A 404,258-nucleotide genomic window follows, 5' to 3' on the forward strand; every position below is an offset into this window, starting at 1 on the left:
CGTGGGCTGTGTGCTGGGAAGCCACCCAGGAGTGCTTCCCCTTTTAAAAAGTCTTTGTTTGCTTGCTTGTTTATGAAAACCAGACAGGCAGAGAGATTTTCTATCTGCTGATTCCCCAAATGCCCGCAGCAGCCCAGGCTGGGCCAGGCCTAAGCTGGGAGCCGGGAACTCCATCCAGGACTCCCATGTGGGTGGCAGGGACCCGTGTCCTTGAGCTGTCCCCTGCTGGCGTCTGCCTTGGCAGGAATCCGGAGTGGGGCTGGGACTTGAACCCAGGCACCTGGGTATGGACTATGAGCATCCCGAGGGTGTCGTAAGGGCTGCACCAAACGCCTACCCCCTGCTCTGCCTCTTCAGTGCCATCTGCTGTCCCTGTGCCTAGGCTGGACCTAGTGCTGAGTCACTCACTTGCTCAGCTGTCACTCCCTGGGCCTGAGGCCTGTGTTACCACCACCGCCTCCCACAGTTAGACCCCAGGCACAGTGTCAAGAGTCTTTATTGGTTTGCAGCTTTGGGAAAAGTTGGCTTTCCGTATTTCTTTAAAATGTCATTTAAAATTATTTTCTTTAACCCCTTCATATATTCTGTATTTATTATTTGACATTCATCAGTAAGAATGTGTTTCTTGGCAGGCGCCGCAGCTCAATAGGCTAATCCTCCACCTAGCGGCGCCGGCACCCCGGGTTCTAGTCCCGGTCGGGGCGCCGGATTCTGTCCCGGTGCCCCTCTTCCAGGCCAGCTCCCTGCCGTGGCCTGGGAAGGCAGTGGAGGATGGCCCAAGTGCTTGGGCCCTGCACCCCATGGGAGACCAGGAGAAGCACCTGGCTCCTGCCATCGGATCAGCGTGGTGCGCCGGCTGCAGCACACCAGCCGCGGTGGCCATTGGAGGGTGAACCAATGGCAAAAGGAAGACCTTTCTCTCTGTCTCTCTCTCTCACTATCCACTCTGCCTGTCAAAAAAAAAAAAAAAGTGTTTCTTTTCCCCCTACTTTTTCATTTATTTATGGCAATATGGGCTTGTTAATTCAAATTTTATTCAGTGCTTCAGATCCATTTTTTGAAGTTTTTAATCATAAATGCTCCTTACTATATCTACATTATGCAGTTTTGAATGTATTTGGGACTCTCTGGTGGTGCTGTTATAGTTTTCATAGGCGATATTTAGGGAACTGGATGAGAATGTCTCAAAAACATCATGAAAGAATGGAATTAAGATAGTTTACTTTGGCACCAAATGAAATCCAAGCATAGCTTTTTCAGAACACTGTCATTTTCCATAAACTTTTCAGAGACTTCTCCTGTACATGGATTTGCACCCAAACCTCGATTTGCATTGCATTTTCACGAAGTGTTTTGATGTGCACTTGGACCCACGAAGGATAACCGCGGTGGCTCCCTCGTTTTGGTGGCCGTCAAAGGCAGGCAGAGCGCGGGCCTCGCCTACCAGCCCGAGTGGGCTGCACACCCAACACAGGGCCAGCGTGCGAGACAGGGCCCTGCCCGTGTGGGCGGGGCTCCGCGGGGGCGGGGCGGGGCCGCGCAGGGCGGGGGCGGGGCCTCCAGGCATGCCGCCCCGCCCCGTGGCTGACCGCGGGCTGGGCTCCGAACTGAAACCGCGGGGCCCAGCTGGGAATGCGAACCTCCCGAGGGCCGGCCAAGGTGTCGGGAGGCGCCGCGAAGGGTGAGTACCAAACGCCGGGCTGCTCCCGCATCCCCCCACGGCTGCCGCCCGCGCGCCCGGTCCCGGTCGGTCCCGGGCCTGGCGGCCTGCGGCGGCTCCTGCCCCCAAAGCTACGTTCCTTTGCGGACGGGGTCCCAGTGGTGTCGGTGACACCTGGTGGCCTCGGTCGGGGGTCCGTGTCCGGAGAGGGCGCGCGTGGAAGGAGCGGGAGAGGCAGCGGCCGGGCGCGTGGGGCCGGGCACTTGGGCCCCTGGGCTTGCTCGGCGCCTGCCCCCACCGCGGGATGACCTCGGCGCCGGGTGGTGAGCTCACCCGCCCGGCCTTTCCGGGTGTGGCGGGCCCGTGTTGTGACATGTTTCCGAGCCAGCCGTTTCCTGGAGCACGACCTGAGCGCACCTCCGAGGGTGACTGTGGTTCTAGCCAGCGCGGTGTGCGCGCAGACACGGCTTCTGCAGGTGCTGCGACCCCATTTTACAGCTCGGGGAGTCGAGGCGGGGCGCGTCCGCAGCTCCTCTGCCTGCACTGTGGGAATGCCTGCTGCCTGAGTTGCCTTCCAGAGGGAAAATCTCCCCCTGCACGGCGCAGCAGCCTCGCCAGGAGTGGCGTCTACTCTGGGAGACAGGCAGAGGCTATTTCCTAATAGAATACCAGAGAGCCTCGTCCTGGTGTTTTGCTTGTGGGCGTGAATTTGATTTTTTATGCATGACTTTTTCAGTCTCTAAAGAGTATTGGATTTCTGGGAAGGGGATCATTTAGGGAGTGCTTCCTGGGCTCCGCGAGGCAGTCAGAGTGAGTAGTGAAATGGAGGAGGGAGCTGGTACTGTGGCATAACAAGTAAATCAACCACCTGCAGTGCCGGCACCCCGTTTGGACACCAGTTCGAGTCCTGGCTGCTCCACTTCCAGTCCAGCTCTCTGCTGTGGTCTGGGAAAGCAGTAGAGGATGGCCCAAGTGCTTGGGCCCCTGCTCCCGTGTGGAAGACCCCGAGGAAACTCCTGGCTCCTGGCTTCAGATTGGTGCAGCTCTGGCTGTTGCCAGTGGTTGGAATACCTCTCTGCCTTTCAAATAAATAATAAGTCTTTAAAAAGAAGAAGGAGAAGGATAAATGGAGCAGAATCCTGCCCAAGTAGGAGAGGCCGTGTCTGTATGAGGGTACTGCATGGAGTGCACGGAAAAGTGCAATGCAGAGATTATGCTTGTGCAGAAACAATGTTGACATCCCTGCATAGTTTTTCCACAGCACACATTCTGCAGGAAGTCTGGGAGGACCCCCTGGTGCACTTGCTGGAGAGGAGGGGGTCTGCGGGTGCAGCCAGGACTCGGGGTGCCTGTGACAAACCAGGTGCTTTGCAGAACTTGTGTGTGTGTGCGTGTGTGTGTGTGTGCATGTGTGTGTGGGGGTGGGGGTGGCGGGACAGCACATTCAGGAACAAGTAAGGCTGTGGTTGGTTCACTGGGCTGACAGACAAGAGGCCCACCTGTTGAGGGCTGATGGTGCAGAATGAGTGATGAGTTTCAGCACCTTCACTGTTCCCTGGGAGAGTCGCCCAAGTATAATGTCCCTCCCAGAGTGAAAGATTAAACACCATCACGTAAAGGAACAGTTTGAAAGAATGAAGCTGAAAACGAAGCCGCGGAGTTATTTTGAATGAATGTCATAAAGTCAGCCAGGTACTGGTGTTCCTATTCATAGTTTATAATAGGAGTTATCTGTAAGTTATCACTACTTCTTAGGTGGCACTATTTACTCTTCCTCAAATCAGAATGATCCGATTAGTCAGTCCTATTTAAATAAAAATTCCGCAGTCCTTGTTCTCTGTGTGCATACACGAGATGCTGCGACAGCTTTGTGGGAAAATGGAATGAAAAGATGAGTTTGGGAGTGGCTGCTTGTGTAGCAGTTAAGATGATGCTTGGAATGCCCGTGTCCCCTGGCTGGAGTGCCAGGTCTACTCCCGATTCCAGCTTCCTGCTAATGCACACCCTGCAAGGCAGCAGGTGATGGCTTAAGCAGTTGGATCCACCCTTGTGGGAGACCTGGACTGAGTTCCCTGGCTTCAGCCTGGCCCAGCCCTGCTATGGCAGGCACTGCGAGCACTCTCTCTCTCTCTTTCTCTTCATAGCCACCTGTCAAATAAATTAACAAATATCAAAATGATGTTTATGTAGATCAAAAACTTCTTGAAATCCCTGCATTTTTTTCCCATAATACACATTGTCTGTGAACTGTTTGAAGACCTTCTCAACCTTTGTAATTTCTCCCTGTTATACCCTACAATTCCTTCGTATGGAGCTCGGGTGAATCTGGAATGTGTTTTAGCCTCACTTTCTGGCCTCCTAAGAGGAATGTAACTATTCTGTTATGTTTTCTTCTGAAACACTGAATGGGTCTGCATGTTAGAAAAGTGCTATGGGTCTTCACAAACAATTGCATTTTAGTTTTTCCCTGTAAAGTAGCCCTGAGTCAGACATGTCAGCTACCTGGTATTTCTCCACAGGCACACTCTTGGCAGTTCTGAATTGGGCAGGGCTGTCTGTTCCCATGGGATTCCAAGGCACGGCCAAAAGCACTCTCACGTGTTGGAAGTGACCTCTGGTTGGGTGCTACCTCCTCTGGTTAAGAGCAGTTGAGCTACACTGTTTTTATAGGAAGCCATAAAAATGATCACCATTATTTCCAGCTTTTAAGGGCACTTCACTTATTTGCATGCTGGAGATTTGGGTGGAAACTGTGGTCATGCCACTAGCAAGGTGCTGCTGTTGAGTCTGTCCCCTACAGTGCTCCATTGTCAACAATAAACACCAATAATACATTGTTAAAAAGTGACTGCAGTGGTTTCCAATAAATGAAGGGATCAGCATTATCTGTATTAGCCCAGAGAATTAATAGTTCCAGCTATGTTCGCTGAAGAATATCTTGTTCTAGGCATACACGGAACATGTTCTGTGCCGTGATGATGCACCTGTTGTTGTGCCCATTCTACAGACACACACAGCCACCATACTGTCTTTTTTTTTTAAAGTTTGCCTACTTATTTGAAATTCTGAGTTACAGAGAGAGAGAGAGAGGTGTCTTCCAACTGCTGGTTCATTCCCCAAATGACTGCAATGTCTAGGGCTGAGCCAGGTGGAAGCCAGGAGCCAGGAGCTTCATTCAGGTCTCCCATGTGGGTCCAGGGGCCCAAGTACTTAGACCGTCTTCCACTGCTTTTCCCAGGCCATTAGCAGGGAGCTGGATAGGAAGTAGAGCAGCCAGACTCAAATCATATGGATGCTGGTGCCGAAGGAGGCAGCTTAACTTGCTATACCACAACCCCTGAGCCTATTGTTTTCTTAAAAGAAAAGATTAGTTGATTAATTTGAAAGGAAGAGTGACAGAGAAGGAGAGAGTGCTGGTTCACTCCCCAAATGCCTGCAACAGCCAGGATTGTGCCAGGCTGAAGCTAGGAGCCAGGAACTCCATGCTGGCCCCCGACACGGGTCACAGAGCCCCAACTTCTTGGGCCACTTTCTGCTGCTTTCCCAGGCACATTAGCAGGGAGCTGGCTCAGACGCTGAGCAGCTGATGCATGAACTGGCACTCTAACATGGGCTGTTGCAGTCACAAGCCATGGCTTAGCCTGCTGTACCACAACACCAGCCCCTGTGCCATATTGTTTGTCAGGACATACCTAACAGCTGTCAGCAAATGCTTTCTACCGAAGTGCATGAAAAGTCATCACATGCTAATGTCTGCCTTAGCTAGTTACTACTGATCTCAGAATGCAAGCTTTTGACTGTAGCCTGAGCCCCTTGAAGACAGGATCCTCATCTTTGTGCCCCCATAGCATCTACCATGTTGCTTCTGGATTACTAATTGCAAAAAATGTATTGCATTAGAAGAAAAGATTAGTTTTAATATCAATACAGCCCTAAGATGCCATTGTGTGAATACAGAGATTCATCCTGGATAGAAATGTTAAAATGGTATTCATTTTTATTCTCTAGTATTTACAAATAAAGTTTTTTAAAACTTAATATCTGTGGCCGGCGCCGCGGCTCACTAGGCTAATCCTTCACCTTGCGGCGCCGGCACACCAGGTTCTAGTCCTGGTCGGGGCGCCGGATTCTGTCCCGGTTGCCCCTCTTCCAGGCCAGCTCTCTGCTGTGGCCCAGGAGTGCAGTGGAGGATGGCCCAAGTCCTTGGCCCTGCACCCCATGGGAGACCAGGATAAGTACCTGGCTCCTGCCTTCCGATCAGCGCGGTGCGCTGGCCACAGCGTGCCAGCCACGGCAGCCATTGGAGGGTGAACCAACGGCAAAGGAAGACTTTTCTCTCTGTCTCTCTCTCTCACTGTCTACTCTGCCTGTCAAAAAAAAAAAAAAAAAAAACAAACAAACAAAAAAAAAAACTGAATATCTGTCCTTAAGCTAAAGACTGAATAATCAGCAAATATAAGAAAGCAGCCCTTTTTTTTCCCTTCTATTGGCTTGGGTGGGGAAAAAATTTTTTTTTAAAGATTTATTTATTTATTTGAGTTACACAGAGAGAGGAGAGGCAGAGAGAAAGAGGTCTTCCTTCTGCTTGTTCACTCCCCAGTTGGCCACAACGGCCGGAGCTGTGCCAATCTGAAGCCAGGAGCCAGGAGTTTCTTCCAGGTCTCCCCCGTGGGAGCAGGGGCCCAAGCACTTGGGCCATCTTCCACTGCTTTCCCAGGCCATAGCAGAGAGCTGGATCAGAAGTAGATCAGCAGGGACTAGAACCAGAGCTCATATGGGATGCTGGCACTGCAGGCGGTGACCCCACCCACTACACCACAGCACTGGCCATGGTTGGGTGGGGGGTTACTTCTACACTGGGCCACACGTGGTGCTAGGCATACAGAAGCATGGTCCCCGTGATAGCCAGGAAGAGACTGCGTGAAAAGTGTCATCAGGACCACAGAAGCCGAGTAGAAGGTGGGGGTAGGAAGTGAATGTAGGGATATGAATCCTTAAAGTGGAACATGGTGACCGCCAGTTTGGGTTGGAGATGTCATTCAAGTGGGCCCTGCCCCGGGAGGCGAGACTGCTAAGTGGGGACCTACCCAGCTCCCCTGCACCAGTTGGCCTCACTCAGTCTCTTCTCTGTCTTCCCCAGCTGCCAGCTGAGGCATTGCTGTCCCCTGTGCACCCTGTGACCTGTGTTGCTTTGTGAGACAGAGAATTGGGTTAAGTCAGGGGACGCCCCCTCCCCTGATGAGAGGCTCTTGTCTGACAGCCTTCCCCTGTCGGTGGGCCACTGAGCTTCAGGTAGCCCAGAGGTTTCCTCGTCGTCCTGGGGCCTCTGTGGTTCCACTGGAGACCCCACAGCAGACTGGGTGTGTGTTGTCAGTCCTCCAGACAAGCTGCAGGGGTGTGGGGGTTACACATTCCTGTGGTTCACCTTTTTTTTTTTTAAGTTTTTATTTTTATTTAGTTGAGAGGCAGAGTTACAGAGAGAGAGAGAGGCAGAGAGAAAGGTCTCCATCCGCTGGTTCACATCCCAAAATGCTGCAACGGCTGGAGCTAAGCCAATCCAAAGCCAGGAGCCAAGAGCTTCTTTCAGGTTTTGCACATGGCTGCAGGAGCCCAAGGACTTGGGCCATCTTCCACCATGTTCCCAGACCATAAGCAGAGGGCTGGATCGGAAGAGGAGCAGCCGGGACCCGAACCAGCACCCATATGGGATGCTGGCGCCACAGGCAGAGGCTTAGCCTACTGCACCACAGCTGCAGCCCCGGGAGGTTCACCTTCACGTTGCCTCCTTCACCACCCAGCCCTGAGGTGCAGCTCCTCAATGTGAGAGTAACATGCCCCTGGAGTTCCGTTCTTATCTCTCATCTCGGTCTGGTTTCTGATTTCATATTTGGTACCTGCCAGCTGGGTGGATGCCTGCTCTTAGCTATGTGGGGAGAATCCCATGCCCCAGTTACTCACCTTTCATTCTAGTGGCTCCTCTCGCTGGAGCGCATGGCGCACGTGGCTTATAGAGTTGCTTAGTCTGGTTGTTGGTGATGGTTTTATTTTCCCCTTTACAACACTTTTTTTTTTTTTAATTTTAGCTGGCTTTGGGGAGGATTTTCTGCGTGTGAGAAAGAGGATTCAAGTGTGCTTTTATTGAGTTTATAAAGTTAAGTCCCACAGATTTTTTTTGTTTTGTGTTGCCAGCCGCCCTGTGAGATGCCTCAGTTCTGGGGGACCCAGGTCAGCCACGTGGATGGTGTGATGAGCAGGATGTGGGTGGAGGTGGCACTGGCTACAGATTGCTGATGGAAAACTGTGGACCAGTGATGCTGTTGTGTTCAGAGCAGGGCCTCCTGATTTCTAGAGAGCCATGGTCTAACAGTCAGGACCTCCCTCTGGGTCCTCACGCAGAAACTGCCGATCAGCCGGGTCATTCCAGGACTGACCCACAGCCCTGGGGCTATCCCTGTCCTTGTCCTGGGGATGTGCTGCAACTTCGGGGACTTCTCCCAAACAGGGGGGCGTCAGCATCAGATATACCTGGCTAAGAACAGAGCTTTCTCAAGCTGCCTGGGAGTCACTGAATAAGCTCCCTGGACAAATCCTTACACTTGTCACACTTCGCTAATGGCTGCTCTAAGAAGTGAGTTTGCTCCGAAGAGTGCACCTGCAAGCAGTTTCCTGGTCTTAGCTCTGCATGACTTCACAAGAATTCTAGCCGTCCACAGACTCAGAGTTCTTTTTTTTTTTTTTTTTTTTTTTTAAGATTTATTTATTTGAGAGAAAGAGGGTGCTCCCAGTGGGCTGGCTCACTCCCCAAATGGCCACAACAGCCAGCCCTGGGCCAAGCTGAAACAGGGTTCAGAAACTCTACCCTGATCTCTGACGTGGGTGGCAGGGGCCTGTGTACTTGTTCCATCTTGTGCTGCTTCCCCAGGCGCATTAACAGGAAGCTGGATAAAAAGTGGAGCAGTCGGGACCCAAACCGGGCACTCCATTAGCATGCGAGCATTGCAAGCAGCGGCAGCCCCTGGGGCTCGGACTTCTGACCTGACAGATGTTTGTGGCCCCTGTCAGGAGCTAAGCAAAGGACCTGGACCATGGCCATTCCACTCAGAGTTGCATGGGTATTAAGGTCCTCTTACTGTGCAAGCAATACTCTCTGACCTTTGTAAGGGCTTGAGGTCCCGGAACAAGTGGCTTAAGTATCAAAGACATAAACCAGACCTCAGCACTTACGGAGTTTCCCAGAATAGCATTGTTGGGGAGAGGGGGAGAGAACAGGGTTTGTACCAAGACATCAGGAGCTCAACTGCCCAGACACACTGTGTCTTTATTAGCTCTGCTAATAAAGGCGGCGTGGAAAGAGAATAGAACTATATGTACATTTTTCAGTTACATATTTTTTTTTACTGTGTCCTCCTTGTCATGCAAAATAACAAACTATATCCAACAGGGCAAATAAAATTCTTTTCTATAATTATAATTTCATTACTATGGCTAGTGATTGTTAAAGTCCCACATTATAAATATTCTCATGTTAACAGTATGCTTAGCATCTTTTTAAAATTTTATTTCAGAGGCAGAGAGATAGGCACAGAAAGAGAGAGAGAGAAAGAGAGAGAAAGGGCCCATCGGCTGGTTTATTCACCAGGTGCCTGCAACAGCCAGGGCTGGGCCAGAGCTGAAGCCAGGATCCTGGAACTTGATGCAGTCATCCATTGTGAGCAGCAGAGACCTAAGTACTTCAGCTACCTACGCTCGTGTGCGTTAGCAGGAAGCTGGAGTTAGGAGCGGAGCCAGGGATCGGAGCCCAGCACTCTGAGCATGGGACACAGAGTTGCAGCTGTTGGGCCAAGGGCCCACCCAGCACTGTGTAAGCAGTGCCTCTGGTGCTCTCAGACACGGATCTTTCTTTATTCTCAGAGATGTGTCAGGTTCAGGTCAGGGGGCGGGGTCTGCAGCAGAGAGCTGAAGCTGGTGGCCGGAAGCTTTGCCTTCCGAGAGTCTTTGCTTCTCTTTCATATTTCCTGTCTCTCGATGTTTTTGTGCTGTGCTCTGACTCCTGCCCTTAGATCTGTCTTCCAAAACCCTACATCTCTATTCAGCTACCTGTAGTTTATGCTTTCACCTACCTGGGCTTACATTCTTTTCTTTTGTCTCTGAATTTAAAGACATATTTAAAGTTTCTTTCATATTTTTCTTTAGTTCTTGATGTGTGATTTCTCCTGTGTTTGTAACTGCTGGTTGTCCCTTACACTGTTTTACTTCCTGGTGGAGTTTGAATTCCGTGCGTGTCCCTCTTCTCCAAGTACCTCTCACCAGGTACTTTTGAATACGTCTCTGCTTGGGATCATTGAGATGTCCTCAGAATGAAGATCCTGGTGTGGGGCCTCTGCGCTTGTGGACAGAGTAAATCTGGGCTTCGAATGCCTGAAGACTCAGGCTTGAGATTCCTCTCTCTGGCGAGAGTCAGGCTTCACACTTTTGGCTCCAGCCAGAAAGAAGGCGCACAGCAGGTGGGCAGTGCTCCAGGCTCCTCTTGGTGGGTGATCAAGTCTTGGGAACTGCTGGCTTCATGCCAGTCACCCAGCACAGGGCTGCTGGATCACTGCCTCCTCGGGGAATCCACTTCCCAGGTCCCAGCTATTCTGTTTCTGATGTCCACTTGAGCCATCGTCCGCAGCCCTGCTCACTGGAGGGATCCAGTGAATACTGTAATAGGTGGTGTACCTAGGATTTCACTTATTCCTCAGAAGACTTGCAGATTTTGCAACCAATGTTATGATAATTTGGCACTTAAGGAGACTGAGGCCAATAGAGCTGAAGTAACTTCCCCTGGATCACACAGAGAGGAGATTCTGATTCTAAGGTTCCCAGTACAATGAGCTTACAAAATTCTCCTTGAGTGGTTTCCAACACTCTTAAACTCAAATAACACTAGAAATCAGTAACGCACTCTCTGCCACGATGCCCGTTCTCCTAACACTGCTGACGTCTGACGGATGAGCTTTGTAGCCTGTTGCAAGAGTATTGTACACTGTTTGGAATTAGCACATACTAGTTTATTATGCAGTTTCTCCCTTAGGTGGCAGAGAAGGAATAAATTAGCCATCTCAGTATGCTGAAGTTTTCAAATGGCAGAATTAAACACATAGTTGAAAACTCCCGGATCGTGTAAGAGGTGCGGAAGTTTTGCCTAGATTGAAAGATGAGCAGCCGTATTCATATTTTTCATCCATTTCAAATGATTTGTGCTTGAAGACCAGTTCTTCCTCTGCCTTTTTATCTGAAAGTGGGGTGGAATGCCCCGTGGCATGAAATTGACACAGGGCAGGTAGGGGGTTTGCCGAAGTCACACAGCCGGTAGTGGAGCTGTCACGCTGCATTCCCCCAACCATTACCCCACACTGCCTCCATAGTATTCGCCAAGATCAAACCTGCTGTCAGCCTGCATTTGACAGTTCTGTTTTCTTAGGTGGTCTTCACAATGACGTTTTATTCCTCTGCCTGTCTTCATTTTGATTCTTTGAAAGTCAGCTTGGATATTAGCATCTTGGTGTCATTCTTATTAAGAGCAGGCTTCCGGGAGAGCTGGGCTCAGGAATGGTGGTGTGGCAGGCCCATTTGTTGGTCCCAAGTGATGGTCCCCTGTCGCTCCCCCTCTTCGCGGGGGAACGACACAGGACCCTGCGCTGTTCTTTCATCTGCTCGGCCCTCCCCGGGTTTGCTGCTGGTTCTTCCCGGGTTGGCTACTATCCCTTCCACCTCCGTGGAAGGGCGGTTCCCCCTGCCACTTTCCCCACTTCCGCGGGGGAGCGGCACACCGCCGGCCGGCTCTCTCGGGGACTGCTCAGGTGTTCCCTTTAGATGTTCCTGGTGCATGTTGTCTCTCTCCTCCTTTATAGTCCTCTTCCACCAATCCCAACTCTGCTACCCACACGCCGAGTACGCTGCTCTCCTCCAATCAAGAGCAGGATCAGCTCCTGCAGGTCATCACTCAAGTTGGCGAGAGGCAGCTGCGTAGAAGTTGTTACTCCCTTCTCAGTGCCATATTGTGGGAGAGCAGATGCATAGAATAAGTCTTAATTCCAGTAACAGTCTAGTCCGAGTTGCTCCCCACAGTCCCCATCCCAGGATCTGCTCGGAAGTTCCTCCTCGCTGTCTGTCAGAGATGTTTGGAGTCTGTTACTACTGCAGAGATCAAGGCTGGCAGTTGGTTTTATAGCACAAGCTCCTCCCCGTGTTGGGTGTACACCTCCCTCCCCCACCCCCCACCCCCACCCCCACCCCCCACAAGAGCACGAGGCGATGGGGGGGAGTCACGTTGACAAGTTCTGAGATGGCTGTCAGCTGAGCTCAGAGTTTCTCATTCTTACATAGTAATCATAACTCCAGTAACCATAGTCACTTTACATGAGTTTGTACAAATCTGTGCTCCTGATTCCTCTGTTACTTGATGAATCATGGACCTAAACCAGTCTTGTGGTTGAGTGAAAAAAAGAAATTACTTATTTTTTATATAAGGTATATTTATTTATTTGAAAGAGTTACAGAGAGAGGGAGAGAGAGAGAGGGAGAGAAGAGAGAGAGAGGGTAGAGGATAGAGAGAGAGAGGGAGAATCTTCCATCTGCTGGTTCACTCCCTAGGTGGCTGCAATGGCCAGCTCTGGGCCAGGCCACATGGGTGGCAGGAACCCAAGCGCTTGGGCCATCTTCCACTGCTCTTCCCAGGCACATCAGCAGGGAGCTGGATCAGAGGTGGAGCAGCCAGGACTTGAACCAGTGCCTACATGGGGTGCCAGCAACTCAGACAGCGGCTTTACCTGTTGTGCCACAACGCCGGCCCCAGTGTGAGTTCTTCCCTTTGGAAAAGATAGACAAGGTTAGTGTGGCACTTCGCCAAGCTGTGGTGACCACCACTGAGCTGTTCTGCCATTCTGAGGCCAAGGAAAGAAGTGAGTAAGTCTGTTGGCTTTCATAGAGTAATAAAAATCTGCTGCGTGCGGTGACGGGGACCGGAGCTCGGGGCCCCATAGCTCGCCCACGGCCCTCTCCGTCCTGCTCTGCACGGCGCCTGTCAGCTGGAGTTGACTCCCAGGCCCACCTCAACCCCCTCCTGTCAAACTTTCTCCAGGGGAGGTCCCAGAAAGAGAAAGCAGTCTGTTTTCTGGGTCTGACGTCTGGACTTGGCTGTACCTGGGGCAGCCGTGGGTCAGGCATACTTGGAATTATTTCTTTTGTGCATCAAGAAAAATACCAGCATCCCTGGAGGCATGAATGAAACCCCAGAAAACTTTAAAAAGCTGCTTTTCTGTTCTTTGATGACTAATGTATGCTGTTTGCTTGCTCTTCTCCTTGGCTATAAAGTAATAATTATTATTCCAGTAAAAAGGGGGGGGGGGGAGCCCTGGAAAACCGGACTCGGCAGCGCAGTGAAAATGCAGCTGTTTCCTTGTAGAACTGGAAGCTCGGCTTTGTGCCTTCTGTGGAGTTTCTTCTAAGCACAAGGGGTAGCCCTGTGTCAGAGGTCACAATCAGAAACTCACAGGGTGTGGCTGGATACTTTACAGTCTTTCAGGCTTGGACTGCGGTTGCCGATCAGCTGTGGCTCTTGTTCTAGTTGCCAGGCAACATTTGGGTGTTTATTTTGAGGTCTGCTCACATGTTGCATCAGAGACCAAAGTTTCATGTGGGCTCCACTTTCCAAAGCGAGTAGTAGCACTTAAGTACTCTATTTTTATCCGAAATCTGAAATCTATGGATTGCTGTGAATGTATTTCATCAGTACACGGCGTTCTCAGCCAAGCGCTAACTAATCAGCTTCGCGTTTCCCCACAGGTGGTGTGCGTCTGCCTCCGTCTGTAGGGTTCTGCTCCGCTCACCTGTTGTGCTGTGGAGTTTCCCCAGTACTTTCTGGCCTCTAAATCTGATTGAAGTTTTTTTTCCTCCCCTAAAATGCCTGCCCCTTTCCAGCATCCATTTGCTTTTTTATTTTTGTGTAAAGTCCGAATTCTTTGATTTTTGAAATGAGGATAGTCAATTTGTTACAGCACAGAGTTCATGATCACTACTGTCATGTCTGCATTCAAACCCGAACCCCACCTTTTCTTAGTACAGTCTTAGGTAAGTTACTTCTCTGAGTTTCGGATTTCTTGTTTGTCAAACGTATGATAATATTTACCTCCCAAGATTTTGTATACACTGAAATCAGACATGTGAGCACCTGTTACAGTGCCTTTAAATCCCCACCTCCCAGGTGATTGCTCCACAATAAATAGTAAACAGCCCCGGGGCCAGTGCTGTAGCCTAGTGGGCTAAGCCTCCACCTGCAGCACCGGCATCCCACATGGGCTCTGGTTCTAGTCTCGGCTGCTCCTCTTCTGATCCAGCTCTCTGCTATGGCCTGGGAAAGCAGTAGAAGATGGCCCAAGTCCTTGGGCCCCTGCATCCACGTGGGAGACCTGGTAAAAGCTCCTGGCTCCTGGCTTCAGATTGACCCAGCTCTGGCCATTGCAGCCATTTGGGGAGTGAGCTAGTGGATGGAAGACCTTTCTCTCTGTCTCTCCCTTTCTCTGTCTGTAACTCTAGCTCTCAAACAAATAAATAGCCGCTACCTCATCTGTGAGTCTCTCCAAACCATCTTCCAAACCTGTATCTCAGAAAAGCTGCCTCCCTCTTGTGATCACCCCTAACATCATATTGTACTCAAGATCTTGTCCTCGGCTGTGACCGCAGTGTAAGTTGGTGGGTGCCCTGCCCAGGACTGCTGACGCAGTGCCATCCGTGTTCTCCCTGAAAGAGATGGCTCACCCTCGTTCCCGGATGATGACTCATCTCTCACCAGAGTCACCTTTTCTGTTACGAATCAGCTCTGAACTCTGTTGGATGTCTGTGCCATTGTTGTGTTTAATAATTAAAAGCATTGCTACTGACAACAAGACAGACGGTGCACACACTTAGACACCAGCGTATTTGTTTCCTGAAGTGGATAATCCAGCATTCGAGAACAAGACTCATGAGCCTGCCTTCCCTGGGCCATCAGTGGTGTTTGTAAAGAGGTCAGTGCTTTCCTTAGAGCACCGCTTGGGGACTGCCTATTGGTGCAGGAGTCCTACAGGAAGCAACCCAGGGGGTCTGGTTGGATATGTGTAGTTTTTTAAGTTGTACAGTTCTCAGCGGATGATGATAATGATGTCAATGACTAGATGCTTAAGTTATGTTAAAATTTACTGATTGATTTTTATATTTATTGCCTGAAGGCAGAGAAGAAGGGACAGAGAGAGAGGAGTAGGCAGAGAGAGAGAGAGAGAGAGAGAGAGATCTTCCATCCACTGGTTCACTCCGCAAATGGCCACAACAATCAGGTCTGGGCCAGGCTGAAGCCAGGAGCCAGGAATCCCATCCAGGTCTCCCACATAGGTGGCAGGGACCCGGGAACTTGAGCTGCCATGGCTGCCTTCCCAGGCACGTTAGCAGGGAGCTGGATTGGAAGCAGAGCAGCCGGCTGTCACGCTGGTACACTGGCTGCACCACAATCCAGCCCCCATGTAGTAAGACTCTTAGGATGTTGCTTTTGAACCATCAGATATTAATCTTGTGCTTATTGAAGCGTAAATTTGCACGTTATTTAACAAATCCATGGTGAGGAGCCTGCTGTGTGTCAGGCTCCAAGTGCGGCTTTGCAGACCCTGGGGTGAGACTGGCTCCCACCCTTCTGGAATACATATTCTGCTCTGACTTACAAATCTTACAAGGAAAGGACTTTTTTTTTGGTTACATTTATCATTTCTTTAATTATTTGAGATGTGCTAGTAAATAAGAACCTGGTCATGGTACAGAAACGAATTCTTTGCTTTTCACTTGTACATCTAGTTAATTTTAAAAGTTAAAAATCAGTTATCAATTTGTCATATCTTCATAATTAGGAAATTCTGGATAACTGTCTCGTGTTTTGTGCAAATCTGACTTGGCTCTCACCATACCCCTGTGGGGCGCGTGGTCGTCTCACGGTGTGGCGTTTAGTCAGCCTCCTGTGGAGCCAGGGCCACTCAGACACCAGCAAGGCTGACTCTTAGCCTTCTCGTTTACCACTGATAGTCTTGATTCCAGCCCAGGTATTAAAACGGCATTTGATTCACTGCTTGAATGAATTGACAGAAAATAGAAACAGGTCTGAATCAACAGTGACATCTGAGTCCCCGTCTGCTGCCAGAAACTGAGTACTGTGGGAGGCACCGCGGACAATAAAAGTGGGCCCTTCCTGGTGATGAGGGGATCGCTTCTCTGGTGAGATGCAGACTTAGGAGAGATCTCAGTGGCCGTAAGCACGGGACGTGTGGGGAGGTGAATGCATGAGAGGGGAAAGTAGCCCAAGCATGCTCTAAAGCAGATCCAGGTGATGGGTTTGAGCTCGGCCTTCAAGGGTAGGGAGACGTGGGACTTGAGCTGGTTGGGGGCTTCCTAGGCAGTGGGAATGGCACTTTGGGAGGCCAGGAGACAGAAGGAAGCATGGGTGTGCTGGTGGTGAAGACACTCGCCTTTGCCCAGTGCTTCTCCCTCGCCAAGCGCTGTGAGCAGTTGGTTCCATATACTAACTTGGTTATCCTTAAATAGTTCTCAAAAATTGTAATAAGAAATATTTATAGATGAGGCAGCTGAGGCCCAGAGAGGTGGAGTAACTTGCTCAAGATTGTGCATGGGGTTAAATGTCAGCTGGGAACAGACATTGGGCACAGTGGTTAAACCACAGCCTGAGTTCAAGTCTTGGTTCTACTCTCCATTCCCGCTTCCTGCCATGCACGCCCTGGAAGCCAGCAGGTCATGGCTGAAGAAGCTGGGTCCCCACCACACGTAGGAGACACCTGGATTCAGTTCCTGGCTCCTGACTTTGGCCTGGCACAGCCCTGGCTGTTGTGGTATTTACGGAGTGAACCAGCAGATGGAAGAAGTTTCTCTTTTCTCTCTCTGCCTTTGAAATAAATTAGGGAAAAAAAAAAAAAAAAAAACCACTTGCAATGTCATCTGGATTGCCTTGGACAATCTTGCAGCTAGACCCCCAGCCCTCACTCTTCACCTGGGTGTTTTGCTGCCTGGCGAGAGGCTTGGGAGCTGGCGTGGACTCTGTCCTGGCGGGAGTGGGGGCTTCTGCAGGCCGTCGTGAGAGACTGCTGAGCCAGTAAGTGAGGCCAGATGCTGGAGAGTCTACCCGTCCCGCAGAAGGCCTGGGGCTGTGTCCAGGATTCTTCGGCGGTGTGGAAATGTGGCGCGCACTTATTTCAGGCAGGTAGTCAGGCAGCCAAAGACAGCAAGGTTGCAAGATAAATGGGGGTGGCAGGTGGGTGGGAACAAGGCCCAGAAACTATTAGGAGGGCACTGATGTCATCCAGGTGTGGGTGATGGGTGGTGACGAGGCAGGGGGGAAGGGGTGGTGGCAGAAATGAAGAGGGTGGTGCTGCGAGGAATCGCTCCCTTAGTAGAATGGGAGAGCACGCAGCATGTGGAGGGAGCAATGATGGAAGAGAAAAAGAGGCAGAAGGCTTTGTGAGCTTAGAACACAGAGAAGTGGGGAGCGAGACGAAGAAGCTCCCAGAAGGAGAGACGTCAGAGTGTGGGGAGAGGCCGTGCGGCTCTCTGGAGCCCACAGGAGAGCAGGGGTCACGCTTCACAGTGTGTTGATGGATGAGCACCTGTGCTCTAGGTAACCCTCCCCAAGCCAAGGCAGAGCCAGGTGCTTGCAGGCACTGGGCGTCATGGCTGGGAGGATAAGGGGCCGCCGCCAGCCGCCGGGTGGAGAGAGGAAGCAAGGGCTGGCATGAGTGAGCGAGACTCTCGATGATCAGGCGCCCCAGGCACTCTGCGCTCACTGGGCCAAGCCCTGGACTGGGGGAGAGAGCAGGGAAAGGCTGAGTGGCCGCAGGGGACGGCATGAGGACGCCCCTGCTCCAGGGGGAAGTGAATTCAAACATGCTGGGAGCTGTGCAAGAAGGGAGGGGATGACTGATGGGCAGCAGAAGAGTGGAACAAACTTGGCAGGAGCCCACCCTTCCCTTCCTCCCCTGGCCCGTTACCAGGACCAGCAAGGAGTTGGGGTTGGGCCCAAGTCTTGCTTCTACTCTCTCTCAGCCTCCGCAGACACCTACAGGATCAAGGAGAAGCCCAGGGTGGAGACCCCAGCAGGTAGGAGTGGGGGCAGCTCCTACGAGGGCCCCTCCTCGTGGAGGCGGCTGTTCATGTTGGGGTTACGTGAGTACCTCCTGGGCGTGGTGCCGTGGGGGTGCTGAGACTGACGGCAGGTGTGGTGCCAGGGCTGGGAGCCAATGAGACTCGGCTTGAAGGAGCTGGATATTGCCTGACGCATACGAAGGGAGAGAGATGGCTGGCAGGTGCCCTGAGACAGGAAAGGGCCCGAGGCCGGGGCGTTGGGAGGCAGGCAGGGATTGTAGACAGAGGGTGTCTGTGTGTCCCGGGAGCAGTGAGCAGTGGGAGCCAGGGCTGGCGTGGAGCGGCACAAGGGAGGCGGATCTGGGCAGAAAGGGTGGGAGAGCTCAAAGGCTGGAGTCTGGGATTCCTTGCGAGATACAGGTGACCAAAGACCGCGTTTCCATTTCCCAGGGCTCTGGAAAGCATGTTTGTACCATTCTTGACCCACATCTCCAATGGCTCATGGCAGTGAACCTCCACATGTCTCAACTGCAGCAAATAAAAATACATTTTTTTTTTGACAGGCAGAGTGGACAGTGAGACAGACAGAGAAAGGTCTTCCTTTGCCGTTGGTTCACCCTCCAATGGCCGCCGCGGCCAGCGCACCACACTGATCCGAAGGCAGGAGCCAGGTATTTCTCCTGGTCTCCCATGGGGTGCAGGGCCCAAATACTTGGGCCATCCTCCACTGCACTCCCTGGCCACAGCAGAGAGCTGGCCTGGAAGAGGGGCAACCGGGACAGAATCCGGCGCCCCGACCAGGACTAGAACCTGGTGTGCCGGCACCGCAAGGCGGAGGATTAGCCTGGTGAGCCACGGCGCCGGCCAAAAATACATGTTTTTAAATTTTTGTTGGAGAGGCAGAGAGAGACACAGACAACAATCCCACCTCTGCAGGGTCACTCCCCGAATGCTTGTAGCAACCAAAATTGGGCTGGGCTACAGCTGGGAGCCAGGAACTCCACCTGGGTCTCCCACAAGAGTGGCAGGGACCCAGGTACATGGGCCAGCACCTGTTGCCCCCATCAGCAGGCAGCTGGAATTGGCAGCAGAGCCAAAACTCAAAGCCAGGTGCTCCCATGGGAGTGGGGGGGGGGAGTGCGTCCCCAGCAGTGGCTTGACCCCTGTGGCCAATTCCCGCCCCAAATTTTAAGAGATTTTGTTGACCAAGGCGGGAAAGTAAGCTATGATATTGGTGACGTCAAGGATTGAATAATCATTGCTGTCTAACCTGCAGCTGCTCCCTTATCCAGATTGGTATATTGAGATGGGCCAGGCCGGCGCCATGGCTCAATAGGCTAATCCTCCGCCTGCGGCGCCGGCACACCGGGTTCTAGTCCCGGTCGGGGGCGCCGGTTCTGTCCCGCTTGCCCCTCTTCCAGGCCAGCTCTCTGCTGTGGCCCGGGAGGGCAGTGGAGGATGGCCCAAGTGCTTGGGCCCTGCACCCACATGGGAGACCAGGAGAAGTACCTGGCTCCTGGCTTCGGATCAGCACAATATGCTGGCTCCAGCGTGGCGGCCATTGGAGAGTGAACCAACGGAAAGGAAGACCTTTCTCTCTGTCTCTCTCTCTCACTGTCCACTCTGCCTGTCAAAAGAAAAAAAAAGATGGGCCCGATGCTGAGGTCCCTCTTCCCGCTCTGCACTTGCTGTCACTGGGTGCAGCACTCCCCCAGAGCTGTGATTGGGCCTCATTCGCTTTGTGTGCTCAGCCCCTGGCTCATTGCTTTTTCTCCATCAGCTGAGGACATGGGTGGGTGGGCGGAGAATGGCTTACCAAGGCACCTTGGCTCTGTTGCGTGTCGCTCTGACTTCAGCCTTGATTCAGGTTTGTCGCTGGTGACTCATGCTGCAGAGTAAGAAATCCGCATGGGCCCCTGGAGAGGGAACACGCTGTTGCTGTGCCCTTTGGCCCGTTGTTGGTGCCGGTCTCGGAGGGGCGTTCTGGCGGCGGCGTGAGCAGCAGTGTTGCACTCTGGAACTGGCAGCCCCATGGTGAGCCGTAGCCCTGCAGAGAGGGGCTGTGGTTTAGAAATCGGCCCTGGGGACCAGCTTGGAGGGTCCGCAGGCAAGCAGTGCTCCTCTTGGCCTCCTGCCTGGGGGACTCTCTTTATCCCTTAAAAATGCTTAGTGCCTCGTGTTCCGGGCTTGGGTCCAGGAGCCCACTGTAGGCATTGGCAGGCCTTTGAAAGCGTTCTCCTGTGTAGGATCAGTGAGGCAGGTTGGGGAACTCAAGGCTTTAAGGTTGTGTGGACGTTTGGCTATATCCGGATGTTTTCCTAAAGGTTTCCAGCTAAAGCGAGTTCACGCAGAGTGTTGGCTTTCTATGGGGTTCTGTGCGGTTGTAGGGGGAGGGTGAGTCACTGAAGGAATGCGGTATTGCGAAGGGGAACCTGTCGAGTTTGAGTGGAAATCTGTACAGCCTATTCTAGCTGTGCAGAGTTGTGTGTAAGTCACACACCTTTGGGTGGTGGTGTTGTGTTGAGGGTGGGGGAGGGCAGGGAGGAGCAGGGAGGGGCTCCTGGTTGACTCAGCCTCGGAAGTGACTCAAGGTCGGCAGGAGAGACGCAGAGCAGTCCCCAGTGCGGGCTTCTCCAGGCGGCTTGGCAGGGCAGCAGCACTTTCCTGGCAGTCCTCGCCAGATGGAATCCCCGGGCTCCAGAACCCAGCGGACTGCAACATTCAGGAGGTTTAAATGCGCCGGGGCTGGAATTTGTGAAGAGAGGAAAGGTGCATGGCATATTAATGCGCGGGATACGAGTGAAGTGCAGGGATGGCCCTCGGGCCCTGCAGGGCCGCCACGGGCACAGGTGATGAGACCGCGGGGCCGGATCCCAGCACCCCTGTGCAGCCTGGGAAGGTGCTCCTGGAATAGTTCAGTTCCCGTTCCTCCCCTCTTGCCCTCCCCGGAGCCTAGGGGGGGACACAACGTGGCAGAACCCCCACTGCAACCGTCTCCCCCTTCTCGTTCTCACACGACCCCGAAAGACCATCCCTGACTACCCTAGTCTGTTTCCTCGAGTGGGGTCCTTGTTCCTTGCGTTTTGTATACTTTATTAAACATAATGCACCAGTAATTATTTTAGACTGTTCGAGTAATAATGTACCAGTGCATTTGCACACTTTGTTAAGAGTGACACACTGGTGGTTTTAATGAGCATTTACACTAACGAGGTGTTTTACACACATGACCTCAACCCTACAAGAGAGATGTTATTGGCCCATTGTATGTGCCTGGAACACTGAGGCTCAAAATCAGAGCTGGTAATCGGCAGAGCTGAGATCTGAACAGAATCCTGTTATGTTTCAAAGTTCATGTTCTTTCTAAAAGTTACTTATGTTTACTGAGTCATTTTTATGTACTAAGCAATCATTCTTAGGAACTTATCAGGTTACTGTTATCTAATGAGGAAAAATGAATGGGAAACTGAAGACCATTAAATTTAAATAACTTGTTAAAATTACATAGCACAATTGAAATTAATTTGGGAGCTGGTGCTGGGACTTGCTTGGTTAATCCTCTGCCTGCGGCGCCAACATCCCATATAGGTGCCGGGTTCTAGTCCCGGTTGCTCAGCTTCCAGTCCAGTTCTCTGCTGTGGCCCGGGAGTGCAGTGGAGGATGGCCCAAGAGCTTGGGCCCTGCACCCGCATGGGAGACCAGGAGGAAGCACCTGGCTCCTGGCTTCGGATCGGCACAGCGCTGGCCATGGCAGCCATTTGGGGAGTGAACCAACAGAAAGGAAGACTTCTTTTTTTTTTACAGGCAGAGTGGACAGTGAGAGAGACAGAGAAAGGTCTTCCTTTGCCGTTGGTTCACCCTCTGATGGCTGCCACAGCTGGCGCCGCGGGCAGAGGATTAGCCTATTGAGCCGCGGCACCGGCTGAAAGGAAGACTTTTATTTCTGTGTTTCTCTCTCTTACTGCCTGTGACTCTGCCTTGTCAAAAAAAAAAAAAAAGGAAAAAAAAGAAATTGAAATTCATCTGATCTGGTTTTGTACCCACTAGGCAGCATCACCTACTGGATTTTTTTAAAAGCTGATTTGACGGGCAGAGATGGCCTGTGTGTTGGTTCACTCTCCAGATGCCCACAACAGATCAGACTGAAGCCAGGAGCGGGGAACTCAGTCTGGGTCTTCCACATGGGTGGCAGGGCCCCAGCTGCTTTGAGCCATCACCTGCTGCCTCCTAGGACGTGCATTAGCAGGAGGCTGGAACAGGGAGCTGAGCAGGTGCCCATGCAGGCACCCCAGCATGGGATGTGGGTGACCCGAGTGGTGTCTTCACTACGACCAGTGCCCCCGTGTGCTGAATGCTTGTAAGCATGGTGCTGTAAATTGGGGAAAGCAGGGCCAGTGTGGCGGAGGGGACCTGGGGGACTGTGTGGCTTGTGGAGTCAGACTTCTGCTTCCTTCCTCTCCAGGTGTCAGCTTCCTCTGCTGCAGCCAGCAAGTCGCTCAGCATGAACCCCGCAGAAGCCAAGGTAAGGGAGCCTTCCGGGGTCCACTTGGGCGAATGCGACTTTACGCTGATCATACTGTGAAGCAAATCAAACGTAGACTGGGGGCCGGCGCCGCGGCTCACTAGGCTAATCCTCCGCCTAGCGGCGCCGGCACACCGGGTTCTAGTCCCGGTTGGGGCGCCGGATTCTGTCCCGGTGCCCCTCTTCCAGGCCAGCCCTCTGCTGTGGCCAGGGAGTGCAGTGGAGGATGGCCCAGGTGCTTGGGCCCTGCACCCCATGGGAGACCAGGAAAAGCACCTGGCTCCTGGCTCCTGCCATCGGATCAGCGTGGTGCGCCGGCCGCAGCGCGCCGGCCGCGGCGGCCATTGGAGGGTGAACCAACGGCAAAGGAAGACCTTTCTCTCTGTCTCTCTCTCTCACTGTCCACTCTGCCTGTCAAAAAAAAAAAAAAAAAAAAAAAAAAAAAAACGTAGACTGGGGTAGGCACATGAGTTTGTGGCCCAGGAAGCTTCGGTTATGGGAATAAACATTTCCTTCCTGGCCTGCAGGGGTCTTTGGAAACTCGGCTTTCCAGGGTTCACCTGAGACATCACCCGTACACTTGTACATCGGTCAAGGGCGAGCAGTCACCCAGAGGTTTTGTTGGCCCTAGACTTGAGTGTTTTCAATTGAAGATAATCTCTGCAAGTATGCTTTTCCTGAATCAAAATGAAAGCAAAGTCTTGCTAAAATGGTTGTATTATTCTAGACGTTTAAAACCCATTGTAAAAATGAGAAAGGTGTTGTAGGAATTGAACCTGGGGAAAGAATGAAATAGAAGCTGGTTATTTTGGATGCCTCCGGAAGTCTCTCTCTGAAATCTAAGTCAAGTGGGGGTACCATCTGATTGACAGCCCTTCATCCAGCTCTCTTTGGGACTTACTAATTATTTTATGGCATTTCAGAAAGAAAATAAAAGACTGTGGTTGCCACGTAGGGTGAGCCCAGCTCTGAACCCTCCCCCTAGTTACCATGTTATCCAGGCTTGATGCTCGGAGGGGTTTCAGGGTGGGACATTTTAAAGAAGGAGCATTTTCAAAATGCTCTCAAACCGTGCTTGTGAGTTAGCATTCCTCAGTGCCTTTAAGAGCTAGCCCAGCTCTGTTATTGTTAAATTGTTCTTGTTTCTATTGTTCTCTGGCTGCCGTATTTCTATAATGTCCCGGTGGTTTCCACCCCAGGGGATAGGGCACCATAAGTTAGTACTGTGCGTGGATTCTTGGCCCCATCTTGAACAGTTTTCCTTGAGTATTGCATGATTTGGAAGGATGCTATCTGTTTATCTAAACTCTTGAAATCCTTTAGCATTCATTTTAATTTTTTCAAAACTGTTATTGAGAGGCAGAGAGGGAGACTAATGGAAATCTTCCATCCTCTGGTTTACTTCCCAAATGCCCACAGCAGCCGGGGCTGGGCAGAGCTGAAGCCCAGAGCCTAGAGCTCCATCCTTGTCTCCCATGTGGGAGGCTAGGACTCAAGTACCTGAGCCTCCCAGGCACCTGCTGCCTCCCAGGGTGCATCAGCGGGAAGCTGGATCAGAAGCAGAGCCAGGACTGAAAGCCAGGCACTCCAGCGTAGGCTGGAGGCGTCCCAGGAGGCATCTTAACGCCGTTCAAGCACTTGCCCCGCATTTCAATTTTTATATTTTTCTTGAATCAAAAATTACATTATTGTGTATTTTTCATTTATATTGACTGTTTTCTAAAATATACATAATCCAAAATTTATTAGTTGTCACCACTTGTTTATATCACGCCTAATCTTTAAAACTCTTAATCCTTTAAAATCTTAACGGACCATAGAAGTATCTCCAAAAAGCAATTCTCGTTGAACTTAGAGCCCATGAAAACTAAAAGATACAGAAAGGAGAGCCATAAATAGAGGATTTCTTTTTATTCTCTTGGTTTCCTTTTAAGCCGCTGCCTAATTCGAATACCCTGTGGCTTAGCTTGAAGACCAGCGTGCCCTGTTTCTATAGCAAGTGTCAGCAGCCCCATCAGCCATCAGTTAGCATTACTCATGGGAATTTCTGGCAGTCCTCTGGGTCAGGGGAAGGGAGAATCGTAGGAGAGAAAGAGACCAAAATAAGATGCACGTAGTGCACGGTCACCAGGCTGACTCGGGACCATGTTTGGCCTGGAGTGTCTCTCCTTGGTGGAATCCAGTCCCACTGTTCTGATTAAACTCCTTCTCTTCTGCGTGCCAGTGTTTGGCTCCGCACAGTTACACTAACCAGCTGCCTCTTGGAGATGCTCGTGAGCTTCATGAGCTCATGCCTCCAATTAATTGAGCTTTGAAGACGGACGCTAATTCAAGATAATACCCATCCCATATCCTGACATGTTCTATACCTTCCAAATAAAAGGCTAGCTCTCAAGGGGCATGGTATGTCTCAATCAATGTTTTTTTAGGATTCACTTATCTTTGACAGGCAGATGTACAGAGAAAGAGGGAGAGACAGATAGTTCATCTACTGGTTCACTCCCCAAGTGACTGCAACAGCCAGGCCTGGACCAGGTCAAAACTGGAAGCCAAGAACTCCAAGTTGGTGTCTAGCACTTGAGCTTATTTGCCTTTCCAGGTGTGTTAGCAGGGAGCTGGATTGGAAGTGGAGCTGATGCTCTGATACGGGATGCTAGTATTGCAAGCAGTGGCTTAACCAGTCAGTGTTCCGTATCTCTTGGCCCAGAACATTAGTCAATTGGTGGTCACCCTGCTGGTGTGAGATGGAAGATCAGATCACTCCTAGTCAGGCTGACTTCCATGGGGGACCGAGGATCATAGTACGGTAGCCAGTCTGACTCGGAGCCTGGTTCTATGCTGACTTTAACGTTGGGTGGCCTACTTTGCTTCAGATTCTTTATCATGTAGTTTGGAGGAAGGTGCTAATAGCAGCTATCTCACAAGACTGTAAGGCGCATGTATTGGACAGTGGCTGTCCCACAGCAGATGCCCAGTAGAGTGGGCTGTTGACCAATAATGGAGAGAGAACAGAGCAGAAATTGAGAACACAAAACCCCAGGACCATCACAGGTATCTTTGGGAAGTCGCTTAAATTCTTTAACCTCAATTTCTCACCAGGAAAATGATAATAATAGCTTTTTTTTTAAAAAGATTGATTTGAAAGGCAAAGTCACAGAGAGGGAAGTAGAGATAGAGCTTTTCCACCCACTGGTTACTCCCCGAATGGCTGCAATGGCAAGGGCTGTGCCAGGCCAAAATCAGGAGCCAGGAACTTCTTCCAGGTCTCCCACGTGGGTGTAGGGGCCCAAGCACTTGGGCCATCTGCTGCTGCTTTCCCAGGAGCATTTGCAAGGAGCTGGATCAGAAGTGGAGCAGCCAGGAATTGAACCGGTGCCCATATGGGATGCCAGTACTGCAGGCCACGGCTTAACCTGCTGTGCCACAGTGCCAGCCCCAGTAACAGCTTTCTTACAAAGTTACAAGGGCTGAATTGACATAAGCTTAAAATGGTTTCTGGCAGCAAACAGGTGATAGGCATTAGTTATTGTTATCACTATTATGTTCAGTGCCACCACTACTGGGAATAAATTTAGTGATTACCTGATTAAATGCATATTGCATTATTGCATTATAGGCTGCTGAGTCTGTGAGCATCCATCAGTAATTGTGCTGTAGAGTCCCTCCCCCCCCCCCCAAATTCTTGTTTGCCATATTTCAAATTGGGAGCTATTAATAGACTCCAACCACGACAATACCAGTTGGCTTACTTATTATTTAATTATATTTGCATAAACTCAAAAGCAGATAGTTGCAAGAACAGAAACTCCTTAGCAAGGATGCGGTGAGAAAGGATCCAAAACTTTAAAAAAAATTCTCCTAAAAACATTTCTTTGGGAAGGAAACCAAGTTCATGAACAAACTAGTAAGCACAAAACAAGATAAATTAAGAGGATATTTGACTTTAACAACAGGAGTCACTGTGCACTTACTCCTCATGTAGGATCTCTGTCCTTAATGCGCCCTACATTGAGGCTTAATGCTATAATGAGTACTCAAGCAGTATATTTCACTTTGTGTTTCTATGGGGGTGCAAACTGTTGAAATCTTTACTTAATGTATACTAAACTGATCTTCTGTTAAAAAAAAAAAAAGAAGAAGAAATTAGCAATTCCCAACTTGACTCTCGCTGGGATTAAACATGACAATAGGTCTGATCTGATTTCATCATCATTTAAAAAATCATCTATTTTTCACTTTATGTTTCTGTGTGGGAGCAAACTGTTGATCTTTACTTAATGTATGCTAAACTGATCTATATATAAAGAGAATTGAAAATGAATCTTGATGTGAATGGCAGGGGAAAGGGAGTGGGAAAGGGGAGGGTAGCAGGTGGGAGGGACATTGTGGGGGGGAAGCCATTGTAATCCATAAGCCGTACTTTGGAAATTTATATTCATTAAATAAAAGTTAAAAAAAAAAAGAGGATATTTGACTTTAGCCTGTTTAGGTAATAGAATTAAAAAAAAGTAGAATTTGTGCCAATAGTGCCAAGTAGATAAAAGGGAAAGAAATGACAGAAAACCTTAGACTGAGTTTTTCAAAGATATGAAATTCTTCAAACCTTATTTCAGTTTCTTACCCACAGGGAGGGCGCATGTATATACTTAAAGAATTGTCCCTTTTTTTTTTTTTTTCTCACAGATAACTTTGGGTTGGGTAACCAGAACTATGTAAAATGTTACATGAATCATCCTAAAATCCAGCCACTTCTTTGGAAGGATTCCTAGAACTTTAGATTAAGCCTATACAGCATGTACCCTAAAAACCCACACACTGGATGTTTACAAAGTTCTTTGAAGATTGTGTTGACAGACTTTCAGGAGACTTTTGACAACATCTGTGACTATTTTTCACCATAACCAAACACTGGGAACAGAGGCGGGAAAATACGACTCAGGTAGCCACTGCACAGAGAAGGAAGGGAAGGGGAAGGAGTCAGATGTTAATGTCATTGATAGCTGCCTTCACTGAACAATATAAACCCAAACTAATATTTGTGTGGGACTCAAGATTTTAAGTGCCTGCAACTTGTAGGCACTTACACAGGAGGTTTTCAAAAGCCTCATGGAGAATGTGTAATAGGAATAAGCTATGCAAGTTGTTTTGTTTGTGTTTTTTGTTTTTTTTAACTACACCAAAATATCCATATATTTTAATTCCATCTGTTGTGAACTTTGTGAAGCAGCCTCAGATGCAGATGTATTGTAGCCACCATGGATGAGTCAAGTAGATCTTTGCATGTTTATTCCTTTAGCCCTTCTTATACATGTTACTTGTTTGACTGTCAGACAACAAAATTACACTCAGGGCTGTGCTCTTAACATTAGGCCGTTCCAATCAGCAAAGAGATGGAAGGACCACATCCTCATAGCAAGAAAAGACACAGAAGACAGGTGAAGTGTGTCTCGCATTGGGCCCTCTCTGCTTACTAATGGTCACCTCGCTGACCCCTCCCACCCTATCACAAGCTTTCTATAGGCCCAGCCACCTGTCAGTCACATGCTAGCACTAAAACATGATTCACTGCTTTCTGTGTTCTGTCATCATCCCATTATTTCAGACAAAACCTGTGGTGAGTATTTGATTAAAAAGATCCTGGTAATGGCTTTGAAGGAGGAAGGCTTTTATTTCATGTGCTTGTTAACTGCAATATCAGCTAATAAATTTTACATAATTTAATAGACAACACCAGAGGTAAGATGTCAGTTACAGCCTGAAGGGTAAGGGGTATTAAGTATGCTTATCAAAAGGGGGACAGTTCCATGCAAAGTCAAACATAACTCACGAACTTTATAATCAGACATCGCTTCCTTTTTGAAGAAAACCTGCAATCTTTTTTTTTGTCCTCTTCATTTAGGATGCTAAAACAGAACCTGAGAAGTCACAATCAACTAAGGTAATGATTCAAGTCTGCTAGTGGGTGATTCAGAATCCAATAATGATGAATAACCGGGCTGCTACATAGGTGCTGCTGAGCGAGGGGGTTATCAGCAGATCTAGTTTCTTGGACTACCTTTCTGAATATGACTGTATAGAGTAGTATAAATAAAATACTTAGCAGATTAAACCGATATATGATCTTTTAAAATATGTGAGGTTTTATACATGAAAACAGTAGGTCTGAGAAGGCATTTTGTCCAAATCCAGATGTGTTATAGGGGAGCAATTGTTGAAACAAAACAGAGGAACGGGGCAGGAGAGGAGGGCATTGAATGTGGTGACAGTTCCTGGGAGGCAGCAGGAGCCGTGTGGGGAAGGTCTCGCCAAGGAGGCTGTGAGTGCATCCCGCCGGTCCCACCTGGGTTGCTGGACCCGTGTCCGCTGGCTTGGGGCTGAAGTCCAGTTAAATGCAGGAGGGGCAAGAGGTGAGGTTTGTCTGATTTTGCGCGAGGCCCCCTGGTGGCCAGTGCGGATAGTAGTTGCTCAGTGCAGTCTAAAGTGAAGACTCCGGCAGTTAGGGTGCAAGCTGGCGTGTAGTCCCCCCGCCCGTGCCCTGGCCGTCCATCACGTGTCGGGAGAACGGGGCTCCTGGTGGTATGATCTCCTGTACTTGGAGCAACCTGTACCTCGCGACACTGAAGAGAAGGCAGCGTTCTTTGTCTCCTGGGAAAGAAGACTTCCGTTAATTTCTAGGATGGGGTTCCCGGTCACAGTCAGCTGTCACGCTGATCGTTTGACGTCTCTGTAGACAGGCGTGCGGTGAGCAGTTCATCTGCACGCATCCTGAAAAACAGTACTGTAGAGAGACGCACGTCTCTGCAAACATCATTCTGGATAAAACGTTGATCTTACATTTTCTCCTGATAATCGCCATTAGTGGAGGTGGTTAGTAGGTTATTGTGGGCCGCGCGGCTCATGCCTGCCCCTCTGGATCTGAAAGAACTGGCCTGAAGGGACTTGTCCTGAGAGAGGCAGAGGGACCTCGTCGGGACTTTGTTCTTGAGCCTGGCTGGAGCTATGGAAAGCCTGGACTCCTGTGTGTCAGTCACTGAGTTTCTGATCATTTAAACTTGACAGCCACCTGTGGATCATGAAAAGAAGGCCCAGGAAGGAAAGCCAAAGGAACACACCAAGGTGAGCGAGGGTGGCCGGGACTCAGGGTGGTGGGGGACAGCTCCAGGCGTGGTACAGGTAAGAGCTCTCACATTTCTGACCAATCCCTGCAGGATGGCTGGGTGGTCCGTGTTTGGTTTTGTTTTGGCTAAAACGTTGCCAGTGTGAGGCAATCCTGGTGTTTATATGTTACTCCGTGGTTTGTGTAGATTTCGGGGATGGAGGATTTGCACTATTTAAAATGTCCCTAAAGTGAATTTTTTTTCACATTGGCATCACACTCGTTTAGATTTGCAGAACTCAAAACCATAAGCAGTACTACTGTTGTAGTTTTTCCTCTATATGGAAAAAGTGTGTTCTGTTTAAAGCAGCCGTGTTAACAGCATTTCTCTCTCTCTCTTTGTGTGTGTGTGTGTGTGTACATATGTGTGTGCTTTCAGCCAAAAAGCACACATAAGCATGCATCGGATGGAGAAGGCAAGCATGGTCGTAATGAAAAGACAGCTTCCAGATCGAAGGAGCCAGTGACACCGGCGAAAGCAACAGAACCAGAGGTAAAGAAGGCAGGGCGACAGACAGGGAGACACACGTCAACCAGCCAATTCCATACGGTTCCCTGCCCACGTCGTATGGTACTGAATCGTGGGCTGTGCTGCAGTGACTGGGTGCTGTCAGATGGTGGGTTTTGCAAACAGCTTGTGGAAATCGGGCTTGGCAAGGGCATCAGATGGGTCTTGGAGCACACTGTCCCCCTCCTGCCAGTGCCCCGCGGTGACCAGCCCCCACCCACAAGGCAGGAGGCTCTAGCATCTCACAGATGGGAATCCTGGGAGGGAGGCTGCCCCCCCAGACCCCTCTGCACTTGGGCCAGGGGAAGGGTGCCCTGCTTCATCTGGGTCTCCAAGTGGAAGTCTACAAGGTTTTAGAGGCTTGCAGAGGGAGAGAAGAGCTTACGGGCTCCCAGTCGGGGATTGATTGCACAGTTCCACAGTTAACTGTCTAGAAGAGCTTTCTCCCTGAGCAGCCATGGGAGGGAGCGGGTAGGCCTGTAGGCCTGCTTCACCAGGGTCTGCATGCCAAGCCCACACACCTGTGCATCCACGTGTGTCTATTGCTTGTTTGGCTTACAGTGGTATTAACGTTATTTTTTTAAAGGTGTCTTTATTTGAAAGGCAGAGTGGCAGAGAGGGGAACAGAGAAAGATTTTCCATCCACTGTTTCTTTGCCCAAGTGGCCACAATGGCCAGAGCTGGACCAGACTAATGTCAGGAGCTTCTTCCAGGTCTCCTACGTGGGTCGCAGGGGCCCAGGCACTTTGGCCATCTTCTGCTCCTTTCTCAGGAGCATTAGCAGGGAGCTGGATCGGAAGCAGAGCAGCTGGGACTGGAACTTGTACTCTGTTACAGCATACTGGTATCATAAACGGTGGTTGAACCCACTGCTTCACAACACTGGCCCTAAGAATTATTTTTAATTGCCAGGAATTAAAATCAGAATATTTTTTCACATAGGATCCTAACTTCTAGCTTCTCTTGACGTGGACTATCTAGCAACAGTGGGCTCACATGGCTGCATTTGGCTGGAGCCACCACACCTGGTGTTTGTGCTAGTTTTACCACAGTGCCTTCTCGGCCTGAAACACCTGTTCACGTTCCCTGCACGGTCCCTGTCCAGCATCACGTGGTCCCCAGCATTGTAAGAAATGCAGCGGAAGCCAGTAAACCTCTCTCTCCCATTGTGTCCCCCGGGCAGACTGGCAGGTGTTGGTGACATTTGAAACTCGCCAGCTGGGTAACAGTCACTCAGACTTAGCCTTGTCCATACTCCGTCCCCACTCCTAGACTAAACCACAGGACACAAAGCCCGCTGGTGGGAAGAGCGTCGCTGCTGGGACGACGGCAGCACCTGGCAAAGCAGGCGACCCGGTGAGTAGTGAGGCAGTGGAGATGTTCACACGGCGCGTGGACCCGGATACCTTATCTGCTGTTGCTGGGCAGCGCTTAGAGCCGAAGCTTTATCAGCACCATGCATTTAAAGGGCATGGAGTGGATAAGACGTCCGCATGATTTTCAGATTCCAATGGGCAGTAAACACTTACTGAGCGCTGGCCAGGGGCCAGGATGAGGCCTTCCGTCCACACCGAGAGTCGGGGCGCGAGCTGGCTCAGATCCGGCCTCTCGTGCGTCTGGGGGTACTAAATAAAGCAAGTGAGACTCCCATGAGCGCGCGAGTCGGCATTCCTCTCGCCTTCAGCCTTGACCCCAGCCATGTCGATTCTAGAGAATCGCCTTGCGTAGTGACGTCAGCACGGTTTCCCAGGAGGCCCCGCAAGCCCTTCCAGAGCATGCGCCGTGCGCGTTGGGCCCATCGGTCCCCGTGTGGGAGGAGCGGCTTCGCCCCCGGGGCTGGGCACGTGAGGTGCACGCCTTGGCCTGGTGAGAAGACGGAAATGGAAGTGAGGGGAAGCATGAATACTGACGCATAGTCCCGCCTAGTGTAGCAGGGATGAGGGGACGCATAGTCCCGCCTAATGTAGCGGGGACGTGTCCCCCCCGCCACAAGCCCGATGCTGAGGGAAGTCCTGGGAGAAGGGGCAGTCGGCACGTGTTCCTGGAGCATCAGGGTCCCCTGCACACCTCATTGTGTCTGCACTAATGCAGATCGCCTTAAAGACGAGCATTTTTACAAAACATGCCAAATGAAAATGCCCAGCATAAAGATGCTGCTACAGATCTCTTGTTTCCTGGCACCCTCTCTTCATGTGATGAATGGGTGGAAAAATGGATGCTTTTAGACAGAGGATTGGCTATGCTAGAATAGATTTTAAAATGCGAAAAATGAAATTTAAGGTATAAATCAGCCGGTATTTTTTTATGTCTGGTTTCACGTTTTGTTTTCATTTTATTTGGAAGCAGAGGGGCGGAGAGAGAATGGAGGAGGGGACCAGGCAGAGATCTTCAATCCGCTTGTTCACTCCCCAAATGTCTGCAACAGCCAAGGCTAGGCCAGGCCAAAGCCGGGAGCCTGGAACTCCCATTTGGGTGGCAAAGACCCAAATGCTCGAGCCATCATCTGCTGCCTCCCCGCGTGCACATTAGCAATCGGCTGGGCCAGAGCCAAGGAGTCAGAACTCAACCTGGGCCCCCAGGACAGGGTGCAGGCATTCCAAGGGGCAGCGTAACTACTGCACCATATACCTGCCCCCTTCAGGAAGTTTTTAAATTTTCATTTTATTTGAAAAGCATAGAGGTAGGTAGACAAAGAACTTGGATCACTCCCCAGATAGCCACAGCAACCAAGGCTGGACCAGGACAAAGCCGTGAGTCCCAGAACTCAATTCAGGTGTGCCACATGGGTGGCAGGTACCCAAGTACCTGCGCCAACGTCTGCCTCCCAAGGTGTGCGTTAGCAGGAAGCTGGATCAGAAGCAGGGACTTGAATCGGGCACTGCTGTATGGGATGCAGGATTCCCAGGTGACGTCCTAACTGCTGGCCCCAAACGACTGCCCCACGTGAGCCGGGGTTGTCGGCGGAAGCTGAAGGGTAAAACCCAGAGAGGGCTTGTGTAGAATTCTGTTGTGCGCTCACTTGGCCAGAGCTCGTGGCAAATCATTTCACTTTTCTTGCCTGGGATTCTTCTGCCGTTCCGTAGGATTGATCAGCTCTGCCTCATTTCCGTGCCCAGTGTGCTTGAAGCCCGACAGCTAACTCTGCAGGATGTGCTGGCTTAAAGCCAGTCCACCTTGGCACGGGGAGAAGACAGTAGCGGTGGCACTGTCACTCAAGGCAGACTAGCAAGGCCCCCACGGGGACCTGTTGGGTGAGACGGGAGGGTTTCCATCTGATCCAGGGGCTCCACCAAGGCCTTGAGAAAGCAGCTCCAGGATGGAAGGAGCCCTGTAGGATGCAGGCTTGCAAACACGATGGAGGTGTTGAAAGGTTTAGGATGTGTTCTGGGCCCAAGGTGTGTTCTAGCACTGGGGGTGGTGCGTGGTGGGGCCACAGGAGCAGAAAGATGGGGGAAGGCGCTGAGGAGTTAGTGCAGGTAGAGCTTCAGCTGCCGAGATGCTAGAGAGCGAATGGAGTGATGCCCCTGGAACCGCTGCAGTGGGAGCCGGGTGGACCTGGGGCGGCCGAGGCCAGGGTTGGGTGGGTGAGTTGTCAGTCAGTCCATTAGCCTGCATTAGAGCTGTGATGGGCAAGAGGCGCTAAAGGGGTACAGTCTTGAGGTTTGGGGAAGCAATTGGCCAACTTGGGCAAATGCCAAGTAAAATCTAATCTGGGGCCAGAGTCAGGTGGAACTGGCTTGGTCAACCTCTGCTAAGACAAGGGAGGCACCCTGGGTATGAAATTTAAGGAGGAGCTCAAAGTCAGGTTTGTGCATGTGCCAGGTGAGTATGTGAGAGTCGGCGCCTCCTTAAATTGTGAGCCCACACCTTCAGTCCCGCCTGTGAGTCCCTGCTCACATTTGACAGGCGGACAGAAGAGGAATTTGGGAGAAAGTTCAGTATATCTGATCCTGGACAGGCTGAATTGAAGTGTTAGACGTGTCCAGAGATTTTTCAGATTTATTTATTTGAAAGGCAGAATTAGGAAGAGAGAATGAGATCATCCATCTGCTGGCTCACTCCCCAAATGGCCTCAAAGGCCTGGGCTGGGCCAGGAGCTTCTTCCGGGTCTCCCATGTGGGTCACAGGTGCCCAAGTACTTGGGTCATCCTCCACTGCTTTCCCAGGCACATTAGCAGGGAGCTGAATCAGAAAAGTGGTGCTCCCGGGAGTTGAACCCATATGGGATGCTGGCACTGCGGGCCACGGCTTTAGCCGCCAGGTCGCAATGCCAGCCCCACCCCCCCAAGAAAGGTGTTTGGTAAGGCAATTAAAATATTGCCATGGGAACCAAATGGGAAGGCCCTGGAGAGGAAGGGAAAAAGGCTGAGCAAGCAAAGGGAGGGGCGAGGTGGGGAGAGCAGCTGAGCAGGCACATGTGTGAGCTGGCGGGCGGTGCTTTGCATCATGCAGCCTCAGGCTGGAGGGTGAAGGGTGGGGTGTGCCCTGCATTATCGGCATCGCAGTCCCAGCAGTCACTTCTTCAGCACTTAACTAAGGAGCAGGTCCTTAGGTATTGCTTACTAGCAAGTGCCGGACCCTGGTTTCCATGCACATCATTTACCGATTCATTTAGGTAGTCCTCCCAGTGCCTCAGGGAGGTGGGGTTCTCTTCCTTGCAGTGAAACCAAGGTGTAGCAGCAGCGCCTGCCAGGGGCTCGGGCAGCCACGTGTGTCCTGGTGGGTGTACAGACCTGGAGGCTTGAGGTGCGGGGGCAGACAGTCAGACGGTAACAGCCAGAAGTGGCAGCGACAGGGAGGATTCGTGGATGCTGCCAAGACTGGCCGTGTGCCCTGGAAAAGAACATGAAAACACGCCAGTCGTGCATTACGGTTTGGGCTGGGTCCCTTACTGTGTGATCTGGGAGAAGTTACTTAGTCTCTCTGAGCCCTGCTTCCCGCCTCCCTTTTCCAGCAATTCTGGGAAAGGATGCAAAGCCTACAGCATGGAGTTGGGCAGAGCAGGTGTTCAGTGGACGACCAGGACCAGTGCTCTGATCCTGTAACTTTGTTGTCAGTTACACCATCGTACTGAGTATTTAAGATATGCAAAGTTTTCCTTTCTTTCTAATCTCCCGCCAGAAGAAAGAAAAGAAGTCATTACCTGCTGCTGCTCTAGCTGAACCGAAGCCTGACGAACCGTCTGGAAAGGTAGGCAGAGAGCAGAGAACCTCGGGTGTCCCTATCCTCCGCGTGCTCTGTATTCATTGCATTCTGACATCTGGCAGGCAGGCCGCACCAGGGGGCCCTTAAAGACCATTTTCACAAACTGTTGTTCCAGGCTACTGTGACCAGGCTGAAGTGTGGTTTCCACACAGACATTTTGTGTTATAACCACAACTCTGGCTTTATCCCGTGCTGTTTACCGTCATCAGGGACATGGTCCCCCGTTCTAAGTCCTGAAACCTCAGCCCCCTTGTCTCCTGCCGGTACAGCTTCTCTAGCCACTGCTAGTGCTAAGGAACCCCAAAATCCTCTTACTCTGAAATTCCCGCAAGTCTCGGATTTCGCATTCCACCTGGCACACCCACAGCTGGGTGAGTCCGAAGATTATTGCAGGATCGAGAACTCAGACGCTGTAAACGACCCTTTGTCATCGAGTCACAACACGGCATGTAGACTCCTGTTCACAAAGAACCAGTCCTAGGCTTTCTCTCTCTCATCACTAGGGTTTCGGCCCATTGTGACGGAAGCAACTGCCAGTTCTAAGTCTCCACACCTCTTTCAGGTCCTTTCTGTTTCGTGAACATCTTCACGGAGCAAGTGAGCAAAAGATCATAAACAATACAAAGCAATACATTTTTAAAGATATTTCCTTATTGGCCGGCGCCATGGCTCAATAGGCTAATCCTCCACCTAGCGGCGCTGACACACCAGGTTCTAGTCCCGGTCGGGGCGCTGGATTCTTTCCCCGGTTGCCCCTCTTCCAGGCCAGCTCTCTGCTCTGGCCCAGGAAGGCAGTGGAGGATGACCCAAGTGCTTGGGCCCTGCACCCCATGGGAGACCAGGAGAAGCACCTGGCTCCTGCCTTCAGATCAGCTTGGTGCACCAGCCGCAGTGTGCCGGCCGTGGCGGCCATTGGAGGGTGAACCAACGGCAAAAGGAAGACCTTTCTCTCTGTCTCTCTCTCACTGTCCACTCTGCCTGTCAAATTTTTTTTCTGTATTGACAGAATGATGGGGGGGGGGTTTCCATCTGCTGGTTCACCCCCACCCCCAAGTGGCTGCAACAGCTGGGGTTGGTACAAGCCGGAAACCAGGAACCCTGCACACCATGCAGGTCTCCCACGTGGGTGCAGGGGCCTAAGCATTTGAGCCATCCTCTGTGTTTGAACTGTCCAAAGAAAGATTTTTATGATTTATTTATTTTAAAGGCAGAGTTAGGGAGAGAGGCGCATTAGTAGCAAGCTGGATCTGAAGTAGAACAGCCAGGGCTCACATCGGTGCTCCAATATGGGATGCCGGTGTCGCAGGCAGGGCCTTAACCACCCCTGTGCCACAGTGCTGGCCCCAGCAATCCTTTTGTGGTTTATTTATTATTTGGGAGTCCGAGTTACAGAACGAGAGGGAGAGACAGATCTTCCATCCATTGGTTCACTCTACAGCATCCGGGGCTGAATGAGGCCTACCAGGAGCTTCATCAGGGTCTCCCACATGAGCACTAGGGGCCCAAGCACTTGGGCCAACTTCTGCTTTTCCCAGGCCATTTGAGCTGGACCAGAAGTGGAACAACTGGGACACGAGCCAGCACCCATATGGGGTGCCAACATTGCAAGCAGCAACTTAACCCACTATACCACAATGCCAGTCCCAGCAGCCCATTTTTTAAGGCATTATGTTTGGAAGAGGTGCTGCATTGAGCTTTATTGGGATTCTTGGTATAAAACTCTGGACAACTGTTGATGAGCAGCAAATGAGAAAGATTCTTCCTATTGATTATAGCAACATGGCCATACTTCCTTGAGCTCACTTTCTTTTCTCTTTTTACTGCTAGTTCACTAGACTGGCAGCTGTCTATTGAGCTTATGCATTTGTTGATGTAGTTGTTGCCTGCAGACTTGTTTTGTCTTTCCAACCCAGAATGTGTACTCTGAGGCTTGAATACCAAGGGTCTGTGAGAGACCGTCTCTTACCTGTTGTGTGAGTGATTTTGGAGTCTGGTATTTTGCTACATGGAAAGGGTTTTTTTTGTAGTTAAACGTGAGGTGTGCATGACATAGCACTGAGCTCCCTGCTGTGTGTCTCTTCCAGTCAGGCATGGATGCTGCTTTGGATGACTTAATAGACACTTTGGGAGAGCCCAGCGAAACCCAAGAAGATTCCACAGCTTACACCGGACCAGAAATTTCAGTATGTGGTCTTGGTATCTATAAGAATTCGTACTCGGTGGTCAGGAGAACGAAGACCGTGATGGCTGCAAAGGCTTAGTTTTCTGAGCGCAAGATTTCGGTGCAGTGGACTTGACAATGTGTTGACTCCCAGATGTTTGCCGTTTTATGACTGGAGTTAATTTTGATTTCTCTGATTACAACCCTCAGTTCCTCCCTGTTCCTAATTCTTAAAAAGGTGGGAAATAGTATCTTCCCCAGTATTAAGAAGACACATCATGGACTCGATCAAAACTTTTGCAACAGATAAACAAAGGATTTGTTTCTAGAATTTTTTTTAAAAAAGAGGAAGATAACAGAAAATTAGAACTTGATTGGTAAACAAGTAAAATAATAATCTTCCTGTTTATGAGGCAAGTGATATGAAAACAGAAACCACTTTGCACTCACCAGGCTGATAAGACTGAAAGTCTGACAGTTGCGGATTGCTGGTGTGCTGGTGGGTGATGAAGACATGCATCCCCTTAACAAGGATGTCTGCCGTGGGCGGGGGAGGGAGCGCTGGGAGGGAGCCTTGCCCAGGGGGGCGGCATCACGAGAACAAATGAGACACTGGAACCGATTTGGTCCAGAGGATAGGATATCCCAGTGCTCTATCGTGCATAAAATTGATTATTCATGGAGCAACATGGCTATGTTAGAAAAACCTAGTTATGAATAAAAGGTAATAGTGATAGTGATAGTAATGGGTAATTGGTACAGTATGATAACTGTTGATGTAGCATTTGAAGGTATACAGAGTAGTGCCATCTGTCTATGGGATACCTACAGATGTAATGAATGTTTGTGCTCAACTGTACATGGAAGGATACGATATGGTTAAAGTTCAGGGCAATGGCTGATGGGGTAGAAGGAGGAGGAATGAAGAGAGGGAAGAGATGTACAATTTGGGACATGCTCAAGCTGACTTGCCCCAAATGGTAGAGTTAGAAACATACCAGGGGACTCCAATTTAATCCCATCAAGGTGGCATGTACCAATGCCATCTCACCAGTCCAAGTGATCAATTTCTGTTCACAATTGATCATAATGAAAGGACTAAGAGTCAAAGGGAGCACATAAACAAGTCTAGTACCTGCTAATACTAACCGATAGAATAAATAAAGGGGAGAGTGATCCAACATGGGAAGCGAGATACTCAGCAGACTCATAGAATGGCGGATGTCCTAAACAGCACTCTGGCCTCAGAATCAGCCCTAAAGCCATTCCAATCTGGCTGAAAAGCCCATGAGAGTATTTCAGGCATGGAAAGCCAAGACACTCTGGCAAAAAAAAAAAAAAATTTTTTTTTTTTTTTATCAATTCCCAACTTGACTCTCACTGGGATTAAACATGACAATAGGTCTGATCTGATTTCATCATCATTTAAAAAATCATCTATTATTTTTCACTTTATGTTTCTGTGTGGTTGAAAACTGTTAATCTTTACTTAATGTATGCTAAACTGATCTTCTGTATATAAAGAGAATCGAAAATGAATCCTCATGTGAATGGGATGGGAGAGGGAGTGGGAAAGGGGAGGGTTGCGGGTGGGAGGGACGTTATGGGGGGGAAGCCATTGTAATCCATAAGCCGTACTTGGGAAATTTATATTCATTAAATAAAAGTTAAAAAAAAAAAGGAGGAGGAATGGATTAGAGCTAAGCAGGAGACGTCAGCGCTGTGACTTTTCCCCCCCTGAGGTACTGAGTAGGAAATAACTGGATCTGATCGTATTGGTGCTGGGGAGATACAGAAGTTTGTGTTGTTAACTGTCCCTTTGGATGTACTAGGAACATTAGAATGAAAATACTTAATATATCTTTAATAAAGGAATCAACTTTAGTGTTTAGACTACTTCTGGCCCTCTGTCAGGTTACGTAATATTTAACTCATAATCCATATGTGGATTAAATGGTGGATATTTGTGTAAACTTAGAATTTCAGAATTTTCTATTGAATTCATAATGACTTTTATTTCTGTTTCATCTCAGTAGTTTCATAAATTAATGAAGGGATAGTGCTTTGGCTTTAGACTGCTCAGATAATAGGCTCAGTTAATTGATCCTTTACCACCCCTACATGTATGATTTTTTTTTTTTTTCCTTCCAGGATCCAATGAGTTCCACCTACATAGAAGAACTGGGTAAAAGAGAAGTTACAATTCCTCCAAAATACAGGGAACTTCTGGAGGTAAGTCTTATTTGACTATTTCCTTTTTGGAATATAATCTCATTCCAGTGTCTTCACAGGTTTGAACATTTAGAAAATACGTGTGCTATATACATAATAAAATAGAACGTGAAGCTCGGTCCTGGGGTGAGGTGCAGAGGTCTGAGGGAGGGAAGAGTCCTGTCTCTCCCTGGTGGAGGCTCAGGGCCAGAGTCCCGGTGTCTGGAGGGTTAGCGCCGCCTCTGGGATGCAAGGGAGGGATCCTGCAGGTCTCGCTCTTGGCTGTGTCTCCTCACATCCTCTTCCGCTCTACACACTCCCAGGTCTAGATTTCTCCTTTTCACAAGGGCTGTACCTCTGTGGGCTAGGGCCTGCCCTGAAGACCCTACCTTTGCTTGGTAACCCCTACAAAGGCCCTCTACGCAGTAGGGTTTCCTTCTGAGATAGGAGTCAGGATGTTAGCATGGGGATTTGGGGTGGGCTGGGGTTGGGGGACACAGTTCGACCCATCATGCGCTGGGCAGTGCCTTCTGCCAATCACAGGGATCAAGTCTGCCTTCTAAATGTCTCAAATTATTTGTTTCAGAAAAAAACAGGGGTTGCGGGGCCACCTCCAGACTCCGTGGTGAGTTGACGTGAATGTCTTTCCTGTCTCTGGTTGGAGGAGCAGGGCTGTCACTTCCGGGGGTGGGGGTGGGGGTGGGGGGGGCGGGGTTGGTGACGGAGGGAGGCCGCTTGCCTTTGCTGGGCTCCCAGCGTGCTTTCCCGCTGGTAAGTCCCGGGTGCTTGTGTCTTTAGACACCCTTGGGCCCCGACGATGCCATCGACGCCCTGTCGTCTGACTTCACCTGCAGCTCTCCCGTGGCCAGTGGGAAGGAAGCCGGGAAGGAGGCAGCGGTGAGGAGAACATGTTAGAAACCGTCTTGTGTGGGGCCGGCGCTGTGGCATAGTGGGCTGGGCCTCTGCCTACAGCGCCTCGTCCTATACGGGTTCCAGTTCATGTCCCGGCTGCTCGCCTCCCGATCCAGCTCTCTGCTGTGGCCTGGGAGGGCAGTGGAGGATGACCCAAGTACTTGGGCCCTGCACCCAGCCTGGGGACCCAGGGGAAGCTTCTAGTTTCAGGTCCGCTCAGTTCCGGCCGTTGTGGCTGTTTGCTGGGGTGAACCTTTCTGTCTCTCCCTCTCTCTGACTCTGTCTCTCAAATAAAAAAAGGTCTTAAACACAAGAAGAGAAAACAATGCTGCACTTCAAAGTGGTGACAGCTTATTCGTCCTGCTCCCATCCTCCTTCCCTGTAAAGCTGATCTTTGCTGTTTTTTATTCTCCAGAAATCTGCAGGAGAAGTTTTGGAAGCTGAGTCGGCCAAAGTCATGAGAGCTGCAGCCCCACCCCAGGAGAAGAAGAGAAAGGTGGAGGAGGTATAAATAATCCTTCCCTTGCAAACAGCCTGACGGTGCCGCTTTGGCCCAAGCCCAGTGGTGCTTTTCCCAGGAGCACCGTGGGCGCGTTCGGTCTACTGTGGACGTGGTATCGATCGCCTTCCCGCAAGCCTGCGTGTTTCTGTAAAGCACGTGTCAATGATGTAAGCCTAGGGTTCTCTGTTCCACCCCCCGGGGTGCTCTCGCCCTCACAGCACGCAGAACAGCAAAGACCAGACAAGTGGCACCTTTGGAACGTAAAGCCCAGTCTCCTAGGAGAGGGGGAGCCCCACAAATGACTGGAGGGTGTCGTCCCAACTGCCTCTGCCCTCTCAGCCACAGTCAACTGTGACCAAATTCTCAGAAATCCTCGGAGGAGGAAGTGAGCCCCACCTGCAGGCGGTCCAGATCAGCGCTGCTCCCGCCTCCCTCTCCGGGAGGGGACAGTGTTATCTGGTTCTGTCTGGCCTGCTGGGGGAGCAGGGCGGAGCTGTGGTGAGCGTCACGCCCCTCAGAGCGCCAGCTCCTGCACCCGTCAGCCCCTGCGTCCTGGGAGGAGAGGGGGCCGCGTGGGGCTTCCCCGCTGCCTGGGCTGGGCTGCCTGGCCAGGGGACAGGGTTTCTTAAGGATGGATTTTTAGAGAAAGGAAACTTGAGGTAGTGAAAGTTTACGACTTGCAGCTCTTACTCTGAGAGTGCTTTGCAGTCATTCGGTTGTGGGTATAGTTACACTTCTGGCTTGCTAAGTACGGGGTGACGTGTACCCAGGGAGCACTGTCACTCAGTAGAGACCTGTCCTGTCTTCAGTTTTCACTCTCCGGTAAGTTCTTTCTCCTTTCTTCTTCGAAGAAACTCGCCCTCCCAAAGTTCTTGCCCCACCCACGGCTCGCCTCCTGTTTTTCAAGTGTGTATTTCACAGAGAAGTCGGCGCATCATTCGGGCCCAGGAGATATTCTCTGTTTTTCATGCACGGCATTTGTGTGTGTGTTTTTAACAGGATGCAATGAGCGACCAAGCACTTGAGGCTCTGTCGGCTTCGCTGGGCACCCGGATGGCAGAACCTGAGCTGGATCTGAGCTCCATCAAGGAAGTGGCCGAGGTACTGATCCTGGAGTCGTGTTCCGAGCATGTGGGTCTGCCGGTCTCAGGACTGCGCGCCTTCTGCATGTGTGCACGGCTTCTGCACAGCTGTTCTCTCAGAGCTGTCAGATGAACTCCCCTTCCCTCCGCCGTACTTTCTAAGTCTGAGCTTAGCTGTTTGTTGCTGGGTGGTGAGCAACCAACAGGCATATCTGAGTGCTCATCTTGTAACGTGTCTAGAGCTCCGGTGTTTAAAATGAACACCCAACTACTTTGTCGGAGCTTAAATGACACCTGACTCAAGCAGATAACGGGAGGCAGAGGCCTGGTAGAAGTGTGGTCTCTGCATTTTCCCATGGTTTCTGGGAGCTCAGTAAGAAGGAGGCCATGCAAAAGGAGGGAGGATCCTTCATCTGGAAGCGGGAGGAAAGAGGTGGAAATAGAATGGCTCTTAACTGGAGCTCCTGCACATTTCTAGAAGATGCTAATGAGTGTCTGTCTCTGAGATCCTTTGAAAGGCAGAACAGCAGTGGGGGAGGGGAGAGGGAGAGAGAGCTCTTCCATCCGCTCGTTCACTCTCCAGGTGGCCACAACAGCCAGGGTCTGGGCCAGGCCAGAGCCTGGAACTCAGTCCTTATCTTTCACATAGGTATAGGGGCTGCGCCCTTGGGCCATCCTCCGCTGCTTTCCTGGCACAGTTAGCAGGGAGCTGGATCATAAGCGGAGCAGCCAAGACTTGAACCAGAGCTCCCATGTATGATGCTGGCACCGCAAGCGACCTCTTGACCTGCTGGCCTACAACACCAGCCACTACCCTCGGAGATCTTAAGCCCTCTGAGCCAAAGCAAGCTTGTGTCCGGTGTAGCGGAGTTTTTATATGAAGTCAGTTTCTGTAGAATTTTCAGCTTGGTCCTCCAGCGGCAGAAAGAGGTGCTTGTGTCTGACGAGGGAGTGTCAGAGGCAGGTGGCAGCTAGAAACATGACCTGGAATCCTCAGGAGCCCCCCAGCCCCATCAGCTAGGAGGGGGGAGGTGGCCAGTGTTGCTGTCACAGTGCTCCCACCTCTGCTGTCACTTCCTGTTCCGCTTCGTTGCCATGGAGGAAGGGGGACCACCCTCACCCGGTGCAGCTCTCCCTAGTCTGGAACTGCCCTGGTCCAGGATGGGCCAGTTTGTGTCGTCGACGTTCCTGGAGGGCTCCCCGGCCAGGGTGTGGAGCGAGAAGCTCTGTGACGGAGAGCACACGGGAGCAGGGGAAGCCGTCTCTGTCCACCAGGACCAAGTAATGTGCCCAGGCGATGGCGGCTCTGACCGCCAGGCAATGTGTGTGGGTTCTTGGGTGGCTCGGTGGGGGCAAGGGGGTCAGGAGGCCAGTGCTGTGTGGTTGTGAGGGACCCGCACTTGGCACCATGCCCTCTACAGAGAATTGGGGAGATCAAGTAAGACAGTAAACATGGGAAGTGTAGATGTGATTGAAACTCCAGGACCGAGAGAGCCTTAGAGTGATGAACTCGGATAAGTACATGTAAAAAGGTGACATAAAAATGACTGACAGCGGAGCAGGCACTTGACCTGGTGGTTAAGATGCCACTGAGGCCACCTGCGTCTCATATCGAGGTGCCTGGGCAGGTGCCCTGGCTCCACTCCTGACTCATCTGCTAGTGTGCAGACCTTGGGAGGCAGCAGCGATAGCTCAGGAGTTGGGTCCCTGCCACCATGTGGGAGACCTACATTAAGGTCCAGGCTCCTGGCTTTGGTCTGACCCAACCTGGCTAGAGTGGGCTTTTGGAACGTAAACCAGGGGTGGGGGATTCTCTCGCCCGCCCGCCCTCTCTCCCTCCCTCAGTTGCTCTGCCTTTCAAATAATGATCTCTCGCCACTTTGAGATGTGGTCCCCTGATGCACAGCCTTTTCGGTTCAGCAGGTGTATTTGTTCTCTGTGCCTGCTGCAAACAAACCAGGTCACGCAGGCGTTTTGGGGACACGAAGCTTAGATGGGAAAAGCAAGGAGCTTGCTGTGCTTGACACTGTCCACAAGCCCGAGTGTTGTGGGGAGGACAGCCTCATCCGCAGAGGCCCTGGACACGCGTGAGACTGTGAAGGCTGGGGACCCCGCAGAGCCCCTAGCCATGGAGATCCCCTGCACAGCAGGTTTTCCTCTGGGTGCCATGTCGGCCATCCCTGGGGACTGTTACCTTGCCTCTGTGTGCAGTGTCGGCCGGCACTGGGACTGTTAAAGAAGCAGGAAGAAAGTTCTTGCTTCAGTTGGAAAACAGAACTGGTTCCAAAGCCTAGGGTGTGCCTGACTCGTTAAGTGGGCTCAACAGATACTTTTACATTGATCAGTGAACTAGTGAACCCCATGGATTGTGATCCCGTCCCTGCCTTGATTGAGGCACGAATGAGTACGTGTTGGAGCCCCACGCCTCTCCGCAGTCCTTTAAATTGCAGGTGTTACGTCCTGCAAGCAGACCCACTGTGATCTACGCTCTGGCTTCTAATGAAGTTCATTGTAAATGGTTTGGTAGTCCAGGGAAATCCTGGTGCTACTGGAGGTTTTCCTGTTAAAAGAGGTACACCCAGTTATGTACGCGTGGACCCACAGCCAAGACTTACAGTGAACGCTTCTCCCTCCTTGTCATCTGGGTTTTGTCGTGTTCTCTCTCCCCTTCTCAGAGTAAGATGGAGGCTCCTAAAATAATGACAGCTAACCCCTCGCTGTGCTGCCTTTTCCATAGCTGTTCTCCCTGGTCTTGTGTTTGTGGTGGACAAAGCTCTTCCAGACACTGCCGTGGAGTTGGCCTTGTCTGCGACACCAGGATGTACACAAAGAAAGTGGCGTCTCATTGTATGTGTGTTGTCCATCTGCTCTCTCTGTCTCTCTCCACTTTGACCAGGCGAAAGCTAAAGAAGAAAAAGTAGAGAAGTGCGGTGAAGATGATGAAACCGTCCCAGCCGAGTACAGACTGAAACCAGCCACGGTCAGTTGAAAGCCCGGTGCACAGCAGCCACACACTCGCCTTGACCCTGGGTACCGGTGCCCTTGACCCTGAGGCGTGTCTGCCCCAGCTCAGATCCTAGCCCCGAAAACCCCGGGCTCTCCTCTGCCCCTGACACCTGGAGGGTGGTTTGCCCCTGCCTGGCTCCCTGCTTAGTGGCCGTGCAGCCCTCACAGACCCCACAGAGTCACGGGTCTCGAGTGTTGAAGGACACTTGCTGTGGATGCGTCAGCTGAAAGCTGAAGGCAGGATTTGGGGATGGTTGTTTCTGTCGGGTAGATGAAGGCATCGCTGTGCTCGGCTGTCTGCCAGGCTCCTTGGTTAAGGCTGTTGTGTTGTGTTGTGCTAAGGATTGAGAATCTGAGATCATGCATACAAACACAGGGTGGCTACTTTGGTGTTTGTATTTATGCTTGTACATGAAAAGCTTTTCACTCTCAGAAGTGCTCTAAACTGTGGAACCTCAGATCCAGAAAGCTGAAGAGTATTACAGCCGTGCGGTCTGCAACCTCACCGGGGTGGAGAATTGAGACTTCCTTAAAATCTTTGATTAACCAAGATGTGCCTTTCTTGCCAGTGAACTCATTTTTTTTTCTTTATTCTGTTGCTGTATCAAATGGATGGAAAAACTGGTTTTTTTGTTGTTGTTGTTAATTTTTAAAAAGTAAACCTGCATCGTATTTGGTAACATTTGGTCTCTTGGTATTTACAGCTCAACTTCTTACTCTGATTTTTAAAAAGTAAATCTGAAGCAGAAATTCACTCCAACATAAGAAAAGAAATAGGCGTCCCTCTCATATCTTGGAATTCCTCCCCAAACAGCTGAACAGATATGAAAGCAAAATTTCTTGTTGCATTTCCAGTGAATTTTCCATTTCATCCACAGGATAAAGATGGAAAACCACTGTTGCCAGAGCCTGAAGAGAAACCAAAGGTTGGAAAATGAGTTTTTTTCTGATCCTTAAAAGCCAGTTGGGAGGTCAAGTATAGATTAAGATGGTGCTGGCCAACCTCATTCTGAGGAGAGGGGCGCCCCTGGTGGCCACACTGTGCTGATCAGCAGGCTCCTTTTCCTATATTAGTCAGTTTCCTTGTGAGGTATATGGACCATTAAGTTTCTAGGTAACAGTCATTGAACATGAGGCGTGAATATCCAGAGGACCCTGTAGGTTAGCTCAAGGTGCCGCTTAGGGCTGGAGCCCCATCGCAGCATCAGGTGCTCTGAAGAGCCCATGTTGCCTGTATTTAACTTGGTGGCACCAGCAGTGACTGTCACAGTGGTGCTAACCCGCAGCACTCACCAGCCACTGAGCGTCCAGTTCCACGCCAGATGGTTTTGCACGTCATCCCTGAGTCCAGGGTGAGTGAAGAAGACGTTGTTCCCATCTTGTAGTGAGGGGCTGAGACACGGGACGGGTCACGTGGATGGCCCAGAGGCTCGCTCCAAGGCCATCCGTGCTGGGCCAGCTGCTGCATCAAGCGCCCTGCGGCCAGGGTGACAGGGGTCATACGAGACCTCCACTGCCACAGACTAGCAATGCCACCAGCCCTGAGAGGACCAGGGAGGGTAGGCCTCTCCTGCCCAGACCCCATGTGTCTGCGGGAAGGGAGCAGGTGATCTGCGCTTCCTGCGACTTGTTTTGGAAGGGAAGACCTCAGGAAGCAGAAAGATGGCAATCTCAAAAACTATCCGGATCTTCACGGAGAGAACAGTATTTCATTTAAACAAAGACTCCTCTGACTGAAGTAGCGGGAAAACCTTTGACTACACCGTTGCCGCCTTGTGGTGCAGAGGTTGTTTGATATTACTTACCTGTTGCACGACAGTTTTATCTTACATTAGTAAGTGCAAAGTGTGCCCTATATAGATTAGCTTTTGGTTTTAGAAGAAATCTTAAAATATGGTCTAAAATATGTGTTACATAGGAAATAAAATTTGTTCTTACACTTTTTACTTTTAAAAAATTCTCTTCATAATTGGCAGTGTTTCTATTTTACAGCCTCGGAGTGAGTCAGAACTTATTGACGAACTTTCCAAGGATTTTAGCCAGGCTAAGAGTAACGAAAAGCAGCCTAAGCCAACTGGAAAAACAGAAGTAAGTTTCTCAAAGTGTAAATCTCCAGTTTTGAGAATTTTTTTATTACTATTATGTCATCTTAAACAACATGAAGCTGTTAGTTCCAGGGACCGCACTTTGAGAACCTCTGGTATTGTGTTGCTACTTAGCGTCTGTCCGTAGCTTTGCATCATTTATATAACGTGCTCTTAGATTTATGTAAATCCATATTATTCCATTGTTATCATATAATACAATCTGTAATAATTATAAATAAAATGTCTATACAAAATTATATACAGAAAACATCTAAAATTATAAGATACATAAAACACAAGTTATATAAAATAATAGATTTTATGTGTTAACAATAGAATGATAAAATACAAAATTAAAATACAGTGAAATAGGTATATAACTTAAAAGTACAGTTTTGCTGTAATACAAAACAGAACAGTGAAATACAGAAAAATAGCAGCAGCTTAGGTTTGTTGCGCTTCCTGTGTTCGCACGTACTGTTCCCAGCCCCGCCCCTCCGCTCCCTCACCGCCGCATGGCCGCCCCGCGGGACACCTCCCTTGTGGTCACTTTGCAGCCGTGCAGATGCAGATGGAAGCTCGGAGGCTAAGTAGCTCGGCCAAGGTGAGGGGTAACACTAGACTGACACAGTGGTGGCCACGAAGCCGTGGCACGCCCCGCCCTGCCTCCCCCCACGGCAGCGGCCCTTGCCCACCCTGAGGACCGTGCTCACAGCTCCTGACAGCAGCAGCAGCTTGTGGGTGCGTCTCATACAGCGTGTATTGTGAACCCCCGTTCCTGCAGTTCCTCAGAGCACCTGCTTCTCTCCCCAGGAGTCCAAGGCTGCCGTCCCCGCTCCAGTGGCCGAAGCTGTGCCTCGGACGTCCATGTGCAGTATACAGTCGGTGCCACCCAAGCCTGCCTCGCTGGTGAGTGCCTGAATCCCTGTGATGGAAACCCAGGCTGACGGTTTAATGAAATTGTTGCAAGCTCTGGTTTCCTCTCATCTTCTCAGGTTCTTTCTAGTTCCTTGGCCATTGTGGCTCATCAGGCTTTTGGCCTCCCTGCATCTTTTCCGCTTGCCTGGGTCTTGTAGCTGGCGTGATGTTGCTTCCCCTCGACCCCTGACCTTTCCGGTGGGATGATTGGCACCAGGAGCACCGCCTCCTCCCTCCACTCTTCCAGCAGGGGGGCCCAGATTGACTCAATTCTTCTCCCGCGGCGTCTTCTGTCTTGCACGCGTTGTTTCTGAAGTGTGGCGTTTCACTGGTTGAACCTTTGTTTCCTGCCATGGTTTCATTGGTTTTTGCACCCGTCTGCTGATGCAGAGAATAGCATGTGTCCTCCAGCTGTAGCGAGTCTGCTCAGTGATCCTCCAGCGCCCATGTCTACCACCCCCTTGTTCGGCATGCTTGGCAGCATCTTCTCGCTAGACGGCCCCGAGGGCACTGTGGAGCCTGCCCCTGTCATCTCATCAGCTTCCTGTTCCACATCAGGGAAGGGAGGCTTTGGGTTGACCTTGAATGACCCACTTCACGTTTCAGAGCCTCCCCTGGGGACCCTGCACTTGGCTGTCTGCCATCCTAGCGTAGACGGGGCCACATCTCAAGTGCACGGTACTGTCTGATCACTTGCACGTGGGCAAGGGCAGAGGCATCTGGAGTGATGAAGCCCTCCCCAGGAGGAACTGGCCAAGGCTTGTGGGCAGTGGGCAGGATGGCTCTGAGAAGCGTGCGTGGCGCCATCTAGAGGACGGCCAGTGAGCCACGCACCTGATGTCCCCAGGAGGTGTGCATGCACTTGTGGAGAAAAGGGAGTCTCGAGGCAGGTGTCACACACGTGTGTCTCAGATGCTGAGAAGTGGCTGCCTCCTGCCAGGGAAGGCCTGGGTGACAGCAGCAAATCACCTGAGTCCAGGTTCTCCCTGCTGGCCACGATAGGACCCGCCCCCTTTGCTAGAGGTTTCCACACCCCAAGCCGCAGTGGCATCAAAGAAGAGACTCGGAGGGAATCTAGGTGGGGTCCCACGCCAGTGACACCAGTGAGAAGCAGGGACAGGGGCAGGGAGGGGAGTCGGAGGCAATAGGCAGCATTCCAGGGCAGAGCTCCGGTGACCAGCGCCACGCCGTCTACCCTGTGTGCCAACAGAGACTGCCAGGCCTGAGAGCACTCAGCTGGTTCCTTTCCAGCTCCACCCTGACCCAGGGGGTTGCATGCCGGGTGTCCAGTGGGGTAGACAAGGACTGCCTGTTTGCCCCTTCAACCACCTCCTTTCCTGCCCCCCCACACACACACACTTGCTGAGGCTGTTGGCACTCCAGGGACTGTGACCCCGTGGGGAGCTAGAAGGTGTGTCTGTGGGTGTGGCGAAGGTCCGAGGGCTCAGGAACAGCGTAGGGATTTCAGGGTGAAGGCGCAGAGACCACAGGAAGGAAGTGGCCCTGGCTGGGTCTTGTGTGCCTGCAGAGTTGGAGAAGATCCAGAGACGCAAGCTCCAGTTCTGAATCTGGCCACAGAGAATATGGCAGCCATGGGCATTGTCGTCCTCAGTCCCACTCCTGGATCCCTTCATTCTCGGCACTGCTGTGTCTCCTAGCTTCTCCTCCACTCCGTCGTTTCTCAAACAAGCTCAGCGGAGGGCACGGGCTTGGGAAGCAGTAGTTTCCAAAGACTCTGCAGCGGGGAGTGGGGGACAGTGCAGGTGTCACACACCAGGTCACCACTCAGGCGGCCAGCACACCTCTGCCGTCCCTAACAACTTGGGTAGCGCAGTTGCTCCTGGGAATAAAATCATTGCAATGTCCAGCCACCAGATGGCAATGAATCATTCCATTCAGGCTCCCTTTTCTGGGTTTTCTTTTACATCAGAGAATAGCTGAAAAAGTTTGTCTTACTTGAAATGATGGCTAAACTATACATCTATAGATAAAGATATAGATATGTGACAAAGACAGTTTTACTTTAAAAGTCTAATAAACACTCAGTGTGTGGTCAGAGACTTCTATGATAAGAATACAGTGAGACCCAGCAGGGTTTGTCCCACTTGCTTGGTCAGGGCTGGCAATAAGAAAGTCCCCGATACTGTGACCCAGCACCCACACAATGAAAACCACACCTTCAAGAACAGGGCTTATCCCTGTTAGGCCTGCTGCATCCTGTTTTCTCATGAAAAAAAAAAAAAATACTGGCTATGAACCATTAAATTGACTTGTATGAGTTAAGCTTGTGATATACACATTACTAAGTTTTGAAAAGCCAGATATAGTCTTTTTTAAAAAGATTTCTTTATTTGTAAGGCCAAGTGATAGAAAGTGATGTCTTCCATCTACTGGTTCACTCCCCAAATGGCCACAGCAGCCAAGGCTGGACCAGGCTGAAGCCGAGAGTCCAAAACTCAATGCAGGTTTCCCATGTAGCTGGTAGGCACCAAGTGCTTGGCCAGTCATCTGCTGCCTCCCAGCCTGCGAGTTAACAGGAACCTAGATCAGAAGCAGAGCAGCCAGTACTGGAACGACACTCCCATATGGGATGCAGGTGTCACAAGCAGTGGCTTTACCCACGGAACCACAGCACTGGCCCCAGACATGGTCAGTCTGTTAGCATAAACGTGGCTTCTCCTTTACTTTCCCTTTATGTCACTCATGCTCCGTGTTTGAAACCCCAGCATGGCCTGAGCTCCCGAGATGGTGAGATGAGAGCAAGTTGCACTCTGAACCACAGGACGCTGGGGCAGGTGGCTCACAGGCAGACAGCCCTGAGCCAGTGGGGAATCCATGCTGACCGGTGGGAGCCCGGTCAGAAAGCATTCTCTGGGCCACCTCCAGGGTGGCTGGCTGGACCCATGGAAATCGGGGCACAGTGCCCCGTCCTGTGGGCTTTCTGAGGGTCTTCCCTGGGCCATCTCCTTCCCTGGCAGCCCTCGTGCCAACGCCTTCTGTAATTCTAAACAAAAACCCTGAGTGAGATTGTACATCTCGCCACGTCTGTCTGACATTTAAAACTTGCTCTGACTTTCAACATGTTAAGTTTCTGTGGGGCTTTGTTTTTGCTTTCAAAATTTGAGAGGCAGTTACAGAGCGAAAAGGAGACAGAGCTCTTCCATCTGCTGGTTCACTCCCCGACTGGCTGACGCCAGGAGCCAGAAACTCCAGTTAGGTCTCCCACATGGTGGCAGGGCCCAAGGACTTGGTCCATCTTTAGCTACTTTCTCAGACACATTAGCAGGGAGCAGGATTGGATGTGGAGCAGCCGGGACTCAAACCCTTTAGGGCTCAGGTGTGGGATGCCAGAGTCACAGGCAGTGGCTTAATCCTCTGTGCCACAATGCTAGTCCTCCACATTTTAAGTTTTCTAACCATGGATCCTAGTCCAGTTGACTGCTCCAGTTATTAAAAGACAGCATGCACTTCTCATCTAGACCTGAAATCGGGGTGTGCGTGTGTGGACTGTGTCGTGGGGTGTGATGAAGGCATGACTGACCGCCTCCTCGGTATACCCGCTTCTCTATCCCATCAGAAGAGCACGGTGCCGGATGATGCCGTGGAAGCCTTGGCTGGCAGCCTTGGGAGGAAGGAGGCTGATCCAGAAGAAGGGAAACCTGTGGCAGATAAAATCAAGGTAATGGCAGTTCAGATTCTTATAGGAAAAAAGCTATCAGGGAGCATCCCCTCCCGCATAGGTTAGTCGTCTGTACCCCACCAACTTGATCTGCTGCCCTGTTTACTAAGCTACCCCTGCATAAGCCCCAGGGTCTGAGACCACGGAGGGTGGACAGCTCACATGTGGCAGCCTTCTCCGAGTCTCGGCTCTGTCTGCCTGCACTCCCGCTGCTGAGTGGCGGCTGTGCACTGCTCCTTGCACGCCGTTAGCCCAGCAGGTGCCTGGTGGCAGCTGAGCCTGCCGTCCTCAGATAGCTTTAAAGATTACAGGTCACTGCGGGAACCCCAGACCTACACCCCTGTGTGTGTTCTAAAGGTAACTCTGCCTACCCCCAGTGCCCAATGTTGTCACCCAGGCACCCTTTGAGGGGGAGAACGGTATCTTAACAAGGGGAATGATGTGACTTTTTTTTTTTTTTTTTGTTCAGGAGAAATCCAAGGAAGAAGAGCGGGAAAAACTTGGTGAAAAGGAAGAAACCATTCCCCCTGATTATAGACTGGAAGAGGCTAAGGTAAACAGGTGGAGTGTTTTCCCTATCTGACTTTAAGTCATACTGAATTTATCTATATAGCATAGGGATGTAGGAACGGACATGGAACATAAAGATCTCATTTCTTAACATTTCAAACCATGCAGACTCATGGCACAGAACATCAGCTAGGAAGCTATGATATTCCAACGTGGGCTTCACGTTCTTTGCTAAGGGAGGGAAGTCTAATGTCTGCCTTCCTCTCTAACAAGGTTTATCCCAGTACCTGAAATACAGAAAGCCCACAATAAAAAAGTTATTTTCTGTGAAGGACAATTTGCAACTCTGAGATGCAAGTTGAAAAAATGCGAGCTTGGTTAACAGTGAGAGGCAGGTGGGCTGATTTCCTTATTTGGAAAGTACAGGTGGTGCGTCTTGCCACTTAAGTGCGGTCACTGAAACAGGGCAGGTGCACCGACAGCCACATGGATGCTGGCAGCTTCACAGCCGCTGCTTATAAACGATCCCTGTCTCGGCTCCGTCGGCAGTGCTGGGACGCGCTCATCCACAGGCACTGGCTGTGGACTAGCAGGGACTGTCCCGAGCCCTCAGTCTAGATGCCTTCGTTCTGATGCCTTTCTGCATTTAGAGTTTTTTTTTTTCCTTAAGATCTACTTTTTTTTTTTTTTTTAAGATTTACTTATTTACTTGAAAGGCAGAGTTATAGAGAACTTTTCCATCTACTGGTTCACTCTCCAAATGGCCACAATGGCTGGAGCTAGGCCGATCTGAAGCCAGGAGTTTTTCCAGGTCTCCCATGTGGGTGCAGGGGCCCAAGCACTTGGGCCATCTTCCACTGCACTCCCGGGCCACAGCAGAGAGCTGGACTGGAAGAGGAGCAACCGGGACAGAATCTGGTGCCCCGACCGGGACTAGAGCCCGGTGTGCCGGCGCCGCAGGCAGAGGATTAGCCTATTGAGCCGCAGCACCGGCTTAAATGTCAGTTTTACCTGCTATACCACAGCATCAGCCCGAAGATCTATTTATTTTAAAAGCAGAGTTAGAGATGTCTTCCATCCTCTGGTTCACTCCCTAAATGTGTGCAACAGTCAACGCTGGGCTAGGTGGAAGCCAGGAGCTTCATCTGGGTCTCCCACATGGGTCAGGAGTCCAAGTACTTGGGCCATCTTCCATTGCTTTCCCAGGCACTTTAGCAGAGAGCTGGCTTTGAAGTGGAGCAGCCCAGACTCAAACCAGCACCCATGTGGGATGTCGGCGTGGTTTAACCCGCCGTGGTGATGACATGATAGGAAATCCATTTCCCTTGGAGTGTGGAGCTGGGGTATCCCCGGGGTCCCGTTCCTTGTTTGGAACATTTGCTGCCTTTGTATCTGGGGTGTGGTGGGGACCACCCCCTTGACATTGCAGAGTGGTCAGAGTGCGGGTGAACCGCAGGGCGGGTGGCGAGGGATACCCACAAGTTGATGTCAGCCCCAGGAAGCAGGTGACCTCTCCAAACCCACTGCCCTTCATGTTGTAAGTGCACGAAACACAGCTGGCAGACCCTGGACCAGTTTCCTGCGTGTGTGTGTGTGTGTGTGTGTGTGTGTATAGATAAATGGGACTAAGTGTTACGTTCTAGATCTCGTTTTACTAAAGAGCCCCACATGCCTTGCCGGTCTTGCGGCCCATAGAGTGGTTGAAGGCTTGGCGTGTTCTGAGCCCCCAGCCTCAGTGTCCCAGCCACAGCGCCCACTGCCTGTGGGCAGGGGCCTGATGCTCTTCTCTGTGGTCTTCCCCATGCCCAAGTCGGGGAATGGCACGCGGTCCATGTGTGGCATGTGAAGTTATCCCATGTTTTCTGCAAAGCTCGTCCCTGGGTAGTTCCAGGTTGTCCTGCAGTATCCTGCAAGCCCATGGCAGCACCGTGGCCCTTCCCTGTGCTGGGTGCCAGGCTTCTGAGGTCACACCATGCCCGATCCCACGCATGGTCCCCATGCCCCAGGACTGTCTGCCACATGTGAGGTACCTAGAGTGTGTTCTCTGGCGAAATGACCCACGTAGTTTGAAATGCACAGCAGAGAGGGGGCAGTCAGCCCACCGGTTAGGATGCCCACGTTCCATGTTGAAGTACCTGGGTTCAATTCCCAGCTCCCGCTCCTGATTCCAGCTTTGTGCTCAAGCTCACCCTGGGAGGCAGCCGTGAAGGCTCATGTACCTGGGTTCCTTTCTCAGCTTTGGCCCAGCCTAACCCCGGCTGCTGCAGGCACTGGGGGAGTAAACCAGCAGGTGGGGTAACTCGCTCGCTCGCTTGCTCTCTGCCTCTCAAGTAAGTGGTTTTGTTTTGTTTAACGTCCAATGGTAGGTATAGCCTCTTGATCCTACAGTGTGTACAAGATCTCCTACTTGGAATAAAATGTGTTTCAATGCCCTGTTTCTTCCCTGGATAGGATAAAGATGGAAAACCACTCCCGCCATCAGAGCCCACTGCACAACTTCAAGTAAGCAAACGCGTTCCTTCGATGTCCGCTACTGTGGCCGCCGTCACTAACTTGGGAGGGGATCCCTGTGCATGCACTGAGCTGGCTGGCTTGTGAAGGGGACAGCGCTGGGGTGGACGCTGACCCCTTTCCTGGGTCTTGCAGGCCTTGAGCGAGGACCTCCTCCTGGACGCCTTGTCTGAGGACTTCTCGGGTCCGTCGAGCGCCTCATCTCTCGTAAGTGTGACGTTCTTGGCTTCTCTTCAGGGTGGGCGGGACCCATGGAAACTTGTACATTGGGAGCTGAAGGAACTGTCGCGAAATGAATGGCCCTCAGCACGCGGTAGCCCTAAAAACGTGTCGCACGCACCGCGTCACGTGGGCCCACTGACTGAGCCCTCGAGCGTGTAGTACTCGGAGTGCCCCTGTGAGAAGAGAATCCTGGTCTGAGTTTATCCAAGATGACCTTGCAGACGGCATTCCCCATTCAGTCTAGTTTATCGCTCGACAGATTCCTGCCTGCGAACACTTAGCTCCACGTGGTGTGGACAGGCCCCTCAGGAGAAATTCTGTTAATCCACATTCACGCAGTTGGGGCAGCGCTGGGTCTTGAGAGGCAAGTTTCTCTCCCATGGGATGTTCTTGGCTTTTTTGTTTTTTAGGATTTATTTGAGAAGCAGAGTTACAGAGAGGAAGAGAGAAAGGTCTCTCATCTGCTGGTTCATTCCACAAATGGCCTCAATGGTCGATCTGAAGCCAGGAGCCCGGAGCTTCCTCTGTGTCTCCCACACAGGGGAGGTGCAGGGGCCCAAGCACTTGGGCCATCTTCCACTGCTTTCCTAGGCCACAGCAGAGAGCTGGATCAGAATTAAAGCAGCCAGGATTCGAGCCAGTGCCCACATGGGATACCAGCATCACAGGTGGAGGCTTAGCCTACTATACCATGGCACCGGCCCCTGCTCTCGGCTTTTTGTGCAGAAATGCATGTGGCACATCTGCTAGCATCCCCAGCTTATGTAACCACCTCTCGTGGGGGCTGGATTTTCTGTTCACAGTGAAGCCACTTTTGAAACCACTGGATGTGAGAGTTCTGTGGGAAGTCAGTTAGAAAACAGGTCAACAGGTCCCTGTAGGACAGTGGTATAGGACTTGAACTTGCACCAGCTGAGAAAGGACTGACGGCCACAAGAAACAGTGCTTCCCTGGAGGAGTCGGACGTTGCCCGTGCTGTATCAGGACACCCTCCAAGGAGGGCTCGCTGCCCACACTGCTGTGCAAATGCCGGGCTGCCGCCTCCCAGTCCCAGGCCGTTGTCTCCTCCTCCTCCTCTATGCAGGCAGGCAGGCAGGCATCAAGGCCATGGGGAGGCCCAGCCCGGATCTGGGAACCCGAAGATACAGGGAAGAAGGCCGTGTGTGGTATCCCAGGGCTAAGGACTCGGATCTCTGCAGAGATGCAGAAATTGTTGTGACCAGGTTGTGGGAACGTCCTCCTCCTGTCTTAATTCTTAGCACGTAGCTGGGCTTTTCTTTTAGAGATTTAAAGACTTGGAGACTGTGGCACTGAATGTAGATGTCTGTGCTCCCCTCCAGAAAGGAATAAGGGATTTAAGATTTAAAAAAAAAAAAAAAAACTTTCTAAGGGTAGTTTTTTAACAACCTAGCCAAGGAAAAGCGATCACTAGTGTCCGCGCTACAGTTATTAAAGTAGAAGTGACAGAGGGGATAACCGTTGAATGGCTGCGATGGGCAGTTACGTGGGGGGAGGCCCAGGAAGTGCCCCACAGGGGCTCATAATCAGTGTTCCAGTGTGTGAGTGGTTCCTCTACACAGCATGTTCTTTACTCACAATAAAATGGGACAGATTCTATTTGTAAAGAAATCATAAACTACTCCCCGGGGGTGGGCCTTGTGGTACAGCGGGCTACATCCCCTGTGGGAGTGGCCAGGATCAAGTCCCGCCTCTGCCTTTGCTTCCAGCAAAGCTCCCTGCTAATGCCCCAGGGAGGCGTCGGGACGGCTCAAGTGCTGAGTCCCTGCCGCCATGCAGGAGACCTGAATGGAGTCCTGGCTCCTGCCCTCAGCCTGGCCCAGTCCAGGTTGTTGCAGGCATCTGGGGCATGAGCCAGTGGACGGAAGATCTCTATCTTTCACTCTGCCTTTCAAACTAATAAAAATGAACATCTTTTACTGTATTCCCCTAGTAATACTGGAAGCAAACAGGAAATTCACACACAGTCTTTTTGTGAGAGAGAGAGCTCTCATCTGCTAGTCCATGCCCCAGAGGCCCGCAGCAGCCATGGGCTGAGCAGATTACCAGAAATGAAAATATGTGATAGAACTCTAATCCTGCCAGGCCAGGCCATGGGAAAGCGGACGTTCTCATTCATTGTTTTTAGCATAATGATTTCCTGGAGAGAGCAGCTTGGCAGAATACAGCCAGCACATAAAAAGATGCACTTCTGGCACTTAGCCAGAGCAGTTGACTAGCATCAGGCGTTGTGGTGCAGCAGGTTAATCCACTTGGCAACCACATCTCAGACTGGAATGCCTGGGTCAAGTCCCGGCTGCTCCTCTTCTCATCCAGCTTCCTGCGAATGCTCATCCTGAGAGACAGCACTGATGGCTCAAGTACTTGAGTTCCTGCCACCCATGGGGGAGACCCAGATAGAGTTCTGGGCTCCTGGCTTTGGCCTGGCCCAAAGCCTATTGCAGGCATTTGGGGAGTACACCAGTGGATGGAAGAGATCTTTGTCTCTCTCAAATAAACTTCAAAACTTGTGGGAAACCTAGAACCATTCATTACAAATTGAAAAACTTCAACTTAAATGCACAACAAGAAATGTGTACACAAACTGCAGAGCCACAGAAGTCTAAATGATTCAATTATCCAGTGTTCGGAATAAAAATCTGAACGCGCCCTGGAAACAGGAAGTCCCATGGAACAAGGCCATGGAGAAGGAAGCAGATCACCACCACGGAGGTTGTGTTACTGTGGGAGGATTTGGGTCGGGAGCAGGAGCGCTCGGGCTGTATTCGCGGGGTGGTGTGGTGGGCATGACTTTATATACAGCAGTGACTGATCCAAGTGTCTTCTCGTTCATACAAGAAATTCGACGATGCCATGCTCTCTGCTGCCGTCTCGGAAGTGGTCTCCCAAAGCCCTGCCTCCGTCACCCACGCCGCGGCCCCACCCCCTGACACTCGGGTAAGCAGCATCCTTTCTGTGGGGAATAAACCGCGAGGAGGAAGAGGTACCTGCTCACCACAAACGAAAGCGGAGATGGCTGTGAGGAGGTCGCGCCTCCTGTTTGGGAAGGGCTTGGTTAGGCGGCTGCACGGGGAGAGGGCACTGGAAGGTGTGTGAAAGTACTCGACACACGGCTGAGGGCCTTAATGTCATTGTTGCTTTATCCAAGTTCAAAGCCTAGTCGTTTGCATTGTGTTTTGAATTGCCACATTGGAAAACCACTGTAGCCTTCCTGGTAATTAATTTTCTATCTATTCCTGGTGACACCTGCTATTGTGCCCCCCACCCCCTGCAGCCCTGCAGCAGGCAGAGGGCTTCCCCCACCCAGGTCCCCCTGTTGTGTGGCAAGCTTTTGAAGCGTAGGAGGCAAGTTGGCTCCGCTTCCTTGCCTGTTGATGTAGCTACAAAGCCGGCTAAAGGGCTGCAGTGGGGGTCTGCTGGGTCGTCATCCTGTCGGGTCAGCCCCAGGTCGCCTGAGAACATCCAGGGGGCACAGACGACACAGCCCAGACCCGGCTGGGGAGCTGCTCTGTGAGCAACCGTGATGCTGGGCACTTGAAACCAGCAAAGTGGGGTGTGTGTGTGTACATGCACGCGCGTGCACGTGTATACACAGACACAACGAGAGAAGTCCCTGTTCAGCAGACAGGAAGAATCTCGTAATAACGTCGGCTACCGTTGCCATTTCAGTTCTCTTCCCTGTTTGTTACTGACTTGAACAGCAGAGGGGCCGGCACTGTGGTGCAGCAGGTTGGGCCAGACTCTGGCACCCCTATCGGAGCACCAGATTGAGTCCGGCTGCTGCACTTCATCCAACCCCCTGTTCGTGCACCTGGGAACGCAGCTGGTGATGGCCCGGCTACCTGAGCCCCTGCCACCCATGTGGGAGCCTGGGATCGAGTGCCTGGCTTCTGTCTTTAGCCTGGCCCAGCACTGGCTTTTGTGGCCATTTAGGGAGTGATGCAACAGATGAAGGATCAATTCTCTCTCTCTCTCTTCCCCTCTTCCCTCCCACACACACTCTTCCCCCTCCTTCTCTTTGTCTCTCCTCTCTGTCACTCTGCCTTTCAAATAAATCCTAAATTATTCTATAGAGATCTTCTACCTACTTATTCACTCCTTAAGTGCCCACAACACCTAGGACTGGGCCAGCTGGAGCCAGGAACCCAATCCAAGACTGTCATATGGGTGACAAAGCACCCCAGGACCTGAACCATCACCTGCTGCCTCCTAGGGTGCACACGAGCAGGAAGCTGGAATGGAGAGCAGAGCCAAGACTGGGCCCAGTCACTCTGATAGGGGAGTCGGGCATCTTAACCCAACACCAGCTGCACCTCCACCCCAGCCCTTCCATTCACTTTTTAAAAGTGTGTCTTTGGCAGCTGACTTAGCATCCCTGAATCTACTCCCTCCCCCCGACCCCACCCCCCACGGAGAAACCTGCCCCGTTTGCTTGGTGTAGAGGATGGTTATGGGCATCAGATAAAACTGGATGATCATGCTGAAATCAGCCAGAAAGTTCTATGCTGTTGAGACAGAGCCCAGCACGGTGTCTCCTGCAGTGCAGACAGGAGACACGCTTCTGAACTGAGCGCACCTGGAGGTGGAAGACAGCATTTTAAACACAGCACATTGGAGTACCGTGAACTTACTGCGTGCCAGCATCCAGGGGCTGTTTTGCACTTTCCTGATCATGGATGCTTCTCAACAACTTGGGAGCAGAGCTGTTATTCATAGGTCACGTCCCGTGGGACAGGCTCAGAGGGGTTCAGCAACTTGCCCTAGTCCTATGGTAACTCAGTGTTAGAGGAAATAGGCTGTCTGGGCCCCTGGGTGCAGCTGTTGGCATGGCCGTAACCCCCACCCCCTCTCCAGAACACCTGCTCCTATCCCTCTCTGCTCCTGGCTTCCTGAGGGTGGGGAGAGGCTCCCAGCAGTTCCGGAAGCCTCTGAGCTCTTTAGAAACCTGTTGTCCTCTGTGTGACAGAAGCCCTCTCCCTCCTGGACACTGGGTTGTCCCCTGGGCTCCCTGGCATCCCCATGGCCTGTCCTTTAGGATCTGGCCTGGGAGTGTGCCTGCAGACCCACCAAGCAGCACCCAGCCTGCGTTGTAGAATCCTAAATCTGGATTTTTGGACAGCACAATTGGGTCCTCACTCCAAGTTATCTCATCCTGTTTCATTGCTAAGTGAAAGCAACGTGGTTGGTTCCTCTGCTGTTGGACCATCCAGGTGATCCAGGGTACCTGCTGAGGTGTGGTCCCCGATGACCCATGGGCGGCTGGGATTCTCACCAAGGAGATAGGCTGGGCGGGTGGAGGCACTGAGTTCCCAGACCAGTCAGGTTCACAGTTGCCACAGCTCCTTGTGTTTGTCTCGGCGCTTCTCTGCCCCTGTCCTCCAAGGAAGTGGGGCCCCTCCTGGGCTGATCTGCCCCTGACACAGTTGACTGCCCATGACTGAGGGAGAATTATTTGCCTTTTAGCCCAGCAACAAGGAACTCGACGATGCCTTGGATAAACTTTCTGACAGTCTTGGCCAAAGGCAGCCTGATCCCGATGAGAACAAGCCCATGGAGGACAAAGTGAAGGTAAGAAGCAGCCCTGGCCCTGAGGTTTGTACAGCAGAGAGGGAGCGGCCGTGACCGTGTGCAGAGTCGGTGCACCGTTGGCTAGCCTGCCTCATTGCCCTGCTCCATGGGGTTTTCCTTGTTTGGCTGGGGAGTTGTTGATGGCCCAGACTGTGTTATGGGCAAATATCCTGTTGGTGAGACCAGACTGTGTTGTGAGGGAAAAGCACAGCCTTGCTTGCTGACTTTATTCTCTTCGCACATTAACTTTTCCTGCTCTTACCTGGAGTGAGGACATCCTATGCATGATACACACACACACGCCTGCCCACCTATGTGGGTTGTCACGGTCTCTACTTGGAGTGACACAGGCCACCTGCCTGGCAGAAGGCTTGCAGTGGCTTTTCCTGCACGAGCCTGTGGGCCCGAGTCGGTACTCCCAGGGGAGGACGCAGGGGCAGGCAGGCAGCAGCGCGCAGAGGTGTGTGCAGGACAGGAAGAGCTCACCTCACATATTTGACACAACACGAGTGAGCACGCATTTAGCCCTTGCAGTATAGAAAACGTTTATATCCGCCCAGCTCACGGCGTGGAACCAGCCAGGTCAGCATTTCAGAGAATCCTTAGACCTGGATTCTGTGACTGTCATAGGAACATTGACATGAACTTAACCCGTAGTTGAAAAATGATGCAGAAAAATACATGGACTCCGAGGTCACGAGCCCTGTGCCGGAGCCAAGCCTCCCTGAGCTGGTGTGGCCTCCTCACTGCAGCCCAAGCAGCGAGCCCCGTCCGCCCATCCTGCTGCTGTCCTATTCAAGAGCAACTTGAAAATCATCAGCCCCATTAGGTGGCAGACATTTGTTCCACGTGGTTGGGTCGCCGACTAGGACAGCATGTCCCGTGTTGGAGTCCATGGTTCGGGGCCAGGCCCGGCTCCTGCCTCCAGCTCCCTGCTAATGTGCACCCCAGGGGAGGCAGAGCTGATGGCTCAGGTGGTTGGGTCCCTGCCACCCACATGGGAGACTTGGGTTGAGTTTGCTCTCCTGGCTTCGGCCCTGGCCCTTGGGTAGGAGTGTCTATCTTCTCATTTTTAACAATCACACTTGTAAACACTGTCTCCCTTCATGCCAAGGTACAGCATTTGAAAAGTCAAATTGTTTCAGGACAAAAAATTTTAAAAATTTTATTCAAAAGGCAGAGTTAGATTTTCCATCTGCCTGTTCACTCCCCCAGTGACTGCAACTGCTGGAGTTGGGCCAGACTGAACCGGGGACTTCATCCAGGTCTCCCATGTGGGTATGGGGGCCCAAGCACCTGGGCCATCTTCTTCTGCTTTCCCAGATGCATCAGCAGGGAGCTGGATCAGAAGTGGAGTAGCCGGAACTCAAACCAGCACCCATATGGGATGCTGGTGCTGCAGGTGGAGGATTTACCTGCTACACCACAGTACCGGCCCCACCGTATTTTCTAGCATTGAGTTTGATTGCCTAACATTTTCTGGGGAAAAGTATTTAGTTAGTTGGTTCCATTTAAAATACAGAATGGAAATGCACTTCTGTGCATAGGGGTCTACATCGTTCTCGCCAGCTCAAGTCTGTTGTCATCCATTTCATCTTAAGAACAAGCAGACTAAATACTGAATGCTGCATTTCAGAGGCAGGGAGGAACGGAACATTAAATGTCTCTGCTCCACGTTTCCAGGAAAGAGCCAAAAAGGAACACAGACACAAGCTGGGGGAGAGAGATGACACCATTCCCCCCGAGTACAGGCACCTGCTGGACCAGGGCGAGCAGGTAAACGGGGCACTGCGCAGAGGGTTGGATTCTCAGCGCCAGGCTTGGAAAATGCAAACTTGTCCTGATGTGAGCTGGAGGTGCGTGCTTGGACACTCTGCCTGCCTGGGGGTGCCAGCGCTGACCAGCAGACCCTCAAGGCCACCGCTCCTGTGTACTTGCACAAATGCCGTCTGCTGCTCGCATGCTGTTCAGCCTCTCACTGACACTTAAGGGTAATTCCCAGACATGTCCAGGGACCTTCTAAAAGTTCATGGAAAGGAGAGTTAAAGGAAAGGTTATTTTGATGCAAAAGTGCATAGTTTCTCACTCAAAGGAGTGTCTCTCCAAGCCGTGTTGGCGTAATGAATGGGACAAGTTGCTATGGCCACTCCTGGCCCTGGGTCCCCCTTTCTTCTGCACCCCCACCAGCACTGTCACAAAGACAGGTCAAGCCATACCTCTGGTTGCAAGCCCAGTGTTTGTGCCAGGCCTTGGGTCTCCAAGCAGAAGCCAGCTTTTCTTGGGTCTCCCATGCTGACCCTCTCGGGTTCAGTTAGATGACTGGTAGCCCTCCTGAGACCTGTTCAGCAAATCCGTGGAGCCCAAGATACCTCCCCAGGCTGCGTCTGTGCAGATTCAGTTGGTGGGGGAGATCTGCTGGTTTAACTGGTTCTGCACCCTGCTAGCACCTGCGTGCCCTGAGCACCGTCAGCAGTTCCCCCTCCTCAGTTGTGCATCTCGCGAAGTGCATCATGCAATGCCCTGCCCTTGAAGGTGGGAGAATCCCTGATAAGCCCATTGCTTGTAACCCTGTCTGAAAGTCACCTCCAGAGCCTTAGAGAGTCGGATGCTGTTCCAAGCACAACGTGAACACACACAGTGCTTGTCATGACCTTGTAAGAATTCTGAATCACAGTACACGAAAGCAGAAAGTCTCAAGGTTTTCCCAGGTGCTCTTGAACGATTGCTGATGGTAGTGACTAAGCAAAATTAGTTGACTAGCAGTAGGGGCTGAGGCTTATCAGTTACTGCAAATCTGTGCTCCATCTTAGCCAAAGCAACAGGTCCCATAACCACCAGCTGCACATAAATAAACCTTAAAAATGATCTGTTTAACCAAGAATCTGCTTTGTGTTTTAAGGACAAACCAGAGAAGCCACCTACAAAGAAATCAAAGGAAATAAAGGTAAACACCAGGGTAGCATGTTTCCATGAATTATCTCAGTGTAGCTGTCGTCTACACTCTAAAGCTAAAATGATGGACTGCCAACTCTGTACTTGGTACTGTGCCAGGGCACTTACAGCCACCTGGTCCACACAAGCCCTGTGTGGTCGGCAGTGCCACTTTCCAGGCGAGAGGACACGGAACTTCTGTCGAGGGAAGAGGAGAGGCTTTGGGTGCGGCGTTTAGCTCGCTGCTCGGGATGCCGGTATCCCACAGAGTGCCTGGGTTCTAGTCCTGGTTACACGCCCAATGCCAGCTTCCTGGTAATGCTCACTCTGGGTCACCGTCCCCTGTGTGGGAGACTCAGACTGAGTTCCCAGCCCCTGGCTTTGCCCTGGCCCAGCAGGGGCATTTGGGGAATGAACCAGCAATAGAAAATAAAACTGTCAGGGTAATCTTTAAAAAATATAGTAAAACAAACCTTATTTGAAAGAGTGACAAACACAGATCTTCTATCCCACTGGTTCACTCTCCAAATAACACAGCTAGGGATGGGGCCAGGCTGAAGCTGAAGTCGGGAAACCCATATCAGTCTCCAACATGGGTAGTGAGGTCCAAGTCCTTGGGCCATCTTCTGCCTTCCCAGAACGTTAGCAGGGAGCTGGCTCAGAAGTGGAAAAGCTTTTGGACCTGGCACTGGCACTTTGGTGAACTACTGTGCTATGATGCCACCCCCTTACTATCTTTTTACATTACTGGGAAGACAGGTGTTTTTCTTAATGTGTGTGACTGCTGACAGGGGACTGCCCCAGAGGGCCCTTCCCTCATGGTGGTTCTCTGTCCCAGAAACCTGCAGGTGACCAGGACCCCATCGATGCCCTCTCGGGAGACCTGGACAGCTGCCCTCCAGCTGCGGAGACCTCCCAGGCCACAGAGAAGGTACAGTGCTTTTTCATGTCAACTCTTTGGAATACCCGTGTGTGTGCACATGTCTGCATGTACAATCTTAGCTGATAGAGATGTAGCCTGCATTGCATGATGCCACAACTTGGAAATAAAAGGCAGTAGCTTGACTGTCCTACAAACACTATAATTTAGTGTATTTCCTCTGTCCCTTTACCTACTTGTTTTGTAGAATTATACTTACAGGCTACTTGTAATACATGGTTCACTGTTAAATGCTGTACATGTGGCTTTATAATGCTCCCAGCCATCGTTCTCTATTGCCACATTGTACAGTTACTTGAAACACAGCCAGAAAGAGAACTCACTCTTCCACTGTCTGCAACAGCCACAGCTGAGCCAGACTGCAGCCCGGAGCCCAAAACTCCATGTGGGTCTCCCATGGATGGGGCAGGGACTCCAGTACTTGAGTGTGCATCAGCAGGAAGCTGGAAAGAAAGCGGAGCAGTTCCTTCCACATAGACGTGAGCGCATGCGACGTCAGGGCAGGATCTTTAGCCATTTGTCCACTGACAGACACGTGGATCTTCTCCACGCCTCGGCTGTTGTGAATACCGCTGCAGAGAACATGGGAGACGTGATGTCCTCTCCTTGGGTGTGCACCCAGGAGGCATTGCTGCCCCCTACCACATGGTGATTATTAATTTTGTTAGGAGCCTCCATCCTGTCTTCTGTAGGGCTGTACAAGGGTTGTCTTTTTGCCGCACCCTGGCCAACAGGTGTTTTATCTTGCTGTTCCGGTCATGGAGTAGCCCTGGGAGAGGGCAGAGCTTCATTGCAGGGCCCAGTTGCACCCCACCCCCACCTTAACCCCTTCTCACACAGCGTGACCCCCCCCCCCCCCCCCCGGTCTCCAGGAGGTAAATGGGAAGGGAAAGCTCCAAGCCATTAGAGTCCTCCAGAGGAATGTGATTGCAGCCACTAGAGTCGCTGCTACTGAAGAGTGATCAGTGCACGGCCTCTGTTGCAGGATAAAAGCAAGACCACGACGGCCTCCAGTTCCAAAGCTGCCAAGCATGGAGACAAAGCAAAGGATTCAGCCCAGGTGAGCCCAGGGCAGGAGCTCTGCACCAGGCGGGTTCCAGTTACACAGCCCAGATCTGTCATGTTTAGTATTGCAATCTATTTAGAATAAAGATGTTTAAGGAACGGGTGAGTACATACTGCATACTGTTACTGGAAAATGCACCTGCTAAAAGACCATACATGGACTTCAGAAATTTAACTGGTGCTTTCAAAATGCAGGTGAATGTCCTCAGTTTAATTGCCTGTTTCTTCTGCCCTTGTTCAAATAGCACCCCAGTATGGAATGAGCATTTCCGGGGTCAGTGTACTCACTAGATACCACCTGGGAGGGAGGACAGCCTGGTTTGTCGGTAGAACTAAAGTGGGTGAATGGAAGTACAGGGTCTACCTTAGTGCTCCAGAACCTGTCTCTTCCTGTTACACTGACGCAAGCTGTGGTCAGGAGTAGAAGCTGGATTACAAACCTTCCAGCTCCTTCCCAGTTTCCAGAATGCGCGATTCTAACAGTTATTATATTACCATGACTCCCTGACTGCAGTGAAAGATTAAGTGTGTAGTTCTAAAAACATCCAATAGCCTCAATTTTTAACAAGATAGTGAAATGTTCCTGTGGTACATTCTGAACTGTTTGAGACAGGATTGATAAAGTGGCATACGTAAGGAACTATTAACTCCCTCAGGGTCTCCCATCTGAGTGGCAGGCCCCCACACACTGGAGCCCTCACTTGCCACCTCCCAGGGTACACATTAACAGGAAGCTGGGAGGGGGACCAAGACCCAAACCCAGGCTGTTCTTTATGGAACTGCACATCCCCCCACTGCCCCTGCACTGGCTTCTTCTGCAGCTGTTTAGCAAAAGCTGGAAAGCACTACCACCGAGTGGACTAGCTGGCCAGCTGTGGCCCCAGGTACAAGAATGGGGTTCACCATGGAGTGATAGGTGTTCTTGGATGGCTTTGTTAAACTACCCCGGCCTTAACAAGTTCCAGGTGAGAACTTCAGGTCATTTAGCTTATAAACTCGGGGGGGAAGAACTCCGTGTTCTGCCAAGCGGCGAGAGAAGGGAGTGTCTGGCCTGCGGAGGCTGCCTGTCGTCCCTTTCATTCTAGTGCCCCAGATTGTGACATGTGTGCCAGAGGGAGCTCACTGGTGCTTCTGCTTTCCCTTTCAGACCACAGAGGAAACTTCCAAGCCAAAAGCCAATGAAAAAAATGCAAGTTAGAAGTTTACACAGTTTGGTAAGTTGGATGCTAGTCGTAGATGAGCACTGCCCTGTGTTCCATTTTGTGCACCCTGCATGCCACAGTGGAGTCCACAGCATAACCCTTCATTCTGTGAAATAGCCCACAGGGGCCGGTTGTACTCCTGGAATGTTTACAATTTTATAGTTAAATTATTTGCTATTATAAAGAGCTCTTAAGGAGGTTAGGCCTGAAAGAGGCAGAGAGGTCTTCCATCTGCTGGTTTACTCCCCCACCAGCTGGAGCTGCCTGAATCCAAAGGCAGGAGTCTCCTCCAGGTCTCCCATGTGGGTGCAGGGGCCCAAGGACTTGGGCCATCCTGTACTGCTTTCCCAGGCCACAGCAGAGAGCTGGCAGTTCTTGAACCAGCACCCAAGGCGTTAACCCGCTGCACCACAGCACCAGCCCCTCAGGCCTAACTCTTAAAGAAAATGATCATGTAAGGCTCCTTCAGCCTCTGAAATCCAAATGTTCATGATTACAAGTAACTAATCATCTAAAGTTACAATTACTTAGTAATTGTAGCATCTTAGAACTTCCTGTGCCAGGGGGTTCTTAAGATGTCACCTAGCATGCAGACAGGGTACACTGGGGAGAAGCACCCTATGGGATGTGGGGCAGAGCCCAGGATGGACCACGTTCATCTGCCACTAGGAAGATTCTAATTTACGGTAACTAAGGAAATATAGCAGAGGAAGGATACCTGAGACCCGTCCTAAAAACCCAGCCTGTATGTTACTCCTTTCCAAGTCGGGCATGGCAAATAGCTTGTTTCTGCCCAGGGCCACTTGGAAATTGGTATCGATACAAAAATGAGCCTGCTGCAGGTTTACTGAAAAGGCAGTTGCCTGGGCAGGGCCAGGTGTCCCCCAGCGCTGCTCTTGAGTCGTAAAATCAAAATGCAGGCTGCCTTGGGTTCAGCTCTTGCCCTGATGTAGAGGGAGGATAAGCAGATTAAGTTACTGAGGATTTTTCTCAATTGTATTTACTTACTAGAAATTCTTTGTTACACAGTGCTTTTGTCACATGGCCTGTGTCCTGTGCCTCCAACAGTTATCTGGATTGTTCACTGGATTTCTCCATTTGGGTTTTTCAAGGTACCTCAGATGCTCGGCTGGTGGATGGTGACTTTCAGAATAAAAGGCTTTTGCAACAAAAGTTTCTGTGGGTGGCTTCTGGACAGCGGCATTGGTTGGGGCTCTTGCCATCCTACACCTTCGTTTCCGGAAGGAAAATGAACTTGGTTCACCTGTGTTACTGTACAAGTACTGCTATTCTTTGAATGTTTTTCAATTGCCTTTAGCTGTGAGAGAAAGGAAGCTTTATATTTTTAAGAAATGTATTTGATAAGCAATGCCAAAAACACTTTGCAAACTTTTGCACATTCTACACACAGTGCCTATAAATCTCAGTAGTAATTTCAGTTTGCACTTTTAGCATCTGCCAAACAATGCTTTAAACAGTCTTCAGTGTTCCAATGTCTTATTACCTCCTCTCCTCGGGGTTTAAGTATTAGATGTTTCTTTGGGTATTACTGTTCATGAGTCAAAATGACTGTACATTGGGTACCTCTGTTGGGCTAATAAATAACCTGGACAAAACCCAGCAGTACCAACTCCTTATGCATTTGAACTCTGGTTTGTCAAGGGGGTGGGGACTTTAGCACCTTGGAGCAAGGGGAAGAACAAAATGCAGGCGCGATAGTAAGTCACGGTACAGTGCATTCTGCGCATAAGACAAGTCTCAGCGTCTTGCCCCTGTAGGGGCCCTGTTGCTACACTCATGAACCTGCTTTCTGAGCTCTGCCCAGGAGCAGCTGTGGTTGGCTTGGAGCCATGACCACAGTAGTCTGTGCACTCATGAAGCGGGATGCTAGACGGTGCAAAGTTGACCAGTCATCTACTTTAAAAACCGTACATACCTGAAACTCAGCGTCTGCTTCCAGCACCCTGAGTGGTGTTCCGTGAGCATTGCACCGATGTTACTGATGGGATTTTAATAAATCATCCGCTTCTGGGTGAATCCAGGCACGGAGGGCAGATGTGAGCTGGAATTTGTCTGCAGAGAACTAGGCCAGCCTCAGCTTAAAGCTTTAATGAGGACTGAACTGACTTCACTACCGGAAAGTTAATAGCAACCTGTACTTCCTTGGAGGACAAGGTCAATGAAACGCCACACAGAACGGGCCCCAAATTTTATACTCCCTAAAGTTCATGCACAGAGCTACCTACGCAATTGCAAACTCCACCTGCGAAGTGCTGTGTCCCAGACACATTCTATGTTCTAGGCACCAACAGAACATGAGAACACTTTCCTAAAGGATTATACTATGTATTTAAGTCTCCCATTTGGACAGTACAGGTGTCTTCATTAAAAATCAATAAACTTGACATTGACAAACGGGTATGGAAGTAGTATTACCAGTTTCTGTAAATATAGAGGTTTTTAAATGCTATGCCAAAATCCAGCACTTTAGCAATGCCTGTGAGTAACACTGATGTCAGGCTCCCTGTTAACAGCAAGTTGTTGCCAGATCAAAAGCAGTCCCATTTTACCCGGACAAAAACTGCAGATTTCTCCTTAGGGACAAAAACATCTTTATTTCCAAGGAGATTTCAGCACATTGTTGCAGAACTTTCTCTAGAAAATGGGCTTTTCCAAAAGATTCCAAGAAAGGTTTCTCGGGTGACCAAGATGAAAAATATTTCCGTGTTTCATTAATCAAGATTATATAAAATTATTGCTGTAATAGTAACATAAGATCTTGACTTTTTTAAAAAAATTACCCAAGGTGGAAATTGCCGGTCATTTCTGCATTTGTCAAGCCATTAGCCATAAAGTATAATAGAAATGTAAACATACTTCCAGAAAAAAAAAAAAATCACATTGTCATCTTAGCACACATTGTTACTCATATTGCTTTACCTTAATTTGCCCTAGACTTAAAAAAAAAGGGGGGAGGGGAGACTCTAGTGCCAAAAGATTGTCTTCCTTTAGGCCTAGCACAGTTTAAGTGTCACTTAGTGGCCGACAACGACTTATCCAGGAATTAAGTGAGGAGCAGAGAGAAAACACCTCTGTAAAGGCCACAGCTCTCGGGTAAAACCTCCGATGGAAGCTTTTCAGACAGGACACGTGCCCTGGCACCCAGGGTCCCTGAGCTGACTTAGCATTAGAGTTTATAGAAGGTGCAGGCAGGGTGTATAGAACCCAGAACACCGGCACACCAGTAGGAGGCAGGCTCCCCTCACAGCCCCTAGTCCCAGGAGGTGGCAAGGAAAGGCCACCTCTCAGAAGCCCAGGCGCCTGGTACGTGAGGCCACCTGCAAGGGGACCAGGGCTTCACCAGCACTACTCCCCCACCCACCCACCTTCTCCAATCCCAGCGCCCAACTCCTGGGACTGCCCCCTGACCAAAAGCCAGAGGGTCCTGCAAGCAAGCCCCGGCATGGAGCCGGTGTAGGGGGTGTGACAGGTGGGCCCCAGCATGGCAGGTTCAGCCCCAGTCATGATCCATGAGTGGGTGTGTTCAGTCTTCACAATACTTAGTCCTAGGAATTTCAGGGAATGGATTGTGAGTGAGAGGCGTGCGGTAGAAGGCTTTGTATGCTGCAGGGTTTAAGCCTGAAAAAATGCCACAGTCGGGAACTTACCCCTCAGGTCTGCATTGCAGGCAACACCTGTAAATGAAACATGGGGCAGAAAAGTATCGATGAGCAACCTGACAGCCAATGCTTTTGTAGGGATGACCGAACCGATGAGCCAATGGAGGGCAAGGAACTGTTCAAGCCAGGGCTACCCTGGCCCTAGCATTCTGACGACCGGATCACAGGGTCCCTGCAAGGCAGCCTCTACTGGAGTTCAGGCTTCTCACTTTGCAGCCACACTCGGATCTTATCAAAGTTCTTATCCATCCAGCGTATGTTTTCCTCGATGGTTTCGAGCGTTTGTTGGACACAACGGAGCTGTGAACCACTGTCTTTCAAAGAGCTGAAGAATCCTTTTACCTGGGGAGGAAAGGATGGATTTAAAAAACATTCCGTTAAGCCTGACTTCAGGCTAGGTCAAAGGAAGTGGACGCCACAATTCCAGCGCTTGTCCAAAGGGGCTGCAGAAGGCAGCCGAGGCGGCTGGTGGTGATGACCGACCTGCACGCCAGTGGGAGCCAGGGAGCGGACCACACCTCCTGCAGTTGCCAGACGTTCACTGGCTGCACCGTTGCCACCACCGTGAAATCGAGGTTTTCGAGCATATATCCTGCAAACCCGGCTTTTTCAAGCGTAGCATCTCACGAGCAGGAAGCACAGTGTGTCTTTTTCGCCAAGCAAAATGGTTAACCTCCTGAGTGCGGCCTTTCTCATCGGACCTGGTCTTGGGTTCTTATTACTGAAACTCTGCAGGGAATGGCAGCTTTAGTCAAGACGGGGTGACCCCCAAGACCTCGCCAGTTTCTTATCCTAATCCAGAGTTCACGTATTCCTCCCTCAAGGTAAGTTCTGCAGACAGTGCCCCATGGTTTGAGAGGGATTGGAGACTCCTCGCCGTGCCTTCCAACACCGGTCCTGGCCCCAGCCCTGGGCACCTCTGCGCTCAGCACACAGCAGGGGAAGGTGGCCCTGCCATGCCGCTGAACAGGCCACTGCTGGTTTTACCTTAAAGGGTTCTTAACCTGTGCCCCTAGGTTCTCACAGCACTAACCCATCCAGTGCTGAGTGCTGCTGTGAGGAAGCGTAGGCCAACATCTTAGTTACTCTGCATGGATTCCAGATAGCAGGTTCCTTAACAGCCCATGTCACAACCCCACACGTGGGAGTAATAGATCAGCTTCCCACATACATCTCTGTGTCATCTAACAACGTTCCGATGAGCTGGACATGAGGCCCCCGCTGTGGGGACCGGCAGAACACCTGTCTACTGTCCTGCCTTGGCCTGTAGCCCAGATGACCGAGTTCCCCGACCTCAGGAGTCCACACGAAGTCCAGTCTGCTACGTCACAGCAGGTGCATCCTTTAGCAGTCAGACCGCAGTGGCAGTCAGTCCAGTTTAATTCATCCTGAAGGAACCCATGGTGAGGGCACCGCTGAGCACAGACCTGCCAGAGCTGGGGCATAGCCGGCTGCCGCGGTCTCCCCATCCCCGACCCAGACTGCCTTCTGCCTTGGAAATGCGGCACCTCCACCTAGACGCCAATCCTGGCTCTGAGTAAATGTGAATGCTCACTGTCAAAAGCAGGGCAACACAGGGAGGGAAGCAGAAACAGGCTGGTCCCACTCACTGGTTTGACCTTAAATGACTAACTCGAGACTCCGGCTCCTCATTTGTAAATCGGAGCTAATATCCACATCGCAGAGCCGCGTGCAGATGTGGTTGGGTAACGGGTTCAAGTGCAGAACCCCAACCCCAGCCTGCGTCAGGGACTCAGTCCATCCCCTGTCCACCAGGATCCGCTCTGGCACTAACTCACCCCTCTGCCCCAAGTGCTGTGCCATCCAGGGGCAGGCCTGCCCACGCCAGCTTTCAGCTCCCCAGGGGACGAGCACACGACCGCCCAGAACACGAGCCAGACAAGGATGGGCACTGGGGAGAGGGAGGGGGACACTGGTGCTGAGGCCTCTGCAGTGAGCAGAGAGCCCTCGTGGTGAAGAGCTGGGGACAGAGCAAGCCAGGCAGGCAGAAGACAGTGCAGCAGGGGTGCAGCGAGGAGCAGCCCGGCAGTGTCTGCAGGGGTCAGCTGTAAGGGGCAGCAGGAGCCACAACCATCATGGACACATGGGTAGGAGGGGGTGGACATTATTCCAGAAGCAGTTGGCGGGGTTTCAAGAAGGGGTCAGTCACCAGCTGAGTCTTGAATGTGGAAAACGCCTTCCTATCAACAAAGAGCCAGGAGGGAGGCGAGAGGAGAAAAAGGGTTGGCCTGGGCTAAGTGCAGGGTGGAGGGGTGCCGAGACATGGTGCACATGAAGCAGGCAGAGGTGGGGAAGGCAGGCCTCCAGGCACCTTGCATTTCACAGGCGCCCTAGCACCTGTTAAAACAGCACCTCCGGCTCTTACAGTTCCTGCCTCAGCGCCTTTGCACCTGACATTGACACACACCGTTCTAGATCAGGGTGGGCCACCTGGGTATTTCTAATGTCATTCACAGGTCATACAAAACTATCAAATTACCCTGCTACAGAGGGCAGCGTTCTGGCTTTACCTGCTGTGCCACCACCGAAAATGCCAGCATGCCATGTGGACGCCAGTTCATGTCCCAGCTGCTCCATTTAAGATCCAGTTCCCTGCTAACAACCCTGGAAAAGCAATGGAGGATGGCCCAGAAGTGGATGGGCCGTTGCCACCCACCCAGGAGACCCAGATGAAGCTCCTGGCTTCAGCCTGGGTCAGCCTTGGTCGTTGCGGCCACTTGGGAAGCAAGCCAGCGGATGGAACATCTTTCCCTCTGACTTTAAATAAATAAATTTTATTTATTTTTATTTATTTTTTTGACAGGCAGAGTGGACAGTGAGAGAGAGAGACAGAGAGAAAGGTCTTCCTTTGCCATTGGTTCACCCTCCAATGGCTGCCGCAGCCAGCGCACCGCGCTGATCCGATGGCAGGATCCAGGTGCTTCTCCTGGTCTCCCATGGGGTGCAGGGCCCAAGCACTTGGGCCATCCTCCACTGCACTCCCTGGCCACAGCAGAGAGCTGGCCTGGAAGAGGGGCAACCGGGACAGAATCCGGCGCCCCGACCGCGACTAGAACCCGGTGTGCCGGCTCCCTCTGACTTTTAAATACATTTTTACAAAACTAGCCTGTTAGGGATTTGTTGAAATCAAGTGCCGCTGTGACTGCGGGACACAGAGTCCGATGCTCCCTGCTCCTGTCCTGGATTCTGGCATTTTCCTCGGCACCTTCTCAGACGGTTCCCAAGCCTCCCACAGAACACAGCAGTCCACCCCCACCCCCTCCTTGCCTCACTCATCTTTAGGGCACGCAACTCAACACAGGTGGATGTGTCCACAGCTGCCCAATGCCCCCAGTAGCAGCCACAGGCTCTTGTCTATTTGGTCCTCATTGTAGCCCCAGAGGCTGAAACCACAACTAGAATATAAATGATGTATTAAGTCTTGAGTCAACGAGTAGAATACAGAATTTTGTTGCTACTGAGCTGCTCAATGGACAGCTCTGGTCACCGCACACAGTACCTCTGCTCTACACCTCACTGGGGTGCAGGCTGGAGCTACCCTCTGCAAGCTCATTTCGCAGGCCTGGAGGAGAATGCTGAAAACGGGGGGACGACTACACAACCGTGATAACTCAACCTTTCTCTAAATACAGCATTTTTAAGACCACGTAAAATCTGCTCCGGGAGTCTGCCGTCGACACCTTTTTACAGAGGAGACCCAGCTCCTCCGTTCACCACTGCAGGGAGCCCGCTTTCCCACAATCCCTGTGTTTCCTGTGCCCTCGAATGGACAACGAGAACCACTCACACTCACTCCTCATTTCTCCAAGCTCTGAGGTCCATTGCGGGCACCAAGCCAATAGCTATGCCCAGCCCGAGTCCCTCGTATAATCCCCTCGAGCACCAAGCAGCTCTTTGCTATTGAAGTATGTTTTATATCTTTTGTAGGTTGTGCAAAATTCTGAAAGTAGATGGTGCTGAAGTGTCAGAGAAACCATGAATTTAGATTGTACAGAACCTGGGTTCCAGACCTGCCTCTCACAAAGCTAGATGACACTCGAGTATTCATATCCCCGCATCCTATTTTTAAAAGGACTCAATTGCAATTTTTTTTGAGTCCTAAACTCTCAATGGCAAAGTCATGACCTCATAACACGTTTTCACTGTTAACACGTTTTCACTATTTGCAACTGGTTTTTGCTGCTATGAACACTGTAGCATCCAAACACAAGCCTCTTAATGACAATCCACCTGTACCCCAAACACTTTATCAAGTCTTGTCTAACTGATGTTTATTAGCTGTCACTTAAGTTTACAAAAAAGTTCTGTTTTTACCTCTGCAAGCCGTGCTCTTGTGGAGAATTGATTTGTTGTTCCCGTTACCATGTGGGCTATGGAAGCTGAACCAAGTTCAAACCTAGAAATGGAAATTGTCAACACGTTGTTATGAAATCTATCTAGTACATACTGTGTCTCACATATCACAGCATTCAACTAAAAACTGGTGAAGCAGGAGAAAGCAATCTCTCCAGGAGCTGGTGCTGTGGCGTAGCGGGTAAAGCCACCACCTGCAATGCCAGCATCCATACGGCTTCGATTCCAGCTGCTCCACTTCCAATCCAGCTCTCTGTTTATGGACTGGGAAAGCAGCGGAGGAGAGTGTCAGTCCTTGGGCCCCTGTACCCTCGTGGGAGACCCGGAAGAAGCTCCAGGCTTCTGGCTTCAGATCAGCCCAGCTCCAGCTGTTGCAGCCATTTGGGGAAGTGAACCAGTGGATGGAAGATCTAACTCTGCCTTTCAAATATATAAGCTTAAAAAAAAAAAAAAACTCACTGTCTTCCAGTGGGTTAACACCTAGTTATCAAACAATACAAACAGCTAAGAGATTAAGTATCTAAAGAAATGGCAGAGGTCAGGAGTGCTACAGAAGAGGCAGACAAAGGCAGATGCAAGCGGGAGTGCCCATGGAAGACTTAACTTCAAAATGAGCCAGTGGGGGCAGAAGGAGTCATTGCCCCCTGTGTTGTATTTTCTAAGAATATGTCAAGTACCTCTACTTTAATTTCCTATCAAAGCCCTTTAGACTGCTATTTTACAGGCAAAGCTAACACACAAAGTTAAAAAGCACGTGCAGTCTGTGCACGATTTTTGGCGCCACTTACTTTTGCACAAGTTTGTTCCAGTTTTCCCTCAAGAACTGCCAGGCCAACGGATACCCCACTGGGTTTTTGCCAATCAGTGTGAGGATATATGGGAACTCCTGAGTCTTTATTACATCTCCCTTGAAACTGTCATCTAGCAGCCTGGAATGATTAAGAAATGCAATGTTAGCAATGACCAAACCATTAAGAGTGACCAAAATGGTGTAACACACACACACACACACACACAAAACTATGTGCCAATAATAAAGGCCAAAGAAAACCGGGTAACGAGCCTTGATAACCCCTCATCGCTGCACAGTAACAGCTAACAGCGTTTAATTCCTGTGTCTCTACCTTCTCTAATTTGCTCAAGAGAACAGGTGAAAAGGCTGTCTCTAGTGTTTAAAGAATGCTATCTGTGAGATAAACACGTACCCCTCTAGATTTTTTTCCAACACCTGGCCCTCTCTAATTGCCCACCATTCTCGCTCGACGTGTGCCCACTTGTGTAAATGTTCCCAGCACCATGGGCAGTTTCTGGCCAGGAGCACAGGAAGGGATGCCAGACTGATCTATCTAGTCTCCTGCAGCCAGTTGACCACAAACCAATGACTCACCATTGAAGCTTCTCCTGATCTTGGCTTGTACAGAGGGCAAATTCAATTTGGCTTTTCTCAGTACTGGACAGAGACGACCGATATTTGTTATACAGAAAATTCCAGCCTTCCGTGTCCTGGGCCCCCACGGCAAACACTGCCAAGGTCACGTCGTTGGGCAGGCTGTGGGCAGGAGCACACGGTGAGGCCGAGGTATGGCACGTGTGTTGAGATGCACGCCGGTGGCCGGTTACAAACTGGGGAACCGGCCTCGTGATCAGAGGCATGCCTGAGGACAGGAGCACTGCTTCTTCATTTACAAAGAAGCCAGGGGGAAGTTTCAACCCAGGTTTCAAGCAGCCCGTGAAATGCCAGTCAATGCCCGGCCGCTCCAACGGAAAGTTCAGACCCGAGTCGGAACGTGTCCTGAACACACACGTTAGGAAGCCAGAGCCTTAGGAGCCAGAGCGCACATCCAGATGGGAGTTCAGCTCCCAGTGGAAGAGGGCGGCCGTACAGGGAGAACCGAGGTAGATCCTCAATGTGGCCAGAGCCCGTCTAGGGGAGGAGTGCTGGCCGTCCCTAAGACCCGCGGATGGGCACTGGCAGCCCACAGAGGCCTGTGGGTCACACAGTCTCCCTTTCTCTCTGGCGTGGCCGTCTCGGCGTAGTCAGACTGTCTACCAGTTATACGAGCTGGCCATCGTCCTACTGCGGTTCTAATGCCCCGGGTTTCCGACTCTCGTGCACTTAGCTCGCTCCCACCATTTCACAAGATAGAAAAGCGAGGGAGACAGGCAAGTCTCCAAAAGCAGTTTCTTTCCTACAAAGGGTTGGGGGCGGGGAGGACTTATTTACTCTTGCACCCAGGGTGTAGCACCGACGCTGGGAAACAAAGGGTGACTGGCCGCGCCTGAGGGGCTGACCTCAGAGTCCCGTTGGAGTCCTTCCACCTGCGGAAGTGGCCCTCGGCCTTGCGCACGCACGGCTCGTACTTGCGCACGCAGGCCAGCAGCAGGAGCTGGCTCCGCAGCATGCGCTCCGACACCGAGCCGTCGTCCGTCCACGTCTGTGCGTCGATGAGGCCCTGCAGCAGCCGGATGAGGAAGGCCTGCAGGGGCAGACAGGGCGCCGTGAGCGCCAGGCGTTAGCGTCGCCAGGGACCAAGGCACGTTCCTGTGACCCACTGCACCCTCAGGTGGCCGAACTACTTGCTCAAGACAAATTCGACTCTTAAAACTTCAAGAACGGTCCATCTCGGTTCATGTTACAGAAACAAAGCCAAATGATTTTAGTATCTGCACAACAATCTTTTCAAAAGATACCCTTCTGCTCGTTACAGTTTATATGATTTTAATAGCAAATGAGAAGGTTCCATGCGCTGCTGAGAAGAATGTGAAGTCTGTAGATGTAGGGTTGAAAGTTCTGTAGATATCTGTTAGATCCATTTGGGCAATAGTGTCAATTAAATCTGCTGTTTCCTTGTTGATCTTCTGTCCGGATGATCTGTCTATTTCTGAGAGTGGAGTATTGAAGTCCCCCAGTACTATTGTATTGGAATCTAAATCTCCCTTTAAGTCCCTTAACATATCTTTTAAATAGACCGGTGCCCTGTAATTAGGTGCATATACATTTATAATAGTTACATCTTCCTGTTGAATTGAACCCTTAATCATTATATAGTGTCCCTCTTTGTCTCTCTTAACAGTTTTTGTATTAAAGTTTATTTTGTCTGATATTAATATGGCTACACCTGCTTTTTTTTGGTTTCTGTTGGCATGGAATATCTTTTTCCAACCTTTCACTTTCAGTCTGCATGCCTCTTTGTTAGAGAGATGTGTTTCTTGTAGGCAACAAATAGTTGGGTTGTGTTCTGTGAGCCAGTCAGCCAAACGGTGTCTTTTAACTGAAGAATTCAGACCATTAATGTTCAATGTGACTATTGATACGTAGTGACTTTGCCCTGCCATTTTCCCGGAAATATTTTCTAGTATATGCTTTGAGCTTCCCATGCTCTTTTACTGATAGGTGTTCTTCCTTTCCCTTCTTTCATATTGATGGCCGTGTTTCTGTGTTTCTGAGTGTAGCACATCTTTAAGTATCTTTTGCAGGGCCGGACGAGTGGCCACAAAGTCTTTCAATTTCTGTTTGCTATGAAAGGTCTTTATTTCACCTTCATTCACAAATGAGAGCTTGGCAGGATATAATATTCTGGGCTGGCAATTTTTCTCTCTTAGCACCTGTGCTATGTCTCGCCATTCCCTCCTAGCTTGTAGGGTTTCTGATGAGAAGTCAGCTGTGAGTCTGATTGGAGATCCTCTGAGAGTGATCTGACGTTTCTCTTGCACATTTTAGGATCTTTTCTTTATGTTTCACTGTGGTAAGTTTAATTACCACGTGTCGTGGTGAGGATCTCTTTTGGTCATGTTTATTGGGGGTTCTATGAGCTTCCTGTACTAGGATATCTCTGTCCTTCTCCAAACCTGGAAAGTTCTCTGCTAGTATCTCACTAAAAAGGCCTTCCAATCCTTAATATGACTGGTTTAATCTGTAATTATCACACAGTTATTCTTAAGTGTTGAAAATTAACTGAAATGTGATCCCTGTTAAACATAAGAGTGGGAATGAGAGAGGGAAGAGATGTATAATTTGGGGCATGCTCAGGCTGACTTGCCCCAATTGGTAGAGTTGGAAACATACCAGGGGATTCCAATTCAATCCCATCAAGGTGGCATGTGCCAATGCCATCTCACTATTCCAAGTGATCAATTTCAGTTCACAATTGATCATAATGAAAGGACTAAGAGTCAAAGGGAGCGCATAAACAAGTCTAGTATCTGCTAACACTAACCGATAGAATAAATAAAGGGGAGAGTGATCCAACATGGGAAGTGAGATACTCAGCAGACTCATAGAATGGCGGATGTCCTAAATAGCACTCTGGCCTCAGAATCAGCCCTAAAGGCACTTGGATCTGGCTGAAAAGCCCATGAGAGTATTTCAGGCATGGAAAGCCAAGACACTCTGGCAAAAAGATCTCTGTGGTGAGATCCCAGTGGAAAGAACAGGTCTTCAAAGAGGGAAGTGCCTTTCTCTGAAGGGAGGAGAGAACCTCCACTTTGACTATGACCTTGTCTAAACAAGATAAGAGTCGGAGAACTCAAGGGGCTTCCATAGCCTTGGAAACTCATGACTGGAGCATAGGGAGATTACTGATGCCATAAACAGGAGTGTCAATTTGTAAAGTCAACAACAGGAGTCACTGTGCACTTACTCCTCATGTAGGATCTCTGTCCTTAATGTGCTGTACACTGAGGCTTAATGCTGTAACGAGTACTCAAACAGTATATTTCACTTTGTGTTTCTATGGGGGTGCAAACGATTGAAATCTTTACTTAATGTACACTAAACTGATCTTCTGTAAAAAAAAAAAAAAAAAAAAAAAAAGAAATTATCAATTCCCAACTTGACTCTCACTGGGATTAAACATGACAATAGGTCTGATCTGATTTCATCATCATTTAAAAAAAATCATCTATTATTTTTCACTTTATGTTTCGGTGTGGGAGCAAACTGTTGAAATACTTACTTAAGGTATGCTAGGCTGATCTTCTGTATATTAAGATAATCGAAAATGAATCTTGATGTGAATGGAAGGGGAGAGGGAGTGGGAAAGGGGAGGGTTGTGGGTGGGAGGGACGGTATGGGGGGGGAAGCCATTGTAACCCATGAGTCGTACTTTGGAAATTTATATTCATTAAATAAAAGATAAAAAAAATAGCAAATGATGCAAAACTTTGGCAAAATGCTATAAAGACAATTGTGTGCCTGTTCAAGTATCATTCATAACAGAAAAGTGAAATGAAATAGAAGATTGGTGAACAGAAGGGAAAGTCCACGAAAATTAAGTTCATGATCTAACATTGCCAGTCCTATTTTTAGGGCTATATAAAAACCAGTCTTGACCAGTCCATCCCAATACTGAATTTTTATGTGCTTTTCTTTAATGTATGAAGGTATTTCAAAAGGCTTGCGAAATATAGGATTTTTAATTTTTCTATGACCTTTCTCAAAAACTCTCATACATGAGAACACAAACTTTAACTCTCAAGAGTTAAATTGCCAACCACAATTATGGAACTACTCCTTGTATTTCAGGCTTTTACCTTGAATTGAGTTTCCACTTCATCCATCTCTCGTTTCTCCATTAACTTGTACATCGGTATCAACTCATTCAGACCTTGGAACACGGGCATAATTTCAGTTTCGTGTTTCAAGTACAGTGATAAATCCAAGGCTTTTTCGATCGACAGTTTTCCAATGCTGACCAAGAGACACCATGGTTACTGGTTACAGGGAAATCAATTTTTTGCTGCAAGATATAAATGTTTTATCTATCTTCCAAACAAGACAGTGAATCAGATACAAACACTCTTGGAAATAATGGCCTTTACATTGGTGTCTTTCCTGCCACACACAACCCAACTCCTGGCACGTTTACACTGTGCAAGAATTTTCTCAACCACCCAGGTGGGGCTACGCTGTGGTAGAGACACCATGGAGGCCCGCCAGAGAACACACGATCATAGAACACACTGCCTTCCCATCCACAAGTGAGGGCCCAGAGCCAGCCCTTCACCGCCATCGCTAAAAGGTGCCGACCCATAGGCATCCCCTCATTGCAGGGGGATAGTAGGGTGCATACTTCATCTTCATAAACACAACGGCCTCCAGAGCCCAGCAGAAATACGCCATGAAGGCAACTTTAGGCAGAAAGGCACAGCTGGAGAAGCCACTGTCTGCCCTACTGCTGTCCCCGTGGAAGGGACACTGTGGCAGTGCCAGCCAGAACCGACAACCTGACGTGGGAGAAGGAGGGAGTAGGATCTGAGCATTAGCGCCCCAGGCCCCACCATGATGGTTCCCTTCAAACCCAAGTCCTGCGCATGTATTATAAGTCTGGGTGTTAAGCTGGGAGAGCATTTTCTCAAAATATATATATATATAAATTTTTTTTTGCCCTTGATAACACATATAGTGCTTACACATCTATACATACACATCTATACATTTGTGTATATATATATTATATATTAGTGCTTACTCTATCCTCAACCACTGCACATTCATTCGATGGGGAAAATCTCCTAAGCTGTACTCCCCAAAGGTGCTGTCAAGTTTGGCTACCTGATGTTGGGGGGTGGAGGGAGGAATTCCCCCCTTGAATCCCAAAGGTGTAGTGCCAGGAGCTGGGGCCTGGGTTGCTTCACCTACGGAGGTTAAGACCAGCGTGGGAGAAATCCTGTCCCTGACAGCAGCTCCAGGAAGACCTGCAGGAGTGGGGAGAGGACTTCCCAAGGTGTCGTCTCTCAGTTTTCTACACATTCACCTCGCTCCGATTGGAGTTGTGAATGACAAGGATTAAGGTACAGGCCTTCAAGTTACTCACCAGTCACTGATGACGTTACCCCCCTAAGAACAGCCTTAGATTGTGAGAACAAGAACACCCCTTTCAACTTACTAGCCATCAACCACTGTCATCTCTAAGAATGCAAGAACGTGCAGAAATAAACCAGGACCCTGCACAGCCCGTATCACCTGACAAGCTGAAACGCGCTGTTAATGAGACTCGCCCGGTCATTACTGCCGATTGCCGTGTGCGTCCCTTTCAGAAGGCCAGTCAAAGAATCCCATCCGTCATCCTCGTAATGCACGATGTAATAGCCGTTCATCCCCACGTTAAACTTGATCCATTCCACCGCTTCTGGGAGCAGCAGCACGTCTAGACCAAGATAGACAGATCACAGCTCCAATTACACCTGGACCAGTGGAAGCTCTTCTGATCGGAGAATGGACAAGCAAACCAGAGAAGAGCTTCATACTGAACCCTCCAAAATCACTTCTTTTAGAAACCAGAAAAACAACAACCCAAAAGACAAGAGCTACCCCTAGCTTTAAACAGTTTTGTAAGACTTAAGAATACAACCACATTTCTGGCCATACACAGCTTCCCTGCATTGTGTTAGGAAAATAACAGTATTCACTACTAATTCTCCATTTCAGTATTATATAACTCAGTTTTAATCTGCCAAAGTAATGGCCATTCTTTATTGTAACCAGATAGTATTTTTGACCCAATTCCGTTTTAACCAAGGTAAATAGCAGACAAGGGCCAATGCTGTGGTACAGCAGGTTAACGCCCTGGCCTGAAGTGCCAGCATCCCACGTGGGCGCCAGTTTGAGACCCGGCTGCTAGACTTCCCATACAGCTCTCTGCTGTGGCCTGGAAAAGAAGTAAAAGATGGTCCAGGCCGGCGCCGCGGCTCACTAGGCTAATCCTCCGCCTAGCGGCGCCGGCACACCGGGTTCTAGTCCCGGTCGGGGCGCCGGATTCTGTCCCGGTTGCCCCTCTTCCAGGCCAGCCCTCTGCTGTGGCCAGGGAGTGCAGTGGAGGATGGCCCAGGTGCTTGGGCCCTGCACCCCATGGGAGACCAGGAAAAGCACCTGGCTCCTGGCTCCTGCCATCGGATCAGCGCGGTGCGCCGGCCGCAGCGCGCCGGCCGCGGCGGCCATTGGAGAGGGTGAACCAACGGCAAAGGAAGACCTTTCTCTCTGTCTCTCTCTCTCACTGTCCACTCTGCCTGTCAGAAAAAAAAAAAAAAGAAAAAAGAAAAGATGGTCCAACTCCTTGGGCCCCTGCACCCACGTGGGAGACCCGGAGGAAGCTCATGGCTCCTGGCTTCAGATTGGCACAGCTCCAGCCGCTGCGGCCAATTGGGGAGCAAACCATCAGATGGAAGACCTCTCTCTCTCTGCCTCTCCTTTCTAACTCTGGCTTTCCAATAAATAAATCTTTAAAAAAAAGTAACAGACAAAACTCGGTATTTAAATCCTATGCATTTCCATACTTCCTCCTTCAATTAAGCATTATTTCCATGATAAGTTTACCTGTTTTTGTCTTCAGCAAAAATCTTTGGACCACATCCGATTTGCTGGTAATGAACGTCAACGGAACATGCCACAAATACCTAAAGACAAGAGATCATGGGTGGCCCATCTGTTGACCAATTCGACAAAGTAGCAGCTAAGTCACCTGTCCCATGCTAGGCACTAGCTACTGTAGGACAGGAAGGTGCCCAAGCCACTCTAGTCAAGATCTCACAGCCACCTGTGCCTGTTCAGCTTTGCAAGGAGGGCCAGCTCAGGCACTATGCATCCTTCTTGGATTCTGAGTAGAGAGAGGAACTTGGACTTAAAGGAGCTTTGAAAGTCTTTCCAGTGATTGGCCAACTACAGCTCAGAGGCCCAATTTAAGAACAGTGAGCACTGGTGATAGCAAAAAGTGACAGTATACATCTCCTGCATCATATGCAGATAAGACAACACTGCCTTCATTGGCCAATTCCTGCCAGTCTTGCTTAACCTGAACATAAACAGAACCCAAACTGAGGGCCATTCTATGAAATATGTGGCCTTGTGTTCAGAAGATTGTCAAGACGGAAGAGTTGTTTCAGAAAAAAAAGACCAACACATGACAAATACATGATCCTGTAAGGAACTCTTACCAAAAGTATTTTCTATTTTACAATAAAGACACTTTTAAGACAATTAGTCAAAATGGAATAGGGCTTATAGATAATAGCATTATATCAAGTTCATTTCCTAGTTGAGAACTACACTGCAGTTATTATAAATGAGTTTTCCTGTTTTTTTAGCAAAACAGCACAACTGGAGTGTTTAAAGAGCATACATCTTTTTTAAAGAAATATTTTACTTGAAATTCAGAGTTACACAGAAAGAGAAGGAGAGGCGGGGGGGAGGGAGGGAAAGGTCTTTCATCCACTGGTTCACTCCCCAGTTGGCTGCAATGCCAGAGCTGTACTGATCCAAAGCCAGGAACTTCAAGGTCTCCCACGTGGGTACAGGGGCCCAAGGGCTTGGGCCATCTTCTGCTGCTTTCCCAGGCCATAGCAGAGAGCTGTATGGGAAGTGGAGCAACTGGGACTAGAACTGGTGCCCATATGGGATGCCACCACTGCAAGCAGTGGCTTTACCCACTAAGCCCCAACATCATCTCTCCAGCTTACTTTCAGACAATTTGGGTAAAAATGTTCCACATCCAGGGGTTTTATTAGAAAGTTTGTGGAAAATTAAAGTTTATTTTGGCACAAGAGACCTTCTAAATCAGTAATTATTTCATAGCATGCATTTTCCATGAACTTTCTAAACTGCCTGTATGTATATATTTATATATTTATAAATATTAAATTTATGTATTTATACTATATATATATATAAACACATATGGACACAAAGCACATGGTAAAAAGTTAATGTATCTGGGGGCCGGCGCTGTGGTGTACCGGGTAAAGCTGCTACCTGCAGTGCCGGCATCCAATATGGGCCCCAGTTCGAGTCCCAGCTGCTCCACTTCCAATCCAGCTCTCTGCTATGGCCTGGGAAAGCAGTAGAAGATGGCCCAAGTCCTTGGGCCCCTGAACCCACATGGGAGACCTGGAAGAAGCTCCTGGCTCCTGGCTTCAGATTGGTGCAGCTTGAGCCATTGCAGCCATCTGGGGAGTGAACTAGTAGATGGAAGACCTCTCCCTCTTCTGCCTTTCAAATAAAAAGAAATCTTAGAAAGTTAACTCATCTGTGTAAACAATATATGGAAACTCCTGGCACTTTTCTTGTGACTTCTCCAACAGTCTTATTTCAAGATAAAAATTACATCCATCCAGGGTCAATCAGGTTGCAGCATCTCATTTCTAACTATACCCCTCTGTGCTGGTGAGCAGCTTCTAGGACCTAACCCTGGCTTCCCAGGAAGAGATTCCTAGAAGTCACCCAAATTCTTTCGTCCTTAGCTCCATCCCAGATGCCAAGCACTATTATAACTTAGTGGTAATTGCTTAGATCGGGACAGTTTCAAGGCAGAATCTGTAAATCACATCCCAAACTACAAAACACGAGCCTGTTAGAATGCTTATGTGTCTTCAGTGCGGCCAACATTAACCAACACCTAAAGCCCCCTTAATCTTTGGGAAGACGGGGTGTGCATGGGCTTCCTAAGAAACACAGGCTCAACTAAAGCGCTGGAGCAACAGAAGCGAGATGTCACCCCGCGGGCAGGCACCCAAGCTCGGCCCGAGCATTACCCGGTTTCCGGGGCGCCGTCAGCTCCCTTCATGTAGTGCTCTTGCTCCAGGTGCACGTTCCTCCCTCTCACCGTGACGGTCACCAGGGGAAAGCCCTTCTGCAGCGTCCAGGTGTTCATCATGGCTTTCACGTCCAGGACTTCCTGACGCCAGTGCTGGTCGATACACACAAAAGGTAGATGCATCACTCACTCACACCCAACTCCCGGAAGACAGAAGGCCAGCTTGCACTGAGGGCCATGGCTGGTGACAGCCCTCTTTGTGGAGCTCCCTGGTCCCAGCCCTGCTGTGGCTTCCTTCCCCCACCATCCCCAGTCACTGCACCTCCACTTGAGCACCTACTGTTTACTTTAAGCTTTATGTAAGGAGAACAAATTTCAGATATTTCATATATAATTCTCACTACATCCTAGCTCATTTTTCTTTTAGTTTTTATGACATACTTTCAATTTAATCACAAGCTTAAACCTCCACTAAAGAACAAGTAGAAAAACCACTGTTGCTTATGAGTACAGACAAGGGCTATAAAAGTAATGTCTCAAAATGTCAATTTCACCCATACGTTTTTTGTACTCTATTAGTTACCACAAATCAGAAAATGCGACTTGTCTTTTGGGGACTGGTTTGTCACTAAGCATAATGGTCTCTGTTGCATCCATCCTGTTGCAAAAGACAGGATTTCATTCTGTTTCATAACCAAGTAGTATTCCATTGTGTATATACATATGACTTTAGTCATTTAGTTCACGACATCTGGGTTGATTCTGTATCTTCTGTGAGTTGAGCTGCTCTAAACATGGGGGTAGATAGCTTTTTCGTATGCCAGTTTTTCCTTTCTCACCCTCCACTACACACATGTGTCTTGAGGATAGCTAGCATCTCTGGTGCTGCTGGGCAATCTTCATGCTGGCAAAGCACCAGGCACAAAGCAGGCATATGAATGAGTGAATGAGAGGATGACAGAAAGTGCTCAGGTTTTTTGACACCTACTTAACTATGCTGGCTCTCAGAAGCAAGGCAGGGCCGGCGCTGTGGCTCAGTAGGCTAATACTCCGCCTTGCAGCGCCGGCACACCGGGTTCTAGTACCTGTCGTGGCGCCGGATTCTGTCCCAGTTGCCCCTCTTCCAGGCCAGCTCTCTGCTGTGGCCCGGGAGTGCAGTGGAGGATGGCCCAAGTGCTTGGGCCCTGCACCCCATGAGAGACCAGGAGAAGCACCTGGCTCCTGCCTCTGGATCAGCGTGGTGCGGCGGCCGCAGCACGCCAGCCGCGGCGGCCATTGGAGGGTGAACCAACAGCAAAAGGAAGACCTTTCTCTCTCTGTCCACTCTGCCTGTCAAAAATAAAGAAGCAAGGCAGGAAAAATGTTCAGTCAATAGCCTGTGCTTCCCAAGTGATAGAATTGCCATGGGCCATTATGTAACAAGTCATCATGAACTCAAAATGGGATGTCATTTTTTTTTTGACAATATAAAAACTTAAGAGTTAGGAACAAAGTTTCCAAGATGGTGGAGTAGGGAGGGAGCTTACTGCTCTAGCCCAGAAGATAGTTTAAAAAAAAAAGTGGAGAGAGTGTAGTCTCAGGAAGAGTTAAGGAGAAAATGGCAGAGGAAACTCTTCTGAAATTAGAGGGACACGGTGGATCTAGGTGGAGGGCATGGACACCCACAACTCAGGACTCCAACAGCCGAGAGCCTACACGCCAGCACTGGAAAGTGAGGCGACACCAGACCCCAGCAGCCCAAGCCACTGGTGAAAAAGCTGCATGAAAAGCCTAGAGGGAATGTGGCTTGGAGCCCCGTGGGAGAAAGTGTACCAGCCAAACTAAAGGAGGGAAGAAGAAAAAGACGGGACGGACACGTTTCTCTCTCATCACTTTACAACAGCGTCCTGGAATAAGCTCATAGAGCGGGCACCACTTTGGACATATGTAACAGCTGCACCAGCTCACGTCTGTGCCCAGCAACCAGCAGAGTGGAGACCCCCGATTCTGGTGGGGAGAACAGGGGTCTAGGAGCTTGGGACTGTGTGAGGCTTCTGTACTGGGACTGAAAAGAAAACTGAAGGTGTGTGGGAGGACTCACAGCACGGCTGGAACCTGGAGCAGTCTCAGTGGGAGACTCCACATGCTCAGACTTTCCTGGTTACCTGGTGAGAGACATCACTGGGGAAACTGAACTTACACCGAGGACTGCACCGATTCTTTTTGTGGTCCTTGGGACAGAGCAGACGAATGTTATACCCACTGGGGCTAGCGCTCAGGCACTGGTCTCCATTGAGAAGAGGAGCTCAGCTGAGCAGAATACATTTCCCTTCCAATTAAAAGAAAAAGATTTACCACGCTAAACCTGGGTTTGTCACCTTAGGCACACCCTTAACCATGGAGAACTGGACAGAGCTCTCTGGCCTCACCCACTACAAGCCTCCAGATAGTCACTGAGCGGTCATTCCACCTAAAACGGTCATTCCACTTATCTACAGAGTCATAGTACAAAAGAAAAGCTGCCACAGCAAAAAAAAAAAAAAAAATCTCCACAAATGCTCAACACATCAATTCAAGAAACAATAAGACAACATGACACCCCCAAAAGAACACGAAAACTTCAGTAACAGATTAAGATGATGAGATAGAAGAAATGCAAGAAATGGAATTCAGAGAACTGATCATAAGATTACATAGAATAATCAGAAGCAAATACATAAACTACAGAATCAGCACAGGACATGAAAGAATTTCTCCCATGAAGTTGAGATCTTAAAGAGAAATCAAAATGAAGAATTCAATAGAATAAAAAATGCAGTGGAGAGCCTTAACAGAATTGATGAAGAAAGAATACTGGACTTAGAATACAAAGCACAGGAAAGTGTAGAGTCAAACCAGGAACAAGAAATTAGAAATTCCTGTGGGAATCTACAGGATACTATAAAAAGACCCAATATATGGGTTCCAGGAGTTCCTGAAGCCATGGAAAGAGAAAGGATTAGAAGGCCTTCTTAGTGAAACAGGAAGTTTTCCTGGTTTGGAGAAAGGGACATCCAAGTACAGGAAGCACACAGAACTCAAAGACCAGAAAAGATCCTCTCCACAACACACTGTAATCAAACTCACCACAGCAAAACAAAGATTCTAAAATGTGCATGAGAGAAATGCAAGAGTACTTCCAGAGGATCTCCAATTAGACTCACAGCAGACTTATCAGAAACCCTACAGGTTAGGAGAGAATGGCAAGATCTAGTCCAAGTCTGAAGAGAAAAAAACTTTATACCCTGCAAACCTCTCATTTATGAGTGAAGGTGAAATAAAGACCTTCCATAGCAAACAGAAATTGAAATAATTTGTCACCACCCATCCAGCCCTACAAAGGATGTGTTGCACACAGAAACACAGAAACATGATCATCACTATCAAAGAAGGTAAAGGAAGAAGGTAAAGGAAGAAAATTAAGTTCAAAGGAAATTCAATGTAAAAAATAGGAATATTTATGGAAAAAGGCCAGGGCAAAGTCGTTTCTTATCAATAGTCACATTGATTGTAAAAGGCCTCAACTCCCCAGTTAAAAGACACAAACTGGGGGCCAGAACTGTGGCACAGCGGGTTAAAGCCCTGCCCTGAAGCACTGGCATCCCATATGAGCACCGGTTCTAGTGCCAGCTGCTCCTCTTCTAAACCAGCTTTCTGCTATGGCCTGGGAAAGCAGAAGATGGCCCAAGTCCTTGGGCCCCTGCACCCACATGGGAGATCCAGAAGAAACTCCTGGCTTTGGATCAGCCCTGCTCTGGCTGTTGTGGCCATCTGGGGAGTTAACCAGCAGATGGAAGACCTCTGTGTCTACCTCTCTAACTCTTTCAAATAAATAAAAATTTAAAAGTAATACAGACTGGCTAAATGGATTAAAAAACAAAACCTATCTATTTGCTGCCTACAAACACATCTCAAAGACACACAGACTGAAAATGAAAGCATGGATTATCTTTTTTCCATCCTAACAGAAACAAACAAGAGCGAGCTGGTGCAGCCATCTTAATATCAGACAAAATAGAACTTTCACACAAAAACTGTTAAGAGACAAAGAAGGGCACTATATAATGAGTAAGGGATCAATTCAGCAGGAAGATGTGACTAATATAAACGTATATGCACCTAGTTACAGGCAACCTGGCTATTTTAAAAAAATATATTAATGGATTTAAAGGCAGACTTAGACTCCAATACAATAGTATTGGGAGACTTCAATACTCCCCTTTCAGTGATAGATCAGACAGAAAATCAACAAGGAAATAGCAGATTTAATGGACACTATAGACCAAATGGACCTAACATATCTATAGAACTTTTCATCCTAAACTTAAATATACATTCCTCTCAGCAGTGCATGAAACTTTCTCTAGGATTGACCACATACTAGGCCATAAAGCAAGTCTCAGCAAATTCAAAAAAATTGAAATCATACCATGTATCTTCTTGGACAATGGACTGAAGCTGGAAATCAGCAACTCAGGAATCCCTAGAGCTTGTGCAAACACATGGAAACTGAACAACATGCTCCTGAATGAACAGTGTGTCATAGAAGAGAAGTCAAAAATTTTCTGGAAACAAATGAAGATGACAACATACCAAAACTTATGGGAAACAGCAAAAGCAGTGTTAAGAGGAAAGTTTATAGCAATAGGTGCCTACGTCAAGAAATTGGAAAAGCACCAAATAAATGAACTATCAGTGCGTCTCAAGGATCTTGAATAACAAACCCAAAACTAGGAGTAAATATTTAAAGTTAGAGAAGTCAAAATTGAATCCAAAAAGTATCAAAAGTTCAGAAAAAAAAAAAAAAAACCACGCTGATTTTTTGAAAAAATAAAATTGACACACCATTGGCCCAACTAACAACAACAACAACAAAAAAGGCAGAAAGACGACCCAAATCAATAAAATTAGAGGGGGCAGAGCCAAGATGGTGGTACAGCAACAAGACGTTCTGAGTTGGGGGTGGGGGGAAATAGATGGTTAATAAGGAAAGGGGATACGGGCTGGTGACAGAGCTCTGAGAGTTTTGAGCAGAGAAGCCCAGGAGTCCAGCAGAGGCTGAGCAGGACCAAACAGAGGGAGCAAAGAATCAGACATGGCAGAGGTGCAGTGGAGAAGCCAAACAGGCGACCGACACCACACCCTCCCTGGGCAGACCAGGTGAGAGGCGAGGTCATGAATCCACAGAGCTGTGATTAGCAGTGGGCAGGCAAGCTGGGCGAACTGTGTTTGAAATTCCAAGAGGGAAGAGTAGGAGAATAGAGAACTCAGGAACACCCCTTCCCATCCACATCTCCCCCTTACCCCAACAGGACCCAAAGCCAGCTGGGAGAAGCCATATTGTCTGTTCACTTCTCCAAATGTGAACAGGGTGCTACCGCATTTGCCTCCTGTACACACACCCATCAATTGCGAGGGCCACTTCACCTCCCACCCAACCTGGGAACAAGAATCGTAACAATTCAGAGCAATTTTCTCCCACTTCCACACAAGCTGTACAACAGGGAGAAGTTCTAAACATTGAAATCCCTAGCTCGTTTCACACACCACAGCCCAGCCCAAGTAGGTGGGGCTTAGCGCACCAGAGCTCTCCTATCTGGCCTCATCACCATACAGAACTCAGCCGGATTTCCGGAGGCGGGGCTACATGTCTCCACTGACAATGCACAGACACATAGCAGCTCCTAGAAGAGGGGAATCATGCCACAGCACCAAGACACATAATGAAGATAAATGGCACCAGAAATGCCAAAAAAAAAAAAAGTGGAAAAATTTAACTGAGAGTAAGGAAGGCCATATTAACCCCAGAATGGAACACTATCAACTCTTCAATAATAGAAGCTGAAGAAGAGATTGAGGATATGCCAGAAATGGAATTCAGAAAATTAATCAGGATACTTAGAAGCAAACAAATTCACAATCTAAGTGAAAAGTGTTCAAGAAATTTATATTAAAGAGAAGTCAGAATGAAATACTAGATATGAAGAATTCAATAGAGCAAATACAGTGGAGAGTCTCAATAGAATAAATGAAAAAGAACGAATATCGGAACTAGAAGACAAATTTCTAGAAGTAACAGACCAAACAACAGGAAATCAGCAAATTGAAAAACATGGTTGGCCAGCGCCGTGGCTCACTAGGCTAATCCTCCACCTAGCAGCGCCGGCACACCGGGTTCTAGTCCCGGTCGGGGTGCCGGATTCTGTCCTGGTTGCCCCTCTTCCAGGCCAGCTCTCTGCTGTGGCCAGGGAGTGCAGTGGAGGATGGCCCAAGTGCTTGGGCCCTGCACCTGCATGGGAGACCAGAAGAAGCACCTGGCTCCTGCCTTCGGATAGGCACGGTGCGCCAGCCGCAGCATGCCGGCCACGGTGGCCATTGGAGGGTGAACCAACAGCAAAAGGAAGACCTTTCTGTCTGTCTCTCACTATCCACTCTGCCTGTCAAAAAAAAAAAAAAAGAAAAAAAAAGAAAGAAAAACATGGTTGAGATCTGCAAGATTCTATCAGGCGATCCAACATACAGATCCTAGGAATTCCAGAAGGCATAAAAACCAAGAAAGGATTAGAAGGCCTTCTTAATGAAATCATAGCTGAGACATTCAAGTTCTAGAAGTACACAGAATTCCCAATAGACATGACCAGAAAAGATGCTCACCAATACATAGTGGCAAAGCTCTCCTCAGTAACCCATAAAGAAAAGATCCTAAAACATGTATGAGACAAACAATAAATCACATTCAGAGCAAACCCAATTAAACTCACCCCAGACTTCTCATCACAAACCCTACAGGCAAGGAGAAAATGGCGAGACATTTTTCTCCTAACAAAAAAACTGTCAACCCAGATTACTATGTCCTGCAAAATTCTCAGTTATGAATGGAGAAAGTAATTATCTTCTACAGCAAACAAATTCAAAGAATTTGGAAGCACTCGTCCAGCCCTAGGAAACATGCTCAAAGACGTGCTACACACAGAAACAGAAACATCACTGGAAAAGTAGATAACTACCCAGCAAAAGAACAAATGAAATCAAACAGAACTATTTACAGAAACATGGCAGGGCAAAGCCAGTACTTAATAACAGTAACACTGAATGTAAACGGTTTCAGCTCCCCAGTTAAGACAGACTGGCTGAATGTATTAAAAGAAAACCCATCTATTTGCTGCCTACAAGAAACACATCTTGCCAACAAAGATGCTTGCAGACAAAGTGAAAGGATGAAAAGATAACCCATGCTAACAGAAACCAAAAAGAGCTGGTGTGGCCATCCTAATATCAGACAAAATAGACTAACACAAAAAACATCAAGAGAGACAAAGAAAGATACTATATAAAAAAATCAAAGAATCAATTCAATAGGAAGATGTGACCATTATAAATGTATATGCACCCAACTACAGGGCACCTGGCTATTTAAAAGAAATGTTAAGATTTAAAGGTAGATATAGATCCAAATACAGTAGTAATGGGAGATATGAATACCCTACTCTGAGCCATGGACAGATCAACAAAAACAGAAAATCAGTAAGGAAACAGAGTTAATTGACACCATAGACCAAATAGACCTAGCAGATATCTACAGAACCTTCTACCCTACAGCCAAAGAGTGCACATATTTTTCTCTAGTATACAGAACTTTCTCTAAAATTGACTACATGCTAGGCCATAGAGCAAGTCTCAAAGTAAAAAATTGAAGTCATACCATGCATCTTCTCAGACCACAATGCAATGAAGCTGGAAATCAACAACCCAAGAATACCTACATCATATGTCAACACATGGAGAATGAACATGTCACTGAATGAACAGTGGATCACAGAAGAAATCAAGAGAAATAAAATTTCTGCAAACAAGTAAAGTGGTGATCTAACATACCAAAATTTGTGGGATACAGCAAAAGCAGTGTTAAGAAAGTTTGTGATTGGTGTCTACATCAAGAAATTGGAAAGGCAAATAAATGGACTATGTATGCACTTCAAGGATCTAGAAAAAACTAAACCCAAACCAGTAGAAGGAAAAAATTAAAATAAGAAAACAAATTGAAATCAATATAAAAAAATCAGCAAAATGAAGAACTTTTTGAAAAAATAGCAAAATTCACAGCATTGGCCCAACTAACCACAAAAAGTAGAGATAAGACCCAAATCAAGAAAATTAGAGATGAAGAGGAAATGTAACAGGCACCACAGAAATAGAAGAATCATCAGAAATGACTACAAAGAGCTGTAGGCCAACAAACTGGGAAGCCTAGAAGAAATATATAAATTCCTGGACACATACAACCTACCTAAATTGAGCCATGAAGACATAGGAAACCTGAACAGACCCATACCAAGACAGAAGTGGAGTCAGTAACAAAGGCCCTCCCAACAAAGAAAAGCCAAGATCCGGATGGCTTCACTGCTGAATTTTACCATTTAAAGAACTAACTCCAATTCTTCTCAACCTATTCAAAACAATTGAAAGGGAGGGACTCCTCCCAAATTCCTTCATTGAAGCCAGCATCACCTTAATTCCTAAATCCAGAAAAGATGCAGAGAAGAAAACTACAGACCAATTTCCCTGATGAACATAGACGTAAAAATCCTCAATAAAATTCTGGCCAATCGAATTCAACAACATATCAGAAAGCTCATTCACCCGAACCAAGTGGGATTTATCCCTGATATGCAGGGATGTTTCAACATATGCAAAATCAGTGTAATACAACATATTAACAAATTGAACAAAAACCATATGATTATTTCAATAGATGCAGAGAAATCATTTGATAAAATACAACACCCTTTCATGACGGAAACTAAGTAAATTCAGTCTAGAAGGAACATTTCTCAGTACAATCAAAGCAATTTATGACAAACCCATGGCCAGCATAATATTGAATGAGGAAAAACTGGAAACATTCCACTGAGATCTAGAACCAGACAAGGACACCCACTCTATTTCTATTCAATGTAGTCCTGGAAGATTTAGCCAGAGCCACTGTCAGGCAAGAGAAAGAAACCAAAGGGGTTCAGATCAGAAAGAATGAAGTCAAACTACCCTTATTTATGGATGATATGATTATACATACAAGAACCAAGACTCCACTAGGAAACTACTGGAACTCAAGAGTTGGGTAAAACAGCAGCATATAAAAACACACAAAAAACAGCCTTTGTATACACAGACAATGCCATGGCTGAGAAAACTTTTAAGATCAACTCCATTCACAATAGCTACCAAAAAAATTAAATACCTTGGAATAAATTTAACCGAGGTCAAAGATCTCTATGACAAGAATTAAAGAACTCTAAAGAATGAAATAGAAGATATTTAAAAAATACTTCCATGTTCATGGATCAGAAGAATCAGTATCAAAATGTCCATTCTTCTGAAAATAATTTACAGGTTCAATGCAATACTAATCAGAATACCAATGACATTCTTCTCAGATCTAGAAAAAAAATGCTGAAATTTATCTGGAAACACGAAAGACTTTGGATAGCTAAAGCAATCTTATACAACAAAAAGTCAGAGGCATCACAATCCCAGATCTCAGGGCATACTATAAAGAAGTTATAATCATAACAGCCTGGTACTGGTACAAAAACAGATGGCTAGACCAATGGAACAGAATAGAAATTCCAGAAGTCAATCCAAACATCTACAACCAACTTATATTCGACCATGGAGCTAAAAATCAATCCCTGGAACTAGGACAGTCTCTTCAACAAATGGTGCTGGGAAAACTGGATTTCTACATGCAGAAGTATGAAGCAGGACCCCTACCTTACACCTTACACACAAATCCATTCAAAATGGATTAAAGACCTAAATCTATGACTCAATACCATCAAATTACTAGAGAGCATTGGGGAAACCCTGCAAGACATTGGCATCGGCAGAGAGTTCCTGGAAAAGGCCCCAGAGGCACAGGCAATAAAAACCAAGATTAACAAGTAGGATTACATCAAATTGAGAAGCTTCTGTACAGCAAGACAGTCAGGAAAGTAAAGCAACCAACAGAATGGGCGGAATTATTTTGCAAACCGTGCAACCGATAAAGGATTAATAACCGGAATATATAAGATGATCAGAAAACTCAGCAATAGCAAAGCAAACAATCCAGTCAAGAAGTGGGCAAAGGACTTGGACATTTCTCGAGAAAGGAAATCCAAATGGCCTACAGACCCATGAAAAATGCGCAGGATCACTAGCCATCAGGGAGATGCAAATCAAAACCACAACGAGGTTCCACCTCACCCCAGTTAGAATGGCTTTAAGTCAACAAATGCTGGTGAGGATGTAGGGGGAAAGATACCCTAATCCACTGTTGGTGGGAATGCAAACTGGTAAAGCCACTATGGAAGACAGTTTGGAGATAGCTCAAATCTGAATGTAGTCCTGCCACACGACCCAGCCATCCCATTCCTCGGAATTAACCCACAGGAAATGAAATTGGCAAATAAAAGAGCTATCTGCGCCTCCATGCTCATTTCAGCTCAATTCACGATAGCTAAGACATGGACTCAACCTAAATGCCTGTCAACAGAAGACTGGATAAAGAAACTATGGGATATGTACTCGATGGAATACTACATAGTCGTTTTTAAAAAAAAATGAAATCCGGTCATCTATAACAGAATAGTGGAATCTGGAAAACATCACGCTGAGTGAAATAAGCCAGTTCCAAAGGGACAAATATCATATGATCTCCCTGATCTATGACAGCTAACAGAGCACCTAAAGGAAACCTGTAGAAGTGAAACTGACAGTATTAGAAGTAACTACTCAAACAGCCCTTGTCTGGACTGCAGAGGAAGTTTTTCTTTTACTGTTTTCTTTTTCTACTTAATACTGTTGAACTCTTAACACAGAACTATTCATAGGTGTTTAAATCCAATTGAAAATAGAGCCCAGTAAAAATAAGAGTGGGAGCCACGCCGCGGCTCACTAGGCTAATCCTCCGCCTTGCGGTGCCAGCACACCGGGTTCTAGTCCCGGTCAGGGCGCCGGATTCTGTCCCGGTTGCCCCTCTTCCAGGCCAGCTCTCTGCTATGGCGAGGGAGTGCAGTGGAGGATGGCCCAAGTGCCTGGGCCCTGCACCCCATGGGAGACCAGGAGAAGCACCTGGCTCCTGCCATCGGATCAGCGCGGTGTGCCGGCCGCAGCACACTGGCCACGGCGGCCATTGGAGGGTGAACCAACGGCAAAGGAAGACCTTTCTGTCTCTCTCTCACTGTCCACTCTGCCTGTCAAAATAAATAAATAAGAGTGGGGATAAGAGAGGGAGGAGATATATGGACTTACCCCTAAGGGTAAAGCTAAAAACTTGCCATGGAACTCCAAATCCCATTAAGCTGAGTGGTACTAATGCCATCTTATATGTTAAAGTAATCATATTTAGTGTGTAACTGATCATAGAGATAGGATTAAGTGTCAGATCATATAAGACCAAGTGTCTGCTAATAACAAGATAGAATTAAAAAGGAGAATGATCCAACATGCGAAGCGGGATACACAGCAGGCTCGTAGAATGGCAAATGACCTAAACCCGACTCTGGCCTCAGAATCGACCCTTAAAGTATTCAGATCTTGCTGTAAAGTCCATGAGAGCATTTCAGACATGGAAAGCCAAGACTATGGCAAAAAAAAAAAAAAAAAAAAAAAATCTACATAAGGATCTCTGAGATCCTGGTGGAAAAAAGGGGCCAAAGAAGGATGTACCTTTCTCTGAAGGGAGGAGAGAACTTCCACTTTGCTTATGGCCCTGTCTAAATATTGATGGAGTTTGTGGACTCAAAAGGCATCCATAGCCTTTGCAGCTCATGACGAGAGCCCTGGGTGATCACTGGCGCCATAAATAAGAGTGTCAATTGGTAAATAGGAGTCACTGTGCACTAACTCCCCATGTAGGACCTCTGTCCTTAATGAGCTGTGCTATGAGAATTAAACTTGTCTTCAAACATTACTTTATATTTTCTGTGTTTGTGTGGGTACAAACTGTTGAAATCTTTACTTAGTATAGAGTTGGTCTTCTGTATATAAAGATAATTAAAAGTGAATCTTAAGAATGGGATGGGAGAGGGACTAGAAGGGATGGGAGGGTGGGTATGGGGGCGGGGGGGGGGGGGAGGAGAACCACCAGAATTCTTAAAGCTGTACCTATGAAATTTCTAATTATTAAATAAAAGCTTTCAAAAAAGAGCTAACAAGAATATAAAACATACTACAGGACAAATCTAGAAGTTGAATAATGTAATATCCAAGAATTAAAAGGCCAAGAAAGCAGCTGAAGCTGTGGTGTAGCAGGTAAAGCTGCTGCCTGTAGTGCTGACAACCCATATGGGCACCAGTTTGAGACCCAGCTGTGCCACTTCCTATCTAGCTCTCTGCTAATGACTTGGGAAAGGTAGAAGATGGCTCTAGTGCTTGGACCCCTGCTACACACATGGGAGACCTGGTAGAAGCTCCTGGCTTTGGCCCAGCCTAACTCTGGTCATTGTAGCCAACTGGGGAGTGAACGAGCAGTTTAAGATCTGGTTCTCTCTGCCTCTCTGCAACTTTGCCCTTCAAATAATTAAGTAATTCTTAAAAAAAAAAGGGGGGGTGGGGGTCGGGGGGAAAAGAGGTCAGCGCTGTGGCATAGCTGGTAAAGCCACTGCCTGCAGAGCCAGCATCCCATATGGGCGCCGGTTTGAATCCCGGCTGCTCCTCTTCCCAGCCAGCTCTCTGCTATGGCCTGGAAAAGCAGTGGAAGATGGCCCAAGTGCTTGGGCCCTTGCACCCATGTGGGAGACCTGGAAGATGCTCCTGGCTCTGAATCAGACATCTCTGGCCATTGCAACCAACTGGGGAGTTGCGGCTGATTGGGGAGTGAACCAGCAGATGAAGACCCTCCCCTCCCCCCACCCCACCTCTCCTTCTGTGACTTTCAAGTAAATAAATCTTTAATAAAATAAAAAGGGAGGGAAAAGCCAAGAAAGTTTAAACATGGATAAAACAGCAGAATCTACAGGTTCACCCTCAGCTATGTATGAAAATATTGCACAATCCAAATCAGACATCCAGGCTGTTTGGCGATACTTCAGAACTGAGCAGTTAATAACGTGAATGTGATCTAAATTCAAATCCCTGCTCTGCAATCTACCAAGCACATACTTCGGGTTTCCTATTTTCATGTGTAGAAATAGGGACCATCACAATACACAGCTCATAGGTTTGTGTTAAGGGTAAAGGAGCAAACACACACCTGCCCCACGCATGGGACACTATCAAGAACACTCACTGCCATTATTTTGTCCCAAGTGCAGAGCCCTTGGGACTGGTGCAGACCTCACCCACCACAGAAACACAGCATGGTGCACGGCTTCCCACAGTGAGGCTGCAGGGCGGGGGTTGGCGAGAAGCACTCCCAAGGAAGCCTATACCTCCCTCATGGGGAGATACTTTGTGAGAAAACTGGGTAAGGCTCTCAGCCGAGCATGGGGCATGGTTGAGGTGCAGCCTTAGCTGGAAGGAGGGCGCCATGACCAAGGACTCAGTCTGGCACGGAGCCATCCTTTATATAGAGGGAAAGCAAAGTGCCGAGGGGCACACCTGCAGCTGGGGAAACTCACCGAGGACGAAGACGAATGCTGGCCTCTAGAGCAAAAGCCCTCTGTCTCTTGCATGCCGCCCGCAGGGCAGATCTGAAACCCAGAACCCACGCGTCACTCTTGCTTCCATAGGAAACACTCAGTTCTTCTCAGGGTCAGCGATTCAACGCAGGACAAAGAGGACAGCAAGACGGGACATGCAGCGATCTACTCACCCTGGCCATGCTGTTCCACAGGTCCTCGTTCTTGGTGTTCCTATAGCTGTACTCACGGAGATACTGCACGATACCACTCTTAAAGGCATCGGCACCCAGGTAATCTCTCAGCATGTTCAGAATGCAGGCACCCTGAAAAGACAATAGACGCCGTCATCGTTAGCCGAGTCGCCATCCGGTCTGCCGTCACGTTTCACGTGGCAATGATTCCTGGGACACACGGCTTCGGGGTACTTTTCACGTCTGACAGTTTGTGCAACAGAGTGAAGGAGGCAAAGCTGGTCCCGTCTCAGGCAGGGGATTCTCTTGGGCAACTGTGTCTTCTTAGCCCAAGGAAGCCCTCAGCTCCCCTCAGGGGCCGTCCTCCCCGTCCCCTGCCCCGAGAATCGGCATCACCTACCAGCTCCCTGCATTCACACTGGGTGGACAACAGTGGATGAAACACGGGGCCCTGACCACCCTGTGGCCACTCTGAGGCCAGAGTGGGGACGGGTGGGCGCAACAAGGGCCGGAGCACTAGAGGTGGAAGCAGAGGCAGGCGCCTGGTCAGGAACTCAGGTGTGCACAGCGAGCCCAGGTAGCCTGAGCACAGAGGGCCACGGGGGCCCCAGGACCCATGATGAAGAGCAGGCACACTCCCAGCAGCTCTGCAGACAGCTCCTAGGCAGAAGGTGCTTTTCCCACCATGCCCGTCTCCACAGGCCCCGAGTCACAAACTCAAACGCCTCCAGTGACGTATGACACAGGTGACTAAGTGATGGGAGCAGTCCCAAGGTCAGAATGCTCTTTGGCATTCCACTCCCTTGCATACTTCTGTGTTGGAGAGGCAGGGAGACAGATCTCCCACCTACTGGCTCACTCCCTGAAGGATTTCTATGCCCAGGCTGGACTAGGCCAGAGCCAGGAGCCAGAAACCAGTCCAGGTCTCTCACACTAGTGGCAGGGACTCGGTCACTTGAGCTGTCACCTGGAGCTTCCCAGAGCATGCATTAGCAGGAGCTGGGACTCGAAACAGAGCCAGGACTCAAACCCAGACACTCCAGTATAAGATATGGGCTTCCCAAGGGTAACTTAACCGCTGTACCAAATGCACACCACCTCCACTTCTGATGGACACATGCATGCAAGAAGTACTTTACTGTTTGCTACAAGTCAGACAACAGCCGGGGACGATGGGAAGTCAAGCCCATTCTGTCCTGTCCCAAGGCTGACAACCCAACACTTGGGAAGGGCAGAGGAGCAGCAAAGCGCAAGCTTAAATTCAGAAGGGGGCCACAGCTTTGCTCCAGCTTACACTGCCAAGGACCAGGTGGCCCAACCCTCCTTTTCCCTATCTCCCAAAAGCGGCTAGAAATCCGAGTTCCTATAAAAAGCCTCCCAATAATTAAGTGGTGGCAACAGTTTCCAACTCAAACCACTTCTGAAGGCACTAAGAGGTAAGCTACACAAACAAGGGAAGGAACGCTCATGTTTGTCAGGTTGATGCTTCATCAGTGCTCCTTCATGGAAAGATGGAGAAACACAGTTTCCACAAGACACAGACCTGCATCCCCTAAGAGGGTAGCAGCCGACCATGATATAACCTTTAGGATAACAAGCCCACGGCGAGCTAGGCCTACACAGGTTAGCTGCCGCCAGCATGGACAGCAGAGAGGCGGTGGGGTGGATCCGGATTGCCCCCTGCCAAGGAAAAGCCACCGCATAGCCTGGTCCTTAACCTCCCCCTCCCCCGACCCCCGGGATTCACGCCTCCAGTTTCCAAAGCCTTATAATCCACCGTTACCTTCTCATAGGAAACCTCATCAAACATCTCCAAGATCTGAGCAGGATTCTCCACAGGGGTGGACACGGGGTGCGAGGAGTTTAAGGCGTCGACCTCCATTGCATTGAAACACTTGCCCAAGAAGTAATCTTCCTATCGGACAGGAAAAGCAAACGTCACCTCTGCCCTTCCTTCAGATAAGGGATACAGGAGGAAGGAAGGAAGGGCAATAGGTTTGTGCTCCCAACCACGGGGCCAACACCTAGTCCTATTTCTAGTATTTATGAAATAAAGCCATTACCATTTTCCAAAGAGCATCTAAGAAAATGCTAGGGAGACGTCTTAGACTTTGTTCATCTTAACGACTTATCACCTTAAATTTCAGGTTCACTTGAAAACAAAACCAGTATGCCTACAACCAAATAGCAGAACAGGAAACTAGGTGTGGTGACCAACATTACCCATCACCATCTGTTCTGTTTTTAAGCAAAGGTATTTAGATTTAAGAGAAAAAACAATGGAGCACAAATTCCAGCATTAATCTGCTTTACTGGGCACATTAGTTCAATAGAATATGCATCTAATCACTTTATCACTAAGCATTATGTAGAAACATTTGAAGATATTTCTGATCTGTAGTGTAATAATAATACGTGCTTAACAGTTGTAACTATAAATTTTATGTACAGATGAAAATGGTAAGTCAATGTGCACAAATTAAAGGAATCGTTGTATTAGAATAAAAGTTTGTTTTTTCTGTACGTGATTTTCAAGTTAAACATGTAATTTTTAAAATAAGTATTTCCGTTCCAAAGCATTAAATTTGTGACCCATGAGTGCAGGACAATAGCCAATCAAATGTGCAGTTACTTTAAGCATAATTTGTTAAGCTGGCAATCTGCACCTAATTCTTCTGCAATGAGCAGCCTAGCGGTTGGAGAAATAGACATTCAAGCATTTTATTCCTGTTTTGCATGTTAAGACAATTTAATAATTCATAATAATCAGCTTTAAAGTCTTATCCAGAAGTAACTAGCTCACTAGCGTATTAAAACATGATTCCTAGCTAGGCTTCCAGGGAAGTTATCAATGAAGTATTTCCTTGAACTTTACAAATCAAAGAGTAGTAAATATTTTCCACCAACACTGAGCAGAACAGTTCAACCTAGAATTTAAGAAAATAACCACTTACAACTTTCAGCTCCGGATGGGTCACACTGACAGACACAAATTCCATAAACTTGGCAAATCCTTCATTCAGCCAAAGATCATTCCACCATTCCATAGTGACCAGGTTCCCAAACCACTAGAAGGAAAATGTGATGGCGTATTCACACGTTTCTATGGAGACCGGATTATCTATGATCTCTAACAGCAGCCATAACCAAAAAAACATTCAGAAGGAATATTTTAGATGTTCTAATGTCAGTTTAGGAATGTTGACATACACATGGAATTAGAATTTTTAACCAAAGTTAAAAAAAAAAAGAATCCTTTGACATATTATAAAATATGAAATGCTCTAAAGCAGCAATTTTTCCCATGAGAATAGAAAGTAAAAATTAGAAGTTTACAAACAGCCTTATACTCCCCCGGAAGCAGCACACAGGTGGTTTAACTATCACCTTTTTACCGTGTACTTGAGCTTGCGTACCTGGTGGGCGAGCTCGTGAGACACGGTCATGGTGATGCCGAGCTTGCTGGATGCCGAAGACTTTTCCACATCGAACAGCAGAGCAGATTCTCTGTAGGTCGTCAGCCCCCAGTTTTCCATGGCACCAGACTGGAAGTCAGGAATAGCAGCAAGGTCTTGGGGGAAAAACACAGTGTGTCACTCGTCTCCAAACCACACAGCCACCAACACTGCTTCAGAATGGGCGGGAGTCGGGACCAAAACAAAAGCAAAGCCGCCCTGCACTGAAATACACAGCTCTGGCCTTGAAGAGCCTTGCACAGTGGACGGAAGGGGGCTCAGTGACTCCAGTTCACTCGCTGCTGCTGTGACCAAGTCAGGTGAGTGCCCAAAGCCACAGGCTCCCTAACTCCCTGACGTGCTGTCTGGGAACAGAACAATCCCGATTTCCCCAATGATCCACTCTACTTTGGATGCCCAAGACCCACGTATACCTACAAAACTCCAACACGCGATGGCCTTAAGAACTCCCACGTGAAAGAAAATGCAGGTCTTCTTGCACCGTGTAACTTATTAAAAGTAAAACTTCATTGAGCACCCAGTGTCCCTGCCATGCCTGTGCCAATAATGAAAACCATGCAGGCTCTGTGCTCTGCTGCCTGTGCACCAAAGCAGAAGCCAGAACAGCCCCCATGCCACGTGCCTCCAGACCTGCTCTCAGCACAAGTGTTTAAAAACCTCATAGAAAACGCTTATGGGGGCCGGTGCTGTGGCGCAGCGAGTTAAAGCCCTGGCCTGAAGCGCCGCCAGCATCCCATATGGACTCTGGTTCAAGTCCTGGCTGCTCTACTTCTGATCCAGCTCTCTGCTGTGGCCTGGGAAAGCAGTAGAAGATGGCCCAAGTCCTTGGGCCCCTGCACCCTCATGGGAGACTGGAAGAAGCTCCTGGCTTTGGATTGGCACAGCTCCGGCCATTGCAGCCATCTGGGCAGTGAACCACAGGATGGAAGACCTCTCGCTACCTCTCTTTCAAATAAAAATAAATCTTAAAAAAATATGAAGATTGTGCTTGGATTAAGGTTTTTTTGCACTACATTTTTTTTTGACAGGCAGAGTTAGACAATGAGAGAGACAGAGAGAAAGGTCTTCCTTTGCCATTGGTTCACCCCCCAAATGGCTGCTACGGCCTGCGCGCTGTGCCGATCCAAAGCCAGGAGCCAGGTGCTTCTCCTGGTCTCCCATGGGGTGCAGGGCCCAAGCACTTGGGCCATCCTCCACTGCACTCCCGGGCCACAGCAGAGAGCTGGCCTGGAAGAGGGGCAACCGGGACCAGAACCCGGTGCCCATATGGGATGCCGGTGCCACAGGTGGAGGATTAGCCAAGTGAACCATGGCGCCGGCCCCTGCACTACATTTTTAAATTCCATTTTCCACAAACTTTGTTACGTATTCTGTGCTACCATAAGGTCATTGTGTAGATCAGGGTTGAGGAGAAGTTCAGAGGACCCCCCCCTCCGCCCCCAACATTTGACACTGGAGGTGGACTTCAGGGGCTCCCAAGATAACCATGGATGTGCAGATTACAAGGACGTCATCTGACTGGGGTCATCCAATGCCACCTTGTTTCCGTGCCTCGTATCTACCTTGTTTGGGTAAGGGATACGGTATGCTGAAGTAGTCCTCATAGAACTCCAGCAGAGTCACTGCGGCATCCAGCGCGTAAGCTGCCTGATTGATCTTCTCTGGCACAGCATAGACAGAAACCTAAGGAAGTCATAGAAAAGGTACCCCAACGTCAGCGTGGTTTCTCTCCAGGACTGGAGACAAGACTGGCTCCACAGTGGTGGTACGGTCACCAGTGGTAATAACTATTGGGAATTCCATTGCTTATATGATGTGGACTGCTGCCAATAAACCCAGCCTCTGAAAAGGACTGTTGCCACCTAACACACAAACGTCTCGGGGAAGCTGCAAGTCAAAGGCATGCTCCGTTCAAACCTGGCTACGTGCAGAGGCGTCCTACAGGAGCCCCAAATCCGAGAGGGCTCCCGTGTCACGTTCACCGATTCCAAAGGAAACCACCTGGGGGCTGGGCAGGGGAGGGACCGATAGCAGCAAGTCGGCCCGCAGTAACCCAGGGAGCACAGTGCAAGTGGGACGGGGTAGATGAGCCCAACAGGTCCACAGTCGAGACAGCCAGGCACGTCCCAGTGTTGTGCAAGCCGCAGCTCCATGACCAGCTGCTACTCAAGATGTTGGGAAGGGGAGGGGAGTGCCTGCCCCGGAGGCCACCCCAGGGCCTAGAATGTTCCTTCTCATGGGGCAAGGGCAGCACAATAGGCCTCCCCTGTACTCCATTCCCACGGTGTCCTTCCACCCACACAACTCTCATCCCCTCGCTACCCACTAATCCACAACCTCCCTGGCCTCGCAGGCTCCCTTTTGAAATCTCTGTGGAAGCTCACACCCAGCGCGATGCCTACAGGGGGCGCAGCTGGCGCTCCTGGAGCTCCCGCATAAGATTGCACCCAGAAAGATCTGAAATAAACCTGTTCTTTCAGGTCTCGGGGCTGCAGTGGGGGGAAGGGGGGTCTTTCTTCCTTGCCTTCCTCATTAACTCCCAGCTGCTTTCTGCCTGAACTTACGTCTTCAGCCAGAGGCTTCCCAGTTTAAGGGGGCAACCTAGGGGTGGGTCCATGAGATGGGATCTGGTTACCCACAGCTGAGAACACTTCTTGCCACCTAGAGAGTGGATGGGTTGGGACTGGGCATCCCAGGGGCTCTAACAGGTCCCTAAGCATCCAGCACCCACTGCCCCTTTGTGGAGTCTCTCAGCCCTGACATCCCAGATCGTAAACAGGATCTACCCGGGATGCCTGAGCACCTCTAGGCCCTCCACAGAGGGCCATCTGCGCCAAGTCACAAGATCCCAGCCCTCAGCTTAAGGCCTCAGCAAGGTGGCAGCCTGGCTGGCAGGTGCAGCCAATAGCTGTCAGATAGGACGGGACCATCCCTGAAAATTTCCATTCTGAGGGAGGGTGGGAAAGCCCGAGAGAGGCAGACGCTAGCCCTAGAAACAAGGGGAGCCTGGGGCAGAGACCCAGACCCTCAAGTGCAAGGGAGGCGAGAATCCGGGGAAACTCACCAAGGATGTCCAGGTGGGCTCCCAGCTCCAGGATCCTGGCTGACTCCACAATCAGGTTGGGTGCCGCCCCTGATGCACAGGGAGCTTCACCTGCAGCCCTCGCCCACGGAGGCAGCCCCAAAGGGCCTCTAGGGCTGGGCCTCAGCCCTGGTCTCATGGCCCAAGTCGAGAGGGACAAGGTTCTTTTACCAGGGGAGGTGCAGGGGCCACTGCGCCCCAGCCGGGTCCACTTCGGCTGCCCCTTACCTGCAGCCCTCAGCCCACCTTGGGTGCTGGGCTGGGGTCGGCGCTTTTGCCTTTCTAGGAGCTCCTTGGGGTCTTCTGTCCCCAAGCACATGCACACTGTCTTGTTTCCGTCAGGTCCACTTGCCTACCTTGGACTTCCAGACACCGTTACTCACCTGGCGACCTTGTCGGTCTTGGTCTCTCTTGCCTTTGGTGGCCCTGGTTTTCATCTGGGGGGGTCCCCTTCCCCCCCACACACCCAAGCCGCTGCTTGGGCCGCCCTGGCGTCCCACGTGGCCACCACTCACTCTGGCTACAGGAACCACGGCTAGTCCACAAAAGCCTTGCACCCGGTGCCCAGCTCCCTGGCACACGTCTGCCAACCTCTGTCACTTGGCCTGGCTCTGAGTCCCCTGTCTCCATGGCTGTCGGAATCCTAACAGAACCTGCTTGGAACCCCCAGTCGAGTCCTGCGAGCCTCGGGGTTTCTCGCTGCCCTGCTGGCACCTTTGTGGCATCCCAGCCTGGAACCCTCCAGCCAGGGCACACTGCTGGCTGTCCCCAGTGACAACCCCACCTTTGCTGCATGCTAGGATCCCCAAGTTCGGAAGGGCGCCTGCATAACACTCACTAATTCCACCCTGGAAACTTCCCCCAGAAGCCCGGGTTGGGCGGGCACTAGCCTGATGACGGCTGGTCACCTACCACTGGGCTCACGGCGTTAAATAGCGGGGGTGGGAGGGGGTTGGGAAGGTGGAGGTGGGGTGGAAGCGCACACCCAGCTCCTGGTCAGAACGGCCCACGCTGTACAAGCCGCAGCTGCACGGGGCCCACACCGTGGCTCCCCAGCTGACCCCACTTAAGATGCCCTCCCTGGGCGCCCATGAGGAGGCCCAGCCTGGAGGCCGCCCCCAGGGATGCGCGCTCTTTTTGTGCACCTTAGGGGAGAATGGGGAAAGCCTGAGAGAACCTGTGGTTAGAAGCCAACCCTCGTGGACTTAAGATCACTGCGCCATTCAAACCTGCAGCCAATCATTTCCCGCAGCTGGTCCCGGGCCAACAGGTATTCCCAATCACCTTGCAGAAGCAAACAAGGTCTCTCTGCCAGAAGGCACCTGTCGCTCAGAGGCGTGATTCGCGATACCCACAAAGCAGCCCTCACGGAGAGCAAGACCCAGAATCAGACACTCAAGAGACTTCAGAAACAGCCATTGCCAGGCACACGACAGGAAAATACGATGTGGCTCAAGAAATAGAAAATGTTAGCACGGGTCTGACGTTATAACAAGAATTCTCTCTAACAGACTGAGAAACGTGGGCAGGTGTTTTCACTGAGGGTTTCCCCTGGGATTGGCAGTGTTCCCTCCCTCCGAATCTCAAGCTTCACCTGCAACTCCCCAGGTACTGATAACACCTCCACGTGAGGAACAGAAAGAGAAGCCTCCCCAGTCAGCCTCGCGAAAACCAGCACAAATAGATGAAGGGTCTTCCAACACTGTCCCTTCCTCCCCTCGAAGAAGACCTGTCTGCATTCTGGGCTGTGGCGGACAGTTGCACAGGTTGTCCACTATGCAAGTGGACTATACCACGAGGAGCAAGTGCCCCTTGATGCAAGGTCTTTCACCCCAGTATTCCCTGGCCCAAGTGCTCTCCCTAAGCCGCCTACTGCCCCAGACCAGTTGCTCTACCTACTACCTCCCACGGCCAGGGATGACCTGCTCACAGAGTCGGTGACCTTTACTTTACCACAGACAGCTCCACCCAGAAGCAGTCTGAGAAGCAGGGCCTACCCTAAGGAAGTGCAAACTACGTCCCAGAGGGAGCAAGGCCAAGGTCAGAGATCCAGGCAATGCTGGAGTTCAGATCATGACTCATGCCAAGCCAACCTCTGCCCCCGTTTTTGTTATGGGATGCTTACCATGAAACTGACCATCTTGGACAATAGGGCAAGCAACAAGTCTGGGCTCGCCCAAGACTTGGGGGGTGGGAGAGGGTTCCCTAGGCTGCAGGACTCCGAGTTTGGAAACAAGGACAAGCTGGTGGCCCTACGTGGCAGTCACAGGCTCACCTTCACTCCGCTCTTGGTCACCTTGCTGACAGATTCGAAGTCTGAAACAATGAAGGCCACCAGGTAGGTGCTCATCTTCACGGTGACATCGAACTGGTCTTCCACGAGTCCCTCAGCAACCGTCACGGATTTTACCTGCAGCCAGGAAAACTCCAGTGAGCATGGGAGCCAGTCCTCCAACACGCTGGGCACACGCTGAGGAGCAACCAGTGACCAGACACAGCAGTGAAAGAACACAGCAGGACATTCCTGTGCCCAGTGTGGGCGTTCTCTCCTACCTGGTTATACTTCAGACATTAAAGTCAGACTACTCACTCGAGTTCTTTTTGTTGAGATAGAACTCACGTATCAGAGAATGCACCATTTTAATGTACATAATTCAGTGGCTCTTAATATATTTACTAAGTCATGCAACCATCAACATGCAACTTACTGTTTTTAAATTATGAAAGCAGGGGACTTTTTCCCAGCTGCTCCACTTCTGATCCAGCTCTCTGCTATGGCCTGGGAAAGCAGTAGAATATGGCCCCAAGTCCTTGGGCCCCTGCACCCATGTGGGAGACCCAGAAGAAGCTCCTGGCTCCTGGCTTCAGATCACTGCAGCTCCAACCATTGGAGAGTGAACCAGCGGATGGAAGACCTCTCTCTCTCTCCCTGCCTCTCCTTCTCTCTCTGTATAACTCTAACTTTCAAATAAATAAATAAACCTTTTTTAAAAATTATGAAAGCAGAATGCCTTTTTTTAAACAAAATTTATTTATTTGAAAGGCAGTTACAGAGAGAGAGCTGAATCTTCCACCTGCTGGGTCACTCCCCAAAAGGCCACACAGCAGCCAGGTAGGTCTGGGCCAAGCTGAAGGCAGGAACCTGGATCCCTCTCTGGGTCTCTCACATGGTAGGCAGGGGCCCAAGCATGTGGGCCATCATCTGCTGCCTTCCCAGGCACATTAGCAGGGAGCTGAAGCAGAGCAGCCTGGACTTGAACCAATGCTCCAGTATGGGATGCCGGCGTCACAAGGGATGACTTACCCAGCTGTGCCACAATGCTAGCCCCTCTCAGTTCCTGTTAAATAGCCCAGATGATCACAGCCTGACTCACATTTGGAACATCTGCCACTGAAGGGAACTCACACCTGGGCCTGATCCTGCAGGGCCTCTTCCAACCTCGGAAGTGCCTCGTTGTGTCCGTATCTCCTTAGTTTTTATATAACACCCTTCCTCTGAAGGCTGCCAGCCACCAGCCATGGTATCACTGGTCACCGTTTGGTCATTGGAACCGACTCTGCTAGACAACATAGGTCTACTCCCTAAAGGATCTCAGACTAGCTTTTCCTTTTAAACTCCCTCCACCCACCCTCACCACAACTTCCATTCCCGATGTTGCGCTCATTGATTGGGAAACCAAAGGTGAGTGCGATGGTCTCCCCTTCACCACCTGAACATGAAGAATCCCGATGACACACAGGCAGACTCCGCAAAGGTCCCCTGGTCCCTCCCCTCGGCTGCGCACCTGCAGCCTGAGGTCAGCCGACCACCGTTGGATTTCTGCCAGTCGGAAGCTTTCAGGTAAGTGTCAGGACTGCATTGGGGATTTTCCCAGGCTCGACAAGCAGATCGTGGATACCCATGGGTTTAGATCCCAGCATCTTCACTGAGCACCCAGCACCCTTTCTTCCCTCTGTGGGCCCAAGCATGTCTCTGCTCATCCTCCTTGGTTCTTCGGTCTCCCTAGCCTCTGCATCCCATCCCTGTTCCTTTCTTCTCCCAGAGCTGTGACTCTCTCATTAGAAAACACTCCTGTTCCGAGAGCAATATCATGATATTGGAAGAAGGCTCTGTAATTTGAAAAGCATATTCTGCATCTCATGTTTCTATTAGGGGACAGGCATCTGGTGCAGCAGTTAAGATGGTGCTGGGATGCCCACATCCCGTATCAGTGTGTCTGGGTTCAAGCCCCAGCTCAGCTCCTGACTCCAGCTTCCTGCTAATGTGCACCCTGGGAGGCAGCAGGGAATGGCTCCAGTGCTTGGGTCCTTGCCACCCACATGGGAGACCCAGATGGGAGTTCCTGTCTCCTGGCTTCAGCCTGGCCCAGTCCTGGCTGTTGCAGACATCTGGGGGGCAAACCAGCAGATAGAAGCTGTCTCTCTGCCTTTCAAATAAATAAAAATTAATTTAAAAACTTCCCATCGGGAAAATAGTGTTAGCTGTTTCTCACCTTTTCATGTATGTGGTGGGTGGGGAGCAGATACCCTCGGCTGCCAGCGATGAGAAGGGTGCTTTCTAGGGAGCACAGCCCTCTGGGAGGGGCTGACTCACACGGGAGGACAGATCTCTGTGCTATTCTGAGGCCAGTGCAGAGTTCTAGGGTTGAGAAGCACTACACTAGAGGTTGGTCTGTGGCTCTAGGGGTCCCCATCACGCTAAGATGCTACCTCCCTGGTCAGCACAGAGATGAAGCTGAGCGTCCTCCAGCCCCCTGGACAAAGCCTCGGCCACCCTGCTTCCCATCCACAGTGAACAAAGGATGCACTCCCAGGAGCTGGTGCACCCTGGCCTCACGACTGCCCAGCTGCTGGGTGTCCAGGCTACCCGAATCACAGGACAATGGGCCTCACTGGGTAGCTTTATGTGTTTGGCACTGTCATCTTCTCACCGCTTTCAAAAATCAGAGGCAACACTGTCCACATCTGCTTTGGAACTGGAAGATAATGGGTTTCCTTAAGGGAGCCGAACCGTCGTGATGCACCTTCAGTGCCCTGATATTCCGAAGACTACTCTTCTCTTTTTCTGCCTGGTCATTTGCACATCTCATCGTAAACTGTGTCGTTAACAGGAGTCTACAGTGGAAGGAGATGACAGAAAGCATACACTAGAAACAGGGCTTCTTCAACAAAGCGTTAAGAGAAGTGCTTTGTGCACGGCCTGACCTGGGTGCCTTCCACAGCGCCCCTCTGATCAGCACCAACAACCTGGAAGGTCACTCTCACTGAAAATCTAAATCTCAGGGGCAATTTTTTTCTTTGGCTCCAAATACATTGTGGCTGAAAACCAAGACACGGGCTGGAAATGACACACACATGCACACAGAAGCAAATCAGCAGCCTTCTTTCTATCCGCCAAGCAACAAACAAAACGGGTTACCCGGGTGACACCTGTCCCTGTGCTGACACGGGTCACAGCAAAGGGCTGGACAGGTACCCACCAGTGGCATATTGGAGATGGCGAGGTGTCGCGGCTCCCTTCTGATCTTGATGGAGAAATTGGCTTTGAAGGCAGGTTCGTCGAAACAGGGAAAGGCCATTCTAGCGGCAGTGGGTTCGAACTGGGTTGATGCCAGTACCCTAAACCATGGCAAGAGAAATGAAAATTGAGTGTGGCATGCCAGGGATTCTAAGATGGGTGCTTGTTTGCAAGTTAACACAACACCGATGGATTTCACTACTTAAAAAATATTCCACACGACAGAAGCTGTTATAAACTAAGTTCAAGGAATGTTGGAAATTGGAAACATGGATGGAAAAGTATCTGAGGAGGGTTAATCACCTTGACAGACATCCATCATTAAACATTAGTGAGAAAATTCCCCAAAACCAGGTGAAATTTTAGGTGAAGGTCACAAATTTGTAAAAAGAAGAAAAACCTATAATTCATTAATAAACATGTCAAAATGTGTTCAACTTGTTTAAACACAGTAATGTAAATGAAAAGGAGGGTTTTTTGGATTTTTTTTGTTCTAAGGAGTTCACCAACACCTAGAATTGGTTAGAAAAAATATAGGAAGAAATATCAAAAGTTTGCAAACTCTTTGATTTACCAAGTTTACTTCTAAGAATTTATTCTAAAAAAATTATTTGGGGCCAGCATTGTGGCATAATGGGCATCCTATATAAGTGGCCAGTTCAAGATCTGGCTGCTCCATTTCCAATCCAGCTCCCTGCTAATACACCTGGGAAAGCAGTGGAAGATGGCCCAAGTGCTTATGGCTGGTGCTGCAGCTCACTAGGCTAACCCTCCACTCGTGGCACAGGTACTCTGGGTTCTAGTCCGGTTGGGGCGCAGGTTCTGTCCCAGTTGCTCCTCTTCCAGGCCAGCTCTCTGCTGTGGCCTGGGAGTGCAGTGGAGGATGGCCCAAGTCCTTGGGCCCTGCACCCGCATGGGAGACCAGGAAGAAGCACCTGGCTCCTGGCTTCAGGTTGGTGCAGCACACTGGCCGTAGCAGCCATTTGAGGGGTGAACCAACGGAAGGAAGACCTTTCTCCCTTTCTCTCTGTCTCTCTCTCTCTCTCACTGTCTAACTCTGCCTGCCAAAAAAAAAAAAGATGGCCCAAGTGCTCTGGCCCCTGTATCTACATGAGAGACCTGGATGAAGCTCCTGGCCCTTGGTTTTGGCCTGGCCCAGGCCCAGCCATTGAAGCCATTTGGGGAGTAAAACAGCAGATGCAGGATCTCTCTCTGTCTCTCCCTCTTTCTCTGTAACTCTTTCAAAATAAATAAATAAATCCCCCCCCCAAAAAGGAATGACTTATAAGGATGCTCATCAAAGTGTAATGATACTGAGAAGTTGGAAACAATTTAAAATTTCCATTCAAAGAAGATTAAATAATCAATGCACAAACATATATTTGAATAAAGCCAAATTTTTAAAATTCCCTTGGAAATAGAAAACATAACCTTATTCCAGTTACAAAAACTAATGTTTATGCCTATATGCCTAACCATGGAGAACTCCACTCTACTGCAATAGAAGTAGTGGTTATTTCTGGGGGGTGTGTGTGGGAGGGTCTGTTTCAGATAAATTTTACCCTTGAAAAAATTATTTTTGTCAGCATCTGAATTTTTCACCTTAATAAAATAATGTGGAATTGGGAAAAAATAAGAGTTAGCATAATCTACTAACAGAAAATTTGATTTTAAAATTTAGGATAAAATCTCCCCAGATAAGTCCTCTCCTTTAAAATATTTCTTCTACTGGGCTCTATGGGTTGAACTGCATCTGCCCCTGGCCAGGAGGTAGGTTGAAGGCCCAGCCCCCAGTGTCTGTGACTGTGACCTGATTTGGAAATAAGATATTTGCAGATGTAATCAGGCGAAAATGAAGCCATCAGGCCGGCCCTCATCCAATATGACCGGTGTCCTCATAAAACCATGGATGTTGGGACAGAAGGAGACACAGGGAGAATGGCCATGTGACAACAGAGGCCAGACAAGGAGTGCCAAGGATCATGGCCACTGCTGTTGCCAGGAGGTGGCAAGGAGTCTACCCAGAGTCTCAGAGACAGTGGGACCTGGCGACGCCTCCAGGCTTCGAGAGAATCCACACCTGCTGAGTAGCCCTGTCTACGGCAGGCAAACACCTAATGCAAGGGCCACGGAAATTAAAGATGCCAATTACTGTACTGTGCCTCCGAACTCAAACAGCTGTCTACAGTCTATATAGCTGGAGGGAGAAAAGTGGTCAAAATAGAATGAAAAAAGGGAAGAAAAGGATCGGCGGCTGTATTTAACACTATGAAAAAAAATGAAAAAGCAAAAACGAAGAAAGCTTGTTGACAAAGGGAATTTTTAAAAAAACAGCCTATTGATGTAAGAAATTTAAACTTTTTTTTTAATTTGACAGAGTTACAGAGAGAGAGAGAGAGAGAGAGAAAGGTCTTCCTTCCGTTGGTTCACCTCACAAATGGCCGCCACGGCCAGAGCTGTGCCAATCTGAAGCCAGGAGCCAGGTGCTTCCTCCCGGTCTTCCATGCGGGTGCAGGGCCCAAGCACCTGGGCCATCCTCCATTGCCCTCCTGGGCCACAGCAGAGAGCTGGCCTGGAAGAGGAGCAACCGGGACTAGAACCCAGCGCCCATATGGGATGCCGGCGCCACAGGCAGAGGATTAACCAAGTGAGCCATGGCGCCGGGCCCCAAGAAATTTAAACTTAATATGGGCAGCACTGGAAGCTTAAAACAAAGTATGAAGAAAGAACTCACCTGACTTCCCCCTCCTTGGTGCGGTAGGTGCTTTTGTAGAAGCCGTGGAAGGTGTCAGAGAGGTTGCCAGCGTAGTCGATGACGACCGTGTAGGGGAGCCCCACCAGCAGGGGCTCGGGGGCCAGAAGGGCAATTTGCTCGTGGCGGGGATATTCCAGGACCCTCAGCGGTTCTTGCAGCAGCCCCTGTCCAGCTCTTCTCCTGAGCGTGGCCTTAGAGATCTGCAGGCGGTGACTGTGCAGGATGATGGTGCTGGTGGGCCGGCTGGCTGTGACCTCGACTTCCGTGGTTCCCCAGAAGGTCAGCGTGGTGAGATTTGCGTGGATCGTGAGGTCGTAATGAACCGGAATGACGTGCTCAGGAAGCCGCATTTTATCCCACGGGAATGGGGTCCCGTTCGTCGCCTTGGGAGACGTCGCTTCACTGTCCTGACACTGTGAGGGAGTTGACAGGGCTAAGAGAGCCAAGAGTGAACGAAGCAGAAATGGCATGCTTGCACGCGGCCTTCCCAGGGGCGGCGACTCCATCTTCGAGCTCCACCTACCTGGTGGCACAAAAGCACACAGCACAAACCAAAAAAGTCATTAAGGTGTAATCAAGAATAACGTAGTTTCAGAATTCCCCCACCCAGCACTGACATAGAAACAAACTTCCAAAACTACGAGATATCAAGGAAGACTGGGTCGGTGAGCACCAGTCACTGACACCAACCAGAATGCTCTTCAAGGCTGAACTATGTCAGTCAGGGTTCCTGGCTGAATGCAAAATGGAACAAGCAACTGGCTGATGCAGACAGAAATGGAATCATCAGAGGCTGAGCCTGAGCAGCTCCCTAATGGAGCTGTAGGACATTTCGGAACCCAGAGCCAGAAAACAGGCAAAGGCGGATGGCCAGCACCACGTCAGAGAAACACCGGATGCCGCCGCCATTCCCCACCCACGCTGGACCTGGGAGGAGGCTGCCCTGCTGCCCTGCAGAGCAGACGCCAACACCACTGCAACTTCTACCAGGAAGTTCTCCCCTGCCCCTGTGGCTCTGCAGTCCCCGTGGATGCTTCAGAGTCCCAGCCCTGAAGTCCTGGTGTCGGAGCCGAGAGGAGGTGTCCCAGCTCCCCAGCAGGGACATGGAGAAAACAGGCACGTGGACCCAGCTTCTGCACTGGGAGGTGGGCCTGGCTTCCCACCACGCTCAAACAGGAGGCCAAGGAGACTGAGCAGCAAGGTGAGAAGACAGACAACTTTCCACAGCAGCCACATTCAGGGACATTGCTGTCTTCACAAAACTTGTGACAAACATGTCAGTCACCAGGAGTCTCTTACAATCAACCAACCAATATGAAGGGACTGAAAAATGTTAGTAGAACACTTCCATGCATTTCTCGGCATTTCAATAAAAATACTTTTCAAAAGTCAATGGGGGGAAAAAAGTCAATGGAGGGGCTAAAACTGTGACACAGCAGGTTAAAGTCCCAGCCTGCAGCTCCGGCATACCATATGGGCACCGGTTTGAGCTCCAGCTGCTCCACTTCCGATCCAGCTCCCTGCTATAGCCTAGGAAAGCAGTGGAGGATGGCCCAAGTCCTTGGGCCCCTGAACCCATGTGGGAGACCTGGAGGAAGCTCCTGGCTCCTGGCTTCGGATCAGCTCAGCTCTGGCCATTGCAGTTATCTGGGGAGTGAACCAGAGGATAGAAGACCTCTCTCTCTCTCTCTCTCTCTCTCTGTCTCTACCTCTCTCTGTAACTCTTTCAAATAAATGAATATTTTTAAAAAGTCAATGGAAAATTGAAATAAAACATATTTTGTTGCAAAACAATCTGAAAGTCCGTGCATAGTTTTTTCACAATACACATTTTCCAAGAACTTTTTAAAGACCCAATGTATGTGCTGAATGCCTGCAGTACTGTAACTGTGTGCTAAGTACTCTGTGGGATATAATAATATCCAAGACACAGACCCTATGCTGAAGGACTACACAAAATCTGGAGGGACAGAAAATATCCTTGCACGAGGACAGACATCTGGGGATGCCCACATCTCATCCTAAAGTCCTGGCTCCACTCAATATCCCACCTTCCTGAAAGGGCACCCTGGGAGGCAGCGATGGCTAAGGTAGTTGAGTCCCTGCCACACACATAAGAGGCCTCAACAGAGTTCCCAGGTCCCCAGCATTTGAGCAATGATCCAGTAGAGAGGAGGAGAAGCAGTTTCTCTCTCTCTCTTCTCTCTGTGCCTGTCTCTCAAATAAAACAAAAACTTTTAAAAAGAGAAACATTAATGCATGGACAATAAAATATAGTATAGAAATGTGGAGCATGTTGGGCAGGCATTGTGGCACAGCAGGTTAAGCAGCTGCCTGCGACACCGGCATCCCATGTGAACACCAGTTCAAGTCCCACCTCCAATCCAGCTTCCTGCTAATGCGCCTCGGAAAGCAGTGGAAGATGACCCAAGTGTCTGGATCCCTGCCACCCATGTGGGAGACCCTGATGGAGTTCCTGGCTCCTAACTTCAGCCTGGCCTAGCCCCGACTATCACAGTCATTTGGGGACTGAACCAGTGGATGGAAGATCTCTGTCTCTCCTTCTCTCTTTAACTCTCTTTCAAATAAATAAATCCTTTTCTTAAAAAAGTGTGGAGTATTTTAAGAAAGATAATGAATAAATGTGTTGGGAAGAGTAGAATGATATATTCAAAGAGACAAGACAGGTCAGACTTGGAAAACATTGCAGGTAGGCCAAACCAGGGCAGGAACTGAAGCACAAAGCATAAAGGGTGACAGAAGGGAACCCCAGGGGACTTGATGGAGAACAGTGTTCATAAGGCAAGGAGAGGAATAATTCCAAGATTATGCTCAAAGCATGCGGGGATTCACACTGCAACCATATCCATATTTTATACTTCATTTTAAAGGCCAGGAGACATAAAAGTTATGTGAATTTTAAGAATGTTGGCAGGGGCTGATGCTGTGGTATAGTAGGTTAAGCCTCCGCCTGCAGCACTGGCATCCCATATGGGCGCTGGTTTGTGTCCCAGCTGCTTATCTTCCAACCTAGCTCTCTGCAATGGCTTGGGAAAGCAGTGGAAGATGGCCCAAGTGCTTGGGCCTCTGCACCCACGTGGGAGACCTGGAAAAAGCTCCTGGCTCCTGGCTTCAGAACGGCTCAGCTCGGGCCATTGCAGCTATCAGGGAGTGAACCAGCAGATGGAGGACCTTTTCGTCTCTCCCTCTCTCTGTCTGTGACTCAGCCTCTCAAATAAATAAATAAAATCTTAAAAAAAAAAAAAGCTTTGGCAATCATGTCCTAAGAATCAAATGTAGTTTGCCTCTCTCCTATATAAACATTCTTCTTTTCTTTTAAAGATGTATTTATTTATTTAAGAGGCAGAGTCACAGACAAAGAGAGGGAGAGACAGAGTGAGAGAGAGAGAGAGGGAGAGAGAGAGAGAAAGAGTCTTTCACTCACTGGTTCACTCCCTAAATGGCCATAATGGCCAGAACTGGGCCTATTCAAAGCCAGGAGCCAAGAGCTTCTTCCAGGTCTCCCAAGTGGCTGCAGTGGCCCAAGCACCCAGGCCACCTTCCACTGCTTTCCCAGGCACGCTAGCAGGGAGCTGGATCGGTAGGAGAGCAGCTGGAATCAAACCAGCACCCATATGGATGCCAGTGCCGCAGGCAAAGGCTCAGCCTACTACCCCACAGCACCAGCCCCAAAAAGTGCTTCTTTAATGGGTGTTTTCCAGGAGGGACCCCTACCATGTGAGCTCTGACAGCTGGTACTAACTCAAAGTCCTCTGGCTTCTGGACACTTGGATCAGATGAGCAAAGAAGTAACTGCATTGTGGACCCCTCAAAAAGATAATGGGACAGGAGATTCTTCCTCTCCAGATGCCAGTGGTTCTCAACTGGCTGCAGACCAACATCCCCCAGGAAACTTCTACAATTCCTGGGGCCTGGCTCCCTACTGACAACAATCATGCTAGAGTCTATGGTGATGGGGTCAAGGATTCAATTTTGTTTTTGTTGTTTAACTTCTCAGAGATTCTACTGACGAACCAGGACTGAACCTACAAAATAAACCTTGTCAAATCCGGGCCTTATCCCTTCTGTGCCATGTGGTAGGATGCTAATGTGGCCCCCTCCATCCACTGGTTCACTCCCTTCCCAGACACACTACTAAAGGTACCTACTTCCGGGGTGGGCACTGGGGCACATCTTGTTAGGCACAGCTTGGGAAGCCTGTATCTGGTATCAAACTGCCTGGGATCAAGTCTTACCTCCACTTCCTGCTAACGCACACCCTGGAAGGCATCAGGTGATGACTCAGGTACTTAGATCCCTGCCACCCAGGTTGGAGACTGAATGGGATTCCTAGATCCTGGCTTTGGCCTGATCCAGGCCTGGCTGCTGTGGGCATTTGGGGAGTAAACCAGCAGACCCAAGACGCATCTCTTTCCTCTCTCTCTCTCTCTCCCCTGCTCTGCTTTTCAAATAAATAAAAACTAACTTTTAGGTTAAAAACAAAAATAAAGATACCTATTTCTGCTTCCCCCATGGAGTGGATCTGGGAGATACACAGAAAGAATGAGACTTCAAAAGGCACCACACAGATGAGCCAGAAACGTGTGAACAGGAAGAACAGGTTTGTTTTGTTTTAATTTTTGTTTGTTCTCTTATCTGAGAACCTACTAAAGGATGCTTGTAGCCATGGGGGAGTGGAACAATCTGGAGAAAACTGAAGTTTAAATACCATTATAGTAGCAAATACCAGGGCCAGGGCAGAGTGATGGATTTGCCAGGAAGTCCATGAGAAGACCAGAGAGTAAAGACACTTAGTGTCCTCTTCCATCAGGAACTCCTGACAGTGTCGGCTTAGCAGGTGCACCTCTCGCCCCAAGTGGTACAGAGCTCTGAAGGGGGCAGGTTTGAAGCCCCCAAGTATTCTCCAACAGCCCAAGAGGAAATGTGTAAAAATTCCAATTGGTGCTGGGCCAACAGAAAGGCCCACAGGCTGCTGACCAGGGTCAGTGGTGAGAGCTTGAATGTAAGGCTTTGCTGGGTGGCGCCCATGAAAGGGCTGAAGAGAACAATACTGTGTCCCGGGCCGGGAAACCACAAGGGTCAGTTAAGGTAGACAGCGCAAGTGCTAGAATGTATTCACCCACAGTTCATGGATAAATAATGAGTGCTAGAATGTATTCACCCACAGGCGATGGATAAATAATGCAAACTTGGCTAAGTGCTGGATCTTCCCTAAAAGGCTATGTTCCTGACTTAAAAGCCAGAAGACGTTTATAATCAGCACCAACCACTCCAATCTGCTACATTTTGTGTTCTGTTGAATTCTAGGCAAGACATCTTAGGACCGGGAACACTCTGGAGAATTTAATTGTTCACATGTCGGTTTCTCCTTTCTAAATTATCAGCTCCCCCAAGGCAGGGGTTGTGTCTCACTGGTCTGGAACATCCTGGACACCCACTTGGTATGTGAGACTGGAAGACTGGGCAATTTCCCTAAGAGTTATTCACAGGCGTCACCCCTTAGCCTTCTCAGCCAGGCAACCTGGGCTTTCCACAGCCTACAGCGTGGAAATCAAGGCTGCTGCCTTATCTCAAAACACAAGCCCCCATGTGCACACCCCAGGATTCACTGTGGGGCTTGGCTGTTCCGAGAATGTGCACAGTCCTTTTCTTTGCACACATCTCTGCTCAAGGACTCCCCCCACCTCAAGCTTCTCCTATCATTCAAGGTGCAACTCAAATGAGGAATCCCAGGGAAAGCTTCCGGGCACTGCTTCCTCTGAAACTCACTGAACACGTCTCATTCTTCCCCTGAAGACAACAGTATGCTTGCCTCTGTATTTCCCAAAGCCCCTGGAATGACACCTTCACGTGGGGGGGGGGGGGGCTGATGAAAAAAACCCGTGAGTGTAATTAAGGATTTCACAGATGCAGGTCTCCTGCTAATCCCCAACAGCCTGTGAGCTTTTCTCCTGAAGAATAAACTCTTCTTGTCTGGCTTCGCCTTTAATAGTATCTGCTCCAACCTGAAACAGTGTTTCTCAGTCTTGGCTGGCCTCCTGGAGTCAGGTCTTATTAGCAGCTCTCAAAGTGATGCCAAGGCTCTCAAAAGCTGCAGTCCCTCCCGAGAACAGTGCCATTCTTTTTGAAGTTAAACACCACTTACACTTAAAAAGACCAAAGCCGAGGAGGATTAAAGAACCAGCAAGACTGAGCTCCTACACAGTGCTTGGCGCCTTACAAGTTACTCATTCCAACAGCCTGGCATCCCCGCTCTGAGTGGGGAAACAGAAGCAAACATTCCCATAGCTCAGCCAAGTTCACATGAGTGGAAATGCAATCCAAGTCTGTAATCACCAGCTCCCTGCTCTTCCCCATTTCCCAGGTTTTGTACTGAGACCTCTCTGTGTCCTGATTTCCCACGTGATATGCTATTCATTCTGCCTTTGCCCGTTATGCCCATTCTCTCACTTAAGAAAGCTGAGCCGCAATGTCCTAAATAGCACTCTGGCCTCAGAATCAGCCCTAAAGGCACTCGGATCTGGCTGAAAAGCCCATGACAGTATTTCAGGCATGGAAAGCCAAGACACTCTGGCAAAAAGATCTCTGTGAGTGAGATCCCAGTGGAAAGAACAGGTCTTCAAAGAGGGAGGTGCCTTTCTCTGAAGGGAGGAGAGAACCTCCACTTTGACTATGACCGTGTCTAAACAAGATAAGAGTCGGAGAACTCAAGGGGCTTCCATAGCCTTGGAAACTCATAACTGGTGCATAGGGAGATTACTGATGCCATAAACAGGAGTGTCAATTGGTAAAGTCAACAACAGGAGTCACTGTGCACTTACTCCTCATGTAGGATCTCTGTCCTTAACGTGCTGTACACTGAGGCTTAATGCTATAACGAGTACTCAAACAGTATATTTCACTTTGTGTTTCTATGAGGGTGCAAACGACTGAAATCTTTACTTAATGTACACTAAACTGATCTTCTGTAAAAAAAAAAAAAAAAAAAAAGAAAGAAAGAAATTATCAATTCCCAACTTGACTCTCACTGGGATTAAACATGACAATAGGTCTGATCTGATTTCATCATCATTTAAAAAAAATCATCTATTATTTTTCACTTTATGTTTTTGTGTGGGAGCAAACTGTTGAAATACTTACTTAAGGTATACTAAGCTGATCTTCTGTATATTAAGATAATCGAAAATGAATCTTGATGTGAATGGAAGGGGAGAGGGAGTGGGAAAGGGGAGGGTTGTGGGTGGGAGGGACGGTATGGGGGGGGAAGCCATTGTAACACATGAGTCGTACTTTGGAAATTTATATTCATTAAATAAAAGATTAAAAAAAAAAGATTTATTTAAATAAAAGCAACACTATAAAAATCAAAAAAAAATATTCTATAGTTTGAGTAATGATAACACAGGTATATTTATGCTTTAATAATTCATCCATCTGTATATATTTTTAATATTTATGAACTGTTTATGTATTTTGCTTCAATAAAATGTTTAGCCAAAAGGAAGAAAAAAAAAAAAAAAAGAAAGCTGAGCCGCAGCTTCCAGGATTGCCTACAAATGTAGAGAAATAAAAATATAAACAAACATTTACTAAAAAAAGTATTTTGGTGCAAAAAAAATTTTCAAACCCATGCACCATTTTTTCATATTAATTTTTAGTGGGTGTTTAGAAGGCCCTCGTATACAAATATTTGAAGAATTTTTTGCACCCAAGTAACCACCTTTTAATTCCATTTACCACGCAATTTTGAAAACAGCCTCATAAATAACTGTAGATATATACTAACACACTCACATATACTAAGTTTGCAGCCAGGAAAACGCCCAGCTTTGAGCTCCTGCTCTGCCACCCGACACTGTGACCCTGGGCAAGTTGATCCAGCTGCCTCTTTATTTCCAGTCGTATTTTCTTCACGTGTGAAATAACAACATCTCTCTCACAGGATTGTTTGAAAGACTGAACGGGTTCTACATGTATTTATTCAGAATCAATTGCTAAGTGCCAGCAACACCAGGTCTCTGACCTCACAGCAGGAGCTGGGGGTTTTTAATGAGATCGGACAAAGGCACAGCCTCATTAACCACCACACACACGAACTAAAAGAGTGTAAAGGCAGATGGATCTCCACTGGCGAAGGGGCTAAAATATTTCAGCTGAGACTCACAGGACAAACACAAGTTAGCGAAGACAAGGCAGTGTGCCAAGAGGGACCTGTACGCGCCTTTGCAGGCTCAGAGACAGTAGAGGGCGCTGTTTGGGACCAGGCAGCCTTGCAGGCTTGGTTAGGACTTCGGACGGTTCCTAAGGGTGGTAAGGAGCCACTGCAAGGATTTTTTGCTAGGAGGTATCAGGGTTCAGTTCACATTTTTTTTTTTTTGACAGGCAGAGTGGACAGTGAGAGAGAGAGAGAAAGGTCTTCCTTTGCCGTTGGTTCACCCCACAATGGCCGCCACAGCTGGCACACCGCACTGATCGGAAGGCAGGAGCCAGGTGCTTCCTCCTGGTCTCCCATGGGGTGCAGGGCCCAAGCACTTGGGCCACCCTCCACTGCCTTCCGGGGCCACAGCAGAGAGCTGGCCTGGAAGAGGGGTAACCGGGACAGAATCTGGCGCCCCGACCGGGACTAGAACCCGCCCGGTGTGCCGGCACCGCTAGGTGGAGGATTAGCCTAGTGAGCCACGGCGCCGGCCTCAGTTCACATTTTAAGAAAAACCAGCTTGGCTGCTGTGTGTACAGTGGAAGGCTGGAAAGCACTGAGAATGAAGGGAGGAGGCCAGTTAGGAACCTGGGCAGGGCTTCAGCCTGTGGCTTGTGCAGAGGTGGAAGAGGCCCCGCTGGATGGACCCATCATTTGTATCAGGGCAAACCCAAGTCAGGGGTGAGAGAGGTCAGCATCAGGCCTGGGGGCCAGGTGTCTAGAATGAGCATCTTCTCTGAGTTGGGGGGGACTTCGGGAGGAACAGATTGAATTGTATTGCCGGGATGGAAGGGGAATCTTGTTCATCGTTTGGTTTAATTTGTGATGTCTGAGACGTCCAAGGGGATCAAGCAGACAGGCAGTTAAAGGCACAGGTCTAGAGCGTGGAGCTAAAGGCTTTCAACAATGTCCCTGAACCTGACTGTACTGCCTCAAACAGTTTTTCAAAGTATCTCCCTTTGGCATCGGACCAGCCACAAGCAGAGCGAGCGTCTTTCACTTTCAGTGATCCCGATGGAAGGGCAGCAGGCTGTTGGCTAAGTTCACCTCTCCGCCAGGAAGAGTCTAAGGTGCCTTTGCAACGACTCTGTGTAGGCTGCTTTCGATTCTGCCTCACCAAGGAGGCCGCTGGCAACCGGGCCTTAACTGGAATACGCAGTGCATGGCCAAATCCTCGGGGAAGGGACTCTAACCAATCCTGTAAAGTCTGCCTAGTGCTCCCCCCACCCCACCCCACCGCCAGACTGTTGACCACAGCCTAAGTTCAGAGTAAATTCGGGCATTCTCTAGAAAACAGCCGTTTCTGAACTGGCCCGCACCATAAACGTCCATTGGCCGAGAGCACTGGGGAAGCACCTGCTTCCCCTTCCTCTCACGGATTAACTCCGAGGCCCACCTGGCTTGGGAGGCACCCGCAGGGACATTTAATTTGCTTAAGATAATTAAATAATAAAACCCGGGTAGCTCCCGAGCGAAGCGGGAGCGAGAAATACGGGTGAGCACGGGTTAAAGCGGCTGGGCAGCGACCCGGGGTACACCTGCGGCCCGCCCCTCCCCAGGGCTCAGCCAGGGGCCACCCTCCTTTCTCAGCCGCCCTCGCGCGGGGTCCCCAGCCCCCGGCCCACGCGGGGCCGGCTGCACCCGGCCGGGGCGCGCACGGAGCCAGCGCGGAGCAGCAGCCGGCCGGCGCCCGCCGCCTCCTCCCGCCGGGCTGGTGCCCGCGGCGCCCGCGGCCCTCCCGGGAGCCCTCAGGGAAGGGGCCCGCCCCGCAGCCTCCTGCCCGCACCCGGGCCCCGCGCCCCTGCTCACCCTCGCGCCGCCGCCGCCGCCGCCGCCCGCCTGGAGCCTCCGCGACCGAAAGTGAAAGCGGGGCCGGCGGCGGGCGGGCGGGCGTGGAGGAGCGCGCGGCCCGAGCCCCAGCTGCAGGCCCCGAATAGCCCCGGCCGAAAGGGGCGCTGGCGAAGGGGAACCCCGGGAGCGGGGCCTAGCGCGAGGCCGCCGTCCCCAAGGCGGGGGTCGGGAAGTGGGGGCTGCAGGCCCGGGATGGCAAGGCAAGGATCGGGCGGGCAGCAGCGCCCCTCTCAAGGCTGGCCCTTCCCTCGCAGTGTCTCTGGGAGCTGGGTTTGGCTTTGCGTGGCTGGCCGCGGGATGCAGGACCACGCGGCCGCTTCGGAGGGGGTCCGAGGCCTGGCTGGAGCTCGCGGGTCCGCCAGGCCGGCACGAGCACGACGCCCATTGGACGCAGGGGGTGTCCGTCATCCTCTCTCTGCGAATGGATGCAGAGCTCTGAGGGCCCGCCCCAGAAACTCGCGGCTGTTGCCGGAAGCCGAGCCGCGGGTGCGCGCCGCGAGGCTGGGAGGGCTGTGCAGGGGCGAAGGGCCGGGACATCCCCACCGCTCACCGCCAGGGGGCGCCGTGAGCCCCGCTAGGCTCGGAGGCTTGTCTTAACCGTGCCCCCAGCGTTTTCAGACGCCTTCGGCTGTGCGCGGCCGTGGCCCCTGGGGGCAGCCCGGGCTGTCTCCTGCCTCCGTCGGAGGGCTGGGTGAGGACGCCTGGGAACGGTGTCGCCCAGCCATCGCAGGCCTCCTTTCGCATACAACATTGAGTTCTGCGTCTTCTCTGCGGTCTCGGGCCGTTTTCTAACACAAACATGGGCGCCGTGTCCCAGACTCATCAGGGGCGGCATCCAGGGGAGGTTTTCTGTTTGTCTGTTTTTTATTAACACGCAGCAAGCTTGGGGCTTGTCCCGGGAGCCGGTGGTTTCGGCGGGTTCGGAGGAGGGAGGCGGGCGGGGGCCGTGGCTTCCCGTCCATCAAACCCATTTCACGTCGTCGCTTTCCTTCTGCGAGGTCTGTCCTGGTTTCCCGTTCGGTTTCCAGTCAGCTTTCTTTTACAATAGCTCTGAGAGGCGGGAGGGCAGGGCGGACGAGCCAGAGCAGCCCTGGGGGCTGACAGAGAAGAAGGCGGGAAGACCATCTTACCACTGTCCTTTTTGATAGAAAATCTTACCCAGAATCAAGACGTAGAAAACTCACCAAAGCAGAGCTGTTCCGATTAACAGGGCAGCTGCTTCCATTCAGGTTCTGCCCACTGCCCCCTCCCCCAACACACACACACACACACACACACACACACACGTCGAGGGCCCTGAGATATCTCCCTAGCTCCCAGGGCCCCAGAACTCAATTCTTTTAATGCTAATTTTAAAAAGAATATCTTCATATTCTCGATAAAGAGGATGACACTTTTCCCCCTAGGTGCCCGATTGCAAGCTGTCCTGCTAAACAAAATCTGTGTCATTTTATTTATAATCAGAAACAGAAAAGCACAGATATCAAATTAAGAGCCGGAGACACTTGTTTTGAGCTCTTGACAGCTAACAAAGTCCTGTGAAGTGTTGCAGTTTGCAAGCATTCTCATATTGGTGTAGGCAGGCAGATAGCGTAAAATCCATTAGGTTTGTGATCTGGAAGACCACGCCCTCACCACGCCTCTGTGTGATCTCAAGCCCCTACCTGATCTCACCTGGAAGCTCACCTGCCAATCAGGCTATGTAACCACGCCCCTTTGGGAGTGGATAAAAGGCCTGGAACATGGTGCCCCCCCCCCCTATTGCCCTTGCTACCTGCACCTTAGATGCATGAGGCCTTTGGGCTGCCCACTCTCTGGCTACCTGCCTGCACGCTTGCTCCATGTGGCTTGCTTCTGGCCTGCTTTCTGCTTGGGATGGACTCAACTTAGCTTCTAGACTTCTCTCTCCCCTAAATAAAGCCCAGTGTCACTCTCCCGTGCATTTCTCTCACTGAATAAGCATCTTTAAAACTTAGCACGTTATCGGGTCTATTTGAGCCAGTATTCAGAATACATGGCAAGAGCCCACAAGCTTATTACTATTGGAAATTACTAATAAGCAGGTTGGTATCAATATGCTTTCTCTCACTGGGTCTTCACAGTGCACTTGTGCAGGTGGCTTAAAGCTCCATTTTTCTAGAATGAGGAACCTGAGGACTTGAGATGCTAAGTGACCCACCAAGGGCCACCACGTAGAAAGAGCCTGCTTGGAGTGAAGCCAATTCAAGGGAAAGCAGAGCTGATGGAGAGCCTCAGATCCCACTGTCTGAGGAAGCTCTACCCTTGGCCAAAGATGTCTTCATTTGGTTCAGCTTCATAAGGAGTCCCAAATCATCATGTAATGGAAGGGAGCCATGGAGCCCAACTTCTGGGCTAAGTTCAGTAAGTTCTTGTTGAGAACTGTTGTCACACTTCTGCTATAGGGCACCCCTAAAGTGGATGAACTGCTGCAGAACCGCTAAAACTGGCACTTGCCTGATGCATACCAAGCCAGTTACTGCCACCAGCATGGAGAAGGAGGTATTCGTTGTATACAGTAAGGAGCCAGGAAAACCGTTGCTTAATTCCAGGACACCCAGAGGGGTTAGGAGTAAAGGTTCTTATAGGTTGAAGCTGAGCTGACAGGTGCATCTTCAGTCCTGGTCGTTGGCTAAACAGTCCTTTGAATGGTCAGCGGTATCATGTCTTTTAGAGAATTTTGATGATGGTAAAGTGGGTTCCCATTCAGTCTGGGGGCTGCATTTAGGGGTGGTTACCTTTTGCTCAGGGCCTGGGGTTCCTGGAAAAGAAACCCCTCAAGAAAAGACTGAACATCAAAATGCTATCTATAGGAGAAATAATCTCATGGGCCGGGTGGTTAGGGCCCTTGTGGGGACACTGGACCACTCCTTCAATTCACTGAGCTAATCTTAGTAAGAAGTTGACTTGCAATCACAAAAACTGGACAAGGAAACTTTAAGCTAAAGGAGAGCGGGTAGAAGACCAGGACCTAATGGTATCCAGCGTCCGCATCCAAGGCATTGTCCAGGGGTTTGGTTTACATTCTAGCTGGGAGGAGGACTGATTATGTATTTTCCATTTTCCCTACCTCCTCAAGAATTTACCCCATAAACTCCTGCAAGCTAGGGAGACCTGGGCATGTCTGCAGTTCCCACAGCCTGACACAGCCCAGGGACTCCACCCCTGTAATGAGACCACTCATCTCTCAGCTCCCAACCTGATAAGTCACCATAAGTTTGTTTGTTTGTTTGTTTGTTTTGACAGATGAGTTAGAGAGAGAGAGAGAAAGGTCTTCCATTTTCTGTTGGTTCACCCCCCAAATGGCTGCTACGGCCGGCGTGCTGCGCCGATCTGAAGCCAGGAGCCAGATGCTTCCTCCTGGTCTCCCACGTGGGTGCAGGCGCCCAAGTACCTGAGCCATCCTCCACTGCCCTCCCGGGCCACACCAGAGAGCTGGACTGGAAGAGGAGCAACCGGGACTAGAACCCAGTGCCCATATGGGATGCCGGTGCTGCAGGCAGAGGATTAACCAAGTGAGCCATGGGGCCAGCCCCCATAACATAAGTTTTTAAAAGTTGCATTTCTTTCATTTGCTAATGAGACTGAACATATAGAGAAGACACATGTTGATGAGATGTTTTTGATTTCCTCCTTTGGGAATTACATTTTTATGTTGCTTGCCCATTTATCTACTGGAAAATCATTATTTGGTGGTAAAAAATTATCTATGACACACAGGAGAAAGCAGTGAGCTTTAGTGAAAATGCAAAATATCCATCAGTGAGGCTCTACTGTTTGCAAGAAAACCCACAAATGTGTCTACATGAATCGTGTCAATTTCTTACAATCTACATCTATGCCTGCCAAGTTAAGTCATTTGAAATGTTAGAGTTTCCTAGATATGGTTGGCCTGAACATGTGATACCAGGAAACCTACTATCCAAGATGCGTTTTGTTTATGGCTCCCTCTGCCACAGAAATTGTACAAAGAGAGGATGAGCTATCCAGCAGGGTGAGCATGTTCTTTGCATAACACCTGAAAGAATAATAAAAATATTGGAATGAAAATATAGATAGGATTGTTCACTTTTTTTCTGAACAACTGTGATATCACACTCTTAAATGGTTTTCATGTGTTTGCAATATTGAGTATCTATTGAAGCCATTGAACATGGAAGACATAATTTTTTTATAGCTTAGTTTCTAGAAGGTTAGTGGCTTTTATTATATTGACATTAGATGACCTATGACATAAAGGAGAAAAGAAGAGGAACTAATAACCTTTGAGGGGAGGTTCCAGAAGGTTTATACATACAACAGGGGCCTGACGAGAGAAAATGTAATTTATGTTCATCCATATGTGGTTAGCACAAAGCACCATTAACTTGACAGGGTTTGGCTTAAGTGAGGTCTCTGGTTCCGGGCTTGCAATCTATTAGAAAATTAGATTGTGATTATGGAAGATGTTGTTCAAGTGGCCTCAAACATAGGGCTACCCAAACCCATTATTTCTTGCCCAGTTCTCCCTAATTGACACTTCTGTTTCTCTCATTTTAAACCTTCAGATTTGAACTAAGAGGCATGAAGGGGAAGGAAGAGGTGGTCTCTCACCCTTGTGTGTGCATAACTCACATAACTCGCACACATAACTCGCCTGGCTGCCCTAGGAGGCAGGGAAGCTGACCTTCTTTGATGCCAAGAGGCTGTCTGGACTGTGGCAGGAATTCTTGTTTTACTTACAAAGATTGTATGAGAGGTGAACAAAGCAGATGTCTAGAGCCCTCTTGAGACAATGAAGCATTAATTATAAAACTGGAGCAAAGCGAAACAGTTTAACATAGAAATGAAAAGGAGTCAGGTAACCTATCAAATCCCAAACAGTACCCTAACAGGAGCAGGTGTCTGGCCTAGCAGAGCCTGCTTCCTATGTTGGAGAGCCTGAGTTCGAGACCTGGCTCTGGCTCCTGATTCTAGCTGCTGCTGATGCACACCTTGGGAGGCAGCAGTGATGGCTGCAGTAGTTGGGTTCCTGCCACCCACATGGGAGACCGGCATTAAGTTCTTGTCTTCTGGCTTTGGCTTGGTCCAGCCTGGCCACTGTTACAGGCATCTGGGGAATGAACCAGCAGACAAGAGCTTTCTATCTTTCTCTCTCACTCAAATAATTTAAATAGTAATAATTCATCAGTAGATGTGTAGGTAGGGAAGGGAGATAGCTGAATTAGGTGACCTCCAAATCTTGATCATGCACCTGGTCTCATTAGCTCCAAGGGTTACTCTGTAAGTTTTGTTCTTCCAAGCAGAGACTTTCGTTGAAGTAGCTGACTGCGCTACCAGACACCCTTAGTAGCCCATGCAATGTCCATTCACTTCTAACAGATCGTGCTAACAGACCCTGATTCTGTTTGGGTGTATCTCAGAAAAATACCTAGATAAAGATACACAGGCCCCATTGCAAGTGCAGCATTATTCTGTTCCACTCACTGAAGAAAGTAGAAGCTGCTTGGTAGAAGCTTTGCTTTTTAAACAAGCAGCTGGAATCCATGGTTGCCCTTTAGTCTCCACCCTTCTTTGGCTCACATAGATCACCTGGAGGTGCAGCCGGCATCTTATAGCCATGAAGATGGCATCCACTAAGGATTCCTGAACAGGAAGATAGAAGTTTGGGTCCCAGTATTGCCACCCAAGCCCCCACCTACAGACATCTTGGTTCATGAGGAAAATAAATACCTTACTATTTAGGCTGGCACCGCGGCTCACGAGGCTAATCCTCTGCCTGCGGTGCCGGCACTCCGGGTTTTAGTCCCCGTTGGGGCGCCGGATTCTGTCCCAGTTGCTCCTCTTCCAGTCCAGCTCTCTGGTGTGGCCCAGGAGTGCAGTGGAGGATGGCCCAAGTTCTTGGGCCCTGCACCCTCATGGAGACCAGGAGGAAGCACCTGGCTCCTGGCTTCAGATCGGTGCAGTGTGCCGACCGAGGCGGCCATTTACGGGGGTGAACCAACAGAAAGAAGACTTTTCTCTCTGTCTCTCTCTTTCTAACTCTGCCTATCAAAAAAAAAAAAATACCTTACTATTTAAGAAACTATAGTTGGGCTTCTGGTACAATTAGCTAATCCTGACAGATACTGAAATGTGGAACAAAGCAGAAAGATCAGATAGCAAGAAGTGAAGTGGAAGATGTTCCTCATGGTTTCTGCCTCTAGGCCATCATTCTAACTCCACCCTTTACCTGTCAATCCAGTATGACCTCTTTCCCGTGATGCACCTGTGTATCTGGGAACAGGAAGGAGGAGACAACATAATGGCCAAATGGAAGTTAAACTCCAGTGGAGGGACCAGGAAGCCCAGAAAGCTGTATGTTCACTGAACACCGCCCAGACTCCACACCACTCGCATATTCAGTTAGCCTGCCACCCCCTACTCCATCAGTGATGGTTACACATGGGAATGCCTTTCTTCTTTTTGGCTTCCGGACCTGGCTTATGGGCCCTTCTCTGGCCTCTGCCCATGCTCTGTCCTCGCAGGCAACTCTCTCTGGCCCATTCATGACAGCTATCTCTTGTGTGAACATATGTTCACTCTCTCTTTTAAATAAATACTTTTCTCACTGTGCACTGTTTGTATGCCTCTGCTTTGAATTCTAATCTCTGTGGGGGCAAGAACTTGGAATAAAAATTGAGATATTTATGCCCATAACAATACCCTTATAGACCAAGCCATAAAAAGCTGAATCATTTGGATCTTGTGCTATAACTTTTTTTCAAGTGACTGCAATCGCCATGGTGTTTTCCAGGAGGATTTCTTCATCATTTTCTACCACTTTGTGTGAGGAAATGACCCATTCCCTTCCCTCGGAGGAAATGGTGTCTCTTATTCTGAATTGTATTTGTTATCTATTGTTGTGTATCAATAATACCACAAATTTGGTTACCAGTGGCTGGGAGTGGGGTGGGATTGGGTTAGATGGGAGGAGTGGGCTCCAAAGATCTATTGCACTGCACGTTGACTACAGTTAATGATGATGCATTGTGTGCTTGCAAATTGCTGGGATTCTAGCTTTTAAGTGCTCTCCCTGCATAAAAGACAGAAGTATGTATTGTAATGCATGTGTTAATCATTTGATGTACCCATTCTACATTATATACATATTTCAGAAGATCATGTTGTATACTGCAAATATAAAATCTAATTGTTACTGGTCAACTAAAATACATTTTAAAATAAGAATCTTTTCTATTACAATCATAAACTCAGAAGCTTAAAACAAAACACTATCTCACAGTTGCTGTGAGTTGGGAATCTGGACATGGCTGAGTGGGATTCTCTGCTTCAGGGTCTCGTAAAGCCAACGTCAAGGAGAGGACTGGGGCTGCCATCTCATCTAGGCCTGCCTTGCGGGAAGAACCTCCTTTCCAGCTCATGTAGTTGTCTCAGTGTGTAGTTCCTTGTTGGTTAGGATTGAGGACCTCAGTTTTTGCAGGATGTTGGCGGGAGGCCACCCTGAGATGTGGCCAGGTCCTTGTTGTAGAGGTGAGTCACAGGTGCCCCACCTGCTCCCAGAGAGGAGATTGTGCAAGAGCATCGCACAGGTGGCAAGGGTCATGAGGACGTATGGATTCTGCTTGCATGCTAATGTCCCCGTACGTTGAAAGAATTTCTGTCCTCATGACCACAGGACTTGGACAGTCTCTGTCCTTAATGGGGAATAGATGTACATCAGAAAACCACTGTGGACAAATCACTTGGGAGAAACTAGGGAGGGGGTAGACTCTGGAGACTAGAGAGATTTGGTTCCTCATTGAACTAAAAGGAGAGACTATCTCTCAATTAAGGAAATTTTAATAAGTTAATCCTAGCCAAAAGTTTTCACTTGTGGAAAATGAGTCAGCGTCTGATTTCAAACTTAGTAGAAAGATGGCCTCTGATGTGACTTGATGAAGAACTCAAGGCCCAGTGACTGGATTTGAAGTACTTGTTCAAGTAGAAGATCAAAGGAAAGGGAAAAAAGTAGACTTATTGCAGAATAGAGACGATCACATAAGCTCAAAGTCGAGGAGACTGTCAAGAGAGAGCGAAAGGAAGAGGGGACTTTGGGCTGGAGGCAGAGCAAGACCTGAGACGGCCAGGTGGCACAGGGAAGCACTGCACACCTGCGTGGCTATCTGGCCCCATGCCAGCGAGCCTGGCCTCCCAGACACTCCAAGCACTAAGGGCTCTGGGGCAGGCCCAACCCATAGGAACCTCAGGACAGAAGTCTGAGGATCTCTGGTTCGTTGTCCACTACCCAACTGCTAACCCAGTCGGACTAAGAGGAGGGAGAGACCCCGACTGAGTAGCTGGGCCAGCCAAAGTGAGAATCCTGGGCTTTTGTGTTTCCGTAGCATTGGATTAGACCTGCTTTTTCCATTAGTTTTTCTCGTTTAGCCATCTGATGGTTTCCATTACTAAAGGATGAAACTAGCAGAAATCCTAATATAGTAAAGAAAAAAAAGTATCTTATTTAATTTCTCTTAAATGCACCCCAACTATTGGAGTGTTTGTGTTTTCTTCCCCTTCCTGTGGTAACTTATTCATAGACGAGGTAAATAAATCAAAGCAAAGGAATACATTAAAATAACTTAAGAAACCTGTTTTTAAAAAAGATTCGTGTAACCCACTCTGAGAAGCTCTGATGCCAAAGATACTGAGTTATAGGTCGATCAATCAATAGTTAGACAAAGAGATAGAAAAGAAACTTCAGGGTAAGGATAAGATTTTTTTTAACAAACAAATTATTTTATCACCGCTGCACTGAAGGCAAAGGAGATTTCCCACACTTCAACCATAAGAACAAGTGAACCTCCAACAGGCAGCCACCAAACAGGGCAGCACTGTAGCATAGTGGGTTAAGCCACCTCATGCAACACCAGCTCCCCCATCTGAGCACCAGTTTAAGTCCTGGCTGCTCTGCCGCCCCCCCCCCTTTCTTTTTCTTTTTTTTTTCTTTTTTGACAGGCAGAGTGGACAGTGAGAGAGACAGAGACAGAGAGAAAGGTCTTCCTTTGCCGTTGGTTCACCCTCCAATGGTTGCCGCGGCCGGCATGCTGCCGCTGGCGCACCGCGCTGATCCGATGGCAGGAGCCAGGTACTGCACTCCCGGGCCACAGCAGAGAGCTGGCCTGGAAGAGGGGCAACCGGGACAGAATCTGGCGCCCTGACCAGGACTAGAACCCAGTGTGCTGGCGCCGCAAGGCAGAGGATTAGCCTAGTGAGCCGCGGCGCCGGCCTGCTCTGCTTTCTATCCAGTTCCCTGCTTGATGACCCGAGTACTTAGGTCCCTGCCACCCCTGTGGAAGACCAGGCTGGAGTTCCTGGCTCATGACTTCAGCCTGGCCCAGCCCTGGCTCTTGTGGCCATCTGGGGAGTAAGATGGAAGATCTTACATCTGGGAGCAGATGGAAGATCTCGTTCTCTCTGTGTGTATGTGTCTCTCCATCTCTCTCTCTCTGATGCTCTACTTTTTTAGTCAATAAATTAATAAAATATTTTTTAAAAAAACTGGGCAGCATCTTCACCAGTTCTAGATCCTGCAAGAACTAATGGCAATGATGTAGATAGAGAAGAAAGGAGAAGGACACAGAACTGGGAGTCAGCTGTGGATGATAACTACCTGGATTAGTCCCTTAATTTCTTTCTGAGCCAGTTAAAAGCTTGAGAACTGCAAGTTTGGGGATTAATATATGGGTACTAGGTGTGGGGAAAGCGCAGAGTATTCACTCTGTGGCTTTTAATCTGTAAATCTGCAGCTGACAAAAGAGAGTAAGGGATCAATAACTATCAGCTGTTTAGAAAGGGCAAACTCTTAAGGAGAAAGACGGCCCACAGAGAGGAGGGCTGTGGCAGCGGGGACAGTTCTGAAAGGGACAGTGAATGCTAAGCTAATAAGGGGCTGAGGGACAGACAACCAGCATGAATCAGGTCTCCCCACTGGCAGAGCCAGGGACCAGGGAAGGCCTGGGCAGCTGGTCAGTTCCAAGATGTGGAGCAGGATAAAGGACGCAGAAGGCATCTCGGGTCGGGGGGAGGGGTTAGTGGAAACCAGCCCAGACACACTGAGCAGCAACAGGTGCTCTCTGGGGATCTAACTAACCACATATTGCTTGGGGACTGGTGCCACCTCCTAATTCACCTGCTCGTTGATGGCAACAAATAATTCCTACCTCACTTTCACTTTTATATTCATGCAATTACAGAGAAGAGAAAAAAAAAAACAGTAAAAAGGCCAGTAATGCTTTAAAAACTCATTTCTATGTTGTATCAGTCAGGGTTCAATAGCAAAAAACATAATCCACCCAAGCTATTTAACCAGAAGAGGATTTATTACGGGCTATTACTTGACTTACATAATCATTGGGAAGGCTTACAAAGCACACTAAATTGAGCTTCCAGGAGCAAATCCCCAAGCCACAAAGCACAAGCTGGCCACCAGCAAAGCTGCTTCTGCCCTGACCCAGAAGCCATCTGCTAAACTGGGCTGCAGTTGCTGGCTCCAGGCTGCATCATGCTACGTTACACACTGCAATCTGTCCCAGCAAAGCAAGTGCCTCACATGCTGCCCCTCTCTCTCCACTGAATGCCTTTCTAAACCCAAGTCTCCCACCAGCCTTCCTGCCTGGCAGAGCCTGAAGCACGTAGTCTGGAAACACCATGTTTGCTTTCCAGGCTCTACAGGGGGTGGGGATGAGAGATTCTGAACAGGCATCGGAAGAGACACTCAGGGAGCCAATCACAATAGTGTATCAAGCTGAAAACAACTATGTGGCCTGGACCCATTCCGTGTTTCTGCGTGGATAGTGGGGGCCCAAGTACTTGAGCCATCATTTGCTGCTTCCCAGGGTCTGAACAGGTTGAGAAAGAGTATGACTAGAATTAATTACTTCTTTTTTTTACAATTTACTTATTTATTTGAAAACTAGAATGACAGAGAGAGAGAGAGAAAGAGAAAGAGATTTTCCATCACTGGTCCACTCTCTGTCTGCGATGGTCAGGGCTGTCCCAGGCTGAAGCCAGGAGCCTGGAAATCCATCTGGGTCTCCCACATGGGTAGCAGGGACCTGAGCACTTGGGTCATCCTCCACTGCCTTCCCAGGCATTTAAGCAGGGAGCTGGCTTAGAAATAGAACAGCTGGCACTAGAACCAGCGCTCCAATATGGGATACTGGCATTGCATGCAATGCTGGCATGGCACCGGTGATTATCTAGCCATAGGCACTGCCTGTGTATCAGGGGGTCTATCCAGGTCATGGGTTTCCTCTGGCTACCATGGAAACACCATACTTCAGACTCCATACCCATTAGGGACTCACACATCTTAGGACCCAGAATCCATCATTTCTAGGACTTTCCTTTTGGATCATGGTGCTTCCCAGGGACACTGCTGCTCTGACCCCTTCTGTCTCTGGGGCTCACAGGCCTTCACCTCACCCAGAGCTGACTGGGAAGAAGAAAAAACTCCTCTTGCTACTTTCCTTCTCCTCTGCCACTCTGCCACCAAAGGATTAACTTTTTACCATATTCAGGAGACAATATTGTTTTCTAGCAACTTCTGCATTTAGATTATATGTTTGACCCTAAAAGAAAGAATATAAGACCTCCCAAATCTGCTTGACATAGGGAAATGAATAATGTAGAGAGAAAAACAAATTAATTTTTCCTGCACCTTCTTCCTCAGGAAGTCTGCATACCCTAGGGAAGCCGCCACCCCTACTTCCCTGTCTAACAAGAGCTGCAGGAGAGGATCCAAGTCTCTATTCTGAAATGGCTGGCCCTGGACAGGAGCTGTCACATACAAAGCACACCTGGCTGTGAGGGCCTCCCTGTCCTGGACGCTCCAAGGCTTAGCCAGCCAGTGTAGGTACCAGGAAAGTTTCTAATTTCTCTTCTTAGAGACATCCCCCTGAAGCGATTCCATCTCGGCACTGGCTCCATCCCACCCAGCGTTTCTTGAATCCAGTAAGCCTCTGCTGAAACCTGCGTGCACCAGATGAGCTGCAAACCTGGACCTGTCTTCCAGCCTCCGTGATTCTCCATGAATGCCTGACCAGTCCTCAGGGCCTTTCTCTCACTACTGCCCTACCCCCACCACACTCTCTCTCTCTCTCTCCCTCTCTCTCTCTCTCTCTTCCTGAGCTCACTCTCCAACTCAGGCAAGCCTCAGCTTTGCCACTGCTAGGTGTGGGTTCCACTTTTTCATGACAAAATTACTATGAATTATGTGAGAACTATATGATATACCTTTGATCCAGCACTCAGATAAAGATGTAAAATATTGTGAATATAATCCAATCACTGACGATTCCCTTCTGAATGCAGTATAGTATACGTGAAATGTCCATCTTTCTCACAATCCATAGGCACTCACTTATTGGCTGTCTTAGGTTTCCCACAATTCCTTGGCACTTTGCTTATTGGCTGTCTTGGATGTCCCATAATTCCTTAGCACTTTTCTTATTGGCTGTCTTGAATTTGTTTTACCCTACTAGGGGTGGGGAACCTTTTTATCTGCCAAGGGCCACTTGGATATTTATAACATCATTTGTGGGTCATTCAAATTGAGCAACTTACAAATAGCCTGCAATAGAGTTATTGGATTTCAAGGCAACCTTAGGTTGCCTTGGCAGGACCAGGCCAAATGATTTCATGCGCCCTATACAGCCTACAGTCTTCCTGTGGCTCTAGTATCCTGCTTAAGTTAGTTCCTCACCACGTGTTCCAACAGGCGATCCATTGACCTATTTTGCAGATTTGGAGAAGTCCTTTCCTTGGCAGTCAGCATTTTGGGAACCAATGGGAGGGTGCTGCCACCCTGGGATGCCGAACACAGCTCAGGAGCAGTCAGCTGCTGCAGTGTCTCTGCTTCCAGGCTGCAGTTACTAAAGTTGGCACTGCTGGGCTGGCTCCCTTTGCTTGAGGGATGAGCAACCGTCTCCTTCCCCTTTCCTACCTTGACCAGCTGTAGGAGGTGAAGGGGGAGATTCAGAGAAGGGTTGAGTGCAGTCCCGTGGAGCATGGAGCAGGATGTGGCACCAAGTTTTGTTCCTGCCCAAGCCTGTTATTAGTTCTAAATGGGTCAGCATGCTGTATACCAATGCCTCTCGTGGCTGTGGAATGGCAGGCAGTCTTGCTGGCCTTCGTAATTGTGTTTAAGAATTAATATGAGAGGCTGGCATTGGGGAGTAGAGGGTTAAGTCACCATCTGCAATGTTGGCATCGCATATGAGCTCTGCTTCGAGTCTCAGCTGCTCCACTTCTGATCCAGCTCTCTGCTAATATGCTTGGGAAGGCAGCAGAGGACGGCCTTAGTGCCTGGGCCCCTGCACCCATGTGGGAGACCTAGAAGAAGCTCCTGGATCCTGGCTTCGGATTGGCCCAGCTCCAGCCATTGCAACCATTTGGGGAGTGAAACAGAGGATAGAAGAACTTTCTCTCTGTCTCTCCCTCTCTCTGTCTGTAACTCTGTATTGCAAATAAATAAATAAAATCTTTAATAAAAAATTTTCTACTTATTTGGTCATTGGCCAGTCTTCTCAGCTTATTTGTAAGTTCTATGAGGCCAGAACTTGTATCCCTCTTTTTCTAAGCCCTGCTTTCTCTGCACCACACAAATTCTTCTTAAAGAAAAAAAAGATGTATTTATTTGAAAGGGGGCAAGTGAGAGAGCTCATCCATTTGCTGGTTCACTCCCCTGAACAGCTGCAATGGCCAGGGCTGAGCCAGGCTGAAGCCAGGAGCCAGGATCTTCATTCAGGTCTCCCACATGAGTGCAGGGGTCCAGGCACTTGGGCCATCTTCTGCTGCTTTCCCAGGCACATTAGCAGGGAGCTGGATTGGGAATGGAGCAGGCAGGATTGGAATTTTTGCTCCAATATGGGATGCCTGCATACAGCTGCTTAACCTGCTATGTCACAACGATGGCCCCAGCACCCCAGAAATTCCGATAGGTTGTATTTTCATTTTAATTTAGTTCTTAATATTTTTTTACTTTTCCAATGTCTTTGACCTGTGTGTTATCTAGAAGTGTGTTTTTTTAGTTGTCCAATATTTTGAGATTTATAGCTATCTTCTGTTACTGCTTTCTAGTTTAATTCCATTGGTCTGAGAGCATCCTTTGTAGAATATCTATTCTTTTAAATTTATCCAAGTGTATTTTATTGTCCATAATATTGTCTTTTTTAAGAAAATACTTTATGTGTACCAGAGGAATGTGTATGTCCTACTTTTGTTAGATGAATATTCTGTAAGTATCAATTAGACCCATTCGACTGATAGTCATATCCTTTCACCATTGAGTTTTCAGGATTTAACAAAGAACTTGGGCCTTTAGAATGTGCTTCATAAATGTTTGTTGAACAAAATGAGGGAGGGTAAGCAAGAGAAAGGGAGAATGGGTGCAGAGATCTTACACAATACTCTGCTGATCAAAAGTTTTAAATACTTTACTATGAGCTACACAGTATACATTAGCTGTCATTCCTCCAACTTGGTAGTAATATTTCACAATTTATTGATTCTCTTTCTTCTATGTACCATACACTATTATTTTATGTACCACTGTACAAAAAAAATAAACACCAAAAATAGATTCATGAGATGCCATCAATGTCAAAGATATTTAAATATGAAAACAAATTTGAGCCACGGAGTTAATGAAATATTGTTGTCAGCTAAAGTTTGTCTGACTTGCTGGATGGACCCATAGCTGTCCCTTGTGTATCTCTGGAACCAAGGCAGCCTGTGGCAAGCACACTCAACAGCTTTTTGTTATTTGTTTTGTTGCTCATTCAGCCCCACCAGCCTGACTTTCTTCAGTTCCCATCCTTTAAGTCACTTTTGCTCTAACGCTGTTGGTGCTCTGAGTGGCCAGTGATTTTCATTTCCCTTGAAATGTATTTGCTCCGTGAAAATCTGATTCCTCGTCACTTTTCTCATGACCTTGCTGGAGGCTGTCAGCTGTGGGACAGCTAAATATGTGCTCCTGAGGCCACTGTGAGAAATGGACGCCACCACCTTCCCACGGTCCCCACGCTCTCCACACAAGCGCCTTGACCCCAGTGAGTCTACCATTGTGGTTGTGCGTGCCGAGGCAAAGCAGAGAGGAAGAGAATTTAGGCAAGAAAGGGCTTTTGAAAGCTCCAACTAATTCTAATTTCTGGCTTTCTAATTTTTGGCTGTTCAATTCATAGAACTGATTTTTCCTTAACTTTATTTTTTATACTTATTTAGGAAAAGCAAAAATAAAACCTGTTCATTTGAAATAGAACCTCTTTGAAAGAGGAATTGCAAAGGATGTCATGGTAGATGAATTTAGTCAGCTGAGTTCAGACAGGATGGTAGTTTAAAAACAAGAGTTTTTTAAAAATTTATTTAAGAGGATTGCAGACTGACATACAGAAAGAGGACCCATCTACTGGTTCACTCCCCAAAAGCTTGAAACATTTGGTGGGGGGGTACTGAAGCAAAGAACCAGGAACTTGGCCAGCGCCGCAGCTCACTAGGCTAATCCTCCGCCTTGCGGCACCAGCACACCGGGTTCTAGTCCCGGTCGGGGCGCCGGATTCTGTCCCGGTTGCCCCTCTTCCAGGCCAGCTCTCTGCTGTGGCCAGGGAGTGCAGTGGAAGATGGCCCAAGTGCTTGGGCCCTGCACCCCATGGGAGACCAGGAGAAGTACCTGGCTCCTGCCATCAGATCAGCGCGGTGCGCCAGCCGCAGCATGCTGGCCGCGGTGGCCATTGGAGGGTGAACCAATGGCAAAGGAAGACCTTTCTCTCTGTCTCTCTCTCCCTGTCCACTCTGCCTGTCAAAAAAAAAAAAAAAAAAAAAAAAAAAAAAAAAAAAGGAACCAGGAGCTCAATCCAGGTCTCCCACACGGATGGGAGGAGTTCAATTACTTGAGCCGTCACCTGCTGCCTCCCAGGGTGCCACATTAGCAGGAAGCTGGAGAATTGAAGATGAATACTCCAGTGTGGGATAGGGGCATCTCAACTGGCATTTTAAGCACTAGTTTAAATGCCTACTTCACAATAATGGGGTTTTAAACATGTGAACTGACTGTGCATTCTCCACTGAGCCTGCACAGCATTCCCTAACCAGTGATTGCAGAAGATACAAATATTCCTAATTACCCACTGGAGCCTTGAAAGCATCTGAACTTTGAGCCCTGCCATGAATGGTGTGGTTATTCTGCAGGACACACTCCAGCTTACCTTCTCCTTCATCCTGTTACTCTCATTTTTGAAATTAATGGGGCGGGGGGCGGGGAGGAGAGCTGGTGCTGCGGCATGGCAGGTAAAACCGCCACATACAGTGCCGGCATCCCATATGGGCACCAGTTCAGGTCCCGGCTGCCCCACTTCCAATTCAGCTTTCTGCTGTGGCCTGGGAAAGCAATAGAAGTCCTTGGGCCCCTACACCTGTGTAGGAGACCCAGAAGCAGCTCCTGGCTCCTGGCTTCATATCAGCCCAGCTCTGGCCATTGCGGCCATTTGGGGAGTGAACCAGCAGATGGAAGACTTCTCTCTCTTCTTTGCCTCTCCCCCTCTGTAAAACTGAATTTCAAGTAAATAAATTTTCAAAAAAAAAATTAATGGGCTGTTAGAGATGGGTCAGTTACTCTGACTGTAAAGGATACTATACAATGAAATTGAAATAAACTAACTATGGATCTGCTTATTAGATATACTTATTGGACCAGGGAATAGCTATTAGAATAGCCCCAGCCTCTACTGTACAAGTTTCAGATATCATAGTGTTTATAAGACAGTATTACAAAGGGAAGGAGGGATAAGCAGAATTTTTTTTGATTGCCACCTGTTAACACTGGAAATCACATCAAGAATTTGGGGGCCTGGACCTCTCCTTTGGATCTGAGCTCTCACTCATTTCCTTGCAGATACATTTTTTGTCCATTTTGGCTTGAATTTTAATGAAGCAAAGGGAAGGTGGAGTTGGGTGGAATTCTGGAGACTGGAGTGGCTGTGGTGAGGCTTGAAGTTCATGGCCATGAGGGTGGGTGTATGGGAGTGGGTATTCTTCCTCTCCTTTCTAGAAAGCTAACTGGAGGGAGGAGACAAGTGACAAGCAAGGTAAAAGCAGCATGGAAATGCTTCCCTCTGTTCAAGAAATGAAAGTATAGAAATGTTTTCTGGAAGGTGCTGCTTTGGATCTTACAATAGTAGTTTCCACCTCACTTTTTCCCTCCATTTCACATTTGTCCTACGCCTGCAAGTTCCCAGATGCATATCTGAAGAACACTGAGACCCATGTGCTGGCGGAAACTCCATGGGGGTAATAGGCAATATGTGGATTCTGAAACACTGAGTGTTGGTTTTTCTACTGGACTAGTTTAAAGTCAGATTTAATGGGTTCCATTATTTTCCAAATAAGACTCTTCAAGCCCCAGACTAAGTGATTCAAAGCTACTGTGATAAACTAAGCCTGCTGGAAATGAACCACACTCATCTTGTAAATGATTTTAAATTGTAGCCCACTATTCTCCTAACACTGACACAAAAGTAAAAAACTTACTATATGTATGAAGAACAAAGCTACTGAAAACATAGACATCATATCTGCTGCTTCTTGTGCCTTCTTATTTTCTGTCTATTACAGGGACAGCCCTTTAATTCATAAGCCTTTTAATGGTCATTACATTTTTTTTTTTTTTTTGGACAGGCAGAATGGACAGTGAGAGAGACAGAGAGAAAGGTCTTCCTTTGCCATTGGTTTACCCTCCAATGGCCGCCGCACTGTGGCGGCACACCGTGCTGATCTGAAGCCAGGAGCCAGGTGCTTCTCCTGGTCTCCCATGGGGTGCAGGGCCCAAGCACTTGGGCCATCCTCCACTGCACTCCCGGGCCACAGCAGAGAGCTGGCCTGGAAGAGGGGCAACCGGGACAGAATCCGGCGCCCCAACCGGGACTAGAACCCGGGGTGCCGGCACCGCTAGGTGGAGGATTAGCCTATTGAGCCGCGGCGCCGGCCTGGTCATTACATTTTAATTATGATTCAAAAATAAAGATTGATACATTTTGAAAAGTTTTCATTCCAACTACCAAATGTAAACTGGTTTAAATATATAAAAGGTTCTAGATTCAGTGTAACTATATGTTATTAATAATTATTTATTTTCATTTTACTTGAAAAGCAGAGAGAGAAGCATCTTCGATCTATTGTCTCACTCCCGAAATGGCTACAATAGCCAGCACTGGGTCAGGCTGAAGCCAGGAACCCGGAACTCCATCCAGAGTATCCCATGTGGGTGGCTGGGATCTAAGTACTAGAGCCATCACCTTTACCTTCCCAGAATGCACATTGGCAGAAAGCTGGCATGGAGGCAGAGCCAGGACTTGAGCCCAGGTACTATATGTGGGATGTGGGCATCTCAAGGGCATTTTGACTGCTGCATCAAATGCTCTCTCCAATACAGTGCACCATTGCCTCCCCCGAGCCTTATCTGTGGTTGTGCTTTCTATAGTTTTAGTTACCTGTCTGAACATACCGCCAGGAAAATTCCAGAAATAAACAATGCAGAAGTTTTAACTTGCTCACTATTCCAAGTCACCTGATGAGATCGCGCACTGTCCTGCTGTTCCACACAGGATGTGAATCAGCACGTCCACAACGTACATCCTTCCTGCCCGTGAGTCTTTAGTAAACGTCTAGGTTATCAGATTATCTGTGTCCACATCACAGGGCTGTGCTCAAGGAACCCAAAGTAGGTGGCACCAACGAGAAGCCACAAAGTGCTTCCTTTAAGTGAAAAGGTGAAAATACAGCAAGCTACTTTGAGATGGAGGGAAGGAAAGACCACGGTAATGCTATTCCTGTTGTTGGAAATCGTTGCTGTGCCTAATTTACAAATTAAACCTAGTCCTCAGTATTTAGGCACAGGAAACAATGTATGAATATAGGAATGAGTATTAGCCACATTTTTAAGTACCCATTGGGGATCTTGGAATGTATCCCCTATGGATAAAGGAGAAAAACTGTAACAACATTTATAGGACACTTAGAAGCTACCATTCTCTCCAATACTAAATTCTGGATCATAAACATTATGTGTTCAGAGGAAAAATGAAACAAGTGAGAATCCACGACACTGGAGGGGTGGAATTTCCTGTACCCCTGAAAAAAATATGTGTTTTGTAAGAGCAGGTCCACCATTGATGCCATTTTGCCACACGCCCTGTCTTCCTGGAAGACACCTGTCTTCCTGGAAGGATACCCAACTCTACAGGATCATTGGTTAAAGAGCAAGGGAGACCTCCAGAGCCAACCTTCTGTGTGGGAGGGGAGCCATACTGAGCACACCCCCCGTGGATGAAAGGACTCCTTCCTGCTTTGGAACTTGCTAGATTTCAACCATCTTAGACACCTGTTGGGGGTCATTTTGGGGAAAGCCAATGAGCTTCAGAAAAAAAAAAATCAAAATTTTAAGACACTGCAATCAAAATTAATTTCATAATATTCTCAACAGTATTCTTCTCCATGACATCTTAGTTCTTTCTTTCAGAACTAAAAATGCGGCCGGCGCCGCGGCTCACTAGGCTAATCCTCTGCCTGTGGCGCTGGCACACTTGGTTCTAGTCCCGGTCGGGGCACCGGATTCTGTCCCAGTTGCCCCTCTTCCGGGCCAGCTCTCTGCTGTGGCCCAGGAGTACAGTAGAGGATGGCCCAGGTCCTTGGGCCCTGCACCATATGGGAGACCAGGAGAAGCACCTGGCTCCTGGCTTCAGATCAGCGTGGTGCGCCGGCTGCAGTGCTCTGGCCACGGCGGCCATTAGGAGGGTGAACCAATAGCAAAGGAAGACCTTTCTCTCTGTCTCTCTCTCTCACTGTCCACTCTGCCTGTCAATAAATAAATAAATAAATAAATAAATTTAAAATAAAAGAACTAAAAATGCAGCATACTCTATAAGGCTCCATCACAAATAACTCACATATGTGTACAGATAGGACTGACCTAATAGATTCCTTGGGTTTTCTATATGACTAATAAAAGTTAATGGATTTCCAAAATGTAACTTGAAGTTACTGACAAGATTGATTGCATCCCACCATGAGTACTACTGAATGCTGACTTGTTTTGAATTTTACTGGATCCAAGAATGCCCTTATAAAGGGCATTGAAAGTATCGCACATACTCTCCTAGCAACAAATGACCTTGTCATTTCTGCAGCCTACATTAAGATCTCCTGATTGAATTCTCCCCATCCACTGTGGTCTTTTGATCTCCTCTAACCCAACGACACTAACCATTTTAGATTCCGTGAATGCAGACATCATCATGCATAAAGAAATTCCCTATGCTGACATAACCTTCAGCTCAGTATTGAATTAGGGAGAATACAGGAAGCTGACTAACACAATTACTCTATGTGGCTTAGTTTCCTTTAGGGCAAACTACCTTCCAAATTAATGATAATTCATTTTTAAATTTTTAATGATTTTTGTAAGCATTCTTAGACTACATAACAGACCACAAACACAAAGAGAACAAAGGGATATGCACAGGTAAATAAACATCTCTTATAAGTGGACATGCTATTCTCTCTCAGCAGGTATAAACAGTAAACCATTGTGGACAACAAAATGTTAGTAGCTTAGATGGAAAGTGTGGGACTTCTCTTCCGGTAATGGTGAACTAGGTAAACATAGGCTTACCCAGAGCTAGTGACCGTGGTAAACCCTATCTCACCATATGAGGCCCACTAGGACTGCATCCCAGCAGTAAAGATAATTCTAGAAGGAAAGTGCAGATGGCCCACAAGCTTGAGGTCCTCAAGGAGTTCCAGAAACTGGACATTGGTTCCAGGCGGCTCTGTCCTCACCTTTTCTAGGGGTGTCTGGTGCTGTGGTTTAGACACCTCTTGGGATACCCGCACCCCACATTAGGAGTATCTTGAAAACATCTCACAAACACACACACACACACACATCATTTCTCTAACCAACACTAAGACCTCCTTACTGATTTCTCCCCAATTCATCGTGGTCTTTTGATCCATTCTAATCCAATTACACTACCCCTTTAACTTCAAGTCCTGACTCTGCTCCCAATTCTCACTTTGTGTTCATGTGCACCCTGGGAGGCAGCAGGAATTTCTCAAGTAATTGAATCTCTGTCCCCTGTGTGGGAGACCCAGGTTGAGTTCCCAGATCCTGGCTTTGGCCTGCCCCAGCCCTGGCTGTTGTGAATGGTTGAGGAGTGAACCAGTGGATGAAAGATTGCTCTCTTTTCCTCTTTTGCCACTCTCTCTACCTTTCAAATAAATTTGAAAATTTTAAAATCATCTCTGGAGGAAAATAACACCATCTTGGCATCAAATTGTTTCTAGAAAAGATAAAGATATAGAGATAAGTAAATATAAATATAAATACAAGTAAAGCAAACTATGAAGTGAAGAGGGACCACAATGCTGTCAGTGTAGAAATGGGTGATTTGTATGCAAACTTTAAAATAGCAGGCTACCCAATTACTCCAGACAGTAGAAAAAGCAGTATGAGGCAGGATATAACAGGTGGGACTAAACTGACCAAATTGCTAATAAGATAATTCACCATGGCTTCACTTTCTGACTTCTCACCAAGTATGAGGTAAAGAAGGGCTGCTCCTTCCCACTGCAGAGAAAAAGTGGGAAAACTTACTATACACTATGTTCTCCTACTAGTTCATATAAGGTAAGAAACTTCAAATATTACACTTCCAACTCACATTATTTAAGGACAATTATAGATTAAACAAATCTTTTAACTATAATAGCTTTCCATGCAAAAAAAAAAATAGTCTGAATAGTCTTAGAAGAGATAAAACATATAGCAATTTTAAACTCCATGTACACTGAATATTTACACTTTCATATAATAATTTCCACTTATCTATTAAAAGTTTTTCTTCAGGCCTGCGCCACGGTTCACTAGGCTAATCCTCTGCCTACGGCACCGGCACCCCGGGTTCTAGTCCCTGTTGGGGTGCCGATTCTGTCCTGGTTGCTCCTCTTCCAGTCCAGCTCTCTGCTGTGGCCCGGGAGGGCAGTGGAGGATGGCCCAAGTGCTTGGGCCCTGCACCCGCGTGGGAGACCAGGAGGAAGCACCTGACTCCTGGCTTTGGATCGGTGCAGTGTGCCGACCGTGGTGGCCATTTGTGGGGTGAACCAACGGAAGGAAGACCTTTCTCTCTGTCTCTCTCTCTCTGTCTAACTCTGCCTGTCAAAAACAACAACAACAACAACAAAAAAGAATTTCTCTTCAGTCTTTCAAAACTCCACATAAAAGGATGAGAGAAAGATCACCCGTATTACAAATGAAGAAACCGAGGTAGAGAAAATACTAAATGACTTATAAGACAGTTACCCCCATGACCAAATTGGGAACAAAGTCAAACCTGCTCTACAAAGATTGCTATAGACATATTAATCAATATCAGTGAAATCATTAAATACTGAATGTGGCCCTATTTTCTACATAAATTAAGGTGGAATGAGAAGCATCTGATAAACACTTAAAATAAAACTTCAGATTCCTTATTACTGTGATTCCTTAAAATCCACTTTGCAACTTTTAATAGGTGCCCTAATTTACATAGTTACATACAATTTACACACACCATTTACTATATGACATTAAAGTCACCAATTAAGAAAATGAAGTGAAGTGAGAAGCACCATGACCAAAAAACAAAGCCAATCTGCTGAGGAAGATAATATTTGGAAAGACAGGAGACTGGATCTTTATAATGTACAGGTTAGCCACTACACTGATTCTAGAACCAACAGACTTCCTGTTGTGACAGGTAATTAAATGTCTGTCATTTTAAACAAAAAAAGAAGGAAGGGAAAAAATAAAGAAACAGGTTTTAAAGTTTTACATGGAATTCATTCAGACAATCCTTTTCTCTTAGAGCAAAGATGGTTAAAAACTTGGGTTTTCTAAAAAGACTTGCATGAATATGGAGCTATGAAGCCATACAAAGCGGAAGTATCTGGAACCATATGGCCACCTGTAGTCTTCAGCAAGACCACAAGGTACCCAAAAATTCTCTGACCTTTTCAAGCAGACTTCCATGTTTGTCTTTAAAGTCTTCATTAACATCCACTGTTGGGGCCGGCGTAGAGAGTAAAGGCACCGCATCCCATATGGGTGCCAGTTCAAGTCTAGGCTGCTCCACTTCTATCCAGCTCTCTGCTATGGCCTAGGAAAGCAGTAAAAGATGGTCCAAGTCCTTGGGCCCCCATGGGAAATCCAGAGAACGCTCCTGGCGGATCAGCTCAGCTCTGGCCATTGTGGCCATTCAGGGAGTGAACCAGTGGATGGAAGACCTCTCTCTCTCTCTGCCTCTGCCTCTCTGTAACTGTGCCTTTCAAATAAATTATATATATATAAAATCCAGTGTTAAGATAGGCACCTCCTGTAGATAATCAAAGCTGGTGTTCTATGCAAGAGCTAGCTTTCCTATTTATAGTGAAGCTTTTCTAAACAAAAGAGGAATGCTTAGCTCTTCATTTCTTTCCTGTAAATATATTCTATTCAAGCATTTTTCTGGAGTAGCTCGAAGATAAATGATTGCATCCAGTTCAAGTCTCTGGCCAAACTGGTTATTCATCCAATCTTGCCAGTCCTCATAAATTGTCCACTCCTTTCATTCATGCAGATTCACATAAGTTAGATGCAAAAATATACCTCAAATTCATCTTGAATGCTTTGAACATTGCACCATCTGGCTGCAGGTTCAGGAGCCACTTCCCAGTCTTCACAGACTTGTTTAAGGATATTCACAAATGTTCCCTGCAGCGATGTTCCCTTCGATGGAGCTTTTCTTGATGCAGGTCCCCTAGGAGCTAGTGGAGGGAGAAGGACAACTCTTGGGTGGAGCAGCCATCATTGTGTGGTGGCAACCCCAGGCGCGTCGAGCATGGAGGCAGTCACAGGTGCGCGCTAGGATTTTGCCACGGCTGAACTAACCCTGACCTGCCCCCACCATGATCTCCACCAGGATCTTTTTAAAAAATGATTAAATCTTCTAAATGAGCAATGTGTGGAATTAAAAGATCTGAGGAAATTATAAATCCTTTCCAGTTATATCATTTTTGACTCTTATACATTAAAGATATTTAATCATCTTTACGAAAACAGGCAGTACATGTATGCCAATGAAAACTTACTGTGAGTAACAAATAGTATTGCAAGTTCAAAGACAAAATGATGCTACGTACAGTTTAGAAGTTGGGTTTGTTGATATAAATCTCTACACTGTATGAATTGCATACATGATCACTTTGGGCCAGTGTGATGGACTGAATGCTTATACCCCCAGCTCCAAGTCCGTAAGATGAACTCCTAGTCTCCAATGTGATCGTATTAGGAAGTGGGGCCTGTGGGAGTGACTTGGTCATGAGGGTGGAGCCCTCATAAATGGGATCAGTGCCTTTGTAAAAAGCATCCCAAGAACTCTCTCACCCTCTTTCCCACCCGTGAGGATACAAGAAGGAAGGAGGGCCCTCGTGTTGGCTCCCTGCACTTGGACTTCCAGCATCCAGCACAGTGAGAAATAAATTTCTGTTCTTTATAAGCCTCCTGCCTCTGGTGCTTTGTTGGAGCAGCCCAAACTAAGACAGCCAGTATACCATTGGACCCAGGAATACTTAGACAGACTGAAAATATTGGATGCATTATCCAGTCTGCCAAGAGGACATGATAGCACTGCTTCTGTCCACCTGCACATCTCATGTTCCATTTTGCTTCTCTTGTAAGTGGGGTCCTGAGTTTCTCAGTACAAGATTTTCATTAGCGTGGGCTTTGGTCACATAATATCCTGCAACTGGTTATTTTGGAAGGATATATTTGTTAACTGAGCTTAAAAAAGAATTTTGTGTGTATGTGGCTTTTTTTGTTGGCGGTGATGATATGGTCAGATAAGAAGAGAGACCTTGAAGGATACATGTATTCTCCATTACAAAGCCAATTCGAAATGTTGGTTCTTTAAAGACCTACTGTGTGTGTTCTTTTAGGGAAGACATCAAAATAAATAGATTTTGGGCACACAGCTTCTGACCTCACCTTACGTAAGAAAGAGCGTAAGAATTCATTGACAGGATTTTCTTCCCTCCAGATTCAATTTTCCATGAGTCTGTTTTTTCTGTCCATAAATCTCTGTTGTATTTGTAAAAGTAGGACACTTGCAACATTAATTTGTCACAATAGTACATTGCTAATTGTAGTAAAATGCATACCATTTGGAGTAAAGTTAAAAATCAGGTAGCTCCAACTAACTGAATGCATAACCTTGAAATTTAAAATTTAGATACAGGGGCTGGCATTGTGGCACAGTCCGATATCAGAGTGCTCCTTCTCCACTTCTGATCCAGCTCCTTGCTAATGCACTTGGGAAAGGAGCAGAGAATGGCACAGATGCATGGTCCTGCACCATACAGGAGACCCAGATGGAGTTCCTGGCTCCTGGCTTTGAGCCAGCTTGGCCCTGGCCACTGTGGCCATTTGGGGAATGAATCAGCAGATGGAAGATCTCCATATCTCTCTCTATCTCTCCCTCTTTGTGTGTTGCTCTATCTTTCAAATAAGTAAATATAAATGTGTATTTAAAAAATAAATCTTAGATACTGTGCCACCAAGTGAGTAAGAAGCTGCCTTAATTTGTTAGCATTAGTGAAAGTTTAGTCCCTCAGTAACTCCTCTACTTCCATGATCAAAATCGGTTTTCCTTAAAGAGAAGTATTTTTGATGGTGTGACTCTGTCACAGGAATCTTCTTCTCCAATAAATCAATTTTCTTTTTGCCCAGATCTATTCGGGTGCACTTTGTCAGCATTCTTAGCTCCAGACCATGGTCGAACGCAGGCAACTGGGTTCTATTCCAGCTCTGCCACTTTCTGCGAGAGTTCATCAAGCTTTCGAGCCTCACTTATCTAAGCTTTTTTTTCTTAAATTATGTATTTGAAAGGAAGAGTGACACAGAAAGATATATTCTATCACTGATTCACTCCCCTAATGACTGCAGCAGGCAGAAGCCAGGAGTCAGTAACTCCACCCAGGTCTCTCAAGTGGGTGGCAGGAGCCCAGGTACTTGGACCATCATCTGCTACCTTTCAGGGTGCATTAGCAGGAAACTTGGTAAGAAACGGGACAACTGGGACTCGAGCTGGTGCTCCAGTATGGGATGCCAGTATCTCAAGTGGAGGCTTAACTGCTGCTCCACAATGCTGGTCTCTCACATCACTAATTTTTAACATGAACATAATAACCCAACCATAACCAATGTCGTTATATCATAGCAATCACATAATTAATACCGGTTCCTTCTATGATTTCAATGAAGTTATTAGACCACATCCAATTTGAGATTTTGACTTAGTTGCTAAATATAGTAAGTGGAGTCTCGGGTTCGATGTATGTAAATTGTACACAGATGACCTTTGGCCAGGTTCACAGTGAGATGAACAACTGGAAGAAGAATATGGAAAGATTTGGGATGTGATCAAGATAAAAACAATCCAAATCAGTGCAGAGGCAATCTTCCTATTTTCTTCCTTAAAGAATGTAGAGAATACAACAGAGAATGTGATTATTGGAAATGTTTGACGTTGTGGGACAATTTTTCTAACACAGTGATTACTAAATCATTATTCCATTGTGTTTAGGCGATGCTATATAAATCACCTAATGAGCACTGAGCCCTCTTATTTTTTGTTATGAGATACAAATGTTGACAACACAAAGAAATACTGGATAACACTTACACAGTAGTGGGTAATTTTTCAAACCTACTGAATCAAATTTGCTCAGAGACCATAAAATTACATTTAAAAAATGCAAAATTATGATACTAGCTATTCAAAAGACATGCCTAGGGTGTTGACTGTCCCTGAAGGCTCAAGAATTATTTCAATTGTCAATGGGTTATGACCAAAGCTACTTCTTGAATGAGTATTTATTGCCACATGGTGGGGTCCTCGGGGACTTGTCAAGGAGAAGAAAAAAATGTATGATTTGCATAATTTCACATGAGCTTCACTACAAGCAAAAGGATAGTCTATTTTTTTTTTTTTTTTTTTTGGAGGGACTGGTTCTTTATTTCAAAAAGACACTTATTGTCAATAATCAGTATCAAAACAGTTACACTATTGGTTTTTCTTTCTCCCAACAGGCCCCAAAGAGACCACACCAAAGGAGAGTACATTTTAAGCCAATAAGCTGCAGGATGTACACCTAACAGACCTCACAGAAACCTCACCTAAAGTGGGGACAGGGTGGGGGAAGGAACTTGGAAAGACTAGCACACTGCCAGCCCAGACTGTGGAATGCTCTCACAGCCAGAAGGGCTGGCCAGGGTCCCCAAGGCCAGAGAAGCAAAGTTTCAAAATAATATAAAATTTTAAAAGTTTTGTACAGAAGCTATTCAAGATTTCTCCAGCACTGACTGATACAAAGCACAATGAGATGGCACTTTTAGAAACAGCAGCTTCAGACCCAGCAAAGGGTGGTGAGATGAGTTTTATATGGCTAAATCAGTGGCAAAAACATAATTTTCTTTCTCTCAAGGAGGCAGGAAAAGCAGTGAAGTGATCACCTCAACCTAAGAGGCACATGATCCATTCTGCAAGCTGTTGGGAAGGGGCAGAGGTGGGGCAAAAAATTGGTCTCAGAGGTCTTACCATTTTAATTTGGTCACTTCTGATGAATGAAAAGAAAACAAAACAAAACAAAAACAGTGCCAAAGATACCTTAAAGCTGTAAACCTGAACAGCGCGAGGGGTTTTTGTTTTTGGCCAACTCCTCCCAGAATCACCTTTCTGGTTTGGCTGATGCTTTGTACAGAGCAGTGAGGTTCCCCACAGAGGAGTCTTTCCTGGGCTCTGTCTGGCGCCCAGTAAGGCAGGCCCAACACCTCTTTCCTTGCTCTGCGGACAGGGTACTATGCATTAAGCTGAAAAGTTACCTTCAAAAAGTAAGAAAAGTATTAGATTGCTCCTTCCGAGTGTGGAATTACTTGGAATGTTTTACAAAATGGTCACTACAACAACAAAAAAGGTAATTACAAAATGTGTACATCACAACATGCTTTGAAAGACACTTTGCATTGTGCTCACATTCCCTTAAATGTTGTTCCCAAAAGTGCTCAGCCTCTGGTCCCACTGGAATCTCTGGGAAGAGGCAGAGACAGTTTGGTGAAAGGACACGGGGGCGGGGTCTAAGGACAGAGGAGGTGGGTGGCAAAAGGAGAAAGCAGCCTTCCAGTTAAAAGATCAGCCCTCAGTTTAGAGGTCAGCTCCGGGCAGGCTGGCCTCAGGTGGAGTCGGGGTCAGAGGGAGGAGCAGCGGCAGGGCGGGACTGGGGTGCTCTACATCTCGTTCAGGTCAAGCAGAGTCTGGTCCAGCATCCTTTGTGTACAGAGGTGCTCCTCTTTGGTGCATTTCAGTTTATCTTCCAAATCATCAATTGTCTTTTCCAGCTTGGCTACCGATCTCTCAGCAAATTCAGCACGGGTCTCCGCCTCCTTGAGTTTATCGGTGAGAATCTTTATTTCTTCCTCATATTTGTCCTCTTTTTGAGAGTACTTTTCCTCAGCAGCACTCAGACACTTCAGGTTCTGGTCCATCAGTCTGATCTGCTCATCCATCTCTCGGCAACGGGACTCTGCCAGCTCAGCTCGTTCCTCTGTGCGTTCCAAGTCTCCTTCAATAATCACCAATTTACGAGCCACCTCTTCATACTTCCTGTCTGCCTCTTCTGCAATGTGCTTAGCTTCTTTGAGTTGGATTTCCTGGAGTTCCATCTTTTCTTCATCTTTTAAGGCCCGGTTTTCAATAACCTTCATACCTCTCTCACTCTCATCAGCAGCTTTTTCTGCTTCTTCCAACTTTTGCAGGGCAGTGGCCAAGCGCTCCTGAGCACGATCCAGCTCCTCTTCCACCAACTGGATCCTGCGGTTCAAGGAAGCCACCTCAGCCTCAGCGTCAGCAGCCTTCTTCTCTGCCAGCTCCAGTTTCTCCTGGGCATCCTTCAGGGCTTCAGAATACTTGTCCAGCTCATCCTCTGTCCCTTTCAGCTTCTTCTGCATGGCCGCCAGCTCATCTTCCAGCTGTTTACTTCTTTCTTCTGCCTGCTTCTGCTCCGCTTCAGCTTGCTCAGCACGGTCCAGAGCATTCTCCTTGTCCAGCTTGAGCATCTGCATCTTTTTCTTTATGGCCTCCATCGTGGTTGGTGGTGGGCTTACCTGTGAACACTGGAGAACTGGCAATGAGAGCAGGAGAGGAGGGGCTGCGGCTTGAGCACCAGGATAGTCTATTTTGTTTTTATTGTTCGAAGATAGATATGTGGTAGAAAATTCTAACCAAAAACTTGATGTTTGAGAACAGTATTGAATTCTATCTGGTTTTTGTTCACATTTTTCAAGACGCTTGTAGCAACCCATGTTGGCGATTCAATGTTCAGTATTCACTGTGTTGTAAGTGCCTGTCAGAAATGCAGCCAGTGTTCCAGGTCTACAACAGCACCTGGATGACTTTTTTTCAGCAGCGTGTTACTTGAATCTCCATGTGTGTCCGTTCCCTGGCTGGAACGTTGGCTATTCGGGATTTGGTAACTCAGCAGCAGTGTGCAATTTTTGCTTAGTTCCAGAGCTTCATTCTCCTGGCTTTTGGTTAGTAAAATAAAAAATAGATCTTTTAAAAAATATTTTCCCCATGAATTTGCAGAAAATTACTGAGATGTTTTCATTCCCTTCTCCCATTGTAATGGTGTTTATCAAACAAAACCGATAATTTAGCACTATAGTCAGAACTTTGAAAATCTGGTTTTCAGTGGAGAGTGGAAAATTAGATGAATCAGTGCTCAAAACACATATACTGTTTAATAGAGCTTTCTACAGATACACTTTTTACAGGCTATTTTCAGTAAAAATTAGCATCCTTGTCTCTTTTTTTTTTTTTTAAACAGGCAGAGTGGACAGTGAGAGAGACAGAGAGAAAGGTCTTCCTTTGCTGTTGGTTCACCCTCCAATGGCCACCACGGCTAGCGCACCGCGCTGATCCGAAGGCAGGAGCCAGGTGCTTCTCCTGGTCTCCCATGGGGTGCAGGGCCCAAGCACTTGAGCCATCCTCCACTGCACTCCCAGGCCACAGAAGAGAGCTGGCCTGGAAGAGGGGAAACCGGGACAGAATCCGGTGCCCCGACCGGGACTAGAACCTGGTGTGCCGACACCACGGGCAGAGGATTAGCCTAGTGAGCTGCAGCGCTGGCCCATCCTTGGATCTTGTAAACAGATAGCCTAAAGCGATGATTCACACAACTGTACCCATTCACAAGATGGATAATTATTATATATTAACATATAATACTAAGTGTGACTCTTTCCTTTATACTCAGTGATAATCTGCCTGAACCAGTCCCCTCCAAGGTGAGTTGATACATGTCCCACCCACTAGTGATTTTGATGACTGATTAAAATGTGCTGTTTAATTTCTGCTCAGAAGGCAATGTGATTATAATAGAAGCAATGTCATTTCCCCTTCCGTTCTTTATATTTGTTCCCCTAAGATAGAGTTGGAACGAATATTTCAAAGGTGCAAAATACTATTAGACAATACTCTTTGAAATGGACCTCGTAGTATTTGGCCACCAAATACTGTACTGCTTGGCAGAAAAGAAGTATAGAGGAAGGTAGCACATTAGCCTTAATGACTGCTTGTTTTGCCCAGTATAAGCAAGTACAGTGTACAAAGAAGTATATCCTGAATACATTTTTCCATTCCTTTAACACAAATAAATTCTTTGGTTTTACTTTGAGGTGGAAAAAAAAAAGAAAATTGTGATGGCAGAAGGGTATTTTTTTTAAAAAAAGATTTACTCATTTATTTGAAAGTCAGAGCTACAGAGAGTGAGAGACAGAAAAAAGAGATCTTCCATCTGCTGGTCCACTCTCCAAATGGCCAAAAAGGCCAGGGATAGGCCAGGCCAAAGGTGGGAGCCAGAAGCTTCATCCAAGTCTCCCATATGGGTTCAGGGGCTCAAGCACTTGGACCATCCTCTCTGCTGCCCGCCCAGGTGCATTAGCAGGGAGCTAGATTGGAAGTAGAGCAGCTGGGACTCGAACCGGCACCCACACAGGATGCTGGCACTGCAGATGGTGGTTTAACCTGCTAAGCCACAGCATCAGCTCCTGTATAAGGACTTTTAATCATAAAATATATTATAATAAAAACCTAGGAGGAAGTGAAGTGGGGAAGAAGCAGGAATTTCAAACTATTAAAAATGAATGTAGGGGGAGGGCTGGCATCTGTGGAACCAGCATCCATATGGGTACCAGTTCGAGTCCTGACTGCTCCTCTTCTTATCAAGCTCTCTGTTATAGACTGGGAAATCAGCAGAAGATGGCCCAAGTACTTGGACCCCTGCATTCACATGGGGAGACCTGAAAAAAGCTCCTGGTTCCTGGCTTTGGATCAGCTCCGCTCTGGCTGTTGTGGCCATCTGGGAAGCAGACAAGCAAATAGAAGACCTCTCTCTCTGTCTCTCCCTCTCAATTCTACCGTTCAAATAAATTTTTAAAAATCTTAAAAAAAATAATGTTGGGCAGGCATTTGGCACAGTGGTTTAAGATACCACTTGGGCCGGCGCCGCGGCTCAATAGGCTAATCCTCCGCCTGCGGTGCCGGCACACCGGGTTCTAGTCCCCGTAGGGGCAACGGATTCTGTCCCGGTTGCCCCTCTTCCAGGCCAGCTCTCTGCTGTGGCCCGGGAGGGCAGTGGAGGATGGCCCAGGTCCTTGGGCCCTGCACCCCATGGGAGACCAGGAGGAAGCACCTGGCTCCTGGCTTTGGATCGGCTCAGTGCGCCAGCCGTGGCAGCCATTTCCGGGGTGAACCAATGGAAAAGGAAGACCTTTCTCTCTGTCTCTCTCTCTCACTGTCTAACTCTCCTATCAAAAAAAAAAAATGCAAAATGTTTCAAACGTCAGTATTTACAACATGCCAGAAATCATTTCATTTACAACTATTAAAGATACAAAAATTTTAGTTATTGATATTTAAAAGTGCAATTAAAATGTTTAAGTATTGGAATGATATATAGTTTTTAAAAATTACTTTATAGCACACAGCAGGAATCAGACTCCACTGGCAGGTCAGTAGTTAGGTAATATCCACAAACTCCTGGGGCTATTAAAAACTTGTCAAAACTTTCCAGGTGCCAGCTCAGCCAGAACTTTGGACAGAGTCACTGTGAAGGTAAACCAGACACCTGAGGCAGCCCAGGAAGCTGCAAGGAGATCCTGGTGCCAGCTTCCAAGGATCACATTTGAGAAGCACACTCTGGATGAGGCTTCCTTTCCCCCAGCTTTGGAAACATGGGTGGCCCAGAGGTCTATGCTTAATTAATGCATGGATCATAGGAATTGTCACACCATTTAAATTCATAAATTTGTTGAATAAGTTTGCCCAGTTTTATACTCTCTTCTTCCACGTATTTCCTCCCGAAGTCCTTACATGTCCACAGCATGAAGCCAGGTAAGAAGCATGTAAATGTAAATGGCCACACACAGGAAGCAATAGAACTAAGTTCGAGCCTGAGATTGCAACATAGGAGAACTGAGTGAATCACTCACCACAAAGCACATAGGAACACACACACACATGCACACACACACAAGAATTTGCAGTGCAATTCTGGTGCTAACTCCCTAGAATTAGTTCAGCCTTCATGGGTTAAGGGTATAGTCTTTCCCAACACGCTGTCCTCCAAACACTGTTCCCAAGTTTGGGGAGTCCCTGGGCTACACACACCTCTGACCAAATGACTACAAATTCAGAGGTTCCCATAACCCTTCATGTTTGCTAATCTGCTGGAATGGCTCACAGAACTCGGAAAGCAATAGGCTCACAACAATAATTTTATTAGAAAGGATACAGTACAGGAACAGCAGAAAGAAGAGACCTTTAGGGCAAAGTCAAGAAGGGCCCAAACTTGAAACGTCCCCCTTACAACACATCATTGTACAATGTGTGTCAGCAGCCAGAAAGCCCACCCAAACTTCAGGCATCAAGAGTTCTCACTGGCATCTTGTTATGACTGACTGGGTCACTGGCCCCATGATGGACATGGGTATCTTTCAGGCTCATATCATATGGTGCAAAACCTCAAATTTCTAATCACCAAGTTGCTCTTTCTGGTGTGACCAACCCTATCCTGAGTCGTTTTATTAGCATAAAATCAAGGTGGCTAATGAAGACTCTTGTAACTCAGGAAATTTCAAGACTTTAGAGGTTACTTCATGGGAACCAGAGGCAAAGATGATATTCTTTATTCTACAACACTATTTTTTTAAATGTTGTTTCTTATATTTTATTAACTCTTCATAGATAATTATTTGTTCTGGCTTGCGGAAGCAGGAAGCTAGTCAACATTTGGCATAATAAGGTCTGTCACAGTGGCTAGCCATAAACCTCCCAGCACCACTTTGACCTGAAAGGTACACATGATGAAGGTGACAGATTTTGCCATTCTTGTCTGCCTGTAATGCTTCAGGCCAGCTTAACCTTCTTTCTCTTATGCTTATTCTTCTTGGGACTGGCGTAAGACTACTTCCTTTTCTTAACACCACCACAAAGTCTCAACAGAAGATGGAGAGTGGACTCCTTTTGAATGCGTACTCAGATGAATTTCCTCAGTCTTGCAGTGGCTTGCCAATGAAGATCAGTCTTTGCTGATGAAGAGGAATTCCTTCCTTATCCTGGAATTTTCTATTGTATCCACGGTTTCCACCTCTAGTATAATCTTTCCCATAAAGATTTTTACTAAAATCCGCATCTCGGTGGCGGTCCCACTGCGGCTGATGGTGGATCAGCATGTTACAAGACTACTCTTTTTTTTTTTTTTTTTTTTGACAGGCAGAGTGGACAGTGAGAGAGAGAGACAGAGAGAAAGGTTTTCCTTTGCCGTTGGTTCACCCTCCAATGGCCGCCGCGGCCAGCATGCTGCAGCCGGCGCACGGCGCTGATCCAATGGCAGGAGCCAGGTACTTATCCTGGTCTCCCATGGGGTTCAGGGCCCAAGCACTTGGGCCATCCTCCACTGCACTCCCTGGCCACAGCAGAGAGCTGGCCTGGAAGAGGGGCAACCGGGACAGAATCCGGCGCCCCAACCGGGACTAGAACCCGGTGTGCCGGCGCCACTAAGCGGAGGATTAGCCTAGTGAGCCGCGGCGCCGGCACAAGACTACTCTTAAAACTCCTTCTGGTTTCCCATTATCTTCAAGATCTACATCAATGCGGTCAGCATGGCCCTGCACCTTCACCTTTCAGCCTGCTGTACCAGTCTTATTCCACTGTAATTCCTTGTCCAATAACAAATAACCAGACAAAACACATTAGCCTCCTTTCTGTCAACTGCCCCTTTCCAAGAGTATTTTATCTTCCCCAAAACAGTCTCTACTCTTGACTTTTCTTAATCTCACATATATTCTGAGTTTAGCTCCAGATCTCACCCTACTTCCCATAACAGGTGTCAGGTTTCAGGTCTTCCTGTTGAGCAACGCCATTTATATTTATATGAATGCTGAATTGCATTGTCTGTTGCTGGTCTCCTTTTCTAGAATGAAAATCTAGTAAGATCAGGAATCACATTACCAGAGCCTACTATGATGCTGGGCTCAGAATACATTCTCAGTCAATAATTGTTGGGAGGACAATGTTGTGATACAGAGATTACAACGCTGCTTATAACACCAGCATTGCATATCAGAATGATGAGTCTAGCCCCAGGTACACTTCTTCCAACGCAGCTTCCAGCTGATACACCTGGGAAGGCAGTGGAAGATGGCCTAGGACCCGGACTAGCCCCAGTCATTGTGGCCATTTGGGGAGTAAATCAATGGATGGAAGATTGATCTCTCTCTGTCTCTCATTCTGTCTTTCAAATAAATAAATAAATAAATCTTTAGAGTTGTAATTATGAAGTATATGAGGTTTATAACTATAAAGCTGTATAGCTCTGCATACATTCCTATGGACTTAATTCTAAGGGTACAGTTCAAAAACTTGCCATGAGACCCCCAAATCCCATTAAGCTGGATGGTAAAAATACCATCTTAAATGTTAAAGTGATCATATGGGGGCAGAGACGGAAGAGAGCTTATTGCTCTAGTCTAGGAGAAGATGGTTTAAAAAAAATGGAGAGAGCATAGTCTCAGGGAAGAGTTAGGCAGAAAATTGCAGAGGAAACTCCATGCAAATTAGAGGGACACTGTGCACCTACATGGAAGGTGGGGACATGTACAAATCAGGACCCCAGCAGCCGAGAGCCTCCACACCAGCTTTGGTGTGAGACTGGACTGCAACAGCCCAAGCCACTGGCTATAAAGCTGCAGTAAAAGACTGGAGGGAATTCAGCTTGGAGCCCTGTGGGGATAGTGTACCTGCCAAACTAGAGAAGAAAAGGAGGGGGGGACACATTTCTCTCTCCCTGAACACCCTGCAATGGCATCCTGTAATAGGCCAGTAGAGAGAGGGCACCATTTTGGACATATGCCAGCTTGTGTCCATGCTCAGCAACCAGCTGAGTGGAGACTCTTGAGTCTGGTGGGGAGAACTGAGAGGGGACTGGATGCTCATGGGTGTGGGAGGATTGTGTGCCAGGACTGTGAAAACGGGCTGTGTGGGAGGACTCAGTGTATGACTAGGACTTTGGGCAGTCACTGTGAGAGGCTCCACACTCTCAGGGCTCCCTGGTTGCCTGGTGAGGGACATTGTTGGGGAATCTACTTACACTGAGGACTGCACAGATCCTTTGTGTGGTCCTTGTGGAAGTGCGGATGAATTTTATACCCACTGGGGCTAGTGCCCAGGCACTGGTGTCTTTGAGGAGAGGAAGTAAGCTGAATCTATGCCAACAGAGTAGAACAAACTTCCTCTCTGATAAAAAAGGAGATTTACCGTGTCCAACCTGGGTGTCACCTTGACACTCCCTTCAACCTGCAGCACTAAATAGCCAGAGCCATTAGGCAAGAAAAAGAAATCAAAGGGATACAAATTGGGGAGGAAGAAGTTAAACTATCCCTATTTGTAGGTAACATGATTCTATATATAGGAGATCCAAAAGACTCCACTAAGAGACTATTGGAACTCAAAGAAGAGTTTGATAAAGTAGCAGGACATAAATCAATACACAAAAATCAACAACTTTTGTTTACACAGACAATGCCCTGGCTAAGAATTTCTAAGATCAATCCCATTCACAATAGCTACAAAAAATCAAATATCTTGGAATAAATTTAACCAAGGATGTCAAAGATCTCTATGATGAGATTATAAAACATTAAAGAAAGAAATAGAAGAATATACAAAAAATGGAAAAAATCTTCCATGTTCATGGATTGGAAGAATCAATATCATCAAAATGTCCATGTTTCTGAAAGCAGTTTACAGATTGAACATGATACCAATCAAAATACCAAGGATATTCTTCTCAGATATAGAAAAAATGATTCTGAAATTCATATGGAAACACAGGAGACCCCAAATAGCTAAAGCAATTTTATACAACAAAAACAAATCTGGAGGCATCACAATACCAGATTTCAAGACATACTACAGGGCAGTTATAATCAAAACAGCCTGGTACTGGTACAAACACAGATGAATAGATCAATGGAACAGAATAGAAACACCAGAAATCAATCCAAGCACCTACAATCAACTTATATTTGACAAAGGAGCTAAAATCAATCCATGGAGCTAGGAGAGTCTCAACAAATGGTGCTAGGAAAACTGGATTTCCCCATGCAAAAGTATGAAGTAAGACCCCTACCATATACTTTACACAAAAATCCAATAAAAATAGACTAAAGACCTAAATCTACAATCTGATACCATCAAATTATTAGAGAACATTGAGGGAAACCCTAGCATAGGCAAAGAATTAGCATAGGCAAAGAATTCTTGGAAAGACCCTAGAGAAACAAGCAATCAAAGCCAAAATTGACAAACGGCATTACATCAAATTGAGAAGTTCTGTACTGCAAAAGAAACAGCAAAGTAAAGAGGCAACTAATAGAATGGGAGAAATTATTTACAAACTATTCAACTGATAAAGAATCAATGACCAGAATATGTAAATAGATCAAGAAACTCAAAAACAACCCAATGAAGAAATGGGCAAAGGACTTAAACAGACATTTTTCAAAAGGGGAAATCCAAATGGCCAACAGACACATGAAAAAAATGCTCAGGATCACTAGCCATCAGTGAAATGCAAATCAAAACCACAATGAGGTTTCACCTCACCCCAGTTAGATGGCTTTCATACAGAAATCAGCAAACAACAAACGGTGGCGAGGATGTGGGGAAAAAGCTACCTTAATCCACTGTTGGTGGGAATGTAAACTGGGACACCATTGTGGAAGACAGTTTGGAGATACCTCAGAAATCTAAATATAGACCTACCATATGACCCAGCCATCCCACTCCTGGGAATTTATTCAAGGGAAATGAAATCAGCATATGAAAGAGCTGTCTGCAACCCCATGTTTATTGCAACTCAATTCACAATAGCTAAGACGTGGAACCAACCTAAATGCCCATCAACTAAAGACTAGATAAAGAAATTATGGAGTATGCATACTACGGAATACTACATAGCAATAAAAAAATGAAATACAGTCATTTGCAACAAAATGGGTGAATCTGGAAAACATCATCATTAATGAAATTAGCCAGTCCCAAAGGGATAAATACCATATGTTCTCCCTGACCTGTGATAACTAATAGAGCAATCTGTAGAAATGAAATTGACACTTTGAGAATCAATGAATTGAGTCCTTGTCTTGACTGTTTAGGAACAGTTTTTTATTTTTTTATAGTATTTGTTGAACTCTTTACCTAATAGTTAAACATATGTGTATAAAGTAAAATGAAAATAGGTCTCAGTAAAAAATAAAAATGGGAATAAGAGAGGGAGGAGGAAGAAGGGTGGGAGGGGGGGCTCAGTGGAAAGAATCACTAGGTTCCTAAAGTTGTAACTATGAAGTGTATGAAATTTATAACTGTAAACTTGTATAGTTCTGTATACATTCCTGTGGACTTACTTCTACGGGTACAGTTTAAAAACTTGCCATGAGTAGCCGGTGCCGCGGCTCACTAGGCTAATCCTCTGCCTTGTGGCACCGGCACACCAGGTTCTAGTCCCAGTCGGGGCACTGGATTCTGTCCCGGTTGCCCTTCTTCCAGGCCAGCTCTCTGCTGTGGTCAGGGAGTGCAGTGGAGGATGGCCCAAGTGCTTGGGCCCTGCACCCGCATGGGAGACCAGGAGAAGCACCTGGCTCCTGCCTTCAGATCAGCGTGGTGCGCCGGCTGCAGCACACCGGCAGTGGCAGCCATTGGAGGGTGAACCAACGGCAAAGGAAGACCTTTCTCTCTGTCATCTCTCTCTCTCACTGTCCACTCTGCCTGTAAAAAATAAAAAAAAAAAAAAAAAAAAACTTGCCATGAGTAAAACCACTATGGAAGACAGTTTGGAGATACCTCAGAAAGCTGAATGTAGTCCTACTGTAAGACCCAGCCATCCTACTCCTCAGAATCTACCCAAAGGAAATGAAATTAGCAAATAAAAGAGTTATCTGTACCCTCATGTTTATTGCAGCTCAATTCACAATAGCCAATACATGGAATCAACGTAAATGCCCATCAATAGATGCTGGATAAAGAAATTATGTGATATGTACACTATGGAATACTACACAGCAGTAAAAAAAAAATGAAACCTGGTCATTTGCAACAAAATGGATGAATCTGGAAAACATCATACTTAGTGAAATAAGCCAGTCCCAAAAAGACAAATACCATATGTTCTTCCTGATCTGTGATGACTAACAGAGCACCTAAAAGGAAACCTGTAGGAGTGAAATTGACATTATGAGAAGCAATGACTTTAACAGCCTTTGTCTTGACTGTTGAAGAACAGTTTATTATTTTATTTTATTTTATTATTTTTTTCTACTTAATACCATTGGTTGAACTCTTTACTTAACATAGAATAATTATAGGTGTATAAAGCCAGTTGAAAATAGATACCAGTGGGGCCGGCGCTGTGGTATAGGGGGTAAAGCTGCCGCCTGCAGTGCTGGCCTCCCATATGGGCACCAGTTCGAGTCCTGGCTGCTCCACTTCCAGTCCAGGTCTCTGCTATGGCTTGGGAAAGCAATAGAAGATGGCCCAAGTCCTTGGGCCCCTGGACCTGCATGGGAGACCCAGAGGAAGCTCCTGGTTCCTGGCTTTGCATCCACGCAGCTCCGGCCATTGCAGCAAATTGGGGAGTGAACCAAGGGATGGAAGACCTCTCTCTCTCCCTCTTTCTATCTCTCTCTGCCTCTTCTTCTCTCTCTGTGTAACACTTTCAAATAAATTTAAAAAAAAAAGAAAATAGATGCCAGTAAAAAATAGGAGTGAGAATATGAGAGGGAGGAGCTGTGCTGTTCTGCACACATTCCCAGGACTTATCCCTAAGGGTAAAGCTAAAAACTTGCCAAGGGACTCCAAATCCCATTAAGCTGGGTGTTAATAATGCCATCTTATGTGTTAAAGTGATCATATTAAATGTGTAGTTGATCATATAGATAGTATCAAAGGGATCACATCAATAAGACCAAGTGTCTGATATTAACAATAGATAGAATTAAAAAGGAGAGAATGTTCCAACACAGGAAGCAGACTACACAGGAGACTCATAAAATGACAAATGCCCCAAATAGCACTCTGACCTCAGAATCAGCCCTTAAGGCATTCATGTCTGGTCGAAAGTCCATGAAAGTATTTCAGGCATGAAAGCCAAGACATTGTGGCAAAAAAAAAATGTCCTACATGAAGGATCTCTGTGGATGATACCCCAGTGCAAAAAAGTGGCCATCAAAGAAGGATATACTTGTCTCTGAAGGAAGAAGAGAAGTTCCACTTTGCTTATGGCCCTGTCTAAACACTGACAGAGTCTATGCTCATTAAAAGGCTTCCATAGCTTTGGCAGCTTATGTCAAGAGCCTTGGGTGATCACTAACGTCATAAATAACAGTGTTAATTGTTAAATCAACAACAGGAGTCACTGTGCACTTACTCCCCATGTAGGACCTCTATCCTTAAGGAGTTGTACTATGAAAATTAACTGTAAAACTTGTTCTCACATAGTATTTTATACTTTGTGGGGAGGGATGCAAATTATTGAAATCTTTACTTAGTATAGAGTTGGTCTTCTGTACATAAAGTTAATTAAAAATTAATCTTAATTGTGCCAGCCTGCAGCACAATGAACCGGGTTTCCTGAAACAGAGAGTGGGAATGCAGGGACAAGGACGCAAAGAATGGAGCCAAGACAAATCTTGATCAAGGCTCGTTTATTCAACAAGTCTAGTAGTGTTTAAACATGACCAGTTGTACACAAGAAGACACACAGAGGATTTACATATCTATATATATACATATACATACATATACATATATATATATTTATATATCTAGAAAAATTTGGGGGTTACAAAGAGTTCCCAATAAAGTTCTTCTGCTTAACAGATCACAAAATGTTATCAATCATAGATTACAAGGGTATAATAAAACACCTAGGTAATAAATGCTGGTTTCAGGTGTGGCTGATTATCTACATCATCTCTTGTGAGAAGTCTAGCAGTGAGATAGGGTTCTTCCTGCCTCTTCCTGGAATCTCCTTAGCCTAATTGTCTGTGCCAGGATGTCTCCATCCATATGTTTAAGTGTAAACAAAAGGGACAACTGCCTGTGGCTGCCCACACTTAATGAACAATGAAATGGGAGAGGGAGGAGGAAGTGGGATGGGAGTGGAGGTGGGAGGGTGGATATGGAGGAAAGAACCACTATATTCCTAAAGTTGTACCTATGTAATTTGTATTCATTAAGGAAAAACTTTCTAAACAAACAAACAAACAAAAACTTGCCATGAGACCCAAATACCCTTAAGCTGGGTGGTAAAAATACCATCTTTAGTGTTAAAGGTATCATATGGATAGGATTAAGTGTCTGGCAATAATAATAGATAGAATTAAAAAGGAGTGAATGCTCCAACATGGGAAAGCATCCACACAGCTGACTCATAGAATGATAAATGCCTGAAATAGCACTCTGACCTCAGAATCAGCCCTTAAGGCATTCTGGTCTGGCTGAAAAGCCCATGAGAGAATTTCAGACATGGAAATCCAAGACACGGTGGCAAAAAAATGTCCTACACGAAGGATCTCTGCGGATGAGACCCCAGTGTAAAAAAGTGGCTATCAAAGAAGGATGTACTTCTTTCTGAAGGGAGGAGAGAACTTCCACTTTGCTAATGGCCTTGTATAAATACTGACAGATTTTGTGGATTCAAAAGGCTTCACAGCCTAGGCAGCTCATTTCAAGAGCCTCAGGTTATCACTGACATCATTCATAAGAGTGTAAATTGTTAAATTAACAACAGCAGTCGCTGTGCACTAACTTCTCAACCAGGACCTCTGTACTCAGTGAGCTGTATTATGAGAGTTAACTGTAAAACTTGTTCTCAAAGACTTATTTTATTTTAGTGGATTAAGTGGAAGATATGAACAGCCTTTTTCTTGACTGTTGAGGAACAGTTTTCTGTGTGTGCAAATTTTTGAAATCTTTACTTATTATAGAGCTGGTCTTCTGTGTATAAAGCTAACTGAAAATAAATCTTAGTGGCGAATAGGACTGGAAATGGGAGAGGGAGGAGGAGGAGCGGTGACAGAGTGGTGGGAGGGCGGGTATGGTGGGAAGAATCACTATATTCCTAAAGTTGTACATATAAAATGCATGAAGTCTGTATTCCTTAAAAAAAGTTTCTTTGGAAAAAAATAATAAAATCCTTTAAAAAAGGAACTAATACAAACACATATGCATATAAAAAATAAATCTTAAATAAAGCCTATAGCCAATAGCTCTAACTTAGCAGTAAGTGACAAATGTGTAAAGATTTCACTTCTTGCATGCCCTTAAATTTGTCAGCTCATAATCTTAGTTGTTCTTAATCCTGTTTACATATTAGAACAACCAGGGTAATTTTAGAATGTACCGACACTCTATGAAAGCAGAATTTCCAATGGGACCCATTGGAGATTGGTCTCTTTTTAAAGGCCCCTTTGAGATCACTATGTGCAATCAGTTGAGACTCACTGGGGTTGCTGAAGCACATGTAAGCACAGCTATAGCTGGATACAGAAACTCATTTCTACCAAGTGCATATGTCATAGCTCCCAATTTCCAAATTGCTTGACCCTGGGTAAGATTCAAATACATTATTTGAAAGAGGTAGTGACTGTGAAGAAAGCTCTTGGGTGGGTGCCCAGTGCACAAAAATCTCCTTCCCTGAGGACATCATTGACAAACCAGGTTAGCTTTGTGTTCCGTAACCTCGACCTGCTGGCCATACATAACACAGCAGCGGACGCTAAACCCAAGTCAATCCAATAACCTCTGTTTAGAATTTGGTATTTTTTATAAAGCAGTGCTTTTTGTGTCATTGGCCAATTTCCTTGGTGTGAATTCTTATACTACGGCCAATTTCAAGCTTCTAATGTTATATCATTCAGCTTGCACAACTCTGAAACATTAAGCAGTTGGTTCTCCTTGGTCTCTGTGAGCCAGCTCCAGCATGCTACCCATGGAGCTGAGCCATTTTCCTATCAGCCCTTCAGGTAAAATTCCGCTGTACTTCCTGCTGTGTTCCCCACACTTGTCCAAGTGGTACAGCTCTTGCTTAATTCCTCAACATATCCTCCACCACCACCAACCATTTTCCTTCCAATAAACTTTTTCTCTTTTTTTCTTGCTTAGCTTAGTCACAATTAGTTTTTGATGCATGCAGTAAAAGTGTTTTAGATAATAAAGCAAGTCCCCCTATTAATCTCTGAGAGAAGTAGGAAAACATTTTAGAAGGCGGGACTGACAGAGGCGCTCCAATGGGGGATTGCTGAGTGACCAGATGGCAGCTTGCAGGCCTTGTGGATTAAGAGGGAGACAAGGAGGGAGAAGAGCTATAACTGGAGCAGAGGATCAGAGAATGCAAAACACAAGTATTGCTTTCAGAATTCTGTGCAGCCTGGCTCCTGGCTGCTCTCTCCCTTTGGAGAGAATCGTCAAGCTTTCTAAAAGGCCTATTGATCCAAAGTCTGTAGAAGCTGTGTTTGTTTATTTTCAGGCTCTCATCTGCAGTTAAAAAGCTGATCTACTACAGCTTTGAAGAGTAGGAAAGAGAAGCAGAGGAGTTGGGGATAACAAACTGGATAAGAAAAATCTTATCTGACCCCTTCTCCTAGCTAAGCAGGGGTACCAAGGCATGGTGCTTGCCAAAGTTGACAACACTGTCTATTTAATATGATAAATTATGTTTATTATTGGGGAGAAAATTACTTTTAATACCGATCATATATAATAGAGAATTAAACTGGGAATAGAAAACTTGATAAAAAATGTCACTGTGAAAGTCAACTAATTATAATCCTTTATTTGAACTCACTATTTGAGCTTAATTAAGTGGCAACTTGTTAATTATATGCACATCAGTAAGCAGATTAGCTATAAACTGAGTTGTTTTATTTGACTAATTTATCATTTTAAATTAAATTTTATATTTATTCATGTATTCTCATGTACTTGAAAACTAGAGCAACAGACAGAGAGGGAGGGACAGACAGAGAGAGAAAGCTTTTCCAGCTGCTGATTCACTACCCAAATGCCTGCAGCACCCCAAGAGCGGCAGAGCCCCAAACACTCAGGCCATTATCTGCTGCCTCCCAGGGTGAATTAGCAGGAAACTGGAGAAAAGCAGAGGAGATGGGACTGGAGGCTGCACTCAGATATGGGAAGATGGCGTTGCAAGCGGAGGCTTAACCAGCTGTACCACAAAGCCGGGCCCTGCCCAGAAGATTTTAAATCACATTTGTTGAGAGCTGTCTGCCCTCCCGTGTTCACTGCAGCACTATTCAAAACAGCCAAGTATTAAATCAACCCAAGTTTGGCTGAGGTGTTAAGATGCTGGTTGAGACACCCAGGTCTCATATCAGACTGACTGGGTCTGATGCTCAGCTCTGGCACCTGACTCCAGATGCCTGCTAATGCAGATGTTGGTTGGTAGATGACGGCCCATGTAGTTCCATAAAGGACCCTGAATTGAATTCCTGGCTCCCTGCTTCAGCTTAGCCCAGTTAGACCATTGCAGGCATTTAGGGAGTAAATCAGAGACTGACAGATCTTCCTGTGTGTCTGTCTTTCTTTTTCAAATAAATTATTTTTTTATTTTTTAAAAAATATTTTATTTATTTGTTTGTTTTTTTAATGGCAGAGAGAGAGGATCTTCCCCCTGTTGGTTCATTCCCCAAATGGCCGCTATAGCCAGAGCTGAGCTGGTCCAAAGCCAGGAGCCAGGAGCTTCTTCTGGGTCTCCCACATGGGTGCAGGGGCCCAAGCACTTGGGCCATCTTCCACTGCTTTCCCAGGCCATAGCAGAGAGCTGGATATGAAGGGGAGCAGCTGGGACATGAACTGGCACCCATATGAGATGCTGGTGCTGCAAGCAAAAGCTTAACCTACTATGCCACAGTGCCAGCCCCTTGAGACAGAGTTTTAAAAAGACATGTGGGAGGCTAGCACTGTGGCATAGTGGGCTAAGCCACTGCCTGCAGCGCAGGCATCCCATGTGGGTGCCAATTCCAGTCCCAGCTGCTCCATTTCTGATCCAGCTCCCTGCTAATGCGCCTGGGAAAGCAGCAGAGGACAGCGCAAGTGTTTGGGCACCCAAATAGGAGACCCAGAAGAAGTTCCTGGCTCCTGGCTTTGGCCTGGCCCAGTCCTGGCCCTTGTGGCCATTTGGGGAGTGAACCTGCAGACAGAAAATCTCTCTCTCTCTCTCTGTAAATCTGCCTTTCAAACAAATAAATAATTAGAAGATATGTGGGACAAAAAAAAGCCAAAGTTTTGTAAAATAGGTATTTAAGAGAAGGACAGAAATACTAAATTACTGCTCGTGAGAAACTTCCCCTGATGAAATCATCCTGTTGTAATACAGACTCAAATCTGGAGCGCGCTGCCCTGTGAACTCTCTAAGTTTAACTTTGTACTTAATTTCTATTGTGACATTTTTGGAATAGATGTTCCCTCCATTTATTTAGCAAAACCTTTACTTGCTTAAACAATACTGAGAAAATTAACGAGATTGATTTCCAATAAATGTTACTTATTTTTAAAATAACTCATTTAATGTTTTAATTTTCTACTGAATACATACTTCAGCTTTGTATAGGTTGTTCAGCAATCCGAAATCATTAGCAAGACTCATACACATGTAGATTAATTTTCATGAGGCTCCCAATGGTACAGTGACTCCTTGATCTCTGTGGTATTTTGGTTCCAGGATGCCCAAAAATGACCAAAATCTGTGGATGCTCAAATCCCTAATATAAAATAGCATAGTACTGCATAGAACCTGCATACATCCTCCCATATGTATTTTTTAATTATTTATTTATTTGAAAGTCAGAGTTACACAGAGAGAGAAGGAGAGGCAGAATGAGAGAGAGAGAGAGATAAGGAGAGAGAGAGGGCTTCCATCTGCTGGTTCACTCCCCAATTGGCTGCAATGGTCACAACTGTGCCGATCCGAAACCAGGAGCCAGGAGCTTCTTCCAGGTCTCCCATGTGGGTGCAGAGGCCCAAGGACTTGGGCCATCTTCTACTGCTTTTCCAGGCCATAGCAGGGAGCTGGATTGGAAGTGGAGCAGCTGGGACTCAACTGGCACCCATATGGAATCCCGGCACTGCAGGCGGCAGCTTTACCTGCTACTCCACAGTGCTGGCCTCATCCTCCCATATATTTTAAATCACCTATGATTACTTTAATACTTAAAACAATATAAATGCTGTATGAATAGTAATTAAGTTGTATTGTTTAGGGAATGACATGAAAAAATGTGTGCTTTTTAAAAAGATTTTATTTATTTATTTGACAGGTAGAGTTACAGATAGTGAGAGGGAGAGACAGAGAGAATGATCTTCCTTCCACTGGTTCACTCCCTAAATGGCCACAAAGGCCAGAGCTGTGCCAATCCAAAGCCATGAGCCAGGTGCTTCTTCCTGGTCTCCCATGCAGGTGCAGGGGCCCAAGCACTTGGGCTGTCTTCTACTGCTTTCCCTGGCCATAGTAGACACCTGGACTGGAAGAGGAGCAGCGGGGACTCAAGCTGGCCCCCATATGGGATGCTGGCACTGCAGGCGGAGGATTAACCTACTGTGCCATGGCGCCAGCCCCTGAAAAAATGTGTATTAATGTTCAGTATAGATGCAATTGTTTTCCAAGTATTTTCCATACACACGTGGTTGAATCTATGGTTGCAGAACCCACAGATATAGAGTCTGGACTGCAATTGCTTCAGTACTGCTCTTTACATCTGCAAGTTGCTTTGTTATGCATTTTAACTATTATTTTAATACATACCCCATATTGAAATATGTCCTGATAATTACTGTCAGTAATCATACAAGGAAGGGAGTGTTTGGTGCAGGGATTAAGATGTTGACTGGGACACATGTGTTCAGATCTGGTGGCCTGGGTTTGAGTCCCAGCTCCACTTCTGATTCCAGCTTCCTGCTAATTCACACCCTGGGAGGCAGCAGGTCCCTGCCACCTACTTGGGAGACATGGATTGGGTTTGTGGCTCTTGGCTTCAGCATGATTGAGTTCTAGTGATTGCGGGTATTTGGAGAGTGAACCAGTGGTTGTAAGATTTCACTCTCCCTCTCATACCCCCTTCCACATCTCTCTGCTTTTCAGATAAAAAGCAAATCATATAGTGATGAGCTCCCAGAGTATGCTCCATAGAACACCAGAACAGCCAAATCTTCCACCAGTTTGCGCCAATAACATTGGGAAATGCCAATGGTGTTTCCGTGTCTTGGAGATTAGGCTGTGGTACTAAAGTCTCTTGCAAAAATCAACCTCATCTAGGCTGCTTCTATCCCACCCTAGAAGGGCCCCAAACCCCTGTGTTGTTCCCCAAGTCTCCATCGCACTCTAAAATCCCAAAGCATGCATTTTGTAAAATGCTGGTCTAGAGTCACAGACCTACTCATAGAGGTGGAGGGAGCCAGAGAACACTTTGGTGTGCTCTGTCTCTCTCTTCTTTCCATCCCATCAAAATTACCTCCTAGGCCGGCGCCGTAGCTTACTAGGCTGATCCTCCGCCTGCAGCGCCGGTACCCTGTGCCAGTTGGGGCGCCGGATTCTGTCCTGGTTGCCCCTCTTCCAGTCCAGCTCTCTGCCGTGGCCCCCGGGGAAGGCAGTGGAGGATGGCCCAGGTCCTTGGGCCCTGCACCCGCATGGAAGACCAGGAGAAGAACATGGCTTCTGGCTTCAGATTGGCACAGCACATTGGCCGTAGCGGCCACTTGGGGGGTGAACTAATGGAAGGAAGACCTTTCTCTCTGTCTCCCTCTCTTGCTGTCTAACTCTGCCTGTAAAATAAAAAAAAAAAAAATTTACCTCCTAGAATATATAAATAGCATCCATGAAAAATTATGTCTGATAAGGAGGGGGTTCGGGTAATTAAAAGCCCAGGATAATTAAATTATGGTCTATAATTAATTAGTACTTTATAATAATTAAATAACCTTTTCTCCTAATTGAAGCCATGACTTCGAGAGTTGATTATCTGGAAGTAATTTTCTAAGCATTCGTTCTGTCCCTGTTGAAACATGTTTGGGAGGCAGGTGTACGTGGTTGGCTCCATCAGTTAATCAATGCCTGTGTCGCCTGTCACTGGTGAAGAATGACCGGGGACCCTGTAATCTCAAGTTTAGCTAGATGGCAACATCAGCCCACAAGGAAATAAAAATCAAGAACCCTCTGCATATGTAGCAGACAGAGAAGGGTTTGGCCGGTTCACTGCTGGACCAGGTAGACTGGATGGCAAGCATTCTTTCCAAGCTGCTTTTCTTTAGTTTCTTTCTTATTCCCAGCTGAGCTTTATGAATTTGCGTTCAAATAACCTACAGGCATGGCGCGGCACACCAACCCCCAGACTCTGATTTTGCAGGACGGTGAGTGCTGACTCTGTGTTCTGGAAATCTGCCTCTTGACCACTGCAACAGAACAATTTGCTGCAAAAGGCCACTCCAGTGTGGAGGCGCACATGCACAGGCCAGGCCGCTCCAATGTGGGCACAGGTGCAGGCCAGGGGAGCCAAATATTTCAGTCATGGGCTACATGCTGGGGCCCGCAGTGGTGATGGCTCTGGCTGAAAAGGGCGATTCAGGAAAGTCAAGGCGCAGAGGCACAGGGACAAGAGCCAGGGACGTGCAAAGGAAGAGGCAGCCAGGACGCTCGAGGGCAAGGACAGTACAGACTGGACAGTGGGTGGGGAAAGCAGGCAGCAAGTCCTCCAGCAACCTTGGGGGAAGGGGAGCGACAATAAACAGGTCCTGCTTGTCATTATGGGGAGGGCGCTAAGGCCTCCCTGGCCCTCAAACAGGTGGCCAGGAAGTCATCCACTCATTCTCATTCATTTGTCCAACAGAGGCTCACTGAAGTCTCTGTGGGGAAAGGTGAGGCAGGATCCATTTCCAACTTCCTCATTCCTTTTATCTTTTTTAAAAGATTTGTTTATTTATTTGAAAGGCAGAGTTACAGAGAGGCAGAGGGAGAAAGAGAGAGAGAGAGATCTTCCATCAGCTGGTTCACTCCTCAAGTGGCCACAACGGCTGGAGCTGGGCTGATCTGAAGCCAGGAGCCTCCTCCAGGTCTCCCATGTGGGTGCAGGAGCCCAAGGACGTGGGCCATCTTCCACTGTTTTCCCAGGCCACAGCAGAGAGCTGGATCAGAAGCAGAGCAGATAGGGCTCAAACTGGTGTCCATATGGGATGCTGGCACTGCAGGAGGTGGCTTTACCCACTATGCCACAGCACCGGCCCCCCACCCACCCGTCTTCTTCTATTATGGTGACCAAGGCCATTGGAGTTCCTTATCTGATGCCACAAGGACAGGGGCTCTGGAATGCTCTGGCCTGAGACCAGGCTACTTCAAAAAGTTTGTGGAAAAACGAAGTTAAAAGAAATGAGTAAGTTGTTTGGCTGCAAAAAAAAAAAAAAAAAAAAAAAAAAAGATATCCACATCTAGTTTTTTTTTTTACAATATGAATTTTACATGAACTTTTTTTTTAAAGATTTATTTATTTATCTGAAAGTCAGAGTTACACAGAGAGAGAAGTAGAAGCACAGAGAGAGAGAGAGAGTGGTCTTCCATCCGCTGGTTCACTCCCCAGTTGACCGCAATGGCCAGAGCTGTGCCAATCCAAAGCCAGGAGCCAGGAGCTTCTTCTGGGTCTCCCACACAGGTGCAGGGGCCCAAGGACTTGGGCCATCTTCCACTGTTTTCCCAGGCTATAGCAGAGATCTGGATCGGAAGTGGAGCAGCTGGGTCTTGAACCGGTGCCCATATGGGATGCCGGTGCTGCAGGCAGCAGCTTTACCCGCTACACCACAGTGCCCGCCCTCCATGAACTTTCTGAAGTCTCCTCAGATACCCAGGAGCATGGAATCCGGCAGAGATAACATCAATGAATAATATGGCTTTTGTGAGAAGGGGTGCCAACAAGAATGAATGCTGATTTGAGACCAGGGCCCTGCTTCAACTGCCCCTATCGGTGTGTAACACAAAGCCTGCTCAACACCACCTATAGAAAAATAAACCCTGAAGGAGAAACATAGAATCCTAGAATCAGCTGAGGAATGCTTGCTTTAAATTTTTTTTTATGATACTGAATTTTTAAAGCCAGGTCTCCATCACTGGATGGATTTGGGATTCAAGATAGAAGTCAGTTATAGAAAAAAGTTAATATGATTTTTCCATATCTAGGTTTGTGGCCTCAAAAGTTATGTTTTACAACCAGCACTGTGGTGTAGTAGGCTAAGCCTCCACCTGCAGCACTGCCATCCCTTGTTTGAGTCCCAGCTGCTCCTCTTCAGATCCAGCTCTCTGCTATGGCCTGGGAAAGCAGTGGAAGATGGCCCAAGTCCTTGGGCCCCTGCACCCATGTGGGAGACCTGGAAGAAGCTCCTGGCTCCTGGCTTCAGATCTGCCCAGCTCTGGCTGTTGCAGCCATTTAGTGAGTGAACCAGCAGATGGAAGACCTCTCTCTCTGTTTCTCCCTCTCTGTCTATAACTCTACTCTCAAATAAATATATAATATATAAAAGAAAAGTTATGTTCTTAGGTTTGGATTAGAAGAAATATTGGAAAGAAAAAAAATCCATTCTCAAAATGTTCTAGTTAAAACTTAAGGACAGGATGTAATGCCACTATTTAACAATAACACAAATAGTGTCATATTTCCATAAATGTAAAGTTTTCCTGCTTTTGAAAGAACAGTGTATATTTTAGATGCAAAGTCTCATATTCAAGTCTGACAGTTAAACTTTTCAGAAAATTATCTTACAAGCTCATAGTTTTTAATTTGGTTTCTCAATGTTCAGATGGTAATGTTAACAGAAATGGTGACTCAATTACTTTCAAATGAAGTACCCTGATGAACAGATTCATTTTCTCCTGACAGGGGATTATTATTGCCTTAAATTTAATCTCAGTTCTGCGCATGCTGCAGGAATTCTCACAACTAAACTATTTTAAATTGTCTTAACTTACGATTCATCCACCATGAAAAATGAAGGTATTGACCCCACAGTAAAGTGGACTGACATAGTGCAGATTGTAGATGACTGTAAAGTTGGTTTTGTAAAGATATTTTCTTAAAACATTTCTCTTAGGTGGTTGGAAAGCGTGCTCCTTGATGCATTTCAGGGGTTGGGTTGTGAGACTGAGCTGAGCAGACAGGGTGTGTCCAGATCAGTTCTTTCAACAGATACAGAGTAGGGTAGGTAAGGGGTCAAGGCCAGAGGCTCTGCCAAAACAAAGTGCAAGTCAGCCTTCAACCCTGGAAGTCTTCCGAGGAAGGAAGGGCCAAGCAGTTCTCTAAGTACAGGACCTTAGTGGCCTCTGGCCCCAGGGGAGAGGCTGTTTGCTCTCTGCTCTAGTCCAAAACAACCCATGGGCCAAACAGACTTCAGGATCTAGACTGTGGCGAAATAGATCAGAAGTTTGTAAGTAAACACGCACATCGGAGGCCAAGACAGAGAAACTGAACTGGCCTTAGCCTCACACCCATGAAGCATATACACCCTACAGGAGCAGGCATTCAGTGCACAAGCTGAGGCACCACTTGGGACACCTGCATCACAGTGCCTGGGTTCGAGTCCTGACTCCACTTCCAGCTCCAGCTTCCTGCTAATGCACACTCTGGCTCAAGTGGTTGGTACCTTAACAACCATGTGGGAAACTTGATAGAGTTCCTGGCTCTTGGCTTTGGCCTGGCTCAGCCCCAGCTGTTGCAGGCAAAAGGGGAGTCAAACAGAGGGTGGGGAGATCTTTCTCTCTTTCTGTCTCACTCTCCACTTTGCAAATAAATATTTTTTAAATTTATTTAATTTCTTTGAAAAGCATGTGACTGAGAGAGGGAGAGACAGAAAGAGAAAGCAATCTTCCATCTACTGGTTCACTCCCCAAACAGCTGGAAGCCAGGAGCCAGGACTCTGTCCAGGTCTCCTATGTGGGTGACAGAGGTCCAAGCACTGGGGCCATCTTCCACTGCCTTCCCAGGCACATTAGCAGGAAGCTGGATCAGAAGTGGAATAGCCAAGACTTGAACTGTCACTCATGGTATGTGGCATGGCAAGCAGCTTAAACCACTGTGTCATAATGCCTTCCACCTGCCGCCAAATCATTTTTTATTAAAAGAATATGTACAGTACATGGTTTGGAAAAGCACTCCCAAAGTCAGCATCAGTGCCTTGTCTATGTATCTCTAATCAGAAGTGAGTGCACACACATGTCAGAAACTGGGAGGTGTGAAGGTGCTTCCTAGGTAACAGCCACAGCTACAAGCAGCATGGTTCAGTGAACACATCTTCCCCCAACAAGCCTCTGGGTAATATGGGTTGTATTCATTCACAGTATGCACAAGGTACAAGCCGAGCAGAGCACAACTCCTTCCCCACACTGGCCAGTAGAGGGTGTGAACTTGAACCGTGACCTGTGGCTTTAGAAAGACCATCCTCCCCATGTACTACTTTAAATCTTGGTTGGTGAGCTGAGCACCTAAGGTACGAGGATATGGTTCTACAATTCTGAAATCAACCTACTTGAATGCACCTGGATACACCTAAGCGTTCTAAGAAATAAAGCAAGACAGTGCAGGCTCTTAATAATGGTAGCAATTGCAATTGTATAGGAGAGTGCAATGTACATTCGCGGGGTGGATAAAAGCTGGGTTTGAAAGACATCACCTCAGTGGAAGCAATCTGGGATCATAGCAGTTTATAACTCAGTTCTGAGTCTGATACTTAGGCTCAACCCTTGCACTCCGATCACTGAAGGCCAATGTTGTCAATGAGCCCTGAGAACCCTTGGTTTTTATTTGAACCTCTGCTGTTCAGGTGTCAAATACAGGCATCTCACAATAACACCACTGATGTGTTCCTGGAGAACCACACATTTTGCAAAAATTGCACACTAAAAATAACAAGGCCTACAGAGATAATATTATTCAGGGCAGAATGTTCAAAACTCAATGCTTCTTTGAAATCAGCACTGTTACACCACTAATTAGGATCCTGGTGAGAAATAATTGTACTCGCGTGTTTAAACTTCATGGACGTTTGCTATAGAATTTCAGTCATTCCAACTAGTTATTCCTTTTGCCATGGAGTCCAGCTTCCTTCCTCCAGCAATGAACGTCCTTGGAGACAGTTTTATGGAAATCAGCTCAATCAAAATTTAAAACACAATGCCCGGGTACTCTCATTTATCATTAATTTTTCTTTTGATGTGAAGGAAATACCTCCAGGCTTGTTTATCACCAGTTGGAACCCCCAGAGAGCTTAACATAACAAAAACTCCAGCAGTTCTTGAAGCCACTAAACAAGTCACATTTCTGCAGGATACAGAGCGTTTATCTGGAAGTTTTAATCTGCTGTAAGTAGGTTGTTCTGTTTGTGAGGCAGTGTGGCTGCATGAATCTACACAACTTCTACTGCTCCACTGACCTCTTGTCCCATTTACCCACCACACAGGAATTGATGAGTGCTAAAGAGACACACACTGTGGAAGAACAGACTGGATGTTTGCATTTTCATTATGATGACCCAAATCATAACTATGACACTCACCATCAAGCCCCATTGCCTGTAGAAAAACTACTTCCAATCAGTAATAAGAAATGTTCTAAATGATTAAGATGTGGGAAAGTTGAACAGATATCCGAAGCAATTGAGTTGTAAGAATGTAAACAATTCTGTCAAAACTATACTGTCACAGGACACCTATGTTGTGGGGAGCAACTCGGACTAGACTAAGTTACTGGAATTAAGACTTATTCTATGCATCTGCTCTCTCACAATATGGAGCTGGGAGAGGAGGAAACAGCTTCTACACAGCTGCCTCCAGTTCAACCAATAAACAGCAGGACCTGCTCCTGAATGGAGGAGAGCAGCATACTCGGCGTGTGGGTAGCAGAGTTGGGATTGGCGGAAGAGGACTATAAAGGAGGAGAGAGACAACATGCACCAGGAACATCTATCTGAAGGAACACCTGTGCAGCCCCCGAGAGAGCCGGCCGGCGGTGTGCCGCTCCACCGCGGAAGTGGGGAAAGTGGCTAGGGGGAACCGCCCTTCCATGGAGGTGGAAGGGACGGTAGCCAACCCGGGAAGAACCAGCAGCAAACCCGGGGAGGGCCGAGCAGACAAAAGAACAACGCAGGGTCCTGTGTCGTTCCTCCACGAAGACGGGGAGCGACACTGTGTCTCTCCTGCTTGAGACAACTGTGCACAAGCAAGGCCTTGGAGGAAGAAAAGCAACCCTCAGCCCAGTAACCCTCCTTGTGGGGCTTCGCTACTGATTGCAAAGCAACCCGCGATTTTAGGGTAATCTGTGACTTACAGAAACCAAGCAATTTGCTCTCCACACCAGAATGGGTGATGACATTTTTCCAAGGTTGCCTCACTACCAGACGCAGCTGCAGTGGAGTTTGGCCACCCTTGGATCATTTCCAGGTCTCTCCTAATTACTTTACAGCTCGAGTAAGGCAAGATCTGCTTTCACAGTCCAGGGAACCTCAGTCCCAGCACAGCTCCTGTGAGGCCTTGTAGGTAAAGTGGGTAGAAGCATACAGGAGGAGGGGCAGGCATTTGGCAGAGTGGTTAAGCCTCCACCTGGGACATCTGTATTCTCTATTGCAGTGTCTGGGTTCGAGTCTAGCTCTGCTTCAAATTCCAGCTCCCTGATAATACACACATTGGGAGACAAGGGGCAATGGCTCAAGTAGCTGAGTTCTTGCCATCACATGGGAGACCCCGAGAGAGTGACTGAGTTCTTGGCTCCCAGCTTCAACCTGGCCTGGCCCCAGGCATTGCAAGCACTTGGGGAGTGATTCAGCACATGGGAGATATGCCTCTCACTCAGTCTCTTTCAAATAAATACAATTAATAATTTTATTTATTTTAAAGATTTATTTATTTATTTGAAAGTCAGTGTTACACAGAGAGAGGAGAGACAGAGAGAGAGGTCTTCCATCCCATGGTTCACTCCCCAGTTGGCTGCAAAGGCCAGAGCTGTGCTGATCCGAAGTCAGGAGCCAGAAGCCCACTCGGGGTCTCCCACGCAGGTGCAGGGGCCTCAAGGACTTGGGCCATCTTCCACTGCTTTCCCAGGCCATAGCAGAGACCTGGATGGGAAGTGGAGCAGCCGAGACTCAAACCAGCGCCCACATGGGATACCGGCACAACAGGCAGTGGCTTAACCTGCTACGCCACAGCGCCGGTCCCCAATTAATAATTTTAAACATTAAAAAAGATACAGGGGAGGTAACTTTTGATTCTTTTAAAAGTTGTGCAAATACATACATGTACACAGTATGTATTTTCCTTCTCGAATATAAACATATCACCTGTGACTTATTTTTCTTAAGATTTATTTATTTACTTGAAATTCAAAGTTTCAGAGAGAGGAGGAGAAAAAGAGAGAGATCTTTTGTTCTCTGGTTCACTCCCCAGATGTCTGCAATGGCCGGCCAGAACTGGGCCGGTCCAGAAGCCAGGAGCCTCCTCCAGGCCTCCCACGTGGGTGTAGGGGCCCAAGCACTTGGGCCATCCTCTGCTGCTTTCCCAGGCACATTAGCAGGGAGTTGGATCAGAAGTGGAGCAGCCAAGACTTGAACTAGGTGGTGACTTAACCTAGGTTGTGACTTGTCTGTCTCCCTTTATGCCCACCTCCTCTCACTTTCCTTGAACCCCAGAGCTGGACTGAAAAACAGGACAGCCAAGTAGTTCCCCAGGTCACCAACCATTGATGAGTGTCAAAACCAGGGCTAATCCTGAGCAGGTGTGCACCAGGGGAGCTGTCCCAAGTTTCTCACATGTTGAAACACTTCTGTGCTATTTCCCTGAGCCCCACAGTGTCTACTCCATCATCCTGGTCTCCCTAGCTCCTCCTCTGAGACTTCCTTACTCCACTGTGGACTTCATCTACCAGAAGCAAGCTGTGACCTAACTGGGTGTCCTGCTCTTGCCCTGCACTAAGGTGGCAGCCATGCAACTGGCCTGTGGTACATGCACAGTATGGATGATCAAGTATTTTCCATACTACCCTTAGCTCAGACCTCGTTGCAAATGTCATGTTATGGGGGACATTTCATTTGCTGCAACCTTCGTCCAGGAAACCACTGCATGGACTTGGGAGTGACAATGTCGAGATGTTTGCATCGGGAGTTGAGGTAGGACACGGAGAAGCAAGTTCAGGAGACTATCTGAGAAGAGTGGGTCTGTTCCCCAGCAGTGTGGGGGACCACTGTGTACGGCTGCAGCTGTCCCTGGGATGACAGAGGAGGGTCTCCTCTTCCTGCTAATGATCACGTTTTGAAATATGCTCAAAGAATGTCAGTTTGAAGAGAGAAATTATGAGCCATTCTGTGCATTTTTTTTTTACTTATTTGAAAGGCAGTTAGAGAGAGAGAGAGAGATTTTCTATTTGCTGATTCACTCCCCAAATGGCTCCAATGGCTAGGGCTGGGCCAGACTGAAGCCAGGAGCCAGGAGCTCCTTCCAGATCTCTCAGATGGGTGGTAGGAACCCAAGCACTTGAGCCATCTTCTGCTGCTTTCCCAGGCACATTAGCAGGATGCTGGATTGGAAATGGAGCAGCCGGGACGTGAACTGGTGTCCACACGGGATACGGGTGACACAGGCAGTGGCTTTACCCGCTATGCTACAACACTAGCCCCTGATTTTATGTTTCTCTCTACTAAAAGTGACTGCCTTAAGGAAAGAACTTCATCTTGCGATGAGTTTATTCTCAGCATTAGCACAAGGTCTTACTCATAGGAAACTGTCAGGTTTTTTTGTGAAAGGAAGTGTGATATAAATTACAGAAACAGGCAAATCTTCCAACACAACCCTGTGAAGCCAGGGCATCATGCTCGCTCCCTCTGCACAGAAGAGGATCCAGAGCACGGAGAAATGAGTCACTTCCTCAAGGTTATGCCACCAAGAAGTCCAAGTGTGAGGCTCCCCTCCAGGCAGCCCTTTCCAGTTGCTCAGAGGTCTATGCCTCCTGATTCTGAGTTAGGAGCGAAACCCCAGCAATCACAAAGTACTGTTGACCATTGCTTCAGAGTGACCTTAAATTTGAAAGTCACATATTGGGGGAGAAAACATGTTGTAGGGGCTGGCACTGCAGCGCAGTGGGTTAAGACACAGCTGCATCCCACACCAGAGTTCCAGTTTGCATCCAGGCTGGCTGCCCCACTTTCAATCCAGCTTCCTGGCAGCTTTGTGGGAGACGAGGGTGGAATTCTAGACTCCTGGATTTGGCCTTGCCCAACACCAGCCTTGCAGTCACTTGGGGAGTGAATCAGTAGAAAGATCTCCCTCTCTCTGTCACTCTGCCTTTCAAATAGATAGAGATAGATATAGATATATAGATGGATAATAGATAGATAAATATTTTTAAAAACATATTTTATATTTCAGTGACTTTAGTCTCTGATTCTACATATGTCCAGGTCTAGAGAGAAGAGCCTGGGAGGCAGGGTAGTGGGTAAGGGAGAAAATAAATGGAATTGGAAGGGAAACACCAACACTCACATCCAAAGAAAAAAGCCAAGGTCAAGTTCCCAAGGTGGGTTCACAGCAGGCCATTCAGCAAGGGTGGAAGGAGGTGGGAAGGTGAGTGAGCCAGAGCAGGAAACAGCAGGTTGGAGGGACAAAGAAGCTCAACTGTCCTCCACCAAAGTGGTTCTGCAGATGAGGAACTGGGGGAGATAATTCTGCATCTGATTAGGTTTTTTTGCAGCGAACACTGAGCCATGCTAACAACTGTAAACCTCTGTACCTAAATCACCTTGAACTGATGACCTGACGGCCAAGGACAGCCACTCGACCTGGGGATTTAAGCCACAGAACACTGAGTGTTTCTTGGAGTTGCCTCTGAATGTTAAGCCTGAGAGACAGTGCTTTCCTCCAGTTGTGGAGTCCTGGAGTGCATCAAGCCCTGCCTTGCCAGCATCGCCCTGTTGCAGTGCTGCCTGGACGGAGTAAAGACACAGTGACCACGGCTAATATTCCAGACCCAGAAGAGAAGAGCAGCGAGGGAATAAAAGTGAGAAAGCAAAGGATACCTGACGAGGGCTGGCAAGGTGTTTTCATCATCTCTAACCTCCCCTGTGTCCCGGGTTCACACCCACAAATCCAGCATCAACAAGCCTGGCCTGGAACATTGTGCCTTCAACATGTGTTGGTTGCTGTGCCTCCAAGTGCAAAAGGTGAAACTCGCCGGTTCTTGCTCTCTCATGCTCCCTCCTCCTTCCACCCTTGCTCAGTGACCTGCTGAGAACACATCCTGGGGACTTGACCTTGGCTTTATGCTTGGGATGTGACTGTTGGTAATTTTCTCTCTGGTTCTTTTTATTTTCTTCCTTACCCCACTACCCTGGTCCCCTGGGTTCTATCCTATAAGCCTGGACATGCAATGTGCAGACTCAGGACTAGATCAGCCCCAGTGCTACACACACACACACACACACACACACACACACCACGGAGCAGACCTGTTTATTCCTCTCTGTCCACCAAGTGACTTGCACTGATCCCATCTCTTAGGCAGTTGATGATGTTTGCTGGGTTGAGTTGCAAGCCCAGCAGGAATGTTCTTGTGCCTGGTAGGCTGCTCCTGGGGCTTTCCACTGGGCCAAAAAGTCATTCAGAGAAACAGGGCACTGGGACAGCAGGGGTCCCTCTCCCAGCTCTACATGGCCAATGTCTCTCTCCCGCTACTGCGTGCTGAGCCTAGGGAACAGTTCTTCCAGCCAGGGTGCTGCTTCAGGCTCCTGAGCTGTTGGTCCTGGGACACCAGACTGGCTGAAGCAAAGAGGTATGTTTTCCTCTGTGGATTCCCTGCTTGTATCTTTCCAGGGACACTTAGTGTCCTGCCTGCTGCACAGTAATGTGGAGAAAGCCCTGGACAGATGGGACACCTACGCCTTGCTATTTCTCCCAGGCCTGTTAAGATTCCAGCAAGCAGGACCAGCATTGTGGCACAGCAGGTTAAGCTGATGCCTGTGATAGTAACATCCCATATGAGAGCTGGTTCAAGTCCTGGCTGCTCTCCCTCCGATCCAGCTCTCTACGAATGTGCCTGGGAAAACAGCAGAAGCTGGCCTAAGAGTTTGCACCCCTGCACCCAGGTAGGAGACCAAGGTGGAATTCCTGGCTCCTGGCTTCAGCCTCGCCCAGTACTGGCCATCACAGCCATTTGGGGAGTGAACCAGCAGATGGAAAAGAAAATGCGCTCTCGCTCTCTCTCTCTCTCTCTCTCTGTCTGCATTTCAAATAAAGAAATAAATCTTTTTTAAAAAGACTCCAGAAAGTCATTTAAACTCATTGAGCTTCCATTTTCTCATCTGTAAAGAGATAAGGCCTCCCATAATTCATGTGCTAAATTGTCCTAAGGGCCCATGACATAATCCAGGTGAAAGTGTTTTGTCAACTGTTCAGCTAACCAAGTAGTGTTTGTGGTGTTCTTAGCTTTGCCTGGCCGTTATGACTCTGTTGACCTGAGCCTCGTGAAATCAGTAAGGGCAAGTGGGCTGTGTGAATGCTTGGCAGGATTTTCACATGTGAAATTTGAAACAGGGTCCAACTGATATAGAAGATATTATCTCTCCTGAGTATTTGCTGGACTGTAGTTTGACAGCTGTGTGTATGTTTTTTTAAATCATTTATTTGAAAGGCAGAGAGTCAGAAGAGGGGGTGGGAGAGAGAGATCTTCAGTCTGCTAGTTCACTTCCCAAATGCCCACAAAAGCTGGGTTAAGCCAGAAACCCAGAACTCAGTATGGTCTCTCATGTGGGTATCAGGGACACAAGTACTTGAGCTATATTACCTGCTACCTCTGAGGGTGCACATTAGCAGAAATCTGGATAGGAAGTGGAGGTGGGAGCGAAATCCAGGCACTCCAAAATGGGAGCTGGGTGTCCCAAGTGGTGACTTAACTGCTACGTCAAATACCCTTCCCTGGCAGTTGTGATTTGGACACAGAATGTGTTCCATTACACGATTAATACCCTACTGAGACAAAGTGCATCCCTGTAAATGAATTATCTACCCATCTGGCAGGGTTTCACACATCCAAATCGTAATTTAGGCCTGTGTTATTGGTGCTGGGGGTTTGGGTCTTAAATCTGGACTTACAGAGCAGTAATAGCCTTATATTCATTTGACAGATTTATTGAGCAATTACTGTGTGCTAAGCACATTGTATTGGTTACTGAGATTTGGCACTGAACAAAACAGACACAGCCCCTTCCCTTATGACGCAATAGCCTAATAATAATCTAGTCTAAGGAGGTCGAGGAAGGTTTCCCTGAGTGAGAGGCAGTTTATGGAAGACTTGCAGAAGGTTTAGCTAGAATTTGGGGAGGGGAAAGAGGAGGTGGAAGAGTTTATGGACATTTGGTGGTTGGTTATCACCTTACATGATTGTCTAACAAGTTTATCTCACAGCCCCAAGCACACCAGACTCAAATTCCCAGTCTGCTCTGCTAATCCAATGAGCAAATGTGCAGCTTTGACTCACAAGTGGGCCACACGGGTAAACAGCCTTTGTAGAAAGCTTATTTTTTAAAAGAAATTGTGTAAGCATAAGCCTCTAACTCTGGAGGAAGGCAGTCATTGCACACGTGTGGTAAAACGATGTCTGCCATATAGCAAATACTCCATACATCGCAGCCCTGGTTATCTTCTACATTCAAGCATAAGAGACACAGTCTGATTTGGATGGAGTAGAGACCAAGGTTTACAGACACAAGTGGTCTTCAGAAAGTTCACGGAAATGCAGATCATGAAACAGCTGTGCATTAATCTCAAAAAACAAATTTTGGACCAAAATAAACTTATCGTTGAAGGCTGTTTTCCATGACCCTGTTGGAGTACTCTTGTATTGCATAAAGATATAAAGGTAACAGAGGAACTAAAATAAAAGCATTAAGAATCTGGCATCAGATGGGGAAATGGAGGAGAGTAGAAATGAACTACCCCTTCTTCCTTCAAAGCAGAGTCAGTGGGGCCTATTTTTTTTATATTTTATTTTACAGGTAGAGTTATAGACAGTGAGAGAGAGAGAGAGAGACAAAGATAAAGGTCTTCCCTCCGTTGGTTCACTCCCCAAATGGCCGCCACGGCCGGCGCTGCGCCGATCCGAAGCCAGGAGCCAGGTGCCTCTTCCTGGTCTCCCATGCAGGTGCAGGGGCCCAAGGACTTGGGCCATCCTCCACTGCCTTCCCGGGCCACAGCAGAGAGCTGGACTGGAAGAGGAGCAACTGGGACCAGAACCTGGTGCCCATATGTGATGCCGGTGCCACAGGCGAAGGATTAACCAAGTGAGCCATGGCGCCGGCCCCCAGTGGGACCTATTTTAATGTGCAATAACTCAAAATATTTAGAATTATAGCAATAACTATCAGAAAACAAGACAAAAACCCAGAAAGGCATACAAATGATTGCTTTTAAGAAGTGTGACTCAAAGTAGGGAGGGCAGGGAGAGATTCTGCCGCTGTCACTGGTAACTTTCCTATTTGATTTGCCCACCAGTACATGTAGTACTGTGATTGGTTGGTGGCGGGTACATCCACACATGCAGTCAGCTGTACGTAAGCTCAGGATGCTTTGGGCAAGAGCTCTCGGCCTCCCTGGCAGCACCTGGCGCAGCACTTTGCCAATAATGATACACATGGCGAAGTTTGCTTAGTGAATCATGTCACCATTCTCATTTGTATTTAAGTAAGGGTTATTTGGCACAGTTACCTTCCAGAGCAGTAAGACTGCCTCATTATTAACACAGTAGTTGAGCTGAATGCTATTTAATTTATGCCACAGACACATGTGTCTCTGTGTTTTTCCTGAGATTGCAAACAGGAACTTCCTCATCCCCTAAAAGGAACGTCCCATGTTCTAAGCATGCCAAAGAGACTGACTGGTGCATTGGAAATGACATATTGCTCAATATGGAGAAGATGGCAGTGGTTACTTTGCTACCTTCTTGTGTGCACCAGGTTGATACAAACTACACAGAAACATTCCATCAGAGGACACCAAGAAGTCCTATTTTAGCTAAGGTAAAAAGTTTTCAAGTTATTTTTTCATAAGAAAATTGTAAAGCAAAATGGTAAGAGTCCACTGATTACCCAAGAGACATCTAATCCCTTGGAGGGGTATAAAAACATGCTCTCCTATCATCTGCACCACAGCTGATGGTTAAAGGCAGACCTCTGGAACATGCAAGTTCAACAGTAATGTCCTTAGAATATTGGAAACACTTGATAGGTTCAACAAGGGAACAATACCATTTTTCCTTCTCAATGACTCATATTTGTATAAATTAAAACCAGAATTATTTCATCAGAGGTCCAATTTATAGAAATATGTATGTCTGGGGCCGGTGCTGTGGCATAATGGGTAAAACTGCCACCTGCAGCACTGGCATCCCATATGGATGCTGGTTCAAATCCCAGCTGCTCCACTTCTGATAGAGCTCCCTGCTAGTGTGCCTGAGAGTGTCCTTGGGCCTCTGCATCCACAGGGGAGACCCAGATGAAGCTCTTGGATCTGGCCTGGCCCAGTCGTGGCCATTGTGGCTATTTGGGGAGTGAAACAGATGATGGAAGATTCCTTTCTGTCTCTGTCTCTCTCTGTCTCTCTCTTTCTGCTGATACCTCTCCTTCTCTGTAACTCTTTCAAAAAATAAATAAATCTTTCAAAAAATGTAACAAAAGAAAGATGTATGTTAAATGGTGTCTTATTGATAGCTATCTGCAAATGTAAGCTATTAATTTGAAAATCATTTGGGAACTGAGCAGAGAGCTGCAAACACTAAGGATTAAAACATATTACATATTTTAGGCCGGCGCCGCGGCTCACTAGGCTAATCCTCCGCCTAGCGGCACCGGCACACCAGGTTCTAGTCCTGGTCGGGGCGCCAGATTCTGTCCCGGTTGCCCCTCTTCCAGGCCAGCCCTCTGCTGTGGCCAGGGAGTACAGTGGAGGATGGCCCAGGTGCTTGGGCCCTGCACCCCATGGGAGACCAGGAAAAGCACCTGGCTCCTGGCTCCTGCCATCAGATCAGCGCGGTGCGCCGGCCGCAGCGCGCCGGCCGTGGCGGCCATTGGAGGGTGAACCAACAGCAAAGGAAGACCTTTCTCTCTGTCTCTCTCTCTCACTGTCCACTCTGCCTGTCAAAAAAATATATATATATATGTATATATATTACATATTTTAGTTCTTCGCCTTCTGTGTGTTATTTATTTATTTATTTATTTATTTGAAAGAATGAGTTATAGAGAGAGGCAGAGACAGTGAGAGAGGTCTTCCATCCACTGTTTCACTCCCCAGATGGCCACAATGGCTGGAACTGAACCAATCTGAAGCCAGGGGCCAGGAGCTTCTTCTGGGTCTCCCACGTGAGTGCAGGGGCCCAACGACTTTGGCCAACTTCCACTGCTTTTCCAAGTGCATTAGTAGGGAGCTGGATTGGAAGTGGAGCAGCCAGGACTTGAACCAGTGCCCAAATGGGATGTCAATGCTGTAGGCCCTGGCTTTCACCCACTGCACCAGCTCCCTGTGTGCCTTCTGTTTGGAACTATTTTTATGGTCTTTTAGCCAAAAATTTACTAGCACAACTGAAACGGTGGGATACGGTCTCTGACAAAATCCTGGGTTCTTTATCCTCAAACTGAATTGTGTGGCTTCTCCTGTCTTCCTACGTCGTCTTCTAAACAAGTGAAAAGTGGAGGGGCCGGCGCCGTGGCTCACTTGGTTAATCCTCTGTCTGCGGCACCAGAATCCCATATGGGCGCTGAGTTCTATCCCGGTTGCTCCTCTTCCAGTCCAGCTCTCTGCTGTGGCCTGGGAAGGCAGTGGAGGATGGCCCAGGTCCTTGGGCCCTGCACCCACATGGGAGACCAGGAGGAAGCGCCTGGCTCCTGGCTTTGGATCGGCGCAGCACCAGCTGTAGTGGCCATTTGGGGAGTGAACCAACGGACGGAAGACCTTTCTCTCTGTCTCTCTCTCTCTCACTGTCTATAACTCTGTCAAATTAAAAAAAAAAAAGTGAAAAGTGGAAAAGGTGTCTGAATACTCCTACAGACACAAGGAAATCACTCAAAATCTTCACCTTGTAGCAAATTATCTATTTTTAAAATGTGATTAAAGTACCCAACCTTGATGGATTTGGAGGGAGGTCCACCTCCTCCATTTCTGAAGACCCCACTGATACAACGAAATCTGATGGCAAAAGTCGGAGTTCCAGGAAATACTTGCATGGGTATTTATCCAACAGCTCCTCTGGTGGGAAAAAAGGCTCCTTCTTTGTAGAATTTGCTGATTTCTCTGGTGTTAAAACTCCCTGGCCGGCGCCGCGGTTCACTAGGCTAATCCTCCGCCTAGCGGCGCCGGCACACCGGGTTCTAGTCCCGGTCGGGGCGCCGGATTCTGTCCCGGTTGCCCCTCTTCCAGGCCAGCTCTCTGCTGTGGCCAGGGAGTGCAGTGGAGGATGGCCCAAGTGCTTGGGCCCTGCACCCCATGGGAGACCAGGAGAAGCACCTGGCTCCTGCCATCGGATCAGTGCGGTGCGCCGGCCCTGGCAGCCATTGGAGGGTGGACCAACGGCACAGGAAGACCTTTCTCTCTCTCTCTCTCTCTCACTGTCCACTCTACCTGTCAAATAATAATAATAAAAAAAATAAAAAAAAAAAAAACTCCCTGTGACCAACTTCAGGCTCCCAACTGGAAGTCACTGACCCAAGCATTAGGAAGAGATGCGTACAATCTGCACTCCCCTGGCATGGAAGCCGTCCCCACTCTGTGACCCCGCAGTGGAAAGCAATGTTACTTCTTTTTTATTTTTAACACTTTTATTTAATGAATACAAATTTCATAGGTATAGTTTAAGGAATATAGCGGTTCTTCCCCCCACCCTCCCATCCCACTCCTGTTCCACCTTCTACTCCCTCTCCCATCCCATTCTTCATTAAGATTCATTTTTAATTAACTTTATATACTGAAGAGCAACGCTATACTAAGTAAATATTTCAACAGTCTGCACCCACACATACACACATGTATAAAGTACTGTTTGAAGACAAGTTTTACCGTTAATTTTCATAGTACAACTCATTAAGGACAGAGGTCCTACATGGGGAGTTAGTGCATAGTGACTCCTGTTGTTGATTTACCAATTAACACTCTTATTTATGACACATCAGTGATCACCTGAGGCTCTTGCCATGAGCTGCCAATGCTATGGAAGCCTTTTAATGACCACAGACTCTGTCAGTGTTTAGACAGTGCCATAAGCTAAGTGGAAATTCTCTCCTCCCTTCAGAGAAAAGTATATCCTTCTTTGATGGTTCCTTCTTTCCACTGGGGTCTCACTCACAGGGATCCTTCATGTAGGATATTTATTTATTTATTTATTTATTTTTATTTTTTGACAGGCAGAGTGGACAGTGAGAGAGAGAGACAGAGAGAAAGGTCTTCCTTTGCCGTTGGTTCACCCTCCAATGGCCGCCACAGCCGGCGCGCTGTGGCTGGCGCACCACGCTGATCCGATGGCAGGAGCCAGGAGCCAGGTGCTTTTCCTGGTCTCCCATGGGGTGCAGGGCCCAAGCACTTGGGCCATCCTCCACTGCACTCCCTGGCCACAGCAGAGAGCTGGCCTGGAAGAGGGGCAACCAGGACAGAATCCGGCGCCCCGACCGGGACTAGAACCCGGTGTGCCGGCGCCGCTAGGCGGAGGATTAGCCTTGTGAGCCACGGCGCCGGCCCATGTAGGATATTTTTTGCCACAGTGTCTTGGCTTTCCATGCCTGAAATGCTCTCATGGGCTTTTCAGCCACATCCAAGGGCTGATTCTGAGGTCAGAGTGTTACTTAAAGCAATTGTCATTCTATGAGTCTGCTGTAAATGAGTGTTCAAGTGAACATATAGATAGGATTAAGTGTTAGCATCAAGTGCCTGGTAATAATAATAGACATAATTAAAAAGGAAGGAATGTCCAATGTGGGAAGCAATGTTACTTCTGAGGCTGGTGATTGAAGGTGGAGACAAAAGTCAATGCAGATTCAAGGGCAGGAAGTAGAGACCTCGATACTGAGAGTGTGTGGGATGGCTTCTACATCAGAGCAGCCGTCTGGAAAACACGGTGTACTTTACCCTTCAGTAAAGCACCACTTCCTCAGCTTAGCCTTAGGCTCCGTTTGTGGGGGGATTTTGACCAAGGCCACACACGTGTCTCTTTCTCTCTTTTTAAAAGATGTATTTGGGGCCAGCACTATGGTATAGTAGGTCAAACATCTGTTTGTGGTTCCGGCAGCCCATATGGGCACCAGTTCTAGTCCTGGCTGCTTCACTTCCCATCCAGCTCTCTGCTTATGGCCCGAGAAAGTGGTAGAAGATGGCCCAAGTGCTTGGGCCCCTGACCCAAAAGAAGCTCCTGGCTCCTGGCTTCAGATCTGCCCAGCTCAGGCTGTTGTGACCATTTGGAGAGGGAACCAGTGGGTGGAAGACCTTTCTCTCTGTCTCTTTCTTCTTGCCTGTAATTTTATCTCTCAAATAAATTAATGAAATCTTCTCCCCTATAAATGTATTCATTTATTTGAAAAGCAGTGTGTGTGTGTGTGTGTGTGAGAGAGAGAGAGAGAGAGAGAGGGAGGGAGGGAGGGAGAGAGAGAAAGAAAAGAAAGAAAGAAAAGAAAAGAAAGAAAGAAAGAGAAAAGATATATTTTGACCTCTAGTTCACTCCCCAAATGGCCGTATCAACCAGGTCTTGGCCAGGCCAAAGCCAGGACCTCCATCCGAGTCTCCCACATTAACATCAGGGGCTCAAGCACTTGAAACATCTTCTGCTGCTTTCCCAGGTGCACTAGCAGGGAGCTGGATCAGAAGTGGAGCAGCCAGGACTTAAACAGGGCTCTGATACGAGATGCTGCTGTCACAGTCAGTGCCACAACACCACCCCACCTCGTTTAATTCTCTCAACAACCACGTGAGGTCTGTACTAGGATTTTTTTACTTTATTTCAAACTTGGAGGGAAGCACTTCTTTCCCAAGCCCATATAGCCATTAAGGAATGGAGCTGCGACATACAGAGAGGCAGTTCTATTTAAAATCCTTACCTGGCATGGACATTTGGCCTAGCAGTTAAGATACAGCTTGAGATGCTTGCATCCTGCATCCTAACACCTGGATTTGAAGCCCAGCTCTGCTCCTGGTCCCAGCTTCCTGCTAATATGTACCCTGGGAGGCAGCAGGTGATGGCTCGGGTGTTGGGTCTCTGCCACCCACCTGGACCAAGTTGCCAGCTCCCAGTTTCCCTCTCCCACCTCCCCTGTCATTGTGGACATTTGGGGAGAGTATCAGCATGTGGGGGATAGTGTTTCCGGGTGCTCGAACAGAAAGACAAGACACTGAGACTTTTAGCAGGAAGCAGCTATATTCATGCCATCATGAGGCCCAGTCGGATTCACATCCTAAAGACTGAGCCCAGAGCAAAGTGGGAATTGCCTCCTCATGTACTATCTTGGTTTCCTTGTCTCCCTTATATGGTTACATGCACTGTGATTGGGTACTTTAAGGCTATAGGGTCACTGTAAGTTTGCTATAAAGTTGCACATGCATGCATAGTTACTGGTTAGGGTACAATGCCCTTTTGTTGTCCTGGGAGGGCCCTTAACTTTCCCTTTTGAAAGTCCTTGCCGCAATAGGAGCTCTGTCTCTGTGTCTCTGCCTCTCTAATAATAATAATAAACCCTAAGTCCCTAACCTAGACTAGCATTCTCACATTTTAGTGTATATCCAAATCAGTTGGAGGGCCTGTTAAAATACAGATTCCTAGGCCCCACTGCAGAGTTTCTGATTAATTCAGTGTGGAATGAGCTGAGAATTTGCATCTCAGGTGCCGGGGATGCTGGGAGGTGGGGAGCCCCACACTTTGAGAACCACTGCCCTAGGCTACAGAACAGCATAGTTATTCAATCAAGTCGGTTTAGTGATGGAACCAGGTGAGTTCAGATCCCCAGACCTCAACTTCATATATCAGATACCCCAGTTGACCTGTGTTTCTGATTGTCACAGGTCTGGGTTGTGAATTTGAGAAATGCAATGCACAACCCAGACCTATGATAATGTATCTAAAAGGTATATTTTTGCATTTTGGATCGTGTGATTTGCCATAGGATATATAAGGATACTTCAGAAAGTATGGAGAAATTAAATTAAAAGATAAGCTTATTTTGCTACAAAAGAAATATTGAAAGCCATGCTGTTTTTTCATAATAGGCATTTTCCACGAGTTTTTTTGAAGACTTCTCATGTGCATGGATTTTATACTTTTTGCATTAAAATAAACTTTCCTTTGAAGTCTATTTTCCACAACCTGTTTGAAGAGGGTCAGCTCTACAAATGATTTTCTGCAGTTACAGTTATTACCACTAGATGACGCTCCTGCTGCTCTTGCTTTCTTTCTCAAGAGAATTCATTGCTGGGCCACCAGATGACATTGATGGGAATTAAAATTTGTAAATAGGGCTACTAAAAGTTGCTTTGTTCTGAGGATGGGGCGACCAGTCTTATGTTGTAAATTCCAGTAAAACTAAGAAAGATGAGTGTTAATGTGCACACAAGTGGCCTGGGGCTGTAATCTGTGACTTGTCTATCTGATCACTGCTCACCATCACCCTACATACTGTACTACCCGTGTTGGCTTCAGGAAGGTATGAAGACAGGTACATATGAGAGGACACCAGAGGAGAAAGAACCGCTGCTTCCTCATAGGTAAAAGGTGCTCATTGAACTTGAACCTACTCTCAAAAGCACAGTCATGAGCCTACCCCATTTATTTAGTTCACGGATTAATTGGAGGACAGCATGTGGGTCTGGAATTTCTATAGGGTGGAAGGTCCTGCCCCACACGTCAGAACTGAAGGAGAGGGGGAGGGTTGGTTGGGGAAGGTGGAGTGTCAGCGCAGTGAACACAATCCAGCCGTCTGCCCACCAACGCGTGGAGCTGCTGTAAGTGAGCAGGCGTCTCACCACAGTGGCTGGGGGCCCAAGTGAGAGACCCTTGAGACTTTTTACAGAGGCTTAGGGAATCCCCTAGGTGGCACAGGGACAAGGGGAGGCCACTTTGTCCCATAGTACCAGCATGCCGTGCAATGGGACCAAGCCTCCAACTAAACACCAACAAAACATAGAAGCACCTTCAAAGCATCAAAGACTCACCAGACAGTGAAAGACATCTGAGCTGAGGTTCTAGAGAGGACAGAAGCCCAGAGGTGGCGCCAGGGATGACGGGATGTCCCTGGGGTGTGTGCAGAAAAGCAAGCTGAGCGGCTGAAGAAGCTCCTGACATCTTCCAGGGCCCAGAGGGTACAAGCCCAGCACCTGCTGGGAGTGAGAAGAGTGGCCATTGGCATCAGGAGTGGCCAGGCCTCGGGGCCCTCCAGTGGACCATAAACAACTTTGTGTCATGTCAGCATCGTGAGACTCATGGGCCAAGTCCAACACAAGCCAACTCCATGATCCCATCTGGACCTGGGCAAACAGGAGCACCAGCCAAACCACCAAAGTGGCCACACACCCCATGTCCTGCGAGTGATCACGGCTTCTTTAGCAGTTGCAATCTTAGCCTTGGTCTCATCTCCCCTCCTATTAAGCTTCCCAACCACAGAATCATCCCACTTCCCAGGAACCTCTAAAATGAAACAAAATTCAGCGTCATTAACCATCCCCCAGTCACCTCCCACGTCCTTAGGTCCCCACAGTGCATGTTCTGCAATGCTGCAGTGAGAAACAAGGCTGACCTGTCCAGCTCATCAGCCACCTTTTTACCTAGGTGGCAGGTGGATACTCCTTTCTTTGTGCATGCTGAGCTGTGTGCTGGGTGCAGTAAGGTTACTTGGAAGCAGTTTGATCTTTGGGGACCTTACATTTGCGATTTGTCAGGCAGGACTGGAGCAGAACTCTGTCTACAGCTACTCTCCACTACTAAAGCCCGACCGACCTCCAAGGTGCCCTACCCATTGGCCGGTTCATCCTGTTCCAGTCGGGCTGGACGGCAGACTCCATTTCTGTCTCTCCATGAGTGCCGTGCTTTGCTGTAGATATCCTTCTCAGGGATTCAGTCTCTGGTTCTGGTATTTTCTGCACATGTGTGTGTGATCCCTGATCTGCTGCACACTCATGGAGACCCCTCAGCAGGTTTCCAAAGCCTGCCTCTCTCCATCTCACTCACCCTCCCCCCTCTCCCTCTCCTCCCATTCCCCTTTGGTATGCTTCTTATGGATTCTAATTGCCTTGCTCTTCCGCACTCTCAATTCCATCTCCTGCACTCAGAGGATCTACTGGGCTCTGCTTCAGTTCCCCCTCCTGGCAAAGCAGCCTGATTTCAAGGCAGGAAGCTGGGGAAATGGCAGAGTGTGCCTTAGCTACTTCTGCCTCTTCAGAAATCTCTGTATCTTGGTTGTCTGAAATTCATTGTTTTGCAAACTGTACTGTGTCCATTTTTTTTTTCTGGTTGTCCAAAGTAAGAAGATAAATCAGAGTCACTATTTAATTCTTATAGTTTTTTTTTTTTTTTTAGCTAATCTTTAAGTAGTGGAAGTCAAAACAATATTGATTTGGTTTAATCAGTTAATTTTTATCAGCTGCTTGGAAGCATAAACGTTTGCTTTCATAACAAAGCATTTAACAAGTTCTGAATCAGTCTGGTTTATTTTGCCAACATTTTCCTTGTTTAAAAAGCACCATCGGAGGCTGGTGATGTGGTACTACAGGTTAAGCCCCTGCTTACGATGCTGGCTGGCACCCTATTCAAGTGCTGATTTGGATCCTGGCTGCTCCTCTTCCAATCCAGCTTCCTGACAATAATAAGCCTGGGAAGGCACCAGAAACTGGACTAAGTATTTGGGCCCCTGCCACCCCTGTGGGAGGCCAGCATGGAGCTCCTGGCTCCTGGCTTTGATCTGGCCCAGCACTGGCCATGGTGGTCATTTAGGGAGTGAATGGAAGATCACTCTCTCTCTCTCTCGCTCTCTCTCTCTTTCTCTCTGCCACTCTGCCTTTCAAATAAATAAGCAGGTAAAAAAGTAAATAAATATTTTTTAATCTTTTTTAAAATGTACCATCAGTCATCTTGATAATTCATAAATGGGAAATTATAGAGATACCAGAAATTTTCATTTGGCTGCTAAATAAAAATTTTAAACATACTATAGTAAAATTGTCTGATATCAAGGTTAATATTCTGTTCTACTTTAATGATGTAAGATTCTTTTTTTTAAAGATTTATTTATTTATTTGAAAGTCAGAGTTACACAGAGAGAGAAGGAGAGGCAGGGAGAGAGAGAGGTCTTCCATCCGCTGGTTCACTCCCCAGTTGGCCGCAACAGCCAGAGCTGCACTGATCTGAAGCCAGGAGCTTCTTCCAGGTCTCCCACGTGGGTGCAGGGGCCCAAGATCTTGGGCCGCCTTCTACTGCTTTCCCAGGCCATAGCAGAGAGCTGGATCTGAAGTGGAGGAGCTGAGACTTGAACAGGTGCCCATATGAATGCCAGCACTGCAGGCGGTGGCGTTATCCCTATACCACAGCACCAGCCCCAATGATGTAAGATTTGTTTAAAGATTTATTTAATGAGCTGATGCTGTGGCATAGTAGGCAAGCCTCCACCTATGGTGCTGGCATCCCATATAGGCACGGGTTCACGTCCCAGCTGCTCCTCCCTTCTGAGCCAGCTCTCTTCTACGGCCTGGGAAAGCAGTAGAAGATGGTCCAAGTCCTTGGGCCCCTGCACCTGCATGGGAGACCTGGAAGAAGCTCCTGGCTTCAGATCAGTCCAACTTCAGCTGTTGCAGCCATTTGGGGAGTGAACCAACAGATGGAAGTTCTCTTTTTCTCTCTCCCTCTTTGTTACTCTGCCTCTCAAATAAATAAAAATCTTTTTAAAAAGATTTATTTATGTATTTATTTATTTGAAAGGCAGAGTGACAGAGATCTTCCACCTGCTGGTTCACTCCCCAGATGATCAAAACAGCCGGGGCACCAACAGGCTGAAGCCAGGAGCCAGAACTCCATCTATTGGGTCTCCCAGGTGGGTGGCAGGGACTTGAACCGTTGTTGACGGCTTCCCAGGTGCAACAGAGCTGAATCAGAAGCAGAGCAGCCGGGACTGGAAGCAGCACTGTGATGTGCAGGTATCCAAGCGGTGGCTTAACCTGCTGAACAACTCCTGCCTCCAGTACAAGATGTTTACTGCTGCATTCTTCTGTTTTCATTTCTAGGAAATGCTCAAGATGTCAGCTTTTGAAAAATCCTCTCCCTGTCATTTGCTGATTTAAAATCCTGGGCTTGGGCTGCTTTAACACTCTGCTGAAATTGCATGAGTTTGAAAGCAGCTACAGAGAGTATTTACCAGGTGGCAGCTCACCCTGCTGCTCATCCTTTGCGTAAGGCCCTGGATCTTTGCATTAACAGAAACTGTCAACTCCTGTTTAAATTTAAAAAAAAATATTTAAACCATATGAATATGCATGGCTTTCACATTTTTTCTGCACCAAAATAAACTTGATCTTTTAATTTCAGTTTCCATGAACGCTTTGAAGTACTATGGACTCTGCGTCGATTTTATCTGAGAAAGAACAGTGGCATATTCCATAATCCTGTGAAGCACGTTTAACCGCTTGTTAGGAGATCTTCAGAAAAGAAATAGAAGGCAGAGCGAAGGAAGCCGTTTCTGAAACAGAGCTGGCTGGGCGTGGAGAGTGACAGCACCCACGGAGCACTGACAGAGACCAGGCTGTGCCTACGTGCAGGGGAGGAAATCCAACAGCCATTAGCAAGGAGGGGCGGAGCCCCAGCAGCGTCTCGCTGGCCAGGAGGCCATTCATCATCTCTGCGATCGATCGGAAACCTCCCCATCTGCAGCACAGGCTGCCTGAGGGAGTCACGTTGAAGGCGCCCGAGGGCCTCCGGTGATGGGTCCGCCATGCCGGGCTCCAGCGGCTCCTCGCTCGGCCGGCAGCGCACTGGGAGCAAGGAGCTTCCGGCAGCTTGAGGAGCACTGAAGGTAACAGTGAAAGGCAAAGAAAGTTTGGAAATCGTGGAGGAGCCGGGGTAAATGTTGCACAGCGCCCACAGGAATTCAGAGAGATGTGGCCACCTGGGGTCATTTATCACACAGCGATTGCCTTTGGTGCAGCTGTCAGGCTGCAGTTTAGGATGACCACATCCTCTGTCTGTGTAGCTGGGCGCCTGTCCTGGCTACTCCACTGCCAATCCGGCTGCCTGCCCCTGTGCATCCTGGGAGGTAGCCGTGATGGCTCCAGCACTTGAGTCCCCGCCACTCATGTTGGGAGACCTGGATGGCGTTTCCGGTTCCTGGCTTTGGCCTGGCTGTTGCAGGCATTTGAGTAGTAAACCCAAGGATGGGGCCGACGCCGCGGCTCACTAGGCTAATCCTCCGCCTTGCGGCGCCGGCACACCGGGTTCTAGTCCCAGTCAGGGCGCCGGATTCTGTCCCGGTTGCCCCTCTTCCAGGCCAGCTCTCTGCTGTGGCCCAGGAGGGCAGTGTTGGATGGCCCAAGTACTTGGGCCCTACACCCCATGGGAGACCAGGAGAAGCACCTGGCTCCTGCCTTCGGATCAGCGCGGTGCGCCGGCCACAGCGCACTGGCCGCAGCGGCCATTGCAGGGTGAACCAACGGCAAAGGAAGACCTTTCTCTCTGTCTCTCTCACTGTCCACTCTGCCTGTCAAAAAATAAAAATAAATAAATAAATAAACCAAAGGATGGAAAACTTCTCTCTTTCTCTCTGTCTTGGTCTCTATCTTTCTCTCTCTGCCTGCCTTTCAAACAAAATGACTAAAATACAAACATAAAATAATTGCCTAAAGAGCAGCACTTTTTTACAACATAACAGACTCAGGAGACTGGGCTGGAGAAACCAGGCAGAGGGTTGGAAGGCCATGGAGGAGTGATGAGGACCCAGACCACTTTTATAGTTGTAGGGATCCTATTTTTTCCCCCACTTTTAAACCTTTTTATTACTTTATTTTCATCTTATCTGAAAGAGAGAGAGAGAAATCTCCCATCCTCTGGTTCACTTGTCAAATGCCTGGCTGGGCCAGGCAGAAGCCAGGAGCTCAGAACTGAATCTGGTTCTACTAAGTAGGCAGCAGGGACTCAAGTGCACAAGCCATCATCTTCTGCCTAGCATTCCTCCACTGGCAGGAAGCAGGACTAGAAACAAAGAAGCTGGGACTTAATCCAGGTGTCGATATGGGATGATGGTGTCCCAACTGGTGACAACTGCTGCACCAATTGCCTCCTGATATTGCATTTAATTGGCAAATCATAATCTATATATTTGTAGAGTACAATGTGGCTTTGATAAAGGTATACAATGTTGGTTGATAAAATCCACTTAACCCCCATATTGTGTGCCTCAGAAAGACAAATAGCACATAGTCTCACATACATGTAGAATCCTAAAAAGTTGAACTCCTAGAGGCACAGTAGAATGGTGGTTACCAGGTGTCTGGGGTAGGGTAGATAAGGAGATTTTGCTCAGAGAGACAGCTGGAATACGTTTTGAGAACTGTTACACAGTAAGGTGACTGTACCGTGACCTGAATGCAGTGTTTGGAGGATGTGGAATCAGAGTCCAGGATAAATGAGTACTGTCCCTGAGCCTTGGGTTAGTCATATGCCAAACAGAAATGCAAACACCCCAGCTCCCAGCTTGATCTCCACACACGAGTATGGGCAGCCCTATGCGAGTTGGCCAAAGAGTTGCCCATAAATGAGAGAGACAATGAGAATGGCACCTGTAGGCCACAGAAGAGAGGTCTGTCCAGGATCAGCCTATGGCGGACACCAAGAAAGTGAGAACAGTGCCTCTGAGAGGGTCCATGGCAGAGAAACCACGGTCCATCTGACAGCAGTTGGCAAGAGCTCTCTCCCAGCATCCAGCTCTTTTATAAGGAAGGAGTGGTACCTTGATCAGATGTACAAATGGGGTGAGGTCTTAGCATGCACCCTAGAGAAGTAACCGGTGCATTCTGGGAAGGTGGGCGGGCATATCGAACCAACAGTTAAAGATATAGGGTTATATTGCAGGGGTACAAGAGTTTGAGCTTGCCTAAACTTTACCTAACTGCCTAGTTACACTATGTCAATCCCCATTTTCACTCTGACTTTGATTCTTTTTTTCCCCATTAGTCAATATGGGTAGCAGAAGGACAACTTTGCCCATCTCTTGTGAAGAACAGCATTTGGGTCAGTTGATTTTCTCTATTTTATAAACCTGTGCTCTAATCTTTGTTTCTTTCTTCTGTTTGATTTAGCTTTACTGTGTTCCTGTTTTTCTAATTTCTTGAGTTGTAAACTTAGCCTGCTGATTTCATGGTTTGCTTCTTTTTTCACATAAGCATCTATAGCCACAAATTTCCTCTTAGTGTTGCTTTCCTCCATTTGCTAACTTTTGCTATGTTGTGTTGCTTTTTCCTGTCACCTCTAAGTATTTTATTTTTTTACAATCCTGATTTATTTATCTGAAAGGCAGGGACACAGATCAAGACTGGCTGAAAGAGAATGAGTTGCCATCTGCTGGTTCATTCTCCAAATGGTCACACAACCATTGCTGGGTCAGGACTCGGCTGGGGCCACAGTCAGGAGCCAGAGACCCAGTAGAGGTCTCTCACCTGTATGGCAGGATCTCAACAACTTGAGCCATCACCTGTTGCACCCCAGAGTCCACACTGGTGATAAGCTGGAATTGGGAGCTGGAACAGGGAATCAACCCAGGAACTCTGATACGGAATGTGGGCGGCTCACCTGGCATCTTAGCTGCTCTGTCAGTTACCTGCCCTAAATAAGTATTTTCTAACTATGCCTGTGATTTCTCCTTTGACCTCGTTTCTTTAAGAGTATATCGTGCACTATGGTGCAGCAGGTTAAAGCCCAGCCTGCAGCACCAGCATCCCATATGGGAGTCGGTTTGTGTCCCGGCTGCTCCACTTCTGATCCAGCTCCCTGCTAATGTGCCTGGGAAAGCAGCAGAGGCCAAGTCCTTGGGCCAAGGCCATGAGCCCTTGCATCCATGTGGGAGACCCAGAAGAAACTCCTGGCTCCTGGCTTCAGATTGGCTCAGCTCTGGCTGTTGTGGCCATGGAGGGTGGGGAACCAGCTGATAGAAGAGCTCTCTCTCTGTCTCTACATTTCTCTCTGTGTCTTTCAAATAAAAAATATAAATCTTAGAAAGAGAGAGAGAATATCATGAAGTTTCCACCAGTTTGTGAAGTTTTCAGTTTTCCTTCTGTGGTTGTTTCCCACTTCCTCCCATTGTGGTCACAGAAGATACTTTGAACGATGTGCATTTCCAGAGAATGGACTTTTGGTCTAACATGTGGTCTCTACAGGAGAGAGGAATCTGCATTCTGTGGTTGGGGGTAAGATGTCCTGCACGTGGGTAGTGGATTGAGCTGGTGTCTTGTGTGGTTTGAGTACTCCGTTCTAGTTCCTTCCTTCTCTTCTGTCTGATAGTTCTGTCCATTATGGAGAGTGGGGATATGGAAGTCTCCAAGTACTCAAGTAGAACTGTTCAATTCTCCCTTCAGTTGTGTCGTATTTTGCTTCATAGATTTTGATGGTATGTTATTAGGTAAAATTTAGAAATATTTTACCTTCTTGGCATATTTAACTTTGTATTAATTGCATAATGTCTTTTTTTGTATCTTATAAACTCTTGATTTAAGCCTATTTTTTTCTAACATTAGTATGGCTACCCCTCATTTCTTTTGCTTTTTACTTGCATTGAGTATCTTTACACCTCCTTTCCTATTCGCCTTTTTTGTGTCATTGATCTGAAGTGAGTCTCTTATGGACAACAAGTTGGATTATATTTTTCCCTCCACTGTGCTGCTCCTTAGTTTTTTTCTTAGTTCATAATCACTGAGGCATTTGATCAAAATCATTCATTTTTAGATTTAACAATTTTTAACATTTTGCCATATTCACTTCATATCTAAATATGATATACATACACATACATGCAATTTTTCTTGAAAGTAGGCAAATTAATATCGTATAAGGTAGGATTCATGACAAGGATCTTAAAGTAAGGAAAGTAGGGTGTGCTATTATGTAGATGGCCAGAAAGGTCATTGTTGTACAGAGAGAGGAAGTTGACATAGCAGAGCACCCACATGGCAGACCCCTAGCCTGCTGGGGAACATCTGTGTGAACTTGGGAAAGTCCCTCACCCTAAGTTTCTTCATCTGGACCCTAAGGACTTGCACACACTGACCCTGAATATCAATCAGTGGGCAAACACCAAGGCCTTTCTCTCCACACTCATCTTCAAGCCGGACAGACCTTCTCCTTAAGGGAGAGATCAGAGGAGGAGAAGGCTGGACTGTGTGCAGACACGCGCTACACCTCATAACAAAGTTAAGTGTGCCAAGGAAAAGGATAAAGAGAGCAGAGCCAAGGCCACAGGGTTCCTCCATGTTCAGGGTAGGGAGGAGGGAGAACCCTTCACAGCCTGGCAAAGGGAGATCAAAGAGTTGAAGGTGAGATATGGTCCAGGTCCCGGGGTGTGCAGGAGGCGGGAAGCTACAGATTCGGACAAGCCAAGGTTACTCACCTCTGATAAAGACCACAGAAGCTGACCTGGAGGTCATTAGCAACCTTGGAGTTACCCTTGGGGTGGGGAAGGAAGGGGCGGTCAGACGGAGGTCAGATTTTCTGGCACTCAGGACACAGCAATGTGAGGAATTGAAGGTCATCTTAAAAGAACTTGGCACCACAACCCAAGAACAGGGTCCTGATGCTTTACACTGGGTGGTGGGGACAGAGCTGGTAAAAGGACAGGAGCTGCAGGGGCCCAGAGGCCTGCATCATGGTTACCTTCCACACCCACCGAAGCCACTTCTTTGTGTGTCCTAGAGGAAGTTGCCTGTGCTCCTGGGGATAAAGCTTTTGTCCTAAGCCTGTTCATACCTATGTGGTAATGAATCAGCTAATGCCCTCATAGGGAAGGGACAAACCAAGTTCTGAATGTTAACAGAAAGTGAAAGTGAAAACAAATCCCCCTGCACTCAGATCCCCAAAGGCATGAATTAAGGTAACACAGCAACATTTTTCTTGGGTTTGTCTTCCAATCAGAATGTGCCATGGAGAAAAAAGATCTAACCTGAAGGCTGCAAAACTTCTGTAAGGAGAGGGTTTTGATATCCGAGACAAGGCTCTGGGGACAGGCAGTAGAGGTGGCACTGTCTTGTTAAGCTATGTACAGTTGAGGGTCAAAGAACCATCTTTTAGTCTTACTTCTGCTTCAAACTTCCGTGTGAATTTGGGAAAGTCCCTCACCCTGAATTTCTTCTTCTGGACCGTAAGGACTTGTACACGCTGACCCTGAAAATCCTTACCCGTTCTGGAGACGAAGACTTGGTGGGCAAACACACAGCTATGGAGAACTATGAGATTTAGCCTGAATATGAATTTGTCCTCCAGAGAACACATTGAGTGCTCCATTCTTTTGCAAGGGTTGTTCACACAGAAAACTAGTATTTAGTGTTTATACAGTATTTTATTCTTTTGCAGTTATGCTGCACAAAATACACATTTGTCCCCCTTCTCAATGACATCTAGTTATCAGTTTGATGAAGACCCTGCTATTGCCCAGTAGTCACCAGTGGAGAACCATTTCCTTAGCAGGAGCTAAGACCCTACCATGGCCATGGCCATCCACTATGACTTTTTTTTTTTTTTTTGCTATCTCCCAAGTCTTACCTCTTTAACTTTGTTGCATCAGAGAAGATTGAGGTCCTGACCCAAGATGCCACTCCATTTATTATTTTGCACAGCAGAGAGCTTTAAATCATGAATGCTACCCTTCAGCTGGGGGAAGATTTGAGATACTGGAAGCCAGGGGTAATAATTGAACGTCTGAGTTATCTTGCTCATCAACAAAGTGCGTTGTTACTTCCAGAGAAACTTACTGCTGACCTGTGATACCATGTAGCTATTGATCTCCAGGTCAAGTTAGCTGATGGCTTCAAAGGGGGTCATTAAATCACATGCAAACTCCTTGGTGATGAAAAAAAAAGTGAGACCTTGCTTGGGTTGTTTGCAGTCTCTCCTGATACTTTCCTTGTGGGCTACACCTCTTTGCTAGGAGCATGCTTCAGCAATCATTCATGAGAAATCCAATTAACTGCAGGTAGTTTGGAAAAAGAAGGAGTTGTACCCTTCCTCACAGAAACCAAAGTAGAGATGGGAAGACAGAACACAGAGGCATGAACAGCTGGAGGAAGAACAGCTAAGAGGAGGCCAGGAGGTAACTGTGATAAAACAGACATGCTCATGGGTGCTAGAAGAAAGCATGGTTGATGCAGAGACAGATGATAGACGGATGGCTACTCAAAGGTGAGTCTTGAGCTGGGACCATAAGGCAATGAGATTTGGGTTGGGAGAAAGTGAGAGTGAGCATTTCCAGGAATGGCATGACTCAGAACTGGGAAGCAGGACAAGGAATATGTCTGTCCGAAGAACTGAGGAATATGATGTATTTGGCCAGCTCATATTCATTGAGCACATGCTGTGTGCCAGGCACTGCCCTAGGCACAGAGTGAACAGGAAAATGAGGAAGAAAAATGGCAAAAAAGGAAACATTCCATCTGAGCCTGACTCCAAAGTTCTCCCACTCAGAGACTTCAACGAGGCCCCACCAAGTTGCTGGGAGCCTGATGAACCTCCTTTGACGTGGGCACCTTGTCTTCCTGACAAAGTCAAGATTCCACTGGTATTGGAGGAGGGGAATGGAGATGGGGTGGGCGACTTGCAGCATTTGCTACACCTGCTCTTCCCTCCACACCTTGGGGCCCCAAGTGCCCACCCCTAGCCCTCAGTAGTCCCCTTGGACTCTGCCCTTCTCCGGGCTCTTGTCCTCCCTGCCCCTCCTTGTTCACTTCTCCTACTTACAGCCTCAGTTCTCAGGGCCCAGCTCAGCATTGGGCAGGAAGCTCACTGACACCTCCCCACTAAGGTGCCATGTGACCAGTGATGGCTTTTTTCATTTTTTCAAGTGACGAAGGCTATATCCAAAGGACACATATTTTAGGGATACCGTTTTGGGGGTGATGGGAGGCTTAAGAGGGAGATATTTGGAGTAAGAGCTAGAGAACTTTCCAGTATAGCTTCTATTATTAATTGTAGGCTATTTCTGACTCTTCTTATGACTGATTCATCAGCTCTGTTCATCCTGTCTCCAAGCAGGTCTGACATATAATGCTATGTACAGCACAATGCCAATTAAATCCTGCAACTCTTTCTATACAGACACACACACACACACACACACACACACCTGCATTTAAAATATACAGCTAACTCACTTGACAATAGTTCTTTTGGCTAGCAGGAGGTCATTACTTTGCATATGAAGCTAAAATTCATCATGTAATAGCAATGAAAAGGTCCAATGTTCTGCTCTTCCAGTGTAGACTTAATACAACCAAAATTTCCCATTTGTGAAAATTGTTCCAGGCACTTGGAATTCCTTTATATTTTCTGTTCCTGCTACCAAATCAAACAAATAAACACGCAAGGTTCCAGGTGACCCAGTCACATTTCTAGCTTCAGTTTCTGAATCTGCAGCAAAAAATTAAGAAAGCTGGGGTCAAATTATTCTGACAGCTCCCTTTTATTCTCTCCTGGCCCACTCCCCCTTTTCCTGACACTTGAGATTTCCTGTTCTCCACTCCGGCTCCCAGATTTGCTTCTAAATTGAAACCCAAATCCCAAAGATTAAATTTGTGATTATGCAATGTCAGGAGGTGACTAGGTATAGAGGTTTGTTGGAGTCTCTGTCTACCTGTCCTGTCTGAAGATTGGAGCTGCTTTGCTGGCTCACAGGGAGGGCTCTCTGGGAGCTTGGGTCCCTCGTGGAGACCCTTAGCCAGCAGTTCAGGAATAGGAAAGCCCAGATGTTGCTCCCTGTCTTCGTGGAGGAACGACACAGGACCCTGCGCTGTTCTTTTGTCTGCTCGGCCCTCCCCGGGTTTGCTGCTGGTTCTTCCCGGGTTGGCTACCGACCCTTCCACCTCCGTGGAAGGGTGGTTCCCCCTAGCCACTTTCCCCACTTCCTGGTAAAGTCACTGAATTCTCTGAGCCTCAACATCCCTGTCTGACATAAGCGCCAAGGAAATAATGTAACTGGAGTGCCCAGCACAAGGCATCACTCATCACTGGCAGTCACTGAAGCTTTTACTCTCCTTTTAGTCAAAGGCAGAGCCAGGATTGACAAAGATTCTGCTTTGAGATGTCAAATAAAGCATCTCCAGTTTTGGTAAGCTGTTTGCTGAAGGTACAAATTTATTTCTCTTCCTGGTTTCACTTTCCATTTGGTGGGACCAGGTCTTTTCACAGAATAATCCCATTGATGGATAGGGAGCCAACCCAGGCACAGCTGGTTTTGCCTTGCTTTGATGAATCGTTGCTCAAAGCCAATTTTTCAATCAGGATAAGAGAGCAGACACATGGGACTATCCAACATGCCAAAGGTACTGCCACTTGCAGCTTTGAGGAATCATTTCCAACTGCAGCCTCAGGCTTTATGAGATTTTTTTCCTTTTATTATTTCCTTTGCTCACAGGATGTAAGCATCCACTTGTTTTTATTCATCTACATCTGATATCATTATCCCAATCCTTCCAGACTTTAGCGTCACTCTGTATGGGAGCATTGTTACATACAAAACCTTTCTCCCCCCAAGTAAAGTGCTTTATACAGTTTTTGTGTTCATATGGAAATGTTCTTTTAAATCCACGTTACTGAGGCTGGCATTGTGGCAGGTTAAGCTGCCACCTGCAGTGCTGGCATCCCATAGGAGCACTGGTCTGAGTCCTGGCTGCTCCACTTCTGATCCGGCTCTCTGCTAATGTACCTGGGAAAGCAGCAGAAAATAACCCAGGTGTTTGGGCCCCTGCCACCCACATGGGAGACCAGGATGGAATTCCAGACTCCTGGCTTTGGCCTGGCTCAACCCTGGCTGTTGTGGCCATTAAGCAGGTGAACCAGCAAATGGAAGATCCGTCTCTCTTTATTTCTCTCTCTCTCTCTCTCTCTGTTACTCTGCCTTTCAAATAAATAAATATTTTAAAAAGATAAAAATAAAATAAATCCATGTGTCTTGTCCAGGGATGAAATTCGGAATCACCCAGAACAGCACTTATCAAATGTAACGTTTAGATGAATTGTGTAAAGATCTTGTTAAAATTCTGGCAATGATTCCATAGGTCTTGGGGTGAAGCACAGAATTCTGCCTTTCTGACAGGCTCTTGGAAGCTGCTGGCCACTGCTGCTGCTGTTCCAGGAACCCCGTGTGTGCAGTAACAAAGGACCCAGGAGACGCCGTCAGACTCTACCCCCAGGAGATTCTGTGATGGAACTTAGAAACCACCTACCCTCTTCTAAGTCCCACAGTAAGTTCCTAACTATGCACAATGTCTACACACGTTTTTAATTGAAAGAGACCTTTGGGCCTGCATCTTGGGCTCCCAGCACAGAAAGATACTGTGGACCTGAGCCCCATTGGATGCTTCCTTGCTAATGATCTGCTTGCCGCTTGGGCTGCTGCACAACATGTGAGCTATTTCCCCATCACCACTTGGAAAGTAGGACAAAAATAGAGGCTCTCTCGGCAGAGCCGCGAAGGGGGAGGGCCACAGAAGGTGGTGGAGCCAGCAGCAGCAGCAGCAGGCAAGAGGCCCTGTGCCCGTTTTCCTCTCTGCCCTGCACAGGGATGGCCTCTGCGGAGGCAGGAGGGCAGTGAGCGTGATCCAGACACCGCAGTGCCCCAGATTTCCGTTAAATGCTGGGAAACACATTTGCTCTGTAACTGTGGCACACAGACCCAGGACAAAAGCGGGCACCCTCCCAGTGGCACCGTTTTCCCATGATCGAACAGCCAGCAACTTAATTCACCCCCTTGTTTCTGAGCGGTGATGATCTGCCGCCTGCACGCCTGTCTTCTGCTCCACAGCTTGTGCGTTTAAGAGAGGACAATTTATCATGTCAGCCCTTTTCCTGGAAGTTTTTTATTAATATAATTTTTCATATGGCTAATCACAGGAGATGAAGCAAAAATACGGTTAGTCAGGTCTTTTAATTAAAATTGTGATTCAAATGTAAATTGTCATGGTCATTATTAGGATTTAACATTTCTAGCTTTGGAAGCCTCCAGTAACTCTCATGTTTAAGAAAACTAAGAGAGGGGCCGGTGCTGTGGTTTAATATGGTAAGCATCCACATGCAGCACCAGAACCCCTTATGGGTGCCAGTTCATGTCCTAGCTTCTCCTCTTCTGATCCAGATCTCTGCTATGGCCTGGGAAAGCAGTGGAGGATGGCCCAAGTGCCTGGGTCCCTGCACCTGCTTGGGAGACCTGGAAGAAGTTCCTGGCTTTGGTTGGGCCCAGCTCAGACTGCTGCAGCCATTTGGGGAGTGAACCAGTAGATGGAAGAGCTTTCTCTCTGTCTCTCTGACTCTTTCTCTATAACTCTGCCTCTCAAGTAAATTGGATGGATGGAAGGAAGGAAAGAAGGAAAGAAGGAAGGACGGAAGGACGGAAGGACGGAAGGACGGAAGGACGGAAAAGGAAGGAAGGAAGGAAGGAAGGAAGGAAGGAAGGAAGGAAGGAAGGAAGAAAACTAAGAGAACACTTTGAAAACACTGTATACAATCCTTGCATCTCTGTATTGCCTCAGTGGCCTGGAGCAGCTCTCAGCAAGAACCATTTTAACTTTCTACTCACATGGCTAGAACTAAAGTATGCTACAGTCACACTCTCTGGATAACTGTGGCAACATTAAAGAAGGGTTATGGACTGGTGGGAAGAAGCAACACGTAACCTGTTCCCAATTTGTTAAGAATACAGGACTTGCTGCAATGACAGCATCTCATATAGGTGTTGGTTCGAGTCCCGGCTGCTCCATTTCTGATCCAGCTCCCTGCTAATGCACCCAGGAAAGCAGCAGAAGATGGACAAACTTCTTGGGCTCATGTACCCATGTGGGTGACCCAGATGAAGCTTCTGGCTCCTGGCTTTGGAATGGCCCAGCCCTGGCCATTGTGGCCATTTGGAGAGTAAACCAGCAGATGGAAGATCTCTCTTTCTCTGTGTCTCTCCCTCTTTGTCTCTCTATGTAACTCTGCTTTTCAAATAAATAAATCTTTTTTTTTAAAAAAAGAATATAGGACTCGGGGCTGATATTGTGGAGTAGCAGGTCAAGCCGCCACCCATGAGGCTGGCATCCCATATGAATGCCAGTTCCAGTCCTGGCTGCTCCATTTTTGATCCAGTTCCCTGCTAATGTGCCTGGGAAAGCAGTTGATGGTCCAAGTACATGGGTACCTCCTTCCCACGTGGGAGACCGGGATGGAGTTCGTGGGTCCAGGTTTCAGCATGGCACAGCCCTGGCCGATGGGGTCATTTGGGGAGTGAACCAGCAAATGTAAGATCTGTCTTTTCCTCTCTCTCTGTAACTCTGCCTTTCAAATAAATAAATAAAGTCTTGGAAAATAAAAAAAGATTTATAGGACTCAAGGAGACCACCTAAGCACTAGTGGAGGCAGCACATCTTTTGGACGCTTCTTTGTCCCTTTCATCCCTTAAGGGAACACACACCTGCTCACGACACTTCTTCCGCAAGTCAAGTCCCACTGTCCCTGAGAAAATAGTTAAATCCTGGTCCAACAACAAGTGATTTATACTTGGAGCTGACCTCACCATCCTGGAAGAACCTAGACTAATAGCCCATGCACTTCTATTTAAGACCATGCTGATCTACATGGATCACTCCAGGTTTCTGAACAAAACTCAGCCTGCCTGGACTGTGCTTTCCTCTAGCAGGGATGGGACCATTTCTTCTGCCAAGGACCACTTGTATATTTGTAACATCATTCATGGGCTTTATAAAATTATCAACTTCAGTGGAGGATGGCCCAAGTGCTTGGGCCTTGCACCCCCATGGGAGACCAGGAGGAAGCACCTGGCTCCTGGCTTCGGATTGGCGCTGCGCGCTGGCCGTAGCAGCCATTTGGGGGGTGAACCAACGGAAGAAGGACCTTTCACTCTGTCTCTCTGTCTCACTGTCTAACTCTGCCTGTCAAAAAAAAAATAAAAAAATAAAATTATCAACTTGAAAATTAGCCTGCTATATGACTATATACCATATGCCTATGGTAGTCTTGGCAGAACTAGACCAAATTATTTCGCTGGCTTTCTATGGCCCATGGGCTAGATGCTCTCCATGCTTGTGTCTAGGGCCACCAGCTTCCCAGCAGCCCAGCTCTCTTGTTCCCACAGTTGCACAGCCTCCCTGCCTTCTGTCTCCCTCCACACACATGATTAAGTGTGTTGCTGCAGAGAATGGGCCAAAGACCACAATCTTACCCTACCCTGCTGACCCTCACTGTAAAATGCTCCCCCTCTCTTGGGAGCATGTATTTGCAGAACTCTGGATGAATCTGATTTCTAAGAAAAGAGATTTGAGGTCAGGCAAACTTAATTTACTGGCTAGAGTCAAACATCACAGCCTTAATTATATATCCACTTTTCTTAGAGTATCTGGTCAGTGTCTTCCGCTTTATTGGACCTTAGACATGGAGTTTTAAATAGAATTCTGTAGAATTACATTCTGTGAAATTTCTTAGGACGTTTGTCACTGAAGTAGACCAGGTGGTTTACGGTCTCACTGCAAATTAGCTTCTCTCACCAAAGAAAACTGTAATCGTAACCAATGGATAGACTATGCTCAAGAGCCATGGTCAGAGCCATCCCTCATCAGAGCCACCCAACTTGTTGAAAGAGAGCAGGGGAAGAGCTGGTCTAAGAATTCTGGTGGACTGGAAGAAAGTGGTATTTGCATCACACTGGTTCTGTATCTGTTCAGAAGAAGGGGCGTAATACTGCTGTAAGAACATCCCTGGGACAAGCTACTCAGAGCACATGAAGGTAGGATTCACCGTTACCAAGTGCATGTGACGGACGTAGCTGAGCAGACTGCAGGCTGGAAACTTGGGCTTCCTCACTAGATGGGCAGAAGCTTAAATTACTAATGACCTTCTTGACTGGACTGCTTTTCACTGCTGAATCAATGAAGCGAGAGATAAAATAAGACGATGACTCAAGCTGTCGTGCAGCAGGTGAAAGAATGCGCAGCGTCGCTGGAGTCACGCGGTCTCGTCCACGTCGTGGCCTGCCGTGCACCAGCCATGTGATCTCAAGCACGCTGCGAGCCTTGCCTTCTCACCTGTGAGGTGACACCTACCTCACTTCCACACAGCAAGAGGACCAGAAGGGAGCAGGAAGCTGCTAGCACGGCTTTGCTCCCTGTTTCACCCTGCCATGCAGGTTTATGATGGCACAATCCGCAACACAATCCACAACAAAGGGACAGGGGTATTTTAGCTTAGAAGCCTAGAACTTGAATTTATTCCTAGAATTTGAATTTATTCCAGGGCTGCATTATTTTGCTTATTACATTGTCTTTGTACAAGATTTTAGTAATCTCTTGACAAGGCAACATCCAAACTCAATATTGCTGCCCTAGGAGGCCCTGTTGTGCCATAGAGACTGGCTGGAACCTGGCTGGCAGCTCTGGCTTCCCGGCTTCTGTTTCGGGATGGGGTGGTGGGCAGCATCTCATCTTTGACTTCTACATTGTGCATGTTGTCAGGAAGGGGCTCCTTAGGGCCAGTCTTCCCACTCGGGTCCCAGGCACCACAACCTTCACTTTGCTGCCCTGTCTGAGCAGCAAATGACACACGGCGGTGCTAACACTGTAGGTAACTGGGTCCCCACCATGGATTTTCAGGCCACCCATAAGCTCCATGGATTTAGCCCTCTGTCCTCAGAGTTTCCCAGACACCGCAATCTCACAGCCCTTGGCTCCTCTCTCTGTGATGACCCATGGCAGTCCCCCGGTCAGCAAGCCCCCCTAGGAGTTTAAGACACAGAGATTCTGCCTGGGCAATGGTGCACAGGCCTCTTATGGATGTTTTTCCAGCATAAAGCTCAACAAACAGCCGTCCATTCCGGGATTCACCACCCCTTTCTCACCAAGGATGTTCTGGGTCCTGGTGGCTAAGATAACGATTTCTCTCCTGGTGGGTGTAACTCGGCCTCAACTCCAGAGCAGCTATCTTCAGCCAGTTCCAGAGTGAGAAACTCATTCTGTTCAGTATTGAAGATGCCAACTGCGACTAACTCCTTAGAGATTTGCAGCCCCCATCTTGACATGGTGCACAGCCTAAAGCAAAGGTGGTTACTGCATTTTAAGAAAGGAGATATTTCTAAAGCGTTTTTATGCTTTCCGAGAGCGAGATTTACAACTTGCATTGTGTCCCTGAGAAGGTCCAGGCATAAAGAAATAGAGCTAAGGGAGCCACAGGATATATGAGAAGCCACTGATTGGGGAGGACATGGAGAGACCATGAGAGAGCCAGGCTTCCCCCTAATGCTCACCGCAAGTCACACGTGTGGTTACGAAATATTCCACTGTTCAAGCCCTGATTCATTTCCCTTCCTGTAGATGAAGACATGAACTTCAGGAAGGCCTCTTGGAAGATCACTTGAAAGCTACTGTAAAAACAAGTAGGTGACTTGCAGCCTACGTGGTTTGTGACTTCCATGCTGCAAGTGGTACAACTTCATCAGGGGTTGAGGTGAGACTCGGTTCCAGTTTCCTAGCTTGTACAAAATAGTGCCCTGAGAGCAATGAGTTTTTCTTCATTTGGTTAAGCTTTTCCCTTAGTATCAAAGTATTATACTTATTTTACAACTCCAGGTTTAAAAAATCAGATTAAATTAAAAACTGTCTATAATTCTCTCACCAGGACAAAACTACTAACGACATCAACACGTCTTTATGTGGCAGAGTATGTGGGTGTATATATTAGCATATATACTGTATGTATGTGTTTATAATGTCTTAGCAAAATAATGTGTTATGGATATTTTAATCCAATTTCACCACAGTATGCCATAAAAGTTGAATGTCATTGCACATTTTTCCATAATATATTAATAATTGTATGGAGGCCCCATGAGAATTTTTAAATCAGCATCTAGTTTTGGGACATTAATGTTGTTTCCCATTGTTTTCTCTAACTTTTTTTTCCTAAATGAAAGTCTTCCTAATTTTTAGAGCCCTGATTGTTTACAAAAATGTATAGTAATGCCTAATGATTATCTTATTGAATTTTTGCAAACATCAATAAAGACATTAAAGAAATGTGGGGCTGGCGTTATGGCATAGCAGGTAAAACTGCCACCTGCAGTACTGGCAGCCCATATAGGCAGCGGTTCAAGTCCCAGCTGCTCCACTTCCAATCCAGCTCTCTGCTATGGCCTGGGAAAACAGTGGAAGATGGACCAAATGCTTGGGCCCCTGCACCCATGTGGGAGATCCAGAAGAAGCTCCTGGCTCCTTGCTTTGGATCGGCACAAATCTGGCCATTGTGGCCTATTGGGAGTGAACTAGCAGATGGAAGACCTCTCTCTCTCTCTCTCTCTCTGCCTCTCCTTCTCTCTCTGTGTAACTCTTTCTTTCCTTCTTTCTTTCCTTCTTTCTTTTTCTTTCTTTTCTTTTTTCTTTTTTTCTTTTTTCTTTTTTTCTTTTTTTTTTGACAGGCAGAGTGGACAGTGTGAGAGAGAGACAGAGAGAAAGGTCTTCCTTTTTGCCGTTGGTTCACCCTCCAATGGCCGCCACGGCCAGCGTGCTACAGCACTGCGCACCACGCTGATCCAATGGCTGGAGCCAGGTACTTATCCTGGTCTCCCATGGGGTGCAGGGTCCAAGTACTTGGGCCATCCTCCACTGCACTCCCTGGCCACAGCGGAGAGCTGGCCTGGAAGAGGGGCAACCGGGACAGAATCCGGCGCCCCTACCGGGACTAGAACCCGCTGTGCCGGCGCCACAAGGCGGAGGATTAGCCTAGTGAGCCGCGGCGCCGGCTTGACTTTCAAATAAGTAAATAAATCTTGAAAAAAAAAAAAAAAAACAGAAATAAAAAAAGAACTCATTACCCTCTAGGAAACAAATTATGTTTGTAAAACTATCTTCAAAAAACTATTAAATAATGCTTATGAAAAATGGGTCCAAACTGGGTGTTACAACTCATATCCATGTTATAGTTAGGGATATATAGAGAGGAATTGTGAGTTGTGTCTACATGCGTGTCGTGGCGTTTCTGCACATGGATACACATGTGCTTAGACATGGCCGTGGAGGTCCAGAGTATACTTCCTGTTAGAGGCACAGGTTCCTGTCAGCTTCTCTGGAGTCACATCCCAGCTCCAGAGCTTTCTACCTGAGTGATGTGGAACAAGTGAGTTCATCTCTGTGAGATTCTGTTACTTCAGTGAAGATAATAGCATACACTTCATAGAGTGAATGTGCAGACTCTATGCACGTAAGCATTTAGCACAGTGCCTGCTCAGTCATCATTAAGCAGCGGTCATTGTATCTGCTCCCTGTAAAAGCTCTGAGGAGGTAGTAGTGAATAAAGCTGCTGCCACTGATGCTGGCATCCCATATGGGTGCTGGTTCATGTCCCAGCTGCTCCATTTCTGACCTGGTTCCCTGCTAATGCACCTGTGAGAGATGGCCCAAGTGCTTGGGCCCCTACACCACATGGGTGACCTGGATGAAGCTCCTGGCTCCTGGCTTCAGTCTGGCACAGCCCTGGTTTTGCAGCCATTTGGGGAGTGAATCAGTAGATGGAAGATCTCTCTCTCTCTCTCTCTGGCTCTGACTCTCATTCCAATTTTAGTATATGTGCTGCCAAAGTGAGCACATGACCCTAAATTTCAAATAAATAAATGTTTTTTAAAGTTCTGAGGGATTTCTAGTAATTCAGAGCACAAAAGTAGGTCATTAGATGAACATATACCCCTGTACTTGGCAGCCAAAAAATTGGACTCTAATTGTGTTTTTCTACACAATACTTAGTTTCTTTAGGGAAGTCACTGAACATATTTGGATACTTTTTAGTTTAAAGAAATCTAGTTGAGGGGGTGGATCCAATAAATTTTTACGGGTTTTTCCACATAGGTCTAGGAATGTACATTTTATTTAAATTATGTTTAATCAGTAATGAGTTCAACTGAGTTCACACAATGGATGAATACAGCTTGAAATGTACAGAGATGGATTGTAACAGAAACTGTAGGGTTGCTTATGATTTTCAAGACCGGCTCTCGCTTAACTACTTCACAGACTCTCTTACCCCTACCACTACCAGGCTTACTTAACAGTATCTCAATATTTTCTTGAAAAATAAAGCCTGGCTTTCGTTATATCCCAGTGTCCGTCTGGTCTTCCCCAGAACAGTGGCATCAAATGCATCCTGATTTGCAGACACCACTGTCTGTAGCTGCTTGACGCTCATGAGAAGTATTTTGATTTCAACTCTCCACTCCCTCAACTCCAACCTGTTAAAATTCTGTATCAGTGCCTTTGTTTTTTGTTCATGGAGCTTGCTCTGACTTCCTGCCTCTTTATACCTGATTTTAAATGAGCCCTGGAGAGCTCTGGATAGCCCAAAGAAGAATAACTTGCTCTTCAGGGATGCTCCTTGTGTGCAAAACGCATTTATCAGAAGCACAAGGACGACATATCATTTCTCCATCCCTTCACCAGGTTTGATGTCAAAATATCTGCACTGATGGATGAATTTTCTGGAGCAATCTCTTTGCCACCTTTGTACAAGACCAGTAGTCTTTTAGAAAAGTTGTCAAAGGCCTTTTTAGTTACAGAACTGAAAACTTTCCCTCCATCTGTTATCTATATTGGCTATTGAGGTTGGAAGACAAAGCTGTGGCACAGATTCACAAAAAAAGAAAGATTTGGAAGAAACAGATCATTTAATTTGGATGTGGTAGTAGGTCTGTGCATGAGATAATACCCATAGTCTATCTTGATTTCAAGTTTCTATATTAAAAAATACTAAAGGCTATTTTTATAATATAGAGTACATAGAAAACGTGACTTACATTTTATAATTTTGTATGATTAGTTCTTAGAGTTTCTTACAGTGGTAAAACAAATTCTTTTCTTTTTTGAAAAAGATTTATTTAATTATTCGAAAGGCAGAATAACAGAGAAAGAGTGAGAGACAGACAGACAGACAGACACACACACACACACACACAGCTCTTCCAGCTGCTGGTTTACTCTCTAAATGCCCACAACAGTCATGACTAGGATAGGCTGAAGTCAGGAACCTGGAACTCCATCTGGGTTTCCCACATGTGTGACAGAGGCCCAAGCACTTGGGCCATCACCAACTGCCTTCCCAGGTGCATCAGCAAGGAGAGATAGCAGCATCACAAGCTGTGACTAAACCCACTGAGGCACAAGGCCAGCCCCAATATTTTTTATCTTTTCAGATGTTAGGACAAGCTCCTTATCATGTCTCTCCTCCCCTCTCCCCACAACACCCATGTAGTTTTCCTCAGAGCAGTTAGAAAGAACCATCAAATGCATCCATCAAAAGCCATCTGTGCAGTTCCTGAACCTCACCATATTATTATAGTGCAGATTTATGTGCCTTCTAGGTCAGTTTACCCAGAATCCACTGCTGTCCTGTGGCTCAGAAGTCAAGGAAAGATCACTGAGAACCACCAATCTTTTGTTGACAATGCAACTGTGAAGAGCATACGGAGCTTATTTTACAAGTAATAGAAAAGAAGCATGTAGCTTGAGAAAGAACAGAGCAGATATCAGCACCTCTAATGGCTGTGGGAGATCAGTCAACTAACACAAAAGCATGAGTGCAGTCTAGAAATAGTCATTCCCACATTTGAAGTGTTAATGCATACTAGTCTTTATCAGTGCTAATTTCACTTTTGGTTGTGTTTTAACTACTTGTTTTTATCCACTAGAATCCACCAGTATTAGCTACAATGTGATTTCTTTTAAAAAAAAAAAAATCTCCCTTGTGGCCAAACAGTAGTTCTTCCAAAATGGCTTAGCAGTATTCCAAGGTTAAATATTAATCAGTCATGTTCTAATCTACATGAAATCATATGTTCACACACATATAAGATATAAATTAATGTACACTATCCCAGAGTTTCCTAAAGATTAGATGTCCCTTTTTTTCCTCCAAGACTTTCTTAAGTGGTAGAGGAAATGTCAATGTTGAAAAGGAAATTGAGGTCAGAAAGAATCAATGCCCAGAGTGTTTTTCCCTCCAATACCTTGGAGAAGGACACTTGCTCATAATAGAGGCCAGATGTGCTTGAAATATCAATTGAAATACTGATGATGGAGACTGCCCCTAAAAACTGGTCTCTTCAAATTAAAATCCTGTCTGCTTTTCTTGTTCATGATATGTTTTGATGGAGCTTAAACAGATTAGAAATTAGTTGATAGCTTTGATTCTTAGGCTTTTCAATAGTACAAATTCAAAATATACAGATTTTTTTAATGTATCACTTCTTAGCAGCAATGTATCAAAATATGTTCAGGGTTCAGCAGTTTCGGGGAGAAAATGGTTAGATGTCAATGGGTTACTTTAGCTACAAAACAATATCAATAGTTTATTCAACTTGATAATGGGTACTGATTCTTTCCAGTGTAACTGAGAGACACCTTGTCGATGTTGAGGCATTTTTGATGATTTTAGAAAGTCTGCTTATATACACCACAAGGACATATTTTTTTGAGCAGGGAGCAAAGCCTACTTCCGGAGTGGAAACCACAATGCTGAAATGTGGTTGCTCTTATTTCTCAGACCTAGTTGCTACCCCTGACCCTGGGCTTGAGCCCAGGGAGACTGGGGGCCTCATAACATGGAGAGAGACCTCATACTCTTTGACTCCAAGACCTATTCTTTTTCCAGTAATTGTGGGTCGCCAGAGTCCCAGCCCATGAGCTAACACAGCAGGTACTTGGCACTCATGGCATTCTCAGGTGTCTGTACAAAACAGCATTAGGCAGAGTTACCTCCTGTCTTCCAGAAATGACATACAATCATTTCAGGTTATGGAGGGATTATCAAACCCAAAATAATTAATAGCAGAGGTCTCAGTCGCTAGACTACAGGTCTCACGCTGGAATTGTATCACAAGTGGCACTAAACGAATCCTCAAAAATTGTTCGGAGCAGTGCCTTCGAATGTCCTTTGGGAAAGAATGATCAGGACTATGCAGGCACACACAGTACAGAACTGGGAACCTCACAAATAAATATTTCTATTAAAGTATTTCTCCTAGGGCCATGCGTTGTAGTAGAGCCGGCAAAGCTGCCACCTCTGACGCTAGCATCCCATGTGGGTGTGGGCTCTTGTCCCGGCTGCTCTGTTTCTGATCCAGCTCCCTGCTAATGAGACTGGGAAAAGCAGCAGAAGATGGCCCAAGTGCTTGGGTTCCTACCACGCACGTGGGAAAACTTCATGAAACTTCTGGCTTCAGGCTGACCCAGCCCTGGTTGTTGTGGCTGTCTGGAGATTGAACCAGTGGATGGAAGAGCACTCTCACTCTTGCTCACTCTCTCTCTCTTGCTCTCTCTATCTCCCCCTCTCTGTCTCTATATAACTCTTTCAAATAAATAAATACATTTTTAAAAGAATAAATAAAACACCTCATACATACATCCCCAGGATATTTGCATTCTGATCTGAGGCAAAAATCAATGTCCCTTCACTTGGAACCTGTGATTATATGAACACAAGGAAATACTTCAAGTCAAGTACTGACCTGGACACACTCCCTACCTCTGAAATTCAGTGTCCCCACTTGTAAAACAAAGTTAGTAACAGTTCCTGTTTCATCAGACTATTGCAAGGATTAAAGACAAGGGAAGTATGCACTATGTGAGTACTTGGTAAGTACTCACTCTCTCACTTTTAAATAAGTCCTGCTCTCACTTGTGCCTCAGTCCCTGCCTCTGTTTTGAAATCTCATCCCTGTGGGGGCTAGAACTTGGAATAAAAATTGAGATGCATGTGCCCGTAACAACTTGCCCTGAAAGATAACATGGATTAGCTCACCTGTTCCTTTAAGTAACTGGATAGGATGAGCCCCACAGTTTCCTTGCAGCAAAGCTGACCCAGGAGGAAGAATGCGCAGCCCATTTGGGGGCATGGAGCTTACCGCCTTATTTTTGTTGTTGTAATTCAGCTTTCCTGCAGCGCCACTCCTCGCTAAAAATATCCCAGCTCAGAATTCTTTGAGTGGTTGCTCCATCAGGCTCTGAAAAATGCCAAAACAAGGGTGTCGTTAGGTTTGGAAATAGAGTACTTGGCTTTCTGGAGGCCTTCGCTTTAGCTTGCTTCTGGGAAGTTACAGAATCACCATGGGAGAGGAAAAGGAAGGAAAACCATGGAGGGGAAAGATAAATGTTTTTCAGAGTTGTAGAATCTTCTAAGTTATGGTTTCTAAAGGAAGATTTGGTACCAACCCACGAGCAGTTGATGTGGTCATAATATATATATAACAAATGTGTTAATTTTTCTATCTAGGTTCTTGTCTCTTGCACAGAGAGAAATACTAAGCTGAGACTGGTATCAGGTGCAAATAGGAACAGATTTTATTGGACAGTGAGGAAATAGACATACATTCATGTGCAAGTCTCAGTAGAGCCGCCCCTACTGAGAAACCCCCAATGTGAGTCGGCCAAAGAACTGCCATAAATGAGGGAAACAAGAGAAAAACAATGATTCCTTGGAAACCAGTGTGCTGTGGAAAGAGCACAAAGAAAAGTGGTATGTCTGAGTGTGTTCCGTGGTGCAAAGAGCAAAAATCGGAGCAGTACCTCCAAGCAAGCAAGATCCATGACAGAAAGAGAGCAAATGAGAGGAGTACGCCTGAGCAGAGTCCATGGCAGAAAGAGCGCTCTCTCCTGACTTCAACCTCTTTTTATAAGGAAGGGGGTGGTACCTCAATCGGATATGCAAATAAAGTGTGGAGTCGTCTTTGTAAGAGCCCTGGTCCCTGACAGGTGCATTCTGGGAAAGTGGGCCTATCAAACCGACAGTTAAAGAGACAGCATTCCATTGCAGGCACACAAGAGTTCCAGTTCACCCAACCATATCATAGTGAACAGAAAATCCACACTAGAGACATGGAAGCCAGGGGCTTAGGTCTCCATGTGATATATCTCTATTGACATAAACTTCCATTGGGATATCTACAGCTTCCCTGAAGATAAACAGGTCCTTCCTTAGCCATGCCTCTTGCATTCTCAAAATTATTATAATAGAGGCTTTTCTTCGATTTCTGAAAGGGAATGGGAGGTAAGCTGTCAGTCCTAACCTCTTCTCCTTGACTCTTCCTGCCCTTGTCTACACTGCAAACTCCAATAGGGACTGGAGTGCTTCAAAGAATTTGTGGAAAGTGGAATTAAAAGATAAATTTATTTTGGTGCAGAAAAAATTTTGAAAGGTATTCATGGTTTTTTAATAACAGACATTTTCCATGAACTTTTTGAAGACCACGTGAAACTGCGCCTCCTATACAGTGTCCTAAATACAGATGCCAAATGCCACCAGGCCCCAGTCTCCTAGTGTCCCTTTCTTAGCTTAAAGTGTTTTTGCCTGGCCTTTATGATTGCCAATCAACCATTTACTAAAATTAACTCACTGAATTAAGGGAGTGATGCAGCCAGATTCATGAGGTCATTTGTTCTCTAATAGATAACAGCTTGATGGGCAGTCTCACGGTTTCTTTTCAAGGTATTCCAGGTCTGGGCAGAAAGTAACTACTACCTGTGGACAAACTGAAGTTCACTTGACCATCATAACAATTCCTAAAGAACATGGTGTTGCCAACCAGTCAAAGGCAGGCCACAAGCACCACTGACCAACCAAGAATTTGGACATGTGCCATACATACACCTCTCATCCCAAGTTCAACCACAAGAACCTTGATCCCTAGCCCCTGGAGGAGCCTGCGAATTAAGCAATAGCTGTCCTGATCCTAGCTCTACATGTTACAGGAAATGCCTCCTTTCTTCTCCCACCTCGATGTCAATGATTGCACATTGGGCAGGCTGACTCTATTTTGGGAGTTGCATAGGAACTCCTCCAACCAGTTTTGGGGGTTGTTCTATCACCTTCATATTTTCCTGGTTTTTTTTTTTTTTTTTTTTTTTTTTTTTTTTTTTTTGACAGGCAGAGTGGACAGTGAAAGAGAGAGAGAGAGAGAGAGAAAGGTCTTCCTTTGCCATTGGTTCACCCTCCAATGGCTGCCGCGGCCGGCGCACTGTGGCCGGCGCACCGCGCTGATCCGATGGCAGGAGCCAGGTACTTCTCCTGGTCTCCCATGGGGTGCAGGGCCCAAGCACTTGGGCCATCCTCCACTGCACTCCCTGGCCACAGCAGAGAGCTGGCCTGGAAGAGGGGCAACTGGGACAGAATCCAGTGCCCTGACCGGGACTAGAACCTGGTGTGCCGGTGCCGCAAGGCGGAGGATTAGCCTAGTGAGCAGCAGCGCCGGCTTTTTTTTTTTTTTTTAAGATTTATTTATTTATTTGAAAATCTGAGTTACACAGAGGAGAGGCAGAGAGAGAGAGAGAGGTGTTCCATCCGCTGGTTCACTCCCCAACTGGCCACAACAGACAGAGCTGTGCCAATCTGAAGCCAGGATCCAGGAGCCAGGAACTTCTTCCAGGTCTCCCATGTAGGTGCAGGGGTCCAAGGACTTGGGTAATCTTCTACTGCTTTCACAGGCCATAGCAGGGAGCTGGATTGGAAGCGGAGTAGCCGGGACTCGATCCAGCGCCCATATGGCATGCCGGCACTGCAGGGCAGGTGGCAGCTTTACCTGCTATGCCACAGCGCTGGCCCCCATCTTCATATTTTGCTTCGGGGAACTTGTTGAGAGCAGCCCAGGGTGGAGCCAGCCCCAAGCCAGTTGTCTAGACTGACTTCCCCTAAGATCTGGTCAGCATCCTCCACTGCCCTCCTCCCCAGCCTTGTTTCTGACATTCAAAGAGACGAAAGTTCCTGATCTCTCTCTGGATCCTTTCCTCACTCTCTCTCTTTAAATTTTCATTTGTTTATTCATTTTTATTTGAAAAACAGCAAGTCCTCCCATTCACTGGGTCACTCCCCAAATGCCAGGCCAAAACCAGGAGCCTAGAATGCAGTCCAAGTCTCCCATGTGAGTAGCAAGGACTCAACTACTTGAACCGTCACCTGTCACCTCCCAGGGTGTGCATTAGCAGGAAGCTGTAATTAGAAGCAGAGCTGGGATTCCAGCCCAAGCACTCTGATATGGGGTGTGGGAGTCCCACACGATATCCTAACCTCTGTGCCAAACACCAGCCCCTCATCTCTCTCTTTTTTTTTTTATTTATTTATTTGAAAGCCAGAGTTACACACACACACAGAGAGAGAGAGAGAGAGAGAGAGGTCTTCCATCCACTGGTCCACTCCCCAGCTGGATGCAACAGCCGGAGCCGAAGCCAGGAGTCTGGAGCTTCCTCCAGGTCTCCCACATGGGTGCAGGGGCCCAAGGACTTGGGCCATCCTCCACTGCTTTCCCAGACCATAGCAGAGAGCTGGATCAGAAGTGGAGCAGCCAGGACACGAACCAGTGCCCATATGGGATGCCGGCACCACAGGCAGCAGCTTTACCAGCTACGCCACAGCGCCAGCCCCCTTCCCGCCCCACCCCCCTCTCTCTTGAGTTACCAGAGTCACTTGTCATTTCAGTCTGCCTTCCTGGGGGAAAACATGGAGGTGAAAGAAATGATGACCACATGGACCCTCCAGAGAGGGATCCCCTCGTGGGGGTTCAGCAAGAGGGCCATTGACACAGACTATACAGGGAGCGCTTCCTCACAGGGTTTCCAGAGAACACCCTCAGTGGAGGGTCTTCCAGGATGGAAAGCTGCTTTTCTTCTCTTGGTCTGGTTTATCTTGCCTCAGTTCACTTCTTATTCTGCGTGGTTTCTTCCAGTTCCTCTGGCCGCTCGGCCATATAGGAGTCAGGCACCTGCATTCGTCTTGATGACATTAAGAGTTTCAAGTGGCAGAGACTGCATTGTTCCATTGTCCCTTCTTTTTTTTTTTTTTTTTTTTATTTTTGACAGGCAGAGTGGACAGTGAGAGAGAGAGACAGAGAGAGAAAGGTCTTCCTTTGCCGTTGGTTCACCCTCCAATGGCCGCCGCTGCAGCCGGCGCACCGCGCTGATCCGATGGCAGGAGCCAGGAGCCAGGTGCTTTTCCTGGTTTCCCATGGGGTGCAGGGCCCAAGCACCTGGGCCATCCTCCACTGCACTCCCTGGCCATAGCAGAGAGCTGGCCTGGAAGAGGGGCAAACGGGACAGAATCTGGCGCCCCGACCGGGACTAGAACCCGGTGTGCCGGCGCCGCAAGGTGGAGGATTAGCCTATTGAGCCACGGCGCCGGCCCCATTGTCCCTTCTTAGCATTCACACAGCCTTCAGATCCTCAGTACAGATGCAGGGGTCATTGGTTAAACTTCTGTAAATTACTGATTTCTGCATCTTGACAAGTTGTGTGCCTTGTGTATCCGGATCTAGGAAGTGTTAGGGCAGCCAGACTTCTTATAATCACAGAGAAGACATTCCCTATGTGATAAATTAGATGCTAAGACCTCCTGTTGCCTTTCATTTTTCAGGAATAGACTATAAATGTAATGTCTTAAAATATATTATATTCTTGGTAATAGTAAAAGCAAATCCAATTATCCACACTGTCATCTTGTTCACCAGCCTATCCTGAGAAAATGTGTTAAAGACTTTATTGAAACCGAGAAACACAACATTTTCCACATTTCTCTGACCCTTTAGCCCTATTAACAAGATGAATGAGCTTAATTTAAGATGAAATAATCCAAGTGAACCTGTGCAGGCTCTTAGGATTATTATTTCTTTTTCTAAAGACCTAGCCATCAAATAATTAATTCTAGAATTTTTCTGAGAATCAGAAGCAAATTCTAGGTCTGTTTTTGAGAGGCAGAGAGACAGAAAGAGGAGGAAAGTAAGAGATAGAGACAGAGAAAGCTCCCATTCTCACTCATTCGTTTGCCAAATACCTGCAATAACTGGGCTGGGCTGAAGCCAAGAGCCTATAACTTAATCTGGGTCTCCCATGTGGGTGGCGGGAACTCAATTATTTGAGCCATTACCTGCTGCCCCCCAGAGTCTACAGTGGCTGCAGCTGGCGTTACGCACTGGCGCTGGGACTCAAACGCAGGCACTCTGATGTAGGAACATAAGCACTTTAATTGGAATTTTTTTTTTTTGACAGGCAGAGTTAAACAGTGAGAGAGAGAGAGAGAGAGAGAGAGAGAGAAAGGTCTTCCTTTTCTGTTGGTTCACCCCCCAAATGGCCGCGACGGCCAGCGCACTGCACCAAGCCGAAGCCAGGAGCCAGGTGGTTTCCTCCTGGTCTCCCATGCAGGTGCAGGGCCCAAGCACGTGGGCCATCCTCCACTGCACTCCCAGGCCACAGCAGAGAGCTGGACTGGAGGAGGAGCAACCGGGACAGAACTGGCACTCCAACTGGGACTAGAGCCCAAGGTGCCGGCACTGCAGGCGGAGGATTAGCCTAGTGAGCCTTGGTGCTGGCCTAATTGGCATTTTAAGTGCTAATACAAACACCAACCCCTGTTTCTAATACATAGAATATAAGGTCTTCTTTTGCTGGTTGCAGCTTTCCAATCTGGTTCCCCACACCGTTCTAATTATATTCTTCTGAAGTCTGAACCTCAGACAGTTTAGACAATTTGGAACTTGGTAACAGTTTGGATAATGTACTATTTGAATTATTATTGGGAAAGAAAAACTCACAATCTCATAAATTATCAAAATGTCAGGAGAGAATTCTAAATTATGGATGACCCAAAATAACAAATCTCTACTACAATACTCTGTATTCTTCCTCTGTCTGCAGCAATATTTAGACAATCTCATAAAATGATCATTCTCTGATTCATTGCTATCCAAATTCATGAAGTGCTCCCCCGTCCCCCTCTCTCGCACCTCTCTCCTTCCTAAATGTGTTTATCTGGAATGAAAAAAAAAAAAACATTTTTTCTAAATCAGAGATCAACCCCTTCAATCTCAACCCATTGATATAAATACGGATAATATCTACCTCCAGTCTTATCTTTTTGTGCAAAGATTTCAAATTTTCTTGTTAAGTGTCTTCTCTGAGTAGTTGATTATGTCTTCTGGCCTTTTACTAAGAGCCAGTGTATGTTTTTCTCTGATTTTTTATATTTTTTCCTGAGAATTAATATTTTCCCCCAATTCCTTCTGCTTTTCTGCTCTCTGGACTCCTGTCTCCTGGAGACTCTAGGTTGTGGCACTGGTGACCTCTAACTTGCCATCATTTAGCAGCTGGGGAAATAGTTCTGTTCGACAAAATGAGTCATAAAAAATCACATCAGAAGTAAGTTCTTTACCTCTTAAGCCGTTTGCTACAGCTTTGGTTTAGCTATTTGAATCAGCACCAGGCTGTTAGTTACAGGTTTTGGAAACATGAAAGGAAGATTGGGTTTTGTTTCTTTTGCAAACAGCAGGATTTGCTATGGGCTGAGGTTTGGAGAGCACATGGCACAGGCATTCCTAGCAGAGTTCAGCAAGGTAAACATGATCCTTCATGATCGTCATGCGAAATATTTTTCATACTTAAGAATCTGTTAGTCTTAGCTTATACATTTCATAACGGTATTGGTGGGAAGGATGGGTGCCAAAATGCCCTTTGTAAGGCAACTAAATGAATTTGACAACGTGGACATTGCAGTGGCCGTTTTTACTGTATCTTTTCTTTCTTAGGTGCCTGTGACATAGTCCATTGAACTGCTGTACAAGTTTCTCTAATGCTGTTCACGGACACATTCTAAAATCAAAGACAGATAATGAATAATTAGCCAAACAGGTGCTTCAATGCTGAGATTAAACATGTCTTGAGCTACGTAAAGATATTACAACTAAATCTAATAATAAAATATTTAAGTTTGGATGAAGTTCTCATTTATTCCTGTATTATTATTATTAAGTGAAACATTCCGTTAGAGAGTCTGAATTTTTCATTTGGTGAGAAGTTCTCGTGTGCTTTTAACATTTAGAGGTAGGCTTGTATTCATATTAAGAAATGATGGAATCCTATCATGAATCCTTTAATGCCCACTAATCCATTTTCATGGATTATACATGAGGCAAAAATGTTTAGCGGAAAATAGCATACATTTTAGAATTGGTGGATCCCAGATTCATTAGAAGTATAATCTTCGGCCAGTGCCATGGCTCAATAGGCTAATCCTCCGCCTAGCGGCGCCAGCACACCGGGTTCTAGTCCCGGTCAGGGCGCCGGATTCTGTCCCGGTTGCCCCTCTTCCAGGCCAGCTCTCTGCTGTGGTCAGGGAGTGCAGTGGAGGATGGCTCAAGTCCTTGGGCCCTGCACCCGCATGGGAGACCAGGATAAGTACCTGGCTCCTTGCTTCGGATCAGCGCGATGTGCCAGCTGCAGCACACCGGCCACGGCCGCTATTGGAGGGTGAACCAACGGCAAAAAAAGGAAGACCTTTCTCTCTGTCTCTCTCTCTCTCTCACTGTCCACTCTGCCTGTAAAAAAAAAAAAAAGTATAATCTTAAGAAAATTTCTTAAATCCTCCTCAGGTTCATTTATTCTTCTTATTTTGAATGAGCATTAGGCCTCACAGAGCTGCTGAGAGAATGTTATCATGTAACTTTACCACTTAGGATAATGTTGCCATATTAAAATACATAATAAAATTTTAATTTCTTCTTATAGACTGACAAACTGTGAGACATTTTCCATCATAAAGTCATGTTCAACCTGGAGACCTTTTTTCACCAAATAGGGAGTGGACCAAAGGATCACCTGTTTCCACATGCACACAGTAACTAAACCTTGAGACAAGAGCATCCATAAATTAAGCCAAATTCCACCTGTGCACATCATCTGGTTCACTGGGTCCTCACAAGCCTCTTAGACCTACATGGATTATTGTGGGGGGAAAAATCCAGCAGCCATATTTTTCCAAATTAATTAATTTATTAATTTAATATGATTATCTTTCCCAAAAGAAAATGAAAATGACTATCATCATGACTCTTCTAAAGCTATGTCTTCCCAATGATTTATCAGTAAGAATATTAAAACCAACAGTTCTGGAGATGTTACTAATTTGTGCATTGATAATCAGATACCAATGCCAATTTCCTCCTCTTAGGAACTATGGATTTACCTGAAATGACCAGTTGTATGAAACTTCATATGGGGGCCAGCGCTGTGGCATAGTGGGTAAAGCTGCTGCCTGCAGTGCTGGCATTCCATATAGGCGCTGGTTTGAGTCCTGGCTGCTCCACTTCCGATCCAGCTCTCTGCTATGGCCTGGGGAAGCAGCAGAGGATGTCCCAAATACTTGGGCCCCTGCACTCACCTGGGAGATCTAGAAGAAGCTCCTGTCTCCCGGCTTCAGATTGGCTCAGCTCCAGCAGTTGTGGCCTTCTGGGGAGTGAACCAGCAGATGGAAGACCTTTCTCTCTGTCTCTCTCTCTCTCACTGTCTGTAACTCTGCTTTTCAAATAAGTAAATAAATAAATCTTTAAAAAAAAAAAAAAGAAAAAGAAATTCAGTGTGGATTCCAATGGCTACTACATTGTTCACTATGAGAAGCAAGGATGGGACCGACTTATTACCCAGCTGAATGAGACATGAGGACAGAATGGATCTGGTTCGTGGGGCATTTCAGGGATTAAGTAATGCACCATTTCCTCTCACATCACAGGAAATAGCTGGTTCACAACCAGACATGTCAGATTTCAGAATCAAATGTTCAGTGCTGATTAGTCACATGATATGGATCTCAGGTCAAACATTGGCCACTAGGCCAAAGCCAACCCACTAATAAGGTATTGTGACCCATGTAGTGTTTATAAAGGTAATCCAACATTGTTGAATGTGAGGGATTTTTATAAAAATCCTTATTTTTTTATTTTACTTAAGTTATACAAGTTTCATGTAGTTCGTATATACAGATTTAGGAACATAGTAGCATCCCCCCCCCGCCCCCCGCCACGCTCCAAGCCTTTCTCCTCTTCTCTTCCCTCTCACATTCCCACTCTTAATTTTTGCAAAGATCTATTTTTCAGTTTACTTAATGATCGTATAGTCAACTCTATGCTAAGTAAAAGAGTTCAATAAACAGTATGAAGAGACAAAAAAGCAAAAAACAGAAACACTTTTCCTCAACTGAAGAGACAAGGGCTGTAAACAATCATTAAATCTCAAAATGTCCATTTCACTCCAATACATTGCACTTCAGGTACTCTATTAGTTACCTCGGGTCAGGGAGAACATATGATATCTTTCTTTTTGGGGCTGGCTTATTTCATTAAGTATAATGGTTTCCAGTTGCGTCCATCTTGTTGCAAAAGACAGTATTTCATTTTGTTTTACAGCTGAGTATTACTCCATGGTGTATACATACCCTAATTTCTTTATCCAGTCTTCAGTCGATAGACATCTGGGTTGATTCCATATCTTAACTATTGTGCATTGTGCTGCAGTGAACATGGGGGGTATAGATATGTCTTTCATTTGCTGATTTCTTTTGGTTTGGGTAAATTCCCAGTGGTGGGATGGCTGGATCATATAATAGGTCTATATTCAGATTTCTGAGGTATCTCCATTACTGTCTTTCACAGTAGCTGTACCAGTTTACATTCTCACCAACAGTGGACCAGGGTACCTTTTTCCCCACATCCTCGTCAGCATTTGTCAAAAATCCTTATTTCTGAACTCTCTTAAAACATGACACTAGGCAACTGTCGGGCCTTCATTGCCACAGGACAACCATAGAGGTTGCAGTGGGCTGATGCCCCTTAAGATCAGGTCTGTGGTCTGCCATGCACCAAAACCCCAAATGGCACATGGTGGCCTGTTTCACTCACTTTGAGTAAATCCTCTAGACATTTGTGGTTTTGACCCCACATTAAAATTTGTTAGTAGCACTTACACCAAATAGATGTGTAATCTCTTAAATATAAATACAGTTTTTAACCTTTGCTTTTTAGTGAGCAGTTAGCCCAGTACTTGATCTACTCATTACTTTCCTTAAGTGTAGGAATTGGTATGAGATTAGTAGGGAAGTGAAGTAAGAATTGACTGCTCATACTTTAGACTTCTTAGATTTTCCTGGACAATCACAGTATTTTCTTTCCTTTTCAGTGTATCATCAACAGAATAGTACGTAGAATGAATCAAGTCACAAGATCACCCATGGAAGAAACTGTTGAGATTCAGGTGGAGTATGGTGTGTTCTGAGAATTACTGCAAGGTACTTCCTTGATTCACTGTGACACATTGTTTCCTCTCAGATACTTATTTAGGTCAACCTGACAGAAAGTAAACAGCAGGACTGTGGGGAGCAATCCGGACTGGACTGAGTTACTGGAATTAAGACTTATTCTATGCATCTGCTCTCCCACAATATGGCGCTGGGAGAGAAGTAAACAGCTTCCGCACAGCTGCCTCCAGTTCAACTAATAAACTGTAGGACTTGCTCCTGATTGGAGGAGAGCAGCGTACTCGGCGTGTGGGCAGCCGAGTTGGGATTGGCGGAGGAGGACTATAAAGGAGGAGAGAGACGGCATGCACTGGGGAACATCTAAGGGGAACATCTAGCTGAAGGAACACCTGTGCAGCCCCCGAGAAAAGCCGGCCGGCGGTGTGCCGCTCCCCTGCGGAAGTGGGGAATGTGGCCAGGGGGAACTGCCCTTCCACGGAGGTGGAAGGGATAGTAGCCAACCCGGGAAGAACCACCAGCAAACCCGGGGAGGGCCGAGCAGACGAAAGAACAGCGCAGGGTCCTGTGTCGTTCCTCCACAAAGACGGGGAGCGACATAATGGTGCCGTGACTCGGATATGAAGCCTAGGCAGGGTTCAGTGTCGTTCCTCCACGAAGAGGGGGAGCGACATAATGGTGCCGTGACTCGGATATGAAGCCTAGGCAGGGCTTAGTGTCGTTCCTCCACGAAGAGGGGGAGCGACATAATGGTGCCGTGACTCGGATAGGAAACCTAGGACGGATAGGAAACTTAGGAGGGAAGAAGCAGGAAAATACCGGAGAGAGAGACTAGCAAAGAGCCTAGGTGCCGGAAGAAGCTATTGAAAGCCTAGGCAGAGACTCGGATATGGACTGTGGGAAAGAAGTTAGGATTTAAAGTGAAAGCAAGAAGAAACTTAGACTCAGATACGGACTGCAGGTTGAAAGTGAAAGTGAAACCTGTAAGAAACTTAGACTTGGATACGGACTGTGGGGAGAAGCCAGGAGAAATGAGAGGAATATTGTTGGAAGAAAACTTAAGGAAACATACTGGGTAGAGAGGAATGTTAGGGGGGATGAGGCCGCGAGTGCAGGCCGAGGCGGAGATATAAGCCACCTTGGAATTCTTCAGGTCACCCCGGGGAGCAAGAGGCGAAGATCTGGAACCAGAGGCAGAGACGTGGGCCGCCAGGTTGAAATTCGCCAGGTTAGTCCGGGGAACTTAGACTGAATGCCGGTGGTGGCGGAAACATTCGCAGAAGCCGCTGCGTGCAGAGAGAGCACGGGGCGTGAATAGATGGGGAACGCGGGGCTGGCGCGAGGCCGTGGTGCGGGCGCGAAGTGCATGGAGACCGCGGAGCGTGCGCGCAGAGCCGGGAACCTGCCGGCGGGGCGAGGCGCTGGGAAGCCGCGCAGAGCCGTGAAGCTGCCGCGGGGCGAGGTGCCGAGAAGCAGCCTCGGGGCGAGCGCCGCCGGGAAGCCGCAGGGATAAGAGAAACAGAAGTTTAGAAGTAAAAGGAGAGAAATAGGAATGCTGGAAGATAGAAGTAAAATGGGAGAAATAGGAATGCCCGGAGATAGAGAAATAGAGAAATAGAGAGGCCTCCCTACAACACTGCAATGTGAGAGCTTGGATTCGGTCTGCCTGATTAGGGAAGTGGTGAGCACCTGCGGGCGGCTAGCAGCTTATGCGCCGCAGGTCACCGAAGACAGGCACATTATCAACACCAATAAGTCACCCCACAACATGGCAATGAGAGAGCTTGGATTCGGTCTGCCTGATTAAGGCGGTAAGCACCAGCAAGCAGCTCGACCAGAGTATGAGCTGCAGGTCACCGAAGACAGGCACGAATTAACATCAGTAAGGCCTCCCCACAAAAAGGCAATGAGAAGGCTTGGATTCGGTTTGCCTGATAGGGCTTGTAAGCCCCTGCAGGCTCGACCAGAGCATGCGCTGCAGGGCACCGAATACAGGCACGCATCAGCGCCTAAAAACCTCCTCACAACATGGCGAAGAGAGGACCCGGATTCGGTTTGCCTGATAGGACTTGTAAGAGCCTGTGGCAACTCTAGCAAGTAGAGCAGAGTGTGTGCCGCGGGACACCGAAGACAGGCGCGTATCAACGCCAAAAAATAAAAAGAAAGGGGGATCTGTGGGGAGCAATCCGGACTGGACTGAGTTACTGGAATTAAGACTTATTCTATGCATCTGCTCTCCCACAATATGGCGCTGGGAGAGAAGTAAACAGCTTCCGCACAGCTGCCTCCAGTTCAACTAATAAACTGTAGGACTTGCTCCTGATTGGAGGAGAGCAGCGTACTCGGCGTGTGGGCAGCCGAGTTGGGATTGGCGGAGGAGGACTATAAAGGAGGAGAGAGACGGCATGCACTGGGGAACATCTAAGGGGAACATCTAGCTGAAGGAACACCTGTGCAGCCCCCGAGAAAAGCCGGCCGGCGGTGTGCCGCTCCCCTGCGGAAGTGGGGAATGTGGCCAGGGGGAACTGCCCTTCCACAGAGGTGGAAGGGATAGTAGCCAACCCGGGAAGAACCAGCAGCAAACCCGGGGAGGGCCGAGCAGACGAAAGAACAGCGCAGGGTCCTGTGTCGTTCCTCCACAAAGAGGGGGAGCGACACAGGACATTTGGGAAAGCCTCTTTGTACAACAGAATCCTCTGGTTAGAGAAGGGAGAGGATGGAGGCTTAATCCTTGTCTACTGGGTTTCAGGGGGCATCATGGTGGCATAGCGCATTGGAGGCTAAGGTTAGGAAAAACTCTGGTCTGCATATGAACACATCTGTGACAGGCTTCGAAAGTACTGAAGGTATTTAAAGGTTTTTCTGCTCCAAAGAGGAAGCTCTGAGCAGATTGCAAAGAAGGTGGATTAAAAAATTAAGACTAGGGGCCGGCACTGTGGCGCAGCAGGTTAACACCCTGGCCTGCAGTGCCGGCATCTCATTTGGGTGCTGGTTCTAGACTCAGCTGCTCCACTTCCGATCCAGCTCTCTGCTATGGCCTGGGAAGGCAGTGGAGGATGGCCCAAGTCCTTGGGACCCTACACCCACGTGAGAGACCTGGAGGAAGCTCCTGGCTCCTGGCTTTGGATCGGTGCAGCTCCAGCCCTTAGGGACAATTGGGGAGTGAACCATTGGAGGGAAGATCTCTCTCTCTCTCTCTCTCTCTCTCTCTGCCTCTCCTCTCTCTGTATAACTCTTTCAAATAAATAAATAAATCTTAAAAAAAAATTAAGACTAGAAAAATGAGAAATATTGACACCGTAGTAAATGACATCCAATCTTTCAAGTAGTTGGACTGCCTTTTATTTAGTTTTTTGTTTGTTTGTTTGTTTGTTTGTTTTTGGTTTCCACCTTTAAACTGTAGGACGAACCCTACAGTTATTGATGAATCCGTGGAAAACAATAACACTTTTTTCATTAGGTAGACAAATAAATGAAGCAAAGAGTACAAGTTTTGACTAAAACAGAAGAGTCGAGTCCAGAGTTCTTTGTTTATTAATTGTTTGAGCCTAGGAAAGTCATTTAACTTTCTTAAGCCTAAATTTTCTAATCTTTAAAAATCTCTGGTTGTAACAGTGTCTAACACACAGGGTTGTTCTTAGGATTCCATAAAAGAATGAAGATAAAACACTAAGTATAGTACCTGCTTAGTAAGTATTGACTGTTAACATTATTAATATCTAATACAGATTGTGTTGAAAAGAGGAAGAGGCTACCACATAGAAAATTATGTTTCAAATAGTGTGAATTCTCAAAAATGCAGACTGTAAGCTTGTGCGTTATTATGTTTGCAACTACACAGGGGGAAAATGATTAAAAATACATGGGAAGGGCTGGCACTGTGGTGTAGTGGGTAAAGCCGCCACCTGCAGTGCCAGCACCCCATATGGACGCTAATTCAAGTTCCAGCTGCTCTCTTCCCAATCCAGCTCTCTGCTGTGGCCTGGGAAATGGAAGATGGCCCAACTCCTTGGGCCCCTGCACCCGTGTAGGAGACCTGGAAGAAGCTCCTGGCTCCTGGCTTCAGATCAGTACAGCTCCAACCATTGTGGCCATCTGGAGAGTGAACCAGTAGATGGAAGACCGCTCTCTTTCTCTGTGCCTCTGCCTCTATGTAGCTCTGCCTTTCAAATAAATTAGAAAATAAAATAAAATAAAATAAAATAAAATAAAAACATGGGAAATAAAAGCCCAAAAATATTTCCAAATATTATTGGTGAATGTATAAAATAGTGAAATTTTGAGTATAATTTTGAGTATAATCATTTCTATAATTTCAAGTTGTTTTGTAATTTGTTTATATTATTGGTATAATAAAATTAACCCCATAAGGCAGCAATTAAAGAGGCTTATAACAGGTTTTAAATATTTTACTTGCTATTATCCCTCCATAACATATAACCTCTTCCCTCCCTGCTTTCTGAACCATCGTTTTAAGTGTTGAAGGCAGTAATCAGTGACCACATGTAGTTTGGAGAAAGAATTTAACACAGGGATGAATCTTTGTTTTTATTAGGTTTTTATACTTTTAAAATGTCATTTAAAGACCTAGACCTTGTCTGATTTGAGTAAAATTAAAATAACAACTTTGATTTCCTTGCAGAAGAGTCGTCTTTGTTTCTTTTAGTCCCACACTTTGAAAAGAAACCTCCAACTTTCCCATCAGGAATATGGTTTTATTTCACAAAAGTTCAACTTGCTGAAACTGTACAAATGAGTAGGTGTAGATATTTTTTCCTGTTAGGTTGAGGTATATGCTTATATGTGCATCTTTTCTTTTCTTTTCTTTTCTTTTCTTTCTTTCTTTCTATCTCTTTCTTTCTTTCTTTTTTTATTAATTTGAGAGGCAGAGGAAGACTGGTTCACTGCTCAAATGGGCTTATGGGTTGGGACGGAACTGGGCTGAAGCCAGGAGCCAGGAACCTGATCTAGGTCTCCCATGTGGTTGGCAGGAACCCAAGTAATTGGGTCCATCATTGCTGTGTCCCAGGGTCTGTATTAGCAGGAAGCCAGAGTCAGGAGTCGGACCAGGGATTCAAACCCACGTACTCCAATGTGAGACCCTGGCATCATAACTGGCATCAACTTCTAGGCCAAGTGCCCACTCCATGGGTTTTTCTGTAAGCTAAACAAACACTCAGATGACATCCTGGACATTGTTTGAAGCATAGCATGGGTGACCTGGACTGGGATTTTTGTTAAACAATTTGGCAAAGATGAATAAATATCAAGCTAAAAATAAAGAGAAGTAGGTGAATGCAAAAGTAAAGATTTCTAACGATTGAATCGATTTCAACAAGAAATTGATTAGACTGGGCTAAAAGCAAAAACAACCTTAACATGGAGTAGTTTTTAATGTATCAAACCTTCTTTTCAAAATTGTGACCCTAGAATACCATCTTCTCTTGTTGCTGAAGCTAAGATCATCAACTGCTCCTTGTATCATGATGCTTCCATTTTGGGGGAGAAGCAGTGACTGTCATGATATTTTTCTTCAGAAATACAGCAGGCCACAGAGTCATAGGACATATGGCACAGCCCTCTGTCTTCAGAAAAATTTCTGGAAAAATTTCCATGTTTGTTTTAAAGTCACTCTGATGGGAAGAGTCAGGGCACAGGATCTTTCTCCTTTTGCCTCTTTCTAGTTTAGGTTCCCTCTTTTTAGATAAGAACTTAAAATTTCAGAATCTCAAAGTGGCAGGTCATCACATAAGTGAGAAATTCAACAGGGAATGTGTTTCTTCCAGAATCTGTTTGTATACCACACAGTTATGATAATCTGGGTGTTGGATGCTCCCAAGAGTGGCTTCCAGAGCCTGTGTGGACCTCCCAGAAATGCTTGCACCAATCTCTTCACACAGGGAAGACGTAAGGATTTGTTTCCTCTACAGAAGATGCAGTGGCATTATGGTGCTCGGGGTAATCATTCTGGTGTTTGTTCTCCTTAAAGGAAAATGCAGACTCTAAATAAGATGAGAATTCTTGTTTTTTTTTCCTGCTCACAATGGTCACTGCTTCTCTAGTAGGGTTAAGAACAAACACCACAAAAAAGAAAAGGCACAGTACCTGTCCTCAAAGGTCCCAATTGCAGTAATAAATCAACATTTCTTTACATCATTTGGTACTAAGTGCTAATATTAACTAGCTTTGATTTCACTTATTAACCTCTTACTGTGTGCTAAGTATTATTCTAAGTGCCTTTTAAGATGTATCAACTAATTTCATCTTCGCAACTAGCCTATGAAGATGATACTGTTGCTACTCCCTCCCTGTAGCATAAGGGAGGCAACTGAATTCCGGAGATGTTGAGTAATTTGTCCAAGATTACATAACTGGTCAGTGATAGAGCTAAGATTTAAACAAAATTGGTTGGAGCCGGTGTTGTGACACAGAGGGTTAAACTGTCACTCGTGAGGCTGGCATCCTATATGAGTGCCAGGTTCAAGTCCCTGCTGCTCCGTTTCCTATCAAACTCCCTGATAATGCACCTGACAAAGCAGTAGATGATGACCCAAGTACTTGGACCACTGCCATACATGTGGGAGACCTGGATGGATTTCCAGGCTCCTGGCTTTGGCCTGGCCCAGCCCTGACCATTGCAGCCAATTGGGGAGTGGACCAACAGATGGAAGATTTCTGTGTGTGTGTGTTTCTGTTATTGCTACTTCATACTTGTTTGCATATTAAGAATAGGAGGGTTTAAGCCGGCGCCGCGGCTCAATAGGCTAATCCTCCACCTAGCGGCGCCGGCACACCGGGTTCTAGTCCCGGTCGGGGCGCCAGATTCTGTCCCGGTTGCCCCTCTTCCAGGCCAGCTCTCTGCTGTGGCCCGGGGAAGGCAGTGGAGGATGGCCCAAGTGCTTGGGCCCTGCACTCCATGGGAGACCAGGAGAAGCACCTGGCTCCTGCCTTCGGATCAGCGTGGTGCGCCGGCCGCACTGCGCCGGCCGCGGCGGCCATTGGAGGGTGAACCAATGGCAAAAGGAAGACCTTTCTCTCTGTCTCTCTCTCTCACCATCCACTCTGCCTGTAAAAAACAAAACAAACAAACAAAAAAGAATAGGAGGGTATTTCACAAAGCTCATGGATAACAGAATTAAAAAATATTTATTTTGGTGCAAAGGTTTTTGAAATCCATACATACAAGGAGTCTTTAAAAGTTCATGGCAAATGGTTATTATGAAAAACTTGTGCACACTTTTCAAATTTTTGCAACAGAACAAACTTTCTTTTAATTCCACTTCCCATGAACTTTCTAAAATAGTTTCATATTAAAAGCCATGACATAGGGGTAGGCATTTGGTGTAGTGATTAAGATGCCCCCTTGGGACACCAGGATCCCTTCTCAGAGTGCCTGGGTTCCAGTCCCAGCTCTGCTCCCCATTTCAGCTTCCTGCTAATGTCCACCCTGGGAGGCTTGTGGCTTTGGCCTGGCCTATTCAGGCAGTTGCTAGCATTTGGGGAATGAATCAGTGGATCTCTCTCTCTCTGTCTCTCTCTGCCTCTGTCTCTCTCTCTGCCTTTGAAATAAATAATATCAATCAATGAAAATTAATGACAAAAAGAGCCATAAGTACTGAACAAATCATCAGCTTCTGTTTCAGGCCTCAGTGCAGGAAGGGATGAAGCCCTTGATGTGACTTGGTGCCCACAATGTGAAACAGCAGCCCTGCCCTTCTCAAAGGTCTGGGGCAATTAGAATTACTGTGCCACATGATAGAGGACTACATCAAGGTGTGTGTTGCTTTCAGACAATTAAGTAAGTAAATACACAATGTCTGGAGGATCAGTGAGGCTCATTCTGTTCGGTGAGTCTCCTGTGGGTTCAGGTCATGAAACAGCTGAGAGGACCCACTGAGAGTCTGAGAGCCAAGCCAACACCATGGCACCCCGCGGGCAGCGCCCCTGGATCTTCCTCATCACCAGTGCTAACGGCAGGTACCAGGGTTGTGAGTGAAGCATCTCCACTCATGGGGATTTTTGTATAAAGTAATAATCCTCTCTCAGATGAGCAATTACATAGTGCTTTTAATGCAAAAAATGCTGTTCCTTAAGTGTGGTGGGTGGGAGAAGAGGAAAAGAGAAGAGAAACAGGGAGGTAAGTTGTAATGCGATTTGGGAATGATTCCTGCAGAAGTTGAGTGAAATACAGTGGGTAAGAGCTGTGCTGGGAGCTACATTTAGCCTCTCCATAAAGCTTCTCATGTTGCCTGCCGTATCACCTTCTCCAGTATTTTAAGCGAGTGATTGACGTGCAAAGTTGGAGTGATGAGAGGGCTCCGTCTGGGACAGGATGCTTCGATCGGCTCTCTCGAAGCTGGCCTGTGACCCAAACCATGCTCCTTGCATCCGGGAGGCAGCTGAACTCCTCTCAGTGGATGGATTCCAGTGGAAAATTAAAGTGGATCTAGACTTCTGTCCTATTCTTTGTTCTTTTCACTTTGATGTTCACGTCTTTGATCAAGGAAGACATTAGATCTAAAACCTTTTGGTGCACAGAGCAGAAAAAAAAATGCTGAGAATTACATACCCTGTTTTATGCTCTCTCAGAGTAAATGCTTAGCTGATTTTGTGGGAAGCCAGGTTTAGGCCCCTGCATGGCAGAACCAGTAAATATTGCCATGATAACAGAAAGGTAGGCAGGGAGTCTAAGAGGGCAACGAGCATTCTCCAAAAGTGATGCCTTTTAAAGATAAAATAAATGCTGGGACAGGCATTGTAGTGCTCCAGCTACTTGGGACAACTGCATCCCCTATCAGAGTGCCAGTTCAAGTCCCAGGTGTGCCACTTCTAATCCAGCTTCCTGCTAATGCTCCTGGGAGGCAGCAGATGATGGCTCAAGTACGTGGGCCCCTTGCCACCCACATGGGAGACCTGGTTTGAGTTCCAGCCTCCTTGCTTTTGCATGGACCAGCCCTGGCTGTTGCAGGTCCTTAGGAAGCAAACCGACAAATGGAAGATTGATCAATCGATCAATTGATCGATCTATCCACCCTCTTTGTTGCCCTTGGAGTAGATGAAAAATAAAAACAAACATTTGAAAAATAAAGATGAAACCTTTTCAGAAGAAGTAATGTAAAATATCCAAGCAATTAAAACACCAGTGATCACTGATGAAACTCATAAAAAATGGTTGTTGTTGTTGTTTTTTTTTTTTTTATGTGTTTGCTTCCTCATCAACCAATACCAAAGGTCGAGCTTTGAACCTGAGTTCAGTTTTGGTGGGAAGCAAGTGATTCTAACCTCCTAAAGGATGTGTGTGGTAGTGAAATTGATGCCTGTGGTGACTACAATCAGAAAGATGCCCGCAAGCCAGTGGATTATGCTGCACTTCAGTTCAGCTGCTGCAACCCACAGGTACTAACAGACTCCACCACCATCTTCTCAACATAGGCCTTGATTTCTGCCCAACACGTGATTTTATATTGTTATTTTTTTAATCCAACTCTAGAGTTGGATGTTGGGTAAATTAAATTTTTGTATTAATTAAGGAAAATTTTTTTAAAAAGAAAAAAATCATAATTTGGCCATCACCTAATGTAACAGTGTCAGTTTTTCCTGTGACGACCTTGGTGAAATCTTTCTTTGAATTCTTTTTCTTTTTGTTTTTTTTTTTTTTTTTTCAAAAAGTCACACCAGTTTGTCTGCCTCTTGGATGTTTCTGCTCATTGGGATTGGACCATGAAATAACTTTCAGAAAAAACATCTTCTGACTCTGTTCTCTTGCTGTCTGTTGCTGTTTGAATGCGTTATAAGAGTGAGGCTGAGACAAGCAGTAACATCCTGCTGCCCTAACCACAATAGAAAGTCATTGTTTCCTCTTTATGCTAGTTACAAGAAGGATGGCCTTAGCCTGCACTAACACTCCACAGTGAATGTGAGGGTCCAAACTGTTGAGGACACATGGAAGAATATTCTGGGCTAAGCTTAGTTATGCTTGTACTCAAGATGATATAATATTGAGTTTTTTCCCCCCTAAACTCCAAGACTGCCAAGTCTGAGTCCTAATGAATTTCCTCACACAGGTGAATTGGTAACTTCATTCATTTCTGAGTTCAAAATATACTTGTACATCCCCTCTTTGTGCCAGCCAGCACTGCCAAAGGAGCAAAGGACAGGGCAGGGAACAAAACATCTATGTGGTCGACCGTCAAGGAATTCACCATCCATTTGTTACCATTTTTCATCATTTCAGCAAAACATGGTGAGATGAAAACAATACAGGCTATCTTTAATCTCTATTTTATGATTCAAATAGCACTTGGGATATTTAAGTACATATTGCCTATTGGAAATAAGATAAGCTTAAGAATCACAGGTTTTGATCCCATCTCCAAAAGGGCTACTTATGTCCCCTCATGCAAGTTATGGAAACTTCCCAAGATCTCTTTCCAGTTAAAAAAAAATCTGGAAAATAACAGTCTCCCTGTGTAGCTTTTACAGTAAAAGAGCTGTACAGAGACTAGTATAATCCCTACCATACAGCCGCTTCATGACAAATGCCAAGTTTCCCGTCCCCTTCCCTCTGTTCTGTGTTGTGGTTTTTCTGAGCCATCAAAATTAATATCACTTATTGTTAATCTGTGACTATCTCTTATTAAAAATCATATACCAATTTGGAATAAAAAGTGGCTAAATGGGGCCAGCGCTGTGGCCTAGTGGGTGAAGCTGCACCTGCAGTGCCAGCATCCCATATGGGTGCTGGTTTGAGTCCCGGCTACTCCACTTCTGATCCAGCTCTCTGCTATGGCCTGGGAAAGCAGTCAAAGATGGCTCAAGTCCTTGGACCCCTGCACCCACGTGGGAGACCTGGAGGAGACTCCTGGCTCCCAGCTTTGGATCAGCACAGCTCTAGCCATTGCGGTCATCTGGGGAGTAAACCCTCTCTCTACCTCTGCCTCTCTATAACTGTGCCTTTCAAATTAATAAATACATCTTTTTTTAAAAAAAGTGGCTAAAAGCCTACAAGTCAATAAAAATTAAAATCATAATGCCTTCTTTAGGAGGACAGAAAATAATAACATTATTGTATCTTAACCTTTTTAAAATGATTTGTTTATTTTAAAGGCAGAGTTAGAGAGAGAGAAGGAGAGACAAGTCTTCCATCTGCTGGCTCACTCCCTCTCTGTTGCTATGCCTTTTAAACAAAATAAATACATCTTTTATAAAATATGTCCTGATAGAGATACATAATTAAAGAAATGTAGAGAGTACTGCTTTAAACATAAATTTAAACATAAACATCACTGAATAATCTAACCATAATCCCCAAAAAAGCTTTATTTACACTTTCATTTTATGGTTAAATTTGATCAGTTTCATAGCTTTGAGATCACACTGAGTGAATATGAGTTATTCTTCTAGTAATTAATAGTATTTGTTACAAGCAACAGCTTATCATATTGTTACTAATGTTTTATATTTAAAACATATAGAATATATGACACAATGAACATAAGGCCAGCATTTCTATTAGTTAAGTCTGTGGGGTTCTTTGTTATTTGCAAGTTGTTTCTAAAAAGATTTTATTTATTTGAAAGGCAGAGCTAGAGAGAGAGAGAGACAGAGACAGAGAGACAGAGAGAGAGAGAGATTCCATTCACTGATTCACTCCTGAAATGGCTGCAATAGCCAGAGCTGGTCCAGACTGAAGCCTGGAGCCTGGCGCTTCAGCCGGGTCTCTCACGTGGGTGGCAGGGACCTAAGTACTTGGGCCATTTTCCACTGCTTCCCTAGGTACATTAGCAGGGAGCTGGATCCAAAGAGGAGCAGTTGGGGTGGGGGCTGGCTCCTATAGGGAGCTAGCATTGTGGTGGTGGGTGGCTTCATCCACTGGGCCACAACATAGGCCCCTATCTTCCGATTTGACCTGGGCTCACTTGCTGAGAGAATGATCATCTCTGTGGCTCACTTTTCTTCCAAAGACGAGTTGTGAGAGATTTGTGACTTTCTATTGCTAATAATGTCAAAATAATTGTTCAAATTGTAGAATTGAAAGAAAACTTGTGCCGACATCTCATATGGGCACAGGTTCTAGTCCCAGCTTCTCCACTTCAGATCCAGATCCCTGCTATGGCCTGGGAAACCAGGAGAAGATGGCTCAAGTCCTTGGGCCCCTGCACCCACGTGTGGGAGACTTGGGAGAAGGTCCTGGCTCCTGGCTTCGGATCAGCGCAGCAGCCGTTGTGGCCATCTGGGGAGTGAATCAGCGGATGGAAGACCTCTCTCTCTCTCTGCCTCTCTATAACTCTACCTTTCAAATATATAAGTAAATCTAAAAAAAAAAAAAAAAAAAAACATGGATTCATAGAATTTAAATGAAACTACACTTGATAGACACAGCCTTTTGGCATATGTCACCATAGTGTATCATGATGCAAGAGGTATTGTATTAAGATTTGAGAGTCTACATAAAAAGTTTTTTTTAATATACTGCAATTATTGGTAATTCTAGTTGCCTCTTTTGGAAAACATCTAGTCTTTCATATGTTTTCACATTCTAGTGTTTTACATCTTCCTTTCAAAATAAATATTAGATTTATTTACCCTTGACGCAAATTCAGACTTCGAGAACATGAATCCCTGCTCCCCATTTACTCTACATCCTGGGCAAGTCACTTAACTTCCTTACCCAATGACTTCAGTTACAAGATGATGGTTTATACTTCTTGCCTTACCTTATGTATTATTGAAAGACAGAGTGAAATAATAACTATGCAAATAAAAGATGAAGAAAACCTTCTAGAGGTTGGCTAAGAAATGCTCACACCTGTGGGTGTATAATTTGCAAGCTGGTTTGAAATCCTTTGGCATAGAAAGTGTTTTCTGAAGCATGTCAGTAATATTTTTCTTGCGTATTTTCAGGTGAAACTATTCTTTGAGTCTCTTAAGACCCAAGAATCACATCTTTATCTTTCAAGTTGCTCTGGAAACCATAATCACAAATGCTAAGTGACTGGGAAGACTGAGGATGTGGCTATTGTTAGGGTTTTAGTGGTCCACAGAAGGAGGTCCCTAGGCCCTGGTGAAGGGTGTACGGGGTCAGAGTACCAACAAGTTCGGGTCAGAGCATGGATGTTTTGTCTAGCCAGGAAAAGCCTCAAGTAAGCAGGCCCTGCCACTCCTGCTCTCCTGCTGACCAGTACATGGTTCTGGGTGGAGGCTGGTTTGGTAGCCTATTTAAAAGTAACCTTGGGGGCCAGCATTGTAGTGTAGTGGGTAAAGTCGCCACCTTCGGTGCTGACATTCCATATAGGCACCAGTTTGAGTCTTGGCTGCTCCACTTCCGATCCAGCTCTCTGCTATGTCCTGGGAAAGCAGTAGAAGATGGCTCAAGTCCTTGAGCCCCTGCACCCTCATGAGAGACCTGGATCATGCTCCTGGCTCCTGGCTTTGGATCAGCACAGCCGCCATTGCAGCCATCTGGGGAGTGAACCAGGGGATGGAAAACCTCTCTTTCTCTCTGCCTCTCCTTCTTTGTGTAACTCTTTCAAATAAATAAATAAATCTCAAAAAAAAAAGTAACCTTGCTGAATGATGGATCAGCGTGGAGGTACAGACACAGACACTTAAGTATAGCTGCAACCGTTTTAGCTCAATGCAGCTTTCCCCATAGCTTCACATTATGTATGTCATGATTTTATGGTTCCGTAATCTCTCTTAGCATCCTGGAGTGTCCATCCAATTATACCTCCATGGAAAAATAGCCAGTCCGTAAAACAAAATAGAACAAAAATTATGGTTTGGGCCAGCTATGTTGCACAGTGGGTTAAGTTGCCACCTGCAATGGTAACAACCAATATGAGCACTGATTTGAGTCCTGGCTGCCCCATTTCCGATCTAGCTCCCCATTAATACACCTTGGGAAGCAGAAGAAGATGGCCCAAGTGCTTGAGCCCGTGCTATGGGATGCAGTTCTGGGCTCCTGGCTTTGGCCAGGATGGAGTTCTGAGCTGCTGGCTTTGGCCTGGCCCATGTGGGATAGAGTTCTGGGATCCTGGCCTTGGCCTGGCCCAGGCTTGACTGTTGTGGCCATTTGAAGAGTGAATCAGCAAATGGAAGATCTCTCTCTGTCCCTGTGTCTCTGTAACTCTGTTTTTCAAATAAGTAAGCAAATCTGAAAAGCAAGCAAACAACAGCTATGGCTTTCATTTGTAGTCTTCCCACGTTCAACTCAGCCCAGACTAAATAGTTTATTTAAGTCTTACCATTGACAGAAAAATCTGATAAATGATAAGGATCAAGAAACCACAGACTTTGTCCCCACATCTCAGGTTAGAAACTGGAGGTCAGGGTTTATTGGGCAAAGGGAGGACCCTTTGGCTTGAGTTCACATCTGTGAAGGGCCTCAAGGGTAAACTGTTGAAATCATCTCCAATGAAATGGAATCTGCAGTCGCACAGGTGCTGGAGAAAAAAAAAAAATGTCCACTAAGGTTTGAGCTTTTTCCAGGTCTCCGACGTGAGTGCAAGGGCTCAAGCATCTGGACCATCTTCCACTGCTTTCCCAGGTGAATTAGCAGGAGGCTGGATTGGAAATAGATCAGCTAGGACTCAAACTGGCACCCATATGGGATGCTGGCACCGCAGGTGGTGGCGCCACAGTGCCAGTCCCTCAAAACTTTTTGCATCACAGTAAACTTAATTTCATTTTCCACCAGCAGCCTGCAGTGCCCTGGTATTGAGGTGTGTTAATTCATTTTGTCCTCACACTAATCCCATGAAGGGAATACCCACTCTCAATTATGAGGACAGAGTGAAGCCCAGGATGGTTAAGAAACTTCCTGAGCCGGCGCCGCCGTAGCTCAATAGGCTAATCCTCTGCCTGCAGCGCCGGCACACCGGGTTCTAGTCCCGGTCGGGGCGCTGGATTCTGTGCCGGTTGCTCCTCTTCCAGTCCAGCTCTCTGCTGTGGCCTGGGAGTGCAGTGGAGGATGGCCCAAGTGCTTGGGCCCTGTACCTGCATGGGACACCAGGAGAAGCACCTGGCTCCTGGCTTCAGATCAGCGTAGTTCACTGGCCACAGCGGCCATTGGGGGGTGAACCAATGGAAAAGGAAGACCTTTCTCTCTGTCTCTCTCTCACTGTCCACTCTGCCTGTAAAAAAAAAAAAAAAAGAAACTTCCTGCAATCACAGTTGAAGGTAGTGGCGGGTGCAGAATCTGAGCCCGGGGTGTCCACCTCAGTCCCATGCTGTCCCATACAGTGGATTCCTGCAGTCCCAGGCTGTCTAGTGACTGCCTATGCTACCATCACCAGCAATGCTTGATAAAAATGCACATTTTAGGCAATATCTCAGAATTTAGGGGATGAGGCTGTGGCATCTGCTTTGTTAAACAGGTACCCAGAGACGGTGTAATGTCACCATCACCACAGTTTGACTCTCACTTACAGAGTGATTTCCTTCTAAGCATTTTTTTTAAATAAAATTATTTTTATTGGGGCTGGCACTCTGGCAAAGTAGCTAAGCCTCCGCCTGTGGCACCGGTATCCCATATGGGTGCCTGTTCTAGTCCTGGCTGCTCCTCTTCTGATCCAGCTCTCTGCTATGGACTGGGAAGGCAGTAGAAGATAGTCCAAGTCCTTGGGCCCCTGCACCCATATGGGAGACCTGGAAAAAGCTCCTGGCTCCTGGCTTCAAAGCAGCCCAGCTCCAGCCATTGTGGCCATTTGGGGAGCAAACCAGCAGATGGAAGACCTTTCTCTCTGTCCCTCCCTCTCTCTGTAGCTCTGCCTCTCAAATAAATAAATTAAAAAAATATTTAAAAAATAAAAAAGAGTGGGACCCATTATGGGAAATCAGATTTAAAAAAAAAAGATTTTCTTTATTTGAAAGGCAGAGTTACAAAGAGAGGGCGAGGCGGGGGAGAGGGGGATTTTCTATCTGCTGGTTCACTCCCCAAATGGCTGCAACTGGCCAAAACCAGGACCTAAGAGTCTCTGCTGGGTGCAGGGGCCCAAGCACTTGGGTCATCCTCTGCTGCCTTTCCAGATGCATTATCAGGGAGTCGGATTGAAAGTGGAGCAGCCAGGATTCAAACTGGTGCCCATATGGGATGCCGGCATTGCAGCTGGGTGGCTTTACCCACTATGCCACAGAGCTGGCCCCTCTAAGCATTTGTAGTAGGCTTAAGATATCCTTTTGGAAAAGACAGAAAAGGTGTACCTGTGCCTGCAGGATTTTCTGCAGTGTTTATTTCTAAACAGGATAGGGTATAATTGAACAAATCTGTACCCTTTTCAATGGTGGCAGCCAGCTAGGGGGAAATAAAATGGCTAAAACAACAGTGAAAGAATATATTCATAGGATATCCTTTGTATGACTGCTTAATTTTAATCAAGCATGATCATTACAGTCATTTTAAAATCATAATCTAGGGTGGGCATTTGGTGTATAGATTAGGACACTGCTTGGGACTCCCACATTCTGTTCAGAGTGCCTGGTTTGAGTCCTGGCTACTCCACTTCCAATCCCGCTGTCTGCTAACACACACCTTGGGAACAGCAAGAGATGGCTCAAGTACTTGGGTCCCTGTCATCTACATGGAAGACCCAGAGTGAATTCTGGGCTTCTGGCTTTGCACTGGCCCAGCCTTGACTGCTGTGTGCTTTGCAATGGCCCAGCAGATGGAAGATTTCTGTTTCTCTGACTCTCTCCTTTCAAATAAAGTAAAAAAAAATTAAATCATATTCTTAAGTCTTTCTTTTATGAGAGATCTTCAAAATGGTCATGGAAAACATGGATTATGAAAACATGGATTGCATTGATTTTTGCACCAAAACAAATTTATATTTTAGTTTCATATTTCCATGAGCTTTTTGATAACTTCATGTGCTCATATATATTTTATTGAGTTATAACTCACATGCCACACAATTCACCCATTTAAAGTTTAGCTCCATGATTTTTTTATTGTAGTCGTGGAGTTGAGCACCTATTAATACAATCAATTTGGCCGGTGCCGTGGCTCAATAGGCTAATCCTCCGCCTTGCGGCGCCGGCACACGGAGTTCTAGTCCCGGTCGGGGCACTGGATTCTGTCCCAGTTACCTCTCTACCAGGCCAGCTCTCAGCTATGGCCCGGGAGTGCAGTGGAGGATGGCCCAAGTACTTGGGCCCTGCACCCCATGGGAGACCAGGAGAAGCACCTGGCTCCTGCCTTCGGATCAGCGCGATGGGCTGGCTGCAGCGCGCAGGCCGCAGCGGCCATTGGAGGGTGAACCAACAGCAAAAGGAAGACCTTTCTCTCTGTCTCTCTCTCTCACTGTCCACTCTGCCTGTCAAAAAAAAAAAAAAATACAATCAATTTCATCAGTCTAACAAGACACCCTGCACTTATCAGCAGTCAGTTCCCATGCTTTCTTCCCTTCTCTCTCTCCCTGTCACTTTGCCTTTCAAACAAATAAATACAGAAATAAATCTTTAAAATAATAGTTTTACTTTATCTGGCTGGGCCTTTTGGCTAATGCCGAGGCTCTGTGAGGACTCTGTTAGATAATTATTCCACTCTCCTTTGCATTCTTAGTTTGGTAACTTCAAACATCACTACACGATGCAGAGGGCATGTGCTGCAGCTGGGCTCCCAGGGTAAGGGGACACTAGCTCCTTTGTCCCTAGCGTGGCTGGCAACCTTGCCACGGTTGTTCCTGTTTAGGCAGCAAGCAGCTTCCTGCATTTACTCAAGAGTGCTGATCAGATCACATTTTCAAATATGTCCATTGAATTAATGCATTGTGCATTTTGGAATAATCAGAAAACCCATCTCATAGGGGTAACACAAAACTCCATCAATTATTCCATTAATTAAATTGGGATATCTAGTAAGTAACACATAGAATAGGTTCCTAGGAGCCCCAAGTTAGCTGTGTTTCCCTTTACTGCAGATCCCTACATGAACTGTTGTCATTGATCCTACTTTCCTTGTGGGTAAGAGAAGGCAACTGGGGGCTCCAGACACTGGTTTGAACACCAGCGGCCTGGGTTCCAGTCCACGTGGTCCCCTGGCCTGTGTGTCATCATCCACCCTCTCCAGATGGGAGGCCCCTCCTGGGTTAAATGGGAGGCGTGATTAACCAGCTCTTCCAGGGCAGACCAAGGGCTTTATTTATTCATTGGCTATCATGCTTGTTGGTTCTGTAAAAACAACTGCTGTTTGTTATTCAGGGTGCTCATATTTTCCCTTTGATGCTATTTAGTTTCTACTATAATTAGCCCTCCAAATTGTTGGTTTTCAAACGGTAAGTGGCAGGCAGCAAGGGTTCTGAAAATAGTAGATGGGTGTAGTAGGTAATGTCACTCCTCCCATAATGAATAGAAACTTCATAATAACTTAAAGTGTTACTGCCTTAAAGAGGAAGTTCTCCGTGGGAGGAGGGAGGGGTTAAAGACAGAAACATCACAGATAGTGAGTCTGAAACTATGTTTCTTCCAGAAGGGCTTCAAGAAGTGAAACAACACAAAATGGAACAAAACTCACTATTAATCTTTCGAGGATAGGGTGGGATTCCGAAACACACTGATTTTGTTTACGGTTTTTACCTCCAGTAGAAAGCTACAGGTCTTTATTGTGCTTGTGTGGAGGAAGGAACGAGAGGGGTGGGAGGCAGGAGGTTAGCAATATTTACCTCTTTGATCTCAAAGGCGGGCCCCATCCACGTCTACGAAGCCTTTTTGCTACAACCTCTGCAGCCTTGCGGATTCAAAACAGAACGCAAGATGACGTGTTTCACACTTGAAAGCATGGCAGGCTGGCTTGCAGATGAGGTGAGGTGAGGTGATTGAACACGGGGAGGCTTCAACCTCCGTGGCAAGAAGGGTTTTCACTGCGAAAGCGACTCCAGAGGCACGCAAAGCCTCTTCACGGAAGGAGCACACAGCGTGGGGTCCTGCCAGTACTACGTGGACTGAACACTGGTGCTCCAGCCCCTGGGGCTCCCTCCGCAGCGCCCGGGCGGGAGGCGGTGTTTGTTCGGCCAGGGAGAGAGCAGCTTGCAGGAGTCAACAGACACGGACCCTCCGGGCTCCGTGCACAAACGCACCCTTCCACGCGAGACACTCCAGGGAAGCGTTTTCCACGTGGCAAGTGGACTGGAACTCGCAATAGCATTGCACGCATTCGTTTCAGCATTCGACGCTGATTGCTCATCTGGACCTCACGAAGCCACCCTAAAACAGTGACACAGCCCTGCTGCTCTTGATCAGCTAGCCTTGTGGAGAGGGAGGTGGACGATAACCTGACACCACCACCTGAAGCCTTGTTTGAGTAAGCAGGGCTGTGGCGGACATCGCGCAGGGTGGACGCGCTCGTGGCGTGGTTAGAGAAAGGTTCTCTGCAGAGGTCAAATTGAAGCGAGACCCAAGCGCCACGAAGAATCGGGACAGTTCTTGCGCGAGGAGCGTGCACCGGGAACGGCGAGCCTGTGTTCCTCGCGTCCCAGAGCCGGGCAGGGGGTTTAGCTTTTATTCCACGTGCAATCGGTACGCACTGGAACTTCTCAAGCCGGGGGTAGGAAGTGCACCATAATGAACGTTCTACAATGCAGTATCGTACTTGAAGGGGGCTTTGGCACCGAATTTCTACGTCCCGTGGTGGTCAGCCACACAGGGCCACCTCGCCCCGTTTGCGCAGGCCGACTACACCCTGGCCCCACGGCGGGCAGCTTCCGAGCGGCCGAGCGTGCAGCAGTTGACAGGCGCAGGGTCGTGCAGCCCGGGCCAAGACGCTGCAGGGGCTGAGGCTGAATGAGGGGCGGAAGCCGTCGCGGGGTGGCTCCGTCGCGCACCCCAGCCCTAGGACCGAACCCGCTGGCCCCGGCGCTCTTCCCCGCGCGCTCACGGGGCCAGCAGCCGTTCCGCCTCGGAGACTCGCGGGCGCTTCCTAATTTGGCGCTGCAAACAATAGTGGCTCCGGGCTACAGGCCACGGCGCGAGTGCTGGCGAGCGGGGCCGACGCAGGGAGCCGCTCGGGCCTAGCGCCGCGGGGCGCAGCACCCCGGGAACCGCTGGCGTCGACGGAGGGCTCGGCTCTAACGGGCCTGCTGCCCACGTCCTGCGGGGGGCCCCGCGGCCCGGTCCGACGGCCCGGCGCCGGGTTTTCCGCTGCGCCGACATCCCCGGGGCCGCGCCCTAAGGGACCGCGCCAGGGGATGCTCTGGGGCCCGGGGCCGCCCGGTCGCTGCGCGCGCTGGGAAGACCTAGGGTGCCCGCTCCGTCCCGCAGCCCGTGAACTCTGCGGTCCGGAGAGAGACCTTCGCCCGCAGGCTGCTGCTCTGCCCTCAGACATCGACCCGTGAGGCACCTGCCCGGCGCGGTCTCCCCGCCATCCCATCATCACCCCGGCTTTACGTGCGGCGGGGAGCCCGATTTCACCGCCGCGGTTACTCTGGGTGTGTTTACTGCCTGCCTCTGGACTGTCCGCCCCTCAGGGGACCGACTGTGTTTTCCTGGCGCAGCACTGCGGTCCCCGCACCCAGGATCGCGCCGGACTGAGCCACCGAGCGCAGCCCCGCGCGTAGCGGAGCCGGCGACGTTACCTCAGGCCGCTGCGGAAGGGGCGGAGCGTCGCGCTGCCCCGCCCCCCGTCTGGGCGCGGAGCCCGCCCCCGGCGGAGCCGTCCTGGCAGCCTCTCGGGCTCCTGCTGCAGCCGTTGCGAAAACCCGGAACGGCGGATCCACGGCGCGGCGGAGCGGCGCCGCCCCTCGCGGCACCTCCCCGACAGCCCTCGGAGGCCGCGCTGGGCATGCTCAGTCGGCAGGGCCCCTTCAGCCCTCGGAGTAGGAAGCTTGGGCGCTCGGGCTGTGAGGAGCCGCGGCGGGGGCAAAATGGAGCCCTTCGCCAATGGTGAGCGGGCGCCCCCGGGATGCCGCGTCTGGGCTCTCTGGGGAGGGCAGCGGCCGTGGTGAGACGCAGGGTCGGGCTGCTGTCGCCGCCGCCGCCGCCGCCAGTTCGGGCGAGGACTGAGGGGTGGCGAGAGGGCCGGGAAGGCGGCTGCAGGAGGCTCTGGGGGTGGGCAGTGGCCCGCGCGCGGCCGGCGCTGGCCTGAAGGTCAGCGGGGCGGCCGGGACCCGCGCTCCGCGGCGTCGCCCCCCGGGGGACCGAGCCGCGAAGTTCGCACCGCTGCGCGCGGGGCGGGGGCGGTGAGGTACGACGCGGGAAAGTTGGCGGCCGGGCATTGCCCCCACTCCCCCGGGGAAGGCGGTGTGTGCCCCGACTCGCGTGCGGGATAAGGGGCACGCCGTGTTCGCGGCGGGACCCAACTTGTGTAGCCCGCTGGGAGCTGTCCCTGCCCCTTCGCCGGGGTGTCGGCGTGACTTTTCCTAATAGGGCGCGATGGGGGCGAGGGGCTTGGCAGGGTTCCTGAGGGGGGAGGAAGGGAAACTTGCGGACCGGCGCCCAGTCCGCGCGGTGGCCCGGGGCCGGCTGGCGCGCTGCGCGGGGCGCGCTCGAGGCTCCTCCCGGCGCTCCGGGTCCCCTGCAGCTCCTTCGAGGGAGAGCAGGGGTCCGCCACGGCGATATCACAGTGTGACAGGAGGCAGGACCCTGCATCCCGCTGCGGCTTGCTCCTGGCTGGGGGCGCCCGGTCCCGCCCCGGTGACAGCGAAGGCTTTTGTTTTGGGGCAGGTAGTGCCGGAGTCACCACCTCGGGGTGAGGTGTTTTTTACGGTTCTGCGGCGCTGGATGCCTCGGTTCCCTTGCAGGAACGCAAGTAGGAAGCGTGCCAGTGAGGGGATCCGCTGTCCAGTCTGCACGAGGCTTCCTGCGGGTGGAGGACCTCGTTAGCGGGAGCCAGGCTGGCCTTGAGTGGGTGGGTCTGTGGCAACCGAGACAGCCGCGGTCCACTGGGTCCCAGGCCCTGGCCAGACTTTGCAGTGTGCTGTGCCTCACTCTTGCTATAACTGCTGGTTATGGTCTCCCTGTCCCTAATTCCTAAGGCTTTCTTCTGCTGGGTGTACTGTTTCATTAGGCTTAACGATGACAGCTTTAATTCTGCATTTTCTTCCTTTTCAGGTTCTATTTGTCATTCCTAAGGCTCCCTGAGCAGTCTGATAAAAAGTTACTCAGAGAATTAAGGAAGACTTGAGCCCAGAGAACAGAGAGGGGCCATCTAGTATATGTTAGTACACGTTATTAACTCCTTGCAAATGAATATGGCAAGACTTACTTTTTTGATACAGGATTCTTAAGTGTGAAATTTCACCTAAATTTTAAAAAAGAAGTCTCCAACAGGCTGAGCCACCCGTTTGGTCAAGATCAGCATTAGCTGATTTGCCGAACTCACCAGCAGAATCACAGTACCTTGTCAAGTCTTAGGATTGGAGGCTTTTCTCCTTTTGTACAATATGCTTTTCTAGAAGTGAATATTTGCAGATTTGTGTTGGAAAGGCAATGGGAAAAAAATCCCAGAGAAGAGAACATAAAAAGAAGCTCTGCTTCAGCTTTCATATAGGAAATTAGACTTATCCCTATCTGTCTTCCAGATTGTCAAGGTCCGTGCTAAAGGCAGTTTGGCAATGCATCATTTTAGTTAATGTCTAAATCACTGCTTGGAGCTCAGCAAGCTTCCTTTAACAGGGAAAATAGAAATTATGACATTTGAAGTTGACAAGAAATCAGATGCTGGCAACTTTAGTGGTGCTTTTCATGTTCAAGATGGACAGGATATTTCAAAATTTTTGAGGGATTGCTGTGCAATTTTCTAGTTCCTTCAAACATGACATGAAATAGTGGAAAGCATGTTTATCATTTTTTATTTAATCCTTTTGAGTACTGGAAATGTGCACATATAGTTCTCCCACAGGTCTGGGTATTCTGGTATAGAATATTCCATTATCCACAGAATTAACATTGCAAGATTTGTCAAGTGTGGTATTGGCTTTTATTATACATGCATCCTTTTTAAATAAAAGCTCTCCCACTTAAGGCTGTCTCATATATCCCTGTTCATATGTGGAGAGGTGTGGCAGCTTAACAAAATAGTTTTCAGTAATTCAGGACCACACTTAGAATCTGGTTGATGGCTTCACCCTGTGACCCATACGGTTATAAAGGAAGTGAACTTAGTTTCTGTCTTGTCATTCTGGCCTTCAGTAGTCATATATTTCAGTCAGGCTCTCTGTAGTTTCCTTGTTTTCTGTCAAAAGTTACTGCCCATTTGGTTGGCTGGCTGGCAATCATGGACCCATCCTGTGTTCAGCTGTCCAGGGAACAGGCTGCTGCGGCCCACTTAACATGCCTGCTACCGGATAGGGCTTACAAGGATGGACCTCAGTGCCAGGAATTCCCATTTGGCTCAGGAGGTATTTTTGGCTTTGCTTTTGGGAGGGACTGCTGACTGTTAATGCTCAAGATTGGACACATCTAGGCTGACTTTGTATCTTTTCTGGCTTTTTCTGGGGTAGAGAGATGTGCTGGACCAGTGCTTAAAATTGGTTTGACAATGATTAGTGTGTCCTCTTAGGCAGGTGGAATTGCAGTTATCAGGAAGTAGTAGTTTGTTTTATGTAAAAAAATTGATGCCAGTTATTTTGAATTGTTTTTTTGTAGAAGTACTAATTTAAAGCAAACAATTATTTGACATCTGTCTAGCTTTGTCCTCATTTGCATGTAGGGTTGGGGTATTTCAGAATAAGTTAATTTTGCACTTATAAATGCAAATGCCAGGTTTCACCCTCAGAATCTGATTGAGGAGGTCTGAGCAGGGGCCTGGAAGTCTGTGACCTCATTTTGAGGATAATGGGACATGTTCACTGGAAGAGAACTTTGGGGAAGTTTATTTAATAATAAGCAAATTAGGATTTGGAAACATGTTGATGGAGAAGGTCTTCTTTTTCTGCTGTTCAGTATATATTTTGTCTATACTTTTTAGTTTCTGATAAAATCTGAAATAAATCTAAAGGTTGGAAGAGCATTGGTATCTTGAGGTCTCAGAACTGAAAACGTAATTTGTGAACAGTTTGTTGTTTTTTCTTGTGGTAGACATGGCCCCTGTGAATCACTTTGTTGTTGCAGTCTGGTATACAAACAAACATGGGAGACTTTCTTATATTACAAAATGATTTTGTTTTTATTCTCAGATGGTATCCAGTTGACAGTATTTTCCAGATTCCAGATTCCAGATTCAAGTCTTTGGCAACAAGTTAGATATTTGTGGGTTGTAAGGAAAATAAAATTGTGACTTCATCTTTTTATCTTATAACATTTTTTCTATAGGTGTATGTATGTTTCTAAAACAGCTTTTTTTCAGGGCATCATCTGTTAAAAATGTGAGCTTGCCACATTTTTCTTTCTGCTCTAAATGACCTCATTGAGAGAAAACTCTTAAAAATGAAAGCTCATAGTTTCTCTGATGGAATATAACTTAAATTCTGTTTTTTATCTTTCTAAAGTTCTATATTTCAGTTGGGGAAAATAAGACTACATAAGAAGTGGGTGTTATCTTTGTTAACAGTCTAAGAGTGAGGCGAGGCTGTAGCTAGAAATCAGCCAAGTTTTTAACTGGAAAGAAGTGGTAGAACAGTTCTTTGTGACTGATTATGAATTTCTAAAAAAGAGTGTCTTGAGACAAGATGAAAACGAGCATATTTTAAAAACCAATGCAACCAGTGGTTATTGTTTCTCTTTGGCGATCCTTGAGAAGGGGTATGGAAGATACATAATCAGAGAGAGTGGCTGTAAGGAAGTTATCATATGGAAAATAATCAAAGGGGTGATTTCCTGCTCTGCGTTGTAGTCAGACATCATCTTTGAATGTTCATTTGCAAACTTTCCAGTGGATTTTCCGCTAGGCATAATAAGGAAAAAACAAACTTGTCATCTGAAAGTAAGACAAATGAATTGAAAGAATCTAGTTTTATTTCTATGCTAATATAAAAATGTAGAATAACAAAGCAAACAAAACTTCTGTCCAAGAAGATATTCTAATTATGAAAGAAGTATGCAGAATTGTCTTTAGAACCGGTTCTTATATCATCTGTCACCAACAGACTGACATTTCTGCTAGTTTTGTATAATGCATCTAGCAGGAGACAGCAGCATTTTGATCCTCTTTATGAAAGCATTAGGAAGTTCAAGATATGGAAAAATTTAGCCAAGGTCACTTCCAGAAGTTGGAATGGAGCTTGGTTGGACCTGTGGTTCTTGGCAGGTGAGGTGAGGCAGCTGGAGCTGTCATGTTCTCCATTGGTGTCTTTGGAACTGGAGGAATTTGGAGTTGAGCTAACGCTTTTAGGCCTTCCCTCATTATTGAAGCAATCAGAAAACACAGTTTTGTTTTTCTTTTCTTTTTAAAATCTGAATCCCTAGATATGCACCTATTCTGAATGTTCAAGGAAACCAGGATTGGGATGGGCAGGGAGTTTCAGAGCCCCATGGTCATCTTGGCTTTTGAGTCCTCTGGCCTTTCTAGAGAAGTCTGTCTGCTCATCGCTCTGGGCAGAGGGAATTTCAGGGTTCCCTTCTAACCTGGTCTATCATTGCAGTCCATTTGTGATTGTCCTAGTGCCTGTAGGACTTCAAATCCCACAGAGATCGTAAGGGAAGATTGGAACTTAATAGGAGCATTAGTGATGAAGGTGAGAGAAATGTGGGGATTTGGGGGTAAAGGAGGGGGCTGAGAGACGGAGATTTCCAAAGCAGACGTGTCTTACACGTCTTTGGCCTACAGATGAACCTAGACTTGGGAGCAGGACGCTTGTGTGAGTGGAAAGATCAAGTCAGAGTTGCAAGTGGGGAGGCTGCTGGGTCTGGTTGGACTAATGCACTTGCATTAAGATGTTAAGTTGAACATTAAGAGTTAAGGTGCACATTTGGATGCCCTGGTAGGAGAGAGAAAGCGTTTGCCAGGAATTCATCATACTCTATGTCTCATTCGTTATCAGAATATTCACAGTCACCTGTAAGTTAGGCCTGTTTATTTTCCTAAATGTTTTTGATTTTAAGGAAAAAAAAATAACACAGAGGACTTCAGAACCATCCACCTTCTGGAACCACCTTGGTAGCTGTCATTTACTATTCTTTGTTGCCTGATTTGCTTTTCTCTTCTTTTGGTTTTATACTGAAACATTGAAACAATTTTTAAAACCATTCCAACCCTAGCCTCTGAACTAGGAGGTAACCAAGGTGTTTGCCATGCAAAGAGAACTTTCCAAAGGAGTTTCAAAAAGCAGTGGAGAATCAAGTTCAATTGCAGGAGCCCTTTGAAATCTTTTTCTAGTGTGTATGTTTAATGAGGGCCTTGTGGGCAGTCCATGTATTTCAAGACTGTAATCTTTGAATCAAAACTGGAATCAACTGTTTGGACTTTTCCAGATTGGTAGATTGTGTCTTCTCCAGTGTCCTTGGTCCTCAGAGAGTGGGGCTGGTGATCTGGTATGAAGGGAGTTAAAGAAGGCTTCCTGATGTTCCTGCGGGAAGCTTCTTCAGTTGGGAGGACAGGAGAGTGGCTGGGACCGGCTCCTCTCCTGCTGCAGCCAGTGGTGACCAGGACCCTGTGGTGGTGTTTCTCAGCTGCCACAAGTATCAGTGGGTGTCAGAGAGGACATTTCCGGTGGGGAAGGAAGCTTTGGACTAGGTATTTCTCACAGCTGAAACTTATTTACAAGACTTAAAGCAATTGTTCTAATATTCATCACCAAAATTGCATTTTATCATCTGAGATCCTTTTCAGAGGAAGGAGGCATAGATATTTGTGGGAGTGATTGAGGAACACTAGATGTTTAAAAGATCTCTCTTGGAGTCCATATTGGTGGCGTGGTTTGAAGATAGAAATAATGTAATGAAGGCCTGCAAGGGAGGCTGCTGTGGTCCTTGAGGCTTAGTTTGATGAACCACTGTGTCCTGAAGTGTCAAAGTCTTGGGAGGGAGTCTGGGCTGTGCTCTCTTGCACTTAGCAGCAGCTTCTCTTTTCTTTAAACCGGATGCTAAGTGCCTCAGGCCTGCTGACGTTGTCCTTTCAGTATTTAGATTGCAGGCTTAGATTAAGAAGACATCTCTTGGTTGTGTTTAGAGTTACTGGATGGTAGGACTGAAGGAATAAGATAGGTATTGCACAGTGTAACTTCCATCTGCAGCAGTACAGGTACTGAGAGTCTTAGTAACTTCCCAGTTGGAAGGAGCACGCAGGAAAATTGTATGTACAGAAGGAGGGTCTAGGCTGATTTGGGGAATATATTAGCATAATGTTTTGCATTATTCTGAAATAAGCACATGTTCACTAAGTTATGGCTATTTTTGTTCAAGTCCAGTTGTTCCTTGCAGTTGAATATACAAGGGGGGTTCAAAAAAGTTAATGGAAAGTGGAATTTGAAGATAATGGGGTAGGGCCATTTGACACAGTGATTAAGCAGCTGGCTAACACACCCAGGTGCCACCGTTCAACACCCAGCTCCAGCTCCTGATCCGTGACTCTAGCTTCTTGCTAATTCAGTCCCTGGGAGGGGCACCAGGTCAAGAGCCAGCCCTGCCACCCATGTGGGAGCCGTGAATTGAGTTCCCCGCTCCCAGTGCCAGCTCAGACCAACCCAACCCTGGCCATTGTGTACTTTCGGGGAGTGAACCAGCAAGGAATGGGAGCTGCCTGCATCTCAAATAAATAAAAATTTGAAAAAATGATAATGCAAACTTTCCATGAACTTTGTGAAGTACTCTAATGTAGTATATAGTTCTATTTTAATTAATTGAGAGTTTGGGAAATACCATTGAGATAAAGACTTGAAGAATTCATGCATAGAAGCTTTTTTCTTAGTATATGATTGAATGACAGTGATGATTGGTAGGGGAAAAATGTCACAGTTCCAGCCTTTTGAATAATCACTAATTTTTAAATAGGTTAATAATCAAACTGCCCATCAGTCAGTTGTGAATTGAGACAAGATTATTGTTATAGATACATATTTTTCAAGATTTATCTATTTATTTGGAAGGCAGAGTGAGAGAGAAAGAGACAGATATAAACAGCTCTTCTATGCACTGTTTTACTCCCCAAATGGTCACTACAGCTGGAGCTAGGCCAGACTGAAGCCAGCAACTTCATCTGGCTCTCCCACTTGGGTGGCAGGAACTCAAGTCCTTGAGCCTTTATTTGCTGCTTCCCATGCTGATTAGCGGGAAGCAGGATCATAAGTGGAGTAGCTGGATTTTGAACCAGTAGTCATATGGGATGCAAGCATCCCAAGCTGAGGCTTAACCTGCTATGCCTCAGTACCCACCCCTGCTATAGGTATTCTGTCCTGTACTTTTTGTTTTATCAGCCTGATGAGTCAGACAAGTATTTCATAGAATTATATCAGCAAAATAATTCTTATGCTCAAATCCATCTGAGGTCAGGTCTTGCAAATTTGTTCTTCTGCTCAAGTGTTTTCTAACTCAAGCTTTCTGTATACATTGAAAAGTTCTTATAAATTTCCTTTGAAGATCTCATTAAGTGACATGCATTCTCTGTTACATACTCACAGATATTTATTATGCCTTATGCTGGTTTTCATTTCAATAAGGAATTCTGATGAGTTAAGATGTTCTATGGAAACTATGTCCAGTTGATGGAATTAACCTTTACATTTTACAAAACTATTTGCAGCTATACAGTTTTACCTGAGAGATTAATGAGCATAAATATTTAGTCATCATTGACAACTTCAGTTAATTTTTTAGGTAAGTATTTTTAAGTGGTGTCCTGAGGTTTGTTAAGGACTGTGGGTCCTATATCATAAGGACAGAATTAAAAAATATTTTATTAGGTAAAGATTTTTGAATTGAATGATGAATAGGTTTTTATTATAAATATAGGCAAGGTAAACCGTTTAGCCTAAGAAAAGCAAAAGAAAATTGAAAATTAGGGGTAGATGTTTGGCATGGTGGTTAAGACACCCCTTGGAATAGCTGCTTGCTATTTCGAAGTGGATGAATTTGAGTCCTGGCTCTGCTTCCAGTTCTGGCTTCCTGCTGATGCACATCCTTGGGGACAGCAAGTGATGGCTCAAGTACTTCAGTCCCTATATCCCTCGTGGAGACCTAGATTGCGTTCTAGCTCCTGGCTTGGGGCCTGGGCCAGCGCTGGCTATTGCAGGCATTTTCGGGCATGAACCAGTGGATGGAAGATTGGTCTCTGCCTCTGTCTCTCTGCCTTTCAAATAAATAAAAATAAATAAATACAAATTTAAAGAAAACTAAGAATTGGAACTAAAATAATTCAGTGTGCCCCTCACAAGGATATTAACTATCTTTTAAGTGAATACCATGGCTTATTTAATAGGAATTGTAATAATTATATTAGAACCTTATATATTATTATAAATTTTTAATATTCTGTTTTAATTAGATATTCTAATAACAACCAGGGAAGTTAAACTCATAAATATGTATGCAGATTATATTATACCAAAATTTTTTACAGAGTTTTTTGTTTTTTTTTTTTTTTTTAGTTTAGTTTTCATTTGGAAGGTAGAGCTATGGAAAGGGAGAGAGAGATCTTTCATCTGCTGGTTCACTCCCCAAATCCCCACAACAGCCAGGGCTGGGCTAGGCCAAAGCCAGGAGCTTGGAATTCAGTTTGGGTTTCCTAATTAGGTGGCAGGGGCCAGAGTACTTGAGCCATCACCTGCTGTCTCCCGGGCTGTGTGAAGCTGGATCAGAAGTAGAGGCAGGACTCCAACCCAGGCCCTCAGATAGGAGATGCAGACATCACAAGCTGTGGTTCAACCTGCTGTGCCATAACAGTCAGCTCCCCAAATTTTTTTAAAAGCTGAATGCTTTGGACTTAATTCTGTTTTACTAAAACTAGAGCATACTGAGTTCAAATTGACATAAGTTTTTTATGTTCTCATTTTTTTTCCTTTTGAGTTCCTTTCTTTGTACATTATGTTGATAATTTCTTCATCTCTTGTTTTCATTACCTGGATAACTAGCCAAAATTACTTTTCCATGTCTTGTTCCTTCATTCTTTAGGGGGTGGGGCAAGTGTCAGGAACGGGGATGAAGGAAGAAGGGTGGAGGGAAAACCTTAGCACAGATTCTTCTGCCTCCTGTTGTAAGCTGCTTCAGTTAACAAAGATTTTATAATTTGTTTCATTTTTGACTTATGACTGTTTATCTTTTTTAAACTAGGTTTTAAAAAGATGTTCTCCTAAATGAATACTCTGAATGCATTAAAATACATGTTTGCTGTGTGCTTACCCTCCCAAGCTTTGTTCCTAAGTGTGGAGCACAGATGACTGCAGTGTGGGCTCTGCCCTGCAGGAGCTGGCATGTGGCAGAGCTGATTTTTATGAGATATCTTTGACACGGAAACCCAAATCAGCATCCTCTGATGGGAAACTGTCAGACTTTGAGGATTACAGGTCCCAACCCATACCTCTTCCCGCAGAAGTATCTGGGCTTGTGCTTTTCTGTGTTCAATTTGGAGCTCTGACCCTGAATCTGTCTTCTTTGTAAGATGTTGCATAGTGTAGCACGTCGGTGAAGAGCAGCTCAGACTCCTGTCCTCAAGCCTGCCTCTTGGAGATTCTTGTTTAAGGACGTTTACAGGAGTATTTTCATATCTTTACCTATGTAAGAAGCTAAAATATACAAAGAAACTCAAAACTTTTTCTGAGACTAGCCATGGTCTTATTTGATGGTTTGGACCACATTGTAGCCAGAGTGAGATTTTGAAAATTTGGGGGAAAAATGGAATTGATTGTATCTTAATTGTTTACTAAAGGCTTGAGACCAGCATAGGAGGACTCTGCGTTTTATATTTATTAACAAGGATTACGAATTTGCAACCCTTGCAGGGAAGTATTGCTGAAGAGTAGAGGAATTCTTCATTCCCACATCCAATTTAATTTTGGCCTCTGTGTGATTTTCTTGTTCCTTCAAGCAAATTAAATATGCACCACCTCATTATTCATACAAGTTGAGCTTGTTTCAGTCTTAGATCAGACATGAAATATAGTTTATTTGTTAGGTGGAGTTGAAATAGGCATTAAGACCAAGTGGGGTGGTGTGAATGAGGAGATAGGATAAGAGCACTTCATTAACTGCTAACAAGGCCTGTGTTTTGCACCCACCAGGAATGCAGGCAGGCCTGCCGGGAAGATAATGTGTGTTTAAGTTCATGTCTGTTTGTGTTGTGTTTCCTCACAGGAAGCCTAGCACAAAGCTCATTTTACTAGTGAATTTGACTCTGACACCCTTATTTTTTTATTGGTTTTGCTGGATGACTAACTTGGCGGCAGCTGTAGCTCTGAGAATCTATTATGAATTTTGGCAGTTTTCCTCTCTACCTCTAGCCTGCCCCTGAGTCTCTGGATCTATTTCTGTTTTCTTATTTTTTTTTTTTCTCTTACAAGAATAATACCTTGAATTTCTGAAACACATAGGCTAGTGATTTTGGCCCAGTAGCAAGGCGGGGGGGGTAAGGAAAAATCCTTTTTTTTTTCTTTTAATTTATTTATTTGAAGGGCAGAGTTAGAGAGAGAGAGAGAGAGAGAGAATCTTTCATCTACTGATTCACACTCCAGATGGCTGGCCCACCAGGGTTGGGCCAGGCCACAGCCAGGAGCCTAGAACTCCATCCTGGTCTCCTATATGGGTGGCAGGATCCCAGCCCTTGGGCCATCTGCTGCTGCTTTCCCAGGCACTTTATCAGGGAGTTAAATCAGAAGTGGAGCAGCTGAGACATGAACCAATGCACACGTGGGATACCTGTGTTGCAGGTGGTGGCTTAACCTACTGTGCCATGTCAGCCCCAGGAAAAATCCTGTAGCATATGCCGGTTTCATGGGTGGATTGCACAAAACCCTTTTGAGGCCATGGTTGTTTCTGGAGAACCTGGAAAGAGATTGTATTTTCCCACAGGAAGAAGTTATTGAAATGTGCATTTCTGCCCAAGGATGCTCACAGAAGCGTGATGTATTATGACAGCAAAGGTTCTGCTCTCTAAATGGTTAAAACTGGAAATGAGGCATGGACATTGTGGCACAGCAGGTTGAGGTGTCACTTGGAGTCCCATCTCAGAGTGCCTGGGCTCCAGGCCAACTTGCTTCTGATTCAGCTCCTTGCTAATGCACCTGGGAGACATCAGACCCACGTGCTTGGGTCCCTGTCGCCCACTTGGGAGACTCAGATGGAATTCCTGGCTTCTGCTTCATCCTGACCCAGCCCTGGCTGTTGTAGCATTTGGGGAGTGAGCCCCTGGATGGAAGATGTATCTTTCTCTCTCTGACACACATACTCTGTTGCTCTCCTTTCAATCATATGAAAATAAATATTTTTTAAAAGCTGTTATTTTGAGTTTTATATAAAGACATATATGTTCTTTCATTCAAGAGCCATTAATTATATCCAATGGATAAAAACACAGTTCTCTTGTATTTGTTACTACAATTGACATCTAATACAATGTTCTACACATATAAGATGCTCAGTGTTATCCGAGACTAATATTATTTCAACTCCAAAGCAAGTAACAGTTTTGTTTATATATTTTTCATTTAAACATTGATCTATTTTTCTTTCTCCCATTTTTCTTCTTTCTTTTTTTCTCTCTGAAAGTTGAATTGCAATGCCCTTTACGTTTTTCTGTTAACTTCACTAGCAAGTAGAGTAATTTTAAATCACTTTTGGGAATATTTCTACAGTGTTGATTCAGCTTCCCTTTCCACTGAAGTGCATGCATTGAGTGCTTGCTGTATTTTCAACCCTGAGCTTTGTGCAGAGAAGACAGAGCTAAGGAATACATGGTTGGAGAGGAAGGAAGATGTAGTGGAGGCAAGGGGTGCTGTACTCTGAAGCTTTTCAAAAATTAAAATTAGGGGCTGGCACTGTGGTGTAGTTGGTGGCCGCTGCCTGTGACACCAGCATCCCATATAGGTGCTGGTTCGAGTCCTGGCTGCTCCACTTCCAATCTAGCTGCCTGCTAATGTGCCTGGGAAAGCAGTGGAAGATGGCCCAAGTGTTTTGGCCCCTGCACCCACGTGGGAGACTTGGAAGAGCTCTTGGCTCCTGGCTTTGGCCTGGCCCACCCCTGGAAGTTCTAGCCATTTGGGTAGTGAACCAGTGGATGGAAGATTGCTCTCTTTCTCTCTCTCTCACTCTTTCTCCCTAACTCTTCCTTTCAGATAAATCTTTAAAAAAATCAAAATTAAATAGCCATCCAACATTCTTCTCCTTCCTTCCTTTCATCTACTGTTCTTACTTCGTAGCAAGAGAGCTACTGTGCATCTGAGTGGTGCAGTTCAGTTTGGTGCTCTGGCTGACCCCTGTGGGGACACTTGGCCCTTCATTGTAGAGCCACTAAACAGTTCCCAAGCCAGTTATGTTCAGCTTATAATATGGAATTTCCTGTCATTGCACAGAGCTAGTGAGAAGGCATGCACTGGCCATGCACAAGCTTTCAAGTGGCCATGAGGAAGAACAAGGGAGGTGAACCATGTCCTGGCTTTCAGCTGGGCAAAGCCTGGGCATAACAGAAGAACTAGCATGATGAGCTGGTTGCCGTGGGAGCATGACTTTCAGACCTGACACTAACCAGGAAGGAAAAAAAAATGTGGGTGTTTCTGTCCTGATGTTAAAGGATAGAAACTAAATGATTTTGTGAGAAGAACAAAACTGAAACATAGCATAATTTGCGGTGTGTGGTGCTGTGAAGACGTCCATTCACGACTTCCTTCCCCCTGAGACAATTGCTCCATGGCTCTATTCCTGCCTCATCTCTTAGTGTATGTATGGATGATTGTGTGGGAACAGAGAATAGGCAGTGCAGCAGTCTGCTCTGCCTGCTGCGACCAAATGACACCCACCAGGCGGCTTAGCAGACATTTGTTTTCTCACAGTTCTGGAGGCCAGCAGTCAAAGATCAAGGTGCCAGCACAGTTGGTGTCTGGTGAGGGCTCTCTTCCTCCTTGCAGGTGGCTGCTTTCTGTGAACCCCCAGTCTTTCCTCTGTGCAGATGTGGCAAGACCAAGGCCTGGTGTTTCTTCTAAGGACACCAGTGCTGTTGGGTTATGACCTCATTTGCCCTAATTACCTCCTTAAAGGCCCTGTGTCCAAAGATGGTCTCACTGGGGGTTAGGGCTTCGACATACGAATTCGGAAACGACTTAACTCAGTCCATATTAGAAGCCTTCCCCATGGACAGTTTGTTTCTGGAAACCTTAGGGTAAAGAAGATTGTTTTTCCACAAGAAAAAGTTTTTGGAGTTTACCTCTGTCTATTTTCTAAATTCGAAAGAAGTTAGTGAAAGGCATTATTTTACATTGTTGCAAATCTCTTTTATACTAGCTTAATAGAAGATAACTAGATTTTCAGATTTGCTTCTGCATTTACTGTTTTAACATCACATGTCATGTAGCCCACGGAAAACTCTGCACTCATGAGGGAATGGGAATGAAAATGGCAGGTAACCTCTATGAGAGGACATTAGGGATTCCCAAGGATCCCCAGCCTGCATGTTGAGAACTGTTGCTCTAAACCAGAGTTGGTCTGACCCTGCCAAGGCAACCACAGGCAGGACTAGAAATTCAGGAAATCTGTAGCAGGCTAGTTTTTAAGTTGATCATTTTGTATGGCTCATGAGTGTTACAAATATCCAAGTGGCCCTTGCTAGAAAAAAGATTCCCTATCCTTGAAACATTAACAGGAACTGGAGAGCAGTTCTTTAGAAGCCCAGAGCAGGAGGAAAGTGGAGCTGTTGGAATTGGGCAGCAGGTTTCTCAAGATAGATCTGGGTCACAGGGTGGGGAAAAGCTCTGGCCAGGCTTCTCTGAAGAGCCGCATTATCAGATGCCTTGGTTATCTGAGGGGTCTGCAGGCCTCTGGTTAGCCCTGGACGGTTCTGAAGGAGGGAAGACACAGGTTTTCTTGTATGAATATGGAATTTACCTTTAACGTGGGTTTTTATCCCCATTTCTGTTTATACTCAGAGTTTTCAGCAAGCTGCCCCTTTCCCAGCACTCGCAGTTCCTCAGCTGACACTCAATAGAGATACTTCCACGGCAGCTCCTTCATTTTCCTCTAGGTGTTCCCCACGTACCACGTGTAACATGAGGAGCTTCGCCCTCATACTGCTGATTAGCATTTTGTTCCTTTGAAATGCTGCTGTGGTATGAACACAGGGAGGCTAGTCTCCTCACTGAATGGTTGGAGATCTTTTATCTTGTCCTTTTCTTAGAGCAAATCTAATAGAGGAGTTTGACTAACTCCTAAGACTTGCTTAAATAGCCAGCATAACCCTTTCACCCCCTAGCTGCCACCACTTATCTGTCTCACACACAGACATAGAAGGCCCTTTGAGGTTCAGTTAATCTTATAAATAAAAAGGAGGTGGAGAAGGGAGTTCATTCCCTGCCTGTCATCTTCTGCATGGAGCATGATATGTGGCCACATATGTGGCCATATGTAGAAGTGTGTGGTTCTTTCATGTCCAGAATACCCATGTGCCTGTTGTTGTTCTGAAAGTTTTCTCTTGCCTAATTATATTTTGGTATTTTGTTTTTCTTCTAAAATATGAGTTTCCAAGAAGCAAGCCAGATCTTATGTATTAGTTTGTATAATCTAATAAGTGTTTTATACTCCAGATGTGTTGACAGAGGATAATATTAAAAAAAATGCTTGTATGGTGTGGTGTGAAAATTATTTCTGTAGATCCTGAACCTGTAGCAATTTTTATTTAAGATTTTAAACATTTATTTTCATTTTATTTGAAAGGCAGAGACAGAAAGACTGAGAGAATGAGACAGAGAGAGATTTTCCATCTGCTGGTTCACTCCCCAGATGCCCATAACAGCCATTGCTGGGCCAGGCCAAAGCCAGGAACTCAATCATTGGTGCTTCCTAGCATGTGAATTAGTAAGAAGATGGAATTGGATGTGGAACCGATACTCAAACGCAGGCACTGTGAACTGGAATGTAGACGTCCCAAGTGACATCTTAACCACAGCATCAAATATCAGCTCCCTCCATGAGGTTTTTGAAGACCCTGCATATACACATTTTCAAAATTTTACCTTTTAATTCTTTTTTCCATGAACTTTTTGAAGTACCCTCATGTAAGTTTAATTGACTAAACAGGAGTTCTGTCCAAGTAGGTGATACACTGACCCATCTTGACCTTTTCATTCAAATTAGGTTGACATACTTAATACAGAGAATTAGCCCTTCACTCTGCTGGTGTTTATAGTAAATTGTCAGAAATACTTTTACTCAGAAGACCTTGTGTAGTTCTTAGGAAAGTAGTTATGGAACAAAGATCTAAAGTCTGGCATGTGAATGTGCAGTAATTATTAAAATTAATAGTTCTCTTAAATTGGCCTTTGTGTAATTAAAATCAGAGTACTGAACTGTTTTGGAAAAACCACCAGCTAAAGGCTAAAGTGCAATGAGTTTGAACAAAGAGAACAAATCCAAAATGGCACGGAATGGGGCCTATTGGGGAGACTTACCGACAGGAGTGTGATCTCAGAGGACCCGGAGATGATGGGTCTCTGCTCCATAAGTCAGTAGCTAGGGGTTTATGTTAAGCTAGATAAAGATGACCTGCAGCTAGCCTAAGAGTACCTGGACATTCTCAAGAAACATGAACATTCCAGGCCTTAGATCAGGAACATTTCGGGATCTGGCCTGGCCAGGCAAGCCTGAGAGTTTGTTTTCATCCTATCACAGGTGTGGGATGACGGTCAGGTTTCCCCAAAGGGACAGAGGATGATTACATTCAAAATGGCTGTAGTCATGCCAGGCTGTAGTCATGCCAGGCTGAATCTCTCCATGGACTGTTGCATGTTCCTGATTCTTGGTGTTGTATGGTTTTTAAAAGTCAAAACAAAAAACTCTTTACAACCCATGCCTCCCTCCATCCCCATTCCTTGGCAACTCCTGATCCTATTTCTGTCATACATAAAGATTGCATTTTCTAGAGTTTTTATATAGAGTTATATAGATTCTAATAGAAATCTGCAGTTCTTTTTTGGCCTGGCTTTTTGCTTTCTTTTCTTTTTTTTAATATTTATGTATTCATTTGAAAGGCAGAGTTACAGAGAAGCAGGGGCAGAGAGAGGGAGGTCTTCCATCCGTTGGTTCACTCCCCAGATGGCTGCAGTGGCCAGAGCTGCCCGGATCCTGAGCCAGGAGCTTCCTCCAGGTCTCCCACATTGGTGCAGGGGCCCAAGGACTTGGGCCATTTTCTACTGCTTTCCCAGGCCATAGCAGAGAGCTGGATCAAAGTGGGGTAGCTGGGACTCGAACCAGCGCCCATATGGGATGCCGGCACTGCAGGTGGCTGCTTTACCTTCTAGGCCACAGCACCTTTCACTCAGCCTGAGTCCCTTTTTAAAAATTGCTGAATAGTATTCCACCAGTGAGACTCACTGATTTACTCAGCACTTGAGGGACATTTGTTTCTGGTTTTGGGTTATGAGTTAAGCAGCTGTGAACACTCTAGTTCAGGTCTTTGTATGGACATCTGTTTTTAGTTCTCTTTGAGTAATAGGAATTGATTGGTTGGGTCATCTGTTAGCTGTGTTTTACCCTGTTAAGAATTGCTGGGGAAGCTTTTAGCACAGGGTTAAGCTGCCACATGGGACACCTGTATACTATATTGGGAAGACTTGTTCTGGAGTCCCAGCTCCTCCATTTCTGATCCAACCTCCTGCCAGTGCACATCCTGAGAGGCAGCAGATGAGGCCTCAAGCACTTGAGTCTCCATGTTGAGTTCCTGGCTCCTGACTTACTATTGACAGCCTTGGCTTTTGCAGGCATTTGGGAGTGAACCAGCAGATTAAGATCTCTCTGGCTGTTAGTCTCTCCTGCCCTCTGTCTGCTTTTCAAATAAAATAAAAATAAGTAAAGTTAAAAGTATTTTTTACAGATTGCCAAGCTATCTTCCAAATTGTGCCATTTCCCATTTCCATCTGTAGTATTTGAGAAGTGCTTATTAATTTGGTATGGTTGATCTTTTTAATTCCAATTCAGTGGGTGTGTGGTGGTTTCTCAGTGTGGTTTAATTCGTAGTTCCCTGATATGACTACAAATGCTAATCATGTTTTCATGAGGTTTTTTTTTTGGCCTTTAGTTCCTCTTCTGTGAAATGCCAGTTTATATCTCTTGCCTATTCCTTTAAGTTGTATTATTTGTTGTCTTAAAGGCGTGAATTCTGTATTCTGGACACGTGTATTCTTGTGTATTCTGGACACATGTTTACATAAGTATTTGAATATATTCACATACACAAATGACCATTTGCAAACACGCTCATATAAGAGCTATGTTACACAAATAATAGTTTTTTCTATAAAAACACAAGGTGTTGCTTCCTAATTTTCTAGTTCCCTGGTTTCCTATTCAGAAATCCGTGGAATTTTGCATTGTTAGTAACTTATAAGTGATATGTCAGGGGTTTTTCCTAGTTGGTTTTGGGTTTTTCATTTTGGTTTGTAGCATTTTGATGATTTATAACTTGGTTTTATTTTGTTTGGGTTTAATCATTTTTAGGTTCACCAAACTCTTTGAATCTGTAAATGTATGTCTTTCACCATATTTATGAAGTTTTGGGCCATGGTTTCTTGAGATGATTTGTCTGCCCCAACATTTTTCTGTCCTTTTGAGACTCCCAAAAGCATATATTTAGTCCTTGTGATATTGTCCTACAAGTCCCTGAGGCATTGTTCATTTTCCCTGTCACCACTGTGTTCTTCAAATTGTTAATGTTTGAGTTCTTGACTTTTTTTTGTCATCACCATTCTGCTCTTGAGACCATTCATTGATTTTTTTTTTCAGTTTAAAATGTTTACCTTTTTTATATGCTGAGAATTTCTACTTTCACATTTATTTGGTTATGTTCTTTACTTCATGGAGCAGGATTATAACAATAGCTCTATAGTATTTGACAGTTCCATCAGCTGTCAATTGTCTTCTCCACAAAGTTGTTTGCATTTTCTTGGTCCAATGACATGTCAAGTAATTTTGGGTTGTATCCTGGACATTATGCATATTGTGATATGCAGACTCTTGATCCTATTTTAGTCCTCTTAAGAATGTTAGATTTTTAATTTTAGCAATCAGTCAACCTGAGCTCTGGATCAGACTTTGAATTCTGATCCTGGGATAGTTCCTATCTCAATTCTGTTTTTCTGGTCTTTGTAAGGTAGGAAGAATAATGGCCCCCAAAGGTGCTCATGTCCTTAGTCCCTGGAGCCTGGAAATATTTTAGGGTACTTGGTAAGGGAGAGTTGGGTTGCTGATCAGCTGTCTTTAAAATAGACATTATCCTGGTGAGTCCAATATAGTCCTTAGAAGAGCTGGACATTCAATACACATTTTAACTCAACCACTGTTCATGCTTTGAAGGAGGAAGTAGGACACAAGCTAAAGAGTGCAAGCAGTGTTTAGGGTTCTTCTCCCCAGCCTCTAGAAGAAGCAGAGTACTGGTGGTGCCTTGATTTTGGTCTACTGAGACCCATTTTGGACTTCCAAACTCCAGAACCATAATAAATCTGTGTTGTTTTAAGCCACCAAGTTTGTAGTAATCTGTTACAGCAGTAGAAATTGATGAGTGTGTTTGCTCTACTGGTTTTAGTTTCTCCTGCACATAGGTAGTTCAGTTGTTATTTTTTAACTCTTGTGATTCATAGACAAATCTAGGGGTCCTCTTCCCTGATTTGCTGATGTGGCAGCACTCCCCCACACCATGTAGCCTTTCAGAAACTACTTGGCCTGGTTTTTTTCTGGATAGAAATGTCGGCCTCAATATAGTTTTACATGGGCATTGCCACCACCCAGCTGCAGCTGAAGCCTGCTCTTGGGGCAAAATGGAGAAAGAAAAGAGAACAAAATTAAAATGCTCACCCCACTGTGGGTAATCCACTGTGAAGTGAAGTGAAAACATGAACACCTGTGAAGTAATCGGAATGCAGAACGCCTGGACTGTGAGTTTCCCCAGCCTTTCAGCAGTTGTCTTCCACCTCCCTCAACAGCAGTGTCAGTGGCTTGCCTTTATGGAGTTCTTCTACAGGTTTCTTCTGGTCTTCAGAATAGCTTTATCTGTTTCCTGAATTAATGGAATTAACTGGCAATGCCTCAGTTGACTCTGAATTAGCTCCTAATTACACAGGAAAACCGCAGGGAGCTGGCCATCTCTGAATGTTGGGTGTGCTGTGGGTACCACTGCCACATATCACAGACTTCTGTAGTTGAGAAGCCTGTCGAGGGTCTTACTGGACTAAAATCCAGGGTTGCTGTAGGCTCTGGGTAGCATTTATTCCCTTCACTTTACTTTTCCAGCTTCTCGGGGCTACCTGCATTCTTAGGCTGCTGGCCCCTTCATTCATCTTCAGAACTAGCAAAGACAAGTCCTTTTCACAGTGTTTCACTCTGATCTCCTTTTCTACCTCCCTCTTTTACTTTTAAGGGCTCTTGTGATTTTATTGGCCCTGCTTGGATGATTGCTCCATCTCAAGGTCTTTAAGCATATCCTAAGGAGGAAGGTATATGGAGCCATGGAGTGAGTCAGTCTTACAGAGGGAGTGGGAAGTAATGGTTATTGTGGTGAGCTGGGCAAGTGGACAGGTGGCTACTGTAAGTCCATGTAATGTTGTTGCACCAAAGACTGTATTCAAGAATGTTTTATACAGGCTTGCTTTTATTTTTCTGAAATTGTCACCAACTTTCAGTTAATGTAACTACCTTCATATTTTGTTGTGGTGTTCTATGGATGAAATTGAAGAAAAGATGGGAGTAGGATTATTTTGACCAAATGTGAGTGAACCTAAATAGGCCTGTAATTACATTTATCTAATTTAACAATTTGCTGAAATTTTCTTTAACTTTGGATAAAGTTTATAGCCATTAATATTAGAGTTTTTTCAAACAATGTTTGAAGATTTATGTGATATTTTAGTGGATTTATTATTTTAGCAGTCCATCACCTTAATCACTCAGCCACCTGATCTGGATTTATTATTTTAAAATGGTTTTAGTTTTTGATTTTTAAAATCTGATTTAGTTAAAGCTATAGTTCTGCAGTTGATGCTCCATTTCTGACCAAAGTTGAGTACTGGAGGATTTTCTAAACTTAGGAAGTTCTAAAATTTTTGCTCATGAGAATTTCTTGTGTATTTCTTGTCCTATGCATGGCTTTATGTCAAGGATAGAAATAACTTGTAATGTATATTTTTAAACCAACTTCTAAAATTTATCTCAGATTTCATAATTGTCTTTATCAACTATTTTTAAGTAGGAAAAATGTTTACTGTTTGATAATGTGAGTCATAATCAAAATTGACCTTTAGTTGAACTTGCAAATCCCCTGAAAAAATAGCTGGAGTAAACAGCTGCAGTGAATTTGGGTTCAATGAATAAATCTAAACTAAAACTTTAGAAACCACCAACCAATCTGCAGTATGATTTGCTGTAAAGTTGTTCATTGAAATGCAGTTTATTTATCTAGAAGGCAGAGAGACACAGAGAGATCTTACTTCTGTTGGTTCACTTTCCAAATGCCAGCAGTAACTGGGGTAGGCTGAGCTGGTCCCTTACATGGTTGACAGGGACTCAAGTATTTGAGCTGTCACCTGTTTCTTCTCAGGGTGCGCATTAGCAAGTGATGGCTACAGGTGATGGGGGCTTCCCTGATGGGCATCTTAACCATTGTAACAAATGTCTGACCCTGAGATGCAGTTTAGGCAAATTGGCCACATTTTGGGGTATGGGTGCAGGGTACCGTCACCTCCTAAGTGTCCTTTTCAGCCAGGAAAGTCTGTGTCCCAACAAGTAACAGTTCAATCGTTGATCCTTCCCAGTGTTCAGACTAGCGTTTGTAAGAGACAGGAAAATAGTAAAAGGTATTTAAAATATTTGCATTAAAAATCTTAAAATTGTGAGTGAAAATTTCATCACTTGGGCAGAAAGCTCACACTGGAGTCTCTCATCTTTTTTTTTTTTTTTAAGATTTTATTTATTTATTTACTTGAAAGTCAGACTTACATAGGGAGAAAAAAAGAGGGAGGTCTTCCATCCACTGGTTCACTCCCCAACTGGCCGCAACGGCCAGAGCTGCACCAATCAGGAGCTAGGAGCCTCCTCTGGGTTTTCCCACGTGGGTGCAGGGGCCAAGCAAGGGCTTGGACCGTCTTGTACTGCTCTCCCAGGCCACAGCAGAGAGCTGGACAGGAAGTGGAGCAGCTAGGTCTCGAACCAGCGCCCACATGGGATGCCGGCACCACAGGCAGCTTAACCTGCCAAGCCACAGCGCTGGCCCCTAGTGTCTCTCATCTTAAGTACATATTTCACTGTATTCCCCGACTACTATAGAGGAGAAAAGAAACAGCAGATAAGGTAGTTCTCAAAAAATCAACTTAGTGCATCATGAGAAATTTCTCTGACAATATAGTTTCTTCCACTGTCACATGTTTTGTCTGTCCAATCCTGAACCATCAGCTTGTCGCTGTCTGCAGTGTTTTTTGTTCTGGTTTAATCTTTAATTTTCTTTTTAAATGAAAAAGAATATTCATAATAGAATAATAAGTTGTAGCATCATGTAGACTTGCTTCAGTTAATAAATGCATGGACAGTTTCAGGATATCTAATTATCTGAAAGACACTCTCTTAAAAAAATTGTCTGCAGTGTAACAACAAATGACTTCTGTGAAGTTGCTTAACCGTTTCCTGTTAAGTCTGAGAAAGTGGTTGTTTTCAAAATCACCAGGCTGAATTTGTGTAGAACTAAACTTAGCTGAACAGTTCTGTGTGCTAAATTCACCTCTCATTTCACTTCCCTCTTCCTGTACAGACCTTAACATTTTTAAATTAAAAAAAAAAAAAAAAACAAAAAAAAAACTCCTTTGTTCCTGGTGTTTGTTTTTTTTTTTTTTTTTTTTTTTTAATTTAACAAGCTGAACATCTTCAGACAAAAGTTCATTGCTTTATCTGTTAGGTGTAAAAGAATTAGAGATTCTCCAAAAAAGCTTCCAGTTTTCTAAAATGGCAACAACAGAATAATGTTTTAGCACAAGTGGGCATTGTTGTATTTGGACCATTTCACAGTCTTGGTGAGAAAGGAGTACAGTGCAGGCTAACTGCCCATGCTAGCGTAGACTTACGAGGAATCCAGCTGAGTGCCTGCTGAATGCCTGGCCCAGATCCTCTGGGGTGACGCACTGTGGAGGTTGTTGTGCCTGTTTCCTCCAGTTAGACCCACTTGTATCGCACTGCTTTTCCTCTGTCCTTGCCCTACCGCAATCCGCAGGAGGACTTCTTTAATTCCAAAATATGTGGGGTTTCTTCTCACAAGCAAGCAAGCAGGGGATGCTACCTGGGCTTCCTCTGATTTTGATTCTGACTCTATCTGGAGACAGTATCAGACCTCACGGGTGGGAGGGCTCAGTTCCTGAGACTGCCTCGCTCTTTAGATGCTGATCGGAAGCCCCAGGCTTGTCTTCCTGTGCTTTGACCAACTGTTTAGAAATCAGGGTTCCTACCCACCCCCCTCAGTTTTGGTCCATTTGTGCTAGCAGCTCACAAAACTCAGGGAAGCAATTGGCTGGTTCTTTAAAAACTGTGTCACAGAGGATGTAGGTGAGCATGCATGGTGAAGTAGTGGGGAGGGGGCATCAGAGCTCCTAGGAGCCCCACTCTCCTGGAGCCTTCGTGTGCTCTGATCTCAGGAAGCTCACCAAACGCTGTCCTTGTGGGTTTTATGGAGGCTTCATTATGTATGAGATGTCTTGAGAAAGTTCATGGAGCTCTTTCCCCGATCTTGGAGCCTGTGGAGATACAGTGGGAACACAGCTTCTAAAAGGCAGACATGCCTGGCAGGCTGCATGAAAGGCCATTTTTGCAGGCTATAAGTGAGGTCTCCAGAACCAAAGGGAGCAGCACACAGTGCTTCTTACAATTAAGGTGTTTTTGGTTGAGATGAAACTGAATTCTTGGCTGGCGCCTCGGTTCACTTGGCTAATCCTCCGCCTGCGGCGCCAGCACCCCGGGTTCTAGTTCCAGTTGGGGCACCAGATTCTGTCCCAGTTGCTCCTCTTCCAGTCCAGCTCTCTACTGTGGCCCGGGAAGGCAGTGGAGGATGGCCCAAGTGCTTGGGCCCTGCACCCACATGGGAGACCAGCAGGAAGCACCTGGCTCCTGGCTTCGGATTGGCACAGTGGGCTGGCCATAGCAGCCATTTGGGGTGGTGAACCAACGGAAGGAACACCTTTCTCTCTGTCCCTCTGTCTCTCTGTCTCTCTCTCACTGTCTAACTCTGCCTGTCAAAAAAAAAAAAAAAGAAAGAAACAATTCTATTTGGGCAAGAGATGTGCTTATGTGTACAAAGCAAAGAACAGCACATTGTCTGCTGGCGGCAAACCTAACAGAACCAGAGTAATCTGGGGAAAGGTAACTCATGCTCAGACAGTGGCATGGGTCTTGCCAAATTCCAAAACAAGCTTCTTGCAAAGGCCACTGGACTCAGAATCCATGGGATGCTGGACCCCTCCAGGAGGTAAATCATTGAGAAACAAATAAAAAAAAGAGTTTGTTCTCTTGTTTTAAAAAAAAAAATTCATGGAAAATGGATTTTATGGAATAACGATGTGTGGATTTCAGAATTTTTTTTGGCACCAAAATAAAGTCATTCTATTGTCTACAAACTTTTTGAAGCACCCTTGTAGCTGCAATTGTTCACATCATTGGCCAGTGGTGACTAATTTGACCATCATCCCCTCTCCGCTCCTTGGAGGTTGGGTGGTGAGGCTGAAAGTCCCAGTCCTCTAATCCTGCCTTGGTCTTTGTGGTGACCAGTCTTCAACCTGAAGCTAGCCAGGACTATCTACAATCAGTCAGAAAGACACTCACATTGGAGATGCCAAGGTTTTTGAAGTTGGATGCCAGGAAGTAAGGGAGAAGACCGAAAGTATTCCACAGTATCACACTGTCCTAAACCTCCATGGAAAGTTTTTGCTCTGACCTAGAGGTGGCTCTGTGGACAGAAAACATTTCCCTGAAACTAGGGGTCTGGTTTGACACCCCTGGGCTCTTACATCCCAACAGCATCACGTGGCATTGACACAGTTACGTTTGGAGGGGAAGAATGTGGGTTTGAAACTTGCCAAATTCTTTAACATCATCTCATCTCACTTCTTTATCTGTAAAATGTTGTAAGGTTAAATCAGATGGCATGTAGAATGCTAACAATACAGAAAGCTATTAATTAAGTAGCACTTATTACGCACTGGGCTGTGCTCTAAATGCTTTAATTCTGATACAATTCTAATTATATTCCACTGATTCTAATAACTCAGTGAAAATAGGTCGTTATTATCCCCATTTTACAAATGAGCAAACTGAACTTGAAAAAAGATATAATAGTTCAAGGTTATGTTGTGGGAAGCAACACATTGAGGCTAGTGGCATCACAGGTGGTGAATGAATTCTCCAGGGGGCCAGTGTTGTGACATAGTAGGTAAAGCTGCCACCTGCGATGCAGGTGTCCCCTATGAGCACCAGCTTGACTCCTGGCTGCTCCACTTCCATCAAGCTCTCTGTTAATGTGCCTGGGAAGGCAGCTAAAGATGACGCAAGCGCTTGAGTCCCTGCACCCACATGAGAGACTTGGAAGAAGCTCCTGGCTTCTTCCAGCCCTAGCCGTTGTGGCCATTTGGAGAGTGAACTCAAGAATGGAAGATCTCTGTCTCTCTCTGACTCTCCCTCTCCCTAACAACTCTGGCTTTCAAATAAATCTTTAAACAACAAAAAATGTACCACGGCAGTCAGACTGAACAGAGTTAGATTTGTTGAACACGCTGCAAGGGAACAGCAGGTAGGGCAGCCAGGGGATGTCTGCTACAAGGACTGCACTCCAAAGAGGCATACTTACAACTGCCATTTCTTCTTAGTTACGGTGTTTCCTGTGACCCAACATGAGCTGGGGAGCCTGCACCACCCTTAGCTTTGTGACTTCTAGTGTCCTGAGGCAACCCTCCACAGTTACATGAAGTGGCAGAGCATTCTAGTTCCAGGGAGTTCTTAACATTCTCACCTATTGCCCAGCCCAGCTGGCCGGTTGTGAAACCTCAGTGAATGCTGCTTTTCATCATCATTATTGGCAGTGAGTTTAGGTGGTGGTGGTGATAATGAACTTGGTTTACTTTCTAGTGTCTGACCTGGTCCTGTGCTAGGATCCAGGCAGAGCTTCCTCATATCCATTGATGAGGGATTAAGAAACTACAAAGTGATGTACATCAGGCTTAGGGTTTAGGAGAAAAAGTCTATAGCTGCCCACAGGAGGTTTTGTATAAAGAATGCAAAATGTTCTGAATACCAAGTGTTCTGTTTTCTCCTTATGTTTCTCTGTTGAAATCTAAAGTAACCATGAAGGCCCTGCATGTGTTCCCATTTAAAATACCACAGAATCATAGACACAATATGTACAGTATAATTTCACTTTTGTTTTAAGGGATAAATTATAAGAATAGTTCACCAAGAGCTGAGTGTTGTGACACAGTGGGTTGGGCCGCTGATTGGGCTGCCACCATCATATATTGAAGTGCCAGTTCAAGTCCTAGCTGCTCTGTTTCTGATCCAGCTTCCTGCAAATGCACCTAGGAAAGGCAGCACATGATGGCCCAAGACGTTGGGCCCCTGCCTTCTATGTGGCTGACCTGGATGGAGTTCCTGGCTCCTGGCTTCAGCCTGGACAAACCTTGCATGTTGGTGAGCATTTGGAGAGTGTACTGGCAGATCAAAGATCCTTCTCTCACTCACTCACTCATTTCACCTTTTGAATAAATGAATAAAAAATATTTAAAAATAATAGTTCACCAAGAAATTAATAGTAATACCGTGTGAGTGATGAATCAATTAACTATTGTTGCACAACACATCACAAAACATAAATGGCTTAGAACAAAAGCTATTTTATATGCTCATGGTTCTGTAGGTCAGCCGTTGGGCTGGACTTAGCTGAGTGGCCTTCCACTGTTCTTGCCTGAAGTCACTCCTAGGGCCATCACCTGGCAGCTTGATTTGGAGCTGGATTGTCTAAGGTAGTAAAAGCTTCACTTGGGATGGGGTGTTAAGATGCCTGTGACCCACAAGAATGCGTAGATTTGATTCGTGACTCTGGCTCCTGACTCCAGCTTCCTGGTAATGCAGACCATGGGAGGCAGCGGTTATGGTTCGGATGATTGGATTCATGAATCTGCATGAGAGACCTAACTGACTTTAGCTCCAGCAGTTAGTTGCCTGCATTTGGGAAGTGAACCAGTGAACGGGAATGCTGTCTCTCTGTGTCTCTTGAAACAGAAGTTAGGGTCCCTGTTGGGCCTGGCATTCAGTGCTGGCTGTGGACTGGGCTTGTCTTTCCATGTGGGTCCTCATCCACAGGAAGGCTAGCTCATTTCTTTTCCTGGAGCAGTTAGAGAAAGAGTGAAAGCCACAAGCCCTCTTAAAGCCTGTGACTAGAAAGCCCACCTTGTTATTCCATGCAGTGAAGACTTGGAGGAGTGGAGAAGGAGACTCCACCTCTTAATGGAAGTCTCAGGGAATAGCAACAGCAGATTGGGTTTTTTTTTTTGTTTTTGTTTTTTTTTTAATTCACAGGCTTTTTTTGGGGTTCCGCTCCCAGGCGAGGTTCCCGGGTCCCAACAAAGCAACAGAGCGGGGGCCGGGGAAGTCGCACATCAGAGATTGGGAGAGCTCCTTTTATAGATTCAGGGCATGGGAGTTAAAGGTTGAGGCGGGTCTGATCCTCATTGGTTGACCTTTAGGCACCTGGAGGGACCTTGACAAGGACTTTTCTTCCCCGGAAGTAGGCCTCTCCATTCCCAGAAGTGTAGGCCTTCCTTCCATGCAGATCCCAAAGCTATCATCCCGACTTTTTGATGATAGGAAAGGGGGCGACGATGAGTCTCACTGGCTACTTCCTGCTGACTGGGGACGTCGTCTATAGGGGCCCGCTGAGGGTATCTTGGGGCTCCGCAGGAACAGGCATGTATGGATGGAGAGGCATCTGGTTGACTGCCTGATTGCTGAAGGCCTTGGTTCATTCCATTATCACCTGCTCTAAACACTTAAACAGACACTGTAGTATACAAGTCAGGGTGAGAATAGCAACCAATGATCCTAAGAGTGGCATTAACCAGGTAATGAAAGGATTTCATAGAGGAGAGGAAATGAGGGGGGTCTCTGGACCCTTGTGAGGATTGTTTGATGGATGTGGTTTAAATCTGATCCCAGCTGAGACCAGGAGAAAGGCCACTCAACTTTTGCAGGTAGAGGGGTTTGTAGAGAAATTCTGAATAATCATACAACATTAAGTGGAGGAGAGGACCATCAGTACACACAGGTTGGGAGCAGAGCCATTGATGTTAGAGTAGAGGCTATTATTACAAAGGAATGAGACCCAAGTGGGCTAGACAGGGTCTAGAACAAAGGACAGAGTCATTATTAGAGAACCCAAGAAAGGTGCTGTCTCAGCCACAGCTAAGTTCTCTGATTGAGAGACAAATAGAACCTGACAGAAGGGGCTTGATAATAATCTGGTGGGCTTTAGGCCTTGTAAGTTAAGAGGCCCAGACTTATCTATCTCTTCACATAGAGTACATCCTAAGGGAGGTGTGAAACTTCTTGGGGAAGGCACCCTGTTGACTTCCATTACCTAGCTGGTCTAGGAGGAGAGCTGGCCAGGTAAAGGCAGGTGGCATCTCTAGCAGGAAATTTACAGTTCTGCCTGTAATGTTGCTGACCCTACTTGGCCGTCCCCTCAGCTGCGGTGGTCACTTTGGAAGCTAGGCTGAGTGAAGGGCTTTTCATCTTAGAGTCAATAAGATCTGTGGGTTCTGACCTGAAGTCCTTCGACTCCAGGGCAGGTCCATTTCCAGTGATCCAACTCTTGGCTGGCAGAGCTGCCAGGGCTCATCATAAGCTTACTTCTGCTGAAGCCCAGGCTTGCCACATTGAAAGCCACTGCAGTGGATTGGGTCTCCTTGAAGGCAGATCACTGTACAGAGCAGCCTTTAATAGGCCTGCCACCCATTGCTTCTGATGCCTAGTTTTCTTTTCCTCCTGGTTTTTGTTAAAGCAGACCAGAGGATGCAAGTCAAGGGGTTGCTCAAGTCCCAGATCACTTACTGACAATAGTAATAGCAAATGAAAATTTAGAAAGCAGCTTAAATCATTAGATAACAAATATAGCAGTTTCAATTAAACTTTAACTGTTTTTTAATTTACCAATTGATTCGAATTACTTTCTGCTCTCAGTAACCTCAGTTAACCATGCTTTCTCTCAGTTGGAACCTATAATACATTATTGGCTTCATCTGTTTGCAGCACCATCCCAAAGTACTGAATACAATAGAAGTGGCTGGAAAAAGTCCATCAGAACCTATAGGAGGACAGCTAAGCACAAAACCAACAACGCTTTAGTTTTATGAGTAGCAAATCTGATATATAAAACTGTCGATGACAAGAGACTTTAAGTTGCCACGTTTAAAATTATAAACTTATTATAAACTCAACAAGAGGCACTTGCTTACTTCACATAGCATTTTTGAAAGCACCTGTAGGATTTTACAGAACATTTAACTTTTTAGGCCTCTGTGGCTTTCTCATTAAGATCCAAGATTTCTTCCGTAACCTTCTGTGACTTCCACACACCCTCTTCAACTTACTTGAAACATTCCATCATTTCCATTCTAGTCTAGAGTCAACTAGCCATCAGGATGAAGTCGATCTTACAAACTTTGTCCTTTCTTTATTCAAAATAACTCTTTCCTTTTAACCTTCCTTACCAAATGCACATTTCTATAACATTTTTAACACAAATTTAACATGCTGAGTATACAAGAGTTTACAATAAATTAGCAGTTACACCTAAATGACTTAAGATGCTGATGTATCTCTACTTGAATTCAATTAAAATTAAAATTGCATTCATCTAAAACAAGTACTAATTACCCATTGCTGTTTCATTGAGTACTGATTACCTGGAAACCTGTTAAAATAAATTGCAAAATAAGTTCAGCAAGTTACAAAGCGATATTTTCAAAGGTAGTGATCTTAGATTCAAAGAAAGGAAACCAGAGGAGGAGGCTAGAGAGCCACGTGTCAGGAACAGGTCCTTTTAAAACTTTGCCGGAGGGCGGCCAGGGAAGCAGGAGCTTCGAATCCCATTAGGATGGTGGGGGTGGTGGGGGGAGCTTGACACCAGTGGTTGTGTCATGTGGCTACCTGGCTTCCAGCAATGGCGGGAGAGGCAGGACATGGGGTGGGGCAGGGCAGAAGAATGCGCATATGGGGGCAGGAGGTTCCTGGCTAGCTGTGGGATCCCCAGGAACTCAGGAGGGTCCAACAAGGTGGAGGGTGGAGAGTTTGGCAGTAACACAGAAGAGGCGTCCTTAGGAGGTGGGGGTCCGATCTTGACCAGCAAGACCTGGGCCATGGAGCAGGCAGAGGAAAGCAGAGGAGAAGGGGGTAGAAAGCCTGGATATATGGGACCTCTGACATTTTCTCTCCCTGTGGCAGAAATTCTCAAGGTAATTAGGCCATGCCTGGGTGGAGTAGAAGATTAGGAGTTTACGCCATAGGTCCTGGGCCAGTCCCAGTTTCTTCAAGTTCTTTAGCAGGCAGGCCGGGGGCATTTTGAGTCCCACCCTCAGGATTGGCCAGATCCCATGGTCTCTCCGGTAGCCCGGATCTACTGAAATTCGGTCAAGGTGTCCCCTGTCCTGGACTTCAGTAGACGGATTAGACGTCAGTCCTCTACGGGGCCAAGCCAGCGGCGGGACGTCTCCACAGCCGCTGGGAGGCTAAATAGCGGAGAACAGAGCCCACGTGCGCACGATTTGGAGGTCTCTATCTGGACAGAGAGCTAGCCGGAGATCGCAGAGACTGGGCCAACCCAGAGGAGGGAGGGAGAGCAAGGGAGGAGTTACAGTTGGTCGAGCATGGTCCGTAGTCAGCCTGGGGCACCAGACAGGTTCAAGGAACGAGGGGGCCTCAAACCCAGAAAGGGGAGGCTTGCAACCTCAGCTCCCCGGTTTCGGCACCATCTGTAAGGTGTCCCAGCGCATAACAAATCTTCCCAGGCAGACGAATCAATTAATTCACAGGCTTTTATTGGGGTTCCGCTCCCGGGCAAGGTTCCCCGGTCCCAACAGAGCAACAGCGGGGGCCGGGGAAGTCACAACAACAGCAGATTGTATCCTCGTGTCCCGATTGCCTCATCCCACTGCCCAAATCCATTCTAAAACACCTCAGTGGTGTAAAGAGTGTTTCATTAATTTATTACCTTTAGATCTTGACAGAGTAAAACATGATTTGTGCATGTTTGAGAGGTTTATTCCTTTTATATATATGTATATATATAAAAAGAAAACATAGATAATAAAAATACCAGACATGCCCATAATTCAACTTTTCAGAAATAAGCACTGTCAACATGTTATTTACATTGTATCTAACTTTATGAATGTTTATTTAACATTCTATAACCTGCTTATGCCCCCATATTTAAAATAGATATAAATAATTTTTATGCCTGCATACTATTTTATTGGGTATGACTGTATTTATCCCTTGTTAAACGTTTAGATTGTTTCTCCTTTTTTGCTATGTAAATAATACTGCTGTAAACATTCTAATACATACAGCTATATCTCTGTGAAGTTGCTATTATGTTAAGTTCCTTGCATGGAGTTATTTGGTCAAAGAATAAGGCAGGACTTTAAGAAACCTTGTTTAAACTCATCAGTGAATATACCTCTGCAGAGCTGGGTTCATTGTATTTGACATCGTGTTAAAGGGCACTTAATAAAAACAACTAAAATAGAAATAAAAAGAAAAATATATTCCTGTAGCATTTCATTTACAAATCAAATGTGCAAACTTAGTTACTAATATTGTCTTGTTAACCAAACTTTTATTTTGCATGAGTCCACTGTTAGAGTTCTTCATCTTTCTTTTTGCATAAATGAGGGCATTTCAGAAAGCTTGTGGAAAATGGAGTTGTACATTGTTTTTTCATAATACACATTTTCCATGAACTCTTTGAAGCCCTCTTGTGTGTGCTTGCTACCCATGATGCATCTGTAATTTCTGTCCCCGCCCTACACCCCCAGTTTTAAGAACTTAGATTCTTCAAAAACTAGGTGCAAAAATCCTGGAATTCTACCTTCTTTCCTCTGCCCTGCTATTTCTTATGTCTCTCTTGCTCATACCCTATTTGACAGCAGTGTTAATTTGGGGATTCATCTTTGTACAGTCTTTTCTGATACATAAGTCAGTTTTCATATAAAACCATTTCTTTTTTAATGTCTATGTAATGTAATGTTTGTTATGGAACCACAGATATAATTGTAACAGACTGAGAACAGTTAATTGAGAAGAATACAGCTCTTCTGGTGAGGACATGAGTGCCTGGACCTTCTACAGCAGGGTTGGGGACCTATTTTTCTGCCGGGGGCCATTTGGATATTTATAACATCATTCGTGGACCATGCAAAATTATCAACTTAAAAATTATCCTGCTATAGATTTATTGAATTTCGAGTCCTGCCTGCGGTTGCCTTGGCAGGGCCAGACCAAATGATTTCACTGACCTTCAAACGCCTGTGAGCCGGACATGCCCCACCCTGTTCTAGAGAGTAGCTGCCTCTGAACTGTAGACATTCTGTAGTCACTAGGTGCCAGGAGATGCCTTGCAGGGAGATGGAGAACATTAGATAATTTGGAGGTTTAAGTGGTTATAGGTTGGAGAACTTCTGCCTTGTTTGCTGAGGTAGAAAATTTCCTTCCTTTAATGAAGGAAATGACTTCTCTCTTTTTTTTTTAACTCTTGTTTTACACTTATAGTTTGCATTACACTAAAGGTACTTAGTCAACCCTGTATCTTTGACAGATTTCACAGCACGTGTGCTGTAATTCTCATTTCTATGTTCTACCCTTGTTGATCATTGGCCTTCTCTAGTAGAATTTCTCCTTTTCATCAAAGGCTCCTGGTCTTTAAAACAGTGTGCTTCAAAACTGCAAAATTCAAACAGCAAGCAGTTTATCATTGCTTCTTTCTAGCACTGAAATGTAGGGTTTTGCTCAGGACTACAGAACTGCACAGAAAGTAGCAGCTGTGATTAGACTCAATAAGTAAAACAAAGTGGAAAATTTGAAGATGGTGGACAATTTATTGACTGAGTGCTTTGGTTCAGTGAAGTAAATCAATGTCTATGTAATGCTTCACTTTAGATTATTTCAGCCAGAAAAGTAAGCATTATATAAATTTAAATTGCCTTCTTACAAATTGTAGCTGCCATCGGATATCTGAGCACAGATGCACTCGGGGCAAACGAGTGTGGCCTTTAGATGCACTTAATCCCAAGAGATGTTTTGGGGAGCCATTGTAGCATCTTTAAGCACTCAGACAATTTAAAATGTAAAATCTGTGCACTAAAATCTCTATGAAACAGATAATATCTCAGTTTCCAAGGCAGCCAGGGTCCTATACAAGCACTGCTATATCTGGTCCTAAAAGACCTCAACTGTTCAGCACTGTTGCTTCTCTTGATTATTTGGTATTTTTGGGACCCAAGCCAAATAGAGGGTTTGGGACATACTTTATGAATTTGTCCACTTATGTGCTACAAATGATGATTAAACATCATTTTTGGGGGGCTGGCGCTGTAGCATAGTAGGTAAAACTGACACCTGCAGTGCCAGCATCCCATATGGGCACTAGTTCTAGTCCCAGCTGCTACACTTTTGATCCAACTCTCTGCTGTGGCCTGGGAAAGCAGTAGAAGATGGCCCAAGTCTTTGGGCCCCTGCACCCATGTGGGAGATCTGGAAGGAGCTCCTGGCTCCTGGCTTCGGATCAGCCCAGCTCCAGCTGTTGCAGCCATTTGGGGAGTGAACCAGTGGATGGAAGGCTTCTTTCTACCTCTGCCTCTGCCTCTCTAACTGCCTATTAAATAAATAAATAATTATTAAAAAAAAACATAGTTTTTCATAGTAAAATGTGGGAGAGGAGAAATTATGCTAATGCATCTTAAGAGAAACAGTTAATATACTTGACTTAAAAGTAAGAGATCTACTTATTTGCTTATTATTTTGAAGCTCCTATCCTTACTATTTAATATAATAGCAAGGAGCTCTTTATTAATATAGCTCTTCATAGTTTGCAAATTATTCAAATGCTCTTGCCTTTTGACTCCTGTAAGGAGAGAGAGCACTTCTTATTCCCATTTTACCACTGAGAAAGCTGAGGTTTCCAGTATCCTCCAAGTGGTGGAAACAAGACTGAAGTCCCCAGTTTTCCTTTCACTACAATTTTTTGCTTCCTAAATCATGATTGATTTAAAATATGCACCAGCTTTGAATAAGCGGGAAATGTAGTAAGACCCAGTGTCTGGAAGAATTGAAATGCAGTGAGTTAGAGCCCAGAATCACTGAAGTACTAGGAAGCCTTGCTGATTTAAGGCCCAGCCCACAGCAGGTGTTTGAGGGTCCTTGTTAACTTCATAGCTGGGGAATGCATTCTGTCTTGTTCCGTGCTTCAGTGAATCTGCATGGACATAGAGGTAATTGTCATTACTTAATACACATTGGGTATTGCTAACATTCATTTCAACATTTATTGCAGACTTCTCTGCTAGGCACCGTGAATTCGAAGATGACCTAAGAGCCCCTCTCTAGAGGAATTTCCAATGTGAAGCAAAATTTATAATTGCCATCTACCTCTATAGCAATTCCTTTTTCCATAGGGCAACCGGACTCTGAGGTTTTCCTAAACCTCTCTGTCATCCTCTATTTTATAAATAAAAAAGTTACCAGGATTAAAATGTGCCCATTATTCTATAAAAGTTGGAGCAGATTTTGGGACTCAGTATTTCATTCTGAATGTGAAAAGCAGGACAGGCAGGTAGTGTACTCAGTTTCCATTTTCTAGGTCTGAGAGGCTGCAGGTGGTATGTAGAGTTGAGAGAGTGAGGTGACTCATGAGTCTGGAATGACTTTTGATCTCTCACTATAACCTCTGTAGAACATTGGCAAGGCCATCAGTGTAATTAACACTGCACAGTCTAATTATAAACAAAACTCTGTTCAGTGGCTACCAAGAAGCAAGCCTGTGCTGGATAACTTCGCAGATTGGCAGAATGACTTTAGATGTCTAGGTAATGTGAAGTTTACTGTAAATAAAGTTAATTTTCTTTGATGGTCCAAGGAGTCACCCTGGGGAAAGTGAATATATGAGAAGTGCTATCTGTGGAAATTCTGTGTAGTTTTTTTCTGGGCCCATTTAAATGCTTATTTCAGTCCTTCTAACCTTTTTTATCCCAAGAGAATAGTTATATACCTTAATTTTATGGGGCACTGTTTTAGGAGTAAAATTGGTCAGACTAAGACATTTATTCCAGTCTTAGTCTTTTTAAAAGGTGAAAAAAAAATTTAGGGGTTTAAAAAAATTACATTGGGCTGGGATAATAAAGAGGGAGAAAAAAATGAAGCCTGTGTGATGAGGAGAGTGAAGATTAAATTTAAAAGGAAAATTTAAATTTAAAAGGAAAAGGGTGCAGAGTGAAGTGGCTGTAGAGCCGTGCCTGTTTGAGGGAAACCAAGATGTCTAACACGTGCACACTTCACACACTGGGCAGAGGCAGAGCAGGCACCGGGCTTGGCTACGTGTGCTCCGGGATTAATGGAAGCAGGGCTGAGAGCTGAGGACTAACTTAGTTTATATATAGGCCTTGTGTTGGAGATTCAGAACAAAGGCACTAACCATGGAGATTAATTTCATGCAGCTGTAACCTGAACTGTTTGTTGCAGGATGAACCAAGAGTTGTGATTACCTTAAATAAAGAATTTCAAATTAGGTACCTATCTACTCAAAAGTATGCAGTTGAAATTTTGAATGGACACTTACAAAGAGGTTCCCTTTTTTAAGAAAAAAAAAAAAAGTCCAAATACAGAGATGGTTAAGTAGTTTTTAGTTAAGAATGCTTTTTGACTTTTGATGAGATCATGAAGTTTCCTTTAAATAGCTTCATTATAATACATGAGTTTACAGAGAAAATGTCCCAACTTTTTTCCTGGAGAGGAGGGGGAGATCATCTGTATTTTCCTGATTTGGGCCAGTGGCTAAATGACTGTATTTGCCATGTATTCTTGAAAGAGGGACAAGTGTGGATGCCGGGTTTGTTAAATAGGCTCTGTCTCTAGCCTGTGACCTAGTTTACATTTGTCCCTGGCATTAGCTAGACTTTTGAGGAGATACGAAAAACTGATCTTGGAGATCCAGCAGGCCTTAATATGTGTGGAGTTTTAGGTCGGTTTCCAGAAGCATGTGTTTTAAAGCCAAAACCACTGTGTTCCTGCCCTCTAGCAGTGGTTTTTCCTGCCTTAATTTTCTGTTATAGATCTGTTTTCTAGTTTGCTAATCACTGCTCTGTTCTTTAGTATTTCTTCTACTGGCTTAGGCTTAGTTTGCTATTCTTTTTTAGCTTCTTGGGATATAAACTTAAATCATTGATACTAAGCCTTTTTCTAACATAAGTGCTTTAAAGCAATACATATCTCTCAGATTTTGATATTTTTAAATTGTTATTAATTTAAAATGCTTTCCAGATTTCTTATGGTGTCCTTCTTTGATGTATGAATTTTCTTTTTAAAGATTTAATTATTTATTTGAAAGAGGTAGAGGTCGTCCGTCTGCTGGTTTAGTTCCCAAAAGGCTGCAGCAGCCAGGACTAGTCTAGGCCGAAGCCAGGAACCAGGAACTCCATGCTGATCTCCCACATGGGTGGCAGGAGCTCAGGAACTTGGGCCACAACTGCTGCCTTCCCAGGGGCATTCACAGGGACCTGTATTGGAAATGGAGCAGCTGGAACTTGAACCAACACTCCAATAGGAGATAACTGGCATCATAAGTGACAGTTAATTAACCTACTGTGCCACAGTGCCAGCCCCGACCCATGAATTGTTAGGAAGTTTTTGGTGTTCCAAATATCTAAGGTGGTCTATCTGTTTACTAATGATTTTTTAGTTGTTTCCATTGTGGTCCAAGACCAAAGTCTCTAAAAAGACTATTTCAGTCCTTTGAAGCTTATTGAGACTGATTATATTTTATTCCAGCTTGGTGAATGTTCCACATATAGCCTGTAATTGTTTGCTTTAATGTTTTCTCAGTGCCAGTTAGGCAGGTCATATCAGGTGATAGTATTGTTCAGCTCTTCCGTAACCTCACTTCTATGTTATTTACTTGTTCTATCAGTTTTGAAGAGAAAGGCAAGAAAACCTCCACCTGTGTTTGCAGATGTTTTTGCTCTTGAGTTTTGCCATTTTCTGTTTTGATGTCTTATGCAGTTGAATTTCTCCTTTTATCCTTATAAAATTTCCTTCTGCTTCGTTAACCTGTTTTGGGTCTTTAAATTTAAAATACTTGTCTCTAAACAGTATATAGTTGATTCTAACTTTTTTTTCTGGTGATAATCTTTCACTAAGTTGGAATATATAACCTATTTACAATTAATGTAATTATTTAAATGGTTGAGTTCAAGTCTACCATTTTGCCATTCTTCATTTGCCCACTTTGTTTTAGTTTCTCCTTTAATGCCTCTTTTTGGGTCAATTGAGTATTTTTTAGTATTTCTTTTTATTTTCTCTAATGGATTCATAAGTATATATCTCTTAAAATTGCTTTTTCATTATTTATTTGAGGGCTAATAATATGTATCCTTAATTTACTGAAGTTTATGTACAGTCAGTATTTTACCACTTCACATTTTAAACCTGACCTTTGCTCTTCCTGCTTTATACCCTGTACTTCTTATCTGATATGTCCCATTTCTCAGTACACAAATATGATTCAAATCCTCTTACTCAACTTCTCTCTTCTTTGTGTTCTTGGTATACCTTTTATTTCTATGTATAAAGTGCTCACCATGCCATGTTTGGCTTTAAGCTTGTGGTTTTAAAAGATAGTCTTTTAAGGAAATTATATGAAGAATAAACAACATGCTCTTTTATTTTTAATACTTACATACAATTTCTGGTAGCCCTTCCTTTCTGAAGATGTGAATTTCCATTTGGTATCATTTCCCTTCATCCTGAAGAACCACCTTTAAAATTTTTTAAAATGCATAGTAGAGATGAATTTCATCAGCTTTCTTCTATCTAAAAATGTCTTTATTTTACCCTTAGTTCTGAGGATATTTTTACTGGATTTGAAAAGCTTAAGTTGATAGTTGTTTTCTAATTTCTAATAATCTGTCAAAGTTCATGGACTCTTCTCCTTTGGTCTCTAATTTGCTATTAGGTCTGCTCAGTGAATTTTTCATTTTAGATGAAACTTTCAGTTTTAAAATTTCCATTTTTTCTTCCCTTTTGGTTCTTTTTCATAGTCTCCTTCTTTGTTTCTAAATTTTTCCTTTACTCTTTGACACTTTTAGCTGTTCCAAAAGTTTTGCTGAATGCAAGTCTGGGTGACCTTGAAGTCAATTTGTAATCACTTTATGTTTCTCATGGGTTGCATTTTTTCTTGTTTCATTGATTGTCTAGGAATCTTTTTATATGTTGGACAGTGTTGGCACCTTGCTGAGATGCTGGATTTTTTGGAGACAGAGACCTCCCCATTTATTGGTTCACTATCCAAATGCCTGCCATAGCCAGGCTGGGCTTGCCCAAAACTGGAAGCTGGGAACACACTCCAGGTCTCCCCTGTGGGTGGTAGGAACCCAACCATTTGAGCATCACTGCTGTCTCCCAGGGTCTGCATTACCAGGAAGCCGCTGACAGGAGTCAAGCCAAGTATTGAATAACCCAGATATTCTGATGTGGGATGTTGGCAAGTTAACTGCCAAGCTAAATGCTCACCCCCTAGGCTTGGTTTTGTAGTTTGTTAGGCCAGATCTGTGGAAAGTTCAGCGTGATTCTCAGGCACTATAACTTAGCATGACTCATCCTCCAATTCGTCTTCCCTTGAGGGTTTTATTAGGGCTTGGTGTTGAGTGTTCTTACATGGATGTTCAGTGGGTCTTACTGTAGGATATGGCTTTCACTGCCAGACCTGGGCCTGTTTGGTGTTTCAAGTTGATGCCCAGAGTGTTAATGAGTTCTCTTTGCTCTGGCTGGGTGCGACTGCCAGTATTTCCTGAGGCTGCTTGCCCTCTGGTATTTCTGTTCCATCTTAACCTTCCTGCAGCTACTCTTTGGTACACCTCCTGTCATGTCATTTGGCCAAGGACTCTCAGGAAACCCTTGTTTGAGTCTCTGCCCACCCTTGACCCGGTTGCCTCTTCCCTGGTGTTCTTTGTTTGTTTGTTTTGTTTTGTTTGTTTGTTTTGTTTTGACAGGCAGAGTGGACAGTGAGAGAGAGAGAGACAGAGAGAAAGGTCTTCCTTTTGCCTTTGGTTCACCCTCCAATGGCCACCGCGGCCGGCGCTCTGTGGCCGGCGCACCGCGCTGATCCAAAGGCAGGAGCCAGGTGCTTCTCCTGGTCTCCCATGGGGTGCAGGGCCCAAGCACTTGGGCCATCCTCCACTGCACTCCCAGGCCATAGAAGAGAGCTGGCCTGGAAGGGGGGCAACCAGGACAGAATCTGGCGCCCCGACCGGGACTAGAACCCAGTGTGCCGGCACCGCTAGGTGGAGGATTAGCCTATTGAGCCGCGGCACCAGCCCTCCCTGGTGTTCTGATCTCCATCTGCCAGCCTGGCTGTAGACTGGGACTCCAGCTTGCAGTACCATGATTGGAAACTGTCCCAACCAGAGAGGTTGTAGACCAACTCTTTTCCTTTCTCAGAGGTCAAATCTTGCTCTGTTATTTAGTGTATGAAAACAGTTGCATCGTTTTTTCCAGTTTAGTAGTTGTTTATGAGAGGAGGAATATTCTGGAACCAATACTCTTGACACGTTGGAAGTAGAAGTCTCCCTGTGGCAATTTGAAGCAGACTTAGTAGCTGAAAAGGGAAGTGTCAACCTTAATATCTCATAGTTAGAACTAAACAAAGTGATATGAGTTTAAGGTACTCATGGACTAAATGATTTCTCTGTATTCTTCCTGCCTCCCACCTCCAGTCATCCATGACATCTTTCTTCATTATGAAGGAGACAGACTGTGATGGGAGGGCAGTGGGCAAAAGGACATTATTTGGACCTTGCATTAAGGGTCACAGCCGTGAACATCTCAGCTGGAAAATTTGAGGTGGTTTTTTACAAAGCTTGGTAGGAGTTGAGTAGAAATGCTTGTAGGACTGGCTGTGTGTGTGTGTGTGTGTGAGAGAGAGAGAGTGTGTGAGTGATGGCACTGCCTGGACAGTGAGGGGTGAACACCAGAGTGTTCCAGGGAAGGGGCTACTTAGAGCCTTGTACATCTTCAGACTTGTTCTTTGTTAATGACTGCCCTTCAAGTTCTAGTTGGGTGATGATATATCTAAACTTGTAACTGAACAGGGCCACTGTTTAATAGGAGAGCTGATTAATAGGAGAGCTTTTCTTGAAGTGTTGGTTTGTGAGACTGGTTAAGGTTTTGTCTGATTAGACCCATACAGAAAAAGTAAATTCCTTTGTTCTAAGTTCTGACCTTTTTCTTTTCTTGTTAAACCTAAACTTTTTTTTTCTAAAAAAATTATTTATTTTAAAGGCAGAATGACAGGAAAAGAGAAGGATAGACAGAATGACAGATACTCCATCCACTGGTTCTCTCTCCAAGCGGTCATAAGGGCTGAGGTTGGGCCAGGCTGAGGCCAGAAGCCAGAACTCCATCCAGGTCTCCTATGTGGTGGCAGGACCTAAGCACTTGGGCCATCATCTGCTGCTTTCCCCGGACACATGAGCAGGGAGTGGATTAGAGGTGGAACAGGTGGAACTCAAATCATTACTCTGATACAAGATGCTAGCTGCAGCTTAACCTGCTGTGCCCCAACACTGGCCCCAGTCTAAACTTCTTGAAAATAAAATCTCTTCTTGATGTAAGATAATTAATGACTTTTCCAACTGGAAATGATCTGTAAGAAATAAACGTTGTTTCATACTTGGAGCTTTAGTTTTAAGTAAATATGTTGGAGGGACCTCAGAAGAAGAATTCTTTCTTCTTGGAGTCCCATTTGAATATAGCAAGCCTTGTGTCTGCCCAAGAAGACTTCTTTAGGTTAGTCCTAAGTTGTTCTGACTTTGTCTTCTTTTTTTTTTTTTTTTAAGATTGATAATTTGAAAGAGTTAGAGAGACAGCCAGAGAGAATGACCCTCTGTCTGCTGGTTGACTCTCCAGATGGCTGCAGCAGTTAGGACTGAGCCAGGCTGAAGCCAGGACTACCATGTGGGTGGCAAGGGCCCAAGCATTTGGGCCACCTCCCATTGCTTTCCCAGGCCATTAGCAAGGAACTGAATCGCAAGTGGAGCAGTTCACAAACCTACATCCACATGGGATGCCAGTGTCACAGGCAGTGGCTTAACCTGCTATGCCGTAATGCTGGCTCCTGTTTTGGTTTCTTGATTTGAAAATACATCCCATTCCACTTCCTTTTCTCAGAAAATGTGGTGGTGGTTTTAAGGGATTAAAGGCTGTGGATGTTTGCTCCTTTTCATTCACATTCTTGCCGTGTCTGTCATGGCTTTACCTTCCATCCTGACTTCTAAGTCATGCCCTCTGTACACTGTACCTTGTTTCTCAACACTTCCTCTCTATGCGTTTAACCCTACATGCATCCTCTTGAATGCTTTCATTAACTTTTTAGCTGTGAAAAAATATACGGAACACACTTGCTTCTCTGTCAGACCCTGCAGGTGCTGCTGAAGATGGTTACGGAGATCGGTGTCTAACAAACCCACTGGACTTGCTGACCTTCTCAGCCATACTCTGTCCCTGGATCACCACTCCCAGGTCCTCTCCCAGGGCATTAACATTCTTTCTTCATATTGCTATTCTCCTCAGCCACCTCTGCCTCTCCCGCCATTGTCTGTGGCTCTGGGCAGATGCTTGGCTTCCACTGTCATAGATAATGTGAAGACTGTGTGCTGCTGTCTCTCAGACAAGGACACGTCTGTCTCACCCAGTGTCCTCCAGGAGGAAGCGCGTGCCCAGCTCCCTTGCAGGCTCATCCCTCTGTTGGCAATCCTGCAATCCCTCACTCTGCCCCTGGGCTTTTGCTCCAGCATTTCCCCTCTTCTGCTCCTCCACTTTCACACTTTGTCTTTACTTTTCCTTTCCACAGAATTACATGCTTAAGTTGCTCCCATTTTTTAAAAGTTATTTTTATTTGAAAGTCACAGTTCCATAGAGAGAGGAGAGGCAGAGAGAGAGAGAGAGAGAGGTCTTCCATCCACTGGTTCACTCCCCAGTTGGCTGCAATGGCTGAAACTGTGCCAATCCACAGCCAGGAGCCAGGAGCTTCTTCCTGGTCTCCCACACAGGTGCAGGGGCCCAAGCATTTGGTCCATTTTCTACTGCTTTCCCAGGCCATAACAGAGAGCTGGATCAGAAGTGGAGCTGCTGGGTCTCAAACTGGCACCCAAATGGGATGCCAGGGCTTTAACCCACTGTGCCACAGCTCTGGCCCCAAGTTGCTCCCATTTTAAACATAGACAAGCAAAAAGGATTTTATTCTTCTCTACACTATATTTTCCTTTATTTTGATCCTGGTGTTTTTTTCCTTGATACATGAGTGTGTTCCTTGAAAGGACAGCCTACAGTCCTTGCTTAGCCTTTTCAACTTTCCACTCTGTCTTTGGCCGGCTGGAATCAGGCCCTGAAAGTACCCCTTGTATGCCAGTGGTACCTTGGTTGCTAAATGCAGAGAGGCCTCTTGAGGCCTCATTTTCCTTGACCTTTTTGAGATATTAGTGGTGACTGCTTCCTTCTAGTTGAGACCCTGCCTTTGGTTTCTGGGATGCTGCTGGGTGGACTTCCCTTCCTGTTCTCTGTGCTGCCTCTCTTCCTCTGCCCTCCTCTTGGGTGCTGGTGCTCCTGGGCTCCAGGCTCCTTTTCAGTAGTCTCACCCATCTGCTTGCTTTTAATGATCACGAACACACACGTAATTCAGAAACCTGAACCCATATAACACAATCCATATAGCAGTCCTACAAAATAGTAATGTTTTCCACATTTATAGTGAGGAAAATGAGGTTAAGAGAAATAACCTGTTTGAAATCGAGTGGTCAGTTGGAAGAACCAGGATTTAAACTTCCATCTAAACTCAGCATTCAACTCTATTAATTTATTAATATTAATTATTGATTCAACTCCATTAATGATTTATATTAATGCTATTAAACATTTCCAACTGGTAGTCTGACAAGTATATCAGATGCATCATATCCCATCTGTTTTTTTTTTTTAAGATTTATTTATTTGAAAGGCAGAGTTAGAGGCAGAGGCAGTGGGGAGGAGGTATCTTCCATCTGCTAGTTCACTCTCCAGATGGCCACAATGGCTAGAGCTGCACCGATCCAGAGCCAGAAGCCAGGAGCTTCTTCCAGGTCTACCATGCAGGTACAGGGCCCCAAACACTTGGGTCATCTTCTGTTTTCCCAGGCCATAGCAGAGGGCTGGATTGGAAGTAGAATAGCTGGGACTCAAACCGGTGCCCATATAGGATGCCAGCACTGCAGGCTGCAGCTTTACCCACTACAGCACAGCACCAGCCCCTCATATTCCATTTTATAATCCCATTTTTTAAAAGATTTATTTATTTATTTATTTGAAAGGCAGAGTTACAGAGAGGCAGAGGCAGAGAGAGAGAGAGGTCTCCCATCTGCTGGTTCACTCCCCAGATGGCTGCAATGTCCCGAGCTATGCCAGTCAGAAGCCAAGAGCCACGAGCTTCCTCTGGTTCTTCCCACACGGGTGCAGGGACCCAAGGAATGTGGCCATCTTCTGTTGCCTTCCCAGGCCATAGGAGAGAGCTGGATCAGAAGTGGAGCAGCCAGGACTCAAACCGGCACCCATATGGGATGCTGGCACTGCAGGCGGCAGCTTTACCCGCTGCGCCACAGCGCAGGTCCCTATAATCCCATTTTAGAATCCAGACTTTACCCTTCTTTGCCTCAGAGGGACGGAGTTGGGGGACAGGGAGGAGAGAGAGGGGGAGAGAGAAAAAGAATGTAAAAACCTATATTCTCAAGCTCAGTGAATGGCATTCCTGCTCCCAGTTACCTAAGCCAGATGTGTGTAGGGAATTGAGACTTCTTGCTTGCTCTGCACCCTAAAGGTCTGTCCAGTTCAAGGGGGCATTTGTCATGCACTTTATATGTTTAGCATGATGTGTAATCATTTCTTCCTCCTCACTTCCGCTGCTACTGTCACAGTTGAGGGCTTTGTCTTGAGATAGATTGCTGTTACAGTGATAGTATGACACACTGCTTCACAAACTATCCAGTCTGAAGAACCAAGGTTTGCTTTTTACTTTTGTTATAGAAATTTTGTAACATAAAAAACTAAGCATAGAAATGGAATGGAAAAGACATGCAAAATGTAAACCTAATTTAAACATTATTAAACTCAACAGCGAATCGCTTTGTCAAATCGCTGTAAAAGTTTTTGGATGCTGCTTTTCCGTGTGTACCCTGTCACAGATGGGTACCAAACAGTTTGCAGATTGGCACTGGTCCAGGAATCACGAACAGGAGCTGATGGAAAGCAACTTCTTCAGTTTTCTTAGATTGCAACCACATGGGCTTCTGTTATTTAAAATGGAAACGTTTCAACCAGGAGCTTTTCGCTTATAGATAGCTTGTATATGGGGATTTAAGAGGTTTGAGAAAACACTCTGTTTCTGTAGGATACCATCTTTTGGTAGGAATAAATCATATTAAAACAGGAGGTAATCATGTGTTATAATTTATGTTAAAATCAAAGAACTGGCTTCAGAATCAAACCAATATTTTCTTACACAGCCTTGAAGTACAGTCTTCATGGACAGTGTGTAATAAAAGTGATTTCCCCTGGTTTGACATATTTAAGTTGATAGGCTTATATACACCAAAAAGCCAGCTTCTGGTGTGAAGTAAATCTCCATTGGTGAAAGATTAACATTCTGCATAGGTATTAATCTGGGTGCTAAGTAGTAAGTTACTTGGATTTTGGTAGACATCTGACTGAGTCCTTGTCAGAAGATCTAATTTAATCATTTGCAGGCAGTCCTTTGACTTAACTCATTCATTCTTTTTGAAAAAAGATTTATTTATTTGAAAGAGAGGGAGGGAGACAGACAGAACTACCATCTACTGGTTTACTCCCCAGGTAGCCACAACGGTCAGGTCTGGGCCAGACTGAAGCATGGTGCCCAGAACTCCATCCTGGTTTCCTTTATAGGTGGCAGGAACCCAAGCACTTGACTTATCTTCTTCTGCTTTCCCACATGCATTATTGGGCATGTTGGATCAGAAGCCAAGCAGCCAGGACTTGAACAGACATTCTGATATGGGATGCTGTATGGCACGCAGCAACCTAACCCACTGTGTCCCCATGTTCCTTGGGCATAGCTGAAGAACCAAAAAATACTAAAGCAGAGTCCTGAGGGAACAGAATTCAGAGATGAGAATGCACTAAGAACTAAGCTGAGATTCTACCCAGAGTTAGCTTAGAAATATATTTTTTAAAAAAACCATACTGCCCAGATCCCATTGTTGTCTACATCAGGTCCGACACGCAAGAATGTATGTGGGCAGATACCTTAGCATCATCTCCCCATGTGAGATCAAAAAGTCAGAAAAAGCCTTTTGTGCATTTTAAAATGAAAAGGAAATTAAGCAATAAATCCATAGCACTGTGCTAGGTACTGAAAAACTGCCCCAGGAAATGTCTAACCAGTGAGCAGCTTCACTGCCAGGTACTCAATAAAAGATTCAGGTATAAGCTCTCATATTTTATTGAATAAGTTCAAGTAGGGAGGATGCGGTGTCATTGTGGAAAGAGCTAGTTTTTTAAGGCAATTGGAGAGCTGTAGTGTTTGCTCCATTAATGACGTGAGTGGTCTCCTAAAACGTAACCATGAAAGGCACTGCAGGGAGTATAGGAGATTAAATTCTCAAAAACAGATTGTTAACAACCCTTCTTCCATTTTCAGACCATTCACAGGAGATGGATAGATAGTTGCTTACTAAACTCAGACCTAGAAAATGAGTAAGTTTTATTCAGAGAAAATTTGGAGGTAGCATAACGTTTACAGAGTTTGGGATGGAGAAGGGGCAGGAAAAGACATCCTCATCAGGGTCTGTATGCTCTGCGAAGCAGCACTAGAGAAGGTGAAATGGAATTTATTTTATAAAGATAATAGGAAAAAGAAAATAACTTTAAAAAATTTACAGTGTAGCAAGTTAAGCCACATTATGGAATGGCAGATGTTTGCTAGGTGGATGGGTAGGAGGAGGAAGTGGTGACCTCAAAGGCATGTGAAAGAGAGTATGAAGTAGCAGCCTAGGTTGGGTATCATGCCACAACAGGTCACACTGCCGCCTGCAACACTGGCATCCCATATCAGAGTGCCAGTTCCAGTCCCTCTTCCCATCAGCTGCCTGCTAATGCACCTAATAAAGCAATGGATGATGGCTCAGGTATTTGAGTTCTGCCACTCAATGTGGAAGACCTCTATGGATTTCCTGGCTCCTGGCTTCAGCCTAGCCCAGTTCTGACTGTTGTAGCCATTGGAACCACAGGATGAAAGATATCTATGCATCCATCTCTGTCTCTGCCTTTCAAATATAAATAAATAAATTAATAATAATAAAGGAAATAGAAACCTGGCTTGTTCTCCAGGGAGTAGACAGTTTGAGGTGGCCAGAGCACTCCCAGGAATGATGTGATGAGGACTGGCTGCAGTTTTCAAACTTACATGGACATAAATTGCATTATTCTATATCCAAGGAGAAGCTGTGAAAGTCTGCCTTTCTAGCACAATGTGGTACAGGTACTGCTGTCTGCACACCATGGTTTGAGCAGTAGAACTAATTTTATCTTACTATTTATCAGTGTTGCGTGCAGTGGATTGTGAGTTCTCACTATTTAATTAGCATTTGTCGAATAGTGCCAAATACAAAGTGTTTTTTCTATTAAAGTAGATATTAAGTGGTCTTATTTAAGCTTTATTCTGCTAATGGTGAAATAATACGTTTAACAATTTCATTGCCATGTGCAAAATCAATAATTTAGGTATAAGCTCTCATCTTCTGTTGAATTAGTTTAGGAAGAATCAATATAGTTATTGAAAGAACCTCAAATTTGGAATTAAAGGCAGATGTTATGGCACAGAAAGTTAAGCTGCCACTTGGAACACCTGGATCTCATGCCAGAGTGCCAGTTCAAGGCCCTACTACTTTGCTTCCAATCCAGCTTCCTGTTAATGCACCTGGAAAGGCAATGGATGATGGCTGAGGTACCACTCACTGGGTGAATGCCACCCACATAGGAGAATGGATGGATTTTATGACTCCTGCTTTCCCTCTGGCTCAGCTTTGGCTGGGGCATTTCAGGAGTGAACCTGTGGATGGAAGAGAGGTATATGTGTGTGTGTGTTGGGGGGGGGGGGCCGCGGGGGAAGGCATCATTCTGCCTTTCACATAAGTAAATCTTTTTAAAGTTTTTGGAATTGGATTTTAAGTTTTTTGACAAAATAATTATATGACTTATCAAGATAAATTAGTTCATTTCTGTTTTTCTATTTTCTTGGGTCTAAAATAGAATATTTGCCATTTTATAGAATTATTGTGAGGGTGAAATATGTATGAAGTACCTTGTAGGGAAAGGTTAATGATGGTTTCAGTTTGAAAACTTTTGAAATCTCCTAAAAGCTAACCTTCTGTGATTTTTTTTTTTTTTTAATATTCGGCAGGTAGAGTTATAGACAATGAGAGAGAGAGAGACAGAGAGAAAGGTCTTCCTTCTGTTGGTTCACTCCCCAAATGGCTGCCACGGCCGGCGCTATGCTGATCTGAAGCCAGGAGCCAGGTGCTTCTTCCTGGTCTCCCATGCAGGTGCAGGGGCCCAAGTACTTGGGCCATCCTCCACTGCCCTTCTGGGCCACAGCAGAGAGCTGGACTGGAAGAGGAGCAACTGGGTCTAGAACCTGGCACCCATATGGGATGCCGGCGCTGCAGGCGGAGGATTAACCAAGTGAGCCATGGCGCCGGTCCCTGTGATTTTTCTTAACCTGGAATGAGCTAATCCTAGGAATTATTGATATATGTGATATTACTTACACTTCTACTTTTTGGTCTATTTTCCTCAGTGATTCTTGGCAAATTAGGTAGGGAGTGGGGTGGTTCTTGGTGGTTTGTGAAAGGCACCCCACCCCCACCCCAGGGTCCACTGACACTCCCAGCGCAAGGTGCTGTCGTTGCAGATGGGAATGTATTGTGCTTTCTGAACGCTGTGCAAGTATGAAAAACAGGTTTATCTGTTTTTTTATAGTGACTAATTAGTTATAGAAATTTTGTGTATAATTTGGTGTGGGACAGGTACATATCAGGAGAAAAATGGTAGTTCATCCTGTCACTTAGTCATCAATCAAGCCTGGAAATGGGCACAACAGTTTTCAGGGCTCCCCAGGAAGGAGTTTGGGAATATTTCCCACAAACACCCTGAAAGCAGGTTTGAAGGCTTTGGAGCCGGAATTCTGGGGTCCTGGTGTTCAGACCCCAAAAGTAGGGCACATTGCTTTGCTTCTGCTGTCTCCTTGGCCTGTGGGGACTGACATAGCCAGAGACAGGCTCTGATGTGCAGGGCAGGGACCCAAGTTGTTGGGCAGGAATGTGTTAATGACGTTAGTATGTAGTCTCAGCTGTCTCTCCTGATTGCAGCCTGATAATTTAGCTATTTTGCTTCGTGACTGTGGTATATTATTTATGCTTGCATTTTAAATGGATGATTCAATGTCGTACACACCTTATTTATTAATTCAGAAGCTCTGAGATGGGAAAAAGTCCTGGTGATTAAAGAACAGCCTTAGCGTAAATGTGGTCCTGCAAGAAGACATCTCGCTGTGAACTGTGTTCCCTAACTCGGAGCCTTGTCCTTGCTTTGGTCTTTCAGATCGGCTGCAGCTCCCCAGGAATATGATTGAAAACAGCATGTTTGAGGAAGAACCAGATGTGGTGGATTTAGCCAAAGAACCTTGTTTACATCCTCTAGAGCCCGATGAGGTGGAGTATGAGCCGCGGGGGTCCCGCCTGCTGGTACGGGGTCTTGGTGAGCATGAGATGGACGAGGAGGAAGAGGACTATGAGTCATCCGCAAAGCTGCTGGGCATGTCCTTCATGAACAGGAGCTCAGGCCTCCGGAACAGCGCGGCTGGCTACAGGCAGAGCCCGGATGGGGCTTGTTCAGTGCCCTCTGCAAGGACCATGGTGGTCTGTGCTTTTGTCATTGTGGTGGCTGTTTCTGTAATCATGGTGATTTACCTGCTGCCCAGGTGTACCTTTACCAAAGAAGGCTGCCATAAGAAAAACCAGTCCATGGGACTAATTCAGCCAATTGCCACAAATGGGAAGCTGTTTCCATGGGCACAGATGAGGCTTCCCACGACCGTTATCCCGCTACGCTATGAACTTAACCTACATCCAAACCTAACCTCCATGACATTCAGGGGCTCGGTGACAATTTCAATTCAGGCTATTCAGGCCACATGGAACATCATTCTTCATAGCACAGGCCATAATATTTCAAGAGTGACCTTTATGTCTGCGGTTTCAAGCCAAGAAAAGCAAGTTGAGATCCTGGAGTATCCATTTCATGAACAGATTGCCATTGTGGCCCCGGAAGCCCTCCTCGAGGGGCACAATTACAGCTTGAGGATAGAGTATTCGGCAAACATTTCCCGCTCCTACTACGGGTTTTACGGCATCACCTACACAGACGAGAATCGTGAGAAAAAGTAGGTCTCAGTGATTCTGGGTCTGCGTTGTGTCCTCTGCAGAGTGGGGCCCTTGGCCCACACCACAGGCTGAGGGTGATTTAGCCAGTGATGTGGCAGGTGGTGGAATGGTGACTGGAAGAACTCACATCTCTGGGGAAAAGCCTTGAGCATAATTATAACGGGGTGGGAGTGGGGGAGCATGTGCTGGTGGAAAGAGATGGATAAGATTCTGTGTCGGATTCTCTATTGCAAAAGCTTAAGTCACCTTGAGCTTTTGGTATAAGATGAATCCAAATCTTCATCACCCTGCCCAGTTCATGCGGAAATCACAGTGAAGCAGAGTATGGGTTATTCTGTTAGATCCATTTTACTAATGTGCAGCACTTGGGGCAGGGGTGCTTAGAAGAAGAGGGCAGGAAGAACTGTGTTGGACTTACATGTACCATTTTTAGTACCCTTAATATTGGCTGGTTGGTGTCTTTTTAAGTACCAGCCTGACTATTGGATTTCTGATGGAAACATTTTTTTTAAAAAAACTCTAGGAGAGAATTTGGTTTGGAAAAAACAAAACAGTTGGTACAAAACAAGGTTTTCCAGCTCACTTTTTAGACCATATATTTTGTACTTTAATTTTAGTATTTATTGGCATGTAGTTCAGAAATCTGGAAAGATGCAGTGCATACTGCATACAATTAAGTAGCAGTCATGTCAGTGCTCTGAGGTGCACAGATGATTGCCTTGGAATCTTTGTTACCTGTTAGTGTATTGTGGGAGGAATAAGTGTGTGGCAGAGTAAGGTGGTCTTTGACAGGGCCACTGTTGACTTGCCACTGGCTGGATTGAGCTGAGGAAAATGCTACAAAAAACGGAATATGGTTCCTTGAAATAAGAAATGCAATATTTTAAATGGCATTTTAAAATCTATTTTAAAAATGAATCATGAAACTCTGCTATTATGTACAAAATACAAGTTCATTAGTTATCTGCTCAGGGTAAAGTGAATGTTCCTGCATGACTTTGTGCCATGCTACAAGATAAGAGTGTGGAAGACCATACCTTTAGGATGTCTGAAAGCTGTAATTCAAAGCAATTTTTAATTTTGCTTCATATGTTGGAGAAGTCTTTATACTTTTCCCTCTGAGGTATAATTAGAATAAATATTTAAACTGATAGGTAAAGTAATTAAGGATCTATTCCTTGTTGACCGGATAATCAGACTGTGTGTAAAGTCCGTAGACACTGTATTTCTTGTGACCTAGAAGCACCCTCTTAACAGGCGTCCTGATGGGAAATCTTGCCACAGCTCCCTTCCCCCATGGTCTTCCACCGGGCTGCTGACTCCTGTGCTTATCTGTAAGTGCAGACAACCTTAGCAGCCTCCGGTTTCTGATCCTTCAGCAGTTCCTCATTTCTGACAGGATTTGTCTCCAGACTATTTGTGCTGTGGCCCTTGGTTTTCTCTCATAGACCTCACGTGCTGTATTGAACTTCATGTTCACTTTCCTAAAATCTAATGAAATAAGAGCCCACATGTTCTGGCGTGCTAGAAATATGATAAGCGTTTTATTTCTTTTATCCTGTTTAATCCACTAAAATGATAGATATCAATGCTAGGTCCGTTTTACAGCTGAGGAGGAAAAGATACATTAAGCACCTCTTCCCATATCTTATGGATGGCAGATAGCAGAGGGAGGACTTGAACCCAAGGCCATTCTAGCTACAGAAGCACATTCTTAACCACTCAGGTGCACTGCCTCCCTAGTTCACAGCTCTTTTTCATTGTACATTGTTGTCCCCAACACTTACAGCTTGTACTTAACCCCCAGCTGATTCATACTTGTAGAGCAATATTTGAAGAAGTGCTGAAGATGTGGCTAATATGTTTTAACGCAAATAGAGTCACCAGTGAAAGAATAGGATTTGAGATACTCAGCATAGAGAGGACAGCTTATACGTGTCATCAGATAGCAGCCTTCTCTAACGGACTCTTATGTGAGATAGTTGTGATTGCCTTTCTTTTAATGGCAACTAAAGGTTTTATTTGTTTTAGAATGTTGTAATCTCATTTCCCCCCACAATTTGGCTCTCTTACATTAGTAGTAAGGATATCATCAAATATCATCCCCTGTCCCACGGTCCCTCTCCCAGAATCTTCTGTTGACTAGGTAAGGATGTTAAAAGTTGGATACAGTGGAGAAATGGAATGTTAGACACATGCTGTGTTTGCCTTGTCTCACATGTGTTCACTGCTGCCTGTCTCACCTGGTACTGGGTGCACTCCTACCAGGAAACAGTAACTGGGCACAACTTTACCAGAAAAAAAAGTACAGCGATTTCAAGCATAAAAGAAGAGCTATGGTTATCTTGGCATTTGTAATAAACATCTATGTAGGGTTTCATGGTATACAAGTTTGTGTTATGAAGAGTTTTAATTCTGGTATAAACACTGGGTGACTGGCAGGAAATCCTGTCTTACTCCTAATTTAACAAATGAGAGAATTGAGATGTGGATCATGGATTTACCCGAAGTCTAGAGATTGGGTCTTCAGGTTCCATATCCCATACTCTTTCTTTTCTACCTGTTTTCTAGTAATGGAAAGCAAGAGTGGCTGTCCCATCCGAATAAGAGGTTGTGTACGTGCCGTGTTGACTGAACCTCAGATGTGCACAGCAGGGCATGCACACGTAGCTCTCTGGATGGTCTCCCTCTGTGTTGTTCCTCTACTTATATTGGAAATCTGCATTTTCCTCCTGTTTCTTTTGATGTTCTTCCCCTAACCTAAACTGAGGATTCATGTTTTGCCTTCTTAGCTATTGGTGCTGTGATACAGGAGGAGGAGGTTTTTGGTTTCATCTCTGAAGAGAGTAAAGCCTTCCTGAAAGTGCGAGTTGTGAAGCTGAGGTTTAGTGGAATCAGAATCTATTCACGGGCCGGTGTTATGGCGTAGCAAGTTAAGCTGCCACCTGCAATGCCAGCATCCCATGTGGGCTCCAGTTTGTGTCCTGCCTGCTCTACTTCCAATCCAGCTTCCTGCTAATGGCCTGGGAGAGGCAGCAGAAGATAGCCCAAGTGCTTGGGCCCTTGCCACTCACATGGGAGACCTGAATGAATCTCCTGGTTTCAGTCTCTGGCCCAGCACTGGCTGATGGGACCATCTGGGGAGTGAACCAAGATGAAAGATCTCTCTCTCTCACTCTCTCAACCTCTCAATCTGTCTCTCTGTGTTTCTCCCTCTCTGTAACTCTGCCCTTCAAATAAATGAATAAATCTTTAAAAAAAAATCTACAGATGATTAGTGGCAATTAATGATCACCCTTCTTATTAATTGTCCATCAGAGAGAGAGAGAGGGAGAGAAAGAGAGCTCTCCCATCCACAGTTGAATTAGATTAAAGCCAGGAGCCAGAAACTCCATCCAGGTCTCCCATGTAGATGGCAGGCATCCAATGCGTTAGCAGGAATTTGAAGTGAAGGAGCTGGGATGCTATTACGGAATGTAAGTATTCCAGATGACGGCCACAATACTGGCCTCAAGACCTTTGTAGCCTTGTCTCCAGCTGCCCCACATCCCTGGACCTGTGCTTCTAACACTTCCTGGAGTGTTCTTTCTTTGTTCTCTACCTTTTCAAGTATTCTCATCTTTTAAGGCCCTCTTAAGACTTTTGTACCAATATTTTTGTTATAGTGTGTTAACCTTTAGCCAGATTTGTTTCTTACCCTTTGTTCCCACTGCTTCTTTTCATGGTTAGGACGTGATTTGCAGCCTGACCCAAGTTTCTGCCCATTGTATAAATGTCTGCCCCTTCCAGGTGACTGTGGTCATTTAATGACTGGGATTGCACCATGTTTATCTTAGTATCTATAGTCCTTGGCAGGGTACCCTGTTTATTCAGTAGGTGCTGAATAACTATCGGATTAAATTTGCATTTGTTTTAGGTACTTTGCAGCAACTCAGTTTGAACCTCTGGCAGCAAGATCTGCTTTTCCCTGTTTTGATGAACCAGCATTTAAAGCCACATTTATCATCAGGATCGTAAGGGATGCACAATACACTGCTTTATCAAATATGCCTAAGGTACTGTTCTCCTTGAATGTTGAATCTCCTTGGATGTTGAATGAGTGGATCTCTTTCTTTAAGAACATTGAATTCCTCTGCCAGGCACCTGTTCAGCATAACTAAAATCATATATGTTAATATTCTTTCCTAAAATACTTAAGATCAGTTGGCAAGGCAGCCCGAGGAGCACTTGAGGGAAGAGAGAGAACTGGGCTTGCAGCATATGGGTAGAGAGTGAGAAGTGTGTGCTGTTTACAAAAGTGTGTGCAAATATTAGTCCTGGGAGCTAGTACAAGATAAGGGTGGTATTTTCTGAGGCACAGTGAGCCTTCTATTATAAACAGTGGTGTTTGATAGCGTTGAACCATGAAAGTTCTTATGTTTTACTGGTAAACGCAAAATCAATATTGTGATTTGTCGGTGGACTGCAAGAACATGAGCCTCTTTCTTGAGTTATAGCTCTGCCGGGAAGGCAGGTAAAACCAAGAGTTGTTTTTAAGCTGAACAGAACCTAGGGGGTCCTTTTGTTGTCTCAGCCTGATGGGAGCCTCCAGAATCCAAGTGCCTGGGGGAGAGGAGCAGCCATGCCCAGCAGGCTGCGGGGTCAACCGCTTCTTGGCAGCAGAGAACGTGGGAGAACGTGGGAGAACGTGGTCTGTTCTAAAACAAGACAGCACTACAACAACCCCACTCCAGCTGCTCTCTTCCCCTTAATCTTTCTCTGAGAGGGATGGATGCCTGCTTGCCTAGTATCCCAAAATGTAACTTACTTCAAGGTTGGCAGATCCTGCGTCGTGGCCTGTGTTCACTTACCTTGTGTCTGCTGCAGACTTCTCTGGTGCTTCTGCCTTTGATGCCCCCCTGCCCCCGGTGCTGGCTCCTCCTTCTGTGGCTGTGTCTGGTGCAGAGGGGTGGAGCACTCCCACATTCCATGGGGGGAAATTGGGTTGGTGGTAGTTTGAAGGGGAGAAACCGAACCACTGCTACTTACTGTCTCTAGTGTACATTTATTTAACACCATAATTGGGACCAAAAACTGCTTCAACATTTCAGTGCACTCAGTATATCCTTATGATGAAAGAGGACGGGACAAACAGACCTAGGGCCAGGCTCCCAGACCCTTGTGCTCAGGGACTGAAGTATGCCAGCATCTTCAGTACTTACCTCCTATTGCAATTTCCTGTTTCTCAATTTGTCATTGTCATTTGCTGCTGCATTTAAAGACTTGTTGTCTTTCCCTTTTGCTTACAGAAGTCATCAGTGCTCGTGGAAGACGGACTTGTTCAGGACGAGTTTGCTGAGAGTGTGAAGATGAGCACCTACCTGGTTGCCTTCATTGTGGGCGAGATGAAGAACCTGAGTCAGGACATGAATGGAACCCTGGTATGTGGTGTGGTGGTCCTCCCTGAGCCCACGCTGTCACAGGCCAGTCCTTGGCAGGAATTCCTGGCAGCTGCCTTATGAAGAAGCTTTTAGACCACCCGAGCTAAACCAGACTTGCTAATTTAGTGCTTAACTGTTAGAGAATTCTAGTAAAACCCTACGAGTACAAAGGTACTTCAGAAACTTTGTGGAGGGGTAGGCTTTTAGCCTAGTGGTTAAGGTGCCTGCATCTCACATCGGGGTGCTCAGTTTAATTCTCCTGATTCCAGCCCCTGGAGGTAACAGGTGATAGCTCAAGAAACTCGGTTCCTGCCACCCAGATTAAGTTCCTTCCTATCAGCTTCAGCCAGGCGTGCATTTATGGAGTGAACCAGTGAGTGGGAGCTCTCTCACTATCTGTCTCTTTCTTTCACTGCATCTTAAATTAATTAATTAAAAACAAAACAATTGTACAAGTCAATTTTTTAAAGTAAAAAAATGGAATTAAAAGATTATTTGGTTCAAGAAAATTTTGAAATCTTGTATGAGGGGTCTTCAAAAAGTTCATCAAAAATGTGTATTGTGGAAAAACATGGATTTTAAAACTTTATACAACAAAACAAACTTGTCTTTCAATTCTGTTTTTCAGTGAAGTGTCCCTGTATATGTATACTAAAGTTTCTAGAATTATACTGTGTAATATGGTAGCTACTAGCCTTATGTGACTTTTTAGATTTCAGTTAGTTAAAACTTGGGTGAGCATTGAGGTTAAGCTCCTGCTTGTGACACCCACGTCCCATATTGAAGAACCGATTTGAGTCCTAATTCCCCTGCTTCCAATCCAGTTTCTTGAAAATGTATTTCAAAAAAGTTAACATTATGCAAATAGACAGTAGTTTATTTCCTCAATTTATATGAGGAAACAAGGAGAAACAGAATGTGTGGAGTTAACGCTGTGCCAGCAGCTGCCCTAGACACTCGTGTATAAATGTTCTTTCACTTTATGAACTGGATCAGAGGGGAAGTGTTGCTGATCAGAAAACGATGTCTCAGAGGGGTTAAATTATCGACTTAAATTTACATTACCAATTGTCATAATCAAAACTGTACTGTCTACCACTACCACCATGTGCTGCTACTTAAACCAAGAGACATGAAAACTGTCAGTATAGGGATCAGCAATTTAAAACTTGAGGCCTACCAAGGGATTTTTCTTCTGCCAAAAAGTTGTAATCTCTAGGATGGCTATTGTTTTGTAAAGTTTATTTTGTAAAATCGGACAATAGGTTTATATAACAAGATTCCAAAATAAGGCTATAGGGCTTGATCTACTAATGTCTTCTTACTCATCAATTAAAAGTGTCAAAGGTTGGTGTAGGTCATTTTACAAGTCCTGTTCAGTGAACCCTGTGAAAGGTCTAAAGAAAGGGAACCATTTTTATCACTTCTGTTTGCTCTTCATTCCTTACACCTGTCTCTGCCTTCAGGAATGCCAAGATTAACCTGGAAAGTTCTAGGCAAGTTGTGAGATACACTGCTTTTGTTTATCTTGAGGTTTTTGTTTCATTTTGTTTTGTATCACTGCCTGCTTTTGTTTTTACTATAGACAGGTCTCGTTTGTAGAATCAGAATCTAAATTCGGTTGGTTATATGTGGATACCACATCTGATATTCAGCATTCAAGTGGAGCCTTCAGCAGTATTATCCATGTGAAATTGTAATTTAAATTTATTCATATTTAGTCATGAACATGACTTTGTGCCAAATTTCCACTAAAAAACATTTCTACCTTATGTATCCTCCCACCAGCTTGGGGCATTGTGTATAATTTATCTCGTTCTCCTAAAGTTCCATATAATCAGTTATTCTGGGTAGGCTTGATTCTGTTTTGCTTATTTTTGTTTTGGGAATTTATGCCTTTTTATGTGTCCAATTATGGGTTTAGGAAGGCTGAAATTTTTTCAGGAAATTCAATATTTAATACTTATTTAATATGAAGCTTCCAATATTTTCTGTCTTTATAAATTTTGCAGGCCGCATTTTAAATATTGTCCTTTTTGGGGATGAGGTTTGGTTCTGTGTTTGTGTTGTTTTCCCAGTTTGGATTTTTATTAAATTAAGGAAAAAAATAACTTAAACCTGATAAAGCTGTTATTTAAAGAACTCTTTCCTCTGGGAATAACCAGGGATCTTTATGCTTGTGTTTTTAGAAATCTCCCATAAAATCTTTGCAAGAGATTTGGCCAGGACAATTTTTTTTTTTTAAAGATTTATTTAGGGGCTGGTGCTGTTGCACAGTGGGTTAACTCCCTGGCCTGAAGCGCCAGCATCCCATACGGGTGCCGGTTTGAGACCCAGCTGCTCCACTTCTGATCCAGCTCTCTACCATGGCCTGGCAAAGCAGTAGAAGATGGCCCAAGTCCTTGGGCCCCTGCAACCACATGGGAGACCCAGAGGAAGCTCCTGGCTCCTGGCTTCAGATCCTGGCATAGCTCCAGCCATTGCGGCCAGTTAGGGAGTGAACCATCGAATGGAAGACCTCTCTCTCTCTCTTTCTCTCTCTGCCTCTTCTCTCTCTGTGTAACTCTGACTTTCAAATAAATAAACAAATAATTTTTTCTTAAGATTTGTGTATTTATTTGAAAGTCCGAGTTACAGAGAGGCAGAGGCATAGAAAGAGAGAAAGAAGTCTTCCATCCGCTGGTTCACTCCCCAGATGGCTACAGTGGCTGGAGCTGCACCAATCAGGAGTCAGGAGCTTCTTCCTGATCTTCCACACTGGTGCAGGGGCTCAAGGATTTGGGTCATCTTGTACTGCTTTCCCAGACCATAGCAGAAAGTTTGGTCAGAAGTAGAGCAGCCAGGAATCTAACCTGTGCCCATATGGGATACTGGCACTGCAGGCAGTGACTTTACCCACTATGCCACAGCACTGGCCCCCAGGACAGTTTTAAGTTGTCAACTTAAGGCTTGAGTGCCAGTTGACTCCCATTTAACATTGTGGAGCATACTCTTACCCAGACTCAGAGCTCTGTTTAAGATTTTTTTTTTCTCCAAGCTAGATTGTGCTCTTTGTTTATTTCTTAATGTTTCGGGTGCCCTTAGAACAAGCTTGATAATAATAATAATAACCTGATTGTTTATCTCTAGTAAGAACTCATAGCACATGTTCTTTTAAGGAAAAGAGTTGAAAAGAACAGAACAAACCACCTTTGTGGCTACTCCATTGTGTTTCAGAAATGGGAATAAGTAGATCCTTTGGTCAAATTTCAGTTTCATTTACAATAGTCACATTGTACTAGTTTAACTTATACCCAGAGAAAACAAGTCTCAGTGTAGATAATGAGGGTGAGTCTGTCTGCTTTCCCCCTTAGCCTGAGTCCCAGCGTGAATGAGCCATGGAGGCCATGACTCTGTTGTTCCCTTAGTTGGTTTTACTTACTGTGTGCCCCTCATAGTATGACTGTTTCACTGTGTGATTTTTTTTTAACAACATGGTCCATAAAAATAAGCCAACAGCAGCAAAAAATAATATGTTGCCAACTACTAGAAGCACTGACTGTACCATAGTCACTGAAAATAGTACGTTAGTCTCTAATGGTTTCTCTAGTGTCAATAAGTATGCAATTTCTGCCTTAAATATTAGCTTTAGAAGTAAGTCTGTCATTAGATGTGACTCCTCTGTTGTGTGCCTGTTACTGTCCAGGCCCCGTGATAGGCATTCAGTGAATTAAAATTTGGCGTTCACCTTCTGTTAATGCACAGTCTTCATAACTTAAAAGTAAGGATAACTGTAGGTAATGGGAGAAGAGAAAGTTAAATAGATAAATGCTAATAAGTTGCTGTAAGATGACCCCAAGCGGTTTATTTCAGGTGTTATGTCAGCTTAATAAACCAGATTTCAGTCGATTTTTGAACATCATCCTGTGTGTAGAAGGGATTTGTCAAACTCGAGATGGGAGGGTAGGGGGTGCTGGTAGCTGAAAGAGCTGGAAGTAAGAATTTGTTCCGTGAAAGTTCTCAGATGACTAGTCTTGACGGTGCTCACTTGAATACATTGTTTTCATTGTGCTGTCCTTACATTATATGTGATGTTTCTCTTTAGGTTTCTGTGTATGCAGTACCAGAAAAGATTGATCAAGTTCACCATGCCTTGGAAACAACTGTGAAACTGCTTGAGTTTTATCAAAACTACTTTGAAATTCAGTACCCACTTAAGAAATTGGGTAAGGATCAAACAGTGCCTCTGACTTTCACAACTATAACATGATTAGAAGGAGCTTTTGCCCAAGTTTTTTGTTTGTTTGTTTATTTTTTGTTTTTTGTTTTTTTAATCAAGAAACATTGTTAGTGTTTTACAAATTTGGACCAGTGTGGTTAAGCAGTGGGTTAAGCAGCCACTGACATCTTATATTGGAGAGCCAGTTCAAGTCCCAGCCAATCTACTTCCAATCTAGCTTCCTGCTCAGGAATGTTTTGGAAGGTGGCTCAAGTACTTGTTGGCTCCTGCTGACCATGTGGGAGACTTGGATGGAATTCCTGGCTTGAGCCCTATTCTGACTCTTGTGTACATCTGGGGAGTGAACCAGAGGATGGAGGATCTCAGTCTCTGTCTGTCTCTTCATCTCTCTCTGTTACTCTGCCTTTCAAATAAATAATTTTTCTTTTAAAAAAAAATAGAGATCTACAGAATTTAAGAAAAAAATTGTCACTATAAAGATTATTAAAAATGTATTTGAACTTAAAGCCTAAGAAGGTGTTTGGCTTGTGCCTGCATATTATATCAGAGTGCCTGGTTCAGATCCTGGTTCCTCTGCTTCTGATCCAGCTTCCTGCTAATGTGTGCCCTGGAAGACAGCAGATGATGGCTCAAAAACTTGGGTCTCTGCCACCCACATGGAAGACCCAGATAGAGTTCTTTCTTTTTTTTTTTTTTTTTTTTTTTTTTTTTGACAGGCAGAGTGGACAGTGAGAGAGAGAGACAGAGAGAAAGGTCTTCCTTTTGCCATTGGTTCACCCTCCAATGGCCGCCGCGGCCAGCGCGCTGTGGCCGACGCACCGCGCTGATCCGATGGCAGGAGCCAGGTACTTATCCTGGTCTCCCATGGGGTGCAGGGCCCAAGTACTTGGGCCATCCTCCACTGCACTCCCTGGCCACAGCAAAGAGCTGGCCTGGAAGAGGGGCAACCAGGACAGAATCCAGCACCCCGAACTGGACTAGAACCCGGTGTGCCGGCGCCACAAGGCAGAGGATTAGCCTAGTGAGCTGCAGCGCCGGCCCCAGATAGAGTTCTGAGCTCCTGACTTTGCCTGGCCCAGGCCAGGCTATTGTAGGTATTTGGAGAGTAAATCAGCAGTTGGAACAATCTCTTTCTTTCTTTCTCTCTGTCTTCTCTCTCTCTCTCTCTCTCTCTCTCTCTCTCTCTCTCTCGTTTCTTCCTCTGCCTTTCAAGTAAAATGGGGGGACAAAACCCCACTGAGAAGTTTATGGGTTTGTCACAAAGGTGTCAGATAGGTAGAAACCAGCCTAGTCTTAGTCTTAGTCTGGAGTCTGATTCTAACTTCTGAGAAAATCTTAATCAAATCATAAAAACTTTATAACGGGAGCTCAGGAAAGCATCAGGAGACTAGTCCCAGAACCTCATCCTCCTGGTTCTGGGAAGTTGGTCCATTGTGAAGGAACTGGGTTTTTTCTTTCACTAAGGGACAATGAAACAGTGACGGACAGGGCTTGGTCAGGTCTTCCTCAGCTGGTGGGTGGGAGAGCAGTACTCAAAGCTAGTGTAAGGACGGTTCCGTTTGTTAGGAGCACAGCGAGAGAAGCAGTGGATAGCGCATTTGATTTTACTGGGGTGTGCCTCTGGTGAGGGGAGGGTTGATCACTGCTTTCCTCTTATGTCCAGATTTGGTGGCAATTCCTGACTTTGAAGCAGGAGCAATGGAAAATTGGGGTTTGCTCACCTTCCGAGAAGAGACACTTCTGTATGACAACAACACTTCTTCAGTGGCAGACAGAAAACTGGTCACTAAAATCATCGCTCATGAGCTGGCCCACCAGGTAATAGCGATCAAGGCTGTTAACATCTCATTCCTTTGGTCTCTTAGAGTTTAAACATACATTTAGGTGCTAACACTAACAGACACTGTGGTCTAGAGTTAGACTATATAATAGATGACAATCAGCGTTTTTAAAATACTGTCTTTCATAATAAAAAGATGCTTTTTTTTAGCAAGAACTCAATTTTCTGGTGCAAACATTATGTTTGTAAGGACTTTAAAGCATTTTAACGTCCATTATATCACCTCACAGCATCTGTAAGGTGGGTGGTAATCCCATTTTATGGATGTGGAAACTGAGGCTTCCATACATGACTTGCCCAAAGTCACACCACCATCGAGTGGCTGCACTGGGCCTTGAAGAGCCACTGTCTGCTCAAGATGTCTTTCCCCGCCTCTAATAAGTCACAGCTGCTTTGTCTCTGACAGATGCCAGCTGCTCAGTATAATTTTCTGGGGTAAGCATCCTTTTTCCCTAAGCTACACTCTCTTCTGACAGCTCTTGAACTGTAGTTGGAACTCGATCTGATTTTTCTTCTCCTGCTAGAACTGGATTCTGTATTCATTGGGAAAGGTTGAGGGAATTCTGCATGACATGGAGAAAAAGAAAATCCTCTGGTCACCCAGATCCCCTTCCTGCCCCACGCCTTGTCTCCTGTGCCCTGTGTGAGGTGCTTGTCAGAGTCGGGTGTGGATGTCATGCAGGTGGCAGGATGGGAAGGAAGAGCAGAAGCGCTCTGCCTGGCTTGCTCCCCACCTCACACACGTTGTGTGCGCTGCTCTGTAGCCCCTGTGAGCACTCGTGAGCAGCTGGCATGGAGGCAGGTGCAGGCTGTTCCAAATGGTCGCATATATGCATCAATTTTGGGGGATCTCCTTGGGTCTGTTACTTCTCAGGCCAACCAGCACCACTCACTTCTTAATGACTTGTAAGTCATCCTCCTCTGAAATACTTTTTAAGATAGTATCTTAGAAAAATGTGCTATTGTACTTCTCAGAGGTGTTTTTATTTCACTGTCTCGTAACTCCGTCTTTTGCTGCTGATTTGACATAAGCTGTAGGCACACTGACTGAAGTCCATACCCTATAGCCATTTATTTCAAGAAATTTTGAGATACACTTTTTTGGGAGAATCTTCTGTCATTGTTTTTTCCTTTTTATTACCGCATGGAAGAAAACAAAGATCTTTTTATATCATTTGTGTGTATATAGGGCAATTTCCTAAGGAATGTTTGAATTCTGGTTTGAATCATGCAAAACTGTCTTCAGCTTTGGCAACTATGAGAAATGTGAAGTAAAAACACTCTAATAATAGGAAAATCTCTTACATAGACACTCATTTTTTAGTTGTAGATAACAATGGAAAATAGTCTTACTGACTTGATAGTAGAAGGTAAAGAATTTCCTTTTCTAGACAATCTCATTTTTTGAAGTGGCTAAAAAAGTCATTTCTCCAGCATGCTGACATGTTTGTTAAATTGACAGATGTGCTAATAAATCAATATATAAATAGTTTTTCTTGTTTTCCCATTTAATTAAAGTAAAATGTTAAAACTTTAATTTTATGTTTCATGTAAATTATAAACTTTGTCACTCTTTAATTTGAATATAGTTTGTTTTAGCTATTATACCCATGTATTTTTAAGATATTGTAATCTTATATGGACAATTATTCTGACAGTTAAACCAGTTATTAGAAAGTTCCTGAGAATGTAAATATTTTGTTGCTTAAAGCTTGTTTTTCCCACAGTGGTTTGGTAATCTGGTGACAATGCAGTGGTGGAATGATCTATGGCTAAATGAAGGTTTTGCCACCTTTATGGAATATTTCTCTTTGGAAAAAATATTCAAAGAGCTCTCCAGTGTGAGTATAGTGTTTCTTTGGCTTATGAATACTAGGAGAAAAAATGGTTAAGTAATATTTGCTACACATTTTCTGTGCACTTGGGGAAATGAAAATGTTTCCAGAAAGCTATAATGAAATTGACCCTTCTTACTGATATCAACATCTTTCAAAATTTGGCAATAAAAATTATCCTTTTGTTTATTGATGTAGTTTATTGAAAGATGAAATTATGTGATATCATTTCACATTTTTGTTATTAAGGAAAATATTCTAATTTGCTTTACTACATTTTTTTAATCAGATGTGGCCCTTCTGTTTGAAAAAGTACAGATAAGGTCAGAAAGACTCTTTTGCAAAATGTTTTTTTTTTTTTTTTTTTTTTTTTTTTTTAACAGGTAGAGTTAGACAGTGAGAAAGACAGAGAGAAAAGTCTTCTACTGGTTCACCCCCCAAATGGCTGCTACGGCCTGCACTGCGCCGATCCGAAGCCAGGAGCCAGGTGCTTCCTCCCGGTCTCCCATGCGGGTGCAGGGCCCAAGCACTTGGGCCATCCTCCACTGCCTTCCCGGGCCACAGCAGAGAGCTGGACTAGAAGAGGAGCAACTGGGACAGGATCTGGTGCCCTGACTGGGACTAGAACCCAGGGTGCCGGCGCCGCAGGCGGAGGATTAGCCTAGTGAGCCGCAGCGCTGGCCTGCAAAATGTTTTTAGACTTTGTATAGATTTTTTAAATTCAGTGATTTTTATGGAAATACTGTTCCTCTGTTATCACAGTGTACATCCTTGTAATAATGGTATACAGGTGGAGTGCAAATAATTTGCCTTCTTTAGGTAAAGGCATATTTTGGGCCCTTTTCCAAAGATTTGGAATATTCCATTGTGAAGAGGCATAATAATAGTGCTGTCACTGTGTTATTAGACTCCCTGGAGACGGGCCTGATACTTAGGGATGTTCAGACTCACCAGGTTGTGATGCAACAGATACCTCCTAAATTACCCAAGTAGTCAGGAAAGTAAAGATCCCCTTCAACCCTAAAATGCTGTGACTTTCTGTTAGACTTTCCAGAGAGGAGATCCAAGGCTGCTGTAATACAATACTTTTAGAGTGTTCAATTTGAAATTTTTGCATAGGACTTGTTAAAAAAATTCAAGTACTGTGAGAATTAATATTGAGCTACAGTACTAAGCAAAGTATTCTAAACCTGTATATGCTGTTTAATTAAGCAGTGAGATACACAGTATCACCACTGGGTGGTGCCCAGAATATTTAAAAACTGCTATATATTCTTCGGGAGCTCATCTGCTGAGCTCTCAAAACAATACTTTGTGTTTAAGTGATATTTTATTTAACATAAATAAACCTCAGTTAAGAGAAATGTATGTGAATGGACTTCAAAATGCTTGTGGAAAAATGGAACCATTAGATAGGTTTATTTGGGGGCAGAAAATTTTTGAAATACATAGTTTTTTCATTGTGAACTTTTTGAAGATCTACTCCTATTATCTTAATAGAAACCCAGGCTTGCTTTATGAGAAGTCACCTTAAGGACCACTTTTTGTTCTTTTTTTTCCCCCCCAATTTCAAATTCTATTTAACAAATACACACACTGACATTTTTAGAATAGTCATGTTGGATATCCAATTTGGCATGTGTTTAGTAAAATTTATTCTCATGCTGTAAGAATATGCTTATTTTTGTGTGGCCAGGTTATAATTGTATGTTTTAATTTAAGGAATATATGTGAAGCTCACAGTCTTCCTGTATTTTCAAAAGTTTATATCCTGAAGTTTGGCAAAACTGTTGTTTTTTTTAAATAATAATTTTAAGCAGTAATTAGGCTGATTCCTATAATGCTAATCTGCCTTTGGTACTGATATCCTACTCTGTTTCATTTTTTGCTAGTGTGAAGATTTCTTAGATGCTCGATTTAAAACCATGAAGAAAGACTCCTTGAACGCATCTCATCCAATATCATCATCTGTTCAGTCTTCAGAACAAATAGAAGAAATGTTTGATTCCCTCTCCTATTTTAAGGTATTGCTGTGTGTCAGAAAGTACCTGCAGTAGGTTTCAAATCAATTTCAAATGTGAGCAAGATACGTGATTGAGATAATTTTAAAGATTAAATGAGTGTTACTATTGGGTATCCTGTTAACTTGAAAATGTTTAAGCACTTAAACTCATTTGAATCTTGGTCTTATTTTCTTCTTTTTTACTTTGTTCCTTTTTTAAAATTCTGTGAGTAGTATTCCACTCAGTTAATCAGATCTTACAGTAGTACATTTCTGAAAGCTGGTTTACTCACAGATCCATAGGTAGGATATGTGCAGGGAGGGATTCTAAACCAGCCCTTGGCTGTATCACTCTGAACTTAGGGATGTTCTAAAGTTAGGACTGCCAAAACAAGTAAGCAGAAGAAGATTTTTAAGACTTGAAGATTAGATTGCAGGATCAGAGACACAGACTCCAGGTTTGGGGCTGAAGAGAGAACAGAAAATTAGAAATCTGTTAGGGTCACCATAAGGACTAGGGGTATCAGCGACATTCACATTTGTGTTGTGGCTTATTTGCCTCCTTATCTTGGAGATCAGATTAATTGGTTAAAAAGTTGAATTCCTGTGTTAGATGGAAAAGACGGTGCATAAAATGTTTGAGTTCCAGTCTGTGTCATCCGAATGCCCGATGTTCAGGTGTTGGGTACTTCGGAGGCAATGATGAAGTATTTGTGCCAAATGAATGGTATGTGGAATTTCTGCCTGGGTTGAGGAAGAGAAACTTTTTGCAGGAAAATGGAAATTTAAATTAAATAATAAGATTATAGGTAAAGAAGGATTGGAAAAGCTGGGGAGGACAGGAGTGGAACAGTGGGGTCTGCAAGAAAAAGGTAAGAATAGGCAAGGAGTTTCTGTTAGAGTAAGCGTCTGATAGCAGTAGAAGCTGCACATGGAGTAGGGGAGAGATGAGAAAGGTAGTATGGGGCCCAGTTGCAAAAGGTTCTAAAAGCCTTAAGGAATGAGGACATTTTTCTGTAAGCAACAGGAAGCTTTGGAAGATTTTTGAACCAGTTAGGAACCAGGTTGGTTTCAGTTTGTAAAGAGATTGAAGTGGTGAGAGAACTGAAGTCAGGAAGCGGCTGCTGAAGTGCAGGCATGAAATGAGGGGTGGGAGAGAGGGTAGAGAGGAAGACGTGGGTGTAACAACACTGAGCGCGAGAAGCGCTTAATTCAGTGATAACAGGGTAAGGCAGGTAGAGGAGGCAGAAATGTTTCCAGGTTTGAGCCTGACTCAGGGAGACTTACAGTACTGTTAACAAACAAGGAAATCAGGAATTGAGCTATATTTTAACTATTACACATTAGTCCTTCATTTTCCACAGTTTCACCATCTGTGATTTTGGCTACCCATTGCCCAAAAATATTAAATAGAAAATTCCAAAAATAAACAATTCATACATTTTAGATTGCATGCCCATTTTGAGAAACATCATAAAATTTTACACTGGGGGCTGGCACCGTGGTGCAGTGGGTTAATCCTCTGCCTGCAGCGCTGGCATCCCATATGGGTGCCAGTTCTAGTCCCGGCTGCTCCTCTTCCAATCCAGCTCTCTGCTGTGGCCTGGGAAAGCAGTAGAAGATGGTCCAGGTCCTTGGTCCCCTTCACTGGCATGGGATACTGGGAAGAAGCACTTGGCTCCTGGCTTTGGATCAGCGCGATGCGCTGGCTGCAGTGTGCCAGCCGCAGCGGCCATTGGAGGGTGAACCAATGGCAAAAGGAAGACCTTTCTCTCTGTCTCTCTCTCTCACTGTCCACTCTGCCTATCAAAAAAATTTAAAAAGTATGTATGGGAAAAATTAAATAGTCTATACTATAGGTTTGGGTACTCTCAGGCACAGAAGTTCTTTCAGGATTGGTTGATGACAGCTCTGTTTTTGACCCCTTACCCTCTAGCTCCAGAAATCAGTGTCATGTGTTCATGTGGTTTCTGCTGCATACATAACCCTGTCAATATGGAAACCACATATTTCTTAATTGGGATCTGGCAAATATACTACACAATTGAGAAAAATAGGGTACTAGATAATTGATCAGTATTTTGTACAAGAAAAAGTAAATGCCAGTAGGGAAATATGAGATAAACATATCTGTTTGGTGTTCATAATTACTAAGCCTAATTCTGATGTTGGAGAACTCATTCACTCCACAAATCTTGCAAATGCCCACCATATGTCATACATCAGAGTAAAAGGTGGGCTGTGTCCCTTCTGTGGAGCTTCCATTTTAGCAGTCAAAAATACAGATGGACATAGTACAATTAATAAACAGGTGTTGTGTTAGATCATAATTCCTAATAGGAAAACAAAGTATGGCAGGTAAAATGACAATGATAAAAGAAATGCTGTTTTTGTTTTTATTTATTTATTTTCATTTTATTTGAAAGAGAGAGATGGAGAGAGATCTTCCATCTGCTGGTTCACTCAAATTCCCACAACAGGCAGGCTGGGCCAGGCTAAACCCAGGAGTCCAGAATTCCATTAAGCTCTCCCAGGTGTGTGGCAGTGACCCAGATACTTAAGCCACCATCTGCTGTCTCCCAGAGTGCATGCTAGCAGGAAGCTGGACAGGAAATGGAATAGCTGGGACTCAAAGCAGGAACTCCAGCAGAGGATGCAGGCATCCCAAGCAGCAATTTTAAGCATTGCGCCACATGCCTGCCCTAAAAAAAGGCTGTTTTATACAACATGATTAGGGAAGACCACTTATATGGTGACATTTGTACACCTTTTGAGGAGTGAGACATGAGGCATGTGGGTTTGGAGGAAAGGAATGGTCCAGATTAAGGATGTGATCAGTATATAGAGCTTGTGTGTAGAAGAGAGGAAGTTTGCCAGGCCTGAGACTGCTGTCCTTCAAAAGGCCAGCTTGCACCTTGGCTGGCATCTGGGAACTTGGATTTTGAGAAAATTCCTACCGTGCTATGGTAAGAGTGATTTATTGTACCTAAACTGTGTAAGCAATATAGTGGGTGTGGAACATCTGCTATTCTTTTGGAAGTCTTGAATTTTGGTTTGTGCTAGGTAAGGTACCTCCACGACTAGCCCCTAGTGGATACTCAGAGTGCTAACTCTAATGCATATCCTTGTGTTGACAACGTATCACCCATGTTATCACAACTTGCTAAAGGAGTTAAAGACATCCGGTATGACTCTGCTGGGAACTTGGAAGCTTGTTCCTGGTTTCCCCTGGACTTTGACCCATGTGCCTTTTACTTTGTATCTTTTCACTCTGTAGTTAATTATGTGGTGAATGTGACTATATGCTGAATGTTGTGAGTCCTCATAGCCTAACATCTAATCTGTGACTGGTTTTAGTGACCCTGCACAGCCTGAGATCAGAGATTGTCTTGCATGTTCAAACACCAGCAAGGATCGCTTCTCGGCCTTTTGGCTAAGAGCAAACACCAGCAAGGAGCCAATGTATCTGGAGTAGAGTAAGCGGAGGAGAAAGTAGTAGGTAAAGTCAGCAATTCTAAGGGCCCAGATTGTTTTAAGGTCTACTCAGCCAGGATGCGAATGTTGATTTTCTTCTAAGTGAAATAGAAAGCCACTTGATCAGGGAAGCACCTCGAAGTGGCTTGTTTTTGAAGAGATCACTCTAGTCTTCAACAGCACATGGAGCCAGGATGGACAGGAGTGGTGGTTGTGAAGGTGATGTGGTTGGACTTGGAATGTATTATGAAGGTTGACCCAGTAAAATGTGCTGATGAAATAGATGTGGAATGTTAGAGAGGACTGAAGGGTAACTTAAGGATTTTGCCTACACAACTAGAAGAATGAGTGGCTATTTCCTGAAATGGAAAAGACTGCTGGAGGAGTAGATTCAAGGCAAGAAGAAAAAATGTTCAGGTTTTGAGTATGAGATCTGCCTTAGACATAAAAGTGCTTGCGAACAGTTGGATGTGAGTCTGGAGTTTGATTACATATATGAATTGGGGAGTCATTCAGTATCTCTGGATCAACTAAGAAGTGAAGGTAGATAATGAAGAAAAGATGTCCAAATATCAAACACAGGGCACCCTAAAGTTTAGTCATTTGGAAGATAAGGAGGCTGTGGCAAAAGAGACTGAGGGGGGTGACTGGAGAACAGAGGGGGAATTAGGCATGGTGTGTCTTACACAAAGGCATGAAGACATTAAAGGAAAATTGGATGATCAGTTTTATCCAGTGCTGCACCGAGTTAGTAATGTTAGTCTGAGGTTGGGCACCAGGAAGTTCTCCAGTAACATCAATAAGAGCATTTCTAATGGAGTGGTGGTTAGCAGATGACTCAGGAAAAAAATGGAGGTGGTAAACAGGGAGCAAGAAATAGAGTGACAGCTGAAGAAGGCATGAAGGTATGGGAAGCTGGGGAATCTCTTGTTTGTGTGGGATTAGGAACGTTTACTAGTTTTTGCTTTGCTGGTGGGAATTTTACAATACAGAGGGAAAGTTGGTGATGTAGGAGAAGAGAGCTTATTGGGATCAAGAATGAGTAGTTAAATTTATAGAACAAGAGTAGCTATGACATCTACATAAATGAGAGAATTTAGTTATATGTTCTGATGATCTTGTTGAGTTAAAGTGCTACACTGTTATCAGAAGTAACATTGACTCAGAAATTACTTACCTGCCTACGAGCAGGCATTGTAGTAGGCATTGTTCTAGTTATTTTAGTTGAACTTTTCAGTTTTTCCCTCAACTAGCAAACAGTCTAGAAGAAGAAATGAATATAGGAGAGGTGCATGAAGTGAAAAAAATTGAAGATGGGGAAGTATGATTGCTCTTTTGAGTTAGGAAAGGCTTTCCAGAGGAAGTGATTGAAGTTCGGAAGTGAGGACGTGTGCATGAGTGATGCAGTGTGGCGTGGCAGCGTGCCTGACCGGAGGATCCCTGCATGCCTGCTGCCCTAGACTTTCATTAGTTCCAAACGCTCCTGAAGTGACTGTGCAGAAAGAACAGAGGTCCTAGTTACTTCAACAACATGATGTACCAAAACGGGAAAGTCACACACTGCCTGGTCTGGAAACGAGAGCTCGGCTGATTTGTTGTGTCTCCAGCAGTGTGTGCCCGTGAATTCAATGGGTACCTTAACCACTGGAGTTGGGAGTGGAGAAGCACAGAAAACAGGGTTTGTTTCTCTATTGGAAATTTATGTATCAAAAATACTTAGCTTTTCAACACCAGCACTGACAGAGTACATACACTGGCAGCACACAGATTGGTCATGGTAGAATTAGTGCACTTGGGAGTCTACTTCATTCATTCTTTTTCAAATCCCTTAAATAATTTTCATACAATTTGGACATAGTCTACATCTAGCTATCTGAGACTAACAGTGTATTATAATTGGGTTCTTTGTATGGAGGTATATGTGTAGGATGGTCAGCATATTCTGAATTTTAAATTCTTAATCCTATAACTTCTAATTGTCATTTCTCCCCTTTTCCTCAATTTTTTTTAAATAGGGAGCCTCTCTCTTGTTGATGCTGAAGACGTACCTTAGTGAGCACGTGTTTCAGCATGTAATTATTCTTTACCTGCACAATCACAGCTATGCATCCACCCAGAGTGACGATCTGTGGGACAGTTTTAATGAGGTAAGTGTCCTGAATACATTGCTTACCTCTTAGAGTAAGACAGCAGAAATTCTTTTTCTTTTTTTCTTTTTTTAAGATTTGTTTATTTATTTGAGAGGCAGAGTTACAGACAGAAGGAGAGACAGAGAGAGAGATCCTCCATCCGTTGGCCCACTCCCCGAATGGCCACAATGGTCAGAGCTGGGCCAGTCTGAGGCAAGGAGCCAGAAGCTTCTTCGGGTCTCCCATGCAGGTGCAGGGGCCCAAGCACTAGGCCATCTTCCAGTGCCTTCCAAGGCCATCAGCAAGGGAGCTGGATCAGAAGCAGAGCCGTTGGGACTCAAGCTGGCACCCATGTGGGGTACCAGTGCGGCAGGCGATGGCTTACCCCACTATGCCACAGCACCGGCCCCAGGAATTCTTTTTATATTCTTATCACATATGAAAACAATTCTATAGTACCGAGAATATTTCTTCAAGATAAAGGGCAATGGAGCTTAAGACACAGATATTGATGCACAGGGCACCAAGGCTGAGCCCACAGCTGGGAGCACTGCTCCAGCTGCTGAGACGAGCGTGTGTGGCCCTGTGCAGCTGTGTTCGTCACGCACCTCACTCTCCAGGCCGGTTCTGTAGGACAGGGAAAGTTGTCTTCTCTGTATTAATGGGTATTATGTATTTCTGTTATTTGATTGCTTTTCCAAAGGCCTCTTTTCCTGTTTGTCTTCCCCCCACCTGGTTTTTCTTCATGACTATCTTCTGCCCACGGAGTCTCGCCTTTTGTGGCCTTGGCCCTCTCGAGTAGATGACATGTCTCAGTGTAACCACCAGAGGCTGCCTTTGGGTTCTGCTGGGGCTGCTGATGTCCTCACTGGCAGTGTGATGAGGAAGCACACCTGAGCCCACCTGCCTCACGTGTGTGTGCCGGCCACACAGCCCTGATGAGGCATTGCGTTTGGGGCCCTGATCTGCATCAGTGTTTCTACATGCTTTGTTTGTAAATTTGATGGACATTCTAGCCATATTCTCCAGACAAATCACAGATGTGCAAAATGCCCCATACAGTGGCAGCAGAGCTTGTGGACGCTGGCTGAAGAACCCCTGCTCTGGTCTTTTCAGTGTGTTCTTTCTGCCTGCTTGCCCGCTCCCAACTCTGGTGTTTTCTGGCTGTTAACCCCTTGGCCAGAAGGTGCACCTTCCTTGCTAGCAGTGCTGAGTTCTTTCAAAGAGGGCTCCATTCTTAGGACCTCACAGTTGCTTCCAAACCTTTGTTTTTTCTTGGATCATGTAGCAGCATTTCAGTTAAGCCATGTTATTTACGCTCCTAGTCTCCTGCCTTCCTCCTTGACCATGGCTTTTGCATCATGGTGTTGTCCTGCCGTAACCTAGTCCCTAACATGGTCAGGTTTTTCAGCATCCACATCAGAGTACTCACTGGCCTTTTTATTTTGATACTTTTTCAAACACCCAAGAGTCCCTTGCTTTTGGATGAGCTTGTTTTCTTCCCAGCCTCTGGTCCAGAAAGAAGTAGGTCAGAGCCATTAGAAATACAAGATTCATAGCTCGGTGATTTTAGGAATTTGTTCCATTCATTTGTGCTTTGAACAAATACAGGTGTGGTGACTGAGGTCAGACCTACCGTAGTGGAGCGATTACCAATTTAGGGACACAATGACTGAGTTGCTTGCAAGTTGTTCATGGACTGCTTCTTCATCATTGATCCTGGATGTGCAGGGGCAGTGGGCTCCAGCAGGTCTGTGACTTCTGATACCAGATTCTCTGTCAATAAGTTTATGTATTTTCTTGGAAAAAACGTCTGTGACCATCAAAAAAGTTTACCTTTGTTGTCCATGGAGACTCGACATTAATGCCACTGACCTGTTCCTCTCAGTCTTCTGCTGTTACTGCTTTTTGGTATTCCCACAGTGTTAATCTCTAAAAGATTTAATGTTTGTCAAGTGGCCAATACAGAATCAAGAGAAACCTCGGCTCTGCTGATTCATAGGGTTGAGTAGCAGGGGCTGGCACTGTGGTAGCAATACTTCCAACTCTAGACTGCCATCTGGTGTGTCTTCTGGTGGTGGTATTGTAGCCTCAGAGACTACTTGTGCTGTTTTAGGGATTTTAATCTTCATGAGTTTGGGGGTTTTTAATCTTAGTGAATTCTCAGTTGGTTGGTCTCACAGGTGCTACTCTTCAACATAGTGAGTGTCCACGCCCTTCCGTGTGGCTTACCCTGTGCCAGAGTTCTTTCCTTCCAGCAGCTGCTTGTTAACCTGCATGAGAATGTAAACCCAGTTTAGCATCCATGCTTCTTGACTATGTTAGCATTACATGAGGTCTTCGTAGAACGTGGTCAGGAAGGTGTCAGTCTTTCTAATTTTTATCTCTAAACAAAAGTAATTCATTCTTTTTTTACAGGTCACAAATGGAACATTAGATGTAAAGAAAATTATGAAAACTTGGACCCTGCAGAAAGGATTTCCATTAGTAACTGTTCAAAGAAAAGGAAAGCAACTTTTTGTAAAGCAAGAGAGATTCTTTTTAAATATGAAGCCTGAAATTCAGCCTTCAGATGCAAGGTACCTGCGTCTTTCTTTCTAAGCCATCTCTTTCACATCCCAGGTTACAGTGCTTTTAAATGTCCTGTAATCATAAGTCCTTGTGAAACATATTATCCCTGAGAATCACTTAAAAATTTCCACTTCCTTTCCTTAAAAAAAAAAAGAGCCAACAAATCATGTGAAACAGCTGAAATATTAGAAACAGTAATAATCTTCCAATATTTTCTTTACAGCTACCTTTGGCATATTCCACTATCCTATGTTACGGATAGAAGAAATTATTCAGAGTATCAGTTGGTATCGTTACTGGACGAGAAATCAGGTTTGACTATAATTGACTCTTTTCTCTAAGAAATTGGAAATGACAGAGTTGTAAAAATCTGAGCAAAGAGCGGAGAGGGGATTGTGGTTACCAGTATGCTCACTGTCTGAAAAGGTTTTATGAACTGGTTTTATGTCCAAGGTATGAATAAAGTAAAATTGATTCTATGTATCATACACAAAATTGGCCTTTACTCCTGTTAAGTAAAGGACAAACCATTGCAAGGAATGTGGGATCCTCCTTGGCAGGAAATAGCAAGTGCTGTATTTGTGTATGCTGGGTAAATATTTTATGTTACAAAGTTATAAAAGTTGAACAGTTTCTTCAAGTATGCTCAGGTATCTACCTTCAAGGGGCAGGCTGTGGCAGTTGCATTGTTTTTGTTTTTGTTTTTTCATTTATTTGACAGATAGAGTTAGACAGTGAGAGACAGAGACAGAGAAAGAGAGAAAGGTCTTCCTTCCATTGGTTCACCCCCCAAATGCCCACCACAGCTGACGCTGCGTGGATCCAAAGCCAGGAGCTAGGTGTTTCCTCCTGGTCTCCCATGCAGGTGCAGGGACCCAAGCACTTGGGCCATCCTCTACTACCTTCCTGGGCCACAGCGGAGAGCTGGACTGGAAGAGGAACAACCAGGACTAGAACCCAGTGCCCATATGGGATGCTGGCACCACAGGTGGAGGATTAACCAAGTGAGCCATGGCGCCGGCCCCAGCTGCATTGGTTTTTAAAAGATTTATTTCTTTGAAAGGCAGAGTTATAGGGAGGGAGAGAGAGAATCTCCCATCTGCTGGTTCACTCCTCAAATGGCCATAACAGCCAGGGCTGGACCAGACTGAAACTAGGAGCCAGGAGCTTCCTTTAGGTCTCCCACTTAGATGCAGGGGCCCAAACATTTGGGCTATCATCTGCTGCTTTCCCAGGCGCATTAGCATGAAGCTGGATCAGAAGTGCGGCAGCTGGGGCTCGAACCATTGCCCATATGGAATACCTGTGCTGCAAGCAGCAGCTTAACCTGCGGTGCCACAACACTGGCCCTGGAACTACATTTTAACAAACACCCTTAATGTTTCTTATGCATAATAAAGGTTAGTGCATGACCTAGATTGAGAGTAAAGAAATAATTATTAAAAACGTCCTGCAGATGTAGCCTATGTTTTTTGGTAAAGAGAAAATGTGGCAGGAAACAGTCATGGTAAGGAGTGGAGACAGGAAAATGTAAAGGTGATACAGGATCAGAAGATCCAAAATCTGAAAGGCTCCAAACTCTGAGAGACTCCAAAATCCAAAAGTTTTGAGCTCCTGCTTGTTGTGTATCAGGTCACAGATTTCAGATTAGGGATTCAGAACTCCGAGAAAATCCCACCACGCTCACTGACATCATACGTAAGAGTGTTAGTTGTTGAATTAACAACAGGAGTCACTGTACTCTAACTTCCCATGTGAGACCTCTGACCTCAATGAATTTTATTTTGAGAGCTAACTGTAAAACTTGTTCTCAAACAGTTCTTGAGTGTGTGTGTGTGCACAAATTGTTGAAATCTTTACTTAGTATAGAGTTGGTCTTCTGTGTATAAAGTTCATTGAAAATGGATCCTAAAGGAGAATGGGACTGGGAAGGGGAGAGGGAGGAGGAGGAGGGGTGGGAAGAATCACTATATTCCTAAAGTTGTACATATGAAATTTGCATTCCTGAAATAAAAGATTTTTTTTGCGGCGGGGAGGGAGTTGGGGTGGAGAGGAAACCCTGACAAAATCTGAGACACTGTGGTCCCAAGCCTTTCAGATAAGGAATCCTCATCCTGTGTGTGCTGGCCAGCAAGGAGTCTGTAAAAGCAATTAAATCGTAGTTTCTGACTACCTCTTAAGTACTGCTCTGAAGTCCATGTCACATATCCTTTCAATTTGTGTCCTAACAGAACATAGAGCTTTTGGGTTCTGTAGGACTTACTAGTGATGTTTTAGATTTATGAAAAAGGGAAAGTTTCTTGTTTGAATTTGGATCTGGTGGTCAAGCTTCCATTTTTGAGAGGTGGGTAAAGCTTATGCGCAAGGAATTTAGGGCTCGTTTGCATGATTCCCTTCTTTTTACTATGAAATTTATTTATTTGAAAGAGTGACACAGGTAAAAAGAGAGAGATCTTTCTTTTTATTTATTTATTTATTTGACAGAGTTAGTGAGAGAGAGAGAGAAAGGTCTTCCTTTCATTGGTTCACCCCCCAAATAGCCGTTATGGCCGGAGCTATGCCGATGTGAAGCCAGGAGCTTCTCCTGGTCTCCCATGTGGGTGCAGGGCCCAAGGATTTGGGCCATCCTCCACTGCACTCCCGGGCCACAGCAGAGAGCTGGACTGGAAGAGGAGCAACCAGGACTAGAACCTGGAATGCCAGCACTGCAGGTGGAGGATTAAGCAAGTGAGCCACAGCGCCTGTCCAAGAGATCTTTCATCCACTGATTCACTCCCTAGATAGCCACAGTTGCCAGCCTGGAAGTCCATCCAGGTCTCCCACAGGGGTGGCAGAGACTCACATACTTGAGTCATCGTCTGCCTCCAATGATGCACACTGGCAGGAAGCTGGATCAAAAGCAGAGCAGCCAGCACTGGAACTGGCATTCAGGCAGCAGCTTAATCCCCTGCACCATAATGTCCACTCCCAGTGCTTTTCTTTGGTGAAAGAAAACTCCAAACTTTAGAGAGGTTTAAGTGGGTCCTGGTAGGATAGTCTGATTCAAGAGAGAAGAGATAACCTTTCTTTTTACATCTAGCAGCACAGCCAAACCATGGCTAGAACATTTAAAAGGATATTTTTAAAATCATCTGACAGTATATTAATTTTTGGTGGCATTAGAAATAACTAGACAGTAAAAAATTTGCTTTTTTCTCTTTATTCTTTAGCTCAATTTTTATGTGCACTTTTGAGATTCTTTCAAGCCCTGTACACTAGCTCATATTTTCAGCCTTAGGCTTATCTTTCTTCGATCTTACTTGGCATTCTGGGCTCCCACAACACAAAAACTCTTGCAGTAACGCAGACATCCATGCTATCTCTTTTCTCTGGCCATTTGCATGTGCCATTTCCTCCCTGCAGATCCCTCTGGCCTTCCCACTCCCCTGATCTCCTCTTTGTTCTTCAGATCTTAGCTCAGTCAGTGCTTGCCCCAGGAAGCTTTCCCCTACCCTACTTATGTTTTTAATAACATCATCTACTTCTCCACTGTAGCATATGTAAGTCCCACTTCACTTATTATTATTATTATTATTATTCTCATACATATATAGAGAGAGAGATGTGTGTGTATGTGAGCACCCCCTATTGAGGGTAAGGATCAGCTATATGAATGATTTTTCTAAACTTTGCATTCAGTAGGCACACAAAGTTTTTACTGAATGAATAAAGTTAGTACATAATGAAATAGGTAAATTTTAAGTATCACTATAAAAAATCTAGGGAAAAAGCATTCAAGATCTGATGAAATTATATCTTATTTCCCCTTCATTTAAAAAGATTCTTAGTAAAGGGAAATATACAAAATGTGATGTAATATAATTGTTTTAATCTAGAGCTGGAACTGAGCCAGTATATGATGAAAGCAATGTCTGTCACTTCCTCTTCTCAGCCGTGTCATTTCCCTTGCTGCTGCTGTTTGCATTCCTGTCAGTTCAGGTTTTGAAAGTCCATGCTGAAAATGTTCCACCCTTCCAAAAGTGGTTAACTCAGAAGACACTTGAGTCTTCTTGGTTCCCAGTACACCAATGAAAATTACTCTTAATTACATTTTCATTTTTCCTATTCTCAGAAGAAATGTAAGAGAGGCTGACTTCAATCATATTTTATACCATATGGCTTTAGTGTAGAATATTAATTACCTTGATGAGTTGTTAAATCTATGCCATATTTCCATGGGTTCTAATTTCAGAGTTGCTGCATTAGTTCAGCCATCTATAGTAGTTACATTTAATCAATGTGTTTGTGATTTTTCCCCATATATGTGAATTTTGAATACTTAGTGTTGGTTTTGCATAAGATCTGAAAGGGGTAACTTTTCCAGGCTACATACTTGAGAAATTTATAGTAAAAAAAAAAAATCCCTCCTGCCTTTCTTCCTCTCTCCCTCCCTTTCTCTTATCTACATCAACCTGAACTCTTTTTTTGAAAAGCAGAGTTACAGAGAGGCAGATGCAGAGAGAGAAGTCATCCATCCTCTGGTTCACTCCCCAAATGGCCACAGTGGCAGAGCTGGGCCAATCCAAAGCTAGGAGCTAGGAGTTTCTTCCAGGTCTTCCACGTGGGTGCAGGGGCCCAAGCACTCAGGCCATATTCCACTGCTTTTCCAGGCCCTTAGCAGGGAGCTGGATCTGAAGTGGAGCAGCGAGGACTTGAACCGGCGCCCACATGGAATGCCAGCACCATAGGTAGAGGCTTAACCTACTTTGCCACAGTGCCAGACCCAGACCCAAGCTCTTTAACTGCAAGTATAGTTATATTAAATCTAACTTGGAACATTCATATTTCTGAAAGAATTTCACTGTACCAGAACTGAGACCTGTTGTTGGAAGGAAAGGGCATGGAGGAGAAGGAAGAAGGAAGGGCATGTAATCCAAACATATATCACATGCCACACTCTGCCCTGGCCATTGTTCCCTGAGAAAATGAAGTAGAAAGGACTATTAGAAACAGGAATGCTTTTGAACAAGGGGAAAGGCGGATCAGCCACATGTGTGATGCTGGCCCTCTGGAGCAAACTGGACAGGAAGTTTTGTAAAAACCTTGTAGTGGAAACATGTTTTTTGTTTAGCTGCTTTAATGTTTCTTTGTAAAACAGTAGTAGGTTTTCATAGCTCATTGACGAATAGTTTTTTAAAATCACAGATTACTTATCTGGGCTTTTGCCATTTAAGATTGGAGTTGCTCACTCTATTTTTACTACCCAATGGACTGTGAAAACTGAACGGTTAATCTGTTAATGATTGTAATAAATTAGAAACATATGAAGGAAGCCTCATCTGCATTTGAGCTACAGGATCAAGTTACCTCCCTTGTGTACAAAGCTATTATTTTTGATACCTGTGGTTTTAAGGTCTTCCCTCCTACATCATTCGAAGACATGAAAGAGACTAGTATTTTGATTCTTTCAATGATAACTCTTCTCGGTCTTGATGCTTTTGACTGCGCTGCTTTATGTTCTGTCATCTCAATGACAGTAGCAATTTCAAGTACACTCCCAGCCGCATTCCCCCTTTATACCATCTGGACTTGGCTGGGTTTACAACGTGGTAAGTTGCTTATCAGCCAAGATAATATTGCTGTATTTTTCTTCATCCATCCAGTGGAACCATTGCCATACCTATCATTCCTTTTCTTCCTGGAAGGGTGGGAGAAGGGAGTTGGGGACTCTAATCCTTCTACGTGGGCTTCTTTTTTAATAAAAGTCTCTGTAGGAGATTGTGCTTAGTGACCCAGAGAGTGTTGATGTTTTTGGATTAACCAATGATAAAGTTAATTTCATTAGTCATAGGTTTGTTAAAAATCACTCCAACGTAGTAGCTACGGTTGCCATCACAAGTATTCCTTAGGACTGCCTTCTGCCCTGAAAAAAGGAATAAACCTGCTTATCTAATTTATCTTTTCCATCTGGTACTGTACCAGCAACATAACAGAAATTAGTGGGGAATTTTTTCATAAAAAAGGCTAAGGTAAAATGTCCTATTAAGACATAATCAGAATGTCTTTTTCATCTTAAACAACTTGTGCAGGCCTAGCATTTGGCCTGGCAGCTAAGACACCCCTGTCCTGAGTCAGAGTGCCTGGGTTTGCTTCCTTGCTCTGGCTCCTGATTTTAGCTTCCTGCTAGTGCAGAGCCTGGGAGGCACCGAGTGATAGCATGAGTACTTGGGTCCTTGCCACCCTTGTGGAAGACATGGATTGAGTCCCCTGTTCCCAGATTCAGCACTGCTCAATCCTGGCTTATTTCAGACATATGAGGAGCGAATTAGTGAATGGGGGTGTGTGTGTGTATACACCTTCTCTCTCTTTCTGCCCTTAAACACTCTTTTCATTGTCAGTGAATTGTAGTAATATAGATATTAAAAGGGAGGTGGCATTGTGGCCCAGCAGGTTAAGCTGCCACTTGCCACCATGCTAGTTCAAGTCCTGGCTGCTAAGTTTCTGATCCAGATCCCTGCTAATAAGCCTAGGAATGTAACGAAAGATGGCCCAAGTATTTGGGTCCCTACCACACACATGTTGGAGACCCAGATGGAGTTCCAGACTTCTCACTTTGGCCTAGGGAGTGAACCAACTCGCTATCTCTTCCTCTCTCTATATTCATTCTGCCTGTCAAATCTTTTGAGTAAAGACATATTAAAGGAATCTGATAAATTTGAATAATTCATGCTTTTGAAGTTGAAAGACACTAAGGCTTTGCTTACTAATACATAATCTTTGGATTTTGAAAGCATTTCTAAAGCATTTTATATACCAAAAACTTTACTAAGAATTATTGTGATAGTGGAAAGTTCAAAACATCCTAAATGTTTCTAAACAGGAGATTGATTAAACTGTGGTAGGTATTAAAATGGAATATTATGAAGACTATTTGGGCACTGCATATGAAGAAAATGGAAAAATTGGGGATAAAAATTCAGGATAAAACATTTCATAAGCTAGCATTGTGTCGTGGCAGGTAAAGCTGCTGCCTGTAATGCCAGTATTCCAGCTGGTCACTGGTTCATGTCCCAGCTACTCTACTTTTGATCCAGCTTTCTTCTAATGGTCTGGGAAAAGCGGTGGAAGGTGGCCCAACTGCTTGGGCCCTTGTCACCCATGTTATAGACCTCAGTGAAGCTCCTGGCTTTGGCCTGGCTCAGCCCTGGTTGTTATAGCTGCTTGGTAAATAAACCAGTGGATCGTGGATCTTTCCCCACCGCCTCAAACTCTGACTTTCAAGTAAACAAGATTTTTGGGGGGGAGGAGGGAACAAGTACATACACTTGTAGGTCCTTAGTATGGTGTACCATGTCACTTAAAACATGCATAGGAAAAAAGTTTGGCAGAAAATACTGGTACACTCCAAAGTGCTGTGACATCTGAGTTTTGATTATTTTTCTTTTTTTTTTTTAAAGATTTATGTATTTACTTGAAAGGCAGAATTAGAGAGTAGAGAGGGGGAGAGAGAGAGAAAAAGAGATCTTCCATCTATTTGTTCACTCCCCATATGACTGCAACAGACAGGCTGAAGCCAGGAGTTAGGAGCTTCTTTCAGGTCTCCCACATGGGTGCAGGGGCCCAAATATTTGGTCCATCTTCCTCTGATTTCCCAGGTACATTAGCAGGAAGCTGGATCAGAAATAGAGCAGCAGAGACTCAAACCGGCACTCATATGGGATGCAGCATTCCAGGTGGTGGCTTAACCCACTGTGCCACGATACTGGCCCCTAGATTATTTTTATCTCTGCTCTTTTTTATCTTGTAATTAAGAGCTTTTTTAAGTTTTCATTTTTTAATACCAAGGAATTACCAAGATATCATAAGTATCTGCCATACTTCATTTACATTTGATTTGAAACTAGTTACTATGACATAGTCATTATTTTTTCATTCAGTCATTAATTAAACATAGTAAGCTCTTGGTGTCTGTAGTCCAAAAAACCAGTTAACCTGAGTATAGGAGTCTACCCTGTCACATTAAATCTACAGCCTTGCTGCCAGCTTCAAAGGACTTTGCTGGGTTAGTAATTTTAAGGATTTAAAAACTCACAAATATATCCTGTAGTCATTTAGCTCTTCATTATTTGTACATTAGTTGAAATAATTCCATGGAAATTTCTAGCAGTTCTTTTAGCATTTGTATATTTAATGGTAGAGGTCCAAACAGTGCATTTCACTTGTCTGTTATTTTAACTCAGTTATTTCTTATTTTTGCCTCATACAGTCTTAACTTTCCCTAGTGTTTATTTTGCTAACTTTGACTTATATGTGACTTTTCTAAGAGGCTTCATTTGTTCTACACACTTTCCTTTCTCTCTTCTCCTGCAGTCACAATGAACTCAGGAGTCAGTTCAGTGTGTAGACACCAAGTACATGTTTCTCTTTTGTCCCTTTGTGTTCCTGCTGTGCTATACTCCCCCCAAGATTTATTTATTTGAAAGATAGAATGAGAGAGAGAGAGAGAGCGAGCACGCGCTCCTATCTGCTGGTTCACTCCTCAAACGGCCACACAGCCTGGTCTGGATCAGGTTGAAGCCAGGGTCCCCTACATGGGTAGCAGATCAGAAGTGGAGCAGCTAGGACTTGAACTGGTACTCTGATATGGGATTCCGGCGTTGCAAGTGGCAGCTTAACCTGCTGTGCTATCCCAGCTCCTATACTGTACTTTTTGACCAAGCCAACACCTGTGTGTTCTACAGTGTTAAAGGAGAATGATAACTTAGGTGTCACTTCTTCAAGAAACCTTTCCCAATCTTCCCTAGGAGGCGAAGTATTTTTTCTGTCTGCTTCCACCTAATGTCCTATTTGCTTCTCCCATCAGTGGCGCTTAACATGATAATCATGCTTGCCTGGTGCCATTAGAACCTAAGATGCATAAAAGCAGAGGCATTTCTACCCTGACCACCATTTACTCTTCAGTGCCCAGCCTGGAGCCCGTAGTGCCCAGGAAATAACTAACTGATGGATGAATGAATGAGTGACTTCCTTTGATAACACAAAAAGAGCTGCATGGGAATGTAGGCAGTTAGTTTCTTGGGAGAATGATTAACTATAAAAATACACCAGGTGAACTTGGAAACAAAGTTTGTTAATGTTTTTCTTGCCCTGTTGTCTTATATTTCACTCTCCTTTCTTTTCTCTGTGTATTAGGTGTCATCAATCTTACAGAAGAAGTGCAGTGGGTCAAAGTCAATGCGAACATGACTGGCTATTACATTGTACACTACGCGGATGATGACTGGGAAGCACTCATCAAACAGCTGAAAGCAGATCCTTACGTTCTGAGTGACAAAGACCGAGCCAACCTCATCAACAACATTTTTGAACTTGCAGGGTACAGTATGCTTAGTTTGGGGTTGTTTGGTTTTTAAACAAGCATTACTGAGGTAAAGGACATTTAAGAAAAACAGTTGGAAAGAACTAGCATGCATTGACGGGTGGGTACAAGTCATCCCAGAGGATTGGGAAAAGAGAAGATATGTTGTTTGCCCTCAGGGATTTCATAATCTGCCTATAGAAACATAGCTGCAAATATTCAGCAGTTAACGACCATAAAGTAAGACTCAATGAGGTGCCAGCAGCAGGATGCATGTTTTGCTGAACAGAGTGATGTCGGGACTCAGGCTTTGTTTCATTTCGTGAAAGAATTCTTTGCAGTCAGGTTTAAGCATGAGGCTTAGTGCTTACCCTTTGTTTGATGGACACCTCTGGTTTCTAGAGCCTCAGTTCCTGTATGCTGCTTGCATCCCCAGCCACTTCATGCTCCGTGGATCCCAAAGCCAAGCATGGCAATGCCTGCTGTGAAGATTCTCTCTGGGTAGATGATTACCAGTTTAGATCAGTAATAGTCCTGGAAATGCAAGGAACACTCAAGTAGTCTTTCTGATCTCTCTTGAACCGTCCATTCAGGTTCATTTTTATGAAATTGCTTTTTTTTTTTAATTTAAAAAATTATTTGGGGGCCAGCATTGTGACATGGTGGGCAAAGCCACTGCCTGCGACACCGGCATCCAATGTGGGCACCGGTTCCTGTCCCAGCTGCTCCATTTCTTTTTTTTTTTTTTTTTTTTTTTTTGACAGGCAGAGTGGACAGTGAGAGAGAGAGACAGAGAGAAAGGTCTTCCTTTGCCGTTGGTTCACCCTCCAATGGCCGGCGCGCTGCGGCCGGCGCACCGCGCTGATCCGATGGCAGGAGCCAGGAGCCAGGTGCTTTTTCTGGTCTCCCATGGGGTGCAGGGCCCAAGCACCTGGGCCATCCTCCACTGCACTCCCTGGCCACAGCAGAGAGCTGGCCTGGAAGAGGGGCAACCGGGACAGAATCCGGCCCCCAGACCGGGACTAGAACCCGATGTGCCGGCGCCGCTAGGCGGAGGATTAGCCTAGTGAGCCGCGGCGCCGGCTCCAGCTGCTCCATTTCTGATCCAGCTCCCTGTTAACAGCCTGGGAAAAAGCAACAGAAGGTGGCCTACGTCCTTGGGCCTCTGCCACCCACATGAGAGACCTGAACGAAGCTCCGGGCTTCCAGCTTCTGGCTGGCTCAGCCCTGGCTGTTGCAGCCACTTGGCAAGTCACACAGCAGATGGAAGACCTGTCTCTGTCTCTCCCTCTCTTGCTGTATTTCTGACTTTTGAGTAAATAAATCTTTAAAAAAATTATTTGAAAGATAGAGTGATGGGGTTGGGGAGCTGACAGAGAAAGAGGAAATAGATTGAGATCTTCCATCTCTGGTTCAGTTCCCAAATGGCCTCAGTGACTAGGCTGGTCCAGGCCATATCCAGGAGCCCAAAATTCCATCCTGGCCTCCACATGGGTGTCAGGGGCCAAAGTACCTGGGCTGTCCCCCACAGCTTTTCCAGGTACATTCACAGGGAGCTGGATCAGAAGCAGAGCAGCTGAGACTGAGACCTATGCTCTGGTAGGGGATGCCAGTGTCACAGGTGGCCGCTTAGCTCATTGCACCACAGCACCAGCCGCTGAAGTGACCTTTTTGTATCATCTCAGCCATCACCTTTATAATTTCTATAAAATTGTTAATTTTTAAAATAGACTCACTATTAATTCGCAGTTTACCTTGCCCTGAAAGATGTGACAAATTCCTCTACGACCAAAATATAAAAGCTTTTTCTGTGTTCTGATTCCTTCTCCTCTGGTAAATAAAAGTAATTAATAAGGTGAGAACTATTCATCTTTTCTCACCTAAGACATTATAATCCTTTTATATAATATAATAATCCTGAATACATAATCCTGATTCATATATAATCCTAAATCAGTAGCAGTTTACAGATGACTTATGGAATAAAAACTGATCTATATTTATCTTTCTCTTGAAATATATCTTTAACCTTCAGCCATGTGGACTTAATCACAGACAGTAACTTTGTGTCTGATTTTACTCTGTATTGAAACCTTCAGTTTTCTAGGCTCACCATCCATCCAGCCATAGTTTCTCTCTCAGCATGGTGCATAGAGGTCTTGTGTGTGTCTCTGCATATTTACTTTTCCTGTTCTTTAATCCTTTAGCCTGGGCAAGGTGCCTCTTAGGAGGGCATTCGATTTGATTGATTATCTTGGAAATGAGACCCATACTGCACCTATCACGGAAGCTCTGTTCCAGACAGGCCTCATCTATAACCTCCTTGAAAAACTGGGGCACATGGATCTGGCCTCAAGACTGGTGGTAAGTTCGCCTTTCTGCCAGCTGCTTTTGTTGCTTGCCTTTGATAACTATTCAACCAGGAACAGGCTGAGAAAGCAGCCAGTTAAAATTCCACTTTTCTTCAGTTTCCTGTTTGTAGAATCTGTAACTTCAAATCCAAATGGAATGGTTTGTCATGAAGAATTAATAAAGGTTTAGTGTGATGTGGTCTTGTTTGAATATCAAAATACAGACTTTTGGCACTGCTGTCAAAGTGAGGTCACATGAAAACAATTTTCTGAAAGTCTTGTTTTACTTGTATACAAAGAATGCTTGAAACAGGCCCTTTTGCAAAGTAAGTTCCTAGTGGCAGTTGTAGAATGATTGAGAATATTCTCTTTAGAAGTCCTTGCCAACCCCTAGCTCATGGTCATGGCGCTGCTGGGTAGAGGTTTCTTGGCAGACACTGAAGGAGTCTTGACATTGCAGACTCATTTACCTTCCCTAAAAGCCAAGGCCTGATCTTAATAGCTGTCATTTTAGTCACATTAAACTGTTGACTGAATCTTTAAAAACTTGGGGGAAGGAGTGATAAATTCTTTGTATCCAGTTCTCTATCAGCACATTCTGACAACAGGGTTTGCTGTATAGATCGGGGTTTCTGGAACCCAGGCAGAAGGCAGCTTTCAGATAAAGGAAGTAAGTTCTGGACCAGCAATTAGGAAAAGTACTTCAGGGGTTTAGTGTCCTCACTGGAAAGGGGAAGGGATTGGATCAAATCATTTTTTTAGAGCAGGCTGTTTTCTGCCTTTGTTGTCCTCACATGTGCAGTCTTCCATGCTGAGCTCTCTCTTCACATGTATGGTTCTCAGTGCGGGGGCGGGAGGGGGTAAAGAGTGCAGGGCAGATGGGCCATATGGAGCTTGAAATGCACCCCTCCCCCCAAGGTTCTGATCTGACCCCACAAGGAGGCACCCATCCCTACCAATGAATGAGATTCTTAAGTTGGATGATTTCTGAAATCTCCTCTAATGGTTAAGATTTTTATCACTTTCTATTTTATAAGGCTTTCAACTAGCAGCCTTAATAAAAACCAGTGCCTGGAATATGACCTGGCCCATGGTAACACTCAGTAAATGTTGAACAAATAAATGAGTGAAACATACCAGAAACAAATGCATTTTGGTGGTTATTACATTCTGCACACCATGCGTAGTGCTTAATGTGGATCACCCCATTCACTCTCCACACAATGCAAAGGTAGGTATTTGTGCCCCCAGTAGGTGATTTCTGCAAAGTCGTTACCCTAGTAAACCATAAAGCTGTGAGTTTCATTCCAAAGCCTACCCTTTGTGTTAGGTTAAATGTCTATATTGCAGCAGTGTCATCTTTCCAGGATACCTTTGGTTAGAAAAATTAAAGCTTTATTTCTTGATGTCACATTTTTAAGAGCAGCTGCTTTTAAAGAAAAGAAATCTTCCTTTTTATTTTTATTCATTAATTTTTCATTCGATTTGAAAGGTAAAGACAGATAACTTCCATTCACAGGTTCACTCCCCAGATGCTTGCAACAGCCCAAGACTGGGCCAGGTTGAAGCCAAGAAGTGAGGAGCTCAGTCTGTGTTCCACATGGGTTGCAGGGGTCCAAGGACTAGAGCTAGCACTTCATGCCTCACAGGGTGCGCATTAACAGGAAGCAGGAATCAAAAGCAGAGCCAGGACTTGAACCAGGCACTCTGATATGAAATGTGGGCATCCCAAATGGTATCTTTTTTTTTTTTTTTTTTTTTTTTGGACAGGCAGAGTGGACAGTGAGAGAGAGACAGAGAGAAAGGTCTTCCTTTGCCGTTGGTTCACCCTCCAATGGCCACCGCGGCCGGTGCATCGCGCTGATCCGATGGCAGGAGCCAGGAGCCAGGTGCTTTTCCTGGTCTCCCATGGGGTGCAGGGCCCAAGCACCTGGGCCATCCTCCACTGCACTCCCTGGCCACAGCAGAGAGCTGGCCTGGAAGAGGGGCAAACGGGACAGAATCCGGCGCCCCGACCGGGACTAGAACCCGGTGTGCCGGCGCCGCAAGGCGGAGGATTAGCCTAGTGAGCCGCGGCGCTGGCCGCCAAATGGTATCTTAACCACTGTGCTAAATGCCTGCCCTAATATTTGCTTTTTAAAACTGAGATTCTTTACATTAAAACCAATAGAAAAACATGCCTTTAATGTTTAAATTACAGACTCACATCTGGGTTTTTTTGAAAATTATGAAATTTCTATCTAACATTAATAACAGTATTTTAAAAATAGTATTTATGTACATTTCCAAGAAGTATAACAGATAATTTACTAATCTCTTTATGGCTTAGAAACCAGCTAGGCTTTTTACTGTTGATATGATTAAGAGAGTGGCTTATTTGTTAGCCAGTTTGACTACCATTGGTGGACTTTTAGGTTATTTGCAATTTGAAGCTATTAAGGGTAGCATTGCATAAATATTCTTATGTGTTTAAATTCTGTATGCACTTCAGTGGGGTACATGTCTGAAAGTGAAATTACTAAGTCATAATATATGCATAGTGAATACTGTAAAATAGTTTTTCTGAGTGGTACCTGTTTAGACTCATATCAGCAGTGTATAAGAATTCTAGATGCTCTGTTTCATTGCTGACACTTACTATTCATAGTAAATCTGGTTTCTTTTTGCCATTCCAAGAATGTGTACTAGTATTACAGTTTTGGCTTTAGTTTGCATTTTCTTACTGACTAGTGAAGATGAATACCTTTTGATAGGCTTGTTGATTAGTCAGTGTTCTTGTTTGTGAAATACCCAACTCCTTCCCTTATTTTTCCATTAAATTGTGTTTTTTATTTTTTGTTTTGGTTTGTTTTTGACAGGCAGAGTGAACAGTGAGAGAGAGAGACAGAGACAAAGGTCTTCCTTTGCCGTTGGTTCACACTCCAATGGCCGCCGCGGCTGGCATGCTGCGGCCAGTGCACCACGCTGATCCAAAGGCAGGAGCCAGGTGCTTCTCCTGATCTCCCATGGGGTGCAGGGCCCAAGCACTTGGGCCATCCTCCACTGCACTCCCAGGGCATAGCAGAGAGCTGGCCTGTAAATTGTGGGTTTTTTTTGTTTTTTTTTGTTTGTTTTTTAAGATTTATTTATTTTACTTGAAAGAGTTACACAGAGAGAGAAGGAGAGGCAGAGAGAGAGGGAGAGAGGTCTTCCATCCATTGGTTTACTTCCCAATTAGCCACAACGGCCAGAGCTATGCCGATCCAAAGCTAGGAGCTTCTTCCAGATCTCCCATGCAAGTGCAGGGGCCCAAGGATGTGGGCCATCTTCTGCTGCTTTCCCAGGCCATGGCAGAGAGCTGGATTGGAAGTGGAGCAGCCAGGTCTCGAACCAGCAGCCATATGGGATGCTGGCATTGCAGGCAGCAGCTTTACCCACTACACCACAGCGCCGGCCCCAAAATTGTGTTTTTTCTTACTGATTTGTAAGCATTCTTTATATATTCTTGGTATGCATCCTTTGTCAGTCGCATATATTTGTACTATCTCCTTCCACTCTAACTTGCCTTCACTATCTTAGTGATGCTTTTGAGTGTATACATTCTCAATTTAAATGTAGTGTAGTTTATGAAATCTTTGCCTACTCTAAAATATTCTATATTCTTTATGAAAACTTTAGTATTTTACCTCTACATTTAGGTCTGTGATCAGTCTGGGATTGATTTTTGTGTATGATGTAAGGTAGATACCATTTCATTGTTTTTTTTTGTTTTGTTTTGTTTTGTTTTGAAATGGGTGTCCAGGGTATTTCATGGAATGTGTATATCTTGAACTCTAGAACTATTGTTGAAGGGATTGTTATCAAATCAAAACCATTTTGTATAGTATATTCATTTCCTAGGACTGCTGAGGCAAATTATTACTAACTTGGTGTCTTAAAATATCAGAAATGTATTCTCTCAAAGTTCTGGAAATGAGAAAGGCAGAATCAAGATTTTGGTTGATCGGGGTTGTTCCTTCTAAGGGAGAATCTGTGCTTGTTTCCGACTTCAGCAGTACTAGGATTCCTTGGCTTGTACGAATCTCTCTCTAATCTGTACCTCTGCCCACATGCTGGTTTCCCAGGAGTTTGTGTCCACGTTTCCCTGTTGTTATGAGGACCTGAATCTTTGGATTAGAGCCCACCACCAAGGCCCAGTATGGCCCCATCTTAACTTGATTTCATCTGCAAATACCTTATTCCCAAAAAGGCAATATTCTCAGGGTCTAAGATGATACGAATTTTGAGAGACACTATTCAACCCAGTATAAGCAGCAATAACAACAGACTAGTACAGGAGCAAGTATTTGGCCTAGTGGTTAGGACACTGCTTGGAACACTCTCATCCTATTTTGGAGTGCCTGAATTCAAGACTTGGCTCTACTTCCGATTCTGGGTTTCTGCTGGTGTGTACCCTGAGCAGGTGATGGCTCAAGTATTGGATCTCTGTTACCCGCATGGGAAACTTGGAGTGAGTTCATGATCCTGGCTTTGGCATGGCCCAGCCGTAGCTGTTGTCAACATTTGGGGAATGAACCAGATGGGAGCTCTTTCTTTTACTCCATCTCTTTTGCTATCCCTGTTTCCCTGCCTTTCAAAAAACAAAAGATTCGAATGTAGCACTCATTTTTTTCCCATTATTAAGGACAGTGTTGCTTCCAGATATACCCTAAGTCGAGTGGAATGTCTGCCTACTCTGAAGCTGCCCCACTGGGTTTCACGATAGAAGTGAGTCTGACCCCTATCTCCATTATCTCTGTTTAGGATTTAGTTCTCAGGAAGCACTTGGCACCTACCTCAGCATGCTGAGATATGAATGCTAAAGTCAATTCCAGGAGTTGAGCCTTTGGAACACTTTCCTGTTGATACTCAAGTAGCTGTCCATCCCCTATGTCTTCATCCTGGCTGAGTTCTGCTTTTCTGGGAGGGAGTATGTTTGTTAGTCCCATACTTCATGCTGGGGTCCAGGGCACTGATGGCATTGATGGATAGAGGGCAAGGACAGAAAGCTTAGTGTGTGTATCTAAGACAGAGGCCCTTTCACTGGTACAGATCATATTGTTACTTAGAAGTCAAGTTAGCTTTAGTTCATCACCGGGGAGAACCTGTCTCCTTAGTTCTGATTCTAGTCTTGGGCATTCAGCTCTCAAACAATGCGGTCTGACCCTCTGTACTTAGAATGACAGATATTTCTGAGTCCTTGGATTTAATGTTCAAATGTTTAAGAATGTCACCTAATTCACTTTATTGTCATTATAGCCAGAGCCCTGTGTCTGCTGACCATTCTGTGATGAGTGCTGCATTCTGTGATGTATGCTGTGGTACTGTGGTGGGTAGGGTCAGGAGGCACATTTGAATTGTGTTAACTTGTTCACATATGATCCTAACCATATTCCTGTTTTATCACTTACAAATCTGTCATTGTCTTACACGATGCATTGGTGGGATAAGCCTTTGCAATAAAAGCTGACATTTTGCTTTTAACAAACTCAGTTGACCCAGGAGAGAACTCCCTCGGTGTATCCATGGAAAATTAAAGCAGTAAATCAAAATGTAATACACAAAAGTGCCAACATCTTTTATTTTTAAAATTATTTGATGGTGGTGTTGTATTTTGCTGCATAGCCAGTGTTCATGCCTTATAGATCCCGTCAGTTTATCCTGTATTCCTTTGTGACACCCTCGCTTTATGAAATCATGGGATTGGACTCTAATGAACTTAATTTTCAAAAGAGTTACATGTAACTGTGGAAAAGCAAGTTTCATTTTGTTCCTAAAACAGAGAAATAATTTCAAGCATATGCTGTGCTTTGTTAATTAATATTAAAAAATACAACCTGAGGGTGGGTGCTGTGGCATAGTGGGTAAAAACCATCGCCTTTGATGCTGGCATCCCATATGTCCCAGTTGCTCCACTTCTGATCCTGCTCCCTGTTAATGGCCTGGGAAAAGCAGTGGAGGATAGGCCAAGTGTTTGGGCCCCTCCCACCCATGTAGGAGACCCAGAAGAAGCTCCTGGCTCCTGGCTTTGGCCTGGCCCAGCCCTGGCCATTGCAGCCATTTGAGGAGTGAACCAGCAAATGGAAGATCCTTCTCCATCTATCTGTCCCTCCCTCTTTGTAACTCTGACTTTCAAAACCAATAAATATTTTAATATATATATTTATATAACCTGGATTACTTTAAAATGATCATATGTTGTAATAGTTTTTTCTAAAGATAGAATTGTTTTGAAGTCCAATATTTTTCTATTATGTAGTAATTTGATATATATTTAAAATCAACTGTTTTGAGACTTCCTGTTAATACTTTGGCACAGGTAGTAGCCAAATTATACCCTGTATGTCATGTCTGTAGTGTAACTGCCTTAGCTTCTTCAAGTGTCAATAGTTTAAAGGGACATTTTCCCACAGATTCTTTGGTAAAGTATCCGTAAGTACTGTCATTTTTCTTTCTTTTTTTATTTTATTTTTTATTTGTTTATTTTTTTGACAGGCAGAGTTAGACAGTGAGAGAGAGAGACAGAGAGAAAGGTCTTCCTTCCGTTGGTTTAGCCCCTAAATGGCCACTACGGCCGGCGCGCTGTACCGATCCGAAGCCAGGAGCCAGGTACATCCTCCTGGTCTCCCATGCGGGTGCAGGGCCCAAGCACTTGGGCCATCCTCCACCGCCTTCCCGGGCCACAGCAGAGAGCTGGACTGGAAGAGGAGCAACCAGGACAGAATCCAGCGCCCTGACTGGGACTAGAACCCGGGGTGCTGGCGCCACAGGCGGAGGATTAGCCTAGTAAGCCACGGCGCCAGCCCTTTCTTTCTTTGTTTTTTTTTTTTGTTTGTTTGTTTGTTTTTGTTTTTTTCTTTTTTTTTAAGATTATTTACTTGAAATGTGGAGATACAGAGGGAGAGAGAGAGAGAGAGAAATCTTCCATCCACCAGTTCACCCCCCAAATGACTATCAGCCAGAGCTGGGCCAGGCCAAAGCCAGGAGCCGAGGAGCTTCTTCTGGGTCTCCCATGTGGGTGGCAGGCACCCATGTGGGTGGCAGGCGCCCAAGGATTTAGGCCATCTTCTGCTGCTTTCCCAGGCACATTTTCAGGGAGCTGGATCAGAAGCGGAGCAGCCCAGGCCTCAAACCAACCCCTATATGGAATGCCAGCAGTACAGGCAGCGGCTTACCCTTCTACGCCATGGTGCACTAGCGTCATCTGCTGAGTTTTTTTTTTTTTTTTAATAGGGTTTTAAGCATGTAGCTTTTTTTCTCACATTCTTCCTTTGCTCTGCTTGACAGTTAGGAGTAGCTTTTAAATTTATTGCTCAGTTAGTTGGGATAGTTAGCTATCATTGCACTGCTGAAAAGGTAAGGCCCCTGGAAGGTAGCACGTACCTGTGCAGTCCGCTGTGCACCGTGGCGCCCTGCGTCGCTCCTGCACTCTTCCCGTGTCAGTCTGATGGCAGAGTTTCTCCACCCCAGCTGCATCACAGCTTCCCGTCCTTCACCTTGCGTGGGTTCTTCTGGCCATGTTCCCATTCAGCTCCAAAAGAAGCTTTAATGCCCTCAACAGTTAGAAAATCTCCAAACAGAATTTGTGCTAGGTATTGGCAGTGGTGTTCTGGAGGAAAATAATGTTGAGGGCTCAGCAGAGAGCAGGTATCTGCATCGTTTCCATTTTGGTCCTCCTTATATATAAGGATACTTCAGAAAGTTCACAAAAAATGGAATGAAAAAAGTTTATTTTGCTGCAAAATATTTGAAATCCGGGCATAGTTTTTTTTCACAGTAAGTATTTTCCATGAACTTTTTGAAGACCCTTTGTGTAGCCATGACGCTTTCCTTAAAAAAATGCCTGAAAACATGTTTTATATTGGAATTTTTGTTTCTTCTAAGTGTGTTCATATGCATGTTTCCTAAGGCGACTGTTTAAATCCCACATGTCGTCACCCCTCCCCATGCGTAACAATTTGCAGTATGGCAATACTGGGCAGCTTTCATTGTGGAGGAGAGGAAAGTCTTGTTCACGGATTCCTTATGCCACAAGTATACATTTAACAACAACATCCCATTTAGAAGTGGCTGTAGCATTGGACTGGAAAGTAGATAATATTACTGAGTAATTGTTAATCTTCTTAAGGGTGAGAAGATGTTACAGTTATGTAGGAGAGTCTCCAAATTTCTGGGAATGGCATATTAAAATATTTATAAATGAGATATCTTGATGTCTGTAACTTATATGGTTCATTTAAAATCAAAATAGGCCAGTATTGTGGCATAGTGAGTAAAGTTACCACCTGGTTCGTGTCCTGGCTGGTCCGCTTCCAATCCAACTCCTTGTTAATGGCCTGGGAAAGTGGCAGAAGATGACTCAAGTGCTTGGGCCCCTGCCACCAATGTGGGAAACCTGTATGAAGCTCCTGGGTTTGGCCTGGCCCAGCTTTGGCCACTGTGGCCATTTGGGGAGTGAACCATCAGATGGAAGACCTCTCTGCCTCTCCCTCTGTCTCTGCAACTCTGACTTTCAAATAAATAAATAAATATTTTTTTTAAAAAGGGACACACACACACAAACAAGTGTGTATGTATGTGTGTTATATACACACAAAAGCAAAGCAATGTCAGAGTATTAAAAATCAGTTAAGTCTAGATGAATAATATATGGATGGATGTTCACTGTGTTGTTCTTGCATCTGTTTCATTGGTTTGAAGACTTTTAAATAAAAAATTAGAATAAAAACATAAACTATAAACAACTATTCTTTCCTGAACTCCTCATTTTCTTGTTATTTCAGTTAGACTAATTTGTTACAGTATTATACTAGTTAATGTGTTAAAAATATTTTTGATATTGGATGCAGAAACATTTAAACATTAGCCATCAGTAAAGAAGCATAGTTTTCTCTCATTGTTTTTTGTGGGTTTGTGGATTCTAAAGTCGCAGTGTCAGAGAGTTCTAGTTCCATCCAACACTAGTTATACATTTCCTTCTTGTTAGGAAAGTAACTTCTAGGTATGTAAACAAAGAATAAAGGTTGCTACTGCACAGAAGTCATTAGTTCTTTCTAGTTACATCATTAACTGTGTTGCTAGCTTTGTTATTGAATGGCCTTATTCTAGCTGTATGTTAGCTTCATATGGTTGATATTTAATAAGTATTGTTTATGCCCATTTTTTCTTCCTTGGGTAAATGTTGTGGAAAAGAGAATGTAGTTGTCCTGGTTTTTCTGATTGTCCATTATAATCCATTTTGTTTCTCTAGAGCAGAGTATTTAAATTGCTTCAAAACCAAATCCAACAGCAAACTTGGACAGACGAGGGCACCCCATCCATGCGGGAACTTCGGTCAGTCTTGCTAGAATTTGCTTGTGCCCACAACCTGGAGAACTGCAGCGCCACAGCCATGAAGCTGTTTGACAGTTGGGTGGCATCAAATGGAACTGAGAGGTAAAGTGTCCTGCTGTCGATCCTTTCCTCTACTTTACCCTACATGTTAGAAAGCTGCGTGTTAATATAGGTGGAATCTACACATCCGTGTTCTCAAGCAAGACTTCAATAAAAAGAATATGGTCAAACACACAGACACATAACATGAAATTTATAACCTTAACCTTTCATTATTTTAGTGTACAGCTCAGCAGTATAAAGTATATTCACATTGTAGTGCACCAATGTCCAGGACTTTTTGTCTTGCAAAACTGAAACTCTTCCCATGTCCTCCTCACCTAGTCTGGTGACCACTATCCTACTTCCTGTTTCTATTAGTTTCACTACTCTAGGTACTTCAAGAAGGCATCTTCATAAAGCTGATAGAAAATGACTATTATGAAATAAACTACATTTCAAAGTTTTTTGCATCAAAATAAGCACCTTTTAATTTATCTATGAATTTTTTAAAGAAGATTTATTTATTTGAAAGGCAGAGTTTCAGAGAGGGAGAGACAGAAAGAAAGAGATCTATTCTCTGGTTCATTCCCCAAATGGCCTCAGTGGCCAGGGCTGGTCCAGGCCAACGTCAAGAGCCTGGAACTCTGTCCTTGTTTCCTACATAAATAGCAGGGGCCCAAGCACTCACACCATCCATGTTGGCAGGTAGCTGGATCAGAAGTGGAGCAGCCAAGACTCAAACCAGTGCCCAGATGGGATGCCAGCATTGTAGGCAGCAGCTTAGCTTGTTGAACCACAACACTGGCCCCTTTCTCTGAACTTTCTGAAGTATCCTCATGTACATGAAATCATACAGAATTTTTTTTTAATGACTTAGCTTACTAGCCCAAGTTTCACCCACGTTGTACCATGTATCAGAGTTGTCTTTTTAAAGTGGAACATTTCTGGGCCGGCACTGTGGCACAGTAGGTTAATCCTCTGCCTGCAGTGCCAGCATCCCATATGGGCGCAAGTTCTAGTCCCAGCTGCTCCTCTTCCAATCCAGCTCTCTGCTATGGCCTGGGAAAGCAGTGGAAGATGGGCCAAGTGCTTGGGCCCCTGCACCCGTGTGGGAGACCAGGAAGAAGCTCCTGGCTCCTGGCTTCGGATAGGCGCAGCTCCGGCCGTTGTGGTCATTTGGGGAGTGAACCAACGGAAGGAAGACCTTTCTCTCTGTCTCTTCCTCTCACTGTCTGTAACTCTACCTCTCAAATAAATAAATAAAATCTTTAAAAAAATAAGTAAAAAAAAAAAGTGGAATATGCCACATTGTGTTTAGCCATTCATTCCTGCGCAGACCATTGGGTTGCTTCTACTTTGTGGTGGTTGCGAGTAATACTGGGTGTACAAAGAGATGCCTCTTTGAAATTCTGCTTTCAGTTCTTTGGAATATATACCCAGAAGTGTTCATTTTTGAGGAACTGCTATATTGTTTTCCATAGCAGCTATGCCATTTTATGTTCCCACCAGCAGTGCGGTGTTCCTCTCCAACACTTGTCGTTTTCTAATTTTTTTTGATGGTAGTCGTTCTCATGGGTGTGAGGGGACAAACCATCTTTCAGTGTGGGAATAAGACATCATAGCTAGAGGTGACAGCAAATGCTTTGGCTGCTGATGGGCTCTCTGCAGGTCCCTTACTGGAGTTACAACGAAAGGGTTCAGGCTTCAGATGGGGAGTTGGGGTGGCGAAAGGGGATGGACTTCTCGGCTCTGAGATGTTGGGAAAGACAGTAGGGTGGGTTCATCCCCTCTTCCCACACCCTGTATCCTCCTCATGGACTACTGTGTGGTGTCCAGCACACTATGGTATAACCAAGTCACTAACTGTTCCTGGCTTTGAGTTCCTGAGAGCAGGGGTCTCCTCTTCCCCTTGCCCTCTCCTTCCTCCTCCCCGACCCTTCTGCTTCCCAGCATCCAGCCAGATACCTTGCTACTCCTTTGTGAGCGCTCTTTGTCTTCAGGTGGACTGATATTCTTTCTGTAAGTCATACCTCTAGGAAATTAACCTGTCTCTACTGTAAATCATGCCATGAAGACTTGTAGTCATTACCGCCCTGACGCCAACCCACCACCACTACTGCCTTTGTGCTCATTGTGTTTTCTTGTTCTCCCATTGGACCACCTCTCCCACAGCCTGCCTGCTGATGTCATGACCACTGTGTTCAAAGTGGGAGCGAAGACAGACAAAGGCTGGACGTTCCTGTTGAACAAGTACGTCTCCATGGGCTCTGAAGCAGAGAAGAACAAAATCCTGGAAGCTCTTGCCAGCTCAGAGGATGTACGGAGACTTTACTGGTAGGAAAGCACCTGAGGAGTCTGACCCGCACGGTGGGGTGAGGAGCCTCTCGGGCGGGTCTGTCCTGGGGACTGAGCCTTTCCACATGGGTCGCACACGCACTGCCCAGAGGCGCTGGCAGCTGTCGGGAAGCACAGCCCCGGCCAACTCCCTGCTCCCCCTCCCCTTGCCATGTGCTCTTAAACCCCATAGTCAGTGGTTTATTTTGGGGGGCCAAGGCTTTGTTCTTTTCACACTGTCATCTTGGAAATGTAGACACTTCAGGAAAAAAATAACATGTCAAAGCGCGTGGCTCTGCTTTCACGTGAATTTATGTGCCAGACTTTTCCTTGTCAGTATCTTGCCAGTAAAGGCCCATGTGAGAGAAGGAAGGGCAGCAAGGTGGGCTCAACAGGACCCCCCCAACAGTGCGGGTGGCAGAGAGGAGAATATGGAGGTGTCTGGTGTAAAGGACACAGAAGGTCCCAGGTCTCTGCTTCTCTCACGTAGTTTTGTTCAGTAGAATCCTGATGGTGTCTCAGAGATGTTCTCAGCACCTGCTAGTCCCACATTCTTCAGTGCACTGTCAGCGAACACTTTTTACAGTGGCCACCAGCCTCTGACCTCTGCAAATAGAGAAGAGTTTTTGTTTTTAAATTGCATCGGCAGGGGGCCGGCGCCACGGCTCACTAGGCTAATCCTCCGCCTAGAGGCGCCAGCACACCGGGTTCTAGTCCCGGTTGGGGCGCCAGATTCTGTCCCAGTTGCCCTTCTTCCAGGCCAGCTCTCTGCTATGGCCAGGGAGTGCAGTGGAGGATGGCCCAGGTGCTTGGGCCCTGCACCCCATGGGAGACCAGGAAAAGCACCTGGCTCCTGGTTCCTGCCATCGGATCAGCGCGGTGCGCCGGCCGCAGCGCGCCAACTGCGGCAGCCATTGGAGGGTGAACCAACAGCAAAGGAAGACCTTTCTCTCTGTCTCTCTCTCTCACTGTCCACTCTGCCTGTCAAAAAAATTAAAAAAAAAAAAAAATTGCATCGGCAGGGACGGGCATTGTGGCACAGCAGGTTAAGTCTCTTCTTGGGATGCCCGCATCTCATATTGGAGTGCTGGCTGAAGTCCTGGCTGCTCAGCTGCCAGTCCAGCTCCCTGCTAACATGCCTGGTGAGGCACCTGCCACCCATATGGGAGACCTGGATGGAGTTTGACCTGGCCGGGACCCAATTGTTGTAGCCATTCGAGGAGTGAACTGGTGGATGTGGATGAGAGATAAGAGACACTGCTCTCACCTCCTCCTCCCGCCCCCATGTCTCTCGCTTTTCAAACAAATATATTTTAAAACACACATATACACTAGTAACACACTAATAAATTCCCACTGTAAAGTGTTCAAATGGTGTCTAAGGATGTGAGAACAACGTGGAAGACCCCTCCTGATCCTTCCCTCCCGTTCTCATTTTCTTCTCTCTGTTAGCAGTGTCTGACCTGGTCTGTGCTGAGCACCCCTAATGCAAAGAATTGGAAATCTGACGCATTTCTGTCCCTAAGCATTTCAGATAAGGGATGCTGAACCTGTTCAACCACATAGCTTTCTACCGTACCCAGTGTTTTGTGGCATTCTTTTAGTGAAGTGTCTGTGAGATGTACCATGTTTCTTCATGTAGCCTACCTCATGTTTTTGTGGTTCGTAGTACTCCATAGCGTGGAGCTGTCGTGATTTATTTACCCATCACAATTTGTTGGGCATTTGAGTCTCTTTGTCAGATGTGTGTTTTCTTGCTACGTGGATAGGATGGTATAGCATAGTAGGTGAGAACAGTTAACAATCAGATGCCAACCTTTAGTACTTGTTAGCTGCCTAACTGGAGGACAGTTACATAACTTCAGTTTCTTTGTCTGTAAAAAGGAAATGGGTCATAAACGCCTAGTCCATAGTATTGTCAGGGATTTAGAACAATATCTAGTACATAGTATCAATATAATACCAACTGGTTATATTAATTACCAGTTACTAATATTAATTAATAAGAGTGTGTTCTTTTTAAAAAATTATTTGAGAGACAGAAAGCTCCCCTCTGCCAGTTTGCTCCCCAAATGGAGCACACAAATGGAGCCCATCAGGCTGGGCCAGCACTGAAGCCAGAAGCCAGAACACAATCCAGGTCTCCCTCATAGGTGTCAAGGACCCAATCACTTGAGCCATCACTGCCGCCTGCCAGCATCTGTGTTGTCAGGAAACGCAGGTTAAGAGCGACACATAAAATCCAGGTGCTGCTGTGGGTCACAATGTCTTCACTGCTAGAGTCAGCGACTGCCCCAGGAAGAGCACCTTCTGAAGTGTATCTTCATTGTCAGATCATTCAAACAGCTCAGCTTTTTAGGAGTATTAACGTAATACACCTGCCTGCTCAAATCAAATAAGGTGTTTACAAAAAAAAAAAAAAGTCTCAGAATGGTAATAAATTCCATCAACATTTTTTAAAAAGATTTATTTATTTATTTGAGAGGCAGAGGCAGAGAGAGAGAGAAGTCTTCCACCTACTGGTTCACTCCCCAAATGGCTGCAATGGCTAGAACTGTGCTGATTCGAAGCCAGGAGTCAGGAGCTTCTTCTGGGTCACCCACATGGGTGCAGGGGCCCAAGGACTTGAGCCATCTTCTACTGCTTTTCCAGACCCTAGCAATGAGCTGGATTGGAATTGGAGCAGCTGGGACTCAAATCGGCACCCATATGGGATGCCAGCACTGCAGGCGGCAGCTTTACCTGTTACACTACAGCGCCGGCCCTTCTGTCTATTTTTTCCCCAAATATCCTTGGATCAAAAGCTGTTATTGTTTGTCAGCATTTGTAAACACCTTTCATTAAAATAAAAAATCACGAGTGAAGAGTCTTAGACTACTCAACATTTACTTTCCTTTAATTACTCTAGAACTTTAATCGGGAAACCAATCCTAACTTAGGTTCAGGTGTTGCTCTTTGTGAATAATTGTTTTGGAGGCTGGATCTGTTTTGCTCTTCAGGTTGATGAAGACTAGCCTTGATGGAGATATCATCCGAACACAAAAGCTGTCGTTTATCATCCGAACAGTGGGCCGGCATTTTCCTGGACACTTGTTGGCGTGGGATTTTGTCAAAGAGAACTGGAATGAGCTTGTACAGAAGTAAGTTTGTCAGCGAATTACTGACGTTCAGCGTTCTCCAGTGGTGTTCCTAGAAATAGTTCCCAGTGTTGGTTCGTGGGAGTTAGGACTTGCTGTGACAGACAGATGCTTCTGTGACTGTTTAACTGAAACATCCAGAAGTGTTCACGTTTGTCAACACAGTCCCATTGCGTGAATCATGTGACCCTAGTGTTGTGCGAAAGTCCTGGTCCTGCCCAGCCACGGCTGTTGCCGGGTCCGCTCAGCTCAGTGTGGCTGCAGGCCCTTGTGGGTTGAAAATACCTCATTTCCTAGGCGTCAGTTAAGAGCTCACACCCAGCTAGACAGCACATGTCAGTTTCTTCCTTTGTGTCTTTTAAAGCGACAGTAGGCCAGCGCCGCGGCTCACTAGGCTAATCCTCCACCTAACGGTGCCGGCACACTGGGTTCTAGTCCCGGTCGGGGCGCCAGATTCTTTCCCGGTTGCCCCTCTTCCAGGCCAGCTCTCTGCTGTGGCCCGGGAGTGCAGTGGAGGATGGTCCAAGTCCTTGGGCCCTGCACCCCATGGGAGACCAGGATAAGCACCTGGCTCCTGCCTTCAGATCAGCGCGGTGCGCCGGCTGCAGCGCACCAGCTGAGGCGGCCATTGGAGGGTGAACCAACGGCAAAAAAGGAAGACCTTTCTCTCTGTCTCTCTCTCTCACTATCCACTCTGCCTGTCAATAAATAAATAAATAAATAAAGCCACAGTGACATTTCTGGGAGTGTGATCTGATCTGTCAGGAGATGAAATGGATTAGTGACTTCTCTGGATATCCTGAGCTCCTCCCTTTTTCTGCCCACCACTGACTCCCTGGACTGCAGTCCCAGGATAGGCTCCACTCTCTGGCAGGAAGGCATCTCCTTTGTGCTCTGCTTGCCCAGCAACTGTCTCAATTTTTTAACTCTTGTCTTTGTGTTTCTTCAGGTTCCACCTGGGCTCCTATACCATACAAAGTATTGTTGCAGGATCAACTCACCTGTTTTCAACAAAGGCCCATTTGTCTGAGGTGGGTTCTATAAAATGTGTGGAGGGGGCTGGGTAGCCATGTCCCCCAGGCTGCGCAGTTTGTTTGAGAGGGTGACCTTTAGTGGGAATTCCTGCCTTCTCTGCTGGCCTCATCAGGGTTAATGATTCTGCACCGAGATTACTTCTACATGGTAAGGAGGAAAACTTGGATGCTGCTCTCAGCAATATAAATAATTTAAGTGGTCATAAAACTGTTTTTGGAGAATCCAATTGAAAGGTGAATTTATAGAGCCAAGCCTAACTTCAGACTCTATTTATTGTTACTAGATAGGTTTTTCTTATTATTTATTTGAAAGAGAGAGAGAGAGAAGCTTTCATTTGGTGATTCACTCTCTAAACAGCTTGAACGGCCAGAGCTGGGCCAGGCCAAAGCCAGGAGCCGAGAACTCATTCCCACGTGAGTGACAGGGACCCAGGTGCTTGATCTCGCCCCTGCCGCCTCTCAGGTTCCTCATAAGCAGGAAGCTGGAATCAGAAGTGGAACCACAGCTCAGACCCAGGCACTCCAGTATAGGATGCAGGCATCCCGAGTAGCGTCTTAACTGCTGCACCAAATGCCTGCCCCTCCCCCTTTTTCTATTTTAAGTTAGAAAAATTCATTCTTGTGCAGATAAGGAGAATTCAGAATTCCGTGTGGGTCCTTGAGGTAACAAGTTTCTTTCTGCTGTTTTCAAGATACCAGCATAGCCATCACCAACTTGACGCTTGCTTGAAAAGGACAATAAACCTCTTAAATTCTCTTCCACGTCTCTGTGGAACTTACAGGTGCAGGCATTCTTTGAGAATCAGTCGGAGGCAACCTTCCAGCTCCGTTGTGTCCGGGAGGCTTTGGAGATCATCCAGTTGAACATCCAGTGGGTGAAGAAGAACCTCCAGACTCTGCGGTGGTGGCTGTAGCATGCGCAGCCCCTCGTTTTGTCACCCGTTTGGAGAGCTTGTGAACTTGGGCTCTGCTGCTTTTGCAAAAGCCACGGTGAAGCCAGGCCCGCTGCCAAGTTGTTTGCACTGTTAGGAGTTGTAGTTAGCTCAGGGCCCGACTGTGTTTCTCATCTGTCTTTTCTAAAGTGTCTTTGGGCAGTGTGTAGTTATTTATTACAAATGTACGTTCACCTATATGCCAACTGTCTACAAAAATGATGAGTAATTTTTCTACTTTGAAGATACACAAATGAGAGGGGAAACATCAGTTTGGAAATTCTGTTCTGTGTCTCAGTATCCAGAAAGGTTCTGACGCAGTGAAACAAGATCAAGTCTACCGTTAAGAGCCACCATCTTTGCGGGCCACTGGCGCCTCAGCCATCTGCCGCTTCTTGTTGGTAGATGTTACTGGGCTGTGGCACCAAGTTAGCCTCCGAGAGTGGTAACCAAGACAAGGAAGCCTGCAGCTGTCCAGAACCCATCTCAGGTGTGCAGATCTACTTTGATTTGGAGTTCTGATTAACCTTTTGTTTTCTGAAGAAGTTTAATATCTATAACTATTGCTTTTTTTCTGCACAATAGCCAGGTGCTACAGAATTTTTAAACTTTTGTTGTACTGAAAAGCTAAATAACAAGGCCAAAAGGTTAAATTTTCCAAATAGTGAACACTGTTTTTTCCATCTTTTGTAGCATTACATAGGGAATTGTTCCAAAACGAGTTGGCTTTCATTGTTAATTATTTTATTCATGAATGCCAATATTTCCCAAGTCCATACCTCTGTCTCACTCCCTGCCATAGACATGCCTTATGTTATAGGTGAGTCTTTCTACATTTGTGGCAAGCATTTTGTCTACACTGGTCTTGTTCATCATAACTTTGATCACGGTCACCAAGAATGCAGTTTGTTGAAGTTGCCTTTTGTCATCCCTGATCATTGAATCGTGTGCATGTGTGCACTTTTATGTTTTGTGATAAAGTAGCATATTGGAAGCATATTTTTAAACAGGGCCTTTGAGAAATTGAAAATTTTTATTTGATGTTCACCATAGTACCTTAAAGGAACAAAGAGAAGATGGGATAGGAGTACCTTGAATTCATATTTCTCGTGTGGTGGGCTTTGAATTTTTTCCACTCTCAAAAATAGTACTTTGCTTTAGTTAGAAAAAAATCAGCTTTTCTTTTATTGTGGCCAACTAACATTAAAAGGAGTGGCCAAAGAAAGAAAGAAAAAAAATGAGGGAAAATATCCAAAACTCTGGCATTTTTACTCCTTCTGAAGGAGAAATACTGTACTTGAATTTTTGAGCTATGCAGACTTATACCTAGATTGTTGTGTTTCTTTGATTCTTAGGAGAAAAGCTTTCTTCCTAATAATTCTTGAGAAGTTTGTATTTTGTTTGAAAACGGCTTCTATGTACATAGGAAGGATAGTTGCCCGTTTGTGAGCACTTCAGCACTCCACAGAGTCAGACGTTGGGGGAGAGGTCACCTTTTTTTATTCAGCAGGTATAAAGTTAGAACTTGTGGGATTATGTATAAAATTATATTTTATTTTATTAAGATATTTTTATATAACAGAATTTAAAAGGCTGGCAAGCTCTAAAAGATAGCCTTCTTGTAACCCTGGTGTGTTTTCCCCTGAGTTGGTCTTTTCCAAGCACCCATCTCTATGTTGCACAGCAGAAACCGCATCCTGGCCATCACAGCTGTCTAAGGTGTCTTACTGAAACTGAGGTGTTTGTAGGGCTTTATTCCTCTTGTGCTTGGGAAAACGAATGATAACTTTAGTCGATATTGAAAATTAGTTTTTATATTTTCAAAATGAGGGGAAAAAATCTACTTTTGAAGGTTTTTTTGGTTGCTGATTTTTTACCACATTATATTACTAAATTCCACTTTGATACAGAGTTTAAATTTTGCTACTTCTCAAAATCAGTTCTACCTGCCATTCTTGACATTGCTTCTGAAATGTATGTGAACTCTGCATATGGCAAATCTTGTCTTGGTCTTACATCATTTTTGTCCTGTGAATGTGTACGTGTGGCATGGGGTGGGGGCATTGCTCTAAGATCAAATCGTAGGTTCAAGAGAGGTAGCTCGTGACCCATCGCCGTCTCCATACTCACAGGCTGTTCATTCCCATGATACCAGTTCCATAACGTGTGTGGTTTTATTTGTAGCCTTCTCCTCAGTTATTTGTAATTTGAACAGGCTTCATATCAGTTTTTCCCACAGAATTCCATCATTTTTTAATGTTAAGCTAACATCATTTTTAATGTTATGCTAACCCATCGGCATGGAATGTCTTAGAACTAACCCTGAGTCAGGAGTTCAAGGTTGAATAAGAGGCAGCACTTGCAGTGTAATGAATGTAATGGTGATTCTCCAAGTCCCTCCCCTGGCCAGCCCCACTGCCAGCCCCGCCCCAACGTTATATAGCCACCGAGTTTGGAGAACTCAGGCTGCAACACAAGAGTCCTGGTCTGCCATTTCAGGGGAGCACAGAGATTCATGACTCTGTTGACCACTTGCTGAAGAGGTGTTCTGCCCATTGCGCGGAGACATTCGGCACAGCTGTAATATAAAAGCACATCGTACTAGATTACTACTAGGAAAGATAGAATGGGAAACCTAGAGTTGTAGAAGAAAAATGATGGTTACGAAACTAGGAATTGGAGAAGTCCAGCTTGTTCTCCTAATGTGAAGTGATTAGATCTGTTCCTCTCCAAGGAGTGTGAGCTTCCACTATTTGCCTTCTTCCATCTTGTTCTATTTCAGTCTCAGTGAAATTGTGTTTCATTGTTTCCGTGTGCATACATTTTGTTAGTATGTCAGCCTCCACTTACCTGCAGTTTTCTTTGCCTACCCATTCTCACTGTGTGGGTCTGAAGGAACAGAGAACTGTCAGAAGAGTGGTGGGCACACTGCCGCTGGAGCTGTCAGTGTTACCGCGTGCCAGAGTCCTCTCTGAATATTGACAGCAAATGAAAGTTAAGAGCTGAGTGTTTTGGAGAGCCTGTTACTGGGTTGGGTTTTGAGAGTCCAACCTGAAGCATGAGATTGCTGGACACTCAGCTAAACCCTGTCTGTGCCGTGGGCTGCAGGGAAGGTCTGTGTGTCTCGGGTGTCACCACCATGGAGACAAAGGAGTTGCAAAACCAGATGTGGTCTGTCCAAGCTTTGAGGTCATCACGGCAATGTAGCTCTTCCCAACTTTGCCTCTGTGGCTTGTTTTTATTGGAATTAACTCTTTGTTAAAGAGTTTCCTCTCTAGCCCCAACCCCACCCCCAACTGCATCCCCTCCCCCAGTTTCTATTTTATAAAACAAAGGCATGTATTTCTGCTAGACTTTGCATTCATTTACTCTGTGTCTGCCAAGTGGAAGGTGGAGGTCCAAATGGATGGTATGATCCCTCTGCTTCTCCCTTTCCTTATTGCTCCCATGGGCAATAGCTAGTAGAATCGTTGGTTGATGTCTCTGGGTGGTTTTGGGGAAATTTGTAACTTTAAAATATACATATGTGCTTTTTATGTTTTTATATTTTATATGTAAATGTCCTGATGAAAATGATATGGTATCCTATGAAAACCTCTCCTTTCCATCCCATATTGCCCGTGTAGTCGACAGCTACAGAGTAGTTCCTTGGGGGCCTGTTCTGGAAGGGGGAGATGGTGTCGGGGGATAGCAGGGTATGTTCTTCTGAAAATGTGTCCAGAGGTTTTGCTGCTGTATTATAAGTGCTGTTTCTTTTTGTACTCTGTCATCCAGGAGGTCCAGACGTGTGGCAGGTGTCCCAACAACCTTTCTCCTCCCTCCTGCACGAGCAGGAATGGCAGTGTAGCCATAGTGGTTGTTGTTCTTAATCTAGACTTGGGGCCATCCCTCCAAGGATATGTAAATGACATGCTGCTTGCTTATGTTTCCTTGTATACTTGTTTCTTGCACGGATGCTTATGTGTGTGTGTGTGTGTGTGTGTGTGTGTGTATCCTTTCCCTTCTTGCCTCTTTCACAGCAGCTGCTAGCATAGTTTGCTTCTGGGTGTGGGAGAGAGCGGGGCATGGACTTACCGAGTATAAATACACTTGCTCCCACAGTATGTTACTGACTCATTGGTACTGTGTTGTCATCTGGGCCTGGAAGTACCTGATGGAAGAAATGTGGAGGTTGGGCTCCCTACCAGCCTCCTCTTGTACCCATCCTGGGTTGCCTGTTGCACAGTAGCAAATAGGGTAGTTGTCACAGTAGGGTACTTATGAGGAGGGAGGAGTTGGGATGAGGGGAGGCAGGGACAGGTACTTAGTGTATATATGTATATATTTTGACGACCATCATGTATTGGGTGCCCAGCTTGGAAGGGACCTGATGAACCGTGGAGTTCCGGATGTATAACAATCTCCTCCTTCCCCTCTCTCTCATTGCCCATGTGGGCGATATCTTTGGAGTAGTTCAGATGTTTTTGTTGTTGTTGTTGAAGATGCTTTGCTAAGGGTGGGTGGGCAGTGGTTTCAGGGTAAGGGTGTGTACTTTTAAAATGTGTGTAACTGTTTTTGCTGCCTTTTTTTGGCCATTTTATCTCCTACATGCATTGCATGGATGTGTAAAGAGCATCAGGCCCCTCCTGTCCCAGGTGTTGGCGGTGTGGTTGAGGCCTGGTGTTGCGGTTGCTGGTTGGTTTCTGGGGTTGGGGTGTGTGTGTGTGTGTGTGTGTGTGTGTATGTTGCTGCTGCTGCTGCTGCTTCAGTACTTCGTTGGGTCTCTGGTAAGCACAAAGTTCTGGATGAATAACTATCTCCTCTCCTTTCTCTTTTTTATCCATATGGGCAATAACTGTAAAGTAGTTTAGATTTTTTTGAAGTTTTTTTGGGGGTGGGAGGGGCCTAGGGACGATGTATATATACTTTTTTAAACAAGTGTACAGTTGCTGTTACTATTGTATTACTTCATTTTGTACCCAGTCCTTCTCATGAAGGTTCAGGTACTTAATGAAACGTGAGGTCCGGATGTATGAAAATCTCCTCTTTCCCCTTTCCTTATTGCCTCTGGGGGCAATCACTGTAGAGTAGTTAGGATTAGTTTTTTCACTCTACCCTGCACCCACAGGGTTGTGGGGGTATGTACTTTAAGAAGCGTATGTAAGTGTTTTTGCTCTTTTGTGTGTGTGTGTGCTTCATTTTGTACCTAGAGTTTTCTGTGGATACTTAGGTACATAATGAAAATTGAGGTTCATTCTATGAAAAAAATCTCCCTTGCCCCCTTCCCTTGTTGCCCATCTGGGCAATAGCTAGTAAAGTAGTTGTTTCAGTTTGGGGTGGGGAGTGGGGATGGCTTGACTTGTAATCTTTTTTTAATGTATGTAAAAGTTTGCTAGTTTTCTTTTAATTCTCAACCTAGTTTTTTGTTTGGACTTGGAGGTGTCAAATGTAATGGGAGGTCCAGACCCAGAAGTGTAGTGAACTTTGTTTCTTTTCCTGTAGACTGTGTGCATAGGCAGCAGTGTGCAAGCCCCACACTGTGCTCAGGTTTGTTTTTTTTTGTTTGGGGGTTTTTAATGAGTGATGGGCTTCTTAGAGTAAAAGGCCAAATATGAGTTTTTGATGTGTATATATTTTTGCCCATTGTTGGTGTTAGCTCCATTGTGAATTTGTTCTTTTGTGTGATTATTTAGGTACTTAATGAAGTTGAGATTGACTCTATGAAAAATCTCCTATACTCCCCACCCCTTGTTGCCCAGTGGGCAATAGTAGAGTAGATGTTTGGTTTTGGGGGGTGGGGCCTGGGTGTGTATATGTATTTCTAATGTATATACGTATTTGCTATATTCTCTGTGCAGACTCCTAATGAACATGGAGGTCCAGACGTATGATAACTCTCCTCTGCTCCCCTTCCCTTGTTGCCTCAGGGGCAACCATTTTATAACGTGGGCTTGTTTGTGGGAGGGAGGGTGGGGGGGTATTTGGGTGGGGAATGGGTAGGGGCAAAGGATAGCATATATACTTTTTTCTGAGTGTACATAGCTGTTTTCATGTTGCCGGTTTTGTACCTGGTTCTTGGCACAGGTGCAGAGGTCCCTAATGGAAACCAAGGATCAGCATATGACAAATCCCACTCTCCCTGTGCCCTTGTTGCCTGTGTAGACAATGGCAAGTAGGATAGTTGTGTGGTCTTTACTTCTTTGTTTTGGGGAGATTTATATTTTTGGATTTTTGGTAGGGCTGTATCTCCTGCTTCCTTGTGTATGTCACCTTTGGCGTAGCTGTGTAGGACCTGATGAAGAGCGAGTGATATACGGTGACAAACCACCTCTTCCTCTCCCACCTCGTCTGCAGTAGCTGATGTAGTTGCTGTCTTGTGGTTATTTCTCTTTTTCTCTAGAGTATATGCTTTAAGTAGTAAATTCATCCCTACACATACAGTTTGCTTCTTTTCTCTTCTCTCATTGTTTCCCTTGAATACGCAGTTCCTTGCAGGCTGTGAGTGCACGTAACAAAAATACAGGCCCCGGAATCCCTGCCATCGGGCATGCCAGGGCGCAGTGTGGTGGTGCAAGGAACGGCACTAGGTGTGCAGCAGGTGATGGGAGTGGACCTGGGGACCTGGAGCTGTGGAGGCCAGTCCAGTCCCACATCTCTGTGTGGGTGCAACCGCATGAGAGGGTGGAAAGGGACCCACTCCTACTTTGCAAATTCGAGAAAGGCAAGAGGATCGGAGTGAGTGAGAGTGTGTTTAAACTTCCCTGCTGACGACTTTCGGTAACTGGAAGAACTCGGAGACTTGTAAGAGGAGCTTCGTTTTGAGGCCTGGGATGCTGGCTCATCTGCAGAAGTCTTCCTCAGTAGCACGTTCTTGGGTAGCCCAGTAGAAATGATTTTCCTCCTGGGAATGAACCTTCTAAGTCATTGCCATGGTTCCTATGAAGGACGGTGTGCACCCAAAACCTAATCCAAAAAGAACTTCAGGGACAAACCCCTGCAGCCTTTCAGCTTCCACACGTGGCAGACCAACGTGGCCCTTCCTACCCAGAGCTCTCTTGTGTGGCTGCCTCTCTTCCCTCAGTTCTCCACTAGCTGGACCATCCTGGTCCTTTTTCCTTTGTGTCTTTAGTACCTGCACTGTTGGATGTTACCTTCAGTTGCACTGGACAGTGGAAGGCAGTGCTGCCCCGTTAGCCTGAGCTTGTGTGCATTTCCTGCATCCAGAGCCATGTGTCTGCTTTCAGCATTCTTCTGTGCTGTTTCACGTTGTCTGGCCGTCCACCACATGGTAAAATGTTAGACTCCACATTTGTCTGCACCAAAGAAAAGCATGTGTGCACTACCCTCCCTGCGTCCTGCAAGCGTCTTGGTGTTGTGTGTGTGTTTTCACGTTTCTGAGCCTGCTGCTCCATGCTGAAGATTTGCCATATTACCGATTTAGAGATGCTGAGTGACAGGGCTTCCGGAAGGTTTGTAAAGAGATGTCACTTACCCACATGAAACTCTCAGGATCTAGTGTTGGATTAGCCTGCACTTGGCTGTCACTTATACCTGCTGCTGTAGGAAAAAATACAGGTTTATTAATGACACATTTAACTTTGATCAAAAATAAGAGGAAGGGGCACCTTTTTGGAGTTAGTCATGGTCATCATTAGAGAGATTTCTGAACGGTTCTTAATTTGACATACTTCAAAGGCAGTGAAGGCCTTGGTCTAGCGGAATGCAATGCTCCGGAAGCCGGCCTGCATAAGCCATCAGTACCATAACACGCTCGTACACCTATGTGTATATAAAATGAGAATGACAGCGTAATTGGAGCGTTTTCGTTGATCAACAAGCTCACATGGAGACCGACCTCCATCTCGCAGCTGTCTTGGTGAAAGCCGAGTGTTCTGTGTGGCTGTGAAGAGCAGTCTCTCTCAGCTGTCTTGGAAAGCAGGTACTTGGAAATTGATGAAGGTATTACATTTCTGTATTTAAACCCTTTCAATTCATGAGTCTGAGCTTGCGGCTGGAATCCTGAATTTGTACCATGATCTGTCTTTCGTGGGCGATTTTGCAAATAGTATGTATATATAATATTGTATGTGCAAGTCGTGTTGTTTCTCCTGTAAAGGGAAAGGCTTATTTTTCTTTGTACTTCTGATAACTCGTTTTGCATATGACCAGCACTGACTGAAAGGCATGTGTAACTGCAGACACTGCTGCTTTTTGGGGGCGGGAGGTGGGGGAAGAAATGAAAATAAAAGTATTTAAATACTAGTATTGTGTGGACTCTTTGGATTAAAATAAACACCTGTATAGAGCAATGTTTCTTCTCAGATGGTGAGCTGTACAGCTCTTGCATTCCTTGTCTTTTAGAATTTGCTTCCTCCCCCTCCTATGCCCCAGTTATCCTCACTACCCAGATCTCAAGGTTTCTCAAACTCACACCATTGATGTTTTGAACTGGGTAATTCTTTGTCATGAGAGGCTGTCCTGTGCTTCATAGGATGTATGTTTTTAAAGATTTATTTATCTGAAAAGCACAGTGACGGAATGATGTCTTCAATCTGCTTGTTCACTCCCCAAATGCTTGCAATAGCTGAGCCTGGGCCAGGCCAAAACCAAGAATCAGAAGCTCCAGCCAGGTCTTCCATGTGGGTGGCAGGGACCCAAGTACCTCCCAGGCACATTAGCAGAAAGCTGGATCTGAAGGAGAGCAGCCGGGGCTCAAACCAGTACTACAGTATAGGATGCTGGCAGCCCAAGCAGTAGCTTAGCCCAATGCACCACAATGCCCACCCCTTAGGTCACCCTGACCTCTAATGCCAGTGGCTTCCTCCTCCAAAATGTCTCCTCCAGACATTGCCAAGTGTCTCCAGGAGAGGAGGTTAAAACTCAGTGGGTTTGTGGGCAAGAGACTGTTACCAGAGCTCTATCTGGGACAATCATTTGCTTTTTTGGGCTCAAGCAGTTCTTGTAAACATTCAGAGCACTATGGAGCCGAATGGTAAGTGATAATGCAGCACCTAAATCAATGTGAGATCAAGGACCCACTCATTGTCTGGATTTGAAGGTGGGAACCTTATGTTTCCCAGGAAGACCCCCTTGCTGTGATTCAGGTGCTGTTGGAGTGGGGGTGCACAGTCTTTTTGGAGAGACACTGCAGTAGTTACAATCCTGGTCAGGCCTACAAAAGAAGCTTCTTTGTTCTAGCCCTGTGTGTAGTCCTGAGGGAATATCGAGAATTTCGTGGGCTTCGAGATCCGGGACCTAGAATCACTATTGTTTTACTCTGTAGTTGGGCAGACCCTAAATCCTGAGTCCATTCATCCTGGTCTCATTTAGCCAATCACTGACACTGAAGTGGTGAAATAGTAGGTATTCATTTTGTATAATAAGCAATTATCACTTAATTCCTGGACTCATTGAAGGGTTAAGGGGAAGGAGTCTTACAGATTGAAGCTGGGGTTGAGAAGTGTGTGTCCAGCCTGTGTGCAGGTCTCTGGTTCGTCTGCAGTGCTCATGACCCTCCTTTGATTGGTCTGAGCCACGGTGCGGCCATCGTGTTCTTCAGGGAATTTTGATGATGGCAAACTTGGCTACACTCGGGGCTACATGCAAGTGGTCATTGCTTTTTGATCAGGCCTTCCTGAAAGAAAAAAAAAAAGTCCTCCAGGAGAAGACCAGACATCAGAATGTTTCTTAGAGAGGAAAGATGTGACCTCGTGTGATCTGGGGCCTGCGTGCCCTTCTGGGCCTAATTCACTGCCTTCTCCACTGAGGAAGTTAATCTTAGTAAGAGGTTGATTTGCAATTAACAGAGCAGGGCAAAGTAACTAAGCTAAGGGAGAGAGACTGAGACAAGGGCAGTAGTACCTCATATCTACATCAAAGGCAATGTGTAGGGGCACAGTTTCCAATTTGAGGGCAGATTTAGTAATTCTCTTAATTCCCACATCCCAAACCCTATTTTCTGGTGACAAACCTGATGCCATGCCCTTTTACAGTCTATTAGAATGATCATCACTAATGTACAAGGGAGATGCTATTAGGAATTACAAAGATTTTGAACAATCCTTTTTTGTCCACAGACATCAGCAGTAAATAATCGCAACTTAAAACCTATTGTGGGGGGCCGGCATTGTGACTTAATAGGCTAATGTTCCATCTGCGGCACCAGCATCCCAAATGGGCACCAGTTCGTATCCCGCTGCTCTTGTGATCCAGCTCTTTGCTTATGGCCTTGGAAAGCAGTGGGAGATAGCCCAAGTACTTGAGCCCATGCACCAATGTGAGAGACCCAGAAGAAGCTCCTGGCTTCAGATCATCTCAGCTCTGGCCATTGTGCCATTTGGGGAGTGAACCAGGGGATGAAAGATCTTTCTCTCTCTCTCTCTCCCTCTCTGTAACTCTACCTTTCAAATAAATAAAATCTTAATTAAAAAAAAAAAAAACATTATGGGGCCATCATTGTGGCACAGCAGGTTAAGCCACTGCCCTCCAAGCCTGCATCCCATATAAACACTGGTTTGAATGCCGGCAGCTCCACTTTCCATCCAGCTCTTTGCTAATGTCCCTAAAAAAGTGACAGAAGATGGCCCAAGTGCTGGGGGCCACTGCCACCCACATGAGAGACTACATGGAATTCTAGGCTCCTGCCTTCAACCTGGAACAGCCCTGGCCATTGTAGCCATCTAGAGAGTGAACCAGTGGATGGAAAATCCCTCTCTTGTCTCTCCCTCAACTGTCTACAACTCTGTCTTTCATGTAAATCAATAAATTAAAAAAAAAAAAAAACATTATAAATGTAAAGAACCCTTGATTCCTTATATGCTGTTTGGATGGGAAGTTGTAAACCTTTCTCTATTTTCAGAATCATTTTTAGAACTTATGGTGCAAAAGTTTTGTTTGACTATATCTTTACACTCTTGCTTCAACCCCCCCCCCCCAACAACATACACACAGACCGTCTGGTGTTTACCAAACCTGTGTGTGGATTAGATAGCTGTCTTACAGGCTGTTGAGAGGTGTTTCATTACCAGACAGCAAAGGTAGACTTCTCAGTTCCTCGCTGGACCCACCCTCCAGGGCCAGCAATTGGTGATGCTTACAAACAGTGCCCCATCCTTGTTCACTGATGGCATCCATCAATGAGCCAAAGCCCAGTTGAAGCTAAATGTATCTTAGGGACCCCAGTCCTTCTTGCTGGCTGAGCTGAAGTATATTCAGGACCTTTACTTACACACATGCCCTCAGGCTTTGCTGGCATTCCCTTGAACTTGAAACCTCTCTCTATGACGACCTTGAATTTCCACAGCCCCATCCAGATGCACGTGGCCAGGCACATCAGGAGCTTGTAGTTAGTGGCTGGCCCCACGATCCAGAGGAGCAGTGTGTGTCCTTTTGCTGTCAGGACACACCCCTTGGAGTCCCAGCCCCTCCTGCAAGCAGCTTATCAATGATTTATTTCGGAGTAACAATCTCATAAAAGCAAACATCTCTCCCTTTGGATCAGCAATGGATTTTTCTTCATATGTTTTTCCAGGCTAATAAGAAAATTGGCTCTGAATGACCCAACACCTCCTGACTCCAGGTGAGAGAAAGCAGACAACCTGTGGAGGAGGGAAGCCAGCCAGACTTCTAAAGTGTTCATGGATCATTCATTCAGAACATGCTGGAGTCTGAGTGCCCAGGCACCAGGCCCTTGCACACGGTAGGCACATGTAGCCAAGCTATGTAACGTGAGTCATGGGCTGCACCAGGCACTGCCACCTGGGTTTTATAAATACTCGCCACCTCGGGGGTCATGAGGACCACAGGGGAGGGTGTTACCCTGGCAGGTTTGATCCCAGGAGGCTGGTGGTAGAGCTGTCGTCTCCACCAGGGACAACACAACCAGTTGGGTTGGGGAGGTCTGAGGTCACTCATGCTTCAGCCAGAGCTCCCAAAAGAAGCTGCAGGGGTGTCCCACTGGACACCCTACGCCACTGATTGGTAACCAGCCCGCAAGCACACAGGAATCCTCCTGAGGGCGTTCCAAGTGAGTGCGTTGCCAGGTTCCCCACATCCTCATTAGCAGTAAAGCTGCCCCACCCTGGAGCTGGGAGAGTGCCGTCTTGTTCCCCGGTGGGACAATAACCAGGGCAGCACTCCAGGATGAACTGGACAGGCCGGGAGCTTGGCTTTCAAGCCAAGTTCAACGAGACCAGGGTCTGCAGCCGCCTGTAGTGGAAAGCACCACAGTGAAACCCCGGAGCCTCACCAATTAAGCGTGTCAGGCAGGAAGTGCACTGCTTGTCTGCCTGGCTTCTGGATGACAGGTACTCACCCTGGTTAGTTCAGTGGCTGCCCTCTAGCCTCAGTAATCAGGGCAGGAATGCTGATCTTTGACCTCCTCAAGGCTCTTGCTTTAAATTAAGCGCAGTCAGCTTGAGTCTCTCAGAATGTGCTGGCGGGGCTGGCATGGGAGGACCCTGGTGGCTTCTGTCCTGCCCAGTGCTCACAGGATGGGCCAGCAACAGCTGGGAGGTTTTGTCTACCCTGAGATGGCTTAGAGTCCACACGGCCATTGCAGAAGAAACCCCAGACTAACCCAGAGACCAGGAGAAACTCGGATGAAATGGAGGGAATCCTGGGAACTGGGTTCTTTGTAAGAGGGCACTGAGGAAGCTGCAGTCTCGGGCACGTGGCCTAAGAGGGAACTCTTTGCCTTTGGGTGTTAGCTCTGAAGGGCACCCTGCATCTTCCTGTAAAGTGGCTGGGCTGGCCTGTGGTCTGACCCAGGTAGCCTGAAGTTTCCCCTGGCTGAGCTGCTCCGAGTGAGACTCCAGAGGGAGCTATGGAAAGTGGTGCCACCCCAGGGGCCCCAAATTCTCTCCCAGAGGAGGCAGCACAGGTGTGACTGGGGCCACCTCACCCCGGGTCCCGGCAAGCCAGGGCTCTTCTGTAGGATCTGGGAGACAGGGGTCCCTGTGGGGTGGGCAGGAAGAGCGCTAGTGTTCCTTCTGTGCTGTGGGCACAGAGGTCCCCAGGTAGCCCACGAGCTTGTTCAACTCATGCTGAGGCTGCAGCATGAGGGGACTTCAACAGGTCTGAGATGCATTTAATTTGATGCAAAGCAAACCATGTGACTCCATAATATACATTTTTCCATGCACTTTTTTGAAGACCGCTTGTACACATGGTTTTAAAATTCTTTGTACCAAAATAAATTTATCTTTTTAACAAGATTTATTTATTTATTTATTCATAAGACAACAGAGAGGGAGATGAAGAAATAGAGAGAGAAATAAAGAATGCCGCTATCCATTGCTTACTCCCCAGATGGCTGCAACCACCAGGTCTGGGCCAGGCCAAAGTCAGGACCCACAAACTCCATCCAGGTCTCCCATGTGGGTTCAGGGGTCCGAGCACTTGGGCTATGGTTCCATTGTGTTCCCGGGTGTATTGGGTTGGAAATGGAGCAGCTGGGACTCAAACCAGCACTGTGATAAGGGATGCCAGCATCTCAAGCAGCGGCTTAACCTCTCTGCTTCCTGGCTCACCATGCGTGAGCATGTCACTGCCATTACCAGCCACAACCACCTCAAAGCCTCCATCAGTGGGGCCGTCTGATCTTGACCTTAAACCTCCAAAACTAGGAGCAAAATAAACCTTTTGTATTTATGAGTCAGCTTTCCAGGTGTTTCATTGTATTCAGGAAAGTTAACTAATACATGTAGTACCAAGCGGCATTCCCCAAAGGTACAGAAGATTACGGCAGCTCAGGCTCCTCAGTCTACACCTGCTCCAGGGACATTTCCTCTTTGGCGTCTCACCAGACCAATTCTGCGAACTGACAGAACAGCGTGCTCACAGAGGATACGTTCAGCCCAGCCTAAACTAATAAGAGGGACCCACATGGAAGACCAGGAGAAGCTCCTGGCTTCGGATCAACACGTTGCACCGGCCGCAGCGGCTGTTGGGGGGTGAACCAACAGAAAAGGAAGACCTTTCTCTCTGTCTCTCTCTCTCTCTCTCACTGTCCACTCTGCCTGTCAAAAAACAACAACAACAACAACAAAAACTGGGTAGCAAATCATTGATGGTACTACCTTGATCCACATAATTTGTTGAGTGTAAGACAATGAAGGAAGTACTAGTGTGGGGTAAATGAGGCACACAAAGCAAGGGATTTCTTTATTTTCCATTAAATAATTTATTACTTGAAACTTTCATAGCTAACATGTAGTCCTTTCATAATTTAAGAAAAAGGAAAACCCAAAATGAATAAACAAATCAAACACAAGCTTCCAAGTTTTACTATAGGAAATATTTAAAATGTAACAGCAGAGAGATGCTAGTGATAATGGCAGAGTAAGGACCTCTGATAGCTCACCACTCCATAACACAGCAGGGGAAAAATCAGCAAAAATGCTGAAAACCAACTTTTTCAGAAATCTGGGAATTAACCAAAATCTTGCAGCAACCCCGGGAATGTTAGCTAAGTGGAATCTTAGTGCTTAGTGGCATTTAACTTATTGTAGACCCGCTCCTGCTACCTACACTCCTGTCCCTGAAGGGAACAGTATGGACCTCAGTCCCAAAAGAGTTGTCATTATTTGACTTTATTGATGGTTCCTTGGAAGGACCCTGTCTTTCCCTCTCTCTGTAACTTGTTTTTCAAATAAATAAATAAATCATTAAAAAATAATCTATCACATCAATAGAATAAAAAGCCAAAAACCACAGGATCACCTTACTAGATGCATAAAAAGCATTCGGCAAAAACCGAAACACATTCATAACAAAAGCACAAACTAGTAACTAACTGGGGAGTGAACCAGCAGACGGATGACCTCACTCTCTCTGCCTCTGTCTCTCTGTAGCTCTGCCTTTCAAATAAATAAATCTTTAAAAAAGAAAAGTTTATTGGGGGGAGGAGAGCTCTCCCATCTGCTGGTTCAATCCCTGAATACCCATGATGGCCAAGGGGCCGAAGTGGGGAGCCAGGAACTACCCATGTGGATGGCAGGAACCCAGCTACTTGAGCCATGACTGCTATTTCCCAGGGTCTACATTAGCAGGAAGCTGAAATCAGGAGCTGGAGCCAAGAGCAGAATCCAGTTGACTCTAACGTGGTCTGCAGGTGTTGTAACCTACGCCTTAACCTCCAAGTCCGTTTTAACATTTTCTTTTGAAATAACTGCAGTTTCACAGTAAGTGGCAAGGGTAGTACCAGAGAGATCCAGTGCACCCTTCACTCAGTCCACCCCAGCAGCCACATCTTGCATCATTATTGTAAAATATCAAACCAGAAAATTGACAATAGCATAAAATATATAGCTCTGCATTTCATCACATGTGTAGATTTGTGTAACTACAACCACAGCCAAGATAGAGAACTCTTCCATCGCTACAAAGATCTTCCTTGTGATTCCCTTTTCTAGTTATGCCCATCTCTTTCTCCTCACTGTCCTGAAGTAGCAGACAATAATTTATTTTATATACATAATGTTATTTCTAGAATGTTGTATAAATGCAATCATGTAGCATATTACCTTTTGAGTTTATTCAGCATAATGCCCTTGCAATCCATTCCAATTTTTGCACATTTCAATGGTTTGTTCTTTTTTATTGCTAAAAGATCTTCCATGGTATGGCTGTATCATAGTTTGTTTAACCACTTAGCTATTGAGGGACATTTTATTTGTTTCAAATTTGGGGCTGTTATATTTTATAACTTTTAAAATTCATTTATTTATTTGAAAGGCATAATTACAAAGAAAGAGGGAGAGACAGAGAGATCTTCCATCCACTGGTTCACTCCCCAAATGGCCACAAAGTCCAGGACTGGGCCAAGCCAAAGTCAGGAGCCTAGAGTTACACTCAAGTCATCTTCAGCTGCTTTCCCGGGTCTTTCATCAGGGAGCTGGGTCAGAAGTAGAGCAGCCAGCACTCATATGGGCTACTGGCATCACAAGTGGCGGCTTAACCCGCTGCACCACAACACTAGCCCCAATTTCATCATCTTAATTTGCATTGCCCTAGTGGCTGGTGATGCTGAACCTCGTTTTCTATGCTTATTACTTTTTCTTTTCTTGAAAAAAAGTCCACTGAATACTGATGTTTCATTGAGAAACCATAGTTAGGGTTTGTTTTTTCAAGTGGAAATGGTGTTTTATGAAAGAAGTGGCGGCCGGCACCGCGGCTCACTAGGCTAATCCTCCGCCTTGCGGCGCCAGCACACGGGAACCCGGGTTCTGTCCCGGTTGCCCCTCTTCCAGGCCAGCTCTCTGCTGTGGCCCGGGAGTGCAGTGGAGGATGGCCCAAGTGCTTGGGCCCTGCACCCCATGGGAGACCAGGAGAAGTACCTGGCTCCTGGCTTCGGATCAGCACGGTGCGCCGGCCGCAGCAGCCATTGGAGGGTGAACCAACGGTAAAGGAAGACCTTTCTCTCTGCTTTCTCTCTGTCTCTCTCACTGTCCACTCTGCCTGTCAAAAAAAAAAAAAAAAAAAAAAGAAGTGGCTAGTTCAGCTCGTATCTCAATTGCACAAGTGCTCTGCCTTGACATAATGATCTACCCCAGGAAGAAGCAGAAGGGCTTCACGAGTACTTTTCCTTTCGCCAAGCATAGCCTCAAAAGACGTATACCTGGTTCAGCATGGTGGTACACCGGTTAGGCCGCTTGCTGGGAAGCCTGCGTCCCATATCAGAGAGCCTGGGATCAGATGGCACCTCTGCCTCTGCTTCTGATCCAGCTTCTTGTCAGCACACACGGGAAGGAGATGATTGTCCAAGTACTTGGATTCCTGCCACCCACGTGGAGGACTTGGATGGAGTCCGTTGTGCACTGATTCAGTTTGGGAACAGGGACATCTGGGGACCTAAATGGCTGGGAATGGAGCCTCACTAGGACACTTTTAGAAATGTGTCTTGGATGAGGAAAGCTTCTGGTGCTGCCCCCAGGATTCTCCAGGCGACCCCGGATGTGCCCACTGCACCAGTGGCTTTCTAAAATTTTGACTTGGCTCAGAAAACGGCATAGAGTGAATGTGGCCAGCACCACCATGGATAACTTTTCAGCAGTGCAAAGGAAGGGACCAGATGTAGCTTTTGTAACTTTATGTAGATTTTAAAAAACATACTCCCAAATGTGATACATCTTGCAAGAATACACATATAACCAAAGAGACAACCATCATACCAGTTGGCCTATGGGGAACAAGGGTGTGAATGGAAGTGAAGAATGAGGGAGAAGGGACACAAAGCCAGAAAAGGAGCTGATGCTGACCAGTGTGAAGATATGCAGTGAACTAATTTGCATAATTCAGATTTGTTAACAGGGTATTTTCCCCTGCCACTCAGGACTATACTCAGATATGTTTAGCCAGAACAAATGTTCCACAAAACATTATGTACCTTTGTTCAATATTATCTAGTTTCGTTCTTTATGAATTTTTAAGTGAAAAAGTTAGTTGATTTCACGTCTTCCTAATATAACAGGATCCATAGCTGGAAAACTGTACCAAACCTCAGAGGAACACATACCTGTCCTCGGTAGCAGATCATTCAGGAGCAGTAAATTGGCTTGACAGACTCCAAAACCAAGCGAGTCTGGAAGTGTCTGCAGGGAGAAGAAATGGTTTGCCTTTCTTCCATTTGTTTTTTTTTTTTTTTTTTTTTTTTTTTTTTTTTGACCGGCAGAGTGGATAGTGAGAGAGAGAGAGACAGAGAGAAAGGTCTTCCTTTGCCGTTGGTTCACCCTCCAATGGCCGCCGCTGCAGCCGGCGCACCGCGCTGATCCTGGCAGGAGCCAGGAGCCAGGTGCTTTTTCCTGGTCTCCCATGGGGTGCAGGGCCCAAGCACCTGGGCCATCCTCCACTGCACTCCCTGGCCATAGCAGAGAGCTGGCCTGGAAGAGGGGCAACTGGGACAGAATCCGGCGCCCCAACCGGGACTAGAACCCGGTGTGCCGGCGCCGCAAGGTGGAGGATTAGCCTATTGAGCCACGGCGCCGGCTCTTTCTTCCATTTGTAACTGGTATATTTTGGGTTCATTTCTATGTCTGAAGTTTAAAACCACACTGTGGGAGGCAAAAATAATGGTGCCCCAAAGATGTCCGTGACCTAATCCCTGGAAACTGAATTTGTTAACCTGACACAGCAAAGAGGAATTGAGTTTGTAGATGCCATTGAGGTTATTAATGAACTGACTTTAAAATAGAGAGTGTCCTGGGTCACCTTGGAAGTGAAAGAGGAAATCAGAGTGAAGTGACATGAGCAGGACTCCGTTGTCCTTTTCTGGGTTTGAGGATGGGGGCGCCCAGTCTCCAGTGGCTGAAAAAGGTCAGGAAGGGACTCTGTCAAAGCCTTGACTTGAGCTGGCGAGACAGGTCAGACCACTGACCTACAGGGCTGTAAGAGAGTGATTTTATGTATCTCAGCCAATGCAGCAAATGCAAAACTAACCCAGTGCAATGCAGGGATTGAATTACCCACCTGCTTCAGAACTGGTAACTGCACCTCCCATAATTCTCTGCTCTGAGAAAGGTGCTCTAAGCTGCAGTTAAATGCAAATAGAGTTACTTGGCAACAACAAAGAAAATCAACAGTTTCAGGAACAGCTGCTGGAGATTAGACAACAACCTCTTCCAGACCCTGTCTCTTGGTATAAACTTCTGCTTTTCTTTTTTAACTACTTAAAAAAAAAGTTCAGAAAGTGATTCAAAAGATACATAGAAATCAATACTTGTGTGTATTTTCTCTACCTTGGGGCAGGCTGTTCCGAGCTCTGAGTGGAGGTAACATAGCAGTCAGGTTTGTAGCATCTCCTGGGTCACTGGTCCATTTGAAACTCTTTTTGAGATAAATGCACACATGCACCAACGCACACTTTTGCATTGGTTTTTAAGGGTTTTTCTAGTCTCCCTAATGTTTATTGGCTCAAATTATAAGCTGCTTATCTAAATGCTTCTATTCATGATGTTATATTTTAGTCGGGGATAAATTTCTTAGAAAACTAAAAATAATATCTTTATCTTAGTGAACAGTGCAGACTGGATTTTCTTTGAAGGGCTGCTGCGTTTTGTTTTTGCCGTCAACAGAATCTGCCTCCAATACCTGGCTGGGCAGGGATGTGGGCTCCTGCATCCTCCGGCCGTGAGCACTGCGGCAGTGCTATCGTCAGTGCCACGGCGGAGTTCACTGCCAAGAACATGGCCAGGAGCACCTGATGGAGAAGCTCCAGGACCACAGGAAGGTGCACGGGGTGGGGGCAGGGGACACTGGGCTTGCTCCACTTTTTCTGCAGCATCCATGCTTTACTAACAAAAACGGAAAATTGAAACAGAACCCTGTGGCCCCAGAAGACACCAGGCTCACAGAGCTACTGGGAAGGACACTGAATGGATGTGAAGGCCCCAGAAGGGAGTGTTGCCTGCAGGACAACTGATCTTATTCTACGAGGGGCTTCCAAAAGTTCACGAGAAATGTGCATTATGTAAATCGATGCAGGGGCAGTGCCGGGGCATAGCAGGTTAAGCAGCCATCTGCACTGCCAGCATCTCATATGGGCACCAGTTCAAGTCCTGGCTGCTCCACTTCCAATCCAGCTCCCTGCAGATGCACCTGGGAAAGCAGTGGAAGACGGCCCAAGTCCTTGGGCCCTGCACCCGTGTTGGAGACCAGGAAGAAGCTCCTGGCTCCTGGCTTCAGCCCTGCCCAGCCCTGGCCATCTGGGAAGTGAATCAATGGATGGAAGATCTCTCTCCCTCTCCCTTTCTCTGTTTCTCTCTTTCTCTCTCTCTTCCTCCCTCTGCCTCTCCTTCTCTGTAATTCTGACTTTCAAATAAATAAAAGAAATCTTTAAAAGAAAAAGAAAATCCATGCATGGATTTCAAAACTTTTTGCTTGGGTCTGGCACTGTGGCTCACTAGGTTAATCCTCCACCTGTGGCGCCGACATCCCTCGTGGGCACCAGTTCTAATCCTGGTTGCCCCTCTTCCAGGCCAGCTCTCTGCTGTGGCCCAGGAGGGCAGTGGAGGATGGCCCAAGTGCTTGGGCCCCTGTACCTGCATGGGAGACCGGGAAGAAGCACCTGGCTCCTGGCTTTGGATCAGCACAGTGCCAGCCGTGGTGGCCATTTGGGGAGTGAACCAACAGACAGAAGATCTTTCTCTCTCTGTCTCTCTCTCTCACTGTCTGTAACTCTACCTGTAAAATAAAAAAATTTTTTTGCTCAAAAATAAGTGTCTTTTAATTCTGGTTTCCATGAACGTTTTGAAGTATTTTCATAATTGCTATTCTGAAATGCTTTCTATAGTGATGTGACCCTCATAATCCTGGAATTCACTTGCAACATGACTTAGAGCTAGCCTATTGCACTGCTTCTCTCCTGCTCCTCATTTTATGAGGAGGAATGAGCAGTACAGTTAGGGCGAATGATTTGCCCAGTGTCAGGCAACAAGTGAATGTCATTGAAAAGAAATAAGATGCCATTCTTTTGATTTTTAAAGCTAAATCTGGTGCTCTAATGCTTTTTTTAAAAGATTTATTTATTTATTTATTTATTTGAAAGTCAGAGTTACACAGAGAGGAGAGGTAGAGAGAGAGAGAGAGAGAGAGAGAGAGAGGTCTTCCATCTGCTGGTTCACTCCCCAGTTGGCTGCAATGGCCAGAGCTGCGCCAATCCAAAGCCAGGAGCCAGGAAGCTTCTTCTGGGTCTCCCATGCGGGTGCAGGGACCCAAGGACTTGAGCCATCTTCTACTGCTTTCCCAGGCCATAGCAGAAAGCTGGATCAGAAGTGGAACAGCCGGGTCTTGAACCAGTGCCCATATGGGATGCTGACATTTCTGGCTAGGGCATTAACCCGCTGCACCACAGCGCCTGCCCCCCTAATGCTTTTTTTATTATATCTTTTTTTTTCAGCCCTGTAGTTCTACAGTACACTGCTTTACTAACCTGCAAAAACTCAAGGTTTTTTCATTTCATGAGGATAACTAACAAATTTTATGTTTGAGAACTTCAGGACACGAATGAACATTTGCTGTGCCCACAAACAGGAGCATTGAGTGAGATGCCAAATGCAAATGAGCAGACGTGGCAAATAGTTCTTGGAATCCCTGGTTAAGCAACTTATTGCTTCCCAGTCTGTGCAAGACAGGTCAACCATGGAGACACCCAAGCTACACTGCGAAGAGCTAGAGGAAAGGACCATGACGCGTATGGCGACAGAAATATCAAAGACGTGCAGGGCGTGTTCCAGACACCTTGGAACAGTCCTCACTTGGGAGAACCACAAAATGCAAGAGCGTCACTTCACAGCCAGCAAGAGGGGTGAAGCAGACAACCCGAGCCTTTCCTTCTGTGGGCGTTCGTATTTTGGTTTTCATGAGTGCAAGGCAATATGGGTTGTTTCCAGAACAGGAAATAGAGAAGGAGGAAGAGGGAAGTAAGCTGTGTCTGGAGACCTTGGGCAGAGAGCAAGGCCTGGGGGAGAGGCAGGATAGTCCCACAGAGGCCATTTTAGGAGGAAACTGGAAAACCGAGGGATTGTTCAAAGAGACAGCGCGGTCAGAGGCGCAATGCAAGGGGCTTCTCATTGGAATGAGACCATGTCAGGAATTCAAGGAGCCAGGTGTGTGGGCCACCTGTATGTGGGGAACACAGTTGTTTACTTCATACCCTCAGGTGCTGGAGGAGGTAGCAGGTGGAATGCCAGTACCATGGGAAGGGACCGAACCAGATGGAACAGCCTCTCCTCATGTGCTTGGCATGGGGGCAACTGGGAGAAACTTAGGGGCAGAACCGCAGCCATGACCCTGCCAAGTTGGGCCATGGGGAGTGCCTGTCTTCAGGCAGGGCCCTGGAGGCCCCCAGGCCGCCCCGTGTGTTGGGCCAAGGTGGAAAAGTTGGATTTGGATTTCCCTGACCCCCTCAACCCATGCAAGGACCACCTAGGTTTGGAAGAGAATTTTAACCTTTACTAAGCGCTGGAATACCTCGGGATGCGATGTGACCCCAGTGAGTGGATCAGGCTGGAAGGAGGAACAGGATTTTGAGCAACGGTATCTGAGAATTTAGGACATGGCAGATATGGGGTGGGTGGTAGGGAGAATAAAAAGTTGTGATTGAATCTGACCCTGGGCTCTGGGATCCAAATCTGAAAAAATCATGAAGTAGATTTGGATTCTTGTTATTGGTCAGACCATGTGGGGATTTTGCAGAACATTTGCACATTCAGCCACTCTACAAAATGACATCATTTGAGAGTAAATTGGATAGGCTGGATAGGGTGGGGTGGGATTATTACAGCCTTTATTATTATTTTTATTTTTATTATTATTATAATTATTATTTGCCTCTGCTGGCAAACAATGGCTCATAACTTTACCCACCTACGTTTGCCAGTGTCTGAGGTTTCTGCCCTTATAGGTACTCCTTTCGATAAAGAACCCCTCCTTAAGGGGGGCTGCATATGCTGGGGTAGGACATTTGGTGTAGCAATAAACCCACATCTCATATTGTGGAGCCTGGGTTCTAGTTCCAGCTCTGCTTCCCATTCCAGCTCCCTGCTAATGTGCACCCTGGGAGGCAGCAGGGGATGGCTCAGGTAGTTGGGTCCCTGCCACCATATGGGAGATTTGGATGGAGATCCAGGCTCCTGGCTTTGGATCAGCCCAGCTTCTGTAACTGTGGCCATTTGGGGAGTGAATCAGCAAGATGGAAGATTCTCTGTCTCCTCCCTTCTGTCATGCTGCCTTTCAAATAAATAAATAGTTAAAAAACAAATGTAAATATTTTATTTATATATATTTTTTATTTTTTTAAAAGACTGCTTCATCCCACACTGGAATGCCTGGGTCTGGGTCCTGGCTTTTTCTTTTCTTTTCTTTTTTTAAAGATTTATTTATTTATTTGAAAGTCAGAGTTACACAGAGAGAAGGAGAGGCAGAGAGAGAGAGGAGTCTTCCATTTGCTGGTTCACTCTCCAATTGGCCGCAATGGCCAGAGCTGTGCTGATCCGAAGCCAGGAGCCAGGAGCTTCTTCCAGGTCTCCCATGTGGGTACAGAAGCCGAAGGACTTGGGCCATCTTCTACTGCTTTCCCAAGCCATAGCAGAGAGCTGGACTGGAATAGGAGCCGCCGGGACTCCAGTCGGCACTCATATGTGATGCTGACACTGCAGGCAGTGGCTTTATCTGCTACGCCACAGCACTGGCCCCTATTTATATATTATTTTAAAGGAAAGAGGTGGGAGGAGAGAGAAAGAACTCCCATCCACTGGCTCACTCCCCAGAGACCATGATACTAGGGCTGGGCCAGACTGAAGCCAGGAACCCAGAATTGAGTCTGGGTCTGACATGTGGGTGGCAGGGACCTAAACACTTGAGCAATTGCCTGATGTGTCCCAGACAGTGCATTAGAAAAAAGCTGGAATCAGGAGCGGGGCCAGCACTGGAAGCCAGGCACTCTGCCACAGGGGATGTGGGCATCACAAACAGTGCCCTAACTGCTTTGCCAAAACCTGTGCCAGCTTCTTCTCTTTGACAGCCTGGGCCAGGCCAAAATGAACCCTCTGCAGATAGTGTCGATCAGCAGAAGGCCTATGGACTACTGAGACCCCATAGGCCAGATGCTTCCTGTGGAATTCTCAGCCCTGGGATCATGTTGTTGAGCTGTGTTGACACGGATGTCCTTCGTAGAGCCACTGAAATGATTGAGTAAACTGGGACAAAGGTGTTCTTCCACCTTGCATAAAAATGTCTGAACATCTCAGTTTTCTAAGAAATTCCACTGTTTTTCAGCCAAGTGTGGAGGAGGGCAAGTCTGCTGGGTCCATTGTGATAAAACAGACATCATTTGCACACAGAATCTCATTCCCGTCTTGCTCCCCACGCACATCCATGTCTATCTCTGTGCAGTGAATATCAAATACTGATCATCTCTCTCTGCAGCCCAGATGGCCACAGGATTTTCACTTCATAACATGTTGGCGTGTAAAAGTCTCCAAGAGCTATGAAGATTTGCAGATGAAAAAAATTCCCCTTCCCCTTCCCCAGGGTCCTGGGAGCTCTGCCTGTGCCTCTGAAATCGGTGCCTTCCTCAAGCTGATCCAGGCCTGCTTTCTGTCCCATCTCCCGAGTCATCCGGGTAACCTGAGCTCGCCCTGCTGTCCGGAAGGAAGCCAGGAAGCCGTTTCCTTTCCCTTAGAGGTAAAGCACATGCTCAAAGGGCAGCTTCACCTTCTGCCTGGGGCTGACAGCAGCCTGGTAGGAGCCCTTTGAAACGCCAGGGAAGCTGCAGGACGCTGAGCAGGCACTCAGCCGCGCACCACCTGGAACCCATTATGGCCGCCAAGTTTTGCCCAAGGGACCAAAGTGCCTTTACATGGGCAGGGCCAAGGACTTGGCTCACCCTTGACTGTGTGTGGACAGGGATGCTGAAGGGAATTTGAGGCAAAGGAAGTGGGTTCCCCCCACCCCAACCAGGGTCCTTGTCCTGCTGGAGCAGTCGCTTGTGGACTAATCAGGAGCTCACCCAAGGGTTCCCCATCAACTTGACAGCGTATCAGAGTATCCAAGGATGGTGTCCACAGAGTACAAAGCTGGGCTGTACCATTTTCCTTGGGAAAATGCTCTACACAGAGAAAAGGGACTCAATCAAGAACTGCGGTGTGGTCCCTTCTGTTTTTACTATTCTTAATGTTAATACCACCAGTATTAATGCTTCACAGACTTTGGAGAGCATTTTATTTTGATAATTTTTTTATTCCTTCATTTAAAAAATGCACTCATAATTGTTATAAAGTCATCTTTTTTATTTAGTTAGTTGAGAGGTAAAGTTATGGGCAGAGAGAGGGAGAGACAGAAAGGTCCTCCATCCACTGGTTCACTCCCCTAAATGGCTGCAATGGCTGGAGCTGGGCCAATCTGAAGCCCAGGGCCAGGAGCTTCTTCTAGGCCTTCCACATGGGTACAGGGACCCAAGCACTCGGGCCATCCTCTACTGCTTTCCCAGGCCACAGCAAAGAGCTGAATCAGAAGAGGAGCGGCCGGGACATGAACCAGTGTCCAATAAAGTCATCTTTACACCATGAGTCTATTTAAAAGCAAAAATTAACTTTGAATGTAACACAATGTCACATACCATTCATGAGCATGAGCAAATTGTAGTAAAATAGCTATGACAGGAGCCTGAATACGGAGCAAACAGATTCTCTCCCACAGAGATAAATGGTGAGGAGTACTGAGGTGGGAATTAGGAGCCAGGGTTGCAGTTCTACTCCTGCATGATGCTTGCTGAAAACGGGCCCATGCTAAGCTGAGCTCAGGGATTGCTGTGCCACTTATTCCAGTCCTGGTTACTTACAGCACGCGTTAGCACACGAAGAGCTCACAAGTTAAGGAAGCCAAAAACTGCTTTTCCTATCTTCTTCCACCTCTGTGTTATCTAATAGAATTTAGGTTTAGTTAATATAGTTGCATTTGTGCAAGGTTTGAATCTAGAACTGAGTTAAGTCAGGGGATACGCAGAGGGAGATGAGAAACCCATTTTAGCTAGTCCAAATGGAGCAGACACAACGTGACCTTGGAGCCGAGAACCCTGGCGATTACCGCTAGTCCCTGAAATGACAGTGGAGCAGGGTTTCCCTGGAACCCACCATTGCAGAGGCAGCTTCTGTGTTATTTGAGGGGGAATAAAAGTTCCCTTGATTCACTCTCCAAATGCCCACAGTAGCTGGGGCTAGGCCAGGGCTGGAGCAGGGAGCTGGGCATTGGGAACTCATCCCAGGTCTCCCCCACGGGTGGCAGGAACCCCATTATTTGAGCCATCACAGCTTGAATCTGCACTGGCAGGAAGTGGAGTCAGGAGCTTGAGCCGGAATCAGACCCAGGCCTTCTAATGTGGGCTGTGAATGGCTTAACTGCTTGGCGTAACAAACTAGCACGCACGAGAAATGTCCTGCTGTCCCCGACAGCTCTGGCCTGCGCTGGGGGTCTCCCTGCCCGTCTCACTGAGAATGACTCTGTCTAAAGCAGGAATCTTTCTTCCTGCCCTGTGGCTTCCTCACAACCTGACCGACAGAAAGAGTCTGCGAATGCCAAGGATCTTCAGAACTTTGCCGCAAATACTTCTTTCCTGTAGAACCTAAATGCTCAGTGGACTCTGCCTTTGATCATCTCTTTGTCCTGTCTTTGTCTTGAGGCAGGTAAACCAGCCCCTACTGAAGCCACAACCACAAGGCTCACTCATGCTGAAGATACTCTGGGAATCTGTGTCCCTGTAAGCAAGCCGAGTCCAGGTGTCCTCAGCTGTGTCCACAGGGCTGCTCCTATCGAAAGGGGACGGACACCAGAGGATGCTCTGGGGTTGATGTCCTGTTGTCCAGTGATGAGTTTGCCAGTGTGCACAGTGGCAAGAAACAGCTCAGAGAACAACTGGATGCCCCCAGGAAAAACTCGAAGCAAACCACGCGTGGGAGCAGGTGTGGGTGAACGTACCTTTGCAAGTTGCTTCATTCCACAGGTGTAAAGGAATGCTAAGACTGAGCATGGCACAGCCGAGCCCATAATGATGATCCAATAATAATTACTTGTGGGTGCTAACAGTAAGCTCTTGGGAGAAAACTTGGAGAGATTCCCCTGGGGGCAGTAAGGTTGTAGCTCAATTTTTGATGAAAGTTGGTGAATTTGGGTTCCTAGGATTTAAGGACAATTATGAGTTCTCCAAGGCATCTTTATTTAATTGCCACCCCCTTTGCTGAAATCTGACTCTGAGGAATGCAAACAGGAAGGAGTGGCTAGGTGCCTGCCAGCACTGTAGAGTCTTTGAGACCTGTTTGTCTGACAAGTAACTCCCTTCAGCAATGTGCCTGGGTCTCTTGTCCAGGTGGCTTTGCTGACATCGCACACAATGGCTCTTTTGCTCCAAATGCTGGACTGTTTTTTGGACTGTTTTTTGCTGAGATACGAAAACAAAAACAAAAGAAATAAAAGAAAATAAAAAAAAATAAAATAAATAAAAATCCCCAATATGTTATTATGTATTTTTCTATTTCATTTCTGCATCTCTTGCTATTTTTTTTCCAGTTTAGTAAATTGAGAATGCAGAAAAATGTAAATAAGTGTGTTGTAAAGTGAGCAACACATTTTTTTTTTCTTTAGAAAAACAGGCCAGGTTGCAAGCCATTTGAATGCTAAAATAAGATCAATGTTTTAAAACAACGTCCCAGAACTGCTTATTAATTTAAATAATGGATTCATTACCAAGTCCTGGCTTCAACTGTGTAGAGAGAAGTAGCTTGAAATGAAAAATGCTGCCTTCAGGAATACCAAACACCTCCTAAATTGCGGGAGGGAGTGAGTGGCATGGTGTCGACTATGATGAAGTGAGCCGGGATTGGAAAGGGAGGGGCGGAAGTGAGGGCGTTTCACTTGGAAACATGCTTGGGACAGGAGAAGACCACCTTTAAGAAAAAGAAAAGGGAGAATGTGTTTTTCATTTTTTACCCATTGCTTCTTCCAGGTTTTCTCCATTAACTTGGTAAACTTAAGGGTACATTATACCGTTGTTATTATTACTTATCAAAACACGACAGTGGATATACTCTGAGCCATGTTAAACATGCGATTTAGGGTGTGCCCTTCCAGAGTGCCCTTATTTGGGATCAAAATCTTTGTCCTTTGCTGGGAAGTCATTTTCCTATCCTCCCAGACCACAAAACATCACAGAACCCTCCAGTTGCACTCCCCCTAGCTAAGTTCCCCCTCTTCTGTATCTCAGGCACCCTTCTTTTGGACAAAACGGTGTTTGAAGTTTTTATTTTGTTAGATTTTTCAGAGGGAATTTAGAAGTAGAACCCATGAAAAATAACAGCCCTGAAGGCCTTGGATCATTCACTCAAACTGTTTCTGGCTGAAAATAAGCAAACGACTTGTCTAACCTTTGTGCCTTCTGGTCTTTCAACTCATTAAATAACCTAATTGGAAAAGGCTTTAAAGTGGAACAGAATTTCCAGGAACCCACCACGTTTGCCGTTGTGCCCGTGAAACGCTTTCTCCTTTTCCATTCTTTGCAGCGCTTTTTCAAGGGGCTAAAGGTTTTGATTCATCCCAGAATGCGTTTTATCGCCCATTTTGTTTTGTGGATCGATTCCCGGCACATCAAGGGAGCACTATAGGAGAGAGGAAGGGGCCCTGCAACAGACTTCGGGGGAGGAAGTGTGAGGTCAGGGAGAGAGGCAGCCGATCCAACCGGGCTGTCTACATGCAACAGTCACCCTCTGGCTTTCTTCTCTGCTACTCAGAACCAGCAAGACCATCCCCAGATTCATTGGAAGGGAAAATTGAATTTAAAATGGAAAAGAAGCAGACGTGTGCGTCTGACAGTGGGTTTTGACTCCCACCCACCGAGAATGTGAAGTTTATTGTTTCAGTTGATACCTGGGTTTTGGTGATATATTGTTTGTTGCTGTTATTTTTAAAGCTATTCAGTTACTTTATTTTGAAAAGTGGATGTGAGAGAAGCCTTTCTTTTCCTCTGGAACGAGTCCACGTCTTCGCCAGGAGGAGCAGCAGCTGCTCCGTGTCAGTCATTTGCTGGGGGACCTGCTCAGGTATTGGAAATCGCTTCCATGTCGGGGATCCTGTGCTCCTCCTGTAGGCACAGAGCGTTTATGATTGAAAAACCACCTCGGGGCAGCAGTGCGCCCGTGCCACGGCTGTCACAGCTAACGGTTCTCGCTGCGATTTCTGTCCCCTGGCTCTTGCTCCTTGTTGCTTCGATCCTCAGTTCTCAAAATCAGGAATATTTCTGTTTCTCTGTGTTCCCAAGCCAGGTCATCTTCCAGCTCTTCTCTGACAAACTGTCCTTTGAAAGCTGTAATTGTAGGCCCCAGGGTTTGGATCTAACTGGGCTGGAAATGATGTGGGCTTGGCACCTTGATTTTCAAGCCTGGTTCTTGCCCCTCACAGAGAAGGCTTCCATCCACTGGTTCACACCCCAAATGGCCACAATGGCTGGGGCTGGGCCAGGTTGAACCTGGGAGTCTGGAACTCCCTCTGGGTCTCCCATGTTGGTACAGGAACCCAAGCATTTGGACCATCTTTGGCTGTCTTCCGGGTGTATTAGCAGGGAGCTGGATCAGAAGTGGAGCAGCCAGGACTTGAATTGGCACTCACATGGGATGCCGGCATCATAGGCAGTGGCTTAACCCACTGCATCTCAAATGGGGCCCCAGAGCTAAGAATTCTAAGTGAAAGAATATATAGGTGCACAGAGTGATAGTGCATTTATTTAAAAGTGAAACAATGGAGGGCAGGCGCCTTGGCTCACTTGGTTAATCCTCTGCCTTGCAGCGCCGGCATCCCATATGGGCACCGGTTGCTCCTCTTCCAGTCCAGCTCTCTGCTGTGGCCCGGGAGGGCAGTGGAGGATGGCCCAAGTGCTTGGGCCCTGCACCCGCATGGGAGACCAGGAAGAAGCACCTGGCTCCTGGCTTCAGATTGGCGCAGCACTGGCCGTGGCGGCCATTTGGGGGGTGAACCAACGGAAGGAAGACCTTTCTCTCTGTCTCTTTCTCTGTCTATAACTCTACCTGTCAAATAAATAAATAAAACATTAAAAAAAAGTGAAACAATGAACATACATTTGTGCTCAGTGTGGGCCAACCTACACAGAGAAATACCCATCATGAGGGAGTTACTTATGGAGAGAGGGAGAGAAACCTGAATGGCACCACCCGCCATGGTCGGGGCAGTAAGAGGGCTGTCCCCCACTCTCAGCCTCCTGTATGAGGTGGGGGGAGTCTCAGCGTGGGAATTGTATGGCACCTCCATGTGGAGTTTGATATTCAGATGGCCATCATGGCGTCTCCCCTTCCTGATCCCAGATGAGACACAGGTGCATCTTAGGAATGTGGGCAATTTAGACTGACAGGTAAAGAGATAGCATTATAGTGCAGGGTGCAAAGATTCCAGCTCACCTAACCTGCTGCCTGCCTACGCTGCTGGGACTCATGCCCTGTCTCTGCTTAGAATAATGGCAAAATCTCTTTCGATACTCAATGGACAGTGAAATTACTGTCAATTATCCTAGCATAGTCCTGATGTTCTCATTAGCCTTGACCCATTCTAGAACCAACCTGTACCACCCAGGGGATGCCATGCCTCATTCAAGGCCCGCCCCTTCCCCCAGGCCCAATCTCCCAAACACAGAATTGCTGTGCTGTCTCTAAATCGTAGCAGGCACGAGTGGCTGCCGATCTGTGCTGACACCTTCCTGGCTCCTTAATTCTCCCATCCCCCGCTGAGAAGGAAGCAAATACTCTTGAGAAAAGTAAGAATAAGTTAATGACTTAAAGAATTCTTTCTGCAGGACACGGAGCCAATGACAACTTCACAAAAATGTGTTCGGGTATAATTTACAAAAATCTGTTCAGTTTAAATGAAAGGTTGGACATAAAATGTATTTTATTTCATTTTGGGTGATGGCTAGTGACCTCTCTTACAGCTCATTAATTCTTTCTTCTGTTACATCTAATCTTTTGTTAAATTTATCTATAAAGTTTTTCTTCAACTATTTTTCAGTTCTATAATTTCTGTTCAACTCTTTGATACATACATAAAATCCAACTCTGGTTTAATTTGCCATATTTTTATTTTAAAATGTATTAATGAGTTGAAATCCTGATTGGCTTACACCAATATTTGGGATCTATTTATAGAGGGGTTTTTCTCCCTAGTTTTAACTCTTAGAGCCCTATCCCATGAAATGTCTAGTGATTTTTTTTAAAATGAAAATCAGGACACTATAGATAAAAAAAAAAAAAAGCATGGTTGCTTTTGCCAGTGTTATTTGTCTCTAGAGCCTGTCACCTCAGCACCCTCACAGCACTGCCAAAACCCATTCAACTCTACTTTCCAAAACATTCTGCTATCTCTCTTAACCGTACCTGTCTCAGGTACTCTGAAGTCAACAATTCTTGAAAATTTTATTTACTTATTATTTATCTGAGAGGCAGAGAGAGAACGAGTTGAGTGAGCAAGCACTCCCATCCTCTGGTTTATTCCCCCAGATGCTTGCAATGGCAGGGACTGAGCCAGGGCCAAAGCCAGGAACTCAGCCAGGTCTCCCACATGGGGGTCAGGAACCCCAGTCACTTGAGCCACCATTGCTGCCTCCCAGGGTCTGCATTAGCAGGAATCCGGTGTCAGGAGCTGGAACCAGGAAATGAACTCAAGCAGTCAGATACAGAATGAGGCCAAACACCTGAATGTTTTGAGGGAAAAGTGATCGTATTTCAGGGTCCACTCTGCATCCTTTCTTTCTGCCCAGAACCATGGCCTCCAAGTCTCTAAGAGGCCTCATCAGCCTCACAAGCCTGACCAAGTGCTGCTGGTATTTTTAACCCCAGAAGCTTCCTACCCCGGGCCTGGTATCTGTAACCCACACGTCTCTGGGGAGAAACATAACCCGTTTCTCTGCTGTATGATCTACTGTTCCCCACACCGTACTAAATCTTTTTTTTTTTTTTTTGACAGGCAGAGTTAGTGAGAGATACAGAGAGAAAGGTCTTCCTTTTCCATTGGTTCACCCCCCAAATGGCTGCTACGGCCGTTGTGCTGCAGCCGGCGTGCTGCGCCGATCCAAAGCCAGGAGCCAGGTGCTTCCTCCTGGTCTCCCATGCGGGTGCAGGGCCCAAGCACTTGGGCCATCCTCCACTGCCTTCCCAGGCTTCAGTAGAGAGCTGGACTGGAAGAGGAGCAACCGGAACAGAATCCGGTGCCCCAACCGGGACTAGAACCCAGGGTTCAGGTGCCGTAGGAGGAGGATTAGCCAAGCGAGCCGCGGTGCCGGCCCACCCTACTAAATCTTGACTTCCTGACTTCAGCATTTCTCCAATGCCTCCAAAACACCTGTACACAGAGTTTTTAAAATCCAGTCTTCTAGTTGCTCTCAGTTATCACTGATCTGCTGTATGCATGAAGGAGTCCATTATACCAGGAAGTAGAAGCTGGATAGTAGTTTATAAAATCGTTTGCTCAGGACAGATGTTGTGGTTGAGTGGGTTAAGCTGGTTTGAGTTCTAACCATTTCATTTCTGATCCAGTTACCTGCTAATGAGTACCCTGGGAGACAGGAGATAATGGCCCAAGTACTTGAGTCTCTGCCACCTGTGTGGGAGACCCGGGTTGATCCTGGCTCCTGGCTTCAGGTTGACCCAGCCTCAACTTTTACAGCAATTGGGGGAGTGAACCAGTGGATAGAAGATCTCTCTCTAAGCCGGCTACGCAGCTCAATTGGCTAATCCACCGCCTAGCGGCACCAGCACACCTGGTTCTAGTCCCGGTCGGGGCGCCAGATTCTGTCCCGGTTGCCCCTCTTCCAGGCCAGCTCTCTGCTATGGCCCGGGAGTGCAGTGGAGGATGGCCCAAGTGTTTGGGCCCTGCACCCCATGGGAGACCAGGAGAAGCACCTGGCTCCTGCCTTCTGATCAGCGCGGTGCGCCAGCCGCAGCGCACTAGCCGCGGCGGCCATTGGAGGGTGAACCAACGGCAAAGGAAGACCTTTCTCTCTGTCTCTCTCTCTCACTGTCCACTCTGCCTGTAAAAAAAAAAAAAAAAAAAAAAAAAACTCTCTCTTTCTTGTACTCCACCTTTCAAATACATAAACAATTAAATCTTTTACAAATATTTTACTTAATAATATTCATGATTAACAGTATCTTTCACTCCAATTCACATTCATATAATCACTTATTCTTAAAATATTTATTAAATACTTGTTATATGTCAACTGTTAGGGACAGAGCAATGAACAAGGCACAGTTCCTGTCCTTGTGGACCTGACACCGTAGTATCAGAGATAATAAGTAAATAATACAATGCCAAGGGGTTATTAAATGCTATGAAGTAACATAGAACAAAGTGAAAACACAGAGAGTAGGCAGGGGACTCTTGTTATCAAAGACAACTGGGAAGGGCCAAATTGTGTAGCAGAGGCCAGAAGAAGGCCAGGGACCTTCCGCACGGGCTGTATGAGACCTGAGTGTTCCAGGACAGAGAAGAGCATCTGCAAAAGTCCCAGGACACAGACATCCCTGGGTTGCCCAAGAACTACCCGAGAGACCTGTAAGGTCTCTCAAGGGAAGGGTGGTAGAAAATCATGGAGCGTTTTCTAGTCTGTCTTTCTGTCATCTCATCTCATGTCATGTTAACCTTTTAAAGGATCTCAGTAGAGAAGAGAATATTTCTGCCTTTAAGATTCAATTTTTGGTGTGTTAAAAGTCTTCACAGTCATTCTTTTGAGATCATGGCCTACTATGATGTCCTGGGACCTACACCCTCTGCAGGTAAAGTTTACTTTTTCATTTCCAAGACAACCCTTAACACAGCTGCCCACTCAAGATGTACTTAACAGGACCGACCACTGTCCAGGCAGAATGTGTTGAGCTGGGTCTGCAGAACCAGGCTGCTTGCTGGTTGTGAAGCTGAAAGGTGACTGTCATTAGGAGTCGCTGTTTTTTCCCTCTAATGCATAAACACCTTATTTCATCGTGTCACTGGTTTTCAATTATTAATTAAGTATTAATTATTTGTCTGGTATATTAGAGTGGAGAAAGAGCACAGGAAAAATATGGACTTCGCTTGTAAGGAGCTTTGTCTTAGAACAAGCATCCCAACTCGAGTCACCATCTGGGGAATCATCTTCCAGAACGAAAGAGACAGCTCAGGAGTGGAGCTGCGGTCCCGACTCAACAGATCAGTGGTGAAGACAGAGGAGTTTAGTGCTCAGCACTTGTAGACTCAAGGCTCTTTCTTTGGGAGAAAGACTTCAAAAAAATTGAGTGAAAACCAGGAAGAGCTATTTCCTGGGTTCTTACTAAGGCAGCCAGAGCCCAGGTCAGCACAGCCTGGGCACCGCATCATCTGAGAGCTGCTCTGGGGTTACTACATGAGCAGGGAGGGGGCTCAAATGGCCTGAGAAGCCAAGGAGCTCCTGGACAGTAGAGGATGCAGTAGCAGCTTCTTTGTTCTATGGCCTTAGATCCCTGGCAATGGTCCAGCAGTCAGATGTTTGCGGGCAAGGTCATGACGAATGGCGTGGCCATCTTTGGTGGCATCATCGATGCCTTTGGTGTCAGCAGCTGTAGAAGTCATCAGACACAGCACAGAAGAGCAGGGGAAGAGGGTCAGGGCAGATGCATGTGGTGCAGGGAACTGGTCTGCTGACAGGTGTGACACCTGCCTGCGGTATCTCGAAGGAGAAATTTGTGGGAGTTCAAACTCCTAGAAGAGAGGATTGCTAAGAAAGAACCACAGACATTGCTGTGGTCGTTGTGTTATTTTTATCCATAAAATGTTGTTTATCCCTAAAAGAATGTCTCTAAGATTTTGAAGTGTGGTATGAAATATGAAATTATGGACCTGTGTTGTGGCACAGAGGTTCTGCAAGTGCTTGTGAGGCCAGTATCCCCTACTGGAGTGCTGGTTCGAGTCCCTGCTGCTCTGCTTCCAATCCAGTGTCCTGCTAATGTGTCTGGGAAATCAGTAGATGATGGCCCAAGTACTTGGGCTCAGACTGCCATGCGCATGGGAGACCTGGATAGAATTTCAGACTCCTGGCTTTAGTCTCACCCAAGCCCTGTTGTTGCAGCCATCTGGGGAATGAACCAGCAGATAGAAGATCTCCTCTTTCTCTCTCTCCCTCACTCTTTCAAATAAATAAGTAAATCATTTTTTAAAAAAAGTAAGGCAAAAAAAAAGAGGATAAATATTTCCATTTTCGACAACGAGATGAGGTCTGTATTAAAGACCGAACGTTTGTGTCCCCTCAACATTCATAAATTGAAGCCCCAGCTCCCCATATTATAGTCTAAAGAGGTGGGCCAATGGGGGGAAGTGAGGCTTAGATGAAAGCACGAGCATGGAGCCCTCATGATGAGGCTAGAGTCCCTTATAAGAAGCAGAAGAGACACGAGAGCTTCCCCTGTCCAACCTGGAAAGAAAGAGCTGGAAGGAGAAGGTGACTGCGCCCAAGCCAGCAAGAGAGCCCTGCTCACAACTGAATCTGCTGGTGCTGTCAGCTCGGTCTTCCCGACCTCTGAACCTTGAGAGAACAGCTTTCTGTTGTTGAAGCCAGCCAGTCCGTGCTGTTCTGTTATAGCAGCCAGTGCAGAGGCCCAAGGGACGACGTGGTTTATGTAGATGTCAGTGTGCTCTCCAGAGACCATGGGGATCAAGTTTAGACTCTGCTCGAGTTCACACATTTACACATTCTCGTGTGTGCCAAATGAAGAATTGAAAATGCACAGTAAGTTGTGAACCAATACATGACAAGCAGTCTTCCTCCAGTGCACAGCAGACAGTGAATGTTTCCATTCATCCATTCCTTATGCATTTCATTCAGTTGCTATTTTTGGAAGACTTACCGTGTGCTAGGATTTACAGTGGATTAGTCCTGAGCCAGGAGATGAAGATGTTTGCTCGTGCAGGGCTCGCTTCTGGCAGAGAGGGGGGATCTTGAGTCAGCATCCCTGGAATATGTGTATTTCCTCATGCTCTCTCCTAACGGTGTCTTTGCACAATTGTCCCCGCAGATACGATTTTCTCAACCTGCCCCACCCTACATTCTGCCTTGGAAGTTACTGTTCAGCTCGATGTTACTTCCTTCCCTGATCCTTCCTAGATCTGCCTCTTCTGCTTTTCCATAGAACCCTCCCAGGGTCACACCTGTAGAAGAACCACTTATGCTACAATTGTTAGTAGGTTCTGTTTCCTATTAAGAATAAGGTTTGCCTTTGTGTCTACTCTGTATTATTCAATGAGTAACTATTGACTAGAGGGAGTACATGGATGTAACATTGGTCTCAGAGTCCTGAGGTTCTCTTTAGTTGCTTCTTCTACCTACTAGCATTGTTGGACTATGTGTTGCCTATGTCAAAGTTCTCTTTTCTTGTGCTATAATTTGTCAATGTACAGTATTGTGGGATATTGTGGGCCTGTTATATCCTAGGAACTGTGCTAGGACTGGAAGTACAAATATAACATCATCTAAACTAAGACAAAAGTATGGGGAGTTCTGAGATAACATGGGATAGTAGGAAGAGAGTGTGGACTCCTAGCCCAACCTAATGATTCAGTAAGTCTTGGCTCTGATAATCTGGCCTACAAAATAAAATAATTACAAAATAAAAAAATAGAAAATACTGTGAATTATCTGGCACCTATCTTGTACCTTAAACCCTCCCACCCCCCAATTTCATCTTCACAACTAACCTGAAAGGCAGATATTCTCAAATTAGGTATTGAAAAACTGAGTTGTAGAAAATAGAAGCAGGGACCAATGTTGTGGCACAGCAGGTTAAGCAGCACCTACGAAGCCAGCATCCAATATGGGCACCAGTGTGAGTCCCAGCTGCTCCACTTCTGATCCTGCTCCTGCTCATGTGCCTGGGAAAGCGATGGAAAAGGGCCCAGGTCCTTGGGCCCCTGTACATATGTGAGGGAACTGGATGAAGCTTCTGGCTCCTGGCTTCAGCCTGGCCCAGCCCCAGACATTGAAGCCATTTGGGAGTGAGTCAGTAGATGAGTGATTCTCTCTCTCTCTCTCTTTCTGTAACTCTTTTAAATAAATAAATAAATAAATCTGTTTTTTAAAAAGAAAAGATAAGCAACTTGCCCAAGGTTATCAAGCCAGTAGGTCTGAGAGCTGGGATGCAAACGCAGGTCTGTCTGGCTTTGTCCTGGCTCCTGTGCAGACTGAAGGACGCTCCTAGCAATGCAGTGGAGAGGATACACTGGGCTCAGAGCCAAAGCCCAGGTCTATTTCTGTTATCTGTGTGACCTTGGGCAAATCATGTAAAACTGTCAAGCCTCAGTTTTTGCATCTATAAAACAGAGATGAGGAGGTTACCTCACTGGATCATTATGGGAATGAATATGTGGGACTTTGAAATCATGTAGCAAAATGCTTAGCTGAGGAATATTTCATCTAAAAATATGTTTCAGGGGCTGGTGTGATGTAGCAGGTTAAGCCACCACCTGCAATGCTGGCATCACACGTGGGAGTGCTGATTCCAGCACCAGTAGTTTTGCTTCCTAACCAGCTCCCTGCTGCTGCTCCTTGGAGTCCTTGAGCCCCTGCCACCATGTGGGTGACCAGGATGGAGTTCCAGGCTCCTGGCTGTGGCCTGGCCCAGATCTGGCTGTTTCGACCATTTGGAGAATGAATTAGCAGATGGAAGATCCTCTCTCTCTCTCTCTCTGTGTGTGTGTGTGTGTGTGTGTGTGTTTGTGTCTTCTTTCTATAACTCTGCTTTTCAAATAAGTGGAATAAAATTTTTGCCTCCCTAGAACTGACCATGGGCACATGAAGCTCTTGTGTTTGTGTAAAATTCTTTTTTTCTCTTGTGCTTTCCATAAAGGCACAACGGTGAGCCAGCAACAGCTCCTGGGTAATTGTCTTGGGGGTTTGAGGTTATATCAGTAGCTTTCAAACTAAAACCATCTCCCAGAAGAGTAGAAGCATATTTTTACACTGGCTTCCAAGTTCCCTAAGTTCTCAGGCACAGCTGTGTGAAATGAATGGAAAAAGACAGAAATTGCTCTGTAAGCCTGCTCCTCTCCAATGACAATGGGCAATGGATTTGACAGGAGACCCGCAACTCAGACAAGCCTCGGGAGTCCAAGGAATTTTAACAGACAACTGAAGGTTAACAATAATTGTCAGAGCGAGACTCGAGCGATCACATCAAGTCCTCACAGCTCTCTTCACGCTATTCCCTCTACATCTTCCAGATGCACTAGAAAACAAAGAGCATGGCCAGAGCAGTCAATGCCGCCCAGAGTATGAGAGCTGACAAGGACGTGGTGGACGGTATTCAGCTTCTGTCTGTGTGAGCCTCAGACGGAAGTCCCAACACCACCTGGAAACTTGCTAGAAATACGTTTTCTTGGGGCATGCATTTGGCGCAGCAGCAGCAGCTTGGGACACCCGCTTCCCATATGCAGTGCTCTGCTTCCCATCCAGCTTCCCGATAAGGTACCTGGGAGACAGCGGGCGATGGCTCAAGTATCTGAGTTCCTGCCGGCCGCACGGGAGACCCGGATGGAGTTCCTGGCTCCTGGCTTCAGCCTGGCCATGCTCTGCCTGTTGCTGCCATGTTAACAGTAAACTAGCAGGTACAAAATCAATCTCTCTCTCTCTCTCTCTGGCCTTAAGTTAATATGAAAATAAATAAATAAAAATAGTTTTTTAAAAATCCCAGGAGACTCCAACAGCAATTATCTCCAGAGGAGTCTTAAGCACACTAACGTCTGAGAAGGCTGGAATGAGGCACCAAGGGGAGGCATTTGTGCTCAGGTCTACACGGTAGCACTAGATGGTTTTAACTTCCTGTCTGTGTGTCTTCTGGCAAGTTTCTTGAGCTCTCTGCCTCTATTTCCCTATCTATAAGCGAGTATGTTAATAGTAACTACACTGCAGTAAATGTACTAATAAACACGAAGCATTAGGAGAGTACTTGAAGCACCGGATGGGAGCTGAGTGTTCTTGTTTTCCAGGTGAAAATCGTAATAGCAGAGCTCAATAAACTCAAATCACATAGCTGCAGTAGAAAGACTAATTATACAGATGTCACAAATAGCTGACGTCAGAATGGGCACAGGATGACGTCCGTCCTGTGCATGGAGACTGTTGAGGAGGGAGTGTGGTGGCGATGGCTGTGAGTAGAGTATCCCTGGGCTCACCGTGACATCGTATCAGCCATGCTGGGAAAGCCAGCAGCAAATAGCTAACATAACTGCTGCAAAGCAAAATGTGTTCTACATTATTACGTCTTCTCTACTTTATTTTCATAAAACCTGAATTTCTGTACAAATCTCTTTCCTGAGAAAAGCAAGGAGCCTCCCAGTAAAATTGAAAGGTTGATTTTAATAGCTCTAGTGACCACTGGGACTTTGGAATTAGAATACCTTTGTTATAATAATGCTTATGATAATATTTGCCATAGAAAACTCTGTTCACTTATATTTACCATAGGAATTCGATTTTATTCTCTGAGCTATTAATAATAACCAACTGTTGCAACTCTGTTTTGGCCCTAACAACTGGACCAGTATAAAAGGACCTAAAATGAGGAATCCAGATAGAAGTGTTGTAGGAATGTGCTTCCCCGGTTTGATTCCAGGCTCCTGGCCCCAAGTGAGACAGGAATTCAAAGCAGAGACTTAACGTGAAGTGCAGTAATGAGAGCAAGATTTATTTATTTAAACTGAGAGAGTGAGACTACATTCAAGAGTGAGTGTGGACAGCCCCAGGAGAGAGACTCATGGTGACTGGACCAGAGAGAAGAGACTGCTGCCCACCAGAGGAGGACAAAACAAAAAAGGCCACTCCACAGCCAATGGTCCCCTTTACGGGGTAAGGGGCAGTGCCATAAAAGTATACAAATGGGGTGGAGTCTGGGGGTTTAATGGGTGTGGCATCTTCTGGAGTTGTTATGGCATTTGCATTTCCAAAGTTTGTATGTGCTCATCATGGTGTCCTCTTCATTGTGTAGGAGACTCAGGTGCATCATGGGAAAGTGGGTATCCAGGATTGCCATGTAAGGGGGGTGGGCAAGAAACAGAAATCGTGGAAAAATCTTCCAGCTCATTTTTCCTTAACTTCCTGTCTATTCTGGAGCCTATAACAGAGGCATATGTGTGCTATTTTGGTAAAATATACTATAAATTTTGTAAAATTAAGTAAGTAAAATTAAGTAAAATGCATATTGTAGAATCTGAATCTACTAAAGATAACACAGAAGGTAGGGGAGAAGAATAGGTACACACAAAGGTGTGCAAGACACTAGACTGTGGCATAGGCGGTGGGGTCACCACCTGCAGTGCTGGCATCCCATATGGTCTCCGGTTCAAGTCCTGGCTGCTCCACTTCCTATCCCACTCTCTGCTGTGGCCTGGGAAAGCAGTAGAAGATGGCCCAAGTCCTTGGGCCCCTGCACCCATGTGGAAGAAGCTCCAGATCGTCCCAGCACCATTTGTTGTGGCCATTTGAGGAGTAAACTAGCAGATGGAACATCTCTCTCTCTCTCTCTCTCTCTCTCCCTCTCTCTCTCCCTCCCCCCCCTTTCTCTATCTGTAATACTGCCTTTCAAATAAATACATTAAAAAGAACAGATTCATGTTAGAACTTCTAATTGTGGGAAAATTTAAGTGGATTGTGATAAAAAGATACCAAACATTGAAATGTCATACAGTTGGAACACAATCAGAGTTAGACATTTTGTGAGCCTATAGTTTTAAGTTAAAGATGACTGATGGATCATATTTACTATTCAATCTAGTTTTGTTCTTTCTTTTAAAAAAAGTTTTATTTATTTGAAAAAGTGATGCAGAGAGAGATGGAGAGACAGAGAGAGAAGGAGAGAAAGAGGAAGAGAGAAGGAGAGGCATCTTCCATCCTCTGGTTTACTCTCCAAATGGTTGCAAAGGACTGGACTGGGCCAGGCCCAAGCAAGGAGCCTGGAGCTTCATCTGGGTCTCCCATGAGTTGCAGGGGCCCAAGCACTCAGGCCGTCTTCCACCACCTTCCCTGGCATATTAGCAGGGGACGGGATCAGAAGTGGAGCAGCTAGGATTTGAACTCGTGCTGTGATATGGGACTCCGGTGTCCATGCTGCGATGCTATGCCAGCTCCAATCTAGCCTTCCTTCCTCATTGATCTGGTGAGTTTTGGTTATTTTCAATTTGACCCAAATCTGTCTTTTAAAAATCACTCCATCTTTATAAAAACAATTTCTTCGAGTGTCCAGGTGGTAGAATCCCTGCTATAAATATGCATCGATGTAACTCCATGTGCAAATAATACTTTAGATATTCACCAGTAGGTATTGCAGATGGTTGGGCAGAGGGCGCGGGGATCTTTAGTTCTGTGCTGCGTGATACTTGCATAAGGTAGCGGCATCTGCTACTGAGAGAGAAACTTCCTGTGCTGGTGCGGCGGGGTGGGGGGCTGGTGGATCGTTCTCACTGCGCAGATTCTCTGGGGCTGCTCAGTTGGAACTGCTCCGGCACCAGTAATGCAGAAGTTTTCTCTCTAAATGACTTAGGCAAACCAGAGTAGCTCCCCCGCATCCAGAGAACTATATATTTTTTTAAACTGCGACGTCTAACTCATCAAAACATCAGAGCCCATTTTCACCAGGGGAAAGCAGGCGAGGAGTGGGGGAGGGAATTCTCACAGCCGTCTTTGTTCCTTGGTGTTAACAGATTTAAAACTTCACCTTTACCGCAAGCCGCACCTCTGCAGCGACAGTGAGGAGACGCAGCTGTGTGCCTTGGCCCTGCTGCCGGACCGAGTGGACTTTGTCAAGGCAGCCAATGCCAGAGGGAAGGGAGCTCATTTGTTTAGTGACACGTTGGTTCAAGACATCATTTGCCAAGCCCACCGAGGAAAGTATGTAACCAGCACGTGGGCTCCATGTGAGCCTTTCTCCATCCGTTGTTTCTACAGGTCCCACGCCTTTTCCTCATAGGGAGAGAGGCTGGAGAGAGAGAGAAAGAGAGACAGAGAGACAGAGAGAGAGACTGCTAGGGAACGCAGAACATGTGTGTGATGTTACTCCACAGCACAGCAGAGTGGCTTGATGGGACAAGCAGCAGAAGCAAGGTTATTCCATGGCATAACCAAATTGGTGCAAGACAGGGAGGCACTGAAAAGGAAGAGGAATGCTGGGTTCTGTGGGAATGGCACGCTGCATGTTTGTGCTTCAGGGTTTTCCTCTGCCGGAGCCAGTTCTACCAGAGGCAGGGTCATTGTCCAGAGAAGGAGGGTTAGCAGATGTTGCTGTGTGCATATTTATTATCTTTCCTTTCCTGTGGTTGCAACAAAGTCTAGTGAATCAGGAAGGCATGCAAGGGGACATAGCAAATGGTCTGAGTGCTTTAAGACAAACTTTTGATGAACAGAGAACTAGGGTTTATTTGTATGGCTTCTCCCTTTGGCAGAAATTGCAGAGATGGAGACTTATTATAATGTATTTATATATAGCCACATTCTACAAGAAGTGTGTCTTCCTGGTCTTTGTATAAACTTGCTGATAATCTTTATTTGTTAGTCTGAGTGGCACACACTGTTTACTCTTTGCATAGTTTTGGGTTTAAAGTTGCTGTTAATATTAGCCGCTTTGTGAAAGCCCATGTTACTTCTCTATAAATGCCTTCCATCCACAAGCATCTCTAAGCCTTCTCTATATCTTTTCTTATTTGGTTGACTAAAAATGTACCTGTGAAAACACAAAAATAGAACAAAGAAATGAAGCTTCTTACCTATGTAGATTTCTGGTCAGAGGACAAGCCTGGTTTTGAAATGTAACACCTTTTTTTTAGAAAATTTATTTTTGTAGTGGGAGCATTTATAGGGCTTTGAGAAGAAACTTACCTATTAAAGTAGCAATCACAATAATCGTAAGACTTTTAAAAAGGTGAAAGTGTGGAGAAACTGGACCACATATGTTACAATACTCTAATTGGTTTTCTATTTTGGAGAGTAAGATGGTAATATGTGCTAAGTATTTATTATGTGCTGAGGATTTTAAAATATTCAAACCATTGGTCAAGTTAACTCCACTCTTGAAAATGTTTACTTATTATTATTATTTGGTTTCCAAAAAAGAATTGAAGCCATATATTTAAAAATGTCATTAATAAAAGCGAACTCAAAGATTTAAAAAAAAAAGAGTTCAGAAATTCCTGGCAGAACTATCCTTGGAGAAAATAAATCAGATCGAAAAAATAATGTGTGCAAGTATGTTCAGAATAGTGCTATAAAGATAATGAAAACTTGCAACAACACAGATTCCTTCTACCCACCCCCTGCTACCACCCCAAAGCAAATAAACTTGCTGGTGAAATATTATTCAGCACAAGTTTGGGAAACATGATAAAAACGGAAGGATTTACATGAAATAACGTTAAATGGCTAAAACCAGAACACAAACCATTGACACCAATTAGAGTTATGTAAATATGTATATATGTGTATATATATATATGCTATAAAATATGAGGTAAAATATTGTCATGTTTCTTAAGCCTTTTTCTGCCTCTAAATTTACTTTGATGAAACATGAAGAGAATCACTTGCCTGAATGATCCTCAATCATGACTGCTTGTAACGGTTGGGAGCATCAGATGGTTGAGGTGGAACTGGGTTGTAAATCCGTTACCCACTGTTAGCGACCCCCGGGGCACGAGCACACAGGAACTGAGTTACTGACCAACTGAAATCATGTTTGCTGGCTTCAACCGCAATAAAAAATTTCATCTACCTTCAGTTTTTCCTATTTCCTTTCTTGAGATAAAAACAAATGATGAATAGGCTGGTACCACGGTTCACTAGGCTAATCCTCTGCCTGCGGTGCCAGCACCCCGGGTTCTAATCCCGGTTGGGGCGCCGGATTCTGTCCTGGTTGCTCCTCTTCCAGTCCAGCTCTCTGCTGTGGCCCGGAAAGACAGTGGAGGATGGCCCAAGTGCTTGGGCCCTGCACCCCATGGGAGACCAGGAAGAAGCACCTAGCTCCTGGCTTTGGATCGGCGCAGTGCGCTGGCCGTAGCAGTCATTTGGGGGGTGAACCAACGGAAGGAAGACCTTTCTCTCTGTCTCTGTCTCTCTCTCACTGTCTAACTCTGCCTGTCAAAAAAAAAAAAAAAAAAAAAAAACAACAACAACAAACACACACACACACACACACAAATGAATAATATCTTCAGTGATACTATTTTAATAAGTTTTGCCATTCTTTTGAGGAAAAATAACATGATTTTACAATATGTCATCAAAAAGATTTTTTTTTAAAAGAATTATTTTATTTATTTGAAAGACAGAGTTACAGAGAGAGGTAGAGACAGAGAGAGAGAGAGATCTTCCATTCCACTGGTTCACTCCTCAAATGACCGCAACAGCCAGAGCTGCGCTTATCCGAAGCCAGGAGCCAGGAGCTTCTTCCGGGTCTCCCGTGTGGGTGCAGGGGCCCAAGAACTTGGGCCATCCTCCATTGCTTTCCCAGGCCATAGCAGAGAGCTGGATTGGAAGAAGAGCAGCCGGGACTGGAACCGGTGCCCTATATGTGATGCCAGTGCTACAGACTGGTGCTTTAACCCACTGCGCCACAACGCCGGCCTCCAAAAAAAGATTTCTATGGCTTATGAATCCAAGGCAGCAAAACATATTTGGAGATATATCAATGTGAACTCCTGACATTGTTGTACTTCTTCCCTTTGAGTTTGTTTTTCAATCTTTAGCTTTAAGTGTTTTTTTTTTTTTTAAGATTTTTTTATTTATTTATTTGACAGGAAGAGCTACAGACAGTGAGAGAGAGACCGAGAGAAAGGTCTTCCTTCCATTGGTTCATTCCTCAAGTGGCCACAATGTCCAGAACTGCACCGATCTGAAGCCAGGAGCCAGGTGCTTCCTCCCGGTCTCCCATGCGGGTGCAGGGCCCAAGCACCTGGGCCATCCTCCACTGCTCTCCCGGGCCACAGCAGAGAGCTGGACTGGAAGAGGAGCAGCCGGGACTAGAACTGGCACCCATATGGGATGCCAGTGCCACAGGCGGAGGATTAACCTAATGCGCCACGGCACCAACCCCTAGCTTTAAGTTTCAAATAATTTTTCCTGATGTACATAAACTGTACTTTAAAAGACAAACTGTAGGGGCCGGTGCTGTGGTATCGTGGGGTAAGCCTCTGCCTGTGCTGCTGGCATCCCATATGGATGCCGATTCGAGTCCTAGCTGCTCCTCTTCCGATCTAGTTCTTTGCTATGGCCTGGGAAACCAGTGGAGGAGGGCCTGAGTGGTTGGCCCCTGCACTGTGTGGGAGACCCAGAGGAAGGTCCTGGCTCTTGGCTTTGGACCAGCTCAGCTCTGGACATTGTGGCCATTTGGAGAGTGAACCAGCAGATGGAGGACTTCTCTGTCTGCCTCTGCCTCTCTGTAACTCTGCCTTCCAAATAAATAAATACATAAATATATATTTTTTAAAAAAGACAAATATAAAAAAGTTTCCTTCTTCACCCTCAATTCCCCCACTTCCCCAAGAATGAGGCATATTCCTCCCAATTCACATATGCTTAAATTAATTATTTAAAAGGAGGATTTGTGGCTTTGTGCTGGCCATTGTGACCATCTGGGAGAGTGAACCAGTGGATAGAAGATCTCTCTCTCTCTCTCTCTCTCTGTCTCTCCCTCTTTCTCTGTAACTCTGACTTTCAAATAAATAAATAAATCTTTAAAAAATAAAAAGGAGAAGTTATACTTTATGTATTGCTTTGAAAGTTGCTTTTCAACTAATCTATTGGATTGTTTTATATTTACCCATGGGGATGTACCTTACTTTTTTTTTTAAGATTTATTTATTTATTTGAAAGTCAGAGTCACACAGAGAGAGGAGAGGCAGAAAGAGAGAGAGAGAGAGAGAGAGAGAGAGAGAATGAGAGAGAGAGAGAGAGAGAGAGAGAATGAGAGAGGTCTTCCATCCATTGATTCACTCCCCAGATGGCCTCAACGGTTGGAGCTGTGCCGATTTGAAGCCAGGAGCCAGGAGCTCCTTCTGGGTCTCCCATCTTCCACTGCTTTCCCAAACCATAGCAGAGAGCTGGATTGGAAGTGGAGCAGCCGGGTCTTGAACCGGCACCCATATCATGCTGGAGCTTCAGGCCAGGGCGTTAACCTGCTGCACCCAGCGCCGGCCCCCTGTACATTACTTCTTTTAATGACTGTATGGTACACATCAATGCTGTCTCTGAGAAGTTTAATGCAAGTTCAAATGTGAGTCACAGATGTAACCTGATACATTCCAGTAGCCTCATTAAAATGGTAAAAAGAAGTAAGTGGAATAAATTTCAGTAATATAGTTAGCTCAATAAATGTAACCACTATAAAAGTTATTAGTGAGATATTTTATGTTTCTTTCCATATGTCTTCTACATTCAGTGTATACTCAATGCAACTAGCCACATGTCAAGTGCTTAACAGCCACACGTAGCAATGGATCCCATATTGGACAACACAGGAAGAGATGTTTCATGACACTAGTTAACAAGTGTCCTATTTAGGAACATTCAAATGTTTGTTATTATGAAAGATAAAGAACACCCTTTGCATCTAGCGCTTGTAGAAGTGTTTCTACAGGATGAATTTATAGAAGTGAAAACTTTGGTTTCAAAATGATGAACTATATCAAATTTTAATAGTCAACTCCAAAAAAGGCTACATTTAAAAAAAAAGATTTATTTATTGATTTTGGAAGGCAGAATTGGGAGGGGGGAGAGAGAGAGAAAGATATCTTGCATCCACTGTTTTCTTTCTTTCTTTCTTTCTTTCTTTCTTTCTTTCTTTCTTTCTTTCTTTCTTTCTTTCTTTCTTTCTTTTAGATGCAGAGTTAGACAGTGAGAGAGAGACAGAGACAGAGAGAAAGGTCTTCCTTTCATTGGTTCACCCCCCCCCCAAATGGCCGCTATGGCCAGCGCTGCACCTATCCGAAGCCAGGAGCCAGGTGCATCTCCTGGTCTCCCATGCGGGTGCAGGGCCCAAGCACTTGGGCCATCTTCCACTGCCTTCCTGGGCCACAGCAGAGAGCTGGACTGGAAGAGGAGCAACCAGGACAGAATCCGGCGCCCCGACCGCGACTAGAACCAGGGGTGCTGGCGCCGCAGGCAGAGGATTAGCCTTGTGAGCCGCGGTGCCGGCCTCATCCACTGTTTCATTCCTCAAACGGCCAGCATGGGTGGACCCGGGAAGGCTGAAGCCAGAAGCCAGGAACTCTATCAAGCTCTCCCACATGGTTGGTAAGGGACCAAGTACTTGGGACGCCTTCCCCAGGCACACTAACAGGGAGATGGCTCAAAAGAGGAGCAGCTGGCTCCTGGTGCTCATATGTGATCCACTGGGCCACAACACTGACCACCCCCCAAAACTATCAATTTATAATCCCATCAATAGATTGTGAGACTATCTATCTCCTCGTAGACTCATCAAAATTGGATATTATAACTCATTATTTTTTTGCCAATCTGATTGAAGGAAATCTGCCATTTGCTAAGAGTGAAGCTGAAAATGGAAATGTCTTCTGTAAACTGACTGTTAAACTTGACTTTTTCTCATAACAGAATAAGCCAATCTTCATTTTCTGGGTTAAGGGCCAAGGTTCTAACTTGCACCCTGTGTGTCCAGATCCCGGAGACTTCCCTCCCCATGCACGGTGGAGCTCCAGGCCCCTCACATCTGGGAACTGATGGAGAAGCCCCTCTTCTTCAGCCTGGTGCAGGCCGTGGGGGCCGTGCTCAAGCTTATGGTTCAACATGCAGAAATCGATGTTGTTTGGCACAGGCACTATCATTCTAAGTTCCCTGTTCTTGTAAAGGTGAACAAGAAACACACAAAGTAATGATTTATCTTCTCTATGCTCTTGGGATACAAGAAACATGTTTGCTGTCAAGAAAGAGGCCAGAACAAAGAAAAGTTTTACTGGAGTGAATATGAATGAGAAGGCCATCAAGTCAGATTCACTCCACAGAACTTGAATTCTCAAAGGTGAGCTAAATGAATAGAATGTGTAAATAGAACAACCACCTAAGAAGGAAACTGAAGATTGAATCCAGGAAGCATGGAAATGCAAGAAAGAGGCAGAGTCAGAAGGCAGAATTAAGAGTTTCTGTTTTGTTGGCGCCGCGGCTCACTAGGCTAATCCTCCACCTTGCGGCACCGGCACCCTGGGTTCTAGTCCCGGTCGGGGCGCCGGATTCTGTCCCGGTTGCCCCTCTTCCAGGCCAGCTCTCTGCTGTGGCCAGGGAGTGCAGTGGAGGATGGCCCAAGTGCTTGGGCCCTGCACCCCATGGGAGACCAGGATAAGTACCTGGCTCCTGCCATCAAATCAGCGCGGTGTGCCGGCCGCAGCGGCCATTGGAGGGTGAACCAACGGCAAAGGAAGACCTTTCTCTCTCTCTCTCTCTCTCTCACTGTCCACTCTGCCTGTCAAAAAAAAAAAAAAAAAGAGTTTCTGTTTTGTAATAGGTACTGCAGAGAAGAGAAAACTTTCTACCTTCTGAAGAGTTGCTAATTGAGTCTGTGAAATAAGTTGACAATAGACAGGATACCAGGAGAAAGCCATTTTAATTTTGTGCATACACATGGGAGTCCCACAAAATAGGAGACACGAAGAAGAGCCAGATCACTGAAGTTTTTATAGCATCCTGAGCTACAGCAAGGCATAAGGGTGTGGGTCCTCTAGGGTGTGGGGGTGACAAGTGATGGGAGAGAGTGAGGGAGGAACTCTAGGGTGGATGTTAGGTTATGCAGATAAAAACTGTGGGGGTAACAAAAATTATCACAGAGGAGCCTGTTGGGAGAGCAGGTGATAGTATGAGAGCAAGCCCATGGTGGTGGTGGCGGTGACGGGGGGGGGAGTTGGGGGGTTGGAGGAGGTGAGATTCCTGCAGAAATATTCGTGACTGTTGGGTTTCTTTTGGGAGCAGCTGACCCTTAGGCAGAGTCAGCTTGCAGAGAAAGGCCTTCCCTGCACATCCCGGGAAGAAGAGACTGTTGAGTGAGAAGGCAGAGACCTTGATTTTTCTTCAGTTTGCAGCACTCTGTGTGCCGAGGTGCCCTGCTTGGAGCTGTCATTCTCTGAGCAGCCCTGCCCCCACCGCTGTGATTCGTCCTCAGTGGACTTGCTTCTGTCTTCCCCAGGGATGACCCCTTTTCTTCTCTGCATTCCTTCTTATAATTCTGGCATGCTTCTCTTCTAACTGCATCATTTATATAAACTGGACTTAGCCATGGGTGCTTTTTCTTTTTAGGCCATTCATTTTAGACCCTGTAAATCCTACCATCAACACGTGTGACATGTGCAACACCTGGGACGAGGTGGCTCACGTGGCCAGGTGCAGCCTGTCAAAGCCTCTCTATGTGAAATGCATTCATTTAAGACCAAATAAATCTTCTGACCAAAGGGAGTTACTGGCTGATGATGCAAAGGAGTTCTGGGCGTTTTCTGGCTCAAGTTCCTCTGGGTCCAGGAGCACAGATCAGGACTTGGGCTCTCCCGTGAGGTGCATGATGTGTGTCCCTGCTCGTGTCCCGTAGCTCCTTTCTCCGAGTTAAGAGCTGAGCCCCCCTGGTGTTTCAGACAACTGGTAACCTGGGCTAGGAGTTGCTCTCCTTGATTTCTACAAAGGAAAGAAACAGGAAGCAAGGCACATAGCCATGAAGAATGCTCTCGATGAAAAGCAGTGTGAAGGAAGGTTGTCTCACTTTCTCTACCGAGCTCAATCTTTAACAAATACATTTATGTGAATCATAATTTAAGATAAAAGGAACTATACTTTTACCTTGAAGATAACTGAAATTTCTCCTTTTTAAAAAAATTATTTGGCAGCCTTAGAACCACCCCATTAAAAAATCTAAGTAACCCAATAAATAAAATAAGATACCAGGTTATTTGAGAACAGATCACCTGTGTTTCAGTTAATTGTGATGTCAAGTGGACTTTTCAACTCTCCTGGAAGTCTGGAATTTCACTTATTCACCTTGTATAGCTTGAAAACCTTGTATAGCTTTTTCAAATTCCCTTGTGAAAACCTGCTTGCCCCAAGACCTTGCTACTGACCTCCAGACGCCATTTGGCAAATCATTTCAGGGAAGCATGGAAATATCTGGGAGACACACCGAGATTGCTTCAGCATAAATTGTTTCCAAAATCATTCTCTGACTGCTTGAACCACAACTCAAAGGCGAGTCTGCAAGTTGCCCAGGAATACGTAGGAACTCCCATCCAGGCCATTGAACGGAACCTTTTCACTTGTTGAGATAAACTTTTTTCTTTTTCTATTAAGGAGCATTAGCAGCCACTGATGATGGGAGCCAGAGCCCACCCGATACAGGCCAGAGGAAATGTCCTGACTCACTCGCACAGCACCAGCTCGTCAGCCCTGAAGATGTATGAAGTCTGACTGCAGAGACATGCGAGCGATTCGGCTTCTCCACACAGCAGAGCTCTGACATCCAAGGAGCGCCGTCCCCTTGGGGGAACCTGCCTGCTTACTCTAGTGGATTGCGGCAGGAGCACTTTTGGATTTCCTGTCTGGGGAGACTATTCTTTTGAACATCCTTACTGGTGACAGTTTGTCGTCTGAGGATACATGTGACTTTTGGAACGGGCACAGTGTATTCACAGTCTACACCTGTTGCTTGTCTACCCAGAAATCCTTCTCCAAACTACTGGTTAGAGAAACTGTGTTTCTTCTTTTGTTTGTTCTGTCTCTGGCGGCACTCAAGGAGGAAATAGGTTTTAAAATATTTGGGAATTGGCCCCTTTTGTGCCTGGTATCTGAGCCCATATTTTGCTTGGGTGACTCCTCCTCTCCCACTTGGTCTTAAGTTGTGTGAGTGGGCTGACTTGACCACCAGTCACAGAGGGGCCGACAAGTGACTTAGGCCTGGCTGCAGCCATTGACTGGGGATGGACGCATGACCCCATGACCCAAGTACCACGATGGCCCTGGGTTCTGGAACTTGGATTGGAAAGAGAATTTCTCAGTCTGCTGAGACAAGCGTGGTGCTGAAGGCCACTCTTCTGCTACTCCAAGGAGCGAGCCCGTCTGAAAATGGAGCCAACACAGAAGAAAGGAGCTACAGGACACGAGCAGGGACACACATCATGCACCTCACGGGAGAGCCCAAGTCCTGATCTGTGCTCCTGGACCCAGAGGGACTTGAGCCACAAAACGCCCTGGAACTCCTTTGCATCATCAGCCAGTAACTCCTTTTGGTCAGAAGATTTATTTGGTCTTAAATGAACTCATTTCACATATTTGTGGAAAAGCGGTATGAAAAGATAAGTTTATTTCAGTGCAAACAAATGGAAAATCTTGTATAGTTTTTCAAACTATGCATTTTCCATGAACTTCTTGAGGACCTCTCATATCTTGCAGATCAGTGAGTCTTGCCTAATCCAGTAGAACAGAGCCAGATCTGGTGGAAGAATGAACTCATCAGTCAGCGAGTAAAGAAGTTCCAAGACACTTCGGACAGATTTCCACTCAGGAGACATCCACTGAGCGCCCGAGACCAGCTGGTCAGCCCAGGATACTGGGGTGCTTTCGGCCTGTTTTTCTCCCTTTGCTCACACAGACACTGGTCAAGATGGCACTCTTGAGCATAGTCCGAACGTGTTATTAATTTCCCAAAGTGTCTTATTTTGAGGATGACAACACATATTTGAGATCATGTATCTTTTAAAAACATTTTAAAGTTTCTTATTGTAGAGAGAGTGTGTGTGTGCTCCCATCTGCTGGTTCATTCCCCGGCTGCCTACGAGGGTACAGACTGGGCCGAGGCAAAGCCAGGATGCAAGAACTCAATCCAGGTCTCCCACTTGAGTGGCAGGAACTCGGTTACTTCAAGTATCACCCGTTGCCTCCCCAGGTGTGCATTAGCAGGAAGCTGGACTCAGAGACGGGAGTTAGATATCAAATCCAGGTACTGGGATATGGGACAAAGATGTCTTAACTGGCAGCCTGGACACCTGCCCTGTGGCTATGTTTTCAAGGATAGAGTTCTATTTTCCCTCGGTAGTCATATCTCCTGTGCAACATGAGAATGCAGGGATTTCTATGGAACAGGACGAGGACAGGATGGTTAGCACTTAATCCAGGTGGTTATTTCAGAGTTGGGAGGGATTCCTGAGCATGGGAGACCCGCCACTGCAGGAGGTGGGACAAAGAATAGTGATGCTGTCACCAGTGCTGGATCTGGCTTCCTCCACGGCATTGCTACTGCGTGAAGAGGGTGCCCCTCGCGTCGGCTCTTTGGCTCAATTCTAAGGATGAGAAGTCCCAAATAATTGAATGTGGTTTTGCTTTGAAATGAGTCAGGTGGGATTTCCTTGGTTGTAAGGGATATTCTCATCTCCCTCACAGGACTCATGCTCTCCCCTTCTGTGTCTCTGCCTCCCTCTACACCAACCAACTTCTCTTTCTGTCGAACAGTTTCTTTGCTCACTCATGGTTCCTGTTTCCTTATTGCATCAACCTGCAGAGGCCACAGCTCTCATGAATGAAACCCTCCCAAGCTGAGCTCCCAACTCGCACTGGCATCTGCCTTCCATGTTTCCTCATTCACATTCCCACCGTGGACAGACCAAGTCCAGTTCTGAGCCAGAGCACCAGCATCCCGGGCTGGCTGGCAGGATAGCTACCTCTGATCAGGATGGGGCAATGTCATGTGGCACCAAATGAGAAAGCAGAAAACCTCAGGGCTGGGAGAGGGGGGTCAGGTTCCCAGGCCCCCTGTCCAGTACAGTCTTGCCTCATGGAAACTGACTCAGCCCAGAAGCTTAGTGGCCGCCATTTTTAGGTTACCCCAGTGATCTTGTATCTAACGGTACCGATTCATTGAAATGTTCAACAGGTTTGCAGGAAAGGCAGGAAACAGTCAGCTCTTCTTCAGCAAGTCTGCAATTAAAAGGAACCCTGATCAGAAGAGGCAGCAGGTGATGGTAGTGAGAGGGGAACAACGAGAAAGGGAATTTCTGAAGAACCAGTCTACGTGCAGGCAGGTGCTTCAGTTCTGCACCCAAATCCACAGCTGCCCTTGTTCTGCCTGCCGCTGCACAGCCTAGTCCTATTAGGCCCCGTACAGAGCAGTATTTTAGGTGTCCCATGGCTTACTGGTTGGGTCTGAGAAACTGACCACCCAATCGACTTTGCCCAGGATTGAACTGATTTACAAATGGACTTGAGGAACACAATTGCTTCTGAAATTGTGAACCGCCTTCTGGTAGACAGCAACCTGGGAACTCATAATCACTGGAGACTCAACAGCTCTCAGAAAGAAGCTGTTTTCCTTTCTTACCACCTACTTTGCTCCAATGAGGAAGGTGTTACCAGGCTTAGTTAAGTTTAAAGATGTAACTGTCGGCCGGCGCCGCGGCTCACTAGGCTAATCCTCCACCTAGCGGCGCCGGCACACCGGGTTCTAGTCCCGGTTGGGGCACCGGATTCTGTCCCGGTTGCCCCTCTTCCAGGCCAGCCCTCTGCTGTGGCCAGGGAGTGCAGTGGAGGATGGCCCAAGTGCTTGGGCCCTGCACCCCATGGGAGACCAGGAAAAGCACCTGGCTCCTGGCTCCTGCCATCGGATCAGCGCGGTGCGCCGGCCGCAGCGCGCCAGCCGCGGCGGCCATTGGAGGGTGAATCAACGGCAAAAGGAAGACCTTTCTCTCTGTCTCTCTCTCTCTCACTGTCCACTCTGCCTGTCAAAAAAAAAAAAAAAAAAAAAAAAAAGATGTAACTGTCACCGTGACAAAACTGTCAGTTTCCAGTGAAAGGGTTAAGACTTAGGCCAAATGTCTGGGCCACCGTGTGAAAGAGTGGGAGCTGCTTCTGGAGAGAGAAAAGGCGTCCATACCTCCTTGTCTCTGTCGCTGTCTAGCCTCTAAGCGTGGGAACGAGGCGACTTTTCTCTCCTTCCTTCATTCTTTCCTGCCCACTCCCTAGGCTAGGGTTGTGATGCTTGGGAAAGGATGTGTTAAGAAGCCTCAGCCCACTCCTCAACTGAAGGGTGACCAGGATCACCCTGTGAAGTGGTTAACATTCAGACCCTCTCCTAGAGTCTGGCTACCAGGTCTAGGGTGCAGCCTAGGGAGTTATCCCTTTCTTCTTATTTGCAGAATGAAACAAAGAGATTTGGTATACACTGATTCACTCCCCCAAATGACCATAATGGCTGGGGCTGGGCTGGTCCAAAGCCAGGATCCCAGAACTCCATCCGTATTTCCCACATGGATGGCAGGGCCCCAAGTACTAGGGCCATCTTGCACTGCTTTCCCAGGCACATTAGCAGGGAGCTGGATGGGAAGCAGGACAGCAGGGACTTGAACCGGAATTCCAATACGGGATGCTAGCTTTGCAGGCAGCAGCTTAACCCACTGTGCCAACGCAGCCCCAGAAGATGGATTTTCACACAAGGCCCCCAGATGATTGTGGTAAAGATAGTGTGTGTGTTATATTTAAGAAAGAGAGCTTGGGCGCTGGGACAGAATCTGCCCCTCCTGCTCAGATGAGGGGTGAATGTGTGTGGTGTGTGTATGTGTGTGTGTGTGTGTGTGCCTGCTCTATCCTTGCTTTAGTTCTGGGTTTCAGGGGAGACCTCTTGCCCAGGTAAAATAATTTACTCCTACCCAGCTCAGAACAGCTACACATTTGAGTCTGGGGCCAAGGTCAAGTAGAGTAATACTTCTGAGCCAGTGCCTCCTGGGTCACTCGCTGGTTCTCAAGCTTGTCAGATCTTGTAAGAACTACCCGGGGAGATATTAAAAC

At 46.2% G+C, this 404,258-nt stretch overlaps 4 protein-coding genes, 2 long non-coding RNA genes and 2 pseudogenes across 13 annotated transcripts; 5 read left to right on the forward strand and 3 right to left on the reverse strand.

Moving 5' to 3' along the window:
* The first annotated feature begins 1,563 nt into the window (after positions 1-1,563).
* Positions 1,564-69,137, forward strand: CAST (calpastatin). The gene is given in 30 exon segments (NM_001082270.1): positions 1,564-1,681; positions 22,272-22,331; positions 27,701-27,766; positions 28,231-28,269; positions 29,391-29,447; positions 29,867-29,980; positions 31,268-31,351; positions 35,117-35,185; positions 37,285-37,383; positions 39,513-39,593; positions 40,159-40,197; positions 40,371-40,469; positions 40,900-40,989; positions 41,986-42,087; positions 44,965-45,048; positions 45,953-46,000; positions 47,067-47,162; positions 47,975-48,070; positions 51,654-51,758; positions 52,228-52,311; positions 54,720-54,770; positions 54,915-54,986; positions 57,858-57,956; positions 60,483-60,587; positions 62,271-62,363; positions 63,487-63,531; positions 64,357-64,449; positions 65,444-65,518; positions 66,671-66,737; positions 67,755-69,137. Coding segments are annotated over 28 exon segments (2,157 nt in total). The 5' UTR covers positions 1,564-1,681; positions 22,272-22,310; the 3' UTR covers positions 66,722-66,737; positions 67,755-69,137.
* Positions 69,138-69,320: 183 nt separating this feature from the next.
* ERAP1 (endoplasmic reticulum aminopeptidase 1) lies at positions 69,321-247,957 on the reverse strand. Of its 5 annotated transcripts, XM_089313055.1 has the most exons (21): positions 218,644-218,667; positions 217,830-218,031; positions 192,992-193,156; positions 113,929-114,472; positions 111,157-111,295; positions 107,952-108,086; positions 104,157-104,277; positions 102,535-102,689; positions 102,073-102,186; positions 100,902-101,033; positions 99,119-99,250; positions 98,925-98,996; positions 85,304-85,458; positions 83,094-83,173; positions 81,744-81,927; positions 80,312-80,468; positions 77,072-77,256; positions 76,167-76,328; positions 75,568-75,708; positions 74,741-74,822; positions 69,321-70,747 (listed from the first exon to the last, which is right to left on the reverse strand). In XM_089313055.1, the coding sequence occupies exons 2-21, from the start codon at positions 217,921-217,923 to the stop codon at positions 70,592-70,594; spliced, it is 3,105 nt and encodes a 1,034-aa protein (XP_089169181.1). In that variant the 5' UTR covers positions 217,924-218,031; positions 218,644-218,667; the 3' UTR covers positions 69,321-70,591. The 5 variants fall into 5 exon arrangements, with proteins under 5 accessions (XP_089169181.1, XP_089169184.1, XP_089169183.1 ...); XM_089313058.1 differs by lacking the exons at positions 192,992-193,156; positions 218,644-218,667 and adding an exon at positions 246,749-247,957 and having other exon boundaries at positions 217,933-218,031; XM_089313057.1 differs by lacking the exon at positions 218,644-218,667 and having other exon boundaries at positions 192,992-193,153; positions 217,933-218,026.
* LOC138845145 (uncharacterized) lies at positions 123,406-156,499 on the forward strand. 4 transcript variants are annotated; one of them, XR_016220542.1, is made up of 5 exons: positions 123,434-123,662; positions 135,729-135,907; positions 140,946-141,061; positions 146,956-147,079; positions 156,254-156,499. It is a non-coding gene; the product is annotated as an uncharacterized LOC138845145 (long non-coding RNA). The 4 variants fall into 4 exon arrangements; XR_016220543.1 differs by lacking the exons at positions 140,946-141,061; positions 146,956-147,079; positions 156,254-156,499 and adding an exon at positions 126,121-126,400 and having other exon boundaries at positions 135,729-137,551; XR_016220544.1 differs by lacking the exons at positions 140,946-141,061; positions 146,956-147,079; positions 156,254-156,499 and adding an exon at positions 126,159-126,400 and having other exon boundaries at positions 123,435-123,662; positions 135,729-137,551.
* Positions 151,547-153,336, reverse strand: LOC149122253 (uncharacterized). Its single transcript, XM_089313059.1, has one exon. It carries the CDS (start codon positions 153,261-153,263, stop codon positions 152,409-152,411), a length of 855 nt encoding a protein of 284 aa, XP_089169185.1. The 5' UTR covers positions 153,264-153,336; the 3' UTR covers positions 151,547-152,408.
* Positions 196,454-228,202, forward strand: LOC138845142 (uncharacterized). Its single transcript, XR_011381935.2, has 3 exons — positions 196,454-196,833; positions 206,104-206,251; positions 228,011-228,202. It is a non-coding gene; the product is annotated as an uncharacterized LOC138845142 (long non-coding RNA).
* On the forward strand, positions 198,632-202,974 carry LOC127492809 (endoplasmic reticulum aminopeptidase 2 pseudogene; annotated as a pseudogene).
* On the reverse strand, positions 210,225-211,371 carry LOC127492784 (small ribosomal subunit protein uS3 pseudogene; annotated as a pseudogene).
* A 731-nt stretch (positions 247,958-248,688) lies between the features above and the next one.
* LNPEP (leucyl and cystinyl aminopeptidase) lies at positions 248,689-351,932 on the forward strand. The gene is made up of 18 exons (XM_008261965.5): positions 248,689-248,963; positions 297,084-297,924; positions 301,842-301,980; positions 303,214-303,345; positions 307,430-307,550; positions 309,228-309,382; positions 311,132-311,245; positions 313,132-313,263; positions 318,731-318,862; positions 321,263-321,423; positions 321,639-321,727; positions 330,587-330,770; positions 332,960-333,116; positions 342,372-342,556; positions 344,669-344,830; positions 347,830-347,970; positions 348,917-348,998; positions 349,784-351,932. The coding sequence occupies exons 1-18, from the start codon at positions 248,945-248,947 to the stop codon at positions 349,913-349,915; spliced, it is 3,078 nt and encodes a 1,025-aa protein (XP_008260187.3). The 5' UTR covers positions 248,689-248,944; the 3' UTR covers positions 349,916-351,932.
* The last annotated feature ends 52,326 nt before the right edge of the window (positions 351,933-404,258 follow it).

The sequence above is a fragment of the Oryctolagus cuniculus genome, chromosome 14, assembly GCF_051225735.1.
Source record: "Oryctolagus cuniculus isolate XC-2025 breed Fujian yellow rabbit chromosome 14, ASM5122573v1, whole genome shotgun sequence".
Taxonomy (NCBI): domain Eukaryota; kingdom Metazoa; phylum Chordata; class Mammalia; order Lagomorpha; family Leporidae; genus Oryctolagus; species Oryctolagus cuniculus.

Coding starts and splice junctions, on each gene's coding strand:
- LOC149122253 (XM_089313059.1), bottom strand. CDS start 153,263: ATGGAGGCCATAAAGAAAAAGATGCAGATGCTCAAGCTGGACAAGGAG.
- LNPEP (XM_008261965.5), top strand. Junction 318,863..321,262: donor TGTGGGACAGTTTTAATGAG/GTAAGTGTCCTG, acceptor CTTTTTTTACAG/GTCACAAATGGAACATTAGA. Junction 333,117..342,371: donor ATCTGGCCTCAAGACTGGTG/GTAAGTTCGCCT, acceptor TTGTTTCTCTAG/AGCAGAGTATTTAAATTGCT.
- ERAP1 (XM_089313055.1), bottom strand. CDS start 217,923: ATGCCCCCAAATGGGCTGCGCATTCTTCCTCCTGGGTCAGCTTTGCTG. Junction 101,034..102,072: donor CCCATCCGGAGCTGAAAGTT/GTAAGTGGTTAT, acceptor CCTGTCCGATAG/GAAGATTACTTCTTGGGCAA. Junction 80,469..81,743: donor AGCGCGTTTCAGCTTGTCAG/GTGATACGGGCT, acceptor TCTCTTGGTCAG/CATTGGAAAACTGTCGATCG.